This window comes from Ahaetulla prasina, chromosome 1 (genome assembly GCF_028640845.1).
Source record: "Ahaetulla prasina isolate Xishuangbanna chromosome 1, ASM2864084v1, whole genome shotgun sequence".
In the NCBI taxonomy this organism is placed as follows: domain Eukaryota; kingdom Metazoa; phylum Chordata; class Lepidosauria; order Squamata; family Colubridae; genus Ahaetulla; species Ahaetulla prasina.
This window is the reverse complement of record NC_080539.1, coordinates 296,652,036-297,152,334: the sequence shown is the minus strand read 5'-3', so window position 1 is coordinate 297,152,334 and position 500,299 is coordinate 296,652,036. Positions and strand designations below refer to the sequence as shown.

Below are 500,299 nucleotides of genomic sequence, written 5' to 3'. Positions count from 1 at the left end.
TTGTGGTGAAACTCACAGATGAGTGGATTCAATCTGGTGGAGCCTAGAGTCCAAGCCATGTGAGACATAAATAGGATTTTGAATTTAAGCACAGCAAAAGGTTCCTTCCTTAACTTTTGTCCAAATTGTTGTAAAACCAGAAATAGGACAAGCTTTAACCATGGGAAGAATGGAAGATCAGAGGCAAATGCAGGTTTTGTTTTATGGGCTCATGTAGCTGATTTTGCCTTCTGTAAGTCTTGACTCAGGAATAAATACATGAAAGATGGCTGTTGACAGATCTATTTGGCCTTGATCAAGAGAAATCTTGATCAAGATAATAGGGATAGGGTCTTTCAAAGTTCACTGGATGAAATAGTGATGTGATCCAACATGGTTTCTCCCTCCTTTATCATCTGCTTTTTATGAATTGTGATACAAATTCTCCCCTGGGCAATGGCTTATCTATCATACTTTAGTAGACGCTGGACTTCTACAACTGGATTTTCTCCAGATATGTTGAACAGTAATTCTCATAATCAGAAGGCTAAATTATATGGGAAGGGTAAATTATATGACCTTTTTCTTCGTTCCAACAACGTCCTCCTATTTAAAAGTGAGATATATGCAAGAGCACGATGAAAGAGCAGAAGCATAAGTGTGAATAAAAGGCCACATTCAGATTTTAAATTTTAATCTCTATTGCCTCCGTGTGAAACCGAAGAAGGTGAATGCACAAAAGCTAGTACTAAATAATGCCCAAGGTGATAAGTATTGCAGAAATATTAACCATCGTGCTTGTCTGTAGCACTGTGAGCTAGTTCCAAATGCAGTAGAAACGTCTTCCTTTGGACTCTGCGTGGCCACTTCAGGCAATGCTCCCCAGTATCTGCAAATTCACTCCAGGCAGCCTGGGCTGCAAGCCAACAATAACAGCTCAGAGATTAATGAGTCAATGTCACCCACTTTGCATTCCTAAACAGTGAGCAGAAAATTCCTGCTGCAGCTTGCAGCCTACACCAGACTGAACCCTGATTCCAACAGCATGATCTTCTATGTACTCTCTCACCCTGGGAATGCACTACTAGAGACTCTTTAATAATGCCGGTCGGAATGTAAAGGGCAACAAGTATTCTTGGAAAATATTAGCTAGGGTGCATAAAAAAGGGAATAAAACACACAAGGGATGAGTAGGGAAAGGTGCCCGTTTGGCCCTCTGTACTGGGAACCACTGAAAGCAACTGTTGGAGGAGACCAACTCTTCAGATTCATAAAGAAAGGGAGTTTCACTATGAGAGTCAATAAAAAAGATCACCAGCATCTAGTGTTGCTTTATGGAAGAACTGATCAAAATATGTAAACATCTTTCAGCAAGCCACCACGGTAACAAGAAGAGAAAAAAAAATACAGAGTTGTTATCTATGTAGACTTAAGGCTGCTACACTTATTGCATTTCTCTCTATGCCAGGGCTCTCCAACCTTAGCAACTTTAAGACTTGTGGACTTCAACTCCCAGAATTCTGGGATTTGAAGTCCACAAGTCTTAAAGTTGCTAAGGTTGGAGAGCCCTGCTCTATGCTGCCCATGTGTATTTCCTATCAAGTTCTTTCTTGATCCACCATAGGAGAATGTAGGTTTGTCTTACCTTTTAAATAATTACCAAATGAGTCAAAAAGGAAGCTGCCGCCAAAAAGCTGCAGAACAAGCCTAATCCTGCTGCTTTTAGAATAAATTAAAAACTTTTTCACTGAGTGCTACATTTGGAAGAAGGATATTGTTGGCCTTCTCAGGTTATATCTTCTGGTTGTGAGGCCTGAGAGGTTTTTGGAGTTGAGTTCCATTCGTTCCCAGTTACTGGTGATGTTCTAGTTGTGAGAAAAAGTGATAGCTAGAAATAGGGTTATTAAATAACCTGTGTAGACATTTCCATTGTAATTCCTGATTTCATAATAAAAATGTGTTGAAGAAGTCTAAGAAAGGCTCAGCTGAATCCAGTCAGATTTTCAGTTACCCACCTTTAGAGTAAGAAATCATCGATTCTAGAATCAGGTTAGGAAACCTGGATACCGCTTCAGATGTTTTGGATCTCCAAACCAAGTCCCTTGCTAATGGCCACACTGGCTGGGATAAATGGAAGCTGGAATTCCATACGGGTAGAGGGAATGAGATTGTCTATCTCAGAAAAAGTGCAAAGATGCTTTTATGGAAGGGATGACCTCAAAGTAGCAGGAAACAGGCTTCAGTCCCTCCTCTCTCTGTTTTTAAAAGGATTTCAGAGAGGAAAGAACTAGAAAAGCTCTCTAGCTGAAACAGTGAAGTCTCTGCCAGTCCAGATATACTGAGCTAGATGGGGAAACATAAGATTCCAACGTATGTCAAATAGCAACCAAGTGTGTTACTGCTGGTGACGTACTTGAGTCCCCGAATATGCCAAGAGCTACATACCTATACCTGTGAAAACCTACTAACTACATATATATATATATATATATATATATATATATATATATATATATATGTATATATATATACATAGTCTCATTCGTCATCTTCAGGCTTCAGTCTAAGCACGAAGCTGAAGCCTGAAGATGACGAATGAGACTTTGTCGAAACCTCGCCAAGACACTTCCAATTTTAGGCGGGAGAAAACCCGAATAACCCAAGACCTACATACAAACACCTGCGAAAACCTCAGAATATATATATATATTGCATGCAATGCAGGGCTGCAATCTTGCTTTCTGTTTCACTCTGTGGAGTTTTGTCCAAGCGATCCCAACACACAGGCTGGTCCAACAGGCACAACACCATCAGTTCCATTAAAAGAGGCCCTTCCCTTCAACTGCTATGTTTTTTTTTCCTTTAAATTATTATTATTATTTAAAAAAAGACACTCTGACACTTCTAAAAAAAAACCCTCATCTTTTCTCAAAATTTTGGATGTCTAGCTTTGTGCCGTTTAAAGAAGAAAAAGAAGAAAAGACGCTTCCTTTGTTCACCACCCCTGAGCAGCAGTCAGATCCGCAGGCACATGAGGAAGAAAGATCCCTGGGTGTCCCTGACTCCTTTGTAACACTTCAGAGGGAGGCAGCTTTGTGGAAACAGCAGAAGAGAAGCCGTAGCCCCTCATTCGGTAGTGAAGGAAAAAAGCACCATGACAACGATGCCAGCGCAAAGGCAGAAGACTTGTTGCACGGAGTTCCTAAACAAGGGAAGGAGAAGAGACATTTATTCCAGCCTCACCCTCTTATTTTTTTTTTTTAATCTTTCCTGGGCCTTCAAGGCCATTGCTATAAAGTCACTGTATAGAGAAATACAGATAAAAAGCTTTTTTTTAAAAAAGAGATTATATTGTGCTACTTAAAATGCTTGTATTTATACAACATGCTTAACTGCCTTAGATAAAGACCAAAAACAGATGCCTTTGAAATGCCATGTTTTGGGGTTCGGGGTGGGTGTAGGATAAGACTTTCCATGTTGAAGTAAACCCAGCCTTTAACTAAGAGCATACGATTCAACGTATTTTAACTAAGGGTTTGTGATTCAAGGTTTATGGGAGGCTAGAAAATAGCTTAACTCAGTAAACCAGGTTAAACGTGCTGTATGAATGCATTCATAGTGTTGGACTTGGACAGGGGAAACGGAGGTTCAAATCTTCATTTGAACATGGACATCCCTGGGTTTTAGTCACACAGGGATGTAACGTGGACTTCTGGGAGATGAGAAACTAAGGTTGAGAGACACTGGTTCTCTCTCTCTCTCTCTCTCTGTCTATATATGTATGTGTATATATGTATGTGTATACACACACACAGGGATGTGGTGGCTCAGTGGCTAAGATGATTAGCTTGTCGATTGAAAGGTTGGCAGTTCAGCGGTTCGAATCCCTAGTGCCGCGTAACGGGGTGAGCTCCTGTTACTTGTCCCAGCTTCTGCCAACCTAGCAGTTTGAAAGCACGTAAAAAATGCAAGTAGAAAAATAGGGACCACCTTTGGTGGGAAGGTAACAGCGTTCCATGCGCCTTTGCTGTTGAATCATGCCGGCCACATGACCATGGAGATGTCTTTGGACAGCGCTGGCTCTTCGGCTTTGAAATGGAGATGAGCATCACCTCCTAGAATCAGGAACGACTAGCACATATGTGCGAGGGGAACCTTTACCTTTTTATATACACACACACATATTTACAGAGCGCAAGAGCAAGAGAGATTTATATCTCTCTGGGCCTCTGGTGGCTCAGACTGGTAAGACAGTCTGTTATTAACAGCAGCTGCTTGCAATTACTGCAGGTTCAAGTCCCACCAGGCCCAAGGTTGACTCAGCCTTCCATCCTTTATAAGATAGGTAAAATGAGGACCCAGATTGTTGGGGGCAATAAGTTGACTTTGTATATAATATACAAATGGATGAAGACTATTGCTTGACATAGTGTAAGCCACCCTGAGTCTTCGGAGAAGAGCGGGATATAAATGCAAATAAAAAGAAATTTAAAAAAATAGAGATTTGAATCTATCAAATTCTCTTTCCAAATTCTCCTCAGGAACAGATCCACCCGTGTAGCAATCCTCAGCAGTGAAGGCAAAAAAAAATTAATAGACCCTTCCTCACTAAAAAAATATGTCATAAAAGCTTTTTTAGTCTTTGGGGTTTCAAATGACTCCTTTTGTTACGGCTGTTCAAGCTTTTCTTCATTAAAAAAAAAAATAATTAGAGCAACTCTTACCAAACATTCTTTTCTTCTAAGAGATCAGGCACCACATTTACCAAAGCGATGTACAGGAATCCTCCAGAGGTGAAAGGGAGAATCCAAGCGATGGTTTCCCCTGAAGAGATAATGAGCAGCATGTTACAAACTAAGGGATGCCCCTATTTCACATTCTATGTGAACACATTGAGAGACGAAAGAAATGGAGCTTCTGAGCCATCTGCTCTGCGTCTGAAGAACCTTACCTGTCCCTTTTGGTGACTGAGCACAGATGGCAAAGCAAGCACCCAGGATGCCCCCAAGAGCTGTAGAGAGTTGTAGCTTGGCTGCACTCCAGCGATCAAATCCAGCCTGGAGGAGAATGACAAAATCACCCACCTACAGATAGGGAAAAAAGAATGTAGCATCCGGGAGTAAGGCACCCAATCTGAAAATGGTTAGGGTGGCTGCAGCATGTTACTTAAGGTCGCTGTTCCATGGAGGGTGGGTGACTTCGCCTAAAACTGGGCTCGGAAGGAGCGGAGTGGGCTAATCAACTGTGGCTTAGTGATTTGTTTGCTATTTTTATTGAATAAGTAGGAAAACAACAGAAAAAGACTATACAGACAGTCCTCGACTTAAACAACTATTTGTTTAGAAGCCATCTGAAGTTACAATGGCATTGAAAAAAACAGACTCACAATCAGTCCTCACACTTATGACCGTTACACCATCCCTAGGATCAAGGGATCAAAATTCAGGTGCTTGGCAACTGGCATGTATTGATGATGGTTGCAGCATCTCAGAGTCACATGATCACCATTTGCAACCTTCCCAGCTGACTTCCAAGAAGCAAAGGGAAGCCAGATTCACTTAATGACTGCATGATTCACTTAACAACAGCAGTGACTCATTGAACAACCGTGGCAAAATTGTCATAAAATTGGGTGCAACTCACTCAACAACCATCTTGCTTAGGAATGGAAAGTTTAGTTCCAGTCGTGTCCATAAATCAAGGATTACATAGTAACCTAGTAATCCTTAACTCATCTTTGCTGCTATTTTTTTTTTTTTGCTGTTAATATTATTATTACTGTGGCATAAGATTTGCGCTAAGGCTGCCCTCGTATTTAAGTAGCACTTAGGAGACAGGGAAAAAAGGGAAAAAAATAAGAGAGGGACTACTAGAATTTTTTTCTATAATGTCGATAATATTGATATTATGCAGAAGACTGTCCCAAAGGTGCTTTTTCAAGAGGCGACTGGACTTTCTGGTTTTTCTTTGAAGACGTTTCGTTTCACATCCAAGAAGCTACTTCAGCTCTTCTTCATGCAGAAGATTATTATGCTGCTTATGAATTTCCCCTTCTCCTCCAATTTATGGTATGAATTGTTCCACCAACTATATCTCAGCCCAAGATTTACTGTGATAAGATAGGCTTGAAGCATTTTAATAAATAAATACGTACAACTGAAGAAATTCTGAGATTCTGGGGTGATTAAGGACAAAGCCTAAGCTAAGATGCAGTGCATTGCATTTTCTCCAACTTAGAGTCCTGGAAATGCATTGAAACATCTTGATGTGGTATAGCCTAATATGTCTGGAGAACACCAATTTGGGAACATGTTTTTTGCCTTATAGAAGAAGACTTCTGGTTGCTTAACAAGAAGGGATGCTAAGCAATATTTACCGTCTGATAACCCCTCATTTTCGCAATGAAGAAACAAAAAGATCAAGATGCTTTCACAGCCATTGGTGGCCTCTCCCCCTCTCTTCAAATATTAGTGTTCATGCTGTTTTAGGAACAGAAGAAAAGATTTCTCTGCTTTTGGCTTACATCAGTCTGCAAAGTTCTCTGTGTTACTGACACTGTGTATATGTACCTAGAATTTCTGCTCAACATGAGCTCCGCTTCCCAGCACCCATATTCCAGATGCACTCACCTCGTGGGGTATTTCATGTAGAAGAATTGCCAGGGTTGTAAGGAGTCCAACCTAAAAATCAAGGAGACAAAACTAGCTATGAGAAGTTTTTATAGCTCAACAGCAGGGTAGCAACAGCAGCAGTACATGGTTCTCCCTGAGACAGCGAACTATGCAGCTTTAGCATTTAAGAGCACTTCTAGGAAACATTCAAGTGGAATTTGGAGGCTTTGTTGTAAATATTAAAGAGGAACATTAAAAAAAATGATGAAATTGTTTCCTAAATATTATACTAAAAGAGTATGGATAGACAAATCTGAGGCCCATGACCTCATGCGGTCCTCCACTTTAAACAATAAAGCCTAAAGATTCCTTCATCCTATTTTCCTACTGGCCAACTGATCCTTTTAATCAGCTACATAGCTAGCTGGCACAAATCACTAGCTTTCTGTTGCCATAATCAACAGGAAGCTAAACAATCCAAACTTTGCCAGCCATGTGACTATTTGATCAGTTGACCGAGGGAATCAAATCCCGGATTTCCTGCTGCAATGCCATGGATCACGTTATCTGTTTACAGTGGAAGGCATACGATGGAGAGGAAGGCGCTTAAGTGAATAGTGTGTGTTGGATGGGTTGCATTAAGTGTATGCATTACATTATTTATTTATTTATTTATTTATTAATCATACTTTTATACCGCCCTTCTCCGAAGACTCAGGGCGGTTTACAGCCAAAATAAAAATTGTACAAAAAGAAACAAGTTAAGAACATTATTTAAAAATCTGATTCTAAAAATTGGCCACATAATTTAAAACTAGTAAAATATAAAATAGACCCTAATAAAACCACCCCTGTTAAAATTAGGCCAACCCTGCTCGTTGGAATAAAAGAGTCTTAAGCTCGCGCTTAAAGGTCCGGAGGTCGGGGAGTTGGTGTAGCCCCAGAGGTAACTCATTCCACAGGGCAGGAGCCCCCACAGAGAAGGCCCTCCCCCAGGAGCCACCAGTCGGCATTGTTTGGCCGACGGCACCCTGAGGAGGCCCTCCCTATGGGAACGCACAGGTCAATGGGAGGCTGTCAGTGGCAGTAGGTGGTCCTTGTAAGTAACCCGGTCCCAAGCCATGAAGTGCTTTAAAGGTGAGAACCAGCACCTTGAATTGCATCCGGAAGACCACCGGTAACCAGTGCAGTCTGCGCAGGAGAGGTGTTATATGGGAGCTACGAGCTGCTCTCTCTATCCCCCGCGCAGCAAAGGGCCGCGGTGTGGCTCAGGCTGTAAGAAGCCTGTTGTTAAACACAGCTGCTTGCAATTACTGCAGGTTCTAGTCCCACCAGGCCCAAGGTTGACTCAGCCTTCCATCCTTTATAAGGTAGGTAAAATGAGGACCCAGATTGTTGGGGGGGCAATAAGTTGACTTTGTATATAAATATACAAAGAGAATGAGACTATTGCCTTACACAATATAAGCTGCCCTGAGTCTTCGGAGAAGGGCGGGATATAAATGTAAAAAAAAAAAATGAGTTTTCATGTTCCCCTAGTTTGGCCATCACATCCCTTTCATGTTTATATATCATCAGCCACCCAGATTTTATCTGGCATTAGATGGCATTGGAATCAAATGAATCATCATCATCATCCTATGTAATCTTGGTGGCAAAAGTTATATTTATGTACATATGATTAAAATGTCAGAAAAGTCCATATAACCGTTAAGGCAGCTTACAAAATTACAATTAACAATTAAGCTAGCCAGCAAGTGACCAACAGTGCTGAACTTTTAAGAAAGCTATCGTATGAATTCTACATTTTGCAGCCAGATAGCAGTCTAATTGCCACGCTTTACATTCATTATAGTTCTTGGAATCTTCTCAAGAGCAGACAAGTTAGCCCTCTTTGCTGCATCCCCTCCCATGGAGTAGCATTACTCTATGATCTTCCACTACATGTTCAATGTAGTTTGCCATAAGAGTTCCTCCACTTGCATTTGAAACCTCCTCCATTGTACTTTATTGGGAAGAAGGAAAGTTCGTCTGGGTCCTCTCCTAATTTCTGCCAAGACTTTCACTCTGTTGCCCAAATGAAGGCAAGAAATTCTCCAAGCATATTTAGCGAACTCTTGGATCTATTAAGTGCTGGGCCAGACTATTTTAATTCTATGATTTACAACAGCCATTAATCTAAACTGACCAGACCAGGGGTCTCCAATCTTGGTCCCTTTAAGACTTGTGGACTTCAACTTCCAGAGTTCCTCAGCCAGCTTTGCTGGCTGAGGGATTCTGGGAGTTGAAGTCCACAAGTCTTAAAGGGACCAAGGTTGGAGACCCCTGGACCAGACAGTAATCTATCCATGAGAATGGAATTAAAACAGTTCCTCCATTTTGGGATCATGGGAACCAATCGAATACCACACCTGCTCTATGTCCTATATAAGTGCAGCCAGAAGAAATTGGGCTGGACCGATGGTCATGCGATCCTAAGCCATTCCTACTGCGCAACTTCAGTGTGGACACTAAAGTCTTTCAAAACAAGAAGTGTAGGATAGTCGTCTACCAGATATCATCCTGATTAGTTTAGGAAGCAAGAATATTGTGCAACAAGGTGAACAGTACACCATAGTATCCCTGCACTGCCAAAGCCACAACCCAAAGGTAGCAATAGCTATTCAATATAAGCAGACTGGGTGTTGAATAGAGATGAAATTTTTAATACATTTGTGTTAAGAGCAAAGAAAGCAATATATTTGGGGAATAGGATACATGTCTTTTTAAATCATCTTCATGTTGTTAAAGGAGAGCCAGCCTCCTAAAGAAGTGACCTTACCTTTCTGCTAACCAGGAAGCTAGCTGCCACTGCCAAGCCATGTGTGAAATTATCTATTGTATTAGCCAAGAGATTGAGATATCCACTCATCTGCCCAGGGCAAAGGGATGGGGTGGTGAAGAAGAAGAAGAACAAAAAGAAAGGAATTCAAAAGCTTTAGGATTAACCAACATAGATAGCCATTTTCACAAGCAAAGCAGAAAACATGTATTCCGTTCTTAGTTTTTGCTTACATTACATTACATGTAATGTTGCTTATGCTAGATGAGCACAGCTTAATGACATCCCGATATATGTATGTATAGGACAGTTGTGTGGAAAGGCACGTCTAGTCAAAACTGTATGTTTCAATGAATCCTGATGTTGACAGAGCCTGACACAATAGCTTCATGATATAAAGCTAAACACAATATATTTCTATAAATTTGAATGCATACTTAGTATTTATGAGCTCTTGACAACAGTGAACATGGCAAGTGCAGACGAATAAACTACAGTTGATTCAGGATTACCTTTTTCTAACTGTAATGTTTTTAATAAGGCAAAAAAGCTAATCAATCTCTTCAGCCTGCAAGGAAATAAAATCAGTACCACAGAAGAACAATATTCTGATCCTTCTCACCTCTCAAGTCATGACTGTTGTCATTTCTACTTCTGACAACCACTGGTTTTCTCCAAGCAGCTGTCGGAACATTTAAAAACGAAGCTAATTCATTTACAAAGCGGGAAAAGGTTATAAAAATATTGAACCAATTCCAGCTAACGATTTCAACTGGGAGGGACAGTTAAGAAATGGATTATTCTGAAAAACAGAACCCATGTATCAATGGAAACAACCGCTAAAGCTGGAATAGTTATCAGAAGTTCACAGCATCGCTTCTGCAACACTGGAATCTTGGAATATTTGTCAGAATTCTGTCACTGTAGTTTTCTTTCATCTTTGTCATTAAAGTCAGGCAGAAGAAAACCTTAATTCAGGAAAATGGTTCTTTGCCTGATAGAGAAGCAGCAGGAGAATGTCAAGCCTCTGATGGCTCAGCAGACTAAGTCTGTCTGTTATTAACACAGCTGCTTGCAATTACTGCAGGTTCAAGTCCCACCAGGCCCAAGGTTGACTCAGCCTTCCATCCTTTATAAGGTAGGTAAAATGAGGACCCAGATTGTTGGGGGCAATAAGTTGATTTTGTATATAATATACAAATGGATGAAGACTATTGCTTAACACAGTGTAAGCCGCCCTGAGTCTTCGGAGAACGGCGGGATATAAATTCAAACAAACAAAAAAAAAAGCCATGTTGAGCACGCTACAGTAAATTCCAGCCCATTCCTTTCTTCTCCCTCTTTCTCCCTCTTATCAAACCCAAAACTGAGGAAGAGAATCAGAAAGAAAAAGGGAGGAAGGAGAGATAGTGAGAGACTAGGAGGAAACCCAACACTGGCTCAACAGTGGGACTGAATTATAAATATTTGTTACAAATATTTGTCGTAAATGTTTTTTTTAAAAAAAGCAAAAAAAGCCTCCACTGTATTGTTGCAAAAGAACAATACGTTATCAGTTCTAAAAGAATCCCCACCACACGGCGACAGAGCTGCAAGGAAAGATCTGCAAGAGAGAAAGTAGGGGAAACATACCAAATGAATACAGTAGAAAGGTCTTTCATTGGCTACAGGAAACATGTAGAAGCTGCTATTCTTGCCAAAAGAGGTATTACAAAGTTCTGACTAAATGCCCAACTTCTGAAACTTGCCATATTCACTGCTGTCTTAGTCTGAATCGGGAAGGACCGCATATGAAGAGGAACCATGGTTTCAGGTCTGCAGGAAATTGTTGTGTTTACCTTTGTAGAGGCTTTTGTGTGCCAGCTTTTGCTCATTTAGGGATCCACTGAATCACACAGCTTGATTAAGCCGCCTAAACTTTCGCATGCCGTGGTATTCACATAGGGATACTCTCATTATATAATCCTTATGCCGGTCTATGACTGGAATAAAGATCTTTTATTTTTCTCTCAGTGTAAATTTTACATAATATAAACGTATTCACGTTAATAAAGAAATGAATAAAGATCTGAATTTGAATGTGGGAACAAGGGAGGCACATTGCTTTGGAAACAGCAACATGGAATTAAATGATGGTCCCTAGAAACACACAAAATACAAAATTCAGCAGATTCAGCATTGCTGTGTTTTGACGGGCATAACTCTATATGCCCTGATAGTTCTCAACAGGAACACAGCATGTCTGACCGAGCTCCTTTCTCCTCAACTGGAAAGTGTATTTTTAAGAATACAGAGTCCAGGCACTGCAGGAAACAGCATTCCTCTAGTGATTGTAGAGGAAGAACATTGTTAGAATCCAGACAGTGGCTGTTTATTAGGGCTGTGCATCAATCTGAATTCAAAGAGGGGGGGGAAAAGGAATTTGGTATGTGTCTGTGCGTACATGTCACCCCTCTTGGAACATTTTTAAATCAAATGTGTCTTTTGCTTCTTGGTGGAAATACCAGCAGGTATTACAAATCAACTTTTCCCCTTTGAATCCAGATCACTTACTTAGTCCTATTCTCTCTCTAAATGTAGCATGATAAAGAATTAGTTAAGGAGGAGATATGTAGGGACCAGGCATATGGGACACTGAGATGGGAGTTGGAACCTTAGTTCAGCGGCAGAGGACATCTTTTGTATATGCAAAATCTCAGATACAATCCTGGGCATCTCCTATACAAGGAGGCAGCCAGAATAGGAAAGAATTCCAATGGGATAATGGGATATACAGGGCTGGGTGTCTTAATAGTCTCAGTCAATATAAAGCAGCTCTATGTTTTATAGTACAAGGATTAACAAATGGAAAGTTAGCTCTTCTTTAGAATCCTCTCCCACTTGCTTATTTTCAGCAGGCCATGAATTTCTTTTGAGTGTTTTTCTTCAAGTGGTATATTTTATCTCTCTATGGGCCATGGATTTCTAGAGACCATCAATCAATGTTTTACCTTGATTTTCTGAGTTGATGATGAGAGTAAATGAGAAGACCCATTATAATGAGCAGGGCTGGACTTCTTTCTTTGGACTGGAGTGTTTGCATCTTGCATAGATAAGTTGCCGCCATTCAGGGTCCTCTCAGTAACTGGTTTGCAAGTATTGATCTAAAATCATGGAGAAGTGGCTGAACTTTACCCACGTCCATCAAACAATGGCTAAGAGATTTCTCTTATTCCCTTCAAAACGTCCCATTCCAAAGGCAACGCACAAGGTATCGTTTTGAATATTTACTAGGTGAGAATACAGCCACACAAATTAAACAAATTAAACACAAATTAAACACACGTTTATATACTTCAGACATTGCTGTGGAAGCAACATCAATATCATTTACTTCAGTCTCTCTAACTCCACCCCAAAACACATACTTAAAAAAAGAAGCATGAAAAATGGCTATTTTGAAATTTGCAAGACATGTATGTACTAGGATAATGTAGACTTTTGAATCCATTTCCAAAAAGATGCTTCAAGTACACAAGGGCATAGATACAGCATCTGCCTGCAACTCTTTAAAAGCAACTGTGCCTTTTCATGGGATTGTCCTCCCAAGCTGCTACCTGATCCCAGGCAACAATGTGGGTACTTTGAAGAACAGCAGACAGGTGCTACATCTGCATCCTTCTGCGCTGTAAAGCCTATTTTTGGTATCAAATCTCAAGCACCGCATAGCTGTAAGATACACACATACAACTTTCAGAAACTAGGTATTTGCACACTATATGCTCAGTGCAGAAGCAGAGGGAGGTTAGAATTGGAAAAGAAAGAAATTCAGCGAAGTGCTTAAGGCTCTTTACTATTAGCAGAAGATTCCTGTGGGGCACAATAAATGGATGCTTTTCTTCTCCCCCATAGTTTGTATACACTGAATTCCTAATCTATGAAGGAAGCTTCAAAGAGACAGATGGGATATAAAGTGTCATGCGGAGCAAAGAACAGCATATCATGCCCTATCTAAAGCAAATTCAAGTGCTCCTTCCACAGTCCACTCACCAAGTTGGTACTTCCTTGTTTTTCACTATCTGGGAACATCTTCTGCACACTCAGGAAGGTCAGTAAGCCAATGATCACCCAGAGCCCCAGAAGCTTCTGCTGTTGGAAGCTCTGCCCTTCTCCTTGTAAGGGTGGGGAGAAGAAGTAGAGCAATCAGTTCCTACTGTACACCTAAAAATCACAGCTGCACAGGATGATTCTTCCCAGCTCTAAGCATCCCCAAGGAAACTGATTCTTTAGAGGGCATCTTTCACTGCTTTAGTGTCACCAAAGCTGGGTACCAGAAAACCAAAAACAAAATCCTAAGGCTCCCACACTCCAGGTATCAAATAACACAACTTAAAATATTTGCTATTATTCCTGCTAAATAAAAATACCCTCTTTTCACTTTACCACCTTCTGATTCAACGGCAAGTGTCTTGGTTTTAGGTCAAGGAAAAATTTGGCACTCAAGAGTTGGGAAAGAAATTTATCTGTTGCAATAGACCAATGAATTACTATTGAATTACAGTGGGCCACAAAGTACTTGGGGCTGCAAGAACTGTCATAAATATAACATTATATAAATTTGTACTGTCCATGGGTAACCAACTGTCACCATACAGTAAGCTATGTGGGTCTGCAGCTGTGAGGAGATCTGGTTTCCCTGCCCTACCCCCAATCACTATGATCAGCTGACCAGCAGAAAATGGATTCTGGTATAATTAATGGCAAGAAACTAGACCATCTGGTCCTGGCTGGTCAGTGATCACATGATCAGCTAGCTGGCAGGGATCAGGTTACTAAATTCCTATTAATAGTAGTAGGAAAACAACCATCTGCAATGGCTTGGTAGCAGGAGAGAGGCAAGATGCATTCGAAGGGTTTCACAAGTGGGTGAACCGAAGTATTGTACAAATATGGCTTCTGCCTCCAACCAACGAACTGATACAGGTAGTTCTTGCTTAGCACCCACAATTAAGGCCAACAACTCCAACACTAAACACCTAAGTTACTAAGTGGAAAATCACATGACTGTAACAGGCTTATAACTTCATTTCCCCTTTGGTCAATAAGTGAAAACATAATTTATTATTTTACTTCAGCCTTCTTTGTTAACTTGCCGGTTATGAAACACACAAATGGCAACCAACTGACTGTGGAAGAAACAGCTGCAGCTTGCAATAGCTAATGCATCCTCCTGGCATAGCCTGGCAAGTTCTTAAATGGTACCTTTGATTAAATGGACTGCAGTCAGCTTCAAGCTCTTGACTGTAGCTGAGCAAGCCTGACAGGCAGACATGTGTGAGATGATGAAGCCCAGAGGCCAGATACGAAAACAAATGGAGACACATTCCAGAAGAGTCGCTAGGGACTATAGTTTTAAGAAAGATAACCTCTGCAAATTCAAAGCAGACAGCAAAACAAGGACAGGTGCCTCGCTTAATAGTAATGGTAATTGCTCCTAGTGTACTACAGGGTCAGATGATCCCACTTCTACTAATCAATCTATTAATTATAGGGCTTCACTCCCTCGCCATCCAAGAGTGTTGCAGCACACAAGACGGTTCAGGAGTCGTGTTCAATTTGTCTATATTTTTCTTTATTATACCTACAGCTGTGCCTGATTCTTGATCATACCAGGCCTTTCTACGATTGCAACCCCAGAAAAAATGAGTCCATTCCAGAATCTATAACATTATCTTCATAGATGGGATGAAATGGACTTGTCTCATTATCTTGATATAGGCCTGGGTGTTACCTGCAGCAGCACTACAAGTGTAGGCCCAGGCTTCCGGAAGCAGGTGGAGAAAGACGTTACCCAGAAGCCCACCGACAGCAAAGCTCAACAGCTGCTTCATTCGATGCGATCCCTCTGAAAAACAAATGGCAGCCAGTCACTTCAGGGCTTGGTCTTATACGCCTCCACATGACATGTCTGAGAGGACATTTGCATACAAGAAGATAGCTGCTATTTAATTAGCTCAGATCCACTGCTTCCAACAAAGCACTAATATACTTGAAACCTCTAAATTGTGCCTGCCAGCTGGAAGACTTTGGCAACTGCACTTTCGAGAGCAGCAAAAACTGCACACTGGAAGGTTCCCACTGCCATCTGTGCTGGACCCAACAGAAAAAAGCAAGACAGCTGATTCCTGGCTCTTTGGCAAATAAACAAACTGAGGATATTCCAAAGATCTAATCACTTGCTAGAGAAATTAGTATATTGATTAATTTAACACACACATTTATCTAAGAGGAACAGACATACAAACTGGGTGGGCACTGTCTGGCAAAAACTGAAAAGCCACTGAGAAGATTCCAGGTTGGCTTTCTTATGGTCAGTGAGGAGGAAGGCTTCAATCTTCTCTCTAATATTTTGGTCAATGCTATAACTAATGGAAATCAAATAGTACAAACTGCTAAACTACGTGCAAAATCACTTCCTTATCTTCCTTTAAGTAAATCAGAGAATTCCACTTGTTGGGTTGTGAAATTTGGGTTAACAGGATAAAGGACGATGGGTGAAGTCCAACGTGGCTTTCAAACTATTCACTGAACAAAACATGAGGCCTCACCTTTAGCTATGAAGTTACTTTGCAAAATAACAGAACTGATTATTACTACATTTCAAGAAGGCCATAAAGAGCATTCAGTTACTGCTTTAAAAATACATGCTATCTCTGGTATTCACTGATTGGGGAGTACAGGCACAAGTGACAGCCAAGACTAACAAGAATGCTCTGCTGAAGAACTGACCTACCTTCTGATTTCAATGCTGCTCCCACCTCAAGGGGAACGAACAGTAAAGGAAGAACCCCACTCAATCCCACCATAATAGAACCAATCAGAGAACAGATCCAGGCATCCAGGCGTTCTTCACTGAATACAGCTCCCCAGGACCCAGCATCTTTTTCACATAAGGAGCTCGTCCCTGCGGTGGCCTGGCTCAGTGGAAGATCTTGGGCCTGACAGACGACAGTAAGCAACAGGAAAAAGAGAATTCGATGGAGGAGCAATGTTTCCCCCATCGTGGCTCTGTGGAATCAGCCTGGCTGGATAATCCCTAAAAGCAAGAGGGGAAAAAAAAGATTAGCCACTCTATACCCAGGTTTATGTTTCTTTTCTACTATCAGTAAGTTGAAAGTCACCTCTCTCACAGCATTCTCCTCGCTCCCGTTCAGATTACGTCTCTTTTTATTTCAAGGAGAGTAACGTTAATCCACTTTTGTTGACTTTCAATAGGGAAATGTCACTCAGCACAGTTCCTGACTGACTGCTCTTATGTATGTAAGAGGCAAGCAAATACAAATATTTATGAGCTAATTTCTCGTGCCCTCACCTCCAAGGCTAATTGAGGATACACCGAGGGGCTTTTAAAGTTCCAAAAGAATTAAGATCTCATCCCCATAATTAACACTTAACATTAATGTAAATGTGTGATTTACAAAATATTTAGATCAGGACTGCAATGAGGAAAGGCTAGAAGATGAAGAGCTAATTATTTTATTTCATAAATAGATTTGAAAATAAATGGGGTGGGGCTCATCTACGTTTATTTACTTTTCAAAGGTAGTCATACAATTGTTCACCTAATGACCGACAGTCAACAGCCATCTTTGTAATCTATGTAGCAGAGTAACATATAACATACCCAAGGCACCACAGAATTATAATAAGGATAGTGATGGGGCACACTCGTCCCCAGTTATTGTATGTGCTTGCTGAGAGAAACCTTTACTTCTAAAGAAAGAACATTGGAAAAAAGAAGATATATGCCAGAGGCCTTCAAACTTGGCAGCTTTAAGACTTGTGGACTTCAACTTCCAGAATTCTCCAGCCAGCTATGCTGGGAGTTGAAGTCCACAAGTCTTAAAGCTGCCAAGTTTGAAGGCCTCTGATATACGCCTTTGGCTCAGCTGAGAAACCAATTGCCAGTTAGCTCCTCCCATTCCTGAATGGATTCCATCTACCAGGCCTTGGGGCAGAAGAGACACTGTTAGGAAGAGACATCCATTCTTGTGCTCCTTGAACTGTCAGCAGTTTTCTATACTGTTGACCATGGTGTCCTTCTGAGTTGGCTCTGGGGATTGGGACCACCATTTTATCTTTATTTGTCTGGGGCCAGTTCCAGACAATGTGGATTAGGGAAATCACGCCCTAGGCCCCCTCCTTTGCAGGGTTCAGCAGGGTTCTTCTCTCTCTCTTGCTCAATGTACATGAAACTGTGGGGTGAGGTCATCCACTGGTTTGGGTTCAGTATTCAGTAAGTTGATTATCCTCAATTATATAGTTCAACCCCAGGCTGGAAGAGTGAGGCTGTCATGGTTCTGTCCCAGTGTCTGCAATCATATAGGTTTAGATGGGGAGGACCTATCTCCCAACTCAGTTTGACCAAGATTGAATAGCTGTGGGTATTTGGGCCAATCAGACCTAGGAATGTTCCATTTTTTGACTTTGGATGGGGTAGCATTTCCCCCTTCAACACTGGTGTGCAATCTAGGGGTCTTCCTGGATTCGCAGTTTCTGCTTAAAGAAGAGGCAGTAGCTCTCTCAGGAAGCCCTTTGCACAACTCCACATGGTGCATCATTTGAGTCCTTTCCTATATCGCAGAGTGCTTCAGTCATTCATGCCCTTGTAGCATGACTCTGTCTACCTGGGGCTGCCCTTGAAGATCATTCAGAACCTTCAACTGGTCCAGAATGCATTGGTGGAAGCAGGGGCCGGATAGCTCAGGCTGGTACAGCCTGTTATTAAGAACACAAAGCCTGCAATTACTGCAGGTTCAAGCCCGGCCCAAGGTTGACTCAGCCTTCCATCCTTTATAAGGTAGGTAAAATGAGGACCCAGATTGTTGGGGGGGCAATAAGTTGACTTTGTAAAAATATACAAATAGAATGAGACTATTGCCTTATACACTGTAAGCCGCCCTGAGTCTTCGGAGAAGGGCGGGGTATAAATGTAAACAAAAAAAAATGGCTTGCCTTGTTATGCTGATGTAGTATCTTTGTCAGTTTGCTCCCAGGTGTGATTCAAGTTGCTGGCTGCTACCTATAATATTCTACATAGCATAGTTATGGGACTATGGTTAGTTGAAGGACTGTCTTTTCTCATAACATCTGCCCAGTTAATTCAATCTGGCAGGGTTGATGCACTCCAGGTTCCTTCAATTAAACAAGGTAACCTATTGAGACCTCAGAAGTGCACCTTTTCTTCAGCAGTGCCTGCTCTCTGAAAGTCCCCCTGCCAGCAATAATTCTGCTATTGTTTAAAAGAGATGTGAAGACCTGGCTCTTCACCCAGCCTCTGGCAAGAGTAAGTGAGACCTGTGGCTTCATTCCATCTTGTCTGTCATGTTTGCCATCTTTCTTTTTCATGTTTTATTGATTTTATTGTAATCTCTTTGATTGTTGGGAGATGCCCAGAGTCATTGAGAGTTGGGCAGCGTACAAGTTTAATAAATCGTCATCATTATTATTACATTTTCAGCAGTTGCATTTACAGAAACTAAGAACACTACAGGATCTCTACAGATCTGATGATATTCAAGCCAAATACATACTCTTCTGATATGTATACTACAATGGCCTCTCATGGCCAAGTGGTCCCTTTAAACAATCAAATTAAGCCATGTTTGATTAGTCTTGTCTAGAAAGAAAATCAAAAATTCAATCCTTCCTCCCAAACAGTTTGAAAGGAACCCCAAACACAGAAATAAGGCTATTATGTTAATGTCACAGTCAATACATATTTAGGACTTCTGGCTGACTCTATCTGACATGCGGTATTAAACTGTTTCTTAGAGTCAATTTCTATGAGACACTCAAGTATTATTGCATTCAGCACATACGATCCTTCTATCAGCAGTGAATGGTCCCATTCATTAAACTGCCTATGGGTGAAAGCCAACTGGTGTAGGAAAAACACTCTGCAACACAAAATGTGTGACCCTACCATTGGTCACAATTAAACAATTGTCTTTCGGAGCAATCTGAGAAAGCAATTTTTCAGCCATCCCTCTATTGGAAGACATATGTGCCATTTGGATTCTCTCCTAAATTTGGTAGAGGACTGTTTATTTATTTATTTATTTTATTTTATTAAATTTTTATACCGCCCTTCTCCCGAAGGACTCAGGGCGGTGTACAGCCGGAATAAAATACAAAATATTAAAATATTTTAGTAATATTTAAAATATTACTAAAACCCCAATTTAAAATCAACTATTTATGCCAGTCCTGCTTGAATGAATAAATATGTTTTTAGCTCACGACGAAAGGTCCGAAGATCAGGCACTTGACGTAAGCCAGGGGGGAGTTCGTTCCAGAGCGTCGGTGCGACTGTGTCCTATGGCTGGAGTCAATTGTCCAACCGGGTTACTTTTTATACATGGAATTAACTTGAATATTCCTCTAGATCCCTCAACACCGAAGTGGTAAAAGAGAAGTTAAGAAACAAACTACTCCAGAGTTTATAATTTGGGGATTTGTTTTTTGTTTCAGGAGTCTTCTCTCTCTCCCTCTCTCCCTCTCTCTCTCTCTCTCTCTCTCTCTCTCTCTCTCTCACACACACACACACACACACACTACAATACATGGAAGTACTATTTTTAGATGTCACGCCCATAACAAACAAAGTCGAAGTGAACAAACAGTCATTTGCAAAAGGATGCTAAAATAGAATTTCTATTTACATGGACAGTATTAGGAGATAAATCAAGTATATCTTAATCAAGTTTCTGATCTACTTAAGACTTCTTAAAAATATTAAATGAACATTTTGTTAAAACCACCAGAAGAATTATAATAGCCTCAGTGCCTTGGGAGCTTCGGAAATAACACAGTAGTACCCGGATATATTACATCCAGGAGTTTGATTTTTATTGTTGTTGTTGCTCTTGTTACTGACACATACCCTCATGAATTACTATTTGGGGAGGCAGAGCTGAGCCAAGCAGGGAATCCAGCCAGAGCCAAAAGCTGGTAAAGATATCACTTCTCTTTCTGAAACTCTCTTTTTTCTTTTTGATCCCCTTCTTTTTCTTCCTCCCAAGTAGCAGGCTGCAGGGAAGACACAGATATCTCTTATTATCAACAGCATGAACTACTCTTAGATTTTTGAAATTCCTGTAAATCAAAAACCAGTGTGTGGGTCTTAATTGTTTCTTTGCTGCCCTTACAGAATTTGCTGCATGGACACTACCAAGATAAGTTGTTTCAGCCACAAGTTACAGAGCATTTTCTGTAAGTTGTGTTACCATCAAGCTGTAGCTAGTAGTAACTTGGGAACATGAAGCAAGAGCAGTATGCTTCTATGTGGAGCAGGACAAGAAATACTTGTCATCTACAAGTGGGGATGATAGCAAACTGGGACAACATCTCAAATTTATAATTGGGAAGCCCTTAATGAAAGACCCACCTCTAACTTCTTTTATTGTGATCTCTATTGTTATATATATATATATATATATATATATATATATATATATATATATATATAGGTCTTTGGTTGTTCGGGTTTTCTCCCGTGTAAAATTGGAAGTGTCTTGGCGACGTTTCGACGAAGTCTCATTCGTCATCTTCAGGCTTCAGCTTCGTGCTTCTGGGAGCAATGTGTGATCGCAGCTATTTCTTCCTTTTAACTGCTAGTGGGGGTTTGAACTGATTGGGTGGGAGCTTGGCTGTGCTCTGATTGGCTGGGGGTTTCTGTGCTCTGATTGGCTGGGGTGTGTCCTGTGTTGGTGGGGGCTTGGTTGTGCTCAGTCTAATCTGTGCTGCAGGGGGATTTGAGCTGGTGAGCTGCACTGCTGCTGTTTGGCTTCGTGTTCGTGGTCGTGCTACATCTTTGTAGTGGGTGTCAGTCTGCTGCATGTATGGATTGGAGGGGTTTGAAGTGGCTAATGTTGCAGCTGCGGTCTGGCTTCTGGTCCTTGGTCGTGCTTCCTGATCAGTGTGGGTTTGGGTGTGCTTTCTGGGTGGATGTGGTGGTGACATCCTGTGTGGACCTCGTGAGTGTGGGTCTTAATTGTTTCTTTGCTGCCCTTACAGAATTTGCTGCATGGACACTACCAAGATAAGTTGTTTCAGCCACAAGTTACAGAGCATTTTCTGTAAGTTGTGTTACCATCAAGCTGTAGCTAGTAGTAACTTGGGAACATGAAGCAAGAGCAGTATGCTTCTATGTGGAGCAGGACAAGAAATACTTGTCATCTACAAGTGGGGATGATAGCAAACTGGGACAACATCTCAAATTTATAATTGGGAAGCCCTTAATGAAAGACCCACCTCTAACTTCTTTTATTGTGATCTCTATTGTTATATATATATATATATATATATATATATATATATATATATATATAGGTCTTTGGTTGTTGGGTTTTCTCCGTGTAAAATTGGAAGTGTCTTGGCGACGTTTCGACGAAGTCTCATTCGTCATCTTCAGGCTTCAGCTTCGTGCTTCTGGGAGGAATGTGTGATCGCAGCTATTTCTTCCTTTTAACTGCTAGTGGGGGTTTGAACTGATTGGGTGGGAGCTTGGCTGTGCTCTGATTGGATGGGGTTTTTTGTGCTCTGATTGGCTGGGGGTGTGTCCTGTGTTGGTGGGGGCTTGGTTGTGCTCAGTCTAATCTGTGCTGCAGGGGGATTTGAGCTGGTGAGCTGCACTGCTGCTGTTTGGCTTCGTGTTCGTGGTCGTGCTACATCTTTGTAGTGGGTGTCAGTCTGCTGCATGTATGGATTGGAGGGGTTTGAAGTGGCTAATGTTGCAGCTGCGGTCTGGCTTCTGGTCCTTGGTCGTGCTTCCTGATCAGTGTGGGTTTGGGTGTGCTTTCTGGGTGGATGTGTGGTGGTGACATCCTGTGTGGACCTCGTGAGTGTGGGTCTGGTGTCATTCCTCGTGTTAGGGACACGTTTGTCAATAAGGGCAGGTTTCCAAATGGCTGGTAGGCGGGAGGTATCATCTCGTTTGTTCATGCTGTGTGGGCGTTTTTCTATCTCGATGGCTAGTGGGTGTCAGTCTGCTGCATGTATGGATTGGAGAGGTTTGAAGTGGCTAATGTTGCAGCTGAGGTCCACACAGGATGTCACCACCACACATCCACCCAGAAAGCACACCCAAACCCACACTGATCAGGAAGCACGACCAAGGACCAGAAGCCAGACCGCAGCTGCAACATTAGCCACTTCAAACCCTCCAATCCATACATGCAGCAGACTGACACCCACTACAAAGATGTAGCACGACCACGAACACGAAGCCAAACAGCAGCAGTGCAGCTCACCAGCTCAAATCCCCTGCAGCACAGATTAGACTGAGCACAACCAAGCCCCCACCAACACAGGACACACCCCAGCCAATCAGAGCACAGAAAACCCCATCCAATCAGAGCACAGCCAAGCTCCCACCCAATCAGTTCAAACCCCACTAGCAGTTAAAAGGAAGAAATAGCTGCGATCACACATTGCTCCCAGAAGCACGGTTGAAGCCTGAAGATGACGAATGAGACTTCGTCAAACGCCGCCAAGACACTTCCAATTTTACACGGAGAAAACCCAACAACCAAAGACCTATATACAAACACCCGTGAAAACCTCAGAAAACAAATATATATATATATATATATATATATATATATATATATATATATATATATATATATATATATATATATATATATATATATATATATATATATATATCAATATAATTAAATAAATATATATTTTGTATTAAATAAAAACTAAAGGGAAGTTGTACGGAAGTGTTGTATTCCTATTTTTAACAATGCCTCTAATTGCAACACAAAGAATCCTACATACATATATGCAGTCTATGGGCATTACGCATGCATTTTCCTTAAGATGAAACATCAAGGGAAACATTTTTAGAGCTCCTCGCAACTCAAATAAATGGTTTCCAAAGGAAGGGGGCGGAAATCACATATTCCTCTACAAATCATCAAGTTTCAGATGAGCAATTTCTGCCTGTCAATCAACTTAAAGAAAACTTGACTATATTTAACTCCGCCTGTGATTGTCCAGGGAAAAAGCTTGAATGCAAAAAACATACAGCCTCATGACCTAAGGACTCATTTGAGGTCATCCAGAAGCTGACTCAGAGCACATTCCTGGCTGGAATTCCAAGGAAAGATTTGTCTCGGAGCAATGCTGAGATGACTGGCTGAGGAGCAGCTGTCTTCCTAAAGGCATATTATCTGTGGAAGACCTTAAGCAATAAACTGCAGGGCGTGAATAATTTCTCCAAGTCAATGAAAACAACATGTCACCAGAGAAACAACACTAGAGGAGAAAACAATAACATGGCTTTTATCGGTGTATCGTATTTGAATGATTTAAAAAGCATTTTTCCCCCCAGCCTAGTGTCCTTCAAACATTTTATGACTACAACTCCTAGGATTCCTGAACTGCATAATTATAAGCTATTTTGAATATTCTTGCTTGGGACTATGTTCCATGTCACATTTGTCTCTCTAGCCCAGGAGTCAGCAACTTTAAACACTCAAAAAGAAACAAAGGTCCTAATTGGAAGTCCCTGTTCAATTCTGGAGCCGGCCGGAAGTCCAGTTCCCCCATCTTTGTCTCTTCCTAGCGTGGTGTCCTTTTTCCTCTGCTGACCGGTTAGGGGAAGTCCAGTTCCCCCACCATAGAGTCTCCTCCTAGCGCAGCATCCTTTTTCCTCTACCTGTCCCAACCAAAATCAAACTGCCCAAGGAGTTGCTGATTCAGTTCTACAGAGGAATTATTGAGTCTGTCATTTGCACCTCTATAAGTGTCTGGTTCAGTTCTGCAACCCAACAAGAAAGACACAGACTTCAGAGGATAATTAGAACTGCAGAAAAAATACTTGCTACCAACCTGCCTTCCATTGAGGACCTGTATACTGCACGAATCAAGAAGAGGGCCGTGAAAATATTTACAGATCCCTCACATCCAGGACATAAACCGTTTCAACTCCTACCCTCAAAACGACGCTATAGAGCACTGCACACCAGAACAACTAGACACAAGAACAATTTTTTCCCGAATGCCATCACTCTGCTAAACAAATAATTCCCTCAACACTGTCAAACTATTTACTAAATCTGCACTACTATTAATCTTCTCATCGTTCCCATCACCGATCTCTTTCCACTTATGACTCTATGACTATAACTTTGTTGCTGGCAGTCCTTATGATTTATATTGATATATTGACCATCATTTGTGTTGTAAATATTGTACCTTGATGAAGGTATCTTTTCTTTTATGTACACTGAGAGCATATGCACAAATTCCTTGTGTGTCCAATCACACTTGGCCAATAAAAAAATTCTATTCTATTCTATTCTATTCTATTCTATTCTATTCTATTCTATTCTATTCTATTCTATTCTATTCTAAAAGCCTTATCAATTATGAAGAGGACCAGCAACAGGGAGTCGCATGCGGCTCCAGAGCCACCGGTTGCTGACCCCTGCTCTAGCCAAGCAGGACATTTTCAGAGCTTGCTCTGCTCATCAAATTCAGAGACGGCAGGGTTCCAGATGTTATCATTTTCCAAACTTTCCCATATTTTTCTGGTCCTTCCTCCATCTTTAATTCTTTTTTTTTTTTTTTAGAAATTTCACTAAGGAAGAAAAACAGAACAGCTGCACAGTGTCTTCTACTAATCTGCTTACAATGGCAGTTTTCTGTCCTCAGCTAAGCCTCCATCGCTTTCGTGCCTCCCCAATTCACTGGGCATTATTATTGGAAATATAAACTGGCACAATAAAGAGAAGAAGCAAAAGAAGAAGTAGTCCAGAATATTAATCACATGGGAGATTCTTGGAGCTGCTAGGTGGTATAGTCAGAACTTCTCCCCGTGTTTCCGCCCTACCACATACACAGCTGAGAACAGGATGTCCATTAACATTTTTTCCAACTGATCTCTTGTCCAATAAGCCATTCTGGAAAAAGAAATAAATTATAGGCATTCTCCTCTGGAAGCCCATGGCTTGTCTATAATTATGCAAGTGCTTGCAGACAAAATGTCATCTTATTTTCTACAGCGGAAATAGAAATAGCAATGAGTAAATTCATTCCCATATCTTTTTTTATAGTTCAGCAGCAAGCGCCTGCAATTCTACTGAAAATCCTGATCTTCTGCCAACAGCTCCAGCTACAGAGCTTCCAATCACTGTAGCTGCACCACTGAGAGATTCAAAACATCCCCTCAGGATTTTCCATTCTCAGCATCTTCCCCTAATGACTACTGTATCCCATTCCCGTGCAGCATTTCTAATCCTACAGGTGTACAGTCTGCCATCCTTTCTTAAATAAAAATGAAATGCATTACGATTTAAAATTACTTTTAATCAAGCCCTTCCACTAATACATTGAGATCTGATCTGATCTAACCTGACAGCCTTTCCTTAAAGGTATCAGATGCCACCATCTTAAAGTAGCACATTTGATATATACAATTGGCAGGAATTTTATAGCCATGCAATTCAAATTTCTCCTCAAGGAAAGAAAACCTTTCTAATTTTACAATATTTATTTTGTGATGTTTACTGTTTTTTCCCTAGTTCTGCTATTCGCAGACCAACAAGTTCTGCCAGAAATTAACCACTGGAAATCTTATTAGATCCTACATTAAGACAGATATTTTTCAAGTTAAGCAATGTGATTTCAACCTCAAAGCCAAGAAACAAATGAAAACATTACAGAAACTAAATTCTCTATCCCATAAATTTTGTGTTTTGCTACACTTCTTCAGAATCATGCAAACAGAAACCACTATGTATTATTACCATAATTTGCTAGTCAGATAGCAATAAATCCATGAACTCAAATTAGCCAACAATAATCCACTTGCAATAAAGAGACCATTTCTCTAAACTATCTAGAATATCTAAGCAAGGATACCAATTCTTTTTTTCTGAATTTCTTGTTACAACTTTTTTTGCAACCAATATAATCAATCACCGCAGATAGTCCTATGTGTAACTCATGACAAACCCCCTTTAAAACCATCTACAATATTGGTGCTCAACATATCATTTGATCAGGATTTTTCTAAATTACAAATTGTGTACATAAAGGATTTTTCTTTTCACTACTTGGAATACATTGGAATACATTTTTCCTTTTAATCAAAAAAGAAAAGGCATTATATCATTTTTTCTCCAAATCTGCTTGATGCTAGGCTGCAGTTTTTTGGGAGAAAAAAAAAGCTGTTGTCAATAGTCTCCTTCCCCAGGTAACTATATAACTAGTATAACCAGGTAACTAGATAAACTATATAAATTAGGCCTGGCTGAAAAAAGACTGAGGTATGTATCATTTCAACCTTTACATTTTCTTAATTGGCCAGGCTGGGATGATACAACTACAATACCAACACCACCTATGAATTGGTCCCTGTGTTTATCTAGTGTCATTCAGACGTACTGAACTATTATTCTTACAACTCCTATAAATAACATCCAGCTTTAGTCATACTAAATGGAAGCTATGGGTTTTGTGTAATTCAGCAAGGAAATCACTATAGTGAAGAAAAATTGTGACATGCAATTAAACTGGATTCAGTCACTGACATTTGACATCACTATTTTACTTCCCTGCTCCATTCCTATGTATATTTCACATTTCAGACTATACTTTAGCTGCATCTGATGAAGTAAACTTTAATCCATAAAAGATTATAATAAAACAAATCTGTGGCCTATTTCACTCTCATATATCTGATAAGGCCTATAGTTCTAAATGATCAGATCTCATTAAACGTCACAATATGAAATTCACTTGTTTTCCCAGTACAGCTGTTTCCATATCCCACACCATTAATTTACTTCTGAATGTATAAACGGTTGGACAGATTTGACAGGAGCAGCTGGCATGATTAAATTACTACTGATGTGAAATAAGGCAAAAAAGTTTGAATGTAAAATCAGATAGTAACTAAAATTAAGTAGGGCTGATGTGAGATCAACGTCACTGTAATAACTTTCATTTAAAACAGTTGTCGTTTTAGCGGTAGAATAAGTTATATTTTTTCTGGATACTGCTATCGACTGCCTTGCTTTAAATGGCAAGGTAAATAGTGATGGCTGCAGAAGTTTGCATTTTAGCACACTATCTTGATAATCTATTATTCTGACTGGTCAAAACTTTGATAAGTTGAGTCTTTGGGCTATTTTCTCTCTGAAGATAAACTGAGGAGGTAGGAAGACAAATGTCCCAGCCTTTCTCCCACACGGTTTGAGAGGAATTCGAAATTAACTCTAAAACACTCTGGAAGTCTACCAAGGCTCCCCATCACAAAAGTCCAGCCCTTAAAAAGCAACCGACCAGGCTTTTAATTAACCACAGGGAAAACGAAAGTATGTGCAAGAAGAGCAACGGATTAAATGCAAGAGCCGCCTTAGCCGCAGGCATCAAGCCATTTAGCTGGGTTGCTGTTCTCCCCTGTTGCTCGGGCAGAGGGCATCTCTCGCAGCATCCTCAGCGACTCCACACCGGCGCGCGTATTGCCCTCAAAGAGCCCCTTGGCCCGACCCGATCCAATCCTGCAGGCCCCCCCAGGAGGGAAAGGGAAGCTGTTTTCTCCCTTAGGGACGACTCCGATCTACGTTCTCCCACCCACCCCACCCCCGAACGGGGCTGAATGCATTACCGTCTGACACCCGGGAGCTCCAGATTGTCCCTGCCATCCAGCGCGCCTCGGCTCTGGACTCTCCCGCCCCTCCAGCCCCAGCTCCGCCTCCCAAACTTAGCCACGTCGGACACATCCCCCCTCGAATCCCAGCCTCCCCACTCCGGCGGAGGCTTTAGCAGATGCACCACTTCCGACGTAGTTACCGAAGGAGGGGCGCACTTTCGTATCTGAGCCGATACTAAAAGAGTCGAAAAAGCCATCGGAGCGCGTTCCAAAACTTGCTCGCCTTCGTAGTTTGTTGCGAGAATCTGATCGGAGTTGTGTGATCCCTGTTTCCGCAGTGCGGGACTCGGGAGACTTCAGCTTTTGGATCACAACCTCGTCCCTTCTCCCGCCGTCCTGTGCTCCATCTTTCGGGCCGGCAAGCGGGCTGCAGCTCCGGCGGGGGGCTTTGCGCAACTCAGACGGGTGACGGGTTGGCGGCTGCGGTTAACGGCTGGGTTGCGCTCGCCTCCTTCTGCGGGACATCTTGGGCAAGGAAGGCAGTGTTCCCTGGTTGGTGTGATCCCAAGGGATCCAGTGGGTCTTATCCTCACTTAGGAAGTTAAGGGAAAAGATCTCGCAAAGGGGGAGCGGGGAAATCTCGGTCAGCTTCTGGCAAACCAGCATCACCTGTCCACGAGGGTAATGTACATTTTTCAGATTTTTGGATACTTGAATTATTTGAAACAGCCTGAAATCAGGTGTGCCTTAATATTTATTGCTGGCTAAAGTTCTTGTTAAGACCCGGATAAAGTGCATGCAGCTTGTAACTGATAATAGACTTGCCCTGAAGTTATCTGAATGATAATTTATGGAAATTTGGATGAGTACCCGGGTAACTCCTGCTTGCAGATGTGGGAAGCCCCCCCCCCACTCTTAGAAGAATGAAATGTTTTGGGGACTATTAAAAGAGGCAGAATATTATATTTCCCCAAAGGGAGAAATGGAGAAACATGCTCTTAAAGACAAAAAGCAGACTCAGTCTTTCTTAATAAGCTCCCAGCAGATATTTTGTGCCCATTAAGAAAGATTAGGCCAGCTATTCACAAGACAAAAGGACAGGACATGAAACAATACCTGTCCATTAAGAAAGGCAGGCTAGAGGCAATAGATAACAGGATAAAATCAGTTACACATGCCTGATTAGGTTCAGGAAGCTGATAATGAAGACCCTTTGCGAAACAAGTAAAAGCAATCAAATATTGGTCATGAGCCTTTGCGAAACAAGTAAAACCAATCAAATAATAAAAACAGATAGCAAGCCTCCCGATTACAAAATGCTGTAAAAAACCATATAAATGCCCATGTAAAACCAAACCAATTGGTCAGCTGTCCCAGAACTGCATGTTATGTGTGTGTTGGTTTTGGTCATCAACAAACTTTTCCCAATCAGCCTTCATGTTATTTCCAACGTCTTTCTCCCAGCTTGGAACTGAACTAGGAGGATTTTCCTTCTAACACAGATGATGGCTGGATTTCAGTTCCTGTAATCTCCAAGAATGCTGCCTGGCACCAGATTGAATAAGAACATGTTGTAAGTGCATTTTCTCCCTATTCTTTTTTTACTTTTTAATGATATTCTACTGCCATAAGGATTTTCAAGTTATGTGATGAAAGGTAGATACTTAGGAAGTTGGAGGGTATAAGCTGGTTAAGTGATTTGGTTAAGTGATCTATTAAAAATTAGTTGAATGTAATGATGAAACACATTAGTTGAATGTCAGATGAAACACATTGATCAATAACTCCTAGCTTGAAATACTCCTAGCTTGTTACCAGGAGAAAGGTATGTTCAACTAGCAGCCTGATATGCCAGCTATGATTTTACTAGGGGCAAAACAGATTTATCTCAGTGACCCATTTCCTGTTAATCCCTTTTAACCGCTCTTGGCTACAGGTACATAAAAGATTCCTTTCTCACTTCTCTCAGCACCATTATTTAAATTAAGCTGGAATGGCTTTACTTGTTGGTGCCACCTGAAGGTTGTTGTTTTTTCCTAGCGTGGTAATCAGAATAGAGCCTCCTTAGGAACAATAGCCCATTTTTGAAATGTTCCCAAAGAGAACACTGGCTAATCTACACACTATAAACTGACTCCTTACTGATATATATATGGCATCAACTTCTTCATGAACAAATGTAGATTACCCTGCTAAGCCCGAGGGTGGGGTCAAATGTAGGGTGGGGTCAAATGTATTTGGAGTCACTACATACACATAAGAGTCCCCCTTGAAGTTCATTGACTTATCTGGAACCAATTTGCCTTGACCACTACTAGAACAGATTTGTGTGTATAGGCTGCATGGAATAAACACCTAATATTTTTTAACTCTATTATGGCTTCTGATTTCCGACACCTGACACCAGACTACTTAAAGCTTTTCTATTGCTTATTTTTTTTAAAAAATGTTTTAATTGTATTATTGTTTTTTTTTCTATTGTGATCATTTTAACAATAACAACAACAGAGTTGGAAGGGACCTTGGAGGCCTTCTAGTCCAACCCCCTGCCCAGGCAGGAAACCCTACATCATCTCAGACAGATGGTTATCCAACATTTTCTTAAAAATTTCCAGTGTTGGAGCATTCAAAACTTCTGCAGGCAAGTCGTTCCACTTATTAATTGTTCTGTCAGGAAATTTCTCCTTAGTTCTAAGTTGCTTCTTTCCTTGATCAGTTTCCACCCATTGCTTCTTGTTCTACCCTCAGGTGCTTTGGAGAACAGCTCAACTCCCTCTTCATTGTGGCAACCCCTGAGATATTGGAACACTGCTCTCATGTCTCCCCTAGTCCTTCTTTTTATTAAACTAGACATACCCAGTTCCTGCAACCGTTCTTTATATGTTCTAGCCTCCAGTCCCCTAATCATCTTTGTTGCTCTTCTCTGCACTCTTTCTAGAGTCTCAGCATCCTTTTTACATCGCGGCAACCAAAACTGACTGCAGTATTCCAAGTGTGACCTTACCAAGGCATTATAAAGTGGCACTAACACTTCATGTGATCTTGATTCTATCCCTCTGTTTATGCAGCCCAGAACTGTGTTGGCTTTTTTAGCAGCTGCTGCACACTGCTGGCTCATATCTAAATGGTTGTCCACTAGGTCTCCAAGATCCCTCTCACAGGTACTACTATTGAGGAAGGTACCACATATATGGTATCTCTGCATTTTGTTTTTTTGCCTAAATGTAGAACCTTACTTTTTTCACTGTTTTATTTAAGATATTTTTGGCCTATTGGTATAAACCACTGTGAATCATCTGAGAGGAAAGGATCAGAAATATTGTATTTTTTTTTAATTTTAACTAATTTGATGTGCCTGGAATCATTGAGATTCAGATGGCATACAAGTTTAATATATTATAGGTATGGTAGCATAGTCAACCAGATGTTTAGATTGGATTTTACAAAATAACAGAGTTGGAAGGGATCTTGGAGGGTCTTCTAGTTCAACCCCCTATTCAAGCAGGAGACTTTATATTATTTTGGACAAATGGCTGTCCAGTCTCTTCTTAAAAACCTGCAGTGATGAAGCAACCACAACTTCTGAAGGCAAGCCATTCCCCTGATTAATTGTTCCACTGTCAGAACATTTCTCCTTAGTTCTAGGTTGGTTCACTTCTTGATTAGTTTCCATTTATTGCTTCTTGTCCTGCTTTCAAGTGTTTGGGGGAGAATAATTGACCCCCTCTTCTTTGTGGCAGCCCTTCAAATATTGGGGCACTGCTATCATGTCACTCCAGTCCTTTTCCTTAGACTAGAAATGGAATTTTATCCACCTATAGAGTTCTTCCCAAGGACCTGGGATAGGCAAATGTTGTTTGATAGTGTTAAAGGCATTGCAAAATGTAATCTGTTCCAAGTAAAATTGTCTTTTGCAGTTGACTGATGACAATTTAGTCAATATGGATGGATGGTTATTACTATCTTTTTCCCATTGAATTTAATAGTAATAGTAAATACTACTAAATATTAGAATTTAATAGTATTTAATAGTAGCATAACAGTGCTACTAATACAAAGTTCAGTGACAATAGAATAGAATAGAATTCTTTATTGGCCAAGTGTGATTGGACACACAAGGAATTTGTCTTGGTGCATACGCTCATAGTGTACATAAAAGAAAAGATACATTTGTCAAGAATCATAAGGTACACCACTTAATGATAGTCATAGGGTACAAATAAGCAATCAAATTATATTAGGAAAAAGTCAATATAAATCGTAAGGATACCAGCAACAAGGTTACAGTTATACAGTCATAAGTGGGAGGAGATGGGTGATACTAGGAATGATGAGAAGATTAATAGTAATGCAGTTTAATAACTAGTTTGACAGTGCTGAGGGAATTATTTGTTTAGCAGGTTCTATCATATCTCAAGACCTAAAATGAGATATGGTAGACCCTAGAAATTTGAAGGTCTCTACTGTTGATACTGTGTTGTCTAGTATTGTAAGAAGTGGTAGTATGGGAGGGTTTCTCCTAAAGTCCACCACCATTTCTATGGTTTGGAGTGTGTTCAGTTCCAGATTGTTCTGGTCGCACCACGAGGCTAGTTGTTCAACCTCCCATCTGTATGCGAATTCATCATTGTCTCGAATGAGACCAACAACCTCTCTTTCTGCCACGCCCTTTGGATATTACCTTCATCTGCTACCCAACCAATCACCAAACAGCCTTGAGCCTTGGGTCATCCTCTGAACTGCGTAGTAAAGCAGAAAAGAGAAATGATTTTCTGTTTACCACTTACAATCCACACACGATTGTTAACTGTTTCTAGCATTTCCTATTCTTCCAGTTTTCCCAGCATGGGGATTTAGTGCTAGGAGCTTGTGCAAAGTATGGATCAAAATTTGATAAGGTCTAAGGATCCCTCAAAACCTGTTTTCTCCTGAGCCTCATTCTTTGTTAAGAAGATTGCTAGGTGGGTATTTTTTTACTAGGTGGGTATTTTTTTACTAGCTGGTGATGCCTGCTGAATGGGAAACCTGTTAATCCCATTCTCTACTGTGTATTTCATGTAGGATATAAGGACATTTCCATTTGGGGCAGCTTTTCTGTGGTCAGATAGAGGTTCGGCAAAGGGGGCAGCAAATTTTATGCCAGTAAGTATGAAGGACTGATTCATGTCATTGAGAGGAAGAGAAGAGTTTTTAAGAGATGTTGTATATTCTACCATATAAGAGTCCCTGCTTTATGCCTTTCATTGACCCAGAGAGAAAGTTAGGAAATGTAACTTCAGAGAATAACCACACAGAGGCACCATTTAGCTATACAGTTTGGCGTTTCTGGCCTTTCGCACCTCCTTATTTCTTTTTCTCTCTCCTTGAGGTCAAGAGCTGCTGCTCTTTTACGATTTGGACAAAAACATCCACACTCTCCTGTCATACTGGCAAATGATCTGAAAGGATGCATCCTATAAACTGGAGAGGCACAAGTTTTTCACACCTACTAAAAATAAATATATTTAGTTTTTCATTCATAATTTGGAAAGTATTGTTAGCTTTTAAAAATAATCAAAATGTATGACTGTAACTTTGTTGCTTGTATCCTTATGATTTATATTGATATTGTTTCCTGATTGCTTATTTGAACTCTATGACTATCATTAAGTGTTGTACCTTGATGAAGGTATCTTTTCTTTTATGTACACTGAGAGCATATGCACCAAGGACAAATTCCTTGTGTGTCCAATCACACTTGGCCAATAAAAAATTCTATTCTATTCTATTCTAAAACTAAAACCAGCAGGAGATTTAAAACACCATCGGGGGAAAAGTTTTACCCTTGTTTTTAATGAAAACATATTTTGGATGATACAGTATATATGTACTGTCACCTCCCTGTGTAAGATTAGGTTGAATTTGTCATACCTAAAGATGAAAAAGGCATGTAAGGGGGATGGACAAGAGCCAGGAATCTAAAAGATCCCTTCAGGGAGGTAGTTAAAAAGGAATTGAGTCATTAAGGAAACAAAAGATAAAATGTCACCTAAAGCAGACAAAGTTAGGCTTGGACACATGGGGACTTCTCCCCCACATCAACACTTATCAGCTTTGAAAATCAATAAGGCAAGGGTAGCTCCCAGTCTTGGGAATCAGCAAGACAAGAGCTTCTGGGGAAATAAAAGAGGTCCTGAAGCCTGCCCACCCTGAGGCGCTTTTGGATCCAGACTTGGCAGCTTCTCTCCTTCTGGCTAATGCCTGCCAGCCTAAATCTCACTAGTTTAGATTTCCTGCCTACATGTCACTCTCATCTATCCTTGGGTCAAAAGATACGAGATCCCAAAACAAATTGAGAAGGTCATGGGTAAGTGTGGATGGGTGTATGTTGTATGAGAGTGAGAAAGAGCATTATAACCAATGAAGTTTTGCTGCTACTTTAAATTCACTGGGTCTTCATGTACTTCAAAGAACTGGCTGTGCCTTATTGTTTGGTTGAATGTGATTTGAGGGTGGCTGTTGACTAAGACTGTGTGTGTGTGTGTGAGAGAGAGAGAGAGTAAGTGACCATAAGCTGGACCTGGGTGTGCATGTAACACTCCCTCCACAAAACCCCAAGCTCTTGATACATAAGGTTATTCACTAGTGTGTTAATGCTTCCCACAAGTTTGCAATTTTTATTGAACATACTGTTCAAACATTGCTTTGGGTGTTTCTTCTATTGGGTAATGGCGAGAGGGCAAATTCCTGACTCAGCCCCAAACAGCAGCAAAAAGGGGAACTCCACAGATGGGAAAATATTGCAACTTTAAATATTTTTAATGGGCAGGATCTGTACTGGGACTCTTTTAATTTCTGAAGCATCACTTTGATTTTCCAGTATTTTTTTTTCCAGTGTAGCTGCTGCTTCTCAGGCAAGTAATTAATGAAACCCCTGAATGTGTTTTGTTCAGAACATAAATTCACCTGTATCAGTGGATTTCCTTGCCTAGATGACGTTGTCATGAATGAGATACCTGTATCTTTGAACAGATTTATCTGACAGGAGAGTTAGGCAAGGTATCTTTCTGCTGGTAAGACATTATATTGATGACAACAAGAACTGGGAATTGATGACAAAAAAATGTGGAAAAGGAAATAAGCTGGAAAGTCACACTATATAATCTGTCTTTTTAATTCAAGCACATGGAGATATACAGTTCTGTACGTAGGAAAGACACTGCTAGTTCAGATTACTCTTGTTTTTTTAAAGGCTGAGACCTGCATACATACCTACACAACTATATAAGAATGTCAGTTTAAAAAAATAAAGATTGTATCATTATTCACAGTATATGTACTTTTATAGGATCGTGACATATGGTGCAGTGATTAGAATGCAGTATTGCAGGCTAATTCTGCTGAATGACAGGAGTTCGATTCTCACCAGCTCAAGGTTGACTCGGCCTTCCATCCTTCCGAGGTCAGTAAAATGAAGACCCAGATTGTTGGGGGGCAATAGGGTGACTCTGTAAACTGCTTAGAGAAAGCTGTAAAGCATTATGAAGCAATGTACAAGTCTTAAGTGCTATTGCTATTATAAGTGCCCAATGAAAATAGTCCAAAATCTCACTAGTTTATATTTCCTGCCTGCATGTCACTCTCATCTATGCTTGGAGTCTAAAGATAAAAACAAATGGTACAACTTTAAGATTATTCCCACTGATAAGCATTATAATGCCTTTGGATTAGAAGAGTAGTGTAAGAGGTAAAAAAATGGGATATTGAAGAAGAAATAGCACTGGGAGCCCATGTTGGGGAGTAGATTAGATGATCTACTGTGCAGATTCTGGCAGGATCCTCATTGCAGAGTCTACTAGTGTCATTCAGCATTATGCTGAAATAATGATGACTTTACTGCACTTCACTTCAGTAATAGCTGGGTGAGGCTAAATATTGTTATAAATCACTCATGGGATCCTGCCACCAAAGTATTGAGATGAAATGAGTGGAAATTGGTCCTTAATTATTTTGCCAATTTGATAGATCCCAACTAGTATTGAGCTAGTTCTGTAATATTATACGAATAGTCCCTAACACTGGGAGGAAATGTATGTTCTTGGATTTCTTAGTGAGTTAAATTTACTATGGCAGATCCCAAAAAGCAGAAAATAGGATCTTAGAAACCAACAACCAGCTATGCAAAAAGTGTCACTGAGGTGATTTTTGGATTATCTGACAATGGATCGTTCTACTTTCACAAAGATTCCTTAAAAGAGACATATCTTACAAAAACTGGGAGGGAAGTATTTGATAGCTGCCTCAGGAAGGTCTTAAACAAGAAAAAAAATGGATGATGCAAAAGTCCAGAACTGAATATCTAGCCAAGGAGAGGAGCTAAGAAAAGAAGAAGCAGGAGGTGGAATTGGGACTCACAGCTTCTCAATTATGCCAGTAGGTGGTACTCAGGTGTTTCTATAATGCACAGAGTAAATTTGCCATCCAGGGAGAACTAAAGACCTTAAATTAAGAATACAAATAAGATATGTTAGGCATTACTAAAACTTGATGGGATGTTACTTGTAATTAGCCCAAAGCATTAAAGGGCTACAATGTATTTCAGAGATCCAAGAGAAAGAGTACAAATGTTGCACTGCACATAAAATAAAATATGCTTGCACAGAAATTCAGGAATTAGAACACTGAAATTCTGTTGAAAATATTGGAGTCTGCCCAAAGGCCCATATTCTTCATTTTTATTAATGACCAAGATAATGAGATTGGTAGACTAGTTAACACATTTGCAAATGAAACCAAAAAGGAGGCCTGGACAACACTCAACAATACAGAATAAAATTATAATCTAATCTGAAAAATTGAAAGACTGAGTTGAAAGGGGAGAAATATGAGGGACTATATTTCTGTCAGATATTGCATTAGAAATGTAGAGAGCAAATACAAGATGGGGGATACATGATTCAGAAACACTGACAATAAGCTGAATATGACTCAACAGTGTAAGACAGCTGTAAAAAGGCTAACACAGTTTCTGGGCTGCATGAAAAGAAGCCCTGTAGCAATGTTGCATGGAGTCCTTATTTCCTTCTGCACTAATTAAGGATCACATTTCTAGAAGTATATTGACAAGTTGGAACAGGTCTGGAGCAAAAAAGATGATCCAGAGAATTACGGTAGGACTTGTCCTGGGAGGACAGGGTGAAGGGATGCTCAGTCTGGAATGAAATAATCCCAGGGAGAAATATGTTAATCAGTGTCCACATATATAAAAGAAAACATAAGAAAAATGGTGAGAAACTTTTTCCTATTGTCATAGACATTAGGACCTGAAATAATGTTATAAATTTGCAACTACCTGGATTCCTGATCACATGGCGCTTCCTGGAGGTCAGCGTAATATCTAAGAGTAAGATCTGTTCAATAGAACATAGGTAGAATAGTCTTCCTATGAAGATTATGGCTTCCCCATCTCTGGAGATTTTTAAGAACAGTCTGAACAGACACTTCTCATGGATAGTTTAATTTGTTTCTCTACAAATTATAGATGTGTAGGGCCAGATGAACCCTGCAGTCCATTCCAATTCCACAGTTCTAGGATTTTAGGATTTCTGAAGAATTGTCATGCAGAAAAGGGAGTGGTGAACTTACTCTATTGCCCCAAAGGACAGGATCAAAAGTAGTGGCTTAAACAAGAAGGATTTAAGATTCAAGCTAAACATCACCTGGAAGTTCTGACTGTATAAGCTGTTATCTAGTGCAATGATGGCTAACCTTTTTGCCGTCGCGTGCCAAAAGGGGGGAGCACGGGGGAGAGGGTGTGTGTGTGTGTGCCCACACCCATAATTCAATGCGCCTCAACCCCCATGCATGTGCACACGACCCCCCATGCTCTTCCCATTTTTGGCACACGATAGCCCAGTGGGCCCGGTAGGCCCATTTTTTGCCCTCCCCAGGCTCCAGAGGCTTTCTTGCAGCCTGCGGAGGGTGAAAATGGCCTTCACACACACCCCGGAGGCCCTCCTGAGACCGAAAATGGCCCATTTCCTGACTTTTAGTGGACCCAGACGGCCCGAAAATCAGCTGCCAGTGCACGCATGCGCGCTAGAGCTGAGCTACAGCAATGCTCACGTGCCCACAGATATGGCTCTGGGTGCCATCTGTGGCACACGTGCTATAGGTTCACCATTACGGATCTAGTGGAATAGGATGCAATATGAGATAGTCCAGTCTCCTTCTTTAGATCTATTTAAGTTGAGACTATCTGGACATCTGTCAGAGAAGCTGTAATGGAACCTTCACTTACAGGGGATTGGACCAAATGACTACTACGGTATCTCCAAGTTTATGATTCTGTATTATAAAATGCGAACATATTTTTTCCATATGCCTTCTTGAATTTGATTTAAAGCAGCATGGTACTCAAAAAGTATGTTCCTTATGGTTGGAGTTGCTAGAATATTTGTTAGTGAATAATATACACAATATTCACATGATTTAATGCATTTCTGGAGTGATCAACCTCTACTTGGAAAGAATCCCAACATGTCTTCTAAAGAAAATTTCTATTTCTTTATGGTACTCAACAAGGTAATCATTTGTCTGGAAAGCTATAAAACGTCAGTACTCATAATAAAAGTTCCCATTTTTATTGAGTTTTTTTCAGAGTGATGGTTTCAGTCTGTGGAATTTTGATTGATTCGCTTTTTCTAGCTGTTGGGATAAACAAAACTAAACATACCAATTCCTAATGCTGATTGGGAAAGCAATGTCATACTCAAAATGAATCGCAGCGCAGAAATGGAAGACGTTATATAAATTCTAATGTTTTGATTTGTAGGGGCAGACCCATTTATGCAAATTACATGTGAATTTTATGATGTGTATATTAGGTGTTTTCCCAGAATGGAATCACCGTGGGAAAATACATGCAGCTTCATTAAGGACGGGGAGATAAAAATAGATGAGATTTGGAAAAAAAGTGGGGATTTTTCTCAGTAGCAAAATTGGCGTAGCATCCTTTGAGGGGAAGAGCATTTGCAAGGGATTTGAAGAAATTTGGGATTATGCTGAATAGCTCACTGAAAATGTCAGCTCAGGGCACAATTACTCTGGTGAAGACAAATACGGGAAAAGCACTACAACGTAGAAACTGCCAACTGTTCCTTTCACACAAATCTGTGGCGCATTTAGTTGTAGAGATAGTCCTTACTATCTCTTACAACAGTTCATTTAGTAACTGTTTGAAGTTACAACAGCCCTGAAAAAAGTGACTTATGACCATTTTTCTCACTTCTGACCGCTGCGGCATCCCCATAGTCACATGATCAGAATTCATACACTTGGCAAATGGTTCATATTTATGATGGTTGCAGTGTCCCGGGCTCATATGATCACCTTTTGTGATCTTCTGATAATCAAAGTCAATGGGGGAAGCCAGATTCACTTAACAACCATGTTACTAACTTAACAACTGCAGTGGTTCACTTAACAAAAGTGGCAAGAAAGGTCATAACATGGGGCTACATTCATTTTACAAATGTCTCGCTTGGCAGCTTAAATTTTGGGCTTAGTTGCGGTCATAAGTCAAGGACCTCCTGTTTTCTGTTCCTCATTCTCTCCTTTTCCCAGGCAGATTTTTTTTTTAAAAAAAAAATGCTTTGGTGTTCTGCTCAAATTCAAAGACAGATACTCTGGTGCTGCTATGCCTCTTTTAGCCCTCTGAGGCAACAGGGAGCTGTTAGGAGCAAACCTGGTGGAGACACCCTGCAAGAGAGTGGGCTGGCTGTGCTGTTTTGACTCATCCCAGGCTGCAGTTCTGCACGGCCCAGCAGAAAAGGAGAAGTCTGTGTCGGAAGGGGGGGGGGAGAGAGAGAGAGGGAGAGCTTGTCCCTTGGAACTCAAACAAGGGAATTTTAGTCTTACTCATCATATTATTTTTATATTTGGTTTTCAGATGTAAACCTCAAGGCTTCTGTCAGCGCATTAACTCTTGAGCTTTCAGCACTGCATCCAGTAGATGCCTAAATTACTGTAGCCATCTAAGGACTGTTAAGAACAGCAATGACACTCTTATAATGGAAAATTAAGTCCCTTGTTGGGATAGCTCCAGATCTCTTTCTTCAAGACAGCTCTTGTGTTGCATGCAGGAAAACACTCGTTTCCTAGCAATTGGGTGACAATATTTTGTCACTGGGGGACAAAAGTTTTTTTCCCCTCAGACAGCTTAATACTGTGGAAAGAATGATGTTTGGGACGCCCAACTATGACTTTGCTCTGTGATCAGTGAGTGGGGATTTGATCTGAATTATCTATAATTATCTCAAAAATTATCAAGACTATTCTTGAGATTTAAACTTCAATAAAAGATTGGTACTCTATGTTGGTTCACACAAAGGTATGATACTATAGCTTTTTTCAATATAGTTTTTATTCATTTAGTACATTAAACCAGTCTCAAAACATGACCATCTGTGAACTCAGTCTAAAGTTTACAAAGCCTTAACTTTGTCCTTCTCAACCTGGTGCCCTCCAAATAAGTTGGCACTACAACTCTTAGAATTCAGAGCCAAGATACAGGTTGGGAATTTTGAAAACTGTAGTCTCAAGTTATTGGGACAGGATCAAATTGGGAAAGGAAGCCCTAAAGTTTCCACCATGGAAAGCCATCCCTTACATTCTCTCACTACACTGAAAAAGTTCCATGTGATTTGTCTGACAGGTTATTTATTGTATTTATTTGTTTATTAATCCTTTATATAGCTGCTCATTTCACCAAAAGCAACTTTTGCCACACAACAATCAGATAAAAACAACAGACATAAATATATATATGTGTGTGTGAGCGTGTGTATATTTATATATATATATAGGTCTTTGGTTATTCGGGAGAAAACCCGAATAACAAAAGACCTACATACAAACACCCTCGAAAACCTCAGAAAACATATATATATATGTTATATACATACATAAATACATATTATGTAAAGCAAATGTACAAAACATATGTGAAGACAGGGTAAAAATGGCCGCTTCCACAATGGAGCCATGTAAACCAGGGGTCTCCAGTCTTGGCAACTTTAAGCCTGGAGGACTTCAACTCCCAGAATTCTGGGAATTCTGGGAGTTGAAGTCCTCCAGATTTAAAGTTGCCAAGGTTGGAGATCCCTGATCTAAACACATCTCCAGTTTTCTGAGAAATCCAGGCCTGATGACATAAACAGGTCTTGAGGGCCTTCCACAATATCAAAAAGAGTGGAAATAATCTAATTTTAGGTGGAGGAAAATCCATACTGTGGGCACTGTGACAAAGAAAGTACGGTTCATGGTACCCACCAAATGTAGATCCCTAGCTGATGGTACCCACACTTTGCCTCCTCTGCCCGATCTAATGGAGTAGTGTGATTGGGGAAAGTCAGATAGCCTCTCAGATAGCCTGGTCCCATTCCACAAAGGGCTTTAAAGATTAAATCCAGCACTTTGAATTGGATCCAGAAGCAAACAGGCAACCAATGCAGTTCTCAAAGCAGAGGTGTAACATGCACTGTTCTAGGAGTGAATGTAACTGCCCACACCATTGCACTGGGTACCAATGGAAGCTTCTGGACACGCTTGGAGGGCAGCATTCAAGGTTAATAGGTGTATAACAGACTTCTTTTCTCTTTTACCTTTAAGAGGTCCCTTTAAACCAGGGCTGTCAAACTCACGGCCCATGGGTTGGATGCATCACGCACTGGCCACCCCCACGTCCAGTTTAGCAAAGGGGAAAAAAGTCATGATAAGCTGTGACAACGAGAATTTGACATCCCTGTTTTAAACAATGATGACAATGCAATAAATAATTTCCTTAACTCCCACTTCTTTGAATTCAATAACAGTACATCTGGATAAGTGGGAAAAAGAGTTTTAAATAGCTCAGATTGTGATCAGTTATGTTGATAGGCAAGAACATATCAAAAAATTGCAAAGATATTTTTCCAAATGGAAAGGGAAGAAAGAAAGATTCTGTGTAAATTAAGGTTGCTGCTTTATCAGTATAGGAAATGAAATAAATATAATCTAATCCCTTGCCAGGGTCTTCATATAATAAACATAAGTTGTGCCCCAGTTCTACAGATACTAATGACAGCAAAGTTAGACACAACTAAATTCTAACCCTAACCCTAATCCTTGATCTCAAAGGTACACAAGCTTAAACTTTTTTTGCTTCTTTGTTTCACGACCTAAAAACTATTCTTATAACTATGAAAGGGTGACAGCAGTCATAGCAATGATCTGCAATGAATAAGAAATGTCTTATGGAAAGGAAAACAAAGAATAGACCTAACAGCTGCTTGAACATAAGTGACTCAAATGGTGTCATTACACTGGCAGTCCAGGAAAAAATTAACTTGCCTGATACATTCATTCATATTAGCATCTTGATTGTGATTAGAAAGAAGATATCCTAAGTAAATAACGTGTCTGAACAAATAGGTGCAAAAACAAACAAACAAACAAAAAAGGCCATCAGATAAGACAAAGGAGGTTTGGAATTTGGGAGGATGTGGTTCATACTCTTCCCAATAGGCTGTTATGGAGAAGGAGGAGGCTTTGTGGCCATGGTATAAAAACATCCTTTTACCTAGTGTTGGAAGAAATGTCCATCTGGGTTCAGTTCCAAGTGGGGAAAAAGACACTGGAAACATGGGACTGCTTGGAAAAATGGTTTAATGGTGGACAGGATCACATGGTTTGAGTTCCTGAACAGAAAAGGACAGTGTTCTGTCCCCTCTCGGCCTCAGCCACGCGAACTGGCTAAATGAGCCAGTAATTGAGTTCACGGCTGCTATCCTGGCAGGGAATCTGCAGCTGCCTGCCAAAGTCTTCCCTTATCTTGGGGTTGCCAGGCAACCAGGTAGTCAGCAATTCAGGCCAAATGTTCAACTCACTTCTCCACGTGTCAAATAGTTCAGCTCAATTTTTGCTCATCATGGAGCAGAAGAACAGCCAGGGCTGCTTTTATACTCTGTGGAGTGTGGCTCCGTGACTCAGCACTCTCTAGGCCTGCCCCACCCCTTCCTTTGTTATAGCCGCCTCTCGTATCTCCGAAACCTGGGATCTAGCCAGGCCTGGTTGCCTTCAGCTGGGTCTGGAGGTGTGGTCTGGAGGGGGAGAGTCAGGGGATGGAGGCCTCGTTATCTCCTCCACCTGGTCTGCCTCTGGCTCCTGGAGCTGAGCCAGAGGAGCTGGTGCTCCAGAGGTAAGTCCTGATGGCCCTTCCCCCTCACTTTCCAAGTCACTTTCTGGCAGGGGGCCCGGCTCGGGGGGCACAGACACAACAGACAGAGATGCTGAGCGCGCCTTGGTTTTATGCCCTCTCTGAGCTTTGAACTTCCTGGGGCACAGGAAGAGTATCCTGATTGGTTGTCAGACTCCCAGGGGGTGGGGGTCTTAGCTAGCCTTGCTGGCTGATGTAATCTTCCCAGGTGCCATGTGGTGAGTTTCTGTTGCTAGATGAGTCCTATTGTGTTGCAGATGATGGTCCATTGACAAAGTTGGTGGGGAGGCAGGAAGGTGGGAACTGTTTCTTCTTTAAAACATGTTTTTCTATTTCTCATCCAGGGAAATATATTCTGCCTTTTTAATATTTCCCAAAATATCTCTTTCTTCTAGGAGAGGAGTGGGTGCTAACTTCCTACACTAGAAGGCAAATTGTCGATTCTTGCTTGATTCTGTCTGTCATCAGGTTACCTTGACTTAATCAAAGTGACGAGGGAGAACATTTATTTTGGTATTGATATGATCTGAACAGCCTGGAATGGAGAGCTGGCTGGAATTCTGGAGCTACATGGTGAGCCGCTGAAAGAAGTTAGTTCAGATTCCTCCTTCTTTAGTTTCATTTCTTGTTGAGAACAGGAAAATCTTGAGCAGAAAGACATTATGTCAGACATTTTATCTTACTACACACAAACAAAGAGGAAAAAGCAACTTGATTGAGAAAAATGGTTTACCGTCACATGCATGATCCTTAGGCTGACGTTCTTCATTTTCTCCAGCACAGCTGTGATGAGAAGTGCACACATGTTGGCAGGATCCACAGTTGGTTTAGCAGGATATTCAGTGTACTGAATATTCAGTATACTATAATATACTGAATATTCAGTGTACTGAGAGCATATGCACCAAGACAAATTCCTTGTGTGTCCAATCACATTTGGCCAATAAAAATTCTATTCTATTCTATTCTATTCTATTCTATTCTATTCTATTCTATTCTATTCTATTCTATTCTATTCTATTCTATTCTATTCAGTGTACATTCATTAATGGTTCTGAATTTGTCTTTGAAATGGGAATTGAAGCGGCCTAGGCCCTGAGCTCTATATTTGTATAAATTTAGGTCAACCTAATCAGTGGTAATTTTCCCATTGGTCAAAACTCTTGCCTCAACTCCCTTCTCAGCTGTTGCACTCCTTACTCCTGTTTCCCATAGAGAATTAATATTTTCATCTTGCAGCTTACCTCCTCCAAATCCCCAAAGATGCTACAGCAGCAATATGCAATTATTGTATTACAATTATCACAACACCACCATTATTACTACTACTACTACTACTACTACTAATAATAATAATAATAATAATAATAATAATAATAATAATAATAATAATTCATATGGGATATGTAGTTATTGCATGTGGAAAAAGTGTTGTGCTGCAATGTTGCCAACATTTTATCTTAGCCATGACAGAAAGGCACCAGGGAATCTTTGACTTGAGATTTTATTTATTTATTTGCTTACTTATTTATTTATGCATTTTACATTTCCCTTATGTATCTCCTCACCAAATTTATTTTTGCAACCACCAGACAAATGCTGTCACAAATACCTAGAATAACAGTGTGCCCTAAAGCAGAGGTCTCCAACCTTGGCAACTTTAAGCCTGGCAGACTTCAACTTCAGCTGGCTGGGGAATTCTGAGAGTTGAAGTCCACCAGGCTTAAAGTTGCCAATGTTGGAGACCCCTGCCCTAAAGCATCTGATAAATTGACCCCTTGCTGATGGTCTTAACAGATGGAGTTTCGTTTTTGTTTTCCAAAAGAATGTTTCCCATGCAATCTCATTTATACAAAAGTAGCTGATGAAAACCAGACTGTACCTTTTCAATTCCACCAATGGACATTAAGGAAGATGAGTATATCCTAGATATAATTTCTGATATGATGGCTGGATGCAGGACATCATCCAGCATTGGAACATTGTTCAACAGTCATTCTCCCAAAGTAATGGATTTTCACCTGTCCCCTACTTCCTATGAAACTACCAAAAAAAAAAAAAAAGGATTTAAGAGAAAAAAGATCAGGTGGTGCAGGAAGGATTGCCTACAAATACCCAAGCAAGATTCAAGTTGATATCTCTTCAGTCATTCTCTCTGTAACAAACATGTGCTGAAACCTAAGTGATTTTTTAAAGGAATTAGTGAAGAATTGGTTCAGCTAGCAGATAGTATTGATTTCATTGGGAATTTTGTGATGAGATTACTGCCTTCCTTATTTTATCTATATTTCCATTTCTTCAGTTAAACTCTTTTTTATAAGTGGGCATTTGGCTTAATTAGTTTTATACAGAATGACTAAATGTTTCCCAAGTCCAAGATTGAACCTACCTAACCTTGTTTCACTATTTCTTCAAAGTTTATTAGGTTCTATATTTCTGGGCTTTGAACCGGGAGGTCATGCTACCATCCTTTCTATTTTCCTAGAAAGGAGCTTAAAACAAAAGATTTGGGTAAGGATTCCTCAAGGGAAAGAGGGTCAGAAAGTTCACCATGATTTATGGCATTATTTCATAATCACTTCTTACTAGGAAACTCTTGAGAAAAGATCTGTCCACCCAAATGCAAGAGTAAGGAGTTTATAACAAATGAACATAATTAATGCACTACAAAACAAAATTGGGAGAGATCGTTAGTAGTACATTTTATTTCCTCCCCGCCCCCATTCTTTGTTCCTTGCCTCTATTTGCCAGTTACCAGAAAAAAGAGCGACCAAAGCATTCTCTGTGTTTCAAAGTGGTAGACCTAATGATGATTGGAAGTCAATTTCAAAGTGCTTTGTGAAGAACTAATGGGGCCCAAATCTGTGACATGAAGTGCTTCTGAAGCCATTTCTGGACTTTCAAGAAAGAAACAGCAAAGTGAAAATGGCTCTGCTAAAAACAGAGCAGACAAATGACCAAATGAAGAGCCAGCACGTAGGCCAGTTATTCATAATTCTGATAGTGCGCATGCCCAAGATGGCCGCCGCACCGCTGAATAGCTGATGCGGCGATGGGCCTATTTTGGGCCGGACCGGGTCGGGGGGGGGTCTTTTTGACAGCTTGGACCCCCCGCCCGGGTGGAAGACAGTGCGGTGAGTCAGAGGATGGGCGAATTGAGGTGGGGCGTCTCCGGGTTCCCTCAGGAGGAGTCCCGGAGCGCTCTCCCTCCGGCGGCGGTGTGGCCGACGACGGCGGCGGCGGCGGCAGCGCCCGGCCTTTTCTAGCGGCCCGGCCTTTTCCAGCAGCGGCAGCAGCCCGGCCTTTTCCGGGTTTGGGTTGGAGGGGAGGTAGTGTCGGGTGGGGAAGAACCCGTCGGGAGGGCAGGTCTAGTCCCGGAAATTGTTCCCGGCGTTTATCCATTAGGTCCGAGGGAGGGGGGTGAGGGGTACGTTCCAGAGGTGGAAGTTGGCTCCATCTGTATGGTAAGTGGGAGGGGCAGATATGGCGGAAGCAAGGGGCCGTATCGCTTTCTGGGAGCTCGTGCTCGCTGGTTAAAAGCCATCACCTGCTCCGGCCCCCAGTCTTTTCCGTTCCCGGTAGGTCAGGATCCTCAGAGCCCGGGCCTCCGGTTGATGTTATGTAATGCCTGGTCCGTGGTTAATAAAGCCCCCCTGATTTGTGACCTTATTCAGGGGGAATCCACGGACTTTATGGGCATTACGGAGACCTGGTTGGGCGCAGAAGGGGGTGTGCCCCTAGTTGAACTGTGCCCTCCAGGTTTCCGAGCATTCCATCAACCGAGGCCCAGGGTAGGGGTGGCGGGTGGCGGTTGTTATGAAAGAGGGTCTGGAGCCGAGAGACCACTGTTCCTCAGATAGCCGGCTGCGAATCCCTTCTTGTGAAGTGGGGCCATAAGAATCAGATGGGTCTGTTGATCGCGTACCTGGCTCCTTGCTACGTGACTACAGCCCTGCCTGAGCTGCTGGAGGTGCTAGCCGGGGTGGCGGTGGAGATCCCCAGACTCTTGGTCATGGGTGACTTCAACTTGCCATCGGCCGGCTTGTCGTTGACAGTGGTCCAGGAGTTCCAGGCTTCCATGACAGCCTTGGACCTGGTTCAAATAACTGATGGCCCCACCCACACGGGGATCCGCTGGACCTGATTTATATCTCTGGACAGTGGTTTAATGATCTGGTAGTAAGAGATTTAGTGACGTTACTGGTGTCATGGTCAGATCATTTTCTCCTCCGCCTAGACTTTCAGACCGCTACTCACCACCGCAGGGAGACGGAACCAATACGTTGGTTCCGTCCCAGGCGCCTGATGGACCCTGAGAGGTTCCAGACGGAGCTTGGGCCGTTTCCTGAGGATCTTGCCCACGGCACGACTGAAGAACTAGTTGCGGCCTGGGAACAGGCCGCGGCTGGGGCTTTGGACCGTGTCGTGCCTTTGCGGCCTCTGACCCGGCGCAGATCTCAATTAGCTCCTTGGTTCTCTGAGGAGCTGAGAGAGATGAAACGCCGGAGAAGACGCCTAGAGAGTGTGTGGAGGTCCAGCCGTTCCGAGGCTGATCGGACACTAGTTAGGTCTTTTTCAAAGACCTACCTAGTGGCACTGAGGGTGGCGAGGCGCTCCTACGCTTCCTCCCTCATTGCGTCGGCAGATAACCGCCCGGCCGCCCTGTTTCGGGTGACCCGTTCCCTCCTTCACCAGGGGGAGCGGGATGACCCCTTACAGGGACGTGCCGAGGAGTTTAACGGTTATCTATACGATAAAATCGCTCAGCTCCGGGATAGCTTGGACCAAGATTGTGATGATCCGGATGAGATGACTGAGGCGCGTCTTGTTGATATCGTTTGGGATGAGTTTGATTCTGTGACTCCCGAGGACATGGACAGGCTGCTGGGGAGGCTGCATGCCACTACATGTTTACTGGACCCGTGCCCCTCCTGGCTGGTGCTGGCCACTCAGGAGGTGACACGAGGCTGGCTCCAGGGGATTATAAATGCTTCTTTGATGGAGGGGATCTTCCCCGCCGCCTTGAAAGAGGCGGTGGTGAGACCCCTCCTCAAGAAGCCTTCCCTGGACCCAGCTATTCTGGGTAATTACCATCCAGTCTCCAACCTTCGCTTTATCGCGAAGGTTGTAGAGAGTGTGGTGGCATGGCAGTTTCCTCAGTACCTGGAGGAAGCTGTCTATCTAGACCCGTTCCAGTCCGGCTTCCGGCCCGGGCATAGCACGGAGACAGCTTTGGTCGCGTTGGTGGATGACCTCTGGAGGGCCAGGGACAGGGGTTGCTCCTCTGCCTTGGTCCTGTTAGATCTCTCATCGGCTTTTGATACCATCGACCATGGTATCTTGCTGCGCCGGTTGGAGGGATTGGGAGTGGGAGGCACCGTTTATCGGTGGTTCTCCTCCTACCTCTCTGACCGGTCACAGACGGTGTTGACAGGAGGGCAGAGATCGACCGTGAGGCACCTCACTTGTGGGGTGCCGCAGGGGTCGATTCTCTCGCCTCTCCTGTTCAACATCTATATGAAGCCGTTGGGTGAGGTCATCAGTGGCTTTGGGGTGAGCTATCATCTGTACGCTGATGATACTCAGCTGTACTTTTCCACCCCAGGCCACCCCAGCGAAGCTGTCGAAGTGCTGTCCCGTTGTCTGGAGGCCGTACGGGTCTGGATGGGGAGAAACAGACTCAGACTCAATCCATCCAAGACGGAGTGGGTGTGGATGCCGGCATCTCGGTACAGTCAGCTGCAACCGCAGCTGACTGTTGGGGGCGAGTCATTGGCCCCGACGGAAAGGGTGCGCAACTTAGGTGTTCTCCTGGATGGACGGCTGTCGTTTGAAGACCATGTGGCGGCTGACTCCAGGAGAGCTTTTTACCAGGTCCGCCTGGTTCGCCAGTTGCGCCCCTTTCTGGACCGGGATGCCTTATGCACGGTCACTCATGCACTCGTCACTTCTCGCCTGGATTATTGCAATGCTCTCTACATGGGGCTACCCCTGAAGTGCACTCGGAGACTTCAGCTAGTCCAGAATGCAGCTGCGCGGGTGATTGAGGGAGCCCCACGTTGCTCCCGGGTAACACCACTCCTGCGCAGTCTGCACTGGCTACCTGTGGTCTTTTGGGTGCGCTTCAAGGTTTTGGTTACCACCTTTAAAGCGCTCCATGGCTTAGGGCCCGGGTACTTACGGGACCACCTGCTGTTACCCTATGCCTCCCATCGACCCGTACGCTCCCACAGAGAGGGTCTCCTCAGGGTGCCGTCCGCCAAGCAATGCCGGCTGGCGGCCCCCAGGGGAAGGGCCTTCTCTGTTGGAGCACCTACTCTCTGGAACGACCTTCCCCCCGGTTTGCGCCAAATATCTGACCTTCGGACCTTTCGTCGGGAATTAAAAACTCACTTATTTATTCAAGCGGGACTGGACTGATTTTTTAGACTTTTTAAATTTCTAAATTTTAATTTTAAATTTTTAAATCTTCTGTAATTTTATATGGGGTATTTTAGGTTTGTCAATTTGACGGTTTTAATTCGGCCACCATTGAATAAGTTTTTTAAATTGATTTTTAACTTTGTATATTTATTGTTTTTTATCTTGGCTGTACACCGCCCTGAGTCCTTCGGGAGAAGGGCGGTATAAAAGTTTAATTAATAAATAAATAAAAATAAATAAAATAAATAATTCCTCTCAGGACAAGGTGAGGACTTGAGAACTCACCCAAAAGTGCTCCATACAATTGCTTTTCATGAGAAAACTGGAAGATGATGGTTGTTGTGACCTAGTAGTTATTACCAGATGCAATCAGTCCTAAACAAATATATTTTATTAAAACAGCTGAGAATGAAGTAATTCTTAGTCCAAATTAATTCCAAAACAAATCCTTCAGAAAAGTCTTTCGGCCTTATCACAAACGTTTGTCTTCTTTGGCACCCTATCAAAGGCTTCTCTTGGCAAAGCCCCACGAAGTTTAGAAACAAGAGATGCTGACTAAAAACAGTTGTAGCAACGCTGCTTTCCTACAAAGTGCCCAAGAGCGTTGCTGCTCTTTTAAGCCTTATGGGAAGGGCCAATCATCTCCTGGCCTTATTCCCGAGTCATCTCTTTTGCTTCAGCTGCTCTTGCCTTCTGGCAGCTCTTGGCATGCGTGCACTCAGGAACAGGTTCCTCCTGTTCCTCTGCCTCTCTGCTGTCTGCCTCTGGAGGCTCCGGAGTCTGTGCATGCTCCCAGGTGGCCCTGGCCCCATCTCTCCCTCCGATGCAGAACCCTCGTCCAGACCTTCCCCTGACTCCAGGACTGACCCATTGTCCTCCCCAGCCTCCTCACTGTCTGACTCCGCTGCCAGCTCTGCAGGCTGCTGGTGGACCACAACAATGGTCTCTGATGGCTTTAGAAGTCTGGGAGATCAGGGAATAGTCATCTTTTCACTCAAACCATAGTTTGGACCTTCAAAAGGACACTGGGTTTGCATACTTCTTTTTCTAATTACTTTTGGATATTGTTATTTATTGCTTTTCAGTTATTAGGAACCTTTGGATCAATAAGATTTATAGCACTGGTGGTTCATTCAATCCTTAGGGAAAGAAGTTTTAAACACAATTTTGAAAATCTATTTTTTTGTTATAAAAGAGGAACAAGTTGTATCTGAGAAGATTGAGACTAATTTGAAAATGGATTTAAAAATGTCAGTCTAGAACAGTGGTTCCCAACCTTTTCTTGTTTGAGGCACAACCTTTTCTTGTTTGAGGCACCCTTGGAAAGCCTTTCAAAAGTTCCCGGCACCCTTATAAGGAAATAGATATTTAAAATCTCCGTAGCTCAAAAGTTCCCGGCACCCTCAAAAGATCTCACGGCACCCCTTAGTGCCGCGGCACACTGGTTGGGAACCACTGGTCTAGAAGAATGGTATGGAAAAAGATGTCACACTCAACATACGAAAGAAGCCAGATGAGGTCTTACTAATGATATATAAATAACAAATCAAGATAGTAAGTGGATAGTTTTCCTGTCCTAATTGGATTTTAAAAAGGCCTGTTAATGAGAACAGAGGGTCAAGTCAAATGATTTAACTGCTGACTGGTAAATCAGAACTTGGCCGTTACTGAAATACTATAAGATGAGGAGATGGTGGTGGGAGATTCAAACTTTCTGTGTATTCCTTCCCTACTTCAGGCTGGCTTACATATCATTCCTTCCCTCTCTTCTACTTTTCTTCTGAACAAATTTGCTAACCAAAATAAACTCTATTGCTTCCCCCGAGAAAATAGAAAGTTAATTTTAGGCCTTGCTGAAATTGAACTAGCACAATAAGGAAATTATAGTTCAACAATTAGCAGAAAAAATGTTCTAAATTCCAAATTAGTCCTATAATAATGACAAGAAATTGCACCATTTCAACATAAATAAGCTGTAAAATTCTTATTCAAAGCTGTTCCAATAAAGCTTTCATGTCACCGTTAGTATGCTGACATGGCATAATGATAGATATGCATTATTCAGTACCACGATGGCTTCTAAAAATCTTATAATATAATGAGCTAATCCAGTTTGTAATGAACTTTGCTTTTAACCCTTTACAAATGTAAGTAAAAACCAGCCAAAATTAGACAGAAGCTACGCCATCATTGCCAGTGGAAACTTTCCATTCACCACTTCAATTGTATCCTCATCATTCCTTCAATCCTTGTTCCACACAAAAGGAGTAGAAGGAAGAAACCAAGCTGGACCTTTGCATGACCCTGCGTCGCTTGCCAAAGGAAAAAAGAAAATCAAGAACTCCAGTCTATTTCACCCCTTTAAGTCAAGCCAGCTTTTCTCTTATTGGAACTTTAAGCCATTTGAAGCTGCCTGGAGGAAGAATGAGGCAAGAGTCATACATTTCCATTTGTAACCACAATGACACAAAAATGTACCAAAAAATGCATAGTGATATCATAGTGCAAGCCAGTAGTGGGTTTCAAATTTTTTTACTACTGGTTTTGTGGGTGTGGCTTGGTGGGTGTGGCATGGCTTGGTGGGCATGGCACGGGACGGATACTGTAAAATCTCCATTCCCACCCCACTCCAGGGGAATGATACTGTAAACTCCCTATTTCCTCCCAATCAGCTGGGACTTGTGAGGCAGAGAATAGATGGGGGCGGAGCCAGTCAGAATTTTTACTACCGGTTCTCTGAACTACTCAACATTTCCGTTACCAGTTCTCCAGAACTGGTGAAGCCCACCTCTGGTGCAAGCTCCAAGCTTCAGTAATTGAATCATAATAATGTAGCAAGCACATTAAGGGCAGAGATTTGCATTATGATGTCATAACATGCTTTTTTTTATCATTTACCCCACTCTTTGTCTCATCCTGGAGATGCTTATAGCAAAAGTCCTTTTCCCAGAATAGGCCACCCACAAACTATGTGGAGCTGGACTGTTGCAAAAAGAAATACTACTTTTTAATGATTTGGGTTATACCACAGCAGGAAATCAATCAGCTCAACTGCCAAAGTCAGCCAACATCATAGGAACACAGAAGTGTGGACCTGCTTTTAAACTGTCCTGAAGTCATCAGGTGAAAGTATCTGGAGATTAGGAAGAGGTAAGAATGGCCTTGAGGTTATTCAGGTAGTGATTCTTATTATAAAAAATGCTAAATCATAAACTTCAGGTAGCAACTTGATTTGCTGTGTTAACTGTGGTTAAGCCAAAACCAACCAATCAACCACATAAAGGCTTAACATGATGGCCCAGTTCACACATGCTAAGATGTAATGTGGTTTGTTTGGTTTTCGCTTAGTTATTTTCATTTGTAAAGCACTGTGCATGGTTGAACAAGATGTGCACGTTCTCAGGAACCCTTCCAACTTTCACCCTCAAAGATTAATCCAGTCTATCTCTCAGAAACAAATATTTTAATCTATAGCATTATTTTTTGAAGAAAGAACATAACAAAATATATATACTGTCATAAAACACATTTGGAAATGTATTTCTAAATGAATTTAGAAATTCATTTATTAGTACATTCCATTAATTCAAATGCTTGTACAACTTTATAAAAAAGGCAGTTGTATATCCCAGGTACAGGTCTTCCCACTCTTTTATACACACACACACATATATCAATGGTGAAATCCAAATTTTTTAATTACTAGTTCTGTGGGTGTGGCTTGGTGGGAGTGGTGTGGCTTGGTGGGCATGGCATAGGAAGGATACTGCAAAATCCCCATACTCTCCCCACTCCTGAGGGAAAGAGATTGCAAAATCTCCATTCCCACCCCCACTCTGGGGCCAGCCAGAGGTAGTATTTGCCAGTTCTCCAAACTACTCAAAATTTCTGCTACTGGTTCTCCGAACTGCTCAAAATTTACGCTACTGCTTCTCCAGAACCTGTTAGAACCTGCTGGATTTCACCGTGTGTGTGTGTGTGTGTGTGTAATGAATTATGATCAATGCATCTAAAGAACGTTCAGATGCCTTGTTCCATAAACTTAAATGGATTAGAAAGTGTTCAGTTAGAGACTGACCTCTTGCACATTGACGTTTTCCACATAATAAATCTGTTTATCTTTACAGTATGACAACACTCCTTGTTTTTGTTGAAAGGAGAGGGTTATAGGATTATAGGATTATATTTTTAGAATGTCACAAGGAAATCATGAGTTAGTTGACAGCTACAGTATATGCCTGGGAAAGTTGCTAAGACAGTGCACAAAACACTGCAGATCATTGTACTTTCTTTTCTCATTCTTGCTTCCTAAGTTTTTGGTTTTGCAGTAGACTTTCTTGCTGATACGTACGGCCTTCTGCTCATGAATGTTTGCTCCAACTTTCAGAGGTAAGAGTATGAAACTGCTCAAGCATTTCTCTTTTCATCCTAAACAGAAGTAACTTTTTCTGTGGTTTCAAGGAGAAACATTTGAACATCAGAGAGATGAGACTGAGCAGGTGGAAAAGCTGAATGAAAATGTGAAGAATTCTCTGAATGCTTTTTACTTTTTGGGTAAGTATTTCAGAATACCATAATTGTCCTAGTCCAAGTTATAAACACATTTTTAAAAACTTTTCTTGCCTTGATATTCAAAATGAGTGATATTTGGTACTTGGTGCAAGATGAGGAAGACCAAAAGACCAGGTTTTTATTACATAGTAACATAGTGTGATTTAACAAGAAGCAATGAATTTTGTACAGGCCATTGTAGTTTCACACATAGGTAAATTAATCCATTTTTTTTCTCTGACAACACAGCAAGAAATAATGCCAAGTCCAATATCCCCATCCCACATTTTGTGAGGAAGTTGGTATTTATCAAAGGTGAATCTACACCTATAATGGGAAGAAATGGTATGCTTCTCACAATAGATTAAGTTTCTTTTGTTCCAGATCAGAGTTATGTCTAAGCTGGCTTCAGGGTGGTCAATTCATCTCCTGCATCGCTGCCTTATAAATAATACAAGTTGTTAAATTATGATTGATTATTTGCCATAAGTTCTTAGTACCAACTCCTAACAACCGTATAGATAGGCTTCTTCAGGATGGCCCATGGTGATCAAGCTCAACCACCTTACTGCTGTTTGAGATGTTCATGGGAGTGGTAAATTATATGTTGTTATAGTAAATGGTAATTGTGGTAAATTATGTGTCCAGATTCCTTCCTACCCTTCAGAACAGAGGATTTTCTTCAGACCTATGAAAAACAACAGGCACTGACTTATTCACACTGCATGATAAATACTATGCGGTGATAATAACATTTCAAATTAAGAGGACTTGTTAGAACAACTATAACACAATCCAAAATTTTCTTCACTATACAAGGCATACCACAAGTTCTGATCATAGATCACAGACCACAATGTATAAGCATTGTTTTAAGGTATTGCCACATGTGACGGGTTTGAACATGTGGCCTCAAACTCCTAATGCCCACAATCAAATGAACTTGCAGAGAATGGTGCTAAGGATAGTCAAGGCATTCTTAAGAAGGCCTAGAGATGCTGAAGAAGATCCTTTTCTAGCAATGCAGAAAGTCCCATGATTTGCAACTAGGATGGCATGCTTTTTTATGGTATGGGAGAAGTAAGATACATACATATTTTCATAGACATTACATAAGAAATAAATTGCTAATGGCATGGGAGAAGATTAGAGATAAATACTATATGAAAATTCCATTATGGTTATCAACAATGGAGGCTTTAATACATCCAAATACTTTTAATATTAGAAATATTATTAGGTATAGGGACTTGTTAACAGACAGGGGGGAACTGAAGCAGAAACAAGATTTGGAAGAACAGGGGATTGAGTTAGATTGGTATATGTATATGCAAATACAAGCAAGATATCAGAAAGATGTTAAACTTTATGGTTTCTATTTAGAAAAGACTGAGCTTGATAGGATTCTCACAGGAACAGAGGACAAATTAATAAAAAAAATCTTATAACTTTTTGTTGGAGGTTGAGTTATAAGAGGAACAAGTAAAGGAAACCATGATAACTTGGGCTAAAAATTTTGGATACTCAATAGATCTAGACAAATGGCAACAGCTATGGGAGAGGAATTCTAAATTAACAATGTCCACTGCATACAAAGAAAATCAATATAAAATGTTTTATAGATGACATATGCCACTTGAGAAACTGACGAAAATGTTTAAAGACAAATCAGCTAAATGTTGGAAATGTTATCAGTTACCAGGATCATATTATCATAGGTGGTGGACATGCCCAGAAGCCAAAAACTATTGGGAGAAAAGAAAGGGTTGGTTAGAAGAAATAACCCAACAACATATTGATTTAAAACAGGAGTTGTTTTTACTGGGGATCCTACCAGAGAAAATTAGTAAAGATAATATTTATCTGATTATACATGTAATTACAGCAGCAAAAATAGTTTTCGTGCAAAATTGGAAAGCAGAGAAAATACCTCTGAAAGGAGAAATTATACGAAAAATTTTAGATTGTGCAGAAATGAATAGATTAATTTTGATTTATTTATTTTATTATTTATTTTTCAAATTTATATACCGCCCTATCTCCCTAAGGACTCAGGGCGGTTCACAGGCAGTTAAAATACATATAAATACAAATTAAAAAACAACAATTAAAAAACTTATTCTATTGCCTAATTTAAAAACAATATAAATAATAAAAAACCCCTTAAAACCAATAACTTTAAAATCTAATCCAGTCCCGCGCAGATGAATAAGTGCGTTTTAAGCTCGCGACGAAAGGTTCGGAGGTCCGGAAGTTGACGAAGTCCTGGGGGGAGTTCGTTCCAGAGTGGAGCCCCACAGAGAAGGCCCTCCCCCTGGGTGTCGCCAGACGGCCCTGCCTAGCTGACGGCACCCTGAGGAGTCCCTCTCTGTGGGAGCGCCTGGTCGTGAGAGGTATTTGGAAGCAGTAGGCGGTCCCTATGCCATGATGATGATTATCCATGCCATGATGATGATTATCCATGCCATGATGATGATTATCCATGCCATGATGATGATGACTATGATGATTAAAGAAAGAGAGGATTCAGAATATTTTAAGCAATGGGATAAATTTTACCATTGGTTAGAAGAAAGGTACAGATAAGTAATGATAATTATGTAAGAAAATGATAATAATGTATTTGTGGAAAAATGGTAATAATTCAAATTGAAGTGAAGAAAGAAGAAACAGTAAAATAATGGAGCCAGGAAGAAAACACTGACGTCACAGAGACGGAATTGTTGATGCTTAAAATGTATGTTTGTCTATAAAATAAAAAACTTTATTTAAAAAAATGCAGGAAGTCCCCAGCTGAATTTTTGTATGGGAGACATATTGGCATGTTTTCCCATTGAGGACCCAAATTGTTGGGGGCAATATGCTGACTCTGGAAACCGCTTAGAGGGGGAGCCCCACAGAGAAGGCCCTTCCCCTGGGTGTCGCCAGACGGCACTGCCTAGCTGACGGCACCCTGAGGAGTCCCTCTCTGTGGGAGCGCACGGGTCGGTGAGAGGTATTTGGAAGCAGTAGGCGGTCCCGTAAATAGCCCGGCCCTATGCCATGATGATGATTATCCATGCCATGATGATGATGACTATGATGATTAAAGAAAGAGAGGATTCAGAATATTTTAAGCAATGGGATAAATTTTACCATTGGTTAGAAGAAAGGTACAGATAAGTAATGATAATTATGTAAGAAAATGATAATAATGTATTTGTGGAAAAATGGTAATAATTCAAATTGAAGTGAAGAAAGAAGAAACAGTAAAATAATGGAGCCAGGAAGAAAACACTGACGTCACAGAGACGGAATTGTTGATGCTTAAAATGTATGTTTGTCTATAAAATAAAAAACTTTATTTAAAAAAATGCAGGAAGTCCCCAGCTGAATTTTTGTATGGGAGACATATTGGCATGTTTTCCCATTGAGGACCCAAATTGTTGGGGGCAATATGCTGACTCTGGAAACCGCTTAGAGAGGGCTGTAAAGCACTATATCAGTCTAAGTGCTACTGCTATTACAAATTCATGGAAATCCTATAAGGATTCTGCAGTATAGAACAAAAGAGACAGAGATACATACGCACAATTTTCATTACAATGACAGAGCTGTGTCTCTTTATCTACTCTTACCAAATGGAGATATTGGAGCAGAAGGTCCGTAAATAGCCCGCCCTATGCCATGATGATGATTATCCATGCCATGATGATGATGACTATGATGATTAAAGAAAGAGAGGATTCAGAATATTTTAAGATATGGGATAAATTTTACCATTGGTTAGAAGAAAGGTACAGATTAGTAAAGATAATATTTATCTGATTATACATGTAATTACAGCAGCAAAAATAGTTTTCGTGCAAAATTGGAAAGCAGAGAAAATACCTCTGAAAGGAGAAATTATACGAAAAATTTTAGATTGTGCAGAAATGAATAGATTAATTTTGATTTATTTATTTTATTATTTATTTTTCAAATTTATATACCGCCCTATCTCCCTAAGGACTCAGGGCGGTTCACAGGCAGTTAAAATACATATAAATACAAATTAAAAAACAACAATTAAAAAACTTATTCTATTGCCTAATTTAAAAACAATATAAATAATAAAAAACCCCTTAAAACCAATAACTTTAAAATCTAATCCAGTCCCGCGCAGATGAATAAGTGCGTTTTAAGCTCACGACGAAAGGTTGAGGTCCGGAAGTTGACGAAGTCCTGGTGGGAGTTCGTTCCAGAGGTGGAGCCCCACAGAGAAGGCCCTTCCCCTGGGTGTCGCCAGACGGCACTGCCTAGCTGACGGCACCCTGAGGAGTCCCTCTCTGTGGGAGCGCCTGGTCGTGAGAGGTATTTGGAAGCAGTAGGCGGTCCCTATGCCATGATGATGATTATCCATGCCATGATGATGATTATCCATGCCATGATGATGATTATCCATGCCATGATGATGATTATCCATGCCATGATGATGATTATCCATGCCATGATGATGATTATCCATGCCATGATGATGATTATCCATGCCATGATGATGATTATCCATGCCATGATGATGATTATCCATGCCATGATGATGATTATCCATGCCATGATGATGATTATCCATGCCATGATGATGATTATCCATGCCATGATGATGATTATCCATGCCATGATGATGATTATCCATGCCATGATGATGATTATCCATGCCATGATGATGATTATCCATGCCATGATGATGATTATCCATGCCATGATGATGATTATCCATGCCATGATGATGATTATCCATGCCATGATGATGATTATCCATGCCATGATGATGATTATCCATGCCATGATGATGATTATCCATGCCATGATGATGATTATCCATGCCATGATGATGATTATCCATGCCATGATGATGATTATCCATGCCATGATGATGATTATCCATGCCATGATGATGATTATCCATGCCATGATGATGATTATCCATGCCATGATGATGATTATCCATGCCATGATGATGATTATCCATGCCATGATGATGATTATCCATGCCATGATGATGATTATCCATGCCATGATGATGATTATCCATGCCATGATGATGATTATCCATGCCATGATGATGATTATCCATGCCATGATGATGATTATCCATGCCATGATGATGATTATCCATGCCATGATGATGATTATCCATGCCATGATGATGATTATCCATGCCATGATGATGATTATCCATGCCATGATGATGATTATCCATGCCATGATGATGATTATCCATGCCATGATGATGATTATCCATGCCATGATGATGATTATCCATGCCATGATGATGATTATCCATGCCATGATGATGATTATCCATGCCATGATGATGATGACTATGATGATTAAAGAAAGAGAGGATTCAGAATATTTTAAGCAATGGGATAAATTTCACCATTGGTTAGAAGAAAGGTACAGATAAGTAATGATAATTATGTAAGAAAATGATAATAATGTATTTGTGGAAAAATGGTAATAATTCAAATTGAAGTGAAGAAAGAAGAAACAGCAAAATAATGGAGCCAGGAAGAAAACACTGACGTCACAGAGATGGAATTGTTGATGCTTTAAATGTATGTTTGTCTATAAAATAAAAAACTTTATTTAAAAAAATGCAGGAAGTCCCCAGCTGAATTTTTGTATGGGAGACATAGTGGCATGTTTTCCCATTGAGGATCCAAATTGTTGGGGGCAATATGCTGACTCTGGGAACCGCTTAGAGAGGGCTGTAAAGCACTATATCCGTCTAAGTGCTACTGTTATTACAAATTCATGGAAATCCTATAAGGATTCTGCAGTATAGAACAAAAGAGACAGAGATACATACGCACAATTTTCATTACAATGACAGAGCTGTGTCTCTTTATCTACTCTTACCAAATGGAGATATTGGAGCAGAAGGTCCAAAATTTATGTATTTATTTAATTTTTTTTTATCAACTTTCTACGCTGCCTATCTTACTTAAGTGACTTTGGATGATTTACCAGAGGCATTAAGCCAAATAACATTGTAAAGTTCTCCATAATCCTATGAAGTCAAAATACAACCAGAACAGGCTCTTTGATATAATTGAAAACCCCTTCTCTCAATTTTAGAAATTGAAAGAACCAAATAGTCCAAAGCATTATAAGCAGAAACCTGAAAACAACCATTATTGACTGAAAGTAATGAAGGATAATATCCAGATGTATACATGTTACTAGAGTGGACATGTAATCAAAAAGTCAAACAACCAATGTATCAAAAGTTGAACCTGCCCACCTTATGAAGAAAAATAATACGTTCCTTGCACTATATCCTTTTCGTTCCACATCAGAACCGAGTCCAACCCTGTCATTATAAACACAGTCTGCTGACCTCTTGTGTTGTTGTCTTCTCATAAATGAAAAATAAAACAAAACCCACATTCCAGTCATGTATATTTTGATGCTAACTAAATGGACTCGAATCTTAGTCACTTTACGGATAAACAAATCCATGAAGTTTTCTAGAGAGCATTTAAGAGCTTTTATTCACTAGCAGTGTTTAGCCTTGGTTTAGTAATGGATAAGCTGTCAGCATAATATCTGAATCACTGCACTGTCTTCTGTGTTTTGTTGGTGCCAGATGTTCTGCCATCAAAAAAAGAATAAGACAAGATTGCTTCAATTATGGCTTGATGGCTTTAGTAATGGTGCACCAACTTCATGGAAATAGGAATTAAAACTGAAGATGCCAAGCCATTCCAAGGATTTTTCAAATAGAATCCTCACGTCCCGGACATAAATTGCTTCAACTTCTACCCTCAAAATGACACTACAGGGACACACCAGAACAACTAGATACAAGGATAGTTTTTTCCCAAATGCCATCACTCTGCTAAACAACTAATTCCCACAACACTGTCAAACTATTTACTAAGACTATATTACTATTATTCTTCTCATACTTGCTGTTACCTATCTCCTCCCACTTATGACTATAATCATGTTGCTTGTATTTTTACAATTTATATTGTTCTGTTTGTTTCCTAGTATGATTTGATTGCTTATTAGTAACCTATGACTATCACTAACTGTTGTATCTTATCATTCTTGATGTATTTTTTCTTTTTTTCCTTTTATGTACACTGACAGCGTATGCATCAAAGACAAATTTCAATCACACTTGGCCAATAAAGAATTCTATATCTATATCTATAAATAAATAAAATTTTACTTTCAGGCTGGTGGTGGGGCAGATTAATATGTTATTTATATTACTTTAAAGAGAAAAGCAGATTGAGCAGAAATTATGTTGCATGGGCTGAATCCTATACTTAACTGTCTTAATTATGTACAGTTCTGTTTTGTTTTGTTTTTTAATTCTTTCTACAGCACTGCTGAAATAACCATACAGAATAATGCAAGGGCTACAACGTGCATGAAATGAACAAAGCCCAATAGGCATAATCATGAGATTTATAGAATTTATGGCTTGGGTCATCTGGTTGCTTCATTGACTATTCACAATGACTTTCCGGTGACACTTAGGCAATTAGGTAAAGTAAACAAACATTGTCAGTGTTGGAAAGATGAAACAAGAGGATGGGAATTGTCAGGAGGAATCCTTCTTAATAGTCTAGCCAAGGAAGGACCTCAGACATATGTTAGGAAAAGGACAGAGATCTTTACATCATCAATGTCAGATTCCCCTCCTTCCCTCTTTCTTCATTATAGAATGATGTTATGCAGTTGCACTGTCCTAGTAGAACCCAGCAGAGAGCCAGAGGAAGTTGTACAAGAAAACTTTGTCAATTCTGGTTCCCATATAGGCACCTCTTGTCTCTCTTTTTACTGTAAATTGGCCAAAGCTGCTGAATCATGAGGTAAAATCTCTCAGCCTCATTGTGTTGGAAGAATGAGGTCGTCTTCTCTCCACTGTCTCATGAGTTCCTTTTTGTTTAAAAGTAGAATTTGCCTTTCAGATGCTGTCACCCCCCCACCATTTTCTACATGAGCTTATTCAAAGATAATATGTTTAAGGCTTGGACAGGAAATAGAGCAAACTTACTAGAAGGGATACAGCTTTTGTTGTTGTTGTTGTTCTGCTTTACTTGTATGAAAGCTGCCTTTTCCTACCGTTCAAATCACTAAATTAATTGCTGGGAAATGTAGTTCTTTTTCTAGAAGAAGAGGTGAATAAATGATGCAACATTATAAAAGATTTTTGGATGTCTTTAAAATGTATTGCAGAATAAACCTGAACTGGCTACTGTCCATTTGAACAGATATTATACACTATTATACATTTGGTAGGTTTGGTATGGCACAATATTATCTTAGCTTTTATTGTAACACATTAACATAATTATTTCTCCTATAGTTTCTCAGACTTATGAAATCTTACAGTTGGTTCAACTGTTGGCTTAGCTATTGAACTCACTTAGGGGCCTTAGGCATGTTGTGGAATAGTAAAATACAACACATAAAAGAAATGCTCTTATTATCTGAATTTTCTCTTTTTCTCTCTCAACTCCTAGTGTCTTTAAGCATAAATCCATGACTTTTCTAGAGAACATTTAAGAACTGGTTTGCTACTGAGATGGACAAAGGGCCAGGGTAACCTCATTGGCTTTTATGCCTATGTGATAAAAAAAAGGATTTGAATTCATCTTCCCTATCTTAGCTATTAAACCAGAGTGCCTTTCAAACTCTCAATTTACATGTACACAGAAATTTTCATCAGAGGACTTGTTCTGAAGGTTCCCACTATCAATGGCACAAGGTGTCATTTCTTGCAGTAAGATCTTATCAGTGGTAGGATCAAAATGAAGAAATTATCGTGCTCTGTCCCAGAAGATTTGGTAGATCTCTGCCTTTGCAATTGTATTGAGGGAATTATTTTATTTATAGTTTTCATTCTTTCTTTGTGTATTAAGTTTATGTTTGCATGGTTTGTAGTTTTGGTAGGTATATAGCTTTATGTTTTGGTGATTTTGTAATGAACACTAAACCTTATAGGATTTATGTGAGCTAAAACTCCTTAATCAACAGAGAGACAAGCCACAGATATTTTGTCAACAGATTCTAGATGCCCAAATGTGTGTTTATCCCATTGCTTTAAGTGGAACTGAGGCATGTATGATTTTCTTTAGAAATATTGTACTTTCTTTGCTCCCTCTTCCCATTGGACCATTAGATTGTGGTGAAAAACAGGCTTTCACGATGCTGTTTGCTTAGGCTTGGATATTTTGGTATGATAAGCCCGAGAAATCATGCTTCAACGAAACCTGCTGATTCCAAATGTGAAACTATGATCTCTACATTTTAGGGGGAAAAAATGTATTTTGAAATCCACATTTATGGGTTGCACAATTCAGTGTCTAGTTCCAATGGTGGTGGATTCAAGTTGATGGCCTTAATTGCTTAGATGGAAACTGGTTTTGCTTCACCACCTTCAAATATTTGCAAATTGCTCTGCTGCATTTGAGGACCCACTTTTCTGTGCATTTTATTAGCAGTTCCTGGTTCTGTTGTGAACCTGAAGTAAAACAAGTCTTGCCCATCTAATGGAAATGAATATATTACTCTACATCAGGGGTCTCCAACCTTGTCAACTTTAAGACTTGTGGACTTCAACTCCCAGAATTCCTCAGCCAGCTTTGCTGGCTGAGGAATTCTGGGAGTTGAAGTCCACAAGTCTTAAAGTTGACAAGGTTGGAGACCCCTTCTCTACATTTCATATGCCCCAGCATAAGACAATAGAGAACCACCCTATTCCCCTACCCTCTGCTTCACATTCTTCTATGCCCCCCCAGCCTAATTCTATGCAGCAGGGCACTGTATACTCCATACCCCTTCTGTCTGTTCCAGTGGGGGCAGCCCTCAATTATGTTGCATTGCCTCGAAGCTTGTGGGAAGGGGAGGAACTGGAAGCTGTCTGTGAGAGATAAGAGTCTGAGGTTAAGAACAGACCAACTGTTATGCCCCAGGAGATTTGCTGCTCTTTGAATAACCTTAGTGTGGCTAAGCGATACAAATCAGCAATATTTTGATATATTCCTCCACTGAGACAACCATCAATATACTTCCAGCTTCTCAACCTAAGACATTGTTGGTGGAAAAGAGAGGAATGACTCTGTCAGAAGAAGACAAAACATGGGGCATGAATTTTCATAAACATACAAGACTGAAGGAAAGAAGGGCAGAGGTGTATTTGTGTGTGCATGGCGTATGGTTCAGAATTTAGGTATATGGCACAGAAACATTTAGAGGCTCAATAATTGTGTGTGCTTTCTTGTAAAATTTAGGGCCCAGGGATCTTAAAGGTTTCTTTGCTCATGGTATTAAGATAAGAAAACTTGGATCCATTCTGTTGTTAGTTCTCCAGACAAAACCATTGTTTTTCAACTTAGGTGCCTCAAATTAAACCTAACTGACAACATTGTATGTGTGTGGAATTTTAAAGCATGTGCTCATAATAATGAGGAAAAATCCGAATTATTAATTCTGTATTTTGCAAATATACTTAAAGCTAGCTCTTGGAATAAAAAATCTTCTTGGTGTTGTTGTCAAGGACATAAAGAAGACTCTGGCTTCAGTTGCAACTTAGAAATGTTGCTAGACCTCACAAGAAATCACTGTGTGACTTGAAGCCATTCCAGTCAAGCACTCAGTCTCCACAATAAAATTATGTATCTTTTTCTCTCTTGATACGCATCATCAGACATCTTTCATCATCAATGCCCCTTGTCATATGGTACAGTTCTCTGATAACTAAAGTAACTCATATTGTGTGATCGGGAAAAAAATTCATAGCATCTTTCTTCATTTGAGCAAATTTGATAAAGCTGAACTATTTTGTGCAAGCTAGTATTCCACTGGGATTCCATGCAACAATGTCAAAAACTGAGAAATGTGGAACTACATAATTAGAAAGCATGCTGCAGTCATTTCAGGAGAAAGTAATCTGATTCTTCTATTTTTTTTTAAATCCACGAAAATCTTACATTATGGGATCATGTTGCATTGAGAATACCTGCTGAATATTTTGAGAGATAAGATGGACCAAACTCATATTATTACTACAATAGATTATCTTAAATTTCCTGGAATGGATGTTGTAAATCTCAAAACTGAGTCTGATTTATCTCAGAGTGTTCCTTGCCAGCTTCTTCAGTCTAAGTTTGCATTATCTGGTGCCATTGCAGCGTCTGAAATTCTGATGCCATTGCAGCGTCTGAAATTCTAGATTGGTTAACAGTCTCATAAGAATAGATCATAGGTCCTAACCAGCAATTTATCTCTATAGGAAAGTGGAGAAAATGCATGGAATTGAAATTCAACATTGACCCAGTCTTTGAGAATAGGAGCCCGAATGGTCTATTTTTTGGTGAAAGATTACTTTTAAAGTGCTCTTTGGTCTATAAAATTTGGCAAATACAGGTAATTCTCGACTTACAACAGTTCATTTAGTGGCCGTTTGAAGTTACAACGGATCAGAAAAAAATGACCTCCCCATGGTCATATGATCAAAATCCAAACATTTGGCAATTAACTTATATTTATGAGGGTTGCAGTGTCCCAAGGACATGTGATCACCTTTTGTGATCTTCAATGGGGAAGCCAGATTCACTTAACAACCATGTTACTAACTTAACAACAGTGGGACACATAAGAGAATAATTAATAGTAGTTGTTGAAGTCATCTGCTACTGGAGGTACAATTAATGTGTTATATCATGAACACACATTATGTATTTTAAAAATAAAACAATTCCCACTCCTGTAGGAATAGAATGAAATGGAACGGATATATTTTGAATACGTAAGAGATGGACAGGCCTAAAACAGAATGCTTGATTCATTCCTATCCTCTAAATGCTTTTAAAATAGCTCTTAAAGACTATGATATTTCAAACATTTTTTTTCTTCTAAACAAAATGTTTGGATGTCTTCCCTTGAAAGGCAATATGAAAATATTTCGGTAAATGGTGGATCCAAGCCAGTGGTGGATTTCTGCTGGTTCTCCCCAGTCCGCGTGAACTGGTAGCGGTGGCAGCTGGAGGCTCCGCCCACCCACCTGGACATCATCACGGATGCTCTGCGCATGCACAGAAAGTTCTGAGCATGGGCAGAAGCATTGCGCATGAGCAAAGCAAGTATGCATGCGCAAAAGTGCCACACACAAGCAAAGCAAGCGCGCACATGTGTGCTCCCAGTTCCAAACCGGTAGTGAATAGAATAGAATAGAATAGAATAGAATTTTATTGGCCAAGTGTGATTGGACACACAAGGAATTTGTCTTGGTGCATATGCTCTCAGTGTACATAAAAGAAAAGATACCTTCATCAAGGTACAACATTTACAACACAATTGATGGTCAATATATCAATATAAATCATAAGGATTGCCAGCAAAAAGTTATAGTCATAGAGTCATAAGTGGAAAGAGATTGGTGATGGGAACTATGAGAAGATTGATAGTAGTGCAGATTTAGTAAATAGTTTGACAGTGTTGAGGGAATTATTTGTTTAGCAGAGTGATGGCCTTCGGGAAAAAACTGTTCTTGTGTCTAGTTGTTCTGGTGTGCAGTGCTCTATAGCGTCGTTTTGAGGGTAGGAGTTGAAACAGTTTATGTCCAGGATGTGAGGGATCTGTAAATATTTTCACGGCCCTCTTCTTGATTCGTGCAGTATACAGGTCCTCAATGGAAGGCAGGTTGGTAGCAATTATTTTTTCTGCAGTTCTAATTATCTTCTGAAGTCTGTGTTTTTCTTGTTGGGTTGCAGAACCGAACCAGACGGTTATAGAGGTGCAAATGACAGACTCAATAATTCCTCTGTAGAACTGGATCAGCAGCTCCTTGGGCAGTTTGAGCTTACTGAGTTGTCGCAGAAAGTGAAAACCACTACTGATCGAAACCATCCCCTAGAGTCGATAATGACTGGACAGGGGAAACTTTTATCTTATTGTATATTCATTCAATTTGTAAATGAGAGCAATAAGTAGTGATAGATTGTGATTTTAATTGTAACCCACCGTGATATGAATGGAAGGGTTCCTTTAAGGTCACTAAAGCCAAAAATAGAGCATTGGGGTATAGTTTTCCAAATTTTACAAAATCTGGCTCTAGAATTAGTATATTTTCTGAGTAAAAATAATTGAATTAATCAAGCAGGGTCTCAATCATATATAATTCAAATGGGTGAATACATGATAAATACCAGAAATAGCAGAGTTGGAAGAGATCTTGGAGGTCTTCTAGTCCAACCTCCTGCCCAAGCAGGAACCCCTATATCATTTCAGACAAATAATTGTCCAATCTCTTTTTTAAAACCTCCAGTTTTGGAGTACCCACAATTTCTGGAGGCAAGTCATTCCACTAATTAATTGTTCTGAGTGTCAGGATTTTTTTTCCTTAGTTCTAGATTGGTTCTCTCTTTGTTTAATTTCCATCCTTGGTTCTTGTCTTGCCTTCAGATGCTGTGGAGAATAGGTTGACCCCCCCTCTTCTTTGTGGCAGCCCCTTAGATATTGGAAGACTACTATCATGACCCCCCCCCAGTCCTTTTCATTAAACTGGACATACCTAAGCCTCCAATCCCCTAATCATCTTTGTCACTCTTCTCTGCACTCTTTCTATAGTCTCAACATCTTTTTATATCATGGTGACCAAAACTGGATGCAGTATGCCAAGTATGCTCTTACCAAGATGTTATAAAGTGATATTAACACTTCATGTGTTCTTGATTCTATCTCTCTGTTAATTCAGTTTAGTACTGCATTGGCTTTCTTGACAGCTGCAGCAGGTGGTGGGTTTCAAAATTTTAACAATTGGTTCTGTGGCTGTGCCTTGGTGGGCGTGGCATGGCTTGGTGGGCATGGCAGGGAAATATATAAAATCTCCATTCCCACACAACTCCAGGGGAAGGATACTGTAAAATCTCCATTCCAGTGGTGGGTTTCAAAAATTGTTACTACCGGATCTGTGGGTGTGGCTTGGTGGGCGTGGCAGGGGAAGGATACTGTAAAATCTCCATTCCCTCCCCACTCCAGGGGAAGGTTACTGCAAAATCCCCATTTCCTCCTGATCAGTTGGGACACAGGAGGCAGAGAATAGATGGGAGCGGGCCAGTCAAAATTTTTACTACCGGTTCTCCGAACTACTCAAAATTTCCACTACCAGTTCTCCAGAACTGGTCAGAACCTGCTGAAACCCACCTCTGAGTTGTAGCACACTGCTGGCTCATATTTAAATGATGGTGCACTAGGACTCCAAGATCCCTCTCACAGTTACTACTATTGAGCCTGGTATCACCTATTCTACAATATAGAACAATAGATCGATTGAAAGAGACACACATATATGTATTTAGGCACACCCACAGTTACATATATAAGCTAGAATTAAGACCCACCACTCTCACTACTAAGTATTATTAATTAAAATAATTAATGACTCAGGAGGGCCACACTTCACTCTGGGTACCTTACCAAGCTTCAACACACTTGATCAGGAGCTATCCAATCAGTTTTTAATTCTGTATTAATCAGTGTTCAACTAGAGGAGATAATATATGAATAATGTATTGGGGTTTTTTGATGCACCCTTTTTTAAAGTTTCTGACTATTTTGTGTTTTGTGGTTTTTTTTCCTTTATTTCTTCTTGGATTTTTATTGAGTTTTGTGTTTCTAATTTTAACTTTGTTCTGAATAAAATAAAATAAATATTTTTTAAAAAGCACTCATGGGGTATAGAAGACTTATCTTACATATTGTGCTGGTGCAATGGTTAGAATGCAGTATTGCAGGCTAACTCTGCCCGCGGCCTTGTGTTCAGTCCTGACCTGCTCAAGGTTGACTCAGCCTTCCAGCCTTCAAAGGTTGGTAAAATGAGGATCCAGATTGTTGGGGGCAATATGTTGACTCTGTAAACTCAGATAATGCTATAAAACACTGTGTGGCTCTATATAAGTGCTGTTATTATGCTATGTTTTGGGATTTGAAGAATTCTGTTTCTTGCATACTGAAATTGGGATGTATTTTGCTCATCTAGCGTACTGTATATGCATATATATATATTTTTGTAAAATTCCTCAGTAACCTTATGGATTATATTTCACCCTTTAATAAATATGTGTTCTAAAATAATATAATAGTTGGTTTTCTTATTTGATTTGGTGACTACAAGGCTGCTTTGAAAGCAACAAATAAAAATGTCTACAACATGAAAACATCCATCACAAATGTTAGAGACATGCAAAAAGGTGATTGATTATTAGGTAGACAGATGCTCCTGTAACCCTAATGTTTTGAAAGCACCCATCTATCTCCCCACCCAAAAATAAAAAGTTCTATAAATGGAGAGCCACATGCAAAAAGGCACTTTCTCCATTCTCACTTGCATGACACTAGATCAACCTTCCTCAACAAGCTATGGTAAATCCTGAGAATTCGCAGCTACTATGTATGTCATTGGGAGACACCAAGTTGAAGAAGTATATTATAGATTGCAAGATATCCCAATAATTTATTTATTTATATTCATTTATTCATTATCAAATTTATATGGCCACCTATCTCACAGACAAGTGACTTCGGGTGCTGTACAATAACAGTATAATAAAACAATAGTACAGCCATGAGCATATTTATTAATTTTGAATAAATATGTTCATGGCTTATTATGCTTACCATGAGCATATTTATTAATTTTGAACATGTTTTTTATTGCTAGTATGCTGTATATATATCCTTCAGTTAATTAATAGAAATGGAAAAATAATTGTCTCTGGAAGGACTATAATGTAAGTTGGGATGATGTAGAACACGATATGTCTTCATATGTATAGATTCCTATGCATATTCAGACTTTCTAGGAATGCTTCTGTGTTTTGAATTATGTTTTTATTACTACTTAATTTTAATCTTCAGTCATTCCCCCCCCCCCTTCTTAGGTGTGTGAATGAGGGTTGTTTAACCCCAAAGAGTACAATATTGATATTGATAAAGGTACATAAGGCACCGATAAACTGTGGGAACAATGTTAATAATAAACTATGTTCAATTTACAATCTGACCAACCGGAGAAGATAGTGCTCCAGAATTGTACAAATGCTGGTGGATCAACAAAATTCTCATTACTTTCTGTCTGGAGCTTGCCAAGTGTTCTGTTAACATATTGCAACAGGTTCTGCAGCTCAGTTCATGAGGAGGGTGTGAGAGCCCACTGTTTCCTGTGGTGGAGGGACTTCCTGTTTTCTCAAGACCGATGGAGACTAGCTGGCGGGGGATGATTTTGAAATAAGGAGAGCTGCATGATCATAGCCTTATGAGAGTCCAGATGGGAGTGATGAATCACCATCATCATCTTCACACACACAAAAATTAGTCCCAGCTAACTTCAGAGTTGGAACTTAAAACAGTAAAGAACCTCGGCTCGGCTTCCTGCTTAAACATTAAAGATGTAAGCAACGTGCATGCTTAACTTACTGTGATATAAACTCTGTTTTGAGTCAAAAACGAAAAGGAGGAAAGGACTCCATCCCCATCAAAATGTGAAATCTATAATCTCATCCCTTAGAATGAGCTAGCAAATGAAAAAAATAATTTCTGGGGGAAAGCAGCTGTGAGTTTAATTTTGAAGCCTTGTGTTATTTTCGTTTTCTTGCATTACTTTCCACCCTCAGTCTCCCCACCCCAAGGCCAGCATTGAATCAGACTGCTAAAAGTGGCAATTTGATCAATAGAAACTAAATGAAGAAGCAAGCCAAAAGAATGTGTATAAATCTTTTATTTTTCCATTCAACAAACGGCTTGGTCAAATTAACTCACGTATTGCCTATCCAAAATGGATTTGCGCTAGATCTCTTATCATTGGGGGTATCAATGAAAGATGAGACATATTGTGAGAACTTTGCAGATGCATACCAGATGGAATGAAGCAGCTAGAAGTAAGAAAGGCTGAAACGTCTGTTTGAATGATACCTCAATTACTATGTATTTTAATATAATTTGATTGTGTGTCATCAAGTTAGTGTAGACAGTGTGCATATATAATATATGAGATAAAATCTGTCCTGCAATTTATATGGACTTCAATTTCCATAATCCTAACTGGGTTGCCTAGGGTTTATGTAATTGAAATCTGCTATAGATGCAGAAGACAAAGTTGAGAACATTCATTTAAAGAGCTAGAAGTCCTCTCTGCCTTCAAGCACTACCCATCCTTTCTAGAGGAACTTAAAAATGAAATATTTGAAAGAGATTCTTTCTTGTTCAGCATGTAATAATACAAAGCTACCATTCCTTCCTTGTTTTGTTCACACACATGGCAGATGCCACCAAATTTTAGACAGATTGTAACTGGGCCCATGGTGAACAATCCATGGAACTTATTACCTTCCTTCTGCAGATCCCACCCTCCCCATTATGTAAGCAAGATGAGACTGTTGGCATGCATAGCTAGTTATCTACAAAAAAAGAGCAAAGAGAAAATAAGCCACCAACACGTTCTTTTATTTATGGCTATTATAATCAAGCAACTTAGATAAGTATGACTTAGAGCTTAACACTGTACCAGCATTGTACCAGCATGGTGAAACACCTACATGGAGAGAATAAATTAAGCCAAGAGGTTGAAAAGCAGGGGAGATAGTTGATAGATAAACTCAATGGGCCTCACCTATCCTAACAGTAAGGCTACCACTTAGAAAGTGGGGATGATTTGGGGATGATTAGTTTTCTGAAGAATCCCATAAATGGATTATTTTAGTAGGGATACCAGATTTCTTTTCAAGTTGAAGAATTAACATTGCAAAGAAATTGTGGGTTAAGCATAAGCCAGGGGCTGCATAATTGGGATGACATGCAACTTTGCGATTAAGAAAGCACTCCAGGGCCATTTTAATCCATTTATGCAGAAAAACTTATTCTTGTCCTGAGCATCTTAAAATCTAAAATTTAGTATAGGGCAACCTATATTGGTTGAAGCTGAAGACTTCAGCTTCAATCGCAACAATACACGAGCACACAATAGATTTAAGCTTAATGTGAACAGTTCCAATCTTGATTGCAGAAAATATGACTTCAGTAACAGAGTTGTTAATGCCTGGAATACTACCTGACTCTGTAGTCTCTTCCCAAAATCCCCAAAGCTTTAACCAAAGACTATCTAGTATTGAGCTCACCCCATTCCTAAGAGGTCTGTAAGGGGCGTGCATAAGAGCACCAGCATGCCTACCGTTCCTGTCCTAATGTTCCCTTTGATTGTATCCAATTCGTATAGTTATTTCTTGCTTATGCTTATATATACTGTTGTGACAAATAAATAAATAAAAATAAAAAATAAATAAACCGTCTGGGAACCAGAAGGGAGAAGACAGCAATGAGTAATATAGGAATGTTACGATTCAGTGCATATGTTTTCGTGCAAGTACATGGGGGAAGGAAAAAACAACATTGTCCATTTTTAAATATATAGTTAAATTGGTATGCATTTCAGTTCCTGCCATGGTCTCTAAGCAAATAATAGTAATGGAAAACTGATCAAAACATAAATTATGTCACAAAAGGTGGCAATATAACAGAATGTAGATTGAAGGTGTTAAGAGCAGATGCATTTTTCTTTTCTCAAAACAGAACAAGAAGAGAAGCACCTTGGAGAAGCCAGTTTTCAGGAGAAAAATGTCAATGAAGAAAGAAATAAGAAGCTTCTGTCTTGTTGTTCTTGCTTCAGAGTTTTTACTTGGAGTAGGGGGGTTTTTTGGACCGCTGACAGTTCCCTGTGTTTGTGCATGCATGTGTGTACAGTATATATACAAGCCTGTGTACGTGTATGCATTAAAACCTGTCTTTTTGAAACACCTTATTTTGAATCTATACGGTTGAATGCCTATCTTTGTTTTTGAACTCCATCCTGGGCTCTTCTGAGTTCTTCAGTAAATAGAGAATCTGAAACAGAAGCATCTGATTTCCTGTCCATGACCCTTATTTGCACCACTTTCTCTCCCTTTCATTCATGAAGACGTTTTCTTCTCAGCAACTTACCTTCCTTAGATGTTTATGTCATTCTGGTTGGCTGAAAGATTGGAAGTAGGGGAAGGACAAAGTTTAGTATGGGTGGGGGGGAGAAAGGGACTGAGTTTGTCACAAGAAGCAGAGAATTAATGTGACTGTAGCCACAGGCCAGGGGAAGTTTTCTCAGTTATAGAAGTAAGTGGCTGTTTGTGCAAAGGATTGGCAAAAGAGGTTAGCAACACGAGCAGCTCTGTAATTATAATTAAGCAACAAAACCAAATCTTTTTCTTGTGAACAAGAGTACTGGCCACAAACCTCCATAGGTAGGAAATGGCTGGAATCCCCACTGTGAACCAACAGGCAAAGAAAATTGCTGCAATGAGCTTTGTTGCCTTTTGCAGACTTAGAAACTTGGCAACTTCTGAACAGGGCTATTTAGAGGCAACCCTCCCTCCTTCTCGCTCTTTCACTTTGTTAATACTTCCTCTTTTCTCCTCACCAGTCAGCAGTGCTAATAGCTTTTTATAAACCACGATTCTTACTGTTGTCAGCTTGGTTAGAAACTTCGTGTTCAGCTAGGTTCAGAGGCATTCACAATGGAGACTGGGCTGAAGGAGGATATGGAAATCGGATTCCCTTCTTCTGGACACTTATTCCTGCTATACCATACATGTCACGATTAAACTCTCTGCTAGACCACTGATCATTAAGAATCATGGTGCCTAGAATTCTTCTATACCAGGGGTCTCCAACCTTGGCAACTTTAAGCCTGAAGGACTTCAACTCCCAGAATTCTGGGAGTTGAAGTCCTCCAGGCTTAAAGTTGCCAAGGTTGGAGACCCCTGTCCTACACCACATCACACTTTTATAAGATACATTGTTTTCTTTTACACATTGGTTCTTTATACTGATTTTTGGTTTCAGTATGACCTGTTCATAATGAAGGATGATGGATTGTACTCCCTGTTTTCAACATATTTTACAGTCACTTGCTTATTAAGGTAAAAGATTTTGAATGAATGCTACATTATTTTTACTTAGGACAAAAAAAATGATCAGAAAACCCTGAGGAGATGGTGTTTTGAAAGTATTGCATCCTGTCCTGTATTTATTTCTTTAACCGTACCATCGCTGCTCAATCTGTTAAATTACAGTAAACAAATAATCATTAAGCTATCTTGATTCAAGTCAGAAATCATCGTAAAACATGGTTTCCGCTAATGGTGATTAAGAACCAATCATAATTAAATGTCCCAAATATATAGACCTTACAACAATTTGCCTGCATTCATTTCCCACTTCCTAGCAACTATTTGTATTGAGTGATTGAATTCACCCAACCCTAACAGAATGGCAGATTCTTGAGACTAATAACAGCCCATGAATATGATTATACGAATATCTGTGCATACTTCAGAGCTGTGAGTTTCAAAATAAACAAACATAAAATGGGTAACAAGTCAGGGTTTTGGACAAAAAGAAATAGTATATGTGATATTAAACTCTGCTCCTAGCCATGATTTATCTCCAGAATGTCCATCTCCTTAGCCTTTTCTCTCTCTCTGCAAAGGCCCAGGACTGGAACTCCCCTCCCCAATATTTGTGAGGATAGATTACAGGAAAATGTGGCAATTGCTGAGAATTCATCTCTATTAGTCTTTTACTTGAAGAAAATCAACCCTTCCTTCCCACTTCTGCTTTAAGATATTTAAATATCAGTTCTGTTGGTAGAATATGTAGCTAAGCCTATGCAAAATTGGTTCTAAATATGTGAAGAGGGCGATGAAACCATGCTCTTTTCAGGATTACTTTATCTCTATTTCAAGTTTGACATTCAAGCTAAAAGTAGGAGTGGTAGAAGTTTGAGGTATTTTATGAAAGGAGGTAGCCTGCATTGTCATATTAAAACTATTGTGTTGGTAATGGAGGATTTTTCTCTTGCTTCATCCTGGAACTCAGAGTTGTGCAAAATGCCTGCAAAGCAATAATTTGGGCTTTATGTACAGTATAGCAATAACTCTGTTTCAAGAGATGAAAATCTCAGCTGTAAAAATGTTGCCTAATGAGCAGCAGTGAGTTCTGAACCATGCAGACGTTAGGAATGGTCCTTTCTCAGGGATGAAAGGGAAGAGAGAGGGGGAGGGAGGGAGGGAGGGAGAGAGAGAATTGTGAATTAAGTAGGACAATTTAGGTTCTAATGTGCTAAAATGGAGAAAATGAAAAATGACTTGATGACGCATAATCAAAATGTACTAGGAATGCAAGATCATGGATGTGTCTTTGAGTCCTAAATCATAACCTCTTGAGGTTAGAGAATGCCTTTGAAGTGCCAGGAGTCATGCTTATAAGACAGCTTGGTATCAGAGGGTAAGAGAAACACTTGTTGTATCTGAGACAGATGGTGAGCTCTGTCATGCAATGTCAAAATAAAATGGAGGTATTTCCAGATCCCACACCAGAAATTGTCTCAAGAGTTCTGAAATTCACAGTAAGTTTCCTTCTTGGTAGAGTCCTCTGAAGAACAGTCTCCGAGGATAACTGAGCAATTTACATACAGTGGAGTGGGAAGAAGAGGTACAATTTAAAGGCAACAGTACTGAGAACATTAAACATATGTCCAGCTGCAATGTTAAAGAGGCCTTCCTACACTCAAGTAAGCAACAGAGATGAATGATGTGCTGGGATAAATGGTTCTGCCAATATCCCTGATAACTATTTAGTTACATTAATGAAATGTCCATACCTTTGATGTTTAAGACATCTACAACAGAGATGGGTTTCAGGAGGTTCTGACCAGTTCTGGAGAACTGCAGAAATTTTGAGTAGTTCGGAGAACCAGTAGTAAAAATTCTGACCGGCCACACCCCCATCTATTCTCTGCCTCCTGAGTCCCAGCTGATGGGGAGGAAATGAGGATTTTGCAGTAACCTTCCCCTGCCATGCCCACCAAGCCATGCCCATCAAGCCATGCTATGCCCATCAAGCCACACCCACAAAACAATAGTAAAAAAATTTGAAACCCATCACTGAGATGCATGTTACAGGTCCTGTTTATTAATGAATGCCAACTAACTTGACCGAGGAAGAGAGCCTTCTATGGCAGCCACCCTTTGTAACATCATTCACAAATTCTTTATACCTTAAACCCCTTACCCTTCTGACCTTTATGTCTGGGAATGTCTGTCTATAGGTCTGGAAATCTGCCATTAGTGGTGAGCCTTGGCAATGGTTAATTTAAACAGAATGTATGGTTTGTACTTCACTTCCTGCTGTTACGTTTTATGTTTCCCAAATTTTTAATAGTGGTTTTAGTATAGTTCTACAGTATGGTGTTTATATATATTTATTGTTTCTATTGTTTTTAACTGTTGTGGGCTGCTCAGAGTCACATGTATGAGATGGTCAGATATACAATTTTCATAAATACATATCAAATGTTGCTAGGCTCTTTTACCAGCACTAGTGAGCAAACAGGAAATCAACCGATGGATTAGTTCACTCTGAGAGGGCTTGGTAATCTCTGGGCCTGGTTGTTTTCTGACAGACATTTCATTAGCAAACTAAGTAACATCATCATTGGTAATAGGGAATGGGGTTTGTTCAAGCTACAAATATTCTCCTTTATTGATTCACTCTGGCAACACACCAAATCTTCTTGCTTTGCATACCCTCCACGAAGTGTTACCCTCAGTTAGACATTGTTCAGCTGTCAGTATTGAAGTAAACGTCACTCATCAGTCCCAGTTAGTACAATTTGGGTGCGGTGGGGAGAATATTTTGCCTCAGCTGGCAGAATATCTCGAGATATTCCTGCCTTCACGTGCTGCTTCAGAGAGAAAAGCACCATCATTGTTCAACCAAAACATCACTTGCATGCAAATGCAGATCCAGTTCTATAGGAAGACACAGTACAAAAAGTCACAGCAAAAGAGGAAATGTGGGAGAGAGTCATCATGAGAAGAAACCTGAGGACAGATCTGAGCCTGGGATAACAAGACCGCCTGTGTTTGTTTGTTTTTTACAGCTTTTTGGCCAGCCGCTATTTCTTAAGATAGAACAAAATGACTCAGTGGTGGACCTTTGAATGAAGGGCACTTCAGAAGAGCAGTAGAACAACAGGAAACCTACCTGTCAGAGGGTAGAGGAGCAGGAATTTTTCTTTGCCCATCCCTTTTTCCCAAACAGCCGTTTTACCATTATTTTTCTGCTTTGCCCCAGACTGGAAATTAGTCCAACTAAAGGAAAAAATTGTCTTTTTTGTTTTAAAAAAGGATGGGTGGACAGGAATGATGGGTGAGAAAAAGTCCAGCATTTATCATAAGACAAATGCCTGCCCTTAAAGCAGGGATCTGCCAAATAGAAATGTATGTAAGAGCGAATAAATAAAAAATTACCATGCAAGATTAAACGGTGTTTGAATCTTTTGAAACTCAACTTCCCAGTCTTAGCAGTTGTTCTGGTAGTCTTATCATTCAAGAACTGACCGGGTTAAACCCTGTCTGGATTTTTCAAGACCAACCAAAATCAGATATTTTGCTGCCACTTGAATGGGACAAATAAATTAATAGTTTCATATGTAACTCAAATTAAATAATAGAGCAATTAGTTAAAATATGCACTTTTATACATAAACAAAATAACAGCAGAAGAAAAACCCATCAACTCAGCGGATTAAATATTGTGTTTGAATTCAACAAGAGGTGTTCATGAATCACTTTTAACAGGGAGTTCCATAAATCTGTAATTGGTAGATCAGAATGAAAAGATTCTCAAGAAGATCTCAGCACATAGCAAATTCATACACAAGATGATCTATCATGTAGCCTGACTGTAGCTAAACTGTCAAGGTCTTTAACAACATAATTTTTAGGTCCACAAGGGAACTAACTAGCTGACCTGTATGCTCCCTAAATGGTTGCACTAAACAATCTAACAGCAGCCTTCTGAACCAAGAGTATCCAAGCAGACTTCAGTAAAGCTCCACACATTACAGGTGTCCACCTGACATGTAACTATGTATGTATGTCTTACCATAACTAGATTTGACTATGTAGATGGAGACCAAACATAGCTAAGCAACATCACTTCTGGACACAATTGTAATAGAGAATGCAGGAGTATTCCAAAAGTACAGACTTGATTTTTAAGGTATATGCAGTTTAATCCAGGAAATAGTGGATTCTGATTTCCTGATTTGGTCTTTCTATTACTTAAAGGTATTTCTCCATAGTCAGAACTAATGTTTCAGTTGGTTCAGTGTGTTATTGATACTAATTATTAACATCAGACATTCCCACGGTTTGCCAAGGCTTCTTGATGTAGAGATTCAGCTTGGTTTCTGAATTGGAATAAATAATAAGCCATTTATGTTTAGTAATGATTTTGTGTTAATATATTAGAAACTGTGGACTCCTCTGAGATTAGTTGTTTGCTTTCCCTTCAAGTGGTAGGCCCAAATCTCCTCTTTCACTATAACTTGCCAAGGCGCTAACAATTATTTTCTTTTTTATAAAAATATTATTTGATATTGATTTTTTAAAAATTAATAGAAACTAATAAAAAGAAAAATGAGGAAAAGACACAGGAAAAGCTAAAAATACAGAAGCAAAGAGAGAAATAAAATACCAAGAAGTAGCTTCTGATTTTCTTTACTGCAGTTATAAGTACAATGATAAACGGTTACGGCATAACTTCATTTTTCCCTATTTGGTTTCATCATCAACTCCATAAATCTAAAATTTCATTTTTTTTTCATGCAAAATAAATCTATAAAGAGTTTCAAAAAGCAATAAACGATATTGTCGGTTCTCTAAATAAAGATTTCTGCAAATTTCATCTTCTTCACCAGCCATTCTTCCATTGTAGTCATACCAAATCTTTCCATCTAAATGTAATAATCTTGCTGCAGTTGTCATGTATGAAAATAAAGTTCCATGACTTTTTTTCTGTTTGTCTATCAGTCCCACCAAAAGAAAAATGTCTGAATCAGTTATGTATTTGAATACAAGATTTTCTGTATTTTTGCAAATCCACAAAACATGGTTAAACCTCTCTTCCTGTTGTATGCTGAAATAAAAACTCCACTCAAATTTTTATCAATGTGTGTCTTGTAGGCAGATTATATCTAGTTTCAACTTTTTCAAATAATGAAGGCTTTTTTTCTCCTTTGGAGAGCATGTTGTTCCGTTTATATTCCATATTAAATATTTGTAATCTATAATCAAACCATTTTTAAAAAAATCAATATTATTAGTACATGGTTCAACGTCATCCCTTTCAGTTTCTTGTTGCATCTACAGGTAGTTCTTGACTTACAACCACAATTGAAGTCAACATTTCTGTTGTTAAGTGAGACAGTTAAAATGCTCATTTTACGACCTTTCTTGCTACAGTTGTTAAGTGAATCACTGCTATGCAGTGAATCATTGTTAAATTAGTAACACGGTTGTAAAGTGACTCTGGTTTCCCCATTGACTTGTTTGTTAGAAGGTTGCAAAAGGTGATCACATGATCCCAGGACACTGCAACTGTTATAAATATGAATCAGTTGCCAAGGAGCTTAATTTTGATTGTGTGAAAAATGGTCATAAGTCACTTTTTTCAGTGCCATTGTAATTTTGGACAGTTACAATGAATTTAGAATGAACTGTTCTAAGTCGAGGACTACCTGTATTCGATATTTTGTGTTGACATCCCCATTTGTATAATTCTTCCTTGAATGTTTTATAAATCAGAACTTCTGCGACTTAAACATAAAAATCAGAAATTCCACTTTGTCCCATTATCATATGAACTTTTTCTTCTTTAAACTTTCATTCATCATGAGCCATGGTGGCACAATAGTTAAAATACAGTACTGCAGGCTACTTATGCTGTCTCCTGGCTGCCAGCAATTTGGTAGTTCGAATCTTACAAGGCTGACTCAGCCATCCAACCTTCCGAGGTCGGTAAATGAGGATCCAGATTGTTGGGGGCAATATGCTGACTCTGTAAATCGCTTAGGTCAACCACTTCCCAGGGTTGTAAAGCCCTGTGAAGCTGTATATAAGTCTAAGTACTATTGCTATTGCTAGTCAGAAAAAATATTCTTTTATGTAGGATTCTGACAGGAATTTCTTAAAGACAATGATATCTCTGTAACCAGTCTTTAGTCTCGTATTAAAATATTGCTGCAATACTTGATTCCTTGTCTTCTTCCTGAAAAATGTACCAAAACATCTCTTGGAATATGTTTTGTTCTCACAACTCTTGAAGTGATTCTACAAACTTCTGTTTCTCCCTCTGTAACCTCCTCTTTCCAATCCACAATTTTTGGCAAGACTCTAACAATCTTTTCTCTAATATTTTCATCAGAAACTTCAGGAATTGCTCTAAATTTCAAGCAAAATTCATTTCCTCTCAGTTCCAACAGAGTTAGTTAGCCTATTTCTCTTTACAACTCTCTCTGCCTTACTCTCTAAAATTTCCACTTTGTTATTAATTTGTTTTACCTCTCCAGACATTTGTTTTACAGAGCTTTTCATCTTAACTTCTTCTCTGATCTTTACAAGTCTTTCATCTATTCTTTTTTCAAAAGCTGTCTATTTAGTATCAAGTACCTCTAACTTATTACTAGTTTGCTGAAATAATCTCTGCAGCAAATCTGGTGTAGTTTTTCTCTCTGCAAGTTGCTTTGTCCTCTCCATTCTTGTCCCTTTTTTAGTAGCTGCCATTTTTAAAAAAGAAAGCCTCAAACAGTGGAAAAGGAGAAAGCAAGGTTCCCCCCTCCTTTTCCCCTCCTGTCTTTTATCTTCCTGTGGTTTTAAAACTTTTGTCTCTGATGACACACTAATTATAATCAGTATCACAATCTATGTCTCCCTGTGACTTTAATATTTTCAGTGCATTTAAAAATTACTGTACCTTTAAAAGTTATGCCTCCATATTGACAGTCAACATCATAATCTGACTCAAATTATCTGTACCTTTTTGTTGCTGCTGCAGCAAAATCTATCAATTATTTGTGTTTGAAGGATTCCCACAAAAGTCCAGTTGTTTTCCCTAATTAATTTTAATCCAGTCAAAACTACTTTCACTAGATAGTAATCTTTCAAAGTACAGTAATTGTCCCCTTTATTCATTTTAATCTTTATTTTAACTCCTTTTAAGCTTTTGGCAGGAGTTCTTAAGTCTTAGAAGCTATTTTTTTATTGCTTTGTAATTTCACACCCCCCACCCCAAAAAAAGATGATTCACAAAGGGGAATCTTTTCCTGCCATTCAGAGAATCCGTCTTTAGTTGTAAATTAATTAAATCCATAGTGATTAAGAAATGAGGAAACTGAACTTTATGTCTGTATAGGCTTCACCATGGTTGTAAATTTGACTGGAATCCCTCAACTCCCAGCCATTTGGCTTGTGACTGCATAAACTATAAGAAGCAGTTATCCAGAGTTCACATGGGTAATCTAACAATCTGTCTTTTATCCATAGAGATTCTGCTGGCAGGCATTCAGCTCCTGATTGCTGTTTTTCACCACAATGTTGTGCCTACTCCTTCCGAGACAACCAATTCACCATAATTCTTATTGGATACTCAGTGCTAACAATTACTTTCAAGGCTCTTACTTATTCTTTGGATAATTCTTTAAACTAGGGTTGGATACAACAGTCCTTTAAAGAGAAATCAATGTGGATAGTCAAGAAAATACACAAATGGCTCATTAAATCAAACTCACTCAAGGCATAAATTATTCTAATTTTGACACACTAGGCAAAGACCTAGCTCTCTGGAAAAGGATCTAACACTGGAGAGGTGAAACGAAGAGAATGACCAGTGGGTACAGTGGATGGATTCATTTATCATGGTGATAGATACTGGGTAGAAGACCCAAAGGACCAATTTAGGAATAGATCATGGAGATTTGTAGCATGCATCCATATGGCAGCTAAGTGCTGATATCAACTTGATGACACAAAATCAAAGAGAAAACTTTTCTAACATATCAAAGACCTTTATTGCAGCCTATAACAAATTGCTTTTTATTTTCTTTCCCTTTGTTTTTAAAATATGTTTTCTATAATGTTTGGCCAATAAAAAATGCCAGTCCCAAGTCCCTTAGATTCTTTGGGTGCATGCGTGAGGACAGAGTTTCTGCATGGTTATGACAAAATAAATATGTTGTATTTATTAATCATTGACTATTCAACCAAACAATAAAAGCTTTGTAAGCTATCTAGTTAACAGGAATTCCACCCTTATAAAAGAGAAGCCATAAGAATTATAAATACAGTCTTGGTTTTCTTTGTTGTGCTTGGTCCTCCTAGTTTCTTACCACCTCTTACAATGAAACAAACTATTTCCCTTTTTTCACTGACCACATACATCATTTAGGGAAATTCCTGTGTATAATTGCAAATTCTGATTCAGTTTTACCCCACAAGGATTTTAACTCATTCTGGGAATTGCTACAAGCTAGTCCAGTCCAAAACGCAAAGTGTATTGCAACTTCCTTGTTTTATTGTTGATTGATTTAAAACACAAACACACTCTGAAATTCATTCTCCTTTCCCAAAGTTGACTGTCCACATTCAGCAGTGGGATCACTTATCTACCTAAGCTAGTCTTTGTTATCATTCCAGTTTACAAGCTATAGAATATTGATCACAAAGTGTTTGGTTCAAGTTATGTATCCGTCGTGCTATTTTGAAAAAATAGCTCTGTAACGTTTTAGTATAGAGGTCTTCAAACTTGGCAGCTTTAAGACTTGTGGACTTCAACTCCCAGAATTCTCCAGCTATGCTGGCTGGAGAATTCTGGGAGTTGAAGTCCACAAGTCTTAAAGCTGCCAAGTTTGAAGACCTCTGTTCTAGTATATAAATTAATGGTATTACACTTATACTAAACAATAGAAAGAATCAATATATTCAGGTGCCTCTCCTAATCACCAGTTGACTTACTTCAAAACAGGTGATAGGATACTATTCTCTACTATAATTGTAGTCCATAAGTTAACTTAGGTGGCTCTGGGCCATCAGCCTGATACAGGTGAAATGACTCACGAACACTATAATTATTGGAGGCCCAATTCTCCCATCCTCCAGCTGCCTGAAGCCATTGCTTTCCTTTGGTTAATGGTAAGACTGGCCTTGTTTTCTTAAACAATTTGTTTGTCATCCAGGAAAGTGGAGTAAGGAGTTAATATGACAAAACTATGATATTTTTCAAATATGTTCAGTTGTTTTGTGCTATTCTCTTCTTGATGTCTTGTTTTGTGTTATATGTGGATGTTGGTGTCTGCCTCTGCCACAGTATAAGTATTATTTCTTGCATTGCATTCTCAAGCTGTCACACATTTACCTTTCATTCCATACTGATTCTTGCGCTGTTTATTGTTCTTTGCGCAACTTTCCAAATTTGAGAGGAGTTCTAGTCATTAAATTCATTGAAATATATTTTCATTCCAAGGTAACTTGGTTTTAAATAGCATACAGAAGGTATTTTTTTTAAAAAAAAAACTGTTATAAGGCAATGCATGACATTAACTTCTTTCAGCTACATACAGAATATTTTAAAGAAAAAATTACCATAGAAACAATGTATACTACAAATGTGCTTATCACATTATTCATTAATGCAGGAAGATATTAAAATGAATCATCTCATAGAAGCAACAGCCTACATCTCAAAAGTCTGCTAAAATTTGTGAGCCTTGCATTTCTTCCTGAAAGTAAATTATAAGGTGGCACTTCTGTAGATTAAGAACTTCAGACCATAAAGTATCATCAACACACACAGAGCTAGCAGCCTAGCAAGCTTCAACCGTAAAAATAAAAAATAGAAGAATGTATATTTCACAGATGTTTCCTGTAGGGTCAGTAAGTCAGTGTTGTCTACGTCCAGATACTAGCAAAACAGTCAGTAGAAGCTGAGATGGGGAAATGAGGCATATCTATATTACAGACTTAAACAGGTTTAACAGTCATTTCCCTGTTCAAAGAGAACCCTGAGAGTGGGCCAATGGAATAACAAACTCTCGGGATACTCATTAAATAATGGTTCTTGTCATCTTTGGAGTAAGCCCGGAATCACAAAAACATAGGACTTTTCGGAAAGCAATATTTAAGCATCAAAATCAGGTAATAGCTCAGGGCAGGAATCCACATTAAAGCATTTCAAACAGATGGCTGTGTAGCCTCTGCCTAACATCTCCAGTAACGGGAGTGTAATTGGTTTCAGTGAAAGTGCTTTTACTACTAGATTCTAACCAAACATTATGAGAACTTTATCCTCCTCCCAACTTAAATCCATTATTCCATTTCAGCAGCAGTGTGGAATAAGAGAGAGTAGCTCTTAAATATTTTTTCTATGACATCCTTTTAGATATTCAAAGAATGCTATCATCACAAAGTTTCATTCTATCTGAAAACCACAATGGGGCTTTAATACATTACAAAAGGTTGAATTGACAAGGTTCTACCATAGTAATCTGCCTCAGATTACTGCAACTCACAAATGCTTATGCCTTTAAAAAAAAAACTAGTTAAGGTGTTACCAAACTCCTCCTAATTTTTTACAGCTCACCTCCTAAAATGTTTAGAAAGCAACAAACAAAACGCTTCAAAACTTCCTTGACGTCAGGTTCTTAATTACTTCAGAATTTTAGCCTTCAATTATCACCTTGTTATTCCTTTCTCAGTTTCTCCCCTCATGTACTCATTTCATTTACATTTATTTATTTATTTATTTATTTATTTATTATTCATATTTATATACCGCCCTATCTCCCGAAGGACTCAGGGCGGTTCACAGGCATATAAAACAATTTAAAATAAACATTAAAAAACTTATTCTAATGCCCAAATTATTAAAACTAGAAATATAAATATTAAGACCAATTTAAAACCCCTATAAAATTTAAAATCTACGCCAGTCCTGCACAGATGAATAAGTGTGTCTTGAGCTCGCGACGGAAGGTCCGGAGGTCCGGAAGTTGACGGAGTCCTGGGGAGTTCGTTCCAGAGGTGGGAGCCCCACAGAGAAGGCCCTCCCCCTGGGCGCCGCCAGATGACACTGTCTAGCTGACGGCACCCTGAGGAGTCCCTCTCTGTGAGAGCGCACGGGTCGGTGAGAGGTATCCGGTAGCAGTAGGCGGTCCCGTAAATAACCCGGCCCTATGCCATGGAGCGCTTTGAAGGTGGTTACCAAAACCTTGAAGCGCACCCGGGAGGCCACAGGTAGCCAGTGCAGCCTGCGCAGGATTGGTGTCATACGGGAGCCACGAGGGGCTCCCTCTATAACCCGCGCAGCCGCATTCTGAACTAACTGCAGCCTCCGGATGCCCTTCAAGGGGAGCCCCATGTAGAGAGCGTTGCAGTAATCCAGGCGAGACGTCACGAGGGCGTGAGTGACCGTGCATAGGGCATCCCGGTCTAGAAAGGGGCGCAACTGGCGCACCAGGCGAACCTGGTAAAAAGCTCTCCTGGAGACGGCCGTCAAGTGATCTTCAAAAGACAGCCGTTCATCCAGGAGGACGAAACATTGCTAATAATAAAAGGTTTATAATGGAATACACTAATGTTGTCAAAAGGCTAAAACGCTGAACTCTTATTTCTGTTACCTGGGGATAGGTAGCTTGATGCTGATTGAAGGAAGAATGTATGAATATAATATTGCTTTAGGAGACCTGCCACTACTTTTTCAATTTGCTGTGCTTCCAAAGTATTGACCTATAACAACCATAATTTCCAGCCTGTATGGACATTGATTGGAATTGTAGTCCAATACAATTGGTAGCTCACCTGAAGCTCCCATCAACAAATGATAGCTACTAGCTCCTTACAAGGCCTTGATTCAGGTGCTTAGATGACCATGGTCTGTTGAATAAACTACAAGTGACTGAATCTATATTGCATGCTAACCCATAAATCTCCCAATATGTAATGCTTCAGAGGTGACTGTGGGATGTAAGAGTCAAAATCTTCAAAGGTGCTGGATATGGTGCATTGATCAAAGTCCCACCTCTTTAGTATGCAGGTGTGACCTTTACACATATAGTAAAGGGGCAGACTGTAACTTTATGCCTAGCACATTTCAGATTTGACAGTCTTACACCCATGGGTGCCACTATTCCAAATGCATAAATCACAATCTGAATTAGCTTAGTGTAAAAATCCACCAGTTCATAGGGGTTTATTCCCAGGTACTCAGAGAGCAGTCTTATGTTTTGTTTAATATATAAGGTTGCCCAATTCAAGCAAAATTCAAGCAGGGGTGTCAAACTTGCATTCTTATGGTGTCATCACGTGACGTATTGGGACTTCCCCCTCTTCACTAAGGGCATGGGCATGGCCACATGACATATCCAACCCGTGGGCTGCAAGTTTGACAGCCCTGGTGTACAGCATAAAATTTTAGCCTATACCTGTAGGAATTTTTACTAATGATAAAACAATGGAGCTTATTTTGAGTAAACATACATAAGATTATATTAGTGTTGGGTCCATTTTCGTATACATTCCTCCAGTCTCTCAAAATACATTTTTTTCTGCAATTTATTAGGTGTTTAAAAATCCTGCATTTATTATTATTTCAAGATAGGATTTCCATTAGCAGAAGAAAACAAATGTTTGTTATCTTTGAAACCAGAACTTTTCTTACAGGAAATAATGCATAGACACTTAGAAAAGAATCATGGAGATGATTTGTATGTATGATCATACAAATCATACATACAATGTATTGCAAACATTGGAGCACTGAGATACGTACAACAGAGAAATGGATGATGAAGATGATAGAACTAGCAGAGATGGCAAAATTCACAAGCCCCTTCCTTACAATCTTTTCCTTTTTTCTATTTTTCTATTTCTTTTTTCTACCTTTTCTTACTATGTACTATTTTGCTTTGTCTAGTCTGTTTTTCTCAATATTTATACAGTTATATATTGTTAAAATTAGGTGTAATTTATCTTAATTCTAAATAGGCATGACAAAAAGGCTTTACTAGGGTAAAGAATGTAAATATAAATCTTTGAAGTAATGTTTGTGCAAATAGTTTCAGTTACAAAAGCATGGAAGATGGCTTTTATCTTGTATTGCATATATGATTTTTCAGCTGTAAGAACTGAAATGGAAATCTCAAAAACATATTTGCAAGAACTTGGAAAATGACTAGTATTGTGTTTATCACTATTGTCATTATATTTATTTGCCCCAAATAAACCTAATATTTCCAGATTACAAGACCAATGTATATGGCAAAGTGTTGTGTTGTGCAGGAATATTTCTACTGAATTACATACAGTACAAGACACCAAAGAATAGTCAGATGGGTGATGTTGCATGTGGTTTGCTTGGGAAGAAAAAGAAGACGCCTGAAACAGGGTTTGAGGGAAAACAACCTCAGTTTGATGTGGCTGGAATGCAAGAGAAGACAGCACAATTTGTTACCTTCTGAAGTGGTGTTACTTTCTGATTAATTTCTTCCCTTGAAACAAACATAACGCAAGGTAATATTTCAGCCTTTCTCAGATTGCTGACAGGGAATTCCGGGAGTTATATTTTAACTCATATAGTAAATACCACATACACAGTACACAGAATAACAAAGTTGGAAGGGATCTTGGAGGTCTTCTAGTCCCTATACCATTCCAGACAAATGGCTAACCAATCTCTTCTTAAAAGCCGTCAGTGATGGAACACCCACAACTTCTGGAGGCCTGCCATTCAATTGGTTAATTGTTCTCCATGTCAGGAAAATTTTCATTCGTTCATTGATGGATCTCTCCTTGATAAGTTTTCATCTTTTACTTGTCCTGTCCTGAGCTGGTTTGGAGAATAGGTTGCCCCTCAAATATTAGAAGGCTGCTATCATATCACACTTAGTCCTTATCTTATTTAGTTAGACTAGATATATCCAGTTCCTGCAATAGTTCATCATATGACCGTTAATGACCTTTGTTGCTCTTCTCTGCACTTTTTCTAGAGTCTCAACGTCTTTTTTTAATCATGGTGACCAAAACTGGATGCAGTATTCCAATTGTAGTCTTATCAAAGCAGTATAAAACAGTGCTGACTTCATTTGGCCTCGATACTATTCCTCTTTTGATGCAGACTAGCTCCACTGGCTTTTTTGGCAGCTGCAACACATTGCTGGCTCATATTGAAATGGTGGTCCACAAGGACTCCCAGATTCCTCTTACATTTTTATTTATTTGTTTATTTATTTATTTGTCAAATACAACAGTATATATAAGTATAAGCATGAAATAACCATATGAATTGGATATAATCAAAGGGAACATTAGGACAGGAATGGTAGGCACGCTGGTACTCTTATGCACGCCCACCCCTAAAATCTTCTGTTGAGCAATGTACCACCTGTGCAGAGATGGGTTTCAGTAGGTTCTGACCAGTTTTGGAGAACCAGTAGCGGAAATTTTAAGTAGTTTGGAGAACCGGTAAATACCATCTCTGACTGGCCCCGCCCCCATCTATTCTCTGCCTCCTGAGTCCCAGCTGATCAGGAGGGAATGGGGATTTTGCAGTAACCTTCCCCTGGAGTGGGGAGGGAATAGAGATTTTACAGTATCCTTCCCCTGCCACGCCCACCAAGCAATGTCACGCCCACCAAGCCACACCCACAGAACCGGTAGTAAAAAAAATTAAAACCCACCACTGCACCTGTGGTACACTGGGTTTTCTTGCCTAAGTGTAAAAGCTTACTGAATTGTATTTTGTTGGATAGGGCCCAGTGTTCAAATCTGTCAAGATCTTTCTGGATCTTGAGTTTATCTTCTGAAGTGTTGGCTAGTCCCTTCTCCCCAGCCTGGTGTTGTCTGTAAATTTGATGAGCTCCTTTTCTATCTCCTCATCTAAATCATTTATAAAGATGCTGAAGAGTACTGGGCCTAAAACAGAACCTTGGAGTATCCCATTGCTTACTTCCCCTCATGTAGATGTAGTTTCGTTAAGGATTACATATTGAGTATGGTTTGTCAACCAGTTACAAATCCATCTGGTGATGATGCTGTCTATCCCACATTTTTCTATCTTACTAAAAAGTAGGTTGTGGTTATATATGGTAAAGGCTATACCAATTCAGGGCACTGATTATTTTCAAGGAATGTGTATTCTTCTGAAAATTTTAAAAAAATCAAGGAGAATGATTTAGGATTTGGACCTGATAAATATTGTTAGAAAGCTTAATAGCATAGATACTTTTAAAATCTACTTTAGCAAAGTATTCTTGGACTGATAACGAAGATAACTTTATATTCTGCATGGTATATATTGATGCCAATGCTTAGTTTTTAAAAAAGAGATTTTTCTCATTTACATACCATGGTAATCTGTATGGCCTTCTGGTAGTTTACAATAATAAAGCAACGTTATAATCAAGATAAAATATGATAAAAAACATCAATAAATTACAGCATTATGGGGGCACACAGATAGTTTACCCTGAATAATCTCCAGGAAGGCTTTATTCTTACTCATTTCCAAAAGACCACTAGAATAGGTATACAAATTTGATTAATTTTAAAAAAAAATGCTTGTCTGAACTTAGGCAAGGCTGTTCCATAGCATAGGGATGACAACCAAAAATCGTCATCTATGAACTCCTATCCCTCATCCTATGGCAATAGGGACCACAGACAAATGTTGTAGAGAGCATATACTGGACAGCATGATTCCCTGGGAGAAACAGTCCTGAGGGCACCTGAACTAGACATTTAACCTAAACTATTGTTGGTTAAAACCAGCCATTTGAATGGCAGTCTGAAATCAATTAAGAACCAATATAGGTGGTTCTATGGTTATGGCAAATTGATTTGGCAGCAAGTGAATTTGTAGTTTTTGAACCAATTGCAGCTACTGTGTGGTCTTCAAAAAAGCCCACACAGTATAATTGTAAGATGATAAGCATCTGAGTGACTGTTGCTAGGGCCTTCTATTCCAGGTAGGGCCTGTCACTTTCACTAGGTCCACTAGACCAGGAAATCAACTCCACAAGATGACTAAAACTTTTGAGATTGGCTACAGTAACTGAAGGGATGTGGTGGCTCAGTTGCTAAGATGCTGAGCTTGTCAATCAAAAAGTTCAGCAGTTCGAATCCCTAATGCCACATAAGAGGGTGAGGTCCTGTTACTTGTCCCATCTAGCAGTTTGAAAGCAGGTAAAAAATGCAAGTAGAAAAATAGGGACCACCTTCGGTGGGAAGGTAACACGGTTCCGTGCACCTTTGGCATTTAGTCATGCTGGCCACATGACCACGTCTGCTGGCCACATGACCAAGAGACGTCTTCGGACAGTGTCAGCTTTGAAACAGAGATGAGCACTGCCCCCTAGAGTCGGGAACGACTAGCACGTATGTGTGAGGGGAACCTTTACCTTACAGTAACTGAATCTGATTGTGCTGTAACTTCTCCCTCTTCTTGTACTCTAGTGAATTAGGGACGCATCAGTCTGAACTGCTTCCAAATGTTACCGTGTTCTGAACTTTAAAAAATGTTCCAGCCCCAGAGTAGGCAAATATGTTTAAACATATAGTGGAAGGATATTCCAACTAACCAACACCTTTACATGAAAATTATGCACAGCAGTGTCAGAGTTCCAAGTAATAGATCCATAGCAAGCAACACTCCAAAGTAGGTAGATTCCTCAAAGAATAGCTTTATTGGAAATATATAGTGGCTCAGGCTGTAAGAAGCCTGTTATTAAAACACAGCTGCCTGCAATTACTGCAGGTTCTAGTCCCACCAGGTCCAAGGTTGACTCAGCCTTCCATCCTTTATAAGGTAGGTAAAATGAGGACCCAGATTGTTGGGGGGGGCAATAAGTTGACTTTGTAAATATACAAATAGAATGAACTATTGCCTTACACACTGTAAGCCGCCCTGAGTCTTCGGAGAAGGGCGGGATATAAATGTAAATAAATAAAAAAAAATATTGGCACATATCTGGTGAAAACCAACTCTAAAAGTTCCTACAGTTTTCACCTAGTTAAAAGAGAAAGTTTTCCTGCAACCCCAAACAATCAGTCACGTGGTCCAATCAAGATGCTATTTGGTCGTCTGGTGACCTCACTCCTCCTTCCACAGACCAAGTGTGAGAATGTCCTTGGTTCTCAAGATAAAATACTTTGTTTTGACTATACAAACCTCTCTATCTCTAATCCCCCCTCTCTCTCCCTCAACTCCAGTGTGGCAACACTGAAACTCCAATATGGCTTTGGTTAGGTCAGCTTCAGGGTTGACAAGCATTATGGGGTCTTTACATGCACAGATTATTTGGTTCTTGAGAATCTTGACAAATAGTGTTCTCAACTCTGGGAAGGTAGGCAAGCCACTTAAACTAGCATGCTTATAAATTCCTCATAACCTTTAGCAATAGATAAAAGATTTTAGAAAAACTAACCACAAACAAAGGCCATAGTGGAAGAAAGAGGCTATATGTGTGTCCTCACACCCATCATTCTTTTGTCCCATACTCTTTTAGATTGATTGTCTTCAAAAGTCTATTTAGGCTAACAGCTAAGGAAATGAACTATGTTGTGTATGCATATCCATCTTCAATAAAAAACAACAACATTTAAACCAAAGATACATATCCAAACCCTACAAAAAACCTGATAGGATTCCTAGCAACTGCATTATATGATAACATGTTTGTTTTGTTTACGTGTCTTTGAGTTACTGTTGACGCCTGGCAACTGCCTGGGCAATTCCTTGCAGTTTTCTTGGTATGATTTCAGAAGTGGTTTGCCCCTGCCTTCTCCTCCTCCTTCCTAGGGCTGAGTGGGAGTGACTGGCTCAAGGCCACCCAACTGGCTTCCTGCTTCAGACAGGACTAAAGCTCATAGTCTCTTACTGGTAGTTTCTAGCCTGGTACCTTAACCACTACATCAAACTAGGCCACTATAATATAAAGCATCCACAGCAAATTAAGGAATTGACAATAAGAATAAAACATCCACAGTAAGAATATTTAAAAAAACAACTAATGAAATAAGTCATAGCAACAATAATAACTGATTTAATAAAATCAGATCCAGATGATCCAAGTCAATCAACAAAGGTTCTACAGAATTGCTCAGCATTGCACAGCCTCTGGAATGATGGAATTATTTGATTTCAATAAGTAGGCTATTTCAAAAAGCAGGCCTTTCCATTGAATCATACGCCTTAAGCTACCCTGACTTGGGAGATAGATCTCTACTAGCAGCAACGCTTGAATCAGCTGGATTTTATATATAGTGGGACTGACAGCTGATTCAAGCGTTGTTGCTAGTAGTGATCCATCTAGTATATATACCTGTGTGTGTGTATTAGTATATATGTGTAGGCATATATACTAATACACATTTTGTGTGTATATTAGTGTATGTGTGTGTTTTTGTGCAGGTGTGGGTGTACATGTATGTGTATCACCAGCTCACACACACACACGGCAGCCTTTCTTTACTTGGAATTTTCCACAAGTGCTAGATTTCCCAGAATTCCATTTCTGTCTTACTGGTTTTCAGCTTTTCAAATTTTGTTGCTGGTGCTGTCCTTGAGATCTGCCCCACAATGAGTCTTTGCATTTGGGACCATTTCCTGTGTATTTTAAACCAACATGCAAATAGTGGAGGTTTTTTTTTTTTTTTTTTTTTAAAGAATGATAAGGAAGCAAAAGTTCCGAGGAATCTGCATCACACCAGTGCTGGCTTGCAGGTAACAACCTAACTGAGAAGGAAAAATCTAAGTTATTTTGCAAACGTATGTTTGCCAGCAGCAGTTAACAAATATATAAAAAAGCAATAAGATTCAAATCCCCCCATGAACTGCCAGAGGGTTCATTTCAGACAGATAAGTCAATGACTTTAATAAATGAAATAGTGTTTAATCATGTTACTTAAATTACATTTTAATAATGTTAATTAACAATTTTATACTGAATAGAATAGAATAAAATAGAATAGAATAATTAAATATTCAATAGATTGAATATTTAAAGGCCATACCTCACTAGAGATTTAAACTGTGTTTTAACATCTCAACGTCATCTCAAAGAAGTTTAGAATTGTCATTTTGTAACAAGGAGTCATTATTTCTCATTGAAAGCTCTCTTTCTACCCCATTATTTTGGAGTCATATCAATCAAAGTGATATAATCCAAACCATGCTGTTTATTTATTTTATTTATTTATTTATTTTGTCACAACAATATACATAAGCATCACACAAAAAGATTATATAGTATGTAAACATATATATGAAGAAATATAAGGAGGTATAAGCATATATATATATATATAAGAAGAAAAGAAAGAAAAACAATAGGACAGGAACGGTAGGCATGTTTGTGCTCTTATGCACGCCCCTTATGGTTCTCTTAGGAATGGGGTGAGGTCAATAGTAGAAAGTTTTTGGTTAAAGCTTTTAGGATTATGGGAAGAGACCACAGAATCAGGTAAAGTGTTCCAAGCACTGATGATTCTGTTACAGAAGTCATATTTTCTGCAATCTAGATTAAAGCGGTTAACATTAACCCTGTTGTGTTAACAGGGTCTGATGCATCTGAGTTCTCCAAATATATGCTCTCTATAGTTTTCCTCAACAAGTGTTTCACATCCTAAAGCTGATAATGTCAAAGAGCTTCATGTTGCCTCACAACCTCAATTACACTTGCAATAGTAGAAAAAGTCTTTGTCCATGCAGAAGGCATGCACCAGAAGCCTCCTCCAGCTAATTCAAATGTAGTCCAATACTGTATAGACTGGGATAAAGTGAAGAGGTGTGCACATGAAGATGAAACTCCTCTTGGAAGAGCTGCATGGCTCCCCCAAAGACATTGCATTGTTTAGTGTTCTCTAATGGTTTCTAACATTGTCTCATAATTCCAGTGTTTCTTCTTTCCAAAGCCTGACAACGATTTTGAAGGAGGCATAAGATGAAGAGTATTTTTAAAAAAAGATTACCCATCTGTTAAAATTATTTCTCATTTCTTATAAAAAAAATATTAGACTGTGCCTTGGCTAAATGAAATCCCTATGATGGAGATAACCTTCATTAATGGTTCCTCGACAAATAGTTATTGATTCAATTGGGCATATCTTAATTATAATAGAATTAAATGTTAAAGATTCCAGTTCCTTTATACATTGGAATTTTATCTATAGTATCTATTGGTTTGTTCCTGCCGTATTCAAAGTTACGAAATCTGCTGCTCGTTTTGTAGCAGGCACCTGCCAATGGTTGATCAGCTTGGCGACACACTTCCTGTTATAAGGCCACAGCTCCTTGAAATGAGATTTATGCAAACTTGGCTGTTCTGATGTCACATTGGGCTGTAACAGTTTGAAGACTATCTATGTTCTACAGAGGCTTGGGGAAATCAGGAACTTACAATACATCTAAAGAAAGACCTCACCTTAGAATTCTTGAGAGAAAGTATAAAAAGTGATTAAGGCCAGAATAAGAATAAGAACAATAAAATCCTTAATCGCTCCAAAGGGTCTTCAAGGAATCCCAGGAATTTTGTTTCACGTTTTATTTTATTTTTCCTTTTGTTTGATGTCTTTTCAAAAAGCTGGATAACTCAGATTAGAACATTAGTTCACAAAGAAGTTGGCTGAATGTTACAGGCTTGCAAAATGGAAGGCTTTTCCCTCATTTCCCCTGTGAGTATGTGAATTAATTATGGTTTTGCCTTTCTGCCTTTGCCAACGGAATTGATTTGCTGTTGAAGATTGCTGCATTTCTGGTACTCATAATTCTTAAAGGTTTTGTGGTGGTGCCTATTGAATGGGAAGTCAGTGTTTCCTCTCTCATACTCTTTATCTCTGTCTGTTTTTACTGATAAGGCAGAATTATTATTTTAAGACTTTAGTAAGTTGGTTGAGTTTATTAGGAAATCTGGCTTTGTGGTTGAAATACACATTTACGGGTTCATACTACCTGGCTGTAACATGAAGGGTAGAGGATACATATGGCCAGTCTATCTTCCAATTTATTTCTCTCATTTATCTTCCAACTCAGTGGTCTCATCAATTTAGGATAAAAAAGAAATAATTTCCCTGCCCAGGTTAACTGAATGAAATATTCAGGATAATATTTTTTTTTGGTTAAAAAATGAAATGCCAGAATACTATAGCAACAGAGTCTTCCTTTTCTGAAGATATCTCATCCTATTTAATAAATCAATTAATATGGCAGCTTTATAGTTTCAAAGACTGTTCTACATATAAATTTAGTTGAGAAACATGTATATTTGGTCAAAAGCAAGAGGTAGATTCTACAAAGGCTTAATATAGCCGAGAAACAATCAGACAGAATTATGTCTGATTGTAATCTATTTGTCCAATTTCTAAAGACAATTTCTTAAGAACTAGTTCAATCATGGATCATCTTTCCTTGTAAATAATGGTGCATCTTTTTTTCAAATTATTCTATACACTTTTATTTATATTATGGTTTGATATGTAATGGAATGGTTGACCAGGAGCAGCAGAGTAAATGAGCATACACCATATATTCAATTTGCATTTTAGTTATAATTGGAAGTGATATTACTTAGGATGTGAGTAAAACAATATAAACTATTGTTTTAAAAAGTCAGTGTAAATTATCATTCCCTGTGTTTATAGTCTTAAGACATTTACTTCAGAGTAAGTCCTCTTACTTGGGACTTTATTTTTAGTAAGTTAGTAACTTTACATGGTAACTGATTTTGCTATGCAAATCCTTCCTCCCTATACCTAATATATAATTATCATATGCTGAGCTATGGATATACTTTACGAATATGAAGACCCCGGAAAACATTATGCACATGAATGATTCTTTATGTTGTCTATATTCTTGTCTGAATGGTCTTGTCTTTGAATATTTTTGTATGTAATTCTAGTATTAAAACTATGAGGATTTTCCAACTTAAGTAGTGTATGTGTGTATGCATTGTAAATATGGCATGGTAGCATGGAATTTAACAAAAAAGATTTTCATTATCTTTACAAATGTGAAACATTTAAGGGCTTTTTTGTATATCATCTTTCAAAACAGATGATAGCACCAGTCTTTGACACAGTCTCAGATGTTGTAGCAAACAGGAAGATTATACACTAAATCAATTAGTCCAGTATTATAATTTATTTCTATCCAAACTCCTCATATTAAATTCAAGTCCTTCCTGTACCAAAATGTGGAATGGATGTAACCATGTTCACATTAACCACCATTCCAATATATAGTATTGTTACATATACTGAGAGGGTAGTCCCAAAGAATAACAGTGGCAATATGGGAATTTACCTGCCTGATGAATTTTTCTAATGAACAATCTTTTTTCATTCCCAATCTCTATCTACCTGCAGTTTTATACATGTTTACACAGTACCGGGATTGCATTCATTTTTATGTCTTTAGGTTTATGCAATTTAGATCTAATCCAATTTTTATCTAAACCAAATTTTTATTTGATTTGGAAAATTCATCTGTTCAAATCAAATCCAAATGGAACAATATGTATTAGACTTACCTGTTTTAAACTATACATGTAGTAAATACACAATATCCGGTCTAATTAGACCTGTAAACCTATGGCATCTGAGGTAATATGGAGATAAATGATTAGTTCACAATTTTGAAGCAATGTAAACCTTTTTTATTAAATATTATGACTAGATAAATACTAACTGGAAGGTAAATTGCATTGAATTAATTGAGACTTAGGCTGTGAGGAAGAAGCAGTGGCCGAGATGGAATTTAAGTAGTATCTTTTAAAATGTATATTTCTTTTTAAACTTTTAAGTGGAAATCTTCAAACCTCTTATAATGTTTACAAGCTCCTCATTACTTCATCTCCCATTATAGAAATGTAGCCAGAAAGAGTTTTTAAAAAACAGAAATTATATTATCATTAATATAATCAGCCAGATGTTTAGACTGGACTTGACACTTCTATCCACCTACTGAGTTTTTCCCAAGGGTCTGGGATAAGCAGATGTTATTATTCCATAATATTAAAGGTAATCATTACAGAATGTAAGCTGTTCCAAATAAGGCTCCTTTTTGCAATTGATGAGTATTACTATTGGTCAGAAAGAGCTCAACAAAAGAAACAAAAGATATATTTACAGTATTCTGGTTGATTGCATAGTCAGCCAGATGTTTAGGCTGGATTGGGTATTTTTATACACCTATTGAGCGTTTGTTTAGGATCTGTGATAGGCAGATTATTATTATCTGTCCACAACAATGTAAAGTCACAGCTGCCAGTTCTTTAGCTGGTGTTGGTCTTCATATACATTGAGGTCTTCCCAGTAACCTAGGATGTATTGGTATAGTATATGTGCACATCCAAGCAGTGTGGTCTTTTGCAATTGGCAGATGGAAATTTTGTCAATGCACAGATTTTCTAAGTGTTCTCCAAGATTTTTTGGTATTGCACCCACCGTGCTGATAGCCACTGGGACCACCACAGTTGGTTCATGCCATAATCTTTCAATTTTTATTTTCGGGTCTTGATATTTTATGTTCTCCAATTCTTTATCTTCTGTTCTGCTGTCCTGGCACGGCCACTTCATTTCTCCCCACTTTCTTCTCTCCGACCTCAGTTATCTCTGGTGTGTATTGAGCCAAGGCTTTATCAGTCTGTATTCAGAAATTCCACAATATTTTAACGTGCTCATTTTTTAAAAACTATTTTTCAACTCTTTGTTCCCAGCATTTTCTGCTTCTTTGTACAATTTGCGGTTCTGATGATTTTTTTCCCCAATTCTGGCCTTGATTGCATTAATCTGAATAGCTTTTTTTGCTTAGATCTTCCGTTTCTCTTCATAATGCTCCAGTTGTAAGCTATTGCCAGTTGTAAGCTATTGCCACTTTCCCCTCAATCTTTTGTAGAAGTTGACCATGTAATGTTTTTCCTTGTCAGCATCCTGTTCGTGTTTTTATTATGTTATTTCAATATTCTTTTCTTTTGTTTGTTTCCTGTACATTTAGTAAATGTTAATGTTTAACTTTCAACAATGCTTGTTCTTGGCTGTCTTTTACATAATCAGCCAATGAATGCTTTTCTTTTTCTACCATTTTTGTTAATAATTATTATTATGTTGTTCCATTCACCCACTCACACTTGTTGCTATTCGGGAATGGCTGCCCTCAGTGATATTTAGCACAGGCAAGCTCATGCCAGAGGTCAACACTTTATATGACAATCTGGTACACAAGTTGAAATGTCAATCCATGAAATTCTAAAAATGTAATGTTAAAAATTGTTCATAGCTTGATACTGGAAATGTAATATTCTATGGATAACAAATCTTTATGCAGTGAAAGCCTAGAACATCATTGCTGAGAAGACATACACTTATCACAAAAATGCAAATATAATAGCGTTCAAGGATGGCTGCTTCTGTACTAACCAAGATGACCAGAAAATCATGTTTCCATCCTTTAATTTTAAAAACAGCATAAAGAAGAAAGGGAGGAAGCCCCTCTGTTTTGGCATATTCTTTCTGAAGTAGAAAGTTATTACCGAAAGAGAAAAAATGTGGCTTCTCAGTTTACAAAAAAAACAAAAACCTTAAACTACACAAGGGTTTATAGAATTATGAATGGTGTAATGCTAATAGACAGCTGTATTTCACTCACATAACACCACATCTTAGGTTACCCAGTGAATTTGATTAGCAATAACATGTTCTTATTGTTTTATTGACATTTGTGACCCAAATGGTTTTAAAAGTTTGGAAGTTAGTTGCTTCAAATATTATGAGAAATATAATTCTGCTGGACCTTTAGTTTTAGAATAATATTAAACAGACATACTTGTTTAAGACTAACTGGAATGAGTTCACTAATTTTGCAAATTGAATATAAATGTATTCAGCCCAGATTAGGAGATTCACATAGGCTAATTTTATCAGATTTCATTATTTTATAAAATATCCCAACTGTCTAAACTAAGGTACATTGAAAAATCACTTTATCATAGATTGTGTGATACTGTTGGTAGGTTATATAGTCTTCCTTATAAAAACAAGTTCTTCCTCACTGATGTATGTATGTATGTATGTACTGGTATGTATATATGTATTTATGTATTTATAGAACATATGGTACCTATATATACCATGTTCCTGAGCAGCTCATAGCAACTGATAAAAACAACACAAAAATACATTGTATCCTTCCCATCAAGCCACCCATTTTGTTGACCCTGACTCAACCCCTTCCTAGCCTAATGGTTCAAGAAAGATCTAGGTGTTCATGGTCTCGTTGAAGAGTAAAGCAAGGGTCTCCAACCTTGGCAACTTTAAGACTTGTGGACTTCAACTCCCAGAGTTCCTCAACCAGCAAAGCTGGCTGAGGAACTCTGGGAGTTGAAGTCCACAAGTCTTAATATTGTCAAGGTTGGAGACCCCTGGATTAAAGCCAAAGTGAAACTATTTCAAAGGGCTTGATTAGCTATAGATAAGCCATGCCTCCAAGTTCCCATTTGGTTCTACTTATTGTCACTTTGAAAGATAGTCATGATTGAGATATATTAGCATAAAGAACAATGTCCTGTGGTGGTCTCGGTAGACTCTGTGCTACATTAGTGTTGCCATGTTTCATAACCCGATACTTCATAACAGAAATCTTGTCTAATTATAAGTATAATTTTAAGAGCACAGCTTGATTACATGAAATAGCTCTTACAGGTTTTGTATAGGTACAAAATGAAATTAGGTTTGTCAAATTTTTATCATCATCATCATTTTCATGGTCAACATTACTATCTTAATACTTTATACAGAATGGTTACCCTGAAGCCCTAAGACAACATTTTGTCTTCAACCTTTCATTTGCCACTTCTGATCATAATTACCTAAAATTAGAACCATGTTTCATATGACCATAAGGTGGGAAATACGTAGGATGATCCGTAAAGTAGATTTAACATAGTTTTTTTTTTAAAAAAAAAGTTACACAAAAACAGATCTACTCCAAAATCTGGGAGAGGAGGACCAGAAAATTGCTCATCCCACTATAGTATTTCCTTAAAACATTAAGGGAGTAATTCCTACCCACTAAAGCATTATCTTTTCTTGCTTCAAAGTATAAAAATACTTTGAGATTGCTCTGCCTAAAAGAGTCTGCACCATAAGGTCTTGTGATTATAAACCGAATCTCTGGTAAAGTTTTCTAGATTTTACTCCTGCTATCTTATTATCTTTAATTGAAACGATTTTTTAATTAAGTAGTTGGTTTTCCCATAGATTTGCTAATAGTCATAGGAAATCTATATGGTTTCATGAGGTCATCTTTTTCGCCAACAGAACCATGATTTTAAGTTGATTGATTGAATAATAGTAGTTTTGGCCAATGTCTAGAAGATGATGTGCCTATAAAAGGAAAGGAAATGTTTCTGGTTTATCAGTGCTAAATCAATAGGTTGGGAATCTGCCTTGAAGATGTGAACTGAACTAAAAAAAAACCCCAAAACAACCCTTTTTACATGCTGGTAAAATTAAAAGCACAGTGATATAAAATACAAAAATATTTAAAACTAATGGTAGACTACAAATAAAATAAACAACCCTCGTCACTTCAGAATTTGGTGAGATAGATTCCGTAGGCTTGTGAAAGGACATTTAACATGATCTTCCAACCCTTTCTTAAAACCATACAGTTATTTTGTAATTCTTTCCAAGGAAATGAGGTTAGGCCAGTCCGTTAAACCAGCCTCAGCTGCACATCACGGGAGTCTGTTTGGTATTTCTGAATCATCTACTAAAGAACATTTATATTATAATAAAAATGGGATTTATTTCTGAAATAATGTGAACTGTCTTAAATCATCTCTTGTGGTTAATTTCCCTCCCATCTTAGCAGTGACTTTGAAAATTGGTTGAACAGCACTCTATAATAAACCCATGGACATACACATGAGAATTTACTACATATAAATCAATATTTAAATATATTTCTGGTGCTAATTTTCATCTGTTAAGTAATTCTTGAACATTGGCTTAAAAATAGCAACTTTTCATCACCAGTGTTTGTACCTTTTCATCAGGTACATGATGAAAAGGTTTAATTCAGTTTAATCCATATAAAGAATTAAACAGATATAATCATAGGAAAAATCTATGGTAATGATGTAGTTTTTGGGTTTTACAATCTCCCAGGGCTTGAAATGGACACCTAACATTAGAACCATCATTAAAAAGGCCCAACAAAGAATGTTTTTCCTGCATCAACTCAGAAAGTTGACCTCACCCCATTCCTAAGAAGACTGTAAGGGCGTGCATAAGAGCACAAACGTGCCTACCGTTCCTGTCCTATTGTTTTTTCTTATATATATATATATGCTTATACTTCCTTATATTTCCTCATATATATGTTTATATACTATATAATCATTTTGTGTGATGCTTGTGTATATTGTTGTGACAAAAATAAATAAATAAAAATAAATAAAGTTCAGACTGCCCAGGAGTTGTTGATACAGTTCCACAGATGAATTATTGAGTCTGTCTTTTGTTCTTCTATAACTGTCTGGTTTGGTACAGCAATCAAACAAGACAGGAAAGACTTTAAAGGATAGTTAAGATTGTAGAAAAAACTAACTGCAACCAGCCTACCTTCCATAGACTGCATAGGTCAGAAAGAGGGCTGAGAAAATATCTACAGACCCCTCACATCCTGGACATAAACTACTTCAACTCCTCCCTTCAGGACGTGGCTATAGGATATTTCATGTTAAAATAACTAGACACAAAGTTTTTTCTCTCGTGCCATCACTCTGCTGAACACCTACTTCCCAAAGTACTGTCTTATATCTAAGGATATTTTCCCATGTAGTATGACTGTATTACTATTATCTTTCTCATCTTTTCTACTATTTTCCCCTATTGGTAACTTATATTACTTTGTTGTTTGTATGTACACTGAAAGCTTATGCACCAGAGACAAATTCCTTGTGTGTCCAGTCACACTTGGCCACTAAAGTATAAAGTATTCTATTCTAGTAATTTTTCTAGGGCAGCCTTTCCTAACATAGGTCTCATCTAGATATGCTGTAGTTTACTGACTTTTTCACTTGGCTAGGAATTTTGAGAACTCTTAATTCCAATGCATCTGGAGGCATCAAGCAAAAGAAGCAGGATTTAATAGATCCAAGCTGTGTAGGTACTAGAACTAATTTAGGGGGAGGATTTGATAAAAGATTGATACAAGACTGAGTTTAGCTCCCATGTAACACCGCTCCTGCGCAGACTGCACTGGCTACCTGTGGCCTTTCGAGTGCACTTTAAGGTTTTGGTTACTACCTTCAAAGCGCTCCATGGCTTAGGGCCTGGGTACTTATGGGACCGCCTGCTGTTACCGCCTGCCTCCCACCGACCCGTACGCTCTCACAGAGAGGGACTTCTCAGGGTGCTGTCCGCCAAGCAATGTCGGCTGGCGGCCCCCAGGGGAAGGTCCTTCTCTGTGGGGGCTCCCACATTCTGGAACGAGCTTCCCCCCGGGTTTACGCCAAATACCTGACCTTCGGACCTTCCGCCGCGAACTGAAGACACATCTTTTCATTCGCGCGGGGCTGGCTTAAATTTTATCGATTTTAAATTTTATCGATTTTAAATTTTTTAATATTAATTTTAATGGGGTTTTAGTTTTATATATTTTAAAGTTTTTTAGGCCAATTATAAAATAAGTTTTTTAATTTGTATTTTAAATTGTATATTGTATTGTTTGTTTTTACTTTTGGCTGTACACCGCCCTGAGTCCTTCGGGAGAAGGGCGGTATAAAAATCGAATAAATAATAATAAAATAATAATAGTTTTGCATCATAGTTCAGAGATAGGTAAAGTGATACCCAAAAACTTTTCCTACTACTCTCAGGATCTCTGTTCGTGGGATTTTAACTGTTTGATTAAAAAAAAAATTGGCAAATAATCACGGCAAAACAAAACATCTGTTTTTACCATCACTGTGTTTTCCAGGCTCTGCGTAAGTCTCATTAGAACAGGATTTGTCAGCCTTGGCAACTTCCAAATGTGCAGACTAACTAAAAGTGGCAGGGATCTGCTACTGGTTGTTTTGTTTGACATAATGCTCACTTCTCTGAATAAAAGAAAGATAACTTGGAAGGTGAGAAATAACTTCAGGGTCTGGAAGAGATTGTGAGGAAAAACCTAACCAGTTTGCTATTGATTAAATGGATGGGTTGTGAATACACAGTCTCTCCGCTGCAACAATTTTGTGAAAGTGCCCATAATATATTTTCAGATGTGCCCAGAAAACCAAAATGTAGATCTACTTTCCTTGCTTCATCCATTTAAGAGAAACCATCATCAATACAGTCATGTTCTGGCTCAGAGTAGTTTATCATTCCAATGCATATATATGTCCTTTCAAAGATTGGATCAAAATCTAAGACCTTTCTCATGAGAAAAGAATATCTCACAGGTCCGAGATGTTTCTGCTGTCAGCAAGAGGAATAATAAGAAATCTCCTTTTAAAAACCAAAACAACATATTGTTGTTTGAAAGTTTATTGTTCTACCCTGAGGGTAGAACAAGAAGCAATGGGTGTAAACTAATCAAGGAGGGAAGCAACTTAGAACTAACTAACTAACCAACTTAGAAATTTTCTGACAGTTAGAACAATTAATCAGTGAAACAACTTGCCTGCAGAAGTTGTGAATGCTCTAACACTGGAAATTTTTAAGAAGATGTTGGATAACCATTTGCCTGAAGTGGTGGATGGTTTCCTGCCTGGGCAAGGAGTTGGACTAGAAGGCCTCCAAGGTCCCTTCCAACTCTGTTGTTGTTGTTTTGTTGTTGTTGTTGTTGTTGTTGTTATTATTATTATATGAACAGCAATGCCTGTCATAGATAATTATTGTTATCAAGGAAGCCTCTTTTATGTGAGAAAGGTACACGGACTCCTCACACCAGAATTGCAGGAGCATCAGAACTGAGCAGAATCTGGGGAACAGTTCAGGAAGTTGATGCAACAATTTGAGGCCAAAAACCACACTGAGAAACATTTGTTTTGTAATAGAAAAAAAAATAAAATAAAATCACAAAGATAACAAAGGAGACCCAGAAACAAAATTGTTATTACAACAGGAGACCTTCTGGCTAGAGCATATTCTTCAAACACTATGCAATTTCATACTATGAATGGCAGATGGCACTTTGTTACTTATGGTAAAAACAATCCATGAAGAGATATGGGTCAAGCTAACCTTTCCATTTCAGTTGCATTATTCTTTAAATGCAAACAGGAGCAGTTAAATAGGTCAGAATAGTTACTGGATAGGAAAAGAGAATGCAAGCCTTTTCTTCCTTACAACTTCCTAATGAAAATCATTCCTCCCATAAGAAAGCTGCTACAAAGAAGAGGGAGTCAACCTATTCTCCAAAGCATCTGAAGGCAGGACAAGAAGCAATGGATGGAAACTGATCAAGAAGAGAACTAACTTAGAACTAAGGAGAAGTTTCCTGACAGTTGGAACAATTAATCACTTGTCTCCAGAGGTTGTCGGTGTTCCAATACCGGAGGTTTTTAAAAAGAGATTGGACAACCATTTGTCTCATTATTCTGCTATTTTGTTAAATATCTTATTATATTTTTTATGGAAGGAAAATTCCAGCTATTTTAAGCACATAAGAAAACTTCTATCGGCTCAGACCAATTTCCAGTTAATTAAATGTTCTGCAACAGTAGTCAGCTAGGTCTCTTGGAGCCTGTGGCAGTCATATTGGTTGGTTGTAATGTAATGCTTCCTGAGAATTATGTCACTTCTTTCCTATCAGAGTATGTATTGGAAATATTCATAAATAGGGATATATTAAAATTGTCTATAGGCCAATTATCTTTCAAGAAGCTCACTGAAGAGTTTAATTTGTTAGATTAATTTCTAGGATCTTTGCCTCCTATACAGTAGGAGCATATAAAACATGAAATACTTATGTTAGGCCCCATGTCATATTTTCAAATAAGTACAATAGGCTTACAAATATTTGAAGGTCCTATGAAAATGTTTTGAGTTATAAAAATATGAAAAGTAACAGTATTATTTTGCACAAGCTACTTATCAAACTATTTCCCCCCACCCTTTTTTTTTCCAAATGATATCTCCATATCAGCCATTCTTGAAAGCAAGGGATTTGCTGAATGTGCTAGACAGCCTGTCTTGCGACATATTTGACCTCTGAATTAGCTACTACTAATTTCAGAAGTATTATTTCCCAAGAATCCAAATGTTTAGAATATGCAACTTCACATTTTTTGCCAATCCAACAGCAAATGGAACTGCAGTGCCATTAGCTTAAGCTATTGCTTTGTTTTCTCTGTTTACATGATGCTGTTCAAAGAGAAAACAACTTGCCTCCAGAAGTTGTGAATTCTAAGAAGTTTTTAAGAAAAGATTGGACAACCATTTGTCTGAAACAGTATAGGGTTTCCTGCCTGAGCAGGGGAATGGACTTGAAGATCTCCAAGGTTCCTTTCAACTCTGTTATTCTATTCTAAAATATACCGGTATGTCTTTCTCCAGTATACTTCATGACAATACACGTCTAGTCTTGACATTAAAAGTCTCTATCTGGATGAGCCCATATAATCTATAACAACTAATCACAAAACCATTAAAAGGAAGCAGGAAGCAACTTTTAAGACCCCTTTCCAATTTCTTTGATTCTTTCAGAAGCAAATGACTTTTTTCTCCAGCATAAAATAAACACCAATAGGAAAAAAAAAACACTAGGCAACACCTTGAAGAAAAATAAGTTGCAATATGTAATATACATGACCGAACAATTTGGTTCTAAACATGAAATCTTCTGGAGAACTCTATTTTTATTCTGAGGCCATACTGATTTCTGGGCTATTTTTGAAGTGATCCAAAAGTTTTCAAGAAATCATACAGAATAGGAAGGGGATCACAATGTTGTAAGCTACTTTCGGGAAGTTTGTAGAATACGTAGTTGTCATGGTCTGGAAAGAAAACCAACTCTTCCATCTACAAAATGAGGTATTTTAGACACCTCCTCTATATATTTAGATAAATATATATATATAACATGAAAATCATGTTTTCAGATTATACGATCAGACAGAATTTCAGAAGCATCTGGTAAAATGAAGGGTGGAGGTTTATGCCTATATATTAATATCAGCTGGTGTCAAGATTTATCTGTAATTTACAAATTCTGCGACAACAATTTAGAGACTTAAATTATCAACTGCAAACCATATTATTCGCCTCGTGAATTTTCCTCATTTCTTCTAATCGCTGTTAATGTACCACCTCAAGCCTGTGTAAACAAGGCATTATGAACTCTAGCTGACCAAATCATGGAGGCTGAAGTCAAATACCCTGATTCACTGGCCATTATTTTGGGAGATCTAAACAAAGCAAACTTAAGGAAAGAGCTACCAAAATACTTTCAGCATGTTAATTGTCCCACTAGAATAGAATAGAATAGAATTTTTTTTATTCTAGAGGCAATAATACGTTAGACTATTGCTACACAACACTAAAAGATGCTTATCGGTCTTTACCACGTGCAGCTGTAGGACACTCTGATCATTGCATGATTCACCTTGTACCTGCTTACAGGCAAAGACTTAAAACCACAAAACCAACAATTAAATCAGTGAAGATCTGGACAGAGGAGTCAAAATTAAAGCTGCAGGCCTGCTTTGACTGCACTGATTGGAACATTTTTGAAGATACCTTTGCAGACCTGGATGAACTCACAGATACTGTAACATCATATGTCAGCTTCTGTGAAGACCTATGTGTACCGACAAAGAACTTGCGAATATACAGTAACAACAAACCTTGGTTCACATCTAAACTTAAGCAGCTACGTCATTCCAAAGAGGAAGCCTACAGGAAAGGTGATAAAATGCTGTACAATCAAGCCAGAAATGTATTAACAACGGAGATCAGAGCAGCAAAAAGAAGCTACTCTGAAAAGCTAAAGAATTAGTTTCAGCAAGTGAACCAGCAAACATGTGGAAAACTCTTAAAAATATCACCGGCTATGTCAAACCTCCCTCCCAGGCTGAAGGAAATCAACAACTGGCAGATGACCTGAACGTGTTTTACTGCAGGTTTGAAAGGAAACTACAGCCACCTATCTCCATAACTCCCATCTCAGACACACCAACAACAGCCAAGCCTCCTACAACTGACCCCATCCCATTAGGTTCACAACCTCTAGTGATCACAGAAAAGGCAGTGCAGGACCTATTTCACAGACAAAAGCCAGGAAAAGCTCCAGACCCAGACAAGGTAACTCCTTCTTGCTTAAAAGTCTGTGCTGACCAATTGGCCCCCATCTTCACCCATATCTTCAATAAATCACTAGGGATGTGCTATGTTCCTTCTTGCTTCAAACGCTCTGCCATCATCCCAGTGCCGAAGAAGCCCACCATCAAGGAACTGAATGACTACAGACCAGTTGCTTTAACATCTGTAGTCATGAAAGCCTTTGAAAGGCTAGTGCTTTCCTACTTGAAAACCATCACGGATCCGCTGTTATACCCCTTGCAATTTGCATACCGAGCAAATAGATCAACAGATGATGCTGTTAATATGGCTCTGCACTACATCCTACAACATCTTGAGTCTCCAAAGACTTATGCAAGGGTCCTCTTTGTAGACTTTAGTTCAGCATTCAATACCATCATTCCAGACACTCTTCTAACTAAGCTAAACCAGCTACAAGTACCTGAACAGATTTGTAAGTGGATCATAAGCTTCCTAACAAACAGGAAGAGCAGGTAAAGCTAAGCGGGATCACTTCAGTTACCTGCACAATTAGCACAGCCCCCCCCAAGGCTGGTACCCCAAAGATACCAATGACTGCATCTCCAACGATCCATCTGTTAAACTACTGAAGTTCGCAGATGACACAACAGTGATTGGTCTCACTCGAGACAATGACAAATCCGCATATAGACGTGAGGTCAAATGACTAACCTTGTGGTACGACCGTAACAATCTGGAACTGAACACACTCAAAACCGTAGAAATGGTGGTAGACTTTAGGAGAAACCCTTCCATACTTCCACCTCTCACAATACTTGACAACACAGTATCAACAGTAGAAACCTTCAAATTTCTAGGTTCTATCATATCGCAAGATCTAAAATGGACAGTTAATATCAAAAACATCATCAAAAAAGGACAACAAAGACTGTTCTTTCTGCGCCAACTCAGAAAGCTCAAACTGCCCAAGGAGCTACTGATCCAGTTCTATAGAGGAATTACTGAGTCTGTCATTTGCACCTCTATAACTGTTTGGTTTGGTTCTGCAACCCAACAAGAAAGACACAGACTTCAGAGGATAATTAGAACTGCAGAAAAAATAATTGCTACCAGCCTGCCTTCCATTGAGGACCTGTATACTGCATGAATCAAGAAAAGGGCCGTGAAAATATTTACAGATCCCTCACATCCAGGACATAAACTGTTTCAACTCCTACCATCAAAACGACGCTATAGAGCATTGCACACCAGAACAACTAGACACAAGAACAGTTTTTTCTCAAAGGCCATCACTTTGCTAAACAAATAATTCCCTCAACACTGTCAAACTATTTACTAAATCTAAACTACTATTAATCTTCTCATTGTTTTCATCACCAATCTCTTTCCACTTATGACTGTATGACTGTAACTTTTTGTTGCTATCATTAAGAGTTAAATTGCAACCTATGACCATCATTTGTGTTGTAAATGTTGTACCTTTGGTATTTTTTTATTTCTTTTTCTTTTATGTACACTGAGAGCATATGCACCAAAACAAATTCCTTGTGTGTCCAATCACACTTGGCCAATAAATTCTATTCTATTCTAAGCCACCCCTTCCTTAACAGATGGCAATCAGCTTCTGATTATGTTGTGTCCTATGTTTTGGAACAACTTTGAAGAATTCTGCCACATTTTCTTACACAAAAAGCCTTCAGATACTTGGAAGAAATCTATTATGTTTTTTCAACACTCTCTCTTTCTTCAGGCTAAGTATAGTTGACACCTTCAACTGTTCCTCAGAGGATTTTCCTTTCTTATCACTTATCAGTTTAGTTGCTCTCCAAAATGATAAGGGACCCAAAAACTTATTGGAAATATTTTCAGTTTCCATGGCTTTCATTGATCTTTTAAAGATTTTTTAAAAATGCCTCAATGATTTCAGATCAAGGGCATTGTCTGGAAGTCAGGTTTTCTATCTTCCATTTCTTCTAATTCCAGTATAAAATAACCTGAGACCAATGAGGTTATTTTGACTCTAGTTTTGTTCTCCATCTTCCATTTTTCAATTCTTCTCATTTCTGTGGTACCTTAGTAAATGGGTCAGGGAGAAGATGGATATAGAGTAATTAGCAATAGACCAGTTGGAACTATCTGGTCTGGTCTACATGTTTATTTGTTCATGACCTATCAATTTCAGAGAAACACTGCCTTGAAATAAAAGCTTCCTGAAAAAAAATTGACATTTATGCAGAATTTAATGCAAGTCCTGGTTCCAATATTGTTTAATCAACAAGGGGCTCATCTCCACCAAAGCACCAACTCAAAGCACCAACTCTTTAGGATTTATTTCTACTCATCAGCAAGCTTTTGTGCATAATTAAGATCATCTAAGCCAGTGGTAGTCAACCTGGTCCCTACCGCCCACAAGTGGGTGTTCCAGCTTTCATGGTGGGCGGTAGGGGTTTTGTCCGATACTGAAGCACTTTCCTTTTTTTTTAATTTAATCAACTTTTTTTAAAAAAATTCATAGCACTATTTAAAAACATTTTCATTAGGTTTTCATAAAATTACCCGTGACAATTTAAATTTCTGAAAATATACTATTTATATCGCCCGTGCATAAGTTTAGTTAACGTTACATAAGTGAAACTAAATGACGCTATAGTGCGACCGCAAACAAAAGAGCCTCATCCCAGAATAGCTCACGCATTTCCCCCCACACCACTCAGTTGTAACAGACAAGCAGAGCTAGTAGCCGACGCCCCCCCAATCCAATCCACGATGCGCGAGAGGCATGCGCAGACGATGATACACGGCGCATTACTGTGGAACCGGTGGGTGGTTAGAAAATTTTACTACTAACAGAGATAAAAAAGTGGGCAGTAGATATAAAAAGGTTGACTACCCCTGATCTAAGCAATGTATTTGACAGGAAGTCTACAAAAACATCTGAACTACCAAAAGAGATGCCATTACCTAACACATTATAGTCTCTCAGGTGCTTCATAATGTCTCTTCTTTATATATTTAGGGACAAAAGAAAGATAATATCTGAGTTGTACTGGAGCCCAATTCTGTTTCCAAATTAAGCACACTGATTCAGATGTGAAAGTGATGTCAGATAAGATTTTTTGATTTCAGTGAGGCTATCTTAAATTGTCTTCATAGGATTGTAGTTATATGGACATATTAGATATTTTTCCTCCTCAATATATATTCAGTTTGGTCTTTTAAATTACTTTAGGATGGATTTTGTTTGTTTATATTTTTAAAATGTGACAGTAAAAAAACCCTACTTGGAGCAATAAAAGAGGATTGCTCTACAGTATTTCTTTGGCATATATTTCTAAGGAACTGGGGGAAACATAATCAAAAGATCAGAATATTCTATGACTATTGTTGTCCACATACAGGGAAAAATCTTTTTTGCTTATTTATTTCTACCTGCCTTACCCACAAATGCAAATATATTAATATATATTCAGAACTATGTAACAGGGAGGGTCACTTTCCAATGCACAATCCTTATATGTCCATTTAGCAAAGGCAAAAAATAATTAATTAAATTTATATGTCACCCATCTCATTATTCAAAGCGACTCTAAATTATACAAAAGCTTTCTCTTCAGTTGTAAACTGTCCAAATGTCTGACAAAATCTTCTGTAGAATGGTGCGAAGGCTTTTAAATGCAAGGAAAGGCAAGATTTCTGATCTCCTGAATAACATGTTCAGTTTGATTCTGGAAGCATCAGGCTTCCAATGACAGGTGAATTGCTGTTATCATAATTATTTATACTGCCTCCACTACTGTTCTTGCTGTGTTTATGTTCCATGGAAGTTTATGTTCCATGGAAGTAACTATCTGCAAGGTCTTTATAAAGATTTCCAGGATTAATGAAAGTAGTAGAAGTAGAATGTAGACCTCGACTCAAGGCGGAAACCTACAGATTTCCCAGAGATGGATACATCTGAATCGTTTAATCCATTTGGAGCTTCAGGTTTTTTCCACCACAGTACCTATTGCTTTCAGACAGCTGTGCATGCTAAAAACACAAAGATATTTAAGCTTCCTGATGGTAAATAAGTCACAGAAAGTTCTGGCTAAAGCCACAGCAAGCAACATCCCATTCAAGCTCATGCAAGGAAGTTTTCCTGGATCGTATTTTTGGATGCATTAGAATAGAATAGAATAGAATTTTTTTTTTATTGGCGAAGTGTGATTGGACACACAAGGAATTTGTCTTGGTGCATATGCTCTCAGTGTACATAAAAGAAGAGATACGTTCATCAAGGTACAACATATGATACTATCATCCAGCAACAGTGGATACTGCTTTGTAATGCATCTGTTGCTGCCAATGTTTAAACAGAACTTCCTCAGACTGTTGAGAATTAGTCTATCTCAGAGGAGATTTTACCAACATACCTGGTAAAACATTTCTCTTTCAAAAAACCTGAGAGGGAATGAGGAGTATCTGTTGAATTTATTCAGGCATTTCCCGCCCTCTTAGCTGAATACATGGACAGTGATGATCACAGCCACTTAAGTCATCTTTCAAAGGACTTTTCCTAAATTACCTTATCCAAATGAATTCACATCCTTTCCAGATGGGAGCTGCTCACTTAAGTATTTGCTTATTCATGACTTATTCACAGCTGCTGTCTACTTGTAGCACCCAGCTTCTCCTTTCTATCCTGAAGGGATCATTTGAGGCATTTTAAGTGGCTTATGTAAGCCATGATCAGTTCTTCAGGCTACTGCTTTGACATGTTAAATACAGTGGAAGGGACTGCAGCCCTAGCAACTTCATTAGCTTTCTATGTGAATTTCTGCAACAATTGGTATGCTAGCACTATTCTTACTAATTAGAACTTAGAGATGAAAAATTAAGAGGCTTGAAATGAAACCCCAGAAAGCGCCAAAGGAGTGTTCATAGATTGGAAATAAGCCAGTGGATTTATCCCAAAGTTAAGGAATAGCTCGGCATATCTGAGCCAATTGGAATTCGATCTGTTCCAGTTATAAGGGCTACCGCCTTTGCAAGCTCTTGGTGGAGTCCCGTTTTCCGCTGGCTTGATGCCAAGTTAGAGGCGCTTCAAGGCTCTCTGGGAAATGTTTTCTCAAGAACCATCACTGTGCATTTGAGATGGACATTATGAGCCATTAGAAGTCACTCTCCAAATAAAGGACTGTAGATTTCAAAGGCATTTCTAGCCAGGACCAAATAAATGCTATAGTGTTGGAGTTGTAAGGAATTAATGCCGAAGGGAACAGTTGTTGTCCAGCTACTGGTTTCTCAGAGAAAGCTCTCCCTTTATTCAGGCAGGGAGATATAGAAGTAGAGTATCATATTTAAGTTTTAAAAAAATGGCATTCCAGACAAAGTTTTTTTTAAAAGTAATGTGCCATTCATAGTTGCCACACAAACATTCTTTATGTATTTTTACTCCTCTCACACCCTCCCCTGCACACATTCTTAGATCTGAAAAGACAGATTCAGCAAAGCAGGACATTAGTAACCTGTGTACCAGCATAATGTTTGTCTCAAGGATTAAGCCATACATTTCTAAGAACGTGCAGTATATGGTTCATTGAATCAGTTATGGGTTTTCTTGTTGTTTCCACCACAAGAGCTAAGTGAGCCTGAAGCAATTGGGAGCCCTTTGGGAGCGGTCATCCTTTAAGCCCAAACCAGACAATGCATTCCAATAATAAGTGAAGACTATCCAGGCTGAAATAGTGTTTCAAAATGAAGTCATTCTTTTATACATACAATTTCTGTGGAAAAATACCCCCAATCTTTTACAAAGCACTGTTTATGAAAATAAAGCCCTCTGGCTAGGGAGACAAAGATTTAAAAAATCAATTTATGAGAGCCAAGAAGCACTTGGAGTGGGAGGCTTTTTGAGGAGAAGGTTCTGATGAGGAGGTCAGGAATCCATTAGCCAAAGGCTTTTCCCCTACCTTGCAGCCTTGTCCCAGGTAGATCAGCAGCTGCCACCATCCTCTGCCTACCATGAAACCTTTCTTTCTCCTTTTTACATTCTAGCTAACCAGATTCGCACTCCCTTGATCCATTCCATGTAGGCAGACAAAATGAACGACATTGCCCCTGTTATCTTATCAGCATTCTTTGTTGAGACATGCAGAGTTTCATTTGCCATTGGATATTTGTTTGTTCATTTATAAAATGTATAGGTTGCCTATCTAACCTCAACTATGTTTGTTGTAACTAGGCCCAACTAGACTGCAGATTAAAAGAAAAGACATGGCAGGATGAAGGTATTAAGTTGTCATGGTGTTGGTCCCCCTCATTGCCTTTCCTTAATTATTATTGCTTATTTCTTATCACTAAAGTTATCTGATAAGCCAACTGGTTACCCACCTCTGCCTTTTCCTTCCTTTTAAAATGGGAGGGAGGGAGGGAGGAAGGGAGGGAGGGAGGAAGGAAGGAAGAAGGAGGGAAGGAAGGAAGGAAGGAAGGAAGGAAGGAAAGACCTGCACTGGCTCCACTAGCAAGGGCCATGTAACTAACAAAAGAAAGTGGAAAAGGTAGCCTGACAGATTCTGAAGAAGGAAGAAGAATGAGAAGTAGTTATGTCTGCATGCTGACCAGACATTCCTAGACATATAAAAATCCTGTCCATCCAGAGCTTTATGACTCAAAAAAGAAACAACAAATATATGATAACCCTAGGGAAAGGACATTGTTCAGATTACTGCTGAGCATATTAAGAATCGGCTGCATGCTGGTATTTTACAATGTGAGAAACTTGAGTTTGGCTGTTCAAGCAAGACAAGTAATTGCAAGCACAGGTTACTTACATCCACGCAAAGATAGCACCCTCATGGGCAAAAAACCCCATGCCTCCCCTAGCAACTTTTATTTGGATACTTTATATGGCTGAATCCTAGACCAACTTTCCTACTCCATGAGTAGGAATAAAATAAACTTTTAAGTAAAAAAACCCAATAACCTGTTGCTGGACAGGTGACCAAATTTCCACCATGGGAAATATGAAAAATATAAAACATAAATATGGAATAACCTTTCCCTATAGCTATTCAAGTTACATCCTCTCAGTGTGTGCTAGCTTTTTAATTATTAAGCTATTTTAACATTTTATTTTAAAAATCTCTCTGCTGAGTTTCAGGGCTAAAAAAGATCTCCTAAAACAATCTGCAGCTCTTCTCCATACATACTGTAGCTAATACAAAACCCTATAATAAAAAAAATAAACTGCAGAAGCACATCTAGTCCATGCCTTTGGAATGGCCATGTGTTATTCATCTACTTTTTATACAGAATGCAGGTATCAGTGACAAATATTTTAGTCCTGATCCATCATTTTGTATGCATGTGTTTTTTCCTCCATATTTCTTTAGCCCTTAGATGTGGCTATTATTTTTACAATCAAAACAACTTCAGCCCACTGGTGGATTTCAAAATTTTTTACTACCGGTTCTGTGGATGTGGCTTGGTGGGTGTGGCAGGGGAAGGATACTGTAAAATCTCCATTCCCTTCCCAATTCAGGGGAAGGTTACTGCAAAATGCCCATTTCCTCCTGATCAGCTGGGACTAGGGAGGCAGAGAATAGATGGGGACGGGGCCAGTCAGAATTTTTACTACCGGTTCTCTGAACTATTCAAAATTTCCACTACCGGTTTTCCAGAACTGGTCAGAACCTGTGAAATCCACTTCTGCTTCAGCCCCAGACTATCCGATAGGTAATCAGGCACAATACTGTTGAGGTTTTTCAGGATTTGAGGAGGCTTTAGCTATCTATTTACATAACTAATACTCTGCAATAATGATTATCAGCTATACATTTTTAAAGAAGAATAAAACAATTAAAACCACCCATTTTGCAAGGAAGCATTCCCTGGTAAATGAGAGGCCACAGGTAAGGTGGTTTTTCTCTTGCATCACACCTTGTATTTCATTGTTCAATTGATAATAGTTGGAAGTTAAATGAAAAATAAGCTGCTCTTCCAGTGCGTCTCCTCATTGCCTGGACTTGATTTATTTCTTTCTTTTTTTCCCAAGTTTTTTTTTATGCCAGTCAGCATATTCTGAGTATCACTCTGCTAAACAAATAATTCCCTCAACACTGTCAAGCTATTTGCTAAATCTGCACTGCTATTGATCTTCTCATCGTTCCCACCACCATTCTCTTTCCACTTATGACTGTGTGACTGTAACTGTGTTGCTGGCAATCCTTATGATTTATATTGACCATCATTTGTGTTGTAAATGTTGTACCTTGATGAACGTATCTTTTCTTTTATGTACACTGAGAGCATATGCACCAAGACAAATTCCTTGTGTGTCCAATCACACTTGGCCAATGAAAAATTCTATTCTATTCTATTCTATTCTATTCTATTCTATTCTATTCTATTCTATTCTATTCCTTTTAATACAAATAAAATATTATTATTCATATTTGGTAAAATGCTCTCCTGGAGACGGTCGCCAAATGGTCTTCAAAGGACAACCGACCATCCAGGAGCACGCCCAAGTTGCGTACCTTCTCCATCGGGGCCAATGATTCACCCCCGACAGACAGCCGCATCTGCAGCTGACTGTACCGAGGTGCCGGCATCCACAGCCACTCCGTCTTGGAGGGATTAAGTTTGAGCCTGTTCCTCCCCATCCAGACCCGTACGGCCTCCAGACACCGGGACAGCACTTCGACAGCTTCACTGGGGTGGCCCGGGGTGGAAAAGTACAGCTGGGTATCATCAGCGTACAGTTGGTATCTCACCCCAAAGCCACTGATGATCTCACCCAGCGGCTTCATATAGATGTTGAACAGGAGGGGTGAGAGAATCGACCCCTGCGGCACCCCACACATGAGGCACCTTGGAGTCGATCTCTGCCCCCTGTCAACACCGTCTGCATCCGATCAGAGAGGTAGGAGGAGAACCACCGATAAGCGGTGCCTCCACTCCCAACCCCTCCAACCGGCGCAGCAGGATACCATGGTCGATGGTATCAAAAGCCGCTGAGAGATCTAATAGGACCAGGGCAGAGGAATAACCCCTATCCTGGCCCTCCAGAGATCATCCACCAGTGCGACCAAAGCTGTCTCCGTACTGTATCCGGGCGGAAGCGGACTGGAGCAGGTCTAGATAGACAGCTTCATCCAGGTACTGGGGTAGCTGACATGCCACCACACTCTCAACAACCTTCGCCGTGAAGCGAAGATTGGAGACTGGCCGGTAGTTCCCTAAAACAGCTGGGTCCAGGGAAGGCTTCTTGAGGAGGGGTCTCACCACTGCCTCTTTCAAGGCCGCGGGAAAGACCCCCTCCCGCAAAGAAGCAATGTCTTTTTAACTTGGCTGTAAACCGCCCTGAGTCTTCGGAGAAGGGCGGTATAGAAATGTAAATAATAAATAAATAAATAAATAATATGTTATATTTATGCCAACCACCATATTATTCAAGCATACTTAATAATACCATCTTTCAAATTCTGATTTTTTCTTTTGTTATTACTTCACTTTATTATATATTTTATTATATAAAAATCTGTATTCCATTCTATCCCTATTCTAACTTTTAATTATACCACTATTTAAAAATATTCCCTTTCTATCCATCGTCTCTTGCCCACTTTAAAGCTTTAATTGTTGATTTCTTAGCTTGCCTCCCATATTCCTCTCTTGGATCTTTATCTCTATCTGCTTCCACATCTTGACCAATTATTTTAAACATTTCTCCCTTCTCTGCCCTTTTCCATTGTCTAATTTTCAGCACAAAGCAGAGGACTCGTCCCGATAAACCCCTTTTATTTAATTTCCAGTGAATTCCTCTCCAGCAAAGTCTTTCCTCTCCCACAGTCTTTCAAGATAGTTCACAATTACCGACCTTTATCAGGCTTGGAGAGTGGCCAGTCCAATATCTTTCAGATGCTCCAATACTTGGCAAGAATGCAGGAATGAACTAATTGTCTCCTGCAAACTCCCACTCCCCTTTTGCTCCTCTTTTATTCCCTCTGGGAGAGACCATTCATCATCCACCTGTGGTCTTACTCCCAAGTCGACCCTTGTTCTTTAGCTGTTCCGTTCGTCGGGAAACTGTGCATGCTAGGAACAGGCTCCAGCTGTTCATCTGCCTCACTGACGTCTGACTCCGAAGGCAGCTGATAACTGGCATATGGCCCTGGCCCCCTCTCTGCCTCTGATGCAGAGCCCTCATCAGAGCCTTCCCCAGGCTCCAGGAGTGGCCCATGCTCCCTCCCAACATCCTATCTGAATCTGCTGTCAGATTGGCTGGCCGCTGGCGGGCCACAACACAGAGAGGGTATAGAAAGTTCTGTAGCTTTTCACCAGTATCTGGACAATTTCCCAGACAGAAACCCAGTGAACATGATACTGCTATAAAATTCTAACAACAATATTGCTAATAAAGATCTGAGGACTGTTCCAGAGAGCTAAGCTGCCATCTTTGTATATGTTTTAACAGAATTATGAATCTTGGAGGGGCCGTGGTGATATTGGAGCAGAATGAACATTTATTAAATTTTGAAGAATTCTTTAAAATATTCAATTATTTTCCATGATTGATATTTCATTTTGGAATGTCATGTCTAATTGAAAGGAAGAGCCAAGACATACAGCCCGCTGCAAATGCTTGAGGATCAGTTTTGAAATGGTGGAGAAAACAGTTCCTGTCTGCTTCATGATTATAGGAAAGAATTACTGTACATTAAAAAAATTCCATCTTTGCTAATTTTCAAAAAGACTTTCTTGTGATTTGAAGTATAGTTCCTGGAGGCCCATAACAACCTCATGTTTCGATATCTTATTTATTTTCAAGGGACAAAGGGGAATGTTGGTCTTTGTTTTTCATATGGGACAATAATCTCTTCTCTACACAGCCCTCTGAAGACCTGGTATCTTATGAATCAGACCTCTATAGACAGTCCCATGATAGTTACCAGTATCTCAGCAATGAAGCAGACAGTCACGGTGGTAAGTAAATTGCCCAAAATCTGGGAATACCAAATTTATGGTCATTCAAGAAGGATGATGAATCAGTATAGCATTTTAACTATCTTGTTTCAACAATAGTTTTAGAGCACTTTGGCCGAGCTTGATATAAACACTACTTTTCTGAAACAATTAATTGATACAACAGCATTTCAAAGATCTTCATGATAACTATTTTCATTATACCTGCCAAATTTGGGTCCTAGATTCTTCCAGAGGTGGCAGTAATAAATAAGTACTTCCCGGTGAAGCACAAATAATACCAAATCACTCTTCTAGATTTTGCACAATATTTTTTGATAATAAAAAAGGATAAGAATATCTGCACAGCAATATAGGTGGAATTAAGAACATGATTCATAGGTGATGCTCTGCATGTTTGACTGTAAGATCAAGCCCCAAATTTCTAGCCAGGATGTTTTATATGTGCTCTGGCTGACCATGTTGGGAGTTAACATTCTGTGCAAGTAACTTTTGGGGTAACAGAATTGGGGAAAGCAGATTAAGATGTTCTCCATGACTGGGAACCAAGGGGATGGGCACAACAAGAAATGTGAAGCAGGCCCAGCAGATATATTCCCATATACGGTTAAAATGCCGAAATACTTTACAGAACCTTCTGAAGAATAATATTGAATTTATCTGCAAACAAGAAATAATAATTAAAAGGCAAACATTATCTAATGCTCAAATTTTTATAGTCCCAGTTGTGTCGAAAATTAGATTAACAATGGCCCTATTTAACAGAAAGGAATTGGACTGGAAATTATGGGCTGTTTTTCCATTCCAGCTGATTTAGAAATAACTGCTCCAAGTGTAAGGAAATTACAGTTTTTTTGACCTGATTATTTACTGAATAAACCATAATTGAATGGATTCAGTTGCTAAATTGTAAACTACAGTTTATAAGGGATAGTGACTGAGTTTGCAACATGTTAAACTGAAGTCAAAGAAAACCATGTTGTGCTTAGCACAACATATGACTGCAAGTAATATCTTCCTTGTTTTGTTCTTCTTAGCTGACATTAAATACATTCGACTTTAATAAAGAAAATGAAAGTATTTATTTACATAAGCAACATTTCCTAACCACAGTCATGACAAAATGACAAAATGTGTGTCAGCATGAAAAAGGCAAAATTGGCCCTGTCCAAATTATGTTGCACTGTCACACACACACACACACACACACACACACACACACATGTATGTATATAAGGGATGGGGTTTTTATTGTAAAATCATGTTTTGTCACTTCCCCCTCTTACCTCCCATGGCAGGTACTTATATTTATTTAAAATATTTACACTTCACCATAGTGCATAACTTTCAGAAATAAATTCTTCTTCTAATTGATCCTATCCAAAACCTAACAATAATCTTATGTGTAAATGAGACACCTAGATCTGGACAACTAAAAAAGATAATTTGAATTTTCTAGTCAATACAGAAGAACTCGATATTGCTATAATAAAAGATGAGAGAAGTGGCACAGGAATCTGTACTTCTCTCATTTATATTTACTCCATTTCCTTTATTCTTCAACCTTTCCTTACAAATGATTCTCTTCTATTTTCTATTGTCTATATGAAATGTTGGCAAATTGTTATAGAGATAAAAATGAGGATTCCAAATGATATCCAATACAGGTCAGACACAGTGGGGTGTGTGTGTCAGGGGAAAATATATGTATCTGTAATTAATCCTTAATAATGTGGTTCAACTTAGAATAAATATAACAATGATAGATGAACTATGTTCACAACCTAGTAGTAATATGTCAGTCAAAGCTTACTATTATTATCTAGTAGTAACACATCAGGAAAAAAATAAAGCCCTTTATGGCAGGAACAACTCTACAGCATGGGTAAAAAAAAGTGAGACCACTGGACCATTATTTCAGTTTTTACTTTAGCAGTGAATTTGAGCAAACTAAGTCTTGTCTCTTTCCTTTAACATTGTCATGCCATTAAAGCAAGCCTTCTCCTCACCTCCATCCCAAACAATTCTCTCACATCCTCTTTCACTTCACATAACAGTTTCAAAATGACTCCCACATGAAAAGTCACATACCTCCTAGTGATTTTTTGTTTGATTTTTTTATTCTTTCCAGAAATCTAATGGATTATTACACCAAAGACTACCTTGTTCAATTTCCTGTCCCTTACAGAGGCCATCAGATGCCTTCTGAAGCTCACAAGCAGTGACAAAAGAACACACTCCCACTCATGTCCCCAGCAACTGATACAAGAGTCAGTCTATCTTGCAGGCCAGACATTCATTCATTTAATTTAATTTATGGCCTCCAGACTCCCAATTTATATATGTGTGTGTGTGTGTGTGTGTGTGTTAGCATATTCGGGTCTTTTCCCGTGTAAGGTTGAAAGTATCTAGGTAACGTTTCGACGAGGTCTCACTCGTCATCTTCAGGCTGGAGTCTTTGGCTTCGTGCTTATGCGAGCAAAGCATGGTTATAACCAGTGGTGGGATTCAAATAATTTAACAACCGGTTCTCTGCCCTAATGATTTCTTCCAACAACCAGTTCACCAAACTGCTCAGAAAGTTAACAACCGGTTCTCCCGAAGTGGTGCAAACTGGCTGAATCCCATCACTGGTTATAACTGCTGTTTCTCTATAAATACTGGTGGGGGGGTTGTGGAATGCTGGCTTAATTGCTGTAAGCTGATTGGTTGGCTGTGTTGTTACATCTGATTGGTTAATCGAGTTGATGTTTGAAGCTGTGTTGTTCAGTCTTGATTGGTTGATGGAGTTGATGTTTGCAGATTGGTCAGCTGTTTCGTAGCATCCTGTGTGGGATGTAGCAACTTGGGTCCTGGTCTGGTTCCAAGTTTGAGGTCCTGTTATGTGTTTATGGCATGTGTCAGTTTGCTTTGCGTGGGGATCGGAGGGGGGTGACTGGGTCTGGTGTCAATTTTTGTGGCTGGGACTCCAGACTTTTGTGGCTGGGACACCAGATCCAGTATAACAGATGACGCCACCACCAATCATGTTCACCAGATTCGAACTCAAACCCATCCCATAGACAAAATACAACCACCATCCAGAAGCCAGACCATGATGGCATCATCAGCTGCTACACCCCCCTCCGATCCCCATGCAAATCAAACTGACACATGCCATAAACACATAACAGGACCTCGAACTCAGAACCAGACCAGGACCCGAGTTGCTACATCCCACACAGGATGCTATGAAACAGCTGAACAATCTGCAAACATCAACTTCATCAACCAATCAAGATGTAACAACACAGCCAACCAATCAGCTTACAGCAACTAAGCCAGCATTCCACAACCCCCCCCACCAGTATTTATAGAGAAACAGCAATTATAACCATGCTTTGCTCGCATAAGCACGAAGCCAAAGACTCCAGCCTGAAGATGACGAGTGAGACCTCGTCGAAACGTTGTCTATATACTTTCAACCTTACACAGGAAAAGACCCGAATATGCCAAAACCTACATATCTTTACCCGTGAAAACCTACAAATATATATATATATATATATATAATATTTTTTCTTTTATGTACACTGAGAGCATATGCACCAAGACAAATTCCTTGTGTGTCCAATCACGCTTGGCCAATAAAAAATTCATATATATATATAATTTAGAGAGAGAGAGAGAGAGAGAGAGAGAGAGATGATAGATATATATAATTTATCTATATCCCCACACTCTCATAACTTTAATCTTAAATTGTCTACTGTTGACCTCACCCCATTCCTAAGAGGTCTGTAAGGGGCGTGCATAAGTGCACCAACGTGCCTACCGTCCCTGTCCTAATATCCCCATTTATTTGTATCCATTTCCTGTATTCATAATCATGTTTATACTTATATCTGTTATCTTTTACATGCTTGACAAATAAATAAATAAAATAAAGTAAAATAAAACATATATATAATATATATAAATATATATAATTTTTTAATAAAAACGTAGAAAAGATATAACTGACTGAAGCATTCAAAATAAGACCACAACAAAACAAGCAACGGGGCTCCATAGTTACAAAGCCTGAGAGTTCAATGTGCAGCCACCCAAACTACCTGTTATTAGGGATAGAAAAACGGTATGAAAGAAATCTAAATCTCATCTCCTCCAGCTGGATAGGAGGACTGGAACAGACAATGTGTGAACCTTAGTAAAGCTGCTGCCTCAAAGAATATTGAATTACATGAATCTAAGTCTGAATGAAGCATTGTCAATCAGAACAACACATATTCTAAGGATAACCACAGGGTTATTACACTGCTTTTAAGTGTAAAAGTATGCCATGAAGCCATATTAGAAGTTATATAAAAGTCATATAAAAATGTTGTCCAACAGAAAGGACACTATATAGAGGCCCAACTTTACAATAATGCAGCACTACACCAGCTTTAACGGATAGAAAAAAATATTTGGCAACCAACTTTTTCCAGCTTGTCTTCATCATCAGTCTTTCTTCATTAATGATTTACACTTTGGCTGGCAGTTGCTCCTCATTCTCGTGACATTGGCCATTTCTCATCCCCAGACTGTGATGTAGACAGTCTTATCTCACTTTTTTTAGTACCATAGAGTATCAAATGGCCACAATGCACATAACAAAGGAGAGTGAAGAGTGATATGATCACAATACTGGCAGCTGTTTGTGTCATTACAGGATCTACTCTACAATAAGAAAAGGAGAGAGGGGGGGGAGGGAGGGAGGAGGGAGGGAGAGAAGTTTTTGGGGAGATTTTTTCAATAAAAAATATTCACAACTACAAAAAATGCATTAGAGTAAACTCAATAAAATATCCCTTTAAAGTTAAATGGTGATTTTTATAATGATAGAGGAGAGGAACTTAACTCCACAGCATAAATTTTGTTCAAACCACAAAGCAGAAAAATAAAAAAACCCCACAAAACTGGACAAAATTTAGACATTTGTCTTGCACTAGAAAGACATTACATAAGGGCCCAGACTTTTTGAGGGCAAATATTCAGTACTTTGAGAAGGACATTTGTGGAGAAGCCCTTCATCAGTACAGTCATTTGTGGACATTACTTATCAGGGACACTGGGAGAAAGACCTTGGATGCTATTTCAGATCATCATAGATACATCTGGGAACAGGTGATTCATCAACAGAAGAACATCAAGTACCAAGATCTCAAGTTAGGAATAGTTTTAAAGGTTAAAAGGCAGCAGTTTAAAATGAATTCAGAAAAGGGTCAGGTGACAAAATATGGTCTGATCTTCCTTCTAAATAAAATTCTATACTGAAGTTTTTGCCTAATTTTCAAATATTCAGTGGATTGCCATCATCCAAAGAGATAGTTAACAGGGCATTAAAATGGAAGCTAAGAAGTAGCATAACTAGGTTACAAATCTAATATTGTAAAGGCCACTGTACTCTTCAGTGACAAAGTGACAAAGATGGAGCGGAGTCTACTTTTTTAGAAAGAATGCAGCTGCAGCAGAATAGAGGAAGAGAGATGAATCATCGGTTAACAGTATTTACTTCTTGTATGGACAATTTCAGCTTTGGTAAATTGATTCAGACACTCCGAACACTTCCATTTCTCAAAGGTTTCAGATTTTGCAAGTTTACCACATTTCATGTGGTTTCAGATTCGGATCATCAGAATCGCATACAAGTTGACATTTTTTTTCAAATTTGAGGCAATTTTTGTTTGCATCTTTTGGGAAAGTTCCTAAAACAAGTTTTCCATCATTGATAACCAGTATTCCATTTTATTAGGAGTAGGACTGAAGCTTGTGGGATTCTAATACATATGGGTCAGAAATTTAAGCAACTGTCTGGAAGTGATTGGGATAACCAAACAGCTGTGTTGCCTCATTCCATATTGGAAAATTGAGTCCAAACTTAGAACAGGCTATTAAATTTCTTGGCGCAGAGAATATCATTGTTGGTTTTTTGATCTGTTTTTGTTTCTTAACATACTGATAAAATTTGTATCCATTTCCCATGGAGCTGTTTGAGAAAATGCTATCCCAAATTATAGTAATGAGCCAGATGTCGATTGGCTATCTGTGTGTAGATTTTTTAAAATGCTATCATTGTGTGACAATAGTTATTCTAGTTTGTTTCAGGATTATATGCCACTCACATACCAAATTGGCACCTTCACAGCTATGCTATAAGGAAGTAATTCGAAACAGTGCACATAGCTGCCATGTGGCGTTATTACTGTAAATGCTCTGCTTATCATTCACCATCAGACTCAGACATCAATTTCTCCTCATTCCCAAAATTGCTCTTTTTTTGTCTGGATCAAGGCTTCACTCATTTCCTTCAGCTTTTTTGATTAGGCAAAGAGTAGCCATGGCTCCCCAGGCATTTAATTCTCACCCCAATGCCTCCAACCAAGGACGATGCTATTAAAGACATCATATTAAACTACAAACAATGAACTATCCAAGTGGAACTTGCTGAATGTCCTGTTGAATTCTGCAAACAAAAAACAAAAAAACACCCTCCTGCCCTAGATATTAGAACATAATTCAAATTCCACATATTCCACATGGGATCTAATCTTGACATGGACTGAATATGAACTTGGTAGGTTTAGCAATCCTCTTTCTGTTGTGCAGATATGAACAATTGTGTGTGGGGTTTTTTTAAATTCTGTGTTACCAGGTGAACTGCTTTTAACTCCGTCAGACCACTACTGGGAATATCATCCCCATCATCTGCACACCGAATTTGAGACCTTTGGAGACAATCATTTTGCAGAGCTCCAAAGTGTACAGCCACCACAACTCCAGCAGCTCTACCGGCACATGGAGATAGAACAGATGCACGTTCTTGACTCTGGGATCCCCGTCACACATCTTGGACTCAACCACAACCATCAGGTACCAATCTGAGCCCAGATAATTCAAATGCAGATATTCTTCTAGGCAGATAACTGGATAGGATTATTCCTATTTTAAAACGTTCAGTTTAATAAAACTAGGACAAATTCATACCAGCACAAAGACCATTTTAAGAGAACAGGAGGCTAAGCATTATACATTATATCACTTTTGTTTAATATTTTAAAAAGCAGATACTCTTTTTCCCAGGCTGTTAATAGAAGGGCTAAATTATCCATGCAATTAAATGCATCATTTGAAGTTATATTATTATCAGTTTTGGTGAGGGGGGAGGTGTTATTTTTTTTTACTAGAAATAGCAGGTGGAATCAACAGAGTGAGACTCAGGGAACAGTTTATTTTTAATGTGCTATTCCCTGCCAGGGTTGCAATAAAAATACTCTCCTGATCGGCTATCAGCCCAAGGAGAGACATTCTCAGTAACCATGAATGAAAGAGAGGAATAAAGCTGCTTATTCTTTGTCTTCTCCCCTTCTTTGTAAAGGAATTGGAATTGGGCAGCCAATACATTTAAAATATTATCATCCCTGTCATCATACATCCACCCAAACATTTTTCCATCTAGGAGGGAATGGAAAACACCCATATTTTTTTCTTCATTCTTGTTCTTCTGTCGCCTGTATAGGGTACACAACTGTTGCTCTAGATGTTGACTCTTAGTGGCCAGTGTTGGGTGTAACCGAACAGCTGTAGCCAGTCACTGTAGTTAATATATTTCTTCTTCTCTTTAGAAAATGCTCACTCTCTGTCAAATAGCATTAAAACCACACATTCAACACTTGGAATAGTAGAATAGAGGCAACACATTAATTCCTAGACAATTTGAATAGCAATGTTTGTTCAAATGTGCTTTGAGAATAGGCAGAAGCAATTTTTCTGGTTTAGCATTAGGAAAAATATCCTGCCAGTAAAGGTGGTTTCTTAGCAGACTCCCAAACTAGGTGTACCGTATCTGGGCTGCCAACCTCTGGATGATCTCTATTGTATATGACACCAAGAAGTCATAGGATATTTTAAACTGGATTTCTCCTGAAGGTGAAATTGCCTCCCAAAAGTACCTTTTCTCTCCACCCCAAGTAAACTGAGGACATGGTGTTCCAGACTTAAAACCACACTTAAAAAAAAGATTAGTAAGAATGGAATGGAGATTTTAGATATATATTCCATCATCCTTTTAAATTGAGCTTCAGCATGTCAACTCTTTCCTTCTCATTCTTCATTCTTCCCCAAAGTATAACAGTTTAATACTAGGGACGGTTAATTCTCCATGCAAAACTCCCAGAGACATCTCATTAGTATAAATGGAAATGTTTCACTTCCCCCCAAATTTTTTTTAGAATGTCACCACTGGAAGAGCTTCCAAACCGTCACTGAATTTCCATTGTAGTAAAAATGTCCCTCAGTCACTCCTCTCTGGATGTTTTATAAGCCTTAAATCAAGGCCTTGGTTTCCCTAAGTTTTCTTTAGCTATTTCATATGATGGACCTTTGCTCTGAATTTAATGTTCAATTAAATGTTGGTGGGCAATCTGATGCCTCCATTTAAGCTGCAGTTTAACTATAAAGAGCTCAAGGTGACTCTGTGGTTAAGGTCAGTAGTTTTACCCTTGAAGAGCTGGCAGGAAATGTACACACAATATTTCTCAATCCCAGCCCGTTCCACTGTAGTCATCTCCAGTTAATCTGCCAAGTCATTAACCACCCATCACTGTACCCCTGAAGCAATTTAATTGCACATTCCTTACTGAGATATTTTGGAACAACTTCTACATCAACAGAAAAACCTCAGAAGTCCACGATCTGACTGCTAGAATAAGTTACAAACGAAGAGCCATTTTGTGTCTTCTCAACGCGCCCTTTCTTACTTCTCTTGCTTCAGATCTAATGTTTTGTCACTTATTTCCTATACCTAAGAGGAAGCAAAGAGGTTTGTTTCTGTAACCTAATGACAAACAAAAACAGAGTTAAGCAGTATATTTGGATTTTTCCTTCAATGGTAGCCTGTCCTTTTCCATCTTTCTGTGAGATGGCCTGATAAGGCAGACACAAATTTGCAGCTGCTTTAGGAGATGTTTGAAAGAAAGGCTACTTTATCCATCTTCATTCTTGGCACACCTTCCCCTTGTATGACTTATCTGATGAGCTCATCTCTCTGAACAGGTTGCCTTTGTGCCTCGCATGTGTGTGTATCCCTCTCATCAGCGCAGCTCTGATGAAGAAGATCTAGAGAGGCAGAGTCCACCTTTGGAAGTATCAGATGGAGAGACTGAGGTTGGGGAACCCACTCCTGGGATTATGAATGGAGAATCAGGTTAGAAACTATACCACGGAAGCTGAATTCTATATTTTATCCTAACTTTTTCTTCTTTCCTGCTTTATCATTGCTTCTCTGACATCACTTACCCTTACAACTCTTCTGTCTCAAAATGGAAATGTTGTTTTCTTTTGATAACTTCTTCCCTATCTTTATTAAGTTTTCTCTCATGGCTATCTTGGTTTGGTTTTTTTCCTCACATCTTGTGCTAAGCACATTGAGCTACAAACATACTCCACAGTTCTCAATCTGCAGCTACATTCTCCACATCCTTCCATTTAAGACTGATTCTTTTCACTTCTTCCTGAACTATTTTGTGCCAGGTTTTTGTTTTTGTTTTGGTCCTTCTCTTTTTCTCCGACCAACCGGTGGAATCCAACTGATTGCGGTCTTTGATCACCTGGTAGTAACTCTGATGTCAGGCCTGGAAGCCATCTTTTGTATTGGGCCTTCAGGTCTGCCCCATTTCCTACTGTGGGAAATTGGGAGAGGAGATTGTGTGGAGCATGGGTGAAATATAGTCATAATAACATTCTTTTCTCAGAGAGTCTAGGACATCTTGCCCTGCACCTGGAAGGCTGGGACTGGGAGGCCTCTCCAGCTGGGATGGTGCATTGATTGGGCTATGTGATGGACTTGTGGGTGCTGGGCAGGGACTTGGACTTTCTGTTGGGTGGGGAAAACCTGGAAGCTTTCAGATTCGGGTTTTCCCAGATGTGCCAATATGACATCTCTAATAAAATGGAACTTTGAAGTACTTCTAGCCCTGGAGTCTTCTTTCGTTGGGGGTATTACTTGGATCCCTGATATCTGATTGTTTTCTCTTCAAGCCACTTTTCAAATATTTTAAAAAGAAAATGTTTCATTTAATTCCTTAATCTAGGTTTCAAGTGAAAACTACAGATTCATCCTCACATTTTCCTTACTGGCAGTTTGAAGACACCTTGATAACTACTTTTAAGAGGCATGTCTTGATGGTATTGCCTTCATCTCATCTCCCAGCTTGCTGTGAATGCATTCTGAAGTTGTCTTTAGCTGATCTACTGTTAGTAGTGTTTTCCCTCTTCTCCTGAACCTTCCCATGTGAATAATCTCTCACATCTCAGTGTCAAGGTTGGAAGTATTGTCAAGGGCAGATATCTGCTCAGGGGTACTATTCAGAAGGTTCTGACAGGTTCTGGAGAACCGGTAGCGGAAATTTTGAGTTGTTCAGAGAACCGGCAAATACCACCTCTGGCTGGCCCCAGAGTGGGGTGGGAATGGAGATTTTGCAATATCCTTCCCCCAGGAGTGGGGAAGGAAGGGGGATTTTGCAGTATCCTTTCCCTGCCACGCCACCAAGCCATACCACACCCACCAAGCCATGTCCACAGAACCGGTAGTGAAAAAAATTGAATTCCACCACTGGATCTGCTCCACTTCTATTGGCTAGTTAAATCATTATGAGCATGTCCCCTCCCTGTCCAGTATCTGGGCACTGATATTTGTGACCATGTTGGCTTGGACTGTGAGAGGAATCCAATACTAAGTTTTGCAGCCTGCAGCCTATGGATAAACCTGCAAGTTCCCACCCTGTTTTTCATGGTCCTTGAAGAACCCAACATCTCACCCAGGTGATACCACTCTACAACCCTAACAAAATACAGCAGCAAAACTCAGAATCCGGTTGTGAGATTTTTCCAGAGAATTGATAAAATAGCAACTAGAAAATAGATGCTCCTAGTTTTAATAAAGTCAGAGCTAAAAGTCCCAAACACCTGATTCTGCCATCTCTGTGGACATCACTGCATTGTTGCCATATGTGTGATGGGCCTCAAAAGATGAAAAGATGGGAATGACACAGTCTCAGCCAGAACAGGGTTATCCATATGCCATAAACTGTAGTTTATAAAATATAACTATATTTACATAAAACAACACCAAACTTCATTTTGATTATGTGCAATGATTTTAAACCCAGACATTTATATATTCTGTGGAGTCCTTAGTGTTCTCTGAGCTTGGTTGTTTTCTTGCAGACATTTTGCAAGCCAGTTAACATCATCAGTACTAGTAGAGAGTGAGGTTTGCTGTCATTTATATACTAGTGGCTTGCCCTGTCAGTTGGAGGGAGTAGTCTTGATCATTCTTTGATTGCCTGATGTTTTCTGTTAGCTTTTGTGGCAATTCCTTGAATTAGGTATGGTTTGCTTCTTGATTGTTGGTTTAATATTAATCCTGATGTTAATCTCTGCTCATCTGAATGTTGATTGCTGGGAGGAACTGTTTTGGTCTTTTTGTTTCTTTTGACTTTTCAATTGTCTCTTTTGAATGATATGTACATATTCTATATGCCTGTTGATGGCTGATTTCTTCGAGTGCCAGGCTTCCAGGAATTCTCTAGCATTTTGGCGTGGCTTGAATGACTACATTAATTTGGAAGTGTATGGCAAGAATAGTACTTGGTTACAATGCAATCATTACGAACCACTGTCAGTTGTATATAAAGAAGCTTCTGATATTCCTATTGCCCCTCATGCAGTGCTTTTTCTATTTCTTCATATAGGTAGTAAGAAGAAAATCCGATTGTACCAATTTCTTCTCGATCTGCTTCGGAGCGGAGATATGAAGGATAGCATCTGGTGGGTCGATAAGGAAAAAGGCACATTCCAGTTCTCCTCTAAGCACAAAGAAGCACTGGCTCATCGCTGGGGCATTCAGAAAGGCAACCGCAAGAAAATGACCTACCAAAAAATGGCACGGGCATTGCGAAATTACGGGAAGACTGGGGAGGTCAAGAAAGTGAAGAAGAAGCTCACATATCAGTTTAGTGATGAAGTGATGGGAAAGAGCAGCAGTGATAGAAAAAGCTTTCCTCTCTGAATGAGAGTCCAGGATTCCCCAAAATTGTAGAGACAAATATGGGTTGGACTTAACAACAGAGTTGCTTTAACATCTCCGGGCCCTCATTCTTACCTTATTGAAGTCAAACATCTCCTCTGGTACGAATTCTCTTTTCAGCTTTGACATTCCTTACAGGTTATTTTTGCATCTATATAACAAGCTGGACACAGTAGGGACTGTTTTTAAAGAGAAAGAAATGTATAGGTATGTTCTTTTCAGAAAATATTTGATTGTGCTGTAATTAAAATACATAGCCAATGAAGTGTTTTTATTTCTCAGACAGTATTAGTTGATCTTCAGAGACTGCCTTAGCCTACAGCTTTTAAATTAGCATTAATAAAGACTCTGCTATATTTCTCCATGGCTAGAGAGAAACCTGCAGACCTTGGAAACATATCTTATTGTGCAAGTATTAATAACATTAAATATTTAATAAAATCAGATATAATGAATTCATATTTTCTGCATTAATCCAGAATATAATCTTATCTGCTTTTGAGTTATATTATAAATAGATCTCTCCAAGCTCTCATGGAGATGTTGGAGAAAGAACCCAGGGTGGAGAGTCTTCTTGATCCAAATCATCTGATTACTATTGAGTTACGGGCCTTGCCTTTCTTGTGGTATACATACTTCAGTTTCCCTGAGCACAGAAGCAGTAAGATGTACAACAGTATGAACTGTTACTGCTTCTCCAACAGTGACATTGAAATAATTCTTCGTTCTGATCTTCTAAGCTGCTGCTTCATAAGGATGTAAAGATTGTACATCGTTCTGTAAAACAAAGTTAGAGTCCTCTTTTCAGTTAAGAGAACCATATAGGAAGTATAGAAGTATACCGATGGTAACTAATGTAAACCCTTGCAGATAAAAGATCTTGGTCACGGGTCTCCATTGCAAACCCCAATGACATCACGAGGCTGTGATGCAAATAATATGAATTATGCACTTACATTATTACATGCAATGTCACAAGCACACACTGTACACCCTGTGGTCTCAGTACAACTTTTCTCAATTCAGAGGATTACATATATATCTGTCCTGCCTTGAAATTACTTAGCTTGGTCATATTAATCATAGTGAGCCACAGTTATAAGCATGGTTTACCTCAACCAACACCATGTTCTTACAGGTAAGAAATTGTTATGGAAGCCATAATCCTGTTCCCAAAGCACTGAGGTCATGGCATTAACCCATCCCAGGATCTTGTCTCTTCTCTCCCATACTTGATGGGTTCAAGGTGGAGAAAACAGACCTCCTTCTATCACAAAACTTCAGAGACACAGAGGTGGAATTTCCTGTCCATTTCAAGAACCAAGAGAGGTTGCTTCTCTCTACCTTTAAAGTGATTATGAGAGGATTTGCTTTGAGGAACCTTTTTTTTTCAAATCTTCCTTGGCAGTTATTGATTCTTTATGAAGAAACATTTTTCCATAGTAAATAATTAAGAGTCCCTATGCTATTAAGTTCCTGTGCAGCTTTCTGAAATATTCATTAACATTTAATTTCACTATATAACTACAATGAAATTTTGTAGGAACAGGTCTTCTATTATATGTGATGCCTATAGCACCATTACTAAATATGCTATAATTTAGATTGCAGTATATTATTTCATGATAAGCATGAAAAACAGGCTAATGGTATGAGATAAAGAGCTGCAATTTGGAAAAGAACTGGAAGCAAAATGAGGAATTTTTTGCTCACGCATGTTTATAAATGTATAATTTAATTTTCAGTTCAGTTCCAAAGTGGTTTTCTCTTTCGTGTTTTCCAAAATATTTGTTTCTAAAAAACATTGAACTGTGACTGGTTGAGAATTTCCACCTGTTTGACCACTTTCAGCCCTCAGCTGTGAAGAGAATTTCATGGTTTATTCAGCTGCACTTTTCAATCATTCCATTTAAACTCTGTAATTCTGACCCACACATTCCATTCTGGCTATAATCAAAAACTCTCCATTTTAACTTAAGGGTAGCAGAAGAAAGTTAATATTGACCAAAATATTGTACAAAAAATGTCATTTAGAGCAGGGGTCTCCAACCTTAGTAACTTTAAGGTTTGTGGACTTCAATTCCCAGAGCTCCTCAGCCAGCAAAGCTGGCTGAGGAACTCTGGGAGTTGAAGTCCACAAGCCTTAAAGTTACTAAGGTTGGAGACCCCTGATTTAGAGCTAGGCCCTTTCCTCCTGTGCCCCAACAACACTGAGGGCTTATGAAGTTTTAGCTTTTGGCTTGTTTTGTATGGCAAGAAAAATATTTCAAAGAGAATTTTGGCTAAAGAAGGGCAAGGTGAGGTCACTTTCTGAGTCCCACCCAGCAATAAATAAATGATGCATATTTAAGGGTTGTATGAAGCCAGCACCAAGCAGATGAGGTATTTGTCTTTCTTGGTGTCATGCTAGCTTAAAGATTTCATCAAAAGAACAGGAAATGACCATGTTTCAGTCTTTCTGAAAAAGAGGCCTACATACGGTCGTGGATTGCATGTTGCATGTGAGTCAACAATTTGAGACATTTCCAAAGAAGGCAGGGTTGCAGGGACAATGCACCCAGGCTATAGGGACTATGACAATTTTGTGACAGACTAGATTGAACCTTGAGCCTCCTGATGTGGTCCTTTTGCTTTTTTTTTCCCCTCCAAACCAACAAAAATAAAATACAAACTGAAGCTATTGGTCAGTACTGTTATAAACCATTTCTGTTACTAAGGGACAGAAATCAATCCTTCCCCAACTAGTGGCTTAATTACAGGGACTTGGAAAATCTTGTGCTCCAAAAGGGAGGAAAGGAGGTTTAGATAGCATCCAGTTTTAACTAACTTTGTTTAGGAGTGTGCTCAGGGCAAATCTGATGACACTTTTCTAAAGAAAGCGAGGCCAAAAAAAAGACCCCAGAAAACTATTGCTTCACTTCAGCTGAGGGGGCCATGTGTTCTACCCAGAGAGGATTTACTCTCTCTCTCTCTCTCTCTCTCTCTCTCTCTCACACACACACACACCACACACACACACACACACACACAGAGAGAGAGAGAGAGAGAGAGAGCACAAGTGGAACAGACACCCAATTACAAAAGTAAAACTGTATTGTACTCCCCATAACCTCAGGGATGGTTTCCAATGGAAAGGGGGAGTAGAAATTTTACAAATAAATAGTAATAATACCCTACCTGGTGTCTGTGGTTACCAGTGTAGTTGCCAGGACTTAATACCAGAGGTCATATACTACTCAATACATACTCAAGGCTACCCTCATGACAAATTTAATTCCTTCTGCTTAACGCTACCAGCTTCCCTATTACTACATACATACATACATACTGCAAAGCCAAACGCTAACCTTTAGCCTCATTTTTATTTCCAAGAATGCCTCTGTGCAGCTGTAGTCTAATGCTTCCTTTAGAAGTATGCCCAGCAGAAGATGAGCTGAAGAGGTATCAATCATCCTGGAGGACAGAAGATGGTTAGGAGCAACCGTAACAGACATGAAGTAAACGGATGATTCACTTTGCCCTGTGCTCACTATAGCAGCTATGGTTTGAATAGGGGAGTCTCCCACAGCAGACATTTTGTGACAGCGGCCAAGCTATGTTCTCTAATTTTCCATTTTTCCTTGACCAAAAAAGATTGCTTATCATGGTAACTAATCCTGGTAATCGCAGAATCCTGGATTTGTGAATTAGATTGTGACCATCCTTTTCAGAGCTATTTTAGCCTCCTTTCCTGAATTCTCAGCTGTCCTTAAAAAATAAAAATAAACTTTCTTGGTTGTTTTGCTTGTGCAAACATATGGGCAAGCATGCTTACTACTTAATAAGTAAATCTGCTTCTAGTCTTCAAAAATGAGCACCGAGAACAGATTAAGTTGCTATAAAAACACAAGACTAAGAATGGTCAGCTGCTATTATGACAAACCAAACCATTTCTGCATAGGACTTGGATCATGGAGATATGTATAAAATAGTTTTGACTTCAGAAATATGATTTCCTAAGATATAACTGGAATAAATAACACACAAAACGGTTTTGAAAACTTTAGCTCTTAAAGAAATACATTCAAAAAGCAACTTAATCATTGAAGGAAGTTGTGGCAATCAAGTTGTTTCCAGTTTTGTTTTGCCAATTATTTAGAAACATATTCAATCATAATAGCAATTCATGCAACTGCAAGGTAATTTCCAAGTAACAACTGCGTTATATAATTTCCTAGATCCAAATTGAGTATTAAGAAAAACGCTGTATTCCTCGATCAAATGCATTGGCTGAGGATGAGGATTTCAGAATAATTTCATGTGAAATTCAACACCTCATCCTGGACTTTGGTGCAGCATTGACCCTACATCCTTGGTATCACATGCCGTTGTCCTCCTTGGGCAACCAAGTCAATTTCCTTTTATCTTAACTGCAATATAGCCAAAACTGCCATCCCTCAAAGTTTTGTAACACTTCAGAGTAGCCCATTTTCTCCTTCCCAGGAGCTCTTACTCAGCCTTCCTCTCACCTCAACTTTAGAGCTCTGCAGTAGATTTTACAGGCAATCTGATTCCAAATCTTAATCCTGTTTATTTACAGTCCCTGTTTTAAAAAATAAAACACCTTTGTATCCTGATTTTCCGAAGTAAATAGGTTTTTGTTATTCCCGGAGCTGTCAAAGCTTAAAAATTGGGATGCTAATTGGTCAGCTGAAAGGAGCACTGGTTGACTCATGGTGTTCCTTGGCTGTTTTCTGCATTCTTATGATACCAGGGATGAAGGCACTTGAAGTTGATAGCTTGAAGTTGATACCTCTTTCAGAACATGACATGAAAGTGCAAAAATATTCATGAACTTACATTGGGATGAACTGTGAAGAGTTTTTCCATGATATGAAAAAGATGGTGCAGAAACCCTTCAAACCGATGCTAAATTCTTGCCATAGCTTGAAACAGCTTCTTTTATTTTAGTTATTTCTTCCTGTCCTCTGACATTAGGAGGAAATACTGCCAGCTGGTCATCATACAAGCTTTTAATTCACTTTCATCCAGAAGTAATCAAATATCCTACATCATCATCTCACCTTGATAGTTTTAAAAATAAAATCTCTTAAAGCTCACTGTTTAACCGGTAAGTTAAATGTTAAATGTAAATGTTGTACCTTGATGAACGTAACTCTTCTTTTATGTACACTGAGAGCATATGTAGCAAGACAAATTCCTTGTGTGTCCAATCACACTTGGCCAATAAAATTCTATTCTATTCTATTCAAAGCCCAACATTTTCTTTACTGGTAGGACTGAATGAATTCAGAGGTTCACAATATGTCTGAAAGTTCATAAATGGCATTTCAGGATTGATAAAATGGATTGTTACTGCAATGCTGCCACCTGGTAGTCAACAGCACAGTAGCATTAGAAAAAGAAGGAAAATGCTCTTCAGTTCACATGCCTTTTGAATGTAAGATCAGATCTAATACTTATCTAATACAAGTCAGAGACAACTGTGCACTAAAAATGGCCAGTTCATTCCTTTCTGGTTTTCAAACTTGTTATTTACCCCTGCTGAGTTTTGATTTGAGATTTGTGGAGATAAGCGCTAGAACTTTACTTCCCTATATCGATCAAAGTTGAAAGGTAGTTCTGTTGCATGACTGGGTAGCTCATCAAGGAATATTTTTGCAGAGTAGATTTGGTACGCTGACACTGTTCCAAATGTAACACAATTCAACCCAAATTAAGCAACACTCTTCCACTCCATTCCAATGAACAGGACTTACCAATGCATGACTTCAGCTGCATCTGTTTGTAGTGTTGGAATTTACATTGGTATGTTGAGGTTTCATGTACATAATTAAAGACAGACATTATATGCCATGGAGAAGAGTACACAAGGACATCATTTTGGGCACTGGGATGTATGTAAGTCCTACATTGGATGAATGGAGGGGCCTGTCTTGGATGGTTCACACTCTCTGACACATGGAACTCAGCTATATTTAAACTGGCAGAGGAATTTTTTCAAGTGCCTCTGTGCTGTTGATAAGGTGGTGGTGCTGACAACAGAAGGAGAACAAGAGGGAGGAGCAGGAGGGGGTTTCTGAGTAGTATTTTTTGGAGGGGGGTCTTGGAAGTCCTTCAGTCTCCTTGCAGTGCCACTCAGTGAAAGGGTCCTTTCAATTCACAAGCCAACGAGAAGATGCCAGAACCTACAAAGAAACCAGGTAAGGATAACTGGAGATGGAACAAAAGAGCGTTACTTGATTAAACATAGAGATGGAGCAGGTCTCTTCATTATATAGTGAAACAAGTCGCCTTATTAACAATAAGGTTACATGAGAGAAAAGTTAAGCAGTATTCCTTTTTGAAGTAGGCAAACAGAAATATAATTAAAGGATAATTAAAATTAAGTGGATTTGTTAATTTAAAATAGAGGGAGGCTATACAATCTTTATTTCTTTGTCCCCCTTCGAATTGCAGATGGTGATTTTCCTCTGAATTTTTTCTGGAAGATGTGATTCTCATTGTAATTTATTTTTGTCCTGATCTTCCATGCAAATATAAGTTTATAGGGAGTTGAGAAAATGAGGTACTTTAAGATGTAGTTTTTGCTCAATAAGATTAAACCTTGTATTGACGGAAATCCATAAATAATGCTTTCCTTTCGCCTTTTGAAATATGAGATATGAGAGCGCTCATCCAGAAAAGCTATTTTGATACCTTTTCTGAAAGGCTATTTAAATTATAATGAAAAAAGCCGAGCTACATTAATCCCTTTTTAAATGTCTGCACCTTCAAAAACATACATGCTTCATTCCTGAAATTTAAACCTTCTTTAATGATCTTACTTAAGATCATATAATATTGAAGGCTACATTCCGAGACAAGCAACTGGGGAATAGATCCATTGTTATGATTGAACGTTAGGTGCCATTAACTCACTGCAGTGTATTTGCAAGGATATAAAATTAGTGCTTGACCCTTTTTTCTTTTACAGTCTCCTATTATATTGAGGGCTGATAATCTGGTATCTGCTAGCTGCCCGGTTTAAATGATAGTTTTTACCCATGTTGTGGTATGTTTGTTTTCCCAATTCAGAGATCTCTTCTAACACACAACATTCATTTGTTACTGTACATATAGCTATGCAATTTCTGAATGCAAGGTCACTTGATGCACATACCATATCTCTGCCTCCGATATTTTGCTTTTAAATTACCCTTAAGCAGGGGTGAAATCCAAAATTTTTCACTACCGGTTCGGTGGGTGTGGCTCGGTGGGTGTGGCAGGGAAAGGATATTGCAAAATATATTCCCACCCCACTCCAGGGGAAGGATACTGCAAAAACTCCATTCCCTTCCCTCCTGTGGGAAGGATATTGCCAAATCTCCATTCCCACCCCTCTCTGGGGCCAGCCAGAGGTGGCATTTGCCATTTGTGCAAACTACTCAAAATTTTCACTACCAGTTCTCCAGAACCTGTTAGAACCTGCTTGATTTCACCCCTGCCATTAAGCAATATAAGTACATGCATTACTTAGGGCACCAAGGAAACTGAGGGGTTTCCCCCCCTCCCCCCTGGCTAGCATGTCCTTAACTGTTCATTGCCATGCTCATGTTTTCAGCACTTATTGAATCTTAATTTCTTGTCAGATATGAAAGGGCTGAGGGGAAACTTTATCCACCATTAGGGCATCATTTGGCCTTAATCCAACCTTGATCCACACACGTGAATTATCACAATGTTCCACTTTGCTCGATTAATATCAGGTAGATCTTTTCCTTAAATAACTGCTTATAAGTAACATGAAAGATTTATGTGAGCCCCTTTCAGAGGTGGGTTTCAGCAGGTTCTGACCAGTTCTGGAGAACTGGTAGCAGAAATTTTGAATAGTTCGGAGAACCGGCAGTAAAAATTCTGACTGGCCCCGCCCCCATCTATTCTCTGCCTCCCAACTGATAGGGAGGAAATGGGGATTTTGCAGTATTCTTCCCCTGCCATCCCCACCAAGCCACCCCCACAGAACTGGTAGTAAAAAAATTTGAAACCCACCACTGGCCCCTTTGGTTAGGGCTAATTGGACACAATTGACCTGAAGAGGGGAAAGACTTCTTTGAATATATTTCCTAGAAAATCTAACTTGATTAGATTAGAACCTCAATAGTTAGGCTAAAAAAAATGTGAGAGCTCAAAAATGAGGACATTAGAAACATACCAGCAACAACCCAGCAATGGCTTCTTAAGAAACAGAGAAACTGATGAGAATTTATGAATGGTTGGACAGGAAGAGGAATGCTGAGATGAAGGTGTAATGAATGTCTAGAAATGGATATGTCAATGTAGGTCAAACTTGTATGTGAAATATTATTATATTGAGTATGGATGTAGCTGTTTAAATGGAATCAACCTACATACTTGACATGTAAGAATTAATGTAAATTTGTACAAAGATAAAGAAACATATCATTTATTAGCTTAAATTTGGCGACAATGTTTAAAACCAGAGACGTTAAGCCATGTCCATTGTTTTTAATTTGAATTATTAATAAAAAACTTAAAAAGAGAGAGAGAGAGAGAAAGAGAGAATGAGAACTTCCACAAAAAATATTTGCTTTGTCCCAATCAATTCTCGTTCTCTTGGGTATGATGAAATCCACATAGTCTTTTGCATTCTCTAAGACTCTTCCATTGTGGCGCCCTTCCTCTTTGGTTTTAGTGATAAACCCTAAAAGAACACACTGAAGTAATTGATGTCTAAGAAGAATGGAATTACAGGTGTATGTTCATAGATGCATCTAGTTACTAGAAGTAGAATGTTATAGGAAGAAAACCCAAATTAGGTACATTTCGGTATATGTTGGTAAAAGTATCTGTAGGGGAAGGCGGGAGGAGGGCAGACCAACAAGAACTGCATGGTGATATTGTGATGCAAGCCCTATCCTTTTTCTATGCATGTTGCAAAAGGGGTGGAGCATGTGGCATGATGCTGTTAATTGTAGAATAAAGGTAAAAATTAGACGTAAATAAAATTAATGTTAGGGGTATGCACTCTTTTTGAACTCCTCTGTATGATGGGAGGTCTGTGAAAACGCTGAATGACTTTCATAAACTATAGCTTGTGTCTTTAGTTGTTGTTGGGTCCTAATTAAGCCATAGCAATGTTAACAATGGAAACATCTGGAAGATCTTGTTTGGGCTGGGGAGAGAACTAAGATTAGCATTTGAATAGGAGATCTCTGGGGAATACCAAAGCTGTAGATTAAACTCAAAGGCCAAAAGAAGTCCCAGAAGACAATGGTAAACCACTTCCATGTCCAAGGACATCCACAGGCTCCTGCACCATTTCTCAGAAATTTCTCCACCACAGACCTCAATTGCCACTGCATCAGGACTCAGGTTCATGTTGACAGCCTTCTGGAATAGTTTTGGGTTGGTTTTTATTTTGTTTTGTTTTTTAGGATACTGACTACTTTTGATTTTATTGCTAACTTTTTTACACGTCAGACTGTCTTCATGTCAGAATAAAAAGATATATTGAAAAAAATAAATTTAGATGCTTGTTCCCAGCAACTCTAGGTGGCTAGCTATATGGTTATAGCAATGGTGAAATCCAATTTTTTTTACTTCCTGTTCTGTGGGTGTGGCTTGGTGGGCGTGGCAGGGGAAGGATACTGCAAAATCTCCATTCCCAGCCCATTCTGGGGCCAGCAGGACGTAGTATTTGCTGGTTCTCCGAACTACTCAAAATTTCCACTGCCGGTTCTCCAAACTGTTCAAAATTTCCGTTACCGGTTCTCCAGAACCTGCTGGATTTCACCCCTGGGTTATAGATATGGATATTAGAAGTGATCATTTGATTACACTTCTAATTGTTCATTATTATTATTATCTGGAACAATTCCAGAATCAAAATGGAGAAGCAGGAAAGAAAATACTGAACAATTATAGTTATGTGGAAGCTGCACACATACACAAAATATGAGCCTTAAGTTATATTCAGCAAGAGCTTTATGAACTTCTAGGAGGAAAATGTTTGTTAAATACAAGTCAGAGAAATGGCTGTAGGACTAGGAAAAACAGTGGAAAACATATTTTTTACAAGATCGCTTGTATTGTAGGAGCTGAAATTTTAGTAGCAACAGAAATAGCAGCAGTAGTTATAGCTGTATTTTCAAATTGATAAAGCCACCCAACTCTACTAAGATTCAGGGTAGCATGCAACATGAAAAATAGCATGAGACCATATCAGAATGAAAACAGAATGCATGTCCAGAAGAGAGGGGGGGAAATCATACTGCCTCTGGTGACTCAACAGACTAAGCAGTCTGTTATTAACACAGCTGCTTGCAATTACTGCAAGTTCAAGTCCCACCAGGCCCAAGGTTGACTCAGCCTTCCATCCTTTATAAGGTAGGTAAAATGAGGACCCAAATTGTTTGGGGGCAATAAAAGTTGACTTTGTATATAATATACAAATGGATGAAGACTATTGCTTAACACAATGTAAGCCGCCCTGAGTCTTCGGAGAAGGGCGGGATATAAATTCAAATTAAAAAAAATTAATCTGTAAAATCATATAGCAATAGCAGTAGCAAAAGCATCCAGACTCATACACTGCTTCATAGGGCTTTACAGCCCTCTCTAAGTGGTTTACAGAGTCAGCATGTTGCGCCAAACAATCTGGCTCCTCATTTTACCGATCTCGGAAAGCTGGAACACTGAGTCAATCTTGAGCCAGTGAGAATTGAACTGCTGGCAGTTGGCAGAAATAGCCTGCAATGCTGCATACTAACCACTGCACCAACACAGCTCTTCACTGTGCCATCACAGCTCTTGGTGGCAGATATAGAGACTTGGCACCCATCATAACCCAAGGCCAAAGAGAAAAGTCAAGCTTTTTATACCCATTTAAATGCTGTCAGAGTAGAAGCCATAGATCCAGAGAGGGGCTCGTTGCATTTGCTATATAATGAGGGAACTCCAATGAATTGTTTAAATTGATATTGTAAACTGAGTCAGCATGCCCTTTTTCATAACTTTGAGCATACAAACTTTACGAGTACTAAACCTGCTTTTAAATGTAAATCTAACTAGTAGGGCAAAATAATTATAACTATTCTTCATTTATGGACTTGCGGGACAACAGATGCATGGAACAATTATAAACAAAGGTTTATAAAGACAGGTCTGGTATGCACATCTTACTGGCAGTCTTTTGCTCAGGTTACTGTACTGGAATTTATAGCCTCAGCTGCTGTAGCGGAAGAAGAATGTAAGATTGTAAGACATCACAACTTGGGATCAAGGGAAAGTTAAGCCTATTAATGGAGCAAGTGGCCTTTCCTCTTTGCAGCTAGGAAATTTACAATAACTTTAAATATAGTTCCAGAGCAAAACATTGGCTAATTCTCTCACTGATCCAGTTGAAGCTGCCAAGTGCACACACCAAACTGATTTCAATTTGCTGTACTTTGTTGTAGGAAAGAAAGATAATATAATGGAAGTAAGAAATCAGCTAAGGAAAACCATTATTTTAATGTGTTCTTTCTGTGCTGAGTACAACATATGAAACTAACAGCAAGAAACCTTCTCCCTGATCAGAGTTGTTCTGGTGATAAATGATAAGTGAGGAGCAGCCTGCTCAGTTACACGTTTGAAAAGCTACTGAGAGATCAAGCTTTGACTAAATCGAAAGAACCAAAGAATAGATCTGATAGACTTAATAAACTTAACCAATTTCGTTGTATACATGATGTACAACGACAATAAGGGCTATACTACTATTAAATGAGGATTTCCCTCTCTCCCTCTCCCTCTCATCATTATTCATATCATGGTTCAAAGAACAAGATGAAATATTCCAGCAGCATTTTGTCATTGAGAGTTTATTCATGTTATCCTATACTATGTTCCTGGCCAGCAGCCACTTTTGTAGGAGAGGAACAGATAATATTGTTCTTTAATCATGGCTCTGCCATGACCTACGTAACCTCTGGGCATGTTCTCCTGAGGCTAATCCCGGTTTCTCAGCTGTTTCACAGAGGAAGGAATGCTCCTCATTTCTTTTTTGAAGGAAGTCTTTTGCTGTACACATAGGAAGTTATCTCAGTGGCTTGGTGGTTAGAAGATTTGTTCCATACGCAGAATGGTCCTGGGTTCAAAACTAATAAAAAATGCTGAATTTTAAATATTTTTTTCTCTGACAGCCCTATTTTTCCTAGGCTTTTCTTTTTAATAAAAAGAATCAGGACATTTAAAAAACAAAACCTAGGGGAAAATAGGAATGTCAGGGAAACTCAAATATAGTTTCAAAAATTCTGAATTTTCTATGTATGAAACAAGTTCTGGTCCAGTTCCAAGCTGGGAGAAAGGTGCTGGAAATAAAATGGAGGCTGATTGGTTACAAGGAAAGAAAGCTTATTTGGTTTTCAGAAACTTCAAATGTTACTGGGGTGACTGACTCCTTGGCTGGGTGAATGGATGCATCTTTATAGGCATCTGGGATTTTGTGATTGAGATGCTCCAGAGGGTTGTGCAATGTAGTGAGCCTTCAATCTTTTGCTATTCTAATGGTGGTGGGATTAATCCTATTATGTCCTAGAGGTCATATCCTGTCCTTAGAATTTGGGCGGGGAATGTAGATTTTAGGAGTCTTTGTTTTTCTACTTTTAATCCCTTCTGGGGCAGTTGGGCTGAAGGCATTTTGTTTATGAATAGGCTGGCCTGGATTTCTTAATAGGCACAAAATACCATCTCTAAAGTCTTCAGACTTCTGCTTGAGGCTGTTAAGAAAGACTGGGGCTGCTTTCTGCCTTTAAGAACATGTTTCTCCATTTCTCCTTTGGGAAAATATAAATTCTGCCTCTCTTAATATTAAGAATAAAAAATATTTTAATCTGGGGAGGGGCTTCTACAATACACACACCATTGCTTTCCTGAACAGAAACTTGGGAAGGCACAATAGTAGAGGAAGTGTCCATTAAGAGGAGATAGTAGTCCTGAGTCTCTTTTAATATGTTGCCAAACCAATTCAGTCCCCACCAGATTTTTCTTAAGCAGGGTTGGATTTAAATTGCTATGAGCACAAGATAGAAGCTGCTTAAAAAGGCATTGTTGACAGACCATTAAAGTATTTATGGATGATTTAAAGGCTAAAAAGGCTGGGTGACAACAACTGGCTTTACAAAGCTAGTCCTCTAAATCTTTTTATCCTCCTGCTTTGAAGGGAGGAGACCAGCAGTAAGTGTTTGTCTTGCAGTTATTTTCCAAATTGGCTTTGTAACCAAGTCCTGTTAGATATAATGTAAATGTCAGGACTTAGTTTTTGTTACCTACAGCATGACATTCGTTTAGTGTTAGAAGGTCCACTCTTCTATGTATTGTCGCATTGTATTTTCTCAGTGACTGTCCTCCAACAGCAGAGATACAGTCAAAATGTATGCATTGGCCCACCCCATGCCCTTAACTTCTTCACAAATTTTATTCTCAGGGCTGTCATCACTTCCTACTCCTTCTCATTACCGTTACTTCTCTGATAATTGCATAGATACTAGACCGCCTCCATCTGGTCTTGCAGTTTGCATAAGCTGTCATTATTTTACTTTGAATACAGCTATATCAAGCATGCTGTCTTTCTGTCTAAATATATTTTCCTAATAAAGGGCTTCTGAGAGAGACAGGAGCGCTTGTCTGCAGAAATCCGTTGGTTAAATGCTTGCTATTTCCTCTATATTCTACTCCATAAAGTTCCTCTCCTATCTGGAGAGACTGGTATTCACTTCAACACAGCCTAATTTTTCTGTTTATTTTTATATCTTTTTTCAGAATCCAAGAGATTCAAATTGAAATTACTCTACATATAATCATCTAAATATCATACGTGTCAACAATGGGGGGGAAAGCAGTCCCATATATAAGGCGATTATATATATATTTATAATATATAACTAAATATAAACATATAACATATATAACTAAATTTTATACTTTTTAAAAATCTTTTTAGCTTCAGCATTCATCAAGAAACCAAAGACAAAAGATGTCTCAGCAGGAGGCACTGCTGTTTTTGAAGCAGAGATGGAGAAGATGGGGATCAAGGTGAAATGGCAGCGAAATGGTACAGAACTTGCCGCAAGTGAGAAGTATGTTATCAAATCGGAGGGGAATAAGCACTCCTTGATCATTAATAATGTTGGGAAAGAGGATGATGCCACTTATGCTGTCATTGCTGGAAGTTCCAAGGTCAAATTTGAACTTAAAGTGACAGAACCAGGTAAACCAGAAATCCAAGTGACTGTTTCGATCCACACATTACTGTGACACATGACCTTTCTTTGAAGATGTTTAAGACAAACTATAGAGCCAATAAAATGGGGGTGTTCCCAAGGAAAAGTTAAAAGATGCTGGCCACGAATATGCAATTGAAACTCTGTCCCTTTTTTATGTGTGATGGAGGCATCTCTGCTATAAACCAAAAATAACCACATGGAGGGGGGGCACTGTCTTAAAACAGAGTGGTATTCCCCTTGTATTTGAACTATTTATTTTTTTTGGTCATTTGAAATCTAATTTGGGAACCACTAGGCTAAATGGAATGACCATATAACAGCAGCTGGATTCAGTACAAACCTCCCACAGGCAGATAAGTCATTTCTGCATTTGCAAGGCCATTGATCAAGCAGAGATTAGATGGGGGAAGAGGCAATCCATTGCCTCTTCCCCCATCTTCTTCATCACCCCAAACCCGTGAATCTTTGGGGTGATAAAGAAGATTTGTAAAATTCAATTTATCGTCCCAAAGGTGCTTTTTCCAAAAGGGAAGTGGACTTTCATGGATTTCTTTTTTTCTTCTTGAAAATGTTTTTCTTTTTAGCCACCAATTCCCCATCAGGCAGTTAAAATTGAAGAAGTTTCTTGGATGATACGCAAAATGTTTTCAGAGGGGAAAACACCCAAATCCAGTTGCCTTTTGGAAAAAGCATCTTTGAGACAACCATGACTAGGATGATTGAGAATTTTCAAAGACAACTCAGTTTATTGAACACGAAAAAATAAGTCAGTTCTGCAAAAAAAAAAAAAAGTTCATAAATTATTGCAAAGTATAGGTTTGGGAAAGCATTTTGGAGATAATTTGGTCCAGTCTACTGCCCAGTCTACTATTAAAACATCCAACCTCCCTTTACATTCTTCCAGTGCAGAACAGAAGTGAAGTCCGCTAGCTCTGAGGCAGGCTGTTCCACAACCAAATATCTCTTGCTGTTAGAAAATTTAATGTCAGGGTTACAAGTAACAACCCCAATGAAACAAAACTCTGAGGCTTGAGTTTCCTCAAAGTTACATTTTATTAGAGATGTCATATTGGCACATCTGGGAAAACCCAAATCTGAAAGTTTCCAGGTTTTCCCCACCTAAAGGAGAGTCCAAGTCCCTGTCCAAAACCCACAAGTTCATCACAAGTCCACTCAAACATCTTTTCAACTGGAGATGTCTTCTAGTTCCAGCCTTCCAGGTGCAGGGCAAGTTGTTCTTGACTTTCTGAGAAAGGAATGTTATTATGACTATATATCAGAGGTCTCCAACCTTGGCAACTTTAAGACTTGTGGACTTCAACTCGCAGAATTCCTCAGCCAGCTTTGCTGGCTGAGGGATTCTGGGAGTTGAAGCCCACAAGTCTTAAAGTTGCCAAGGTTGGAGACCCCTGCTATATATCACCCTGGTTCCATACAACCCTCCTCCTACTTTGCCACAGTAGTAAATGTGGCAGGTCTGAAGGCCTAATACAAAAGATGGCTTCCAGGCCTGACATTCTCCTTGATACATTTCATTTTTTAATTTTTCAGTATTAACTATAACCTTAATTTTGTCAAAAAATGTCATATTCCTACAATGTGCTGTAAACTTTCATTTTTAAAAATTCTCCTATGGTGTTTTTTTATTATTTATTTAATAGAAAAATTGGAAGAGGTTCCTCCTCCTGAGGTTTCTTCTGATCAACCAACCTTCTCAGACATACTTACTGTACCAAACACTGGACCTACAAATGCTGAATCTAAAGATGCTGAAGCTACAAGTGATAACAAAGTCTCAGGAGGTAAAAATAGTAACAGGCACGAAGATTAATCTGACCCTAATTGTAAGAAAATGAATATTTACTGACAACAAAGAGAATATTAAAAAAAACCACATCATGTGGCTTGACATAATAATTTTACTATTATTTTGTTCTTTGGTATATACAGTCACTTAGATAAGATGGGCAGAATAGAAATGTGATGGACAGAATAGAAATGTGATGAATAAATAAATAAATAAATATAAATACAACCAAATAGAAAAATAAATACAATGTACTATAAACTTTTGTTACTGATGAGAAAATATGCATAAACTTCCATTAACTATTTTCTCATGCCTATGTTTGAAAAATTATTATTTTCCTCCCTTTGGGGGATATCAAAATAATACTATAACAGATCAAGCCACTGATCTGTTTAGTTCAGTGTTGCCTCCACCGACTAGTAACATTTTAAACAATAACACAATTTAGAGATTCAGAATATACAGCTGAGGGCTTTTAGTATGAAATGTAGAATGCTCTACTTCTTATGCCTAGCCCTTGGTTATCTTTCAGATAATTTGCCAAATTATATACTTGTTTATGCTGATCTGCTTGTAGCTGCCATGACAAGGCCGGACAGCAAAGTAGCTAGTGATTGATTGTACAACTGTGATTAATTCCCAGAATCAATTTACTTCAATGAACACTTTTGTTAAATACAGGTCTTTTGAGTATCTGCTGCCATTCTGTCTACTTAAAGTCTGCTCCCTGCTTTAACAGACCAGACGTGGTATAAATATAGCTGTGTTCTTTTCCATGTCCTCTTGCTTGATAGTGATAGACAGGCATGGTGGTTTATGTAACTTACCAATAATCTCCCATCTTGACTTGGGAAGTTCCAGCTCATATTTTGTGCACAGACAAGTATATATAGGAACATCTGCACAGAACATGAGCTAGCTCTTCCTTTAGATAATACCAGCCACTTATATGTGCTTTTCAATATATGCTATTCCTGCTTGCATCTTACATCCTGCCATTATGAATTGGACTGTCTGAAGTCTCTCTGCATAGTCTGTGCCTTGGATCCTTTCTAGTGTGATAGTCCATTGTCTCTATGGATCTGGTACTTAGTGCCTGTTCTTGTGCTGTTATGATCAGTGCCTCAGTGCTGTCTTTAAGTCCAGCGCTTTCTAGCTACTGGTAACATTTCCCAATGTCTGCCACCTCAGCTATCAATCAATGATACATCTCATGCAGGGTCTTGTCTTGCCATGGCACCTCCTCTGCTGGATCTTCCTCCTGTGTCTGCTGCTGCCTCAGGCATTCTCTCACAAGCTCATCTTTGAGTGCCATCTTGCTGATGTATTCATGGATGCTCTGGGTTTTGTCCAGGACAGGCTTTGAGACTCACCAGACTCCGACCACCCTCTTTCTGGCTGGTGTCTCTGGGTGTTGATTTGGCATGGAAAACTCTATACATCATGAGGAGCTTCTGGGTCTTTGGCCAGCCCACTATATTGGCAGGGTATCTGATGACTGACAGGGCATACATGTTGATGGCTGGATATTATTCATCTTGTATCCTTTATATTTGTGGAAAAAGTTCCCTCCAAGATTCTGTTCTGACCTAAGCTCCTTTAAAAAGCAAGAAGCAGTCTTGGTCATGGCAAACCCTCTTTTATTTACACGACTGTGAATTACTTTCATTCACAGTCAGTAAGACTTGTCCAAACAGTTTTTCAAAGGGATATTTATCAAAGGAATACCTTATCTTGCTTGGCAAGCTGCCACGTAACTTGTTTCCAAAGTCACAGAGTTTCTTAAGAGTCACGAACAGAACTTTCCACTCTTGAAACTACTGGCCGAATGAATTGTTTCTTGCAAAAGCCCACTCCCCATTCGCTCCTCTTTTGTTTCCTATGGGAAGGGCCAATTACCTCCAATGTGTGGCTTTACTCCCAAGTCAACCCTGCTTTCTGAGTTGTTCTTGTCTTCTGGCAGCTCTATGCGAATGCGCACACTGGGAATGGGCTCCAGCTGTTCCTCTGCCTTGCTGCTGTCTAGCTCCCTCTCTGCCTCTGATGCCGAGCCCTCATCCGAGCTTTCCTCAGCCCCTAGGACTGGTCCAAGTTCTTCCCCAGCCTCCTCACTGTCCAACTCTGTTGCCAGCTCTGCTGGCCACTGGCGGGCCACAACAGATTCCCCTCTTGAGTTTTCACCAAGATTCGAACAGCCTCCATCATACTGGAGTTTTGAAGGGCCCTGAAGACCAGGCTCTTTGCCAAGGCTATATAAATGGATAAATAGATAGGTAATTTTTATTAAATATTTTTAAAAGGAAGATAAAAACTAATACAAACTAATATAAAGTAAGAAAAAGAAAGAAAAGTGAAAGTTAAAAGTATGAAAAATGAAAGAAAAGAAGTAAATGAAAAATAGAAAAGAAAGGAAAAAGATACCCCGAAGTAGCTTTTGATCTTCTTTACAGTAATTATAAATACAATTATAAATTTACCATTTACACTATCATTACAACATAACTCTCTTCTTTCTATAATCTATCTTTTTTGTTTTGGGTTGTTTTCTAGTTGTAGTGTTCTAACAATTTGTAAACTGTCCAGAGTCAATGGGAGTCAGGCAGCATACAGTATACATTTATATTATTATCATTATTAATTATATTAATCTTGATTTGACTTGCAGTTCTTCCTACAGAAGCCCAGGAAGAAATACGTGTCGACCCAATTGGTATTTTTGTGACTCGGCCACAGGATAGAGAAGTTGCAGTTGGTAAGTACAAGACATAGATTCTAGGCCAGAAGTTAAAAAAAAAAGGTGGCCGAACAACATTCATTTTGTCACACACACAAACCCAGACCTCCCATAAAAGGTGGAATAAAAAATTTAGGTGGAATGAAAAATTTAGAATTTTGTTGCACTTTTGGAGGGTGGAGTCAGGGGTGAAATGCTCCCAGTTCGAACCGGATCACCTGATCCAATAGCGAGGGCGGCGGGTGGTTCAGAGAACTGGTGGCAAAAATCCCTGCCCCCCCATGCCCAGCTGAGCCACGCAATCATCAGAGGGTTTTTTTTTACTTTTAAAAGCATGTTTTCTTCTGCCAAAAAATGCTTTTAAAAAGAAAAAAGCCTCTGATGATTGCGCGGCTCAGCTGGGTTCATCAGAGGCTTTTAAAAGCATTTTTTACAACCTCTTCGGCCGAAGAGATTGTAGAAAAAATTCTTTTTAAAGGCTCCTCTGTTCATCAGAGGCTTTTAAAAGCATTTTTTTACAATCTCTTTGGCCGAAGAGGTTGTAGAAAAAATGCTTTTAAAAGTTTAAAAAAAGAGAAGTTGGCCACGCCTACCCAGTCACATTACTACCACCCACATCAAGCCACGCCCACACAACCGGTAGTAACAAATTTTACATTTCACCCCTGGGTGGGGTTCAAAATGCTAGCTTTAATTCTGAAGATGCATAAGTCTCTTGTTTCACCCTTTAAACTTCTGACCGAGCTCCCTTGTGAAGCTCAAGTCTCCCCGACAAACCCTGGCATGACTCAGAGAAGTTGTCTGATCCTGTCCTCGGACCTTAAAAGAAAGATTGTTTTGCAAAACTAGTGTCTCTGACATGGTCCATGATATAGCAGGAACCGTTGATTCTGGAAACTCCATAATCACCTAAATTTCTTTCTCAAGGTGGGAATGTTACATTCACTGCTGTAGTGGCAAGTGAAAGCTTACTGAAGAAACCTACAGCCAAATGGTTCAAGGGAAAGTGGATGGACCTGGCAAGCAAAGTGGGAAAACACCTTCAGCTTCATGAAAGTTATGATCGAACCAACAAGGTACAACTATCTTAAGAAGGACTTACCCCTTCCACCTTTTCATATTTTGGCGAAAGCAGAATCATCGTAACAATAACATTTCTTCTTCTCAGCAATATCAAGAATTATATATAACTACTGTTTTACTATCTTTGGACATAAAATACTGTTTAGAACCTCTTGCTTTAAAACTATACTGAATAAGAGCTGGTAAAATTTACTTTAGGTGTGAAATGCCACTCAGTGTTATGCATCTTCTCCCAATGCATAATTTACATTAGTTAAGAAAGTATATTTGTGTTGGAAAAAGGATGAAAAAAGTACTTAAGTCCGTTTTTTTACATTTAATTTTTATTTATTTATTTTCATCAAGCATGTATTAGATAACAGATATAAGTACAAACATGATTATGAATACATGAAATGGATACGAATAAAAGGGAACATTAGGACAAGGATGGTAGGCACACTGGTGTGCTTATGCATGCCCTTTAAAGACCTCTTATGAATGGAGTGAGGTCGACAGTAGACAGTCTAAGGTTAAAGTTTTGAGGGTTTGGGGAACAAACCACAGAGTCAGGTAGTGAATTCCAGGCATTGACCACTCTGTTACTGAAGTCCTATTGTTTTTCTTTTCTTCTTCCTATATATATATATTGATGCTTATACCTCCTAATATTTACTTATATATATGTTTATATACTACATAATCTTTTTTATATGATGTTGTGACAAAATAAGTAAAATAAAAAATAAAATAAAGTTGTATTTTCTGCAATTAAGTTTGGAGCAATTTACCATAAGTTTGTATCTATTGTGTGCTCGTGTATTATTGTGGTTGAAGCTGAAGTATTCATTGACAGGTAGGACATTGTAGCAGATAATTTTATGTACTACACTTAGGTCGGGCCGAAGATGACGAAGTTCTAAGTTGTCTAAACCCAAAATTTCAAGTCTGGTGGCATAAGGTATTGTGTTGTGAGCAGAGGAGTGGAGAACTCTTCTCGTGAAATATCTCTGAACTCATTCGATTGTATTAATGTATTATATTAATTTTTTTTCCAGTGACTGAATTTTACAGATGGAGAAGGAATAATCTCTTAGGGATTATTTTTAAAAAAATCAATCTGAGTCTTTCTAGAAACTTTTTTTTCCTTTTTCAGTTTTAAGTGTATTAAACTTGGCTTTGTGTTTTTCATCACTCCATTCTAAGTAGAAATAGAGAGAAGAGCCTCTTCTACCATAGTTAGCTAACAATAGTTAGATACGTAGAAAATATAATGGGATTCAGACAATATAATAGAACAAAGAATGAATATATTATATACATCAAGATAAATTTGTAGATATTGAGGATTCATTGAGGAGCAAGTTTAGATAGCCATAAGTTCTTATGACAAACTATTTGGCAGAGGAAAAAATTAAGAGAAAAAAGAAACAGGAACTTTTCCATTAAGAGAAAGTAAAAAGTTTTTTAAAATCCCTCAAGGTGAGTTTGGCTCCTCGGGATTAACTGTGAAGTACTAATTCCATATGTATATTATAGACAACAAGATGATTATTGGGAAATTCATACAGTAGAAGAACTCCTAGTTAATAACAGTCAGATTTATGTGTCTAGCTCCTAAAAGGGTCCAATGATTTCTTTTTTCAAGGTTTATGTCTTTGAAATGAACATTATTGATGCAAAACCAACTTATGCAGGGGGATATCGATGTGAGGTGGCTATAAAGGACAAATTTGACAGCTGTAATTTTACCCTGGTTGTCCATGGTAAGGTGTTATATTTTTCTTATTACCAAAATGTTTATATTTTGACAGCATTATACAACATAGTATCAATATGCTATATTACAGCTACTATAATATAATAGTAATAATAATAATTATTATTATTTCATGCTGAATGATGTGTCTTGTATAAGCCATGCACTGGGGAAAAACACACATCAAATTAAAATTGGTACTCAGAAAAGGATTGATAAAGTCTGAGTAAAATAGAGTTTTGGAGAAGGGATAAGAGGGAAATGACCCTTTTTTAATTATTTATGTATTTAAAGTAATTATACTTTTAATTATTTATGTATTTTTTTATGGACTCTCATTTTCAGTGTTTACATCAATGCTCTGGTTCTGGAGAGCCAATAGTAAAAAAATATGCTGGCGTTCGGAGAACCGGTAGTAATGGCTGGCTGGCCACACCCCCGAACCGGTTCCCTGATCATCAGAGGTTTGTTTGTTTTTTTACTTTTAAAAGCATCTTTTCTTCAGCCAAAAAAAGGCTTTTAAAAGTAAAAAAAAAACCTCTGATGATCGCGCAGCTGAGCAGGGATCATCAGAACCCTTTAAAAGTTTTTTTTTTAACAACCTCTTCGGCCGAAGAGGTTGTTAAAACAAAAGGTTTTAAAAGGATCCTCTGGCGATTCCAGCTGAGTTAAGAGCTTCTGGGCTGCGATTAAGCAACTTCAGCTGGGATCGTCAGAGGAGCCTTTTAAAACCTTTTTTTCCTCTGGCCCACCCAATCCCCCCTCCTCACTTACCTAATTATTTACTGCTCCTTTCAGGCTCGCTTTCCTTCAGCTTTTGCAATCAGTTGCATCAGCTAGCAACTGAATCTGCCTGTTTGAAATCCATGTCCTCAGTGAGCAACTGAATCTGCCTTTGCTGGCTGAGGAACTCTGGGAGTTGAAGTTCACAAACCTTAAAGTTACTAAGGTTGAAGACCCCTGATCTAAAAAATATAAATAAAATAAAATAAAATAATAAAATATTTGTGCAGTTTTCTGAAATTTGGTGTGTTTCTGTAGTGTTTCACTCTAACTACACAAACACACAAAATCTCACAACGCTGTATGTGGCATTTTGTGTGTGTGTGAGAGAGTCAGTTGTGTTTTGTTGTGTTGTGTGTGTGTAAAGTGTGAAAGTTGATTTTTGAGCTTTTTGTGGCTATGTGAGGTTCCTGCTGTTGCAGGGGCCATTTTGGGTGAAGTGCAGCTGCTTTTACATTGTGAGTCAGTTGTGTTGTGTTGTGTTGTGTGTGTGTGTAAAGTGTGAAAGTTGGTTTTGGAGCTTTTTGTGGCTGTGTGAGGTTCCTGCTTGTTGCAGGGGCCATTTTGAGTGAAGTGCAGCTGCTTTTACATTGTGTGTGAGTTGTGTTATGTTGTGGTGTAGTGTGTGTGTGTGTGTGTGTGTGTATGTGTGTGTGTGTCCCTTCGCAAGGACTTGGAGGCAGCTCCTCTGAGGAAAAGAAGAGGCGGCGAAGCTGTTCCCCAGGAGAAATCGCCCTGTCTCTGCAGCATTGGTCATGTGACTGAGTGGGTGTGGCCAGCTTGATGTCACTCACAGTAAGGTGCCGCGCCACCTTGCCCTGAGTGACTTCAAATTGGCCACCCCCACTCAGTCACATGGCCACCAAGCCATGCCCACCAAATAAGCCACACCCACAGAACCGGTAGTAAAAAAATTTGGACCCCACCCCTGGTTTACATATATATCAGTTTCATTGCATTTCCATGTTAATTTATATTTTTAAAACAATTACAGGGAAATTTCTGCTTCATTACATTTAAAAATATATGTTCATGGATCTATTTTTTTCCAAATGTCAGTATTTTGGAACAGGATTTTTATAAATTCAAAGATAATTGGATAAAGTACAAGCAAAGTCTTGTACAATTCTAGGCTTATTTATCTCAAATTAAGCTCCACTTAAATTGGAAATTACTCCCAGGTAAGTAGCTATAAAGTGGCAATTTTAACCTGCTTATCCATTCAAAAGGTATGCATTGAAGGAATTTCATCTCAGATATTTTAGAGACAATGGACACGAAGCAATATAATTCAGTTGCAGTTGCAGTTTGATATATGAATATTAGTTGTCCTACTCCTAACATGTCTGTATTGTAAAATGATACAATTGTATTTCTGCAGTTTAATTTGTAATCCAATTACAAAACAGATTCATACATTATTTGTTTTAAATGTTGAAAGCACTAAAGCTGCTGCGATTGCAAGCAAACCGAATTCAAATTAATTTTGCATCTCTAACAATGTCAGATTGTTTATTCAGCGAAAGTAAGTAGAACGTAAGACCACTGATTCTGTTTTCTCTAAGGCCCAACCCCAAAAGAGGAAGGGAAAATGCTTGCTAGCACTCTTCCCACAAATGATTTGAAAGAATAACTTGCTCATTTCTGTAGCTTGATTTAAATGTAGAAACTTGCCTAATTTTAGAAATCACTCAAGAATTGAAAAAAATATCTCAACCATAATTTTGACTTTGATTAGAAGGACTGGTGACCTAATATTTAAAACAACAACAACAACAACAACAGAGTTGGAAGGGACTTGGAGGCCTTCTAGTCCAACCCCCTGCCCAGGCAGGAAAGCCTACACCATCTCAGACAGATGGTTATCCAACATTTTCTTAAAAATTCCCAGTGTTGGAGCATTTACAACTTCTGCAGGCAAGTCGTTCCACTTATTAATTGTTCTAACTGTCAGGAAATTTCTCCTTAGTTCTAAGTTGCTTCTTTCCTTGATCAGTTTCCACCCATTGCTTCTTGTTCTACCCTCAGGTGCTTTGGAGAACAGCCCGACTCCCTCTTCTTTGTGGCAACCCCTGAGATATTGGAACACTGCTATCATTTCTCTCCTAGTCCTTCTTTTTATTAAACTAGACATACCCAGTTCCTGCAACCGTTCTTCATATGTTTTAGCCTCCAGTCCCCTAATCATCTTTGTTGCTCTTCTCTGCACTCTTTCTAGAGTCTCAACATCTTTGTTACATTGCGGCGACCAAAACTGAATGCAGTATTCCAAGTGTGGCCTTACCAAGGCATTATAAAGTGGCACTAACTTGGCACTAACACTTTGTCTAAAGGAATTTTATAGAGAAGCAGGGTTTTTTTCCCCACTCAATGACCTTCAACTCAATGCAACTTCAATTCCATCATCTCCCAAAACTCTCCTCATCTCTATCAGCATGTCATTTTTGGGGCTCCTATAAGGATATAATAGTCATTGTATTTATATAAAGTAAAATCAACATTTGGATTGTCCTAAATTTAAGTTTTCTATCTGTCCCTTAAAAGTAAAATCTTCCAGTTGAATATGACTTCTGGTGACCAAATGATGCATCGATATAGTTTCTTAGCGACTGGTAATAATATGGAAGTGGTTTGCTACTGCTTTCTTATGCAATATGTTTTCAGCTCTAAGTCCAGCGTACAGGCCTGGGATTTTGAAGTAGTCTCTTTTCTAAGTATTAAGCAAGGCTAGGATTTTCCTTAATGCATTAAATTTTAACCTCCAGATTAAAAGTGTAAAAGCTGTACAAAAAAAATTCCAAAAGAACCCAATGTAAGTTTGGGAAGAAAGTATAAGTTGCCTTTGAATATTGTCTTATTGTTATTAACATTTTCTATGTAATCACAGAGGCGCCTGCTACTGCTGACCTGGACATCCGATCAGCATTTCGACGGACGTGAGTGTTATCACCAATGTTTACCCCAGTTTGCCAGGAGACAACTCTGAATGAAACAAAATGGTTGCTAGGAATATTAAATTAATTCCTTGAGGTCACTCTATTTTGGAAATCCTGATTCAATGGTAATCAAATGTAGGTGCACCACATAAAAATAATAGATGCAATAGCAATAGAAATAGACATAATAATACAATAACTTTGTATGAAAACCACATACAAAGTTTATAGAAAACTGATGTATACCCACAGAATGTCACTGGTTAAATCTGCATTCCAGATAACTCATAGCATAAGCCAACATGGGAGCATTCTGAGAGTTCCTAACACAGCAAAAGGGTTCATGCAATTAGCCCAGTTCCTAAAACTCAGGTCTCTAACTAAGTGATTCAAGCATAAGCCACATTTGTGCACATCCTAATCTAACAGTCACATTTATGTGTATGGTCCAAAATAGCAAAAACTTTTTCAAATAGTAATTATAATTTGAACATTTATAAAACATAATTTTAAATTTAAGCATTGGGATCAATACTTTTGATAAATGCTTCCTATCATGATGGAACTATAGAGAAAATGGAAAAATTGGGGGAAATTACTTGATTTATTTGGAAGCATCCTGATTTTCAGAAGCATCTATAAACAAGAGACAACAACAACAAATCCCCCCAATTTCCTATTGAGATTAAAAGATAACATAGTCCCTGTGTACAGGGGTCAGAACTTATCAACATAGTTTTTAAAACAGGATAGAGAATTAGAAATTTAGGTAAGGATTTTTTTTTTCAGCAGAAAGAAAATGACTTTGTTTAAATTATTTGTATTATTCTAATTTAGGAGCACAGTAGGAGGAGGAAAGTGGACATCAGCATCCAGGTATCTGGTTTTCAGTATTCAGCATTGATCACCATTGTGAACTGTCACTTAAACAGCACTTTAAACAAAATTTAACTACAAGCACTACCATGGAGAAATTACTTAGACTTGGAATAACTTCATTGTCACTTTGAATTGTCTCACACAGAAATAAATAGGAACTTATTTCTATATGAGGCAAACTTGAGACACAGATTCCTTTGTAGAATAACAAAATGCCCGGCAACTATTCTAAAATAATAATAATGACTTTATAAAGAACATCAATGTTGCTCATGATTCACCTATATATCCCTAAAGTATAGATTGGTTTTATTAACCAAATATTTGCCAGGCTCCCATATGAAGTCTGCCCTGCAGTTTGAGATGCATAATAGCAGTCCTGCTTTCCTTTCAAAGAAGTTTAATATTTTTATGACCCTTACGTTTTCATTATTGTGTTCACTCTGTTTTCAGTGGCTACTATGCTGAAGAAGAATGCATACACTGGGATTTTTGTTAGGTTTCCTGATTAGTTTGGAAAATTGACATAATGCTTATTTTTACTTTTGGCTAATTTCATCATTTTAAGTGATTGATTGCAGAACATGTTTATCTATTAATTAGCTACTCCACTGTTAGTGGTTTCTACCTTCTCTTCAATATATTTTGCCACATGAAAGAATCTATAATATCTTACTGACAATATTCAAAGGTTGGCTTCTTCCAACTTTTCCCAGCAGTTTTGGTTAGTTACGGGCATCATCTGGACTCAATATACTGTTTTCTAGGACTATTCTGCATTTAGCAATATGAAAGTCTTTTTAAAATAAATTAGGCATTTGTTTGTCCCAAATAGCCTTATCTCACCGTTTTTTAGCTTCTGTAGGGTTGAACACCTGGCAGATAATTCTTATCCCCCATGTCTTTTCCACTGCATCAGTCTCAAGGTTGGCTAGAGTGGCAAGAGAAACAAAGTAGGTGAGGAAGCAACACTTTCTTCAACATGACTCTGATCACATAGCTGTGTAGTGTTTGATCTATAGGATGGTTTGGGATTGTGTCATAATACTCCTGCTTTACTGGAAAACCCAATTCAATCAATGAAGCAGGTGCCGGAGCAGTACCAGTATGGCTTAGGCAGGGATGTACATCCTTGACTTTAAGACTCATGGACTTCAACTCCCAGAAGTCCTCAGCCAGCAATTCTGGAAGTTGAAATCCCAAGTCATAAAGAATCAGATTTAGTCAAAATAAATTTTCAATGTCATTTTGATTTTAATGAAAATGAATGAATTTATGTTAACCCCCCCATGGTTAAGTAAAAATAGAATTATTAAACTCTAAAATATGAAGAATTCTTTTTTCTTAATCTTGATCTTCAGTTTAGAAATAACTATTTGAAACAACTCCTCTGAAGTAAGGAACCTTAGATAAATAGACTCTTGTCCATAATTTTGCTTTTTAATGTTTGTAAATATTTGCAACTTTTAGTATAAAATGGCATTTGATTTATGATAGACATTTTAAAATATACTAGAATTGTACTCTGACACTTTACACAATTGGCATATGCTTTGTTTAGTTTAACTTCTGTTTTGATAGGACTTAATAGCGCTGTCTTCTCTTTAATTGCAGATTTAATTTAATTTGATTATTTTAAACAACTATATATCTGTTCCTGTATCCAAGGAACTCTTAAGAAGTACAGGCTCAATCTTTCAGTCTCTCAAATGTTTCCTCTCAAATATCAACTCTACAACATTGCTTATCACTTTTCTCATGAAATACAATAAGTACAGTAACTAAAATATTTAAGGTTTAACCATGCTAGCTAAGAATCCTAAGAACTGTGCTTTCAGCATATCTGAAAAGTGATAGCTTGGGGATGATTGTTCTCCCAATTACAGTCAACATTTATTTTTATTTGAACTGTGGCGGCTTAACTCATTTTCCCACTCTCTGCCTCCTGTTGTCGTGTCCCACTACTCCGCTGACGGCCGGGTCAGGGAAATCCGAATCAGGCGTGCCTCTGCAGCTCTGCCAAAGTCCTAGCAAAGTCCTCAGGGCAGGCAGGAGACTAGAAAGTGACTTCAGCAAGATAGGTTTAGACTTTGCCTGACTCAGAGGCTGCCAGAAAGCAGATCCTTTATATAGGCCATGGGGTGTGGCTCCATGACTCAGCACTTATCCAGGCCTGCCCCTCCCTTCCTTCTGACGCCGCCGCCTATCAATTCTTCTGAAGCGAGGGTCACTCCAGTCGGCAGCTGTTGGCAATCGACCTCCATCAGGCTCACATGCTGTGGGGGAGGGGGAGGGGTCTAGTTGCTCCGTTTGCCTGGGCATGGAGCCAGAGCTGGGGGCTGGAGATACTTCCTCCTCTTCAGCCTGTCTGGGCATGGAGCCAGGGCTGGGGCCGGGAGATACCCCCTCCTCAGCCTGTCTGGGCATGGAGCCAGGGCTGGGGCCGGGAGGCATGCTAGGACATTCTTCAGTGTTCGGAAGCAGATAAGCAGACCCCGGCTGTGGTGGTGAGATCGGACGAGACACAACACCTGTACGCTATTCAGCCTTCTGGAGCAGATCTGGATGATGTGAAAAAGAGGGCAGAGGAAAGAGATACTAATTTCATTGATGGATTCTTTTCCATCATTGGATAACAACCACACTACCATAAAGACCCAAAGTCACTGCTGTTAAGTTCGGGAAGTAACGAGGCTGGAGACCAGGGTAGTGACAACAGCTCTTTAATATAGGGTGAACCCAGCAACAGGCTGGGGCTAAAACCTCTCCTTTTATACGGTTCTGTTGAGGTTTCCCAATCAGCAACGTGCTGATTTCCCGCTCAAATATTTAAAGGCACAACTGTTAATACATAACACTCCTCCCCTCCCAGAAAACACTTGGTCTTATTTACATATTTATTCACATGTTATTTTTCGACGTAGTCACGCAAATAACCTGGGCGCCTCCTAGTTCTTTCTGACCTCGCGGTTCAGTTCTGGTGGTGTTTTGAGCTGGTCGGAGGGGCTGTTTTCCTCCCAGCTCTTTCTCTAGGCCATCGGGCTCTGGATTATTGGCCGACTTTTTCTTGGCCATCCGCCTTGATTAATTTTTGAATTTTCCTTGCTGTTTTCCTCGGGACCTGATGGCGTCGCTGGAACTCTGGGACCTCAGCTAAGTCTTGCGCCTCCCGGTCATTGTCAGCTGTGGATTCAAAGTGGTATTGGTCATTACCTGTCTCTGTTGGTTTGGTTTGGTCAGTTATTCGCTTCCTTAACTGATCTATGTGGCGCCGCCACACTCGGTTGTCTGGTAGCTCTACCACGCACGATTTTGGCCCTGTTACTTGTTACTTGTCCGGCGACCCAACTCGGGCCGTCCCCATAGTTTCGGCCCACACCCGGTCGCCTATGCTCATTTCTCTTGTTTTTCTAGCTCCCTTGTAACCCTCGGTGTGTAATGGGGTTCAAACGGTCAAGTGGGCACCGGAGTTTTCGTCCCATTAGCAATTCGGCTGGGCTTTTTCCGTGGCTGTGCTTGGGGTTCTGTGCTGGACGGCTAGGAAAGTCTATTTTGTTTGCCAGTCACCTGGCTTGAGCCTGGACAATGCCTCCTTAGCGCCCGGACGGAACGCCTGCAAGGCCATTCGACGAGGGTGGAAAGGTGCAGAGAGGGCATGTCGGATGCCTTCCTCTGCCAGGTACTCTTCAAACTGGGCTGCCGTGAATTGGGCTCATTGTCGGACACCAGAGTGTCCGCAACCCGTGAGTTGCGAATAGGTGGCGAGGGTTGCGATTACTGCTTCGCTGTGGTGGACTTCATAAGTATGATCTCTAACCATTTGGAAAATGCGTCCACCACCACTAGGAACGTTTGGCCGTGAAAGGGGCCAGCAAAGTCAATGTGGATTCTTGACCAAGGCCCTTGGGGCTTTTCCCATTCTCTGACTGGGGCTGTTGGGGGTAGCGGTCTGGACTCTTGGCAAGCTTGGCATTTCCCTACCCTCTCAGCAATCTCTGCGTCCATGAGTGGCCACCATACATAGCTTCTAGCTAACCCCTTCATCCTTACGATGCCTGGGTGACCCTCGTGGAGGAGGTCCAATACCTTGCCCCTTAACTTAGCAGGAATTATCACACGATCACCCCATAACAGGCACCCCCCTTGAGCCGAGAGCTCATCACGTTTCTTAACAAATTCTTTGAACCGTTCGCCGGGCGCAGCGGGCCACCCTCTCTGTACCCAACCGAGTACAGTCCTTAACACAATGTCCCGGTATGATGCCCGAGCCACTTCCTTTGATGTGACTGGGCCAGAGTCCAACGAGTCAATAAGGAGGATGGGTGTCCCCGGAGTGGGGTCTTCGGTCGGCCCTGGCAGTGGGCATCGGCTCAACGCGCCTGCATGCCCCACTTCTTTCCCGGTCGATGCTGCAGCTTGTATGAGTAAGCGGCTAAAAGTATAGTCCATCGAGTCAAACGTGGCGAAAGTGCCACAGGCGTTGGCCGGTCGCCAGCCAGTAATCCCAGTAACGGTCTGTGGTCAGTCACGATTTCAAAATTCCGCCCAAAGACATACTCATGGAATTTTTTGACCCCTGATACAATGGCTAATGCTTCTTTGTCTAATTGGCTGTAGTTCCTCTCTGGGGAGGACATCGTTCTAGAGTAGAACGCTATAGGGGCTTCTGTGCCGTTTGGAAGTCTATGGGTGAGTACAAGCCCCACCCCATAAGGGACGATCGCAAACCAGCACTAGGGTAGTGAGTCGTGATATTGGATGAGCAGGCTATCACTTGAGAGCAGGTTCTTTACTGCTTCAAAAGCCCTATTTTCTGACTTTCCCACGACCAAACAGTATTTTTCCCTAAGAGCCTATGCAGCGGTTCCGCAACGGTTGCTTTGTTCTTTAAAAAGACCGCGTAAAAATTAACCAATCCCAGGAATGCCTGCAGCTCTGCTTTGTTTTTGGGCGCTGGAGCCTTCCTAATTGCCTTAACTTTGCTCTCAGTAGGGTGAATTCCTTTCTTGTCTATCCGTAGCCCAAGAAATCGACCGATTCGACCCTATCTGACATTTATTTGTCTTGACTTTTAATCCGCTGTCCGGAAAATGCTCAAGACCTTTCTTAACCGCTCCCCAATTCCTCCATGTTTTCCCTGAAATTAGGACATCATCAAGTAGGAACTACCCTGGGAGCCCTTGCAGTAGTCGCTCCATCAGGTTTTGGAACAGCCCTGGTGCCACACTAACCCCAAATTGCAATCGGTGCACTTGAATGCCCCCTGTGCGCCACAATCGCTTGGGCTTCGCTGTGCGGGCGCCTACTGGCAGTTGTTGGTAGGCTTGGGCCAAGTCTAACTTTGCAAAGACTTGCCCTTGCCCCAAAGAGTGCAATAAATGTTGCACCACGGAACCGGGTAAGCGCTTTTCTGTAAGGCTTTGTTAAGCGCCGCCTTGTAGTCAGCGCAAATTCTAATTGACCCGTCCGATTTGATGGGTGATTACGCCTCCCACTTTGCGTGATCGACTGGCACCAAAACCCTGATTTATGAGCTTGTCCAGCTCCTTATCAATTTTTGGTTTTAGGGCAAAGGACTCTCCTCGCCTTAAGCCTAATGGGGCTACCTGGGGTCTAAGTTGAAGGAAATAGGGGTCCCTTGTACTTGCCCAGGCAGTCCTTGAAGACATCTTCGAACTCGTTAAAGAGAATGTCTTTCAAATTGCAGTCACTTCTGTAGATGCCAGTCACTCCCATGCCCAGGGCACGAAACCAGTCTAGTCCCAACAGACTGGGCAGAGTTCCTTCGACGATCGTGATGGGCAGGGTCTTTTATGAGGGCCGACTCGACTCGGACGGAGGTGGTCCTCGAACAGGGATGCGATTCCCTGGTAGTCGTGGCACTCGTAGCCGCTGTGCTTGCAGATGGCGCCGCGACGGACGGCAGCGATTTCGCCAGGGTGTCCCAGGACATGATGGTGATCGCTGATCCCGTGTCCACTTCAAGCCTGCACCGAACTCCTCTATCTTGGGCTTTGTGAAAATCTTCTTTCCACTTTGGTTGAGGCGCGCCTATAATGACAGTCGCTTTGGTTAGACTTCGCGCTTTCTTGTTAGAACCAATCGCGGGCCGCCTTTCCGGTTCCGCTTTGATTGGCCGATTTGAATTTTCGGCGGAAGGTTGGGCCGCTCTGCAAACCTGAGCTAAGTGTCCTTTCTTCCCACACCGCCGCATGTTGCGTCTTTAAACCTGCAGCGTTGGCGCTGATGCTGCCTCCACAGCTTCCGCACTCGCCACGGTCCTCCGTGTCGCGCTTCTCGGTCCGCAGACCCTTCCTCATCCTCGCCTCACCTTCGGATTCGGACTGAATCTCCTCCTGGTGTACTGGCGTTGGCCTTGCGCCGCCTTGGATTGAAGAGGCTTTGCAGAGTCTCTGCTGCTTTAGTAGACATTTCGTGTGCTCTGGCCTCGCCCAGAGCGGTGGCTAGTGTCAGGTTGCTCCTGGCTAGCAGTCGCCGCCAGAGGCGGATGTCCTTGACCCTCGGATGAGTTGCTCGAGTAGCACTTCGCCTAAGTCTCGGTATCCGCAGTCCTTGGACGCTCTTCTTAAAGCGGCCATGTAGTCACCGATGGACTCGCCTCCATCTGTCTACGCTCTCCGAATTCAAACCGCTGCACGTATTTGGACGGCGCGGTGCGAAATGGTTCTTCAGCAAAGTCTGCAGAGTCGGCCACGATACCGATTGTATCGGCGTTGGCTCTGCCAGGGCTTCCGCAATCTCGACATTCGGCCCGCAATGGCTTAGGAAGTAAGCCCGCTTGCGGTTATCAGGGATCCCCTGTAGTTCGTTGGCTTCTAGAAAGCTTTCGAAACGGGTCATATATGTTCCCCATTTCTCCTTGCCCGGGTTGTACGGTGCGGGTGGCGTGTTTGCCATTTCCGCGTTTCTGCCCTGAGTTTGCTGGGTTCGGAACTAGCGTGCTTCAGCTCGGTTCTGGTTCTCCTTTAGCCTCGAGATCCCACCTTCGTCGCCAATGTTAAGTTCGGGAAGTAACGAGGCTGGAGACCAGGGTAGTGACAACAGCTCTTTAATATAGGGTGAACCCAGCAACAGGCTGGGGCTAAAACCTCTCCTTTTATACGGTTCTGCTGGAGGCTTCGTCCAATCAGCAACGTGCTGATTTCCCGCTCAAATATTTAAAGGCACAACTGTTAATACATAACAACTGCGCTTGACAATATTAAGTTATACAGTAAAACCAAAACCAAAAATAACAAAACACTGTTTGTTACTGAACCAATTAAAATTATTTTATTAAAATGGCTTATGTTATTTAGTGAAAATTGTTGCCCGTTTCTTGTATATGAGTAGCAGCAGTCTAGTATGGCTGACAACAGGAAGCATGTTTTCCTACTTACTGTGTTTATATTCAGAACAGTATTTGCAGAAAAGAAAATAAGCTTGCATGATAACATAACCATACCTTGTATGATACCTATCCAGATGCAATGGACTTCAGTGTTTCAGTAAGATTTCCTTGATAAACTTTTAGGAGGAGAAAATGGCAAAATAAATTGTGTTGTTCCTGAAGTTTATTTTGAATCAGACCTGATTTTAATCCTTTCATCCTTCTGGCTGTCTAGTGTCTATTCCAAGTTAGGGATGTCCGGTATGATTATGTATCATTGTATAAAAGCAAAATATTCACCTGGATCTTTTTTAAAAGTGAGTCCTGTTCTTCCTCTGTTATGCAGTGTGGATGGTCAAGATGATGGCAGAGAGTTGGATTTCACTACCTTGCTGAGAAAGAGGTGAGTGGTCATTGTGTAGCCAATTCACCCTTCAGAACAATGGGATGAAACACCTGTGGGACCAATGAATTATGTCAACATAATTGGAAACATTCTCACATCCATTTTCCCCAGAAGGGAAAAATGGGTGTGTTAAACTTACAGCTGGGACAAATGTCTGTTATTTCCAATTTAAAAAGTGGAGGGACTATAATGGCATGAGAAGTGACCTCTAGGGTGGTTGCATCTGATTGAGCAACACAATTTGTCAAAAAGTAGACGAAAGGAAAACATTCCCAAAATGGCCAGTTCAGTGTGTCAATGATACTAAGTGACACAATGATACTAAACAGCATAGCGCTGTAATCTAGAATATAAGGCTGAGAAAGAAGATTAGTTAATTTAAGACCCCTTGATAGATTGATGTGAAAAAAATAATTTTTCCTAATTTTTTCTTATATGCAGGAATGGTGTTTTTTTATATATATTAACATTTTACTTTTCTGTCCCTGTCATGCTTCTCTCTTTTTTTTCCCTTTTTTTTTTTTCATTTTACTCTGATTTACATCTCCACTTGGAAATCTTGCTTGGAATTCTGGAACAGAGAGTAAGATTTTACTTTAACTCCTTTTAAACTGCATGAAGTATGTATGGTTTCAGTTTACATAAGCATCCATTTTTTCCAGTGCTTTGGAACATCATACGTATATCACCTCAGATATTATTTAAAATATAGCTCGAATGGATGATGGAGCAGTCACTTTCATTGATTTGCTTGCTTAATATTCTGCTTTAGAGCAGTTTTGTTGCATAATTTCCAAAATAGGTTATTTGGGAATTAACTTTGAGTATCTTCTATATATGTAATCATATCCAAGGGCCATTTTTCTGCCTTCTTGAAGTAACTGAGGTGGACTTACTTCTTTAATAAGAAGCTTATACATCATCCATGGATCATGTGTCACAAAAGCACTTGAGCTAAAATAGCCTTTCTGCAGTAAATTACATTGCAACATCTTTTAAAATGACAGCTGTTTTTGCCTTGTTACTAACTTATGTTGCTGCAGTTATGTATTGTTTGAGCCTGAAGTTGACTATGTTAATGTGAGGTAAAAGTATTTACAATAAGACAAAAACTGATAGTTGCTTTTATTTAAAACCAAATGAGATCCTTCAAATGGATCCTTCAAATAAATAAATAATAATAAATAATAAATGAGATCATATTTTGCTATGATGATAATTATCATAATTTTCAATTATACCTAATGAAAAAAAAAGGAATGGAGGGATAAATGTCATTTCAGTATCAACTAAACTATTTTTAACCATAGGAAAATAATATCAAGTCTTTATTAATATTAATTATCCATGTTCCACTGGAATGTTAGAAAGCTAATTTGGAACCAGCATTGAATCTAAAAACTGCTAGTATTGGAAGGAAGTCCTATTCTAGGAGAGTTGTACCGAAATGACTTCTAAAAATTTTTGCTAAATTATTGGAGTGTTTCCCACACCCCCAACCACTGTGAATTTGCAGCTGCCAGGATCTGCCAGGATCTGCAAGATTAAACCATGGTATCCAGAAGGATGTAAGACCTTTCTCATATAAATCATTTAGCAGTTTGGAATTCTATACTGATGAATGGTTATGTTTACAATGAAGATTATTTATACGATCAAAAAAGTTTAGTCTTAAGGAAAAAAAATCAAATAATGAGAATTTTCAAATAGTTCTATATCTCAATGTTTGAGAGGAAAGGTCTTTCTTTTTTTCTCTCTTTTTCTCAAGATAACATGAAGCCTTTTAAATAAGCAATATAAAAAACTGCTACGCAGCCTTTATCTATGAACATGGACCCTGAGCCAATATCATTCATACATTTGCATTAGTGGGTATAGAGACAGGCTGAGATCCTGATGGAGCTAGAAAGGCTTTAATGCCCTCTTTGCACCCTATAGCAGTTCTGATTTAGATAAAGAACCGTAGCTATGGGTACCGATTCCTGTCCCTCCATCATAGCCGTAAAATGTCGTACTAATTGTCCACACTCGCACAGCTGAAATTTAGTTGCATGGTCAGAGCTTTCAGAGTCATAGCAATGGTTTGGAGAGCTAAACATTGCCCGTTCTTGTTTTAATGGGAACTGCAGATAAAAAGGGAAAAACATATAAACCTTCTCTTCCCTACTACTAATCCCAGTCTAGACTGGGTACCTCTCTGCCTTTCCTTTTTTCTCAGAAATATTTTGCCTTATGTATTAGGACAGTGAATAAGCTAGTGTTCTCTCTCTTTCTTTCTTTCTTTCTTTCTTTCTTTCTTTCTTTCTTTCTTTCTTTCTTTCTTTTTCTTCCTTCCTTCCTTCCTTCCTTTCTTTCTTTCTTTCTTCCTTCCTTCCTTCCTTTCTTTTTCTTCCTTCCTTCCTTCCTTCCTTTCTTTTTCTTCCTTCCTTCCTTCCTTCCTTTCTTTCTTTCTTTCTTTCTTTCTAGGGTGGACTAGACAAGAAAGTATCTAGTATGAGGAAATGGCGAGAAGGGTGGGGGGGAGGAGGCCTACTCATACAAAAGGCCCATCAGTGGAAACTCTGTGTTCTCAACCCATAAAAGGAAAGCAGACTGTGTTTGCTTTCCCAGCCTGAGTGGGTGGGATGGGGAGAAAAGATAAACAATCAGGGGAAGCACTTAGCGGCCGTGGTAAATAGAAGAATGTGGCTGAAATAGAAGAACAGACTATCAGTATAAATGATAAGTGATAGTGAAGGAATGGGTCAAAAATTGGAAAGGGTTTCTTAAGATGAATTCATTTCCAACCAGATTAATTAATATAGCTGATGCATATCTTTTTTACTTATATATATATATATATATTCTTCATGATATGTTGTTTTATTTATGACAATGTTTGTGTATACTGTTGTGACAAAATGAAATTTAAAAAAAAGATCACACACAGAAGAGTAAAGCACTTAGAGGGAAGTGAAGGGATGGATTCTTTCTCGTCCATGCACCTTACATTCTACTGAGTTCATTACTGTGCTATATGTTTTCAGGGATCTCTGCCTTGTTTACATGACTTAGAAAACTATTAGATGGCCCAAGAGGTTCTATCAAGTGATCTGCTTTCTGCATCATCTTTCAGAAAATTAAAGTGTTCTCTCTATAGTGCTCTATTTCAAAGTCAAATTAGGGTGGGGGGAGGTGTTGTCTCACCTTTCAGGTAAAAATGGTACTTGCTCAAATGGCATTATTCCATCTTGGCACTTAAAAGGGGTGGATTCAAAAGAGTATTATATCTGGGGTCTAATGTTATAACCCGAGTTTACTCATTTTTAAACGGATTTTATTTTTAATGTGACTCGTCTGGGTCCGGAAATAAGGGTTTCAGTTTAAATACTTATGGTAGCATAGTGCAACTGATTTGTTCCTGTATTTTTGTTTCATAATCACAGTAAAGAGACAGGAAGTTTATGTAACTTTTTTCACAGGGCTGAAATGTTCTTTTTTGGAAATGCATGTACTCACCCAATGACTCTCTTCCTGGAGCTCCTTCCAATGAAAATTTTATTTTTTTATTTATTTTTTAAAAATAATCTTTTTTAGACATATTTCAATGTTTACACCACATTTCCACTCTTTACAGCCTTCAGTATTGGTATCATTCATATATACATAGTTTTCAATTTTATAGATTACCATTCTATATATTATATAATTATTTAAAAATTTAATTATACTATAAATATTTATCTATGTACATACATAATGCCTTTTACCTTTAAATTGTAGCAATATTTACAGATATATACTATATTTCCCCAGTTTAATATGACTCTTAGGTAGGTTACTTTTGCTCAAAATTGGAAACAAGATAACACTCCTTCTGCTATAAACATAATAAAAAAGGTGCTTGATTGCGCAGAAATGGATAGGTTAACTATGGAACTAAAAGATAGAGAAGGAACGGAATACTATAAAATTTGGAATTTATGGTATAATTGGCTAGAAAATAGAGGTAAAGTTCTTACATAAAGATTACCAATGGAAATTTTATATTATGCTATTCAGAAGTATTACCTTCCAACAGGGTAGTCTGAATAGATGGCAGTGACATACAGGGGCCACAAACCAAGTAGAAGGAACAGCTGTCACCCCAGTGTGGGACAAGCAATGAGAGAAACTACTAGAGGAGGTGACAGCTGACATTCTAAGAATCCAAGCAATAGGATAGGGAAAACCATAGTTAGTTGTTTGCAACAATTTAAATTCTCATGGTTGTTTAGAACACATAACTTTAAGTTAATTAGGACCTTAATGAAACTCTCTAATACACGAGCAAGAGAGAACGATGCCAAATAGTCTCATTCCTGATGATATTTTACATAACTCCCTGTGCTGAGGTATGCACATGTGAATACTGCAGGGACATACAATGGTCTATATCAGGGGTCTCCAACCTTGGTCGCTTTAAGACTTGTGGACTTTAACTCCCAGAGTTCCTCAGCCAGCTTTGCTGGCTGAGGGACTCTGTAAGTTGAAGTCCACAAGTCTTAAAGCGACCAAGGTTGGAGTCCCCTGGTCTATATCAGTGATGGCAAACCTTTTCGGCAGTGAGTGCCCAAACCAGGATGCGTGCATGTGTGTATACCTGCCAGAGTGCCGGAAACCCAAAGTTTCTGATGTTCCAGCGCGCGCGAAGACGAACATGAGCACCAGAAATCAGAAGAGCAGCTGGCGACGTGTGTGTGCCCACAGAGAAGGCTCTGAGGGCCACTTCTGGCACTTGTGCCATAGGTTTGCCATCACGGGTCTATATGAAAATTGGTCACTACAGATGCTGGTATTTTCACAGTTTAAGCTTCTAGATCAGAGGTCAACTGTCCTTTCTTAGATTCAACCCCAGAGTTCCTCAGCCAGCTTTGCTGGCTGAAGGACTCTGGGAGTTGAAGTCCACAAGTCTTAAACCAAGATTGAGACCCTGTTCTAGATAGCTTGTTTGCACTGGTAGGACTAGAAAACAGCCAGCGCAACCTGGTTCCTTCCAGCTTTATGGGAGTATGATTTATATTGTGATGGAAACCGTAATTCAAGACAATGAGAACTTAGTTTGGCAAAGATTGTTTTGATTCTACCCACCCACATAGAACAATTCTGGGATTATTTTCTATATCACTTACAATAAGAAGCATAATGCAATTAGTTTTCAGTGGCAAGCTAGAGTTGAAGAATCCTTGTTAGCATCATTCTTAAGATGGTGCAGATCTGGCTTGTGACTTCAATCTCATTATTTCACCAACTTTGATTGAGACCAAATCAGCAAGGTGTTCTGTTTCCTTCCCCAATACTCCCAGCAAAGAGTCCGTCAGAGGCCTTCCTTTTTTTCCTTTTATTTACATAGATACATGTCCTGGCCACGCCTACCCACGGGCCTGCCAAGTTTCTGGAGATAACGAGGAAATTATAGATAAGGCCAGAATTACTCACGAATATATTCTTCCTCCATGAAATAGTTAGCTCGCAAATTCATTGCTTTGTCCAAGACAAAAACCAGGAAGTCCCGCCCTATTTATAGTCTCTGCAGATGTCACTGCATGACAATTATGACTTGGCTTTGTCCCAACTCTTCCGCTGCTGCGCCGATCAAGCCTTCGTAATCTTGCGTCCCTCCAAAACTGTTCTTGCAAATCAGAAGAAGGCCCGGGAGAATCAGGTGGCCGGCCCCTCCCTTTGAGTGGGTGCCAGGAGGAGAGGGCTCAAGAGAAGCAGGGCTTGCCAGGTCTTCTCCTCATTTTCTGAATCATCCGAGTCCAGGAGTCTGGGTCCAGGAACCTGGGTCACAACACTATCCTCACCGCAGGGCCCTTCCCCGGGCTGACGATCGGGATGCGGTCGGGCTGGGTTCTGCTCATGGAAGGCCTGCACCAGGTCAGGGCATGAACGCCGGAGGCATCTACCCAGGAGAAATCAGTCCCGTATCCCTTCCACGCGATCAAATATTGGAAACGACCCTTTAGCCAGCGAGAGTCTCAGACGCTGTGGACTTCAACTCCCAGAGTTCCTCAGCCAGCTTTGCTGGCTGAAGGACTCTGGGAGTTGAAGTCCACAAGTCTTAAAGGGACCAAGATTGGAGACCCCTGTTCTAGATAGCTTGTTTGCACTTGGTAGGACTAGAAATAAAACAGCCATGCGCAACCTGGTTCCTTCCAGCTTTATGGGAGTATGATTTATATTGTGATGGAAACCGTAATTCAAGACAATGAGAGAACTTAGTTTGGCAAAGATTGTTTTGATTCTACCCACCCACATAGAACAATTCTGGGATTATTTTCTATATCACTTACAATAAGAAGCATAATGCCTTGGGGGATTAGTTTTCTAGGTGGCAAGCTAGGGGAGTTGGAAGAATCCCTTGTTAGCATCATTCTTAAGATGGTGCAGATCTGGCTTGTGACTTCAATCTCATTATTTCACCAACTTTGATTGAGACCAAATCAAAGCAAGGTGTTCTGTTTCCCTTCCCCCAATACTCCCAGCAAAGAGTCCGTCAGAGGCCTTCCTTTTTTTTTCCTTTTATTTACATAGATACATGTCCTGGCCACGTCTACCCACGGGCCTGCCAAGTTTCTGGAGATAACGAGGAAATTATAGATAAGGCCAGAATTACTCACGAATATATTCTTCCCTCCATGAAATAGTTAGCTCGCGCCAAATTCATTGCTTTGTCCGAGACAAAAAACCAGGAAGTCCCGCCTCCTATTTATAGTCTCTGCAGATGTCACTGCATGACAATTATGACTTGGCTTTGTCCCAACTCTTCCGCTGCTGCGCACGTCGATCAAGCCTTCGTAATCTTGCGTCCCTCCAAAACTGTTCTTGGGGCGTTGCCAAATCAGAAGAAGGCCCGGGAGAATCAGGCCGGGCCGGCGCCTCCCTTTGGGTGGGTGCCAGGGAGGAGAGGGCTCAAGAGAAGCAGGGCTTGCCAGGTCTTCTCCTCATTTTCTGAATCATCCGAGTCCAGGAGTCTGGGTCCAGGAACCTGGGTCACAACACTATCCTCACCGCAGGGCCCTTCCCCGGGCTGACGATCGGGATGCGGTCGGGCTGGGTTCTGCTCATGGAAGGCCTGCACCAGGTCAGGGCATGAACGCCGGAGGCATCTACCCAGGAGAAATCAGTCCCGTATCCCTTCCACGCGATCAAATATTGGAAACGACCCTTTAGCCAGCGAGAGTCTCGACGCTGTGGACTTCAGATTCCTCCGACCCCCTCGGCGACAGTGACGGGTGCTGTTGGGCACCGGCGGGGACTCGTGTGGCCTCAGGAACCAGAAGGGACCGTGAAAACGGGTGGATCCGCATGGATCGTGGCAGGGTCAGTCGGTAGGCTACCGGGTTGATGACTGCCTCGACAGGGAACGGGCCGATGAATCGGTGGTCCAACTTTACCGGGCGGTCGGACGGGAGGTGTTTGGTGGAGAGCCACACCCGGTCTCCAACTGCCAGCGGGGCGTTGCCGATCGGGAGCGGTCAGCGGACCGCTTGTAGTCCTCCTTGCCCGATTCAGCTGCTGACGTACCAACTGTTGGACCGCATGCAATTCCGTCAGGAAGGTCTGCGTTCGGGAACAGGAGAGTCCGGTGGTGCCAGAGGGAAGAGCGGATGGTACCCCACATTGGCAAAGAACGGGTCATCTGAGTAGAGGTGTGCTGAGAGTTGTTAAAAGCAAACTCCGCCAGAGACAGGTAGTCGCCCAGTTGTCCTGTTGCTGGTTGATGAAGCAACGGAGTATGATTTATATTGTGATGGAAACCGTAATTCAAGACAATGGGAGAACTTAGTTTGGCAAAGATTGTTTTGATTCTACCCACCCACATAGAACAATTCTGGGATTATTTTCTATATCACTTACAATAAGAAGCATAATGCCTTGGGGGATTAGTTTTCTAGGTGGCAAGCTAGGGGAGTTGGAAGAATCCCTTGTTAGCATCATTCTTAAGATGGTGCAGATCTGGCTTGTGACTTCAATCTCATTATTTCACCAACTTTGATTGAGACCAAATCAAAGCAAGGATTGGTTTTGAGGTGGACAGTGATGCTTGAATATGATTTGGGATAGTCCCTTTAGCACGGATTCTGCTATACTGAAGAAGTTTCACTGATCGAGCTTAATTACTTCTGTATAAATTAAGTATCCAAATCAATAGCTGTATTTGTACTTTCCCAAAGAGAATGGCAGATGGTAGAATTTTCTCACTTTTAGGAAAGACCATTAAGAATTGTATCACACCACTGTCTTATCTTGCCCAGAAGCCAGTTTTCACAATGCCCAATCAAATATACAAAGAAGGCTACTTGTCTCCCAATCACACTGATGTCAAACTTAGAAACCACCAATCCCCAGGACTTCCATGAATTGGCAGGCAGCACTCCATTTCTCAGTAAAAGAAAATTCTTCCTTTTGTCTTTCCTATTTCTTCCACGATTTAATTTCATTAGGTGACCTCATTAGGTGACCTAGTCTTTTGGGAATGGAAAAAAGATTCTCCTTGTCACTTTATTTATACCACACGTAATTTTCTATACTTCAATCGTGTCTCCTCCCATTTTCCTCCTTCCTAGACTAAAAAGTCCCAAATGTACGTAACCTTTCCTCATCTTTGTTGGCCTCCTCTGAACCGTCTCTAGACCCACTATATCTTTTTGAGGTGCGATAATTAGAACTGCACAAAATATTCCAGATATGGTTACATCATTGTTTAATATAATGGCATTATGATAATGGCATCTGTTTTCAGTACTGTTTCTTATTATTTCTAACATAAAATTGACCTTTTTTTTTTTACAGCAGATGCACAGTGCATCAATACCTTTTATCATTACTCCAAGTTTTCTCTCCTTCATTAGTCACTGCCAGCATTGATTTCATTAGTTGGTATAAGTGTTTAGGATTTTTGGCACAAGTAAGCTCCTGTCAATTTTTTGAATAAGGTCAACATTCAGAAAAACTAGCAGACGACTAGCGACATGCTCTTTTGAGACTGGTATAAATTATAAGGCTATAAGCTTTGAACTTGATTGTTGAATTGGATTGTTGTGTGTGCAGTTGCTTCTCTACTACCATTTTTCAGTATGGTAAATATTTAGACTTTCTATTAAGGAAGTTGAAGCTTGTTCTAGTGATGGCTGCTGATACTACTAACTCCTGATGCCCTCTCTCTTGCTTATGGGGACGCTGCTGCATGTTCCTGCAAATGTTTCTCGGCATTGTTTTGAAGTCCAGCAGTTTCTTGCGCTCGGTACATCGGTAAGCATTCACTCCATCTTTTCTCCAGTGGTAATTGTCAGTAAATTCCTGTAAAAAACTACTTCAGCTTCAATCGCAATAATACAAGAGCAAACAATAGATTCAAACTTAATGTTAACCACTTCAATCTTGATTGCAGAAAATATGACTTCTGTAACAGAGTTGTTAACGCTTGGAATGCACTACCCGACTCTGTGGTCTCTTCTCAAAATCCCAAAAACTTCAACCAAAAACTGTCTACTATTGACCTCACCCCATTCCTAAGAGGACTATAAGGGGCGTGCATAAGAGCACAAAAGTGCCTACCGTTCCTGTCCTATTGTTCCCTTTCATTATATCAAAATAATATAGTTGTAGCATACTTTTGCTTATATATTATGTTTGTGTATACTGTTGTGATAAAAAAAAAATCTTTTCCAGAAAGGTAATTTTTGTTTGCACTAAAAAGCGGGGGAGGGGAAATTAATTTTATAGCATATAATGCTTTAAAGGCTATTACATTTTTATGGTTTAAAATCTTACATCTGATGAACTGGACTCTGTTTGATATCATATATCATAATATGTGTTAAAATGTAATACTTTAGAAAACACATCATGTTTTTGTTAATAACACACCAAACAAAAAGTTAAACAGATTTATATATTTAAGAGACATGAAATTAACAAGCAATCATGATTTCATTATCATATTACCCAAAGTTAAATTCTTGCAGCCTTTGGACTAAAGTCATCTTTAGAATCCATGGATGGCACATACCTTTTTAAGTATTAATTTTAAAATAAGGCACTTATCTATAACTAAGGAATATTCTTCCATAAATTCATGTAAAACATGTAGAAAGTTTTCCTATTGCTTAACCACAATCTTAAGAATCTGAAACAAAGACCCAGCTGTTGCTTCATCACCAAGCTATTCAGACCACATTTGTACATGTGAGAAATACAGGATTACTAGCTCCATGTTATGGAACCAGCAGCATTCTGCTACCCACAGACCATTTACTCCCACCTTGTTTCTCTTGCTTATGTGAATGGTGAAGTGATCCAGACCCTTCAAATTTACTGCACATGTCTAAACCCAAGATCTAATTCAAGCAAGTTAGAAGGCACACCATTTGTTGCTACCTTGTAATACCAAATGTTATTGACAGGAGAGAACTCAAGATCCTGAATATTGCTCAATTGCTTAAGTGAAATATAATGTGAGGCTAAGTTTCCTTTCTTTGTAGAAATGAAGGAAAACTTGAATCACAGCCAGAGGTTGATGTCTGGGAAATCCTTCGGAATGCTCCGCCATCAGAATATGAGAAAATTGCATTTCAATATGGCATCACTGATCTACGGGGAATGTTGAAACGCCTCAAGCGCATGAAAAAGGAGGAGAAGAAAAGCACATGTAAGAGAACATGTTTTCCTCCACCATTCAAATACAGTAAATTATCTCCTTTTAGAGAAGTGTGCCATGCAAACAATTTATAATGTTTTTTTCAGATTGTGGTCTTTCTTCTCCTACTTCTATTTATTATCCAGAAGAGAACAGCTGGTTCTATAAAATTAGAAATGAAAGTTGAACCGGCAAAACAACGACCACCGGATCTGCCGCTGGTTCAACTTCCGAGCTGTGGTGAGGTGCTCGAGATTCCGATGGTCCGCTCGACCTCCACCTGATGTCGGGCCCTCCAGATGGTGTCGCCAAGCCTCGAATGCAGCCTTGATAGCCAGCAACTCTTTTTCCCAGATAGTGTAGTTGCGCTCGGAAGGATTGAGTTTCCGGGAGTAGTAAGCGCAGGAAAAGTGTGCCGCCATTCGCCGGAGCCTGTAGCAGCACCGCTCCCAGAGCCACATTGACGCGTCTGCTTTCCACCACAAAAGGCCGGAGCGGGTCGGGATGCCTCAGGACGGGTTCCGTGACGAAGGCTTTCTTGAGGGCTGTGAATGCTTCTTGCTGCGGGGACCCCACCGAATGCAACCTTCTTCCTGAGGAGCTGGGTAAGTGGAGCTGTCAGTGTGGCAAAGCCCGGGATGAAGGTCCGTAGTAGTTGGCGAAGCCCAGCAGGCGCTGAACATCCTTCACCCGACGAGGGCTTCCCAGCTACACAAAGCTTCTACTTTACATGGGTCCATGGCTATGCCTCGGGCGAGATGATATGCCCGAGGAATTCTATGGAAGTCCGGAAGAAGACGCATTTCTCCAGCTCGCATTGAGTTGTTGCTCCATAGCGTTGCAGAACCAGACTGGCGTGTCGAAGGTGGCTTTCCCTGGACCGGGAGTAAATCAGGATGTCGCCAGGTAGATAACCACGAACCGATCCAACATGTCTCGGAACACGCTGCTCATGAAGTGCTGAAAACGGCGGAGCATTGGTCAACCCAAATGGCATGACAGTGTATTCGTAGTGTCCGTATCGGTGCCGAATGCCGCCTTCCATTCGCCTCCTTCTCGTATCCGCACCAGGTTGTAGGCCCCGGAGATCGAGCTTGGTGAAGATCGTGGCCTCCGCAACCTTTCCAGTAGCTCCGGATGAGCGGCGGGGGTAGCGATTCCGCACCGTAATGGCGCGGTGGCGGTAATCACAGCACAGGCGCAAGTCCCTGTCTTCTTCTTCACAAAGAGGACCGGGCCGAGAGAGGGACTTTGAAGGCCGGATGAACCTCGGGCCAGGTTTTTGTCCAGGAAGTCCCTGAGGGTGGCCAACTCGGGCTCCGACATGGAATACAGGCGTCCCACAGGCAGTGGTGCGTTGGGCAGAAGGTCCACGGGCAATCGAGGGGCCGGCGCGGGTAGTCGGTCCGCCTCCTTCTCGCTGAACACGCCGGGCGAAGTCCGTCAGCTCAGGAGGCAAGGTGATGGCAGCGGTGGACGTTCTGGCCGGCACAGGTGTGGCGGATGTGATCGACGCACTGCAGACTCGGAAAGAGATGGCGTTCGCGACCAGGCCACCTGAGGATCGTGGGTCCGCCAGGCCAACCCAAGGACCAAGGGAAAATGAAGGTCCGCCGTGACATAAAACTGGATCGCCTCCTCATGGTCCCCAATAGCCAGGCGCAAAGGCTGGGTGGCGAATTTAATGGGGCCGGACACCAGTTCTCGCCCATCAATTGTCTCTACCGCATCGGAGGGTCCACCGGAACCACGGGACCGCAAACTGGGTCACAAAGGCCTGGTCCATAAAGTTTGTTGTGGCCCTGAGTCCACCAGCGCATGCGCCTGGAGCCCGTCCGACTGGTTCCCCAACCATATCCGTGTGTCCAGAATCAGATGCCGAGGGGCCCAGAGTCTACTTCCGCAACGCCCAGTGGGGCTTAGTGCGTGCCCGACCTAGGGTTTCCCGAGGTCGGGCCTGCCCGCTTCCCGATTGGTCACGCTGTGATTCGGGGACGGCGTGCCCCACTTCGCTTTCTGGGGCAAGAAGCGGGCAAGTGGCGGGCTCCCCACAGTACAGGCACAATCCCCTTGGCGCCCGGTTCCGCCTCCTGGGCTGTTAGGCGAGGTCTGGCCGCCCCAACTCCATGGGCTCTTCCGCAGTGGTTACAAAACGTGGGGCGACCCTGGGTGCTGGTGGTGCAGGAAGTGGGGTGCAGATGTCGACGGAGGGTCCCGGGGGTGCGACGGGACGGTCGCCGCTGCAGACGGGCATCGAGGCGGAGACAAAGGGCACCAAGTTGTCGAGGGTCCGCGGCGCCTCCACGCGGGCCAGCTCGTCTTGCAATTCCTCTGAGAGTCCCTCCTGGAGCAACGTCCTGGCGCTGCATCATTCCAGTCAGAGTCCTGGCACAAAAAGGCGAAATTCGGCGATGTACTCCTGCAGGCGTTTCCCTTGACGGAGTTCCTTAAGGCGCCTGGTTGCCGTCAGCATTGACGGGGTCCTCATACATGGTGCGAGGTGCTGCCAAAACGCTGTTGGTCCGCCAGCAGGGGCTGTCCTGGAGCAAGAGGCGTGGCCCATCGAGCAGCCGAGCCGGAAAGAAGGTTAATCACGAAGGCCACCTTAGCCCGGTGTCTGGGAAATCCTCTGGCCTCATAGCCATGTAGAGCTGGCACTGTCCCAAGAAGGTCGGGAACATCTCAGGCTGCCCAGAAAACTTATCCGCACGTTATCGGGCACTGCACGAGGAGGAGGAGTGGAGGATGGGGGGGCTGCAGGCACATTCCTGGCAGCAAGTTGGCCTGCCAAGTGAGCCACTTGCTGCTGGAGCTGTTGATTAGCCACTTGTAGCTGCTCTAACTGCTGCTGTACCTGCTGCTGATCCATCTTTGGTGGAAGATGTTTTAGTCAGGTCTTGGACAAAATGTTCTGTTTCCTTCCCCAATACTCCCAGCAAAGAGTCCGTCAGAGGCCTTCCTTTTCTCCTTTTATTTACATAGATAAATGTCCTGGCCACATCTACCCACGGGCCTGCCAAGTTTCTGGAGATGTCGAGGAAATTATAGATAAGGCCAGAATTACTCACGAATATATTCTTCCCTCCATGAAATAGTTAGCTCGCGCCAAATTCATTGCTTTGTCCGAGACAAAAAACCAGGAAGTCCCGCCTCCTATTTATAGTCTCTGCAGATGTCACTGCATGACAATTATGACTTGGCTTTGTCCCAACTCTTCCGCTGCTGCGCACGTCGATCAAGCCTTCGTAATCTTGCGTCCCTCCAAAACTGTTCTTGGGGCGTTGCCAAATCAGAAGAAGGCCCGGGAGAATCAGGCCGTGCCGGCCCCTCCCTTTGAGTGGGTGCCAGGGAGGGAGAGGGCTCAAGAGAAACAGGGCTTGCCAGGTCTTCTCCCTCATTTTCTGAATCATCCGAGTCCAGGAGTCTGGGTCCAGGAACCTGGGTCACAACACAAGGATTGGTTTTGAGGTGGACAGTGATGCTTGAATATGATTTGGAATAGTCCCTTTAGCACGGATTCTGCTATACTGAAGAAGTTTCACTGATCGAGCTTAATTACTTCTGTATAAATTAAGTATCCAAATCAATAGCTGTATTTGTACTTTCCCAAAGAGAATGGCAGATGGTAGAAGCTTCCAATCTTATAACAGTTATATGTACAATTATAAATTTATGTCTTACTCTATGATTACAATATACCTCTCTTCTTTCTACAATGTAGCCTTTCTAATCATCAAAATCATAAATTTAGCCATCTTCACCAACCATACCTACGTTGTGGATAACACCAAATCCTTCCATCTTTGTCCAATATGACATTCTTTCTTTTAAAGTCAGCAGAGGGATTGTACTTTGGCAGTACAGCAGCTACTTCCCGTAGCAACCATTCCATTTCATGAACAAAACGGAGTTGACTATTTCTGTAGCTCCAGGATGGCAATAGCTTCAGGCAAGGCACCAACTAATTGGTATTTAATGCACCCTCCTCTTAATCCATGTTTTCAGCATTTGAAGGCTGCTTTATAAAGATAAGTGGAAGCTATAGTGGGAAAATGCCTTCAGTTAGTGTGTAATTTTTTTAAATGGGGAGAAAAGGAAAAGTAGTAAAGAATCAACTGAGAAAGATTTGGACTGTGTAAAAACAATTAGACATTATAACTACAAAATATTATCTAGATTGCAACACAATTAAACCACTTCATATGCTACAGTGAAAAACAGAGATGAGGAACCAAGGAAGGAGGTTATTTGTAGCTCAGGGTTGAAATCAGGGGTCCTGAGTGCTCTCTGAGCTGGGTTGTTTTCTTGCAGATGTTTCATTACCCAAACTAGGTAACATCACCAGTGCTAGTGGGGAAAGGTTTTGGAGACTTCAATTCAGCAGGAATTTCTATTAGGAAATATGTTCCTAATCATATTTTGGTAGCACAGCAACCAAACAGGACAGGTACAGACTTCAACAGATAGGACTGCAAAAAAACCAGGTGCAACCAACCTGCCTTCGATTGAAGACCTGAACCAGAAAAAGGGGAGGGCTGAGAAAATATCTACAGAGCCTTCACATCCTGGACATAAACTGTTTCAACTTCTCCCCTCAAGATAATGCTATAGGGCATTGCATGCAAAAACAACTAGACACAAAGATAGTGTCTTCCCTCATGCCATCACTGTACTGAATACCTAACTCCTACAACACTGTCTTCTGCCTAAAGATATTTACCCATGTAGTAGGCTGTATTGCTATTATCCTTGTCATCTTCTCATCTTTGTCATCTTCTCATCTTTCTCATCTCTCATCTTTCCTACTACCTTCTCCTATTGGTATATTATGATGTATCAACTGCTGTTTGTATCTTATGATTTATGATCTATGACTTATGAGACTTTGTTGTTGGTATGTACACTGAGAACTTATGCACTGGAGATAACTTCCTTTTGTGTCCAATCACACTTGGCTAATAAGGAATTTTATTTTATTCTATATGCAGACTTGACTACAAAGTACTGATGTAGTAAGGCTTGCCATTGGGAAAAAAATGCTACTAATATAGTTGTCCTTTGCGCAGAGTATGCACTTACCTGAATCTCAATGAATAGACTGTTTGCTTATCAAAAAAGTTAAATTTACAGATCCTTCCAGTTATTTATTGTTCTGAGAAATTACTAGGGATCAATACCATAGTAATACTGAAACACCCAGAAAGATAACAAATCAGGATTAGATTAGCTCCAAGAAAGATGCAACTATTCTGAGAGAATAAGTTCACTTCAATATTGTAAATAACATTATTGCAATGCTCAAAACAGGCAAATATTGGATTCTAGCAATGCAATGTGGTGAACACAACTGAATGAAAATAGTTTGAAGCTTATGTGCTTAATATCCCTTTTTGGTAGTTATAAATTTACAAGATTTCCATTTCAGCTGCTGCTCCTGAGGAGTATCAGGGAATGTATCTAAAACCTTTAATCAAAGCAAGAGAGTAATATGCTACAAAAAAGATATGCTACATTGATATATATTAATCTGTTCTGAAATACATGATAAAAAAGTTAAAGACTGTATGGTAAAATGGAGTGCAATTTTAGTTGTAATATAAATATGGATATATGGGAGAAACTGTGGGAAACTAAATTTACATTGTATCATAATTTTAAAAAGATTTTTTATAAAATGTTCCATCACTGGTATATGACACCATTTGAATTGTCAAAAATGTATAAAGGAATATCAAACCAGTGTTGGAAGTGTGAAAAGGAAGGGAGAAATTTTTACTTCCATGGTGTACTTGTGAAAAAGCAATATATATATATATATATATATATATATATATAGGTCTTTGGTTGTTCGGGTTTTCTCCCGTGTAAAATTGGAAGTGTCTTGGCGACGTTTCAACGAAGTCTCATTCGTCATCTTCAGGCTTCAGCAGTCTTCTGGGAGCAATGTGTGATCGCAGTTGTTTCTTCCTTTAACTGCTAGTGGGATTTGAACTGATTGGGTGGGAGCTTGGCTGTGCTCTGATTGGATGGGGGTTTTGTGCTCTGATTGGCTGGGGTGTGTCCTGTGTTGGTGGGGGCTTGTTTGTGCTCAGTTTAGTCTGTGTTGCAGATTTGAGCTGTTGAGCTGCATAGCTGTTGTTTGGCTTTGTGGTCGTGCTACATCTTCATAGTGGGTGTCAGTCTGCTGCATGTATGGATTGGAGGGTTTGAAATGGCTAATGTTGCAGCTGCGTCTGGCTTCTGGTCCTTGGTCGTGCTTCATGATCAGTGTGGGTTTGGGTCTGCTTTCTGGGTGGATGTGCGGTGGTGACATCCTGTGTGGACCTCGTGAGTGTGGGTTTGGTGTCATTCTTCGTGTTAGGGACTCGTTTGTCAATAAGGGCAGGTTTCCAAATGGCTGGTAGGCGGAGGTGTCATCTCGTTTGTTCATGCTGTGGGCGTTTTCTATCTCAATGGCTTCTCTGATTATTCTGTTGTTAAAGTGTTCAGTTTTGGCGATAGTTCTGGTCTTTTAAAGTCAATATCATGTCCTGTGACTTTAAAGTGTTGGACCAGGAAGAAGTTGGTTCCTCTTTTGAATGAGTTCTTGTGTTCTTCAATGCGTGCACTTATTCTTCTGTTGGTTTGTCCAATGTATGTGGTGGGGCAGGCGGTGCATGGGATTTCATATATTCCTTGATTTTCTAACTCAATTTTGTCTTTGGGGTTTCTTAGGATGGTGGATATTTTTTGGTTTGTGCAGAATGCTGTCTTGATGTTATGTTTGTGGAGGATCTTGCTGATTCTGTCTGTGGTGCCTTTTATATATGGGAGGAGGGCTGTGCCGTTTTCTTGTTCTCTGTCTTGGGTTTTAGTGGGGGGTTCTTTTTGGATTAGCTTGGTAATCTTATTTGTTTGGAATCCATTGGATGTTAGTACAATACATCCAATACAATACATCCCCACCGAAAGCATTATATGCGGAGTTGAAACCAGCCTGACCAAAATCAACCCCGATGACGCTAACAAAATCAGACTCGAGATCTCCAACATCCTCTGCACCAGCAAGCCACCCAAAAGCAACTTACCCAAAGAGGAACAGACAGCACTACTTAACCTGAAAAAAGATACCAGCATAATAATCCTACCAGCAGACAAGGGCAACGCCACGGTGGTTATGAACACATCTGACTACCAAACCAAATTAACCAACCTACTCCAAGACCCTGCATACAAGCCCCTAAACACAGACCCCACCACCTACCTAGAAAATCCCACTAGATCCAAAATAAAAGCCTCCCCCATCAGTGAAGAAATCCAACAAAGAATCATTCCCAGAGAGAAATCATCCAGATGCCCTAAGCTCTATGGCCTCCCCAAGATACACAAAGAAGGAACCCCACTCAGACCCATAGTCAGCTCCATAGGCTCACCTCTACAAAACCTAGCCAAATTCTCGCCAAACAACTACAGCCCTATGCAGAATCCATCACCTCACATGTAAAAAACTCATTCCAGTTCATAGAGATCATAAAGAAACAAAACTTACAGCCCAGCGACCTACTCGTGAGCTTTGATGTCATATCCCTCTTCACCCAAGTGCCAATCAAAGAAGCCTTGACAGCTATCCAAAACAAATATAACCCCCCCAAGCACATCCTAGATCTGACCAACCACTGCCTATCCAACACATACTTCATCTATAATGGACAAAAATACAAACAAGTAGAAGGAGCACCCATGGGATCACCCTCTCACCTGTCATTGCCAATCTCTACATGGAACACTTTGAAACCCAAGCACTAGAAAATCTGATCACAAACCCAAACTCTGGCTCAGATATGTACACGACACCTTCATAATCTGGCCACACGGGAAAGAAAAACTTGACAACTTCCTCACACACCTCAATAGCCTACACCCCAAAATACAGTTCAACATGGAAACAGAAGTTAATAACTAACTTCCTTCCTGGATGTCTTAGTCTACAGAAACCCAATGGCTCCCTAGGACACACCATCTACCAGAAGAAAACACACACAAACCGCTATCTGCATGCACTCTCACACCACCACCCAGCACAGATCAACTCAGAGCCAAGACACTCATCTCCAGAACAAAATGCTTAGCTGATGAACAACACCTAAAACCCGAACTAGACACTCTCACTAACGTACTAACATCCAATGGATTCCAGAGAAATAAGATTACCAAACTAATCCAAAAAGAACCCCCCACTAAAACCCAAGACAGAGAGCAAGAAAATGGCACAGCCCTCCTCCCATATATAAAAGGCACCACAGACAGAATCAGCAAGATCCTCCACAAACATAACATCAAGACAGCATTCTGCACAAACCAAAAAATATCCACCATCCTAAGAAACCCCAAAGACAAAATTGAGTTAGAAAATCAAGGAGTATATGAAATCCCATGCACCGCCTGCCCCACCACATACATTGGACAAACCAACAGAAGAATAAGTGCACGATTGAAGAACACAAGAACTCATTCAAAAAGAGGAACTAACTTCTTCCCTGGTCCAACACTTTAAAGTCACAGGACATGATATTGACTTTAAAAAGACCAGAACTATCGCCAAAACTGAACACTTTAACAACAGAATAATCAGAGAAGCCATTGAGATAGAAAACGCCCACACAGCATGAACAAACGAGATGACACCTCCGCCTACCAGCCATTTGAAAACCTGCCCTTATTGACAAACGAGTCCCTAACACGAGGAATGACACCAGACCCACACTCACGAGCTCCACACAGGATGTCACCACCACACATCCACCCAGAAAGCAGACCCAAACCCACACTGATCATGAAGCACTACTTAACCTGAAAAAGATACCAGCATAATAATCCTACCAGCAGACAAGGGCAACGCCACGGTGGTTATGAACACAACTGACTACCAAACCAAATTAACCAACCTACTCCAAGACCCTGCATACAAGCCCCTAAACACAGACCCCACCACCTACCTAGAAAACCACTAGATCCAAAATAAAAGCCTCCCCATCAGTGAAGAAATCCAACAAAGAATCATTCCCAGAGAGAAATCATCCAGATGCCCTAAGCTCTATGGCCTCCCAAGATACACAAAGAAGGAACCCCACTAAAACCCAAGACAGAGAACAAGAAAACGGCACAGCCCTCCTCCCATATATAAAAGGCACCACAGACAGAATCAGCAAGATCCTCCACAAACATAACATCAAGACAGCATTCTGCACAAACCAAAAATATCCACCATCCTAAGAAACCCCAAAGACAAAATTGAGTTAGAAAATCAAGGAGTATATGAAATCCCATGCACCGCCTGCCCCACCACATACATCGGACAAACCAACAGAAGAATAAGTGCACGATTGAAGAACACAAGAACTCATTCAAAAAGAGGAACTAACTTCTTCCCTGGTCCAACACTTTAAAGTCACAGGACATGATATTGACTTTAAAAAGACCAGAACTATCGCCAAAACTGAACACTTTAACAACAGAATAATCAGAGAAGCCATTGAGATAGAAAAACGCCCACACAGCATGAACAAACGAGATGACACCTCCCGCCTACCAGCCATTTGGAAACCTGCCCTTATTGACAAACGAGTCCCTAACACGAGGAATGACACCAGACCCACACTCACGAGGTCCACACAGGATGTCACCACCGCACATCCACCCAGAAAGCAGACCCAAACCCACACTGATCATGAAGCACGACCAAGGACCAGAAGCCAGACCACAGCTGCAACATTAGCCATTTCAAACCCTCCACCCTCACAGCAACACATGAAACAAACAGTGCATAACATCTCAGATAGGATCCTCACCAAAGCTGAAACCGATGTCCTTTCCAAAGGATTCAACTTTGCAGTCACTCCCAAAATACATCCCCACCGAAGCATTATATGGAGTTGAAACCAGCCTGACCAAAATCAACCCCGATGACGCTAACAAAATCAGACTCGAGATCTCCAACATCCTCTGCACCAGCAAGCCACCCAAAAGCAACTTACCCAAAGAGGAACAGACAGCACTACTTAACCTGAAAAAAGATACCAGCATAATAATCCTACCAGCAGACAAGGGCAACGCCACGGTGGTTATGAACACATCTGACTACCAAACCAAATTAACCAACCTACTCCAAGACCCTGCATACAAGCCCCTAAACACAGACCCCACCACCTACCTAGAAAACCACTAGATCCAAAATAAAAGCCTCCCCCATCAGTGAAGAAATCCAACAAAGAATCATTCCCAGAGAGAAATCATCCAGATGCCCTAAGCTCTATGGCCTCCCCAAGATACACAAAGAAGGAACCCCACTCAGACCCATAGTCAGCTCCATAGGCTCACCTCTACAATACCTAACTCCTACAACACTGTCTTCTGCCTAAAGGTATTTGTTCATGTAGTAGGCTATATTGCTATTATCCTTGTCATCTTCTCATTCTTCTCGTCTTCTCATCTTTCTCACCTCTCATCTTTCTTACCATCTTCTCCTATTGGTATATTATGATGTATCAACTGCTGTTTGTATCTTATGATTTATGATCTATGACTTATGAGACTTTGTTGTTGGTATGTACACTGAGAACTTATGCACTGGAGATAACTTCCTTTTGTGTCCAATCACACTTGGCTAATAAGGAATTTTATTTTATTCTATATGCAGACTTGACTACAAAGTACTGATGTAGTAAGGCTTGCCATTGGGAAAAAAATGCTACTAATATAGTTGTCCTTTGCGCAGAGTATGCACTTACCTGAATCTCAATGAATAGACTGTTTGCTTATCAAAAAAGTTAAATTTACAGATCCTTCCAGTTATTTATTGTTCTGAGAAATTACTAGGGATCAATACCATAGTAATACTGAAACACCCAGAAAGATAACAAATCAGGATTAGATTAGCTCCAAGAAAGATGCAACTGTTCTGAGAGAATAAGTTCACTTCAATATTGTAAATAACATTATTGCAATGCTCAAAACAGGCAAATATTGGATTCTAGCAATGCAATGTGGTGAACACAACTGAATGAAAATAGTTTGAAGCTTATGTGCTTAATATCCCTTTTTGGTAGTTATAAATTTACAAGATTTCCATTTCAGCTGCTGCTCCTGAGGAGTATCAGGGAATGTATCTAAAACCTTTAATCAAAGCAAGAGAGTAATATGCTACAAAAAATATATGCTACATTGATATATATTAATCTGTTCTGAAATACATGATAAAAAAGTTAAAGACTGTATGGTAAAATGGAGTGCAATTTTAGTTGTAATATAAATATGGATATATGGGAGAAACTGTGGGAAACTAAATTTACATTGTATCATAATTTTAAAAAGATTTTTTTTTTTTATTCAAAAAGTTTTACAAAAATTTTTTCCCCCTTTCCCCCCCTCCTCCCCCCTCCCTTCACAACCCCCCCCCCGACTTCCCGGAACGAGCACAAGGTATAGTTAAAAATAAAACAAACATATGCTAAAAAATTTTCGTCCCAACTTAATTATACCCCTACAATCATCAATTCCTAACTTCCCCCGAAAACAATCAAAAATAATACATCATAATCATTCAAAAACAGTCTGATAACTCTTAGTCTGATATCTACGTTGAATATAGTCAATCCATTTTTTCCATTCCTTTAAGTATCTTTCTTGCATATTGTCTTTCAAAAAGGCTGATATCTTCGCCATCTCAGCCAAATTGGCAACTTTCAATATCCATTCTTCTATTGTAGGTCCAATTTGATTTGCATTCCCCCCATTCTATTTTCTATTTGCTGATTTGACTGAACAATTTCTTGCACCTCCTCCTCCACCACCTCCAGTCTTTTTGCCAAACCTTGAAAAGCCATCAAGATATCTTCTCTTATTTTTTTATTATTCTCTTTTATTTCTTCTCTTATTTTCTCATTATTATCCATAATCTCCTTAAACCTTTCTTCAGACACTTTCCCTTGCTCTTTAATCAGGTCTTCTAAAACTGGTTCAGAACCCCTTCTTCCCCCAGTCTTAGGTGGTTTAGTAGCCATTTCAGTTTTTAAAATTCACAAAATATAAGTCTAGAAACTTCTCTTTTCCCCTTTAAGTATAGGAGAGCTCAGTTCACTTCATTAAAATCCACACATAACATTTCTTATCTTCTTAGTTGCACAGACTGTTTGAAATTCCATTCGTCACTTTCACTCCCGTTCAGGCGCCATCTTTAAGAGTCAATTAAAACAAAGGAAAAAAAGTTTCTCTTTTTTAAAAGGTAGAAGTCAGGAGATCAAAAATACTTGCAATCCAGTAATTGTCCGCTGGCACTCATTCCGTCTGCTTAAAGAAATCCATGAAGATAAGACAATTAGCAGAGATGGACACTTTCTTCTTTTCCTGCTTTTGCAGGCACGCACTGAAGTCGGAGCATGGCAGGAATATTTATGGGACCCGTCGACCCTTCGGGGCTCTGCTTAATTAAAACAAAGCCTCTGGGGAGGTCTACCAACACTTCCCTGCTGCTCTTATCTTTTCCCTTTCATCCAGGGAAAAAGATTAAAGCCGGCTTTTCCTGGCTTTACGATGTTCAGTGCGGAGCCCCTTTAATTAGGAGCTCAGCGAAGAGGTGGAGCCACCGGAAGCCAATTTTAAAAAGATTTTTTATAAAATGTTCCATCACTGGTATATGACACCATTTGAATTGTCAAAAATGTATAAAGGAATATCAAACCAGTGTTGGAAGTGTGAAAAGGAAGGGAGAAATTTTTACTTCCATGGTGTACTTGTGAAAAAGCAATATATATATATACAGAATAATCAGAGAAGCCATTGAGATAGAAAAACGCCCACACAGCATGAACAAACGAGATGACACCTCCCGCCTACCAGCCATTTGGAAACCTGCCCTTATTGACAAACGAGTCCCTAACACGAGGAATGACACCAAACCCACACTCACGAGGTCCACACAGGATGTCACCACCGCACATCCACCCAGAAAGCAGACCCAAACCCACACTGATCATGAAGCACGACCAAGGACCAGAAGCCAGACCGCAGCTGCAACATTAGCCATTTCAAACCCCTCCAATCCATACATGCAGCAGACTGACACCCACTATGAAGATGTAGCACGACCACAAAGCCAAACAACAGCTATGCAGCTCACCAGCTCAAATCCCCCTGCAACACAGACTAAACTGAGCACAACCAAGCCCCCACCAACACAGGACACACCCCCAGCCAATCAGAGCACAAAACCCCATCCAATCAGAGCACAGCCAAGCTCCCACCCAATCAGTTCAAACCCCACTAGCAGTTAAAAGGAAGAAACAGCTGCGATCACACATTGCTCCCAGAAGCACGGTTGAAGCCTGAAGATGACGAATGAGACTTCGCTGAAACGCCGCCAAGACACTTCCAATTTTACACGGAGAAAACCCGAACAACCAAAGACCTATATACAAACACCCGTGAAAACCTCAGAAAACAAATATATATATATATATATATATATATATATATATATATATATATATATATATATATATACTGTATATGGGTGCAAATTCACACAATTATGTAAAATGTATTGTGGATTAATATTACAATTAAACTGGAATTATCTTTACTGGGCTTTAAGGATGATGAACTAGAAAAATGTGGGGAATCTACATCATATACAGTAACTGTAGAAAGATTATTATATGCACAAAGATGGAAGAAAAATTAAATACTATAGTAGAAGATTATAAAATGAATAGAGCTTGTGGAAATGGCAGCATTCACCAGATTGGTAAGGGAAAAATAATGAAGAGTTTTTTAAAAAACTGGAAACCTAAAATGGATTTTTTGTTGACAGAAGAAAAGACTGAATTAATTATTTATGGATTTGGAGATTAAAAGGGGCCAGAGAGAAAGGTGGCAATTACTTAATAGAAGGAAGGGAAGAAAATCCTAATTCTTTTTATTCTTTCTTTTATTCTTTCTTTTCTTTTTCTTCTTTTTCTGTTTTGTTTTCCCCCTTAATCTTCTTTTGATTTTGTATATTTTTACCATACTAAAAAATTGTAATGTATCTAAGATGATATATCAAACTGGGCAAAAGTAAACAGGAGCATGATAAAAGGGTAAAGTATTGAATAGATAGAAAGAAACAAATCTGGAGTTAAATGGAGCAAAATGTGGGTTTGGATTGGCAGAAAAAGCTATCTTGGTAATATTCTTCATATGAATGCTATAAATCTGATAATATTAAAACCGAAGCTATCATTGGAATATGTATTTCACAAAATAAAGTAGAATTGCCAAAATTGTTAGGGATTGTTGCTTGTTTGGCTAAATTTATAGCTATATTTTATATTTTTCTGACAAGTTCAACAATGTTGTTGAATTTCAGTGGTTAGATATCTTTGAGAGGGCATTTGTAGAGCTTAAGGCTTTGTTAAATAGGGTGCCCCTGTTGAGATGTTAGGTTGGCAAAATGTTTACTGCTTTTATTCATGCAAAAACTAGAAACTTGGGAGCAATATTGCTTCAAGATTGTTTACTAGGATCATATGGTTCTAAAGCTATGACAACTGAAGACAAGAATTATTCTTACGCTGAAAAAGAAACGTTAGCTATTCTGTCTGATTGCACAAGGTTTCGTCAGTTTATTTATCAAAAGATAGTGAAGGCAGAAGAAGACAGATTGTAACCTTTGAAACATCTATATATCTATCAAATGTTAGGATTGGAAGATGACTGTTAATCTTACAAAAATACCAAATTGCAGACTATAGACCAGGAAAGGAATTAATAATCATTGACATTTAATTGTGGGGAAGGGTCTGATCCTGGAGAAACTGAACTAGCAGTGAATTTTATTATGCTCAATTTGTTTATAATTCTAAACCGAGAGGCATTAAGGTAGATGCCAGCCTTCATTACAGAGTTCAGCCATCAATCTTTGTGCTCTAGACACTTCAGCCCTTATCCTGGAATAGGCTTATTATTTGTCTTAAACGCAACTCAGCTAAATCAAACTTTTTATTGCAAATTGGGATGAAGCTGTATATATCCTTTTCAGTGCAAAGTCAAAGTTTCCATACTGTATATAATCATACCCCGATTTTTGAATTTCAGATAATTATACTGGCATGAAATTAGCTGTTCCCATTGCCAGTCCCTATCTTGTCCTTACAGTCTTGGTTTTGTTGAAAAGTGATGTCCTGATTCCGTATTTGATTGCCTGTCGGCAATTCCCTGCTCATCATCCTTTCTGTGTGAATAAAAAAGTATATGTGTGAAGGCAAATATATATGTCTCAGGATAATGTTGCAGGATCCAATCTGAATTGGTCAATAGGACTAGAGGTTTGCAATTCCAAGGTTTTGGACTCGTGTGGAGCCCATCTTCAAGGAACTTCTCAATCTCAATTCTCAATGTATGCATCCTGGAGACTGAGAAGTTCCCTGGCGATGGGCTCCAGTATGAGCCCAAAAGCTTGGAAGGACAAACCTCTGGTCCCAATGACCATCTCAGATTGGATTCTTTCTGTGCCTTTATCTATCCCCTCTTCTGTCATAATCAAGTGGAATCATTTTTTAAAAACCAGAATCTGTCATAAAAATATCATAAGAATCACTTTTATTTATGATTTATCTTTCTTTGCCTTACGTAGGCAAAATGTTTATTTTTGTATTGAATTTGAATGTTCTTTAATATCCAAAATCCATTGCATGAAAATATTTTAAATGCAGACTTAAATGCAGGAGGATGAAAGGAATTTCTTGGGATTTCTTGTCATTCTTAAACAATTCCAGATGACACCTTTGTTGTGGAATTTTCCTTCTAGGCATAGAATTTTAGCCTGCCTCTTTTCCCCCACCTACATTTCTACTTTTTTTATATATATATCACAAAAATGTCTACTCCGATTAAAAAAAAAGCACAATGGCTTTTGATTAATAGAGCCAGGTGGTCTCCATTTGGCAGCATCTGAGTTATAGGATGTATTCAAATTACATGAATCTTAATTTTAAATCAATTTTGTCCACAGCATTTCAGAAGAGGTTGGATCCAGCATATCAAGTTGACAAAGGACAGAAAATCAAATTAGTAGTGGAACTTGCTAACCCAGATGAGGAAGTTAAATGGCTCAAGAATGGACAAGAGATCCAAGTGAGTGGCAGGTAATCAAGAGAACAAAATGAAAGCATTTGCATTAGTATTATACAGCAATATGAAATGTTTTATGGACACAATGTGGAATATAGGAAACCTAGTCATCACCAAAACTGGGAAAGAAGGAAATTTCATCAGAATGGGGAGGGAGAAAAATAGCAACCAGAGGCATCTATGGGTGCGTGGGGGTCAAAAAAAAGTCAAGTTTGTGATTGCAACTATACAATAACCCCATTTTTGTGTGCAACTCACATAAATAAGGACTGGGCTTTAATTGCACAGTGATGACCATGAACTTGAATCTTTTGATACCTCTACCCACTCACGCCAGAAGCCTCCAATATCAAAAAAAGCTATAAGCAGCTGAGAAAATGAGGTGGGATTAATGCTTACTATATTGTAAGACTGCTAATTCATATAGTTTTTCATGCCTGGTTTTTCTCTTTCCTCTACTCATCTCTGCCTTGAATGAACCCCATCCATCGTTTGTTCTTAGCAAGTAAGTCCTCATATTGCACTTCTTGTTTTTTCTACTTTCCTTCATCTACAATACAGCAAAGGATATATTTTTGCTGATTTCCTCCCCCACCCCAGAGTTTTCAGATAGAAGGGCTGAAATTACAAATGAGGCGATCTAGTTTTGAGGCCTTCTAATACAAGTTTGACTAGACCGAAGTGAATATCTTTGAACTAATGATAACATACTGCATGATCACTTGGCCATAAATAAGCTATCTAACATAAAACCATGGTAATTACCTCTGCCTTATTAAGCAATTTATGAAGGTGTTAGTGGGGGTTTTTGGGGGGTTAACCAAATGTTTAATTGTTTTCATGCATATTCCAAGCAAGGAACAGACAAGTCCCTTAGTAGTCCTTTGCACATTATTTTGTTATCTAGATCAGGATGAGGATATACTATATATAATTCATATCCATTATGAAATTCTTTTTGGATGAGCAGCATTATGCAAAGCACAGGAATGGGGAAAGAAATAATGTAATAAGCCAATCATTATCAGCATGAGGGCACAGGACCATCCGGGTATTGTTAGATTATATTTATTAAAGAGAGAAACCCAAAGAAAGAGAAGCAGCTACCTGCAACGAGCAAGGATCTATAAGAAAATCTGCTGAGTTATTTCACACTGAGCCCCATGAAAGAAAGCATATATTACAGCAAGGGGATTAAGGCACAAAATAAGAGAAAGAGAAGGAAATACAGCTAAATGTAGTTTACCCCAAATCCCTCATCTTTACCAATCCATACATTTGCCCTTGAAAACACTCTTCGTTATCATAGTGCCCGTGCCCCATGTCATATATTTACCTTCTCTCGCCTCTTTTGAGGATCCCATCAATTTCATCTATCTTTCTCTCAATCCATTCACTTCATGCATTTGCTTTATGCCTTTTCTTGATTCAGTCTCTCAATCCACTGCAATTTATTTCTTTACTATTGATCATTCTTGCATTAAATCTTTAATGCATTTGACACTATTGATTCTTCAACCTAGCACTTCTTGTTTTGCCGCATATATCTTAAGTATATTTCCCTTGCAGTCAGTTTACTTCTGTGATGTTCCTCAGAATGCAGGCAATTATTGCCATATAAACAAGCTTCCCCTTCTTCTTTCTTTGCCATCAAATATATGTTACCTACCACCTTTCTATAGTCTTCACAATATTGTCTTAAAATTTCTCCATCCGTCTTCCCTTCTTTGATAGACATTTTACCAGGGAAACTAAATCCATCTCTTTGCTTCATTTTTTCATCATTAAGTATTTGTTCACACAGTTTCTGCAGTCAAACATAACTTTATTTCTCATTATACATTAATTTTCACCTCCAGGTTCCTCACCATATTATGCAATCTAACTATTCCTTGCAAATAATTTGGAGCACCTCCATTCTGTATGCATACCATTCATATGGATATGAAGCTATGCATAACTATGCATAGCTTCATATCCATAGTAACACACCTCTAATTTCATCATAAGCATTTCTTGCATTTCTTACATTTTTATTCATGAATACATTTTAAAAAATCTAGTGGTTTATCACAATTCCTCATCTTGGCTTAGAGCTAAGCCATCTGCCAAGGAGTACTTTTATTGTCATGTACACTTTAGTTTTATTTGCATATATATCCCATTCTTACTGCATTCAGCAATCAACCATCAAGTCCATGTTCGCACAAAATATTCCATCATTCAAGCTATTGTTTTATGCATGCTTTCTTTAAATAAATAAATGGTTTATTTTCCACATTCATACAGATCTTGTTTGTTTTTGACTATGTGCGAAGTTGCAACACCGCCTTTCACTTTGTGTTAGGAAACAACAATTTTCTTCCAATTATCAGGAACAGATAAATCTTTACACACGCTAAACAAATCACGCTATTACTCTATATGTAAGCCATATCCATATTTTAATTTCCATATTTCCCAAATTTTACCATCCATGTTTGTGGCTTTACAATTTTATTAAAAATTATATGCTTGTGGCTTTATAAATTTTATTTTTAAAATTATAATTTTTCAAGGTTCTCACAGCAAGTATTACTTTCTTTTCATCATTTTTTTCTTGAACATTAACATTTATTGCGTTTACTTGAGTTCTATTTATTTGTTTGTGTGTTTGTTTGTTTATTATTTCTATGTTTATAAAACGTATAGGCTGCCCAGCTTACTCAAGGTAACTTTGATCTAATCACTACCATTCCTATACAAATCTCTAAAACACTCCTACTAAGCATTCCTTCACTTCAATTTCATCCCAAATTATTTCAACACTTTTATCATTATTAATTAACCACTCCACTCTGGTGGAGGCTTCTTATTTAATGGTTTTTCACCTACTTCCATCAGTGTCACTGCATTCTCTTTCCCTTTTAAAAATGTAACTGTTCCTCGTTCTTTACTACAAACTTTGCAATTGTCTTTTATCTTTTTTCTCTACACACTGTATAGAATATGTGTATGTGAACATAGCTGATCAAAAATACCCAGGATTCTAGGTGATACCTATTCTGTGTTAGGGTGTTTTTTTAAAAAATTCCATTTTATTTAAATTTATTTTTCATTATGGAATTTTAAAAGATAAAAACTAATAAAAACTGTGGAAAAAAGTAAGAATAAAAAGAAATAGCATGTACCTTCCAATTTTCTTTAGAGCAATAAGTCCTAATACAAAATTATCTCTTACTCTATGATTGTAAAAAGCCCTCCTATTTTTTCTAACCATCAAACTGTAAATCATAAGTTTATTTATTTTTTGTTGTTGTTCTATTGCACACAAAGATTTTAGAAGAGGTTGCAAGTCAGCAATAAATATAAATATTGTCTTTTCTATAATCAAGGAAGTCAGTTTAGCCATCTCTGCAAGTTCCATCATCTTCATTTGCATTTCTCTAGATATATTTTTGAATCTCTGGGAAATAAAAGGATCTTGACCATAAACCACTGCTCATTGGCTGATGACGCAGCATATCAGTGCGTGATTGGGGAAGAGAAGACTTTCACAGAACTGTTTGTAAGAGGTGAATGATTTATTATTGTTATTGGGTTGGGCTATGCTATGAGGTATACAGACTGAGACCTAGATTATAAATCAAACATTTCGAGCAACAGCCTGAAATCCTACATTTTGCGCTGCTGCAATTTTGCCAACCCAATGTTATTTTTGGCAACAATTTAATGTGTGTGTGTGTGTGTGTGTGTGTAAGGTTTCTTCTCTTTTTTCTCCATTATTTCCTGAACTGGAGAAAATTTATGCATGTCTATATTTACCATATTTTTACCTACTAGAAGGCATTATGAATATTTCGGCTTCTCTAATAAATATTAATTACCCCATGAGATTGTCAAATCTTTGAATTCTCTGCAGAAACTATCTAATAGGTTATTGTGAACCTGAAAGTCTTCTGCATGCTGATTTGATGCTTAGCCAGATTGAATGAAGTAGCATTTACTTCCAACTAGATCTAAGATTGGGTTGCAGAATGTTACTCTCTGTACCTTGACAAAACGATATAAAATGCAAAGGTAACATGAGATTTTTTTAAAAAAATAGCACAAGTCAGTTTTACAATCACTGTATATTAAAATGAAAATCAACACAACTAAAATCAGTTGTGCAGATTCAATATTGCATTCCTTTATTACTTGGGTTAGAGAATATTAGAATTGAATTAGAATTAAAATATGAGATCATTTTAGATATCTTCTTTTAGAATATGTTAAAAAGATAATGATTTACATTCAAGGTTAAAGCTTCCATTTAAAGGAGGATAAAGAACCATGGTAATTCTATAAACATACAGTTGGTGTGTAGATGTGTTAGTGTTGACTATTATGGGCAGATGATTTTGGTTTACAGTTACAAATTAAACAACAATATGATTCAAACCATCAATTCTAAATCCTTCTCACATTTCTTCAGTTATGTCCTTTCATCTTCTCTGCCAAAGAAGCAGCTTTCAGTTCTTTCTGAAATAAACATGATAATTATAGGGCTGGAGCAAAGGAAGAGAAATAATGAAGAGTCAAAAAAGGTGGCATATACCTTTTACAAGAGTGATCACATTTAGTTTGAAAACATAGAAGTGGGAATAAGATAGCATAAAATGAGTTTTTACTTGTTTCACAGGAATGTGGCCCAGCTCATCCTTTCCAACATACAAAACACATATAGAGGTTGGATTTAATTGAAGGTGGATTTAATTGAAGGTGACTTGAGTTGCTTGAGTGGGCCACATTTGAAGTAATTGCTGGTGAGCTCTGTAGTATGAAAGAATGTGCTCTTGACCTTGGGAATGGGAAAGGAATAACTGAATTTATTTTACCGTATATACTCGAGTATAAGCCGAGTTTTTCAGCACGTTTTTTGTGCTGAAAAACTTCCCCTCGGCTTATACTCGGGTCTATACGGCTTATACTCGAGTTTTTTTTTTTTTAAGCCCCTCGGCTTATACTCGAGTATATACGGCTTATACTCGAGTTTTTTTTTTTTTTTTTTTTTCACATTTTACCGGACGGAAGCCCTGCCGGTGCAGTGAGAGGGCGGGGCGGGGGAGCCGCCAGCCTTCTCAGCTGAGGGAGGGAGGGTTTCCCCAACCGGTAGGTGCCTCATTTCCCACCCTCGGCTTATACTCGAGTCCCCAGTTTACCCCAGTTTTTGGGGTAAAATTGGGGACCTCGGCTTATACTCGGATCGGCTTATATTCGAGTATATACGGTATTTTATTTATTTATTTTGTCAATCATATATAAGATAACAGGTAAAAGTATAAATATAATTTGGATACATGAAAAGCGTAAGTAAAAAGGAATATTAGAACAGGGACAGTAGGCAAGTAAGTGCACTTATGCACGCCCCTTACAGACCTCTTAGGAATGGGGTGAGGTCAACAATAGACAGTTTAAGCTTAAAGTTTTGGGGGTTTGGGGAAGGAACTACAGAGTCAGGTAGTGCATTCCAGGCATTGACCACTCTGTTACTGAAGTCATATTTTCTGCAATCGAGTTTGGAGCGGTTTACCTTGAGTTTGTATCTATTATTTGCTCGTGTATTGTTGTGGTTGAAGCTGAAGTAGTCATTGACAGGTAGGACATTGTGGTAGATAATTTTATGTACTATGCTTTGGTCAGACTGAAGTTGGCTTAGTTCTAAGTTGTCTAAGCCCAAAATTTGGAATCTGGTGGCATAAGGTATTTTATTGTGAGCAGAGGAGTGGAGGACTCTTCTTGTGAAATATCTCTGGACTCTCTCAATTGTATTTATGTCCGATATGCAGTGCAGGTTCCAGACAGATGAGCTGTACTCAAGAATTGGTTTAGCAAATGTTTTGTATGCTCTAGTTAGTACTACAATATTACCAGAGAAGAAGCTATGCAAGATTATGTTAACAACTCTTAGTGCCTTTTTGGCACTAATGTTGTTACAGTGGGCTCTGGCTCTCAGATCTTTAAAAATAAGTACTCCAAGGTCCTTTTTTTTTTTTTTTTTTGCATTTATATCCCGCCCTTCTCCGAAGACTCAGGGCGGCTTACACTATGTCAAGCAATAGTCTTCATCCATTTGTATATTATATACAAAGTCAACTTATTGCCCCCAACAATCTGGGTCCTCATTTTACCTACCTTATAAAGGATGGAAGGCTGAGTCAACCTTGGGCCTGGTGGGACTTGAACCTGCAGTAATTGCAAGCAGCTGCTGTTAATAACAGACTGTCTTACCAGTCTGAGCCACCAGAGGCCCCCTTGACAGAGTGGGGGTCGCCTATAAGGTCATGTCCATCTAATTTGTATTTTATGTTTTGATTTTATTTTTTTTTTATTTTTTTGCCAATGTGCAAGACAGAGCATTTGTTGGTTGAGATGTAGTAGTTGTAGATTACAGGATAATTTTTTTTCTGAAACCAAATTGTTTGATAGAAAGTAGGTTGTTTGTCTCTAGGTAGAGGGTAACAGATTGGTTAATGATTGATTCCATGTCTTTGCAGATGATGCAACATAAAGAGATTGGTCTGTAATTTTCAACTAGGCTAGGGTCTCCCTTTTTGAAGATAGATATGACCTTGCCTTGTGACCATTGGTAGGGCAAGGTGCTGGTACTGAAAGATAATAGAATAGAATAGAATAGAATAGAATAGAATAGAATAGAATAGAATAGAATAGAATAGAATAGAATAGAATAGAATAGAATAGAATAGAATAGAATTTTTTATCGGCCAAGTGTGATTGGACACACAAGGAATTTGTCTTGGTGCATATTCTCTCAGTGTACACAAAAGAAAAGATACCTTCATCAAGGTACAACACTTACAACGCTTAATGATAGTCATAGGATACAAATTTAACACTTAATGATACAACACTTAATGATAGTCATAGGCTACAAATAACCAATCAGGAAACAATATCAATGTCAATTGTATAAAGATTTTTCAAAAATTATGCTTAGAGGTTCTGCAATTGCAGTGGAAAACTTTTTTAAGAAGTATGCACATGGTCCATCAGGTCCAATTGTTAAAGGAAGAATTTCAGAAAAGATGAGGAAAAAAAATTCAAAATAACCTTATCTTGATTTAGTGTAAAAATGTAGTAGGAGAGACTTTGACAAAAACTTTCAAGATAGACATCAATCTTTCAAGGTAAGGGAGATCATGAAACAGAAAAAGCAGAGATTCCAGAAATGCTTTTTAAGTTGCCGGTTAGGTTAGCAGTATCTTGAAAACCTGTCAGAATTTCTCTCTGTTTCATATTATACCAAATAAAATTAAGGCAGTATTGAGTTGAGTTTCATTTGGACAGTAATGCTATCCAAAACTTCTCCCTTAACAGTTTGCTCATTCCTTTCCTCTTCCTAAGGCCAGGTCTACATTCCTTTACATTATTTTGAGCAATGCTGAATTTGGCTGCCATTTTTAATTATTGTATTGCCTTCTGGTTGTTTTATGAGTTTTGTGGAGAATTAAAACAGAAAGCTCCATCTTCTTGATACAATTGAATGTACTAGGAAAAAGTTAAAGGGACACCACAAGGTAATGACAGCATCCAAGAGTGTCAGATGTTACTATCATCCTGAATTCTACTATTACGTTGTATAGCACTGTATAAGTACAACCAAGACAAAAAAAATTCACTCTTGTGAAGGAAAAGAGACAGCTTGTGCAAAAATATTGTCAAGTTCTTTTAGAAGCAAATAAGAGAAAAATTATGGGATTCATTATTATTCTTTTTCTGGTCTTCTCTTTTGTCTGAGATTTTTGTAACCTTCTCAGAAAAGCTTCATGCTCTTAAATGGCACAGGAATATGCTGTCCTTGGTCTTGAAGAAGAAAATAAATCTTATTCCACATAAATGTAATTTAGAAGTTTGAGAAACAAATGCTAAAGTTTTAAATTATTTAAATTATCTTTATTTTTTGTAATGGAATGTAGTGAGGAGTGGATCCCACAGGGATGGGATGCATTCCAGAAGAATAAGAAACAACTCAATCCAAATATTTTGCATGAGAGAAAGAGAAAGATGTCAAAATAGCCCCTCCCTAATAGTTCGTGGAGTATATGGAAGATGCAGATAGAGGAGAAGGAGAAGAAGGATTGTTGTAAAATAAGGGAGATAGAATGGTAGAAGGGCAACCTTGAGTATACTTAAATTTATTAGGATGAAGAACGAACTAATATGAAAGTTAAAAGAGAATATATATGATTAACAACAGATAAGATAACTAATTGAAATAATGTTAAGAAATTAGGATTTAAGGGCGGATCGTGATATTGTTTATATAAGAAGTATAAATATTAAGACAAGATAAAAAGTAGGGAAAAAGAATATTTTGGCAGAAATTGAAGCTATGTAAAGTGTATTTGGATATCTGGTCAATAATCTGTTCATAAAATATGTAAGTGGTGGGAGGGAATCAATACAAACAAAAAGAAGATGCAGATAGTAGAGTGCTCAGTCTGGCAAGATTCTGTCTATAGGTGTAGAAACAATAAAGAACTTGGCTTGGAAGAATCACCATGAATCAATCTTAGTTTTTAGGCCTGTCATATTCTCCATTCTGAAATCAAGTTCTCATCTCATTTCTAGAGCCTCCAATCCTGATCACTCATTCTCTGGAAGACCATGTGGTCACAGTTGGGGAAAGAGTGGAGTTTGAAGCTGAAGTCTCTGAAGATGGGGCTACTGTGAAATGGTAAAGTAAAGGGGATGGAGGGAAAACCTTCATTGTTGAGGGGGAACTATACTCTAAACTAGTCAGAGAGCTTTATTTTAAAAAATTAAGATTTCCTCTAACTGAGCTCAACTTTTGATGATTTCAGGGACATGCTTATTAGGTCTTCTAGGCAGCAACACAAAAGCAGCTTCATATTGCCTTCTTCAAGAATTTTATTCTGGCTTCCTAGTCGAGACTACTGCTCTGGTATTACCTGTGGTCTCCTATCAAATACCCAACTAATCCCAACTACTTAGCTTTTTGAACTCAAACAAGGTTTTTAAAAACAGAGGAATCGTGTTTCAGAATACTAGGGATAAAAACCTATGGGTAGTCACCATTTGTCTTATATTGTTGGAAAGGTGAGCTGAGGTTATAAGGCTCGAGGGAAGGGAAAGGACCTTAGGTCAGGGGTCTCCAATCTTGGCAACTTTAAGACTTGTGGACTTCAACTCCCAGAGTTGAAGCAAAGCTGGCTCAGGAATTCTGGGAGTTGAACTTCTGGGAGTTGAAGTCCACAAGTCTTAAAGTTGCCAAGGTTGGAGACCCCTGCCTTAGGTGACTTCTTCAGAAAGAGATACTCGTCGTTCTTTCTGATGGGAAACCAATTTGTCCCCTTGTGGCTTACCTTAGGAAGCACGTGAGCGTGTCTTACAACAGAGCTGGTAAAATTGGCAGCCAAACTACTACTCTGCATTGTGGTCTCCTGGCTAATGTAACAGCGCCATACACAAATCATCATCATCATCATCATCATCATCATCACAATGATACTTTGATATCCACAGGGAAAAAGATGGTGTAGAGCTTACTCGAGAAGAGGCATTCAAATATCGGTTCAAAAAGGATGGTAAAAAGCACTACCTCATCATCAATGAGTCCACCAAGGAAGATAATGGGCATTACAAGGTCAAAACTAATGGTGGGGAGTCTGTTGCAGAATTGATTGTACAAGGTGAGAAATAAATAAGAATATGCTTTTTAAAATGTGTATGGAGATTGGTAATGGCCTTCTCTGTAACAATAATGATTAGTAATAGAATAGTTAATTATACATTGTATATTAATCATGCATTATATGTTGATGTTGGATGTAACCAGTGGTGGGATTCAAATAATTTAACAACCGGTTCTCTGCCCTAATGACCGGCTGGGTAGGTGTGGCTCGGTGGTCATGTGACTGGGTGGGCGTGGCCAACTCAACGTCATGTCAGGGTTCCAAGGAATACCCACAGCGTCACTCACATCAATGGGCGCTTCACCTTAGCTGGTACAATGTAATAAGGGTTAACCAGAGAGTCAGTTTCTTTAAGCAGGGCAATAAAGATTAGGCTAGAAACAACATCAGAATGTTTCCTTCCTGCCTTCCTTACAGGATTAAACCTGTAAAGTGGAAAAAAACAAAATAAGATTTCTTCCAACAACCAGTTCTCCGAACTGCTTAGAAAGTTAACAACTGGTTCTCCCAAATAGGTTCAAACTGGCTGAATCCCACCACTGGATGTAACACATATTCTGATAACAGCACTGCCTTATATATCAAATTACACTAAATTCTCAAACATTCCTAAATATCTCTTCCTATTTCACCTTTTCTGGAAGAGGTGTTTTTTTTCTTTAGCTTTTTAATGTATTTTTTGTAAAAGCAATATCTACATTTTGGGTGTTTCCTACCTCTGACCTGTTGCAATCATGTTGATTTGTTCCCCAATTCACGATCTCAGAAAAGAAGCTAGAGGTGTACCAAAGTATTGCAGATCTGACTGTGAAGGCACGAGACCAGGCTGTGTTCAAATGTGAGGTGTCCGATGAGAATGTGAAGGGCATCTGGCTGAAAAATGGGAAAGAGGTCATCCCAAACAATCGGATTAAAATCTCTCATATTGGCAGGTACATTATCACATTTTACAGTGGTTATAGAACATTGATTTTCCCAGGATTACTTATGTGGTGTGAGAAAAGCGCTTTAAAGTTCCCCATAAATTGCAAGCAGAAAAAAAGAGAAAAATATATGAAAGCTGAAAATCCTAAATGATTTTTTCATTTTTTTAAGAAGATGCACACGTAATTAATAGTTTTTTCAGATATTGTGAACATTTAAATATGGTCTCTTGGATTTTCAATATTGAAAATTAAAAATAAGAATGCTAACATTAGATGTTGTATTTTAAGATTTCTTTTGTTTTTGCTTTATATAGTGTCTTAACTTTTATTTTTCTCTGATTTTTGCTGTGTCTTTTTTCCTATTATTGGTTATTTTGTGTTTGTATGGGTCTCTGTTTAATTTTTAAAAATTTATGTCAGCCAAAAAATTCATTCACACTGAGTTATAAAAATATTGGCCTGGCCATATGTCTGTATTATTTTTCTTTGATATTTACTCTTATGATGAAAAGATATTCAAAAAAGAAATAATTGATAATATTGGATTACTAATTAACATTCCGGATATTCAGAAAGACTGAATCAGCAGCAGCGGTCTAATATTGTATATAATGGAAATTTTTGAATAAGTGATACTCTACCCCTGCTAAAATCCCAACCTTTAGGACACCAAGGACCTGCTCTGTGGACAGAGTTTTTTCCATGGATTGGAGGGACGTGGTTTTGTGTGCTGCCTGCATCCTATGGATGTGGCTTTGTTTGTTTGTGCCTCCCAGTTTCTGGCATGCTGCAGACCAGTGCCGGTCCATGAAAGGGGATTTGGGGATCCCTGTTTTAATCTATCAAGGTGCTTCATGGAACACTCTTAATCTTCTCTTAATTTTAATTTGATATTGGAATTATTGGCCCACCTTAATCAGTTAACCAATTTTGAATATCAGTGACTATGATAGATATGAAAATAAATTATTATGGCTTTTTTGGCAGCTACAGCACACTGCTGGTTCATATTTAAGTGATTGTCCAGTAGGACTCCAAGATCCCTCTCATAGCCACCACTATCGAGCAAGGTACCACATCTACTGTACCTGTGCATTTTGGTTTTTTTTGCCTAAATGTAGAACCTTATTTTTTTCACCATTGAATTTCATTTTATTTGATAGCCCCCAATGTTCAAGTCTGTCAAGATCTTTCTGTATCTTAAGCCTATCTTCCAGAGTGTTGGTTATTCCTGCTAGCTTGGTGTCGCCTGCAAATTTGATGAGTTCCCCATCTATCCCCTCGTCCAAATCATTGATGAAGATGTTGAAGAGTACTGGGCCTAAAACTGAGCCTTGGGGTACTCCACTGCATACTTCCCTCCATGTGGATGTAGTTCCATTGAGGACTACACGTTGAGTGTAGTTGGTCAGCCAGTTATGAATCCATCTGGTGGTGATGCTGCCTAACACATATTTTTCTATTTTATCAAGTAGTAAGTTATGATCTACTTTGTCAAATGCCTTACTGAAGTCCAAGTCCAACATTATCCTGGGACATATATATTCACCTTCATCCGTGACAAATATTTGTTTTTCAGAATCCATAAGTTAACCATCGATGATGTTACTCCAGAAGATGAAGCTGATTATTCTTTTGTGCCTCAAGGATTTGCATACAATCTCTCAGCTCATCTGCGTTTTTTGGGTAAGTTTCATGGACTCTTTTCTAACATCAGGTCAGAATGTGTAGCAGGGTTTATCTGCCTGTCTGTTTTTAAATGCCCATTTCATAACTAAGCTATTATACTAAGCTGTATAATATTGCAGTTCCAACACCACTATTTGCAAAAAACAAAAACAAAAACCAAACAGAGTAGTAAAACATAATTAGGATAGGATAGGATAGGATAGGATAGGATAGGATAGGATAGGATAGGATAGGACAGGACAGGACAGGACAGGACAGGACAGGACAGGACAGAATAGAATTCTTTATTGGCCAAGTGTGATTGGACACACAAGGAATTTGTGGACAAGACAAAGACAAGATACATTCATCAAGAAGCATAAGGTACAACACTTATTGATAGTCATAGGTACAAATAAGCAATCAAATCATACTAGGAAACAATATTAATATAAATTGTATACTGATAGGATACAGTAAGGATACAAGCAACAAAGTTACAGTCATGCAGTCTGTAGTGGGAGGAGATGGGTGATAGGAACGATAAGAAGATTAATAGTAATAGTAATGCAGACTTAGTGAATAGTTTGACAGTGTTGAGGGAATTATTTGTTTAGCAGAGTGATGGCGTTTGGAGAAAAACTGTCCTTGTGTCTAGTTGTTCTGGTGTAACCCTATAGCATCATTTTGAGGGCAGGAGTTGAAACAACTTATGTCCAGGATGCGAGGGATCTGTAAATATTTTCACAGCCGTCTTTTCTATCTAACTTAATTTAGAAAATTAGTCCACAAACTACCAGCTGTTTAGCTGGCCTTTTTCAGCAAACTAGTTTCAATTTGGGAGAGTTCTGTTAGAAGAAATGAGGCAGGAAAAGAGGGTGGCTTTCTTTTTTTCCCCCTTTTTTTGCATGTTGCTCCCCCTTCCCCACTCAAAGTCACCTCCCAGGCTTCTCTGGAAGGATGTATAAAGATGAAAGGCAAATAGAAGAAAGAGTGAATCAGGGAAAATACTGCCATGTTCCTTTCTTGGGTGGAAAATTTCGTGCGGATCTATTAAGCCAAAAGGATGAATGTTGTTAATAAGTTGGCAACAGTAGAAATACAGTTACTGAATAATGGCATATATAAGACAGATTGCGTATTTTATAAATCTGTGCATGTATATTATAAGTGCATGAGAAACAGACCTGAAGGGGAGATCAGAGAATAAAGTCTGAAGATATGAAAAGCAATCAAGAAATCAAAGTGATAAAGGAAATCTTTGACCAACCCCTGCAGGCAGCATATGCTAATTATATGTTACACTGTTTTTGAAAACACAAATGTATGACCATGATGGTCCAGAAAAATCAAGCAGTGGAACATAGTTTCAGAAGAATAATGAAAAACTTATTTCATTGCAAATGTTTATCAGTGATTCAATGGATGGATTCAAAAGTTCAATGTCACTGCTTTGTGTGATTTTTTTTTTTCTCTTTGCCCAGCTATGGATGTTTGTAGGTGTTTGAAGCCTGTTAAACCTTAGAAAATATTAAACCAGAAACATTTCATCAAATATTATTTCATGCTGCCGGGACAAAGCAGCGTAGTGATTTTCAGGTCTTCTGCAGCCACAATTTAGATATTCAGAGGAAAAACAAGGGACAGGCTGAAATTTTGGAACATGTTAGAAAGGCAGCAATTAAAAAGACAGTGGATTGTCAATGGTGAGCTATCCTTTAGGCTAGCTCCAACCTTGGCCACTTTAAGGGTCTCCAACCTTGGCCACTTTAAGCCTGGTGGAATTCCCCAGCCAGCAAAGCAAAGCAAAGCAAAGCTGGCTGGGGAATTCTGGGAGTTGAAGTCCGCCAGGCTTAAAGAATACTTGCTATTGAACAAAACCTAGAAAAAAGAATACTAGCCATTGAACAAAACTTAGAAAAAAAAAATCCTATCAGTTATAGAACAAAGCTTCACCAATCTGATAAAACAAATTACAACACAAAAAAATGATTTCTCGACTGATCTAAATCTCTTCCCAACTCATCTACCTTTACATAATACTGATCCTTCAACCCTACCTAAACAACAATTTACTACTGACCAACTAATTAGAGATGCCTTAGAGAGAGGCCAAAAAATAAATAATGCAATATTATTTGGTCTAGATAACACAAATGAATCCGATATCACCAAAATTCAAAACTTAATTGGAAATTATAATTCATCATCCATCTCCCCAAATGAAATTATTTCAGTCTCCAGAGATGGTCCTGAATATAAAAACAGTGACGGATCAATAGCACCAAGATTCTGCAGAGTCATCTGCATAAACGAGAACAGCAAACGAAGTTCATATATACCATCAACTCTATTGCTAAATCTAATCCTGCCTACAGTAAACTTAGATCACGCCTGATCTATCTTTCCTGCAGCGGATACGCTCGTGAACTCCGCACTGAGCTTAAACGAAGACAAGATAATGGTGAATCAAACCTATATATTGATTACCGTGCCAATTGCATTAAAATTAAATCCTTCAATCAAAAATTCACCACCAAACCCCCCATCACCCATAACATCCAACCAGCCATCCCAACAACCAATCAAGTACCCATCAGCCAACCATCCATCGAAACTGTCATCCAATCAGCCATCGAACAAACCATTCAACCAGCCATCCGTACAGCTATCCAACAAACTATTCAACCAGCCATCCGTTCATCCATCCAACCAACCTTCCAACCAGCCTTTCAACCATCCATCCAACAAACCTTATCAACAAACAGTCTAGTACCCAACATCCAAGCACTCACTACCCAAAACTTCCATCCACCCATCCAACCTCCAATACAACCACCAGTTATACATATGCCTCAACCAACTAACATTCAAAACTAGGTATGCACGCCTCTTACCTCTTTAACACCTCTTTCTACAGATTTTAAATGTAAATTGATGAATGCAAGAAGTATTCTTAACAAATTACCTGAATTTATCCTCCTGCTAAACAGTGGTACATTTGACATTATATTTATTTGCGAAACATGGCTAATCTCTTCCATCCCTGATTCCATCATTTTAAACAAAGAATATCAAGTTCACCGTTCAGATCGTGAAAACCGAAGAGGTGGTGGAGTGGCTATTTTCTATAAAAGTCACTTAATCTAAAAAACATACAAGTTGCCCACAAACTTTCTCTTCCTGAAACTATTGTATGTGATCTATCATCTAATACCGCACTTCGATTCATTCTATGCTACAGAGCCCCCGACTACGATATTACTCATGCTAATATTTTAACCTCATTACTAACTTGGGCTGCCTCTTGCCCATATCCACTCATCTTCCTGGGTGACCTAAATTTACCTCTCATCAACTGGATAACTAACGAAAGTACAACTGATCCAATCCACACAACAATATACAACGCTGTTACTAACCTAGGTCTTGAACAACTTGTAACCAATAATACAAGACTAAACAACTGCCTTGACCTCATCTTCTGCAACAATAACAATACCATTTATGGACTACAAATAAGAGAACCCTTTTCCAACAGTGATCATTGCATGATTGACTTCCATCTTAATATACGTTGTGACTTAACCATCATATCAATAGCATTCCCATTTACAACTTCAAAAAGCCAATTATGACTCTATAAACAATGATCTTTCATTTCTAGACTGGCAAAATCTGTTCTCAACCTGTATAACTGCTGAAGACCACTATAGAGTTTTCTACCGAAATCAACAGAGTCATCGAACTATATGTACCACTAACTACCATCAAGATTAGGAAAAGCAAACTACCCATATCAATAAAAAGCTTCAATCTAAAAAGATCCTCTGGAAAAGAAACAAAAGGGCTATGTAGCTAATTTTAAAAACGCTACAGAACTATATGCAACCAAATAAAACTGAATGCACAAATTACCACACCAAGCAAGAAGATTAATAGTAATAGTAATGCAGACTTAGTGAATAGTTTGACAGTGTTGAGGGAATTATTTGTTTAGCAGAGTGATGGCGTTTGGAGAAAAACTGTCCTTGTGTCTAGTTGTTCTGGTGTGCAGTGCTCTATAGCATCATTTTGAGGGCAGGAGTTGAAACAACTTATGTCCAAGATGCGAGGGGTCTGTAAATATTTTCACAGCTGTCTTTTCTATCTAACAATTTAGAAAATTAGTCCACAAACTACCAGCTGTTTAGCTGGCTTTTTTCAGCAAACTAGTTTCAATTTGGGAGAGTTCTGTTAGAAGAAATGAGGCAGGAAAAGAGGGTGGCTTTCTTTTTCTTTCCTTTTTTTGCATGTTGCTCCCCCTTCCCCACTCAAAGTCACCTCCCAGGCTTCTCTGGAAGGATGTATAAAGATGAAAGGCAAATAGAAGAAAGAGTGAATCAGGGAAAATACTGCCATGTTCCTTTCTTGGGTGGAAAATTTCGTACGGATCTATTAAGCCAAAAGGATGAATGTTGTTAATAAGTTGGCAACAGTAGAAATACAGTTACTGAATAATGGCATATATAAGACAGATTGCGTATTTTGTAAATCTGTGCATGTATATTATAAGTGCATGAGAAACAGACCTGAAGGGGAGATCAGAGAATAAAGTCTGAAGATATGAAAAGCAATCAAGAAATCAAAGTGATAAAGGAAATCTTTGACCAACTCCTGCAGGCAGCATATGCTAATTATATGTTACACTGTTTTTGAAAACACAAATGTATGACCATGATGGTCCAGAAAAATCAAGCAGTGGAACATAGTTTCAGAAGAATAATGAAAAACTTATTTCATTGCAAATGTTTATCAGTGATTCAATGGATGGATTCAAAAGTTCAATGTCACTGCTTTGTGTGATATTTTTTTTTCTCTTTGCCCAGCTATGGATGTTTGTAGGTGTTTGAAGCCTGTTAAACCTTAGAAAATATTAAACCAGAAACATTTCATCAAATATTATTTCATGCTGCCGGGACAAAACAGCGTAGTGATTTTCAGGTCTTCTGCAGCCACAATTTAGATATTTAGAGGAAAAACAAGGGACAGGCTGAAATTTTGGAACATGTTAGAAGGGCAGCAATTAAAAAGACAGTGGATTGTCAATGGTGAGCTATCCTTTAGGCTAGCTCCAACCTTGGCCACTTTAAGGGTCTCCAACCTTGGCCACTTTAAGGGTCTCCAACCTTGGCCACTTTAAGCCTGGAGGACTTCAACGCCCAGAATTCCCCAGCCAGCAAAGCAAAGCAAAGCAAAGCTGGCTGGGGAATTCTGGGAGTTGAAGTCCGCCAGGCTTAAAGTGGCCAAGGTTGGAGACCCCTGCTTTAGGCTGCCCGTTGACAATTCACCATCTCCTTCCGATCACCAAGTCTTTGGAGTCAATGGCATTGGAGCCATTATACATCAAACTTAATGACAGTATTGAATCATTATTGCATTGATTTTATTACTCTGCTTTGCAATCCCCTTCTCTGTCCTCTCACACAGTCTCCTTGGCAACTCACATTCTTTCACTATACATTATTTTTTTTTTTAAAAAAATAGATGCTTGCTTCAAATATGTAGCTACCAAACAATTTCATCATTTTCCTTCTCCCCCACTTTCTTTTGTTGCAGAGGTTAAGATTGACTTTGTGCCTAGACAAGGTAAGGACAACTTTTTTTTAAATTTGATCTTTGAAATGAGAATCATATTTTTTTATATATATCTAAAAATATATATATATTTTCCCTCTCTCTCTCTCTCTCTCTCTCTCTCTCTCTATATATATATATATATATATATATATATATATATATATATATATTGGAAGTGTCTTGGCGATGTTTCAGCGAAGTCTCATTCGTCATCTTCAGGCTTCTTCTTGCTCCCAGAAGCACGAAGTTGAAGCCTGAAGATGATGAATGAGACTTCGTCGAAACGTCGCCAAGACACTTCCAATTTTACATGGGAGAAAATCCAAACAACCAAAGACCTACACACACACACACACACACACACACACACACACACACACATATATCCCATTTTAGAAAAGGGATCTTTTCTTGTTTATGTCATGAAATGGTTTCTATGCTTTTGCTGCAGAACCCCCCAAAATTCATCTGGACTGCATGGGGCAAACTCCGGACACCATTATTGTGGTAGCTGGAAATAAGCTGAGACTTGATGTACCCATCTCAGGGGACCCAGTCCCTGAAGTGATTTGGCAGAAAAAAAACAAGGTAATACCAGTCTTAAAATGCCAGGGCTTCATAGCTGGTTCTTTAAATCAGGGGTTCCCAACCAGTGGTGAAATCCAAATTTTTTTACTACCGGTTCTATGGGCATGGCTTGGTGGGCATGGTGTGGCTTGGTGGGTGTGACAGGGGAAGGATACTGCAAAATTCCCATTCCCACCCCACTCTGGGGCCAGCCAGAGGTGGTATTTGCCGACTACTCAAAATTTCCGTTACTGGTTCTCCAAACTGCTCAAAATTTCCACTACCGGTTCTCCAGAACCTGTCAAAACCTGCTGGATTTCACCCCTGTTCCCAACCCCTGGTCTGTAGACCAGTACTGGGCCATGGCATGGCAGATACAGGGCCACGCAGACAAGCAAAGCCCCATCTGCGGGATGCAGGCAACACCTGAAACCATGCTTTCTCCAAAAAACCTTTCTCTGCAGAACTGGTCCCCGGTACCCAAAAGGTTAGGGGCTGCTGCTTTAAATCATGGCTGCCTATGTGGCTTATTACAAATTTCGTACTTGATTAAAAAATAAAGGAATTCTTACCAATAAAGGAGAATTTTTGTAAGTCAAGGTTGAAACGAGGGGTCCTTGGTGGTCTCTTAGCTTGGATAGCAAAAAAGGCCCTAAGAGTTGTAAACCTAATATTACGCAGCTTCTTTTCTAAAAACTCTACACTACTAACTAGAGCATACAAAATATTTGCCAGACCTATTCTTGAATACAGCTCATCCGTCTGGAACCCATACCACATCTCTGACATAAATACAATAGAACGAGTCCAGAAATATTTCACTAGAAGAGTTCTTCACTCCTCCAAAAACAGCAAAATACCTTATACCAACAGACTTGAAATCCTGGGATTAGAAAACTTACAACTTCGCTGACTTCGACATGACCTGTGTTTAACACACAAAATCATCTATTGCAATATCCTTCCTATAAAAGACTACTTCAGCTTCAATCGCAATATTACAAGAGCAAAAAATAGATTCAAGCTAAATGTCAACCGCTTCAAACTTGATTGCAGAAAATATGACTTCTGTAACAGAGTTGTTAATGCTTGGAACTCATTACCTGACTCCATAGTCTCTACTCAAAATCCCAAAATCTTCAACCAAAAACTGTCTACTATTGACCTCACCCCATTCCTGAGAGGACTATAAGGGGCGTGCATAAGAGCACAATAGTGCCTACCATTCCTGTCCTATTGTTCCCTTCATTATATCAAATTAATATAGTTGATGCATATTTTTTACTTATATATTTTCTTCAAGACATGTTGTTTTATCTATGACAATTGTTTGTGTATACTGTTGTGACAAAAGAAATTTAAAAAAAATGTTTTCTTGTAATACATTGACGATGTTACCTGGTTTGGGTAATGAAACTTCTACAAGAAAATAACGAATCTCAGGGAGCACCAAGGACCCCCTCAAAGGAATTATTAACCTGATAATATAGTTTTAATGTAAAATATTATAGAAATGTTTTCTTTTTAGTTCTCCAAGCATATACATTATCTTGGCAAATAAAAATTTGGTTTGGCTCTAAGCTTATTCATTCCCTCTGTTTCTAATACTCATCTGTAAATGTCCATACAGCTAAAATGGTACCCTTCTTGTACTTCATCATCAAGATATTTGTTGATATATTGTGGGTTCAGGGAGAGAAACGTGGAGGAGAATTTGAATACTGGCTGAGTATAAAGAAAAATCAAAATAAAAATGTGGGGGGGGGATAGATCAGGGGTCTCCAACCTTGGTCTCTTTAAGACTTGTGGACTTAAAGTTGAAGTCCACAAGTCTTAAAGGGACAAAGGTTGAAGACCCCTGGGATAGATAATACAACAGAAATCTTGAATGAACTCTTGAAAAGCATGCATTTTTCCTGCAGTAATTTTATTATTATTCCTGCTCATATAAGTTTAAGCAGCTATGGGATTTTCTGGACCTCACCTTTTGGTACCGGATAAATCCTCATGTACTTCAAATGCATTTCATTTAACAACCTGAACAGGTACAAAGGAGTTTTATTTTTGATTGCTATCTGATAATTTACTCTGACTCACCTTTCTTGTAGCCTAAAATAATTGAGCATCAAGCTAGAAGGATTAATCCTACCATCCATTTTGAATCACTTCTATTGAAGTCATGTTATCGTTCAAAGAGCTGCTATAAGGATTGAGGAGTTTTGTTCTGCCCATGCCATTCTAACTGATCACAAAACCAATCCCTTTCCTGTTTTATTAATATCCCTTCAGGGAAACAACATCAAGTATAACTCTCCTCCTGTGCATAGGTATGACTTGTTTAGATTACAGAATGACTTCTCAGATGTTTGAATGAAATTAACCAGCATAGAAAGGCACTTTCTATCTTTGCCTTAATTGTGCAAAAATCAAAGGGTTGCCTTCTTTTGTGTGAAGGTAAAACAACCCTTTCATGTGTCCTCTGGGTATTCAATTCCTGTTAGTCACAGCCATTGGAGACAGTGGGAAAGAACCAGAGAGCTGCACTTTGAATATCAAGAGAAACCAAGTTTGTTTTTGTTTTAATCTTTGTTTTAAGCCCTGATTCAGGGAACTGGTACTTCAGAAGCTAAAAAGTTGATGGTCAGCCTTCAATGTTTGTACCTGTATTGTGATGTGACAACATCTTTGCAAAAGTCTGGGGCAAGACTGGCATCCATAACAGGCAGTAGTGTCCAAAGAACGTAGTTAAAAAAATCAAGATGACAGCTGCAATTTATTGCTCCCTCTCCCGACAATCTTCCATGACACAGTATAGGCAAGGGCTCCCCAACCCCTGGTGGGGGGACTGCAGTGGTGAAATCTGAACGGGTTCGCTACCGATTTGCTGGGTGCGCATGCACAGTGCATGCCAAATGTACGCTGTGTGCATGCACATGCGCGGCGCACGCCAAAAGGAGGCTTGGGAAGGTAAGTAGAACAGCAAGGAGTAGATCAACTAATCAAACCGGTAGCTTTTTAAACCACTGGTTAAACCAAACCAGTAACTAACTACCAGTTCACCCAAATTGGTAGCATTTTTTTACTACGGGTTTGCCTGAACCGGTAGTTTTTGTCACTATCAATTTGCCTGAACTGGAGTGAACCAGTAGCATTTCACCCCTGGGGGTCTAGCACCAGTCCACGGCATACCAACAACCAGGCCGCACAAACAAGTGAAGCTCCATCCATAGGAAGCAGACAGCATGCAAAACCACGCCCCCTCTGATCTGTGGAAACAACTTTCTCCAGTGAACTGGTCCCTAGTGCCCAAAAGGTTGGGGACCACTGGTATAGACTATACAGCAATAATCAGTATAGGCTATTACAGCAATAGTCTTTTATAGATAGCTACTATTACCTGATGGAGATGGTTATTTAAGGCAGACAGATTTTTTAAAGATACTTTCTCTCATTGACTCTCCGGTTTGTGGAGATGGTTAGGAAGTGTGTACTTTAAGCATATCTATTAGATGGTTTGAAAGGAATGAGACTTACAGTGGAGTATGTTACATAAATAGATTGCATATAAGAAATTGTAAATTATTAAAAATCCATATATATTTGTGTATAAGCCAGTGGTGAAATCCAATTTTTTTTTACTACTGGTTCTGTGGGAATGGTTTGGTGGGTGTGGTGTGGCTTGGTGGGTGTGGCAGGGGAAGGATACTGCAAAATCACCATTCCCACCCCACTCCAGGGGAAGGATACTGCAAAATCACCATTCCCTCCCCACTCCTGGGGGGAAGGATATTGCCAAATCTCCATTCCCATCCAACTCTGTGGCCAACCAGAGATGGCATTTGCCGGTTCTCCAAAATTTCCGCTACTGGTTCTCCAGAACCTACTGGATTTCATCCCTGGTATAAGCCAATCTGCCAATAACACAACTGTCATTTTTTTAAATACCTCAACATTTTTTGTTTTAATTTTGACAATTGGTTTATCTGCAGGTGGCTCATTCTTTGTATTTTGGTTAGAAATTTGAATGTCTGTTTATCCACAGCTGGGCTTATCCGTGACCATTTTATAGACCATATTTATTTATTTATTAAATTTATTTGAGTATTTTTAGAGAGCTAAGGGGAAAACCTACCATATATGTTTTCAGATAAACTCATTCATGGATACACTGAGCCCAATTTGGGAACTGTATTTTGGCACCTAAAATTCTTGGTTTTTCTAAAAATACATAAAGTATATAATTACTTCTAATTCTTGTTAATCTACAAGCAGCTCCAAAATTCTTGATGGTTGCATGAAACAACATAGTTTTGACTGTTGGAGGCGAGTTACTGGCCCCAAAGGATAGGGTGCGCAACTTGGGCGTTCTCCTGGATGGACGGCTGTCGTTTGAAGATCATTTGACGGCCGTCTCCAGGAGGGCCTTCCACCAGGTTCGCCTGGTTCGGCAGTTGCGCCCCTTCCTTGATCGGGATGCCTTGTGCACAGTCACTCATGCGCTCGTTACCTCTCGCTTGGATTATTGTAATGCTCTCTACATGGGGCTCCCCTTGAGGTGCACTCGGAGGCTTCAGTTAGTCCAGAATGCAGCTGCGCGGGTGATAGAGGGAGCTACGCGTAGCTCCCATATAACACCGCTCCTGCGCAGACTGCACTGGCTACCTGTGGCCTTTCGAGTGCACTTTAAGGTTTTGGTTATTACCTTTAAAGCGCTCCATGGCTTAGGGCCTGGGTACTTACGGGACCGCCTGCTGTTACCACATGCCTCCCACCGACCCGTACGCTCTCACAGAGAGGGACTTCTCAGGGTGCCGTCCGCCAAGCAATGTCGGCTGGCGGCCCCCAGGGGAAGGTCCTTCTCTGTGGGGGCTCCCACACTCTGGAACGAGCTTCCCCCGGGTTTACGCCAAATACCTGACCTTCGGACATTCCGTCGCGAACTGAAGACACATCTTTTCATTCGCGCGGGGCTGGCTTGAATTGAATTTTATTAATTTTAAATTTTTATTAATTAATTTTAAATGGGGTTTTTAGTTTATTGTATATTTTTACTTCTCAGGCTAATTTTAAAATAAGTTTTTTAATTACATTTTAAATTGTACATTGTATTATCTGTTTTATTTTTGCCTGAGAAGGGCGGTATAAAAATCAAATAAATAAAAATAAATAAATAAATAAATAAATAAATAAATAAATAAATAAATAAATAAATAAATAAATAAATAAATAGTTTTCAGTTTTTACAAGGTGTCAGAAGTTCAAAAAAATGTATATTATACATTTAGATTATTTCATAGATTATAAATAATAAAAAAGTATGTGTTATTAACTCTTAAATGACTTTTAAGATGTTTTGCTTACCTTTTATGTTTCGAAAGAACAAGGCTGACCTCTTCTGGTATGTATTTTTAATGCTAGTTCACTTTCTCTCTTCATATCACATTAATGTGAGATGGAGATTGCGATAGGGATGAAGCACATTTTAATAAATCTGTCCCCTACCTGAATTCATGCTGATTTTGCACAAATGTCTACGGAGATTCTCAGTCATCCAGGTCATAGTTGTCCCAAAACTTTTTCTTTGAAGACGTTTTGCTTCTCATCCAAGAATGAGAAGTGAAACGTCTTCAAAGAAAAATCAGAAAGTCCAGCTGCCTCTTGAAAAAGCACCTTTGGGGTTTGCACAAATATTTATTGCACATGTACATTCAGAAGTCCAATTATTAAGTGTTATTTGCTCATTATTAGGCTCCCTTGGGACATAGGGTTAGCACTATTGCAGAAGCACACTTACCTCTGTTTAAAAACTCAAATAATAGGTGCGGGTATTTTACTTTATAGCTCTGTTTCTATCCCAACTAGTGAAATCTCTAAGCCAATTCTTTAAACCTAGGACCTTCTCAAAGACTTCATGACTAAACAGAGAGAATCCACTCTGCGAAAAATAGACTCTCCCACTATCCGTAGACACTGCTCTAGGACCAGAATGAAGGGGCAATGTCTATACCAAAGCTGGCCAATAGATGCCAGACTGATCCTACCAGAATTGTTAATAAAGCATCTCAGACAGTATCCATAGCAGAACCAAAGGGGAGAAACTTCTCTGATGCTGATAGAGCTAAGGATGACTGCTTCAGATATAGGGTGGCAACTGCATGAGGACACATCAGAAGAGATTACAGGATTGTGCTTGTGCTGCAATTCAATGCAAGTGAGAAAAGTTTCTTAACTTAAGGATCTCATATCTTTCATGATCAGTGAAGCATAGAATTTGAACCTGTTTTATTTTTCTGCATAACTGTAGTACACAAAATTTTATTTAAATCATTTGGTGGCACAGTGCTTAGAATGCAGTATTGCAGGCTAACTCTGCCCACAGCCTGGAGTTCGAGCCTGACTAGCTCAAGCTTTACTCAGCCTTCCATCCTTCTGACGTCGTTAAAATGAGGACCCAGATTGTTGAGGGCAATTTGCTGACTCTGTAAACCTCCTAGAGAGTTCTGTAAAACACTGTGAGCGATATATAAGTTTAAGTGCTATTACTATTGCTATTAAGGCCTGGTCCTTAATAGTATTTGGAATGCCAAGAAGAACTGCCAGCTGGATGTATCGATCTTAATAATTCACAATTAGGATTCAGCTTTTATAAACACAATCACTTTTAAGCAGAATTAGACCACATTTTTTGTGGGTGAAAATAGTTTTCCCTTTCTCCCTTCCTCCCAGCCTCCTGAGTTTTCATTTCCTAATTCTAAACCCAGTTTTAAAAAATCCTTGAGACTGGCTCTAAACACAACATGATCTAATATTTGCACAGAATGTGTCAGTGGCATTTACTCAATGTTATTTCAAAGTGGTGAATAACTAAATAACTATGCCTTCCTACAAATCTGTACACAAACAAACATCCTTCTCTCCACTTCTTAAAAAAAAGTACAAAGTAAAAGGTAATATTTCCCAACTCTTACACTTTATGCCCTTCTATGCATATACTGTTTTGCCAAAACACTGGAGTGAATCTGAGAGGCTGAGGGGTGAGACAAAAGTGACTTAATAATAGCTACAAATATGCATAAAACCCTGCAAAACTTCCCATTCATTTTGGCAGCAAATCTCCATTACTTCCCAACTCCATGTAAGCCAGCAATGCTGGTGAGTCAACAGTTTGTATTTGGGCCTATTTTCTGAACCATGTCAGCAGTTTGCTATGACATTAGCCTAGGAGTTGAAAGACCAGGTGAGACAATGAGAAAACAGCCTTTCAAGGGTGAACTTGAAAGTCCTATTGTTCCCTTTCATTATATCAAATTAATATAGTTGTTGCATACTTTTGCTTATATAGATGTTTATATGATGTGTTGTTGTTTTATGTTGATGTTTGTGTATACTGTTGTGACAAAATAAAATAAATAAATAAACTAAAAAACTTTACACATTTTGGTCTTGAAATGGTCTGTCCATTGGTGTTGCATTTGCTTGGCTATGAAACAGTGTGATCAGTAAAAGAGGTATTTTTTTCTTTTACTATTGAGATTATTTATGCTTTCGTTTTAAGATTCTTGCCATGAAGAAAATCTAGGGGTGAAATCCAGCAGGTTCTGACAGATTCTGGAAAACTGGTAGCAGAAATTTTGAGTAGTTCAGAGAACTGGCAAATACCACTTCTGGCTGGCCCCAGAGTGGGGTGGGAATGGAGATTTTGCAATATCCTTCCCCTGGAGTGGGGTGGGAATGGAGATTTTGCAATATCCTTCCCCAGGAGTGAGGTGGGAATGGAAATTTTGCAGTATCCTTCCCCTGGAGTGGGGTGGGAATGGAGATTTTGCAATATCCTTTCCCTGGAATGGGGAGGGAATGGGGATTTTGCAGTATCCTTCCCCTGCCATGCCCACCAAGCTGAACCGGTAGCAAAAAAAGTTGAATTTCACCACTGAGAACATCTATGTGGTCACTGGGAGTTGAAAACAACTTGATTGCACATAATCAGTCTTAAACTGTCTGCTGCTATATTCTTCATCTTATTGGAGGGGTTGTCCTCTAAAGCAATATTTTTGTGGGCAGCTAGGTGAAATCATTTAATAACAAATCTGACTAAGTTCTTTGATTTTAAACATGAAGCCTATTTTTTCTCTCTCTCTTCTGCTTCATTTCTCTTTCAGAATAATGAACTGGAACTAATAAAAGGTGGCTCAAACTCTATGGATCTTAAGGGCACAGGTGGTGATTTGACTAACAATGAGAAGGCAAGTCTTTCATTTTTCAAACTCTCAGGCAGATAGATCTTCCTTTTGACAAATCTTTGCGACCCAGGGATCCCTGCAGTAATTCAGAGGTTCAGAATAGTTATGTAAATTGTTAACGTGCAATAATAATAGCTTTAGGGCTTTTAATTTGAATTGTCTCTCTGGACTCAGTTGTGCTTAAAGTACTATTTCTCAAAGGGTTGAACCTTTAGCACTTCTTTTAGCTCCCAATGATGAAATACCACCCATCTGAAAGGGCTGTCTTGTGCAAATAAGCATGTACTTCTGTGCAAGCATAAGTTGTCTGGCAATCATCCCACACTGGCTTTGGCATGTCTTTGCTGAACCTTTGTTAGCCATGCAGAAAGATAAATGAGGAAAAAAGAAAATAAGCCCTTCTAGAATTCCTTATTTTTAAGAGCACAATTATTTTCTTTAGGATCAATCTGGATCAGTTCCAAAGAGTATTCAGGGTATCCAGATATTCGCTATTTAGGGAGGAAAATAGGACCTACCACAGAATCCCAATTCTTTTATTCCTTGCTACTCTCAGCTCCTTACTATATGACTGACTCCAGAATATTAAGCGATGTAAGATAAACTAAGTGAAATTCTCATCAGCATGCATAGTTCAAACAAGTCCGCTCCGTTAAAATCGAACTGAATTATTTCCTTGGTTTCATTTTAATTATAAATAAAATGATACCATTTTTGCACGAACGCTTTAAGTGAAAAAGAGCTCTTAGCATATTTAAATTTTGTAGAAAGGACAATGCAATTTAGCACATATTTGCACTGCACCATTAAGCTGCTGCTATCCATGCTGAGGTCAGAGAGATTAAAAGCTGGTTTAAGAAAATTCTGCCAGATTGGGGATGCGCGGTTGGTAACTTGCCAGATGTTCAGTACAATTCTTCTAGTACTGTTCCTTCCTAATTTTCTCAGAAAAGAAAGCAGTTACCAATCACTTTCCTTCCTATGGATAGTGTAAATAAATATAGTGAACATATAGAATTTTTGTGTGCGCCATATATATATATATATATATATATATATATATACACACACACACACACACACACACACACACACACACACACACACATATATATATATATATATATATATATATATATATATATATATATATATATATATACATACAGAGTTCTATTTATATAGATAGTGGATGCACTAAAATGTCCATATATTCAGAGAGATATATATAGAGATAGTGGGTGCACTAAATGTCCATATAAGAAGATGAGCCCTCTTTAAAATAACAAACTTCTTTCTTGCATTTTTCTCAGTATGGCTCAGTAATTTCTGTTGCAGTTATTGTTACAGAATTCTTTCAGTGGAAGGGGGTTAAAATGTTAATGAACTTGCAGAATGCCACTAATTTGAATCCCCATTGAAATGTGGGTTTTTAATTACTATTTTTCTTACCTTGAACAGCCCACATTACTGCATTATTCAATAAGTTCTGGAATTTTTCCATCAGTTGAAGTAAAACACAAAGGATTTTGTTGTACTTATTCATGAGGACTATTTGGGAGTCAATTTAAAAAAAGAAAAAGAAAAAAAACCCCAGCTCTGGTGTTTCAACTGTGCATTGCTGGAACTTAAGAAGGAAAATGCCCAGCAAAAAAGTAGGAACCCTAGGAGAAAAATAGTAATAAAAAACACTTGCCTGCTATGTTTTAAACCCATAACTTCTTATATATATCAAACAAATATCATAACCGCTCTGCTATGGAACATTTGTCATGGTTGAAGCAGATATTAGTAAGCTGCAGGTCTTCAACCACTAAACTAAGTTGTTCCTTGGGGGGGGGTGTCTGTCATTACATAAAGTGATCTGTTAAATTTTCTAAAAGAAAATATCTAGCACCAGCAACTAGACAGCAGTCCTTGTGCTGACACTAACTGGAAAACACAGTTTTTAACACAGAGCAGAAAAATACAGATGGGGGCGGTTGTCACATTTGCAATAGGCATGGTTTATGTAGAGGATGACAACCAATCCTACCCTCCCGAAATGATGGGTGGATCACTCTTGCAACACGGCAATCTGGCCATGTGAATATGCCCTTTGAAGCCCCCACTCCATTGCTTCCTGATAGCTTTTCTCAGCTGTTTCTTCTCCAGACCATCTGTTAAAATATACATACATATTTCTGCCTGCCTACCTATTTATTTTTCTCTATTACACATTCAGATTATCATGGTGCAAATATAACCTTAGTCATGTCTACCAAACTATTGAAATGCTAATTAAAAACTTGGTCTGATTCCATACACCTGCTGAAACTAACTTACATTTTTTTTTAACTTGCTCACAGCCATTTTCTGATTCGGAAGGTCGAGTCCATGTGGAAACATATGAAGACCACTGTGTGTTTACTATTGAAGGAGCTGAGAAGGAAGATGAGGGAATCTACAGAGTTGCAGTGAAAAATCCAGCTGGAGAAGACACAGCTGATATCACTGTAAAAGTTATTGGTAAGCAAGACCATGGTGGGTTTATTACATGAAGCCTTTGTCAATCAGTCATCTCATGTCTTTATATTTTCCAATGGAGTAGAGACTCAGCAGCTGGGACTATCGAATTCAACTCCTCCCATTCCTATAAATCAGTATTCCTCAACCTTGGGCACTTTAAGAGGTCCCAGAATTCCCCAGACAGCTATGCTGGGAGTTGAAGTCCAGACCTCTTTAAATGCCCAACATTGAGAAACACTGCTGTAAGTAAAACTCCAAATAAGGGAGAAACTGCAACAGCCGAGTCTCCGCTTTCAGTAGGTGGTTTTCAGGGAATAACAACAATCTCGGTGCAATTGTTGCCTAAATTAGCTCTTTTTTGTCATCTGGAATGAGCTGAGAATAATCTCAGAAATATTTACAATTCAAGTACATAGTAAACACACTTCAAATATGTTTCTTGGTCACTTGGCTTGATGATTAATTGTTCTCTGCTATCATTATTTCTGCGTTGAATAAATTCATATTTTCTATCTCATGTCATTTAAAAATAAAGCATGTGGGTGAAGTTTCAACAGATTGGCTTTCTTTTCATTTTTAAGTATTAATCTGACCATACCATTTGTTTTACAGATGGAGAAATGTTGTGACTAATATAGTAGTTACAATAGGAACATCTCCCTTCGTTCAAAATTTACTAAGAAATTTTAGTTTCAGTTTTAAGAAGGAATTGTTTGCCATAAATACCAATATAATAATGAAAGTTCAATAAATCAAGAATACAGCAAATACTTGCAAGATTGCTTAGGCCCAAAGCTCATTCATAAACTTAACTCAAAGTTAAATTTTTCAGTGATGCTGACTTAAACCAGTGTTTTTCAACTTTGATGGCTTTAAGATAGGTTGCTGGCTGGGGAATTGTGGGAGTTGAAGTCCACCTGTCTTAAAGTCACTAAGATTGAGAAACACTAGTTTAAGTCATTACAGTGTCACTGAAAGATTTTTGGATTATCTCCCCTGAGATTCAGATTGAGAGAGAGGGAGGGAGGGAGGGAGAGAGAGTTGAACTGAATTCCTTCTACAACAGTCTATTTTTTTCCCAACTTGCTTTCCACATGGAAAAACTAATATTGACGGGAACAGTAACATTCTCCCCTTCTGAAACTAGAGATAATATGTTTCTACTATACTGTTGAACATCTCCTACTCTTGCATTTCTCTAAGAATCTTTTAAAATAGTTCAAATAGGCAGATGTCATCACTATAATGTGTAACAGCAAGTTCTTTAACTAAAAAGATGAGATTCTAATAAGAATCAGCAAATACTTTGATCTCATTTTTCCTCCTTCTCCAGATATACCTGATCCACCAGAAGCTCCTAAAATCACTGATGTTGGTGAAGACAACTGCATAGTAAAGTGGCAGCCACCTAAGTATGATGGAGGACAGCCAATACTGGGTAAGAATCGACAATAATCTTAACAGAAGAGTTTTTAATTGGAACAGACGTTTCTTGTCTATTACTTATAGAAAAAAATAAACAAAATGGCAGGGCTGTGAAGTGCCTTGGATTTGTTTCAAAAACATGCTTTGGAATGTGTGGAGATACAAAATAGCATCTGTCTGCAACTGCTTAAAGCAGACCATTTTTCTGAAAATTGCAGCTTGGGGATCCTAGAAAAACACATGGCTACTATTAAGCATTGCAGAGAAGTGCAACATACATGCCTCATATGCTCCAAAGCACCTGTTTGGAAGAGAATCAGATAGTGCTTTGATTTCTCTTACTTGTCATTTCAAGGACAACATGCCCGCAATGTGCTACTTAAGGCATACAAAAGGAAACAGGAGCACCTTCTCTGTATAAAGTGTCTAGAATGGAAGCTCATAATAAAATATCCAACTTTCATGGACCAATGGTTTCAATCAACTTCAGATATTATACGGAAAGCATAAATGTGAGCTTAAGACACATCTATTTATTTGCGCAGGACTGGACTAGAATTTTTAAATTTTAAATATTTAAATTTTAAATCTGGTTTTAATGGGGTTTTTATTATTTATATCTCTATTTTAAATATTCGGCCTTTGTAATAAGTTTTTTAATTAATGTTTTATTCTGTACATAGATACGTTTTATATGGCTGTAAACCGCCCTGAGTCCCTAGGGAGATAGGGCGGTATAAAAGTGTGAACAAATAAATAAATAAATAAAATAAATAAATAGAAAGCACCCTTATTTCTTCTGCAGTTGTTGTAGTGTGCAAAGCATTTTTCATCACTTTCAGAGGTCACCTTTCAAAGAGACTAGTAAGTGTCTTTGAAAGGAAGTAAGTAAGGACTAGTAAGAAAGGAAGGAACTGTCATCAGAACAGATAGCGTTTAAGCTAGCAGTCTTCTAATGCTGGCATGGTTAAACACATTATGATCAGAGTTTCTATCTTTTGATGAGACTGTAGACAAAAATAACATTGGCATTATGCAACTCAAATGGTTTTAATAAGGCACTTGGGACTAAGCCTCCTGTTAATACATTACGTGTATTGGCTGCATTGGAGCCATATTCCTGTCCCTGATTCTGCTCATTCCACCCACTGACCTGTTGAATGGAAGCAGAGATCTGAACAGGAACATTGATTAATGAGTTCCAATTTGGGGGCTCTGCATAGACCCAACACTTGGAATTCTCAATGAAGTGCAGGCATTGTATTTCACATTCACGTGTTTAACTTGAAAAGCAATGGACTTAATAGTATCTCTTTCATACAGTATACGTATGCATGTAATCAAGCTACACATTTCAGTGTACAAACAATTCTTGCTATCACTCACAGAGAAAACACTTCAGTCCTGAAGATGACTAGAAGAGCATAAGCTCTATGGAACAATATCAGATCTCCTCCAAAGCAGTAGTGCATCGGATTGCCTTGCATAAAGTTCAGTCCTATATGTAGACCTTGGGAAGTCTTATCACATTCACAACTGCAAGTTCTGCATCTTCTTGCTGTAACTGGGTGTTAAAAATAGAAACAGAAACGGGGGGAGGGGGGTTCAATCTACATGGATAGTTTACCCTACTTTTAAAGTTTAGATTTCTTAACTAGAGGAATAATCTAGTTGGGCTGGTGTTTTATTTCAATTGGTGTGCAACTGAGTGAGCTTTTAATAGTTTGTGTATTGTTATTGGGCTGAATAAATTAGGTCACCATTTCTTAAATTACACAATAATGTGTAGATTGCCTATTTTTTGTATAAGCAGATTGACTAATCAGAGATCCAACTTTTGGTTAGGTCATAATAACCAAATGGGATGCCTTATAACTCTTCCACATCAGCCATTACAATGGTATATATAAAAACTGGGCTAATATAAGATTTGCTACTTGGGTCCATAACCCTCCTAAGAAATAAATGTTATCTGTCTCTCTGTCGGCAGTGACAGATGTTTTCTTCAGGCTTTTACATTTCTCAGAAATGAGAGCAGGCAGAGGTGTTAATTTCAACTTGGTCATGGTGCGTGCTTCTTCTACACAGAATAATATAATGACACATTAGGCAGGAGAACAGAATAATAATAAATAAATCCCAAAGTGACCTGTGAGTGGACTAGAGAAACACAAAGGATTAATGTTCCATCCATGGAAGAGAGCCAACTTCAAGTCAGTTTAACCACAATCGTGTGGAAGCCTCAGGAAAAAGAGAGAGTGACTTTAGAGGAACAATGTGATATTTGACTGTATATTAGTAAACTAAATAAATATGTAATTGGCTGATAATTTAGAGCAATTTTTAAAACATGCAGCTGTAAGACAGACGCTTGAATTAAGGTATGAAGTAAGAAAGGCAAAACTTATGTTTCTGAAAACTAAGAGGCAATAAACAATAAAATGCAACTATTTTATAAATATTTAATAATAAAATAAGTAACTATTTCTAACAATCTTTCTGATTAATACATAAGCTTGCTCTTAATTAAATATCTAAAAAAGGCATTATGTTGTGATCTAACATTAGTTCCAAAAAGTCTCATTATGTGGTATTATCAATCGCAGCCTTTTAATATACAATACAATTAGCCTTCATCTTAGGAAATACTTGTGAACTACAAGGCATTGTAATAGCAAAGTATAATTGGATAATACTGAGGGTCAAGGTTTCCTTATGTTCACACTATTTTTGCTTTTATCTCAATTTAATAATTAATTTGCTAAATAATAGAGCATTGGGAATCCAGATATTATTTAATGTTGCCTTCCCTAATCTAATAGTTTCTGTTTGATTTCCAGGATATATTTTAGAGAGGAAGAAAAAGAAGAGCTACAGGTGGATGAGGCTGAACTTTGACCTTTTGAAGGATCTGACTTATGAAGCAAAGAGAATGATTGAAGGAGTTGTTTATGAGATGAGAATTTATGCCGTGAACTCAGTTGGCATGTCTCGGCCTAGTCCTGCCTCACAGCCTTTCATGCCAATTGGTGAGTGTCAACATGTATGTTGCATTATTTGTAATCCCTCCTTGAGAACCCAAGACAGAAATGAACAATTTTGAACAGAGAAAATATATGTATAACTTATTTAAAGTTTTTTTTTCCCCTTTTACCTGTCCTTGGAAATGAGAGCATGGAGGTTCCAGTTTCATAAAATTGCTGATGAATTTCTAACTGTTAAAATTAGAAGTGTGAGAGGCAAGCTAGGCTGAACAAGAGAGGGAAGCTAATTGGCAATGACCTCCCATTGCCTCTCAGCTTCCCCCTTTCCATTATGGATGCAAATGCTGTAGTAAACTACTAATGCCACCCAGTCCACCTCCCCTGTGGAGCTGTAAGGCTATCTGATTAAGAAAATACCCATGGATTTTCTATAAATAATCATTATGACCCCCACCATTTTGTAGCAGTCCTTGAGTTAAGGGCACACTGTGTGAGTCATTGCGAGAAAGAAGCATTTGAGAAATTAAGGTATAGCAGTCATAGCAATGACCGAAGAGGTGGCTCAACTCATAGAAGTCCATAAAGAAGGAGAAGAGTTTTCTGAAAGTAACGGTGTGGAAATCGAAGACCCTAAGAATGGACAAACAGAGAAAATTATAGTTGAAGAGAACGTGATTAGCTCTGATCTTCAGTCGCCATTCAACAACTGTACTGGCGAAGGAGAAGGAGAAGAAGAAGAAAGTTCAGTCCGGGAAACAATTGAAGAGTTCCCACAGGAAACAGATGAGCTAAAAGGTCCAGGATTTTGATGGAATAAGAACATGTTTACCAGATTAGAAATAAGGGGCAACCTGCAACCCTGGAGATGAGGCACTGGGTTTGTAATGTGCATTTTATGATAACATGCTCACATCCATGTGTGAGTGATGCACATGCTTTTTTTAAATTACTTTCAAAGACTGGCTTTAATTGAATGTCATTCCAGAAAGGCAAGTGAGAAAATGTGTTTATCGCAACAATGTTAGGTTGGGTGCTAACATTAGGTGTTCCATCTGTTGTGTCATTTTTAACCTTTTTGAAAAGAGAAGAGGCTTGTTATCTGTTGTATGGAACATTCTGCATAGTTGAAATATTTTAAGTAGCGTTCGCAATGTGTTTAAATACCATAACATTTAAGCTGCCTAATTTATGATAAGCACACATATGGCACAAAAAAATAACCCACCTACCTTCTTTTAAAAGTGTTGTTCCCTTATTACATGTAGTCTAAACGAAATGAGGTTGAATCAGCTATTGAATGAATATTAAGTATTATGTCACACGGTGAAATGTGAAGCCTTTGTAGATTGAGATGGAGAAATATTTGGTAAAGATGAATCTCAAAGATTGAAATGCAGGTCATCTGTGCAAAATATATTTCAAATTATAAGCTGCTCAGAGCCTTTGAGAATGTTTATAGTATAAATAAATATTTTAGGTACAATAAAAATGATGACGATAATGACAATGTTGACAATAGAATAATAGCACTGGGAAAACTCTGCTCCAAAATGCTTCTGTTTTATAACTATTGAACCAGAAAATTGTTTGTCTCTAAATCTGTGTCCCCAATACCGATTGCCAATTAGAGAGCAATATGGTGTCCCTTCTTGTCTTGCCTATAGATGTTAATTTTGGGGTTAAGAGCAGTCATTATACACATTTTATTGACATGCTAGCTAATAATTTCTGCCTTCTCCTTGAGTCAATTTAGCAAATGTCACATCATCTACTTAGCCATACCCAAGGGATTGTGAGCTCCAACAAGTACAAGCTATGCTCCACAAGAGTGCTTAAATGCTGCCTGTGCTATAGAATTCAGCAGCATCCACCTCCACCTATTTTCAGCTTAAGAAATCCTATTCTAAAGATACAATAATGGCTGTTATCTTCCAGACCTAAGTAAAAGATTTTTGTTAACCCACCAAGCTCCGTGTGATGTTCATATTGCTACTTCTACCACAGTTAGAATTCATCAAATCTTTAGTATCTTCAATAAAGGTGTTGTTTTTCTAACAGCATGAAGTCTTCACTGTCAAAAGTCCATTTTTATGGAAGCTCTTTCAAAGTCTAAGATTCTTCACAGGGATTGCTTTAATAGGTTACTTCATTTTTATCAAATATTTTGTGTGTCATACAGGGAACACGGGTTTTGTTAAAAAATATTGTACTTCTGCTTTCATAGTTTTAAATTACATTTTGCAAAAAATTAAAATATTATAAGCTGATATTTTTAATAAGAAAAATGAAAATACTATTGTTGTTCAATAGCTTTAACATATCATGCAAAGTCTTTGGCGTGTGCATTTTTTTTAGCTCCTCCAAGTGAGCCAACACACTTTACTGTAGATGACATTTCTGACACTTCTGTTACCCTGAAGTGGAGAGCCCCTGAACGGATTGGAGCAGGAGGATTGGATGGCTACAATATTGAATACTGTAGAGAAGGATGTGAGTAAGCCCTGGTGTATTCTGAAAAACCTTCCAAGGAACAAATAACACCCATTTTACTGGGTTTACTAAAGTAGACATTGATTTTTCAGGTTGATAAAGTAGAGAAGTAATATGAAATAATAATTAGAGAGATTATGGTTTAAAACTGGCTAATATCACAGAGATTGTCTTTTGAGGGGGTGCCTATTTCCTAAAATGTTGATGACTATGAATAGAAGCAGAGATGATAACAGATTATGAGCTAATTTACAAGAGTGGGTATAAATTTACAGGATGCATTTTGGCAATTATGTATTTTGTTTGTCTCTCTATCTCCAGGGAAATGACTGGAACTAATATTCTTTTAGTGATAGTAATTGTTACACATTTTTAGCTTGTCAGTCATTATTCCTAAACTTATTACAGCAAATGTTAAAGTAATCTGTGATCTGTGCAATTTTCAGTAGATTCAGCATTTTTTTCCTCCGAAAATCCATTCCTACTCCCACACCATTCAAAGGGTGTCCATCCCAAATTGTACAGCTAAAAGTCTATAGTCTGATAATTTAGGATGGACACCCTTTGAAGAAAAAAAAACTAAGAAAGTCTAGTTGCCTCTTGAAAAAGCACCTTTGGGACAACCATGACCTGGATGATTGAGAATCTCTACAGACATCCTTAGATATATGTTAAGTTTAATTAGCAATCTCAAGTTCACCTAATAGAACAATGTCCTAGTGAATTTGCTTTTGAATATGTTGAGCTTACTTTGAGTAAATAGAATTATCATGCCATTAGACAAAGTCTTTTAAAAATTTGTTTAAAAAATATCTAGCAGTTTGTTTTTTAATATCTGCAGCCACCGAATGGATTCCAGCTCTTCCTAGCCCCACTGAGCGCACATCTGTCTTACTTAAAGATTTGGTTACAGGAGACAAATTGTATTTTCGCATCACTGCTATAAATTTAGCAGGGACAAGTCAACCAGCAATGATTAAGGAATTAGTTACTGTTCAAGAGATCTTGCGTAAGTGTCTTGAGAATATTCCTGAAGCCATTTATAATTATTTCTTTAATGAAAAGCTCCTTGGAGTACAAGGGAGTATAAATTTGTTTATTGAAGTTCATTCTTCCTAATATTTTAAATTCATCAGTCTCCTAATCTTTTGGGGCCAGAGGGAATATTTTGAATTTTGGAAGCATATTGTGGAAGCTCCAAAAAATAATTGTCACGGAGGCAGTCATTCATTTACAAACAAATGTCAGGATAACATCACCAGTCACAGTATACTTCTTTCATTGAGGAAACAAAAATAAAATTCTCCAAGAATTGCAGTATATGTAGACTCATTAAAAGAAATCAATTTTTAAAGTATCTGACAAATTTTCAGATACTCCAAGCTGATTAGCAGGTACCAAGTGAAGTTTTATAGATGTATTATTGTAGTTTGGTTCCATGTTGGGATCTCAGTTTTAACCATATGAATCTGGCTTTCTAATGTGAGTCCAGAATCTCCTAAAACTGGGCTGTACACCTGATTTATACTACAACATGGATGAGCAATCTATGGCTCTTGAGATGTTCTAGATCAGAATTCTCAAACTCGTGGCCCTCAGGCTGGCTGCATCACGTGCTGGCTCTGCCTCTGCCCGGTTTAGTGAAGGGGGGAAAAGTCCTGATACATCATGTGATGCCGCCATGATGATGCAAGTTTGACACCCCTGTTCTAGATTCCTACTTCTCTCAGAATGGGCCATGTTCATGGATAATTAATTGAACAATTACAACCCCAGTGTGATTTCTTCTTCCCATGTATCTTTGCAGCATTTGCCATGGCACAAATACTTTTTAAAAAAACCTCCAAGTGATCACCATTAAATATGCTTAAAATTATGGTTTCTTGATTCTGTAAATATTTAATAGATATTGTCAAAATCATTTCTTATTTTTCTTCATAAATACAATGTATATATACAATAATCTGAAATAATAGTAATTATCCTCTGACTTGGTTTTTTATCTACAGAGCGTCCTAAAATTAGGCTGCCACGCAATCTCAGACAAACTTTAATGAAGAAAGTTGGTGATACAATCAACATTGTAATTCCTTTCCAGGTATGTGATAGGGTCTTTATTGATCATAGGGCAAAGTCTTACCCTTGTTGAAGTAACTGACAGTGGGAACAAGTATTCCTATGTATCTCTGGAGTAATTCTTATCCAGGTGTCAAGAAATTTCCTCATCATTTGGTGAAAGCTCATCTGCTCTGAATTTTCATCCTTCCATCAAGTTATAAAAACACTGCCCACCTCTGTTTTAGCTGAGGACAATGTTTGTGAATGGTAGCATCTCTAGCTTTGCCATGTTACTACAAGAATGTTTGTAAGGAGGTACACTACCAGAAAGAACTCTGAGGAACAGCCAATGAAAAGAAACTCTGTGCCATCACTGAATAAGTTATTTCTGCCTTCTATCTCTAATGTGAAAAGCTGTACAAAAGAGATGCTTCTAAATCTCATAATTGTCAAAATATTAAAAAGATTCATTTAAAATCTGAGGGCAATTTTTCTCAACCCTGGCAACTTTAAGATGTGTGGACTTCAACTTTCCTCACCCAGTATGTGTAACCTTAATGTTGTCAAGGTTGAGCAATGCTGGCTTAGATCAAAAGATAAGCAATAAACAGAAAGGTAAATAGAAATTATACAATAATTTATTCAGATGTTATGAAAATCTTCAACTAATCTTAGGAGTAAAAGAAACTCTACTCTACAATCCAAGTTTTACAATTTTCCCTCTATTGCTCCAACGCTACTGCAATGAACGATTGGAATCCTTCATCCCCATTTTAAATTATCCAAACTTGTCAACTGTGAAAAATTTGAACTGTTACTTGTTTAACACATGTTAATTTTAAACATCCTGGAATAAATCTATGTACTTGAACCTCCAGGCAAGACGGGCAGCATGTAAATTGAATAAATAGATAAATACCAATGTGTTCGACAGTAACTTGATGGCCACATAATAAGAGAAAATCAAAGCTTTAAACTGTGGCTCATAAAATTAATTGTATTTTGTCTTGAATAGTATTCTAAAATGCTTGTAATCTAAAATGGAATAGTTTAAGCCATACTAGAGTAAGGTTAGGCTCACAGTTATGAAAGGCATTTTCCTGCTCAATGTATAAACTGAAGCACACATTTTTTAAAGCAGATTCTTGACTTTCGGGCATCTATGTATATATTGTTCCATCATGGTGATAAAAAAATTAACAGGTGCTGGTGACAACTGGTCATTTTGTAATAAGACAATTAAAAACTATTTTCTGGTGCCTTCGTTGTAGCTGTATGTGAGGACTATAGCTATATATTTCTAACAATATACAGTATGCAAGAAATAAGCCTACACAGAATAGCTGTGAGAGAAACATTTTCTTCATATAAGACAGGAGATTAATACAACCAATCACTGAAAATCAAACTTGTTTTCAGTCCGACCATTTTTCTTTCTTTTCACAGGGTAAACCTAGACCTAAAGTTATCTGGAAAAAAGATGGTCAGCTAATAGACTCTAAGGAAGTGGGAATACGAAACAGCAATACAGATACTATTCTATTTATCCGAAAGGCCGAACGTCATCATTCTGGGAAATATGAAGTTGAAGTGCAAATAGAAAACATGAGTGACAAGGTCAACATTACAATGCAGATTATGGGTAAGAAACTGCTGGATAATTTTATTTATTTAAAACAGTTGTATATCACTCTTCTTATGGAACAACTTAATAGAATTTAGTTCATCTGAAATCAGGCTGAATTTTTATTTTTTTTACCAATCCTTCCGCAAAATTTATTTAGTTGTAGCCGGACTCCTAGCAATACAATAATTAAGTCTCTTTCCCATTCCTTGTTTCAAAAAATATTTTCCTAATGCTTGTGTTCAGGGTGGTTGAGGAGTGGGAGAAGAGAAAAAAACTCACATTTTAAGTATAGAGTCCATTGACTTGGCACCTCTTTGGATTTATGATCAATTGAGCTTAGTCTCATCCCAATCCAAGTTAGAAACCACAGCAGCTGCTTTTATTACAAGAGTGTCAGAATTTTTGTGGTGGATTTCACAACTGAGCTTAGTTCTGTGCATTAAACCTATGGCTACTAAAACATAAAAAAATTGAGTCAGTATAGAGGATTTTTCTAGAACTATTCAATGAGGAGTGAAAATACCCATCTATTTATAGGGGCAGCTATTGCAAGATCAGTTTGAATTGTTGTCCCGGGATCTTCTTTACATTATGCCTATGATAATGTAATCAGCCTTTTTTCTCTGAGACAGGGTCTTATTTTTGAGGTAATTAATTCATTTCATGTAAAATACCAAAAAAAAAATAATAATCTGAAAGAGTAGCAACCCAATCTGATATTCCCAGAATTAATTAGTGATCATTTTAAGTGTTTAATGGACAGTTGACTATCTCTCAACAGGTATCCAGCTAAGAAGGATTAATGGATGCATCCAATATCACATGTTGGAAGGGAAGAAGAAAGAGGGAGGGAGAGAGGGGGAGGTCATAGAGCAAATAGGAACATTTAGCTAACCTTGGCTGATCCTGAGAAAGCTTTAAAAAAGGCTCAGACCTGGTTCATTTGGAAAAGAATTCTGAAGGAAATCCCAGATATACTGTATCCTTAGGCCAGGGAATTATAAAGCGTACCAGAAGAAGATAGTGGCAAACCACTTATATATTGTTTCCAAAAAGACTACATGTCCATGAAGAATTCATGTCATTCAAGGAAAATTTTTAATCTTTATTTTTATAAAGCTACACAATAATTCACAACCTATTTCTCTTTCAGAACTGTTTTTAAGCAATACAATCGTATACTGTGCATGTATAATATTTTATTTATTTAATACATTTATATCAATTTTAGCCCATTTTAGTTGCATGACTCCGGAGAGTTTACAGATAAAACCACAGAATCTTATATAAACTGATGGAATTCAACTTCAGCCTAAAAGATGTTGACGGGGAGGTGAAAGAAAAAAGTATTAATTTCTTGATTTTCATCGATTAATGGTGAACATCAATGGATTTGGAGAAAGGGAAAATTATTATTTTTACCTTTCTCTGTTGGAATATGGAGCCACTGAATATATATTTCACATCTATATTTGGTAGGGTAAATTTATTGTAGGGGAAAAATTGGATGTAGACGCCTATTTGGAATATATCAGTACATGAGGTTATTTAAGCTCCACTTGTATCACTGTGTAAAAACTGTGTAACAACATTGAGGAGCAGCTTTTTTGTGGGGTGGATTTCTTTTTTCAGACAAGCCTGGTCCTCCTCTGAATGTTAAGATTGTGGATGTATGGGGATTCAATGTTGCTTTGGAATGGATGCCTCCCCAGGATGATGGCAATTCTCAAATCACAGGATATACGGTCCAGAAGGCAGACAAAAAAACAATGGTAAGAACCATAGGCCAGGTAAGGATACACATCCATTCTGGGACTAGTCAATTAATACTTCCTGTAACAGTATGTCGGATGGACCCTCGGAGGCAGGAGAGAGAACTACAGACTGGACAACTAGAGTGTAAAGGTATCTCAGTCCTCAGAGGGAGGGCATCAGAAATATTTCAGAAGGAACCTTCTTAGTTTTGCAGTATGTAAAAGGAAAGAAGCCAGTGGTGGGATTCAAATTTTTTTACTACCAGTTTTGTGGGTGTGGCTTGGTGGGCGTGGCTTGGTGGGTGTGGCAGAGGAAGGATACTGTAAAATCTCCATTCCCACCCCACTCCTGGGGGAAGGTTACTGCAAAATCCCCATTCCTTCCCCACCCCACTAACCTGCTTTCCAGCTCTGTTCTCCTGTGCAGGGCAACAACAGAAGACCCAGCTGATCAGCTGGAGCTCAGGAGGCAGACAATAGATGGGACAGGGCCAATCAGAGGTGGTATTTGCCGGTTACTACTCAAAATCTCCGCCACCGGTTCTCCAGAACTGGTCAGAACCTGAATACCACCTCTGAAAGGAGGGGAGAAGTACTTTTAGTTTCAGAAGACTTTGTTAATGTAACTTTACAATAAAGATAGAGCTAGCAATCTTTTTTTGTGTTTCTTGCCTGGACTAATTCTTCCTACAGTCATGACCAATTAAGATAAGATGATGACTTTTTCATCATTTCCACAGTTAGAATGAGGCTTGTTTGGGGAATTCCAGAAGTATATAATCAGTGTTTATATAAAAAAACTTCTTTCATTAAAACCATTAGACTAATGAGATATAAGTAGAACACAAAAGATATAAGCCATTCCCCTCCTTTTTATGAACACCTGTGGCTATGACAGGATTGTGAGAAATTCTAATTATTAGAGCCACAATCTTGTTTGCAAACATAATTGCTACAAGAATTCTGGTTCACCTGTCAATCTTTGTAATGGAGCAGTTAGCTAGATTTCTCCACCTCTATGGGTTATTAGGCTAAAGACAATGCTATCCTGCTTACCTTCTAAGGGCAACTTATTCTGTTGAAAGAAACCTGCTTCCCTCTTTCAGTCTCTTTGGCCAAAAAAATCCCAGTTGTAATTTTCTATTTGTTAGTTTTTCATGGAGAATGATTATTAGAACTCCTGGTTCATTTTTATTTATAGTTTGGTATATCCAGTGGTGGGATTCAGCCAGTTCGCACCACTTCGGGAGAACTGGTTGTTAACTTTCTGAGCAGTTTGGCAAACTGGTTGTTGGAAGAAATCATTAGGGCAGAGAACCGGTTGTTAAATTACTTGAATCCCACCACTGGGTATATCTCCCTAAAACAGCATTTATTGCCAGAAGAAAACTAACTGAGAGATCTGGATCTATCTGTGATTAGGTTGCAGCATATCTTGCCCTACACAGTGGAACTTCATAATTTTAACACAGGTCTTAGTTCATAAACATCTCTTGAAAATCAATTAGGATTTTTAATATGTATATATGTGTGTAATTAATATATCTTGATTGCACATCTGCTAGAGGTTACATTAATTTTGTGCAGTAAAGTACTCTGCTATTATTGTAAGGGGAAAAATACAACCTTTTTTAAAAAAAATTCAGATTATTTGCTTGGCTGCATAGCAAGCAGGAAAAGGAAAGAAGTAGGGAAAGAATTGGTGTCGATTGCAAGCGAATCCATACATTTTTACTGGTAAATACGATAAAGGGATAAATTAAGAATTTATATTTAAATGGTGGACTTCTTATTGCACATAATCCAGCTTCCTTGTGTATGTATGCATTCTTTGTCTGGACAGACATTACAGTTAGTTAACCTTGGGATCAATTTTGGGTTCATCAAGTTCTGCTATGTATCATCATGCTTGTGTATCAAATGTCAGCTTTTAAAAATATGTTTACATTGTAAACCGCCCTGAGTCCTTCGGGAGAAGGGCGGTATAGAAATTAAATTATTATTATTATTAAATTATTATTATTTAAGGTTCAGCACACTTTTTGTTTTGTTTTCCAGGAATGGTATACTGTTTTTGATCACTATCGGCGCACTAACTGTGTAGTATCTGAGCTGATCATGGGAAATGAATACTATTTCAGGATCTTCAGTGAAAACCTATGTGGGCTGAGTGAAAATGCTGCAATCAGCAAAAACTCTGCCTACATTAAAAAGACAGGTAACGAAGAAAAATAATACAGGTGCCAACGTTCTCATTAAAAATTATCTTTCTTAATGTTGAAGTGAAAATAAGTTGTCATATATTCTGTGGGATATCCACTCTTGAATCTTTGCTATTCAAACCAGTTAATTTTTGAAATAGGTACCATGTTGCACAAGTTAGTATTCAACATATTGGTAGATGACATGACATATAGTGGTTTGTGCAAGAATTTCCACACCAGCATCTACCAGGGAGTCTCCCTCATGGAATGGAATAACTCGCCTTGGCCAACTTGTCATGGCCAACTGGCTGTGGGAGACAACTTGTTGCAGGACAATTCAACAAATACAAAAGTTAAATTAATATCAACAGAACCATAGCCAATAATAATAAAATAAGAAAGTTGATCCAGAAATATAATTGTTACGATAATTTTGAAGAAAATGCGGTCTCCTATAATAAAAGTAACTGAATCAATTCAATTAATAAAACATTGAATTGTCCCTCAGGGAGTTCCAGATCTAAAGGCAGGATATAAATAAGCTAATTAAAAAAGTCAAACTAGTAAATTAGATCTGAAACTTCAAATTCATTCCCGGCTTTACTCCAAGTGCAGAGAAGAGCAGCAAAGATGATTAGGGGACTGTAGGCTAAAATATATGAAGAACGATTGCAGGAATTGTGTATGTCTAGGTTAATGAAAAGAAGGACTAGGGGTGACATGATAGCAGTGTTGCAATATCTAAGAGGTTGCCACAAAGAAGAGGGAGTCAACCTATTTTCCAAAGAACCTGAAAGACAGGAGAAGCAGCAATGGATGGAAACTAATTAAGGAGAGAACCAACCTAGAATTAACAAGAAATTTCTTGACAGTTAGAACAATTAATCAGTGGAACGACTCATCTCCAGAAATTGTGGGTGCTCCAACACTGGAGGTTTTTAAGAAGAGATTGGACAACCATTGGTCTGAAATGGTTTGTAGTTCCCTGTTTGAGCAGGGGTTTGGACTAGAAGACCTCCAAGGTCCCTTCCAACTGTGTTATTCACTAGTTATAGATAATGGCAGCTGGAGAGTTTCACAAACATGGAAGGAGGGGGAAAAGCAAGAGAATTGCATAAAATGGACTGCATCCTTGTATACTTCTGAACTGAATGTTTTTAGCACTACTGCTATCCTATGCTGAAATATTTTAGCTGGTCATTTTTAAGGATTATTTTAAAATACAGCATGATTAAACCAGGACACTTTCTGTTTGGTTTCCCCTGACCTTATATCTTGTTCATGCTGCAGGAGCAATTTACAAACCACCTAATTACAAAGAACATGACTTCTCTGAGGCACCAAAATTCACCCATCCACTTTCTGATCGTTCGGTAATCTCTGGGTACAATGCAACACTCAGTTGTGCTGTCAGAGGAAGCCCAAAGGTCTGTCATACTATATCCTACCACTGAATTTTTAATATACACAACTGTAGTGGGAAAATTACTACTAATATGCTAAGGTGTGTATGGCATCATAACATATATTGCAGCAATAGAAAATACAGAAAACATTCCAGTTTGTAAGTGAGCCCTAAAAATAGGGCAAGGGTAATGTTGTTTCTAAGCACAAATATTTTAACAATTCAGGATAAGAACTTAGACTAGGAATTATATAAGATTATTGGAAAATCAGAGGCTTGAGGCAGGATGAGAAGATTGCCTTTGAAAGAAATAGAAAAAGATGTTTTCATAAAGGGGGAAAAACATAGAATAGTATTATGATATGAAAATTGGTTGGGCATAAAAATATAGTCCTAGATCACCTATAAAATCCCCATGAAGAAAAAAGTTTGGTAAGAATGTCTGCTTTGCTTCTTATACACCATGTTAATCTTGCCAATGGATTCTGGGTTATCGTTTATGGAATTTCCCAAACTACAGGTAGTCCTGGACTTACAATCATTCATTTAATAACAGTTTGAAGTTACAACAGCACTGAAAAAAGTGACTTGTGACCAGTCTTCACACAACCCTTGCAGCATCCCCATGGTCACGTGATCAAATTCAGGCACTTGGCAATTGACATGTATTTAGGATCATCCCAGGATCATCATTTGTAACCTTCCCAGCCAACTTCCAACAAGCGAAGTTAATGGGGGGAAGCTAGATTGGCTCAATGACTGCATGATTTGTTGAATAACTGCAGTGGTTCACTTAAACAACTGTGGCAAAAAAGGCCGTAAAATGAGGCACAATTCACTTGACAACTGTCTTGCTTAGTAATAGAAATTTTGGGATCAATTGTCATTGTACAATAAGTCAAGGACTACATGAATATTTCTCCTTTAGTAAATAACACATTTTTAAAAGTTTGAAGGACCTAACATGTATGAAATACTTCTGGAAGCTAACATGTTTGGGTTAAAAATGCATTTTGACCTGCTTAAAATTCCAATGTAATCTCTAAGTAGCAAAGCAGATGTCCTTTCCTCTTCAAAATGACCTGCTTCTGCTTCAGACTTATTGTTTCTGTTTTCAAAAACACAGCCCAAAATCTTCTGGTTCAAAAACAATGTGGACCTTTCTGGAGATGCCAAGTACCGCATGTTCAGTAAACATGGAGTGTTGACTTTGGAAATCCGCAAGCCCAGCCCATTTGATGGAGGAGTTTATACCTGCAAGGCGGTGAATGATTGTGGTGAAGCAGAAATAGAGTGTCGATTGGATGTTAGAGGTACTAAAGAGGACTTAACAGAACTTCCTAAAAAATAAGTCTTTGAGTCTGTATCCTTTAAAGGTTAACTGTGCAGTTTCAGTATCTTTCTGGATACATTTCCTTGAATGAGGAATGATATGTAATAAGTAACACTTCAATAGTCTAATTAGACAGTAGACTAAAAAACTATGAACTTATGAAGACTTATCTGTATCATGGGCAAGTGATTTACTCATTGCAGATCTTTTTGGACTGCAATGAGTAAATCACTTGCCCAGTTTGCATTTTTAGAAAAGCTTTTTTAGCAATGGTTCATAGCGGTTTCGTATTCCAACTCCAATGCAGAGAGAAAGGAATGTTAAGACAAGGAAACACACACACTTTATGTCTAGCCTGTCTTTTTATGTTCTATACCTTTTTTTCCACAAGTTGCAGATGAGGAATAACACTGTATCATAACCTATGCCACATCTACTGCACTACATTAGCAGAATCTCATAAAGTAGCACAGCAAGTGAACCTGATTTTATTACAAGCACAATGACTTCCTTTACAATTCTGCAGCAATAGAACTGCTGCTGAATTTACATTACTGCATCCAGGAGTGGGCTGAAAACTTTTAGTAACTGGTTCACTGCCCGGTTGCTGGGTGGGCGTGGCCATGGGGGCATGGCCTACTCAGCCTCCTGCACCACGGTGGGGGCAGTTTCGCCCTCTCCAGGCTCCGGAGGCTTTCTTCGAGCCTTCAGGAGGGTGAAAACAACCTCCCCCTGGCTCCAGAGGCCCTCCAGAGGCCAGAAATAGGCCCATTTCCGGATACTAGTACTTTCGGTAGGCCCATTTTTTGCCCTCTCAGAGCCTCCGCACGGACGCTGCACTTACCTGGCATCCAAAACAGGCTGCGTATAGACTCCTGGGAGGGGAGGAGAGGGGAGGGGTAGGCAGGGTCAGCCATTCCTTGCAACTACCGGTTCGGCGAACCAGATTAAAATTAACATCTGGTTCTCCCGAACTGGTTGAATCCCACCCAACTGTATCCCATTTCTCTGTAAGGAAACTGATTAGAGGGTTAAGGCATCAGGGCATTACAGATCAGGAGAAGGCCAAGTATCTCAGTCTTTTTTTTCCAAGTATCTCAGTCTTTGATCACAAGCGAAGCATGTGACTGTAACTTGGATAGTACAGACAGCCCACCAACTTACCTTCAAAACTGCAAAAAAAAAATTATCCTAAAACTAGAAATGCAAGACCAACTGGAATACTAAAATAGATTCTCAGTATTTTATGACAGATAAAATAGATTGTTAGCACATATGAACACGTGTCTTGATTTATTTCTTACTTATTTTGGTATCTACAGCACCACAGTGAAATTCTAAGCAACTGGACATCAGCAAGTCCAGCAACTGGACATCAGCAAGTCTAAATATAGAACCGAGTTGTTTGTACCAACAAACCTGGGACATCTAGGAAAAATTGGAAGAGGCCAGCAACATAAAGAAAAACCAGCCAGATGTGTCAGCCCCTCAAAGCCTTAAGTAGCTTCTGGATATCAGAAATGCTCATTACTCCTGCTGCTGGGGAAATTACAGAACAAATTTAATTCATTTCCTGATGCGGTTTCAGTCTCTTGTGCTGCTTTTCTCCCAATTAGTAAGACCTGTTGTTCTTGATAAGAGCTTCCACATACCCCGAGTTATAATCATACCAACTTAGCAATTTTCGGTTACTAATGGTTTTACAACGGTAGAACCTGTTTGACCACAAGCAGGGTATGTGGGATCTATAGACCGGAAATTCACACAAAATGCATTCATCAGTTTTTTGTTTTTTGTTTTTAAAACACAAGTTCATTTGGGAATGAGACCAATTGCATCATTACATTGTGACTTAGTGCATATGCTTAGGCCTCACATGCAAACAACTGGGGTGTAATTTTTCAAACTTTTGGTTTGTTTGTTTTTAATATAATACTGATGGCAGATAACTTTGGAAGCAGCTATGAAAGCCTTCTAAAGGATGTGGCTGTTTTAAGAATATGCCACATTCCTTGGGAAGCCACTCTTTTGATGACTTTGTGCAACTCTCCAAGAAACAATTTCTGCTCCTCTTTAAAAAAAAATGTTATCTAAGAGTTGAATTGGAAAAAAATGATCGGGGCAATTCTATAAAACAATCTATTGAGTTCATTTTTTTTTTGTTAAACACCCTTAATGTAGACTATTTACACATGGATTTCGTCAGTGTAGGTTTCACTTTTTAATCAAACAAATGGGTTTTATTTTTCTGAGCGTATAGTTTGAATTCACCAATAGCAAGTTTTTGCATTATAGCTGAACTGCACAGACACATTCCTTTAGGAAAAATCACTTATTCAGTAACAAACCATGGGAGATAATAAAAACAGATGATGAGAATATTGCAGTGCAAATATTTTAATTTAAAAATTAGGAAGTTTTAAATCCTACTAATTACTGGTAGTTTGAATAGATTTTTATAGAAAGATGTATGGGAATTCTGGAGCGGTTATCAATACTTTTAGGAAGTAAATTAAGATCCTACCCCACTTTTTGGATCAGCCAACATCACTGGGCGCTTTTTATCTTGCCAGGTCCCAACTTCCTCCTGCTGCAATGATTGGCACAAACTTTGCTGTCATGTGAGGAGACAGAAAAGGCCTGACACAATGAAAAGTACCTAGAGATCTTGGGTTCAAGTGCTCCTTATGTAGATCTGAAGCCACATCTGGTACTGCATTAAGCATATAATCAGATACATACTAGTCTGAAGGAAAGCCTTGATGATTCCAGGTTTTCAGTTATGAATTGACTTGTATGGAATTGTGCTGTTAAGGGATCAATCCTTAGTCTTCCATTCTTAACAACAGTTTGAAAACGTCTGGTTTATATTGCCATGCATACTAAATGTAACATCATCTTGTGATGTTATCATCATCATCCATTTTTTCAAAGGCAATTCAAAAATTATTTTACAACAGCTTCAGAAACTGTAAGAAAGCTCTGTTCCCTGTTTTAACACATACAGAATGTATTCCCTGCATATTTAGGAAATAATGTAAGTTTATAAACACTGATGCAAAAATATAAAGCACCAAAAGTGCTTTTCCAAACATAACACTGTCTCTTTAATGAAAATGTATTGCTTCTGCATAAGGAAATAAATAAAATAACAGCTTTTCCTTTTCCATTCAGTTTCCAGACTAGACTTATTTTCCCCGGCTGTTTGTAATTTCTTGGTCTATATTTATATAACATAAAAGAGGACTATTTCAACTCCATAGTTCAGGGCTGTATCCTGTCTCTGCAGTTAATATCTACTCTGAGTCAATTTTCAGCGAAGCACTGGAAAACATCGATGTTGGCCTAAAAGTAAACGGTGTTCGGATCAACAATTTAAGATATGCTTATGATACAGTTCTGCTTGCTAGTAGGCAGGAAGACCTTCAGCTCATCAACAAAGTCACAGAAATATCTCAAAAATATGGTATGAAGCTTTTAATACCAATTATGGTTATCAGCAAACAACCTATTAATTTACCTCTGATAAATTTGGAAGGAATGCCACTAGAAAAAATTGAAAGGATCATGTACCTCAGTTCTAATTTACACAAAAGCTGGGACATGACCACTTTAGTAAAGACAAGGATAGAGAAAGCTCGAACAGCATTCTTCAAAACGAAAAAGGTCTTCTGCAGTCACAAATAAGCCTAAAGATTGAAAATCAGGCTTGTCAGATGTTACAGCTTTTCTATCTTGCTCTACAGAGTAGAGAGTTGGTCTCTGACAGAAAGCCACTTGAAGAGACTAGAAGCATTTGAAATGTAAATTTACAAACAGCTGTTACATATAAGCTGGGTTGACAAAATCAGAAATGAGGAGGTGATAAGCTGCCTGGGAAAGCCAAGGGAAATCATCAAAACCATTAAAAAGTGAGTTAGAATATTTCGGACGTGTGATGTGACACCCAGAAAAATACAACATACTTCACTTAATCCTCCAGAGAAAGATTGAAACAAATGAGGTCCAGGCAGAAGAACATCATGGCTTCAAAATCTAAGGGACTGGTTTAGACAAAACTCAGCAGCACTTTTTGGTGCAGCTGTTGATAAAAATAGGATCACCAACACAATCCCCAATATTCGATAACAGATAAGGAGGAGGAGAAGGAGGAGGAGGAGAAAGTTCATAGAAAGACTGTAGTTGCAGATCCCTACCTGAGAATAAGTCAATAAGGACATGCAAATTTTGGCTTCCAAAGGCTACATAAAACAATGACTCAAGTTCTATGTGCTTATCAAGGGTGGGTTTGAAGGTAATGAACTTGGCTGATGCTATATGTGTAAATCTAAAATATTATAAACTAATTACAATATTACAATCTAAAATGACATGATTTTACAATTACAATCTACCCAGTGGTGAAATCCATTTTTTTTTTTACTACCGGTTCTGTGGGCGTGGCTTGGTGGGCATGGTGTGGCTTGGTGGGCATGGCAGGGGAAGGATACTGCAAAATGTCCATTCCCACCCTCTCCAGGGGAAGAATACTGTAAAATCCCCTTTCCTTCCCCCTCCTGCGGGAAGAATATTGCAAAATCTCCATTCCCATCCCACTCAGGGGTGATATTTGCCAGTTCTCTGAACTACTCAAAATTTCCACTACTGGTTCTCCAGAACCTGTCAGAACCTGCTAGAATCAACCCCTGAATCTACCCCATTTTAAGAGGAGAATCCAGAGACATCAAATTCTGATAAATATACTGATATTTTCCAGAAGTTAATCAAAGCATAGACATCTATTTTAAGACAACAAAGGAACTTAGAAGTCCTCACTAATGAGACGGTAAGCTATTTTGTTTCTAATTTTGCAGTTATTCTTGGGCTTTAAAGGAATGGCAAGAAGCAAAGTAACTGAAATAGTTGGTCTAAAAACAACTAATCGCTTAAGATAACCAACCAGAGAGTAACTAAGTATTTGGCAAACATAATAAACAGCATGGGGAGAAAAGAAAGAACCGAGAGAACCAGAATCCATTATGCTGAAAGAAAAAAAATAGTAATTCAAGCAAAGAAGCTAAGAATATATTCTTCATTATGATCAACGATGATCTTAAAATGAACAATAATTTGAGTTATGAACCAATACAATGTTTATCATAGTAGTCTAACAAAAAGTAATAAAAGCCATCACTGCAAGTGATGGCTTTTATTTTTATATTGCATTTCAATTGATTGATAGCTATGTAAGTTACTTCATGCTAGTGTTACAATTTACAACAGAAGGCTAAAAAATAAAGTTGAGCTTATAGATGGAAGCCTTGCTCTGTTTTCCTTATGCAGTGTAAAGAACCAAAGGTTTAAGAAACACCGCACTAGACTATAAACTGAATCACACATCTCTTTCAGTTTCTGCACATTGACCTGGATAGGCTTAAGCACTGGCAAAACTAGTGAGAATGCATAATTTCACTTTTAAAATGAATTTAAAAAAATGAAAATAATGCAACATTTTGCAATCTTAAATAATTTATCACACTATCATTTTGGAGCAAATAATTTATTTGCATCGTATTTCATAGTGGATCACAGATACAAAATTGCAGCCAATTAAACTCCATGCCTGTTCAAAATTTATTGAACCTGCTGTAGGATGAAAAATGTCAGAAGAAATGTTCCTTTCTCTAAAACCTAAAATTACAAACATGTAATACTTTAAAAGCATACACACAATTACACACACGCACATGCATGCAGCCTTGATTCAGGAGACCTCATTGCAAAGGGCTTTGCTTCAAATGGATGAATTTTCTGCATCAGTTGTCTTTTTCTATAAAGACATCATTAAGTTGTATTGAAGCGCTTTCATATTTAAGCAAAATCTGTGCATAATAAATGTCCCCTCCTTCTACCTAGTCTGTTCAAATGAGAGTTAATTATGTATTTTAGAGATAGCCCCTTCAGTTTTGGTTTTATCTGAAACTGAAGTCACGCACATGGTAACCAAGACTAATAAGATTTCACAAGAGGCAACAGTGGTTTAATTGCATTTTAATTTAACATTCAGACAACTGTACACTTTTCTATAAATACATGTGGTACTGAAATATGTACATTTCTTCCCCCCTCCCACCCTTTATAGTGCAGTCAATTCAACAGTCATACAGATTAAATTGTGCAGAACAAGCCCAACGATTCCTAAAGGCATATTGCCTAGAAATGTTATCACTTCTGTGGTACTTCAACATCAGCCAGAGAAGTCTGCCAGATGTTCTACAGTTTCTTCTCTATTGTAGAATTTCTCCTTCAAGTACCTTGGTGTATTTTTGCATTAGAGTCCAGTATAGTCCATGAAAAGTAGAAAGACAATTCATTTATTTTTCATCCTATTCAAGAATTGTCAAATGGAAATTTACCAGAAGGGGAAAATTCATTACACAGTGACATTTTTTGCTTTTTAAAAATAAACATTAATAGATTGACAAAAGCCGTGACTAAAGGGAGACGTAAAATGAGAAAATACAGTGCTACTGATACATTTGTACATGCTTACAACTTTTTAATAACTGGATGTATCTCTAACAGTACACTGCACACACTCAGGCATCACATGAATATCTCATACATTCAAGCCAATCATTCTGTCTTGGTTTTGGTGGCTTTTCTCCTGTCCTCATTTAATTCTATACACTTATCATAAAGAAATATATTTATGTCTATATACTAGTGAACTGAACTGGAATGTCAGCAAAACTGTTGTCTTATGTTTAAAATAGTATGTACAGCACATGCATACTGATCATGAGATCACTATTTAATCACTCCTGCATTATGATCTTTAGCCATTCCTTTGATACACAATGACAGAAATTATACATATATATTCCAACCCTTGATGTGGAAAGGGTTGAAGAAGTCTACGAAAGAGCTATTGGCAAGGATTCTCTAATGACAATTCAAGTACCAAAAACAAGAAAGGAAATAAAAGTAAGCATCTGAACAGCAGCAACAGTGGGTGATCCAGGCAAGAGTGAGTGGCTTGCACAATGCACACAATAACAAATCTGAAACAGAAGCATAAATCTATAAATTAAAAAAATAACAGTACAACTGGAGATAAAAAGGAGTGTCATGTGAGCCATCTTGATGAACTAAATACGAAAGAGAAGGTGATAAACAGAATGCAAATGCTTAGAATATTTTAAGCACAGGCCTGAATGTGCTTATGAAATTTCATTTCCATAAAGGGGATTTGCAGGGTCATATACTCAAATGAACGGGGCCATATATGAATGGTTTTCATGTGAGCTTGTATAACCGCAAAAGAAAGGAGAAAATTGCATGGCAACGTGTTTCCCAACAATAACATTGATCAGCTGGACACTGGACGAGGTGGTTTGCTTTTGCTTTCTGCCTCTTTCCCACGCACTGCTGCCACGTAAGAGAAGAGACACAATACCGAATAGCAGATCTCATGAGCCTAGGAGACATTAAAAAAAAAAAGATAATTAGACACTGAGTAGCTGGGTATATGTAGATATAAAGTTTTCTTACTTTTAGAGCAAGTATAAAATGAAATGCAATGAAGAGACATAATGTCTTAATGTGGGCAATTCATCCATCTCCACCACTGACAGGAATAAGCAAGTACACAACATTTTATGCTTGCATAATTAAAGTCCAATGAATTGTAAATTTTGTTTACAGTTGAATCAGTTTGGAAGTACCTAATCTAATTGCTAAGATTAGATTCCAAAATCCCTTGTTAGCAGCAAATAAAGAGAGGAATAGTGAGAAGGTGAGATATGAACTCTCATGGACTTTGTTGGTATGTACTCATAGTTTCATCTCTAAAGTTAAATATTTTCATGGCTCAGTTCAGGGACCTTTTTTATAGGATATCTTTCTTCTTCTAACTAAATGACTTTATAAATTTAATTGTTAGTTACTAAATAATCTTCTAATCTCTATTCACTGCACTGGTATTACCTAGTTTGGGTAATAAAACATCTGCAAGAAAACAATCAAGCTCAGAGATCACTAAGGACCCCTAATCTTTAGTCAATCTTACTGTTTGCCTTCCACCTGTCCCCCAAATCCTTTGTAGAGTAAGATGTATAACTTTGTATGACTTTGTACTTTTGCATTACAATATAATATTTAAAGGAAGTGTTATTTAAATTTCACTTATGTATGCAATATTGTATATACTGTATGTTCTAAATGCTAAGTGAAAAGTATCTTTCTTATATTTGATAATAATCCAAATATACTACTGGATATAAATCTTGTTTCAAATTTCTGGTATACTTTCACAGGTACAATAAAGAATTTCAAAAAAGTTAAATATCTTATTCCATAGGCTATGGCCCAACAATTCTATGGAATAAAAACCAGCATTCTAACCTTAATTTACAGGACTTTCAAGTGAGAATTATTAATATACTGCTCAAAAAAATAAAGGGAACACCTACCCAACACAATGTACTGTATTTAATAAGAATATTTCATTGCTTCAGATCTAGGATGTTTTACAGTATAAAAAATAAATAAAATAAAAAATAAAGGGAACACAAAAATACTGTAAGACATCCTAGATCTGAAGGAATGAAATATTCTTATTAAATACAGTACATTGTGTTGGGTAAGTGTTCCCTTTATTTTTTTGAGCAGTGTATATTTATGCTTCAAATGAATCCACGATGTGCCAGTTTTTTTTTCAAAGTAGACACATTAAGTTACATTTATATTGCTAGTTTTTTAAAAAAACTATCGCTCTGAAAAATGAGATAGAAAAATAAACTTTTAATCATTGGTAGTTCAATTGCCATGTTAATTAAGTTAAAGATATCAATATTTGAGCTACATCATAGGCATAAATCTTGCTTAATAGTACAAGCAATCTGATGAAATATTGTGCTATTAAATTCTGTTGCACTCTCTAAAATCATTAGCCTAGTGTATTTCCTACAGTTCTTTTATTTCTGATATATATATATTTGAAATTGGTCATATACATATTATTTCAAAATCTCGAATGCTAGGCATGAAAACAAAACCTTTGAAAAATAACCAAAAAATCATAGTAAGTAACTTACCATTGGTGTCTTGTACTTGTGGCTCACCACTTCTTTAGTTTCAGGAACTAAAACCGGACGGGCAAGAGACAAAACAAAGAGTTCAAAAAACGAGAGGAAAAAATGAAAGGAATAGTATAATGTTCCCAAAGGTAACAAAAGGTCCAAGGGAAACATAGAACAGCTGCAGGAAAAAGACATTTTAACTAATTCTGTATTCTTCGATTGTGACAATTCACCCAAGTTCATAGAAATACAAGTAATTTAAAGTGATAAATACTTTAGGATATATATTCATTTGGGATTCCTCTGAATGATATGTGATTTTTCTATATATTCTAATAATTCTTCTATAGATAATTTTTATATATAATACATTTACCAAGTTCCAAAAACTGCTGGCACTTGTCTGTCCCACTTATTCTAGAAAATGGTTTTCAGCAATTATTTCCCAATATTGATGAAATGCATCCAAAAATAAACTCGAAGTAAATGTACTTAGGTATATAAAGAGTCTATCATGTTCCCAATGAACGATCAACTTCTAAATGCCCTTAGTGTAAGAAAACTGTCTCTAAGGAAGAGTTGTTCTTCCTGTGCATTTCGCCAACAGTTGAAAAGTATTCAAAAAGATCTATATTCTAAAGCCAAAATAGGAGCAGAATTCTGAATTCTTTCTTTGCTAAATAATGTTAACCCATGTTAGCTTTGTTGATTCATCATTTAACACCAAACAGAAAACATATCCATTTTAGGAAGGAAACCGGATTATATAGGGCTACATGGGGAAGGATGAGTAGAATAAGTATCATATTACCTACTAAGAGGGAAAAAAAATAGCAGTCAATCTATGAATAATTGACTTTAATATATGTGGGGGGGGGGAATGCAAACAAAATCCAGACATACTCTTTTTATTTAAGAGAAAAAGGTGCTACCAGAGAGACTTAATGGAACATAGTAAAGATTAAGCAATACATACTAAAGATGACAGGACTCTATCAAAGAAGAATGAGACAATAAGTTGATATTATATGAAATCAATATTTTGGAGAGCTAAAAAAATCCATCCATATGAAGTCCATATATGGTCAAGGATGCAAAATTCAGAAAACTGGAAAAAAATCTTTTGAAACTATTTTACTCATTAGTATCACATAATTCTGAAGCTAACTCCGTTTTACCCATAAATGATCACAAAAAGAAACACACAAATATTTCTTTGCAGTTAGTTATGTGACTTCAAAAGGCAAACAGGTAAATCAGACAAAAGTGGCTTTAAGAGGGAAAGGCAAGTCAGAATAAAAAATGCAAAATCTCTGACATTTAAATATCATTTTAGAAGGGCACCATCACACTGACTACATCTACCTCTCTATAAAGAAAAGAATTAGAAATAAGGTTAAAAAAGAATTCTAAAGTGTATAAAATAAGAATAATATATCGCTATCATACAAGGGTTTAACAGTGAAGCGCAGAAAAAGGATTGCCCTCTTCCCCCTCCCCTCAGAATTGCATTTGATTTTTGATACTGCTCAAATTAAACAGGTTAAAAGAAGAAATAAACAAATGTACATCTTGCAGTCTCTTGCCCTGTTAATCTGCACACACAGTACTAGCAAAGGATAGGGATGAAGGGACACATTACCTGCTGGAGAATGAAGGTTTTCATAGCAGCGATAGTGAAGGGGCCACAATAAAACTAAAGCACAAGTACATAGCAGTAACTCAAATTTCAGAGCCAAGGGTCTGATGCTTCCTACCTTTTTTTTGGAACAATTCATCACAACAGAGCACTCCAACTCAGACATATCTCATCAATTAAATTATTTCAAACAACATGAGACTCTATACCAATTATAAGATCTTAGCCTTACCCGTGATGATTTGGGCTTCAGGGTTCGATATGACATAGAGAAGCTGCATTCCAACATCACACAGAGATGCATAATGTATCCAAATTTACATTACCACAGCTGAGAATATTGGACTTATTTACAAGGCCAGTTGCCAGAATCAAGCATATTTTGTATGAAATCAAAGTGATCGTCCATTAATAGATGACCAGAAAGCTGCCGAGAGCTGTTAATTGAAAGGTTGTCAGAATGACTGCTTCCTCTGAGTAAACAGAAGCATTAGGAAGAACATAAAGCAGTCAGGTTCAAGGGAGCAAGTGAATAGAGAGGACTGACAGGAGTTTGCCAAGAGAGTTCCACAGGAAAGGGAAAACACTTTAAAACCAATTACAAACTATTACGTAATGATGTTGACTGCAGACATGTGGTTTCTGGTCTAAATTACCTCAGTGATGCATTACTGACACAAGGAGGACTGCACCAAAGGACTAGTAAAAATGTGTTCAACCAAAGCACAGTAAGTTTGATTAGGAAGGTCTTAAATGGAACCTGTGAAGGAGGGGGAAAAAAACCTCCCAAAATAATGGCTTGGGATAAGGCCACCCTAGGAACCATAGAAAGTTGGAATTTTGCTGAAGTGGAGCCAATTACAGAAAAATAAAAAGGATTATTGGCTGATAAAGTTGAAGGCCTTCATTCTTTATACATTAATGCTATGGGGGAGGAGGAAAACAAAGACAAGCTTGAGATCCTAATACAAAAGGGCATATATAATTTAATAGATATAACAGACACTAATGGGATGATTCCCATGAGTGGAATATAAAGGTACAGTTTGTTCAGAAAGAAAGAAGCAATCAAAGGGAATAGGAATTTCATTGTCATAGGTATCCACAGGTATTCCCACTCAGTGCTGGGGAATGATATGTGCACAGTAATGACACCACACAAAGCTGTTGCTATATCCTTCTATCTTAATGCTTGACACAATTACATAAGCCATGGAGGTGGTCAAGCTATTCTCCAAAGCACCTGAAGGCAGGACAAAAAACAATGAATGGAAACTAATCAAGAAGAGAAGCAACCTAGAACTAGCGATACATTTCTTGACAGAACAATTAATCAGTGGAACAACTTTCTTCCAGAAGTTGTGAATGCTCCAACACTGAAAGTTTTTAAGAAGAGACTGGACAACCATTTGTTTAAAATGGTATAGAGTCTCCTGCCTGAGCAGAGGGTTGGACTAGAAGACCTCCAAGGTCCCTTCCAACTTTGTTATTCTATATTCTGAGTTTGTGTTGTGATGTCATGAGGAATTATGTCACCCTCCCTTCATTTGCACTATATATTAAAAAGATCCATTCCTCCTCATAAAAGGAAATTAGTGAACAATTTATTCATTTAAATGCGAAAGAAAAAAATAATATTGCTATTTGTGTCCACTATTGCCTGTTTGGTTAAGGAGATGATGTAAATGATGTCTACCAAAAGCAAACTGCAGATCTTTGAAAGAGGCATGAAGTTATAGTGACAGGAGTTTGGGGATAAGCTTTGTCAAGCATAGTCCTTTAAGGAAATTCCTGATCTGATTTCTGACAGCATTCTCCTTCAGAAGAGGAAAATAAAGCACAAGCAACCATTTGTCCTTTATTCGATGTTAATCAATAGGAAAAGCACAGTTGAGGAAGGTGAAGTAGGAATGTTGGAGGTATATATCCATATAATACCAGTGTTCTAGATTTTAAAGGAATCTAAAATTAAATATAACCAAACATTTATTTTGGACTTCAAAAAAACAGATTATAATAAATAATGATAACTGCTATACAACCACAGGAAAAACTAATGGGAGAAGGATTTCCCAAAGACTGTAATATTAAAAAGACACCTGCAAATAATTCCAATGGGAGAAAATATGTACAGCAACAGATGATAACTATTTTTTTTCTTTTTACAACCATTTAGGGTGGAGTCAGGACAACTAATGGAGCTGAGCATTTGCTAGCCAGTTGCCTGATGCCTATGTGGAGTTCATAGCAGATACTGTATTTTCTCTTTGTGCCTTGATAGAGATGTTTCTCTAATTAGATATCAGGGCTGAAGCAGCAGAAAAAGTTTTACAAGCTGCTTTGCAAATGTAAAATAGAATAACTCAGCATTTACATCTAGTCCTTGGATTATGACCTGAATTGGAACCAGAATTTCCATTACTAAGCAAAGTACACATTAAGCATCACATGACCACTCCACTTACCATAGAAACGGCAATCCCCACAGTCCAAACTGCAGTTGTTAGGCCAGGACCTCATGCTTCCCCTGCCCTGTGTGAACAGCCTCCACTTCAGTTCCCCCACCTGCCTATCTCCTCCCCATCTTCTCCAGAAGCGATTCCATCACAAGTGCAGAATATGTGCTGCACCTCCAGGAAGCCCTTATTCCTCTGCTTCTTCCAGTTCCACAATTACCCTGAACAGTGCCCCCTCCACAACTTTGCCTGGGGAGCTATTGCTGTGCCTCGCCCATCAACAGGGTGTGTTGCACCTTAATGGCCTGTCTCACTGCATTCTCCACTGTCTATGGACTATTCCTCCTCATGCCAGCAGTGGAATATGGGGCTCCTCCACCCACACCACCATCCTGCCTCCCCCACCAGCTCTCTCCTATTGCCTATCACCCAGTAGAACCAAGCAACTTCCCAACAACAGGCAAGGCTCCACCATCCTGCTGCATGTGTCTTGGGGTTGTTCTCTCACTCAGTGCCTGGATTCCAGGCCAGCCAAAGTGGGAAGAAGACAATGAAGGTCAGCTGGGGTGGCAACAGGGGTAGGCAGAAGAGTACAAGGCAGTCAAAAAGGCAGAGATGGGGAGTGAAGATAGTAGGGTGGGGGAGTTGAAGCAGAGGGAGTTCATGCAGGGCAGGAAAATATGACCATGGGATACTGCAACCATCCAGACATGTGAGCTGATTGTGAAGCACCCAAATTTTGTTTATGTGACCATAGGAGAGCTACAATAGGCTGATCTTTCAGGACCAATAGTAACTATCATTTGTTCAGTGCCATCATAATTTTGCGCAATCACTGAAATGAATGGGTATAACCCAAGGACTATTGTTCCAAACCTGATGAAGAATCCAGGTGACTGCCCCAATCCTGGGGCCTTTGATCCGAAGCAGCAGTTGAAAATTTGTGTAAATTGACATTTGGTGCGGTACATGTGACAAGAACCTTACAAATTGGTCTCAGAGAAACCAATTCAGAATATATTTTTATGTTATTTGGGGGGGGATGATTCTTAAAACATAAATTATATTGAGAGAAAACATCACCTGGACTAATAATTCATATCAATCGCTCAAAGTTCTTTACTCAAAAGGTAATGCCATGGCATGTTCATGGATAAGGTGAAAAAAAGGATGGTTGATATTATAGAAAATCAAGGTGAAGGTATGGTGATGGCGTGAATTTTAGCCATGCTTCTGTTTCTTATTTTTAAATTTCTATGGCTATTTCATACGCCTTTTCTATGTACTCTATATAACAGTTTAACTCTAAAGGGTATGCAAGATGGGAATATCTCTACACAGACTAAAAAAATCTGCACTCCGTGTGGCAAAAATTCTTCTCTTTGCACCTCCTTTTTTTGTTTGTCCCCATGACAAATGACCATATTGCAATTACTCAATTCATTAAAATTATTTCAAGCAGCCAAAAGAAAAATTCAGTTCACAAATTCAAGAACATTAGACGTGCTAATAGCAGATATGACAAAGATTCCAAAGCATCTAAAACTAGCAACTATAACTTTTATCAAATAGAGCATTCCCATAACATGATATTTCGTATGACACCTGGAAACAGTTTTATTTAAATAATTAGTACAACTTTCAGGCTGCCAAGGTACTTAGAGAACAATGCTTCTTTCTGTCCAACTTGGAATCACTAGTCTTCCTTTGTTGTTTCAGCGAAGAATGCCACAAACTTACTAATTTTCACCTTTATTTTCCAACATTTCTTCATTCGATCTTTAATTCCTCTGCCATCTTAGCAAACAAAACAAAGCCTACTGTCTAAAAGAGCTAAAGCTCTGCCTCTCCGAGAGGACTAGAAATTTGAGTTACTGCCATGCAGGTACAAACCTAATATCAAAATAATGTAATTACCAAATTCTTCCAGGACAAAGACGCCACGCACTGTATTGCACTTTTTAATGTGATTCAGCTCTATGAAAACCTGAAAGAAAACAGGAGGGGGAAAAATAAGATTAGGCTAAAGGAGGAAATCCTTTCTAAATAATATAAACATAAAAATGCACACCACAGCAGGTTTAACTTGGAATGTTTGAGATGTTGTAATTCATTCTACTAATCAAGCTACAATTATTTAAACCAAAAGAAAGAGGAATTTCAAAGTAAATATTGAAAACTTGCCACAATGCTAGAAATCAACAAGCAACTTAAAAGGCTAAGAAGCTAAGACAGCAGAAGATGAAGTACCTTCCGCTCCTTGCAGGAGGAGAAAGCATGGAAGAGAAACGAAGGAGTTAGTAACTCTGACATACCGGTAATTCAACATTGCTACTCCCTTCAGGCACTCAATAAAAGAAAGAAAGGGGGGACGGGGTGGGGTGGGAACCACAGACCTCAAAATACAACAAAAGAAGGGACAAAGAATACTCCCAATTTTGGTCTCTGATTTGTAATCTTGTCCCATCCAATCAAATAGCTACCCCTCCATGCATCCTCCTCCAGCACAGAGGGCAGGCAAGAGGTGCCATGCTTCCCACCCAAGCAGTTGTCTGCTATGTTTCCATACTCGATAAAGCCTCCTTTCAGGATTCATGGACTGTACCTTGACACAAAGTGCCAAGAAAACAGAGGTTATGAGAAATGCAATAGATTTTTTATTTCTGTGAGTCAGAAATCAAATCTGTAAAATATGCAAGTGCTCTGATTTTAATGGCCACAACATCATTTCACACATCCACCCACATCCTCCAAAATGTAATGCCATTAACTTCAGTCAGAATGAGGAGCAATTTATTATTTACAGGGAAGGGATGCAGAAAGCAAATCTATACAAAAGAATATTTACATCTTAGTTTTACCAATAATTGAAATCCCCAAGTATTTCTTAGAACGGTACCGATATCAACTCCAAGGAATGGGGTGGGTGGAGAAAATAAATATATCATGGAAATTTAGCTTAAGCCAGTGGTGGGATTCAGCCAGTTCGCACCATTTCGGGAGAACCGGTTGTTAACTTTCTGAGCAATTTGGTGAACTGGTTGTTAGAAGAAATCAGTAGGGCAGAGAACCAGTTGTTAAATTATTTGAATCCCACCACTGGCTTAAGACCATAACCAGTTTTGTCTAAACACTTCAAATGCTACTTTAAAATGTCCAGGGCCAGATAATACTATTTTTTAAAAGAAAAAAAAAGCTCAAAGCACAAACTTTTGGACAATTATTTTAGTACAAATGAAAAAGTAGTATAATTACTGTAAGATTTTCCTACAATTGCAGAAATTACAAAAGGTTATGTTCCTCTCATACTACCCAACAAGTATTATGATATTTGCATAAATGTATTTCAGACCATCATTCCAATTAGCTAACAGCTAACAAAAGGGAATCCTCTCTTTGGTAACAAAACATTATCTTGGATAATGGGGAAAGTAAGATTGTGTAGAATCTTTGCTTGAGATAAAAAACTTTTTCCTTTCTCTACTATCCCCTACACCACTCACAATCCTGTTCCAAAGGACTAAATAACTACTTGATGCAAACTTTGGAGGTGTGAGAGCCTTCACAGGTGCTTGAAATTCTTACAACAAGCCTTAACCTTATTGAATGGGAACAATAGTTAAAGGAGGCTAGGAACAGAATAGATATTTATAAGAAAAGGTTTTTAAAACCTTGATGAAGAGAAGAATCTAAAATTTCTATTGAAATAAGATTGGACCATGCCATGAAATACTCCCTTATGAAAAATTTTCAGTTGTACACTAAACAAGAGATGGAGTTGGCATGTGCAACCTCTTTTTAAAATTTCTTCTGCAAATAGTCTTGACAAAAATATATTTTACATCTGACCATCTTTAGGATATGGCTTATATTTTAGTGATGCAAAAAGAGGCTTTCATAAATGTATTCAAATGCTACAACTAATGCAGAATTCAACAACAATTCTCCCTTTCTGTTCTAAAACGGTCACGTGGCTATGGTACATTTCAGTTCTTGTAACCCGCAAGGTGTTCACTACGTATGTTTAAAGTTCTAAATTGTTTGGAAACCTTAATCAAACCTTAAGAATCAGCTCTTCCAAGACTCAATCTGCTTGTATGTTGACAGGCAAAGGTCTTTCTCTAAACGCATTCATAAACTAAACAGTATAAGGACTGTCCCTCTAGAATTACCTAGTCCCAGTGCTGTAAACTTCTACATATCAAATTAAAATGTTTCTACTGTCCAGTCTTTTATATTTTAATATACTGTATCTTGATTGTTTGTTTGTTTGTTTATTTATTTATTTATTTTGTCACACAGTATATATAAGCATAAGCATGAAATAACTATACAATACAGAAGCATATATAGAAGCATAAGTACGTAATAACTATAATAATTGGATATAATGTACATGGTTCCAATATGGACAATTACAAGCTAGATGGAAATTAGATCAAAAAATAGGTGTTAAGCAAACTGAGGATAATTTGTTAAAACAAATGAGAGATCAAGGCCAACAGCATATTAAGAGGTTGTATAATGTATTAGTAGAAATAGACTCAGAGTCCGAACTAGTTAAGGATTGTATGATTAAGTGGGCACAAAATTTTCAGCAACCAATAATGTTGGAAACTTGGGAAAGAATTTGGGTGAGGAATGTTAAATTTACACAAGCGCAAAATATGAGAGAAAATTTTTATAAGATGTTTTATAGATGGCATTTAGACCTCAAAAGTTGTCATGTATGTATCCTAATGTACAGGCTAAATGTTGGAGATGCGATTGTGAAGATGCCACTTATTACCATATATGGTGGACTTGTAAAAAAGTTAAAGCATTTTGGATTAAAGTATGGTGGATCATGCAGAATATTTTGAAAAGAAGATTAAGTTTACTCCGCAGTTCTTTCTACTAGGAATTATTATGGACTGTACAGCTATAGAGACTAAATTGATTTTGAACTTAATAACAGCCGCAAGACTTTTGATTGCTCAGTATTGGAAGAAAGAAGAATTACCTACAATTGAAGAATGGACACTCAAAGTATCAAATCTGGCAGAGATGGCAAAAATCTCCGCTTACTTGAAAGACTATACACTAGAAAAATATATTTTAGAATGGAAAATGTGGATTGATTATATTCAAAATAAGTATCAGATAAAAAAATATCGAATAGCATATGAGTAAATTTAGGAAATATTTTGTATTAGATATATTTTTGAAGGAGAGGGGAATTGAGAGTGTGACTAAGTGTGGTGTGACTAGAGATTATAATTTAGGAATTATTTTAGATTATGATTGTTAGTTTTGATACCCTGCATTTTGTTCTGGGAAGTCGGGTTGGGGGGTGGGGGTAAGGGGGAGGGGAATTGGGGGGGGGTTTGGCAGAGATGGAGTGATGGTTAATGTACAGGGTTAATTGAAGATGTATAAATATAATTAATGCAGGGTCGGGTCTGCCCAGTTACCATTTTAGAACGGTGGGGAGGGAGAAAAGAGAGAGTAGGAGGTAGGAAAGAGGAGAAGAGGAAGGAAGAGGGGTAGAAGAGGGAGAAGGAAGGTGTAGGGTGGAGGGAGGAGAGGATGTAGATAAGAGAAGGAGAGGAAGGTCTGGAAAGTAGAAGAAGGTAGAAGAGGGAAGAGTGTTAAAAAGGGGGGTGGTGACTGGGCAAGCCCGACTAATTGTATATAACTGTACATTGGATGAACTATTTGATATGATTGTAAGAATAAAACTTTTTTTTAAAAAAAATAATAATAATTGGATATAATGAAAGGAAACAATAAGACAGGAACGGTAGGCACGCTTGTGCTCTTATGCACGCCCCTTACAGACCTCTTAGGAATGGGGTGAGGTCAATAGTAGACAGTTTTTGGTTAAAGCTTTGGGGATTTTGGGAAGAGACCGCAGAGTCAGGTAGTGTGTTCCAAGCATTAACAACTCTGTTACAGAAGTCATATTTTCTGCAATCAAGATTGAAGCGGTTAACATTAAGTTTAAATCTATTGTGTGCTCGTGTATTGTTGCAATTGAAGCTGAATTAGTCTTCAACAGGAAGGACATTGTAATAGATGATTCTATGAGTTAAACTCAGATCATGTCGAAGGTGGCGGAGTTCTAAATTTTCTAAACCCAGGATTTCAAGTCTGGTGGCATAAGGTATTTTGTTGTATTCAGAAGAGTGGAGAACTCTTCTTGTAAAATATTTCTGGACACGTTCAATTGTATTGATGTCTGAAATGTGGTATGGGTTCCAGACAGGCAAGTGTATTCAAGAATTGATCTAACAAATGTTTTATATGCTCTGGTTAGTAGCGTAGTGTTTCTGGAGAAGAAGCTATGCATGTATTGTGATGGTTTCAGTTGATTGATCAGATAATTTAAGTCATTTACATTTTCCAGACTGCTATATAATTTTGTTTTTAATCAAATGTACATGAATGAATATTTATTTTGCCTCTTTAGAAATTATATGTAAGCAACCTAGGAAAAATTTAATAAATGTAAATGTTGACAAAACCTCTTTGTATGGATTTGCTATCAGAATTGTATTTTTTTAGTTTTCATCTCCCAAAAACAAAATATAGAATTCTAAAAAATTGAGAAACAACACATATCTCAATCAATTTTAAAAAAATGGCACACATTAGTGATAGCAGTCCAGGCAATCCCAGTTGTCACTGTAACCCCAAGACACATGGGTCGTTAAGTGGGAAGCAGAGGGATTTCCAGTTAAAAAGCATAGGGGTGCCACAGGGCGAATCAGGAGGCCCTAACAGGCCCAGTGCAGGATACACACAATTTGGGGGAGTATTGCAGTGTGGCACAAGCTCAGGATGTCTGGGGTAAGATGGTATGAGGTGCTTGCATGCATGTATATGATTGCAGGGAGGCCAGGGAAAGTGGTACAAGTGCAAGGAGGGGGGGGGAGGTACAGGATGAATGTGTGTGTGAGCACAGGAACTCTGGCAAAATAGGGGATGGGTGTGTACACACATGCATGCATGTGCACAAGCACAAGGAGATTGTGGAAGAGGGTGTGGGATGGTGTTTCTGCAAAGACAGAAAGGCTGGGAAAGAGGGCACAGGGCATGTGCATACATGTGCACCGGGAGGTCAGGGAAGGCAGGTGCTAGTGCGTGCATATGCATGCCTGTGTACAAGTGGAGGCAGCTTAGGAAAGAAAGGTGTTTGTGTGTACAAGCAAAGAAAAGGCCCATGTTGAGGGAGACTGACCTAAATGACTTGTGACCTTCCTTGCCAACTTTCCTATTGACTTTACTTGTGGGAAGCTGGCAGAGAAGGTCGGCAACAGCAATTGTGATCATAGGATGCCACAACCAATCGTAAGTATGAAACAGCCTGAGCAAGAGTGAAAATAATGTGACAGAACTGAATGTTTATAGCCAAACCTGTTCTGCTGTAATAACACTACATGCAAATTTATTTCCTGTTCCAATAAACAAAACTAAAACTAAATTTTTAGGGAGATGTGTTCATTTTAAAAATAGATATCATGCTAATTATAAGTAAAATGTTTAATCTTTTCTAAAAAAAACCCTACAATTACCATTAGCTTAATTACTAGTTTTAGACATTGGATTAGATCTTGCCAGCTGCAAGGAACCAGAACGACCATGTATGGTAGTTTCTTTATTGTTATTTTCCTATTTACAAAAATCACACCACACTAAGTGCATTCACTTGGGAATGGGCAGGTAAAGGCTTCAGGGATCTGGTCTTTCTCCCATGTTTCAAAGGTGCTTTTTCAAAAGGCAAGGTCAGAACTAATGAAACTTCTTGGATGAGAAGCAAAATGTCTTCTTCCTCAAGGAAAAAACATAGTCCAGTTGCTTTTTGAAAAAGCTCCTTTGAGACAGCCATGATCTGGCTGGAGATTCCTCCACAACCCTAATCTGTTTTATAATTTTAAACCATTTTACTAACCAACATATTGTGTGAGCTATGAAAAAATACTGATTTCTTTAAAAAAAATATTTTAGAACTTTAGGTAGTCTATAGGCCTCTATGATCTCCAACAATTTGTAAGTAACAGCCATTGGCATGTTAGTAACCATCTTCAAACTTATATTAAATTAATAATCAAGCATTGGAAGGGCAGTTAATAAGTAAGTATATGAAAACATGCAGGAATGGTCATAAATTGTGGAAATAGAATTTTTTTTACGCAATTTCAAGAGTTTTCAGGATTTTTCCTCCTGAAGTTGTAGCAGTAGATTTACTTCTTGCCATCTAATATTAATGACATATTTTAATAAAGTATATTAAAAGCTAGTATTTAATAATATATCTTTCTATAACAATATATTATTTAATGGACTTATAAATGGACTAACGTTCAATCACTGCAGCTGTGTGGAAAATCTCTCTTCACATTTATAGGACTTCTATTTTCTTTCTACTAAGAGTCACCCAGCAGTAATAAAAATGCTGTCAGCAGCTTCCCAAGTATATTTATTTTTCCCTACACAGAGCTTTTAATTCTCTACGACTTACACAATGGGTGCGTTGCTCTGGTTCTTGTGAACCAGTAATGGTGGCAAGAGGCTCCGCCCACCCGGCTGGACATCATCACAAACAATCTGTCATCATCACAATCATGAGCAAAGCGAGCGAGTGTGCTCCCGTTGCGAACTGGTAGCAGAAGTAAATACAACCAACCCCTGGATTTATAACAACATCCATCAAATTATCAGTCATTATAAACCAGCAATTTTCCTTCCTGCTGGTTCATTTAGGCATCTTCCTTGGAAGATGTATTCTAAAAAATACCTGAATGCTCATTCAGCAGGATTGGCTAACACAGCACATATTCCTCTTAAAAAAGGGATGGACAAACCTCTGGTGAGAAAGGGATAATTTAAGAATTGGAGATGGATGGGTCTCCCAAATGATACATCACCAATAGGCGGAGAAGCTTGGGGACTTATTTGAAAGCTGTGATATGCCTATTTTAAAACATTTTAACAATACAATTATTTATGTCTTTCTTTAATTTCTTGCTCAAATCATTGATTACATTGCCAGGATGCTTGTATTGTCAATTATGTCTCCATAAATAATGTTTATTTATAACCGTATATCAGTTAATATCCATTGCGTGATCCTCTACAATTACTAATTAATTTTCTATTTATCATTTTATTTATAAATAAAATTTATGAAATTTATAGGCTCCCATACTATTCTGGATGACATGCAATTAGCAACTTATGCATGTGTGTGTGTGGCAGGAGCGGGTTCTACTTACCTTTACTACCAGTTCGCAACGGGATCGTGTCCGGGTGGATGGGCAGAGCCTCCCTCCGGTTTTACTATTGGTTTGCAAGAACTGGACCGGGTGGGTTGCCCCCGGTTCAGTCCAGTTCTTGCGAACCGATAGTAAAACCGGGGTGTGGGTGTATACACACAGATAAATGATACAATAGTCAGGAAGTAATCAAAATCCAAACAAAACAAGTCAAAGTGAGTCTACTGTTTAAATCTTAAATTCCTGTAATTTGATTCAATTTTAGATTAATTAAAGCTGAACTGTTTAATGATCTTAAGGTTTTGTTATGTGGCAGTTCAGTTATGAACACTAAGCAAGTGTTTATAATAATCTAAGATTAATATATAGACCAATAGATAATGTACTTGTCTTTAAAGTCCTATCCTCAAGATAAATACACAACCAATAAATTGTAGTTTAATTTTATGTTCCAAAATTACCCCAAAAAGGTAATTTGGGGAAAGCAAGAGACAGACTTTCCAAAGCATGAATTCTTGTTGTTTAGGTATAGAATCTTGTATTAAAATGAAATGGAATAACCCATAATTCATTTTAAAAAGACAACTGATAAATCTGCTTATGCTTATCGTATTTTCTTACTGTTTTGCCATCAATCACATTCATAGAATGCTTTGAGAGTTGCAACTTTATAGTTTATCATTCTTGTAAATCACTGAATGCTTCCTTTTATTCAGAAGTGCTTTCCCAAAGCAGCATACCAGCATTAGAACTCTTATAATTATGCTCTTCCAGTGTAATTGCAGTGAGGTCACTATACTCCAATGCAGTGTTTCTCAATCTTAGCAATTTAAAGATGTGTGACTGGGTAATACTTAAAACCATGCTGCCTGGGGCATTCAGGAGCTGAAATCCATTCATTTTAAAATTGTCAAGAATGAGAAGCATTGTTCTGATAATATGCTGTTCTTTAAAGATAAAGACCAGCTCCAATACACCTTTCAAGAAAAGTCCTAGGAGAAAACATCACAGATGTTTCCCTTTCTCCACTACCTTCTATCAACATTCAATCCATTGAGGATACAACAGGCATTATCATCACAATGCGGGTGGGAATCAACTCTCTGCTGTAGTCTCCCTCTAGACCAGGGGTGTCAAACTCACGTTGCCACAGCAGCATCATGTAAAGTATCAGGACTTTTTTCCTTTTGCTAAACCAATGTGGGTGTGGCCAGCGCATGATGCATAGCCTGTGGACCGGGAGTTTGACAGCCCTCCTTTTGACTTTAGACTAGCAGCTGCCAAAATAATACAGAACTAGAGCATTGTTTCTCAATTTTGGTAAAGTTAAGATGTCTAGACCTTAATTTCCAGAATTCCCTAGCCAACATGGCTAGCTGGGCAATTCTGGAAGTTGAAGTTCAGTCATCTTAAAGCTGCCAAGGTCAAGAAGGACTGTAATAGAGTAACTGTTAAAAATTTGAAGAAATTGGCTTCATATAATGACTTTGAATTATTTCATCTCTGTGCACTATACTGTAATTCTCCAACACATTCAAAAAAAGAGATCCAGAATGCAATATTTTTAGATTTGGGAGACATTTGGAATCAGTAGCATAGTTTCAAAATGGCTACTATGGAGGGTATGACTCTTCACATTTATCTTCAACATAAAAACAAAACATACATTGTCCAAACTCCACCTCTTCTCCCTTCTGTTTCATCTCATTTGAAAACTGCTTTAAAATGGATTTCCCTAAAAAAAAACCCACTTCTTCCAGTTTTAATTATCCTTTGGGTATGAAGAATTAATGCATAACATTTTAAGGACAAACCTGCACCTAAGGTTCAACAATGTGTTTGATCTGACAACCTTTGCCTTTGACGATTCATTATTATTGATTTGAGAAAGGAGCAAGGAAGAGGACAGCTGCACAGTTGATTATGGGGTTTGGAGGAGACTCGCTTTGTACATGAAATAAATTGGCAGCCTCTTTTTTATCTTTTTCTCTGCTCTTCCTTTGCTTTCCTTCCCTATAAATGTCAATGCCATATTATTGTTAACTCTGCTTATGCATTTTTTTTTTTATTGTAAGACGTTTGACACAATAATATGTTGTTCATTCATCAGGGACTTGGAATCAGGCATGAATATATACCCATGTGTGCACTGGACCACTGAATTAGAGAAGAATGAAAAAGTACTGTTGCACACTTTAATAGTTGCACATAGTTTCAACTGAAAAGCAACCTATCTCCTGAGCACCGCATGTAACCGCAGTATAAATTTCAAAGGAACCTTCAAATGCATGTATATTTTCAATGCATGTATTTTCAGAGGTTCTGAAGCATCGTCCAAGGTTCTCAAAGACACCAAAAACAATTAAACTTACCAAAATAAATAATATAAAGACAATTGCACAAAAGACTGAATGACAAAAAAATTTCTCCTCTGTCTCATTCTTATACAATCTTACACACAGATATACAAGCACACAAAACCCTAAAACTGCTTGTACGTTATTTGCAAAACAAACATGAACATGAAGCAAAATAAAATCATTGAATAAGAGAAGCGAAAAGAACATACATCTAAAGAAAGAAATTCCATTTGTGTTTCCTCTATACCCAAAGATAAAGCTCTATTAATAAAAGGAGCAAAATAAGATATCTCTATTACTGTTGAGAAAATCTCTTTGCCTGGTATGTTGCCCAGAGTACTTTTAACCACAAAGAAAAACATATGATGCAGGACAACTATTTTAAAAAAATAACTTGCAATCACCAATTCTAGGTCATTTTTTTTCATGTAATGAGTATCAGTATAAATAAACCAGATATAAGTGATAATAAAACTGCTTTGTAACGTTTGGCTAATATATTTCAGTGCCACATTTATGCAGTCTGTCAGAGCATACCCAGGACTGTTAAATGTTGCTTGAGATGCTTTGCAGAAATGTAACATAGCCAAATGTACATCATCATCTCAATGGTTATTTTTCAATTAAAACACTTTCTTCATTTGAACCATGAAGAAAATATGAACAAAATCATTATAAATTAATTACAAATAACTGAAGCCCATGTTTCTGAAAAATACCATTCTTATTATTCTACTGAAGTTTATAAATAGAGTCAATAACTCCCATATACATTCATTTAAAAATTAATCTGCTTTTCATTATTAAAAACAAAATTTAAAGCAGATTTAAAAATTATCTGTTCGGTCTAACAAGAAGAACCTGTCATTTAAAAAAAAAAACATTGATAGCTGTGACATTTCTCTTTCCTTTTTCTGGTATAGGGAAGAGGAAACACATTTACTGGTGTTCTTCAAGAACATTCATGCTTTAAGATCTACTTTAAGATCTGTTACAGGCAATTTCCTACCTGACTATGCATGAATTTCAAATTAATTCCTTCCAGTGTGACTTGGAGAAGGCCTCCTTCGCCAGTTTTCATATCCTGTACGGGAAATTCCCCACCAAGTTCAGGCCCTATAACACAAACAGAAAATAAAGGGAGAAAAAAAAATAAGAAAATATATCCAAACACTAAACCATTAACACAAAAAGAAAAGGACTAATTTTCTAGCATATGACCCTTCTTCCAAAACAGAACCACAGCACAATTTAAGTTCCTACTGCAAAGATGCAGAAGATCTCTCAAGGCAGAATCATAATGAGATAATCTTAGGGCTCTTCTTCAGGACATTGTAGTGCATTCTTTCAACCCTTGAGATGGAAGAGAAATATGCCAGCATAGTTTGTCCTGCTTCATTGTCAAGCAACATTCTGCCTCCTTTAACGCAGTCAGCCTAAGGATATATGTGATCATCCATATCATCAGCTGGCTTAGAAAATTGGTCTTTTTGATGGGGGCTGGAGCTAGAAGATAAGCGGAGCCCTATTAAATTGGAACCCGGCCTATCTGGTCCAGTTCTGTGTTTTCATAGTGGCAAAAAATTGCACAAGAAACCAACTAGCTTCTCAGCAGATGGCCTTCAGAAGCAGACACACTACTATGAAGGCAATAGCCACTGATCCCTATGACTTCTATATATTAGTCTAAACACCACCACCCCCTTTTTTTTTTAAACCAGCCAAATTGGTAGCCAAAACCACATCATTTAGAAGCAAATTTCAAAGTTTAATTACATGTTGTGTAAAAAAAAAATCCCTTTGTCAGCCTTGTTTCTTCCAGGATCCAATTGCAATAGGTAACCTCTGGTTCTAGTATTTTGGGAAGGGGAAAATAGCTTTTTCTTGTCTACTTTATCTACACCATGTATAGCTTTTTGGATGGATGGAAACTAATCAAGGAGAGAAGCAACCTGGAATTAAGGAAAAATTCCTAACAGCAAGGACAAGTAACCAATGGAACAGCTTGCCTTCAGAAGTTGTAAGTGCTTCATCACTGGAGGTTTTTAAGAAGAGACTGGACAATCACTTGTCTGAAATGATGTAGGATTTCCTGCTTGACTAGGGGGCTGGACTAGAAGACCTCCAAAGTCCCTTCCAGCTCTATTCTGATTCTTTTTGCACCTCAATCATGTCCTCTCTTATTTACCTCCTTTCTAGTTTAAAAAGCCCCAAATCTCAAAACTTTTCCTCATTGCAAAGCTGTTCCAATCCTTTGATCAACTTTGTTGCCCTCTTTGAACTTTCTCTAGGTCTGCTTACATCTGTTTTAAGATGTGGCAATCAGAACTGCACACAATATTCCATATGTGATTATACCACTGACCAAAAGCTACATTAACGATCAGCTAAGCTTTGGGGGGTTTTTTGTTATAAAAGTTTGTGGTATCATTAGCAACACACACCAAAACTGTTCCATTTGTGTGTGTGTGTGTTTCTGCTCTGCATTGCAGTCTTTAAATATATTTTTTCTGTGTTGTTCCTGTACAACTATTTGCAATACTGATATATGTATATTTTTGTTAATATTCTATTGATATTTCACATTTTCTAAATGAGTTCCAGACTATACCCATGGCATTCCAATTTTTCCTCCCAACAACTCTCTGAGGTAAGTTGGGTTGAAAAAAGAAAGATTGGCCCAAAGCCACCTCTGAGCTTCTGTGGCTGAGGCTGGCCTTTGATTGTCCCAATGTCAGTCCGACATATTATCTATTATACCATGCTGGCTTATAATTGATATTATATACAGAGCAATATTCAAAGACTCACATTTACATCTAAACAACTGATACAATAAACACATGTGAAACAGATTCTCACATTTTTACACTTCCAAATTATACATATATTGACCCAACAATGCCTTTGAAAGAAAAGCAATGCCTTGAGATTATGAATAGGCATCAGCATCTTTTAGCAGCAAATGTGTTAATGTGAACATCAGACATCTTTCCTGCCATTATCAAGGACTGACTTTATACATTTTACTGATTTGAAAAATCAGTAAAATACACAGCACTATAACAGAGACCTAGGAAAGGGACAAATGACGTTTTACTCTCTAACACTTGCATAAATGATACAGACATAAGTTTAGATCTTATTTCAATATTTTAGAGAATGCCTTTCTCCTGATCCTTCTTTTTCAATGAGTCATAAAAGAATAAAGGATCATCAAGGCTTGTAAATTACTGGTAGTCTTCACTGTAATGCAGTGTTGTCAAAACTGGCAGCCCGCCAGCTGGATGCATCACACACAGGCCACACCCACCCCAGCTCCGCAAAGGCAAAAAACGCCATGATATACCCTGTGACATCACATGACATGATCAAGTTTTACACCCGTGCTGTAATGGCATGTGGGAATGACACTGAGAGACAGAAAACACAACCAGGTGAGCTAATTCCACTTTATTGTAAAGCTACTTTAACAGAATGTTGCATTTTAACTAGGGAGGGTGAATTGACTGCTTTTTTTCTCTCAATTTCCCTTACAGAGTGGAGAGATAGAAGTTTCAAAAGCATATTGTAAGCTGATTATATAGCACACCTATGGCTCTTAGCCCTGGGCTGTCATTAGAATAGCATTGCTTTTGATGTGCAAAGGACCAAACAGCTTATTTTCTTGCAATCCTTTTTCGTTCGGTTTATCTGCTCTTCAAGGGAGGGAGGGGGAAAAAACTATGGATCAGGTACAGGACATGTACTAATGGTGAACACATGACTGAGCAATGTGGTGAAGGTCATAAATGCGCCTTAGTAAAGTAGCTAGGATAAATACTTCTCTCTATCCGATTCTCTAATTGGAATTAGTTGCTATATGTTTATTTCTTTCTATAACAGGAATCATGCAGTAATGTATTGCTTATGTGTAGGTGTATACATAAAGATATATACATACATACATACATACATACATCCATATCCATACATACATCCATAAATACATAGCATCCAAAAATGAAATAATTCCATTTTGCTAAACTTGATAAAATAGGAACTTTAATACTTTCAGATTTTTAACAAAAAGTGCTACATAAATGCTCTAATAATGCTTGTCATTTAAAAAAAATTAAAATCTTACCTGGCTTTATGCTCTGTTGTCTTGCAGCTGCTCTTTCCATACTATCTTTTACACAATAATATAACTCCCGGCACTATAGCAGATTGAAATAAAAGGAAATAAAATGGTAAGTACAGCATGGAACTAACAAAATAGCATAATTGCGAAGGACAAAAAAGACATATGACAATGTGATTTTTCATGAGAACTTCATATCGCTTTGATACAATCTTGGAAAAAGATGCAATTGCTTTAATCAGACCCAGGCAGCGCAATGTACTTTTGAAGTACCTCTTCAAATTAAAACTACCATATAAACCTATGCACTGCATCTTCCCAAAATCTAGTCAAAATATTAAGAGATAATTATTGGATCCAAATTGCCCACGAGTTTATGAATGCTTAATATGTGTCCACAATGCATCAGTTTTAATCTAATAAAGGCAATAACATTATTGCTATTTAAAGCAAAACCAGCACTGTAGAAAAAGAAAAGAAATCATAAAACAGAAGTAAACATAATAGTGGTTACTCAAACATTATGGAATGATCATTGCTATCATTTTAGAGATGTTTGACTGTGACAACCTTCTTTCTTTAGCTCCAATTATAGTGTAGATATTCTGTTTTTTATGCACAGAACAGTTTAGTTCGAGTAATTCAAGATTGTATCCACTCTATCAGATTTTAGCTTATACTGTCTTTAGAAAGGAAAGTGATACATTTAAGGCATGTTCTCTTCCAAACTAAAGATTTTCTATAAGTCAAAGATTTGCTCTGATAGCCAACCAGGCATTACATATAAAGATACACGGGTGACATTTAAATATGCTTTATTTGTATACTGGAAACATAAGAGGATCCAGGATTACTGTGAAGATAAAGTGAAACAATCCCCCCAATATTTCAGTGTTTCTGAGGGGAAAAAAGGCTTCTTGGGGAAACGGAATGGAAGGAAAGGGAAGGGGGAAAGAAAAGGAAAACAAATACAGTAAATAAAATTGACATTTTGATGACAATTTTTTAAAATAACTTTTCTTTTAGGATTGCTAAAATTAAAACCTACTATTTTGAATGAGTATGATCTAAAATGAGGATTTTTTTCCTTAGGGACCAAAATTCTAAAATTGCAGGAGAATGAGTGCAGAGCCCTGAGGATGGAGTTAAAAGAGGGATCAGCCTAGAATTCCTATATAGCCACAAGTGAACTAAGTCCAATCTCCCTTGAATTCCACTGATCCTTATCTAACTTCTAGCAGCTGCTAACCCTTTCTTGAGAGGATTCCTGTGTAGACAGATTCCAGTGTACAACCATTAGCTGAGATTCTTGTGTGTAGGCAAAATTAGCAATAAATCACTTTCATTAGACCTTCATTTCTTGTGCTTCACAAAAACGTCCAGTAAAATAATAAAATAAGTGTTTCTATCTTCCCTTTTTTCTAAAAAAAAGATATTGTAGAAAACATACCTTTTTAGTGTAGAACTTATTCAGTTGTGTTTCCTGTCCATTCCTCCTCCAAAGACAAAGCACTTTTGTTTTGGGACAGTACGTCATATTAATCAATTTTTCATACCACCAACGTTCATACACAGTGCCAATGTTGCTTCTTAACACAATGCAGTCATCACATACCTAGAAATATAAATAGCTTTATGGATAAAACTTCATAGAGTTCAACTCAGTAACTCAATTAACATGTAATCTGATCTCTACCTCCATGAAGAATATGTCCCCTGTTGTATCTGTGCCAGCATGTACAACAAATGTTTGTTTCTTAATATGTCTACTGCCACTTGGTCGGATGGCGAGCTCCCTGCCAGTCTAAAGAAAATAAATAAATAAAAGAGGTGCATTCTTTTCAGTCCTCACATTACATAATTGAAAGTCAGAATCTCTTAATATACAAAGCCACTCTCACCTAATATAACTCATGGGAGCTGAAAGTACTTACATTGGATTAGATTCGCACCATAGGTTTAAAACAAATGTCTTACGTATTTTATTCATATTCTTAAAACATAGAACATGGCTGTTAACAAAAAAAATCCTCAAGCATTTTACAGTAGAAACATTAATCATTAAAAGATCAAAACTATAGCAACTATTTTTAGCTATTTTAGCAGAAAAATTACAAAATAATCTAATACATCAGCAAAGCAGTCTACTGTATGCTATCGATGAATAAATGAAGTTTCAATGAAAAAATCCTATCAGCCTGTCAATAAAAATATAGATATACAGTAGCTCAACAGCAAAATGTGACTCACTATTTGAACTATGGACACAATCTTTTAAAAGCAAACTTTCCTTTGTAATCTTTAAAGAATGTCTAAGATTCAGTTCAGACAATTGCTTTTCCACAAATCCTCAAGTCTACAGAATTTGACCACAGAGCAGAGAAAGCCTATCTACTGCTTTTCAAAAGTCTTGCAAATCTCATCAGTTTCAGGAAATATGAAAGAACTTCAGTAGCTTCTTATTAGAGTCCTAAGAATCACTGCAACTGAAGTTCAGAAAAAACAGTGCCTTTCCTGAAAATGATATTCTTTTTTGTAAAAAGTAAAGTTAAGTCAGTCAATGTCATTTACATGTACTAGTGCCCAGGTTTGAGTCCCATCTTTTTCTGGAATATCTGATATTTCTCTGGAACAAGACAATATTCTAATAAATTACTTCTGAGCGGTACAACCGAAGAAAAACATAATTCATGACTATGAACTAATCTTGATGCAGAATTATTATCTTGGATATATTACATGTTTAGCATATTGGAAAGTATGCAAACTTCTCTATATACTTTCAAATATTTGACAAGTGATACCATTGATATTGTAAGTACAAGCTAAAATTTAATGTTTTTATTTCTTCCCCTCATAGCAAAGAAACAAATATATGTTTTACTTACTGTGCTGGAAATTTTGTCAAGTATTTCATTTATTTCTTGACTATGAACTAAGCCAATATGAGATTTCCCCATCAAACGGCGTACTTTCTTTCTAATATCATTCTTCTGCACCTAAATAGCAAAATGTAATACTTTGTTAGTGATACTTTACCATCATTTATGGAGAGCTACACATCAGTATAAGTTAAAAAATGTGATGTGTTATTGTATTTCAATTAATGCATGTATTAGATAATACTCTGATTAAATAAAGAAGAGAGAAGATCTCAAGTATATACAAGTCTCACGTGGTGTGGCTGTACTTGGCTGACCTTGCCTGGATATAGAAGTTGAGCAAGATCAGATCATGTGAGCACTTCTAGGGATGGGAAACTTCTAGGGAATGCTATGACTGTTGATTAGATTAGGGAAGTTGTGTAACCAACAGCCAAACGGTCTAAGCCAATTAGACTACTGCAACACACTCTACACATGGGGCTGACCTTAATGACCACTTGAAAGCAGGAGTGAAATGTAAAATTTGTTACTACAGGTTCTGTGGGCGTGGCTTGGTGGGGGGGTGTAATGTGACTGGGTAGGCGTGGCCAACTTTTTTTTTTTACTTTTAAAAGCTTTTTTTTAACAGCCTCTTTGGCTGAAGAGCTTGTAGAAAAAATGTTTTGAAAGGGTTCTGACAATCCCAGCTGAGCCGCACGATCATCAGAGGCTTTTTTTTTTACTTTTAAAAGCATTTTTTCAGCCAAAGAAAAAAATGCTTTTAAAAGTAAAAAAATCCTCTGATGATCGCGCAGCTCAGCTGGGCCTGCTGGGGAGAAGGGGGGCCAGGGATTTTTGCTACTGGTTCTCCGAACCACCTGCCGCCATCGCTACCAGATCAGGCAATCTGGTCTGAATCGGGAGCATTTCACCCCTGCCTGAAAGCTTCTATCTAGGCAAAATGCAGTGGCCTGAGTAATCATGCATTCTTGTCAATGGGCATACAATATACCTGCAAGCCTTATATTTGCTTCCTATTAAGGTCTGGATGTAATTTAAACTGCTGGTCTTGACTATCAGTGTATTTTTTATGACCTGGCAATGGGTTACCTGCAGGACTGCATCCCTCCATTAGAATTGACTAAACCACTTCAATCATGCTGGGAGAAGCAGCTGGTTGTCTCCCATTTTGGGGATCTCAAGAGGGCTGAAACCATGAAGTATTATTAGACTACTGAAATGGCCTTCCTTTGGAGCAATATTTCTCAAACTCCAACACTATAAAAATAAAACCCAATATAAAACCCATAAATTTAAAATCTAACTCAGTCCTGCAGATAAATAAGTATGTTTTAAGCTCACAAGGAAGGTCTGAAGGTCCGGAAGCTGACGAAGTCCTGGGGTAGTTCTGCTCCAGAGGGTGGGAGCCCCACAGAGAAGGCCCTTCCTGGGTGTCGCCAGACGACATTGCCTCGCTGACGGCACCCTGAGGAGTCCCTCTCTGTGAGAGCGCACGGGTCGGTGAGAGGTATTCGGTAGCAGTAGGCGGTCCCGTAAGTAACCCGCCCTATGCCATGGAGCGCTTTGAAGATGGTCACCAAAACCTTGAAGCGCACCCGAAGGCCACAGGTAGCCAGTGCAGTCTGCGCAGGATAGGTGTCGCGGAGCCACGAGGGCTCCTCTATCACCCGCGCAGCCGCATTCTGACTAACTGCAGCCTCCGGATGCCCTTCAAGGGGAGCCCCATGTAGAGAGCATTGCAGTAATCCAGGCGAGACGTCACGAGTGCGTGAGTGACCGTGCATAGGGCATCCCGTCCAGAAAGGCGAACTGGCGCACCAGGCGAACCTGGTAGAACGCTTCCTGGAGACGGCCACAAATGATCTTCTAAAGACAGCCGCTCATCCAGGAGGACGCCTGTTGCGCACCTTCCATCGGGGCCAATGACTCGCCACCGACGGTCAGCCGCGATTTAGCTGACTGTACCGGGATGCCGCATCCACAGCCACTCTGTCTTGGAGGGATTGAGCTTGAGCCTGTTTCTCCCCATCCAGACCAGACGGCCTCCAGACACCGGGACAGCACTTCGATAGCTTCGCTGGGGTGGTCCGTGTGAAAAGTACAGCTGGGTGTCATCCGCACAGCTGGTACCTCACACCGAAACCACTGATGATCTCACCCAGCGGCTTCATGTAGATGTTGAACAGAAGGGCGAGAGGATCGACCCCGCGGCACCCCACAAGTGAGGCGCCCGGGCCGACCTCTGCCCTCCGTCAACACCGTCTGCGACTGGTCGGAGAGATAGGAGGAGAACCACCGATAAACGGTGCCTCCCACTCCCAATCCTCCAACCGCGCAGCAGGATACCATGGTCGATGGTATCGAAAGCCGCTGAGAGGTCTAATAGGACCAGGGCAGAGGAACAACCTCATCCCTGGCCCTCCAGAGATCATCCACCAACGCGACCAAAGCCGCCTCCGTGCTGTAACCGGGCCGGAAACCGGACTGGAACGGGTCTAGATAGACAGTTTCATCCAGGTGTAAGGGAAACTGATATGCCACCATATTTCTACAACCTTCGCCGCAAAGCGAAGGTTGGAGACCGGACGATAATTACCTAAAACAGCCGGGTCCAGGGAAGGCTTCTTGAGGAGGGGCCTCACCACCGCCTCTTTCAAGGCGGCCGGAAAGACACCCTCCACCAAAGAAGCAGTCGAATCGCCTGAGCCAGCCTCGTGTCACCTCCTGAGTGGCCAGCACCAGCCAGGAGGGGCACGGGTCCAGTAAACACGTGGTGGCATTCAACCTACCCAACAACCTGTCCATGTCCTCGGGTGCCACAGGGTCAAACTCCTCCCAAACAACGTCACCAAGACCACCCTCGGACGCCTCACCTGAGTCATCGCAATTTTGGTCCAACCCGTCCCGGTTGAACGATTTTATCGTATAGATAATCATAAACTCTCAGCACGCCCCTGCAGCGGGTCATCCCGCCCCTGGTGAAGGAGGGAACGAGTCACCCGAAACAGGGCGGCTGGGCGGTTATCTGCCGACGCAATGAGGGAGGAGGCGTAGCAACGCCTCGCTTCCGTCAATGCCACTAGGTAAGCCCTAGTATAGGACTTCACTAGTGTCCGATCAGCCTCTGAACGGCTAGACCTCCAAGAGCTCTCTAGGCATCTTCTCCGGCTTTTCATCCCCCTCAGCTCCTCGGAGAACCAGGGAGCCGGTTGGGACCTGCGCCGGGTCAGAGGCCGCAGAGGCACGACACGATCTAAGGCCCCCGCCGCGGCCCGTTCCCGGGCCGCAACAAGTTCCTCAGACGTGCCGTGAGCCAGACCCTCAGGAAGTGGCCCAAGCTCCGTCCGGAACCTCTCCGGGTCCATCAGGCGCCTGGGACGGAACCAACGCATCGGCTCCGTCTCCCTGCGGTGTATTAGATAATACTCTGATTAAATAAAGAAGAGAGAAGATCTCAAGTACATACAAGTCTCACGTGGTGTGGCTGTACTTGGCTGACCTTGCCTGGATACAGAAGTTGAGCAAGATCAGATCATGTGAGCACTTCTAGGGATAGGAAACTTCTAGGGAATGCTATGACTGTTGATTAGATTAGGGAAGTTGTGTAACCAACAGCCAAACGGTCTAATCCAATTAGACTACTGCAACACACTCTACACATGGGGCTGACCTTAATGACCACTTGAAAGCAGGAGTGAAATGTAAAATTTGTTACTATAGGTTCTGTGGGCGTGGCTTGGTGGGGGGGTGTAATGTGATTGGGTAGGCGTGGCCAACTTTTTTTTTTACTTTTAAAAGCTTTTTTTTAACAGCCTCTTTGGCTGAAGAGCTTGTAGAAAAAATGCTTTGAAAGGGTTCTGACGATCCCAGCTGAGCCGCACGATCATCAGAGGCTTTTTTTTTTTTACTTTTAAAAGCATTTTTTCAGCCAAAGAAAAAAATGCTTTTAAAAGTAAAAAAAAACCTCTGATGATCGCGCAGCTCAGCTGGGCCTGCAGGGGAGAAGGGGGGCCAGGGATTTTTGCTACTGGTTCTCCGAACCATCTGCCGCCATCGCTACCAGATCAGGCAATCTGGTCTGAATCGGGAGCATTTCACCCCTGCCTGAAAGCTTCTATCTAGGCAAAATGCAGTGGCCTGAGTAATCATGCATTCTTGTCAATGGGCATACAATATACCTGCAAGCCTTATACTTGCTTCCTATTAAGGTCTGGATGTAATTTAAACTGCTGGTCTTGACTATCAGTGTATTTTTTATGACCTGGCACTGGGTTACCTGCAGGACTGCATCCCTCCATTAGAATTGACTAAACCACTTCAATCATGCTGGGAGAAGCAGCTGGTTGTCTCCCATTTTGGGGATCTCAAGAGGGCTGAAACCATGAAGTATTATTAGACTACTGAAATGGCCTTCCTTTGGAGCAATATTTCTCAAACTCCAACACTATTAAGATGTGTGGATTTCAACTCCCAGAATCCCAGAAATTCTGAGAGTTGAATTCCACACAGCTTAAAGGTGCTGATGTCAAGAAACACTGCTTTGGAGGTTGGCTTATCAATATAATTACTGTACCTTCTTTCTGGGAAAAGTTCAAAGCTGAGCTTTTTGGGAGGGCTTTGGGGGTTTAACACCAGGCATTATATAATTGGGCTTTTAATGTATCTTCTGATGCATTTTTGGTATTGTTGACCATTGTGGCAGGGTATAAATCTTATAAATAAGAAGTTTGAAAAAATCCTGAAAGAACGCAGTGACAAACTATTTCCATATTGCTATTAAGAAAACTATATAAATATGCCCAAGACAACACCAGTTCAAGTTGAAGGTTTTAATAATTTTCAAGGCTTTTAATGAAACAAAAATGCTTGACAATTTGTTATACCAGCCACTAATACTGGATTGTTCTGGAATATGTGATCACACCTCTGATATATACACTGTCCTCTCATCTGCCTGCCTTATTATCCTTCGAAGTAGCACAATTTTAAATAACTGAAAGAAATGAAATGTACTCCCACCAGGCACTTCCAAGGTGGTTCTGGGAGCAAAGACAGATAGATCAAATCATACAGATAAGCACATTTTTGTTTTGCTGTTAATTAATTAATGTTTTTATAATCTATCACAATCCTGAAGGATTTTGAACAGCATATAAATATAAAACCTGTAGAATAATAAAACAACCATATAAATTTCCAACATAAATTACGTAAGTAAACTAACTCTGGGAGAAATAATTTCTCCCAGAGATTCTCCTCCCCTCCCATTCCAGTTAGCTCAAAAGAAAGTGAAGCCTAAGCCTTAGCAACTAGAATGAGAAAAATTGATCCTTAACACCTTACTTCAAAGAGTGCAGTCGTATCATGCAAAGACATATTATAGCATCACCCATCACAAGACCCAATCTAAAATACAAAAACAAAAAAGCACCTTCATCATAATCATGTATGCAATCATATTGTGAAGCAAAGTAGCCAATAAACGGTCTTCATCATCTTCTAAACGTTTTCGGTCATGTTCTCCTAAAGAAAAATATCTACAGGGGAAAAAAGCACACATATTAACTGAAGCCAACAGTGAACATTCAATCACTGATTACAAAATCCTATACACCACTCATAGTTAAAATTTACTCTACATAAAAATGTTTCCCTCTGCATTTAAATGAGCAAAGACAGAAAAGAGCTTATGAAGGAGAAAATTTTACACATAAGTAGTAATTGTCCCAAAGGTGCTTTTACAAGAGGCAACTGGACTTTCTGATTTTTCTTTGAAGATGTTTCACTTCTCATCCAAGAAGCTTCTTCAGAGCTGAAGAAGCTTCTTGGATGAGAAGTAAAACATCTTCAAAGAAAAAACAGAAAGTCTAGTTTATTTATTTATTTATTTATTTATTCGATTTTTATACTGCCCTTCTCCCGAAGGACTCAGGGCGGTAGAAAGTCTAGTTGCCTCTTGAAAAAGCACCTTTGGAACAACCGTGACCTGGATGACTGAGAATCTCCATAGATAAGTAGTAATTATTTACACTTATAGTTATACCTGTAAACAAATTATCCAGAATAAAATTGCACCCAGAATTCCTATACAGGTTTAATTATAACTTACACATTGCTGAGAGAAATGGTGGAGAGATCTATACTTTACCTGTCAATCATCTCTTGAGGCCCCTGATCCATTCCCATCCCTTCTCTTTCTAACATCACAGCATCCAGAAAAGCATCTTCCCAGAACTGCATCTGATCCCACAGAGTTGAACGCTCTTTACCTAGACAGCATTGTTTTTGTTAACCAGAGATTTCATTTTTTATAAGACAGAATCATATAAACAATTTCCCCCACAAATAATAAAGTGTGATTAAACCAGATATTATCTTATTCTATGCCACTAAATAGGCTACTTCTGATTTTACTCCATAAATTATTCCTAAAGCGTACATCGTTTTCTTTCTTGTTCTACAAATATTCCTAAATGAAACTGTCATAGAAATCAGAAACAAGGAAAAGCCATACGTTCAAGATTTTTTTAATGCACACAGAAAAGCAGAAAGAAGAAATGATTACTCATAGAGAAGGTTTCCATGGCAGCATCCTCTAACTGGTCCCAGACAGATCCTTTATCCCTCCCTTTAAAATTCCAAGCCAGCAGCAAGGCAGCAAGAGAGAATAAAAATAAATGACAAATCTAAGCATTTGATAAGGATTAATGACAGATCAATCTGTTTTTCCACAAGAAATATTTAAAAATACAGTTAAAGTGAGTGAAGAGTTAATACGAGCATATAATGATCAATGCTAGACTTCGTAATGATATCTCAAGATAGCACTTTTAAATATACATTTCAGAATTTAACAGTTTCTAAGTATCCACAATCAAAATTACTTTAAATCATAAATGTATATCATCAATATTGTTGTTGCCATTGTTATTAACCCACTGCAGGATGAAGGCTTCTTCATGAAATTTTATGGATAGTAAACATTGTAGAACAACAACTATATTAGTTACGATGGCAAAAAATCAACTCATGAATCTTTTTAGACAGTAATCTATCATCCAAGTCAATCTTAGGTTGTTAAAAAGCAATCTTTTTGACTTCCTAGTCAAGTGTGAGGAGTGACTAACAAGCTTTTAAAAGCAAATGAATAGCAAGAAATGCAAGAGGCACAAACATTACTGCTAATCATCAGGGATGGCTTGCAGATTGATCTACTTCAGAAGGGGAGGGGTTCTTTGCTTAGTGAATTTAACCTTCTCTAAACCTCATACAGTATTTCCCCCCCCACTTTTTTTCTCCTTTTCTGGGTGATAGTTTTAAATTTGTGGTCTTCTTTTCAGATAAATATGATAATCTAGGTATTTCCTCAGATCAGATAAACATTTATTGCAACCTAATTACAATGTTAAACCACATGCATAGAACATAGAATAAATGAACAATCCAATATTTTCAAGTAAATGATAATGCTTTGAGGAATACAATGAAGTTACAATTTATATGTAATGCTGTCAGAGAATTTAGACATTATAGAGAATTCACGGTAGCTTCACATCATTACTCAGTTTTATTTTGAAAAGATCTAAAGACTAGAGAATGTACAAAACTAAAATTTTATTCTTACCAAGTAGACCCTCAAAGAGATAAACTCGTTGACTTGCATCTTCTGGAACTCTTCCAGGGCTGCTGCATTTATTATCTTTAATTGTTTTTTTCATACTATGAGATTTACCCTTTAAAAAATGCAAAAATAGGACAGAAAATTCTTATTAGGTAGTTAATTAACAAGATGGTTCTTAAAATGAAATAGTAAACTTATCAAGGAAATAAATAATTCAAACTGCAAAGGACATAAGAACAAGCATAGCCACTTCTCAAATTCTGTCAGCTAAAATACATGTTGTTTAACATGCTCATACTATATAGAACCATGATGGTGAACCTATGGCACGTGTGCCCAAAATGGCACGTGAAGCCATGTCACCCGGCATACACAGCCTTGCCTGTTTGTCTTCCAGGTTTCTGGCACACATGCACGCACGATGATCACCTGTCCATGTGCATGACAGTGCCAAAAACCAGTATGTGAATACGCGTCAGCCAGCTGATTGTCAGGTGTACATGCGCACCAGAATCTGGAACTTCAGCTTTTCCGGAGTGGGACCCCAACGAGCATGTGTGCAATGTTTCCCACAACCTTTTTGGTTCACCATCACTGATATAGAAGGTGCACTTGTACACTTACCATTTGTTGATTTGTGTTTAAAGTGAACTTTGAAGGGTATGGATTTATTGTAAATTGGAAATATACTGTATATATGGGGCAGATAAATTGGCAACTACATTTGGATTGGCAGCTCATCATTATGGATAAGCTACTTTAACAAAATTTCCTTCCACCAGATTAAGAGCCGTAATGATCCCCAACACCCGAACACCTAAAAAATGAAGTCTATTCTTACAAATATAGCACTAGTAGCAGAATTTGTTTCAATTTCACTGTCTGAGACGGTGCCTCGTGATCCTGTTAAATTTCCACTAATCTCTCCACCAAGGCCATCCCCAGCATTGCTGCTCAGGTCACTATCTGCTCCAAGCGTTTCTCCAGAGCTGTTACTCACCTGAAGAAGGAAACAAACAAACTATCTATGTATTGCTCAATATATTGCAAAGACAACAATGCATTTGCATTTGTTAATTCAAAATTAATAAAATCTCAACATTCTACCATATGAACTAAAAATAAAATGGGAAGATAGTGGGTGTCCTTGGATATGTTACAACAGGATCCATACTGGGAATATGGCTCCAATATGTATAAGGACAAAGGGTTTAAGTCTTAATGTTACTTATTCAAAAGCTACAAAAAAACTCAGAATCTTGGCCTTCATTTTATCATTAACATATTCACTGAACTTTTAACAGTACATCAGATACTGTCAAGCTCTACAATGGTGAAAAACTCAGGAAACAAAGCTATCTGGATTTCTGGAAAGCTCTTTAGTACTGATAAAATAATGAAACAGAATGTTGAGCAAATAAGTAGAATCTTGAAAGCCTATCAAAGCATTCTCCAGATAAACTTTTATCTAGCCTGATTGGTAGAGTTGTTCTATAATCCTATTATTAATTTCCTTTACATTTACTACTAAATTTATTTACTGAATTTATTTGGTGCCCATCTCACTATTAGAATAATTCTACTTACTCCAGGGCTAATTTATAGATAATTTAGAGATAAATTTAATTTAATAAATCTCTAGTTTAATAAACTCTAAGTTAGAGATACACATCCTCTGCAAACAAAGCTATAAGGTCAGAATTGTTAAATTTCTATTGAGAGCTATGGCTAACTGATGTCCCTAAATAGAAGGACAATGTGACAGCTGGATGCCAGATCCAAATTGTCAGAATCTTTCTGCAAAAGGAGAGATTGCACGATGTCACATGAACAGATGGGGGTTTTTGTGTGTGAGGCAGGAAAGGACATTTTTGCAATTGACTTCTGATCAGTTAGGAGTAGCCTAGGTGCACTTTTTAATTAAATGGATTTATATTTTTTACTGCTGCTTAAAGATTAAGAAACATGAGAATGGCAAGTTTTATTGAATTCACTGGAAAAGTTTTCTTCAATCTTTTTAAGAAAAAAGGTCTAGCTATGAGTTTAAAGATTTGTACAAAAGATTAAAATAGATTGTTATTTTTGATAATGTTCAATAGTTTTTTCCTGATCAGACCGAATAATGTTTTAAAGACCAGTAAAGGAGAATATTTGTAACTCAGGGTTGAAATGAGCCCCTGGTGTTCTTTGACTTTGGTTGTTGTTGTTGTTGTTTTGTAGACATTTCATTACCCAAACTAAGTGACATCATCAGTGCTAGCTGTTTTGAAGAGAAAAAACAAGGAGAATATGTTGAAAACAGAAAAAGAGATATAAATATGAAAGGAATTATTCGCTTTAGTATATATGGTTTGTAATAGTAATGTTGTTATTTCTGATAATTTATAATGGACTTTTGCTGATTAAGACAGAAATTATGTTTTAAAGATTGGTTTATAAAGAATCTATGGGATGAAGAAATGGTTGGGTTTTTTTAAAGGATAATGATAAATTGTTAACATTAACTATACTTGCTGAGGTTGAAGAAGGGTTCTTTTTACACTTTTTCTTTCTGCTTTTTATTGTTTTATTTTAATATATATTTTATAGTATGCATTATTTATGCTTTGTATTGGTTTTATTATATAATCTTCAATACATTTATTTCAAAAAAGCTGTAAGGTCAGAATTGTTGTAAAATAGGCCACGAACAAATGTGTACTATGTTTCCCAATGCATTTAAGATAAACAAAATCAATATAAACATAAAATCAATATATGACAACTTTGTTTAAAATTATAGGAATGAATAAAACACTCATGCCTTTTGAAAAGGATATGTCCTCAACTAGAGGACAATCGCAAACAAAAATATAGAAAATTAAGGAGAAAATGTAACAAAAAGCATATGCACAGCACCTGTAACTTACAGATTTAGGAAAAAAATACACATACACAAGGAAGTCTGGAAAAAACTGCTAAAATCAAACCCAGACATTTCATTTTGGAATGCCCTACCACTGTGCTAACTTCAGAATCTTGGCTGGTGCTTCGGATCATAACAGCAGGCCCCACACTTGCCACAGAATCCAGATCACTCTTCTGAAATCATGAATTGACAGGAAGCAAAATAATACACATTAGACATTCCTGTTTCTGTTTGTAGGTTTAGTCAAGGTGGTCTTTGGGAGTTGGGGATAGTTGGGACAATTTTTCACCTGCCCAAATATCTACAAAATTAGAATGGTTGAAGAAGGTATATTCATATTTCTTGAGGCTATCACACCCACACTAAAAGGCCAGATTATTTTATAAAGTGACAAGAAGTTTTTCACAACGTACCCATTCCAAAGTGAACAGCTACTGTACACTTACCTGAGAGCTGGAGGTTAAGCTTAGACCACTGTCAGCACTAATCTGGGATTTCTTCTCATCTGTCTCTCCCAAGTCAAAGAAGTGTTTTGTACCTTCTGACCCTAATCGAAGCAAAATAAACAATCCTATTAATACGAGAAGAAAAAGTAAAAGAATTATAGGGCAGAAAACTGGAGGTGTGAATGGGTAGTCCTAAGAGGACCCATAGAATCTTCTTCTTCTTCCCTATTTTTTCAATACCATGGATTAATAATGTAGCTCAGTTTTTCACAGCCAACTATTTTGTCCAAATGTCACTGCACCTGAGAAATAGAAAAATTATCTTAAACAATTATTACTAGAAAAGGAAGAGAACAAAGCAGGCATCAAACATATTCAAATTCATTCAAAGCATGCCAGACCATTATAACATTACTCTGGAAAGCCATACTTTTTACCATTTGTATGTAAGACTGATTCTGTGCCTGTTGCTTTTTAGAAAGAGATATTTCTTAATTTTGGACAATTTTTACATCATTCAATAAATTGATTTTCATTCCACTTGTCTCACTAGCAAATGGAAAAACTAACCAACCAACCAAAAAGCAATAATCAATCATTTGTGTGCCACAAAGAAAGGTAAAACACGAACTTTGGAGGAAAAATTACAGAGCACTGAAAGGATGAAATAAATGGCTCTCCAGAGTTTGTAATAACAAAAGTAAAAACAGTAAGAGTGTACGCATCAGCAATTGACATGACATGCACTGATTATCCCATTCTCTTTATAAATAATATAGAAGCCGAAGAGATGCATGCAGTTCACCTTTTTAAAAAAACTCTTTTTCTGATGAAATGTTAGAAAATGGATGAAAGGAGAGACAGAATTGGGAAGGGTTTGGAAAACACTGTGCCATGGGAGTAAGGAGGCAGGAGAAAAATATATTACAGACTACACAGGTTCACCATTAAGATTTCAGAAGGGGGAAGAGACTGAGCACAATGCTTCTGCCATAGCCATATCTGCCAACTGTTCCATAACGGGGACACATGACCAGCATTTGGAGGGTTTTTTTGTCTTTTAATTACAGGACATGAAATGTCATCTGGCGACACTAGGTGCACAGTCAAGAAATACCTTGCATACCACTAAATAGTGTGAGTTGGGATTAAAAGTACAAGTGGAGTTATACCAGGTACCTACTAGTAGACAGTATCAAAAGAGACAGAGAAAGAGAGAGAGAGAAATAGGGAACAAGAATGTGAAACACAAGTAACAGCTAATGTGTTCTTGAATAGAAGGGCACTTAGTATAGATTTCTTCGATGATCTATTATTCAAAAATAGTAAACTACACCGAAGATATTTAGTTAATCCAAAAATGCTATGTAGTTGTACATACTCCTAGGAGATTTCATTAAAATGCTTTCAATTGAATATATTTTAAAGCGCTCAAAAATTAATTGACAGAAGTTTATAAATGTTGGCTTCCGTTATTCAAAATGTATTTCCAAACATGGTTGCAAATAAATGTCTCTGGTTGCTTCACAGAAAATTAAAGAAAATGGAGGAGCAAAATCCACAGGATCTTCTTTCAGATAATTATACTCTTAACCGATATGCATTTTGTAGCAACTTTTAAAAATCATTTAATCATTCAAAAATAATCTTGTATATATAAAAAAGGGTAAACATGAACTGATTAATTTATAGAATAGCTAATAAAGTACTAATGGTAGAAAATGTAGATGTCCAATCATAATGAAATCATTTGAGCAATGGGGTATTTGCTGTCCATAATACTGCTGGAAATGAAAGGCTATGAGCAGAGAATTTATTTATAAATTATCTAAAATATATACTGCCACTTGTGTTTCAATCAATTATATGTACATTTGTGCATTGTGCACACATATAACAATGAAACCAAAATATATTTATGCACTTAGTTAACCAAAGGTAAACACCAATTGGGAGGAGAAACAATTAAAGTAAATTTAATTCTATTTAATTAGGATGACCATATTTTGAAATATTTATTTAAGGCAATAAAGATTAACTTTAGAGAACAGAAGGAGACTTATATATTACAAAAATCAAACGAACAGTCTTAGATACATCTAGCTTGGAGTAAACCTTACCAAGCTCTGTAATTTAACCCTGAATATCCATCCAGAGAATACTGTATTATAGTATTATATGAAAGCAGTATACAATATTTAAATTATGTAGTTAATTTCTCTACATGTCAATGGCCCACTAAAAATTTAATTTTTAGAGCCATTTCTATAAAGCCCAATTTTTGGCCTGTTTAGTAGACTAAGAAAAAAAAAGCTCAAATTCATATTTCTTAATTTTCTTTTTAATATATGATATATATGATCCAGCTTCAGAGAAGTCAAATGGATATTGTGATTAAATGCTACTCTTCAAACATGAATTTACAGGCTCTGCATTTGTAGTATTTAGTAGTGATATTTTATTATTTATCTGGAGTTCCTAACATGGAATTTATGAGCACTGATCAATCTGTGAATATCTGTCTTGCTAACGGCCAATGAATACTCACCTTCCTAGAAGTATAGGTTTCTTGATTCCCCTTATTTTTCCAATATTGTTTTTCTCTAATAATATTTTTCAATATTATTTCTAAATTTGAATTGCAATGGATGGAAAACTAATGTATTATAAAACTTATAAAAGTGCCAGCATCACTTTTATTTACAAAAATGTATTTTTAGTACCACTGTGGGTCCTACAGTAACATTTAGAAAATGATTCATTGATCTACCATAGTACCAGGCTTTACTTCAAAGTGTGCTTTTTGGCTCAAAAAAGGAAAATAGATGATGTATAATAGGGAGCATCCAGAGGGGGAAAAAATAACTGATACGGAGCATTGTCGTCAGTTTGCCTTTTGAAAAAATGTTATTTTATCCTAAAGTTTGGTTACTGAAATAGCCATTTGTGTTTTCTAAGCACATAAGAAAATATGTATATATTTGAAAGTTTTCTTTCTGACTTAGAACAAAACATGACTGTTTTGCATCTAAAGTTCATGTAGTAGATGTATGCTATTCTGTTGTAATTTTCAACTAGGTAATGAAAAAGGATGCATAATATGTATTCCTGTATTTCATATATACTGTCAATACTTTTCAGGGAGTATGCAAGCAAAGTGTACATGTAGAAAGTTGATTTGATTCACATGTTACATATGTGACTTTGTGTAAGTCAGTGGCCCCTAAGCTTTTGCGCACCAGGGACCGGTTCTGCGGAGAGAGGTTTTTTCTGGACTGGAGGGGGACGTGGTTTAGCATGCTGTCTGCATTCTGCAGATGGGGCTCCACTTGTTTGCGTGGACTGGTTTCTAGCATGCCGTGGACTGGTGATGGTCCACGAACTGGGGGTTGGGGATCCCTGGTGTAAGTTATGTCCTTGGTGTTAAGCTTTAAAGTATATTTAAACATTTTACATCTGGGACTGTTGGTAAGCAAGATCTACTGTTTGTTTATAATTTATAAGCTATGCTAAAATTCTGTTGACTCAACAGAATTGGAAAGGATGATTTTTTAAGAGCACCACTCTAAGAATTCTTACTGCCTACACAAGTTTGAAAAGAGAGAGCCAATCCATCAAACATTAATTCCCAAAGCCATTTATGACTATTTACAAATTCTGTCCAGTGAGCAACTGGCAATCAGGGGAGGAACTTTCAGCATAAGCCTTACAATCCCCAGCCATTGCACTGTTTAGCAGCCTAATTGCCATATTTTACCTCAAAGACCTCCATTTACAGTGATTATAATCAAGGTGGTATGTAATCAAAGCATGGATAACTGATGCCAAATCTGATACAGATTGTCAATCACTACTGGTGTATATCCTGCTTGCCGCAGCTACCATCTGTGAATCCAGAAACAGTGAGGATCACATGTTGTTGTTGTTGTTTTAAAAAGAAATGTAATCAACTCCACTCTCAAAGTTTTCTAGGTATTAACAGTACCTCTGTCTTCTCTATATTTAATGTCAGCTTGTTATTTTTGCTCCAATTATTATGAAGTTAGAGAACGTTCAAAGATATTGTTTGCTTTCTTAGAGTTGGAGTTGAATGGGAAGGAACAGCAGAAATGCAGTTGACGTCCCACTCTAAAGCTCCAGGTGGTTTCATCTAGCTATAAACAGCAGGTGACAAGATGAAACACTGTTTGTAGACACTGTTGGTTAATTGTACAGATGTCAAACTTTAGTTCCCAATGCTACCTTTTAGCTACAGGTCCAAAAGAATAAGAACTACTGCAAACTGGTCTCATAAATCCCAATCCTGCAAGACAATCCAAAAAGTTATAAAACCTAGTGGCATAAAAACCTGCCAAGTGGTCCAAGAGATTTAGCAAGACAGCACTTGACTCTCCCATGTTTGATCATATGATCAAAACAATTGATAGTCTATGGTAATATATATTTATAATAGGTTGCATTGAGCTCAAATAATTCAAACAACCCATGGTCAGTGAACTAGATGTGTTCTTCTTTGAAGTTTTGGTTCAGTTCCAGAGCCTATTTGTTTGCCATTGAAATTCAACAGCAAACAAACTGCAAACCACTTAGAGTCAATTTAAAATGTTAGTTTCATTTCTAAAAAAGAGCAGCAAAGATGTATATAAGAGTACTTTTATGTCTTGTTTTGCATTTATTTTGCTGAGTCACTAGCTTATTACATATTATCAGATATCTCCTCTTCTTGATGCTAACTGAATGTACTTTTTAAGTGTAGCTTTTGGTACACAACAAAAACTGAATGCAATTTTCAACCCCAAAAGACTAAATTTTCTGTAACTAATTAAACAGTGAAATTATTTTCAAGAGTTAACCAAAGCTTAATTTAATTAGTGAAATAGCATGGGCAAACTACATTATATAACACAGATGCATGCAGCAAAACATGAGCATTCTTTTTTACACAATGTTGGCAGGAAAGGTCAATTTTTTCCTAGCAACGTATTTCCTCTTTAATTTCTCTCCCATTTTCTATAGACATCCATGTCATACTTTTTTTCCTAATTAGTAGTTACTTAAAACCAATGGCGTGTATAGGAACATTTATGTATTGTATATTTGTGCATGCTTATGAATATATCTAGCCCATATCTAGAAATCATATCAGAAAATTGCAGTTGGGGTTGGCTATTTCCTAAATATGATAATAAAGAACTAGTTTTAAAAACAATATATAAGTCTTGTCTTCCATTAAAAGTTAATCACACTTGGTCAAGTAATTCCCCACATTATTTTAACCTCAAGTAATTGATGGATAATCTATGATAGATTATGGATTGGACCTTATAAACTCCTTTTGCTGAAGAAATAGGACAACAATCTCTCCACACAGAATATTATTTTAATGAAAATGTTGCAGCAACTGTAACATGCCTTCATAACAGAAACCCGTCAGAACCGTCTAAAAAATAAATTCAGTGGTAAGGAAGGATTTGAAACTCAGCCAGAAGAACTAAAGTATTTTTTTCTCTCCTCATACAGGAAAGGGCTCTTTGAGGTAACTCAACACTATGTTTCTTTATGAAATGACCTCCTTGGTCCGTCCTATGGCTCATGTGGCATGGGTGATCAATCAAAAGCTTTAAGGAGTTGGCAGTTATGGGGAGGCTATAGGGAGTATTATGTTTCTGTCCTTTTATCATTTTCCTTACTCAGTTTTTCCAAAGCTTTTTGTTTTGTCACTTCCTGGTGCTTGTTCCACAATTCTACTCAAGATGCAATGCAAGCAGGAAAGAAAGACAGAAGAAGTATCAAATGCTGATCAGAGGTGGAAATGGGGAAAAAAAAAAGACAAAAGTAAGCCACCCAACCCCTGCACTGCCAAAACAGAGATTAATGAAAACTGGCAGGTGAAGAAATAATTCTTCTTCCGCTAGATCAGGAGCAGAGTCCTCCATTAACTTAATAAAGAAATATTTTTAAAAAGATCACATGCAATTTGGTGGCTGAGAAAAATAAAATAACTCTGAGACTCACCCACCTGATGTCATCTGACTTCACAGAAATTACATATTATAAAAAGATTTTGGCAAGCCCTTTATGCTCAATATTCAAATTACTTCTGTCTCCAAAATAATACTTCTAGCCAACACACTTTTTTCATACATCTTTAGTCTGTTCAAATACTGCCCCCCCTCAAATTTAAACAATTCACAGTACTCTCTCAACAGGGTTAAAAAGGATTATCTGAGAGAGATCTATATAAAAAGAGCAATATTTGTTTAGAGTACAAGCATCTCTGAATTAGGTAAAAATGCAATCGACGTAGCAAACAAAGAAATCATTTTAGGTTTCCATTTCTGCATTGAAAAAAATGTCAGGAACTTCTAGGTACTGGCTTAGTGGCATAATATCAAATCAATTTGCTAGAAAACTAAGTTCAACATTTAACTTGAAAGCATAATTTAAGGGGGGAAGTAGAAGCTAGGAAACGTATAAAGGAAGCTGAAAACCTATCTCTTACCAAAAACATAAAAATAAAAAGATTTGAACTAGTGGGTTGAATTATTTCTTACTATTCTGCAATAAAAAAGAGAACATGGGAAAACAAACAGAAGAAGAAGTTGATTTAGAAGTTATTGAAGGTTAAAGAGAGTGGGATTTCTGTGATGAAACAATGATAGAACAACCTACAACTTCTGGAAAACCAAATCTATTCCCCCCACAGTATATTTGGTAGAAGAACAACTAACATCAGTCTAAATATGGCAATTAGTATTTATATAGTTTTTACTATAATGTAATAATTACTATAAGAGCAACTTTTATTAAGTTATTTATTCATATTAGATTTAAAATTAACTCCCATCTTCACTGATTTGTCTAGTACTAGACAAACACAGAAGAGCTGTTTGTATTTCCTTTCTTATTGTCACTGATTGTTTTATGTGCATATTGGTATAGGATTCAGTAGTTATTAACCTCAAATTACAGCAGATGCAAAAAAGTTACATAAATGAATTTGCAAAAAATATATAATCTTTCTGTAGTGACCTGAGATTGAAAAATCTTTAAAAAAATCATGAATGGCAAAAATTTAAAAATTAACCTAACAATTCAGCTAACAGAATGAATGAAGAGACAATCGTTCAGAAAACTGGCTAGGTGTTTTTCTACCTGAATGGTGCAATAATTCCAAACCTAATGCAATTATATTTCACAGAGTTCTATATGTTACTATATGTATTTTGGCACAATCATTTGTTTCTTAGGAATACCTAAGAAAATAAAGCATTACATGTTAATTTTGCTGAATAAAGGAAGACAATGAGATAGGAATACACATGAGTCCAAATGCACATAACTGTAATCTATTTATGCCATATATACATAGCACCAAATCTCAAGAACTCAGTGGGATTTACTTATAAATAAAAATGGATAGATCCGACTGTAAAAAATAATTATCCGCAGTTATCCATAAATCAGTCAATTCTTTGTATATGAACTTCCAAAAAACAACCCATTAAAGGACAGGTAGTCAATTTGCTTATAGTAACTCAACTAGATGTAATTAAAGTCTGTGATGTCAGTATCATATTAATAGTCTCCGAATTTTTTAAAAAAGAAATGAACTCATCCAAAATGTTGAGTTGATTCTTGTTCAAAATGGGAGAAGAAAATATATGACTAGTCTTTGCAAACCGAGTGAGAGTGAAGCGCATTACTAGAGCAATGAAGGGAATAATGTTTTAATGGGAAAGATGCAAGTAGATTCTAATGCCAATGCACAATCACTTTCCTGCATTCCACGTATATTTAAATACACACCAATAGAAGCTACAAAATTTTCCTCCTTTAAACTCCTTGTGTCAAACTCCCTTGGCCCTTTCCCTGAGAGGCCTGGTGCCCTTGGCATGAGCTGAGGTACTTGTAGTTGCACCTTGGGTTTCGGTTCCACCCTCCTGGCTAAAATAGGATCTTTGCCAACCGGAGTGATTGCTCCATCTGTTGGGCTTCGCTTTCTTTTTTCAGGCTCTTTAAAAGAAAGGAACACAGAGAAATAAGCAGCCAAAAAAAAAAAAACCCAAGTAAATATGCCAACAACAATCCGAAGAGGGAAGGAGAAGGAATGAGAGAAAGGCTTGATAGTGTTAATGGTGTTAATTCTTTACGATCATGAAAAATACTCTCACTTCTAGATATCATCAGCAGTTAAAGAGAAATTCAATATAATCTAATATATTGAAACTTGGTTATTTTAAGGATGGTCCCTTCTCAGATGAATTTGGCTGGCTATCAAATTGTGACTTGGTGTTTTTTTCCAGTTACGGAAAATCTCCTCTCTAACAAGTAACCTTATGATGACCTTAAAATGAAAAACTCTTGCCAAACTTAATGTAACTGCAGTATCAGGTCAAGAAATGTTATTTGCCAATGCTGTTCAGCAAGTTGTGGGTGGGTGGGGGGTACACAAGAGATGCTGCATTGGTTGGGAAGGCACATGAGAGGTCAGTGCTGGTCAGGGAAGAAGAGGTGGTCGTAGAAGGCAGGCAGGGAAGACATGCAGAAGTTTCTTCCTGTTCCTTCCTCCCTCCCTTCCCTTTCCAGCAGGAAGGTAAGTAACTGCTGTCTAATAAGAGAGGGAGCAAGGGATTGCAAGACTTTCTGGGAAATTGTCACATATTATTGGACATGAAGATCACACGACTACAGCAACACAGCAGCAGCAGCTACTGATACAGCCACAATTTCACCAAATTTCACTCCTTCGGGTTTCATGGATCCTGGATTTTGGACACATTTTAAAAGTTAGCCCATTTGAGGTATCTAGGTCCAAAAATTGTTGCCTTTGATACATCATTTCACCCAGCTAGTAATGACAATGAGACTTTTAGTGACACATAGATTCTATATTGGAACTTACATGTTGTGTTACAATTAGATTAGACATCTTAAAATCACGGCTAGCTTGTATGCAGAAGAATACATATGTATTTTATATGTCCATTGTTATGAAACGCTGTTTAAAGCAATGCCCTGTTATGGAATTCTTCTTCACCAATCAGCCACTACTGATGGAAGTCTTGTTTCATATAATAAGAGATGTATATGTGTCAGTTTCAACTACTTGCAAAAGTAAGTGACATTTAAATATGGGATGTCTGTTAATGCAAAAGGTAAACAAGAAATGTGAATATAGGTTTGTTTAATTCAATCATTTCTGTCCATTTTCAGCTTCTCAAATAAATATGGAGTCGGCCTGTACAAACCATCTGAAAACTGAGCAACTTTTGCAGATTGCTCTAATGTAGTGGCTCCCAATCTTTTGGCTATCAGGGACTGGTTCTGTAGGGAGAGGTTTTTCCGTGGACCGGAGGGGACATGGTTTTGCATGCTGTCTGTATCTCGTGGATGGGACTTCGCTTGTTTGCATCGCTCAGTTTTTGGCATACTGTGGCACAGTACAGGTTCACAGACCTGTTGGGGGTCCCTGCTCTAACACTTTTCAATCAAACAATATGTTTTGCAAAGCACCCTTCCAAATGCATGCACAACTCTAACCCACAGACTTCTAGGAACACACATCTTGAATAAATCACTAATCTCTATAACTTCAGCCCAGCTCTTGAAGATGCCACCAACGTATATGCATAAATAAATAAACAAATAACCAAATGGTTATTCATTGTTTTAACCAGACAATGACTTATTGAAGACAATGAATAAAGATTTAATTAGAAAGTCAAATGTTTGAGTCCTATATTTTATAGTGGCATTGATTCAATGTAATCAATTCAATTGACTCTGAAAACTTCTGGTTTTCCTATCACCTCCCATCTCCCTGAAAGTGGCCAGATTACAGAGAAGAAACAACATACAAGCTCCATCAGCTGTGTGATCCTTTTTTCCTTGATCAATTCATGCAATAAGCCAGGTTGATGACGAAGGAAGTATATTGCATTCACTGCTTGTCTCTTATTCATAACAGTTTAATTGCTTCATAAGCAATACAACTGAAACATACTTTTTTTTACTTATTTTAGTGGTAATGATCAGCTTAAGGCTGATTTGCTAATAAAATGACTTAGTGGAATGTGCATTCTGAACAAAATGAATCAAAATGTCAATCAGGCAGTTCCATATAACTTAGTGCTTCCCAAAGTGCTAAGTTCCTTTGTTATCCAGAACCATTTATCAGAAAGTCCTTATTTAAATGTCCCTGTTGTGATTGGTAATAAATAGGTTGGTATCATTACCAAAAGAAAAACTACTTTTACTCAGTCTGGAGTAATTTACCTAGATTTGAGAAGCATTAACTCAGATTTACTACAGTTAAATTTCACCTTTAACATCATACCTCTTGAGTGAATACCAGGTGTATGAAAGAGGATAAACACCAACTTAGGGATCTAATACTATTTTTTGCAGGGGCCTCACTTTACTTCTTGAAGGAAGGACAATGTCTGTTCGTTTTTGCCTGCCTGTTTCTCTCAGTCATTCACACAAATATTTCTTGAAACCAACAAAACAAAGCAAATAACATATTATAACTGATACTGATAATTTGTCACAATTTCTTTATACCTTCTATTTGAAGATAATGTCCATACAATTATTGACTTTGGCAGGCTAGATTTAGTTCTGCCACATAAGGCTTTTCACAGTATTTATAGTATTTATACACTCATTTTTAGTACTGTCTTACCTTTGTTATAGTAATGAGTATGAGCTATTTCTAGCAAGCCAAACACACTTGCCATGCCTCCAAGTCCAGCATTTGCATATGACTGCTCAAGGCTTGATACTGTACATTTTAGTAAATCCAGCATTCCTTTGTAAACCTTCCGGTTAATCTCCTAAAACAAAAAAGCTCATCCGTAAGAATGCTTTCTTAATCAGATGCCAATTCCATAGCCCTTTCAAGATATTATTCAAAAGACCACAATTCTCTTGCATTTTAATTCATTTTCTATAATTTAATTATGCTGTCTGTAATTTAAAGGAAAGTATCATTTTTCATTAGTCCATCTAGCTCAGTATTTTCTAAATTTCTTAATATCATCTCTGCAGGACACAATATGCTCTTAAATTGGGCGTTGTTTTATGGTGTCTCTATTATTTTATTTACACAAAATGACTATGCACAGCAAACGAGATAATTATGCTGGATTTCGTATCACAGATCACTAGTCGAACACTTTTTTTTTTATTTAATTTTGTCACAACAGTATACATAAACATTGTCATAGTAAAAAAAGAAAAACATATCATGAAATATAAGTAAATATAAGTAAATATTATATAATATTATATAATATAAGTAAATATAAGTAAAGGATATGCATAGCTATATTAATTAGATATAATAAAGAGAACAATAGGACAGGAACGGTAGGCACTTTTGTGCTCTTATGCACGCCCCTTATAGTCCTCTTAGGAATGGGGTGAGGTCAATAGTAGACAGTTTTTGGTTGAAGATTTTGGGATTTTTTGTAGAGACTATGGAGTCAGGTAATGAGTTCCAAGTATTAACAACTCTGTTGCAGAAGTCATATTTTCTGCAATCAAGTTTGAAGCGGTTGACATTAAGCTTGAATCTATTTTTTGCTCTTGTAATATTGCGATTGAAGCTGAAGTAGTCATTTACAGGAAGGATATTGCAATAGATGATTTTGTGTGTTAAACACAGGTCATGTCGAAGTCGACGTAGTTGTAAGTTTTCTAATCCCAGGATTTCAAGCCTGGTGGCATAAGGTATTTTGTTGTTTTCGGAGGAGTGAAGAACTCTTCTAGTAAAATATTTCTGGACGCGTTCTATTGTATTTATGTCAGAGATGTGGTGTGGGTTCCAGACTGATGAGCAGTATTCAAGAATAGGTCTGGCAAATGTTTTGTATGCTCTAGTTAGTAGTGTAGAGTTTTTGGAAAAGAAGCTTCCCAAGTGTTTAGGACTGCGTAATGTATCGGTGAATTATGCGAGCAAATCCCAGTAAGGTGGCCTTCTGCAGCTGACCAATGGTGATCTTGTCAGCGCCAATTGCTTTTAAGTGCTTGCCTAGTTCTTTAGGCACAGCTCCCAGTGTGCCGAGTACCACTGGAACCAACTGCACTGGTTTATGCCAGAGTCTCTGCAGTTCGATTCGCAAATCTAGATATCTGGTGACTTTTTCAAGTTGTATCTCATCGATTCTGCTGTCACCAGGTATAGCAATGTCGACTATCCACACTTTTTTCTTTTCCACAATCGTGATATCCGGGATATTGTGTTCCAAAACTTTATCAGTCTGTATTCGGAAATCCCATAGTAGTTTTGCATGCTCATTTTCAATCACTTTTTCAGGCTTATGATCCCACCAGTTCTTTGCTACAGGCAGATGGTAGTTGTGACACAAGTTCCAGTGGACCATCTGAGCAACTGTGCAACCAATATGCTCTTAAACTGGGCAATGTTTTATGGTGTCTCTATTGTTATTGTTGTTGTTGTTGTTGTTGTTGTTATTATTATTATTATTATTATTTCTTTTATTCATTAAACATGAAATTCAATCAACTGAACATTTAAAGATGTATCATAAATACCATTGACTGGTGCTAATGGTTGACACAGGTTGCTGTCAGCATCCTAGGTATCAACCAAGTACCTTCTTAAAATATATGATGTTCTGAGTAGCACAGTTTTTTGCAGTTCCGCTGTTGTTGTTGCAGGAAGCCGCAATTTCTTGATGTGTTTTGTAAAATTCTTGGACATGGTACCAAGTGCCTCAATGACAATGGGTATTTTTATTTTTTTTTATTTTTTTTATTTTACTATTATTATTATTACATGGCATTGTTACATTAGCCAGGAAACTACAATGCAATTGCAGAGTAGTAGTTTGGCTGCCAAGGTACCGGCTCTGTTGTAGGAAACACTTTCATGCTTCCCATGGCGCGCCACAAGAGGGAGAGCTGGCTTCACACCAGAAAGAAAGACAAGTGGCTCTTCCTGCAGCAGCATCCAAGGCCCCCTCCCTCCCCAGAGCCACCTCATAAATGGGTGCTGCACCCGGGAAGGCTCAGAGGACAGGAATCTGATTGCTTGCATGGCGTACCAGCTCATCTCTCCATTGAAGTGGTACCTAATTTATCTACTTGCATAGAACATGCTTTCGTATTGTTAGGTGGACAGAAGCTGAGGTGCATAACCGGAATCACCGTGTTAGAACTCGAACCACTGGAACAGAAACCATCGCCAACATCATTAAGCCACTGAGCCCCCACACTTCTGGTATTTCCGTTCCTTTCTCTTAAAAATGGATCCCTGAAAATGGTGCTGATGTTTATGCATATTCTCTCACATCCATCTATATGCATGTGGGTCCTCGGGGATGGAAGCTAAATGAGTGACTTGGGCCAATCTCATTCAGCTGAACTTATTTTCACAGATGGTTGATGGGGGAAAACTGTCAAAAGTATTTCTGTCACCTTCAGCTCAGGGGATATAAATATCACAAATAAATATCTTTGGCCTTTTGTTTCTCATCTACAAGGAACTACTTGTCAAATGGCATCTAGTTTTATTTCTTTCCATTTTCAGATTCCAACCTTTAAGCCAGTGCTTGGACAAAACCTTTAAGCCAGCGCTTGGACAATTTTGGATTAGACACAAAATAATACATTGAGACATAATTAAGGTAGAGATATTACTGACTAATGAATCTGAGAATCCCAGAGATGCATATTTAGAGTGAATTATGCTTTTTCTAATTCTTTTGGAGTACTCAAGGATCCAGCAGGCCTCTTTAATATTTTTTAATGTTATGATCTTTTATGTTATGCTCACACTTAGCTTAAAAATTCCGGCTCTTCTCAATCATCTGTATCCTAGTCATTGTCATATGCTTTATGTGGGACTGTCCCTAAACCTACTGAAAAATATCAGCTACTATAAAGCTGAAACAAACCACTGGGATATTTCCTCTAATTCTTATTATCCACTCGAACTTTAATGGCTGATGAAAAGGATCTGTTATGAAATAGAAGTTTTATGGTGCTAGGGATGTTTTTATATGTCATAATATTTTATAATTCTGTTAGTGACTGGGAATTTACAAAAGTTGGCAATAGAGAAACTACGTTAATAAACAAATAATTTCTGAATGTAAATTAAGGTGCTTCAAACTAAGTAATTGCTTAATATCTTTTAATCCTTACTTTTAGTATTGGCTTCTTAAACCCTTTGTAATATCATTGGGCATTCTTCTGCCCATATGAATTTATCTGGGAAATGAGCTCATTCGTTGGAAATAGTACTTACCAGTTAAGCTGATCATACAGGCAATCCTCAAGATACAATATTTCATTTAGTGACCATTCAAAGTTATGACCATTTTTCATACTTATGGCCCTGGCAGCATCTCCATGGTCACATAATTTACATTTGGATGCTTGACAACTGACTCACATTTATGACGGTTGCAGTGTCCCGGGGTCACGTTGATCCCCATTTGTGACCTTCTCATAAGGAAAGTCAATGGAGAAGCCGCATTCATTTAACAGCCATGCTACTAATTTAATAACTGCAGTGATTCACCTAACAAATGTGGCAAGAAAAGTCGTAAAATGGGGCAAAACTCATTTAACAGATTTCTCACTTAAGAACATAAATTTTGGATTCAATTGTGGTCGTAAGTTGAGGTTCCGCTCTTAGGAAAAAACATTTTGCCAAGTACATTTTATCAGAAGGTACTAACAGTGCTTTTCAGCAAGCAATTTCCTTATTGATCTACATTTGCTCCCTTACTTTGAATTATTTTATTCTTCATATTTTAAGACTTGTAGTAGCAGTTCCCTTGTGAGCCACCTTAAATAAGTTTCAGTACAGAAACTCACAGCAAAATTCATTCATAGATGGATTAGAGGGAAAAAATAAAAATAAAACTAACCACATCCTGGACAACATCCTGTCGAGCATCCTCCTCTGACTGGATAGTGCGATTAAGCTTACTTAACACAAACATACGGAGTTGTTCACTTTCCAACAGACGACGTACTCTCTTCATGTTTAACCAACCAATTCCTTGTCCATCTAGGACATTGTGTACCACCTCTTTCAAGAACTGCTGATTTTCACTATAAGAAGGAGACATATAATAACAAAAAAATCAACCCAAACCTACTATAGCTTTTCTATCACTATGTTATTATTAAAAGAAAGATTTTTTTTAAATGTAACAGCATTCCTCAATATCCTTGGATGGCAAGACTTAAGAACGGAAAGCATATTATATATTATTTTGCTTTGTGTAGCAACTTTAAACATCATTTTTTTAAGAAAATAAACATATATTGCTTTTTGGAAAAAAATAAAATGTTGCCTTAAATAAGGAGGAAGCAACTTTGGAGGCACAAAGACTCTTGTTGAGTGTCTGAGGGACAGACTATAACATAGTCATATTCAGAGAGGAAAATGGTAATTTGTGGGAAGAAGCATATGCCTAATACCAAATGCAGTAGTATATCTACTAATAAGAGCCAATAATGTAACGTTAGGTTTTGAGGGAAATATTCAGAAGCCATTATGAAAAGGGTAGAAACCCTTACGCCCTTGAAAGGAGTTAGTTAGTTATTAAGAAGAGACTCAGGCTGATTCATCTCTAATTTACTTAGATATAAGAGAAGTAAAACACAGTGTTTCAAGATTCTGCTAATATGTCAATGAAGCTTAGTTCTAGTTTCCTTGTAGAATCTGTTCCCTGATCTGTACAACACTGAAGGTTTGACAATTAAGGTTCTATCCTTCTGAAACAGCCTATAACCAGAAATTCATATTTCACATGTTATGGTACTTAGGAAGATATCTAAGACTGACATTTTTCATACTACTTTTCTTTTTATTGCTTCCAGCCTTGCAGGGGAATGGTGTATTTTATGATGTTGTATGTTTAATATTTTAACTGTAAAACTGTGACTTACAAGGGATATTTCTACCATTCTCACTCCCTCGTGTCCTACTATACTACATTATCACAGAGTGTTCCTGGGAGGAATAAGCTATGAATAGAGGCAATGTGTGCCAAGAGGATATACCCCCAGGAGGATTGCCTAAGAAACAAAACTCAATCCAGCTACACAAAGCAGGCATTTATATTGGACAGCAGCAATGTAGAAATATGTTGCATTTGGATGATCACATCAGCGAAAACAACAAAGACCACCCCTATATTTTACCAAGGAAGTCAATGGTTAGATAATATAAAATGATTGACTAGATATTATCATATGATTGGGCTCCTGAGGTTGGATAGCACTCAATACTCCACTGAACAACAGTTGAAGATCTTTCACAGTACTAATTGTGTTTTTTGACATGATTAGACTTGGCTTCCTTGAGGAAGACTAGTTGCTGATGCTGCCATGCAGGAAAAAGAAAATATAAAACTGCAAAGAAAGAATGAAAGGGTAACATGGAATATAAAAAGCATAAATATGGGAAAATTCAATACAATGAAAGATGAGCTTAAGCTGAATAATGAAAGATGTCTATACAGTCACATTTTAGGTGAATTGAAATGGATTGGAATTAGGCATTTTCAATCAAAAGATCATACTACTTCACTACTCAAGACAAGAAAAACAAAAAAGCAACAGTATTGCTTTAATAGTCAAGAAGGGTATGTGAAGATAAAATTTATGTCAAAGTAGTTAATGATAGAATAATATCAGTTAGTCTTCATGGACAATCCTTTAATTAGTTATACAAATTTGTGCTTGAACCACTGATGCAGAAGAACAGTAGGATGACTGTAAGGATTACAGTCATGTTTAATCTGAAAATGGCAAAATATGCGAGAAAGATATACTGCTTTGATTAGAATATTAAAATTGGAAATATTAAGTAGGGAAATGTAATTCAATTGCATGGTCTAAGAAACAGAAATGAAGGAGGAGAATGACTTATAGGCTTCTGCCAATGTAATTATTTCTTCATTATTAACAGTCTTCTAACAACCACAACAATACCTGTATATGTGGACATTACCAGGTAGAGTACACAAAAAAAAGGGGGCCTCTGGTGGTGCAACAGGCTAATGCAGCCTATTATTAACAGCAACTGCTTGCAATATTGCAGGTTCAAGTCCCACCAAGCCCAAGGTTGACTCAGCCTTCCATCCTTTATAAGGTAGGTAAAATGATTGTTGGGGGGGCAATAAGTTGACTTTGTATATAGTATACAAATGGATGAAGACTATTGCTTGACATAGTGTAAGCCGCCCTGAGTCTTCGGAGAAGGGCGGGATATAAATGCAAAAAAAAACAAAAAACCACAAAATAACCATGATATTGATACAAGGAAATAGAAGAGCTGTAATGACAGTAAATATGTGATCAATAACTGAAACAATCACAAACTGTTCATGCTGACATTCCAAGTCAAACAAAAGTGGAAGAACAAAGCCAACCTGTTTGGACTATATTATATTCCCTATTTATAAGAACCTCTAATGCTAGAAGATGAAATCAGATCAGCATTCCAGTCATTATCAGATCAGAAGGCTACATAAGTTGTTTGAGTATGACAAACAACAGGAAAAAAAACTGTAAAGCTTCTAATCAAACTATGCTAGCAAATCTGGAGAACAATACAATGGCCAATAGATTGGAAGAGATCAGCCTGCGTGTCAATACCAAAGAGAGCTAGTGGAGTATCCAAACTATAGTATAATATTTCACATGCTAGAAAAATAAATGCACATGACCACAAATTAGAGCTCTTCACAGAAAAGGAGATGCTTGATATTCAAGCTGATTTTATGAAAAGGATGAGGAAGTAGAGATACTGTTTCAGGTATACAGATGCCATGATGTATCTATTCCTACAAAGATTACAATCATGCAGATAATAGTTCTTCCTATAATATTCAATGCCAGTATAAGCTGTATTTTGAAGAAGCAAAAATATTTTGAACTTTGAGTTGGAGAAGGTTCTTGAGAATACCATGGATAGACAAGAAAAGAAACAGATCACAAAATAAATCAACTCAGAGTTGTTGCTCAAAGTACAAATTACCTGGCTGAAGATTATGATTTTTGGACATATTATGAGAAGACCTGGCTCTTTTAAGTCTACATTGCTAAGAAAGGTATAAAGAAGGAGAAAAGAAGATGGTTAGCAGCAAGGTGGATGGACTTAAGCACAGGGATGAGGGGCACACCACTGGAAGATTTGAAATGCCGGCTAGGGACATATGATTTGTCTGTCTGTGTGGCTATCTTGTGTGGCTTCTAGGAGACAATGTAAATTTCTCAGTATATAAGAATAGCAAATGTATATTAAAAAAATAATGAAGCAAGTGACTGTTGACAGAAAATTAAAAATACAAGATCTCTGTCTTCCAGGCAACAGACTTCCACAGAGAAGGCAAATAGTACCGTAGTTGCAGAAGCTTCAGAAATTAGGCAATGTAAAAGAAGCTACATAGCCAAGCTATGCTTTACATTTTTTACCTGGAATTACTGGTTCGTCCTTGTGGCGAAGGAGATTCCCTTTTCACTGTTGGGCTGTGCTTTATAACAGAAGACTTCTGATCTACAAGTGCTCGCCTGTTTCCTGCATGAGTATAGAGGCAGAATGTGAAAACATTTACTGAGAAAGACATTTTAAGTCCATAAATGCTACTAATGAGACACACGGGAATTAGCTAACATTCTATTTAAAAGGACGTACAAAAAAAAACTTGAAAAAAGCAGCAGCATATTTTGTATTACTGCATCATACATCGGCAGAAAACAGTAATGGGAATGAGACAAAAGAGAAGATGGTAGTAAGAGCAGAAGGTGAAAAGCAGGAGAAGCTCAGCTGCTCTGCATGCATTTCTGCCACAAGAACCATCTTCGGATTCGACAACGTATGAGAAAGCATAATGTGATATGGGAATGTGATTAGTAGAGATCATACAATCTTGGTTACCAGTGGTAAAGTTGCCCACAGGCACAAAATGCTTACTGGGAATCGGTATGTCATGCACAACTCATGATGCAAAGGACCCACCTTCATTGCTTACTGGCCCAGCTTCAGTAATAATCTCCATTATAGTATTTAGCCCAAATACTGGGACACAAAATAAACAATTAGTAATATACTAGTAAAATCACTGCCATTTCTATATTAAATTAGTAGCTTCCCTCATTGTTGATTAAGTGCTGTAGGAGTAACCAAGGAGTGAGGAGGTAAAACCAACTAAATATAAGTATCAGTAGTCTTGGGAGAGCAAGAAGAACATAACACTATATTCCCTATTTCTTATTTATGCATTTGCACTGGTGCTGCCACTGAATGAAGTTTCAGATTATCAATAATTAGAATAAAATAGTTGAACATCATCACTTTCAGATAAAACTCCCTCAACAGTATACTGTATTTCATTGCTAGAGCTATAGATTTCCTAATCCCCCAACTCTTGCTGCAAAATTTCTAAGGCCCCTTGGTGGCCTTCTTGAAAATTAAAAAACACAACCACTTCACATTTGTGGTATAGATTTGCCCTTAAACTGACTTTAAAGTTATTAAAAAGCTGGAAGGTAACTAACTGTGTACTCCATTCAAAATTAAATATATGTTTTTCTTTTCCAAAAATGAATTAGTTTCCTTTAAGAAAACATAGGAAGGTACATTAAAACCAAATCTAAAAGCAATTGCTGGAAAGGATAATGAAATATTGAGAAATGGAATCCAATGAGATACTATACCTAGTGAACAAATCTACTGCAAAGTTTTCAGTTACTTTATTTACCAGAAAAGGAAGCATATTTTGTTTCCACAAATACTTTATGGGAGAATTATATTTGTTCAGAATTCAGTAAAGGAGCAGAAGCACATAAATATTCTTCTGTCCAATCTTTCTTTTCTTTTAAATTCGGGATTGTCTTCCTTTTGATTAAATACGTGTGTGTGTGTGTGTGTGTGTGTGTGTGTGTGTGTGTGTGTGTGTGAACTTTGCTACTATACCATCCATTACTATTATGACACTTAAGAAAGGCAGCTCTCATATCTACTCATCTACTCATAAACTGAGGAATAGGCATTAATCATAAACTGTTAACTGCATTATTCATTTACTCATAAACTGCTATCTGTAGGCATTACTTCAACCCTTTATCTTCCTCTGTAAAATACCCTGCTAATTCTTAGTCTTTTTTTTATAAACCTAGTTACAAAGGGAGCAATTTAAAGTAAAGAGCTGGTTTTCAGCCATTTGCAATTTTTAATTGCCTCTGGTTCAAATCTAAAATGAAGAGGAAAAGGTGGAACTCATCGTCTTGTAAGAAGAGGGGGAAGTTGCGGCAGGAAAACTAGAAGAGGAATGTCCTGAGGAGGAAGCAGGAAAAACCACAGACAATGAGGGAAGTGGGAGAAGGCAAGGAAACATCTGACTATGTGCAGGGTTGGTCAAAAAAAATCAAGATAGTGGTTGTAACCACAAAACTGAAAGCCTGCCCTTTTTTATGTACAGGCATATTTAAAAAAAAGATTGGGGGGGGTCTCTTTGCATGGTCACAACTGTCATCTTGACTTTCTGACATCCCTTGCAGAAGCCCCTGCATATGACTGTGAGTCTGTCCATAATATAAGTTGCACAGTTCCTGTGTGAGGGAGATGGCAGTTTCTAAATTTGATTAATAAATAAATACAGTATGCATTTTGAGTGGATGATCCAGAGAAAGAAAGGTGATAGTTTGAGACTGACCTTGAACAAAGTAGATTTGTGTTTGGAGATCAGAGTCAATCTCAGTCATATAATTTATATTGTAGGTTAGTTACTTTTAGCCTCGTTAACTTTTATTTCTATAAAATTTGGCATTTTGTGACAAAGTTTATCTGGCTAGCTTGTAAAAGCCCCATATTATTTTAATATTCACTCAAAAAAGTGAAACCCCTATTTATATATTATTTATTAAAAAGGCAGAAGTACAGGCAAAGAAACTGTCTATTACAAAGGTTAAAAATATCATTGGTACAACGTAGAACAAGAGATCACACTGAACAGGAGTTGTCAAAAAATGATAAATTGCAGAAAATGAGACAAAAACATGAAAAGAAATGGAAACACCCATCACTGTTTTCTTCCAATGTGTGTTATTAATACTAGATTTACCTAACAGAATTGTGAGCGATAAAAAATATGCTCATTAGAATGTAAGCAGATGGAAATATTCTGAGATATGCAGGAACTTTAGAGTACTCACATTCCCTTTCAGTTACTATTTTATTTATTTAAAACATTTACATAGCCATCCATCTTATATCAAACTCTGGGCGGCTCCGAATCATTTGGGGATGTATATTTTACAGAAAAACACACACCCAGGAAAGAAAGTTATGCTATCCAAAGCAAACTTTAAGGCAGCAACACAAAACCAACTTTTGGCCTTTATCATTAAAAGGTCAAATGTTAGCAAGACATTATACCAACCTTTATCCATATCCCTTCCCACTTCCAGATTAAAGTAATCTTTACCGATGAAAATGGAGAAGGGGAAGAAATAAATAAAATCAACTTATTACAAAGAAAAAAAATATAATTTTCTAATCATATACAAGAACTGAAAAGGCAAACAAAGCCTCCTTCTAGCTGAGCAACGAAAAAGTCCAAGTATAAAAAATGGTAAGGCTTAGTTCATTAGTAAATTTGACTAATATTGACTGTAGTATATATAAAATAACCATAACTTCTACAACCTGTATTTATTCTTCACTCTTCAAATTGCTGAATGACTTTCCTGTGGATAGCCATGACTGTCCACAAGAAATATAAGGCCATGACATAAATATTGTGTCCTAAGAATTTTAGTCACAAATTGGAGTGCAAGAGAATGGGATTCATCACACAATACAGCTAGTTCTTGACTTACAACCTTTTGTTTAGCAATCTTTCAAAGTTATGAGTGCTGAAAAAAGTCCAGTCCTTGCACTTACAATCATTGCACCATCCTGACATGATCACTATTCAGGCACTTGGCAACTGGTTCACATTTATAACCAACTGCAGTGTCCTATGGTCATGTGATCATGATTTGTGACCTTTGTTTTGGCTTCCAGCAAAATCCACCCGTTTGGAAGAATGGGATCCCACTTATGACTGTGGTGTTTCCTTAACAACCATCATAAAAATGGTCATAAAATTGAATTTCACTTGACTTATGACAGCAACAATTTATAACAGAAATTCCGGTCTCAACTGGGATCATAAGTCAAGGATTACCTGTACTGCTATGTGTTATTATTTTTGCATCAATATGACTTTGTTGTGGACACCTCTGCATTCAGCTCAATTAACTACAACTGTTACCATGAGAAAGATTATTAATATATTCAATCTCAAGTTAATTTCCTATCTAGCAAACATTTATATGTAGAGGTCATAAAAGTTAGTTTATATGAAGGCTTTTGAAACATCTTTCCCATATTAGTGTTTCGCATGACTGATACAATAAAATATTACCAAGGTAAGAAGACATATTAACAAAGCCACACTAAGTAAATTTCAATGGTCACTGCCATTCCAATGTATGCTCCACACATGCCATGAATAGAGATCTGAAAAATATCTACTCAGGATTCCTATTTTTTCATTGTCCTGTTTCATTGGGGAAGAGGATATATTTTGTGACCACTTGGCAATCAATTATGAAAGCATTAACTGGCAACAAAAACAATTACCTTTTAGACTAGGAAATGGAGTGGTTTTGTCTCTCACAGCTTTGGATGGAAGTGCTAAATTGGAAAGACTAAAGCTTGTGCTGTGATTCTTGTATAGGCTACCTATAATAAAAAGAAAATATATAAAGTGATCTAATCAGTCTCTTATTTCATTTGGCTATTTATTCAGCTATTTATATGTGAGCTCCTTTCTGTCCTTCTCAGATTAGGAAGTAACTTAATATGCATCTTCACATTTTTTTCCTTTCCATTCAATCATGTTTGATTCTTGAAGACTGTCTGTGACCAAATCCTTAAAAGTTTTCTTGGCAAGGTTTTCAGAAGTGTTTTCCCTTAGGCCAGGAAAAAGTGACTGGCCCAAGGTCATCCAGCTGCTTTTGTGGCTAAGGCAGGACTAGAACTCACTGTCTCCTGGTTTCTAGCCTGATGCCTTAACCACTATAGCAAACTGGCTGTCATCTTCATATTTAATACGCATCTTTTAAAAATGTAAATTATAATCAACAGAAGGCCACCAATGGGACATTATTCTCAAAATCAAAACTAGAACAAAAAAGAAGAAGAAGAAGAAGAATATATCAGGAACAGACTTTCTATTTCAATTTCATCATCTATTTGTTAAATGCACAAATTTAGCATTTAAATCCTACTTATGTTTTACTCAGGCCATCAATGGCAGATTCTGTCTCTTCAATTTTTTTTTATCTAAAGAATTTGAGGCACATTTTGGACATAACAATAGGAAGAGGAGAGATAGAATAAATGGCTCACTTATTTTATCTCCTATGCATCTATCATGAAAATTAAGAACTAAATAAGCAGGATCAAAAATTAGTCAAAAGAAACTCACTTGCTTTAAAAAAAATTAAATATCTATATCACTGCTATATTTTTTAAAAAAAATTGTTGTAACTTAGTAGCATCATTAAAAAGGTGTCTATGTATACAGAAGTAATATAATTTTTTTCTAAGAGTATATTTGAGAGGGAGCCTGGTGGATACTCCTGAGCAAGAACTCCACAACTAGATGATACTACTCAAAAGTCTTTGTTGAATCATTACTGTTTTTTAAAAAAAGTCAATTAATCAAAAAAATCTTTTGAAACAACCACCACTTCTTTAAATTATACTAAAAAACAAACCATAACTAATTAAAATGATACAACAGACTCAAATGTTTCCCCCAAAAATTTTTCCTATACAATTTACAAAAGATAAATGTAACCCCAAATAACCGAAACTTTAATGTAACTGAGATGTATCTGTTCTTTATGCTAGTCTGCCAGTATTCTTGGCAGATCAACCCAGAGCAAAAACCCCACTGGCTAATATTGCTGACTAGATATTGAGTAGCAACGTCAAGCCCAAGAACTTTCTCGAATTCCTTCCAAAACAGGCTAAACCACTACTCCTAAAAAGATTATAGCACTGATTGGAGTCACACAATTCAAATCAAACTGTGCTTCTTTTTAGAAAGTAATATGCAAGCTTCCTTTGAAAAACACAGCTAATTAAAATGAGTAAGTTAGACTGCAAGTACATCAAAGAATCACTAGCGAGAGGAGGGACAAGTCAATGGTACTATCTACTTCCCCACATATTATCATGTCCAAAATAGCTCTTATTAGGAAAGCAAAATAATTGTTTACTAGCAAAGGAATATCTGTGTTTGCTTGATGGCCATCTTAAGTGGAGGAACTTAGTTTCAAAGCTGGCCAAAGACTTATGACAATATCCTACATATGGAATTAATATCAGACAAAAATTCTGTTAAACATTTCTGTGAACTTCATCGACCACTTTTATTGACCACTGAATTCATTTATTTAATATACAGCAGATGTACCCATCTTCCCCTCTAAAGCATAATGTAACAACCATAAAGCACATTTAAAAATTACTTAAAAAGAAAACTAATATTTAAAGCAGAATTTCAAAAAGGCATAGCAGAGCAGGAGGAATTATTCTTGATTCTTTATATAACAACATGGATGCTTCAAACACAAACACTATAGAAAGCAGCATTGTTAAATTAGTATATTCCTATCCAAAATAGCACCCTTATGTATGTCAACCTCATCCCAGCCAAAAAAAAGCATTTCAGACAAGGACCCCAATACATTTCAGTGTACACAAAACATGATATCCATTTTATATCATAGGATGTGCTCTGACTACACATTCCATCAGTCTCCACCAATTTTGCCAATAGTTAAAAGTTAAAGGACCAAAAAGCCCTATGATATTGTGAATCAAAATCACATGGGAGTTTAAAATTCAACTATTTTTTTAGTGAAACTGAAAAATAATTGCTGTATCATAAAAAAATTCTCAATAACAGATCATACAATAATGCATGTTGATTGTTCTAGAGACTCTGAATTCAGCAGTAAAATGTAAATGTAAAGTTCCCTAAATAATAGTGATGTCTAATAGACAGGATAATTATATGTTTTCAGAGGCAGTGGCCATGGCAACATAGTTATCAATACCAACTGTTGAGGAACATAGTTTCCACTCAGGTCCTGCCTGGTCACTGTGAGAAAATAACGCTGGACAAGATGGGCCTTCCTTCTCTACAATCCAGAATGCCTGAGTGGAATTTGCCATTTTCCCACCTGCCCTTCAGAAAGCATTTTGAGTTGCCTGACCCAGTCTACAGATGCCAGTTTTTCCAACATCTGCTATCTGAGCTAACCTCTGGATAAAGTCTGTCATTACTCTTTTCCACAAAATAATGCCACCTTCTATTATTTTATGCATCTCTCCTGGTTTTATAAAAGCCATAATCGGGGGACTGCCACATATTCAGCAATAATCAGATCCATGACTTTCATGGTACCTAGGATTAACAAGAGGTTTCCACAGTAGTTTTTTTTCCCCTTTGAATCTCTTCTCCACGTCCTCCTACCTATTATTTCAATCAATATGCAAGAAAATAAAAATACCTAAAATACCTACTGGCAAAAGACATAATACCCCCAAAACCTTCACTGCTGTTATTGGAGACTGTAGAATTTGGGGAACTGGCATGAGAATCCGATTCTGCATCAGAGTCATTTCCCAGCTTTAAACTATTGGGACGCAAAGGTTTTGGAGGCCTTGAAAAGAACAGGAAAAAACAAAGACGTTATTTGCAACATTTTGTATCTATGTCTGTAGTAGAAATTGGGAAACATGTCATTATCACAAACTTCTTTGGGTTTAACTATGGCAGGGTCAGAAAATCATCACAAAAGCAACATTTATTTTACAAACCATGGCTGGCAGGGGAATTAAAATCAATAATTATTCATTTGGTTAAATGAATAAATATCTGAAAAGAGATACAGAATTTTATGAGAAATAAGGCAAATCTATCATAGTACATATGGGTAAACCATATTGCACACACTGTTTAAAACCCTTTATTCCACAAACCCCAATCCCTCACCCACCTTTTGCAGCTAACCAGTAGTGAAAAGAGGCTTTAATTTCATTTTCTCTCCCAAATATACCAAACGAGAGAAATAATGCCATCCTTCCCTACTGTGCAAATCTTTTGAAAATGGCTTATCTGGTTCTACAGATTCTAAGTACCAGAGAGTCAACTAAAGTAATCCATAGATTTTCCTCTCTGTTATATTTTTCATATACTGTAAATATGCAGAAGCATATGACATTAATATAAATTCTATGGATAACTGTGTAATTTTTTTCCTTTCTACTGCTACTTTTGCCCCATCCCTGCACTCTAAGAAGCCTACATATTGTTTTTAGCATCTTTAATGTGGGACATAAATATTACTTCCTATAAAGACATAGGAATTTAATATACTGTATATTAGAGGTAAAGAAGAATACTATAATCCAGTATTAAGAATATAGCTGAATTGCAGAAAATTTCTTAGACAATGGATGATACCACACAGAAAGGACCAAATTAATTTTAAAAACCAATGCTGGATGTAGTAATTCTCACCGACTGCCATTGAGATTCTGGTTGAACTTTGGAGTATAGCTTTCTTCCTGCTCATCTTCCTCTTCTTCTGTAGGGAATCCATACTGTGGTTCAAAATATGGATTATCATACTCTCGTTTCTTCACCATTCCTTCTGTGGCGCTCAAGCTGAATGAAGGACTCTCGCTTTCCCGATGATCCACAGTCACCTTGGGAAAATTTGGCTGTAAAGGCAAGCTGGGAAGGTGATTTGAAAATCCAGCTACCATCTTCTCTTCTACCTCTGCTGAATCAGCTGATTCCTGTATAGAGAACAAGACATGAATTTGTTTACAATTAAAGGTATCTATAATACCAGTAGTTGATGATAAACTATTTTATCACAATTTAAAATGATAAAGGTAGTTTATAATTTTACTACTGATAAACTAAAATTTAACATAAAACATTCCATTGATTTCTGTCACTGTCTCTGCTAAAGTAAGTTTTACTACATTAACACTGTTAGGATAATTTGTCTGCAACTTGGTTCCTATACCTAATAGTAATATAAGTAGTTGCTTCATTTAAATATTATTTTTTGTGGATATATTTAGAGAAAAAAGTTTAACCACATACATTATAGAAATCATGACTAAAAAAAATTAGGCCAATATTTGAAATACTACAGAAGGAATTAGCATGTAATACCAGCAATATATGTAATTTTAACTATACAATGACTATGAGTTTCCATTAAGAAGTTCTTTTGTGCCTCTCCAAACAGCTTGCTGAATCCAGCTGCTGGTTGTGGACTTAGCACGACATCTAATATTTCCTGCTTACAATTAAAAAAAACCTAAAAAACCACTGGGTTAAGTTAAGTTTGATTCTTTAATAATGGAGGATGAAAGTTGCAGGCTGAAGCCACAGACGGAAGGCTGGAGGCAAATGAATAAAAGCCATGTTTCAGTTATTCTGGATAACTGTACCATTGCACATATTCGCAGTTGGCTTTGTGATTATTGAGTTTTCTAATTAGAATATATAAAAATAAACTTTGCTGGTACTATATTACAATGTTCATTCAATTTCCAGTATTTCTAACACCGTCTCAAATATTTCTACTCATTTTAATCACAATCCTAGCTCAGTATTATCCTGAATTTTAAGTAAAGTGGCTTAAGTAAAACCACCTAAAATTATTATAGTTTTTAAATGCTGAAAATAATTTGTAGCTTTCAGTAAAACATGTACCTTGATTTTTTTATCATTTATTTATTGCATTTTAAGACCATATAGTTCAATCCTCAAGCTAAGAAGAGTACATTCCACCGAAGTTAGCGTGGAAACTTTCCTATATGCCTAACAATAAATTCCTGTAAATTTCAATTTTTTAATATTGTGCCTTTGAGTTAATGTTTATTTCTTTTGTTAATCAAATTTTTACACCAGCCATCTGACCTAAGTGACTGTGCTTTCACTGGCCTAGTCCCTGTAGTTTTCTTGGCAAAATTTTCAGAAGTGGTTTGCCTTCTTTCCTAGAGCTAAGAGAGAATGACTGGCCCAAGGTCACCTAACTGGGTTCACGTCTAAGACAAGACCAGAGCTTACAGACTCCCAGTTTCTAGCCTGATGCCAAAATCTCTACAACAAACCGGTTCACTCAACTCATGATGTTACGCAATCTCTTGTTGGTAGGATTTAAAAAATAAATCCAGATAATTCCCTGTTTTTTCTTCATTTTTATGCGGTTCCTAGGGCTTGCAAACCACTCTTCATTTTTAAGTATATTTTTTATTTATTTATTTATTTATTGTTTAAATTTATATACCGCCCTATCTCCCAAAGGACTCAGGGCGGTTTACAGGCATTTAAAAAACAGGTAAATACAATCTAAAAACAGTTAAAAAACTTATTCTAAAAGCCTAAATTAAGAATATGAAAATAAAACCCAATTTAAAAAACCATAAATTAAAATCTAGCTCAGTCCTGCGCAATTAAATAAGTATGTTTTAAGCTCGCGGCAGAAGGTCCGAAGGTCCGGAAGCTGACGAAGTCCTGGGGGTATGTTTGCATCTCTAAAAACATGACAATTAATAAGGGCTTTTTACTCTAAAGCTCCAGCTACTGATTATCTATGTCTTTGTCCCTTAACTCTAATTGCAAATTGATGAAAGGCAATAATTTCTTGAAACTATAAATAATGAACAGTTTTCTAAGAGCTGTGATAAATACAGGTAGTCCTTGATTTACAACAGTTCACTTAGTGACTGTTCAAATTTACAATGGCACTGAAAACAGTGACAATTTTTTATACTTATGACCATCGTAGCATCCCCGTGGTCATGTGATTTACATTCAGATGCTTAGTAGCTGGTTCATACTTATAACGGTTGCAGTGTCCCGGAGTCACCTTTTCCGATCCTCTGACAAGCAGTCAATGGGGAAGCCAGATTCACTTAACAATTGTGTTACTGATTTAACAACTGCACTGATTCACTTAACAACTGTGGCAAGAAAAGTCGTAAAATGGGGTAAAACTCACTTAACAAATTTCTCACTTAGCAACATAAATTTTTGGCTCAATTGTGGTTGTAAGTTGAGGACTACCTGTACTGAAATTCCAGTATCTCATTTCAGCAGCAATGTACTAGACATCCCACTAACTACTACTTAAACTTTTATAATTGTAACTATTTGTTGTTTTAAAAGTCTTATGGGTTTTTTTGCCAACTAGTCTATTACATACATGATTCACCCCATGGATAACAGTGCTAGGACTACTGCTGGCTGTAGTGCTTGAACTTGACCGAGGTTGGTTATTATCTTGGGAATTCTCACTATCTGGAGCCTGTTCGTCCATATCTGCTGAGTATTCCTGGAAATCATCAAACTCCACTTCACTTGCATCACCCAAAGCTGCATGAGTTAGTGGGTCCACATCTGCAAGAGACGTTAGAAAATATATATATATACACACACACACACATACACACACATACATACATACTGTTTCAGCTCAACACAAATCTACAGTGGCCGAGTCAAAAGCAATTCAAGAAAACCACTCACTAAATTGTTAAAATTATAGGAAAACAGATTCCATCTGAACAGTAGACAACAAAAACCATGTTAACAATAAGAGCAGTTCAAAACAGAACTAGTTATTCAAAGGAAAGAGGACTGATTCAAATAAAGGGTAGACTCTGCTGGTGGTGTCTTTATTTGAATGCTTTTATTTGGATTTCTGAACTGAAAAAAGGGTTAGAGAGTGGGACTCAATGACATGTTTCTGTTCGATGTCTCTATGACAAAACATTACAAGCGTCACACACAGAAAAATCGTACCACCACTCCACCAAGACATTTGTAAGTAATTTTATGATCCCACGTAATGATCTCTGTGCTAGAAGATTTATACATTTTATGGACAAAAGCAATCAATCTTTTGTCTTTTAAATCTTTTAAAATATAAAGATACCTTTGAGTAAAATTTGATTCCTGATAGCACCTATGCAGTTTCATGGTAGCCTTATGGAAGTGACTTACGACACTAACTTATGACCTTGGAATTCCCAAATGACCCCTCAACCAACTAGTAACACAGTCAAACTTGCTTACCTTTCAAGGTTAGCCAAGCTTAAATCAGTTTTTACCTATGCCAAATTCACGTTCTTGATTATTATTATAATAAAGATGTTATTGTTTAAATCCATCAGATGACAATGCTGCAGAAAAATGCACAGGAAGTGTGCAACCTTTTTAGTTAAGATTATTAAGCATTTTTCATTACCACCAAGTATGGTATTATTCTAAAGCAGCTTTTGAAGCAGCATTATAGTTGATTCAAATCCTGTTTGCTGAACTTGTCTCAGAAGTGGTTGCTAGAAAAATCCTGACTTTCTTGATCCCAGTGTTTATGGGAAGCTATTAGGATTTTTGTGATGAAACACCACCAATGTGTAGATAATTTATATTCTTCTTTTTTTCTTCCATGAATCACAAGATGTGGAATTCCTAAACAAATGTATGCTTAAAATTTCGGAATGGAACAAGATGAAACTTAATCTGGATTAAGAAACTACTATTATGAATAAATAAAGAAGCTGATCAGAATCTGAGGTAACTGATTTTAGACAAGAGTTGCTAAAGGGTACTTCTGGTTGTGGCATTATCTGTAGAAGTATAGAAAATATTGTTTAAGCAAGTCACAATCTTCAGCATTTTAAGGAAAAAAATATGCTACAGATATACTGCAGCATGTAATACAGTATTACCCTCCACCATATTTTTTACTTCCCAAGAATGAGTGTGGGCCTTACACACCGACATTCTTAATCAATAGCACACAAATGTTTATTTAATCAAGGTTTGCTAAATAAACTACAACTGGCTGGATTTACACAGCATATCAAATAATACTATGTTTTAAAGCACAAATGACTACAACTATAATGTACTTTGCTGATTTGGACATTACATGTTTGCATATAGTCATTATTCCTTTAGTGGTGAGACCATATCTGGAATATTATATCCAGTTCCAGACACATTTTAGGAAATGCATTAACAAACTGGAGTATGATTCTAGAAGGAAAATGTTGTAAGTTTCAACTCTGGAGAAGAAAAGACTGTGGGTACATGATAATTCTCTTCAAGTATTTGAAGATTGCAAAGTAGAAAATTAGCAGGATTTTCAAAGTTGCTCAAGAAGACAAGTAAAGAACAATGGTTTAAATTATAAAGATACATATTCTGGTTAAACATTAGGAAACACTTTGAAACAATAAAAGCTATTCAGTAATGAAAAAGACCTTCTTGGGATATGTAAGAAGTGTTTAAATGATGGGTGGCTATCTGTCAGTGATGCCACAGTAATGGATTTCTGCAGTGGGCAGGGACTTAACCTAAATCTTCAAGATCCTTTCCAATTTCTACTGTCTATTATACTGTTATTCCATTCCGTTCCAAAATAAACACAACAAAGAAACAAAATACTCTCCATGCTCTTAGCAAGCTTCAGTTGGTTGCTGAGGTGACAGGTCTCTTTCAAAGCAATGAAATTAGGCTAAGTCAGGAGTGTCAAACTCTCAGCCCGCAAGCTGTATACCTCATGCACTGGCCACACCCAGTTTAGTGAAGTGGAAAAAAGTTGCAATACATCACATGATGCCGCCGTGACAACACAAGTTTGACACCCCTGGCCTAAACCCTATAACTATATCCAGAACAAACACATTACAGATCAAGGCTACTTACTTGGAGTATCACCATTGATATCACATTTCATCATTTCACTAACAAAGTCACCAAGGGATGAATAAGAAGAGCTGGAGTCATCATAGTCCACACTATCACTCCCACTATTGCAAAGGGAAAAAAAAGCAGAAAAATAAATAAATTACGTAAGGGATTTAACAGAATTTTTTATCATGGATTTATATAACCTTAGTTATATAGAGAGCATTATATCTTTGGCCAGGTACCTCTTCCTGACGCTAATAGCCAGGTTTCAGTTTTGAATTATCACTGCGGCAGGAGACCAGACTGGAAAAGCAGGTTTTTCTCAACAATGGAAACCAATGAAAGGATGAGCAAAACTATGTTCTATGGCAAAATTGAAAATTATGTGGGATTAAACAGGCAGGAAGGAGAAATCCCAGTGGTAAAATGAAACAGTAGAGGAATTCCTAATATAAATCATTGTCACATGTATGGCACAGTTGGAAACATATTCTAATTCTGCAAGCAAGAGAGAAAAAGAGGAATGGCCAGGACAACTCAGAAAAGAGAAAATAGCATTTTCTCCTGTGTCTCATGGAAAGCATCCTCAACTTATCAAACAGTGTCAGATAAGGATGGAATCCCCAAAATAGCAAATTACTTCCATATCTGCAACTACATTTTTGGAGAACTTAATTGCCAAAACTACTGATGTAAAAGTATATTTTTTCAAATGGGCAATTCTCAGGAAGTGTTCACCACTTAACCAGATAAGGAAATAGATGGCCCTGGAGCTTGCTGCCTCTTACAGATCTGTTTCCCGAAGGCAACATAACCTCATGTTATATTCCTCCAGAAACAAAAAAATAAAAAGATAGCTTTTCTCAATTACATTTTCAATACAAAGAAAAAGAAGACAATTTTCCCTTTTGCAAGGCAATACACTTTTGAGAACAGCAGCTCAGAACTTAAAAGTATTAACAGTTGTACCATTATCTAAACCCTTTAAAACACGGGTCTCCAACTTTAAGACTTGTGGACTTCAACTTCCAGAATTCTGGGAATTGAAGTCCACAAGTCTTAAAGTGGCCAAGGTTGGAGACCCCTGCTTTAAAAGAAATCCAAAATGACATTGATATTCTTGAAGCAGTGTGCCCTATCCAAAATTTTCTATCATGTTAGGAAGGTTCTTCCTCTTGTGCTGATAATAGAGTTCCTAATAGAAATAAAACTCTTCTGTCTAAATAGTTAACTTAATAGTTAAGTGAAGATATTCACTTTCCAAAGAATCAATCAACTTCAGTTGCTACCAGACTTCTCTCTGGGTCTTCTGCCTGCAACTTTCATTCTCCACTATTACAGAAGCAAACTTAAAACAATCCATAGTTGTTTTCAATTTTTTATCATCGCTTCTATCATTCTTTTAAGCATTAAAAATATATTATAATTTCTTCCAGTTTTGTAGTATCTATTCAGAACTGACTTTTTTGCATTGTTCTCTCATACCTGGTTGAAACCTTGAGAAATTCCTGATGTTTTGACAGTCAACTTACATAAGGCTACAGAAATCATACTAGTTGCAGGGCATAACTTGGTCACTACCTCCATCTCTTCTCCGATTGTCTGATTCAAAAAGTGGGGAAATTCTTGCAATCAACCCCAAATGAGTGCCTGATTGACTTTACTGTCAGGTCAAGAGTTTATGGTTTTATACTATAGATGAGTCATATTTGAATGTAAAATTTTATGCATTTTACAAAATAAAATTATGGGAAAAATGGAAGCCAGAATGATCACAAAGAATGCAATAATAGGCCCCAGTAGAAGTATACAGGAAGTGCTCAACTTACGACCATAATTGAGCCCAAAATTTTTGTTGGTAAATGAGAAATTTGTTAAGTGATTTTTGCCCTATTTTACAATTTGTCTTGCCACATTTGTTAAGTGAATCACTGCAGTTGTTAAATCAGTAACACAATTGTTAAGTGAATCTGGTTTCCCCATTGACTTTGCATGTCACAAGAGCGCAAAAGGTGATCACATGGCCCTAGGACATTGCAACCATAATTAATGTGAATCAGCTGTCAAGCATCCAAATATAAATCACGTGACATGGGGATGCTGCAACGGTCATAAATGTGAAAAATTGTCATAAGTCACTTTTTTCAGTGCCATTGTAACTTCAAGTGGTCACTAAGCGAACAGTTGTAAAGTCGAGGACTACCTGTATTATTTTTTTGAAGCCAGGCAAACCTTTTAAACCTCCCAAGCTTTAAAAGACTTTTCAAGAATTTTGGATTTGATACTTTTTGTTGTTTCATCTATATTTTTAACGATATTTTTTATAAATTAGTTGCAATGTGCCCTGGAAACAGATGCTGGAGGCACCCAAATTTAAAAAAAAATTCTTACAAAGAATTACAAAGTTCACTGAAGATTGGTTGCATGCCATTGCATTCCATTCCTTACTAACCTATCATCAGTAGGATCTGAATCTGTTTCTCTATCAGCTGGAACATTCATTGCTTCGGCTAGCTGAGAATTGCTGTCATAAACACGATAATGAATTGGCTGCAGCTGATGAGCATACCACTTTGGTTTATCACCAATCAGAGCTGGGTCAAACATATCTATAAAAGCAGCAAGAAACAAGTAATTTGCCTTATGCCAGTCGTAAAAATATAGTTACAGAAGCTACATGAACATTCTAAAAACCCAGACAAAATATGGAAAATAACAGGATTTCAAGTCTGAAATAGGTATTTCTGATTTTTATTGGGAAAACAAATTCTTATACTGAACAAATCCAATTTGCTCTTAAGATAAAATGTTAAAACATACTGGTCAGTTAATTTCTCAGCAATATTTTGCATTGGAATATCCCACATTAAAATCAAGAGGGCCGACAATTCATGATCACACTTACTATTGTGGATTCTTTGGAAAGCATAATTAGTGGGATTGAGAGACCACTCCCCAAAGTATTCCACTGCTTGTGTCTTGGACAATTTTTCTGCAAATTGTGTCTGTTTCGGTCGTGAAGCTAAAAAGGAATTGGCCTGAAATGCAACCACGGGGCGGGGAAAGAGACGAAGTGTGCGGGTATGCATCTGGAATCCATGTAAAACATTTGGTGAATTGAAGAATCTCACCATAGCAACCCTTTAAAAAGGAAAGACAGGTCATTTAGCAACCAGCATGAAAACTGAAAAGGCACAGAGCATTCGTGATTCACCAAAAAAATAACTGATGATGCATCGCCAATAAGGAAAAAGCAAATGAATAAATTTGTTCGTGCTAACGATCACTAAATTGACACTAGCCCCAAGGATATCAGCATATCAGAAGCACTTCTCAACCCTGTGTTCATCATATTGCCCACTTTCTCTACAACAAAATTATGAAATGAGCTGCAGTTACGTTGTTCAGTAAGATTTGCCAGTCTGAAAAAATGCTACTAGGCTACTCCTGAATTTTGATTAACATAAACTGGACATAGGCTGTCCTAAAATGTGAGTAACAATTGTAACTTTCTTTGAAGAGCCCAAAATATATTACCGTTTCCCCCAAAATAAGACCTTCCCTGATAAGAAGCCCGATCAGGCATTTGAGTGCATGGCAATAAGGCCAAGCGTTTATTTCAGGGTTCAAAAAAATATAAGACAGGGTCTTATTTTCGGGGAAACATGGGTATGTACATTTATACTATTTTAATATATTAAATCAAGGCATCTGAAGGAAGTTACCAATTTTGTAACAGCTATCATAAACATTTAGAAAGTAGGCATATTTCACATAAGTCATATAACAGCCTTTGCACAAACTATATATAAGCAATGTATTAACCATACTATTTAGTACTGTAGATCATCCAGAGAAGATCAACTGTAACAATAAGTTTATCATATTGTACCCAGACGACACACTGATTAATGAATGATGGAATGTTTTGTATTTTTAAAAAAAGTTTATCTGAATATTAGATATTTAATATTAGAATATTAGATTGTCAAAAGGTAATATAACTTTGCTTATCATATGTTGCTAAGCGGAGCACCGGCTCGTCCCACTTAATTGGAAATTTATTATTTATATTCAGCAAAAACACAATGCTTCATCTCACCTAGTCGCCACATCCACTGAATCTACATCATTACCATAGATCAGTGGGTTGAACTCTGTGGATGGTGTGGATTGCAGGTCATTCTGCGGTCTCCCCAGAAGCAATGGGATTTCTTGACTCTCATGAAACTTTTCTAGGTTAAGAATAGGCTGGGTATTCAAACTCATGCTGGCCAAAGCCTGAAGAGCAATATGTTACAAACATAATAAACGAAAATGGCATTGATATAATACAGCTCTGTCTCATGGGCAAAACACAAATTGAGTGTGATGTTCCAATATACCCTGGAATCAAGGTTTTTTCAATACTCTTCCAGGTTTTTTTTTAAATGCAAATAAGAATAAACTTAATCAATCCTTCCTCTGATTAATTGCTTACTTTTCTTACATTTGAATAAACAGAAAATAAAAAGAGGGAAATACACAAACTATTGTAAATGTTCTTATACTAAAAAATTGCACGCAAAACATTAACAGCATCAATTAAATCTAAATTGTTTTAATTTACCATTTTACCTACTAAAGCTGTTTTAGAGAAAAACAGAAAATCTTTGATTCATTTATTTATTTAAGAAACTATAGTTTTATAGTTTCTAAAACTATAAAAGCTTTGGAAAATTAATCAATAGTAATCTAGAATTTAAATTTCTCTCTAAACTTATTGTAAGAAAAATATTGGGAATTATGTTATTTTATTAACTTGGCTACGTAAGAAAAAAAGAAACATGAAATGTAAAATAAACTATCAACAGTATTTTGATAAGTCCTAAAATACAAAAATTATATTCTACAATTTTATTTAAAAAGGAATTGGTGGGGGACAGGTTGCCTTCGAGTCAGTGTTGAGTCCTGACAAACCACTGAACTAGCTCTTGCAGATTTTATTTTTATTGCATCCTTAGTATGCAACAAACATATTTAATACTCCTTCTCTCTCCTATTTTCTCTACAACAACAAACCAATGTGATAAGTTTAGCTGAGAGGAAGACAGTGACTGGCTCAAAGTCATCCAGTCTGGTTTCATGCCAAAACCTATGTGCCTTAACCATTACACCATACTGGTTCTAAAAAAAAGGACTTATTTTGCAATAATTAGCAATAATGGAATATGATCCCAACTTTTAAATGTCACAGTCTTACGTGCAAACTCCATGCTGAATATGAATGTTAGAATCAACTTATAGTTTCAACTTAAACTCCTTTAAAGCATATGTAGAATAGAATAGAATAGAATAGAATAGAATTTTTTATTGGCCAAGCGTGATTGGACACACAAGGAATTTGTCTTGGTGCATATGCTCTCAGTGTACATAAAAGAGAAGATAACATGTACCAGACCTTTGGACTATACTTCCAAATCAAGTTAAGAACATCCATTTAGAATGCACATACTATCAAATATAAGATAGGTGGCAATAAGAAGTTTTTATCTGTTGGGGAATACACTCTGAAAAAAAAGCACATCTAGATTTTTCTTTTTAGGAACTTATTTAAAAAGTGTTTCCCTCCAAAACTTAGGTGAGACGGGCAGTGTAGAAACTCGATAAACAAATAAATATTGTTTGATTTAATGGCATAAACTCTAATGATTTTGATACAAACGTATGTATTATTAATGCATATTTTATTACTATTTTTATTTTAAACATTAGAAATTACCTTAGAGCACATTTTTATGGAGGCTGATACACAAATGCATTAAATAGATTAATACGCATTAGTATTATTAATAAACATTTACATTATTGGGTAGTTATTTCTTGTTCTGAATGCTCAACTCAGCTAATTTGTTTTGAGATTCCAATTTTGCCCTTTATGTCATATAAAAAGGAGCAGAGTTAATCCATTCTTCACTATACTATGAAAGCCCAGATTCCTAGAAGGCTTCAGTTTTCAACAGTTTTGATTTTATCACCTTTTCTGGCTTCTGAAGAGGAACTTCCCATATCACATTTGTAATATTCACAAAACAAGTATCTTTATCTTGGTTTGACATATTGAACATACAAAAAAAACACATTTTAGTTCTCTAGACTGTACTCTAAACTTTTCTCAATTTCAGCTTCTTTGGAGGAGTGGGTGGCCTACTCTCAAGCCATGTGAATTTCTTTTATTTATCTTCCTTTTTTAGTTCACCGCCTTTTACTGATATCTTCCACCAAAATTCCCTTTCTTTGCAAAAGCCAATACATCAAAATAGACTAACAAAAAATTACCCAATGGCAACTTGAGGGAGAAAAAGGTAAAATAAAGACACCTTTTTTTCAGGCGTGAGCAGTTGTTGCTGAGTGATTGCAGACATGCTAATCAGAGTCTGGAGGCAAGATGGAAGATCACATGACAACATCAGCGACAATCAGAGCCAAAGACGAATACATGATCACATAGAGACAGATGGAGAAAAGTCTATTATTACTAATACCACAGATGAGAAAATAAATAAAAATAAATAAAAATAAAAAGCACAGTTCTTGAAGGAGGCCAGGCTTCTTTGCTCCCATACACCTGTTTGCAAACATGTTCCCTTAAAAAGTACTGAGGGCTAGTAAATTGATGCACCACATATATTTTAACAATACACTAACATCTGATGTTGTGACTGTAGTGAATGGGCTGTAAAAATCATTTTAAGGATTTTACATAAGTATTCACATAGGTTTGTTGCCTAGATTCATTACCATCAGTAAAGATTTTTTTTCCCTTCTTGCCTTAACTTGTTTCATAAAAAATAAAATTGTGTTTCCTATCTGTTAAAATAAAATACACATTTTTATTTTATTCATATTGTTCAGGTGTGTGGGAATGTTGCCAACAGCCCCTTAAACTGTGGAAACAGAAAACCAAACAGATCAGAAAGAGAGATTGCAGATTCTACTGCCTGTTGGTTTGTTGCATTAGCTTACACAAAAAATCACACATAGTCCTGCTCTTCTATGAGAGACAGAAGCAGTAGCTTTTGAACTGCTGCTGTAACGCTTTACCTATATATATATATTGCATGCAACATGCAAAGAGGAACAATAAAAGAGCAATGGGGAAGAAAAATACAAAAGTCATAAAACCTCTATTATGAAATATAATTAAAAAAAACTTCAGAAATGTGGATTTCATTGGCAACTATGTGAATAGAAATAGGAAATTAATGATGTACAATGGGAAAACAAGTCATAGAAAAATCAAAATGTTTAAGGCATACAATGAGTGGGAAGGGTAGGAACAAAAGAATGAGCTTTGTGCAGTTATTAAGTCAAGGTTGAATGTATAAAACCATTTTAAAGAGAGTGGCAAAGCCTTTTATGTGGTTCTGAATGATATGAATAGTCACAGAGTTTGACATATGTCAGATGTAGCTTATCAAAATGACGGTGGAGTAAGGATGAGATAAACCACATTCTAATGCCGTTTGAAGCATACACATTGATAACAATTCAACAATAGCAATTCAAGATGATTTCAAAGCTTCATGACCACATCAAGATTGTCATGTGTATGAATAGATCTCGCATAAAACTCCAAGCCTCAATAAAGAAATTCAATTTTTATCACTATATATATGACTGATTAGGATTACACAAAATTATACTATAGTTGAGTGCTAGTACTACCAAGTTTCAAATTGTGGTTAATCATAGCTATGTTTAATTAAAATAAGCTAAATTTAATCCACACTTTATAAATGTGGCTTTTTTTAAATGAATTATTATTATTATTAAACACAGTTTGAATCTGAATTACAAGCTAAATTGTAGGCAGTCTAAAATGAAAGACAATTCTAAAGTTGGCCTGATGATCAATTGTAGTTTAACATTATGTTTGACCATGATTTTCCATATGATGGTCCATATATTATACCTTTCTAGGGTACACATTTTTTTACTCTGAAGCTTAATATACCATTATTGGAAACACCATATAAATCAATTTAATAAATAAATAAACATCCATAAGATTGTTCCATAAATATAGGAGTAAATTAATATAGGAGAAAGGTGAAATGACGGGTTATAGGCCAAAACTGGACAAACTGAAGAGCAGAAGTTGTTTTACTGTCTTTACAAAATGTTCTTGTGGTTACCTAATGTGTTTTGGACATGCAGCCCTTTTTCAGCTATTTTTTTTTTCCTTATCCACACTCTAATACATCACTGGAGGGGGAGGAATCATTACTAGCTCACCAAATATTTTATTCTGACCTTTTTAAAAATAATAACCAATTATTAATTATGAATGTGACTACTCTTAGTACTGATCCAAAGCCTTTCCTGTTGGTTTTCTCTCTTCAAATTCCCACACATACTGACTTCAAAAGAAACACAGTATATTTCTAGAACATAATTCACAGAAAAAAACAAGTCTGTGTACCTTCATGAAATAAGCAAAATAAAATAAATTGATTCTTGGGGGGGGGGAGACAATTACTATTTTGAAAAAATTAGAGGAGAAATGAAAAGGAAGGAAGAAAATTATTACATAAAATGTTTGTTCCAAATCTAATAAGAGCTAGGATTTCTCATATCCTCCTCTAAATACATTTTCTACATTCAAGTAGCTCTTCAAGGCAAGCTATTTTTTGAAGTACCTGCTCATTTGGAGATCAGAAATTAGAAGGAACTTCAATAAGTAGCCAGAGCCTCCTTGTTCTAATACTATTTCATTACTAATTTTCTCTAATATACACCTCTGATGTTCACAGAGATTTTCCTTCACAAGTGGTAAAATGATGATTGTGGAATTATAACCAACTTTGAGCCTGAACCTATTAAACTTTGGTCCAAGTTTCTGTTGTCCCAACACTCTCATCTTAGTTTTAAACTCTTAACCATACTCACCAGAACATTAACTTACCTGCTTCAGATGCTTTTTCAGTTCTAAAACTTCCGGTTCTGGCAAAACAGGCAGTAATTCAGCATTTGTAGGAACAATGACCTGAAATTAAAATTAAAAAATAACATTGCATCAAGGAAATCCCTTGAATGGATTTCTTTTATGTACCATAGAAACAAGCTCAATTAACAACTCATGCACAGGAATCTATGCTCCAGATCATAATATGACAAAGAGAACCAAATAATCCATCAAATATCAGGTGATCAGGAAATTGCTGTTTTAGAAGCAGGAGAGAACAGATATCTGTGTTAGTAAAAGCAATGCGGAATTAGAGAACTCATAATACTGACTTATGATCTGTCCTCAAAGTTACAACCATCACATCACCCTCACATTCTTGTGATCGCTGTTTGGGCATGCATTCATTCATTCATTCATTCATTCATTTATTTATTTGATTTTTATACCGCCCTTCTCCCGAAGGACTCAGGGCGGTTTACAGCCAACATAAAACAAATTATAAATAGAATTAAAAGCATTTTAAAAATCTTATTCAATTTGGCTAACCCCATTTAAAAACTATAATAAAAATGATAAAAACCCCAATTAAAACCGTAGTGTATCAGGCCAGCCCTGCATGGTGAAACAGAAAGGTCTTTAGTTCACGGCGAAAGGTCCGGAGGTCGGGGAGTAATCGTAACCCCAGAGGAAGCTCATTCCAGAGGGTAGGTGCTCGCACAGAGAAGGCTCTTCTCCTGGGGGTCGCCAGCCGACATTGTTTGGCTGACGGCACCCTGAGGAGACCCTCCCTGTGTGAGCGCACAGGTCGGTGGGAGGCTATCGGTGGCAGCAGACGGTCCCGTAAATAGCCCGGTCCTGTGCCATGGAGCGCTTTGAAGGTGGTAACCAACACCTTGAATTGCACCCGGAAGACCACCGGCAACCAGTGCAGCCTGCGCAGGAGAGGTGTTATATGGGAGCCACGAGTAGCTCCCTCTATTACCCGCGCAGCCGCATTCTGGACCAGTTGGAGCCTCCGGGTGCTCTTCAAGGAGAGCCCCATGTAGAGAGTGTTACAGTAGTCCAGGCGGGAAGTGACGAGGGCATGAGTGACCGTGCATAGGGAATCCCGGTCTATGAAGGGGCGCAACTGGCGAATCAGGTGCACCTGATAAAAACCTCCCCTGGCGATGGCCGTCATATGTTTTTCTAATGACAGCCGAGCATCCAGGAGAACGCCCAAGTTGCAAACCCTCTCCATAGGGGCTAATGACTCGGCTCCAACAGTCAGCGATGGAACTAGCTGGCTGTACCGGGATGCCGGCATCCACAGCCACTCAGTCTTGGAGGTATTGAGCCGAAGCCTGTTCCTCCCCATCCAGACCCGCACGGCCTCCAGACACCGGGACATCACTTCAACGGCCTCGTTGGGGTGGTCAGGGGTGGAAATGTACAGCTGAGTATCATCAGCGTACTGGTGATATTGCACCCCAAAACCATGGATGATCTCACCCAGCGGCTTCATATAGATGTTGAACAAGAGAGGCGAGAGAACAGACCCCTGCGGCACCCCAACGATTCATAACTGATTTGCATTTATGACGATTGCAGCATCTTGCAGTCACAGGATTTGCAACTTTCAAGCCAGCTTCTAACAAGTAAGGTCAATCGGGGAAGCAGGATTTGCAACCATATGATTTACTTAACAATGTAGTCCACTTAACAACCATGATAAAATGGTCATAAAATTGATGTGCTCACATAATGTCTTGCTTAATAAACACACCGCTTGGTGATTGAAATTCCAGTTCCAATTGTGCGTATAAGGATCCCTAAATACTTCTCTAAATTAGATTTAATAATAAATAGAAACTAGTTACCTTGTTGGTGTCTAGATCCACCAGCCATACATCATCTGGCATTTTAAAGTCTAACTTATATAGGAAGAAGCTTGCTGGGACTCCAATAATATAAGGTGTGGGGGCTAGGAGTAGCTGTAATGGGTAGAAAATAATAATAAAAGTCAGATAAGAACAAAACTGGGCAAGTGTAGATACTAATGTATATAAAGTATATTTTGGGAGAAGGTATATCAGAAGTAAGCATAACTGAAAGCTGAGTAGACAATTAAATAGTTGGGAAACTCCTTAAACATAGACAGCATAAGCTGGAAAATACGTTTGGAAATAATCAAAGTAATATTGTTTTTGAAATCTAGCTTCATGTAGAAATAATGCCATCTTGTAAGAAACCAGAAGGCCTAATCCTGTCTTGGGCACAAAGCCAGATATCTGCCTCTGGATCAGTCACTCTTTGTCAGCCCTAGAGAAAAGGCAATGGTGAACCACTTTGAAAACCTTGTCAAGAAAACTGCAGGGATTAGTCCAGGCAATTACCAGGATCCAAACTACTAATTCAAAGGCATACAATTATTTTTTTTCAAGCTACAGTAAATCAAATGTAAAACACTCATTGTTCTAAAATAACCAATATAGAAAAGTGTGTAGAAGGAAAGAATTTAGACTTTTTTTTAGAAAAATAACCCTTTGAAAACATTCTTAATTCTTCCCAAGTGCAAGGGAAAAAAATAAACTGAAGATTTCAGTAAAAGTAAGCAATACACTGAAAAAAAAATCAGATACACATATTGGCTCTAAGGAAAGTCTTTTTAGTTGAGTCAAGGCTGGACTGTCCTAACACAACCATTGATATACCTGTTCTGCGGAAGCCATGCAGGTAGGAAGGAGAGGAATCACCGGGAACATGTATTCCAATGGGTAGATCATAGATACAAATGCCATCACAGACATGGATAGAGCATTGTAATCTCGAGACTGCAGTACTACCTGAAGCCAAAGAAAATTGCATTAGTGCAACCATAAAACAAAATTCTAAATTTTCTTATAGGCTACTTAGTTCTATTTTCATCTGCAGTGCTGCTTCCTTAATCAAATGCTATTTTACACAAAAAGATACAATTATGAAGGACACACCCTTTATCCCTCAGTGGACAATAATAGGAAATTATTGATTGTGACAAAGCTACATAATCTTCCATGCTAAAGCGCTACTGAAACATTGTGGAAAGGCAATGCAGTTCTCACTGCCAAATTATCTAAGATGAATCGGCCGCGTTTTCCTCTCACCTTATGTTCCAGAAGAATGCAGGACAGTACTTGCAAACAGGCATCCACACCTAACAGCTCCAAGGGCAAATGCAAAGGGAAATCCACCAGAGAAAAGCGGGAAGGGTCAGGGAGGGCAAACGTCAAGGCTGGCTGCAATTCATGAGGTAAGACTTCCACATCCACACGTTTCTGGCCAGCAACTGGCACAGGTGAGCGAAGAAGCCGATAAATCCAAGCCTCGGTTTCACGCAAATCATGTAGCAAAGCACTAGATTTCTCCTCCACAAGCAGTGAGCCTGTGAAAATCCGCCACATGGTGTCCCTTTATAAAAAACAGTATGATTAATACACCTACTTTTAGTAGTTCTACTGAAAATCCTGCAAAAAACATTAGGCTACAGCTTTGTTCCAAGAGAACAATAAAAATTCAGAAGATACTTTTGACACTTTAGACTGCAGACATATATAATATTAAATCAAAAAACCAACCATGGTTTTCTGAACAAGTCACCATAGTATGCTGCAATATATAGCACTGAGCCATAATGGGCATCACACTAAACCCAAAAGATTACTATATAAAAAGCAATTGTAAAATTGTTTATAATCTAGAATCTGCTTTATCAGTTTTACACACTTGTGTAGCATTGTGTCATGCAACAAGTATACATATGGTTGTTGGTGGGAGAGGTCACTGAACAGAGATCAGACTTGAGAGTATACATTTCAAATTATGTATATTATGTTCTCCCAATCTTAGCTTTCAAACTATGAAAAGACAGACAGCAGGACTAAAATGACATGTTAATAATGTTCTGGTAATATAATTATCTAAGCTTTTTAAAAATTCAGTCTTTGATTAATTCAGCAACCTTATAAATCAAAATTATAAAGTAATCATAAATAAATAGTTCTCTTGTAACATATGCAATATTATCTTTTTACATTCATGATGAAAGCAGTCAAGGTTCAAATGAATTCACTCTTGAAATCAACCAGGTTTCACAGACTCATACTGTAGAAATTATTACTGTACAATAACCAGAATACTTTAGATAAATAACACTCAATAATATTTTATAAATACATTTTAAGTAGCACAGTATTCCTATGCATCTGAAAAGCAGAAAGCAATATCATGTTACTGAAATCCAAAGTAGAATTAAAAGGGCCATTAGGAATAGACTTACTACCGAAATCAGTACCCAAAATAATAATTCTCAATATTGTATGTTAAGTCTACTAACTATATGTATTTCCTTTCAGCTTGCTTGAAAAGGCTTCCATTCATACTTCTTTTCATTCTTCTTATTATTATCCTTGCATATCTTATTATCAAAGCTCACAAAAGGAAATAATTATCAAAGATCACAGAATGAAATAATTGAATACTATAGCATGCATACCTTTTTGACATGGTATTCATGTATGTACAGGTAGTCCTTGACTTACAACCATTCATTTAGTGACCATTCAAAGTTACAACGGCACTGAAAAAAGTGACTTATGACATTTTCACAGTTATGACCTTTGAAGCATCCACATGATCATGCGATCAAAATTCAGGTGCTTGGCAACTGGTTCATATTTATGACCATTGCTGTGTTTCAAGGTCTTGTAATCATCTTTTGCAACCTTCTGATAAGCAAAGTCAATGGGGAAACTATATTCCCTTAACAGCTGGGTTACTAACTTATCAGGTGCACTGATTCACGTAACAACTGAGGCAAGAAAGGTTGTAAAGTGGAGCAAAACTCACTTAACAAATGTCTTGCTTAACAACAGAAATGTTAGGCTTAATGGTGATCATAAGTTGAGGACTACCTGTATCTTAAAGAGATCAAACTTCTAACATCAGAACATTTGGGGGTGGGGGAACACAAAAATTCTCATGACTAACTTTGTAGTCAAATGCCAGTCTCTTTTCAATAAACAGATGCAGCATTTCAGACATTCCAGTTGGAGTTAGAAAGTCAGAACATGATACACAATTCTATACAACTTAAATAGCTGCCACTTTGTGTCCAAGCCCAATTCAACAGGCTGGTTTTGACTTCTAAAGCCTGGAATAGATTTTGAGTCTGAAATATTTGAAAGCCACCTAGATCATGGATAAAGTTTCCCACATGTGAGCTTGATTCCTTATAATCTATACATATATCCATATGGGTTTTTTGACAACAATATGGAAGTGGTTTTCCATTACTTGCGCCTCCAATTTCTTTTTCAACTTTCTTGTCTAGCCTTGCTGGCTGGGGAATTCTGGGAGTTGAAATCTGCCAGGCTTAAAGTTGCCAAGGTTGGAGACCCCTGGGCTAGCCTATAGCCCTATATAAAGTCTTTGGGGTATGAAGGCTGTGAAGAGGAGGTTTTACACCTTTAGCTGTGTATGAGTCATGTGGAAAGTTTTGAGGTTGAAGATTAGCCAAGAGAAGGGAAAAATGTGATGAAAGGAGAAAACAGTCATGTAAAACAAATAGGCATGTAAAACAATTTTTTTATTCTTAAATGTAAATTGTTTGCCTAATTCACCCGTTTCTTATATTATCAGGCTTTTATTATTTGATTATTAATTTAATTAATTAATAATTGTTAATCATTAACAATAATAAATTTTAATTTACAACTACAAACCCACCACCAAAAAAAAAAAAATCAAGATTTTAATTTGGTCACACTATTTAAGCAATAGAAACTATGTCTCTAGAAAATAAGTAATAATATGGTATAAAAAAGTTTATAACTCTACCAACAAATTCTCTCTATAGATTCTGTGGTCTTCATGCAGCCTACACATTCTCACATGAAAAGAGAAGGAAATCTAAGTCATTCTTATTTTGATAGGCAAATAGCCTTATATGAAGCAAATTTTATACTCCACTGTATAATTTGGAATCTGGGGGGGGGGGCACTCCATCTATACCTCTGTACTCCTCGAGGGATTGCCAGCTTCTTGCCTAAGAGCCTCTCACTGCAGCAGTCCACCAGCTTCTTTAGAGTGTACAGACATTCACGAAAGGTAGAAAAAAAGGGATAGTGACTAAGAATGCAGAGTGAGGTCAGGGTACTGTTACGAGAACGATGAGTGCCTTTTGCTGATGATTTACTTCGAGGTGACCGGTTTGTAGCAGGAACTGGCTCTGTGCTCTGTGGGTGGAGAGAGACACTGCTCTCTAAACTTTCATTAGCTCTTTCTTCTTGCACAGTTGAAGCATCCCCAGATTTGGGTGCCTTCTGTCCATCTCGGCTACGATGTCCACCACTGCCTTCACCCTTCTCCTTGGAAATACGCTTCTGGAAGGACCGATAGAAGTTAACGCATATCCCATAGCGGGTGATGCCTGAATCTTTGTCTGTGAGCGTGAAGACAAAGGAAGTATCATCTCGCAAGCTCATCCGCTTCTGCCGCACGCTTAAGCATCCTTCTGGTTGGCAGAAAAAGACTACATCAGGAGGCAGTGGAAAATCAGTGTGGTCTTCTAGTGGATAACGGCGCAGTAATTCAGGTGTCTGTGCCACACTATCACTACTTGGTTGCCTACAGGAATACAAGTATAAAATTACTGAGATATAATATTTCTAAGGTAGAAATGTCACACTGATGCAAATCTTCCCAATGGAAACACCACAAATACCACAGGACTCTTTTTGTGTAAATGGGGATTGTAGGTTGAGTTGCAGAAAGAAAAGAAATGAGTCATCTTCATGGCCAGTAATATGTCAAAGAAAGCTTATGAATCCTGACAGGTTTGGACAGAATAACGAAAATATACTCATGATTTATATACTTATCACACACATAATAGCTAAAAAAATGATATAATTATAATAACTGACTGCAGAGCCTAAATGGAAAATTAGATGATGGAAACAAGAAATTTATGGTTAGTAACAAAATGTATCTTTTTTTCACCAAGCAAAGAAAGAGGCAGTAGCGAGACTGCCTAGTGTGATAAACTGGTTTTATATTTGAGGTCTCTAATTCAATTGTAAGAAGGTAAGTCATTATTTTTACTTCCATGTAAGAAAGTCAGGGTGGGAAAGGACAAGTTTTAGTAAAAGAGAACGATGCAATAATCAGTTAAGTGAATCAATAGATAAACTGAAATTTGAATCAAAGCGGCAAAAACTCACAACATAAGGTTTTAACTATATCACAGTAATTGCTTGAGAAAATATTTAAATTACTAACCATATAGATCAGGGGTGTCAAACTTGTGGCCTGCGAGCCAGAGGTATCATGCACTAGCCCACCCACCCCTTTTTAGCTAAGGGGGGAAGTCGTGATATGTCACATGACGACGTGATGCTGCAAGTTTGATACCCCCGATATAATTATAAATTTCAAATACTAACTGAACAACTAACTAAAATTACAATTTAAGTTTAATGCATGTCATTGGCTTTCTGCAAACTATTGGTTTAGAGTCCCAGTAGTTCCCCCATGCCTTGGGTTGAGATGGATAGGGCCCCTTGTTGACTGTTTGTTTACTTTTTGTAACGCTGTGTGGCCAAATTCCATTTTAGTTTGGGGAGGGATGTTTATCATGTTTATATTACAAGCTATCCAGAGTCAGTTGAATTTTGGTGGTGTCTACAATGGATCAAACAAATAAATATAAATCACAGCAAGTAATATCACCAATTACAAATGTCCTGCTAAATAGTAAATAAAGATTGAGTTAAGGGAGCAAGTCACATATTATAAAGCTATGTAAATTCCTTACTCTGCTTGTTTTTTTACTGCCATCAGCACTGAAAGAAGAACAGATGGAATGTGGGTGATCTTACTGTCCCAACCTTTTTTCTTCCCCAACACACCCACTAACTACCTTCTCTCCACTATCATAAGATGGAGAAACAGATTCAATACTGTTTTCTTATAAGGGAGGTACAGAAAGTTTATGTCACAGCAGTTGGACAATATGCAATTGCACATTGCCAATGTGGCAATACTATTGCCAATGTGGGTATTAAAAGGAGAAATGCACTTGGCAGACCACCTTTTCTTCTACACCTTGCTTGCGATCATAGACTTCACAGTAACTCAGAAACATTTCACATGCACCTTTTCCCTTTCTTTCTTTATTATTTAATTCTTATTCCAAGCTGTAAATTACATTGGTTACTTGTTAGTAATCAAATAAGCTAAGAAGTTCAAAGTCTATATGACATCACCAACGGGTTGTTTATAATGAATTTTTTCTGATTATTTTTAATATTTTCTTCAGAAGAAATGCAGAGATCTTGGCATATTAGCATTCATATCAAGCTGTCTTTTAATAAAGTGATGTCAAGCAATATGGTTGAAGGATCTGGACTTGAGAGATATAGTCACAGAACCTTTGTCATGGTCAGATCACTCTCTCCTTCGCCTAGACTTTCTGACCGCTACCCAACACCGCAGGGAGACGGAACCATTACGTTGGTACCGTCCCAGGCGCCTGATGGACCCGGAGAGGTTCCGGACGGAGCTTGGGCCATTTCCTGAGGGTCTGGCTCACGGCACGGCAGAGGAACTAGCCGCAGCCTGGGAACGGGCTGCGGCTGGGGCTTTAGACCGTGTCGTGCCTCTGCGGCCTCTGACCCGGCGCAGATCCCAACCGGCTCCTTGGTTCTCCGAGGAGCTGAGGGGGATGAAACGCTGGAGAAGACGCCTAGAGAGTTCCTGGAGGTCCAGCCGTTCAGAGGCTGATCGGACACTAGTTAGATCCTATACTAGGACCTACCTAGTGGCACTGAGAAGCGGCGTTGCTCGCCTCCTCCCTCATTGCGTCGGCAGATAACCGCCCAGCCGCCCTGTTTGGTGACCGCTCCCTCCTTCACCAGGGGAGCGGGATGACCCGTGCAGGGGCGTGCTGAGGAGTTTAACGGTTATCTATCGATAAAATCGTTCAACCGGGACGGTCTGGACCAAAATTGCGGCGATTCAGACGGGCGTCTGAGGCGGTCTTGGTGATATTGTCTGGGATGAGTTTGACCCTGTGGCTCCCGAGGACATGGACAGGTTGCTGGGTAGATTGAATGCCACCACGTGTTTACTGGACCCGTGCCCCTCCTGGCTGGTGCTGGCCACTCAGGAGGTGACACGAGGCTGGCTCCAGGCGATTACGAGCGCTTCCTTGTTGGAGGGAGTCTTTCCGGCCGCCTTGAAAGAGGCGGTGGTGAGGCCCCTCCTCAAGAAGCCTTCCCTGGACCCGGCTGTTTTAGGTAATTATCGTCCGGTCTCCAACCTTGGCGAAGGTTGTAGAAATATGGTGGCATATCAGTTTCCCCTGCACCTGGATGAAACTGTCTATCTAGACCCGTTCAGTCCGGTTTCCGGCCGGTTACACCACTGAGGCGGCTTTGGTCGCGTTGGTGGATGATCTCTGGAGGGCCAGGGATAGGGGTTGTTCCTCTGCCCTGGTCCTATTAGACCTCTCAGCGGCTTTTGATACCATCGACCATGGTATCCTGCTGCGCCGGTTGGAGGGATTGGGAGTGAGAGGCACCGTTTATCGGTGGTTCTCCTCCTATCTCTCCGACCGGTCGCAGACGGTGTTGACGGGGGGGCAGAGGTCGACCCCGAGGCGCCTCACTTGTGGGGTGCCGCAGGGGTCGATTCTCTCGCCCCTTCTGTTCAACATCTATATGAAGCCGCTGGGTGAGATCATCAGTGGTTTTGGTGTGAGGTACCAGCTGTACGCCGATGACACCCAGCTGTACTTTCCCACACGGGCCCCCCCCAATGAAGCTATCGAAGTGCTGTCCCGGTGTTTGGAAGCCGTACGGGTCTGGATGGGGAGAAACAGGCTCAAGCTCAATCCCTCCAAGACGGAGTGGCTGTGGATGCCGGCATCCCGGTACAGTCAGCTGAGTCCACAGCTGACTGTTGGGAGCGAGTCATTGGCCCCGATGGAGAGGGTGCGCAACGTAGGCGTTCTCCTGGATGAACGGCTGTCTTTTGAAGACCACCTGACGGCCGTCTCCAGGAGAGCTTTCCACCAGGTTCGCCTGGTGCGCCAGTTGCGCCCCTTTCTAGACCAGGATGCCTTGTGCACAGTCACTCACGCCCTCGTGACATCTCGTCTGGATTACTGCAATGCTCTCTACATGGGGCTCCCCTTGAGGGGCATCCGGAGGCTTTAGTTAGTCCAGAATGCGGCTGCGCGGGTGATAGAGGGAGCCCCTCGTGGCTCCCGTGTGACACCTATCCTGCGCAGACTGCACTGGCTACCTGTGGCCTTCCGGGTGCGCTTCAAGGTTTTGGTGAACGTCTTCAAAGCGCTCCATGGCATAGGGCCGGGTTATTTACGGGACCGCCTACTGCTACCGAATACCTCTCACTGACCCGTGCGCTCTCACAGAGAGGGACTCCTCAGGGTGCCGTCAGCGAGACAGTGGCGTCTGGCGACACCCAGGGGAAGGGCCTTCTCTGTGGGGGCTCCCGCCCTCTGGAACGAACTCCCCCCAGGACTTCGTCAACTTCCGGACCTCCGAACCTTCCGTCGCGAGCTTAAAACACACTTATTCATCTGCGCAGGACTGGATTAGTTTTAAATTTATGGGTTTTAATGGGTTTTTATCATTTATTCTAAATTTTTAATCTCGGCCAATTGAATAAGTCTTTTAATTGTATTTTAATAGTATTTATATTGTAATATTATTGTTTATTTTATCTGGCTGTGAACCGCCCTGAGTCCTTCGGGAGAAGGGCGGTATAAAAATTTAAATAATAAATAAATTAATAAATAAATAAAATAAATATCCAAAGCTTTCAGACATATGTGGGAGGCAGTCTGCTGTAGACAGGAAAGCCAGCTGGTTGACTTTGGGCCAGTCACTCATTCTCAGACCAGCCAACCTACTTGGTTGTTGTTGTGGGGAAAATAGGAGGAGGAAAGAGTATGTACGTTCTCCACCTTGAGTTACTTATAAAGAAATAAAGGCAGGATAAAAAATCTAAGAAACTAATAAATTGAGCCCTGGGACACCTGCATCAGGCACTCTTCATTATTCAGTGTGTGTTTTGCATTTATGATACTGTAGAAGTCGCCCATTATTTTGAATGCTTTATAGAGATGCCAGCAAGAGCAAGAGCACTTAGATTTATATACCGCTTCACAGTGCTTTGCAGCCCTCTCTAAGCAGTTTTCAGTGTCAGCATATTGCCCCCAACACTCTGGGTCCTCATTTTACCGACTTCAGAAGGATGGAAGGCTGAGTCAACCTCGAGTCAGTGAGAATCGAACTGCTGGCAGTCAGCAGAATTAGCCTGCAATTCTGCATTCTGCACCACCACTAATAAACATAAATGTTGTTCCCCCTCCCACCTTGCTTTGGGCTGGTGGTTAATGGCAGTAGCTATTTATTATTTTCTATAACCCTTTATTAGACCATTGTGATAATATGTGTATATTTATTCTAAGCAAGCACATCTAGATGTTTACTATACCTGGCTCCAATAATCACAAGGTAATCAAGTAAGCGAGGGCAGCTCCTCTTCTTTTGCACCATGGTCTCGTTTCCTATACTATGTCATCTCAATGAATTCCTTTGTCATTGGTCCATCTAATATCCAGTATGTGCTCTAAAGAGAATTCCTCTGCCAATTGCAACATGAACCTACAAGTAAGAAATATTCCATTCAAGATTAGATTTGCATCCATCAATAATGATAATGATAATGTAATAATTTGAGCAATTTGTGATAGATATGACAAACATCAATCTATGCAAAACACTGTTCAGAGTTTTACCTCTTTTAGATCTATTTGGTAAATATAACAGGGAAAACTATATCCAAAATTGAAAACATAAGTTTCATCTTTTCAATTACCTACATATTCCCCAAATTTCTGAAAAGTGCAAAATTAATCAGAATTATAACGAGTTTTTCCTAAACTTGGCATTGGACATTTCCTCATTTCTTTGCCAAGCCCATTTTGTCTTCTATAGCAAACAGCAAGAGATACATAATGAGAAGAATATTCACAATCTGACCTATCTGTCTGCATCTCACCTAGTCTATTTTTAGTTAAATGAAAAAGGAATTATTTCAGCTATCTGCTTTTGTTCAGGAGCACATTATCCAACAAATACTCCTAAATCTCTAATATAGGAATTTCTTGGCTTACAACCAACTGCTTAACAACTATTCAAAGTTACAATGACACCCGCCCCCAAAGGAAGTAAAGAAAGGGCTGAAATGTCTCTTGCAGTAAACATTCATGACAATATACATTTTGTGCCTGGCAATCTAGAGCATTGTGAATTTCTGTCATAAGAGCACTACATTCACAAAAGTTTCTGAAAATATCTACTAGGACACAGCTAACTAGAACAGATGGAACTCAATAATTTTTTTTTTATTTACATTTATATCCCGCCCTTCTCCGAAGACTCAGGGCGACTTACATTGTGTAAGGCAATAGTTTCATCCTATTTATATATTTATATACAAAGTCAACTTATTGCCCCCCCCCAACAATCTGGGTTCTCATTTTACCTACCTTATAAAGGATGGAAGGCTGAGTCAACCTTGGGCCTGGTGGGACTCGAGCCTGCAGTAATTGCAAGCAGCTGTGTTTAATAACAGGCTATCTTACAGCCTGAGCCACCACGGCCCTTAATAATAATAATGTTTATATTCTTAAATAAACTGTACTCAAAATGTAGCCAACCTGATTGTTTAACAGTAACATATACTTAGTTTGCATTACAAAATTTAGCTATAGATGTTGTTATAACTTGTTAAAAAATTAATTCTTAGTATTTTATGCTCATAATTTTCATAGTTTTTAAATTAATATTACAATGTTAAATTAATATAGTAGAAAAATGCTAAGACATAAAAATATTAACATAATAAAACCTCAAAATATTGACAATAATTTTAAAGGGAAAGGAAAAAACAGGAGGGAGGCATGGAAAATTATATTATGAATAAACTGCAAAATATTTAATCATATCGCTCAAAAGTCTGCTTCCTTACCCTTTCTTGGAAAACAAAAGTAATTCAAATATTAAGAAATTGCTACACAAGTTTTTCATGATTCACACCCAGCAGTAGATCCCAATTTTACATAATATTAAACCTAATATTTTACCAGTTAAGTGCTAAAAGAGGAAGTAAAGAAGAAAAAAGAATGCATAAATACTTCAGTATAAGTACACACATCTAATACACTTTTAGTTTAAAACATCTTGAAACAGCATTAATCCCCTGGATAATTGCAAGGTAAAAACCATTCTAGAACAAGATTTACTTTTAAAATGTATTTTGTTTAATGTTGATTGTCTTCATTTTTATGAGTTTAATAATGTAACAAACTTGGAAGGAACCTTGGAGGTCTTCTAGTCCAACCCCCTTGCTTAGGCAGAAAACCCTACACCATCTCAGACAGATGGTTATATAATCTCTTCTTAAAAACGTCCAGTATTGGAACATTCATAACTTCTGCAGGCAAGTTGTTCCACTGATTAATTGTTCTAACTGTCAGGAAATTTCTCCTTAGGTCTAAGTTGCTTCTCTCCTTGATTAGTTTCCACCCACTGCTTCTTCTTCTACCCTCAGGTGTTTTGGAGAATAGTTTGACACCCTTTTTGTAGCAACCCCTGAGATATTGGAACACTGCTATCATGTCACCCCTAGTCCTTCTTTTCATAAGACTAGACAAATCCAATCCCAGCAACCATTCTTTATATGCTTTTTTTTGTTGTTGTTTACATTCATACCCCGCCCTTCTCCGAAGACTCAGGGCAGCTTACAGTGTATAAGGCAATAGTCTCATTCTATTTGTATATTTTTACAAAGTCAACTTATTGCCCCCCCCAACAATCTGGGTCCTCATTTTACCTACCTTATAAAGGATGGAAGGCTGAGTCAACCTTGGGCCGGGCTCGAACCTGCAGTAATTGCAGGCTTTGTGTTCTTAATAACAGGCCTTACCAGCCTGAGCTAAACCGGCCCCAACAGTCCTTTATCCTCAAGTCCCCTAATTATCTTTATTGCTCTTCTCTTCAGCATCTTTTTTACATTGTGGCAACCAAAATTGGATGCAGTATTCCGACTGTGGTCTTACCAAGGCATTATAAAGTGGTATTAACACTTTACATGATCTTGATTCTATCCCTCTGTTTATGTAGCCTAGAACTTTGTTGCTTTTTTGGCAGCTACAGCACACTGCTGGCTCATATGAGTCCTTCGGGAGATAGGGCGGTATATAAATACGATTAAATAAATAAATAAATAAATATTTAAGTGATTGTCCACTAGGACTCCAAGATCCCTCTCACAATCACCACTATTAAGCAAGGTACCACATATACTGTACCATTTTCACCACTGAATTTCATTTTGTTAGATAGCGCCCAATATTCAAGTCTGTCAGGATCCTTCTGTATCTTAAACCTAACTTCTGGAGTGTTGGCTATTCCTGACAGCTTGGTATCATCTGCAGATGAGTTCCCCATCTATCCCCTTGTCCAAATCATTGATGAACATGTTGAAGAGTACTGGGCCTAAAACAGAGCCCTGGGGTACCTCACTGCATACCCCCTTCCATGTAGGTGCAGTTCCATTGAGGACTACACGTTGAGTGCAGTTGCTCAGCCAGTTACGAAACCATCTGATGGTGATGCTGTCTAATGCACATTTTTCTATTTTATCAAGTAATCTGTCAACCTAGATGAGTTCAAATCACCAGGACCAGATGGATTACACCCCAAGATTCTGAAGGAACTGGCAGATGTGATTTCAGAACCACTGAACTATATCTTTCAAAGATCCTGGAGCACCGGGGAACTGCCAGAGCACTGGAAAAGAGCTGATGTAGTTCCCATATTCAAAAAAAGGGGAAAAAATAGATCCAGGAAACTACAGACCTATCAGCCTGACCTCAATACCAGGGAAGATTCTGGAAAAGATAATGAAGTAACGAATCAGCGAACACCTAGAAACAAACAAAGTAATAACCAAAAGCCAACACACATTATCATTCATTATTTTATCAAACTATTCTTACAGAAAGGAGAATGGATATTGCTATGGATTTCTGTGGGAAGAAGAGATATTGGCAATAATGCGTGGCCCTTTACAATCTATTACATCTAAAACAAGTTGAAGCTATGTAAATGAACTACAGGTAATCCGTGACTTACAACAGGTCATTTAGTGACCATTTGAAGTTACAACAGTTCTGAAAAAAGTGAGTTGGAACTGTTTTTCACACTTACGACGGTTGCAGCATCCCCATGGTCACATGATCAAAATTCAGACGCTTGACAACTGACTCATATTTATGATGTTGCAGTGTCCAGGAGTCACATGATTCCCTTTTGTGATCTTTTGACAAGCAAAGTCAATGGAGAATCTAGATTCATTTAACAACCGTGTGACTAATTTAACAACTGCAGTGATTCACTTAACAATTTGGCAGGAAAGGTCGTAAATGGGGCAAAATGTCTCACTTAGCAACAGAAACTATGGGCTCAATTGTGGTCATAAATTGAGAACTCGCTCTACAGAATTCCAAGTTTTGAAGATTTAAAAAAAAGCATAGATGTCTCATCGTCATCAATGTCTTCTAAAATATCTTTCCCTGACTGTTACCAGTAAGCTGTTGTTATCAATATACGCACTTTCCCTACGAGTATCAGTCCTAGTTTTTAATATATTTTAAAATGACCCCACAGTATAACACTGTGCATTCCTGCATTCTTCAATATCCATGCTTACAGATGAATTTGACTAATATTTTCATACATAGTTTTCACACAGTTGATGCCTTCTCGGGGGACATTCTAGAGAAAAATATATGATCAAATATATCAGTCAACCAACAGTCTAGTGACTAGTCTTTCAATAACAATTGTATGTCACACATACAAAGCTGGGTAACAGGAACCTCGGGTAATCTGAGTCAGATCAGTCTCCATAGCAACTCATCTTCTAGTCCCTGGATCATACCACATTAGGACTATTTATAGAAGCACATCATCTCCCCACCACCACTTGCATGCACAAACATATCAACTTCACCTGAACTACAAACAAGATTCCCCTATGTATGATATCTTCCTTGAGCCAGTAATTTACTATTGTTTTTGCGGCACTTGTATGATATTGTAACTTCCTAATCATTAGGGCTTTTCCCATTTTTGACAGACACTACCAGCTTTTCTTCACGTTTGAACTAGATTATTGATCAAATTTGTATTAACCCCCAATCTACAATTGTATACAATCTGATCTCCCAATACTTCCATACAATTTTCTTAAAATTGCCTTCTAGATATAAGTTAGAAATTTTCCTTCAAAACAATCCATATGCAGAGGCCACAATAAATAAATCAGATTGTGAAACGTCTTCATTTAATTGTATCTAGATGTACAGAAAAGATCGAGGACCAAATCTGGTACCTTAATAAATTCTAGGATCTTTATTTAAACATCTAAGGTGACATTTCCAAAAAGCAAAATAGGAATTAGTTTAGCTGTATCATACTAAAACTCACATGTCTGTTTCTCTTCAATTGGGTGAAAAAGTGAATCATAGCATTTAAATTTGGCAAAGTTGTGACTGCTTTCGTGCTGCTGCACCACTGTGATAAGCTACAGTCAGTACTCCCTATCAGCTTCCTATAAGGAATATCAATGGGGAAGCCAGCAGAAATTTGGAAGTTGCTCCTGTTCCCACTGCTTTTTTTCCTGTCCATGATCATTCTGTTTCTCTGAATTTGGTTTCAATATCTATGAAACAATGTCTATGAAACAATGACTCATTGAGTCATGGGTTGTCTACTGGTATTTAAATAGCGTAGAACAGGGGTGTCAAACTCGTGTCATGACGACGACGTCACATGACGTATTGTAACTTTTTTCCCTTCGCTAAACCGGGTATGGCCAGAGTGCGATGCATCCAGGCCATGAGCCACAAGTTTGACACCCTAGCATAGAATATGAGTTATTGCACTATGCTGAGAAACAGGGATATAATGCAGTTACAGGTAGTCTAATTGGGACAGGAATTTCTATCACTAAGCAAAGCAGTTGTTAGGTGAAGCATCACATGACTGCACCATTTACCAATGGCCATTAAGGGAGGGTCACATGGTCATTAGGTGAGGACCTCATGATTCTCCTGCCCAGCTGTGCTTGCCTCTGCTTGAATTTGCCCCATCCATTTTCCCACAGCTCTGTTGGCCCTACACTCCCCCACTGATGCCTTAGTAAAGGGAAACCTTCAGTTATCTGAAGTATATGAAAAAGATAAATTATAGAAAAGAATCAGACACAAAAGTTAGGCTCCCTAGGCTGAAAAGCTATTAAGCATGACACGGTCACATAAGAATTTTTACTGATGAAAAATAAGAATTGTTATTGATGAAAAGTGGAAGAGGCCACTTTAAATAGTTAATTGTTGTCAACCAACAAGAAGTGGAAATCCTTATTGTAAGAATTGAAGCTGATGAGATGGGAATCTGAGAAAGTCATTCACTAAACAAGGAACTGATTCACTAAACAAGGGACAGATGGCAAAAACTCTTTAAAAGTTGTCAAAGAGATGGACTTGAAATAGTTGGAAGAAGAGACTCAAGATTCATACTTGGGACTAATATAAATAAGGGGTAGATGCTTGGGTGTTCTTATATGGAAAACGTCTGCTATGTATGGCCTCTTAATTCTAGGTAATGCATTCCATATCTAACCTTCTTGGGTCTATGTAAAATACAAAGTGGGAAAAAAATCTAATTGCTCTACCTGATACAAAGCCATGGCACTTACCATAATTATATACCACTGTGAGTTTATTTTTCACAATTTTTTATTTGCATTTGCATTAAATCCCAGTTGCATGGGTTTAACTTCAAAAAACTCCATTGTGCAGTTTGCTAAAAAGGCATTAAGAATTGTCAACCTTATTTTACGAAGTTTTCTCTCTGGTAACGCTATATATCTAACTAGGGCATACAAAACCTTTGCCAGACCTATCCTTGAATACTGTTCACCTGCCTGGAACCACACTGTAATTCGGATATTAATACATTAGAGAAGGTCCAGAAGTATTTTACAAGAAGAGTACTCAACTCCTCTGCTTGCAATAAAATTCCTTATATCACCAGGCTTGAAATTTTAGGCCTGGGTAACCTTGAATTACGCTGTCTACGTTCCAACCTAAGCTTAGTACACAAGATTATCTATCATAACGTCCTTCCTGTTAATGACTACTTTAACTTCAACTGCAATAACACAAGAGCTATCAATAGATACAAACTAAATATAATCCGCTCTAATCTTGATTGCAGAAAATACAACTTCAGCAATAGAGTAGTAAATGTCTGGAACACTCTACCTGATCCTATTGTTTGGTCCTCTACCCCATACCTGTTACCTTAAACTGTCTACTATGGACCTTACACGTTTCTTAAGAGGTCCCTAAGGGGGCGTGCATAAGCGCACCAGAGTGCCTATCGACCCTGTCCTACTGTCCCCATTTATATGTGCTGCTTTTATGTGTTTATGGCTATGTTTTACTTATTTATATCCATTTATTTGTGTCATTTTTTCATGTGTCGATGTCTATGTCTATACTGATACTTATTTCCTTGTACTTGTTGACAAAATAATTAAAAAATAAAAAATAAAGTGGAGGGAGAAAAGAATGAGCTAATCGAATAATTGACTAATAGTCAGCAGAACCCTCTGTGATGTCACTATCCATTGTTAGCATTCTTCAGCTGCATATGACGTTGCTCTTCCTGTCTTTTTATATCATATTTGCTTCCATTATATTCATACACCAATTGTTTTTTAAATTTCCTAGGTAATGGTAATGGTTTCCCCTGTCCAGTCTTGTCTGATTCTAGGGGATAGTGCTCATCACTGTTTCTTAGCCAAGAAAGCCAGTGTTGCCTGAAAACATTTCGATGGTCATGTAGTCAGCATGACTATACCTTCCCTCAAAGTGTTACCTATTTATCTACTTACATTTGCATGCTTTTGATCTGCTAGATGGGCAGGAGCTGGGGCAAGAACAGGAACTCACCCTATCATGCAGAACTCAGGTCTCTCCAGCTGACAAGGTCAACATTTTTAACTACTGAGCACCCCCTTCTTTAAATTTTTTACTTTTTTTTAATTAGGTCTCATCAACTCCACCTAATTATGGTTTTCTTGGTCTTCTTCTTTCACTGAAATCATTCCTTCATATATGTTTTGCAATTTAATCATTCATTCTGTCTATATGACCACAATACATCAATGTTTTTTTATACCAGTAATTCACTTTTATTTTCAATCCATATTCATTCAGTACCTATTCATTCTTAACTCTGCATCTTTTTGCTGTGCCACACATACCTTGAATAACTTAATAGCACTATATTCATTTTATGTCATTCCTGATATGTCAAACTCTTACTACTATACAACAAAGTTGACAGAAGCATTCCCTTATACATAGCTATTTTTGCTTTATTTGACAAATATTCATTTCTCATCACAAACAATTCTCTTGTTATACCAGCATTTTCACGTCTTAAAATTTCCCCATTTACTCTTTGCTAAACAGTCTACCAAGATATATAAATTAATCAACTGGATCAATACACCTTTAATATTACCATAAACAATTTATCCATATGTATTTGTATGTGTGTGTGTGTGTGTGTGTGTGTGTGTGTGTGTATGCCATAATAATTTTTGTTTAACTAAATGCTGAATCATTCTTAGTATTCTATTTATTTTTATGCACATTTTACTTTCATTATATATTGCTTTTATTGATAAAACATATACATCTGTATGTCAACATTTTTCAGCTACATCAGCTACATCTACTATATATTTCAACATTCTTCCAATATTTATTACTGTGCTTTTTCAGAGGTTAACATTCAAAACATTCATTTTTAATTTGATATATTACCATTGCCTGGTTTTGTCCCAATGCTCATGCTATTTTATGTAAGTCTACTCTTCAAGCCAATATATTATTGCCTGTAGCTACTAACTAGGAGATGCATGCAGAAAAAAAGAAAATATAATTTTATGGTGCATAATCAAGACTTTAAAGGGCATATTTAAATATATTCAGGAAAACTGAATAGTTTTATGGTAACTATCATAGCTTTTATAATTATATCCAAGTGCCTTTTGTCCTTGTTCTGCAATATTTTGGAAACATCCATTTGTGTTCCTAGGATTTATTTTGCAGCATGCCTTTGAAATGACATACCATATTTACTTGAAAGCATAAGGTTGCTCCCTCTCCAAATAATTATTTGAGAAGGCAGTCGACTTACATTCACTGATAATATGTAAAAGATTAACATGCTGAAAGTGATTGAATAGCCAAAATGTTCACACTGGCTGCAAGGGAGAAATGTGAGAACCAAAATGAATGACAAAGCACACCATCCCTGCTCTTATCACTTCATATTATATCAGGTTTTGAATGCTTGCAGTGGAAAGCTTACACTTGTACATGGAAGGAAATGAAAAGAAAGTGGGGATAGCATACTCCCCAAAGAGAAGGTAGGTTTATCAAGTTCATCAAATAGAAGTTATAAATAGACTAACCTAGAAATAAGAAAGATTGAATATAGTGGGATTTATTATAAAATAAATACTGAAATGTTTCCAAGTACTTTATTGCAGCACAAAAGCATCTACTGATTCATTTTTTTTGCAAACAAAAAGAAAAGTCAGTAACTCAAGAATCTCTTCCACAATTTTTACATGAGTAATCCAGCTAAATAGACCCATTCCCAGAAAGACACCAGTTTATGCCTATCTAGCTAGAAGTAAAAGCCATCAAATTCAATAGGATATACAATAATTCAAAAAAGGCTTATTTTTACAGAGTTCCAGTCCAGTTCACTCTTCTTCTGCCCTCTTGCTCAGTGAATTTGTTAAGATAGTTTTATACAAGAAACTATATGAGTTTATGTATCAAATAAGGTATTTAATTTTTAAAAATCACAAGCAATTAATTTTAATCAATATTCATTCATTTTAATTTCAATTCAATATCCACTTTCGTTCTGGATCTGTTTTTTGGAATGTAATCTTTTCCACTGGGTATTAAATGCAAACTTACATGCCCACCTATATGCAAGTGTGCCAAATGCTCATGTTTGTTGAGGGGAAAAGATCAAACAAACAAAATTTGCTTCATAAAATTGAGTAATCCTAATTAAAGAAGGGAATTAGGCAGTTGTGCATTTATAGTATTTCTCTAATTATTCTTCCTTTGGAGGGGTGGCTTAAATTTTAAGTGATCTTCCATTCTGATACGAATTGCATATACATAGATAACTTAGTCTGCCTCAAATTATTCTTATCTTGCCTTTTTTCCATCACCAAGGTAGCTATCTGTTCTCTTTAGATGGCTTCAGACAGCACAATCAATAACAAAGGTTTGTGGGAAACTTGTTAAAATCTTATTCTTCCTAATATTTGCAGAGATAAATCCTTAGGTTGCAGATGCCTTTGAAAGCAATGATTTAGATTTGAGGCATAATAGTAACCAATACAGTTAATTAATATTAGCCTTATATTTTTATTTATTTATTAAATTTATATGCCACCCATCTCACTATCCGGCGACTCTGGGTGGCTTATATCCCCCCCTTGTTATTCTTTTTGTATGATGCCACAGTGTCACATTTTACCCACGATGAAGTTCAGAAATCTTTCAAGAGCAGTTCCCACTATTGTGGAGATTACAAAGACATCTATAGTAGAAATAACCCTGAGCATGATCTCCATTGGAGCCCTTTCAGATGTGAGGAAGAAGCCATTTTCATCAATTAACTTCATTTTAATCTACTATGGTCAATTCCATTCCCTTTTTAATGCCTACATAACACTTCCACTTGATTTTCCTTGCTTATATCTTCGCAGCTCAGAAATGAAATAATACTATAATTTTGAAACACATTGTGTTGGCACCACACAGAAGTTGTAACTGCCCCTCTCCAAATAATTATAAAGCAGTAAAACAAATTGTGAGGAAAAACAGTATAATGAGGCTAGACTGAAGGATATATTGTATTCCAGAAGTATTATATTCCATTGGTGGGATATAATAACCTGATACATTCATCCATTAATCTCTAGGAAAAGGCATATCAGCTGACATATAAGTGGCAACTGATAAAAACAGTTACTTAATACAGCCAGATCAGAGTTAAGAAGTGATGACTTGTCAGCAGACTGCTGTCTTTTGAGCGATCGTTTACCGTAATTTACATGGATTTTATGGAACAATTCTTTGATATATTCAGAAGACTTTAAAGTTCTGCAACTTCTTTGTATTATATACTATAAAGAAAATATATTCGTATGACATTTACGATGAAAATCATAGACAGACACATACATGGTTTTGTCTTATTATGAACACATTTATCTCAATTAAAGGAATGCATACAATTAAAGGAATGCATACTGAATCAGCTGTTTCAAGCAAATGATCTACTGTGTCTGACTAAAACCATATAAAAGCAGCTAAAAGCAGCCTATATAAGACTAATTGAAGCAAACAAAATAAATCCAAAGCAGTCTGGAAATGGCCAGAGTAGCTAATCCCATAATTGGAAATAGGATTATAAAAACTATATGGTATGTAGGCCAAAATGCTTTCAGTTGCCTGTCTCTCTTGGTGATAAGGGAATTCTCTATTTGTATCTGACTTATATAGCACCTTTGCATATTTCTAGGTATACATAAATATGCTCCATATTTATGTAATTCTGCATAACATTAAACATCTAAATGTTCATATAACGATATTCACAAGGATGGGTTTCCTGATACAAAATGTTTTCCTATGTAAATGCAGATCTCACCTTCTATTTAACCACAGATAAAACATACAAATTCTTGGATAGTAAAACAAATCAATTGTTATAAAGCAGCACCAGTGTGCATTTGCATTATAACAATTAGTGAAACAATATATGAAAACCATTCCTAAAATACATATAACTTTCACAATCCTCTATACAGAAATTTGGTTGTTTTTTTATTGTTGTTGTTTTTAGAAAAGGTGATGTATTCTTAATTAGCATTTTCAAATTATACGGAAACTATATGTATATCCTTTGGTTGACATAAGTAAATAGGTAAAAAATAAAATTATTCTTTCCAAGATATATATCCTGTCTATTTATAAAGATAGCAGTGGAAACTAAAATATACAAATCATACACTAAATATTAAGAATGCAAACTTAACTTCTGTGTACTATCATTTATTATTTTAATGCAATAATGAAAGGCTTTAATTTGAACCTGTAAAAATTAAATGTACTGATACCCCAGAAAGGCTATTTTCAAAGCTATTTAAAATGACTGTCTCAGTTGTGGAAAATCTATTAAAGATTCACCAGTGTTCCAGAATCTAAAAATTTCCACAATGGATATTATGCATATTTGAGGGTTTCATCATTTATTATATAACTGACTATTGTTATTGAAAATAAGATGGAAGAGAAAATTAGCAATGTAAGTTTAACAGATGCAAATCAAAAAGCATACTAAGATATTTTTATACAGTTAAACTTTGATAAATATGTATCACACTAAATTTTCCAGAATTCGTTGATATAAGATGAATTACTAAACAACTAAATCCACTCAAGGTTCTACTCAGAAGTTGATTAAAAACATTACAATCTAATTTTTTTTTTAAATGCCCCAACATTTTATTCTAAAAAATCAGTGAGTAATACAGTGGAAACATTTGTTTTCCAGTGAAGTTTTGACATGCTTTAAAAAATCCTACTATAGTTCCAGATGCAGTAACTATTTGTCAAATAACTTTATATGACACATTCAAAAAAAGTAAAATATATTGATGCAGCTATGCATGTTAGAGACCTAGTTCTCTGTGCATCAATTCAGGACTAACTTGTCAATAGCATTTACTTTCAAATATGGTTTTTCCTTTTCCAGATTGCTTTAACCCTGGGGAAACAACATTATTCCATAGTAAACATTCTGTAATTTTCCAGCTGTACAAACTACAGCCTCCATATGCAAGTGAGATTTCTCCCCCAAATTTTCTGCATGGTATAGCACATTTTTCAAGTTCCTAAATATGAAACCTGAGAAGATCCAAGGACCTCTAGAATAACAAAACCTTCCAAAAGAATATGCTGAGGCTGGGGGACCAAAACAGTTATCTACTGAAAAAGTAATGTTATTTTCAAGGTGTGATTTTTGGTAAATTCTCCTATCCATGATCCTGATCAACTAGCTTTTCTGCACACTCAAGCCACAGTTTATTTAATCAAACCAACTGCTTCAATCTGCACAACAAAACGAACCATTATCTACTCATACTAGCTGGTGTATATAAACACCCCGCCCAAACTAAATTTCATCCTAGCCTAACCTGGCCTCCTGCAAGACCACAGAGAGAATTTAGGAAAACAATTGCAATCAATGGGTGATGCGCAGCTTTGAAGGCTACTGGGATCGAGGAAGGAGCGTGTCCTGCGCACATTCAGCATGAAGGTTTTGTATGGTGTGCGACAACACAAAATCCAGATAAACCTTGCATGCCAGGGGATGATGATGATGATGATGATGATGATGATAACAGAATACCAGTCGGTCAATCTGTTTGTCTGTCTCTCTATCTCCCCCCCCCGCCCCCCGCCTCACACACACACAGTCTTTCCACAGCACATACCTCTCACAACCTATTGTTGCAGCTTTCCACGGCCCCGGCGCTCTGGCTCCCAGTTTCCCCCAAGCACTCCCGCAACGTTTAATCCACACCTCCCAGCCCCACGCGACCACCTCCCCTGCGTCAGCCGTTGCAGCCGCCCGCCGCCCCCTTCCATCTTTGAACTTGTACTCCCATCCTCGTGCCTTCCCTGCTGCGACATCCGCGCTTCGTCACCCAACAACCACGCCAGCCTCCCCCTTGGCTGCCCGAGTCCTCGCCGTCTTCCTTAAGCCACGCAGAGCCTTCCCTGGACGCACCGGCTTCCCGCGGTCCCTCCTCAAGCCCGGGCTTCTCCCTCCCATCCCAAGCCCATCCGCCCCCACGGGCTCTCCTCGTCCCCTTACCCTCGCCGTCCTTCCCGGCCGCCCTCAGCCCATCCGCCGCATATGTCACAGAGCGGGCGAAGGCAAGCGACCCCGCGACGCTTCCTGCAGCCATGAAACGCGGCCTGCTCGTCTTTACCTGTCAGCGGAAGCCGCGTCCTCTCCCCGCAGGCAGGCAGGCGGCCAGTTCCGCATCAACAGCACGGGGAGGAGCGAACCAGGAGGCGGAAAAGAGGGCGGGCGCTGGACGTTGGGAACGGACCATTGAGCCATTCTGAGGGGACAGTGCTGAGCAGGGAGGGGGGGGGAAAGCGCGAAGCCCGAAAGGGCGGGAAGGGGCGTCACCATCAGGGGCTCGAGTACCAAGGCCAGCGCATCCCAAGGCCGAGCAGAGGCACCAGCCCCGTCACAGGTATGTTCTTAATAATAAAATACCTGCCTCCCTGTACTCCCAATTGCGGTATAAAATTCAGAAAGGCCAAATCCTAGCGCAGAATAGGACACTCACTATTGCAAATAGAATAGAATTGAATTGAATTGAATTTTTTATTGGCCAAGTGTGATTGGACACACAAGGAATTTGTCTTGCTGCATATGCTCTCAGTGTACATAAAAGAAAAGATACCTTCATCAAGGTACAACACTTAATGATAGTCATAGGGTACAAATAGGACACTACGCGCCGAAGGAGGACTGTTTCTCACTGCCAAATTTCGAGGTATCGTTCTTTTGAAAATAAGCCACTTTAACAGAGTTATGTGATTAAGATCTTAAGTTACAACACATATTTTTTAAAAAATGGGGAAAGATTGCATTTCTGTCCATTAGTAAGTCTTTTTTTAAAAAACTAATTTCTGACCATTCGTAAATCTTGATGAATGTTAAGTTCATATGTGCATTTTCAGCAGAAGAATAAATGTGGGTGCATTAAGTACCAGACAGTTTTTTTTCTTATTAGATTTTATTCTTTTACATAAAATTACATTTTTGAGAAGTGCTGATTAGAAATGTGGGATTAAACGCAAGAAGTTCTGTAATTGCAAAGGGTTATTACAACATGGTAATATGTTATATATGTGCTTCCTCAGGTTAAGGCCAATACAAACAGAGTAATTCATGTGCAAAATAGTCATAAAGCTGACACCACAGATATGGCACGCTACATAGTAATTGTACTAGTTCAAGGGCCTAAATTCTAACACATCTCCAGAGAAAGCCAGTTTAAATGCTGAAAGAAGCAAGCACTAGTAGTGTACCAATAAATGTCAGATATAATTTCTGGTATCAGATATCCTGGCAAGTGTTGGTGTATACTTTTCAAGTTATTTATTCCATTAGCATCTATTTCTAGGAAAATATATTTATGCCTAAATCCATTTGCATCAATAAGTTAAATTCCACACATTCCTGAGGTTTAGGCTGTAAACACTAAACTCTTGGTGAGTATATGGGCCATCATGAAATAATTGAACATGTTTAATTAAAGATGGAAGGATATAAGCTTGGCCTTCACATCCTCAGTACACAAAAAAATTGAATCATATACATAAACTGTGTTCTTTTCCTTCCTGAAGTTATCCAAAGGCAGCATTTAAGAAATTTCCCACTATAGGCATCCATCCAGGGAGGCAATTGATAGGTGCATCATGATATGATGCAAAACATACGATTTAAGTACTATCCAACATTAGGACTAATTATGAAAGGCCAGGACTGCATCATGATGCATGCATCATCATTTCTGGCAAAGTGATTTACAGCAGATACCAATCTGTATTTCCACCTAAATGTTTTGTCAGAGAAGGGGGAAATTTGAAGTAAAGAACTAGTAGAGGGGAGATAAGAAAATGTTTAACCATAATTGACCATTATTTAGATTTGTCTTTTAATGCACAGATGAATAAAAGAAAAAGGTGGTAATCTTATATGTAATTATGTAATAATCCAATATAGTATATTTTGTACTATGTAAAAACATATTGAGCGACAATCATCTAGATTATATGGATGTATGATGCACATCTTCATATTCAAAGAAGTTTCATTTAATAAAAATTATGTCTTCTTTGCTATTGTATCAGTATATATCAGTAATGGCTGTATTTCTGATCAGGGGATGGAGAACAGAAATATTACAAAAGGTCCTAAGAGATTATAGCTACATCCAAAGTGGTGCTTCTGAAAAGTCCCCAAAAAGGCACCTAAACTACATACAGTCTATCCAGCTCTCTATTAATTGTTTTGAAAGTTAACATATTTTAGCTACATACTATCTAGGGGCTCAAAAAAGAAAAGATACATAAGGAAGCTTGCCTCTAAAATTCCCAAGAAGATTCTAGATGTCTGGATGGTGGCCTTGAAATTAAATATGAAAGAAGGGTTAAAGAAAAACCACCTCCAAAATTATTAGGGGGCATTCTTTTACTCTTCCGTGTTAAGTGCTTCAGTTCCATTTTTGGAAAATAGTGAATAAAACATCCTTCTCATTTGTTTTTTATATACTGTATATATTTCATCAGAACAAAGAAATCACAGTCTTCTGCATTGCTTCAATGCTTTTGATAAAGGAGAATAGTTTTTATTGGCAAAAGATAATCAGTGTAATCGCTCACTGTCCTTAGATAGTATACTCATTCATTGACATCCCAGATCTCTGAAAGAAGTGGTGGTAGCTTTTTGTCCTGTAGCCGAAGAGCAAACACTTGTTCAGAATGAACACTACTTAAAGTCCGAAGGCTGACCAGTTTCATTAACATCCGTGGGAACATTAGATGGTCCTATAAGATCATACACAAATACACAAAGATATCAGAATGATTAAAATTCTGTTCCTCTGTCTTACTTTTCTTATGTAGAATGAGATTAAAAACCATTTTGTCTACCACAAGGGTAATAACATTTTAAAGCATAGAGTAGCAAAATAGCATTGTGGACTAGCTCAACAGCTTCAAATTCTATGCTATCAATACAGAAAAACTTATTCTTAATAACTTGTAGAAAATGTGCTAAGCATGGTGCTAGGCTTTTAAATATTAATATTTGCTCCTCAAAGATTCCATGAACTTCCAATTCTTCAACTATCATTTTGGGGGGGGGGAAACACCACCTCCCCACTGCTTCAATAGAACAATACTATCCCCCTTAGCATCTCTGACTAAAAGATATCAGATTGATCAAAAGCACTAGGCAAAGGTCTATTTTCTGAGTAAACATACATTCTATGTGCTTTTTATTCCTAGAACTGAATACATGTAAAATGGCAAAGTAGCAGTAGCACCACACGTAGAAAGTTCATATTCAAGAGTAACACACTGCTTGGATTTAAAAGCAAAATGCTGGTTTGGAATAGCACCTATTTGCAACTTCATAAAGTAGCTTCTTAATTTTTGAGGTCTAGGAGCCTGGCAGCAAGTTCAGATAAAATATGTGTTTGTTTTAAAGCATTATAGATACACCCACCTCTTTTGCTTTCAAATCTAATGCTCTACATAGTCCAAATTTCAAATGTAAAGCATGTCCAGCTAAAAGAATTTCAGGTTCAGAAAAATTTGAAGAACAGCTGTTACCAGGATATGGCTAAATATTTGTTGAATAACTCAGCCATATTCATGCAGCCCATGATAGCCGATTTACAAGAGATTCTGCTTTAACCAGATTCCTTTTTACATGCATTGTTAGCAATACAGTCATTTTCTCAGGCTAGCCAAGACACTTACGTTTGGCCTATGAATACATATATATGAGTGAAGGGCTTCTACATAGGTATGCTGCAACTTTTCTACCAGAGTTTGATCTTGAACATTTGGCCGATCTGTTAAGGAAACAATTAAAGCATTAAACTTGTTTAAAAAAATATTTTTATATGCCTGTCCATCTCACCTGAAATAACTCTTAGTGGCATACAATAAACTAACATTTAAACATTTTTCAAACCCTTTAAAACAATAAGCATGGATAAAACAAGGCTAGAGAAGGTTATACTGTATGTATGTAAAAAACTTTCTAATGGTTTTGTTTAATGCATGCTTATGGAAGCTCATAAGGAGCTTGTAATTATTTGTTTTTAAAGAAATATGTATGTTACTGAATCAAAAATGTTCTCTGGCTAAACCCAAAAATCTTAGTGCTGTGCCTGTTTCCCCTATCTACTCTACAACCCTTTAAGCACCTTATAGCCTAGAAATAGCATAGAGAAAAACCGCTTCAGATCCAATTTCCCTGTCTGCTGTGATTTATCATTTTTTTAGGAAAAGGTCTTTGAGAAAGAATTAGCACAGTTCAGCAAAAGCCAAGCATCTGGTTCAACAGCAAATAAGTAAATATGAAGAGACAACAATAATATGCTGAATATTAAGCTATGAGCAAGACATCTCTAAGACAGATGACTGCAGCCCAATGATTGCAGCCCAAGCACTTTTATATGTACCATATCCATCATCTTGTCTATTTCGATCCCTCCCTGCAGATATCACTAGCCTTGAATATAAATACATCATGACACAACTAACCCACACATCTTCCTGAAGGTTCCGTCACCATCCTTCATCTGCTGCAGTGCACTACTACCAAATTTCCCCACCTTAGAATACCTATGCTGTGTGTATACAGGGCATATGTGTGTGTACAGGGCATATGCACCTGTATTAAACAACATATTTTGGGTTTAGACAAAATGTATATGTTTTGGGTCAGCCATGAACAACCCAAACCTTGTTACTCCATGACTAGGATATAAATGCACAACCTTAATTATTATTCATGACAAATGCATTCCTTAGAACTAACATTAGGACACTAAGTATTATATGCAATTATTCTTGACTGAAGATTCTTTTTACAATTTTGATCCAGCTCCTTCCCAGCTTGTTACCTGCAGAAAAAATGCTGATGGCAATTAAAAGTGCATACTCAGCATCATTGAGATGCAGTTCATTCATTCTCTTTGAAAATCCAAAGATGGGATTAATAAACTCAATTTGTAGGCCTGAGGGAAAAAAACAAAAAAACAAAACAAAAAGTGACTTAGAAATATGTACAGCTTCTATATATTGTCCCCATCTCCCACATCTGCAAACCGGTAGGGAAGGTAAATGAATTTCACCCCTGTACAATACCCATAATATTCACATTTTTGATAGGTATTTCATATCCTCCAAAAATGTTCTGGTAGGAAACCATATTATCTCTTCTAATCCACCCTAACTTTATTTTTTATAGTATTACTTGATTGCTATTTCCTAAAAAATTGGCCTCAAATTTCAGGTTGAGGATTAAGTTTATAATCTTTCATAAAAGAATTTTGACTTTATTTTTTAGAAAAGAAGTTGCCATAATATTGATCCATAATACAGGGAGAAGAAATTTCTTTTATATTCCGGAATGTGCTTAACTCACCAGCCTTGGAAAAATCATCCCGATTGTAACTCAAATCTTTCAAAAAAGTTATGCTTTCAGTATCTGGATTGTAGCGCCTAGAGGTCTCCAACAGCATCACCTTGAATATATATATACAACACACATACCAAAACCAGTCACAATTATAAATCTGACAATAAAATCAATGAAAGAATTATACTCACGTATCATAAGGGATACAATAAATACTTTTTGATAACAAAAATTATCAAAAAGCCTTTGTACAGTACCTTTAATATATCTGTTTTGTTTTGTTTTGTTTTGTTTTGCTTTAATTTATTTAAGTTATGAGCTACATTGAAAGATAAATATGTACAGAAAAATGAGAGACAAAATGATAAAATAAATACACAACATATAAAAACATTTTTATTGTCCTCTCCTTTCTCTCCACTACTTTCTACATTTAAGTTTCTCCTAAGGTTAGAGATTTCTCTGGACTGATGCATGACAACTTCATGATTCAGAGCTCTTATAGAAACTAATTTGAGAAAATTCTCTGCTTTCCTCTCATCTGTCTGAAGTGTGGTCTTCATGATTCTCAAAACACATATTTTCCCAGATCTGCAGAATACATGTGCCAACCCACCAGACATCCTTTTAGGATCCCAATCAAAGCTTGTTCCTGTGAACCCCACTAGGTAGACCAGATCTAGAAAACTGCACAAGAATACTAAAATTACTTTTATTGAGATTAATTGTAATAACAGACTCTTGCAAATCTGATTGCGCTATACCTCCTCTCCCTTTTTATACTCCAGTAATTAGGGAAGTTTCTGCTTGAGTCACTTCCAAATGTTATCTTATTGCTCTGGGCTTAAAACTTGTCTCAATCCCTTTTGCCTAGATAACAATTCCTGCATATCAAGGTGATTTTCCACTACATTTCCACTGACTGGGGTTTCAGACCAAATCTTCATTCTACTTTCTATGGTCACCTTAACATCAATTGGAATTTCATTAAGATCTAGAGGTTCAGAATCTCTCAAACAGCCAGGGGATGGATGGATGGATGGATGGATGGATGGATGGATGGATGGATGGATGGATTCATTCATTCATTCATTCATTCATTCATTCATTCATTCATTCATTCAATAGGATGCCTTCTTACTCTAAACAACTCTGGACAACTCACAATACACTAAATAATAAAAATGTAACATAAGAGACAGACATAAAACCAGAAGAACAAAATAGTAAAAGTAGTAAACTCCAAAAATATCCCACTAACTTCTAACTTTAAGATTCTGGTTACCACCTTTAAAGCGCTCCATGGCTTAGGGCCCGGGTACTTACGGGACCGCCTGCTGTTACCCTATGCCTCCCACCGACCCATACGATCACACAGAGAGGGCCTTCTCAGGGTGCCATCCGCCAGACAATGTCGGCTGGCAGCCCCCAGAGGTAGGGCCTTCTCTGTTGGAGCTCCTACACTTTGGAATGAACTTCCCCCTGGTTTACGTCAAGTGCCTGATCTTCGGACTTTTCGCCGTGAGCTGAAAACGCACCTATTTATTCAAGCGGGACTGGCTTAGAAGTTTTACTAAATTTTAATGGGGCTATTTATATTTTAGGATTTTAAACTGTTTTAAATTTTGGCCATCTTGTAATATGTTTTGTTTTAGTCTTGTTTTAAAGTGTACATTGTGATTTTTATTTGGCTGTACACCGCCCTGAGTCCTTCGGGAGAAGGGCGGTATAAAAATCGAATAAAATAAATAAATAAATAAATAAATAAATAAATAAATAAATAAATAAATAAATAAATAAATAAATAAATAAATAAATAAATAAATAAATAAATAAATAAATAAATAAATGATATCCATAGGAAAAGATCTGAGAGCAGAAATGTCCTTACAGCCTTCCAGAATACCAACAGGATGGTAGCCATTCCGATCTCAGGAGAAACCTGATAGATGACACTGTTTAATTTTGGGAACCTGAAGCATGCCAACCTTTTTAGCCAAAATTGGGCAGGCAGATACCATGGAAGATTGATGGCTCTTCCAGTAACTGGGCTATATGCCATGTACAGCATGAACCACATGGAAGTAATCTGGCAACCAATGCCATTCACACAGCAGAGATACCACTTGGGTATACTGAGGCATGCTGACAACTGCCATAAAGGAATGAACTGATGTTTAAATCCTGCTTTCTAAAATACTCCCTATTTTGGAAAGCTAATATCAGAAAACTTTAACTTAAAATTAATAGTTTGCTCATTAAGCATGCGTCCTTTAAAATGCTTTTTGATCCTAAAATTGCTCTAGTCAAACATTAATTTTAAAAAAAATTAAAAATGTGTTCTTTGTCATTAGATGATACAAAAGGAAATAGCACATATACTCTATGCTGTATGTCTATGCTGATATATTTATTTATTTATTTATTTATTTATTTGATTTCTATAGTTGCTCATCTCACAAGTGATTTTAGGTGGAATACATTATAAAAACAATTTTAAAAATATAAAATAAATGTATATGGTTGCCAAGTAATACTATTGCTGTAGATATTAACAAAGCCAAAAAATCAGAACCCTTAGTGTACTCAGGGCCCTAGGCCCAGACATATAACCAGGTCTTCACAACTTTATGAAATGCCAACAGAGTCAGGCTTATCCTAATCTCTGAAGGAAGAATGTTCCAGAGGGCAGAGCCTTCAGCAGAAAAGACATGTCTCCTACTCCCTGCCAACTGACTTTCCTTGCCTGAATCCTAATACACCCAACTTGCCAGACTCAATTGGACAGGTAGCAATGACTGGGATAAGATAATTCTTTAAATAACTCAAGTGATAAGTATGATAACTAGCAGCTTGAATTGTACAGAAGCATGGTGGTAGCCAATGAAGCTCACATAGCAATTGTGTTACATATGTCAAATATTTGTCACCATTTTTACCTGTGCAGCCAAATTATGCACCAGTTGAAATTTCAAAATGCTCTTTAAGGATAGCCGCATAAAGAGCACATTGCATTAATCAATGAGGCCACAAGGCATGAATGACTGTAAACAAAGTCTCCACTCCACAAATTGGCACAACTGGTACACAATGTTAATATATGCAAAGACCATCCTGACTACATATGCCTCCTGCTCCTCTAGTAGGAACCATGGAAAAATGGAAGAGTACTTACTTCTATGGTAGAAGTCTTTAGAAGAGCAATTTGGTCTTCTCTAGTGAGTTCCAAGAAACCTGGCAACTGTTTGGCAAAGTCCACAATTTCCTGTACGGAAATGATGGCAAGCTCTGTGAAATGAGCAAAGCGCTGTTGTCGTGCTTCACGGTGAAGAGGATCTGAAATCTGAGGCCACGGCTGCAATTAAATAGCAAACCCACAGAGAGGGAAAGAAGACAACTTTAATAAGAGTAGAAATTAAAAACAGGAAGTCCATTGAAATTAGTCTCAATAATTATTTCATAGCTCTCATAAAAAGTTTGATCTAAACAAAACTAGTATTGTATCTGGTTAATATGTTATACAACCCCTCCAGAACATGTTACACAATCCTTTGTCACTAGGAATTCAGAATCATTCTGCTTCAAAACAAGCAAATTTCCACCAACTATTCTTTCAGCTCTTTGGCCACAGCAACTGAAAGATAAAAGCAAGCTCCTTTCAGTCTATTATACAGACTGGCTTGGGCCTCTGGAGACTATAACAACATGAATGCAGTGTCTATTAAGTACGAGGTATTATTCCATAAATTAACCATTCACTATACAAAATCAAAAGAAAGCTTTAGTGAAGGTCAGTGTGTGTCTGCTTTCTCCTTCTATGTATGTAACAGCCCACAATAATTGTGCTTTTACCGTCACTTTGAGCCTATCTGTGAAAGACCGTTGATTACATTGCTGTTGAGCTGCAACAAGTTTTTCTATCATAACAAGCTGCTCTGGTGTCATTTTGGGAGGGGTGCTTGGAGAAGATGGTGGGTTCTGACGCACAGCTATCATCCGGGCTTGATCATCTTCCTGCTTCTTAAGTTTCTTCAGCTGGATTTGTTCTTCAGAGAGAACACCTAAATGTAGAACACAGGATAGATAGGAATCAATGATACCATGGCTACCAAAACCAGCTTACAGTACATAATCACTTTTGCAAAAGCCTTAAAGTCAACTCCATCCATGACTAAATTGAACATAATTTGCAGTGAGAAACCCAGCCACAAAAATAGGAAAAAGGAGTGGACAAATATATCCCTTAAAGGAAAAAGAAAATATAAAATGAAGTGCCGGAAAGGATTCTGATAATAAACTGATAGCAAACAGAAAGCATTCTATATTCTAGACTTGCTTTTTAGAATAACATTATCAAATAAGAACTTAAAGGACAAAAATGAAAATTATTAAAGTCATATATGCATACATTGTCTTTAAGAAGAGTAGCAGAAGATTGTAATGATGCTGCATAGAGATTCCAGATATTTAGGAATATGATTATATTTATATTTGCCTGTCATAAGATTGTATACATTGAGAAGCATGTTTGAAGGAAGAATATTTTATGATTTAGGAGAAGATACTATCATATAGCCCCATTCTGGTGAAACAATCAGGAATTACTAAATAAATTAGTCTAAATTCTAAAATCTAAGAAAAGTATGAAATTGAACTTGTACAAGAGCCAGTTGCCCAAATTAGAAAGCTAATTCTAGGATGTTTTGAACTGTTAAATTCTAATATAAAAACTAATAGTAATTTGTTTATGTGAATATAATTTTTTTCTGTTAATTGTGTCCCATTCTTGGAGACTGCCTGGACAAGTCCTTGCAGTTTTCTTGCAAGGTTTTTCAAAAGCAGTTTGCCATTGCCTCCTTTGTAGGGCTGAGAGAAAATGAGTGGCCCAAGATCACCCAGCTGGCTTTGTGCCCAAGGCAGCATTAGAACTCACAGTCTCCTAGTTTCTAGCCTGATACCTTAACCCAGGGGTGTCAAACTCAAGGCCCGCCAGCCAGATCCAGCCCATGGAGTACTTAGATCTGGCCTTTGGGGCTTCCCTGGAAACAGCAAAGGACCGGCCTGCGCTGCCAGTGAAATTGGGCTCCGTTTTCACTGGCAGAGAGCTAGCAAAACAAACTAAAAACAAAATAAAAGGAGAAATGTCTCCCCTCTTGCATTTGAGCATCCAAGAAGGGACAGGAAAGGAGAAAGGGAAAGAAGAAAGAAAAAGAAAAAGATGGGAAGAGAGCAAGGAAGGAAAAATAAGAAAAGGGGAAGGAAGAAGAAAGGAGAATGAAGAAAAAAAAAAGAAGAAGGAAGGAAGGAAGGAAGGAAGGAAGGAAGGAAGGAAGGAAGGAAGGAAGGAAGGAAGGAAGATTATGGGAAGGAGGGAAGTCCTGCCTTAGCACTTGGCCACCACAAGGGCCCCTGACACAAGTGATGTTGAGCTGACCATGCCCACCCTGGCCACGCCCATCCCAGCCAGCCCCCACTCCAAGATCAAACACAACCCTGATGCGGCCCTCAATGAAATTGAGTTTGACACCCCTGCTCTATGCAATTCTAATTAAATGATATCCAATGAATTACACCATCTATCATAAACTGCAGGACTGCCAGGAGCCTCACTCTCCCAAATGCAAAGAAGGGAGAATCATACTGTGGCAGAGGTCATTTGTAATCACGATTTACCATTATCTTCTCCTGGCTTTTTTCTTTAAACTTTCTAGTCTGACCTTTAACCCTGATATGAGTGTATTTCCTGCTATTTTTTTCCACCCAAGTATTAACCAGGTAATACCCAGCACCTCAAATATAATATACTAACCTATTACCCTATTTATTAGGTATTAAGTCTGTATTATCCCATAATAGATTTGTACTTTAATTTTAAAAAGGATTTTTTTTTCTTAAGAGAAATACAGTGAGATTCCAGTTTCATGGTGTACTTCAAATTATAAATTGGTCAAGTAGTAAGCAACTGGCTTAGCTAAAATACAATCACATTATCATATTTTTGAATGCACAGTAGTCACTCACAAACTATTGTGATTATTGGGTGGAGTTATTCCATGTCTGGTTCTTAAAAAGAAGGAGTGTCTTTTGCAGGATCTTCTTTCCAACGTGTCTGTTTTGTAATGTCTAAGGACAGTGTTAGCATTAGATCATGTGACTGGCAAAGTGTTAAGTTCGGGAAGTAATGAGGCTGGAGACCAGGGTAGTGACAACAGCTCTTTAATATAGGGTGAACCCAGCAACAGGCTGGGGGGAAAACCTCTCCTTTTATACAGTTCTGCTGGAGGTCTCGACCAATCAGCAACGTGCTGATTTCCCGCTCAAATATTTAAAGGAACAACACTAATACATAACACTCCTCCCCTCCCAGAAAACACTTGCCTCTATTTACATAAATATTTACATGTTATTTTTCGACGTAGTCACGCAAATAACCTGGGCGTCTCCTAGTCCTTTCTGACCTGCGCGGTTCAGTTCTGGGTGGTGTTTTGAGCTGGTCGGAGGGGCTGTTTTCTCCTCCCAGCACTTTCTCTGGGCCAACGGGCTCCGGATTATTGGCCGACTCTTTTTCTTGGCCATCGGGCCTTGGATTACTTTCAATTTCCTGCCGTTTTCCTCGGGAACCTGATGGCGTCGCTGGAACTCTGGGATCTCAGCTAAGTCTTGCGCCTCCCCCGGGTCATTGTTGGCTGTGGAATCAAATTGGTATTGATCATGATATGTTTCGTTTGGTTCAGTTTGGTCGGTTATTCGTTTCCTTAACTGATCTATGTGGCGCCTCCACACTCGGTTGTCTGGTAGCTCTACCACGTATGATTTTGGGCCAGTTACTTTAATTATTTGTCCTGTGAGCCAACTAGGGCCGTCCCCATAGTTTCGGGCCCACACCGGTCGCCTATGCTCATTTCCTTGTCTTTTCTAGTTTTCCTTGTAACCCTCTGGTGTGTAATGGGATTCAAACGGTCCAGTGGGCACCGGAGTTTCCGTCCCATTAGCAATTCGGCTGGGCTTTTCCCGTGGCCGTGCTTGGGGTTCTGTGCTGGATGGCTAGGAAAAGTCTATTTTTGTTTGCCAGTCACCTGGCTTTAGCCTGGACAATGCCTCCTTAGCGCCCGGACGGAACGCCTGCAAGGCCATTCGACGCAGGGTGAAAAGGCGCAGAGAGGGCATGTCGGATGCCTTCCTCTGCCAGGTATTCCTCAAACTGGGCTGCCGTGAATTGGGGCCCATTGTCGGACACCAGAGTGTCCGGCAACCCGTGAGTTGCGAATAGGTGGCGCAGGGTTGCGATTACTGCTTCGCCGTAGTGGATTTCATGAGTATGACCTCCAACCATTTAGAAAATGCATCCACAACTATTAGGAATGTTTGGCCGTGAAAGGGCCAGCAAAATCAATGTGGATTCTTGACCAGGGCCCTTGGGGCTTTTCCCATTCTCTGACTGGGGCCGTTGGGGGTAGAGGTCTGGACTCTTGGCAAGCCTGACATTTCCCTACCCTCTCAGCAATCTCTGCGTCCATGAGTGGCCACCATACATAGCTTCTGGCTAACCCTTCATCCTTACGATCCCTGGGTGACCCTCGTGGAGGAGGTCCAATACCTTTCCCCTTAACTTTTCAGGAATTATTACACGATCACCCCATAACAGACACCCCTTGAGCCGAGAGCTCATCTCGTTTTTAACAAATTCTTTGAACCGTTCGCCCGGTAATGACACCCTCTCTGTACCCAACCGAGTACAGTCCTTAACACAATGTCGGTATGATGCCGAGCCACTTCCTTAGATGTGACTGGGCCAGAGTCCAATGAGTCAATAAGTAGGATGGGTGTCCCGGGTGGGGTCTTGATCGCCCCTGGTAGTGGGCATCGGCTTAACGCGCCTGCATGCCCCACTTCTTTCCTGGTCGATGCTGCAGCTTGTACGAATAAGCGGCTAAGAATATAGTCCATCGGGTCAAGCGTGGCGAAAGTGCCACAGGCGTTGGGCGGTCGCCAGCCAGTATCCTAGTAGCGGTCTGTGGTCAGTCACGATTTCAAAATTCCGCCCAAAGACATACTCGTGGAATTTTTGACCCCTGACACAATGGCTAGTGCTTCTTTGTCTAATTGGCTGTAGTTCCTCTCTGGGAGGACATCGTTCTAGAGTAGAACGCTATAGGGGCTTCTGTGCCGTTTGGAAGTCTATGGCTGAGTACAGCCCCACCCCATAAGGGAGGCGCCATAAACCAACACTAGGGGTAATGAGTCGTGATATTGGATGAGCAGGCTATCACTTGAGAGCAGGTTCTTTACTGCTTCAAAAGCCCTATTTTCTGACTTTCCCAAGACCAAACAGTATTTTTCCTAAGAGCCTATGCAGCGGTTCCATAGCAGTTGCTTTGTTCTTTAAAAGACCGCGTAAAATTAACCAATCCCAGGAATGCCTGCAGCTCTGCTTTGTTTTTGGGCGCTGGAGCCTTCTAATTGCCTTAACCTTGCTTTCAGTAGGGTGAATTCCTTTCTTGTCTATCCGGTAGCCCAAGAAATCGACGGATTCGACCCCGATCTGGCATTTGTTTGTCTTGACTTTTAATCCGGCTGTCCGGAAAATGCTCAAGACCTTTCTTAACCGCTCCCCCAGTTCCTCCATGTTTTCCCCTGAAATTAGGACATCATCGAAGTAAGGAACTACCCCTGGGAGCCCCTGCAGTAGTCGTTCCATCAGGTTTTGGAACAGCCCTGGTGCCACACTGACCCCAAATTGCAATCGGGTGCACTTGAAGGCCCCCTGTGCGTACAATCGTTTGGGCTTGGCTGTGCGGGCGTCTACTGGCAGTTGTTGGTAGGCTTGGGCCAAGTCTAACTTTGCAAAGACTTGCCCTTGCCCCAAAGAGTGCAATAAGTGTTGCACCACGGAACCGGGTAAGCGCTTTTCTGTAAGGCTTTGTTAGCGTCGCCTTGTAGTCAGCGCAAATTCTAATTGACCCGTCCGGTTTTATGGGGTGACGATTGGCGTCTCCCACTTTGCGTGATCGACTGGCACCAAGATCCCTTGATTAATGAGCTTATCCAGCTCCTTATCAATTTTGGTTTTAGGGCAAAGGACTCTCCTCGCCTTAAGCCTAATGGGGCTACCTGGGGTCTAAGTTGAAGGAAATAGGGGTCCCTTGTACTTGCCCAGGCAGTCCTTGAAGACATCTTGAACTCGTTAAAGAGAATGTCTTTCAGGTTACAGTCACTTGTAGATGCCAGTCACTCCCATGCCCAGGGCACGAAACCAGTCTAGTCCCAACAGACTGGGCAGAGTTCCTTCGACGATCGTGATGGGCAGGGTCTTTTATGTGGACCATACTCGACTCGGACGGAGGTGGTCCCTCGAACAGGGATGCGATTCCCTGGTAGTCGTGCACTCGTAGCCGTTGTGCTTGCAGGTGGCGCTTGCGACGGACGGCAGCGACTTCGCCAAAGTGTCCCAGGACATGATGGTGATCGCTGATCCCGTGTCTACTTCAAGCCTGCACCGTACTCCCTCTATCTTGGGCTTTGTGAAGATCTTCTTTCCACTTTGGTTGGTGTGACCTATAATGACAGTCGTTTGGTTAGACTTGGCGCCTTTCTTGTTTGAACCAATCGCGGGCCGCCTTTCCGGTTCAGCGTTTGATTGGCCGATTTGAATTTTCGGCGGGAAGGTTGGGCGCTCTGCAAACCTGAGCTAAGTGCCCTTTCTTCCCACACCGCCGGCATGTTGCGTCTTTAAACCTGCAGCGTTGGCGCTGGTGCTGCCCTCCGCAGCTTCCGCATTCGTCACGGTCCTCAATGTCGCGTTTCTCGGTCCGGCAGACCCCTTCCTCATCCTCGCCCTCACCGTCGGATTCGGACTGAATCTCCTCCTGGTGTACTGGCGTTGGCTTTGCGCTTCGCCTTGGATTGAAGAGGCTTTGCAGTGTCTCTGCTGCTTTAGTAGACATTTCATGTGCTCTGGCCGTCCAGGCGTTGGCTAGTGTCAGGTTGCTCTTTGGCTAGCAGCCGTCGCCGTGGCGGATGTCTTTGACCCCTCGGATGAGTTGCTCGAGTAGCACCTCGTCTGGGTCTCGGTATCCGCAGTCCTTGGGCGCTCTTCTTAGCGGCCATGTAGTCACCGATGGACTCGCCCTCCATCTGTCTCGTTCTCAATTCAAACCGCTGCACGTATTTAGACGGCGTCGGTGCGAAATGGTTCTTCAGCAAAGTCTGCAGAGTCGGCCACGATACCGATTGTATCGGCGTTGGCTCTGCCAGGGCTTCCGCAATCTCGATGACCTCCGGCCCACAATGGCTTAAGAAGTAAGCCCGTTTGCGGTTATCAGGATCCCTGTAGTTCGTTGGCTTCTAAGCTTTGAAGCGGGTCATATCGTTCCCCATTTCTCCTTGCCGGGTTATGCAGTGCGGGTGGCGTGTTTGCCATTTCCGCGTTTCTGCCCTGAGTTTGCTGGGTTCGGAACTATCGCACTTCAGCTCGGTTCTGGTTCTCCTTAGCCTCGAGATCCCACCTTCGTCGCCAATGTTAAGTTCGGGAAGTAATGAGGCTGGAGACCAGGGTAGTGACAACAGCTCTTTAATATAGGGTGAACCCAGCAACAGGCTGGGGGAAAAACCTCTCCTTTTATACAGTTCTGCTGGAGGTCTCGACCAATCAGCAACGTGCTGATTTCCCGCTCAAATATTTAAAGGAACAACACTAATACATAACACAAAGTGTGTTTATAAAGAAAAGTGCTGTGAAGTGGCAGTTGCCTTATGAAGTCTGCTATTATGTTGAACCTCAGCTGTTTTACCATTTAGTAACAGGGATAAGTACCTGGCACTTTGAAAGCTGTTATACTTTACCTGCATACTTTACAGCTACCTGACAAAGAAAACAATTTGGCTTTTTTTTCCCCCCATACTAAGCCTGAAGAGAATGAAACATTCAGGAAATCTATCTGGTAAATTAAAATATGGATTTTAAGGGGTGTGCAAATATCTAGTTACATCCTGTCAAAGGAGTATAAAGGATCAGGATAGTAGCAATATAAAATGTGCTTTTTCTGGTGAAAAAATGAATTAATTTTCAGAACAGCAAGGATCTAAATCCTTTTGAAACAAACAAAAGCATACCATAATTGAAAAAAACTAACAAACAGCAGTTTGAACATTGTCCCAACCTAATCTGAGATAAACAGTTCAGGTATTAATGGATTTAAATATTTTGAATTTTGTAAACATTCAAATAAAAAATAATTTAAATAATTTAAGAATATTTTATTCAAACTCCTTGCTTTAATATATTATTTTGTTAGGTGATTGAGGTTCTATGACAGAGAAAGTACTGGCAGTTTTATTATGAAATGTAGCTAAAGGAAACATTTTTGTCTCTATAAAGCATTATCTCCAGAATGATCCTTGATATTCCCACACTAGGTACTTACATTGCTCTCGCATGCCTGCTTCATAGCACTTGCGTAACCGACACTCCTGACATTTCCGGCGCATGTACGTATCCATCTCACATCTGCCACTGTTCTTGCAGATATATTGGGCCCCTTTGATCACACTGCGTCGGAAAAAACCTTTGCAGCCCTCGCAACTCAGGACATTGTAATGGAAGCCGGAGGCTTTGTCCCCACATACACTGCACACCTCATTTCCTAGCATCTTGGGGGCTGGCCCCTTCTTCCTTTTCAGGGGAGGATTTTCTAAAGCAGAGAAAAGGGATGAAAGGAAAGACTCTGAAATAAGATCTGAAAATGAGAGAAGAAGAGCTTCTCGTGATGTATACATGCTAACAGTTTTTTCAGACATAATAACATGCTGACTTTGGAGAAACCTGAAACATTATATGTAGGTGGAATCAAAGAACATAAGGACCTGTGATGAAGGAAGACCTCTGGATATACTGTTCTAATAATATTTACCCAATGGTGTTCAATGCATTTCTAGGGCCATGGGACTATAATGCAGATGATTCCATTAGTATTAAAAATAAGAATTATATCATCTCAGAATGTATAGGAATAATTAGGGGTAAGAATTATGTACCCATTGTATTAAATATCCCTTTAAATACAAAGCTAGAATATTGGATAAAAGCTGAGCAATATATGTAATTAATCAAGCAATTCCCCTTTCTGTCTACATATCTATTTTAAAAGAATCAGCAACTATTAGATTCTGAGAGGACCTGGAAATAAAAATCTCCTTATATGTGTTTAACATATAAAGGTAACAGACACAGAGAATGGGTAACTAAAGAACATATTAGCTCTCAAAACCGGTTGTCTTGGTCTCTCTGTGTAATACGTAACGGTATGTGGGAATGACTGGGAAATGGGTAGCGATGGTGCTTAGGAGCAGTCATATAAGAGAAGCTGCATCAAACGTGGACAAAGAAGGGCTATCCCCCTAGGTTTTAGTCTCTAAAGAAGACAGAAGGGGATCTATACTTTCAGACTTGCACGATTCTGTTAATGTAGCCTTACAATAAAATAGAATTAGCTCATATGGTCATGTTTCCTTTCTAGAAGATCTGACATTCAGTGGGTTGGACAGCAGGGATCAGCATTGTTTTTTTCAGTCTGACTAGGAAAGCATTTACCAGTCTGATGCCATATTAGCCAGAGAATTCTGGGAAACAATTTCAAGAGACTTCAGGTCCCATAGTTCCTCAGGTAATATAGCTGTTGGTCTTGCTCCTTGGGGTTTTTGAAAGCAAAATCCAGCATACTTTTCATTTACATTTTACAGTTTCTTGAGTCAGCTTCATAAACTTTCAAAATCATAAATCCAGACTATTCACTTTAAGGTGACTAGTGTTCATACCAGAAACAGAAATGTTTCTTTCCAACATTTTTCAAAACTCAGAAAAGCCAAGCCAAACACCATTATCCCTTGTAAACTTTTTAGATCTTCTCATGAATTTCTTTCCCTCTATATTTCTTCCCAGGGTTTTCCTTTACCTTTTTTTCAAAGTTAGACCAAAAAGTTATTCCATATTCAATATCCATACCATATTCCATAGTTATTGTTATACCCATTATCTTATAATGTATTTCTTGAATGGAGTTTGTTTTATTTTTAATGTGCAGAAACTGTTTTAAATTTCATGAAATCCATATTACTACCTAGAATTCCACCAGATAGGCCTATCACATGATTTGATTTAACATAGAGATAATTTTGTACTGCATTCCAAACACATGAATTAAAACAAGAATGTACTCTTACCTATAGGTTCAGAGGGAATCTCTGAATTCTGGAAAAGTGCAAATACTTTTTCCTCCATGTTAAAAACATTCGTCTTCTTCCCATGATTCTGTGTGACAAGTTGAGTGGGGCCCATGGTGGCTATTCTACACGTTCTTGTAATCTCTAAAGCATGTCTATGAGCAGACTCAGGGTGTTTCCATGCAGTGTTACAATGACTTCATAAAAAGGAGAAAAACAAAAGCTATAATAAAAGAAAAACAGAACTCCCGAAGTTATATGGAAGTCTTCTGTTTCCATACTACCACCCACAACAGTATCCACCCAGGCTGCTGCCATCTACAATTATTCAGCCTCAAAGAATTAGTTTGTCTCCTTTAACTAGAAAACACTTCTTTTCAATAAAACTTATTGTTTCTGTTAGAAATATAAATATTTTTATCAATAATATAATATTTATAATAGAAATAGTGTTTTAATTATTTGTTGGTTTTCAACCAACTTTTCATACAGCAGCTCAAGAGGATGTACATAGTGCTCCATCCTAGCTTTTCCAGGACTACCATAACAGATTATCTTAAGTAGCATTCTCCAACTTGGTGCCCTCCAAATGTGATGTGCTGCACTGATAGGTAACATTGGGAATTGTATTTCCATCAGATCGTAAGGATATCAGTTTGGGAAAGTGAGATAAAAAGTGAAGAAGCCAATCAAATTGCCCATAATTGCCCAATAAGGCATTTTCACTTTTAATTCATGTATCTATTTTTTATTATTTGTTTATCTCCAAAAACATACTTTTTTAGGCAGATTGGAAACCTAAATAAGAAAACAGTAAACAGTAAAACTTTAAAACTGTTTCATATCAATCATTAAAAACAATCCAAAACTAAGGCAGCTTCCTGCCAAAGAAATAACGAATGTGAAATACTGTAGTGTGGGAGAGAGGAAGGAAGGAAGGAAGGAAGGAGCAAAACAGCCTAGTTGCCTGAAAGTCTTTCTTTATTAATTATAACTTTAGCAAAGTTCTGGGTTCAGCTATTCTCAGTAAAGCATATTGCTCTGATTATCATTTTTAGGTCCTTAGAAGCAGTGAAAGGAGTTCACCTGGTTTGCAGCAGTATGCCTGATTGTGATGGTCTCCTTACATGCCAAACTAAAACTTCACTGTGGTAATTTCCATTCTAGCAAAACTCTTGAGTTGATGAAAGGTAAAAGTATCTCAGTAGAAAACCTACTTCAGAAAATATCTGCTGAATGGTTATGTGAGATATATTTAACCAAACTTCCTTATATAAAGCAAAAAAAAAATAAATTCAAAGAGGATCTAGATACATTAAAAGGGGAAAAGACTGAATTGCCCCACCTAGATATCTGAAAAAAATTCAGTTTGGTTTTTTGCTGCTGTCAGCTCAGTAGTTAAGCAATACTGCTGCAAAGTAGTACTTTGGGTAGAATTTACCAGGAAACAGGGTGTATTACCAAACAGCTGGAGCCAAAGAAAAGGGTATGGATGCTTCTTGACTAAGGGAATTTCAAAATTGACATGTCATCACATGCAGAGGCCAAAGCAGGCACCCAAAGTGAAACTTGTTGCTTAGTACAGTTTTTGACTGGGAAAAAGTGATGTTGGCAGTTAGAACTGGGGAAGTTGTAATGCATCTCTGAAGAAAACAAACAACAGTCAGAAGTATGCATTACACATCTCTGTTCCCTTGCAATGAACCTGATAACCTGTTGATCACAGTTTCTTCTTTAAAATGCTTCTAAATTCCATTTTAAGTGCCTGCAGTAGCTAGGTAATCTCATTTGTGTGTTTACTTCCCAATCATTTTGACTGGCTCCCTTTATTGATTCGTTCATTGCTATTTCATGGACCTTAAATACCTCGGTGGGAAAATCAATTCTCCACTGTTAATTCTTCAATTAAATAAAAACAATATTGTTTCTACTGCAGTACCCAGGCATTTCCTATATCTTTTGGTCATCATATAGAGCAACCATGTCTGATTTTATTTTTCGTTACTGAGATACACATACACTTATTGGTGGCTTGGGGGATGTGGCTTGATGAGGCGGCACCTTGCTGTGAGTGACAAATTGGGCATGCCCACTCAGTCACATGATGCCCATAGAGCCAGCAGAAAAGGCAGCTCCTGCGGCCTATCCCTTTATGGTCCCCCTTCCCCCCTGCCTCAAAGTACCTTAAAGGGACACTGCAGTCCAGCTTCGGAGCAGGTCCGCTGTGATGTTGTCCCTCTGGCACAGCAGGCCATTCTCCTGGCCGGTCTGGCAATGGGGTGGGGCCACACACCAGCAGACAATGGGATGCATGTGCATGGCCAGCACGAAGAACAGGATGGTGATGGCAGTGACTGGACTTCTTCAGGCCTCTTTTTTGGCCTGAAGTTTTTGGTACTTTTCGGCGCAAGAAGCCTGCAGTCGCCATCTCTTTTTCGGCATGAGAAGCCTCTTTGCCACCCAGAACTGAGCTGACAGCAATGGCAGGAGGCTTCTTCGCTGAAAAAGAGGCAGTAGTTGCAGGCTTCTTACGCTGAAAACTACCAAAAACTACAGGCCGAAAAAGAGACCTGAAGAAGTCCCGTCACTGCTACCACCCTCCTGTTCTTCGTGCCAGCTGCGCATGCGCATCCCATTGCCTGCCAGTGCTGTCTGTGGCCAGAGAAAGACCTGGCCAGGAGAACAGCCTGCTGTGCCAGAGAGATGGCATCACAGTGGATCTGCCCGAAAGGCAACTGAAAACTACCAGTGGTTGGAGGCTCACCAGCCATGCTTTGCTGGGGGGACCTCCACCAAGGGGACGAAGGTGAGTGAAGCGGAGGGCAAGCGGGCGGCATGCGAGCGGAGCCCCCGGAGAAGGCCAGAGCCGGGGAATGGCGTGTTCATTCCCTGACCCAGCCAAGGCGAACGGCGAGCAGGCGGAGGCTCAAGGGCGAGGCCAGGGCCGGGGAATGGTGTGTTCCCCGGCCTGGCCAAGGCAAACGGCAAGCGAGTGGAGGCTCTGACCAGGGCCTCAGGGAATGGCGCCTCCCTGGGGCCCAACTCAAGGTGAAGGATAAGCATGCTTACCTTTGGTGAGCAGAGTGGGCAAGGTGAGGCGATTAGTTGGGCTATGTGGTGAAGGCCACATATATAGGGCGGAGCAGGCAGGGGCCAGTGGCAACTGGGCAGGCTGGGCCAGGGCCAGCGAGAGGTGGTATTTGCCAGTTCGGTGATCCAGTTAAAATTTCTGCTACCGCTTCTCCTGAACCAGTCCGAACCGGCTGAATACCACCTCTGGATACACTTAAATATCAATCTCACTGTCAATTAGATAATGAATAAGAGTTCAATTATTAACAAGAATTTATGCATGTTGCATACTGTAGATCCGTTCTAATACTATTCCCCACTTTTCTCAAACTGCAGAGAAAATGATATATATGATCGGGGGGGGGGAGGCAAATCTGGGAGGAATGAAGAAAGACAGCTGAATAATTTGGAGATAAGTAACCATCAAGCTCAACATTTTCATGATGCTCCTGGAACTAAAAATAACCTCTTCCATTGCCTCTTCCAGTTATAAACTGCACCAGTGAGTTATAGCAATACAATTGTCAAAAAAAGTATATTTGCAGCTTCTCAAAGCAAAAAACACATACTCGATGCATGAAGCAAACTCCCAAATTCCTGCTGAAACCAGAAACGTAATCTCTAAAATGATATTCCCCTCACCAACTTTGTGATGTTTTTGCTCATCACCCTTTTTATCTCTCCCCCATACATTAAATATAGGCCCTGGTCACAAAAACATGGTCAGCTCCTGATCATTTTTGAAAGAGGCTTAAGAGAAACACACAAGTAAACCAATCACATATATTGATTGGATGTGAACTCTATATCCCTTTTGCTGATTTGTTTACTTGGATGCTATATTCTGTTTGTGCTGCAATGGTTTAACAAAAGACAGCACTGAAGACATTTTTAAAATATCATATACTATTTTTATGGATCCATAAGCAGTTTCAGGCACATAATGATTCTCTAGTAAAAAGTTCCCAATTAGGAATGTTTATGACTACGGTAAACTTTGAAATCAAAGACTGTGGTGTTAAAAATGAGATCATTATAAAATGAAATATTTTCAAGGGAAGAATGTATGTTAAAGAATTAGCAAAACTAAAGGAAATCTGCAGCGATGCTTCAATGGAAAACATGACACAGTCATCCCTATCTTCAAAAAAGGAGATCCAAGCCTTGTTGAAAATTACAGACCTATCTCTCTATGTTGTGTCTCATGCAAAGTAATGGAATCCATCATAAACCAATCCATTACACTTCATCTCGAAACAAACAACCTTCTCTCTAATAAACAATTTGGTTTCAGAAAAAAATTTTCTTGTAACCTACAACTTCTCCACTGCAAAAACATATGGACTACCAACCTTGATCAAGGAAAAGCAATAGATGCAATCTACATAGACTTCTGCAAAGCTTTTGATTCAGTAGTACATGATAAACTACTCCTCAAACTAAAATCCTACGGCATTTCGGGACCTCTTCACAATTGGATAAATGCCTTCCTGTCAAACAGACAACAAGTGGTCAAAATTGGCAACGCTATATCTAATCCTGTTCCTGTCAAAAGTGGCGTTCCCCAAGGTAGTGTTCTCGGACCAACACTCTTCATACTATACATAAATGATCTCTGTGACCTCATCTCAAGTTATTGTGTTCTCTTTGCTGATGATGTCAAACTATTTAATACCACTAATAATACTTCTACCCTTCAAGAAGACCTCGACTTAATTTCCGATTGGTCTAAAACTTGGCAACTCCAAATCTCAACCAGCAAATGCTCAGTCCTACATATTGGAAAAAAGAACCCTCACATCAAGTACAAACGTGATGGACATTACCTAACTGATGACCCCCACCCTGTCAAAGATCTTGGAGTTCTCATATCAAATGACCTTAATGCCAAAGCCCACTGCAACTACATAGCAAAAAAGGCCCTAAGAGTTGTAAACCTAATTTTACACAGCGTCTTTTCTAAAAACTCTACACTACTAACTAGAGCATACAAAACATTTGCCAGACCTATTCTTGAATACAGCTCATCCGTCTGGAACCCATACCACATCTCTGACATAAATGCAATAGAAAGAGTCCAGAAATATTTTACTAAAAGAGTTCTTCACTCCTCCAAAAACAACAAAATACCTTATACCAACAGACTTGAAATCCTGGGATTAGAAAACTTACAACTCCGTCGATTTCGACATGACCTGTGTTTAACACACAAAATCATCTATTGCAATATCCTTCCTATAAAAGACTACTTCAGCTTCAATCGCAATATTACAAGAGCAAAAAATAGATTCAAGCTAAATGTCAACCGCTTCAAACTTGATTGCAGAAAATATGACTTCTGTAATAGAGTTGTTAATGCTTGGAACTCATTACCTGACTCCATAGTCTCTACTCAAAATCCCAAAATCATCAACCAAAAACTGTCTACTATTGACCTCACCCCATTCCTAAGAGGGCTATAAGGGGCGTGCATAAGAGCACAAAAGTGCCTACCGTTCCTGTCCTATTGTTCCCTTCATTATATCAAATTGATATAGTTGATACATATTTTTTACATATATATATATTCTTCAAGATATGTTGTTTTATCTATGACAATTGTTTGTGTATACTGTGACAAAAAGAAATTAAAAAAATGAAATCAGAATAATCTTCATCTTCAAATTATTTGTTTTCTTATATCATAATCAGAAGCCAATTCCCAATGCTTGCAATATAAATAAAACCATGAAAAAAAAATATAAAACAATTAATCAACATAGCTAACAACTTCCTAATCTCAATTATAGAGACAATTCAATCCTAAAAAACTTAAAGAAAAGGCTTGTTTTCACAGCCTTTTGAGATGATGCTGGGGTAGGTGACACCTGAATCTTCTGGCCCTTATCTCTCTCACACATGTATGTGTGGAATCTTGAAGATCCATACTCAAGATAAACACATAGAATAGGCCAATTCTACATACTGAAGGCTGTCTTGGAGAGATTTATGCTGTTTATGCTGTTCCACTTACTGATACAGGGACTGGATGCATAACATATCCAGCATATGGTGATGATTGGCTAGTGCCAAAATAAATTAAAATTAAACTGGACTGATTGAATCAATATTTGAAGCACCTTTTCATGTATTATTAATAAATCCAGGGTTATACTGTTATACTCTGGGAAGTTTGAGAAATTCAGAATCTGAAAATGGTTGGAAAGATCTTAAGACCATTGGAAATGAATTGTTATAATAAAATATTATAATAATTTCTTTTGACAGAAATTTTTAGGTTTTGGATAGCTCATAAACAAGTTTTTTTGGGATCACTCTGATGTAAAAACTATTGTTGCTTATATACAATTATTTTAATCTAATCTAGCATAGATTTTTTTCAACAATCAAAAATTAAACACTGGTTTAAGATTTCAAATGTTTGCAAGATATTCAAGTTCTCTTTTATACGTTTTGTCTCAAGTGATAGATAAACCAGTATCCATCAAATTCCTCAATTTAATTAAAAGTTATTTACCAGCAGATCAGCTAGGTCCCTTTCTAGAGAATCAAACAGTTCAGAAGCTGGAAGAAAATGACTTTTATCTCATGTCCTATCTCTTATTAAACACAACTATAATCTTGCTTTCTACAAAATCTAAAATAGAATTTGCTTTACTTATACTATGAAAATAAATTCCTTCCTGAAAATATTATGAAAACTCATTAAATGCTTAACTATCAAAGTGAAAGATGAAAAGAAAAGAGGTTTAGAAATAGAATAATGCCTACCGATTTTAAATTCCTTTGTTCCAATGATCCAGTTAATAATATCTATATGCTGAAAACTTGTGTTATGTCTTGTCAGCTGTTGTTAGTGCCAGTTCCAAATGAAAACAATAGAGTATCAGCCAATCGTTCTTTTAAAAAATGCAATGAGAACAACCCCAAATCCCATGGGGAAGTGAATGTAGGTAAAAAGCTAATGAAAGCATAAAATTCCCTGGGCTGTGGTCACATTCATGTGTCAGTTGAGGCATCAAGTACTTCCAAGATACATTGGCATCAGCCCTTACACCCTGCCCTATTTAGAATCAGCTGAACAACTCAGCAAGCAAATGTCCTAAGTCCAACTCCTCTTGCTCTTTCAGATATGAAGTACTGTTATTAAAACAAACCAAATAATTCAAGCAATATTTTCCAGTGGCTACCATTTGCACATATAACCACAAAGAGACATCTCCCTTGTCTATCAGAAGAAGAGTTCAGCTCTTTCTTCCTGCAACAAAAACTTTAATTACACTATTATCATTTCTGTACTTATTTTCCATTATGTTTATAGACACACAAACTTACACATCTATGAGCCTTTCCACCCATCACATTTTTAAGCTGTGTGAGCTTGCTTTCTCAAGAAGAGCCCCTCCTCTCTTCTCATCTGGTTTTCTCCCAAGAATTGAAAGATCAGACTCCACAGAAGCTGTGTTTATATTACATGCTGAACCACCAACTGTCCAATTACATTTTTTGTAATTTCTGCATGCAGAACCCTATACAGTGGAATGTCTCCAGTGCTATGCATATTCAAGCAATTGGAACAACTGAACAAACCATACTTTAGCTAAAAATAGATTTCATGGATTTGCACAATTCAGCCAACAAAAAGAGACATCTTAAAGGAAAGGAAAGGAAAGAAATGGAAAGGAATGGAATAGAATAGAATAGAATAGAATAGAATAGAATAGAATAGAATAGAATAGAATAGAATAGAATAGAATAGAATAGAATAACAGAGTTGGAAGGGACCTTGGAGGTCTTCTAGTCCAACTCCCTGCTTAGGCAGGAAACCTTACACCACTTCAGACAAATAGTTATTCAACATCTTCTTAAAAACTTCCAGTGTTGGAGCATTCACTACTTTTGGATGCAAGCTGTTCCACTGATTAATTGTTCTAACTGTCAGGAAATTTCTCCTTAGGTCTAAGTTGCTTCTCTCTTTGATTAGTTTACATTCATTGCTTCTTGTCCTGCCCTTAGGTGCTTTGGAGAATAGCTTGATTCCCTCTTCTTTGTGGTAGCCCCTGAGATATTGGAACACTGCTATCATGTCTCCCCTTGTCCTTCTCTTCATTAAACTAGACATACCCAGTTCCTGCAACCGTTCGTCATATGTTTTAGCCTCCAGTCCCCTAATCATCTTTGTTGCTCTTCTCTGCAATCTTTCTAGAATCTCAACATCTTCTTTACCTCATGGCAACCAAAACTGGATGCAGTATTCCAAGTGTGGCCTTATCAAGGCATTATAAAGTGGTATTAACACTTCACATGATCTTGATTCTATCCTTCTGTTTATGCAGCCTAGAACTATGTTGGATTTTTTGGCAACATAGCACACTGCTGACTCATATTTAAATGATTGTCCGCTAGGACTCCAAGATCCCTCTCACAATTACTACTATTGAGCAAGGTACCACATATACTGTACCTGTGCATTTTGTTTTTCTTGCCTAAATGTAGAACCTTACTGTTTTCACTATTGAATTTCATTTTGTTAGATAGCGCCCAATATTCAAGTCTGTCAAGATCCTTCAGTATCTTAAGCCAAACTTCTGGAGTGTTGGCTATTCCTGACAGCTTGGTGTCATCTGCAAATTTGATAGATTCCCCATCTATCCCCTCATCCAAATCATTGATGAACATGTTGAAGAGTACTGGGCCTAAAACAGAGCCCTGGGTACCTCACTGCATACCCCCTTCCATGTAGATGCAGTTCCATTGAGGACTACATGTTGAGTGCAGTTGGTCAGCCAGTTATGAATCCATCTGGTGGTGATGCTGTCAACCCACACTTTTCTACTTTATCTAGTAGTAGGTTATGGTCTACTTTGTCAAATGCCTTAATGAAGTCCAAGTAAATTATATCGACAGCATTCCTCTGGTCCACTAATTTTGTTACTTTGTCAAAGAATGCAATAAGATTAGTCTGGCATGATCTGTTTTTGACAAACCCATTTTGGCTTTTGGTTATTACTTTGTTTGCTTTGAGGTGTTTGCTGATTCATTGCTTCATTATCTTTTCCAGAATTTTCCCTGGTATTGAGATCAGGTTGATAGGTCTGTAGTTTCCTGGATCTATTTTTTTTTCCTTTTTTGAAGTTATTCTCCCCTCTTCCAAAGCTGGGAATAATGCCTATATAGAAGTAAAAATGCATGTGGATGTAACTCCAAAATGCATTGTACAACTAAACACAGAATAAGTCCTGGTTCTGGTAATCATACATGTATCCTACCAGATCATTTTCTGACAAAGTACAAGACAGAATCCAAATATCTCACTGCACTGCCCTAGCAAAAAAAAAAAAATTAGACAACCCCGCTGTCCTCATTAAAGAGAGAGCACACATTGAGATGTTTTCTATAGCTCTCTTCTGTCACCTACCCATGGTCCAGATACAGTATTTGCAACTTAACTATGATATGGCCCTATTCAACATGTCATTAATCTATGCTGGCTAAGGTTCACAAGGTGCAAGGTGCAGTAAATCACAACAAGAAGGCATTGGGATGAGTCAGATTTAAAAACATAAATTACAATCTCTCAATTAAGAGATAATTCATCAATACATTTTTGAAGAGTAATAAATGCAATTTCTTTCTAAAGAAATTACAAGGCAAAAATTACATAATAATAGATAAAACCATGCTTATTTTTCCCCCCAACAGACTGGTGCCAGCATGACTTTTTGCACTAGTCAATTCCTCTTATTTTTGTACCAATCAGCAATATTTTTCATATGCTTCTTAAAAGGTTTATTTACTTCCTCTAAAAGTCTGCCACAGGGAAGCTAAATGTTCTCACATTTAGTCTCTTAGCTCTTCCTCTTGATCTCACTAATTCTGATTTGTTCTGAGATTGTCTTAACCCTCTACGCTGATCAGTATTTAGAACATGGGGTCCAATTCTTTCTGGTCTGGGACACACCTGCCTTTTAAGTGCAGTAAATGCAGTAGGGGAAGCCATGACAAAAATGAATTAGTTTTTAATTCCTTTGCATTTCAATGTATTGAAATACGTTAAGCAACGTTAATAAAAAATATCCTCTAATAGTGTATTTAATGAGGTCCTCTTCTGTTATATGAAAATATAAATTGATTGCATTGAAGACATTTATGCATTGTGCATAGTCTGGAGATGCCAGATTATGCATCTCTAATTAGAATGAGTAATTTGTTTTTCCCTTTTATGATTTAAAAATAGAGTGAAAGCATTTTGGATGAAAGATAAATCTGGAAATGAAAGATCTTCTGACATTAAACATCTTTGAAGTGACATGTACAACTATTATAAATCCATCTTCTTTCCACTGGCCACTTGATTTTGTGAATTATTTAATTAATGCATGTGCCTTCCTGGCCAATATTTTCAGACAGTTCCTATGAACACACATATAATACATAAAATGCTAAAACTATTTAGCATTCTAAGGCAATTCAAACACTAAAACACTTAAGGAGACGACACAATAGATACTGTCAAACCACTCAGAACTTCCCTTTGCCATGCTGGGAGTAGGAAATTGTCACTGTGCATAAAAATGGAATACTGAATTAGGAGAGGGGTGATGTGGCTTTGAAATCTCACTAAACTATGAAAGCTGTAACATTTTCTCTTAGCTTATCCTCATAGGAGAAGAATGAAGACCAAAATGACTCTTCTTGTTCCTCACGCAGAAAATGATAAGATTGATTTTTTCAGTCCAGTCCATTTATATTTCAAGAAGTCTGTTTCTATTCCTTTATATTATTTCAGTTGAATGTAATTATTTTCCAGGAATTACACATAGATTTTCACAATGAAAAGTTGCTTGCAAAGGGTTAGGCCTTCCTAACCTTCCTTACCTTCTTCCTTAAAGCAGTGTTTCTCAACCTTGGGAAGTTTAAGATGTGTCGAATTCAATTCCCAGAATTCCCCAACCAGCATGCTGGCAAGTCAAACAAAAAAGAAAAATTATAAAAAGAAAAAAGAATTATATTGTAACATCACCAGTGAGCTATGATATGTCTCTAGGAAAATCAACCCTCCTTCGTTTGGGAGACATAGCAATCTCATAAAGTATAAATACAATCAAACTTTATTTCTGAAAAGGAGACAACAAAAAGTAAAAATACCTTTCTAACTTTTAGTAATCATAAACAAGCCTTTCAGTGCTGAAGGACATAAAAATATAGTGCTGTTAAAATCAAATAGCCTTTTTTAAAAATAAAAATACTCCATAAAGAAAAGTTTATACAGGAAAACAACAGAATTTTGGAAGACCAGAGGGCAATGCTAGTATCTTTCCAGTTGAAGCCACTCTGAAATAAAAAGGTTCCAAGGTGAACAAAAATACATAATGACAGTACTTGTACGAAGACAATCATTACAGACAATAAATTAAACATTAGTCAAATTAAAAATAATATTACATAGTATTTCCATCTATTTTTAAATCTATTCTTACAAAAATAACCATTTTTCTCAAAACTCTTTTCCTTCTGTAACAGTTTTTCCAGTTTCTTGAGGATTCCAATCAGTTAATTCTGAGGCTTTTGGGAAACTGGCAGTTCCATTTTTCTTCACAGACTCAGTTCCCAACTTACTGTATGGCTTTGTTTCTCTCTAGTAAAGAGGGAGGGGATTTGGAAGATCTTGCTTGTTGCGTTGTGCCAAAATCCATTTGCTTCTGCCCACTAACCGATTATTTTATATTAGATGAATGGCAGTAAGGGAGGTTGTAATTTGAATAGTGAAAGAAATGACAACACAATTTAATGGTGCCATACTTTTTGCATCATTAAAGCAGATACATCTTTTTCTACACTTATACAGCTTCTGGGAAGCTGCCCTCAGTTTTGTGTGCACACCATATTTGTTTCAGTGGGGAAAGTGCAGTCTCAACTCTTGGGGACTACTGGGGGCATCCATGTTTTTTTCTTGGCCATCACCTGAAAAATATTTGCCACAGCTTCTTACCATTAACATTATGGAAATTAACTTGCAGAAAAGAGGCATCTATGTTTAATGGTAAAGAGATGTTTTCATATAATGAATTGGCCTGGCCAAGCTCTAGAATATCAATTTCGTAAAAATCATAATTTAAGGTAATTTGGGTACAAAAGAAAACACATACACCTTAATTTATTTATCCCGGTATGCTAAGCTGCAATAATAATAAAATAATTACTGTATAAAAATATGAAATTATTAATCAAGTGCAATATTCTACAATATTTTGAGTTCCCACATGTTTTGAACTATAGCTCCTATTAGCTGCAAATAGTATGGCTAACATCAGAGTGATGGACTTCGTAGATCAAACGTTCTTTACAGATTAAGATCAGGAAAGCTTGTCCTAAAAATCTTGTAATCTGAATATAGACACCATGCATTTCCTGTCTTTCAATCTTGCAGATTTTTCAGTTTACAAAATTCCGCTTGTTCTCTATTAACATAATGACTGGAGCATCACAAAAGATGAAAAGCGAATCAACTGCAAGACAACTTCCAAGTCTTTCCTTGTTGCCTATTGCTTGTAGGTTACTATTTCTCCTCCTTAAGTGCCAAGAACTATTCTATCTTTCACCCTCAGCCCCTGTAAGCCACTGACCCACTGGGTGATGAAAGTGCACAGTAGAAAAAAATGGGTATTGTTTTTAAACCCTAGATGGTTAATATTCTCACCTGGTCCCTTAACTGAGAAAATTATTCCATAGATTATTTAATTTTCCTGGATTTCCATTCAAATACCAGTTGTTTTGAACACAAGACAAATGATATATTTAAGTGTCTGAAGGTCAGTAAAGAGATGACATCAAGGATTTGGCACAATCAGCAATTGCTACCATAAAGTTCCTCACTTAGTGATTGGATTTTATTATTGTCACAAAATTCCTCGGTGTTCTAAAATAAGGCTTTCTCAAGTCAAATGCTGGTCAAGACTATATAATTAACTGTGATGTTATATTACTTAATTATATTACTACATGGTTGTAAGTAACAAATGGAACGCAAGCAAAAAATTTCTGCTCTTGATTTACCTTACTTTTCCTCTGTATGTTATTACTCCTTATCCATTTTTGTGCATCTTTTATTTCCCTCAGTCTTGTTATAGTCCAAATCTTTTGCTATTTGTCTGTCTATATCATCTGTCTGTCTATCTATCTAATCTAATCTAATCTAACGTATCTTTTCTTTTATGTACACTGAGAGCATATGCACCAAGACAAATTCCTTGTGTGTCCAATCACACTTGGCCAATAAAATTCTATTCTAATCTAATCCATCTAATTATTTATTAAATGTGTATACCATCTGACTCCTAACCCCAACTTCAATTAATTCTTAATCAGCCTTTTTTACATTTTAATTTTCAGGAACTGATTAATCCTGAACAGATTGCTTTGGCTAGCAATTTTCTTTTCCTACCATTCAAAATTTGTAAATACTGCATTTGGAGCAGAAGAGCAGGTCATTAAATGCATTCATTTCAATAAAGCAGAACTCCGTTTATGGAATTTGTAGGAATTGCCTAATGCCAAACCAGACCTTTGATCCATCATAGCTCTGTCAAGTCCACACCTGCACTGATTGGCAGCAATAATATAGTACGGCAGGGAGGGATGGGCAGCCTTTAATCTATGAATGGGATGCAACTCTCAAATGATTCTCAGGTACAGGATTTCAGTCTCCTTCTAGGGTCTGAAAAGAGGATTTTTTGGCCAACACAACATTGGTGTATATGCATATGAAAAAAGAGGGTTGAGTGATAAGCATAGATATTTCTACAGAGGAGGGCAATGTCTCACTAACTTGGCTCAAGTATTTGACATATTAATTCACGGCAAGTGATCTGCAGGAGAGAGAAATGGTTCTCCACATTGACACTAATGTTTCCCAGCAAAGACTGCCAGTTCAGAAGTGAGCCTGGCACATTTTACAAATAAAGTGTTAGCCTTACATTGAGGCACACACTTTAATGTAATTTCAAACCCTCCATGCATACGATAGGAAAATTCTGAATTAACTGCAGCTACAATAGTCCAAAGGTGCTTTTTTCAAGAGACAACTGGACTTTCTGGTTTTTCTTTGAAGACGTTTCGCTTCTCATTCTTGAATGAGAAGCGAAACACCTTCAAAGAAAAACCAGAAAGTCCAGTTACCTCTTGAAAAAAGCACCTTTGGGACAATCATGACCTGGATGACTGAGACTCTCCATAGACATGCAGCTACGATATTTATCAATCAGTGATTAGAAATTCTTCATTTTAAAAGTAGTACTGTCATACAAAGAACAATCATTTTAAGAACCGTTCCCATGAAGCTATTGAAGTTTAGGTATACTGGGACAGCAGGTTCAATAAGGCAAAAATTGCAGGTCTCAAAACTCTTTTCCAAGAAACCCTAAACATTATCTTCTGCTTCATTTAGCAGCTTGGTAGTTAAGACAGCCACTATCTTCCAAAGAGTACCTTGCCTGGCATTTTCTAACTCTAGCCTGTTGAGAGAAACATGGCTCTTACAACTATATTACCCTACCAGGAAAAAAAAAGATTAACATGGAAAAATGAAATGCTTTCTATAAAGCAACTGCCTGGTATCATAGTGTGAAGGTGTGCAATTAATGATTTCAGCCCTTCCTATACGCTGGAAATAATCTTTCAAAAGATAAAAGTAGAATACATTTTTAAAAACTAACTCAAAATTCTCATATATGGACCTTAGCTAAAGAAGCATTTTATAGAAAAGAAACGGTAAGCAAAGAAAACGTTAACATATGCTATACAGGAAAATGTAAGAAATTTAAGATTAACTCAAAAGAATGAGCTACACAGTTGAAAACGAAAGTGTTACAAGTCTCACTGTCTGTTGTTTATTGCTGAGGCCAGCTGGAATTTTTTTTTTTTTTTAAACATTGTAATGAGAAGGGAGAAGAGATACTGAGACTGGAAAAAAAAAAGACTTAAAAGGTTTATACGTAATATTAAGTTAAAGAGAAATTTTAAGAGATGGCAGCAAAACAATTAAAGTCAACTGCTACAAAAACTCCAGGAACATTAACACCGGGAGTCTCTCCAGCACATACAGCAGATACAAAATCACTAAATTTGGAAGCACTTCAGGATAACCTGAAAGAATTTATGAAAGAATCTCTTAACGATGCTATGAATTGGCAAACTTCCCAGATAGAGGATAAGTTTAAATTAATTACAGAAGAAATGTCAGAGATGAAAAAACAGATGTTAGAAATTCAGACTGGAAATAAAGAAGTTAAAGAAGGTTTGGTGTCAGCAGTACAGGGTCTGGCATCAAATGTGATTTTATTGGAGCAGGAAGTAGAAGAAATAAAGAAAGTTAATTTAAAATTGGAAAATGAGATTGAGGCAGTTCAAAGTAAAATGGATAAAGTTGATGATGAAATTGTTTTGGTACAATATAGAGCAATGGAACTTGCTTTACGAATCCGTGGACTAAAAGAATGTAAAATGAGATTTTGAAGCAAATTTTTTGGGAGGCCTTTGCAGAGATTTTGGCAGTTCGGCCAGTAGATGTGGCATTTTATATTGATAAAATTTATCGTGTGAATTCCTGGATAGCAAGACAAAGAAATCTTCCCAGAGACATTGTTATTTATTTTACTACTAGAACAGTGAGAAATGAGATTTTAAAAACTTTTTAAAGGAGACAAGATTCAAGCAGCCAAGATATTTTAATACTAAAGGAAATTCCCCAAAATGTTGAGAGGTAGGAAGGAGTTTGCTTTTTGGTGAACGAACTTAAAAGCGTCAGATTGAGTATAGATGGGACATCCCAATTGGTATAATAGTTTACTATGAAGGAAAGCACATCGTCTTAATACAGTCAGTAAAGCACAAGAGTTTTATGCTTATGTGCTTAAGGCTGAAGTCCACCATCTCCGGATGGTAGGAGAAAGGAAGGTGAAATTAAAGAAAAGAAGTGATAGTAATGGAAGAAGACCGTTTACAAGCGTTGGATGTGTCTAAGATGGGATCAGAGATACCAAAAGAGCCAAGGATGACAAGAGCAGCTGTCAAACGCAAGGAACAAGAAGAAAAGGCTCAACAGGCCCAATCTGCTATTACCAAGACGGAAACAGTGGGAGGAGCAAGGCCCAAAGAAAGATATGATTTGCGGCTGGTGCTTCAAAAGTTTCGATTGCTGATAATGGCAATTAGACTTTTATCTTGGAATGTCAATGGATTAAACTCACCACAAAAGAGAAGAAAGATATTTCATTATTTGAAGCAATTTAAAATGACATTGTATGTTTACAAGAAACACATATTAGAACATTAGACCAGAAATATTTGATAAATTCAAATTGGGAATACATTTTGTTGCATCTGCTACAGAAAAGAAGAATGGACTAGTTGTTTATATAAAGAGTAATTTATCTGCAACATTAATTGAAGCGGATAATCAAGGAAGATATATTGCTATTGAACTTTTATTGGAAGGAGAAAATACTTTTAATAGGAGTTTATGCACCAAATCAACAACAAGAAAAATTTTATAAGTTTTACATAAAAGAATAACATCTTGGGATTATAAAACTTATATATTAATGGGTGATTGGAATGGAGTGATGGATACCCAGAAAGATAAAAGAAGTCTTAGAAATATTTCCAATCGTGTAAAACTGCCAAAGGCATTCTTTGATTTGATGGAAGATTTAGAATTGAGAGATGTATGGCGAGAACGCAATGAAAAGAGAGATTTTACATTTTTTCTGACAGACATCAATCTTTTCTAGGATTGATTTCATTTTAATTACTAATGATTTGTTTTTCAGAGTGAAGAAGACAAAATTTGTTCTAGAACCTTGTCTGATCATAGCCGGTATAGATTGAGTTAGATCGGGAAAAAGAGGCCAGGAGGTCGTGGAGGATGAATGAGAACTTGTTTAAATATGAACAAAATGTAAATGAATGTAAAACTCTAATGAAGGAATTTTTTTCTTTGAACATGGATAAAGGGACACCTATAGAGATAGTTTGGGACACCAGTAAAGCTTATATGAGGGGAATTTTATTAGAGATGAATAATAAATATAGAAATAGACTGCACAAAAGGCGAAAAGAACTAGAAGAGGAAATTAAAAGGAAGGAGCAGTTATTGGTAGGCAATCCAGGAGATAGTAAAACAAAAGAGTCAATAAATATATTAAGAGGTCAATTTAATATGTTAATGGCAGATCAGGTGGCAACTAATTTACAATATGTAAGACATAATTTGTTTAATAATTCTAATAAACCTGGAAGGTGGTTAGCATATTTATTAAGAAAGAAACAGAAACGACGTATAATTGATAAAATAGAATATAGAGGTAAGGAAGTATATCAGCAAAATTTGATTAAAAAAGCTTTTTTAGAATATTATACTAAGTTATATTCTAGAGATGTGATTAGTGATAAAGATATAGATAGATATTTACAGGACCACGGTATTTTAGAAATTACAGTAGATCAAAGGGAAGAGTTGAATCAATTAATTTCTTCAGAGGAAATAGTGTTTGCAATTAAGCAGCTTAAAGCGAATAAAGCACCAGGTACAGATGGCTTGACAACTACTTATTATAAAAATTTACAAAATGAGATGATTGTACCACTTAAGGAGTTATTTAACAGAATACAAAGGGAGAAACTCCTCCTTCATGGAGGACAGCTTTTATTTCATTAATACCTAAAGAAGATCGAGATGGTGTTAAACCAGAGAATTATAGGCCAATATCGCTTTTAAATACTGATTATAAGATATTTGCTAAGATACTAGCGAATAGATTGATGCCACTGATGAATCAATTAATTCATAATGACCAATCAGGATTTATTAAGGGGAGACAGATGAGATATAATATGAGACAAATTGTAAATTTACTTGAATATTTGGAAGGAAACAGCCAGGTTTCAGCAGCATTCCTCTTTTTGGATGCCGAAAAAGCTTTTGATAGATTGGATTGGTAGTTTTTGTTTAAAGTAATAGAAAAAATGCAATTTGGGGATTATTTTATTCAAGCAATTAAGGCTATATATCAAAAGCAAACAGCTCAAATAATAGTAAATGGTGGATTAACAGAATCTTTCAAGATTGAGAAAGGGACTAGACAAGGATGTCCCTTGTCACCATTATTATTTCATTCTAACTTTGGAAATATTATTGAGTTAGATCGAATAAAAGGAATTAGAATTAAAAATCAAGATTATAAATTAAGAGCGTTTGCAGATGATTTGGTTGTTTCTTTATCTCAACCAATACATTCAGCTGTATATTTGATGGAGACAATTGATCAGTATAGTAAGGTATCTGGGTTTAAAGTGAATCAACAGAAGACAGAAATGATAATTAAAAATATGAATACACATCAGAGGAAGAATTAGAAAGAATAACTGGATATGAAGTAGTTAAAAAGGTTAAATACTTAGGAGTATACATTACAGCATCGAATGTAAAATTATATAAAAACAATTATGAGGTATTGTGGGGAAAAGTAATTAAAGAAATGGAGAAATGGAAGAAGTTACAATTATCATTGTTGGGAAGAGTGGCAGCTATAAAAATGAATGTTTTGCCTAGATTTTTATTTTTGTTTCAAATGATTCCAATTTTGAAGAAAGATGCAAATTTACAAGAATGGCAAAAAGGGATTAATAAATTTGTATGGAAGGGTAAAAAACCGAGGATAAAGTTAAAAATAATGCAAGCCGTTAGGGAAAGAGGGGGTTTAAAAATGCCTAATTTGAAATTGTACTATGATGCAGTTGTTTTAACTTTAATTTCTGATTGGATTAATTTAACAGAGGAAAGGATTTTGAATATAGAAGGTTATGGTTTGTTATATGGATGGCACGCATATGTAATATATGACAAGAAAATTGATAAGACATTTAAGAATAATATGGTCAGAAGTGCGTTGTTGAGGATTTGGAAAAAATATCAATATAAGTTAGATGGAAAGATACCAATATGGACCATCCCCAGACATATGATAGAGAATATAAATATATTACAAAAAATGGAAGTTATCACTTACAAAGAGCTTTTGACTATGGAAAAGGGGAATTACAGTTGAAATCTAGGGAGAAATTGAGGATGAAGGAAGAAATTATACATGGTTCCAGTATGGACAATTGCAATCTAGATGGAAAATAGATCAGAAAATTGGTATAAGGCAAAGTGATGATAATCTGGTAAAACAAATAAAAGATCAAGGTCAACAGCATATAAAGAGATTATATAATGTATTGGTTGAAATTGATTCAGAAATGGAGTTGGTTAAAGATTGTATGGTAAAATGGGCACAAAATTTTCAACAACCTATAATGTTAGAAACATGGGAAAAAATTTGGGTGAGGAATGTTAAATTCACGCAAGCACAAAATTTAAGAGAAAATTTTTATAAAATGTTTTATAGATGGCATTTAGATCCTAAAAATCTGTCATGTATGTATCCAAATGTGAAAGCAAAATGTTGGAGATGTGATTGTGAGGATGCTACCTATTATCATATATGGTGGACTTGCAAAAAAGTTAAAGCCTTTTGGATTAAAATATGGTGGATTATGCAGAACATTTTGAAAAAGAAGATCAAGTTTGTTCCACAGTTCTTTTATTAGGAATAATCTCAGATTGCACTGTTATAGAGACAAAACTGATTCTGAATTTAATAACTGCTGCAAGATTATTGATTGCACAATATTGGAAGAAAGAAGACTTACCTACAATTGGAGAATGGAAGAAGTTACAATTATCATTGTTGGGAAGAGTGGCAGCTATAAAATGAATGTTTTGCCTAGATTTTTATTTTTGTTTCAAATGATTCCAATTTTGAAGAAAGATGCAAATTTACAAGAATGGCAAAAGGATTAATAAATTTGTATGGAAGGGTAAAAAACCGAGGATAAAGTTAAAAATAATGCAAGACGTTAGGGAAAGAGGGGGTTTAAAAATGCCTAATTTGAAATTGTACTATGATGCAGTTGTTTTAACTTTAATTTCTGATTGGATTAATTTAACAGAGGAAAGGATTTTGAATATAGAAGGTTATGGTTTGTTATATGGATGGCGCATATGTAATATATGACAAGAAAATTGATAAGACATTTAAGAATAATATGGTTAGAAGTGCGTTGTTGAGGATTTGGAAAAAATATCAATATAAGTTAGATGGAAAGATACCAATATGGACCATCCCCAGACATATGATAGAGAATATAAATATATTACAAAAAATGGAAGTTATCACTTACAAAGAGCTTTTGACTATGGAAAAAGGGGAATTACAGTTGAAATCTAGGGAGAAATTGAGGGATGAAGGAAGAAATTATACATGGTTCCAGTATGGACAATTGCAATCTAGATGGAAAATAGATCAGAAAATTGGTATAAGGCAAAGTGATGATAATCTGGTAAAACAAATAAAAGATCAAGGTCAACAGCATATAAAGAGATTATATAATGTATTGGTTGAAATTGATTCAGAAATGGAGTTGGTTAAAGATTGTATGGTAAAATGGGCACAAAATTTTCAACAACCTATAATGTTAGAAACATGGGAAAAAATTTGGGTGAGGAATGTTAAATTCATAAGCACAAAATTAAAGAGAAAATTTTTATAAAATGTTTTATAGATGGCATTTAGATCCTAAAAAACTGTCATGTATGTATCCAAATGTGAAAGCAAAATGTTGGAGATGTGATTGTGAGGATGCTACCTATTATCATATATGGTGGACTTGCAAAAAAGTTAAAGCCTTTTGGATTAAAATATGGTGGATTATGCAGAACATTTTGAAAAAGAAGATCAAGTTTGTTCCACAGTTCTTTTTATTAGGAATAATCTCAGATTGCACTGTTATAGAGACAAAACTGATTCTGAATTTAATAACTGCTGCAAGATTATTGATTGCACAATATTGGAAGAAAGAAGACTTACCCACAATTGGAGAATGGATTAGTAAAGTATCAAATTTAGCAGAAATGGCAAAAATTTCTGCCTACTTGAAAGACTGTACACAAGAAAAATATATATTGGAATGGAGGAAGTGGATTGATTATATTCAAAATAAGTATCAGTATCAGATTAAAAAATATCAATTAGTTTTTGAGTGAAGTTAGGAATTATTATGTATTAGTTTAAGAAAGAAGGGAATTGATAGTGTGATGGTGTGAAATGGAATATGTTTTATGTTATATTTTAGATTATGTTTGTTAGTTACAATACCCTGTATTCTGTTCTGGGAAGTCTCGGGTGGGGGGGTGGGGAAGGGGAAGACTATAAATTGATTGGTTGCCATTGTACAGGAATAATGGTAGAATTAAACAAGTTGGAATGGTGTAATGTCGGGACTGCTCGGCAAACACTCCCGAAGGGAAAGGGTAAGGAAAGAGGAGTAAAGAAGGAAGAAAGTAGGTAGGTAGGTGGGTAGGGAGGAAAGAAGGGAGGGAGAAGAAAGGATAGGAGGAGGAGAAGAAGGAGAAGATAGAGGGTTAGAAAGGATGGTAGTGAGAAGTGGGAAAGAGGAGGGGAAGTAGGAAAGTGAGGAGAAGGTGGTGGGGGAAGTTTAAGAAGGATGAGAAGGGAAGAAAGGATTAAAGGGGGGAGTGGCAGTCGAGCAGCCCTGACTGAGTATAATTTGAGTATAGGACTGATTGTTGGATAAGTGATTGTATTGTACACTGGTCAAATTGTGGGAATTATTATGGAAAAATAAAAAAAATTTGCAAAAAAAAAAAAAAAGATTAACTCAAAAGAACAATTGTCAGCAGAGCATTTTATAGATAAATTGAGAGAAAGTTTTAACAGGTAAAAAAAGAACCCACCAGGAACAGAACATTATAAAACAGAATTTGAAAATGAATTGTATAATGATGAACTTAAGTTTGCCAAAGTGCATACATTTTTGTTGAGATTTGACCTGGAAGAGGAGCAAGATAAAGAATGTATGATAAAATGAGCTAAAACTTTAGTTATGACATTCAAATGGATCAATGGAGGGCAATGTGGTTAAAAGATTTGAAATGCACATTGTTTTAGAATTTAAAAGAAGTTTTTATAAAACACTGTGGTACACTTGTATATGTCACCATAAAAATTGTGTAAGAAAGATAATGATACTTCTAATTACTGTTGCAAATGTGAACACCATGAAAGGACATTTTACCATGGAAGCGGACATGCAAAAAAGTGAAAAAAATACTGGATAAAATATATATGATGATGCAGAGAGTTTTAAATTTTAATATTTTGTAGAAACCACTATTTTTTTTACTCAAACTTATGGGCTAGAAAAGATTCATGGATTACCGTAGTTGTACATAAGGCAGCTACAGGGAAGCTATTAATGCATAAAAATGGAAAAACACATACCGTATATACTCGAATATAAGCCGATCCGAGTATAAGCCGAGGTCCCCAATTTTACCCCAAAAAACTGGGGTAAACTGGGGACTCGAGTATAAGCCGAGGGAGGGAAATGAGGCAGCTACCGGTCAGGGAAAGCCTCCCTCCCTCAGCCGAGAAGGCTGGCGGCTCCCCCGCCCCGCCCTCTCACTGCACCGGCAGGGCTTCCCCGCGCTAATGCAAAAGCCCGCCAAGTTTGCACCATCCGGTATAATGTGAAAAAAAGAAGAAAAAAAAACTCGAGTATAAGCCGTATATACTCGAGTATAAGCCGAGGGGACGTTTTTCAGCACAAAAAACATGCTGAAAAACTCGGCTTATACTCGAGTATATACGGTAAATGCCCACAGTGGAAGAATGGACCATTAAGATGGTAGAACTTACTAAACTGGCTAAACCGGCTTGTTTGATTAGGGAAGGAACAATAACTACTTTTTATAAGAGGAAACCCTTTATGGAGTTTTTGTTGAAAATGGACAAAAATGTATTGGGGATCTCAAGACTTACAGGTTAAAAAGAGTTGTTTAGGGAAAGAAAGGAACCATGATATATAATTTGGGAGGGTGGAAAAAGTAATTATATTTATAAGTGCTGCATAGAAGCTATGCAGTCACTACTTTATATATTTTTCTTTGTCTTTTACTAACTTTTTCTTTTTATCTTTTCATTTCTTTTTATTTCTTTTATTTTTATATGTGTCTGTATTTTTAAAAAATTCTATAAAAAATTTATTTTTCAATTAAAACTATACATAAAAATAAAATGTTCTCACATAAAAAGCCCAATTTACAGAAATGCATACAATCCTCTTGGCGGACCACAAGATGGTGCTGGTCCACCCTAATTACTGATTGCAAGAGAAAGAGACACTTTTCAAAATTATACTATTCCAAGAAATTAGTAGGGAAAAGTGAACATTATTTTGCACAGAAAATTACATGGAATGCATAGCTTGTGCAAAAAAACAGGAATGTCAGAATAAGGTGTGTGTGTGTGTTTTGTGTGTGTGTGTGTGTGTGTGTGTGAGAGAGAGAGAGAGAGAGAGAGAGAGAGAGAGAAGTTTAATGTTACCTACCATATTTTTATGACAACAAACTAAAGAAAATTCCTGTGCTTATTTTTCCTGCAACTCCCCCGGTTCCTTATTTATATCACATCTCATTATAATTAATGTGAGAAAAGCTGGTTTACGTTATGAGCGCTACTATTCCAATAACAGACACTTCTATAAACTTACTAGCCATTTAAGCTGCTTTTCTCAAATCTTAAATTATTTATTTCCTCATAGAAGGCAAAAGGAATATTTTACTGGCAATGAGGACAAAAAGCAAACCTCAAAACTAATGTTTAAAACCAAGAGTATATAAGAAAAATAAAATACAACTACAGCATTTTCATTAATCATACCTTTTCAGTAAAGGTACTCCTGTAAATTAAAATCACTTAAACCAAGGATTGCTACTTTGTTTCCTAAAATCTGAGTAGGAAATTTCCTTGTTTCAATTTTAAAACGTATCTCTTAAAATTAAAAACCTTATAAAATGAAACAACAACAATAGTATATTTTTGAAAAATTAAGGAAACTTCTCCTGATAGGTTTACCTTATAGTTAAGGGGCCCATCCCATCCCGTGTTCCAATACAATCATGCTTAGAAATGATTGATCTTTGCCACTTCAAAGCACAGGAGGCACAGAAACAAGAGGGATTGCTCATATATACTCACATTCCCATTCTACACTGAATTTCAACCACCAAGCATGCTTATGTGTTTCAGGACTCCCAAAGGGAGGGCCTGCACAGCACTTATGAAAATGAACTATAGTAGCCCCCAGATCTTGGCTCCCATTACAGCCTTGTACCAACCAATCTGACTCCACTATCAGCATGACCTTCGAACAGACAACAGGAAACGCAATTGTGATTTCAATTTTGTCAGAAATTTCAGGCAGGAAAATAATCTCATCAGTGCTCTTGCCTTAAAGGAAAACCTTTCATTAATGGAAAACTGGTGGGGGGAAGAATCAAGAAAGATCTCTACTTCCCTCCTTTCATCAGGGAATCTATTCAAAGTAGGTTGGCAAAAGTAGCTATCAGACAAAGATTAGCTTCTGACATCAAGCTAAAAAAAATATTGCATCATTGATCAACATAAATTTAGGTGTACACATTACACATTTGTCTCATTTATTCTGGGACATGTAAAAGTTGATAGAAAGATAGATTCTATTAAATAGGCTCTTTAAAGCTATATGCAGGGCAAAACTCATAATTTCAACAATTCACTATTAAAATTTAAATTGGTGGTTAGCTTTTATGACACTCTAATGATTGAAGCTAAAGTCTGCATTGCCCACCTCCACAATTTATTTAGAAAACTTTATATGTCACTGTAACATAAAAATTCAAAAGACTGATTTGTTTGTTAAGGCACAGAATGCAAAGCAATAATACTTTAATTTTTTTAAGTTCAACATTATCTTCTAATGACTATAAGATGAGGACATTGGACAGAATGAGGATAGGCAATGAGAGGCATCATTTAAAAATATATGGATTTCGGTCATACAAATCAAAGGAAATAACTGTTATACAAAATTATGTATGACCTTATATACTTATATAATTTGGAAAACATCAGAAAACTGCCATAACTCAAACTGAAGTATATGCATTATTTCATTTTGGATTCTTCTACTGTACATTACTTAGGACTACCTAGTCAATACAGGACTAATTTAATATTAAAAAGATGTGTTAGAGGGAAGAGTTATTAGAGGTAACCATGGACAATCTGAGATAACATTTTTTTAATTTATTTTTTAAAAAACTAAACATTAAATGAGAAAAATTAAAAAACTCCACTTGAGACATTAAAAGCCTACTAATAACTATAAAGAGTCTGGATGAAAAAGCTACACAAACAGAAAATGTGTCAGCCTCTTTCTATTACATAAAAATAAGAACTTTCTACAGATTTTGACCTGCTAGGTTATATGCCCTTCTCACAACATCTGACATCATTACAATCAGCTGGAAAACAGCAAGCTGGCCAATGATACAGCTGCACTCAAAACACACCCATCACATTAAAAAGAGCAAGCATGGGGGTTTTAGGATGGTTTAACAGATTAACAGATTTGGAAGGGACCTTGCAGGTCATCTAGTCCAACCCCCTGCCCAAGCAGGAGACCCTTTTCAAACACTCAAAAATTGAGGTTAGCTATCCCTCTTTTTTGGTGGTTGCTTGCTAATTTTTCCTATTCCCTTCCCTTCAAACTCTGTCATTATTTGCTTATTTGGATCACAGATTCCTGATGTGCCCCTCAATGATAAAGCTCATATGGAGATAGCACTGTCAAAAACTTGGGGGAGGGGGGAGAATGAGAAAGAATTACAAAGCATTTGCAAAAAGAAAGATCTAAGTTATTCTGAGACTGAAATAGGGAAGATCTGACATTGCTTGACAATCCCAAATACAAAACTGCTTTCTTAGTTTTTATGGGGAATTAGCTGTATAAGAAGAGATTCTCAAGAGTTTCTTCAAAATTCTAGGAAGACAAAGGCCAAGAAGGAAGTATAAAGAAAAAGTCATCTTTTTAATATTTTTTATAAATAATTTCTAGCCTTATGTATACAAATATATCAAAAAGAAAACGAATGCAAGAACCAGTGTGTGTGTGGTGTGTGTGTGCATGCGCGCGTGCATATGTGCTTGTATTTGGACAGCCATTTGTCTGGAATGGTATAGTGTCTCCTGCTTGAGCAGGAGGTTGGACTATAAGACCTCCAGGATCCCTTCCAACTGTTATTCTGTATATGGCCTGTGCAGTGAAATCCATTAACTCAGCTTTCTTGTTTCCAGAAACAGCCAACCTGATGCTTTGGGGAAGATTCCAAGCATAGTATGAAAGCAACATTGTTCAACTATTTTGTCCCCAGATCTTAGTATTCATGGAGGTTTCCTTTTAGTTATGAGTAACAGCCATTCATAAATTGTGTTCATTCATCAGCTGAACCCTTTTAAAGCCACTTAAGACAGTACCAAACACTGTATCTTGACTATGTTTTCATAATACACTGAGTCCAAACTATCCAGCCACATTTTCTCCCAGTATGTTTTATGGACTTAACCTGGTATTTCATTAATGCTATAATATGTAATCCATAGTAAGAAAAATGGATTACACAAACTGTGGTTAAGATAAATTCATCATGCAACTTTAGCCTATTTCAATATCAACATTTTCCAACCTGATGTGTCCTTCAGATATTCTAGATTATATTTCCTGTAATTCCTGAGGTTTTGCTAATTCTAAAGGCAGCCATTTATAATAAATATGACCTCTCTTATATTCATCAGATTAATATTAATACCAACAGATAAAGGATAGTTTCATACTGAAATACGATGCAACAATTTACATTTAATGTATCACTTCTTGGTGTTATTATAGCAAGCAAGGGGACCATTATACAACGACAATGTATACTTAATTTATAAGAAAATAGAAATATAACGAAGTTGATTCAGAAAATGGTTGCAGCATGGAAGAACTTCTGCCTTATTAATATTGTAAGGAAGAAATTGCTTTACAGATCTACTTGAGCTGTTCTAATCTGTACTTTTTTAAAAAGTATACAGGTAAAGTGTGAGCTGACCAAAGGGATCATTTATCCTTGTCAATAGGGAATATTTAGTTTATCTGAGGAAGTGACAGTAGAAGGAATGCCAGAAGAAAGTGATTATGTAATGTTGATGTTTTTAATTTTATTTGGTTTTATGACTCAATGTATATGTCACTCCAGTTCAGTATAATACTGAGTGGAATCAAACATTTTGTACTTCAAGAAAACAAGATTTTAATAAACTAAGAACAATGATAAGTAGAATTCCTTGGTAAGAATTAATGGGAAAAAGAGGTTAAGATGCATGAAAGTTCATATTAAAATACAATTGCAAACAAGACCAATAAAAAAGCAATAAGAAGAAGCTAATGCGTCAATACAAAAAACTTAATGAAGATCTGAAAATAAAAAGGTATATATAAATATGGGAAGAGGCCAAGACATGATAGAAGATTACAGGTAATGCAAACTATGGAAATGGCATCAGAATGAGCTAAGGTTACTCACCACGGCTGAGAATACCTCTTTACTCTAAATGAGTTTCAATCTCCAAGACTTGCTGAACTACATTCCCTTGGGTCACTGAGGGAAATTGCTAATAATTGGGTCAAGAGTTTATGTACTACTCTTGAGGAATTGTGGAAAACTGGTAAACTGCCCAGTAAGTAGAAAAGCACAAACAGAATGCCAATATTCAAAAAAGGACGATCCAGGGTACTATAGATGTCTGTTTAACATCAATAAATGAGCTTTTAAAGCAGATAATAAAGAGATTGATTTGGAAGCATCTTGAAAATATAATTGTCAGATATCAGTAAGGGTTTGTCAAGTACATGTAGGTGATGACTAGGCTGAGCCTGAGGGAGCTATCAAAAGTGTCATCAGTCTCAAGTCCCTTTATGCCCACAAGAAATCTTAAGTCCAGTCCACCTTGAATTCCATTGACTCTTATCTGCCACCTATTTGCTTTGTTAGTAGTTCAGATTTTTGTAGAGGGTGTAAACTTGCAATAAATCTTTATATTAATTGCCTCGGATCGTTGATTTTCCCATGCTTGACAGAACACCTTGCTAAATTTATCCTGCTTTTTATTACACAACTTCTTTAATACTTTATGGGAAATCTATAAACATAGTATTTCTTAAGTTCAACAAAATGTTTAACAAAGTATCCTTTGGTCTTTTGATGAGTAAGTTAAGTATGGGCTGGATGGCGCATGACTTAGCTGGCTCAAAAATCATTCTCAAAAGGTGTTTATTAATGGTTATCATTTGTCAAAAATCTCACAGAGAGTTTAATTTGGATTTCTGTACTAAGCCTGTGATAGGATTCAATGATCCAACCAGTCTCTCCCAATTGTATTATTTTACGAATCATGGAAACTAAGCAGCCCTGGGAAGACAAGCCAAAGTGATACAAGATGAATAAGCTTATGATCTGCATCAGTGGTGGGTTTCAAAAATTTTTACTACGGGTTCTGTGGGGTGGCTTTGTGGGCGTGTCATGGCTTGGTAGGTGTGACTTGGTGGGCGTGGCAGGGGAAGGATACTGTAAAATCTCCATTCTCTCCCCACTCCAGGGGAAGGTTACTGCAAAATCCCCATTTCCTCCCGATCAGCTGGGATTTGGGAGACAGAGAATAGATGGGGGTGGGGCCAGTCAGAATTTTTTCTACCGGTTCTCCGAACTACTCAAAATTTCCGCTACCGGTTCTTCAGAACTGGTCAGAACCTGCTGAAACCCACCTCTGATCTGCATCACTGGCAGAAACAGAAATGTTTAATTCATATTAATATAAAAGCATGGTCTGGGGGACTGAAGCTGAAGCCACACATATCAAACCATTATTTTTAAACTGTGGTTTGCTGAATTTGCAGTAACATGTAAAACCAAAATGAAAAATATCACCCTTTGTCAATACAATGAATGATTCTTGCAAAACAGCTGCATCTTACAAAAAGCTTCTGCTTTTTAATAAAACAGTTAGTCAGAAAAGGTGCTACCAGACTGCTGATATTTTGCCACTATAGATTAACATAGCTCTCCTACAATGCCAAAAGAGCATACTAAAGTAGCATTGGCTGTTCTTGTACAATAACCCATTGTTTGCTTGCTCCTGTCTTATTGAATAACTCAGTTCACTGGATACACATAACACAATGAATCATAAAGTAACCTCACTGACTGCTTTGCACAATACATTGAGTGATACTATGCCAATTATCTGCTGCTTAGCAGGTTGTGTGAACGCAGCCAGCATCTTATATTCTGCCACTGATTACCGAATCTAAGAGTCCTGCTGTACTGCAAAGTTCTGTTTACTCCGTTCAGTATCTTGTAAGATTTGATTCCTGTGATCAGATTTGAAGGCAATATCATTCCATCTGGTCTCATGTAAATTGTGCAATATTTATTGCATCTATAACATTCCTATGCGGGTAAAGTGCACGTCTCTTTTTATAAAACTGATGAGAAAGAAAGTGTCTTGTTCAAGGCTGTTCATTGAGTTAATGACTACAGAAAAATTTGCCAGGTTGAAATCAAACTAGCATTACACAGTGTGCCACAGACAACCTTACAGATCAGTAAGGTGGACCTTAGACCATTGCCATTAAATCCCTTTCATGATGTGGAAGCTACATCTGCATGTTTTGCAAGTTCCCTGGTGATTGGAATCTTGAAGTGATTCATCACAAATAGTAATTATTATAAAGAATGCTCTACAAGAGGCACCAACATCTATCTAATTGACCTTGTCTGAGCTTGGAGGATAAGTAGCCTGATAGGGTTGGGAGATCTCCTCAGAATCTCAGGGCTGTAGCCTAGACTAGGAAATTGAAAAAACACACAGGAAGCCATCAGTAACAAACTGCTTATCTGTGGTTGTTAATGAAACTATATCAGGGAAGGGGGCTTAACTTGAAGACTATTAGAAATAGTATTGTGCCCATATATTATCTTGATGTTTTCCCAAGACTCATTTATTCATGGCAAATAAAACCTTAATCAAAGTTAATTAAACAAATATTCTGAGTTTGTAAAGCATGGGAACCATCCGGCCTGCATTCATACAGCACTCCAGATTAAAAAGTGACTGGCTACTTTGTGGTCCAGTGATGACTCAGCCGCCCTTCCATTCAATCTCCTTTTATAATGACTGCAAGCTTCAAACGAATAGCATCTTGAAGCTGCTGCTGCTGCTTTTTCACATCATTGCCATTCTCCAACCCCAGCTTGACTGGATGGATATCTATTCTGACACTATGTTGAACTAAAATGCCCAGGAAAGTTTGTTTACTTTCGCAGCTTTGGATGCAAAACTCCAAAATAAGCTACGTTTTGTTCCAGCAATCAAGTATGCGACATTGCACATCATTTTTTCCACATTTTTTTGCCTCACCTCCTAATCTGCTCACCAAAATGAGACAGTAGCCAGAGGACATTCTCTTACTTAGTCATCTTTGTGCAGTTACAGAGTTTATTCCCGGAATCAGACTAGCGGTTCTTCACTTGTACCCTCACAGAGCAGGGCAATTTAAAGTCACGAACAGTGTCCTTACTGCTCCGGAGCCTCTTGAGAGCAATTTATAAAAATACACCTGTATGGTGGCTGCTTTGGCGCCGGCAGGTGTTTTTGCGTTGGTGCCTTCCACTGACACGAGGTGGAATTCCTAGCAACGCCCCCCTAGGAACATTACGGAGACCCCAGAGTTGCTGAAGCAAGGCGAGCTCACTGGAGGAGGCTACCACATTCCCAAGCTGCCGTGGAGATCGCGCAAAAAAAGTAGTTACCGGTCCAAAACGGCAGGTCCGGGAACGGCGACAGTCCCGGAAGGGGAAGGACGCGCTGCGCACAGCAAGCGAAAGGAGCAAATGTCGATAAACCGGCTCTCAGGGAAAGGCAGGATGGGGGCTCTAATTCAACCCTGCGCTCCGTCGTTCTCGGCTGAGGAGGGCCACTGTGCACAAGTGACAGTGAGGTAATGCGAGTCTCTGCAACAACAGCAGCCGCTTTCGAGTCACATGCTTGAACTTTCCCCAACTCCACCCCCTGGCGGTCCTTTCTTTCCCCGGCTGGATTGCTACATCCTGGCTGCGGTGCGGACAGACCACCGAAAGGCGGGGAGGGCAGGGCCGTCCCTCTCCCTGCCTTTCCTCCCAATGGGTGGCAACGTTATAGTCTTCTGATGAGGATTTTTGTTAATGCCATTATTGATATGTATCCAGTACTGTACCTCAACTGAATCCTGTGGAGGCGGAAGGCTTGCCACGTTGAGCCCCGTAGTCTGAGCTGTCAAAAACCCTCCTATTTTGAAATAGTAATTTAGCTCACCCCACATTCGGGACATAGTTTCTTATAGCTGAATATATACACACATTTAGCTGGTTCGGTTTTATTTTCCAATTCATTAAAATTGTAGCCCACCTGAATATTTTCTTAAATTATCATAGGCAGAAAGATGCCAAGAGTTTCTCTAATCGATGGTCTTGCCAAGGCTGAAGGATTCACCTCAGAGGTGAACTGCTTCTCAGGAGATATGCAGACTTGTGAAAAGTGACTTTTTTCTTGCATATCTTAGTTAATTTTATCTTATTTTACAAACCATGCTTAGCCATAAAGAGACAGTTTAATATACTAGTGTGTATATTTCTACTACTATATACTATATATATTATGTACTACTATATACTAACTACACTGTATTCAAAAGTATATTGACCAAGATTGCTTTTTTTAGTCTAATTTGACTATTTAAGGAGTGATTATATAAACCAAGGTCCTTCTTTCCCAACCTGTTTCCATCTAAAAGCAACATCAAAATTTCTAACCAGCATGAAGTGGTTGACATCCAGTAGATTGCTTAGGGCAGACTGCTGTCCCTTCCTCTAAAATCTGCATCTCTGAAATGAAAACAATGGTACAACCAAACACTCACTTTTACTCTTATTTTTTATGAAAATTATTCAATTCCACAAACTTTGAATTAACTTAAATTAAATCACTCTTTAAACAAATAGTACAAAAGTCCTTACTTTATTCCAGAATGCTCCCTTCTTTGTATTGTTCATCATTGTACTCGGCGAATTGCCCATAAGGCTTTAGAATAAAAGCAGCACATTACTCCAAATCAAAGCCTATTAAATGTGATAGCTTGATTTTTCAAAGTCCGCAGCTAGGAGAAGCATACAAATAATCCATCTATGATCTGTTATTGGAAGGCAGAAGACAGTTCTGGTCTACAAGTATGGCGTATCTAATCTGTCTGCCCACACTTAATTTTCTAAGCACTTCTCTACATCCATGTACAGTAATTGCTGCTGATATCATTGAAATCAAGGTTGTAATAAGAGAAAATGGAGAAAGAAATATCATGGGAAGCTCAGATGGACTGGCTGGATATGCTTGGGTTACGTCAAGGATTTCACTGGTAGCAAAGAGAAGGTAGAAAAAGGGAAAGGGAGGATCAGGAGGACAACTGGACAACCATTGCCATGGGCTTCAAGAACAGTCTTTCCAACCAACACACTGTCATTGATTTTTCCTGGTCCTTCCTGTTCCTATCTCATATTAACTGCCTCCAATTACCAATGTCTGGTTTCAAAGACATTAATTGAAGGCATTTCTAGTAGGACTACCAGATTCTGTAACAGCTTTGTTCCCTATGACATCCATCTGGTAAATTTCCAAGATTCATTTTTCTTGCCATGTACATGTATAGATCTGAACTAGACTACGTTGTTTCTCCATGTCATATAATAATGTGGGCATATGCATAATTGTTTGTTTATTTATTTTGTCATGTTTATGTAGTGTATATTGAAGACGGTCACCCTTGAGAGCTGTGTGGAAGGGAGGGAGGAGCAAGGTACAATAGCCTTGCCCTACACATGCCATAAGACATCTCTGAGTATTATCTTGGTTGACATCTAGAACATCTAGAAAGTGTTCTGTATTTCAGTTCATCTGAACTGCAACCTTCCAGGAATGCTTTGGAGACACATTGTTTTGTGTTTAATTATGGGCAGTTGGCAACCATTAACTTAATGACCATTCAAAGTTACAACAGCACTGAAAAGTGACTTATGTCTGGTCCTTGCACTTATGACCTTTACAGCATCCCGGCCCGGAACATGGGTGCTTAGCAACTAGCTGGTATTTATGAATTGCAGCATTCCAAATTCATGTGATCACCTTTTGTGACCTTGCACCCAGCATCTGATAAGCAAAGTCAAGGAGGGAAACTAGATTTGTTTAATGACTGTGTGATTCACTTAAGAACTGCAGTGATTCACTTAATATACATAATAAAAATGGTTGTAAAATTGGATGTGACTCAAGACTAAGCCTTACTTAGCAACAGAAATTATAGTCCCAATTGTGGTCCTAAGTTTAGGACTATCTGTACAAGCAATAACACCTTGTCTCAAGTACCATAAGCGGACAAAGATATCATAGGTGGATATTGAAAACCTTATTTTCCATGTATCAAATAATGGTGATCCAACCAGTACTATACATAACACCTAAAATGTAGTTTTATCATAGATATGTATAATTATAGTTTTTACAAATTTGTCTCATTAGGATATCTGTAATTTGGTCAGGAGGTAGCTTTTGCCCCAGTTTGTATCACTTTATGCTTCCAAACATGAAACCATAGTTACCATTAAATTGTCTAAAGAGTTTTTTTGCTTTTTGTGCTCAGAATTAGTTGTTATCAGCAAATTTGATCACCACAATGTTTACACATTCCAGAACTAGTAAAAAACCACTAGTCCCCAGCAGATCCCCTTGGGCACCTCCATTTTTAAAATTACTGATTAGTTCTACATTCTGTTTCCTATTCTAGAGTTTCTTTTCTAAATTTTCACTTGAAAATTTAGAAAAGCAGCTCTCTACAACTTCCTGATTTTGTTCTGGAATTTGTTATGTAGGACCTTTGCAAAAAACAACTCTTTTGAAAGTTGGAGGCTGAGTTTGCAAGGGTAAAATGTAAAATGGGGGGGGGGTGTAAACCCAACCAGTGTGGCTAATTGTGTGGTTCAGTGTGTTGGGCAAAGTTGGGCATATGGATTAATGCTTAATCATGGTCAGATAAATCACAGGATAGCTTGACATGTGACACAGACCAAGCATGTGTTTGCTGAATCTTCTGTTTCTGCATGCTTACTGACAATCTCAAAGAACTATAAAATGATGCTGAGACAGGATTTCCCAGACTAGTGCTTCTTTATGATTAACAATGTTATTGTAAATAGTGCTTCACTAATATTTCACTTCAAAACATATAATTCACATATAATTCGATGCTTTTTTTCACAGATATATTTATTTATTTATTTATTTATTTATTTATTTATTTATTTATTTTTGTCACAACAGTATACACAAACAATTGTCATAGATAAAACAACATATTTTGAAGAAAATATACATATATGTAAAAAAAATATGCATCAACTATATCAATTTGATATGATGAAGGGAACAATAGGACAGGAACGGTAGGCACTTTTGTGCTCTTATGCACGCCCCTTATAGTCCTCTTAGGAATGGGGGGAGGATTTAGATGGAGACAGAGCTAGAGATGAGTTGTATTTGCTTGTTTCCAGGTGTCTGTTCCAGGGATTAGTTGTATGGAGAAGTTACATTTGAAATGTTACATTAAAAAAAAGATTTGAAACATTATAGTAAAAGATTGGAAACTTTAGATTAAAAAAAACTTGGGTAACACTATACAATCCTTATGAGTGTCAAATGCCTAAAACTATTTGTCCTGATTTGTTTGGCTTCCTCCTAAAACTATAAATTCAGACAAATACATTTTGTACAAACTCTTCAACAAGACTCAGTGTCATTAAATACACTATTTCTTATTTCTTGGCTAACAGTATGATAGGATGGGCTTAGTTCTTCTGATATCAGAAATTAGTGACGATAAGGTCGATGTTTACAGTTCAAGACTTGCCTTCCTCCTCTCTTCTTTGAGCAAGATTTTCATTTTCTAAAAAGTTTGCCTTCTTTCATCTAATAACTTCATAACCATTCCCCATGCAGCTCCCCCCCCTCAGGTTTCCTGACACTCTACAAATTCTCCCCGATCTGATCTGCAGTCTGCAATATTTGGGAGACGGTTGCCAAAAGACTAAAGGTACAATTGACACTTGGCCACTAACTAAGGCCATCTCCAAGATCTACCTATTTCCACTTGGTAATATAGCTTGTCTACTTTTCTACAATCTTTTACACTAACTGCAAACTGATTTTTCATTTTTTTTTACTCTCAGCTGAGATACTATTTTTTTTTCTTTTCTGCTGAGATTTTAATTTTCATCTTTTATTTATCTGCCATTTTTTAATACATCTGTGGATTACTATTTCTACAAGGCAACCTAAGACTCTCAGTTCTGCTTCAACATTAGCCACAGGAGAGATCAAAAGGAGAACTGAGAACTCCTATAGAACTCAGGAGAAATTTCCTGACAATGAGAACAATTAACCAGTGGAACAGCTTGCCCTCATAACAATTAACCAGCTTGCTCCATCTGTGGAAGTTTTTAAGAAGAGACCGGACAGCCATTTGTCTGAAATGGTATAGGGTCTCCTGCTTGAGCAGGAGGCTGGACTAGAAGGCCTCCAAGGCTCCTTCCGACTCTTTTATTCTGCTATTCGATCGCTTCCGTCCCTTTCTCTACCAAACCGCTTTCTCCGAAAAGACGGCAGAGACAGCTTCAAACTCTGCTATTGAGCATGCGCGGCTAAACGGAGCATGCCCACTTTCTCCCAGGAACGGCGGTCGAACAAGGGACATCGATGGTTGACGGGAAAAGACATGGAAGGTAGAAAAAGTCGCTTCAACTGGAGGGGGCTTCCCTTCGCCTTTATTTTGGGCTTCATCCTCGCGCTAGCCCCGCCGATCGCCCAGAGCCGGACGCTCCGCTTCGTTATTGTGGTGAGCAGCCAGCAAATCCGGCGGGAGGGGGGCTAAGTGGAGGGGCCGGCGGGCAATCCTTTGGTTCAGGTGACACGTCCCGTGGGTATTTTTTCCCTTCCCTCCCCCCCTTTTTTTTTTACGAAAAGAGGGAAGGGGACAAATCTGTGAACTGCCAAGAAGTTAACCGTGAGATCCGCTTTAAGAGCCTGGCGTGAAAAAACCGGGAGATCCCTTTTCAAAACCAGTTGCGGCGACTTTTTGTTAACCTGGCAAGCAAAACAACGCCAACGCCGCCTTGCCCAGCAGCTTTTATGGCATCGGGACCGTGCATTGGGTGGCGTCCTGCCTTTTCCTTGCAGGTTGCTGGTCTGAGTGGAGGCGAAATCTTCGCGTATTGTTGCCATCCAAACGTTGCCATTCTCCGCATTTTGCTTGTTGCGGGAGCGTTGGAAGGGAAGAATCCAGCGAGGCGGGAGAGGCTGGTCGCCCGGTACGGCTATCCCGGCTAGCAACAGCAGTTCCCCCCGCGCCTTTCGACGTTTCCCCGAACCTAAATTAGAACTGCCACAAGCGAATGAATGGGCTGCACAGAATACATGTATTTCTTTGATTTCCTCCAGTTGTATCGGCATGGAGATCGCTCTCCCGTAAAGGCATATCCCCGAGATCCCTATCAGGAAAGCGCCTGGCCCCAAGGATTTGGACAGCTGTCTCAGGTGGGACCCCAAAATAAATTGCCGGTGGGAACTTTAAAAATCAAGGGAACTACTTTTTTGAAGCAAGGAATGAAGAACAACTGCCCTGTCAACAAGTGTCACTCAAGCACTTTTAGCAACAGTTTAACATTTCCTGTTTTGTTCTGTTTTTTCCTCTTCTCCCTTCTGGAGTGCTATTTTTATACAACTTTCCTACTTTCTTTGCTATCCCAGGAAGCAGTAGTATCACTCAAAATCCAAGGAGATGATCAGTTGTTATAATTAACTAATAAGTTTATTTTATTGTAAGATCAACTGAAAATTTAAAAAGAAGAAAAAGGACCGAAAGTAGATCTTTGAAGGAGAGGGGTTGTTCTCTCCATTTCAGGAAGTTGTTTTGTTCACATTTCCTCCACTGAAAACATTTGAGCTGTAAAACATTCTTTTTGCTTTGTGCTGTTTTGTAAACTAGCAGTTAAGACCTGCTTAACTTAATTTGTCCATGTTGATATGAATAGGAAGGGATGCAGCAACAGTGGGACCTGGGCCAAGCTCTTCGTAGGCGTTACGATGGATTCCTGAATGTGTCATACAATAGGCAAGAGGTTGGTGTACTCCACATGACTAGCGGTACTCCACATGACTAGCGGTAACAGTACAACTTATTCTCCTTGTTCCTTCTGTACATTTTGCATAATATTGCTTTACCCCAATACAGAAGTAGTATGTGTAGTAACTTTATTTTCTAGTTTAATCTGTTACATGATTAGACATTATATTGGAGAAAGGCATTGAGTGATGTGTCACAGGGAAGAGGACTAAGTCAATATTTGTACAAATGTCTCAGATGAAGAGACGAAGATAAGGCTTATTGGTCTTAAATGTGATACAATATTGGGTAGGATAGTTAATATACTAAAACAGGGGTGTCAAATTGGCGGCCTGCGGACTGGACATGCGGACATGCAGGCCATGCCCATCCCAGATCTGCAAAGGCAAAAACATTGCGATATGTCACGTGACATTGTGATGTGGCGAGTTTGATACCCTTGCCCCATAACCGTGTTGGTGAATCTATGGAACTGGTGCTGGAAGCAGCACGTGACATTGTGATGTGGCGAGTTTGATACCCTTGTCCCATAACCGTGTTGGTGAATCTATGGAACTGGTGCTGGAAGCGGCACGTAGAACCATCCCGCGAGCGATGTGCAGCCTCACTGGCTCCTCATTCACATTCCTATGCATATACATGTGCTGGTCAACTGGCCTTCGTGCACGTGGGATCACCAAAACCTGGAAGAGCAGCATTCTGTCACACATGCGCAAGCCGGCATCCAAACTTCCAGGTTTATGTTGTGTGCATGCGCGACGGCCAGCTGTTTGTCGGGTGTGCGTCCGTGCCAAAAACTGGAAGTTCGGGTGCCTGCTCGCACATGTGCAATGGAATGCTGCTCTTCTGGGTTTTGGCGCTCCCACTCACACGAAGGCCAGCAAGGCAACTCTGTCCAGGCGGGATGGTTTTGCATGCCATTTCCAGCACGCAGGCTGGCATGCGGTGACGAAAAAGGTTCACCATCACTGCCCTATAACATGGTAACTTTAAGACTTGTGGATTTTAACTCCCAGAATTCCCCAGCCAGTATGACGTCCACGTGTCTTAAAGTTGCCAAGATTAGAAACCCTTGCCTTAGAGGACAGAAATAAAATTCAAAATAATCTGGATAATCTAAAGAAATGAGCTGAAAGGACAAGTATATAGTTTTTTACTTATGAAACAGAAATGAAATGAACACATATATAGAAATGAACACATAACACAGTGGAAGATATCTAGCTTTCGTAGTAATGCGAAAAAAGTTTGGAAAACTAGTTGATTGAAAACTGAGTTTAATCTAGCAGTGGGATGTGGATACAAAAATTGGAAACCCAATATAGGTTTCATCAATATGAATATAATGTCCAATTACATGACTTAATCATTCCATATTATTCTGTTTTAATCTAACCCTACCTTGAACCCTGAGTCGAGTTTCAGGCACCACTTTAAGAAGGAATCAGTGAAATCATAGGTTCATGAAGACCAATGAGGATGGTCAAGATTAGAAACTAAGTGCAACAAAGAAAGATTAAAGTGGGTATTTGCCTTGAGAAAGATGGCTGAAAGGAGATACAGCATTTTTCAGATAACTGAAGGAATGTCAGACAGAGAGAAAGTGGTTAAGATGTGTTCTGTTTCATCCTAATAAGCAAAACATAGAGTAACTGATTGAATTTTTAGGAAAGCAGGTTCCAATTGAATGTTTAAAAACAGTTTTTAATAATGACAATGGCTCACTCAGAGAGAGCTCCCCTTTAGTTGTGTTGGGCAGATCACAGATGGTCATCTGTTGGAATGCTTTAATTAAGATTTTTGCACTGAGCAGGAGATTGCATTCAAAGGATTCCGTGTCCCTTTCTAATTCCATAACTATTAACCAGTTATTCAGTATAGTTCAGAAACCTTTAATTTAGATTGCTTGGACCATCAAAGAGTAATTCCCTTTTCAAATAACTGTTTGTTTATGACATACATATCTGGACGATCTGTTCACCCGACATCTATTCACTTATGGCACAATGTGTTCCGGTCAAAAGCAACATTGTTTTCTAGGATTCATTCACAAACATGTAGACATGCCTGAAGAAAAATTCCTATTTCTATGGACAGCTCATTGCCCATAAGTTTACAATTCAGGGAAATCTATAGACTGCAGAAGTGGAAAAAGTAATTAAATGACCATCCTTGTTTCTGAAAAAGAGCTCTGGGGGTATTTTTTTAGCTACTACACATGTATCAAAGAATCTTGATTGGTCTATGAAACTGGAAGCTATCTGGACCAAAACCACAATTGCTCCTAAAAGTCCTGTTCTTGAGATACATACAGTAATTTTGACTCCTCAATGAAGTTTGTTGGCATTATTCTATCTGGTTTTAGGTTTTATGTTCTGCTGTACTCAATGACCGTACTTTACCTTACAAATTCTTTGCTTTCCATGATCACTAGGAGAGGTAGAAACCTAGCTCACCATCTAGCAACCTTGAAAGAAATACTCTAGTTTTCTTCTTCCCAATAATCCTGTTCAGAATTATGCTCTAGCAGGAACTTAACCATCTGAAGCAGCATTACCTGAAAGACATCGGAAGCTTCATAGCTTCTCCCTGTCCCAACCTTGTTGCTCTAGATTATAGCAAACTCTTATGCAAGGTTTCCATAAGGGGGGAAAAAGGGGAAAAAAACTACCCGACTCACATCCATAGCAGCCCTTTTTAGTGCACGATGAATAATGGCGGGAGAGATTGCACACTTGTGGCACTGCACTTTGAATCATGGCTCTCGAGTTGAAAATGTTGCCAGCTCAAGATTTGCGGCCTTGATTAAAATAGATAACAAGCAGACTCCTATGCTTGATCTTAGATAGCCTGAGTATAGTAATGACAGTGACACAAAGGTAATTCACTTCTATTTGGCTTTTTTCTCTGGCAGATCTTTGTTCGAAGTACAGATTTTGATCGAACCTTGATGAGTGCCGAGGCAAATCTGGCAGGCCTGTATCCTCCAGAAGGGGAACAAGTGTTTAATCCCAATATTACTTGGCAGCCTATTCCTGTACACACTGTGCCTGATCACATGGAGAAGGTGAGTCACTTTTAACACTTTAAATGTTGGAAGATTAGGTCCGTCTCTGTCAAAATATCTCTCTTCAGTACTTTTCTTTTCTACTACCTTGAGCTCCACTATTCTGCTTTTTTACTTTAATTCCCAGCTGTTATAGGAGAGCAGTGGAATCTGATAAACGGCTACTCACAAAATCTTATGTCTTATTATAAAACCTTGTCGGTTTTAAAAGGGGCTACGAGACTCTTTCTGATTTTTAATTGCCAGAGATTTCTTAGCCAAAACAAATAGGTAGCTGCTAGAGAAGCAGGCAGGTTGTCATGAAATTAGTGATCAAGAAGAGGGATTTGTGCTCAAATTACCATTTTTAATCTAATATCAATGTTGCCTCTTTCCAGCTCTTGCGGTTTCCATTATCTTCCTGTCCCCGTTATGAACAGCTGCAAAATGAGACCAGGCAGACGCCAGAGTATGTAAATATGACCGTCCAGAATATGGTACATTGGCTTTCTATGTATTTTTATATATTGTATAATATTTTGTTTTCTTTATATAATTATTGGGATCATGGAAAGAATTTTTTTTTTTACTTCTACAGGAATTCTTGAAAATGGTGGCAAACATGACAGGAATTCAGGATGTTTCCCTTGAATCTATCTGGAGTGTGCATGATGCACTCTTCTGTGAGGTACGTTTTGTGTTGTAAGTTAGTCATTTGTTTTCAGTGCTTGTTAAAATTATTGCCTTAGTAATGTTTAAAACTACCTATGCTCTTACTCAAGGACTACTTAAAGTAGATATTACAGATTAATGGAGAATGTTCATGACATGGTTGTACTGCGCAGAAATACTTGTTACTACTCAGATTGTTATTGTTATACCATGCATATAATAACCATCTAATATGAAAGATTTTTAATATGTGACCTGGTTACTGAAATTGATGCATTTTCTCTCTGAAGAGTGCATATGTATTTATTATTGATCCTCCTTCAGACAATCTAGTCGGAAGAGTTAAGAGACCCTCCAATATGGGTGATGCAATCAAAAACACACACTATTGCCCTCCTCTTTTCTGAATAGCAGCTTCTGTTCTATTAAAAGACCTGCAAACTGACCACAGAAAGAAACCAGAATTACATACCCTGTTTTCCCCAAAATAAGACATCCCCTGATAATAAGCCCAATCAAGCTTTTGAGCGCATGGCAGTAAGGCCAAGCGCTTATTTCAGGGTTCAAAAAAATATAAGACAGGGTCTTATTTTTGGGGAAATACAGTATAAGTACATTGTTCCAAACCTCTAGCATAGACTTTCACTATCTGGTAAACTTCTAATGTGGATTTTAATCTGGAAATGATAACGGTTGGGATGAATGAGATCCAGAATGAGAAAGGCTTCCCTATCCAAATTGTATTCCTGTAAAACCTCTGTGTATTCTTCTTCCATAAAAGAGAATTATTTTCATTCCTGTAGGCTGATCAAACTGTTGCGATATAGACAAATCCTATTCTCCATATTCTTACTGATAGGTATATTAGTGTCTGTAGTTAACGTAGAAAGAGGTCTCTCTCTCACACACACAAACCCTGATCTGTGCAACAGAAAAAAAAATCCTCATGCAAACATACATCAGATTGTATCAGATTAGGGGACATCTTAGTCACATCACTTTACACACCACCAGATATGACTCTTGAGTTCATGGAGCTGGTAATATAGAAAAGATCCAAATTCTGATTGATGATCTTAACAGTGATAACGGTAACTGGAAATATTACTTCATAAATTAGAATGATAAATTGATGAAAATCTAGATTGAATCTGATACATGATTTTAAACTGACAGGTTCCTTTAACATGACTAAATAGAAATGAAATTACAGTCTGCATTTGATATTTGTCAGTAGTAATATTGTATCATATTACATTTTAACCTTAAACCCAATTGCATATTCTCAACAACACATTGCTGCTCATGTTTACATAATAATTTGAGGGAAGCCAATTCAAACTTTTTACTTCAACGATTTCTCGGTAGTACCTGTGACCCAACACACAGGCTGCTATAGAAAATATAATTGACATATTATTTCAAACAATGTTAAGCCCTATTAAATATTTAAAATGGCTACCAAAATAGTTTTCCTGCTTCAAAAGTAGTATGGTAGGTATATTATCAAATTTAAAATTTTCAGTCAACATGAAAGAAACTTTTCAGACTTGGAAGTCTATAAGCCTGTGTAAAAACACCTCAACATTAAATCATTTGAATATTGGGGCTATTATTAATATTTTGATGAGAAATGTTACAATTTAATAAGTACTAAATGATATTGGTTTTGTACATTATTCTTCCCCATCCAAAATTGTATTAAGCTGCAAACAGGCTCTGTATGACATAGTTCTGAGATTTTAGGAATATTTACATTCATTCTTCAAAGGGCAAACAACCTTTTTCTTGTGTCTTTCTAGTCAACGCACAAAATGCATCTTCCAGCATGGGTAACTCCTGTGGTGATGGCCAAACTGAAGGAGTTAAAAGATTACAGTTTTAATGTCCTTTTTGGCATCCATAGACAAGTGGAGAAAGCTCGTCTGCAGGGCGGTAAGTAAAGAAGAAATGTTTATTCAAGTAATAAGTGGGGAGTGTCTGTAAGAGATTATGATCTAGACTTTTTTTCTTATTATAGGAGTTCTTTTGTCTCAAATAAGGAAGAATCTTACATTAGCTACAAACAACTCAGTACCTCACCATCTCAAAATGATTATGTACTCAGCGGTAAGTTTGACGTGTTGAGTCAGCTACCCAGCTTTTTGATCTTATCCTTCTTCCTCATTGCAAAGAACAGACCCAGATACTGTCAGCATCTCCCCTTCTGTAATACCCTACGACAGTGGTCCCAAACCTTTTGGGTACCAGGGACCGGTTCCGTGGAGAGAGGCTTTTATGAGGACCGAAGGGGGGCATGATTTTGTGTGCTGCCTACATCTCACAGATTAGCAGAACAGAATAAAAGAGTTGGAAGGGACCTTGGAGGTCTGCTAGTCCAAACTCCTGCTTAGGCAGGAAACCCTGGGATTTCACATGTTTGTGCGGTCCAGTTTCTGGCATGCTGCAGCCTGGTCCCGGTCCATAGACCAGAGGTTGGGGAACCCTTTGCACTCCAAAATACTCTTCGTTGTAAGAATAAATGCTAGATATTAATCTATGTTCTAGAATCACTTTTGTTTTTATCCCACTGTAGTTCAGGAAATTCTTCACTTAGAATTTTAGATTGTCTTCTGTGAACATCAAGGGGAAGATTCACATATTTCTTCTTTCCTCAGCATGACACCACTCTTGCGGCACTGCAGACAGCTCTGAATATTTACAATGGGAAGCAACCGCCCTATGCTTCATGTCATATATTTGAACTGCACCAAGAAGATGACGGGTGAGGGCTTTGCTCAGGTTATCAAAGGGATATTAAGGACTCAAAGGCAACTGCTAAACTTTAACATACACTCAGAAAAGACAAATGACTTTAAAAGAGAATTACAGTCTTTAGAGCAATCCATAGTTACCTTTTCCAATCTGTTTAAAACTATTATTTTCCACCAGTGCTAATTAACTTTGATGTGAATATGAAAAAATAGCCATAAACATATGCATTATGCAAGTACTTTGATACAACTGTGGACACAATATTTAAGAATGAACCCTTTCCACTTGCCTTGACGTGATAGCTTGTGATCTGATACAAAAAATATACCAGAGAAATAATTAAGTTGCATAAGGACAGTCTCCAAACAGGGTGGGGCACAGTCTAACATTTTTAGATTTCTAATATTACACAAGAAGATTGGGCTGGATAGTAAGTTGTATGCTTCAGTGCTTGATTCCCATAGAAAATGTGATATAAAACAGCTAACGGACCATTAATACCTGTTTCTATCATACATCTTGCTTCCAGTAACTTTACAGTGGAGATGTTCTTTCGGAATGAGAGTCAGAAGGAGCCTTATGTATTGCAGCTTCCCAACTGTAAACAGCACTGTCCCCTGCCACAATTCCTGAAACTTACAGAGCCAGTTATTTCAAAGGACTGGAAACAGGAATGTCAGATAATAAATGCATGGAACGACACAGGTGAGTGAGGCTGGATGAATCTGAAGGAAGATTCGTGTAAGATTAAACCATTATAATCAGGATGGTTTTTATTCCACTCTTTTGCAGAACTTATTGTGACTTTGGCTGTCTGTGGATCTCTCCTGTTCTTACTTATCATTCTGCTCCTGACAGTACTCTTCCGTGTGAAGTCCCAGCCTCTTGGCTACAGCCATCTTTCCAATGAAGGAGAGGAACAGCCTTGACAATTGCTTCAGCCCCTCCTGAGGCAGCAAGAGGAAACAGAGCTGATCTCAGGGACAAATGGGGCCTCATTCAATGACTAAACATCTTATTGATTTTGATTTTTGAAGCAGAAGAGTTGACAGTGGAGCTGTTGCAACTAGCAGATGCATTCTATCTAACACAGCATAATGCAGTTAGTTGCTAGGAGTAAAATGCCAACGTAGTCTTAGATTGATTTCTCAGTGCATGACTAGTTCAACAAGAAGGTTATGCCTTTCTTTCTCTGAACTCAATATCCTGTCTTAATGGTTTAAAAATGGCACAGAAAAGTGGCCCACTGCTCCTTAAAAAGCCTTCAGTCTAGTAGCTGCCACTTGTACCTGTCTTCTATACTGTGACAGCGGCGTGATACTAAACCAGCAATAACCAATTGCTTCCACTGAGTCAGTAATTCAGAACAAATAATGGTTTCTATCATAGAAAACAGCCATAGGAAGAAATCTTAAATTCACTCAACAGAGATTGCCATAATGGGAATCACTTCCAAGTCAACACAAACAGAATTGTGCTATATGTACTTTACTCAGTCTTTAGATACTCAAAACATAGGACAAGTGACAATATAACAATATAACAACAGAGTTGTAAGGGACCTTGGAGGCCTTCTAGTCCAACCCCCTGCCCAGGCAGGAAACCCTACACCATCTCAGACAGATGGTTATCCAACATTTTCTTAAAAATTTCCAGTGTTGGAGCATTCACAACTTCTGCAGGCAAGTTGTTCCACTTATTAATTGTTCTAACTGTCAGGAAATTTCTCCTTAGTTCTAAGTTGCTTCTTTCCTTGATTAGTTTCCACCCATTGCTTCTTGTTCTACCCTCAGATGCTTTGGAGAACAGCCCGACTCCCTCTTCTTTGTGGCAACCCCTGAGATATTGGAAGACATTAAATTCCTCCCTGCCCTCTGTAATAGGAAAGGGATTGATCAAATTTATGTATTCTAGCCATTACTTACATACCTATGGTACACATCATGCACAGCATTCTGGACAAGAAGAATGTAAAAAGAACATGTGCTTTAAGACACATGCTCAAACATTCAAAAGTCTTATTCAAATATCTGTGGTAGAAATATTTATGTCTCTGGTTTTACATTCCTAAACTTCATTTTGAAACATGCTGCTGAAGTTAAAGACCAGATAACTTTTAACTTAGCAGGATCTATTGTTATGTAATATACACGGTCCTATATATTTGGGAGATCAGCAGCTCCCAAACCTTTCCTAGTGCTCATTCCATTCCACTGATGCTGGTGCTATACATTTTCTCTTGGCTCTTGCTTAAACCCTTTAACTTTTGGCCCGGTTTTTTTTCCCCTTCACTGATTGCGCTTCACCTCAAATTGTATATGCCTTCTTTACACAATGAAATGCAGCATAGATGTCTTTCTTATTCCTCTCCATGAAGAGAAAAATATTACACGTACTACCTCATCAAAAATATTATATATGGCATATAAAAATCACAAGGCTATAATTTCAAATATTCACTTACAAGACATAGCCAATTTCTTGACTTTAATCAAAATATTAGTTCACATTTCAGAGAAAATAATACTTTCCTTAGATCTGAATTCTATAAGATCTGAAGTGCTCCTGAAGATGTAGTGTATTTCCTTCATCCCTGAACAGGGGAATCTGAAGACAAGAATCCATAGTATAATTGCCACATAGTCCAGAAAACCAGCACTTTTTAAATTACCTCCTCTGAAAAAAAATCCCAAACCCTTAATTTATTGCTCCAAGTTTTCTAACAACTTCCATAAAAATCCTCTTTTATATTTCTCTAGAGGACAATTTTTCTACCATACCATGTGTCCTTTTTTTAAATCTTCAACTGGCGCACAGCCCATCAATTTGTTTGCAATATCAGGACTAAATGTTAAGAACACCTCCCAACCCACCCTTAAAGAAATCCATTCTCTTTCCTTAAAAGAGACTTCTTAAAAAGAGCAATACTGGTTACTTACTGTACTCAAATACATCTAAGTATACAAAAACGCCAAGAGATATAAAGTAAAAAGTGTAATGGGTGGTTTTTGCTTTTTCTGGGCTGAAACTGCAATCCTACTCCAAGGAGATACTGAAAAATCCAGCTTGGTCATTACAGAACATTTCACATGTTACATTTCTTCTAAAGTCACTACATTAGTATCCTGTTACTAAAGAGTACACAAGACAATTGCCAAAAAAATTCTCAATTCCATTTGAAGTTGTCTTTCTTATTTTTCTATTGAAACTAGCTGTATGATATGTCTCCTGCAGGGCAGGATGAAAGACAGAACCAAGAGAAACTCAGATAAATCACTTCCAGAAATGAATCAAGTCAATTTATATGCCAATTTCTTATAAGCTAAGTTGTAAATAAAATAATGGGAAATAATTTGCTTTGGTACAAAATGAGGAGAAACTATGATTTATTTCTTGAGATTAAATGTTGCTGTAATTCACTTGATCACTTTCTTAATGTTTTCATTAAAAACCAAGATGAGACTAAGTTTTTGCTCCCTTTTTTGTTGTTTTGCTCTTTTTGCATGTGTCTAGCAGCTGGATCACAAGAAAAGATATAACCATGGCAACTTTTTGCATTAAGGTCAATTATAGTTTGGGAACTTGACATGGAACTTCCCAGTAAATAATCCATTGTCTAGATTTTTTTATGTATTAAAGCAGGAGTGCTCTTATTCTCTATTGCCCTAGAGACAAGACCAGAACACCAGGTTAAACTACATGCACGGAGTCTCCTGTTAGACATTAAGAACTTCCTGATTATACATATCATTTGCCAATGGAACAGACTGCCACATGATATGAGTTCTCTGAAGTTAGATGGTAAACTGTTAGATGCTCTAGCGGATCCTGCAATAAGCAGGGCTTTGCATTGATTAGATGACCTTTATTGTCACTTTCAACTCAATGACTGATGTAGTTAATATATTTCTAACAGGTCTTTGAAGCGTATACAGAGTTCTATTTCCCTGTACATTTATATATTGTATAGAATTCATATCTTGAAATCCTTAAAAAAAAAGCAGTCAAGTTTATAAAAGACAATGAAGGGACAAGTTGATGTGTGGAGCATGACTCCCGAAAATAAGACTCTGATCATTCATTCAATTTTTATTAAGCTTCTCAGATATATTCTTTGAGCGGGCTTATGTCCTAGCTATTATGTTTCTCAAGAAGCACGTAGCTTCTCTGTATAACAAAATAATTATGATACAAAAACATTATTAAACGTATTATTTTTGAACAAAAGAAAACAGTAAGTGAATCACAATAACAACTGTTTCAAAGGTACCTATAGTTAGTTGCTTTTTTTGTACCTCTACATATCTTTAAGTTCTAGACAGTTTTACAATCTCACAAAATACAAATACCTGTGTCCGAGAACAAACAAATTATGTTGCACCTTAAAACAAAAATGCTCTTATTTTTAGTGAGCGTACGACAAACATAGTTTTCAATATATTATAAAAAGAAAAAAGCTAGGTCTGAAAATATACTGTAATCTGGATTGTTAGCATATCTTTGTGCACCGCACTTTGCCTTAAACAATTAAAAGCCTTCAGGTACACACAACAGAACGTTCCTTTTAGCTCATTTAAGTACATGCATATATATATATGCTGTACATGCATATATATGTCTACTGTAAGAAGGGCTTTCTTCTCCTGAAGTCAATGTCTCACGTGATGCCAGCAGCACCAACTTTGCTCCAAGCAAACACTAGTGACACAAGCTTGACTCATAAGTCTTCCGGGTCCTTTCTTCTCTTAGTGTGCACTGTGTGTTCTTTACCCTTTGTTTTGGTGTCCTCTAATTCAAGACTGAGCAGTTTAGTTTTGAGTTTCTTTGTTTCTGTGTTTGATGGCCTTTGCCTCTGTCCTCTTTGGTGGGGTACGTTCGTAAGCCCAATTCTCTGCTCTTTCATAGCTTGCATGAGATCCTCCTGCTTCTTACCTATCATCACTTCTCGGTCCCATATCAGAATATTATAGCCTGTCAAAAAACAGAATCATGCTCTTAGGAATTCAGCTTTGGATAGCTTATAAACCACGTAACATTTATGTCAAGAGCTCAGACATGGTTCAGTTTTTTAAAGCTGGGTGTTTGGTGCCAAATCTGCAAAGAGATTTACGAGGAATACAGTTCTGACAATTAGATAGATAGCTGAAGATCATGAATAAATTATCTTACCCAACCCAACAAAAAGTAGTACTTTTTAAGTAACAAAAATTAAAGTTCATTTCTTTTTCTATTTGGTTCACTTTTATTGCCTTATTTTAAAAAATAAATATAACTATGCAGCTAGATTCCTTATGAGAACAGGCCTTACATTTTCTAGGATCAATTATGAGAAAAGATTCCCAATTGTGCAAAAAAAATCTTTTGACCCGAAGTAGTTAAACTGGATTTTTTTTTCTTGTTTCAAGAAAATACACTTCAATTTCAAAATGTATTTTCTCCTTCCTTCTTAAAACATTATTTGAAAGGTCAACAGATGGCAGCAGTTCTCTCTTTCCTAGATAAGTAACTCTTAGTAACTAGGTAGATACATCCAAGTTTTTTGGCAATAATATAAAAATGGTTTAACATGGACATAGTTAGTCCAGCTATGTAATTTTCTGATGGATTCTTCTTAGTTTTACAAGATGAGCTGTGCTTGTGTGCAACTAGTAGATCAAAAAAACCACAACAAATAATCAAAACCCACTTGATTCATGACAACTGATGGAACGCTGCGCCTTTGAATGTATGCCCCATTTTCTTACTAATTAAAATTTTGATTTACAAAAATCAAGAGGATCTCCAGCCAAAAGAAGCACTGAACCCTTTTCTTCTTCTATACATTATTTGCTACCATTTTCAAGTAGCTGAAACAACTATGGGAGGTTTAAAAAAAACTCTTAAAAAAAACCCCAATTTCACACTTCAGCCATAGACTGTTCAACAACTCTTTTTCATGCTATATGTCAATATACCGGTACAACTAAAGCTACTTAATCAGGGATACTTAAAACATTATCATGCATAAACCAACATGTGGATGGTACAGAGCTGATTTTGGGAGATCGATGCCCAAATAAAAAAAAAAAAGTGTGTTTCAGGTGTTTTGCTCCAATATGGAATGAAGTAGAGCTGGGTTGGGTTATTCAAAATATTGACCAAATTGCAATTGTTCTGGGCAAAGTGATTTGGGTGAGGAGAAGAATAAGTAAAGGCCAATAATATGTATAGACATCAGGTGAAAAAAGACATCTGTAAGATCAGGGATAGAAAGGGCAGCACGTAGATGATGTCAGAGAGGAAAAAGGCAGCAACTTTAAGCTTTCCCTTATAAATTGCCTCATAAAATCCCTTCAGGATCCTTCCAGTCTTTATTTAACCTGGAACTTAGAACATCCAAAACATCCAAAGGGTTTGTTTCTGTCAATCTACAGTCAACCCAAAGAAGGCTAATGTGACCACACCGTTTTACAATATTAAAATATTAATCCTTTATTATTTTCAGCTATTGCTTGCTAAGAGGTAAAAATATTTAAAAGTAATGAAACATATGGTAAAGTTACAAATACAGTCCGAGGTTTAAGCCTATAGTTAGCAAATGTTTGAATTCAAATGGTCTGGGAAGAATGCCAAACCACTACACTAAATATGAAAGATTAAACTGCTTGCTTACCCATTCCTGAAGCCAAGGTGTCGCCCATGGGGTTAAACTTATTGAGCTGAAAATGTACACACAATAATGCATTGTAAGCTTGTCAGCTGTCTACTTATCAAGCAAAACAGAAACCAGAACATTCTGAACAGTACAGAAAAGCCCAACAATGATTGTGGAAAAATTCTGAACAAGTCAGCAAAGCACTGAATAGGAAGACCTCCTTCCTGCCCTTTTCCCTGGCTATTCTATCTGTTTCAGCACCCTAGCTGGTGCCAGAGATAAAGGAAGTCCTTACCCTCAAAGTTCATTCGAGAAACTCACTGGGAATCCTGGTTCATTATATTTCTGAAATCTAAACTGAAAGCATAAATTTCTGGAAACAGAAATTAAAACATTTCTTGTACCCCAAAAACTGAGATGAAGCTTTCAACTAGAAACCACTCCCAGAACACAATTATACAGACAGCACTACAGTTATCCATATTCTTTTGGTAATTTTTCACTGGGCCTTTAAAGTAAGAATCGAAAGCTGGGAACTTGAAACATTGCTTATGCCACATCACTGGCCATGCTAGCTTCGATTACTGAAAGCTGTAGTTCATTAATGCCTAGAAGGCTATAGTTTTCTACCTATCCATCTTAAAAAATAGTCTAAGAAGCAAGCAGGAAGCCAAATTTAAACACATTCTTCTATCTACTATTTAATGCATAGTAGGCATTAATGATAACATGTAGGAAAGAGGAATTTATCCTAATTCCTTTCTCTTTTTGAATCCCAGAGCCTATGGCAGCTATAGCAGCTAACTTTAAACTAGGTCTCAACACTCACAGAGATAATGCCTGATGCATTTGGATCATGTAGTTGACACACCATCTCTCCACTGTCTCCATCAAATATGTCAACAGTTCTCAGCTCATCTGCTGTGTACCCTGGGAACTTAGGGTCTGGATAACGACCAACCACAATGAGATCGTAACGAGGATGCCATGTTGCCTGTAATACGGAAGACGCAAATAAGCAAAATCATTGACACAAATTTTATATATAGCACACAAAAATTGAACCAACAAAGCTTTTTTCAAATGCTGGGACTCAGATTCAGCTTCTACTCCTCTCATGATGTCAAAATGAGATCTTACAAAAGGCATCATGTTGTAAAAACAGAATTCCAATCGATTTTTATTAGTACTACACCTGGCACTTGAGTATAAATTCTTACCTTATGTAGTACACTACATAAATCTAGTATGCATTTTAGTTGGAAATACTTATATCTATTCTAAGATTAGAGAGCCTGTTTGGTATAGTGACAAGCTAGGAATCAGGAGACTGTGGGTTCTAGACCCAACATAGACACAAAGCCAGACCTTGGGCTAGTCACTTTCTCTCAGTCCCAGGAAGGAGGAAATAACAAACCACTTCTGAAAAACCTTGCGAAGAAAACTGCAGGAATTTGACCAAGCAATCTCTGATAATTGGACAGAACTGAACAGGAGGAAAAAATATATGAGTAATTTTAGTCACTGTTCATTCTTTGCCCCTTACTTGGTTTGTACTACATTGGCCTCTTTTTTATGACACAAAAGGTGTAAAGTATGCTGTTGCACACATCTGCAGTAAAATAACATTAAAAAAATCTATGACATAGATCATGGACAAAATTTCTTTTGGCTTAAGGACTCCATCAGGTTTTCATGCATGTTGAAGGGTAAGTCCTAAGTCCATTTAGAGATGACATTTTAAGGGATGAAATTGCTACCTTAAGCATTTTCAAAGCTCTATTTAAAAATCTCCATAATTTCCCTAATGTAAAATAGAAATGACATTTTGGACCCCCACTTACTCTGATAGAGCTCTAGAAGCTACAAAAGGAATGGCAGTGTGCTGCATGTACTCTTTTGTAATTCTGATGTCCCATTTCTGGATTACTAGATGAATGTCCCTGTTTGACAATCACATTTCCAATTTCTATAGGGGAATTGTAGGCTGGCTTTTTAAACATGCTTCAGTCAGAAATGATTCCTAATTGAGCACCAGCGTGCCTACCCTCCCTGTCCTAATGTTCCCTTTAATTGTATTCATTTTATGTATTCAATTCATGCTTATATATATTATTTAATATATATTCAGCAAAATAAATAAATAAATAATATTCCTGCACCTTGATAGGTGTGAGATGCTGGAACTGTCTATGAGGATGTGATATTGAATGCTGTGGTTTAGACCAATCAGAAGAAGAATAAACCCGGATTTCATTGTGCTGATCTGTACTCAGTAGCTTAGCACCATCTGTTGGGCTGAAATAAGCTGCGGAAAAAACACACACACACACAAATGTAAGTCATAGTGCTACACCAGGTTAAAAAAATATTTTCCAAGAAATTACACTTGTTATAGTATTTCCTAAAGGTTGAAGTAATAGAGCATATTTCCATATCCCTAGTATTATGAAACATATGCACTTCATTGATACAACCGTATTAATATCCTGAGTAATTTTTTTTTCAGAATATGAAAACAGACAATGCAACAAGCGGAATGGTTCTAAATAAAAAAGTATAATACAATGATCAATTCAGATAAAAATAAAATGCTGAATTTTACTATTACTTTATTTTTATCCAACAATCCTTTGAAATTTATAATCTATATAGGATCAACTGTAAATGCAAAGGAGAATCAGTGGCACTATGGATACAAGATGAACAAAAGTCATAGGGCATTCGGATTTTATATCTTACCTGCATTGACACCTTTATCATGCTGAAGTACATGAAGACAACTTGATTTATCTTTAATATTTCTCAGATCCCAGATTTTGACTGTCTGATCTACAGAGGCCGTAGCCAGCAGCCAATCACAGTGAGAATTAAACTCCGCATGAGTCACTTTCTTTTTGTGCAGCTTCAAATTCCATATCTACAATGGATATAAGAGAAGGCAATGTTTTTCTGTTGTAGAGCACAAGATTCTGGTGTATGGATATTAGGCAGAGAAAACTCATCCTCACATCCCAGTGTGCTAATAAATGTTTTTAAGGGATGCTCTTCATGACATCACCATTTTATTTTTGGCCTGATGTGATGGCAAATGGCAACCACCTTTAGTTGCTCTACTGTTGATATGATCATGCCTCTCCCAATATGAACAATCTACAATGCCTCCATGATGAGGCTAGAGATAATGCAATCAGAGGCAGGAATCTGCCCAACTCTATTGAAAACTTAAATCTGTTCATTCATTAATCTATTTATTTTATGCACATCCACTGACACACATGAACAGGGCCTCTTCATTACCTATCAGTCACCCAGATTGAGTAAAACAAGCATGGGAAGAAATTGTGTCATTTATTGCAATAAAGGATTGCCCTACAGAAGAGAAACATAGTTTGTGTAGGAGATGTCAAATTATGATTGGACTGCATGTAGCAGCTCAGTGCAATATCATCATGCAGTCTTTAAAACAGGTTTAGAAGATTTTCAATCAGGTTTCAGTGGAATATTATTAGGTACATTAAAAAATGCTTAAGTGTTTTATGTTATGGAAAAAAGAAAATATACAAACCTGTTCACCTTCAGTACTAAGCAAAATCACGTTCCCTACATTATCTCCTGTTACTACAGTCCGACGAGTTGCAGATACATCAACACTGCAATACCAGAAACTAAAAAAAAAAATAACAGTTATATTCTAAACAGTGTTGGCGAAACTTTTCGGCAGCGAATGCCGAAATGGGAACACGCATGGGCGCACACATGCCAGAAACCGGAAGAGCAGGCGCCCTGTGCACATGCGCGTACCGGGAAGCTGATCTTCCAGTTTTCTGCACATGCATGTGCACTGGCCAACAGGTCTTCGCACGTGTATGCATGCCAGAAACCGGAAGACAAGATGGCCGGTGCACACCGGGCAGCTGCTCTTCCAGTTTCCTGCATTCCCATGCGTGTGAAGACCAGCTGGCCGCTGTGCCAGAACCCGGAAGAGCAATGGACAGCGGCTCAAGTGCCCAGAGAGATGGCTCTGCGTACCACTTCCGGCATGCGTGCCATAGGTTTGCGATCACGGTTCTATAACAAATAGAAATGCAACCAAAGAAAACAAAAGAAGCAATAACTTCAAAAGAAGCACTTATATAATTGATGGAGTCACAAGTGAACTGAGTCTGAAGGATCTGATTTTGATACAGGATTGGTTGGAGTTATTTACCAAGAAGCGTTCAGACCAAAACCATATAAAATGACATTTCTATCATATAAATCACCGAATCAGGTAATTAAAATCAAAGGCTCTGGTGTATATCTGTAAAGATATCACATGGAAAAATTAAACATATGTGTTGTGTCTTGCCCACCCTCAGAGCAGCCGGGGCCTTCTTATCTGCTCCCGAACACGGAGGAATGTATGCCTCCCGGCCCCAGTCCTGGCTCCATGCCCAGACAAACTGCAGAAGAAGGAGCACCTCTCGGCCCCAGCCCTGACTCCATGCCCAGGCAAACGGAGCAGCTAGACCCCTCCCCCTCCTCCACAGCATGTGAGCCTGAGGAAAGTTTATTACCAACAGCTGATTGGAGTGACCCTCGCATCAGAAGACTGGATAGGCGGAGGCAACAGAAGGAAGGGAGGGGCAGGCCTTAATGAGTGCTGAGTCATGGAGCCACACCCCATAAAGGATCTGCTTTCTGGCAGTCTCTGAGTCAGGCAAAGTCGAACTTATCTTGCTGAAGTCACTTTCTGGTCTCCTGCCTGCTCTGAGGACTTTGCTAGGACTTTGGGCAGAGCTGCAGAGGCAAGCCTGATTCGGATTTCCCTGACCCGGCCGTCAGCGGAGGAGTGGGACACGACATCATGCTTAAAGCATTTACCACAGAGCTGGTTTTAATTTGAAATGTACAGGTAGTCCTCGTCTTATAACAATTCATTTAGTGATTGTTCAAAGTCACAACAGCAGTGAAAAAAGTGACCTTTGACCATTTTTCACACATACAACCGTTGTGGCATCCCCAAGGTCACATGATTGAAATTCGGACACTTGGCAACTGACTCATATTTATGATGGTTGCGGAGTCCCTGAATCATGTGATCACCTTTTGCGACCTTCTGATAAGAAAAGTCAATGGGGAAGCCAGATTCACTTAACAGCCGTGTTACTAATATAAACAGCTGCAGTGATTCACTTAACAACTGTGGCAAGAAAGGTTGTGAAATGAGGCAAAAGTCACTTTAACAATTGTCACAAAAATTTTGGACTAAATCTGGGCTACCCACAGTGAATAATCTATAGGAGGGATAGAGGGAGGAGATTCAAATTGATGAAACAAAACAACCCAGATTAATTTAACATCTTCAAACCAAACCAAACCAACTTAGGTTGCAAGTAAAATTGCTGCTAGTTTTTCATCATTGATTATTTAAAGTAGTTGAAAAAAAATCTAAATTTAACATTCTATGCAGCTCAGAAAAATGAGGTCTGACATATATATCCATGTATTTTTCCTTCAGATATTTATTTTGAATATTGTTCAATTATAGACTGTGAATTGGCCCTTGTAGACTTTATATTTATTTGCAAGACAATAGACAATGAAAAGGCAAAACTACAAAATAGTTTACTGATTTTTCTACCATTACAAAAAAATTGGAGCATAGCAAGTCTGCAAAGTCACTATTGGTGTTTTGATTTGTTTCCTTAAATCTTTCCTACAGATTTGTACCCAGAGAGGGATTTCTTGGATTTTAAAGGCTTTCTTCTGCAGATTGCCCAAGTATTCATGCCTACAACAAACTACTTCATGTGCCAAAATGAAAAGCAACACTAAATTTCCAATGACTCATTATATTCTGAAGCAGAAACGTGTTACTTCATTCTGTACGCTCAGAAAATAGTTCAAACAAATTCTAAGAGACTGTCCTTATACAGTACTTATGAAAGAACTTAGAGCAAGCTTAATGAAAAGAATAGCATTTCTTTCTTCCTTCTTCCCCAAACTTGTAATTTATGACTACAGATCAGTGGTGGGACTTGAACAACTTAACAACCGGTTCTCTGGCTGGGTAGGTGTGGCCGGTTGGTCAGGTGACTGGGTGAGTCACTCATCACTTGCCTCAGAGGCAGAGGTAGAATTCAGCCAGTTGGGGCTAATTAAATCTCAAGCTTCTGGTAGGGTCTCTGGAGTCTTTCTGGAACATGGAAGAAACTAGCAGATGAAAACAGCTATATCACCATGAAAGAATGAGAATAGGTAGCTAAATTATTAAGAGTGCATACTTTTTTTAAGGCCAAGGATCACTCTTAGATTGTAAATGGTATCCTGCATCCATTAAAAAAATGGAATAAAGATAAGAACGGGCCAGGATGAAAATTACAGCTGACCTGAATAGCTTCTAGCGTGGGACAAGGGATTAGAAAACAACATCTAACATTGGGACACGAGGCTGTGATCTCCAGACTAAATAAAATTATCTATATAGTAGCAGCCTAATTAATTTTGAATTTAATTCAGTACTACATCAATCCTAGCTAATTCATTCCCTATATATTTAAATGCACTTACTTCCTTTACAAAGCAAGTACAACAAATGCTGAAAAGCTGTCCTCAAAACTATTTCATAATATTTCAAAAAATGGGACAACTGTACATCACACCAATTAGCCCTTTTATAAAGAAACACTGCATTAATTAAAAATCTAGAACATTTTATATACATTTTTAGATTATAACACAACAGTCCCATTCAAAATATTCCACCCACACAATTGTCATCTCTTTTGATGGAACAAAACCCAAGATGTTTTAAATGGAAACAACAGAAATTTGAAACAAGGCCCTTACTGCCTTGCTTTTCACTGTGGGTGGAAAAGTACCTCACATAAAAGTATGTGAGGTCCCTGCTACATGCTAATTTACCATCAATCTACAGAAGGAATAGGCAAAACAATGACATTTTAACTATTTTTTTCATAGCAAACAACAAAATCCGCAGTAAGAATAATTTATGTAGACTACACTTGCACAAAAAGTGACAGAACTGAATCTAAAGTAGCAAAAAATAACAAAGGATTTACTTCAATGAAACCCATAAACAATTTAACAGCAGCAAACATACAGTTTTCTGGATATTTCATTGAAGTTTCTTTTATATATATATATATTTTTTATATATATATATATATATATATATATATATATATATACAAACACCCGTGAAAACCTCAGAAAACAAATATATATATATATATATATATATTAATGTTTGTTTATACAAGACAATATACAAAGAACACATAAGACAGCAAAATTACACTACAACTCATGAACTAACTTCCAGACAGCAATATAAAAATAGTAGTAAACGTCAGTGCTAGAGGGCAGTACTCTTTCTATATTGAAAGCAAGCTCTTATTTTCTGAAATATTTGCCTAATTATCCTTTGTACCCTCCCTGCTCCTTCAAAAGTGGCTCTGGCCAATTATAATAACAACACTTGTCACTCCTGTTTTAATTCTCTCTCCAAATTTCTATGGCTTGGGGGAAACTAAAATGAATTACTAAATCAAGCCAACTGTAGAATACTCAAAACGATGTGGAATGAAACATTCTGATAAAACTTGAGAACATTTTGTTCCAAGTTCAGAACACTGGAAACAATTTGGACCCTATTAGTGCTACTTAATATCTCACTGTCACTCTTTATTTCACTATTAAGGGCTGTTTAAAATAATACAGAACTAGAATAATCCCAAAACAGAGTAGTAAAGACCCTCTATTTTTCAACAGTAGCAGCATAAAAGGTAAGGTAAAGGTTCCCTTGCACATACGTGCTAGTCGTTGCCGACTCTAGGGTGTGGTGCTCATCTCCGTTTCAAAGCCAAAGAGCCAGCGCTGTCTGAAGACGTCTCCGTGGTCATGTGGCCGGCATAACTCAACGCCAAAGGCGCACGGACCACTGTTACCTTCCCACCAAAGGTGGTTCCTATTTTTTCTACTTGCATTTTTACGTGCTTTCGAAACTGCTAGGTTGGCAGAAGCTGGGACAAGTAACGGGAGCTCACCCTGTTACACAGCAGCACTAGGGATTCAAACCACTGAGCTGCCGACCTTTCGATCGACAAGCTCAACATCCTAGCCCTTGAGCCACCACATCCCTTATTTCTATAACTTATATATATAACATATATATATGGAAAATATTGTACTTCAAGGGAAATAGGCTATTTTGAACCTAAGAGCACAAAGAAATACATTTTTTAAGTATTTGTAGCCATGTAATGCTGCTACTGTTGAAAGACCCTCTATTTTTCAACAGTAGCAGCATTACATGGCTACAAATACTTAAAAAATGTATTACTTTGTGCTCTTAGGTTCAAAATAGCCTATTTCCCTTGAAGTGTTTGGAAGCCATACGGGTCTGGATGGGGAGAAACAGGCTCAAGCTCAATCCCTCCAAGACGGAGTGGCTGTGGATGCCGGCACCCCGGTACAGTCAGCTGCAGCCGCGGCTGACTGTTGGGGGCGAATCATTGGCCCCAGTGGAGAGGGTGCATAACTTGGGCATTCTCCTGGATGGGCGGTTGTCTTTTGAAGATCACTTGACGACCGTCTCCAGGAGAGCTTTTTATCAGGTTCGCCTGATCCGCCAGTTGCGCCCCTTCCTTGACCGGGATGCCCTATGCACGGTCACTCATGCTCTTGTTACCTCTCGCTTGGATTACTGCAATGCTCTCTACATACGGCTCCCCTTGAAGAGCACCCGGAGGCTCCAGTTGGTTCAGAATGCAGCTGCGCGGGTGATAGAGGGAGCCGCACGTGGCTCCCATGTAACACCACTCCTGCGCAGGCTGCACTGGCTACCTGTGGTCTTTTGGGTGCACTTTAAGGTTTTGGTTACTACCTTTAAAGCGCTCCATGGCTTAGGGCCAGGGTACTTACAGGACCGCCTATGCTACCGAATGCCTCCCACCGACCCGTACACTCGCAGAGAGGGACTTCTCAGGGTGCCGTCCGCCAAGCAATGTCGGCTGGCGGCCCCCAGGGGAAGGGCCTTCTCTGTGGGGGCTCCCACCCTCTGGAATGAACTTCCCCCTGGACTTCGTCAACTGCCTGACCTTCGGACCTTCCGCCACGAGCTGAAGACTTATCTGTTCATTCGCGCAGGACTGGCATAGGAATTTTAAATAGTTTTTAATATTTGATATAAATTTTATGGGGTTTTTTACGGTTTTAAATGTTTTAATCTGGCCTTATATCTAATAAGTTTTTTAACTATTGTTTTATTTGTATATTATTGCTGTTTTATCTTGGCTGTGAACCGCCCTGAGTCCTTCGGGAGAAGGGCGGTATAAAAATCCAATAAATAAATAAATAAATAAAGTACAATATTTTCCAGCTGTACAAGTTTTTTCATATGAACTATATGGAAAAAAACTGACTAGTATTTTATGGTAATCTAAGTCTTACATGTTTTAAGCAAATCTCTTTACCAAGGAAAATCTCTAATTCAGTCTTCTGGTCAGTTTTCATTTTGTTATTTTACTGACTTTCAAACTGTTTTACTCAGTAGTTTTTTTCATCTTTCTACCTAAAAAAGTACCTTAAAGGCTACTTTCTGAACTAGAAAAATGAGCACTCAGGAATATAAATCTCCCAAATGCTGAGTGGAACAATGAAAAATATTCCAATCTTAACTGTTTTTTATGGTTATGCTGCCTTCTAATAAAAAAAAAAATCCTGAAAGAAGTAGATTGCATCTTACTCCCAGTCATCGGTATTGGTCATGACCCGGATTGTATTTCCATTAAAATCTTGCAAGGTAGTAGTTCCAGCAACTGATGATGTGTACAGCTCACTTGGATTAAAAGGATTAAACTTCATTCCTGTGATGGACCCTCCAGCTCCAATCTATGGTTAAAAGAAATGGATAACACACGAAGCCACTCAAAAACCAGGAAGGAGAAAAATATCTCATACTATTTGATCAGTGTCAGTAATAAGATAAAACTACATTTCCCAAAAAGTAGTAATTCAAGTTTATAAGACTGCATCAAAGCAAAGAGCCTGGTATGGGAAGGATTTTCAGCTCTTCTGGCCAATGCTACATATATTAAATAACTATTACTGGAAAAATAACAATTGCTAACTCTGACATAATCTGTATCATGGCAAGAACCCAGCTTCCTTTCTCAGAATCACTGTATCATATTGAAAGCTGATTTTTTCCCCCCGTTTCTTAAAAATTATGACCTGAGTGAGACTTTGAGGGATACTGTCAATTTTAAACATAATCAGGGAAAACAAATCAATTTGGTGCATATTAATGAGCTTTATACATAACAAAAGAAAAAGTCTACAGTAAAAAAAAATGAAGAGAAATATGTGAAATATGGCAGAGGAATTAGAAATCTTGGGAAGATTAAAAAAAAAATAAGATGGAAATGAGGTCAGGAAGGCTTCTTTCAGGAGCAATAACATGCTGGGTACATGAGAAGTTTAATTTTTATTTGATTATCTTCTCTTACTTGTTTGAGAAGAACGAAACAGGAACTCTACATTTATACTCTTAGTGCAAGGTTCCGTTTTAATATTTTATACTGTTTTTTCAAGGTTTAGAAGACTGCAATGCCCTTGTCTTTTCATGCAAATATGTATCTTAAAAGAAACTCACATAAAAGATCTAGGAACGGATTTTTTAAAAAAATTCTTCCTCTGATCCAATAAAAAGACATCACAACACACTATAGAACTATTATAACTGTAAAGCTCAGTCTATAGGTGACCACAGTTGATACAAGGTTTCATATTAAAGCAATATCTTTAAAAAACAAATGAAACATCTCACTGTATTTACAGGATGTCTCCCATTCATTCAGAGAATTGAGTTTGAAGAAACCCAACGGTGCTTTTTTCAGGAGACAACGGGACTTTCTTGTTTTTTCTTTTGAAGACATTTCGCTTCTCATCCAAGAAGCTTCTTCAGCTCTGACAGGATCCTGTCAGAGCTGAAGAAGCTTCTTGGATGAGAACCGAAATGTCTTCAAAAGAAGAAACAAGAAAGTCCAGTTGCCTCCTGAAAAAAGCACCTTTGGGACAACTATGACCTGGATGACTGAGAATCTCTACAGAGTTGGAAGAGACCATTTTAACCGTTGAGTTCAACCCGTCGCTTAATTAAGTGTCTGGATCATGAAAGTAAAATAAAGCTAGATCCAAAAAGATTACAGATTTTCCACTTTAAAATAATATTTATCCAATTTTGAGCCATCCCTCCGACCTCATTTCTATTCTTTCAAAGCAAGGAGACAAACAGCTCTGATTCTTCAAAAACAATTTAATTATAACTCATGGCTCTCATCAACATGTTAATACTAAACAACCCTTACTGCTTCAACTTACCCCTTTAATAAAACATGTTTTATTGAGCACTTCATAGTTCCACAGGATGATGTCTCCTCCCTTGGAGCCCACAGCAACTGTGCTGGGATGCATTGGATGCCATTCCAAAGCTGTAATTCTTCTGTCAAAGGGACTTGCCGTTCGGAACAGACGGTACAAGTAGAGAGACCGTACAAAGGGCACCTGGAGACACTGTTGCAAAGAGAGTAAGAGAGTGGGATCCAAGCCCCAGATATATGCACACACTGTCTTTTTATACATATGTACAGTTGAGACGAACAACTGTGTAATTGTACCTTTGGATTCATTTTCCTCAATAAATAAATGAGCAAACACAACTTTTTAAAATTCATTTGTTTAATTGAGTACTCTTTATCCAGTTTTAATGGAAAACAGATACATGTCATGTTTAGGTTATATTTATTAGGCAGAATTATTGAACATTCAAAAGAGTTTACAAAGTTTTAAGTGCCATTGTAACTAGAAGTATATGGTGCTTGCTAAAATACTTTGGATCATATCCTTGGATCAAAAAAGGAGGGGGAAAAATGCTACTCAAATTCTCTTACCCAGAGCACAAGAGATTTGAAGAGATGCTATCAAAATTTGTTTGGATCTATTTCAGACTTGGCTGAATCTGCTAAGCAGTCTATTATGTGTCACTTAGACATTAGTCTTTACAATCTTGTATATTCTACAATATATTAGATTGGACAGGCATTATGAAATTTTATGTTTCAGAAATGGCTATTAATTATTTCAAGCAACAGATGGCTATTCATACAGTCTATTACTCCAGTCCATTCAGAAATCATTAACTGATTTGGAGAATTGATGTGCCAAAAAATTACAGTGTGTCTGAATGCTTGGAATGTCTTCGTTGGCTTTCCAAATATCTAAATGGATTTTAATGGGTTTAATTATATGTTATTTTACTGTAATTAATTATTTTATTATTCATAGTATTCTTCTAAGTTTTGGCAGTGGTTTTAATATTTGTTAAATACACTGGGTTCCTTTTCTTTTCCTCCTGATTCAAATGTGTTGAATAAACAATTGTTTTTAATAAATTATCTATTGACAAGATGTTTTTTCAGGAGTAATGAATCATACTATGTTTAAGAAGGTTCATTTTTTTAAATGCTGGTTATTGTTATTTGCAATTCAGATCTGGAGCTAATCCAGTCATCATTACACATACACTTTTGTATTTTTTTTTTAAATGACAAATATATTTGAGTCATGGAACATTAAACAGCTGAGGAGCATGTTTAAAAGGAAAAAAATATTTCTTTATACACTGAAATTGATGAGGCTGGATTCTTTTATATGTAATATATAATGCTGGAAAAATGAGGAAAAATCATTTTAGCAAAGAAAGGGATTAAGTCAATTAAATAACTGGAAATTCAAAATCTGCCAAGGAAGTAGAAATTTTAGTGAAACTTTCTAATTTTATAATTGAACAAATGATTTGGTGACTATGCAATTTTAGTCATCAAGTATAGAGATCATTAGTTCCAGTATAGCATGATCACATAGTGGTTAAGTGAGCAACCTCACTTTGAATCCAAGTCATGGCAGATGAAAAAGAGAAAGATTAGGCCAGGGGTGTCCAAACTTGGTCCCTTTAAGACTTTTGGACTTCAACTCCCAGAGTTCCTCAGCCAGCTTTGCTGGCTGAGGGACTCTGGGAGTTGAAGTCCAAAAGTCTTAAAGGAACCAAGTTTGGACACCCCTGGATTAGGCAGTTCTTTAACCAGAGCTGCCTAATTTTAAAACATTATTAAAAAAAGTTACAGCAACTATTCCAGAGAATGTGGTTTGGAGAAGGATGAGGCATCCAGTTCCTGTGTACTTTAAAAGTACTATCTGCTCGTTATAAAACAGCAACAGTTCAACTTTGATTATTTTTGTCATATAGGAATACTGTATTTAACTGAATATTTTACACAATCACTAATGTTAGTTTTACTAATCTTGAATTTCAGGTGGATGACATAACTATGATCTGTGTAATTCTTGATCCATTATTAGTTTGGGAAAAAAATGAAAAGAAAGTTACAACATCCTTTGAATACCATCCAGGGATTCAATTCAGTGGACATTAGTGAAGACTATTTAAATATGTAAACTCAGATAATTTTTAGTATCAGGTTCAATAGTTAATTGTACAATTTCTAATTATCCACCCATATTAGTGTCATTGAATTTGGACAAAAATATTTCGATTACCAGAGTTAATATTTTAATACTTTTTTCCTGGAAGTTTCATAGTTAACGGAACAACAAATAATAAATATATAGATTTTCAAATAAATGAAAGTTCAGTTAATTTGGGACTCATTCAGGATATATTTAGAACATTTATATATTTACGGTAAGGTAACAGTCTATTGACTCCTGGCAGACAAAAATCCAGAATTATAACGTAAAAAAGTTAAATTAGAAGTTAAAGAAACATGGAAAATATATGCCCTTAAACAGAGTAAGGAAACATATTATCTTTTTAGGTTTACTAAGTTGCAGTTGGGCCAATTACAAGCTTTGTACACAGTATATTTTTAAAACAAATGAAACACTGAGTATTAAAAAACAGAGAGAAAAGAACTGGAAAATTATTGGTTACTTGTTTGAAAATTTTCCAACAAAGTAAAATAACATCTTTGGAAAGAGATTCTTCAGGACAAAACATACCAATTATAATTAACTTTCAGTGTTTTTTAATTTTGTAACTTTTACCTTCTTAAGTTGTGCTCCAATAGTGCCACCCACCATATTTTGATAAACATAGTGGACAATATTCTTTTGCATTTCCCATGGATGGAAGGCAACTCTTGAATTTCGAAACATGGAGCCACTACAGCAAGCTTGTCCTGTCCCCAAACAACAAAAATAGGTATATGTGATTACTTGCTTAGTTAGCATAGGAAGACTTCAGAGGTTTTTTTTGTTTTTTTACTTACATATTAAGGACTACCAACTACATCTAAATTCAAAACAGTTGGGGAGGAAGACAAAACTAAAACAAAAATGATTACTTAATGTTAAAGCAGTGGTGAAATCCAATTTTTTTTACTACCGGTTCTGTGGGCGTGGTTTGGTAGGTGTGGTGTGGCTTGGTGGGTATGGCAGGGGAAGGATATTGCAATATCTCCATTTCCACCCCACTCGAAGGGAAGGATACTGCAAAATCCCCATTCCCTCCCCACTCCTGGGGGAAGGATACTGCAAAATCTTATTCCCACCCTACTCTGGGGCCAGCCAGAGGTGGTATTTGCCGGTTCTCCAAACTACTCAAAATTTCCACTACTGGTTCTCCAAACTGCTCAAAATTTCCACTACCGGTTCTCCAGAACCCGTCAGAACCTACTGGATTCCATCCCTGTATAAAAGTATAAAGTTTTATCAGCATGCTAATACAAAAAATCTAAAATGGCTAGTAGACTGTATAAAGATCTAGTAAAAAGCAGATGCTTAATATTTTAAGAATGTACAGGATAAGACATAAGGATTTTTTCTAAAATACTAATTGCAGAAAAAAATTCACAGAATATTAAATGGGGATGGTAGTATTCAGTTAACTATTAATTTTATAAAATTAATATAAATATAAAATTTTGATCTTGGGGGGAAGGAATTACTGATCTCTGCTAGGATGAATTTCTTCCTTATACCCCTTTAGAAATGATGTTATACACTAAATTGACAGAATTATTGAGAAAACTCAGATTTTTAAAAGACAGCCATATTGTATTGAATTATACACCGACTAGGTGGAATTTATTAAGTTTGGAATGAAGAAGGTTTTTTTCATGCTGTCGCAAAAGTAAAACAGAATAATCTTTAGGAAGTAGGAAAATACTATAATTGTTGATATGAAGGACTGGATTTCAGAGATGTGATTTAGCAATTTTTGAGAAAAGTAAAGATTCTGTAAAAAAAATGACACATATTTTTCTTTGGAAAAAAAATCTTGGACAGGTTGGGTCATCATTGAAAACTTATTTTTTTTTAAATGCTTACAAAATCAAATGAACTTGAGATATAGGTAGGATATATAGATAACTTGGGATATAGATTATTATTATTATTATTATTTATTATATTTGTATACCGCCCATCTCCTGAAAGACTCAGGGCGGTTCACAGCCAAAAAAAACAACAGAAAAACATATAATACATATAAACAGCTAAAAGAATAGACAGTTAAATTCAATTGATGCCCTAAAACTTTTAAATACAAATTTAAAACCTCATTTAAACCCCTTTTTTAAAAACCCCAATTTAAAAACTACGTTCAAGCTAGTCCTGCTCTTCGAAACAGCAACGACTTCAGCTCGCGGCGGAAGGACCTGAGATCGGGGAGTTGACGAAGCCCCAGAGGGAGCTCGTTCCAGAGGGTAGGGGCCCCCACAGAGAAGGCCCTCCCCCTAGAGGTCGCCAGCTGACATTGTTTAGCTGACGGTATCCGGAGGAGGCCCTCTCTGTGAGAGCGCACTGGTCGGTGAGAGGTTAATGGTGGCAGTAGGCGGTCCCGTAAATATCCCGGCCCTAGGCCATGGAGCGTTTTAAAGGTGATAACAAGTACCTTGAAGTGAACCCGGAAGACCACCGGGAGCCAGTGCAGACTACGCAGGAGGGGTGTTACACGGGAGCCACAAGGTGCTCCTTCTATCACCCGCGCAGCCGCATTCTGGACCAGTTGGAGTCTCCGGGTACCCTTCAAGGGGAGCCCCATGTAGAGAGCATTACAGTAGTCCAGGCGGGATGTAACAAGGGCATGAGCGACCGTGCATAAGGAAGCCCGATCCAGAAAGGGGCGTAACTGGCGTATCAGGCGAACCTGATGAAAAGCTCCCCTGGTGACAGCTATCATATGATCTTCTAAAGACAGCCGTGCATCCAGGAGGACGCCCAGATTACGAGCCCTTTCCGTGGGGGCCAATAGTTCGCCCCCAATGGTCAGTGATGGAATTAGCTGACTGTACCGGGCCGCCGGCATCCACAGCCACTCGGTCTTGGTGGGATTTAGTCTGAGTCTGTTCCTCCCCATCCAAACCCGTATGGCCCCCAGGCACTGGGACATCACTTCAACAGCCTCGTTGGGGTGGTTAGGGGTGGAAATGTAGAGCTGGGTATCATGTCACCTTCAAGGTTCTGGTGAACACCTTCAAAGCGCTCCATGGCATAGGGCCGGGTTACTTACGGGACCGCCTACTGCTACCGGATACCTCTCACCGTCCCGTGCGCTCTCACAGAGAGGGACTCCTCAGGGTGCCGTCAGCGAAACAGTGTCGTCTGGCGACACCCAGGGGAAGGGCCTTCTCTGTGGGGGCTCCCGCCCTCTGGGACGAACTCCCCCCAGGGCTTCGTCAACTTCCGGGCCTCCGGACCTTTCGTCATGAGCTTAAAACTTATTTGTTCATCTGCAGGACTGGATTAGTTTTAAAATTGTGGGTTTTAAGGGGTTTTAATGGGTTTTGAATGGGTTTTTAATGGGTTTTATTATTTGCTAAATTTTAATTGCGGCCAATTTGAATAAGTTTTTTAGTGGTATTTTAATAGTATTTATTTTGTAATAGTACTGTCATTTTATCTGGCTGTAAACCGCCCTGAGTCCCTCGGGAGAAGGGCGGTATAAAAATTTAAATAATAAATAAATAAATAAATAAATAAATCAGCGTATAGATGACAACTCACCCCAAAACCACGGATGATCTCACCCAGCGGCTTCATATAGATGCTGAACAGAAGAGGCGAGAGAACCGACCCTTGCGGCACCCCACATAAGAGGCGCCTTGGGGTCGATCTCTGTCCCCCCGTCAACACCGTCTGCGACCGATCGGAGAGGTAGGAGGAGAACCACTGATGAACAATGCCCCTCACTCCAAGTCCCTCGAGTCGGCGCAGCAGGATACCATGATCGATGGTATCAAAAGCTGCTGAGAGATCTAATAGGACCAAGACAGAGGAACAACCTCTGTCCTGAGCCCTCAAGAGATCATCAACTAGCGTGACCAAGGCTGTTTCCGTGCTGTGACCAGGCCGGAAACCGGACTGGAATGGATCAAGATAGACAGTTTCATCCAGGTACTGGGGCAACTGTCATGCAACCACACTCTCGACAACCTTTGCCACAAAGCGAAGGTTGGAGACCGGACGATAATTTGCTAAACTAGCTGGGTCAAGGGAAGGCTTCTTGAGGAGGGGCCTCACCACCGCCTCTTTCAAGGCGGCAGGGAAAACACCCTCCATCAAAGAAGCGTTCACGATTTTCTGGAGCCAGCCTTGTGTCACCTCCCGGGTGGCCAAAACCAACCAGGAGGGACACGGGTCCAATAAACATGTGGTCGCAGTCAATCTTCCCATTAACCTGTCCATGTCCTCAGGAGCCACAGGATCAAACTCATCCCAGATAACAACATCAAGACTTGCCTCCTCCACCCCGTCTGGATCCACCCAGTCTGTGTCCAACCCTTCCCGAATTTGAGTGATTTTATCCAACAGATATTGTCCAAATTCCTCAGCTCGACCCTTTAAGGGATCCTCTACCGCTCCCTGATGGAGGAGCGAGCGGGTCACCCTAAACAGGGCGGCTGGGCGGTTATCTGCTGATGCAATGAGGTTGGAAAAATACTCCCGTTTTGCCAGCCTCATCGCCACTAGATAGGTCTGAATTTGAGACCTAACTAGTGTCCGGTCAGATTCGGAGCGGCTGGCCCTCCAGATACTCTCTAGGCGTCTTTTCCAGCGCTTCATTTCCCTCAGCCCCTCGGAGTACCAAGGGGCTAAACGAGATCGGCACCGAGTCAGAGGCCGCAAAGGCACGACTCGATCTAGAGCGCCAGCCGCCCGATCCCAGGCAGCGACCAGAGCTTCAGCCGAGTCGTGGGCTAAATCCTCAGGGAAAAGCCCAAGCTCCGTCTGGAACCCTTCAGGGTCCATCAGGCACCTGGGACGGAACCAGCGAGTCGGTTCCGTCTCCTTGCGGTGGGGGTCAGCGGTTCGAAAGTCTAGCTGAAGGAGTGAATGATCTGACCATGACAAGGGTTTGATAACTAACTCCCCTAATTCCAGATCATTCAACCACTGTCCAGAGACAAAAATCAAATCCAGAGTGTTCCCCCCGATGTGAGTGGGGTCGCTCACTAACTGGGTCAGGTTCAAGGCCGTCATGGAAGCCATGAACTCCCGAGCTGATGTGGATGCTATCCCCACCGACGGTAAATTGAAATCCCCCATGACCATAAGCCTGGGGATCTCCACTGCCGTCCCGGCGACCACCTCCAACAGCTCAGGCAGGGTTTCTGTCACGTAGCAAGGAGCTAGGTACGTGATCAGTAAACCCACCTGAACCCCACGGCCCCACTTCACAAGGAGGGACTCACATCCGGTTATCTGTGGTACAGTGATCTCCCTCGGCTCAAGACTCTCATTGATAATAACCTCCACTCCCCCACCCCTACCCTGGGCCCTGGCCTGATGGAACGCACAGAAACCCGGTGGGCACATCTCTATCAGGGGAACCCCCCCTTCTGTGCCCAACCAGGTCTCCGAAATGCCAATCAGGTCCGCACCCCCCTCCTGTATAAGATCGGAGATGAAGGGGGCTTTATTTATAACGGACTTGGCATTGCATAACATCAGGTGAAGGTCCAGCTTCTGAGGATTTAAGCCACTCGGGGAACGGGAAACTATCGGGGGACCGGAGTGCGCGATCGCTCGTAAATAGCGCGGGCGCACTCCCCGAACCCGATATGGGCCCTCGCGTCCACCATACCTGCCCCTCCCACCTATCGTGCAGATAGTTATCCCCAAGACCATGAGCTCTAGCCTCTTCTTCCACCTCAGAATCGATGATGTTTATGTCGTGAGCCGGCACAGGATCTAGCAATGGCTCAGATAGGTATCCCCCTGAACCTAACTTCGCCGTCCCACCCTTCCCCTTGGATAAATAAATAGATGTAATTTTTTAATTTTTTTTGTGTATGGGGAATACTTTATATTTTAATTTTATGTATGTCTGTTTGAAATTGGATTAATCAAAACTATTTGATGACTTTAAAAAAAATGAACCACTGTAGGACTGTTAAGTCTGTCTTCGGTACGCATGATCTATGTTTTGTTCTTATTGTTCCTTGATTTTTAAATATAAACAAGTCGCCCAGACTTATTGTGAGTTGGGTAGGATCTAAATTGTATAAATAAATAAAGGTTTGACAGATTATAGCACAGAACAGCTTCTTTATCTGCTCTACCAGGAAGCCAATGCACAGAAATTCAAAGTGAAGCTGCTTCCACATGCTCCACAAACCAAACATGCACACATGCTCTACCAGCAATATGTTTGTACCAATGCAAGTGTTTTTTCTTACTTATTTCTGAACTGATCCGCACTCCCTCTAGCTTGCCAAAGAGGGAGCACTGAAACCAACAGTTGATTGGTATCCTGCTCTGTTTGGCTCCACAGTGAGGGGGGAAAAAGCAACATTCCGCTCTCCACACCCAAAAGCGCCGGGGGGGGGGGGGGGCGGCGGCAGGCGGATAGCACTGAGAGCAGTGAAAGAACAGTGATTAGGCTTCATGGCTCCTTCACTTCAGCTGGATAGAAGGAACCTTAAGAACTGGGAGATGGGCTCTAGCAGGATTTCCACAATGGGGAACCATCCAGCCTACAGTTCTAGAAGAAATGTGATAAAATAGACTGTGTAGCATTTTTTCTGGAACAAGAAACTTGTGAATCTTCAAAATGTGCATAGCCTACTTACTGGAAATTAAATGCCATTACATGGAAGCATAAAAACCCTCCAGTCCTCCACTTGGAGGGCACCTGAGGTATTGAAGTCCACTGTAAAGTCATAGATGAAAAACAGATCTCACCTATTAAAGGCAAGAAAAGCAATTTTTCAATTGTCTACTGTTGACCTCACCCCATTCCTAAGAGGTCTGTAAGGGGCGTGCATAAGAGCACCAGCGTGCCTACCGTCCCTGTCCTAATGTTTCTTCTATTTGTATCTATTTTATGTATCCAATCCATGCTTATACTTATTACCTAATACGTTGACAAATACATAAATAACAAATTCTTTGAACTTCCCCCTTTTTCTTCCTATATCTAGAACTCATAGCAGTGAAATAGCAAACTAAATGAAAAATATTAGAGAGAAATTTGAGATACATAGCAGGTAATATACATTTAGATACCTCATAATAACTTCAATAAGAATTGAAGAAAAAATACTGAATGATTCTAAAGCAAATGAGTAGCATAATTTGAGTTTTTAAAAGGCAAAAAATTAAATTTAGGATTCTACAATATGGAAAATAACAAGATGGATTGGCTATATCAAACTTTAAATTATAGAGGTAGTCCTCGACTCACAACCATAATTGAGCCCAAAATTTATGTTGCTAAGTGAGACTTTTGTTAAGTGAACTTTGCTCCAATTTACAACCTTTCTTGCCACATTTGTTAAGTGAATCATTGCAATAATTCATGACATGGTTGTTAGGTGAATCTGGCTTCCCCATTGGCTTTGCTTGTCAGGAGGTTACAAAAGATAATCACATGACCCCAGGACACTGCAACTGGCATAAATATGAGTCAGTTGCCAAGCAACTGAATCTTGATCACATGACTATGGGGTTGCTGCAACGGTCTTAAGTGTGAAAAATGGTCTTAAGCAGGGATGAAATTCAGCAGGTTCTGGAGAACCAGTAGCGGAAATTTTGAGTAATTTGGAGAACCAGCAAACACCACCTCTGGCTGGTCCTAGAGTGGGGTAGGAATGGAGATTTTGCAATATCCTTTCCCCAGGAGTGATGAGGGAATGGGGATTTTGCAGTATTCTTCCCTGGAGTGTGATGGGAATGGAGATGGGAATGGAGATTTTGCAGTATCCTTCCCCTGTCACGTCCACCAAGCCACACCACACCCAAGCCACACCCACAGAAGCGGTAGTAAAAGTTTTCACCACTGGTCGTAAGCCACTTTTTTCAGTGCCATTTTAACTTTGAACGGTCACTAAGTGAACTGTTGTAAGTTGAGGACTTCCTTATTATTAAACTGTTAAATTTCATCACAGAAATGTAGTTGAATATTTCTATGGAAGAAGTAGAACTTTCAAGAGGCTTGCACATACCCAGGTCTGCTACAAAAAGAAATGTTAATTGCATAACAGGCCATTCTATTAAAAATAGGGGGCAAATTTAAAAGAAAAATAAACCCTTTATTACCTCTTGTCCCAATACCAAACTATTTATTTTCATGAAGGCAAATATGCTAAATATTTTATCAGTAAAGAAATAATTTATTCAGAAAGCAAGATTTTAATGTTCATTAAAAATTCTTTTTGGAATTTTCTATTTGGAACGGTCAGAAAGGGATAATTATAAGTAATATAATTCCAAAGGAACTACAAAAATAAGGTGATATAATTAGGAGTTTGACTGAATTTGAAATGTATATAGTACAGAACTCAAGAATCTATTGGAGCTTGTATGTGTGTGATTATTTATTATTTAGTATTTGATTATTGAAATGATTTAGAAAATGAAAAAGTCAAAAGTTGTATGATTAAATAGATATAGAAATTAAGCAGGACACTTAATATGCAACTATGGGAATATCAATAAAAGAAAAATATTTAAATTTACTGTTAATATTATACACAGAAAAAGATGTGTGCTTTTTGTTGCTACATTACTCTAATATTTTTATTGCTAATCAAAATATGTTTTAAAAAAAGGTAAAATGCTATAGTTAGATTAGATCATTCTTCAATGTTAAATACCTCAGCGATTTTGGAAGATGTTTCACCATAGAATGAAACCATTTTTAAATAGTGACTTTTCTTTTGTATCAGTTCTTTTTCTGCTAAGTATCACTGGTAAGTGTGTGTGTGTGTGATACTGACTGTTAGAATACTTTACGCTTCTTACTGAAAATTTATATTCAATTTCTTCATTAGAGGACTGGTAGATTAAGCCTTGGCACATCATTATTTACATTCAATTCCTTCATTAGAGGACTGGTAGATTAAGCCTTGGCACATCATTATTTAAAATAGGTTTTTTACTAACTCTAATTTAAAAATATTTATAAACTATAATTAGAATAGAAGAGTTGGAAGGGACCCTGGAGGTCTTCTAGTCCAACCCCCTGCTTAGGCTGGAAGCCTATAGCATTTCAGACAAATGGTTATCCAATCTCGTCTTAAAAACTTCCAGTGTTGGATCATTTACAAAGTTGTTCCACTATTCTGCATTGTAGACTTCTGCCACATCTGAATTTTGGGTTTCTTTCAATCCACTATTTTAAAACTGTAGATTCTGTCTCTGGCCACAAAGTTAAGAATGGATTGCTTTAGATCAGTTAGAGATCCTGCAGTCTGGTATGATTAAAAAACAGGTCTTGGCTTTTTGTATTAAATCCTTTCATATTTCTTCAGCGTGTCAGTATATCCCCACATAGTCAACTTTTCCTGAGGCTAAATATACCCAACTCCTTCAATCTCTCTTTATATTACTTAAATTTATAATCCATGAATCATCCTCAATGCACTTCTTTGAACGTGTTCCAATATATCTGAATGCTTCTTAAAGCTGGAGCCCAAAATGGGACATAACATTTAAGATGGTGTGAGCAAAGCAGAATAATGTACAATTTTATTGCATTTGTGTTTTTCTCAACCGTATCACATTGAGGGCTTACATTCAATTGCAACCCATTCAAGATTTCTTTCCCCCAGTAGCTTTACCAAGCCAGATATTTTTCTAATTTATAAGTATTTGGATGTTTGTTTCATAAATGAAGAACTCTGCTTTTGTTTCTGTTAATTATCATTTTACTTTCAGCCAATTTTATTAACATAATTTAGAATTTTATTTCTGTCTTGTGAGGTACAAGTTATCCTATTTTTCAATAATCTGAACTATTCCAGCTCTTCCTAATTAATAAAATATCAAAAAGTAGAAATTCCAGGACTGATCTTTGTGGTATTCCTCTCAATATCTCCATTCAATCTGATCAGCTCTGTTTAGAGTTTCAAGCCAGGATTCCCATAAAAATTAAAAAGACAAGAAAACAAATAAACAAAATAACTATTATTTGTTTGTGAAGGTGAACTGGAACTTTTTTATTCACTTATTCAATTATGACATATTCACTAGGACAAGTACATATCCGAATTGTGTGAAATACCAAGTGCAATCACTTGTAACTTAAAGCAGAACAACTATCAGTTTATACTAGTAGAGTTTCTTCTAGAAGACTCCTCAGATAAAGGCAAATGTGAGCACGGTCATCAAGCTGCTGTGCAAAATTAAACAACTTCTGATAAATGTAAAAAAAAATTATATACATTGAAAAACCCAAAAACATAAAAACAGGATATCATACCATTGCACTTTAAATTCCTTTTGGAACAGAATATTCCAGTTTGTTCTATAGCTTACATAAAATGCACGGAGTTTCTAGCAGTGTGAGTTTAACAAACAAATCTGCTGACACTTCATGAAAAAGCCTAAAAGACTGTTGCCTAGAGAGAATTTTGCTGAGCAATTCAGCTGTAGAGGTTTGACTTTAGTTTGTTTTGTTTTTCATAGTTAGCTCCACTTTTTATATTTAATCCCTAGATATTTTATTTATTTATTTATTTATTTATTTATCAAATTTATATAGCCACCCACTCGTGAAAAAGTGACTCTGGGCAATGTACAATAAAACTATTAAAATAATAAAACATAGAAAACAATTATGCAGAAAAAATTAAAAATCACAATTAAAGGTCAAGAAAAGGCAGCAGCTGTCAACAACAATGGACTCACCTCAGTACCCTACTCAGTACTCAGTCCCCTAGAGGTTTTGATCAACAGAAGATCAACAGGGATGGATCCAGCCTCACTTTGGGGTGGGGGAAGAAGGATGTTCCATAGGGTGGACACCATGGCAGAAAAGGCTAAATGTAGCAGACAGGACTGTATACCTCTTTTGCCAGTTCTGATGGGATGAGCAAATGTAATCAGGGAGAAGCAGTCACTCAAATAACCTGGGCCCATGCTATGAAGGACTTTAAAGGTCAAAGCAGCACTTCGAATTGGATCCAGAAGCAAACTGGCAACTAATGCAGCTCGTAGACCAGAAGTATAACATTTGCCATTCTAGAAGTATACATAACTACCCACACCACTGCATTTTGCACCAGCTGAAGCTTCTGGATACTTTTCAAGGGAAGCCCTCCATGCAGCATATTACAGTAGTCCCACTGAGAGGTGACTAGGGCATGAATGTCCATAAGCAGAGCCTTCCAATCTGGGAATGGGTACAACCGGCGCACAATACACGCTGCGCAAAGGCTTTCTCACTCATGACTGTCATCTGCTCTTTGAGCAGGAGTGTGATTCTAGAAAGACTCCCAGGTCTGCTGGGAAATTCAATCCCATCCATCACCAAAGAAGGCATAGTCCTAAAAGTAGCATGTCCCAAAGCAAAGCCACTCAGTATTGTCAGGGTTCAGTTGAAACCTGTTGTTCTTTATCCAGACCCTCACACACTCCAGGCACTGAGATAAGATGTCCTCAGCTGATGATACCTCAACCTATGGTAATGGATGAAGTCACTCTATGGCCTCATGTAGATATTGAACAGGTAGAAACTGAATAGGAGTGGACAGAGCACCAAATTCTGCGGGCATCCCACATAGCATAGGTGTGTGTATGGGGGTGGAATCTCACACACACCACATCATCACCACTGGAACTGATTCCAGCAAAAGGAAGTGAACCAGCATTTCACAGTACCACCCACCCACAATCCTCCAAGCCAAACTATACCAAAACGGAGCCATTGAGACATAAGGTAGAACAGGGATGGATGCATTTCAAGAACAAGGATTTGATGTTATCTGCATCAGAAAAAAACTCAATATTAAAAACAAGTCAGCCCTAGAGGAGATCAACCCTGACTGCTCTTTAGAAGGCCAGTTCCTGAAGATGAAACCGAAATACTTTGGCCACCTAATGAGAAGGAAGGACTCACTGGAGAAGAGCCTAATGCTGGGAAAGATTTAGGGCAAAAGAAGAAGGGGACGGCAGAGAACGAGGTGGCTGGATGGAGTCACTGAAGCAGTAGGCATGAGTTTAAATGGACTCCAGAGGATGGTAGAGGATAGGAAGGCCTGGAGGAACGTTGTCCATGGGGTCACGATGGGTCGGACATGACTTCACAACTAACAACAACAAAAAAACTTGTCCATGACAATAATAGGATATGCAGCATCTGACAATTTGTTAAATTGAATAACAAGAAGCAGATCAAATGAAACAATTAAAAAAACATTTATGTGGCACAGGACTTGTAGAAGCAAAGGGCAGTGAGAAAAATTATCTACCAAAGGAGTTTATATGATTCAAACAGGGCTTAGCATTACTCTTTACTTTCATTCATTCAATAACACTTTTCATTATTCATTTTTCAGATTAATGAGTATACCAATATTTCTAAAGATCTACCCAGTCAGAACAGGTTTGGGTCTTAAACAAGAGCACATTGTCATTATTCACACATTATTCTAAATGACAGCTTCTAGAGCCTTGAAAACAGTTTATTCAAGAAATTTTATTCTACAACCATTAACTTAACCCCATTAACTTTGAAGTGCTATGAATATGTAAACCTATCAGCACTTGGTCTCCTGTGACCAACTGGAGTGCAAACATGACATTTAAACCGTGTTTTCCTTTCCCTGGTTTTATTTCATTAGAAATAATGGATTTTCCGATGGTTTATAAGGAAAGAAAAGGCTGAATTAATACAGAAACTGGGAAGCAGAATTATGTAAGAACTGCCACAGAGTGGGGGTAGGGACCATTTCACCAACAAGGTTTCTAGAGGTTTGGCTTCTCAAGAGAATATTTACGTTGAATGTGATTTAGAATGCTCAGCAGGAGAGCAGGAAATAAATTATCTCTAATCAACTGAGACTCTGTAAGTTCATACACATATGAAGCTAATTTTGGAGTGGCGCAAAGAACTTTTTAAAAAAATGTTCAAGTTGAATGATGCCCCACTCACCTTTACAGGGACTACCTAGCTAATTTCTAAGACATTTAAAAAGTTTTAGCAATAAAAAATGGCTTCATTATCATTAAAGGCACCACACATGAGATAAAGGAAAACAGGTCATTTATTCATGCTCTCTTTATTTCACTCCCTTCATTGTTGTCTGAGGCAACAGCAATTTGATGGGACACAATTGATTATGATGATGAAAATCTGTTGGGACCAGCACAGATGCTACAGCTGGAATATTCCCCATCCCCACCCAACACTCATTTTTGTACCTTCTTTGTCAGGAGGTCATAAGGTAACTTAAGGATGCTAACACTTCTGTTTGGATTTAGATGACAGATGATGCCAAGTTAAGCTAAGCAAACAAAGCATTGAAAGAGAAGCACATAAGGGATTGATCTGCATTTCATTTATTCAACCCAATTTTCTGGATTGGAACAATATATTGAACAATAAACTAACAATACAAACTGACCCTTACACAACAGGCTAGGCTAAAGTAAGTTAGCTTGTCTGTGATTAGGTACATTATCTAAATTGCTAAACTATTTTATGTTTTAACATTTATACATAAAGTAGAAAAGATAGAGGCCATTAAATAAAATAATCTAAACAGCTAGGCTGTAACAACTTTTCCCTACTGCTGAATGAGTGCCACCCACACTTGAATCAACAAAAAAGTACACTGGCATGAAATTTGCTGCCCCATCCCTATGCTGCCTCTTTCATCTGTTCTGACTCACTGACAAAGAAGCTATCCTAATTTTGCATGTGAAAAGTGATTAGTTGATTTCTCCCCGGTCCTCCCTCTTCTGCATTTCACCAGGTGGGGGAAAGAATCATCTGCTAATTACATCGCTGGAAAAGAAATATAAAAGGAAAAGCTGGCGGTATACTTCTATCTTTCATAATCTAGGCTCCTTCTTGGGCTCCTCCTCCACCATCCAATTTTGAAAATAATATGTTGGAGTCAATAAACTGAATCCAGACTATTAAGAGTATTTTTGTTTAAGATTTCTTTTTCCTTTCTTTCTCTTTTTTACATAGGCAACAAATTCTCCTCTATTCTGTTCTGGAGGCTATTTGGGAAGGGGTAGTCTCAATCTATTATTTCAACTTTGTGTTACAATTAAAGCACTTATATTCCTGCAAGCAGTCTGTTGTTATGAAATTCTGAGAAAAATAAATCACAGTGCTGCTCTATTTTTCAGGGAGACAACAGCAGAATGTCAGCAGATAAGCCTGACCAGAGGATTGAAAAAGGAAATGCCCAGCCACTACTAGTCATTGCTTTTAATTTGACAGTCCTTAAAAGAATTTACATATCTTGAGTCTGTCTCTGAATCATGCAAGCTTAAGAAAACAATATTTTTATGGTGGTAGAACTAAGGACTCAATAGATGAATGTGTGGATGCAGTATGAAAATATGTTACTAAACCATGTTTTTACAGCTTCAAAGTCAGGAAAACAGAACTATACTATCTTCTCTGAAAAATCACTGCCTCTAGATCTCCCAAAAGTCACCATTCCATCAGCTACTTTAATGTTTTCATTCACTCTAGAAGTGCTTTTTGAAGAACTAGTTCAAATTTGTAGGATGTAGAATAAAAAGTATCAATAAAATACACCTCTCAAGCAAATTAATTAGAAGCAGCAAGTCTTTCTGTACAGGGCAGCAAATCAATAATCAGTACATTGTTTATCTCAGTGTGATGGATTTCAGTTTGCCGAATAATTACTAAATCATTTACATGACCATTTTTGTAGTCCCTGGTATAAAAAAGGAGCCATGGCGCTGGTTACCTGTTTTTTGCAATTGTTTGGTTTTCCTCACAAGTAGTTTTTTTGCTTGTAACTCATTATCCAGTTCTGCATAGTCTCGCTTCCTTTTTCCAGATGATTTTGACACTTTTTCTGATTGATGCTCACGTGGATTCAGACGCTCATCCTTTGACTGCTTCCTAGAACCCATTTTGTTCAACTGAAAAAAGCAATGTAATAGGAGTCAGAAAACTAAGCATTTGATCTTTTTGAAGTCAAGTTTCTCTGCTACTACAGATTCTTAAACTTTTTTAAAATTATATTTATATTCAATACTTCTTCCATCTGGTACTCAAAGCTGCTTATGTGGCCTTCCAACATACCGGTACATCATATGCCAAATTACTTTCAACTTGTGGCAGTCTCTAAAGGTATTCCACAGAAAGCCTCTTATTTGCTACTTATTTCCAAATTGTTCTTGTTTTATACTAGAGGAAAAACTAGATAATTTTTCATTAAGTCTCCCATGTAATTATGGTGCAGCTTTACATATATTAAAGCATAGAAAGTAGAAGACATTTGCTTCAGTCTTATTACTCTGAATTACAAATGCAATTTTTACTTAAAAGTAAACCCCCACTGTCTTTAATAGCCCTCATTTCTATCTAATCTCCAGCTTTACTAGCTTAGCCTTTAAATCTACTTGTACTGGTTTTTTTTTCCTTAAAGACTGAAAATCAAACAATCAATTTAAAGCATAATTCTGCATTGACAATCCACTAAAATTTAAACAGGCAGCATCTAATTATCCTAGCCCAGATTCAGATGTATTCAAGTAAGGCGATATTCCTTGTCCTCAGTCTTATAATTGCCAGCTTTTTCCTAGTAAATAACCAGATTTTCCCATCTTCATCCTGTGTCTCAATTCAGTTCAGAAAATAGATAAGCCTTCCTCAACCTAGCGAACTCTGGATGTGCAAAATTACAAAACCTATCAGCATAGCCAATATAATGTATACAGGGTTTTGTGTTCAAGATTATGAAAGTTGTACAGACAATCTGGAGGGCACCAGATTAGAAAAAAGCTATAACAACACATTCAGAACAGGAGCATACTGACATATATGATATATGAGTATTCCTGCCTCCACAGGGGGTTGGACTAGAAGACCTCCAAAGTCCCTTCCAACTCTGTTATTATATTATGTTATGTTATATGCAATTTAGGTTTGTTACATAAATGTTTCTAACCACATCCTAAGGTTTGTCAGTAATCACCAGCTCAGTGATTCATGCATTTCCTTTCCATGTCAGATTCAGCAACACAATAAAGTTCTGCCGAAATTTTAAAAAGTTCAGAAAGCAATCACAAGCCGAACTGAGGCATCGCATTACCTCCTCCTCTACCATGTAGCATTTTCTTAAGAGAAAAAAGACTCCCATGCAGCTAAGGAATTTTTGAATTGTGAGATACCTAGATTGGTTGACTAGGTGGCTCAGTGGCTAAGACACTGAGCTTGTCAATCAGAAAAGGGCGGTGGTTCGAATCCCTAGTACAGGTCTCCTGTGTGAGCACGGGGTTGGACTAGATGACCTCTAAGGTCCCTGTTACTGTTACTATATTCCTGGCTTTAGGACAAATTCTCTACATCTAACCTGCCTCAGTTTTGAGAGGCTAAAACGCAGCTTTGGGATCCTGGTGCAAAGAAGTCTCTCTCTTTCTCACTCTCACTCCCCCCCACAAAAAAAACCCCACACACTTCCACACACAAATAAAGGCGTTTTGCCATCAGCATCGAACAAGGAGTATAATCCGTTTCACTTTCTCTCTCTCCTGCTCAAGACTTTATTTATAGGCACCCGAAACTTCCTCCTTCTGATATATTCAAGGGCTGACTTACTCGCAGACGCAAAGCCCATTCAGAAAGGGAAAGAAGAGTGGGAAGCCGGCCGTCAGCATTAGCAGGACGCCCAGCTGCAAAGCAAAGCCTACGCACGTGCCCAAAGCAAAAGAAACGCTCTCTCCAAGGCACGAGACTCTGGGACAGGCTGAGGAGTTAGAAAGGAAACAGCAGCTGCACGGCCAAGAGTATGGGGGGGGGAGAGACCCCTCCTCACCTGGAGCCTCGCGACCTAGCTCGCACGTTCCCCCGTAGCGATGCAGAGGCTCGCCGGGATAGGCAACCCCCACTCAGGCACTTGCCTCCCGAAATCTCTCTCCTCGATAGTTTCATAACCTGGCGAGGAGGAGGAGGAGGAGGAGGAGCGAGCGAGCGAGCACGAAAACAGTGAAGCGGTTTACGCGGGAAACCCGTTTGGGTTCCGGCCAGGCCTAGAAACGGAGTGACGGGCCTCGTTCACCAAGGTTCCCTCTCGCCGATAGGGGGCGCCGCAAGGAACGGGCCGCGGTCCAAGAAAGGCGAGAAGGGAAAAAAGTTTATGGAGATTCTCAGTCATCCTGGTCATGGGTGTCCCCAAAGCTGCTTTCTCAAGAGGCAGCTGCACTTTTCTTTCTTTTTCCTGGAAGAAGCTTCTTGGATGATCAGCGCACCAGCCTGCCTACCGTCTCTGTCCTAATGTTTTCTTTTATTCATACCCTTTTCCGTGCGTTTATAATTATGTTTACACCTGTATCTGCCATAAAACACATGCTTGACGAAAATAAATAAAATAAAAATTAAAAAATAAGAAACGTCTTCCAGGAAAAACTTAAGTCCAGTTGCCTCTTGAAAAAACACCTTTGGAGTGAGGGGAAAAGCCAGCACACAAGGCTTGAACTCTCAACACAGGGTGGGAAGAGGGGTAACTGGAGTTCAGACCACAGACCAAACAACTGAAAGAGAAGAAAAAGAGATCCTTTCAATCTTTCTCATAGAAAGAAAAAAATAATTTGCCCATTCCCTAAGCCAGTTAGGGATACAGGCTTATAGCAGCAATTCTCTCGCCCTTAGGTTGGGGGGAGGAGGCACCTCTGATGACACAGTTAACCACCGGTGGTTAATTTAACTGTGATTTAAATGACACCCTAACCGAACTACCCACACAAACTTATTTATTGCACAAGTTGCTAGGTTAAAAACGTGGTTGGCTAGTCTGTTCGTGGCAGTTTAGAAGGCTTAGTGAAAGGCATTGTAGAAAATGCAAGAATGGAAAGGAAAAGATTTTGCTAAGGAGAAAAACCATGTGTCGAGGAGTTTGCTTATATCCTGTAGTTCTGACACGGTTGTAGATTTATCTTAGAACGTATAGTAGTAGTAAATAAAATCAAAAATCCAGCAGTTATGTGACAGTTGAGGCAAGTGTAAATTTTTAGGTGAGTTTTACATACAGCGGAGAACAAAATAAAGAAGAAAAACCAATGTTCGCAAGAAGGTGAGAAAACATTTGCATTACAATCTATTTTAGTATTAGGTGTTACATACTGTAGAAAATGTCCAAACATAGTTTTTGATATAGTCCAGTAAGAACTACAGGTCATTTTCTTGACTGCAAAGATACATTTTCCCATTTACCACACAAATTGAGTTTTTATAACCTCCCACATCAGAGCTCTGCCATGAGAATCTCCATTTCCACCCAATTTCTTTTAGAAAAGAAAAAAATCCCTTACCTAAAACAATATACTTCAAAAATAATTCCAAAATAGCAATTAGCCAGTATGAATGGGACTGATTTTAATGATACAGGACAAAATTAATTCATTGTTTCTCCTTCAAATATTTATATATTTTAATAAATAAAAAAATAAAAAAATGTTCTTACTAAATATACTATGTGTAGTATAAATACTATGTGTAAATACCACAGCCTTTAAATTGTAGAAAAAGCATGAAAGAATAAATGCTACTACTGTAATTGCATTTAAGAGTATGAATTTAATTTACTAGGGCCTCTGTGGCTCAGACTTCTAAGATAGTCTGTTATTAACACAGCTGCTTGCAATTACTGCAGGTTCTAGTCCCACCAGGCCCAATGTTGACTCAGCCTTCCATCCTTTATAAGGTAGGTAAAATGAGGACCCAGATTGTTGGGGGCAATAAATTGACTTTGAACATAAATATACAAATAGGATGAAGACTATTGCTAACATAGTGTAAGCCTCCCTGAGTCTTCGGAGAAGGGCGGGATATAAATTCAAATAAAAAAACAACAACTCGAAAATAGTTTACCTATGTGCTAGAAAATATATCCCAAATCACAGTTGAGTCTTTAGGATGTATAAGATCTAATTTCTAGTACCTAAATTATTTTTACCAATAGGATAATATGGGTAGAGTTACTCACCTATTTAGCAATAGCATTTAAACTTATATACCGCTCCATAGTGCTTCACAGCCCTCTCTAAGTGGTTTACAGTGTCAGCATATTACACACACACACCCAAAGTCTGGGTCCTCATTTTATCACTTGGAAGGATGAAAGGCTGAGTCAACCTTAGTTAAAATAGTTTGTGATTTGTGTGAATGCAGACAATTGGGTTACTTTAACAAAGTGTGAACAATAAGTGTGAACAATAAATAAATAATTATTCAGTTAATCATGAATTAGTATGTTGTGCAAATTAATTTATACATCCTACTAAGCTATAGGTTATTTGGTTTTGGTTTAATATGTTGAATGGACCCAGACAATGTGATTAGTAAACTATGGCTGATAGACTAACCCTATCAGTAGACAAATCATGCTTTTAATAAATGCTGATTAGTGTGCATAACTTTTAGGCTCAAAAACTAAGGGAAAGATGAAAGTAAAAAAAATTGAGAAGGCATTTGTTAGAGATGTTATAAAATATATTCTTCCAACAGATGACTAGACTGTTTTGCCAATGGACACACCACAATGTTTCAACCACGTTAAGAAGAAATTTGTCTTTTTTACAATTGTATTATGTAATCTTGGAAGGAGTGTTTACTTTTTGATACTTTACAGTCTAAAGAGAATAGGCTATATCCACAAGTCCTTTTCTCAAGGTTTTCATTACAGGCCTTGAATGCTTGCAGATAATTAAAATAAATTCAGCACCCACTTCTAAAAAATTAATATACAGATATGATTAAGAACAAGAATTTAAAAACTGTGTATAAATAGCTCACTTTATTTGCATCTATTGTCTTCAATTTTTTAGATATCAGTGATATATAAATTACAGCTAATCTAGGAATATTAACAGGTGGAAAATATAAGCTTTTCTCTATATAAAAAAGCAGGTTCTTAGATATTTTAGCTGCAAAGGTGGGGAAAATGAAAGCTTGGCAGGATGCTAACAATGTCCATAGCTCAGTGGTAAAACCTGTTTGGTCTCAAGGTCAATCCTTGGAAAGTCATTAAAAGAATGATGGGGGGGTGGGGAGACCTCTGTCAAAGACTCTACAAATCATTACAATTGAACAATTGTAGATCAGCTGGAGCTCTTCCTATGTGTCTTTAGCAGTTAAAAAAATGGTCTGAGAAATAACGTTTGTACTGATAGGAGGTAACACTTTATTTTGCCTATTTTTACTTGAGATCAAGGAGGAAAAGTTTGTTTTATGCATTTTCTTTCTACTTTTACTTCTGTTCCAGGCTGGAGAGAAAAAAAATGCAAGTTCAATCTTATCCCATATCATTTTAATCAAATGTCTTTCTTTAAAAATAGTGTGCAAATCCTTAAAATTCTATATAAAAGGTAAGATAGTAAAGCAGGCTATAGAGTTCTATTTGAAAGCCGCAATTTTTGTATAATTCTTTTTATAGCACGCTAAAAGGTTATAGAGTTGGAAAAGACAGTTTTTCTCAAGAAATAAAAGTTTGTTTGTAACTGCTTCAAATGAGTTTCATAAAGGAAAGTTTGTTCCTGCCAATTTGGGGGTCAGCAGTGACACGCTACACCAGAACTACACTTTAAGTAATCAAGAACAATTAAAAAGCAGCTTCTGGATTTTGGAGAGATCTATTTTCTGAACAGTGAGATGAATTCTGTAATTTCTTTCTTTTTAAAAAAAGAGGTAACTACGGTACCTTGAGTTCTGTAATGAAGTATCATGGGAGGTTAAAATGCTCTGATACTCTTTTGTCTTTTCTTCAGTCCAATAACAAACTTGCGTCCAATAATACTTTTGCACAAAATCTCGTCTGTTTATCATATTTAGAATCCAGAGAGACATTGCTGGAGATGATAGTATATATTATAATAGAGGAAGAGCATGTTACTGTGAAGTTGTTGGGGCCTGTGATGGTGCTCTTCATGTTAATATAGAGGCAAAGTAGACATCTCTTCTGGTTGTAAGATTTGATTTGGGTATTAGGATCATTTTTCCATTTTTCTGGTTGCTTGTGAGAATTGGTTTCATGTTGGATGTAAATCAGCTTCTGTCTGTCTGTAAATATAGGCCTGATACCCAATGCCTGAGAAAATGAATTGTTATTGTCTAGTATGGATTGTAGCTTATTAATAATGCATCTGAGTTGCTTGAGCTGTGAGGTGTAGGAGACAACCAGTAATATTCTATTATTCTGTTTTTGTGGTTACCCAATGGGCCCTCCCTAGCTCTATTGATTTGTCCGTTGGTCTTGCTGTAAGGAAAGTTCAGCCTCTGAATGCTTGTTTAAGTCCACCAAAGCATCTCTGTGAAGTGGGTCAGAACAAATGTGGTTGTAGCATACAGCTTGTATATAAATGGTAGAATTGATTATGTTCAGTATTCTACCTCTCGCTTGGACTATTGCAATGCTCTCTACATGGGGCTCCCCTTGAAGAGCACCCGGAGACTCCAGTTAGTCCAGAATGCAGCTGCGCGGGTGATAGAGGGAGCGGTTTGGAGCTCCCATGTAACACCCATCCTGCGCAGATTGCACTGGCTGCCTGTTGTCTTCCGGGTGCGCTTCAAGGTATTGGTGACTACCTTCAAAGCGCTCCATGGCTTAGGACCAGGATATTTACGGGACCGTCTACTGCCATCTTCTATCTCCCAGCGACCGGTGCGTTCTCACAGAGAGGGACTCCTTAGGGTGCCGTCAGCCAAGCAATGTCGACTGGCGGCCCCCAGGGGGAGGGCCTTCTCTGTGGGGGCTCCTATCCTGTGGAACGAACTTCCCCCTGGGCTTCGTCAACTATCCGACCTTCGGACCTTTCGCCGCGAACTTAAAACCTATTTATTCCGTTTAGCTGGACTGGCTTGATTTTAAAAATTTTAATTTGCTTTTATGGGTTTTAAATTTTTGTAAATTTGTATAGGGTGTTACTGTATTTTAAAATTTTTGGCTAATCGAATAAGTTTTTTAAGGGGTTGTTCTTAATATTATATGTACTGTTTTCTTTGTATTTTATTCTGGCTGTGCACCGCTCTGAGTCCTTCGGGAGAAGGGCGGTATACAAATTAAAATATTAATATTATTATTATTAGGTGGAAGTGTATGTGTATGTGATTCCCTGTGTGACATAGTGTTTATGAGTTGATTAAATCCATGCACAGTATAAATCTACCATGACCTCAAGGAAGTAGACCTGTTTTATAAATTGGTTGGGGCTAAGATTGATGGTAGTGTGGAAACTGAGATGTTGGTGGAATTTGATGTAAGATTTTTTTACGTTGCAGATAATATCAAGGAATTTCAAGGAAAAGAGGTTTCAGGAAAGAAGAATATACGAGATATTAATCTAAGTCAGTTATTAAAAAGTTGGCATATCGTGTGACTACAGCCATGTTATTGATTTGCAGATCAATATTGCCAAAGATAAAAAGGGATGCAGTGGCTCAGTGGCTAAGACACTGAGCTTGTCAATTGAAAGGTCGGCAGTTCAGCGGTTAGAAATCCTAGTGCCTTGTAACAAGGTGAGCTCCCATTACTTGTCCCAGCTTCTGCCAACCTAGCAGTTCGAAAGCAGGTAAAAAAATGCAAGTAGAAAAATAGGGACCACCTTTGGTGGGAAGGGAACAGCGTTCCGTGTGCCTTTGGCGTTTAGTCGTGCTGGCCACATGACCACAGAGACATCTTTGGACAGTGCTGGCTCTTTGGCTTTGAAACAGAGATGAGCACCGCCCCCTAGAGTCGGGAACGATTAGCACATATGTGCAAGGGGAACCTTTACCTTTATTGCCAAAGATAAAATACTTATGTTATAAAGATACATAGTCTAGTATCAAACTGTGTTGCATTGACATCAGTGATGTTCACAAAGTTGTTCACAAAAACAGAAAAATTGGTTGTTACCTTTAGTTCAAAAGTCAAGCCCTGAAGTGTATTATTACTGTAAGCTACAACCCATACCGAATAAACACTGTACTTGCTTAGGCATTGGGTGGCAGACTCATGCTTGCACCCAACTTGAAGTAGATTCTCACAAGCAATCAAAAACAATGGAAGATGATGTTAACATGGAAGTAGAGACTGCAACCAACCCAAATATCTATGTTGCCCCCACATTCACAACAGCAGCAGCACCATCACAGGCTTCAACAACGTCACACACAAGATTTTTTTTTTTTGTTTACATTTATACCCCGCCCTTCTCCGAAGACTCAGGGCGGCTTACAATGTATTAGAACCACTTTCGCATGTACCCCCTCTAGTGCAATACATACCATCATCTGTGGGGTCCTTGGTATCTCTGAGCTTGTTGTTTTCTGGAAGACATTTCATTACCAAGCCAGGTAACATCTTCAGTGCTAAAAGGGAGTTGGGTTTTCTCTTCAGCTAATAATAAACAACAGCCTAATCAAGAAACCACCAAGATCACTCCCACCAACACTGGCAGGGCAAACCATTAGTATATAAAATTAGAGCAACTCCCCTCCCCTCTAGCACTGATGATGTTACCTATTTTGGTAATGAGAAGCACCAAGGACCCCCAGTTCAACACTGAGTTACAATCTTTTCTATCAATACATAGTCTGTCATCAATGCCCCAGTGGATTCCAAATGGGACAAATATGTCACACTGTGTACAAACCTGAACAAACACAATGTTTTTAATACAATGTAATTAAAGCTTACACCTTTCAACAAATGTATTAGTCTGAAAAGATGCTATTAGATTGCTTCTGACTTTTGGATATCATACAGTAGACCAGGAGTGTCAAACTTGGCAACTTTAAGAGGAATTCTGGGAGTTGAAGTCCACAGGTCATAAAGTTGCCAAGTTTGGACACCTCTGCTGTAGATTAATAGTCCCCTCCTATTATTTGTACCCTAGTAAATCACTTTTGAAGGATAATTATAGTTATTTAGGTTTGCTTAGCTATGGTTTTGATGCACTGATTCTTGTTTTACGACCCTTAGCAGTGAATAAACTGCTAAGGAAAATAAGATTATGTTCCTATGGACAATTTTCTAGGACTGAACTTTCCGATAACCTATGGAAACACAAGTATTTTTCTGATACCGTGGCTAAGTTTTACACTCCTTGCTTCCTTTGACTTAATGTAATGCCATGCACCTATGTGTACAAAATATCTTCCTATTGAGTAATTAATCAGTGACTATTACTTACATATAAATGACTCATAAACATTTGCATAGGGTGTGAACTTCAGATAGAAACAAGTACTGGCATATTTCCGTTGGCTGTAGAAGCTAAATGACTAGTAATATAGATTGGGATATTGTGTATATTCCTCAGAAGAATACTGTCATTTGCATTACTTCAAAAATTTTAAAATCTCGCAGATACGGAAAAGTTCATAGGTCAAATGGAAAACCTTGCCTTAAATGAAATAATTATTAAACAGTGGTATATATAAAATAAATGTAAATTTAGTCTCAAGGCATCACATCTTACAATAACCAATAATTTTGAAATGTGAGGATGGTTTTTTTTTAAATTGGAGACCTAATACTATTTAACAATCCTGAATGTAACCTGAAACTATTGCAGCACCTGGTACTGCTTAATTTGAACCTTAATCATCCCCTCCCACATTCCATTTCAAGGCCCAGCATTTCAACCTTCAGTCAGCCTTTTGCCCCAGGCTTCTTTCTCTGTTTTTGTAACATCTTGTGAGATGAAGAAATATCAGGGCACTTCAAAAACCTTTCTATTTTTATTACTTTTAGAATGCTCTTATAAGATTTAATAAGGATTCTGAAACTTTTAAAATAGAATGATAGAAGTGGAACTATATTTGTCAGAGCAAATGAGTGGGCAAAAATACATTGACCACCACTGAGCTTTTCTCAGCCAGACTTTGCTCTTGGAAACAAAATGACAGGCTGATGATTATAGGCAAGGAAGACACGAAGCAGCAGAAAAGGTAAGTTAGCTTTTCCGTGTGCAACACAACCAACTCAATAAGTGGGATTCTTCATACTTATTACTGTCCCCCTGAAGACAGCTTGAGAACAGAGTGTCCATATGAATCACAAGTTGTTGGGTTTTTTTGTTTTTGGTTTTGGTAGAGAGGAGTTGACTGGAAAACTCTCCGCCTAACTCAAAGAACATATAAACGCTATCTTTAGGTGTATTTGTTTAATGGCTTACTAGATAAATACAGCCTATTTACCTAAATAAGTACAGTAGCTATTTTTAAAATGGGAGTTATCTTAGATATTGCAATAGTTTTTCTCCCTGTGATATCTTCCTGTAATAAATGAGCATGCTTACCAAGCAAAGTATCTCATCGAGGGCTCGTGTAATTACTGAGTGGGGGACGGGTTCTGCGGTTGGAGATACTTGAAACTGACGCCGGCGTAAGCTTTTTTGCCTACCCCTAGAAGTAGGACTGGAAGGGTTCGATTACTCATTGGCAGCTCCGCGCTTTCCACACGTGCGGAGGCGCTGCTGTTCCGATGGCGTCCCAGCTCTCAGCCCACAGATTTTCTTTCTTCCAAAATTGGGTGGATACCGACTCTCTCGCCCCATTTCCAGGATGGCCAGCTCAGCCACCACGGCTGCTGGGCAGGGCCTCGGTTCATCCCCAGAGCGGCAGCGGGCTAATTGGATCAGAAAGTCCCTCCCGCCCCGTTGCGGGCAGGGGGGGTGGAGGAAACTCCGCGTTTTTCCCGGCTTCCTAAAGCCAGGCCTCCTTTGCCCAGAGCACACCAGCTCCCGCAAAGTCCTCCTGGAAACCTCTGGGGTTTGCCCAAGTCCGCCCATTGCCCGGGAGGCGGGCCAGGCCCCTTTCGCTGGACGTCCAGCAGCTTGAAATAGGGGGAGGGGCTAGCTCGGGCCGAAGAGATCGCTCGCCGGAGCCAGCCGAGAGAGGCGGATTGATCCAGCCTGAAGGGCTTGCGGAAAGGTGCCTTCCCTACCCGCCTGTTGCACCGGAGGAGCCCCGAGACTTCCCGCTCAGCGGGAATCCTCAGAGCAGCCGTCGGAAGAGGTGAGTCTCCTAGTAACCCTGCTCCCTGGGGGCTATAGCGGGGCTCCAGTTAATTGCGGCTTCCTGCGCCTGCTGAGCTGAATCCCCCAAGCCGAGGAGAGGCTTCCGAGCGGAGGGGCTCCTGCACCCCCCCCCCGTCCTCCATCATTGGGAAATGCCTCTTGGACCTGACTTCCCGAGTAAGTACGAGGGCGCCCAGACTCCCCTGACTCGTTTTCCGTCGCGCTCGGCTGTTCGGGAAAAGGGGTCCTGGAAGTGAGAAGACAGAGGGCGATTGTCCTCGCTCAGCTGCTGTGCCGGGGAGGGAAGAGCGGTCGGAGCTCAGAGGGGGCGGAGAGGAGCAGCGATCGGCGCGGGGGGCTGTGCGCTCTCCTCTGCAGCCCTCGCTGCCTCCCGGCCGTGGTTTTGGAACTCCCTCCCACGTTGCTCGCGGCGGGCAGGGAGGGAACAGAACAGCTGTCCCGGTTGAAACTGCCACACCTACCGCTGAGTTTCTGCCGAAGAAGGCATCGTCTGTGCGTACTGGATTCGTGTCCCTGATCCCCGCTATCGGAGTGTTTTGTTTCGTTGCCGAGTGGGGAGTTTTAATTCTAAAACCGACTCGGAACCCCGGTCCTTTAGTGCGCCCCTCGGTTCCTTGGCAGGGATTTCGGAGCGGGAATTCATTTGCTGCGATGCAGCTCGAGGGGTCCTGAGGGGAAAAAAGGAAGACGGGAGGTGGGAGAGGGGTCTCCATTGTGAAGGCGAGAATGGCAGGAGCTACTTCTGCTGAAACCCCCGAAGCTCCGGGTCCCTCAGGGAGTTGGCACAACTCTTGTTAAATAGAAGGGGCAGAATTCGCTGTGGGAACCTTCGCCCTGCCCCAGTCCTGTACTTTTACAGGACCTAGGCAACGGTGTTGGCTGTTTGTAACTCTTATTTTCCCCATCTTCATAAAAACCAGTGTTAAGCAACTGTAGCTGCACAGTATAGGAGCTAGGAGTAGTACCTTAGGAGAGTTCCATCTGGAAGCACCTGTAGTTTCAAGTCTAGTAATCCTCTTCTTCCTGGTGTTGTACTTTCAAATACTGCATCCTGCTTTTAAATAATACCTTGATATTTGACAGAAATAATCCAAAGATAATTTAGGACATTGTCATTTGCTTACTCACCGCATACTCAAGGTGAGAGAATTAAATAAGTGTATCTGTTTAAATGGGATATGCCCAAATCCGCCTGAGAGCATATTAGTGTATCGTAACATGATGGAATTTGAAGGGACAGAAGGATAAAAGTTGAAATTCTTATAGTAATAAAACAGGAATTATACCGCTTCAGACTTCCACTGATGGTCTGTGTTAGAAATAAACTTCTTTTTAGCTGGGAAATAGATCTCTCAAAATCTTGGACAAGCAGAATCCAGGAGATTCTCAGCTCTTGTGACTTTGTTATTGGGCTTCAAAAATTCTGGACTTGTCTGATCAGAAGGAAAGAGGTTCATATGGCTGCACTCACATTTTTACACATACTATCTGTACTTTGTCCTTTCTTGACTTGGAAGAGGTCAGAAGCTCTTCAAGACAAATGTCAGAGGAATTTTGCAAGCTGTACAAACTGAACCAGTCTAACAGCTTTCTGTGCCAACCAAAGTTTCTTTACTTATTCTATTTCTTTGAAGAGTTGGTCAAATAAGAGAGAAAGCCTGAAGTGCTTCAAATATCTTTTTCTGAATTTTTCATGGCTTTCATGGATATAAGATCGAAGCAGCTATGAGACTACTTATATTGGAATATCTGTTTTTAGTAATACATAATAATATAAACCTGCCTGAGAATTTCTTATCTTGTGAATAGAGTTGAAATCTTATTTTAAAAATGATGTCATTTAATTAGATTTTTATCTAAACACTATGCATTACGTCTCTTAACATAGAGAATAAAAATGACAATGACTGGTTTGGATCTATAATGTAGAGAATAAAATTACACTGACTCACCTAAATCTAGGCATGAGCTGAAGTGGAACAGAAATGAAATTCTTTATGGTATGTTGCACAATAAAATACCTGATGTTTTATTGAAGGCTTGTTTGTTCCAGCCCTTGTTCCATGGCTTCTGACAGCTATGACGACTGAAAAAACAAAATGATTACTTAACCTCTCACAAATGCTAGCTAGGAGGTAGAAATATATGAGATATCTACAGATTTGTGTGTTTTTGTCACGGGAGCCAAGATTAGGCAGTAATTTCAGCTAAGCACTTTATTCCCCTACCTTTTTTTCTACTTGGATTCCTGAACACAGAATATCATACTTTCACCAGCATTTCAAGCATGGATCTGTGCTATTTTTTCTAGAACAACAGAAACAAGCTTCTCATGGGCATTTAACCTCACAATTTCCCAAGGGTGGGAGGGGAGCCTAATTTTTCAAGATGACTTGAGATGCTATTGGTATAGCCAGAGGAAAGTTATTTTGTGTGCTTTTAAGTAAAACAGATTTGCCATTATAACTTATGGGAACAATATTTCTAGGTTTGAGCCAGGATGTAAAGAATCACTAACTATGTGACTTCCAGTTGTCTCTAATTTTGGGGACAAATATCCTAGGCTTCATGTTCCTTCAGTACCTAAGGGATGAGATCTTATTGCATAATTGAAACAAGCCTGTTTTAAGGTAGAGATGCATGTTATAGGACACTAGCTCTTGAGGTCCTTGAATGCTTTCTGAGCGTGATTGTTTGCTTGCAGATATTTCACTGTCTGATTAGGCAACATCCGTGCGAGCGAATGTGAGGTTCACTCCTTGTTTATTATATACTATATACAATAGCTTGCCCTGTCTGTTTGAAAGCCATTGTATGCATTGTATACAGGTAGTGACTTACAACCATTCGTTTAGCAACTGTTTGGAGTAATAACAGCACTGAAAAAAGTGACATGACTGGTTCTAACACAATTGTTGCAGCATCCCCACAGTTACGTGATCAAAATTTGGGCACTTGGCAATAGGCATATATTTATGATGGTTGCATCATAATTGGTGGGGTCACATTGCCAGTTGCAATCTTCTCAGCGGGAAGCTGGATACAACAATCCAGCAACAACAATCACATAATTCACTTAACAACTGCAGTGATTTACTATAACAATAACTGCCTTAGCAATGTAATTTTTGGGTTCAATTGTGGTCGTAAATTGAGGACCATCTCTGCATAGCATATAGGTTCCATAAATCATGAATATAGAAAGGAGGATTATAATTGAATTAAAGCAAACTATTAAATTTGATTTAGCTACTTCCTAGTTTTTTTACTTAACTGAGATTTGGGCGAGGCTAAAATGCCTTTGTAGATTCTTCAGGACTTAATAGAGAGATTATTTATATTCTGCCACAACCAAAAATTATTCCCTGTGCACAATGGATAATCCACTGCTGCTTATTTCTAGAGCATAAGGATGGTTGGCGCAAAAACTCACAAAATTGCATCACTATTCACATTGTTGTTAAATTCTTAACATATTTATGGGTGAATTTAGTACATTTTTCAGCAAATGATTAAGTTCTTTCCATAGAGGATATTATTCAGACATTATATCACAGATTATCAATATGTGAGACTTGATTATTTACTATAAGATTCATTTATAAAGATGCTCTTTTTTTCTGAGGGTGAAAAGAAACCAAAAATGTAGATTGAGCTAAGGAATCTGTACATAAAATCTTGCAAGCTACAGTATTCTTGTTTCAGGGAAGTTTTCTTATAAACTAACTGCCCTTCCTTAAAACATTCATTTTAAGAATGTTTTGAGTTCTGTTACATTTCAATAAAATTTTTATTATTTGAACTACATATAGAAAAAGCTGTAAGATTCACATTGCACAAAGAGAAACCATTCTGGGCCAAGAAACCCTTCCTGTAGTTGATAACTGTGTTACAGAATCTACATGGCAGGGTTTGGAATAACCTATCAAATTGATTTCCAATGTCAACCCATAAACAGTCATGCTTTTGAAAATATAAAAGCTGTCCTTTTCTGCTATCAACTGCTATACTACTGTTTCGTGGGTTTTTATTATCTTAGATAGGAAGAAGAGCGGTGTGAATGTTGGTTTGTCATTTGGACTAACACTTTCCTTGCTTGAACCACAATCCACAGAAGCTGTAGCTGAATCTTCCTACACAGTTGTTTACTGTATAGCCATTATTGAGCTGTCATGTCAATAGATGCATTTAGGCATAATCTGGGTCACTTGACATGAAAATCACATGCCTCGGCATTGGATGTTTAAATGCACGGCACTGCATTAAGAGTAATTTTCTGGATATTTGCATTGTAGTATTGGGTATTATGTGTGGCATAATTGGATGTTTAAATGCATAGCTCTGCATTGTAATTTTCTTGATATTTACATTGTTGTATTAGGTATTATCTGTGGCATAATCATGGTAGGTTGCAATGAGTTTCTTTCACAAGTTAGCCATCCTTCGCATACTTTACAACAAGTTGAGACAATATTTCTGCTATGCAGGAATTAAAATTTTGTAGGCTTGTCTAAGATTCTCAAGTCACATGATTTAAGAATACAGTAAACGTTTGATTTAATAAACTAACAGAGGGCAGAACTGTCAGATTCAAATTCATTTAAATGTCAGTTGAATCGGATGGTAATACAAGAGAAAAATCTGAAATGAGATTTAATGCATACATCAAAGGGTGTAACAACTGCATAAAATGATGAATGGTTTGTATATTGCATCTAAAGACTGCTAAAGTAAGGTCAGTTAATTGAAGGTTAATTGCAGTTAGAAATATATACAGCTGTTTGTATATAGATGTCCTTTCATGGACTATAAACCTAAAAGATTTTATTTTTAAGCAGAGTTGTGCCCATGTGTTGACAGGATCTCTTAATTTTCCAGTCACTTGATATGTATCATATTATGTACTATCTCAGTAATCATCACAACAAATGTCTTAGATTACTAGTATCCCTGTGTTAAAACAGAATGGAAGTAATAAAGACAAGTGATTCTTACTAAGATAAAGCACTAAATTCATGGGTGGGTTGATAATTGCAGTAGAATAATATTTGTTAGTCCTGATATATTAACATTTTCATCCCTATAAACAATAGAAACCCAATTACATGCAATTATTACTATTTTATTTGTGTAGGTTAGCTACCCTTGAAATATCTTCACTATACACTGGAAGTATAATTCTGTCCAACTCAAGAGTATCATTTCCTATATATTACATTCCTGCGTTAGCGATTGTAGAGCCTCAAAATGTGGAATACAAAAGTAATGTTTCATTTATAGGTTGCTTGTTGCAAATTTTTTCAATACAAGCTTTCTCTAGATACAACTTCATTCTCCAAATTGGGGAAAAAAAGAATCTTGATCCTAATTACTCTTGGTGTCTACCAGAGCTTTCTTCATATGTGTATATATTACTGGTGGTCTTTGATTCACGATTACAATTGGGGCCAGAATTTCAATTGCTAAGCAAGGTAGTTGTTAAGGGAGTCACACCTGATTTTTATGACTTTTTTCTTTCTTTTCTTTTTTTGCCACGGCTTTTAAGCAAATTACTATAGTTAAATGAATCATATGGTTATTAAGTGAATCTAGCATCCCTCACTGACTTTGTTCTTGGAAGCTGGCTGGGAATGTTGCCGGTTGCAATCACATGATCTCAGGATATAGAAACTGTGTAGATATATGACAGTTGCCAACACCCAAATTTTGATCACGAGACAGTGGATGGATGTGTGACCATAAGTCACTTTTTTCAATGCTTTAGTAGTTGATGAATGAATGGTTGTTAAGTCAAGCACTACTTGTGTGCCCATACAATTTATATATACCTTTAGAAATTTTCAATGTAGCAAAATATACAAAGCAAATGGGACCAAAGATAGAAAAATGTGAGAGAGAAAAGAACAGCTTTAAAAAAAAGAAGGAAAACAAAATATTTATGCCTTCTACTTTTCTTTCTGTTAAGTAATTGTTCCCTTAACCTTTCTCAAACCTCTTCATCCCTTTTTGGTGTCTACCAGAGTTTTCAGTTATTCACTAAAATAGGAATTATGCTATTTTTTTGGGAGCTGAGGCCTGTATTTCATAATTTAACATGCTGCGGAGGAAGGATGTCAGACCATGAGGAAAAAAGTGACAAGTGGGGATAAAAATTTTGTTAGCATTAAGTTAAATACTGTGTAATTACTCCCCTCTCACTGAGGCACAAATGATCAGACTCAAATTATCCTACTTTGAAGCCTCATACAAGGCCTAGCTCTTTGGAAAAGGCTCTAGTGCTGGGAAAGATGGAAGGAAAGAAATGAAGAGGATGACCAGCAACAAAGTGAATTGGACTCAGTTACAGTGGCACCGTTGGAAGACCTGAAAGTTCAGATTAAGCAGAGGTCATCACGGAGAAACTCTATCGATGTAGTCACTAAGAGTTAGTATCAATTTGATGAGACATAATCATTCCTCGTGTGTTCAATAATTGTCCTGCGTGTCAATTAGAATTCAGGGAGAAATTTTGTAGGGCCTCGAGGGAGGCTGCACCCAATAGTTTGGGAGTAACGTGTACTCTTGAGACCTCAGGTTGCGTGCCTGTAATTAAAAACAGTGATTATGTTGTAAATTGCACATGGTTTTTAAAGCACAATGTTAATGATTCTTGTCAAAACTGTGAAAGTGGAAACAGTTAAATATCACAATTTTCTTTTAAAAAACCTGATTAACGTCATTCAAACTATTTAGAATAACTTTTATAAATATTTTTGTATAATTCAAATGTTCTTCCCACTAAGACAGCACATTATTAATGTCTTTCATTGATATCGTAACTTCTACAACCTTAAATCTTCACAAGTGTTGTCTGTATTTTAAAAATGTAAACTTATTCTAATAGTTTTAATTTTGATTTGATTTTTTTATTTAAGATTTGAGTTGATTGTCTTACATTAATAATAGCATTATATACTGGGTTCTCTCAAAACATTACTTTTAATATTAATGGATTAATAGCATGAAAATTGACAACCCCATTTTAGATGTTTTGAATGCTTACAGTTATAGATGTTTACAGGGTTCATATAGCAATGTTTTTAAAAGTATGTTCCATACTCAAAAGGTCCTGTGAATATTATGGCAATTCAAATTATTTTTTTTGTCAAATCTTACTTCACACATTGAAATGTCTGTACATGCAATTCATATATTTCTAATTGCCATTTTTGTAAGTAACATAAAATTGTGTTTTTTTAAATATAAAGAAACTTTTCTTTAAAAATAAAGAATTATAACATGTTTTTGATTTCTCTACTTTTTTTAAAGTGGAGAGAAATACATATTCCTATTTTGTTTTTACAAAAAGCTGCTCCAAGGTCTTGACACTATAATGATGTTCCAGCTGTAGAAGTTTAGTTTTAGTATTTGAGCCCCAAGGGGGTTCAAATTTTGAAATGGAAGTCCCGGTATATCACAAACAGGCACCATGATCCAGATCTAGAAACTACTTTTGCTAATCATCTTGACAAAAATCTATAGAGACAGTAGCTGAAATAGAAACCATTGGTTTGAAATTAAATTGTTCAGAACCTAGATCTTTCCAATTTTCCATATAAAAGATGCTGCATGGCTGCTTTGTAAGGTTATGGTTAACTTCAACTGTGAGTCTTTGGGCTCTACAGCTGGAAACATTCTTTTTCTTGAGCTGCTATGCTTTTGAAAAGACCACCATTGCTTCTTCGGTACTCATTCAATGTATCTGTACAGAACACAACAGTGATGTATTTAAGGAAAAACTGAATTTTTCCAGGTATATGTTATATGGCAAGAGAGCCAGTGTACTGTAGTGATTGAGAGCATCAGCTAGGAACCAGGAGACCATATGCTTCCTTAGCCACTGAACTCATTCGCTCTCTGTTGGGCCTCAGACAGCATCAAGCTCTGTAACAAGCTGGCTGAAGAACGAATCTTTTATCACATCATTCATTGGTGGTATCACCATGAGAATTAGGCAAGCACATTTCAGAAAAAAAAAGAAACCAAGCAGAACAAATGCTAAATAAAAGAAAGCTGTGTTTCCAGGGAATGTGGAGCTGATTTTCTGTGCCAAGATGCCACTTCTGTTAAAAATAAGTATAATGAATCTATATATTAGGAAATATAAATATGTTTATGTAATATGGGCTTTATTTCATGTAATATAATTGTTTCATGTTATGAGGAAAGAATCATTATATTGAAAGTGAATGGTGGTTAGCTATGGAAAAGTTTTAGGAATTGCAACCTGGCTTTACAAAAGGTAACATGATTTCTTTATTCTTAACCATCAGGGATCTTCAAGCCTTTTTCAGCGTACTGCAATATATACGGTATATATAATTTTGTTGCAAGTAACGGTTTCTGTTACTGGTGTGGGCGTGGCCTGCATATGATGTATCCAGTTTGACACCCCTGGTCTAGGAGTATATTTTGCCACTCATATTTTAGATTGATGCTCTGGGTCAGAGGAATAATACAAGATAAATTAAAGCAAATTGTTGATTTTTGTATGGTGACATCTAAGTAGATCAGTAAGGAAGCAAAAGATAAAATCAAAAGAAGAAACTACAATTATACACTTTTACAAGGAATAGTTTAAATAAGGGAAGTGGAATGCAAGATAAACTCAAAAAGGAATGTATGCTGCAGAATTGGAAGAATTAGGCCTTAAAGCCTAATGTTCAATCAGTGGTTGCATTCACAGAACGTATTCAGATATAATTTATTTATGCAACCTAGCCACAGTTGGCTGAGTTCTTATTATATAAGAACCAAGATTAAACCATGATTGCAAACCACTCTGACTCACACAACATATGCTATAAATCTAATAACTTAGAATGTTATGTGAATCCAGTCAAGAATGAAGGGCATTGCTCTATAAAGCAGCAGCTATATGTTACATTCAAAATAAATGCATTCCCCTTTTTTTGAAACAATACATTCTCAAAAAAAAAGAGGAACCTCCATCCTGATTTTCCAATCCTAATTTCCAAAATAGCTATAATACATTCTTTGTGGTGTTAGGCATCCTTCGATGTGGCTTTTGTTTAAAGAAGAGTGCTGCATCCTGTTTAAGATTGAGAGAAGTGGTAAACTAATAACATCTGGCCTCCTTCCTGTGTTGAGCAAAGAGGTTTATCAAGAGTGCTAGTCCTTCCCTGTATCTCTTCCATCTGTTATTCCCAGATAAATTCTTCCCCAAATAAGCCCTTAAAGCAGGGATCTTCAGTCTTGGCAGCTTTAAGACTTGTGGACTTCAACTCCCACAATTCTCCAGCCAGCATAGCATAGCATAGCTGGCTGGAGAATTCTGGGAGCTGAAGTCCACAAGTCTTAAAACTGCCAAGTTTGAAGACCTCTGCCTTAAAGTAATGCAGGCTTGGCTGATGCACAGCTGTAAGTTTTTAAGTTTGCTACTAGTGGATGGCTCTAAATGCTTACTTTGAGATTGTTTGGATTTTGTTTTTCTTGGAGGAAGCAATTTAATAAATTAGTTACTGTGGCAAATGGGTAAACAATCTATCGAAGCAGAAGAACTGATCACAAATAAGCAATAAAAGCACGGAGGTCCTTACCCTTATTCTGTTTCATTAGCAAACCACTTTTAGTTTAAGAAATATGTCTTTGGCCTCTCAGTGTTTGAATTTCCTGAACTTTTGCATATCACCACCACTTAATGCTATCAGATATTAATGTAGGATCTAAAAATAAATCATAAAGGGATTCTGGATGAAAAAAATGCTATCAGTTTGGTCTTTATTTCATAAAGCCATCTCATATGTGATGAAAAAAAATGATTGCATCTCTATTTCAATCCCTTCATGTAAAGGGCTAAATAGTTTTGTGAGTACTATTTTATTAAATAATTAGGTCATTTGAGCCTGCCGTACATACATTTTATAACTTGAACGCACACCAGTGCACACCCCACAGCAGTCTTGGAAGGCCTATAGGAAAAGATCCCTATGAACTAAGAGTGTGACCTTGTAGATAGGAGGTTATTGAAACTTCAGCCTGTGTCTTGCTATGCTACACCCTCTATAAGGATCCAATGATCTACCTTGTAACTCCTTACCTGCTAAAATACCAAGGGAATTCTGATTTTTTTATATGCATTTGTTATCTGACCAGTGTGATTTTATCTCCTTGAATTCAAATGTTGGTATACTGATTGTAAAACTAGACAGATTTGCCTATCCACCAACAATTGTGATTTTTTTTTGCTTTATTTTTTAATGTGCTTCTATCTGTAATTCTGGTCTCTAATCATAATAATTCTCTATACATTCCGCAAACCTTGTTTCACAGTGAATCAAAGTACAGTTTTCAACTTACAACAAGTTTCTTAGTGACTGTTCAGAGTTACAGCAACAAAAAATGTGACTTATGAGTGTTTTCTTAGTTATGACATTTGCAGCATCCTCACGCTCACATGATTAAAATACAGATGCTTGACAATTCATATTTATGACAGGATCACGTGATCACTGTTTGCGACCTTCTGACAAGCAAAGTCAATGAGGAAACCAGATTCACTTAACAACCAGGTTACTGACCTATCAACTGCAGTGATTCATTTAACAACTGTGGCAAGAAAAGTTGCAAAATGGGGCAAAACACACTTAACAAATGTCTCACTTAACAACAGAAATTTTGGGTTCAATTGTCATAAATCAAGGGCTGCCTGTATACAGGTTCTACAGGCTTCTTATGGCCCATTCTTAAATGATTCTGAAGACCTCTATTAAAAAGTCATTAGAGTCTTATCAATTTAAAAATTACTGAACACTTCAGCAAACAGACTTCAACACCTTAGTCTTGAAATGGAAAAGATGGTCATAATATGGGGATTCGTTGCTGCCTGAGAATTTCATAAATAAACTAATTCTGTAGCACAGAACTCTGCAGAAGAATATCAGGCCATCTGTCAACTAAATCTCAGATAGATCACAACAATGGTTGCAATACACAAACAAAGCTATAGAATTATATTTTTTAAAAAGAACAAATAATGGTCTTTTGGAATGCCAAATAAAAGTCCAGGCTTAAAGCTCATAGTTTTGGCAAGACCAGAATTGGGTCACTCATGATAGAATACTCTCAGATGTTACTAAACTGAAGCAGTTTTTGTTTTGTTTTTTACAAAGATACAAGAGACTGATGCCAATTAGAGAGTATGGCTAAAATTGTTACAGCTTTCAATTACAAGCAGTTATTGAATTCAGGGGAGTGATTACTTTTACATACTGGCACATCACAAGTCAGATAAAAACAAGTACCAACAATTGGTGATGTTAGTTTGGTCATATTCCCTTTATATATTGGTAGAGGTCACATGAAGCTCTGATAACAATAAATAGAAGAGAGGTAGAAAATTTAGAATTTAGAAAATCCAAAAGCCAGCAAATACTTATTTTTCCATGGGGCTGTATTTTCTGTACATATTAGTTTAGTCTTTGAGAGAAATCATAATTCAGTGAATAAAAAAGAATCATGACTGGACAGGAAAAAATAGTGCCTATATGGCAGGCTTAATGGAAATTTTGCTTGGGCATATGGCTGATACAAGCCTTGTATTGAGTTATATTAAATGCAGAGCAATGTGGAAACCACAGAATTGGACAAAAATACTGAGACATCAAGAAAAAACTTGAAATTAGTAATATATTGCCTCAATATTATTTTCTAAAGAAGTACTGAGAACTAGATTTGTAGTATTTTAAAATACACGGCTCATTTAGCTTCAGAGTTATTTTGTTCTGGGAGGGGTTATGGCCTACTTGGCTTCATTTGTCCTTGGCCGAGACACAGTGCTCCATTTGTGGCATCAAAATATTCATGCTTCCAATACCAGGGCAAGGGACATGAATTTCAGGCCTATAAGAGGAAACTGAGGATATAGCCTTTCCTAGTGATCAAATTACGGTTCAATTCTTTTGGAAGAAACCTGAGGAACCCCTTCCCATTAATGATACATATAATTTTGTGTTGGGGGAGAAATGCATAACAAGAAATGGGAATATTATTGGACACTGGTTGTAGCGCTGATAGAGAAAAAATGGTAGCTGCCAAATGTGAGAATAAAACAGAACATAATCTTTAAAGTTTGTCTAGAACTGATGGGATTCTTCTCTTCTCCGGGATGGCTTAAGGATGAAATTGCTCTCTTTAAGAGTTTGGAAAGAAGGTGGACAAAGTGTTTTAAATTTCTTTGGGTATGGACCAGGTTTTTTTTATCAACTTTAAGGTACACTAGTCAGAAGTTGACACAGAATTCTGGTAGAGGCCTGAACAAAGCAGAATGGTGTGATTACATTAATTTTCATTGACAAGCTTTGGTTGATACAGCATAGTAGCGTATTAAATTATAGCAAATAAGTGGTATAAACTACAAGTGAGTAATTGCATCTTCTCTCTTTTGCACACTAAAGTTTCTCCCCCTCTATCTCTAAACATTACATATCAGAAAAACAGCAAACCTTTAACCTCCATTTCAAAACACAACCCCCACCCCCACGTCACTCAACCTTTTGGATGCATTATTCTGTTCATTTTTAAAACAGAAAACAATTGTTGGTACCAAAAAAGTTACCCACTCTTGCCTGGGACAAAGTTGCACTCTTGAATAATATACAGATAATCTTCAATGTACAATTGTTTGTTTAATGACAGTTCAAAGTTGTGACAGCCTTAGAAAAAGTGATTTATGACTTGTATTCACACTTATGTGGCCACAGTCACATGATTGCAGTTGGGATGCATGGCAACTAGTTAATATTTATAACCGGTTGTGATTTGCTTAATGCCTATCTGGGGAAGCTGGATTTGCTTAATAAGTATATGACTTACTTGATGACTATAAATTTAGGACTCCCTGTGTATTCGTTACTAAAATATAAGGTTGCGCGTGTCTATGAGAATGTCTATGAAATGGCATTGAACTTGATTATTGCACATAGCAGTCAGTTCTCCAGGTCCTAATTGGTGACAAGCTTCACTTCTTACGCCTAAATTTGTCATAAGTTCCTGACAGTCTCCCTGTAGATTTTGCTGATTCATTCTTCATTGGAATTGGTGACTTGCCCTTTCTTGTTTCCTAGTATCGGGAAGAGTCAAACTTTTTCATCTAGTCAGCACTCTTGGAAATGTGAAACCATGCTCTGACCAATCCCATGACACACATTTATCAGCAAGTAAAAGTGGTTGCCCACCACTCCTTTTCCCTCCCAAGTTGAAAATTCCACCCCAATTTATTTTTGTCCTTTTGTCCTGGGCACATAGGTGACCAATTTCCAGGCAGTCCAAGAATGCATTGGGGTGAGCCATTCACTATTTTTACTTCCTAAGGGTAGACATAAAGCCATTAGAGGATGACACGTTCATTTGAAAAAACACTAACTTTCCTTGCAGTTTTCTTGGTTTGCCAAAAGCTTCCTTCCCAGGGCTGAGAAAGACTGACTAGCTTAAAGTCACCCAGTTGGCTTTCATGGGTAAGGCATGAAAGGAAACATTGTCTTCGGGTTTCTAGCCTGATGCTTTAACTATTACACCAAACTGGCTCTTCCAAACATTATAAAATTATGTTTTCTGATCAGATAATTTAATATGCTATAGTATGTGCTAATAAGGCATATCCTATAGCCGTGATGGCGAACCTATGGCACGTGTGCCAGATGTGGCACGCAGAGCCCTCTCTGTGGGCATGCATGTCATCGCCCCAGCCCAGCTCCAATTGCGTTTCTCCATTCTCTTCTCACGAAGTTGGAATTGATTGACTGAGCTTTTTCATTTGCGCACTTCACAATGGGGGAGACAAGGTCCCGGACTCCACCTGAAGCCCATTACAACACAGAACCACAATGCAACCCTGCGTTGGCTCAGCTCAGCCAAAAAAAAACCAAAACAAAACAGTTTCTTTTCCTGCAGAGCTGCCAATGCTGGGATGCCCCACCTCCTTGCCAGCCAGCTGAGCATGGGTGTGCTGCTCCTGCGTTCGTCAGCCTTCGGACATCATTCCCACCACCCAGCACTAGTTCAGGGGTTCTTCCTTTTCTTTTTTATTGTTACTAAACAATAATATTTCAAAAGCAGAAAAAATGAAGGGGCATAAAAGTGCATTTATCACATTTTTCTTAGAACAAGTAGCTGAACTCTGTCTTGTTTATCATTATTTTAGGTAGTAAAACCTCATTATTCAGGTTAAATTGCCGTGTTGGCACTTTGCGATAAACAAGTGGGTTTTTGGTTGCAGTTTGGGCACTCAGTCTCTCAAAGGTTTGCCATCACTGTCCTATAGTATATATAAAGTCTTGAATGAAAGGTAAGTAGGTAAATAAATACTTCAATTGATTTCTCTAAATAAGATAACTCTAACCCTTTTCAAATTTTAATGACAGTTTTCCTATAATATAGGCTGCATCATGGAAAAAAGCAAAATTATTGTCATTGAATCGTATCTATGGTGGTGCATGTTAATGACCTGAATTTACAGAACAGTCAGCACAAAAAAAATGCAGTCCTTCAAGTAACTCGGATTAAAGCATGTAAAGTTTGGAAGACTTTAGTGAACAGTTTAAATTAGATATAGAAGATAACAAGGACGACAGTTCCATCATGAGGATAATGTAGCGCCTTTTAAGGGGTTTGGCTCCCTATATGTGGTGCCCAGTCTTGGGGCAGTTAAAATTTCCAAGCCATGTTCAAGGCCTCTCCTATTATGAACATATTGCAAATGCCCAACTGGGAGATCATCACCACATGTTTCACTGCCACTAGGATAAATCAGCACAACTGATTTATCAAAGCTGACAAAAGTTCCCCTTTTATGATATTATTGTTGGTTTGTTGCACAATCAGTCAGATGTTTAGACTGGATTTGGCATTTTTATCAACCCATTGAGTCCTTTCCAAAGACCTGGGATAGGCAGATGTTGATGTTGATGGTATTAAAGGTATGACAGGATGTAAGCTGTTGTGAGTAAAGCTGCCTTTTGCAATTGACCGATGGTGATTTTGTCAAAGCTAATGATGTTCAAATGGTATTCCAGTTGTTTTGGGATTGCACCCAAGGTGCCTATATTTTTTTTAATTATTATTAGCGTTATTATTAGCACTATTAGTATTTCACCTCTATTGCTTTTATAGGTAACTCAAGGTAGTGAATGTACCTAATATTCCTTCCTCCGGTACTTTTCCCACAACAACCCTTTGAGGTAGATTTGGCCGAGAGTGACTGGCCCAAAGTTATACAACCAGCTTTCATGCCTTAAGGCGGGTCTAGAACTCACAGTCTTCTAGTTCTTTAACCACTGTAAATATTACAGCTGTAAATGTTAATAGATTTTTTTTTGGTAATAGGATTCAGTCTTAAAAAACATATTGATAGTATAAGTATAAGTATCCCCAAACTATGGAAAAATATATACCTAACATCGGGAGGGAATGTATGAAATTATGGCTCAAGCAGTATAATGTTAGAGATATACAGGTAAATCCTAGCATGTTTTATCTTTTATAATTATAAAATTAGGTCCATGCTAACATGGCCACAAGTTCACTGTCATTGCTTTGACAGAAATAAGCTTCCAAATTCAAAAATGCATATCCAATCTGATTCAATATGCAATTATTTTGAAGACATCCCTACCAATCATTAGTATGGCATACAAGTTGAGTTCCTGAAATCCTCCTCTATGGTTTGGTTGACTGTTCTCTGACTTATCCTTTTAGCAATGTTTCTGCTGTAGAAATATCATACTAATATGTCCTTATGTGATCAGATGTCTTACTCATGTTTTAAACTGGATTAGGCAGTTTGGAGGGATATAAATTCCAAGGAAGAAGCTAGAAAATGCTGATTTCTGGCTTCTTTCTCTACTAGTTATCTCCTCCCAAGGATTTGTAGGCTAGGAAATGAATCCTTGCTGATTTGGAAAAGATTGAATCTTATGTTTCATCCCCCACACCCAAGTTAAATTCGCTTATTAATTACAGATAATTATAGTAGGGCAGTTCTGAAATGTAAAGTACGTAGGTTTCCTAAAACTAAAAATGATATACTAGCCTTCAGTTGCATTTTGACCAATTGAATCATCCTCCAAATACTGATGCATGCAAATACACTACAGTAGCCAAATGTCCACTTTTTCTGTGTATCTCTATAAATAAATTTATCACTAATTTCCATGACATCTGTTCACATTGAAGTTAGTAGTAGCCTAAAAGTCTTTTGTAACTAAAGAAGTCATAATAGATTGAGCACACCCATAGTGGTGCCTATAGATAACATGTTAGAGAGAGGTCTGTCATCTTAGGATTCGTTATTCATTATACAATATATCAGTATTTATATTACCATGCCTTGGAGTTACTATATTTTAGTGTGAATGAAGGATTGTCCTGAGTGTAAGGGAAAATTTGATAACAACTGCTTAACGTTTTGTTTCATTTATATGTAAAAATATGTCAGGCTGAACTACCCCAGTTTGGAAGTATTTAAAATCAGTATCTAAAACAGCATGCAGATATAAATTTTATAGACTCTAATTTTAACACGCGTGCACACAACAAAGACACAAACCTTTCCACGTGCCAAGAACGTGGTTTTTATTACAGCTAATAAAAACCATTTTCTTTTCTCTGTCTAAGTGCCTCTTCCTGTTGCTTTCTCACATCTGCCCAGAATGTGCCTCTGAAGAAAGCTTATCATTGTGATGTTTGTTACTAATGCTGCCACCAGCTACCTTGGGCTGGTGGGTTAGCAATTGGGGTCAATAATACTGCCAGCCCTATTGATGACAAGGAGAGCTCAGATATTACATTTTTAAATACACTCATCAAGTGACTTGGCATCGGGAGTATCAGTACCAAGAAGGGGTTCTGTTTTCAGTAAATCTATAGAGAGCCGATTTGGTATAGTGGTTAAGACATCAGGCTAGAAACTAGAAGATCATGAATTCTAGTCCTGTCTTAAGCACAAAGCCTGCTAAGTGATCTTGGTCCAGTCGTATCCTCTCAGCCCTAGGAAGCAGGCATTGGCAAACCCAGGGGTGGGCTGCTAGGGATTCACAGGGGTTCAGGAGAACCTCTAGCAAAGATTCTATGCAGTTCAGAGAACCTCCAAATCCCACTCCTGGTTGGCCCCACCCATCCCTCCCCTTCCAAGAGTACCCACGTGGCCCGTTTTGGATGCAGGTAAATGCAGGGCATGCATGGAGGCTCAGGGAGGGTGAAAAATGGGCCTACCGGAAGTTCGGGAAGGCCAGAAATGGGCCCGTTTCTGGTCTCCAGACAGCCTCTGGAGCTTGGGGAGGTCGTTTTTGCCCTCCCGGAGGCTAGAGGAAAGCCTCTGGAGCCTGGAGAGGGCAAAAATGACACCCCCCCATCGTGGTGCAGGAGGTCGACTAGGCCACACCCACCATGGCCATGCCCACCCAGCAAACAGGCAGAGAACCTCTTGCTAAAAAAATTTAAGCCCACCCCTGAGCAAAACACTTCTGAAAAATCTTACCAAGAAAACTGTAAGGGTTTGTCCAGGCATTCTCTGAGAATCAGACACAATTGAACAGAAGTGGGAGGGGGGGGGAAATCCAAGAAGAGACTCTGTTTTCAGTAATACTATAGAGTCGGATAATCTATAACTAAGCTTCCTTGACTCTGCATACAGAGAGTCATAGCTGCTCACAAATAAGGAGCAGAAGGACAATTTATTAGATGGTCATCAGAAAACTCTGTAAATAACCAACTCCTTCGAGAGCTGAAGGTTCAAGGCTATATTTCTAGAGGCCTTGTTATCTTACTAAGTATTTTTCTTGTGAGAACCATAAACAGGGAGGTGCTGTTGCGCTTGCTGCCTATTGTTGAGTTCCAAGGGTCATCTAGTTGACCTCTGTGGGTGCAGGCTAGTGGATCCGATAGCTATTTAACCTGATTAAACAAAGTTTTCTCAGGGCATGTGGATGTTTTCAGAGATTCTGTACATTAGAAGCACATTAAAGAATGCAAAGTGCACAGGAAATAGAGGGGGAAAAGTTCCAGGAGGGACAGGTTTGCTATAATCTGATCCTCTGCAAAAAAAATTGTTTAACTTCTTCTATACTGAATTTTTTAAAAAATGTAAAGGGAGCTAGACTCCTCCCTCAGAGATTTGTCATTAAAGCAGCATTATTTGTTAATATAGGACATGGTTTGATTCATAAGGAATAAATAATGTATTTGTGATTAATAAGATGTTTATCCTTTGCATTCTCCTATAATAACATGTTATATTTACTACATTTAATAGCCTATGAAAATAAAGAAAAAATCCATTTGCTGACTCACATGAAAACAACATGATGTGGAAGATCGCTAGGATATTTGTGCTTTTTACACCTGCCTTCTGACTCAACCTTCTTTCCAAATAGATTGTGACTGTCCCGTAAATATTCAGCTATTTTCATCTCTGCCCCCATGTGGGATAGTCAATCTGGTCCCTTGATCATGGGTTGAAAGCCGCCTTATTGCCCCCTCTGGCATGTAACCAGACCCAGCTCAGCAATCTTATGAGCCATCTGTCTTTTCAGGGATAGTTTTATGAATGCCCTCACAAGGCAAATTTCTAGTCCTTTTAGTTGCTAGAGAAGTTTAAACATACAGCATGTAATTGCTGATCATGTTTTGAGGCACCCCCATTTCCATGGAGCATCAGTCAGGAGGGCACTGTAACTAAGTTTGAGAACACTCACCTTCCCCCAAACAAGGAACTTTTCACTTTTTAGATTCACATGATACTTGCTTAGTCCGTTTGACGGCTTTGAATTTAATTCTTTAAAACAGAGGTGTCAAACCCACAGCCCGTGGGCTGGATGTGTCATGCACTGCGTACGCCCATGCCCGGTTTAGCAAAGGGGGAAAGGTGGGCGATACATCACATGATGACGCGAGTTTGACACCTCTGCTTTAAAGAGTGAAAGAAATCATAAGGATTCCTGATCGTTTTGGGAAAGGAATATCCCAGAGGTGGGTTTCAGCAGGTTCTGACCAGTTCTGAAGAACTGGTAGCGGAAATTTTGAGTAGTTCAGAGGACTGGTAGTCAAAATTCTTCCCCCATCTATTCTGTGCCTCCCAATTCCCAGCTGATAGGGAGGAAATGGAGATTTTACAGTATCCTTCCCCTGCCATGCCCACCAAGCCACGCTTACCAAACCATGCCACACCCACAGAATCCATAGTAAAAAAAATTTGAAACCCACCACTGGAATATCCCCTGCATATGAACTAACATAGAACTGTAGAGAGCCATCTTAATCAGCTTCATAAATAGATGTTTACTTGGTTGACTCCTAAATAAATGAAATTTTCTCTATCTAACACTTACCCCCAAACATTCATTATCTGTATACAGTATTTCTCTTCCCTTCACTTTGAAAAAAGAATACAAGGTTGAACTAAATACATTACTCTGAATTGTTTTCAACAATGTTCAAAATATCAGGGGAGGTTAATTGAACATGCTGGGTCAGGAATTCTGGGAGCTGAAGTCCACAAGTTGTAAAAAGGTTACAGTTCTACCCCCTCTCCCCCACCCACCCCACGTTGTATGATAAAAGCTGTCATTTTTGTATTAGGCTACCAAGAAACATATGGTGAAGTTGTTTGATTGGGGATAATACAGTCCTTGGCATTCTTCTCTTGACTTGTGGCGCTCTTTATAGGTTTCCAGTTCTTCCAGTTCTTCATTAGATTAGAGGACTCTACCTCACGTTGGACTTCAGACTTCAGTTTAATAATGATGGGAGAAAATGCTTGCAATTGCAGCTGCACTGTTCCTAAGCAACAGTTTGGAAACAGTTTTATTGACTGCTGATCAGTTTCTGTGCCTGCTTGCCTTTTAAAAAGCCCTGATCTCTTAGGTGCTACGTCTTGTCTTCCACATAAGCCTTCCCATGCCTGAAATGTATGGTTGGAGGCCTTTTTCATTTACCCCTGGCTTCTGAAACTGGACAGGTGGTAAGAGATCCATATGGCTGTGCTGCTTCACTCATATACTATTATTATACATAAATAATGTAAAATAATAATACTTGGATCCTGGCTTCAAAAAGTGCCAGAGGAGGAAGTAAGGAGGATTACTTGTGGCAGGTGCAAGAACTTGGCACAATCCCAGTCCTGGCTGACTGACAAGCCAAGTTTGTCTTGGCTCCTTCTGGTCTCAGGATTGGTTGTTTTAGCTGCCTGACCAATACAGTCAGAAGGATGTATTTGAGTCAGACCAACTTGAATCGGCTGTAAAGTCATGTTCATGCTATTCTTTCCCAGCACATTGATCAAGAAGAGCCCCAAGGTTTCCCTCCTCACCCTGGCACTGGCCCTGCATTTGGTATGTAGCTGGTAGTGAACATTGGGAACATTGCTTTTCTGAAATGTGAGGCTCTTAAGCAAAACATTTAGGCTACTTGGTGTGTCTGAGTCTTCTGCCTAGTTCAGCAAATGAATTTAACTTTCTTAGTCACCTGGTCAGTCGAAAGAAGAGCCATGCATTGTTAGAGCTCCTTCTAACAGGATAAAGCCGATAGGGCAGCTTACATTGGCTTTAACTTTCTTACTTGTTTAGGGGTCTCTTTATCAAGGAAGACTTCATGGTATGGAAGGCATTGCTACAGTGGGTGGAAGAGAGAGTACAATTCTTGGTCCTATCTCTGTGAGAATCCTGCCTTGCCTCAGGCCAAGTGGATATTTTTCAAGGGTGTGGGGCAACTTTTTATAGACTGGAATGTACAAGGGGCAGTGAGCTGCATTTGAGCACGCATGCCAGCCTTTTAATGAGCTGTGGCATGTTGGGTGGTAGTGGAATTGTCAAAGAGATGGTGGAGTTCAATACAAATCTTCATTTGCTTTTAAATTAGCCTTCTGAAATACGATGTCCTTATATATTATGGCTCCCAGACTTTTCTGCTATTTAGGGAATTGTAGTCCTAGCAGAAGTGGCCTTTATATGATGCCAAAGCCCCAAGGCACTGTTACATTTAAGTGGCTGAATGGCACAGCTCGGGATTCCTATGTGAATATATGGAGACATGAGGATGATGGAACAGTGAGGGAGAATTAGTATCATGTTTAGTTTTAAAATGATTGCTGTTATCTGTTAGAGTTAAATGTATTCTATGTAAACATCTATGTATTTCTCCTATGCAAAAATATCATTTGCCCCCTTCCTGCTGTATATGTGTGAATGCACACCCCATCCCCACATTTTAAAAGAGCCTCAAGCTGACTCTGCATTATTTCAGATCTTTTCACTGTTGGGAACACTGGTCTATAGGTAATTAATACCTTCTTGGCATTGAGTAGATGTCTTCTTCTCAGGCAGATGGTGCTGGTAGTACTTATATATGAAGTTTCTTTAGAAAAAAATATGAAGTTATCTCATTTGTGTACCATGGTCTATACCAGGGGTCCCCAACCGTGGCAACTTTAAGCCTGGTGGACTTCAACTCCCAGAATTCTGGGAGTTGAAGTCCTCCAGGCTTAAAGTTGCCAAGGTTGGAGACCTCTGGTCTATATTGTTAAATTAGGACTAGTCTGTTTAGGGAGCCTTGAAGGATTTTAACCTTTTGCTGAATTGCCATGTTATAATTCGTGTACATTTCTTTCTTTGTTTTTTTTTTCAGGAGCACCAAACTTTGCAAACATTTTGTGCTGCAAGGAAACTAGAGTGATGTCGGCGGAGGATGATACCGGTGGAGAGGCTCCCAGTGGCAGTTTCTGGGAGGTAAGAGCAGAGTAAACCAGACATAAGGTGCTGCTTCCACAAGACTTGGGGGAGAATCCTGGTAGAAGAACTAAGGTCTCGTGGTCTAAATTCCTCTTGAAAAAACTGAAGGCAGCAATAGCAGGCCTAGAGCAGGTGATTCAGATGCTGTTATTAATGGTGCCATTTTATGATTGTACCATTTTTAGTGCTTAATAATAATAAATTTGACATTTGTGGCCATGATACACAAGCCGTCTATCTCTGCTTACAAGACTTGGAAATAATTCTACAGCTCACACGCATTGCCCGTTGTGTGGGCGAGTCTGATGCATTCTTCTGACTCTTAAGATAAATCTCAAAAGAGGGCAAGTGTAACTGATGCTGTGGTCTAATTTCAGCCTGGCAATTACAAGAGGACAGTGAAGAGGGTGGATGATGGAAACCGGTTGTGCAATGACCTTGTCTCCTGCTTCCAAGAGAGAGCCAAAATTGAGAAGAGCTACGCTCAACAGCTAACAGATTGGGCCCGCAAATGGAGGACGTCTGTAGAAAAAGGTATTATAGAAGGAGTATGTGACCATGAAACCAAAATTAAAACATTCAATAAATCAGTTAAACAATAAACATAAGAACTAAATAAAGGTCACAATGGGGGAGATAGTATATATAACATAGCCGGGGTGCAGGCTTCTTTTCATCAGAAGATCCCCAGGCTTATTGGAAAAAACAGGTTTCAAGAGTTCTCTAAAACAGGGGTCACCAACCTTTCGGACCTCAGGGACCACTAAATTCATAATTTTAAATCCCACGAACTACTAATATGAATCCAGCGTTGTTCTGGCAAGCGTGCTGCTCGCTGAAGCGCTTGGTCTCCCAGTGATGGGATGGGGTCCTTCAGGCAGTTAGCTTGGCCACCTGTTTCTGCAACCTTAAACACACAAAGAGCATTTGGACCCGTTTCCCACAGAAAACAAAACACCGGGAGCCACAAAACCTGGATGGGCATGGCCAACTTGACGTCACTCACTCCCACCCAGGCACGACACCCCCCAGCCACGCCTACCCAGTTTTTGTGGCTCCCTGTGTTTTCTATGGGAAACAGGTATCTCTCTCTCTGTGTGTGTCTCTCTTTCTCTCCATCCCCACTCTCTTTCTCTCTCATTCTCTCTCTCTCTTCCTCTGTCTCTCTCTGTCTCTCTCTGTATGTGTCTATCTCTCTCTCTCTCTCTCTCTCTCTCTCTGTCTGTCTCTCTCTCTCTCTCTCCTTGTCTGTCTCTTTCTCTCCCTCTCTCTCTCCCCCTTTCTCGCCCTCTCTTTCTCTCCCCCCTCTCTCTGTCTCTCTTTCTCTTCCTCTCTCTCTGTCTGTCTCTCTCTCTCTCTCTCTCCACCTCTCTCTCAATTCTTTGGTGCTCTCTGGGTCGTGCGACCGCTTCTTCCGGCCATGCTTCATATTGTAATGGGCTCCAGGAGGAGGAGGGGATGCCATCTCCCCCATTGTGAAGTGCACTAAATTTAACTGTGCTGCGCAAGGTGCTGTGAGAGCAGTGGGCAGGCCATGGAGGCCGCAGCCAGATTGAGCCAGTGTCTCGGGGCAGAGAGGTAGTCACGCGTCTTTCTGAGCAACTGAGGGCACACAGCACCAACAAGGGCTGAAAGAAGCACCTGTGAAACCCAGCAAGAATGAAACAACTACAGAGATGCTTCACTCTCACTCTGGAATATGGACCAAATCTCCATCCCCCGCCCTTACCTTCTCAGGCCAGGAGTGATTGGGAGGGGAGGGTAAGGGGCGGGGCCAGCCACTGGTGGGTCCAGCTGACAGAGAGCCACAGCAGGGGGATGAAAGAACCACAAGTTGCTGATATCCAGTGCTTCGGCCTAGCTGCACCGCCGTCTCCCCTTGCTACGACAGCACCATTACCTCGTTCCGCTTGGCGAGAGCTGCGCTACTCCTTGCACGTTGCACCACCTGCAAAGTTGCACGTTGCATGTACCATCCTCTACAGTGGAGATTTCCAGCCCCACCACAGGCTGCCCAGCCGGTCCCATATTCCAAAGCTCTAGTCATAGGACTGGCCCATTGGTCATCCCGGAGCAGCTCCTCCACCCGGATGCACTGCGGACCACCAGAATTTTCTCATGGACCACCAGTTGGTGACTGCTGCTCTAAAAGGTCAGAAAGATTGGGGCCCTTCTCAAGATGTTCCAGTGTGGGAGGGGATGCCACAACAGAAAAGGCTTGTCTCCTAGGTCTTATCAAGTGAAACTCTCCTGTGGATGGGACATACAGCATGCCCTTCCTGCTTTTCCAGAAAGAATTGATCTTTCATGGAGAAATCTTGTCCTCCAAGAAGTAACTTTGTTAAATCAAGGAAAGCTTTGTAGTATTTTGGTTTTAAGGTAAACATCTCACAAAGTCTGCAGGATGAATCTGGAGGAGCTGATACTGCTACTTCTACGAAAATGACTGATGGCTTTTTGCCACTGGCTTTTGAATAGGCAACTAAAGTTTGACTTAAATAGGAAGAAGCCAAGAGCCCATAACATCTGTCTTTGTAGAAGAGATAAAAGGCAAACTTGCATTATGTGCTGGGAAATCTGTGAGTTATAACCGGGGAGAGGCAATAAAGTGACTTGTGGAGGTTGATATTTATAGATATTACTGTTTATAGGAATTATATCTTTATGGAACAGAAATTAAACAAGAGTCTGGTAACATACTCTATCCTCATATGCTTTAGATCTACATCCCTCTTTCCTCTAGCAGCTTAAAATAGTGCATATTGTATCTTTTCTTGCAATTTTAACTCCATTATGTAAATTGACAGACTCATCAACCCAGAGTCTGCTGGGTTACTATATATATATACATCCATATGCAGCTTTCATTCCATAATTTGCTTTAAACATTGGTGGGTTAGATATTTTGATAACAGATGGCTTCAGAACTTAGTTTCTTTATATTTGGTACCCTTATACAGTTATGCTGTCTTTTTTTATTCCTAGGACCTCAATATGGCACTTTGGAAAAAGCCTGGCATGCATTTCTGACTGCTGCAGACAAACTTAGCGAGATCCATCTAGAAGTACGGAATCGTCTAGCTGGTGAAGACTCAGAGAAGATCAAGGCTTGGCAGAAGGAAGTCTATCATAAGCAGTTGATTGGTGGCTTTAGAGAGACAAAGGAAGTTGAGGATGGATTTCGCAAGGCCCAGAAGCCCTGGGTGAAAAAGTTGAAAGAGGTGAGTTGGATGTGCAACCTGAAGATGGGTGGAGAGAAAATCAGGAGATTTACCATCCTTAGAATCCTGAGAAATATAAGTTGTTGATTCAGTCCACTGTAAATGTTTGGCTGCACGTTGCTGGATCTAATTCAGTTAAGGAGTAGCAGAAGTCAGTGCAATATTTGGTGGAAAATAGCATATAAAATGTCCTTTTAAAAGGAATATCGTGTAATTCTGCATAAATTTGATAGGACAGATGTTTGATACAGACCACTGTGTGCATTCCTACTGGGGCTTTGCTAAAATGTAATCTGATTTTGAAATTGGCCAAATGGATACATCTGTTTTTGGCCCTGTGGGAAAATAAAAATAAAAATAAATGGCAGTTAATGGTTTCTGCTGTTTGCTGAATAATGCAATTTGTCACTGTGTCCTGAAAACAACTCTGCTGAAATGCTTGATGTAATATTTAATGTATCTATGGGAAGGTGGAAATTTCAAAAAAGAATTACCATATTGCTCGAAAAGAGGAGAAAACTGCGCAGACACGAGAGAATCATGCCAAAGCAGATACTTCCTCATCCCAAGAGCAGCTGCGCAAACTGCAAGACCGAGTGGAGAAATGTTCACAAGAAGTAGAGAAGGTAAGGTTGTGCTTAGTTGAGAAAGTCTTTAATCCAAAATTGGGAATATGAATTCTGCATAGCTGATGGAATTCCATGTCTGGAGAGAGAGTAGCCCTCCCCTATGATCTTCAAGTTTTTGATTCTTGGTGGGGTGGGGTTTACTATTGTTGGCCAGGGGAAAATATCTAAAGATTAAAGGGAAATGGTTGAAGGTTCAGTTGTGAAGAGCATCAAGATTAGCCCCAAAGTAAGTGGAAGATTAGGATTGCTCTTTTGTATAAAGCAAAGCCAGAAAATACTATGTTCTTCAAATTATAAAACTGCCAGAGCAACCTGTGAGAAAAAGTTAAAATGCTAAATGGTTCAATCTGAGTCTTTGATATTTCTTCCTAGAAGACAAAAGAACAATCAGTTCTGGTTTAGTTTAGTCAGATTCCTAAAGTTTTATTACAGTGGGAAACTTCCCAGTTCTTTTGCTTGCATTTTGTAAGCAAATTATAATAAGTCCTGGTGGCACAGTAGTTAGAATGCGTATTGCAGGCAACCTCTACTCGCAGCCTGGCATTCGATCCTAATGAGGGTTAAGGTTGATTTAGCCTTCCCTCCTTCTGAGGTTGGTAAAAATGAGGACCCAGATTATTGGGGGCAATGTGCTGGCTTTGAAAATTTCCCAGAGAGTGCTGTAAAGCACTGTGGGTAATATATAACTGCTATTGCTCTTGCTATTTTGTTGGGTTCCTTCTAGAGCAAAGATCATTATGAGAAGATGCTGGAGGAGCTGAACCGCTACAATCCTCGCTACATGGAAGACATGGAGCAGGTGTTTGAGGGCTGCCAGGAAGCAGAGTGCAAACGCCTGTGTTTTTTCAAAGAGATGTTCTTGGATATGCACAACCATCTGAACTTGTCTGTCAATGACAGGTGAGAAATTGAAGGCACACACAGTGAGTCCTTCTATGCCCTTGATAACACTCTGATTTTCGAGGAAGATCATTTTTTTTATTAAAAAGTTTTACCACAATTTTAACAAGTATTTACCTTCCTCCTCCCTCCACCCCCCACCCTCCTTCCCCCTTCACCCAACCCCCCTTCCCCCCCCCCGGACTTCCCACAGGGTATAGCATTTACCAATCATAAGCTAAAATACGCTAATTATTCATAAACTCCCATCCCTCCCCTAGAACCATAACTCCTTTATTTCATATAAAGGAGAGAGAAAAAAAGAAAAAGAAAAAATAATACTGTATACAAATACAATTATTACTTTCTGCTCATTCATATGCTATTTGATACTTTTTAGTCTGGTATTCGTTTTGAATATATTCTATCCATCTTTTCCATTCCACTATATATCTTTCTTGTGAATAGTCTTTCAGGTATGCTGAAATTTTCGCCATTTCTGCTAAGTTCGTTACTTTTAATGTCCACTCTTCAATAGTAGGCAGATGTTCCTTCTTCCAATATTGCGCCACCAGTAATCTGGCTGCTGATATAGGAAGATCATTCTTAAAAGGTCATATTTCTCTACACTAGCAACCGTTATTCCAAATTTTTTGTAACCTTTTTTTGCTCACCCCGAATGCTACTATAAAAAAATGTTGTGTGATTGATGTCTGTATCTTTTAATTGCAGGTTCCATGTACTTTATCGAGATTTGCATCAGGGAATAATGGCAGCAGATGACCAAGAGGATCTGAAGTGGTGGCGCAGTACCCATGGACCAGGCATGCCTATGCACTGGCCTCAGTTTGAGGTAGAACTTTCATTGTCTAAGAGGAAGTTATCACAAAGCTTGATTAATTTCAGTCCCACTTTTATCACCTTACCGAAATTGAGGTCCAGTAATGCTGTGAAAGGGACGCAGTGGCTAAGAAGCTGAGCTTGTCGATCAGAAGGTCGGCATTTCAGCGGTTTGAATCCCTAGTGCCACGTAACGGGGTGAGCTCCCATTACTTGTCCCAGCTTCTGCCAACCTAGCCATTCAAAAGCACGTAAAAAAAAATGCAAGTAGAAAAAATAGGGACCCCTTTGGTGGGAAGGTATCAGTGTTCCGTGCACCTTCGCTGTTTAGTCATGCCGGCCACATGATCATGGACACATCTTCGGACAGCCCTGGCTCCTTGGCTTAGAAACGGAGATGAGCACTGCCCCTAGAGCTGGAAATGACTAGCATGCATATGCGGGGGAACCTTTACCTTTACTGCTGTGAAAAACCTTTTAAAGAATAAAGTGTTTAGAGCAGTAGAAGCAGACAGAACCTAATCTTATCAGCTACAAATGCCAGGGATTGAATGTGAGGCATTTTCATTCAAGGCAGATGCTTCTGAATAAGCAGCAATCCCTACCCGTCCCCATAAAACATAGGACTTAATTTGAAGTTCCCTCTCCCTATAGAATGATGTGGATCTGAAGCTACTACGTTCTAAGTTTATTCCAAAGGGAGGAAAAAGAGACTTGTTATACACAAAAGTCGGCATGCCATGTCTTCTTCGACACGTCTCTCTTTTGGGGATGGGGGACAGGCAAGGGGGCCAAGAAGCTATGAATTGGGAAATTACTGTACTCAAATAATGTTCAATATTCAGAAAGCATTCAGGGACTATTCTTCCCCACTGCCAGGAATGGTCTTTGGAATCACAGCGGGCAATCGTCAAAAAGGAGAAAAGTGGCAAAAGTGGTGAAGATGTCACTCTGACCAGCATTGTGCCTGCAGGAGATGGTGTGAAAGAGACCCCTCCATCAACCAAAAAGAGGTAACAATTGCAGTTGGTGCATCCAGCTCTTGAGCAAGGAACTCAATATCATTTATTTCTCAGAAGCGGCGATGCGTAAAAATTCATCCAGCATTTTTAACAGCTTTTATATTTTTAATCCTTCTTCATTAAATTCATATTTTCCAAGGCCATTTCCTCACCAATGTTGCAGTAAATTCTTATTCCAGCATATTAATATGGAACCTGTTACACCAGCAATGAAAGACGGTGGGTTTCAGTTAAGCAAGTCTATAAAGCAACAGTTGAACTAATAGACAGAAGGGTAAACTTGCATGGAATGTCTTTGTTTTGCTTGATGAGTTGAAAGAATGAAAATCTCTTAAGCTGGTCTCTGTGAATGAAGATTCTAGCAGAATTTTTATTCCACCTATTGCTGAATCTAAGGAAGAAAAATTTCTCCAACTGAGCATCAGTAGCACTGGATTCTTAGATTGTTGTTTTCTTGGAACAGTTCATTTTATATAGAGAAGACAACCAAACCATACTTATTAGACTTGCACTGAAGTTGATAGGTGATAGAGATTATAGATTCACAGTTGGATTCTGCACATCCAAAATCTGATCAAAGAATACACCAAGCACGCTACTGGTACATATTTACAAAACTGAGTGTTGGTAAAATATTATATAGTGGAGAAGTCCTTAGAAAAGATTGTGTACTGTTTGGTACTTTTGTACCAAAGTCTTCTTTCTTAACTGCATGTTCCTGGAAGAAGAGGATTATGGCATGGTCTTATCTCTTTTCCAGTTTAAAGGGCTTGTTTGCAAATCCACAGGTTTTCACATCGAGAGGAACAAAACAGCCACTTCTATGACAACCTGAGAGCTTCAGCCTGTATGAAGTTAGTATGAAACTAAGACTTTTGAGGATCCCTGTCTCACTTTTTTTTCCTGCTGTAGCTTTGTAGTTAAGGGTGAGCACGATGCACACTCTTCTTTCTTGCAAATGAGGATGCTCACTATCTCAACAATTATGTGGTTGCCCTCCAGTTAAAGCCAGATGCGTAGGCATTACAATGCTTATTAAAAATTCTGGGAGGTGTATTCCCAACAAATGAGGGGAATGTCCAAATAGGAAAGCGTGACACTGTAATTTTCAAAATCGGTCATGGTTTCGTGGTTACTTGAAAGGAGCTGTTGCTGATGATCTGCCATTCTCTACTTTAGTAACTTCCATGGTATCTCTACCTTTCGTCTTGTGATATCTGCCTCTTTATTCTCATTCTAGAACCCTGCATGACCTGGGGAGAGGTACTTTTAAAAAATAATTTTAAATTGCCTTGTTGTTTCATACTCATTTTACCTTCTCTCCCTTTCTTTGCACAGTGGAGGGAAAGAAGAAATCTCAGAGTGGTCAGATGAGGACACTCCCAAGAAGTGCCTGGAAGTCAATGGGCATGAGGAAGATATAAAGGTACCAGGTGTGCGAGTGCGAGCACTGTATGATTACGCAGGACAAGAGGCTGATGAACTGAGCTTTAAAGCAGGTACAAATGCATTAACCTTCTAACATGCTTTCCATTGTGTTGGGGCTGCTGGATGACAGTTCACGGCAAGGAAGATCTAGATGGCCCCAAGACTCTTGAAACTGGACAGTGTGGGTGGGTGGATTGAACCATAGGAGTTTGCTTAGAAATTGGGGAGGAAGGACATTACAATTAAAACAGCTTGCTGGAAAGGATAGATGATAAGTGCTGTCCCAGTGCCTGGAGGCCGTACGGGTCTGGATGGGGAGAAACAGGCTCAAGCTCAATCCCTCCAAGACAGAGTGGCTGTGGATGCCGGCACCCCGGTACAGTCAGCTGCAATTGCGGCTGACTGTTGGGGGCGAGTCACTGGCCCCAATGGAAAGGGTGCACAACTTGGGTGTTCTCCTGGATGGACGGCTGTCTTTTGAAGACCATTTGAGGGCCGTCTCCAGGAGAGCCTTTTACCAGGTTCGCCTGGTTCGCCAGTTGCGCCCCTTCCTGGACCGGGATGCCCTATGCACGGTCACTCATGCTCTCGTGACATCTCGCCTGGATTACTGCAATGCTCTCTACATGGGGCTCCCCTTGAGGAGCACCCGGAGGCTCCAGTTAGTCCAGAATGCAGCTGCGCGGGTGATAGAGGGAGCCCCTCGTGGCTCCCATGTGACACCACTTCTGCGCAGACTGCACTGGCTGCCTGTGGCCTTCCGGGTGCGCCTCAAGGTTTTGGTAACCATCTTCAAAGCGCTCCATGGCTTAGGGCCGGGCTACTTACTGTCTACTGCCACCGATTGCCTCCCACCGACCCGTGCGCTCTCACAGGGAGGGACTCCTTAGGGTGCCGTCCGCCAGGCAGTGCCGACTGGTGACACCCAGGGGAAGGGCCTTCTCTGTGGGGGCTCCCACCCTCTGGAATGAACTTCCCCCAAGACTCCGCCAACTTCCTGACTTTCGAACCTTCCGCCGCGAGCTTAAAACACATCTATTTATCTGTGCAGGACTGGACTAGAATTTTAATTTTAAATTTAATTTTAATGGGGTTTTTACCATTTTAATTGTAATTTTAATTTTTGGCCTATTTTATTTATTTATTTATTTATTTATTTATTTATTTATTTATTTATTTATTTATTTATTTATTTATTTATTTATTTATTTATTTATTTTTCATATTTTTATACTGCCCTATCTCCCTAGGGACTCAGGGCGGTTCACAACCAGATAAAAATATACATACAAATACAAATAAAACATCCATTAAAAAACTTATTATAATTGGCCGAATAATTAAAATGATAATAAAAATAATAAAATCCTCATTAAAACCAATTCGAATTTAAAAACTAGTCCAGTCCTGCGCAAATAAATAGATGTGTCTTAAGCTCGCGGCAAAAGGTTCGGAAGTCGGGAAGTTGGTGAAGTCCTGGGGGAAGCTCGTTCCAGAGGGTGGGGGCCCCCACAGAGAAGGCCCTTCCCCTGGGTGTCGCCAGCCGGCACTGTCTGGCCAACGGTACCCTGAGGAGTCCCTCTCTGTGAGAGCGCACGGGTCGGTGAGAGGTATTCGGTAGCAGCAGACGGTCCCGTAAGTATCCCGGCCCTATGCCATGGAGCGCTTTGAAGATAGTCACCAAAACCTTGAAGCGCATCCAGAAGACCACAGGTAGCGAGTGCAGTCTGCGCAGGAGAGGTGTCACATGGGAGCCACGAGGGGCTCCCTCTATCACCCGCGCAGCCGCATTCTGAACTAACTGGAGCCTCCGGGTGCACGTCAAGGGGAGCCCCATGTAGAGAGCATTTCAGTAATCCAGACGAGACGTCACGAGAACGTGAGTGACCGTGCATAGGGCATCCCGGTCTAGAAAGGGGCGCAACTGGCGAACCAGGCGGACCTGGTAAAAAGCTCTCCTGGAGACGGCCGCCAAATGATCTTCAAAGGACAGCTGTTCATCCAGGAGAACGCCCAAGTTGTGCACCCTCTCCATCGGGGCCAATGACTCGCCCCCAACAGTCAGCCGCGGCTGCAGCTGACTGTACCGGGATGCCAGCATCCACAGCCACTCTGTCTTGGAGGGATTGAGCTTGAGCCTGTTTCTCCCCATCCAGACCCGTACGGCTTCCAGACACCGGGACAACACTTCGATAGCTTCGTTGGGGTGGTCCGGTGTGGAAAAGTACAGCTGGGTGTCATCAGCGTACAGCTGGTACCTCACACCGAAACCACTGATGATCTCACCCAGCGGCTTCATATAGATGTTGAACAGAAGGGGCGAGAGAATCGACCCCTGCGGCACCCCACAAGTGAGGCGCCTCGGGGCCGACCTCTGCCCCCCTGTCAACACCGTCTGCGACCGATCGGAGAGATAGGAGGAGAACCACCGAAAAACGGTGCCTCCCACCCCCAATCCCTCCAACCGGTGCAGCAGGATACCATGGTCGATGGTATCAAAAGCCACTGAGAGGTCTAATAGGACCAAGGCAGAGGAATAACCCCTATCCCTGGCCCTCCAGAGATCATCCACCAATGCGACCAAAGCCGTCTCAGTGCTGTATCCGGGCCGGAAGCCGGACTGGGTCTAGATAGACAGTTTCATCCAGGTACTGGGGTAATTGACATGCCACCACACTCTCTACAACCTTCGCCGCGAAACGAAGGTTGGAGACTGGACGATAATTACCTAAAACAGCTGGGTCCAGGGAAGGCTTCTTGAGGAGGGGCCTCACCACCGCCTCTTTCAAGGCGGCCGGAAAGACCCCCTCCACCAAAGAAGCATTCATAATCTCCTGGTGCCAGCCTCGTGTCACCTCCTGAGTGGCCAGTACCAACCAGGAGGGGCACGGGTCCAGTAAACACGTGGTGGCGTTCAACCTACCCAGCAACCTGTCCATGTCCTCAGGAGCCACAGGGTCAAACTCATCCCAAACAATCTCAACAAGACCGCCCTCCGACGTCTCACCTGGATCTACCCAATTTTGGTCCAGACCGTCCCGAAGCTGAACGATTTTATCGTATAGATAACCACTAAACCACTAAACTCCTCAGCTCGTCCCTCAGGTCATCCCGCTCCCCCTGTTTAATAAGTTTTTTAATTTAGTGTTTTATCTTGTATTATATTTGTATTTTTATCGGGCTGTAAACCGCCCTGAGTCCTTCGGGAGATAGGGCGGTATAAAAATTTGATTAAATAAATAAAATAAATAAATAAACAATTTAAATAAATGTCATTTTCAGGTTCTCTCAAAAGACATAGGCTTGTTTTAAAGACATCTTAAACAAAGGAGAATATTTGTAGCTCAGGGTTGAAATGAAGGGTCCTGGGTGCTCTCTGAGCTTGCTTGTTTTTTGCTTGTTTTCTTGCAGATGTTTCATTACCCTAATGAAGTGGCACTGATGATGTTAGCTACTTAGGGTAATGAAACATCTGTAAGAAAACAAGCAAGCTCAGAGAACACCAAGGGCCCCTCACCTTAAACAATTATTGTTATGCTGGGCCATGTCAATCCTTGTGTTCCTTTCAGTATTGATATTAAAGGACCTGTCTTTACTTTATTTAAAGTAATAAAAGCTCAGGTCTGTTGCCCACATGAAAAATTGGACACAAGCATCTTTGAACAGCAGCTGGCAATGCCTGGAAATGAGTAGCCATTGATATAAGTGCACTGTATAGGATTATGTGCCTCATCCAAAACAGAGAAAGTCAGTCTTGTCTCCCAGAGACAAGATAAGCTAAATGTCATCCCACTTCTGATTCTTTGCATTCCTGAGTGGTTATGAGTAATGCAATGGAAAGGTTACAGTACCAGTCCTAAGGGCCACAGCCTTGCCATCAGAGGTGGGTTTCAGCAGGTTCTGACCAGTTGTGGAGAACTGGTAGCGGAAATTTTGAGTAGTTCAGAGAACTGGTACCAAAAATTCTGACTAGCCCCGCCCCCATCTATTCTCTGCCTCCCAAGTCCCAGCTGATCGAGAGGAAATGGGGATTTTGCAGTAATCTTCCCCTGGAGTGGGGTGGGAATGGAGATTTTACAGTATCTTTCCCCTGTCATGCCCACCAAGCCACGCCATGCCCACCAAGCCACACCCACAGAACCACTAGTAAAAAAAATTTGAAACCCACCACTGCTTGCAATATTGTTGAAGCCAAAAGTCTGTACACTTAATCAGTTCCCTGTGAGTTTGATGATAAGTTCCCATTCAGAAATAAGTGTGTCAGCCTTTTTATATGAGGGCAGACTGAAGAGTACCTCTCCACTGGGGCCATCTGGATGTTAGAAATATTGTATTTCTGCTTTATTTGAAGTTTTATTTTGCTGTTATGTGCTTTTCCCCTTCTTTTTTAACTTTTTTTAAACTTTTTTTTTCAAGCTGAAAACAGGAACTGCATGAACCCTATATGTGAACTGCTCATTTGTTGTCATACTAATTTATTTTGGTTTGATGTGTCTGTGATAACATGATACGATATATATTTCTTGTAGCATGAGGCTGTTATAAGAAACTGAATCAAGCCTTTTTTGGCCATCACTTCAGCACTCCAAATTCTGCCTATATAACTTCCAATGTCCTGTTTTACATCCCTTTTCTACAGTAGAAAAAGACAGAAAGGAAGCAGTGACTTTCTTAAAAGTTCCTTCAGAACTTAGTTGACAATATGCTTGCAAACCACAGTAACAATGCACCAATTTGTATTCATGTCGTATTTCCAAGTATTTACAGCAAAGAGGCAGAGTTGGAGGCTTCTCAGAATCACTTGGGAGGCAACCTATAAATTAAATAATTTAAAATAATCCCCCCTACCCTTCATATTGCTGAATTCCGAACCTTAACATCACTTATCTTTGGTCATATTGCCTGGGATCTTAAGTTACGAAAAATCTGGAGGGCGACAAACTCCCCACTTTAGCTTATGGGAATAGGATTCTTCCCTTTGGTATATTAGAGGCCTATTTTCCCATATAAATGTTACTGCTGATGATACCCACAATCATCTCCCAATATACATGCATGATATATGAAGGAGAAAAACCCCACTGGTCAGTTTTATTGCATGCATTTCATTAAATTTAATTTGAAGCTGACATTTCTTCTTAAATGCAAAATTGAAAAGTTTAATAGTGCTTTTTTTAAACACAGTGGTTATAGTTATTTAAATTGTTTTCAAGCTCAATTGAATCACCTTTTTTGACATTTGTATACTTTTAGTAAACCAGATACGCCCTATATAGGAATGTTCTAAGTGTTAAAGATCTTTTTGAGGTACTGTTCTATAAAATGACTTTTTCCCCAGCAGGCTTTTAAATATTACAACTGTATGTGGAACAGAAGCTAACACTGATTCTTGCCTGAAAATAAAACACATCAGTTCGCATTTCAAATGACTTCAAATCATCATCATCATCTTCTAACGACCCCATAATCCCTTGCAGGGTAGAGTCTGGGCAACTGAATAGAGCTAGCAGAGTGTTTTAATGGCCCGATGCCCTTCCTGTCACCAATTTCAAATGACTTCAAATAATAGTGCTTAATGTTCTGGCCTGATCCCACTGGCCCTGTTCATCATATATACAAAACCTAGTCTTGAGAGTGAATAAGCACATTATACAAATTGCAAAATTGAATTAAATGACTTTGTCAATTAACTTTATGGGGATAAGTTTTGGTCAATAAATATACCCATTCTTGTTTAAAATTCACCTCATGCCCAGCCAGTCAGCAAACTCCATATTTCAGTCATACTTGTTACCTCCTTCCAATATCCACCTTTGAAACATAACCTCAGAGATTCTGCAAAAACAGGGCTTCTTTGTAGGCATCTTGATTTTAACTGGATATATTAATGAACATGGGGAAAGAAGGGAAGAGATGGTGGCTAGGAAACGATCAGAGAAGAGAGGCAGGAGCCCACAGTCACTTAATGGCCAGAGAAAGAAACTTAGGAACAACCTTTCCTAACAATCAAGTAGTTAAAAGCAGAGGTAAGAGGTTTGTACCTTCAGACTTGCAAGGTTCTGTTAATTAGCCTTACAACAAATTAGAATTCATTCATCTTGTCATGCTTCCTGTCTGGTTTACCTGGGAGGACAGATGCTTGCCTCTGCCACATAGTGAGAGAGGGAGTAGAAAATAAGCAAAATTAGGTAAGGTCCCTGAACTCTTATCCATGATGATAGGTTCTGTTAAAGAAGTACCATGTTTCCCCAAAAATAAGACCGGGTCTTATTTTCTTTTAGGCTTCAAAACAAGCACTTGGGCTTATTTTCAGGGAGGTCTTATCTTTTTTGAGGTGCAGGAAGCGGCGAGCGCTGTCACCTCATGGTTGCTGGGCCCCTTAACCATGGCCTGCGGAAATATCTCCAGGCACCTGGAGAAACAGAGTTCCCAGCCCTCGCTGGGTCAGTTGATCTGCGGGCCGTGGTTAAGAGCCCAGCAGCCATGTGGTGACCAGGGAAGGGAAGGGAAGGGCTGCCTCCTGTGCTGGCCATGCTCACCCCCTTCTCTAGGGCTTATTTTTGGGGTAGGGCATATAAGGCCCATCCCAAAAAAATCAGGCTAGGACTTATTTTTGGATAGGTCATATTTTTGTAGAAACACAGTAGTAGTAGTAGTAGTAGTAGTAGTAATAGTAGTAGTAAATGGTAGTTAGTAATTCAGAAAGTGACAGCTACTTTTGTGCTGACTAGGAAAACAAAAATGGCACAACATTAAAGTCCTGGCCATCCCACATTGGGTAGTATAAGACCTAAAACCTGAAATAAGCAATATGGAGAGAGGATGGCTAAGTTTATGTGAAAAGAATCAAACAAGTGCTGGCATATTTGGAGACAGATTTACTTGGGGAAAATGTGGGCATTTGGCAGAATCAAAACCCTGAAAGGTTACCTACTTATGTTTTCCTTATTTTCCGCTCAAGGTCCTTTTCCTTTGGGCTCTTGACAGAATTAGATACATAATTCTTGCAGCAGCATCTGTTACACCACCTATTTCATCTTCATTTCCCTCCGTCCGACTTCTTTGGGGCTTCCTGCATGCATGCAGTTAGGCTGAGGGTCTACCTGCTCACATACACTCCTATGCATGTGACTATCAGAGCAGCCAAAAAGAGGTCTCTGTTTGTGTAATGCTGATGTTTTGTCTTTCTGCAGGAGAAGAGCTTATGAAAATCAGTGAAGAGGATGAACAGGGATGGTGCAAAGGCCGGCTTCAGACTGGTCAGGTTGGACTGTATCCTGCTAACTATGTAGAAAAGGTCATTTTGTGATTGCTTCTCCCTTCCCATCACTGCAACCACCTGACAAAGTGTATTGTGTGATGAGTTTTTGCTGAGGTCCCAAATCATGGGCTTCCAACTTGCATACAAAAGAAACAAATGAAATAATCTGGACCTTTCCGGGGATATTCTTTTCTTGTAACCAGTGCTTCATTTTAAAACATCTAGAAATATGCTGATTTTTTTTTTCTAATAAAGAAATGTAACATTTTCTGAATCTCCTGTGTACTGCAGAAGAATGGAAAGGAAAGGATTCTATAAAGAGGCAAAATATCTATTTGGGGTTGGGTGGAGTAGAGAATTCCACATAATCACAGTCAATTCAACATTGTCTTCCTAGCTATTGCTTTAAAAGCAAATTTGGAAGAATAATTTAAAATTACTACTTCTGGATCAAATTATAGAGCCATCTTAACTGAATGCCTTTCATTGCTGGCACAAGTTAGCACAAGCCATGCAAGCTATTATTCCCCACACCCAATATTAGGAAGTTAAATTTTAACCTAGTCTCATAGCTGAGGGATAAGTTATTCAAGCATAATTATGTACTGTAAGATAGTGAATTCATTTTAAGCATTTTTTTCTGAATTATTTAAATAATAATTGCTTTTAAATGTAAACACTGGATCAAATAATACAGTATTTGCCTTAATGATTTCAAATATAATTTAAAATATGTAACCTATTTTACATCCTAATGAAATGCAGCAAGTGATCTGAATATATTCATTATGAAACGTGACAATTTAGAAACATTTTAGTGAAACCAAATGAGCAAGCTGTGGTTGGATTATTTTTATATCAGGGATGAAAAACCCCAGATGATAACAAAGAGAAACAGCATACCCTCAAGTCACTAATTCTATCTACTGTCTGAAAATTTGTATCACAGACGTGGTTAGTCCTATTATTAAGGAATTATTCAGCTTTTCAGCAAAAGCTTATTTCTAATATTCCAATTCAGTTTAACATTCTGACTTTGAAATGAGACAGCTTTTCACGGCCAATTTACCACAGCTAACCCAATGCAATTATCTTGCGGTGGCCATCATGCTGCTACCAATTAACCACAGGACAATTCACTGTGGCCAGCTTTCTGTGGGACAACTTTCTGTAGGACAATTCCATGTGGGAAAAATCACTGCGATAAATGTTTCTTTGACATTATTTCATTGAAAAAAATGGAAATAATGTAGAAGAAACAGTGGCATATAACATTTATTGCGTTGAGTTATCCCACGTGGAGCGAATTGGCTGTGGCAAGATCGCTGAGTTGGCCGTGGTGAGTTGGCCATGGCAAGATAGCAGCAGTGAGTTAGCCACAGTAAGTTGTCATACACATTCTGGCTTTGCCCGGTTTGACATTCTGACCCTTCCTTCCTTCCTTTCCTCCCTCCCTCCTTCCTCCCCCAATCCAGCTCCATTCTAAATTGTTTACTTGAATAGGAAAATTCATGTCGCGTAAGAATAAGAATAAGCAACACAAAAATGCTTATTAGGGAGCAATTAGCTTTACATTGAGTATTGATGATATTCTTCAATTAAGGCAACTTGATTAGATAGATCATTGAAGAAACACAGGTCTCTGCTGATTGACTTATGTCAGCTGGACATGTGGCTGTCCCCAGCTGAATGAAAACATTTATGAATCTTGGGCAGTTTTTGTACCTGACTGGGGAAAATGTTCAGTTGTGCTGACTCCAATGAAGCTATGGCACGTACCAATTTGAAGTCTGGAACTCAATCCCTTCATACAGACTCAGATAATATTTCACCGATACTAGTTGCCAGCAAACTGCTTCAACTTGAGGCCGCTGCAGTCTTGCCCAAAGTTGTCCAGACCACTTGCTATAGTCTATGCCTGCTTTGCTGACACATTAAATTACATCACTGAAATTTTGCCACACGTGCAAGTCTGCCAAAATCCTAAAAGCACAGCTGTTGGAACAAATAATCTTGCATTCCTATCTTGTTTGCTGACCTGTCTCAAGGCCTCCACACTTGGTGCTGGACTTTGCTTCTCCACAATCAACACCAATGTCAGATGATCTGTGCTCTAATTTGGGCTGCTGCCTCAGCTTTGTTACTGCAGGTCAGCATAGGGTAGGTAAAAAAGAAAAATCTTGCAGGGGAAAGATTAGAACTAGTCTCCCCAAAGATTCACCAAACTCCACTGTAGAACTGTGTAGAACCACACAGTATCTCTCATTAAGATTTCTGTGTAATTCAGATTTTGCTCAGTGTTGCCTAAAAATAAATTCCCTGATCTGTGCTTTGATAGGAGCTAAATATTTACCTCAGGAATATCACTATTCCTGCTAGCAGTTATGTTGCATAAACACGATTTCAATGATTTCCTTATATGTAAAATGCATTTGTTGTTTACCAAAATTTCAGGTGCCCATGGTGAGGCTATCACGCTTCATTAAATAGAAGCATATTTTCTGGAGCTGCTGAACAAGCTACAAGGATCAAGTTTCATTTCTGATTTGAGGGGAAGTTTGTTCCATACTTCTGAACAATCATTGACATCCTTCCTTCTGGGTCATTGATTCCAGGCTGATAAATAGCAATGCTACGGTAAAACATGCCTTAATAGAATTTTGACTACAAAAAACAAAAGTATAAAAAAAACCTGACATAAACTCAAAGGTCATCTTACAAAATCCAAAGGTCATTTCCCTCTTCATCAAAGATCAGGAGACCTGAGCAAATGCTTCCGGCAAGGTTTCACCTTGAACCCTGTGATCAGGATGGGCTGTTTGCTTTTTCATTCCTAAACAATCACCCACTTTAAACTCTCAAGCTGTCATTTACAAGCTAAACCTGCGAAAGGTCACAATAATATGATAAAAAGAGGCTACTAAGAGAGGAAAATGCTCACCTAGTGACCATATAGTAGTCTCTGACTAAACGACAGAAACTCTAAGCTGTAAGCCTTGTAATTACATTCTTCAAAATGGCATTTTGTTTGAAGGATTGGTTTTAGAAAGGCTCTTCATAGTTTCAGCTTTGATCACCATGTCTTTTTAATCACCAGGCTACCTCAGAATTTCCTATGCATTATATGCTAATTCCATCCTCTGTCCTTCAGAGGGCTTGTACCATTTCATGAGCCCAAGAAGATCCTTGGGCCAACTCCTGCTGCTGCTGTTGGCAACTTCCCTGCTCTGTTTATTGTTCATCTCTTTCACAGAGCTACTCTCACAAATCAAAGGCAAGGTCTGTGCTTCTTGCTGTACCTTGAAACCACAGCTCTAAGTAGGTTTGCACAAGTTGCTGCAGCAGAATGACATAATGGTTGGAAACCAGAGAACTGCTTTCAAAGGAATGATTGTTCAGGGGTGAGAAAAGATTAGGTTCCTTCACTCACATATTCCAATATAGCCAGCTCTTGTGCTAAGCAGTCAGATGGGCTGGAGTAGGGGTGCTATTCAGCAGGTTCTGGAGAACTGGTAGTGGAAATTTTGAGTAGTTCGGAGAACCAGCAAATACCACCTCTGGCTGGTTGGGAGTGGGAAAGGAGATTTTGAAATATCTTTCCCCCGGGAGTGGGAAGGGAATGGGGATTTTGCAGTATCCTTCCCCTGGAGTGGGGTGGAATGGAGATTTTGCAGTATCTTTCTCCTGCCACGCCCACCAAGCCACGCCCACAGAATTGGTAGTAAAACAATTTAAATTCCACCACTTGGCTGGAGCCTTGGAAGAACCAGGGAGGAAGGTTAGTTACTTGCTTGGGTCTGTGAATCACTCTCTGTAGAGACTTTGATGGGGATTGGTCATTTCCCCGGCTCTTCAACACATCAATGCAACACCTACAAGCACTTCTTTACAAGGGCTCAAGAGTGCAACACAACACTCAGCAAAGGGCAGGACTGGTAGCAGTTTTCTCAGAACTGCCCAAGCAATAGAAGTAGTTATATCCTTCTCAAGTTCAGCCTGAATGGCTGGAGATAACATGACACTGTCCGTCTTTTGGAGAAGCTTTGAACCCCAGGGCAACTGCCATATTTACCCAGAGGCTAGGAGGCTTGCAACTGTAAACTACTTTGTCTGTATGAAGATGCGTCTAATAGGTTGGGTGGGTCAAGGCTCAGACTGGAAACAGCTCTATTCAAGATAAGCTTATATGCACTTTGGATTTTCCCCTACGGTGGTAATCTCTTCGTGACCACATGCCTGCCTTATGGCCCCCCTACACCACTCCAAGGGATCCAGAATCCACCAAGCAGGGAGCAGATAAGCAATGGGTTTGTCTTCTGCCAGGAGATGACTTTTTGCATCATCCACTGAAGGCTGCGCAAGTTCAGTAGAAAGCCAAAAAATCCCCAGTGATGATTGCTTAGCCACAGTAGCTCCCCAATAGTTGTGCAGAGTTTGTGAAGCAGGTTCTCATATTCATTGCAGAGGCTGTTAAAAATGCCAGCATTGATGAGGGACAGTGGTGTTCTGAGGCTGCTGCATGCATCAAAAACAGCCCTCGCAGTTCTATAAAGAAGTTGGTGGTTTCATAACCACAAAAGTGAGGCAGGCCTAGTCTATCTGCATAATACAGGACTTGAACTGTACCTTGACTAAACACCTGCATTATGCCATTTCCCCATATCTGCTGCTCCTGCCTGTTGGCTCCACTTGACGCACCTCTTTTTCCTGCAGAGCACCAAGATGCAGAATACATTCCCAGCTGACAGTTTTGCCACTCATTTGAAAATTGCCATCAGCTTATAACAAGTTGTGAATCGGGGATAACAAATGGCTGGATTCAAAGTACTGTAATATGTAATTTCCAGTGTTGGGGTGGCTGAATGAAGGAAAGTGGCCTTGACAGTGGACCCATCTACCTTCACTCCCAGTTGCTTGGCTGTATCTATATTAGGCTATGTGACATCAGATGTCGCAGAGATTACTTGCAGTGATGTCATACAGTTTGAGGATACATTAGTGCAGGAACTGGGCCTGTATATTATCTCTAAAGATCGTAAAGAGGAAGTAGTAAAGTGGTATAATCCATTGACCTTGAAATCCAACAACAGAGCTTCTGCTGGTGGTGGTATCTCATCAGCTTCATAATTCTCAGCACCAATATCCACCAGGCTTCCAAATGCCTGGTGGAAGGGTCGAAATGGATTTGTATCTCTAAGGGCCTTGTGGCAGGAAGGAGAGCTCATCATTGAAAGCTCATTTCCCTGCTTGAGATATCTCTGCCAAAGCATTGAAAGCTTGTTGGTTGAATTTTGGTTTATAATCCAAATTTGAAAGCTATCTACATAACTGGGGAAGCATAGGACAGAAAACGGTGAGTGCTATGTTTAATTCTGACACAAAAAATACCTCCCTTGCCAAATATATTGGAAAATTTAAAACTTAGTTCAAGCACAATATTATTTTCATCAACTGTGCATCTCATCCTTGTGAGCAGTCCTATGCTAAGCTTCTTCCTTGCCTCACAGAATCCCAATTTAAACTTGCAGAACTAGATACGGTACTAGTATTGAAGTCACATAGACTCATGATGTGGATAACTCTTAAGTTTACTTTATGACTAATCTATTTATAGTAGCTCAAGAATTCATCAATTGAATGAGGAAAACCAGCTAAGATGAGTAGCACCTATGATGCAGGAGACAAACCATCTGAGATTTTATTAAAAATCAAAGCCCACTGTTTCACCTTAAAAAAATAGGAATTTTCCCCCAACATGGTTCCAGATGAACATCAGTAATCACATTTGATAAACTAAGCTCTTTATAACAAAAACAGCAGAAATGGATAGTTTAACACTGAAGATTAAAGAAAAAGAAGACACAGAATACGTCCGAATGTGGAACTTGTTTTATCAGAGGAGGATTATTTTTGAAGTTTGGCCTTTTGATTTTGAAACAGAATCAACAGGTTCCTGATGCTCCCCTTCTCCAAAAGAGAGAGATTTATGTTTTCTTATTTGGGATCTGAATGAGATATCATGTCTAAATATAGTGGTCAAGCATTCTTCTGAGACAAAAGCTTGCAAAGAGAATTCAAGAGTTGTTCCTCCTCTGTCTAGCATTAAAACACCCTGATGGTTTTCAAGCCTTTCCCCCCAGTGTTTGGAGGGAGAGAAAAAAAAAGTATAGGAATTACACACATGTGCAAGTTAGTTGGCTCCGGCAGTTGGAAAGTTTTCCTCATGAAGTCATAGGAGTACAAATGCAGTGAGACTGCAAAGTTGTGGGAGGCAGCCGGGTAGTTATCGCTGTGGGTCTCCTCACACTGCAAACTGAACTGCAGATCTGTCGAAAAGAAGCGCTGGGTTTAAAGATTAATTCTGAAGCAAGAACAAAGGGGGAGAGAAATTGACCAACCAGTCCTCCATTGGTTTTGTAGCGATGTTCTTAGATTTGCATATCTTTTTTTTTCTTTTAAGAATTTGGAAATTCTCAGGTGAATCCAAAAACGGGAGGGTAGAAAGAAAATACTAAGGAGATTCTGATCTGCACAAAACCAGCAACAACCTAGGAAAATAAAATGGTGGTGCAGCCAGGTTCTCTGATGGTTTTCTGTTAAGGTGGATGTTTTGTAACTGGACACACCCATCATGGCAATTGCTCTGTGAATGTGCCTAATCTAAATTCTCCCACATGAGAACAGTCCAGAAAGAGCGTGATTGCTGTGCTAAGCCATCACATGGTTCCTGTTTACTATGCGTGTCATATGTGACCCCAGCTTTTATGGCTCTGCATGCTGGATCAGCTCAATCTTGTGACTGCTCACGACAGCAAAATGTTGTTCAATCTGACATGTTAATTTATCAGGGGCCCTCTTCTGGGACTATGTCAGCTGAAGAATAGAACACAAAATAACAGACAATATTTTTCTTAATGTTCTAATTAAAAATAAATATATCTATTCAAATGCCAGAAGCATCCATTTAAATTAGGTGCATGATATGCTTGATCTCCTTATTCCAAACATGAAAGCATCCTACCACATTGTTAAATTATGAGCTATTTTGGCAAGGTGCCAACAATTCAAAGTATACTATCATATTTAAATATATTAATAAATAAATTTTTGGTAATTATTGCATTCATTTTTAAATATTTATTGCTTTTATGTTTTTGTTTATGACAATATACTTGTAAGCTACCATAAAATTATTTTAGGCTAAAAAAGGCTACAAAGTTTGTAATAAATAGAGGTAGTTCTCATTTAGCAACTGTCTGTAAATATAATATAGTATTTTTATAGTAATAAAAAATAATTTTCTAGCAATGTGCACATTTACAACAAAAGCCTTCAATGTGAAACTGATTATGGTCTAGCCAGTCTCAGGCAGCAGCTGCTAGTCTGGAGAAGGGTTCTAATCATCTAATTAAGATCACATTGAATTGTTGATTTTCAGTTAGCACTTTTTAGAGACACATTGCCTGCTCAGTAAGGTGTCTATGGAGATTCTTAGTCATTCAGGTTATGCTTTTTCAAAAGGCAACTGGACTTTCTTTGTTTTGCTTGAAGTTGTTTTGCTTCTCACCCAAGAAAAAGGCATGGGGAAAAAATAGGTCAAGAAAACAGCACTGCATGGGAGAACTCTATTTGAATGAAACAGCAGCGGCTCTCTTGCTCAGTCACATATTCACTTATGCAACAGTTTCATTTATTGACTGGGCTATAGGAACTAATTGGAGTCAGTAAATGAGGACTCTATAAATGGTTTGTGAATGAGATTCCAGAGGATTGTTTCCATTTTACTATCTTGCATTCACGGAGAATTGAGTCTGTAGCAATCTGTCCCAATTGACTGCTTATGTGCCATCGAGCTATAGTAGTAACTACATACAGCCGATAGATTAACTCCAAGATCCTTCAGATCTTCCAATGACGCATCTCTCACCAGCCCATCCATCTTGCTGTTGGTCATCCTCTTCTCTTTC

General features: G+C 38.5%; 8 protein-coding genes across 38 annotated transcripts; 4 read left to right on the top strand and 4 right to left on the bottom strand.

Moving 5' to 3' along the window:
- Nucleotides 1-2,560: 2,560 nt before the first annotated feature.
- Nucleotides 2,561-28,192, bottom strand: SLC39A13 (solute carrier family 39 member 13). 4 transcript variants are annotated; one of them, XM_058161823.1, is made up of 11 exons: nucleotides 28,082-28,170; nucleotides 20,336-20,481; nucleotides 16,184-16,486; nucleotides 15,182-15,295; nucleotides 13,441-13,562; nucleotides 12,402-12,554; nucleotides 9,412-9,501; nucleotides 6,609-6,659; nucleotides 4,931-5,063; nucleotides 4,704-4,803; nucleotides 2,563-3,181 (listed from the first exon to the last, which is right to left on the bottom strand). In XM_058161823.1, the coding sequence occupies exons 3-11, from the start codon at nucleotides 16,449-16,451 to the stop codon at nucleotides 3,106-3,108; spliced, it is 1,107 nt and encodes a 368-aa protein (XP_058017806.1). In that variant the 5' UTR covers nucleotides 16,452-16,486; nucleotides 20,336-20,481; nucleotides 28,082-28,170; the 3' UTR covers nucleotides 2,563-3,105. The 4 variants fall into 4 exon arrangements, with proteins under 4 accessions (XP_058017809.1, XP_058017806.1, XP_058017808.1 ...); XM_058161826.1 differs by lacking the exon at nucleotides 12,402-12,554 and having other exon boundaries at nucleotides 2,561-3,181; nucleotides 28,082-28,175; XM_058161825.1 differs by lacking the exons at nucleotides 20,336-20,481; nucleotides 28,082-28,170 and adding an exon at nucleotides 16,572-16,592.
- A 66,372-nt stretch (nucleotides 28,193-94,564) lies between these two features.
- Nucleotides 94,565-131,045, top strand: SPI1 (Spi-1 proto-oncogene). Of its 2 annotated transcripts, none has more exons than XM_058161821.1 (5): nucleotides 94,565-94,909; nucleotides 118,384-118,477; nucleotides 125,178-125,371; nucleotides 127,553-127,703; nucleotides 130,252-131,045. In XM_058161821.1, exons 1-5 carry the CDS (start codon nucleotides 94,865-94,867, stop codon nucleotides 130,566-130,568), a joined length of 801 nt encoding a protein of 266 aa, XP_058017804.1. In that variant the 5' UTR covers nucleotides 94,565-94,864; the 3' UTR covers nucleotides 130,569-131,045. The 2 variants fall into 2 exon arrangements, with proteins under 2 accessions (XP_058017804.1, XP_058017803.1); XM_058161820.1 differs by having other exon boundaries at nucleotides 125,154-125,371.
- A 5,689-nt stretch (nucleotides 131,046-136,734) lies between these two features.
- MYBPC3 (myosin binding protein C3) lies at nucleotides 136,735-241,176 on the top strand. Its single transcript, XM_058161819.1, has 32 exons — nucleotides 136,735-136,789; nucleotides 144,571-144,837; nucleotides 146,515-146,655; nucleotides 149,329-149,415; nucleotides 150,325-150,473; nucleotides 152,108-152,225; nucleotides 155,889-155,937; nucleotides 156,775-156,813; nucleotides 164,553-164,609; nucleotides 173,865-173,888; nucleotides 175,121-175,287; nucleotides 191,303-191,435; nucleotides 194,851-194,975; nucleotides 200,035-200,140; nucleotides 200,950-201,116; nucleotides 201,886-202,051; nucleotides 203,625-203,731; nucleotides 209,312-209,341; nucleotides 209,784-209,920; nucleotides 218,059-218,142; nucleotides 220,488-220,647; nucleotides 221,981-222,085; nucleotides 224,913-225,101; nucleotides 227,412-227,546; nucleotides 228,388-228,555; nucleotides 229,556-229,644; nucleotides 231,051-231,246; nucleotides 232,864-233,003; nucleotides 235,044-235,203; nucleotides 236,480-236,616; nucleotides 237,721-237,907; nucleotides 239,250-241,176. Exons 1-32 carry the CDS (start codon nucleotides 136,765-136,767, stop codon nucleotides 239,258-239,260), a joined length of 3,855 nt encoding a protein of 1,284 aa, XP_058017802.1. The 5' UTR covers nucleotides 136,735-136,764; the 3' UTR covers nucleotides 239,261-241,176.
- Nucleotides 241,177-243,942: 2,766 nt separating this feature from the next.
- Nucleotides 243,943-346,875, bottom strand: MADD (MAP kinase activating death domain). Of its 6 annotated transcripts, none has more exons than XM_058161785.1 (35): nucleotides 346,778-346,875; nucleotides 333,026-333,195; nucleotides 327,512-328,126; nucleotides 324,607-324,910; nucleotides 324,175-324,306; nucleotides 323,341-323,454; nucleotides 321,479-321,559; nucleotides 318,891-318,947; nucleotides 316,634-316,812; nucleotides 315,437-315,672; nucleotides 314,984-315,140; nucleotides 312,547-312,650; nucleotides 310,037-310,230; nucleotides 307,327-307,607; nucleotides 306,327-306,466; nucleotides 303,366-303,467; nucleotides 302,119-302,157; nucleotides 299,153-299,255; nucleotides 295,591-295,777; nucleotides 291,372-291,522; nucleotides 288,494-288,700; nucleotides 280,685-280,785; nucleotides 280,328-280,411; nucleotides 278,172-278,330; nucleotides 277,334-277,442; nucleotides 275,858-275,978; nucleotides 275,141-275,246; nucleotides 269,713-269,823; nucleotides 268,521-268,628; nucleotides 268,275-268,439; nucleotides 266,828-266,900; nucleotides 263,711-263,817; nucleotides 253,002-253,071; nucleotides 247,005-247,051; nucleotides 243,943-245,386 (listed from the first exon to the last, which is right to left on the bottom strand). In XM_058161785.1, exons 2-35 carry the CDS (start codon nucleotides 333,085-333,087, stop codon nucleotides 245,279-245,281), a joined length of 4,914 nt encoding a protein of 1,637 aa, XP_058017768.1. In that variant the 5' UTR covers nucleotides 333,088-333,195; nucleotides 346,778-346,875; the 3' UTR covers nucleotides 243,943-245,278. The 6 variants fall into 6 exon arrangements, with proteins under 6 accessions (XP_058017768.1, XP_058017773.1, XP_058017769.1 ...); XM_058161790.1 differs by lacking the exon at nucleotides 302,119-302,157 and adding an exon at nucleotides 299,697-299,756; XM_058161786.1 differs by having other exon boundaries at nucleotides 346,660-346,794.
- Nucleotides 346,876-346,992: 117 nt separating this feature from the next.
- On the bottom strand, nucleotides 346,993-409,613 carry NR1H3 (nuclear receptor subfamily 1 group H member 3). Of its 9 annotated transcripts, none has more exons than XM_058161815.1 (10): nucleotides 409,595-409,613; nucleotides 376,195-376,277; nucleotides 365,245-365,441; nucleotides 363,450-363,716; nucleotides 355,879-356,087; nucleotides 355,202-355,381; nucleotides 352,033-352,132; nucleotides 351,509-351,622; nucleotides 350,355-350,449; nucleotides 347,063-349,415 (listed from the first exon to the last, which is right to left on the bottom strand). In XM_058161815.1, the coding sequence occupies exons 3-10, from the start codon at nucleotides 365,357-365,359 to the stop codon at nucleotides 349,269-349,271; spliced, it is 1,227 nt and encodes a 408-aa protein (XP_058017798.1). In that variant the 5' UTR covers nucleotides 365,360-365,441; nucleotides 376,195-376,277; nucleotides 409,595-409,613; the 3' UTR covers nucleotides 347,063-349,268. The 9 variants fall into 9 exon arrangements, with proteins under 9 accessions (XP_058017801.1, XP_058017798.1, XP_058017800.1 ...); XM_058161817.1 differs by lacking the exon at nucleotides 409,595-409,613 and adding an exon at nucleotides 395,781-396,400 and having other exon boundaries at nucleotides 365,245-365,467; XM_058161811.1 differs by lacking the exon at nucleotides 409,595-409,613 and adding an exon at nucleotides 395,781-396,400.
- ACP2 (acid phosphatase 2, lysosomal) lies at nucleotides 399,750-411,508 on the top strand. Of its 3 annotated transcripts, XM_058161806.1 has the most exons (11): nucleotides 399,764-401,334; nucleotides 401,937-402,032; nucleotides 402,530-402,616; nucleotides 405,536-405,688; nucleotides 406,066-406,164; nucleotides 406,266-406,355; nucleotides 408,142-408,274; nucleotides 408,360-408,448; nucleotides 408,997-409,103; nucleotides 409,623-409,798; nucleotides 409,886-411,508. In XM_058161806.1, exons 1-11 carry the CDS (start codon nucleotides 401,152-401,154, stop codon nucleotides 410,020-410,022), a joined length of 1,350 nt encoding a protein of 449 aa, XP_058017789.1. In that variant the 5' UTR covers nucleotides 399,764-401,151; the 3' UTR covers nucleotides 410,023-411,508. The 3 variants fall into 3 exon arrangements, with proteins under 3 accessions (XP_058017790.1, XP_058017789.1, XP_058017792.1); XM_058161807.1 differs by lacking the exon at nucleotides 401,937-402,032 and having other exon boundaries at nucleotides 399,750-401,334; XM_058161809.1 differs by lacking the exons at nucleotides 399,764-401,334; nucleotides 401,937-402,032 and having other exon boundaries at nucleotides 402,540-402,660.
- On the bottom strand, nucleotides 411,508-456,361 carry DDB2 (damage specific DNA binding protein 2). Of its 6 annotated transcripts, none has more exons than XM_058161798.1 (12): nucleotides 454,533-455,069; nucleotides 452,515-452,626; nucleotides 443,996-444,173; nucleotides 429,861-429,994; nucleotides 427,119-427,310; nucleotides 425,482-425,627; nucleotides 419,296-419,395; nucleotides 418,470-418,647; nucleotides 417,890-418,035; nucleotides 416,557-416,721; nucleotides 415,746-415,791; nucleotides 411,508-411,700 (listed from the first exon to the last, which is right to left on the bottom strand). In XM_058161798.1, exons 2-12 carry the CDS (start codon nucleotides 452,518-452,520, stop codon nucleotides 411,681-411,683), a joined length of 1,311 nt encoding a protein of 436 aa, XP_058017781.1. In that variant the 5' UTR covers nucleotides 452,521-452,626; nucleotides 454,533-455,069; the 3' UTR covers nucleotides 411,508-411,680. The 6 variants fall into 6 exon arrangements, with proteins under 6 accessions (XP_058017781.1, XP_058017779.1, XP_058017776.1 ...); XM_058161796.1 differs by lacking the exons at nucleotides 411,508-411,700; nucleotides 452,515-452,626; nucleotides 454,533-455,069 and adding exons at nucleotides 413,170-414,064; nucleotides 455,735-455,941; nucleotides 456,239-456,361; XM_058161793.1 differs by lacking the exon at nucleotides 411,508-411,700 and adding an exon at nucleotides 413,170-414,064 and having other exon boundaries at nucleotides 454,533-455,066.
- On the top strand, nucleotides 453,931-492,600 carry PACSIN3 (protein kinase C and casein kinase substrate in neurons 3). 7 transcript variants are annotated; one of them, XM_058161802.1, is made up of 11 exons: nucleotides 453,931-454,182; nucleotides 476,949-477,049; nucleotides 477,430-477,586; nucleotides 480,038-480,273; nucleotides 480,744-480,899; nucleotides 481,627-481,802; nucleotides 482,514-482,634; nucleotides 483,501-483,634; nucleotides 484,432-484,497; nucleotides 484,982-485,142; nucleotides 492,265-492,600. In XM_058161802.1, the coding sequence occupies exons 2-11, from the start codon at nucleotides 476,996-476,998 to the stop codon at nucleotides 492,378-492,380; spliced, it is 1,377 nt and encodes a 458-aa protein (XP_058017785.1). In that variant the 5' UTR covers nucleotides 453,931-454,182; nucleotides 476,949-476,995; the 3' UTR covers nucleotides 492,381-492,600. The 7 variants fall into 7 exon arrangements, with proteins under 7 accessions (XP_058017785.1, XP_058017784.1, XP_058017788.1 ...); XM_058161801.1 differs by lacking the exon at nucleotides 453,931-454,182 and adding an exon at nucleotides 454,978-455,250; XM_058161804.1 differs by lacking the exon at nucleotides 453,931-454,182 and adding an exon at nucleotides 455,287-455,429 and having other exon boundaries at nucleotides 484,982-485,069.
- Nucleotides 492,601-500,299: the final 7,699 nt, after the last annotated feature.

What these genes read in the sequence shown, in the direction of transcription:
- DDB2 (XM_058161793.1), bottom strand. An exon ending in ACCAATACCGATGACTGGGA is followed by an intron (nt 419,396 to 425,481) that starts GTAAGATGCAAT and finishes TTTTTTTTTTAG; the next exon opens with TTTCTGGTATTGCAGTGTTG. An exon ending in AGCATCTCACACCTATCAAG is followed by an intron (nt 416,722 to 417,889) that starts GTGCAGGAATAT and finishes TCCGTATTACAG; the next exon opens with GCAACATGGCATCCTCGTTA.
- SPI1 (XM_058161820.1), top strand. Translation starts at nt 94,865, where the DNA reads ATGTTACAGGCTTGCAAAATGGAAGGCTTTTCCCTCATTTCCCCT. An exon ending in GCTTTTCCCTCATTTCCCCT is followed by an intron (nt 94,910 to 118,383) that starts GTGAGTATGTGA and finishes TTCTCTACACAG; the next exon opens with CCCTCTGAAGACCTGGTATC. An exon ending in GATTATGAATGGAGAATCAG is followed by an intron (nt 127,704 to 130,251) that starts GTTAGAAACTAT and finishes TTCTTCATATAG; the next exon opens with GTAGTAAGAAGAAAATCCGA.
- NR1H3 (XM_058161815.1), bottom strand. Translation starts at nt 365,359, where the DNA reads ATGGGCCCCACTCAACTTGTCACACAGAATCATGGGAAGAAGACGAAT. An exon ending in CAGATAGGCTCAAAGTGACG is followed by an intron (nt 355,382 to 355,878) that starts GTAAAAGCACAA and finishes ATTTAATTGCAG; the next exon opens with CCGTGGCCTCAGATTTCAGA. An exon ending in CATCAGCATTTTTTCTGCAG is followed by an intron (nt 350,450 to 351,508) that starts GTAACAAGCTGG and finishes TTTCCTTAACAG; the next exon opens with ATCGGCCAAATGTTCAAGAT.
- MYBPC3 (XM_058161819.1), top strand. Translation starts at nt 136,765, where the DNA reads ATGCCAGAACCTACAAAGAAACCAG. An exon ending in TTCTTGCGCTCGGTACATCG is followed by an intron (nt 173,889 to 175,120) that starts GTAAGCATTCAC and finishes CTTTCTTTGTAG; the next exon opens with AAATGAAGGAAAACTTGAAT. An exon ending in TGGAGGACAGCCAATACTGG is followed by an intron (nt 222,086 to 224,912) that starts GTAAGAATCGAC and finishes TTTGATTTCCAG; the next exon opens with GATATATTTTAGAGAGGAAG.
- SLC39A13 (XM_058161824.1), bottom strand. Translation starts at nt 16,451, where the DNA reads ATGGGGGAAACATTGCTCCTCCATCGAATTCTCTTTTTCCTGTTGCTT. An exon ending in CACTTGTAGTGCTGCTGCAG is followed by an intron (nt 13,563 to 15,181) that starts GTAACACCCAGG and finishes CACCCTTACAAG; the next exon opens with GAGAAGGGCAGAGCTTCCAA. An exon ending in TTAGAAGAAAAGAATGTTTG is followed by an intron (nt 3,182 to 4,703) that starts GTAAGAGTTGCT and finishes TCCCTTGTTTAG; the next exon opens with GAACTCCGTGCAACAAGTCT.
- ACP2 (XM_058161806.1), top strand. Translation starts at nt 401,152, where the DNA reads ATGCCCACTTTCTCCCAGGAACGGCGGTCGAACAAGGGACATCGATGG. An exon ending in ATGATGCACTCTTCTGTGAG is followed by an intron (nt 406,356 to 408,141) that starts GTACGTTTTGTG and finishes GTGTCTTTCTAG; the next exon opens with TCAACGCACAAAATGCATCT. An exon ending in AAATGCATGGAACGACACAG is followed by an intron (nt 409,799 to 409,885) that starts GTGAGTGAGGCT and finishes ACTCTTTTGCAG; the next exon opens with AACTTATTGTGACTTTGGCT.
- PACSIN3 (XM_058161799.1), top strand. Translation starts at nt 455,405, where the DNA reads ATGCCTCTTGGACCTGACTTCCCGA. An exon ending in TGCACTGGCCTCAGTTTGAG is followed by an intron (nt 482,635 to 483,500) that starts GTAGAACTTTCA and finishes CCCCACTGCCAG; the next exon opens with GAATGGTCTTTGGAATCACA. An exon ending in TGAACTGAGCTTTAAAGCAG is followed by an intron (nt 485,143 to 492,264) that starts GTACAAATGCAT and finishes GTCTTTCTGCAG; the next exon opens with GAGAAGAGCTTATGAAAATC.
- MADD (XM_058161790.1), bottom strand. Translation starts at nt 333,087, where the DNA reads ATGGTGCAAAAGAAGAGGAGCTGCCCTCGCTTACTTGATTACCTTGTG. An exon ending in GCATTCTTCTGGAACATAAG is followed by an intron (nt 324,307 to 324,606) that starts GTGAGAGGAAAA and finishes CTTTGGCTTCAG; the next exon opens with GTAGTACTGCAGTCTCGAGA. An exon ending in ATTCTGAAGTTAGCACAGTG is followed by an intron (nt 278,331 to 280,327) that starts GTAGGGCATTCC and finishes TTCCTTCTTCAG; the next exon opens with GTGAGTAACAGCTCTGGAGA.